General features: G+C 46.9%; 11 protein-coding genes and 1 long non-coding RNA gene across 48 annotated transcripts; 6 read left to right on the forward strand and 6 right to left on the reverse strand.

Moving 5' to 3' along the window:
* Positions 1-4,835: 4,835 nt before the first annotated feature.
* Positions 4,836-9,187, forward strand: LOC141276603 (disks large-associated protein 4-like). Its single transcript, XM_073793304.1, has 2 exons — positions 4,836-5,834; positions 8,942-9,187. The coding sequence occupies exons 1-2, from the start codon at positions 4,836-4,838 to the stop codon at positions 9,185-9,187; spliced, it is 1,245 nt and encodes a 414-aa protein (XP_073649405.1).
* Positions 9,188-27,390: 18,203 nt separating this feature from the next.
* DLGAP4 (DLG associated protein 4) lies at positions 27,391-96,595 on the forward strand. Of its 7 annotated transcripts, none has more exons than XM_073792956.1 (9): positions 40,720-40,980; positions 41,658-41,768; positions 44,506-44,612; positions 58,869-59,230; positions 61,704-61,792; positions 62,313-62,725; positions 92,799-92,890; positions 93,779-93,934; positions 94,780-96,595. In XM_073792956.1, the coding sequence occupies exons 1-9, from the start codon at positions 40,889-40,891 to the stop codon at positions 94,996-94,998; spliced, it is 1,641 nt and encodes a 546-aa protein (XP_073649057.1). In that variant the 5' UTR covers positions 40,720-40,888; the 3' UTR covers positions 94,999-96,595. The 7 variants fall into 7 exon arrangements, 6 of the variants coding, with proteins under 6 accessions (XP_033695025.1, XP_073649057.1, XP_033695024.1 ...); XR_012326282.1 differs by lacking the exon at positions 94,780-96,595 and adding an exon at positions 71,385-74,095 and having other exon boundaries at positions 40,727-40,980; positions 93,779-93,822; XM_073792957.1 differs by having other exon boundaries at positions 40,960-40,980; positions 41,671-41,768.
* A 12,523-nt stretch (positions 96,596-109,118) lies between these two features.
* On the forward strand, positions 109,119-116,883 carry MYL9 (myosin light chain 9). The gene is made up of 4 exons (XM_033840033.2): positions 109,119-109,273; positions 112,421-112,630; positions 115,058-115,219; positions 116,099-116,883. Exons 2-4 carry the CDS (start codon positions 112,447-112,449, stop codon positions 116,269-116,271), a joined length of 519 nt encoding a protein of 172 aa, XP_033695924.1. The 5' UTR covers positions 109,119-109,273; positions 112,421-112,446; the 3' UTR covers positions 116,272-116,883.
* Positions 116,884-136,404: 19,521 nt separating this feature from the next.
* LOC109552663 (uncharacterized) lies at positions 136,405-169,832 on the reverse strand. Of its 2 annotated transcripts, XR_012326283.1 has the most exons (4): positions 169,658-169,832; positions 168,281-168,372; positions 140,690-140,795; positions 136,405-136,968 (listed from the first exon to the last, which is right to left on the reverse strand). It is a non-coding gene; the product is annotated as an uncharacterized lncRNA (long non-coding RNA). The 2 variants fall into 2 exon arrangements; XR_002179542.3 differs by lacking the exons at positions 136,405-136,968; positions 140,690-140,795 and adding an exon at positions 163,246-164,138.
* On the forward strand, positions 142,863-159,580 carry TGIF2 (TGFB induced factor homeobox 2). 7 transcript variants are annotated; one of them, XM_073792970.1, is made up of 3 exons: positions 142,863-142,945; positions 146,636-146,861; positions 156,768-159,580. In XM_073792970.1, exons 2-3 carry the CDS (start codon positions 146,670-146,672, stop codon positions 157,287-157,289), a joined length of 714 nt encoding a protein of 237 aa, XP_073649071.1. In that variant the 5' UTR covers positions 142,863-142,945; positions 146,636-146,669; the 3' UTR covers positions 157,290-159,580. The 7 variants fall into 7 exon arrangements, with proteins under 7 accessions (XP_073649071.1, XP_033696773.1, XP_033696771.1 ...); XM_033840882.2 differs by lacking the exon at positions 142,863-142,945 and adding an exon at positions 142,995-143,074; XM_033840880.2 differs by lacking the exon at positions 142,863-142,945 and adding an exon at positions 143,004-143,167.
* A 119-nt stretch (positions 169,833-169,951) lies between the features above and the next one.
* On the forward strand, positions 169,952-179,251 carry RAB5IF (RAB5 interacting factor). Its single transcript, XM_004317538.4, has 4 exons — positions 169,952-170,242; positions 172,020-172,123; positions 177,350-177,479; positions 178,704-179,251. The coding sequence occupies exons 1-4, from the start codon at positions 170,129-170,131 to the stop codon at positions 178,743-178,745; spliced, it is 390 nt and encodes a 129-aa protein (XP_004317586.1). The 5' UTR covers positions 169,952-170,128; the 3' UTR covers positions 178,746-179,251.
* Positions 179,252-179,396: 145 nt separating this feature from the next.
* On the reverse strand, positions 179,397-204,650 carry SLA2 (Src like adaptor 2). Of its 2 annotated transcripts, none has more exons than XM_033840878.2 (8): positions 201,735-204,650; positions 198,970-199,103; positions 194,898-194,997; positions 194,423-194,509; positions 192,604-192,707; positions 181,700-181,849; positions 180,823-180,955; positions 179,397-180,427 (listed from the first exon to the last, which is right to left on the reverse strand). In XM_033840878.2, exons 2-8 carry the CDS (start codon positions 199,058-199,060, stop codon positions 180,262-180,264), a joined length of 831 nt encoding a protein of 276 aa, XP_033696769.1. In that variant the 5' UTR covers positions 199,061-199,103; positions 201,735-204,650; the 3' UTR covers positions 179,397-180,261. The 2 variants fall into 2 exon arrangements, with proteins under 2 accessions (XP_033696769.1, XP_033696770.1); XM_033840879.2 differs by having other exon boundaries at positions 198,970-199,115.
* A 151-nt stretch (positions 204,651-204,801) lies between these two features.
* NDRG3 (NDRG family member 3) lies at positions 204,802-290,805 on the reverse strand. Of its 10 annotated transcripts, none has more exons than XM_073792962.1 (17): positions 290,654-290,803; positions 269,037-269,168; positions 254,639-254,674; positions 237,976-238,081; positions 236,371-236,491; positions 234,492-234,554; positions 233,377-233,437; positions 232,241-232,327; positions 230,423-230,479; positions 216,746-216,849; positions 215,560-215,625; positions 215,388-215,439; positions 211,845-211,892; positions 208,809-208,844; positions 208,672-208,723; positions 207,462-207,500; positions 204,802-206,390 (listed from the first exon to the last, which is right to left on the reverse strand). In XM_073792962.1, the coding sequence occupies exons 2-17, from the start codon at positions 269,121-269,123 to the stop codon at positions 206,209-206,211; spliced, it is 1,197 nt and encodes a 398-aa protein (XP_073649063.1). In that variant the 5' UTR covers positions 269,124-269,168; positions 290,654-290,803; the 3' UTR covers positions 204,802-206,208. The 10 variants fall into 10 exon arrangements, with proteins under 10 accessions (XP_073649063.1, XP_073649065.1, XP_073649066.1 ...); XM_073792964.1 differs by having other exon boundaries at positions 269,067-269,168; positions 290,654-290,802; XM_073792965.1 differs by lacking the exon at positions 290,654-290,803 and adding an exon at positions 270,044-270,066 and having other exon boundaries at positions 269,067-269,168.
* A 3,497-nt stretch (positions 290,806-294,302) lies between these two features.
* Positions 294,303-313,376, reverse strand: DSN1 (DSN1 component of MIS12 kinetochore complex). 7 transcript variants are annotated; one of them, XM_004322838.4, is made up of 11 exons: positions 313,232-313,376; positions 311,476-311,518; positions 310,924-311,250; positions 308,544-308,617; positions 307,825-307,897; positions 305,904-305,991; positions 301,916-301,975; positions 301,441-301,515; positions 299,765-299,912; positions 298,807-298,894; positions 294,303-298,225 (listed from the first exon to the last, which is right to left on the reverse strand). In XM_004322838.4, exons 2-11 carry the CDS (start codon positions 311,501-311,503, stop codon positions 298,122-298,124), a joined length of 1,065 nt encoding a protein of 354 aa, XP_004322886.1. In that variant the 5' UTR covers positions 311,504-311,518; positions 313,232-313,376; the 3' UTR covers positions 294,303-298,121. The 7 variants fall into 7 exon arrangements, with proteins under 7 accessions (XP_004322886.1, XP_019806367.1, XP_019806368.1 ...); XM_019950808.3 differs by having other exon boundaries at positions 313,085-313,368; XM_019950809.3 differs by having other exon boundaries at positions 310,924-311,301; positions 313,085-313,366.
* A 2,615-nt stretch (positions 313,377-315,991) lies between these two features.
* Positions 315,992-389,214, reverse strand: MTCL2 (microtubule crosslinking factor 2). Of its 4 annotated transcripts, none has more exons than XM_019950861.3 (15): positions 388,189-389,214; positions 367,668-367,892; positions 360,841-360,999; positions 350,372-350,434; positions 348,520-349,710; positions 346,230-346,376; positions 343,326-343,451; positions 341,866-342,096; positions 336,295-336,399; positions 335,105-335,272; positions 333,314-333,535; positions 331,669-331,740; positions 330,627-330,697; positions 327,713-329,063; positions 315,992-324,186 (listed from the first exon to the last, which is right to left on the reverse strand). In XM_019950861.3, the coding sequence occupies exons 1-15, from the start codon at positions 388,861-388,863 to the stop codon at positions 324,034-324,036; spliced, it is 4,959 nt and encodes a 1,652-aa protein (XP_019806420.1). In that variant the 5' UTR covers positions 388,864-389,214; the 3' UTR covers positions 315,992-324,033. The 4 variants fall into 4 exon arrangements, with proteins under 4 accessions (XP_019806420.1, XP_019806419.1, XP_073649062.1 ...); XM_019950860.3 differs by having other exon boundaries at positions 333,284-333,535; positions 388,189-389,213; XM_073792960.1 differs by lacking the exon at positions 315,992-324,186 and adding an exon at positions 326,114-327,609 and having other exon boundaries at positions 333,284-333,535.
* A 5,975-nt stretch (positions 389,215-395,189) lies between these two features.
* On the forward strand, positions 395,190-407,975 carry TLDC2 (TBC/LysM-associated domain containing 2). Its single transcript, XM_073793305.1, has 7 exons — positions 395,190-395,347; positions 398,959-399,068; positions 400,777-400,997; positions 401,666-401,818; positions 402,013-402,108; positions 405,937-406,010; positions 407,069-407,975. Exons 1-7 carry the CDS (start codon positions 395,190-395,192, stop codon positions 407,202-407,204), a joined length of 948 nt encoding a protein of 315 aa, XP_073649406.1. The 3' UTR covers positions 407,205-407,975.
* A 264-nt stretch (positions 407,976-408,239) lies between these two features.
* Positions 408,240-471,349, reverse strand: SAMHD1 (SAM and HD domain containing deoxynucleoside triphosphate triphosphohydrolase 1). 5 transcript variants are annotated; one of them, XM_019950792.3, is made up of 16 exons: positions 471,062-471,345; positions 466,557-466,623; positions 461,832-461,904; positions 451,577-451,737; positions 443,768-443,883; positions 441,722-441,792; positions 437,404-437,562; positions 435,971-436,071; positions 435,453-435,561; positions 434,644-434,735; positions 433,147-433,262; positions 421,494-421,633; positions 420,612-420,707; positions 415,467-415,571; positions 414,764-414,901; positions 408,240-410,371 (listed from the first exon to the last, which is right to left on the reverse strand). In XM_019950792.3, the coding sequence occupies exons 1-16, from the start codon at positions 471,267-471,269 to the stop codon at positions 410,237-410,239; spliced, it is 1,887 nt and encodes a 628-aa protein (XP_019806351.1). In that variant the 5' UTR covers positions 471,270-471,345; the 3' UTR covers positions 408,240-410,236. The 5 variants fall into 5 exon arrangements, with proteins under 5 accessions (XP_019806351.1, XP_073649075.1, XP_019806353.1 ...); XM_019950793.3 differs by having other exon boundaries at positions 410,279-412,172; positions 471,062-471,349; XM_073792974.1 differs by lacking the exon at positions 420,612-420,707 and having other exon boundaries at positions 471,062-471,346.
* Positions 471,350-483,138: the final 11,789 nt, after the last annotated feature.

Below are 483,138 nucleotides of genomic sequence, written 5' to 3' on the forward strand. Positions count from 1 at the left end.
CACTCTTGGTCTCGCAGTTCCTTTAGCTCCAGTAGGCCACGTGGCTGGAGCTGAAGTTTAGAGGTCTGCAGAGACTAGCTCCCCAATTGCCTTGAATGCCAGGCTCAGAGTCGAGCGTTCGTCCCAAGAGCCATGGAAAGCCACTGAAGGGAAAGAACACTATTGCTTTGGCGTTTTAGAAATATCACTCCAGCTGCAATTTGCAAGCTGGATTGTAAGGGTCTTAGAGTGGATGCAGAGAGACCAGGGAGAAGGCTGGTGTGATTTTCCAGGTGAGCAGTGGGAGTGACATAGGCAGAGGCTACAGAGAGGGGATGGCATCAGAAAATATAACTGAGGCAGAATTGCTGTGGCTGTCATAGTTGGGGTTCCTCAGAAGCATGACCAAGATAAAGATTCAAGTGCAAGTACTTTATTTGGGAACAGGCAGCACAGTGTGGGAGCGGGGAGATAAGGCAGAGAAGGGAGGTGGCCAATGAAAGGAACATTATCAGGCAAGTGATCTCTGTGCGTAACTGGAGCTCCATCCCACTGAGGACTGTAGAGCCCATTCCTCAGTTGTCCCACCCAAGTGGGGAAGACCTGGGGTATTTATACACAAACTCCCCAACAGTCAGTGGCTGAGAGCTGCAGCCTGATGACATATGGGGCAGGTGGGTAGGGTGGGTAATTCCCTGGCAGTCCCTGCCAGCCACGTGTGAGCAGAGCACACTCCAGCTGCTACAGAAAGCACCCCCTCCCTCCGGCAGGGATGCACATGGTGACAGTTGGAAGCCAGCCTGTTGGGCACTGCAGTGATGAGGCCACAGGAGATGTGGGTGGGGTACCCACAGCCACTGCTGTAGTGACCAATTGGACATGAGGTCTGTATCAGGCTTTCGTTGAAAGACACAGACACCGAACTCGGACTTCAGCAAAAAGTCTCTTAACTCTCATGTCGGAGACCTCAGGCAAGATCTTGACAGAGGACTCAAGGCTGACACTCAGACAAAGATAGCAGCCCTAACAGGAAGGAGGGCACTTCTTTCCCAAGAGTTCAGCCATAATCCCAGGGCCGACTCTCATTGGCTAACAAGGATCCTGTTCCCATCTCTGAGCCAGTCAGTACTCAGGGATGCAGGACTCTGATTGGCCAGGCCTGGGTCCTATGTCTACCCCTGGGGCTCTGGCATAGGACTGGCTCCACCTGGACCACAGGAACTGAGCCTGAATCATTTTCCAGGCACAGTGGGAGCTGTTACGAGGGGAAAGACAAGGAAGGTCAGGAGAGGGAAGAATTCATGGAGGTGCCAAGGTGTCTGGCTTGAGCCCCTACTGAGTGACATTGAAGCATTTTACTGATAGGGGGATACTATGGGCCTTCTCAGAACCCTGGGATGCACCGGCATTTAAGGTGGGGTAGAAGGATGGACATGCAGGGCCCCAGAAGTCAGAGACTATTTTAACAATGAGGATACAGTCCCAGGAAGAAAAGCGGAGGTCACCTGTGGTCCTTAAAGTTTCTAGCTGGTATCTAGAGGTCTCCCTGAGGCTGGCAGCCCCCACTCACCCTCCTTTAATCCCAGAGGCACCTCCAAGGCAGGGACCTGTCTAACTCCTCCCCCCACAAGCCCAGCAAGGGACCTCATCATCAAGACCACCAGGACTGAGGGCAGGGTTTGTCCCCCAGGGAATGAGGCTGTGCCCGCACTTCACAGTTCACCAAGCACCTTCCTGCCCCCTCCCTCCCTTCCTCCTTTGGCCCCACTTGGCAGTCTGAGGCTCAGGACCCAGGTTCCCATGGTCCTCCTGGGGCAGCTCTGGATTCCTGGGGTCGGGAGTGCCTGGCCTATGAAATTGAAGCCAGCTTCTCCCTGGGAGGGCTGGAGGAGTTGCCCCGGTCTGGGAGGAGAAGTGTTGTGTGCACTTCTGGGGCAGGGCTCTGCGGCTATCTTCTGCTTCTGGTGACCAGCCCTCTCCACCTCTGGTATTTCTAGGGAGTCGGGCCCCTGCCAAGCCAGCGAGCCAGAGGGCTGCGTTTGCAAACTCTCCTGAGTTTTCAGTATCATTGGCCTTACTTGAGTGGCCATCAAGGACATACTGCTGCACACACAGTTCTCCAGCTGGAGAGCCAAGGAGGCTGGCCTCTGAGTCCAGGGACACTGCAGCCCTGAGGGGATGCAAGGAGGCCAAGAAAAGGCCAGGAGCAGGAGGGATATGCGGGTGGTTTTGCATTTGCCTGAAATTGTCTTCGAGAAGAGGTTTGCCCAGAGGGAGCTGCTGCGGGCTGGAGTGGAGGATACTTGACAGTCTGGGACACTGACGGGGTGGCTGAAGTCTGAGTTACCTACTTCACCTTGGCTAGAACTGCTTCTCTCAGGCTCAGTTTCCCCACCTGTAAAATGGAGATAATGGTCCCGCACCACGCGTGGCTGTTGTAATGAAGATAAAAATGTGAGTCGGCAGACTCCCTCTCCAGGCTGGGGATAAATGCTCTGACAAGTTGCCTGGTGGAAGCAGAGATGCTTCCGATGTGGCTGTTCAGCTACAAGGACCATTGCTCAAATGCTCTGGACTTCAGGATTGGGGTCCCTCAGGCTCCCAGGGTCAGGGAGAGGCTCTGGCAGAGAAGGGGGAGAATTCCAGCCAGTGGACTCTGCAGAAGTCTCAGGGCTTGGGAAGCCTTGGGGCACATTTGGTCATGAAAATGGCTAGGTCCAAGGAAGTAATTCTCAGATCCCTGAGGGTCTTAGGGCCAGCAAGCTCCAGGTGACAATTGCAAGGCAGCTGTGCAGAGGGATAGGAAGAGCTGTGGGTCTCAGCCCTGCCTCAGCTACTGAACCCACTATGTGATCTTGGGTAAGTTCTTCCCCTCAGAGGGCCTCAGTTTCCCCATCTATAAGATGGGGGTTTCACCTAGGCCAGTGTTTTTCATGCAGTGTTTGGTGGGGTCTGGGCTTTGCCTTAAGAGCTGCCCTGTGGGGTGGGAGGGTGTCTCGGACACCTAAACTTATGCTTGGCGTGTGAGTTTCCTATTGCTGCTGTAACAAATTACCACAAACGTAGTGGCTTAAAACACACAGATTTATTATCTTACAGTTCTAGAGATCAGAAGCCTAAAGTGGGTCGCAGGGCTGCATTCCTTCTGGAGGCTCTAGGGGAGAATCTGACTCCCTGCCTCTTGCAGCTTCTAAAGGCTGCCCGCATTCCTCGGCTCATGACCCCACCTCGCTCTGACCTCTGCTTCCGTCATCACATCTCCCTCTTTGACTCTGACCCTCTGACAAGGACCCACGTGATTAGGTTGTGCCCCTGCAGAGAATCCAGGAAATCTCCCCATCTCAGGATCCTTAACCATATCTGCAACGTCCCGTTTAACATGTGAAGTATCATAATCACAGGTTCTGGGCATTAGGCCTGGGCATCTTGGGAGCCATCATTCTGCCTCCCGTACCTGGCTTCAGCCGGAGCCCGTACACTCTGGCCCAGCCCCTCTGAGATTTCCTCTGTCCCCAGTGCCCTTGGCCTCACTTGCTCCGTTCCAGCCGTACCAACTCCTTGCAGCTCCTCAGCACACCAGGCACACAGGCCGGACCAAGCCTTGGGACTCCTCCAAGCATGACTAGTGGGGTCCAGGGCTAAGAAAGCTTGCTGACCTCCCCCTCTGCCCCATGGTACAGATGGAAAGACTGAGGCCCAGAAAGGAAAGGGACTTACCGAAGTTTGAGACTGGCATTTCCAGGATGGTTCTGGCTGGAAGGCCCATTTTACAATAGAGAAACTGAGGCACAATGGCTCCACCTACTTTCATCCTGAGGATATGCTCCTGCTACTGACTTGCTGGGAACTCTGTCCCAGGCCAGGTGTCATTGATTCGTCCCAGTAGCAAAGGATGGGCTGATGGGCTTGTTGGCCTGTCTGATGGCTGCAGCCCCCAGCCGCTAGCCCAGGGGTCACACTCAGTAGACTTTTGTTGAGGACAGAGTGGGTTTTTACAGAGGGTTTACATGTTGATGTAAGGATTCTTCTGCTAAAATAGAGGTGGGACAGTACTGCCCTCAGACCTGGGTAAGAGGGGCCCCGGCCCCAGGCCCCACTCTTCAGAAGGCCTCTCTGGCCCTCTCTCAACCTTGTTGTTCCCCACGAGGCAAGGAAGGTTCAGGGGCCAAGGGAACATGCCCATCCAGAGCCTACATCCCCCTTTCGACCACACTCTGCAGCCTGGGCAGACCCCAGCCTGGAATTCCCTGCGCCAGAGACCCCAGGCCTGCTTCCAGGGCCAGCACAGATCCTCCCATGGTGGCCTACACTGCCAGTGGGACCAGCCCTAGGGCTGAGGGGTGGCTGTTTGGGGGGCATGTGGAGTGAGCTGGGGGTGCACGCATGGGTGGGGCTCCTCGTGGTGAGGAACAGAGTCAGAGACAGGAGGAAAAGGGAGGGCAGGCAGCTTCCCCCTGACCACATGCTGCCGTGGAATTTGGAGGAGACCAAGAAGTCTGAGTTTGAACCTGGCTTTCCAGGTTATTGTGAAAATATGTTCGTCAAGGTAGGAGAGTAGAACGTATTTTGTTTAAAGTCTTGCTAGCCTGAGATGTCGCTTTTATTTATCCGTATGGTATGTGGGTCTCCATTTGTACTCGTGATTCCCGACCCACAATGTTAAGGGCAGGCCAGGAGTCTTCAGAAATCCTCCCAACCTTGAGATCTGCGGGGGTCTGGCTGACCTTCCCAGCATCCTATCCCCTCCACATCCAGCTAATGCCTGTCTGTCTTCTCTCCCCAGATTAGCTGCTGCCCGGGAGAGGAGACCCGGGCAACGCGCTAGGGCGACGGCCCCTGCCCCGAGGGCCGGGATCATGAAAGGCCTCGGTGACAGCCGCCCCCGCCACCTGTCCGACAGCCTGGACCCACCACACGAGCCCCTGTTCGCAGGGCCTGATCGCAACCCCTACCTGCTATCGCCCACGGAGGCCTTCGCCCGCGAGGCTCGCTTCCCTGGGCAGAATGCTCTGCCAGGGGACGGGCTTTTCCCGCTCAACAACCAGCTGCCACCACCCAGCAGCACCTTCCCCCGCATCCACTACAACTCCCACTTCGAGGTGCCAGAGGAGAGCCCCTTCCCCAGCCACGCCCAGGCCACCAAGATCAACCGGCTGCCCGCCAACCTCCTGGACCAGTTTGAGAAACAGCTGCCTATCCACCGCGACGGCTTCAGCACTCTCCAGTTCCCCCGCGGGGAGGCCAAGGCCCGGGGCGAGAGTCCTGGCCGCATCCGCCACCTGGTCCACTCGGTCCAGCGGCTCTTCTTCACCAAGGCGCCCTCCCTGGAGGGCACGGCAGGCAAGGTCGGCGGCAATGGCGGCAAGAAAGGTGGCCTGGAGGACGGCAAGGGCCGGAGGGCCAAGAGCAAGGAGCGGGCCAAGGCCGGGGAGCCCAAGCGGCGAAGCCGTTCCAACATCTCGGGCTGGTGGAGCTCCGACGACAACTTGGATGGTGAGGGTGGCACCTTCCGCAGCGGTGGCCCAGCCTCTGGACTGATGACACTAGGCCGCCAGACAGAACGCAGCCAGCCACGCTATTTCACGCACGCCTACAACACCATCAGTGGGCACATGCTCAGAGCCGCCAAGAACAACACCGCCGAGCTGACCGCCCCGCCACCTCCGCCGGCACCCCCGGCCACCTGCCCCAGCCTTGGGGTGGCCGCGGACACCAACTATGTCAAGCGGGGCTCCTGGTCCACCCTGACCCTCAGCCACGCCCATGAGGTCTGCCAGAAGACCTCAGCCACCTTGGATAAGAGCCTGCTAAAGTCCAAATCCTGCCACCAAGGTCTTGCCTATCATTACCTGCAGGTGGGTCCCTGCCAGGGTCAGGGGAGGGGGAGGGATTGTGGGGAAGGCACCAGTTTGAAGTCCAGCTCTGTCACAGATTGACTTGGAAAGTTGTTTCACTCAGGCCTCTGTTGACTCGCTTAGGAAATGGGTGGCTGGTGGTATCTTGCTAGTAAAAGGATTCCTTCCACTGGTCATGCTCTCAGCAGACATTGATTAGGACCCTTTTGAGACCGGCCCTGAGTAGGGACCAAAACATGTCCCTTCCCTTTAGAAGAAAACTATGGAAGCCGTGCCTTCTATCCCCTCCGAGGACCAATTGCATGGCATTCTGCTTGCCAGCCTCCTGCCTGGTACTGCCCCCAGACTGGGGGCTCCTTGAGGATAGGGACCATATCTGGTGCAGCTCTGTGTCCCCAGGGCCCAAGACAGGGTCTGTCATACAGGAAGTGCTCAAGAAACATGAGAGGAGAGAGGGGTAGATGAACAGATGGACCCTTGAATGAATAGAGTGAGAAATAAATAAGACATAGTCCCGATTATCAGGATGCTGGGAGAGAAAGACACATGAGCAGACACTCCTGTCAGCATGAGCGGAATGTGCTGGAGATGAGCAGGGGGACTGCAGGAGCCCCGAGGCCCTAAATCAGTTTGGGGAACTAGCTTTTTTCTTTCAAACACTAATGTTTATTGAGGCACTTATTATGCACCAAGGCTGCACTCCTGGCAAGTGGCAGAAGGCTCAGAGACATCTCTGCTGCTACACTTGTGCTGGGCCTCTCAAGGGCAGGGTGAGTGGCTGAGAACTGGGTGGCTCCCGGTACCAGAGCCCAAGCTGTGGGTGAAAGTTACAGGAAGTAGATTTCGGTTCACCTGCAGATGGAAGGGGCTGTTTCAGTAGGTAGTGAGTCCCTCATCCTGGAGGGCATGTCAGCACAGGCCTGGCCAGCCTTTGGGAACACATTAGATGCATTTTGTGTGTGTGTGTGTGTGTGTGTGTGTGTGTTACGCGGGCCTCTCACTGTAGTGGCCTCTCCCGTTGCGGAGCACAGGCTCCGGACGCGCAGGCTCAGCGGCCATGGCTCACGGGCCCAGCCGCTCCGCAGCATGTGGGATCTTCCCGGACCGGTGCATGAACCCGTGTCCCCTGCGTCGGCAGGCGGACTCTCAACCACTGTGCCACCAGGGAAGCCCCATTAGATGCATTTTGAACCGGATGAACATCAAAGTCTGACCTGAGTTCTTGTCATTCCATATAAAATTCCAAAGACAGTGAGACTATGGGGGGGAGGAGGCTATTTTTTTCAATAGGAGGGAAATGAAATCTAGGCAGTATTTTATATATTTAAGGCTTTTGTGGCTCTCAATCTACTTCCTTAGCTTAGAAACATCAGAGGGGGTGGTGTGTGACCTAGCTCCCTCTCAAATGATATGGTTTGGTCTGATCACGTGAAAATGCTTCAGAAACACCGTGAAACGGTGGCCCTGCAGGCCCTGGAGTGGTGCTGCCTGCTTGCTCAACAGGAAGTAGGTGGGTAAGGGCTGGGGAAGCAACAGGTGTTGAGCAGGGATATACAAAGCCACCTTCCCAAGGGACAGGTGCAGGTAGGAAGGATTGACTAGCAAATGGTTTGGGGTAGAATGTGCAGGTCCTGGCGACTGGCTGGGCAGTCAGTTGGGGAGGAGGGTGTTAACGGGAGAGCCGCAGGGGTGGGGACCTGGGATGGGAAGCCCAGGCAGGGACCCTCCCTCAGCCGAGAACCAGCCACTGGCATTGTGGGAACTGAGAAGAACGTGGTCTCTGTGCAGGCGCGGTGGCTTGGGGAGTGTGGTGTGCACTTGTGGGCATGGCGAAGAATGGGTGTGCTGTGTACACTGAGAAACGTGTGCCTGGGTGTCCGCGGTGACATATAGACCTGGTGAAGGTGTGTGCTCTGTGTGTGTTGAGGCGGGGACACGGTGAGGAGGGACACGTTGAGATGTTCCGTGGTGCAGTGGTGGCTGGTGTGCACGTGAGGAGGTGTGTACGCTCTGTGTTCACGTTGTGCTCTCACTGAGGTGTGGGCACGTGATGAAGTGGCTGGGGTGCATCCTTGGGGAGAGGGGTGTGTCCTTCGGGAGAGGGGTTGCGGGGAAAGGGTATGCTTGCTCTCTGAGGTGCGTGTACATGGCACGGCGTGTTCACCCTGTGCTCGGGCTGAGGTACGTGTGAGTGCTGAGATGAGCGTACTCCATAACGAGGTGAATATCCACTGTGTGGACACATCGGTGGGTATCAGGTGAACAAGAGTGTAGACAGTGTGTGCTGCCCTGGAGCAGCTGGCAGAGCCTGGCCTCAGAAGGGCAGGGGAGGTCCCCTCAGTTGGTTTCTGCCACTGTAACCACTGAGGACCGGGGCTGCCCTCACAGCTGTGACCTTACCCTTATCACAGCCCCCTTCCACAGATGGGGTCCCTGGAGTTCAGATGGGAACACTGAGCACTTTCTCCAGCTCACCACATGGCTGCCAGACCCCACAAAGCCCTTGTGCTCTCTGTACCTCAGTTTACCCACCTGTAGGATGAGGAATGTTGTTTGGCCCCAAAGACCTCGCCTCCGTACTGATGCGCTGGGGTCCCCTGATTCATCCTCCCCCACCATCCTAGGGTCCAGGGACCTCTCTCAAGCCTGCTGTTCCTATCTGGGCAGTGGGATCATGAGCCATCCACTGAGACAGCAGGGGAAGTGATGGGAACAGGGGTTGCTCAGAAGGGTAGCTGCAGTGGAAGCCACTGTGATCATTCTGTCTGGACGGTTTTGCCGGGGCACGCTCAGCCTGGGGTCCACGGAGATCTGAGGCTGGAGAAGGCCACACAGGGAAGCTGCGGCAGAACTGGCTCTGGGACCCAGGTATCCTTCCCAGCCCTGGCTCCGCCCTGCTCGTGGGTGCCTTTAGTGGCAGTACCCCGCACCGAAGGCCGAATTCCCCGAGGTGGGCAGCGAGGGAGCTTCAGGGGCCTGGAGATGGGGGTTCTAGCGTGCAGCTCACTCCCCAGGTGATGAGCCCGAGGCTGGGTGGCCGGCGGCGCGCTGGGGGTGTGCGCTGCCCCCTGAGCCACCCTTGCTGAGGGCTGTCCGCCCAACCCCAGGTGCCCGGAGGCGGTGGCGAATGGACCACCTCGCTGCTGTCCCCGCGCGAGGCGGACTCCACAGGCGAGGGCCCCATTCCGTGCCGGCGAATGCGCAGCGGCAGCTACATCAAGGCCATGGGCGACGAGGACAGTGACGAGTCCGGCGGCAGCCCCAAGCCCTCCCCCAAGACGGCGGCGCGGCGCCAGAGCTACCTGAGGGCCACGCAGCAGTCGCTGGGAGAGCAGAGCAATCCCCGCAGGTGAGCGCACGGTCCCGCCCCCTAGAGTCTCGCCCGCAGGCCAGCCCTGACCCCCAGAAGCCCCACCGTGGGAGAGCCTCTCCGAAGTCCAAGTCCCGCCCCAGGAAGCCTCTGCTCACCAGTGAGTCCTGCCCCCTGGGAACCCCGCACCAGAAGCCCTGGTCACCTGTGAGTTCTGCTCCCTAAGGGGACCACTCCCTTAAAGTGAGCCACGCCCGCAGGCTTACCCTGCTCCACTGGGGCACCGCCCACTTGTGAGCGCTCCTCTGGGAAAGCCTCTTTACACTCGTACCGCCCTGGCTCACAGGCAAGCTTTGCCCTCTAGGTGAGCCCCTCACAGGTATGTCCCACCCCTGGGAACCTCGCCTTCCTCCTCTTCAGCCGCCCGCCCGGAGATCCCAGCCCCACAGATGAATCCTGCCCTCCAGCCTCAGACCCAGGTGAATCCCCACCCCCAATGATCCAGGCCCCCTAGGTGAACCCTCCTTCCGGTTAGTCCCCTTCCTGAGATCTTCATCCTTAGCTTGGCCCCTGCACTTTGATGAGTTGACTCCGGAGAGCCCCGCCATTTGGTGAACCCACCCCATAAGCCCCCCACAGTTAAGTCCTGACCACAGGTGAGCCTTATCCTTTGCTAAATCATAAGGGGAGTCTCTCCGGAGTGATTGGCCCAGGTAAACCCTGCCCACGGGGGCTACATCCCCAGATGATTTCCACTCGTACAGGGGAACTGCCTAGGAGACCCTCTTCTTCAGGTTTGAGAACGGTGCCCTTAGTGAGCCCACCCCTTGTGCCAGCACTGCCCAGGGAAGGCCAGAGCCCCCTCTGCCAGTGCTCCTGTAATTGACCCCTGAGTTGAGCTCCGAGATTGGGGATGAGGGAGGATCCAGAAGTGAAAGGGAGATAGACAGCCTTCACCTGTCCCATCACCCGGCCTGGCATTCCACCAATGGAGCCCCATCCTGTTGCTTTAAGACTGGGAAGAGTTAGTGAAAGCGTGGAAAATGAAACACGTGCACACAGGAAGCAACAAATAACATGTTAGAGAGAGAAGTGAGCCTTTCACATGCAGAAGTCACCGTGGGGATTAGAACAGAAAAGAATGAGTGCAAAACAGGTGAAAGTTGGTATACGTGATTCAGAACCCTCTGAGGGAGAGAAACAAAAGGACTTGGAAGAGTTAAAGGAAACAAGCTTAGCCCTAGTTCTACTCCTGGGGGCAAGAGCCAGAGCTTCATTGGAGGAGGTAGCCTAGGAGGACTGCAGCAGAGGGAATAGAGCAGGGCAGGTGACAGTAGACTGAGGCAGGGAGTCTCATTGGCTGGGACAGAGGCAGGGAATGGCCTCCAGGTGGGAATTCAGGACACCACCAGCCATTCCTAGGTCTCACCCTCTCTGAGCCTCAGTTTCCCTAGCTTTAAGTGAAGGGGGCTGAGCTAGATGATCTCTAAGACCCCTTCTACTCCTGAGATCCTGCAATTCCTTGAATGACCTGTGGGCATGGAGGTGGGAGAGGTGGGCAGGACCAGGGCCCAGGCCTTGAATGAGAGGGAATTGATAATAGTAGTACAGGCATACCTCAGACCACCGCAGTAAAGTGGATAGGGCAATAAAGTGAGTCACACGAAATGTTTTTGTTTTCCAGTGCATGTAAAAGTTGTGTTTACACTGTAGTCTAAGTGTGCAATAACATTATGTCTTTTTAAAAGTACATACCTTAATTTTAAAATGCTTTATTGCTGAAAAATGCTAACCATCACCTGACAACTCCAGGTTGCCACAAACCTTCCATTTGTTAAAAGGAAAAGAAGAGAAAAACAAAATAAACAATATCTGCAGAACGCAGTAAAGTGAAGTGCAATAAAAGGAGTATTCCTGTAGTAACAGTAATGCGGGCCATCTGTCAGCCCTCGCTGCGCTCTGGGCTCTATGCCTGCCCCAGTGCCCTTGAATCTGCGTCACTGAAACCTCCTTACAGCCCCAGCAGGCAGGCACAGTGACATCCCCCACTTTATAGGTGAGGAAACTGAGACTTAAGGGGTGACGACTTGCCCAGGGTCACCCAGTGAGGAAGCTGGATTCCGATCCAAGTTTGTCTATGTCAAGGTCCTGAGCTATTGGCGGCTTGGACCTTATTTCCAGAGCAGGGGAGTTGGGGAGGGGGAGGCCCAGGGTCAGGTAGATGTGAGAAAGATTGAAGAGCCAGGGCTATGGGGAGAAGTGGTGAGTCTTCAGGGGCCTGGTGGAGGCCACCTGGACATTGTGTCAAAACTGATGACCTTTGGGCGGCCCTGGCTGGAGGTCAAGGCTGTGGGCCTGGACCCATCTCCTCTGTCCAGCCCCTGGAATTGCCCCAGGCCTGCAGAGGAGGGGGCTGTAGAATTGAGCTGGTGTGGCCCACCCCTGGTTTGAAACAGTCAAGAGCAAGCTTGTGCTGCCACCTCGCGGTTGCAGTGGGCATGACAGGTGAGGGCCATCGGCACTCTCCAGACTCACAAGGCCTCCAAAGGCTGGGAGCAGCTCTCCCCTTGCTCATCACCCCCCACGCTACCCGGGATGGCAGTGACTTCCATTTTACCCTCTGCCCCTGGATAACCTTGGCCCGTTTCTCCCCCTCTGGGCCTCAGTTTCCCATGCTGAACAAAGGGTGGGCTGAGCCCCATCTGCTCCCCATCCCCACCAGGAGTCTGGACCGCCTGGATTCAGTGGATATGCTGCTGCCCTCCAAGTGTCCGAGCTGGGAGGAGGACTACCACCCCGTCAGCGACAGCCTCAACGACTCCAGTTGCATCAGCCAGGTAAGGGTGGCAGGCAGCCAGAAGGTCAGAGGGCTTGGGAGAGCCCCAACTCCCACCCAGGAAAAGGACAGACGTCCAGGTCCAGCCTCTGTTGAGTGGCCCCCGAATATCTGCCCTGTGCTTCTGTTCGGTCTTTGTTCCTGAAGCTGCCTGTGTGTGTCTCTTCCCCACTGACTGTCCTGTGGCTGGAGAGCAGTCACAGGGCCTCACACTGATGGCCTAAGCTGTGGGCCCAGAGGAAGGGGCCATACCACTGCCTTAGACCCAGGAGCCCTGAGGATAGGGTACTGGAGACCTGGGTTTGAGTCCCAGTCTTGTCACTGACAGTATGAACCCAGGACAAAACACCCCCTCCCTGAGCCTCAGTTTCCTAATTTACCATCGGAGGGTGATAATTCCTATTTCAAAGGGTTGTGAGGAATCAATGAGATAAACATAACGTGCTCAGCAAAGGGCGGCTCCCTTGATGCTTAGCATTGGCATCTTGCTGTGTGACTTCGGGCAAGTTGCTTCTCCACTCTGGACCTCCATGTCCCACCTGATCAGTGGATAGTTGGACTGCCAGGGCCCAGCCAGCTCTGCCACTAACAGCGGTAAACACGCTGTGCTGTACCATTAATTCTCTCAACCATCAGCTAGCTCCTTGATCCCTCACAGCCACCCCCAGATATCATCCATATCCCCATTTCCTAGATGAGGAAACTGAGGCCCAGATAGGGGTGGGTCACAACAGCTAGGAAGAGGCAAAGCTGGGCAGAGATCTAGGGCTGTCAGACCCAGACCTGGACCTCAGCCCCTACCGTGTTGTGCACAGTACTTTACAGTTTGCAAAGGGACGACCAGTCAAGGCTTGAGGGCTCCCCCCATGGTGTGGATGGGGAGACGAGGCCCAGAGAGGGCAGACATCTGCCAATAGTAGCACAGTGGGGCAGTAGAGGCAGCCAGGTGCAGACGCAGCCACCTCTCTGGTCAGGAACAGGCCCCAGGTCCCGCCGTGTGCAGCCCCACGGCCTGGGCTAACGGACTGCTTAAAACTTGCGGATTCCAGCTCCTTACCACCCCATATTCCTGGCCCGGCCAAGCCCGCCCCAGCCCCCATCCTCAGCACTGTCGTTCCCACGCTCCAAGGAGACTGACCTCAGACGTGGGGAGAGGGAGAGCCCCCCACCCCCGGCCAGGGGACCCTTTGCCCCACCATCCTCATCCAGGCCCCACCAAGTCTCACCTGTGCCGTTGTCCTGTCCTGGACTCCGGGCCTGCCACCCCCAATCTATTCTCAGCGGCCAGAGGGAGCTTGTAAAAGACAGAAGTCAAATCACGTCACCTGCTCCGAAGCCTCCCATGGCTTCCACCTCACCCTAGTGAAAGCCAGACCTGTGAAGCCTGGCCTCCCTCTCAGATGTGCTCCCCGACTTGCTCTGTCACTCACTCTGCTCCAGCCACTCTGGCCCCCTTTTGCCCCTCACACACCTCATTCCTGCCCCAGGCCCCCTGCATTTGCTCTGCCTCTCCCAGGAGCATCTTCTCTCAGATCTTTGCACAGCTGGTTCTTCTCCGTGTCCCAGGTCTTGGCTCAAATGTCACCTCAGAGGGACCTGCCCTATCGCTTGCCTCAGGGCGTCCCCGGGGCCCTGTTTCCTTACTCTGCTTAATTTTCTTGACAGCACTTCTCACTATCTGGAACTATACTTGTTAGTTGATGTCTGTCTCACTCTTAAGACTGGGAGTTCCCTGCAGACGGGGACCTTGCTGTCTTGTCCCCACAGAGTCCCCAGCACATGGCACAGGGCACGTAGGTTTGCTGAATGGATGGCGTCCCTCCCTGTCTCTCCCATCCTGCCTGTTCTCTCATCCCTCAGTCTCCCTGTCGGTCTGTGTCTGTCTCCCTCTGTTTTTCTCTCCCCTCGTTCACATTTTTCTCTGATTCTCTCCAGTGTGTCTCATTTCCATGTTTCTCTCTGGGCCTGTCTGTCTCTCTCACACCCACCGTCTCCATCCCCTGCCTGGCCCTGGCACCTGGAACAATTTTGTCCTTTGCCTACACGAAAAGGTACACGGAATGAGCCAGGCTGGGGACCCCAGCAGGTCTCTCCAACTACGCCCTGCCCAGCCCCAGCTCTCCCCTAGCCCAGGGTCCTCTGAACCCCCAGACCCTCATCCCATGAAGCTTGAGTGACCTGAGCCACATATATCACCCCAAAGTCAGAGATGTCCAGTTCTGTCTGTGTCTCTGAGGCCTCAACTCCTGCCAGAAGAAACCCCGCTCCCACCAGTCACTGGACTGTGTAAGCCCTGACCAGGGAAGAGAAGTCTCTGGGCTCTGTCCCTAATCTGTACATCCTGGGAGCTGCCTGCCCAGGTGAGAGGCAGCAGACAGGACATCCATGGTCCCAGAAGCCAACCCAGGAGAAAGACTTACAAACAGCAGATTACAAGTCTTCAACAACACCCAGCCCCAGAAGGAGTGAGCCTCCCACCCCTGGAGGAAGCCAAGACCTCCCAGCAGCTGGGCCTCAGCCAGTCTGGGGAGGAGGTTAGACCAGCCAGCCACAAGTTCTCTTGCAGCCAGGCCTGAATACCCAACCCTAGCCCCCAGCCTCGGTCTCCCCATAACCCTCCCCCATCTCTTTCCTGCAGATGTTTGGACAGGCCTCCCTGATCCCCCAGTTGTTTGGCCACGAGCAGCAGGTCAGTATGTTTGCCATTCTCTTGTCCCCCAATCCCAGAGGCCAGGGCTGGGTCTCAGGCACCTCAGTGGTCCTGGCCCCTGAGCCGGGCAGGTACAAGCAGAGCCGGCACCAGGAAAGCCCCCTCCAGTGAAGATAGTGTCAGGAATCACATTGGTGCCTGGACCTTCCACTCTTTGGCCCTATCGCTTCACTTCTCTGTGCCTCAGTTTCCTCTTCTCAAAAATGGAAAAGAATGGGCTAGGGTCTATGGATGGGGCAAGAATAACCCCAGGATATTGGCATAACATTGTAAATCAACTATACTTGAATTAAAAAAAATTTTTTTTTAAATAATAACCCCAAGATAAAGGAAGGTGTACCCTGAGAGCTTCTAGCTCCCTCCTTCCTCTCATTCCCCAAAGCCTGGGAAAGGCCTGGGGAGACTTTTCCATTTGGACAGATCAGGGGCTGGGGGCATTGGCCTTCACATCCCAGCCACAAGATCCCCTGACTTATCTCCTTTCTTGGGTTCCAGTAAGACCTTTAAGGATGTTAGGGTTCTGGAATGAATGCAGAGACTTTTCAAGCTTACCAAAGGTGGTGAAGACGACGCCAGTCCTGGCACTGTCTACCTGTCCTAAGGGTGCCCCATCCCACGCATGCCGATCCTGCCCCTGGAGGTGGTCCTCTCCTCCCTCCCAGGCCCCAGCCCCAAGGCCAGACAGAGAGGCAGGGATGGTGCTCTGGGCCCAAGTCCTCATTGGGGCCAGGAGTGGCAAGGGACTGATCCAAGGCCACACGGCCTACAGGGCAGAACTGTGACTGGCTCCACATCTCCTGATTCCAGCCACGAATGCCTCATGTGCCTCCCACCTTCATATCATAATTCTTCTTGGGCACATTGTTGCAGAGGGTCTTTGGGGAGCCCACAGTGGGCCAGGTGACCTCTTCCTTCCTTCAACAGCCTCATGATAAGGGTGTGATGTGTTCACATATAAAACCCCCAGGGCAGTTCCCTGCGCATAGTACGTCCTCAATGATATACATACCAACAGCACTAACCAGCTGGCCTCTCCCTGGGAGCTTGGGAGCATCTTAACCGACACTGACAAATCTTTGCACTTGCCCCCAAAGTTGCCTGTAATAACAGGTACAGGTTATCAGGTGCTTAGTTTTCCCAACTCTATTCGAAGCATGTGATTATGAATGATCTCATTTCATCTTGACCACAATCCTGTGAAATCTGGTCTCTAATTAGCCCCCATTTTACAGATGGGGAAACTGAGGCACAGAGCAGTTAAGTGACTTGCCCATATTCCTCTTGTGAGAAAATGATGGAGCCGGGAATGAAACTCTGGCAGTCCAGCTCCAGAGGTGGGCCATTACCGTGCAATCCCTAATCAAGACCTCATCGCCTTTGGCAATCACAGGGGCCTGTCAATATACCTCAGGCTGCAGCTTTGGAGGATAAACACCTGTCTCTTTAATACCCTATCCAAGTGAATTTTGGGTATGTCACATGGACTACGTTTTAATTTATCAGTGCTGTCTGATAGAATTTTCTGGGATGATTGGAAGCGTTCTATCATCCATGCTGTCCAATAAGGTAACATGAGCAAGTGAAATGTGGCTAGTGTGACTAAGGAACTGAATTTTGTTTACTTTAATTAATTTAAACCTAAATAGCCACGCATGGTTAGTTGCTACCATATGGAACAGAGCAAATTTAGGCCTTTCCAAACATATACTCCAAATTGGGTGATGATCAGGAATTCCCTGGCAGGCCAGTGTTCAGGACTCCGCGCTCTCACTGCCGAGGGCCCGGGTTCAATCCCTGGTCGGGGAACCAAGGTACCACAGGCCGCGTGGTGCAGCCAGAAAAAAAATTGGGTGATGATCCGTCCAGTCGTTTTCCCTGATGCAGTGCCAGACGAGTCCACAGGCATTCTAGTCCATTTAGACAGGGAAACACTGACCCAGAGAATAGTGCTGGCCCGCCTGAGGTCACACAGCCAGGTCCAGGGCACACTGGCCCCAGATCCAGCTTCATCTTTTCCTCCACAGGGTGTTCAGTCAACTTTTGCCCCCTCCCGTGTAGCCCAGGTGTCTTCCCGGACCCCCACCCAGTGTCCATGTTCAGCCAGCTGACACCTCAGCTTATACTCTGTGATCCCCAGGTACCAAGATGGCCTGAGACATGGGTCAGACAGACCCTTCCAGAACCATTGGAGAGTGTATGTATGGTGAGCCCCCTCTGCACTCACACCCCCAGCTGCAGCTTTGTAGGATCCTGTTTCTAGAGGGACACTTAGAAACCATCCAGATGAGGCTGGACTAGATGTGAGATGGCAAATAGCATATATACCTCCGTTCTCCATACTGTCCATGGCAGGTGTGACTAATCAGTCCTCACTGCCACTACCCTCATTCCAGTATTATTTTCTCTCACCAGACTATGGCATCAGCTTCATCTCTGGCCTCTGCCTCCATTCCAGACCCTATATCCAACATCCATTCTGTACACCAGGGCTAGATTAATCTTCCTTAAATATACATTGGGAGTATTGATTCTGCTACTTCCTCACTGGGTACAACTGGCAAGTATCTTCCCCTCAGTAGCCCTCAGTTTCTTTGCTTATAAAAATGAAGGAATTGGACCGTAAGATGGTAAATATCTAGCACACCTACTGCCACCTCCCCATTCCAACATCCAGGGCAGACGTTACTGATTATAGCCTTCTTTCTGGCTGAATTCAGATATGACCTCAAAATCTATTAGCTAATCAGTCTGGACACACAAGATACAACCTAGCTAACATCCTAGAAAGTATATTTACTAGTTTCTCCTCCATTGTAGAGATGGGAAGATTGAGGCCCAAAGAGGTGAGAGAGTCTGTATATTTCTTAAGGGCTCCATCTGCCCATCCCGTGTCCTAAGTGAGACGGGAGCAGGAGGGTGGGCCGAGTTGAGGCCCCACAGACTCCAGCTCTGCAGCTGAGCCGACCACCAAGCACCCCATCCCTCCCCAGTGGGCACAGCCGGCCCCTGATGCCTGCTTTTGCCCTGACAGGTACGGGAGGCAGATCTGAGCGACCAGTATGAGGCAGCCTGCGAGTCGGCCTGCAGTGAAGCAGAGTCGACCGCGGCGGAGGCTCTAGACTTGCCGCTGCCCAGCTACTTCCGCTCCCGCAGCCACAGCTACCTGCGCGCCATCCAGGCGGGCTGCTCGCAGGAGGAGGACAGTGTTTCCCTGCAGTCCCTTTCCCCCCCTCCCAGCACCGGCAGCCTCAGCAATAGTCGCACGCTTCCGAGTGAGTACCGAGATGGGGGACCCCTGGGACCGTTCCTGGTGGACCAGAGGTGGGGAGGAATCCATGGTTGGTGAGCCAGGATTGGAGGGGTGGCCAGCAAAAGCAGGAGGCCTTGGGGCTGAACTTCCCACCAACTGGTGAACTGGAGCTCAAATGGCAGCAGTGGGGGGTGGGGGGCTGTCACAGAGGCAGATGTCAACACTGGGGATGGGGTGAGGGGGTCGTGAGGGCTGGAGCTTGTGAGATACTTGGTTGCCCCTGACTCTCTAGACCCTGGCTCTTACTGAAGCCCTACTTACCTGTTTGGATTAGTTCAGGTAGGCAAACCTGTGGGGAGGGTGGGCCCCTGCAGGGAAGAGGATGGGATCTGCATTGAGCCTTCTCAAAGGGGTGGGTTTGCAGGTTTCTCTCATATTCACAGTCAGGGACAACCTGTCCTTTCTGATACTTGTTCTGAGTTCTCTGACAATAACCCAGGCACGATCAGAGAAAAAGGGGACCCTGTGTCCCAGAGCAAGCCATGACCATCAAGACCCAGGAAGATCATAGCAAAATTTCTGGCTTAGTAGAGAGAACTTTGATCTCACTCTGACTAGACAGTTTTCCTCCCTGAGCCTCAGTTTCCCCATGTATAAATTGAGGCATAAGCCAGACCCCAGAGAGCTCTCAGGGGAGATGAAATAAGGCTGTGCCTGGAGAGGTTTAGGCGGGCCCTTGCACATGGTAGGAGCTGACAAGTGTAGCTGTTCTTACTGGTTCTCAGACTTGACTCTGAGCCTCCTGACAATCAAAGGCATTGAGGTTGGATTATTGTAGGAAAACCACATGTTTCAAGCGCTCAGTTGGTGTTTGATATAAATAAATGAGCCTGAATCTTATGGATATTCTATACACAAGAAACCAGCTTATTGACTGAAAACTGCAAAGGCAGGGGGCAGAGCAAGAAACCACTTTGTTTCACTATTACCTTTCAAATCGTGGCTGATATCTGGGCAGATCCCCGAGCTTTTCCAGGCATTTTTAGACCTTAAGGAACAGTCTCATTTTCAGGTATTGAGAGTCTGGTCTCATTTCAAAACATCAGTCTCATCTACTTCAGACCTCATGCACCTGCAGCTAGGGCCTGACTGGGCTCAGAAGCCCACAGTGGGGAGCTGGGCGTGGTGGTGAGTGTCTTCTCTGTTCCTTGTTCATCAGTGGCCATTTCTGGTTCCTCCAGGGGGAGGGGAAGGTCACTAGTGCAGATGTTGTCTGGCATCAGGAGTATCTGTGTGACAGATGCCACTTGCTAGCTCTTTCTCTTAGGTGGTGCTTTCAGAGTTTCTCCTATCTTGCAGGGCCCTTGTGGTGTCTTCTTTCCCAGCATGGGCAATCCCCCTCCAGGCCACTGCTGCTTATTCTGTCTCAGCTTCTCCAACCAGTGGTTGCCCTCCTCCGCACTCAGCCTCTTTTTGCCAGGGGACCTGGTCCTGCCAGGCAGCCATCTTGGGCAGACTCCTCTGATGACAACTCCAGCCCTACTGTCTCCCTCAGCTCCCGCTTTACCCATGTGAAAATGAGGCCTGTGCCTTGCAGAACTCTGAAAGTATAGGCTGGTCTGCTACAGCCTTCCTTCTAGACCTGCTGTCACAGCTAAGCCTGCCAGCCTCTCCACATTAGAAGTCTCCAAAGCAGGTGTCGGGGTCCAGTTTCTTTGGCCTCCAAATCCAGGGTATCCCTGCCAGTCTCTCCCAGGCACTCTGCTACAGTCTTATAAGAGTCTCAGGTAAAGGATCAGATTCCCCACATCATCAGGCCCAAGGAAAGTTCTCTAAGCAGGAGGTGGGCCTGGGGAATCAGATAGCACATCAACAATTTTCTTCAAATAAACCTTCACTCACCAATCTCCCCCGACCCCAATCACTCATGAATGGACTGAAGATGGGTGATGGGCTACATGTCCCAGAACTGTCTGGGTCCCTGTATTGGTCAACTATTGCTACAATAGTGCTGCAAAGCAAACAACTACAAAATCAGTGTAATACAACAAGTAACATTTATTTCTTGCTCCCAAGTTTGTGGGTCAGCTGGAATGGCTCTCCTCCACATGTTTCTCACCCTCCTCCTGGGACCAAAGTGTCCTCCTGGGAGCAGTGGCTTTAGCAGGGCATGTTCTTCTCATGTTGATGGCAGAAGCACAGAGAGCAAGCCTAACTACACAGGCACATTTCAAGGTCCCTGCTTGCATAATATCTGCTAAAATCCTATTAGTTAGAGGAAGTCATAGCTCAAAAACAAGGGATGGAGAACTATCCTCCCACCGTGTGGACAGAGGAAGGGGTGAAGAATCAGGGTCAGTAATTCAATTTACTGTGGTCCACTTTCTTGGCCACATTTATTCGTGTCCCTCTCACAGAAAATACCCTTATCCCAAAGATCCTGAAAAGACTCATCCAATCATAACATCAGGATCTCATGGTACACCTGAAACTAATATAATATTGTAAATCAACTCTCCTTGAGTAATAAATAAATACATGCATACATGCATACATACATACGTACATTTTTTAAAAAGGAAAAAACATCTCATGATCTGTGTCATATATGGATTTGGCTCCTCTTGATCAAGCAACCTAAAATCTAAAATTTAAAAAAAAAAAGATATCTACCTCCCACCTCCCAACCCCGCCCCCCCCCACACACCCAGCATACCTTGGTAAAATAGGGACAGGATGACTGCAGTCCACACTCTCGTTCAGAAAGAGGGAGAAGGGGTTCAGAGACTTACTGATCCATGGCCATTCTGAAGTCCTTCTGGGCAGATGTTGGGCAAATACTCTGGGAAAGGGAATGTCTCTTGACTAGGCCCAAGCTCTACGCTCTGGGGTTGATTCCCTAAGCCATGGTTTTCCGTAGCTCTTGGCTCTGCTCTCTGAAAGCCCTTTCTTTTCCATTAGCCTTGTTGGCATTGTCTAAAGAAAGCATTGGAGAATAGGCCTTTGGGCAGCCAAAGAGCCTTCTTTGTCTGCTTCCTGCCTGAAGAAAGTTAGGGACCCAGTTGTCTTTTTACACCTTGAGTGGTCTCGGTCCCTTGAGCCTCAGCTGATCATAGTTTTGGCCACACACCTCCCTCAAACACTTTATGGGTTTTCTATGTATTTGATTCCACTTAACCCCATGTACCAAAAGGCACACCCACAATTATTTTTGAGTCATGTCAGTCTCTCTCAACTCAATTATGATGACTTTGGGTGCATCAGGCTTCTGTGGGGCCATGCTCTTAAGCTTTCTAGAAGCTCTTTTGAAAAGCTGAGAGCATCTACTGAATGGTACCTTATTATTTTAGAGTATTAATAAAAGATGTCATAACCACATCTTCGATTTGATCTGACCCACATGCTGTATCTTAAGGCCATAACCTTGGTCTGATCTTTGTCCCCAGGCTGTATATTAATTTGAAACTGATTTACTGGCTGGAGAAGCTGGAGTTGACTGATCTCTTGTCCAACTCAGCGAGTTCTGGGCTCTCTGTATTCCTTCTAAACTCTCCCTGTGACACTCCCTATTTCTTTTATGAATTCCTCTTTCTTCTAAGTCCTTATCAAATTCAGCCCAAAGGAGCCAGCTCTTGCTTTCAACATTTTACCTGGAAACTCTCTTGCCCAAATCCATTGGTTCTCTTCAAGTTACTGTAGATTGACAGTTTTACCAAGCATTTTGTCTGTGCAGAGTATGGGTAACCTTTTTTCAAGCTTCCTCTAACAGGTTGCTCACTGCTCACCACTTGGTCCCAGAGCCGATGCTACATATTTTTGTTTTTGTTGCTTATACACCCCACTCTTGGTACCAATTTCTGTATCTATCAACTATTATCGCAATAATGCCGTGTAACAAACAAGCACATCTAATGTCAGAGGCACACAGTAATGCGCATTTGTTCTCATTCATGAGTTTTTTGGTTGGCTGGTTCTGCTCTGCATGTCCTATATTCTCCTCCTGGAACCAAAGCGCACTCCTGGAATCAGTGCCCTAGCCAAGGCATGTACTTCTCATGGTGGTGGCAGAAGTATAAGAGGGCAAATCCCACGGTACAAGCTCATTTCAAGTCTCTGTGTCACACCTGTGAACATCTGGTTGGTCAAAGCAAGTCACATGAGCCCAAAGCCAAGGTCCAGGGAAATACACTCAACCTTTTGTGGGAGAAACTGCAGTTACATTGCAAAGGGCATGAACACAGGGAAGGGTTGAGAATTGAGGCCAAAAATTCAATCACAAAAAAAAAAAAAAATTCAATCACGGCCCCTTCAGCACATCCTGTATGAATAATCCAGCATTTCTGGCTTTAAATGTAGGGATGTGGGGCTCCAATTATTCTCAGTTTGGGAGCTTAAGCCCAAACCAGGATACTCAAGAAAGTACTGGTAGCAACATCTGACACCTACCCAGACATGTGTGCACATATATACCTACTTATGGACATATATAAGGTTCTGTACCCTTAGACCTCTTTCTCTGAAAACATATAAAAACACATGCACACTGATATTCTCACATGCACAAACATACACCTAATCTCTACATACAGTTGCACATCTCTCACATATGTGTGTGTCTCCTTCAAGGCTCATGCCACCTCCATACCTGTGAGGAAATCATGCCCCTAACAGATTGGAGCCACCAAAACAATCCCCCCTACCCCGTGTTTCCCCACTCAGCCCTGCCTCCACATCTCCATAGTGACTACTACGTACGTGCTCCTCTCTCCTCCAACCCCTGATCCTCTCAAGCTCAGCAAGTAAACTCACCTGCCTTGCAGGGAAAACCAAAGCCACCAGATTTTTCAGACCTGTGCCCAGAGCTGCAGTTGGTCCCTACAGTACCTTAGTGCTGGGTTAGGAAAGACACTTAACTGTCATCTATTGGAAAATTACCACGAAGCACAATTTTTATTAGAATAATGTCCTTTACTGCCATCTGCCACAGATGTGTCATAATAAATATACAATTCGATTATGTCTGTGTTGTGAACAGCACCCCCCTTATACGTGGCACCCTTTATCAGTGTAAAGCTTGCACCACCATCCATGGCATTCTGGCCCGTAACCACCTCCCTCCTCACAGACACACCCCACCACCCACAGGTACACCCTCCCTCAGACACTGTCTCCCTGCAGGGGTCACCCTTGCTCAGAAGGCTGCCCCCTGTCCTCAGCATATGTCTCCAGGAAGTGAGCAGTCCGGGGCCTGTCCCCCACCTAGGGCTGTTCTGAGCCCCCAGTCGCTGAGGGGCATGAAACCTCTTTGTCACCCTCACATGGGCACATATGCTCTCAGGCCATATGCCAGCAGGTGGGTGGATGTGAAGGCCACTTACTGAGATGGTGAGAGCCTGGGAGGGGCGGGCCCCTCCGGAGTGGCCCTGGGCAGGGCATGGAGCTTGCCCACCCCCCAACCCGCTTGCTGGGGGTTGACCAGCTTCCCAGCTGTCAGCACCCCCTCTGTCCCTCCCCTTCTCTGACCCAGATTCCACACTCCAGAAATAGCTCTGGCAGGTGACTGGCAGGCAGGGTCGGCCCCAGCCAGGATGGTGGGGGAAACAGAAGCTTCACTACACACACATGCCCCTCCCCAGCCAAAGGACCTACCTGGGAGGGCCCACGGGGGTGCCATTACCCCCTCAGTCTGCCCCATCCTGCCCCCTCTCTCTCCACTTCTGAGAAAGAAAAGAAAGAACAGAGAACGCGCTCCGTCCCACTCCTCCCTTCGCTGACGCTGCCCATCCCCCATTAGCGCTCATTCTCCTCTTCTCCCTCCCTTCCTCCATCCTTTTCTTCCAGCTTCCCCTCCCCTCCATCATCTTAACCTTCTGTCTGCCTGTCTCCCTCAGCCCTGTTTCTCCCCCCCAGCCTCTCTCCCTTTCTTTCTTCTAAATTTCTGGCCCTTCTCCCTCCCCAGCCTCCTTTCTGTGTCTCTCCCACTCCCTCTGAATCACAAGGGAGACTGTGACAACACCTAGGAGCGGTGGCTGCTGGGTGGTACCTGCCACCTACCCCTGCCCCGCACCAACTGCATTCCCCGCAGCTGCACATGGGTACACGTGTATACACGCGCACATGTGCACACACCTGGAGTCACTCTCTGGCAGCGCTTGGGATAGGTTTCTGGACTGGGAAACACACTTGCTCCTTGCTCAGGGACCCTGAGTTCTAGTTTCAGCTGTGCTGTGTCACTCTGGGTGGGTCCTGACCCCTCCCTGTGCCTCAATTTCTCCATCTATGTTGTGAGGCTTGGGTTTGGGGACCCCCAAACACCTCCTATCTGAGTCACAGAATGTTCTGTCCTCCCTTCTTTGTCCCCTCTCCCCTCCCCCAGAACTCTCCCAGTTTCTTCTCTGATTTACTCTCTCCTCCATAGACACAGGAAGGGAGGCTGACAAAATTCCAGTAAGCAGCCAACCTTCCAGGCAGCCTTGTCCCCCAAGCTCTTTCCCAGGCCTAACCCTCCACAATCTCCGGTTATTACACTACAGGCTCCTATCAGGCTGGACACTCCAATCCCCAGAATATCAGGGCTGAGAGGAACCTGAAAGACCATCAAGACCAGAGATGCAAATAGACTTCAACTCACATGTCATCTCTGATCCCTGGAGCTCGGGACTGAGATTGGGTTAAGCAGAGAGATGTGTCACCATCGATCAGTGATGGCTACTTTGTCCAGGAATGTTGCACTTATCTGACGTTCCTTATTTAGCCCAGTTAACCACACACACACACACACACACGTTTACAAATACTTTACAAAGAAACTGTAGCCTAGAGGAGGTGAGTGTCAAGTCAGGGTCACCCAGTTAGAAGGTCAAGGAGCTGTTTCCCACCTCGGTCTGCCTGGCTTGAGTTCCCCATTATCCTGTGTTGGGGGGGCCATCCAAGGTCCTGGTAAAGAGATGCAGTGTGGTCACAGGAGTTTCAGGGAGAATTATCTGGCCACATGGGCAGGATGGATTGGAAGCTGTGCAGTGGTCCAGGCAAGGCACAGTGAGGCCTGGGCAGGGGCCATAGAGTCAGAGAGTAATGGGAGTGTCCAGGAGGCCTTCCTAGAGTGAGAATTCCCACCTCCTGAAATAGGCACCTCTCCCCAGAGGGCACTGGGCAGAAGGTGGCTTCCTCCCACAGCCCCACCCAGCCGTGGACCAGGAAGTTCCTGGTTAACTGGGTCACTCTCCTAAGTCCCATTTTTAGGCAGACCCACTGAGCCTTCTGGGGGACATAGTGATTGGGCTTAAGAACTGGTGGGCAGGCTGGGAACCCCAGCTTTGAGATTCTTGAACAAGAATAATTCCTTACTCCCTCAGGGGTAGAGAGGTCAGGCCAAAGGAGGAGAGACTAAGGTGCTTAAGTTGAACCTCGGAGGCCCTGAGGCCATAGTTAAGGGCAAGAGCTTTGCAGTGAGGCAGCCCTTTCATTGAATAGATGCTTACTGATAACCTCAATGGGCCAGGCTCTGCTCTAGGCACCAGGGACACATCAGTGAACAAAAGGGAAACCTCTGCCTTCATAGAGACTACATACTTTTTTGGGGGGGGCATATGGGGGGAGGCAGACAAAACAATAAGCATAAATAACTCAAATAAGTATGTGGTTTACTGGCAAGTAGTGTAGGGCAAGGAGTACTGGGAGTGCCGGCAGCAGGAGGACAGGGCTATTGCAGCATAAACAGGGTACCAGGATAGAACTCACTGAGACAGATGTTGGAGCAAGCACTTGAAGGAAGTGAGGGAAGGAGTAGTGCTGGGGAGGTACTCCAGGCAGGGAGAAGAGTGGTACAAAGGCCCTGAGGCAGGAGGGTGCCTAGTGCATTGGAGGAGGAGCAGGGCTGGTGTGGTTGGGATGGAGCAAGACAGAGTCAGGCCTGTGCTTTGGGGCTTCCTGAATTTTCCTAAGTAATCAATCTAAAGATAAATACTAAGTGAATGGTATAGGTGTAGCATAGTGACTGTGAGACGGGCAAAGTAAGCTAATATTTTCGAAGTGCTTAGTACAGTGCCTGGCATCAAAAAAGGCTCAATAGCCCTCAGTTGCTTTTGTTACTATTAACTTTATGCAAGACAGTGGTATTGGAAAGACTGTATCATCTTCTTGAGTAAGATGCTTTTTAAGAAAAATTTATTTATATTTTTGGTTGCGCTGGGTCTTCGTTGCTGCGCGTGGTCTAGAGAAACTAGTTGTGGCGAGAGGGGGCTACTCTTCGTTGCGGTGTGCAGGCTTCTCATTGTGGCAGCTTCTCTTGCTGTGGAGCACAGGCTCTAGGAGCATGGGCTTCAGTAGATGTGGCATGCGGGCTCAGTAGTTGTTGCACATGGGCTTAGTTGCTCCGCGGCATGTGGGATCTTCCCCAACAGGGATTGAACCAGCGTCCCCTGCATTGGCAGGCAGATCGTTAACCACTGCACCACCAGGGAAGTCCCTTGAGTAAGATTCTTTTCTCCACTTTACATTTGGAAAAGAGATGCACAGAGAAGGGAAGGGACTTGCCTAGGTCACCCAGCAAGGCAGGTGGGGGAGCACAAGCTGGATCTGCAGGTAGGCACAGATGAGGGATGAGACCCCAAGGACCAGGACTGTGAGTAAGGGGACTCGCAGGGGAGAAGTGGGGAACTGGGAAGGCCATGAGCCACGAAGGGAGTGATTTATGAATTCAGGCAGCTCCTACTGCACTTGGCTCTCCAAGACATCCTGGATGTGATGGTTTTTACTATGGAGGAAATGAAGGCTTAGGAGATTGAATGAGTATCTTGTCCAAGGTCACACAGCCCTCCGGAGTATGAGCAGGGATTCTAACCCAACCTGGAGGACCTCAGATGAGCACAGCAAAGTGAGGATGGAGTAGAGGGGACAACTAGAAACACTTAGGACGTACAGTCGATAGTACCTGGGGGGCTAATCTGACCACACAGAGATGAGAGGACCACCTCAGACTGCTTGCTCTGAGCCTCAGTTTCCCCTGGGAACAGCCAGGTGTCGCCACGGTAAACTGGTGCAGATTCTGCTGGCCGCTCTCGCGTCAGGGAGCATGCGTCTGGTTCCAGCTGGAACCGGTTTGGTGGGGGCGGCTAGAGGGGCGGAGTCCCCCGTGCTTAGGCATGCGCGTGCTGACGTGGGCGCGCGCTCCCTCTCGGGGTCGGGCGGCCTGGGCGTAGGCTGGACTGAGCGCCCCGCGCGCTTGCGCATACGCCCCTCCGCGCGCGCGCTACGGCCACGTGCCGAGAGGGTTGCGCGCGCCCCCGCCCATCCCGGGAGTCCCGAGCGACGCGCGCGCGCGCGCGTGACGCGGGGGGCGGGGCGGGGCGGGGCCGGCGCGGGGCTTTAACCCAGAGGCCCCGCCCCTCGGGCGTACAAAACCGGAGACTCGGGCCGGGCCGCGTGAGGGAGGAGGGTGAGTGCCCGCCACTGGCCGCAGCTGCCGCCAGCCCGTCGGTCACTTCGTCGGTCTGTCCGGTCCACGTCGTCGCCGCCGCCTCCTCAGCCCGGACGCCTGGGGCCCGCCCAGCGCCGCCCGGAGCAGCCGCGGCCCCGCGAGGAGACGGGCGCCGCCCCCGCCCGGCCCTGCCCTGCCCTGCCCCCGCCCTCCTCCCCTTCTGTCCGTCCGTCCGTCCGTCCCCCCGCCCGCTCGCGCTTCCGTCCTTCTGTCCGGCCACCAGCCCTCGGGCCCGTAGCCCCGCTCCGCCCGCTTTGTCTCTCCCTGGCTCGCTGTCTCTTTGTCTCTGCCCTCGCGCTGCCTCCCAGCCCCTCCCTCGCTCCCCGATCTCGGGTCCCCCTCAAGGCGCTCGTCTCATCCCTCAGAGCCTACCCCCTCTGAGCGCCCCTCATCTTTGGGGACCTTTTTTTTCTGAACATCTTCCACACTCCCCCAAGGCTCTCCTCTGAGCTTCCCGCACATCCCTTGAGGGTCCTCCCTTCCATCTGTCCCCCCAAATCCCGGGGGTCTTGCCTCCTCTTAGCCTTCATTGCTTCAGGGTTTTCCCTCTTTTGGTGTCCCCTGTATACGCTGATACCTCCTAGATCCCTTGGGGTCTCTCCTTGGGACCCCTAAAGCTCCCCAGCTCCCAGACTTCAGCGCCCCTCCCTGCCTTCCCTTCGTTTGTCCCCTGTCGCTCTCTCCTTGTTCTCTCGGGCCTCCGCGCTCCTCATTCCTCTGGGTCGGGGCCCCCTGCTTTGCTCTCCCTGCCTCTCTCTGCCCCCGCATCTGTCTTGCTGGTGTCGCCACTGGATGTCTCTTGCGCTGCAGACCTCCCTTTAAGGCTACTCCTTTGCCAGGGCTCTTGCCGCTCCCCCTTGCTTTCTCTGCCCCGGTCCCCTGTCTCCCCTTCTCTCTGCTCCTGTGTCTCTCCCTCTCCCCTTTTCTGTCTTTGCCGGTCTCTGGGTCTCTGACCCCCATCCGGCCCTCATGGCTTTGTGTCTGGAGCTCTTGAAGCAATGTGAGTGGTGGGGTGTCCGGGTCTGGCTGGAGTGCGCCCGCAGGCTGGCCGCGGCCGAGGCTCCATGGGGTTGGCGCTGGGGCGAGGGCTGGCGCTGGGGCAGGAGGCTCTGGGGCCTCCCCACAAAGGGGGCAAGGAGGGAGGGGCCAGGCTGTCTGGCAGAGGTGGGAGGGGGAGCCTTCCTGCTCTGAGGCTTCTGCTTTAGTTGCTTGTGTGTGTGGACGGTGCCACGGGCTGGGCATCCCTGCCCGCTTGGCCCTGCATGGCCTGGCATTTTGTGATTGCTTGTGGGCAGGCCTGGGCTATTTTGGAGCCAGCAGGATGTGATATCACTTGGGCGTTTATTTAGACCCGATTGGGGGTGGGGACTGCGTTCTTGCCAACTTGAGTAATCAAATTTTGCCTGGGGGGTGCGGCCTCCTAGGCAGCTGGGCTGTGCGGTTTGTGGCCAGAACTTTGCCAGCCACCAGACTGGGCAGGTGAACCAGGGTCTGTGCTGCCTTGGTCTTGTGGAGACTGTCAATCGGGGTGAGGGGAGAGAGGGGTTGTTTTTAACCTGACCACCCTTGAGGATTGGGTTTGGTGGTCTAAGACCTCTGCGGCCAGCCTCAAGCTGTGTGACTTTGAATGAGACCTTCAACCTTTCCGAGTCTCAGTTTCTCCATCTGTAAAAAGGGAATAATTATGGCAGCCTCACAACGTTGTCGTGACAATCAAATGAAACATCTGTAAAGACACTTCGGGAACTGTCAGCCTGTCTTTAAACTGAGCCCCACAGAGGGAAAGCAGCTTGCCCGGGGCACACAGGCTAGTTCATGGCAAAGTTGGGACAGGGATCCAGGCCTGGGACTCCCCAGCCCAGAGTTCTTTACCCTACCCCCCACTCCATTGCCACCTGGTTGTTCAGAAATGCACCTGCCCTTCCAATAGGGCAGGGGGCAGGCTGCCCCTTTTTATGCCCCCATTCCTGGTTGCTCTTTGCCAGTTTGTAAAGATAGTTGGGTGTGCCCAGCTGGATGTCTGTGCTGGAGACAGTTGGATTTTCCATGTTCCATCCTGTTGTTGTTTAAGGGTGGGCCCTGCTTGGCCAGTGGCACTTGGGAGTAAAGTCTGTCAGTTTGTGGCTGTGAGCCCCACCTGCTTTTCCAGCTTCCCATAGAGTGGGGGAACAAAGGCTTCAGCTGAGAGATGCTCCACAGACAGCTGGGGTCTGCTTTCAAGGAGCCTCAGATGTCCCAGAAGTTTGGAGCAGGAGATAAGATCAGCTATTGTAGCCCCCTCGTCTCACGAGAGACCAGGGACCCACAGAGGATTTCAGCCAGGACTCCTGTGTCCTCTGCCGTAGCACTGCCTCCGAGGAGGTCGCTGTCTGGCTGGTGTCACCTGCGCACTGGTGTATAATGACAGTTTCCAGCATCCGTTGACCTTTTACTGTGGGCCCTGAGCTTGACACGCTACACAGACTACTTGCAGCAGGGAGGAGAAAGGGCTTGGTCTCTGGCCTGAAAGTGGAGGGAATCAGGGTTGTGGTCCCCACATCTCACCTGTCAGGGAGGCTGCTTTCGCCTGGGCTTCAGCTTCCTTATCTGTAAAGTGGGAATGATAATCCTTGTCCTAAGGCTGATTCTGAAATCATGGAATCCCTAGAGAAATTGTGTGAGGCAGAATGCCAGGGTTCTATTCTCGGCTCTGATGCTAAGATGCTGTATGATTTCAGACAAGTGTCTTCCTCTGTCTGTATTTTTCCTTCGAAAAAATGAGGAAGCTGGTTGTTGTGCTCTCTTAGGTGCTTCCAGCCCTGACATTTGAGGATTTTAAGGTAACTGAAATGCCACCTATTTGCACCTACATCTTATCTTACCTGTTAAAAGTGTGCTTGATCACAAAATAAGAGGCAGAATGTGTTGAGTGCTGCCAGATGTGTGCTGATAATGTGCTGTGGGGTTTCATCGGAGAGAGATCTTGTCCGGGCAAAGGGATCAAAAAGGCTTCCAGAAGGAGGCAGTGCTTGAGCTGGACCCCTATACCAGACATGTTCTGCCTCTTATACGAACTGTTCCAGAGAAAGAGTGTGGGTTTTCGGGCCGCAGACACCTGGTCTTGGTTGGTCTGCATCACTCGCTACCTGTGTAATCTTGGGCTAGTTACTTTCTTTGAGCTTCAGTTTCCTCATCTGGACGCAAGATAATCATAATTACACTGCAGGGTTGTGGTGAGGATTAAGTGAGATTCTACATTAAAAAATAGTACACAGTAGGCGTTTAATAAATGTGAACTTTCACCTCGAGATAATATCTGGACCCCTTTTTGCTTTGTGGGAACAAGGCAGAGGCCCAGCCTCTCCCTCTACCCGCTGTGGCTGGGGTTCAGGTAGCAAGGAAAGCACCTCCTGGCTGTTCTAATATGTTAACAGCAGTGATCCTCTAACCTCTCGCTATGTGGGACATTGTGTAATCTGCCAGGCTCTTTCCTTTCCATTGTTCCTCACAACAGCCCTGGGAGGAAGTCAGAAGCCAGTGGAGTTCTCCCTGTTTCATGGGTGAATGAAGAATAGGGGCCCAGGGAGGGCTTGCGCCCAGGCCTCTTGACTTGGCTCCCCCTGCAACCCACAGCGTTGCTCCACATTTATTGCTGCTGCCCGGTAGCCTACGGCTCGGGCTGCCTTCTCTGGATCTGGCGTCTGTTCTGCAAGGAGGGTTTGTTTGGCATTTCCCCAACCTCTGAGCTCATCTCAAATTTAAATGGGACTAGCTTGAGGTTGGGTGGGGACTGAGTCACCACCTTCCCTGGCTTTCTCGTCCTGAGCAGCAGCCAGACACACCCAGAGGGCCACTGCCGTAGACCTGCTGGTTGTAGACCCTGCACACAACAGGCTTTCCTCCCAGAAGCTCGGATGGCTCAGGAATGTCTCCCTCTGGGCTCTCAGGGGAAGGCGGCAGTGGTGGCTCCATATGTATTTCTTCACCTCAGGGATCTGGAAGCACAAGCCACACTGAGCTGTTGTTGCCTGGCCTCTCCTGCTCCAAGCCTTTATTTGTGCTGTACCCTCCCCCGTGGTGCCGTCTCTTCCCTTTGAGGCCCACATTGTCAAATGCCACCTCTTCCAGGAAGTCTCTGATTGGTGCCTCTGGAGTCAGACTGTGAATTCGGTCCCAGGTCCATACTTGCTGAAAGTGTGACCTTGGAGATCACTTTACCTCTCTGTGCCTCAGTTTCCTCATATAAAAATTAGGCTCCTCATCTTTACAAAGTTCAGGTTCCTGAGCTCTATCCCCAAAGATTCTCATTTGGCAGGTCTGGGGGCAGGAATCAGCTTTTTAAACCAGCCCTCTGGAGGAGTCTGATGCTGAAACCTGTGGGCCACACTCTGGGTAAAGCTGAACTGAGAGTTTCTCGGGTTGGTGTCACAGTTTGGCTTGTCCCTGCTGTGTGACCTTGGATTGGTCGACTTTCTGCACCTCAGTTTTCTTCCCTGTAAGACTGGGATGGAAATGCCTTCCTCACAGGTTGCTCTGAGGATGCAAACTCGTGTTGTAAAGGCCCCTCAAGAAATGGGAACCTGTCTGCTACACTGCCGTTCACTGGGTGTCGGGGACTGTGCTAAGCACTTTCTGGCATTATCCCACTGCATTATTGCAACAATCCTATGATACAGGTCCCAATATTATCCCCATTTTACAGGTGAGGAGACTGGCCCCTCATCATGGTCTTTGTTTCAGGCAGAATTGGTTGTTTCCAGAAGCAGATTACCCTTCCCCTGCTCAGTCCCAGCAGCAGACACTGTCAGACCTGGCCAGGGTGAGGGCTGTAGAATTGAACATCTGGGCAGGAATGCAATCCAGTCGTCAACAGGAACTTAATGAGGCTATCGAGGTGTGAGGTGTGAGTGCCTCTCAGGTTCCCAGGTTTCCCCATCCTGGCTGTGGCTGCCTCGCCTCCCTCAGCCTATGTTGGAATCAGCTGGTTCCTCACCCACCCACACCTGGGAACCAGGGCTACCTTAAAGACAAATAAAATCCATATTCTAGAGCTAAAAGGTTATTGTTTCTTGTCTCACTATAAGAAGCATGCTAAGGGAGGAAAGGGACAGGGATGTGCCTCGGATCCCAGAAGAAGAGCATGTCAGGGCCAGGTGAGAGCCGTAGTGCTGTCTCCCCACCCAGGTCTCCCTCATTTCTCTGTCCCTGGCCTGGGTCACCCTGGGGAGAGCTGGTGCATGGAGGTCTGGTTTGGCCAGTGAATAGGACAAAAGCAAGAAAAGTGGTCCCAAGTGGTTGGAGCTGGACTTGGCTCAGCCTGGAGCTGAACTGGGCTTGGAAAACACTTTCTGTCCAGGAACCTGCCCTCCCAGCCCTGGGCCAGGCTCTGAGACGATGGGAGAGACCAGGCAGACAGGGCCTCTGCCCCTGGGAACTTAGGATCTGACAAGGGAGACAAGGCCTACAATTATGAGAGACTGTGTGACAGTCTGTAATTAAGCATCTGCTGAAGGAAAGCATTGTCTGAGAAGGAAGAAGTGAGCGTGACCCAGAGGAAACAAGAGCCCTCGTGAGGGGGGCTGGATTCGCAGAGGCCGACATTGGGGCTGACGTTCCTGGGAATGGTTTCTGCAGAGGCACAGGTGTGGGGGCTAGACAGGGTAAGTGCATATTATGGAAACAGTAGACTAGTTTTGCTGATGCATCAGGGCTCAGGGAGGAGCCAGGAGATTGTAGGCAGCATAGAACGCGAGCTGAAGAGCAGAGGCTTTGGAGAGCCATGGAAGATTTTAGAGCCGGGATGGCACAGCCGGAGGATTTTTTCAAGATGAGTCAGGCTGGGTGAATTGGAATGAATGAAAGTGACAACAGGGAGGAGCTTTGTAGGCAACTCGGAGAAGGGAGAGGGCAGGGTTCGGGTGGAGCCCGTGCGAGAGGGAAGGGCCAGTTGGGGTAGCAGAGGATGTTGAGTTCTCTGAGAAGAGCCTGACCAGGGGGCCTGATGGGCCAGCGGGAAAGATGTTGGGTGTCGCTACTTGGAGCAGGAAATAATAGTCTGAGCACATTGCTCGCACACCTGCTCTGTGCCAGGCTCTGTGCCAGGGCCTTCACGGATGCTCTCATGAAATCCTTACAGCAAGCCCGAGGCAGGTGGACTTACCGTCCCCATTTTACAAATAAGGAACATGTGGCTCAGACCCAAAGCTGACTGTCTGCAAATGCTGGCTCTTCCCACAGTTCAGCTCTGCTTCTTGGAAAGGAACCTCCTACTGTTAGGATCCCAGGAATCTGAGCCTTCTTGCCCCTTGAATTGGGGGCACCTAATACATCCCCTAAAGGACAGAACCCCCTACTTTCTAAAGACCTGGAAGATTGGGGCTGGGTACCAGCTCAGAATTGCTTCAAGGTGGGAGAGTCAGGGAATTGAGGGGGCTTCACATCAGCAGTTTTTCTCGCCAGGCTGTGAGCATCCTCCAGAGCTGGCTCTCGTGTGTGTCTAGTGCAACAGTGGGCATGTCCATGACTGGGCCCACTGGGATTCGCAGCCAGCCCCCACCGGAGAGGGTGGGCCCTGGCCCAGCCACAGAGGCAGGGAGGGACTTGACCGAGGTGCTCGCGACACAGGAGAGCCAGGTGATGAAGGTGATGAAGCCTATTTCCCAGGCTGCAGCCAGGGATAGCCACTGGGCAGAGGGAAAGGGAAGGGGACTGGTGCTGAAGAGCGGCTAGCAGGGGAGGCAGCAATGGTTGGCGGCAGTGTGCAGCTAGGAAACTGGTGGCCAGTCATTCTCGGTGTGCCGCCCTGAGCAGGGCCTTGTCCGGGTCGTGAGGCCACATGGCAGGCACAGCCTCTGTGTTCCGCTCACCCCACTCCTCCCTTGTCTCCAATAAACACCCCCAGGATCCTTCTGCCAGTCTACTTTGGCAAATTCATACCAAAATCAGGACAAAGGTTTTGATGAGGGATTTTTGTGCTCCTTTGGAACAGACACAGCCTGAGAAATGTTCGGATATTGGAACAGTGAACTAGACTGACCTGTGCTGTCCCTTTCAATTGTAGTTATTCACTTGATTAATGCTTTACCATTTGCCAGGTGCTTTCTTGTAAATGTGATCATTCTCATATGTATTCATTCTTTTCATTTCGTTTATAGCACATTGTTTCTGGATCATTAATATTTGTGTATGTAGCCTGTTTTTTAATTTCAAAGCACTTACATCTACTTTATCTCATTAGGTTCTTATACAGCCCTAAGAGGATTGCTATTCTTGTCATCGTCATTTTCCAGAAAGTGACTTGCCCAAGGTCACTCTGGGATTCACTGGCTGAGCTGTTGTTCACTTATTCAACAAATATTTATTAAGTGCCTGCTGTGTGCCAGGCGATGAGCTGGCCCTGGGGATACAGTGGCAAGCAGAGCCGTCTTAGAGAGTTAGCTTCTGACCTCCCAGAGTCCACAGAATCATCAAGGTGTAGCCAGGATTCACCCTAGCGCTCCTGACCCCCACCTTGGGCTCTTTCCACTGCAGACCCCTGGAGTTTGGGCCTGAGGCTTAGATCTAGACTGTTGTAGCCTGTGAGCCTTCAGCCTGGAGCATCATGGTAAAGCAAGCCAAGGCGGCAAGTCTCTGCAAACTGAACTTCAAAAGTGACAGAGGAGGTCTTTGGTAATGACTTAATTATTAACGAGAAGGTGAAGAAGGGCATCTCTACAGAAGGCCATCTGCTCCTCCCCAGGGGGAGGAAGTCGCTCAAGGGCTGCTGCACCTAAGATCCGGGCCTGAATTTTCTGCAGCCTCCAAATATTTGATTACAGTCTGCACAGGTGTGGAGCCCTGTGGCCATGTGCTAAGCTGGGGACCCTCCTTGCTTCCTTTAATATTAAATGAGATGAAATAAAGGCATATCTTAGGATATCAGTCTGGAAAGGACTCTCCCAGCCACCTCATTTCCCATGAGTGGGAACCAAGTATTGGAGGGGACAGGATCCCATATTGAGAGACATTATTCTTCCCCTTCCCCTGTCTTACCAGCCTGACTTAATTTCCCTAGTCCTTCCTGTAGGAACCCTCCCCTCTCAGCTGTACCTACTGAGCATTCAAAGCCCTCTTGAAATCCTTCTTATGCCGTAAGGCCAAGTTTTTCTGAGTCTTCCCTGCTACTTTCTGCCCTGCCCAGAGGCCTGTGCTGTCCAGGCTGCCTCCATCTACTGTCAGAGGCTGACCACCTGTTCTGCAAGACTAGACCAGCAGCCCTTGAGGAGACTTCAAAATCTAGGTGTCTGGGCCCTGCCCTCAGGGAGTCTGATGCCTGAGACCTAGAGGGAAGCTTCTTGGGGTACATTTTGCTGGAGTTATTTTTTTATGTGCAAACATTATGCTTTTATTGAGAAAGCAATAAATCTATGTGGTTAAACATTTCAAACTTTGTAGGAAAAAAAGGGGTCCAGTGAAAAATTAGTCTCTCTCCCACCTAGGCTCCTAGATAATGACTGTGAGCAGTCTTGATGTTTCCTTCCAGAAATACTCTGCATACACAGGCAGCTGTGTCAATACATCCCATTTTATTACCTACTGCCTGCTGTTCTGTACCTTGTCTTCTTCACACAAGGATGTCTCTGTTGTCGGTATTCCCTGTGGGTACACACGTGGCTGTGTGGCAGTCCATTGACGGATGGACCACCCGTTGTTTGTCCAGTCCTCTGCTCAGGGACATTTAGGTTGTTCCCAGCCTTGCTGCTACGAGCAGCGCTACAGCCAGCACCCTTCCCACCTGGCTGTATACATGTGGGCAAGCATCACTGTGGGAGCCATTCCTTCCTGCAAGTGAAATTGCTGTTTTGAAGAATCTGTGCACCTAAAAGTTTGTTACCTTCTTCTGCATTCTGAAAACCTGTATATATATATTTTTTAACATCTTTATTGGAGTATAATTGCTTTACAATGGTGTCTTAGTTTCTGCTTTATAACAAAGTGAATCAGCTATACATATACATATATCCCCATATCTCTTCCCTCTTGCGTCTCCCTCCCACCCACCCTCACTATCCCATCCCTCTAGGTGGTCACAAAGCACCGAGCTGATCTCCCTGTGCTATGCAACTGCTTCCCACTAGCTATCGATTTTACATTTGGTAGTGTATACATGTCCACGCCACTCTCTCACTTCGTCCCAGCTTACCCTTCCCCCTCCGCACATCGTCAAGTCCATTCTCTACATCTGCGTCTGCGTCTTTATTCCTGTCCTGCCCCTAGGTTCTGAAGAACCTTTTTTTTTTTAGATTCCATATATATGTGTTAGCATACGATATTTGTTTTTCTCTTTCTGACTTAATTCACTCTGTATGACAGACTCTAGGTCCATCCATCTCACTACAAATAACTCAATTTCGTTTCTTTTTATGGCTGAGTAATATTGCATTGTATATATGTGCCACATCTTCTTTATCCATTCACCTGTCGATGGACACTTAGGTTGCTTCCATGTCCTGGCTATTGTAAATAGAGCTGCAGTGAACATTGTGGTACATGACTCTTTTTGAATTATGGTTTTCTCAGGGTATATGCCCAGTAGTGGGATTGCTGGGTCGTATGGTAGTTGCATTTTTAGTTTTTTAAGGAACCGCCATACTGTTCTCCATAGTGGCTGTATCAATTTACATTCCCACCAACAGTGCAAGAGGGTTCCCTTTTCTCCACACCCTCTCCAGCATTTATTGTTTGTAGATTTTTTGATGATGGCCATTCTGATGGGTGTGAGATGATACCTCACTGTAGTTTTGATTTGCATTTCTCTCATGATTAGTGATGTTGAGCATTCTTTCATGTGTTTGTTGGCAATCTGTATATCTTCTTTGGAGAAATGTCTATTTAGGTCTTCTGCCCATTTTTGCATTGGGTTGTTTGTTCTTTTGATATTGAGCTGCATGAGCTGCTTGTAAATTTTGGAGATTAATCCTTTGTCAGTTGCTTCACTTGCAAATATTTTCTCCCATTCTGAGGGTTGTCTTTTTGTCTTGTTTGTGGTTTCCTTTGCTGTGCAAAAGCTTTGAAGTTTCATTAGGTCCCATTTGTTTATTTTTGTTTTTATTTCCATTTCTCTAGGAGGTGGGTGAAAAAGGATCTTGCTGTGATTTATGTCATAGAGTGTTCTGCCTATGTTTTCCTCTAAGAGTTTTATAGTGTCTGGTTTTACATTTAGGTCTTTAATCCATTTTGAGTTTATTTTTGTGTATGGTGTTAGGGAGTGTTCTAATTTCATTCTTTTACATGTAGCTGTCCAGTTTTCCCAGCACCACTTATTGAAGAGGCTGTGTTTTCCCCATTGTATATTCTTGCCTCCTTTAACAAAAATAAGGTGTAGGGCTTCCCTGGTGGCACAGTGGTTGAGAGTCCGCCTGCCGATGCAGGGGACACGGGTTCATGCCCCAGTCTGGGAAGATCCCACATGCCGCGGAGCGGCTGGGCCCGTGAGCCATGGCCGCTGAGCCTGCGCATCCGGAGCCTGTGCTCCGCAATGGAAGAGGCCACAACAGTGAGAGGCCTGCGTACCGCAAAAAAAATGAGGTGTATATATTTTTTTCAGGGCTACTGATTTTTTTTAATTTTTTAAAAATTTTATTTATTCATTTTTGGCTGAGTTGGGTCTTCATTGCTGCACAAGGGCTTTTCTCTAGTTGCGGCGAGCGGGGGCTACTCTTCGTTGCAATGCGTGGGCTTCTCATTGCGGTGGCTTCTCTTGTTGCAGAGCACAGGCTCTAGGCACACGGGCTTAGTAGTTGTGGCTCACGGGCTCTAGAGCACAGGCTCAGTAGATGTGGCACACGGGCTTAGTTGCTCCGTGGCATGTGGGATCTTCCCCGACCAGGGCTCGAACCCATGTCCCCTGCATTGGCAAGCGGATTCTTAACCTCTGTGCCACCAGGGAAACCCAAGGTGTGTATATTTTTAAAAGCACCTTGCCCCCACCCCTGGATTCAAATTCCTTTCCTTGGTTAAGTACTGACAGTACTAATCCAGCCCAGAGAGGGGGAGGAGGCTGGCCAGTCTTCGCTCCGAAGCCCTCAGCCAATGAGATCTCTCCAGAGTAAGGTGCAGATGGGAGGAAGTGAGGGATGAAGGGAAGAAATGGGCTGGAGGGATATCAGGAGTGGAGCCAGGACTGGGGGGAGGGGATTCTGTTACAGGCCTGGGGACCTGTTTGTGATTTGGTCTCCAGGGAGGGATGCCCCCCCACACACACACACGCACATACACTGTGTCCTCCTTCCTGTGCTTCTCTGGTGTGTGCCGCACCTGCTTGGCAACGGCTGGGCCATCAAGCTCAGTCATCCCGCAGATATTTACTGAGCTCCTGAATCCAGTGCTGGCTTGGCCACAATGTCCCTGTGCCTTTCCGAGCCTCAGTTTTCCTCATCTGAGAGGCAGGGAGGCTCCTCCCTGCCTCTCTCATGTCACCAGCCTAGAGGGGAGATTTGGTAAACCAGCCAGTGGGAAAACACCATAAAACAGATTACAGTGGTCTTAGCTAGACTGTGTCAGGCACCCTGGGGTCAGCGGAGAGTGAAGTTTAGACCAGTCCTGGGTGGGATGCTGTCTTAGTCCTGGGTCTTAGCAGATGGCCTGGTCGGCCCTCAGGCGGGGAGTTTTCAGGCAGCTGTTGGTGGCTCCTCTTGCTGTGCTAAGACCAGGTCAGGCTCGTCCCTGGGGTCTTCCTGAATTTGCTCTGCCCCAGGGGCTGCTCAGGATAAAGGAGTTGAGTTGAGGTTGGGGAGAGGTAGTCAGAGAGACCAGGAAGGTCTCCACACAGTGGCCAGAGTTTGCCTCGTCCTCCAAGCCAACAGGAAGGCCCTTTTGGGTCCCGCTCTGGTCATTTCTGCAGCTCCTTTTTAGTCCTCAGTGGTGGCAGGGATGAGGAAGGGGACGTTCCATCATTTTTCTAATTTAATGACACTTTAAAGCATTAGCCGAGTTCCTCCCTCCTATTTTATCAACGGAGAGACCGAGGCGGGGGGTTGAGGGCCTCCTCCCACGTTTCCCAGCGAGTCAGCAGCCTCACTGGGATGAGAAGCCAGGTGTTCAGGCCTTAACTCTCACCATCTTTCCCACATCATCCCAGTCTTTAGTTTCACTTTGGGGTTAAAAACCAAAGTGAAAGAAAAAGGTAAAGCAGGAAGCAGCCGCTTCAGACCCAGCCCAGGCTGGGGTGGGCCCCGGGGGACCTCACTAGGCCTCACTAAGAGAGGAGCAGGCCTCTTCCCTTGTTCTGGAGGCCCGGCCGGGGTGGGGGCCAGGTGGGACCCCGCAGGGAGAGGCGCCAGGCTGCAGACCAGGGTGGCCTTCTGGCCCGGCCTGCCCCTGCGTGGGGGAGAGCCAGTTCCACGGGTTCCCCGGTAAAGTCAGCCTCACCTGGGTGTGGCCCCAGGTGGGGAGCTACTGCCTTTGAAATTCCTGTCCTTCTGGGGCAGGGCTGGGGCTGGAGGTGGGCCTGGGACATCAACCCTGGCTTCCCGAATCCAGCTTTCACAGAACAGTTCCACACTCCCTGAAGGTAAGAGCTAACGTCCTGTCTCCACTGAGAAAACTTTTAAACTTTCGGTCACTGTAGGCACTTACCTCTCACCCTCTGGCGGTTTCTTCTTAAGGACGCAGATGGCCTGAAAGCCTTTTGTCCTGGTTGCAGTCCCAGGGACTTGGAGAGCACTGGGCGTAAGGGAACCGGAGCCGTGCTTCTCCAGTTGATAGGTGGCCTCCGACAAGCCCCTTCCTGGCTCTGGACCTCAATCCCCATTTGTTTCTTGGCAGGAGCTCTAGCTCTGCTGTTCAGCCGAATAGCTTTTGGTCCCCTGGTGAGACCAAAATCATAACACACGTTTGGTTCGCCTGTGTACTTCAAAGATTAGCCGTTGCCTAACTCGCTGGGGTCTCAAGTTCCTGTTTCTCTGTGCTTTTTCTAAGGAAGTTCTCAGCCTCGCCAGAGCAGATAATGGTAGCAATTTTGTTGCTTCAGCGAATAGGATTTTCGTCTACTTCTCCTCTGCTCTGCGTAATCCCAAGGTCCCCAGGCGCAGAGCTGTGTTCGTTCAAGTCCACTCCCTGACGGCACACGCTGAGCACACAGTAGGTGACCTGGAAGTTGTGGCTGAGTGACTGCACTGATGAGCCACACCTATTAGCCACGCTGCTCCCCTGGGTGGCAGAACCTGGCACTTACAGAGCCCGACTGTGTACGGAAGCCCACACACCGATGGTCGGGCAGCCCCGTAGTTAAGAGCATAGCCCTGGAGTCATGCTGCCGGGGTTCAGATCCTGAGATGCCACCTGGAGCTGCGAGGCTTTGGCAAGTTGCTTAACCTCTCTGGGCCTCCGTTTCTTCACCTGCAAAATAGAGGTGATGATATAACCTGAGTCACTGCGCGAGGACAAGAGAGAGAATGTGTGTGTGTGTAAAGCACTCAGGACAGTGCCAGGCACAGAGGAAGCACTTAAGAAATGTTTGCCCCTGCTCTTCTTGATATCCAGGGGGAGACAGAAGACTTGAAATATTTAAAGACTGTGCATGTCCCATGTCTGGAAAGATGCAGGTGCGTTTGGTATTTGGAGAGGAGTTAAACATTCGATGGCTCTTTGTTGAGTGTGGGGCCCTGATGGGGAAGACGCAGCGAATCAAGGCAGGCTTTAGAGAGGAGGTGACCTTCAGGACCTCAGAAGCTGGGTAGGCTCCAAGTGGATGGAGATTTTTAAGGGGAGGCTTCCCTGGGGACGGGAGGGGAGGCAGGGGCTGGTTGTCCAGGGGCCTGGGGAGCTGAGATCAGGCTAGAGAAGCCTGCCCAGGGCTGTCAGAGTCCACCAGGCACTCAGAGTCAGGGTTTATCTCGGCAGGGTCATCACTCCATTGGGCAGTATCCTGCTGGGGACTGCAATGAAGAGTCTGCTCTTGAGTGTGTTGTGAATACAGTAATAGTTCAAGGCTCTCCTGGAACTTTCTTGCCTTCCCAAGCTTCCCACGCTTCATGACGTGACTGTTGGCCCAGCACAGAGCATGGTAGCAGTCAGGAGGTGTTTGCCTGTGGGGTAGGGGGAGCGGGGCTTGTCTGACAGCACCTATAAAGGCAGGGCTGCCACTGCTACTGCTGCCCCAGCAGTCTTCTCAAAGAGGGTGCACGCAGCAGTGCGTGGGAACAGCCCAGGGAAAGAGGACTTGGGTTCATCCCAGCCAGCTCCTCCCCACCCCGCCTCCACTTTCTTCCCAAACAATCAGCCATTCATCCCAGGTGCTGAGCCAGGGGAAGGAGAGGGAACAAGACAAACCTGGTCTCTTCCCTCATGGAGCTTGGAGACCTCATCCAGCATGGAGACCCCATTCAAGCAGGTACAGACACACAACATACTGTCTAACTGGGATGAGTCCTGAAGGAAACATAGTTGCCGAGAGGGACTTATTCAGAGAAGATGGGGAAGGCATCTCAGGGAAGGTGGGGTGGGGGATGGGAAGGAGGCAGTTAAGGCAGACTGGGAACAGCAGGGGGCAAGACCCTGAGGTATAAAGTGTTTGGTGTATTTAGGGAACCGGGAGAGGTTCGGGTTATGTCTGGAAGAGTCTGCAAGGTCAGGCAGGGCCTGGCTGGGCTTGGCAAGCCTGGGTAGGTCTGAGGCCAACAGCTTTGCTCACCCAGAGGTGTGATAACGAAAGTATTACAAGTGATTTTTGTTTTAAAATTAACATCAGAGCTTCTGAATACTTGAATCGTCATCATTATTATTATCATCATCATCAGGTTTTCATACTGATCATTAGTCATCAAGAAAAGGCTTCTTCAGCACTCCCTACTTATTGCTAATGCCCTTTCACATACTACTTCACAATTCACAAAGCCCTGTTGCTTCTGTTGCTGAGGGAGGCGGGTTGCAGTTATTACTGCTGTTTTTAGAAATGATGGAACAGAGAGGTAAAGTGACTTGTCCAGAGTCATACAGCTTAATCAAGATTTGAAGTCCTGATTCACTACTCTTTCTGTACTACCAACTGCTTTTGTTTAAGAAGGCCAACGCAGAAGTTGCTATTTCTTTTTAGCCAGATTGCCATTCCAAAATGATCACAGTTTAAAAGTTTGGGTATAGAATGATGTAACAGTAATTATGTTAGGGCAATGGGATTAAAATCACTTTTTAACTGTTTTCTATAATGTTATACAATATATTTATAGTTCTTTTTTAAGTTTTAATTTTTTTAACCTCCACACAATCTCCCATCCAACTTCTTTCCAAGGTTCTAACACATCCATTTCTACCCTTGTAGATCTCCAGTCTTTTTGATTTTATATTTAAATTCTTTCTTTTTCTTTTATTTCTATTCCCTGAATCTCAGGAAAGAGATTGTAGCAGATTATAAATCAGCCCCTGCTCACAAATACATTTAAGTCAAACCAGAAATCAACACTTCATGCTTAAAGTAGCTTTCAGTATTTTATTTTATGACTTCTGGATATTGGGTGGAAAATCAGTTTGATAGCTGGGGCTCGTTTGTAGAGAGTTCCTCAGTAGACTCTGCACTAGCCCACTTTTTAAAAAACTGTGTTAACGTGCACATAAAACTTTACCACATGGACTTCCCTGGTTGTCCAGTAGTAAAGAATCCGCTTTCCACCGCAGGGTTCGATCCCTGGTTGGGGAAGTAAGATCCCGCATGTTGCATGGCACAGCCAAAAAATGAATTACCGCTTATACTATTTTTAAGTGTGCAGTTCAGTGATATTAAGTACACTCACATTGTTTTACAACTATCACCACCCTCCATCTCCAGAACTCTTTTCATCTTGCAAAACTGAAACTCTGTACCTATTAAACAACTTCCCATTCCCTCCTCCCCCACCCCCTGGAAACCACCCTTCTACTTTCCGACTATATGAATTTAACTACTCCAGGTAACTTATTCATTAGTCCATTTTAAGGAGGTATATTTGAAAGGGAGAGTAGGTTTCATCTGGAAATAATGAACTCTTGGTTAACTTTCCAAGTTGATGCACACTGCAGCTCTCAGCTTTATGTGGCTGTGTTCCAGCAGAGTTTTTAAAAGGCTGCTCATCTCCCAGGAGGGCTTTTCCCACAGAGGCAGTGTTGGTTCCAGCGCCCGTGGTGGCTGCGTGGAGCCTGGACACAGCTTCAGGATCCTTCTTAACACAGGCAGGTACTACCAGTTAACCAGAAGTAGCACACCTTTTGGAACCTGTGCCGTCCACAACCTAGTGCAGTGCCCAACTTTTACAGATGGGTGTCAGTCCTAGGAGGGGAAGGGACCATTTGAGGGGCAAGTGATATCACAGGTCTCTTTGTGAGAGACGAAAAGGGCCTGGTAGGACAGCCCGAAGCCTGGGGAGGTGATTAGTATGCTTGTAAAAACATCAGGGCAGAGCAGCTCCCAGAGGGGTAGAAGTTGTCAAGGTAAAGTCCGCTTTCTTCAGATGCTCTTTGGGATGCTGGCTTGGGCTTGAGGTCTTTGTAAAAGTGTATTCTAGTCAGAGTCTACCAGCAGAAGGGAGAGACCAAATTTGTCTTTCTATGGTGATTTCTAAGCTTTGTAGGAATGTGTGTGTCAGCCTCCTTGTCAGCCAACTTGTATTTTTGTTGTGAGACCGGATGCTGTGAAGGTTGGGTTCTGGAGACTGCAACCTGGAAGGTTTGCACTCACTTAGCAGATAGAACACTTGCTGTGTGACGCTGAACAAATCCCTCAAACTCTCTGAGCCTCCATTTCCTCAGCAGCACAAGGGGCGAGGCTGAAAACATCTCTTTGTGGGGCTCAAATATAAGGACCTCAGACAGTGACTGGGCCAGGGTAGTAGCCAGCGATGCCCGAGCAGGCAATAAACACCGGTAACTATGACGATTAGTCGCTAATATTCAGCGAGTCCTTACAGTTGCGGGATGCTGGTGACTTTCCCTTGGGGAGGTCTTCTTTTAAAAAGATCTTCCCAGATGTCACCATGCTGTGCTTTTAGAGGTGGTTGGGAGAAAACTCGAGTAGAGTTTGGAGGGTATGGATGGTGTGGAGGCGGAGGGTAGGCCTATAGTCCCTGCTTGTCCCAGCACCTCTGTCTTTTGCTCGCCAGGTCGCCCCTCACAGACTTCCCTGCTGCTGCATTCTCAAGTCTTCCAGGGGAAGGCCCTGCAGGCCTGTCTCACTTTTGGGGTGAAGACAGAGACAGGGTCCCACGTCGTAAGTGGCAGCAGGCATTTGCCTGGCACCCCTTCTGGGTGCCACAGGCATGGGAACCTTGCAGTCCCTGCCTTCAGGGGACTCAGGGTCTAAACGGAGAAGGAGAAAAGTAAACAGGCCTGTAAAACAGTGTGACGGCAGGGGCCTGTGGCACCTCTAAACCTGGGGCGCGACCCAGTGAGGGGTGCCTGGCGGGTGCGGAAGGACAGTCAGGGAAGGCTTGTAGGGAGTGATGCTGGAACGGAGACCCGGAAGAGGCGGTGGGATTAGGGAGGAGGAGGGGCATTGCAGGCAGGGAGCAGCCTTGCAAAGACCCGGACGCTGGGAACATAGGGCGTTGGCATGAAGAGGGTGGCAGAGAAAAGTTAGAGGGGTGCTTGGCAAGGCAGGGACACCAGAGGTCACTACCCTAAAATGTTAGAATAGTGATACAGATGCGGCTTGGGGTGGGGGTCGGCTGCGGTCCTCAGGGCACTGAACTTTCCTGACCTGCCTCAGGCCAGAAGCCCCCAGCTTCTGGCGCATGGAGTCCTTGGAAGGCCTAGAATCAGACAGCTGCTCTGTGGGCCCCTTGCTCAGATATTTGGGCCCCTCAAGTGATTGTAATGGTAGTTCCTCACCTGCCAAGCCCTTTCCTGCCTGTCTTCCCAAGAGTCTCACAGCAGCCCTAGGGCAGTGAACAGGGCGAGTCAGTATTGTTCCCATCTTACAGATGGGTGAGAGTGAGGCCCGGGGAGCCTTAGTCATACAGTCAGTGAGTGCAGGAACAGTGCTCACTCTCAGGGCCTCCTGACCTACAGGCCACTTCTGTAACTCAGCAGCAGGTATGGCGGGGGGCAGGGGGGGAAGGGAAGCCAGTGTCGGCTGGTCTCTTGTTCTGAGGATGGGTTTATCATCTCAGGTAGGAGCTCTGTGCTGCCCGACTGTCCAGAGGAAGGTGTGTTAAGCCCTGACCGTGCTGCCTTAGACCTTAGAGTTAGTCCTCCCATCATTTCGCCTGTAGCTAGGCCATTTGAACCTTCTCCTCCCTCTCCTCTGCTAGTCGGTAACAATTCTCTGGAGGCAGAAAAAAAAAGAAATTGAACTGTGAATGTCGCACACACAAAAATGATGTCTGATGTCACCTCCATTACTGAGTGTGAAGTAGGACGGCAGAGAAAAGAGGAAACATCTCAGTCCTGGAAGGAATCTTAAAGGTCACCCGCGGGGGCTTGAGTCCCTCCCTGCATCCGTCGTGCCTGTGTCTAGCCTAGCTGATCGCCTCCTAGGCAGCTCTGCCCCTTAGAAACTGCCTCCTTATAATGAGGCAAAACCTGCTCCCCCTTAACCCCCACCTTCCTGTCCCCTCTCTGGTTGTGCTGTAATGACCTGGACCACATGGACAATGTATGTGAGAGTCTCCTAGGTATTTGAAGACAGTAGCCATGCCCTTCTGAATCCCCTCTTTTCCAGGCTACTACTCCAGTCTCTCTAAGCACCTCCTCCCTTGTGTTAGACTAGGCATGGCTCATGGCGCATGTGCGTCACACCCCATCTGTGGCAAATCTGAGACAGACGTCACCAATCAGTCGCAGCACTCTTGTTCAGTCAGTCCCAGGCTTTCTCCTGCAGTAGTCCCTGCGGCTACGCCCAGTCGGTGGAGTTTTACTTTATTGTGAGTTTCTTGAGGTCTGAGGACTACTAACACTGGGTGGGTCCCTAGTGCCCACCCAGAGCCCAGTGCATGGCCTACTTGTCGTAATGGGAGGATGGATTAGAGACTTCTCCGTGTGCGATTGCCCCCTTCTCATCGGGCTCCAGTTTGTCAGTGTCCCTTGTCCAGAATCGCCAACAGTACCCACAACATTATCCAGAGTTCAGTGGGGCTGCCCCCTCCCTGGTCCTGCACCTTCTCTGTCAGTGTAGCCTCAGACCGTGTCCTGTGATCAACTAGAGTCGCTAAGACATTTTCCCACATGTCTGTTTTCTGTGTAATTGTCCAAGTTGGGGTCCTGAACTCAAAATCTTAATATAAGCTCTGAGAACTGGGCCCTTGTCCCTGTCCCCAGGCCTGGCACCAGGGAAGGCGACCTGGCCTGGGCTGACCTGAGCTGAACTCACGGTTTTCCCCATTCACTTCTGCTCTGTTCATTTCAAACCATCTCTTGGCCGCCCAGGGTTCTTGGCTCCGGGTTCTGACACCCGATATGCCACCTGTCACTGCAGGCACAGTGAATGAGCCTGTTAACACCGTCTTTCTATTCTGGGATCCGCTTGGTCATTCAGAACAATGAAAGAGGCCAGCAATCGAGGTGCACAGGGCCTGGCAGTGTCTGGCTTTGCACACTGGATGTGGGCCCCTGTGACAGCTTGTAAAAAGCCAGGCTTTTGTGACCCATTACTAGGGTTTGACATCAGCCCTCCAGAAGTGAGGGTGGTTTTTGAGGCTCTTTCTTCTAAGTAGTGCTTCCCAGGCTGGGCTCCTGGGACCTTAGGGCTTTGGAAAGACCACAACAAGGTCCACGTGCTAGAGCCAGTATTTGAAAAGTCAAATCTTGGATTCTCCACCCCCGACTCCTCCACCAGGCCAGACAGGGGCTGTACACATCAAGTTTTTGTCTTGGACTGGAACCACCATAGCAGCCCTGTAACTCTGGCCATCTTCTCCTCATCAGCACTCCCTACTAGTGTTTATAGCTTTAATGTATGAGAAAATCATGATTCAGGAACTGCTGCTTGGAAGCTGGTGTCTCTTTCAAGTTTGGACTCCCAGGGGTGGTGGTAGTAAGGTATCCCGAGGGGTAGGATAGGGGCCTCAGCAGAGCTGCCAGCAGAGCCAACTCTGCCGGCAGGTCTCTGGGGATAAATAAAAGGACATTTGCCGCAGATTCCAGCACAGAACGGGCGGTGAGGGGTGAATGTTGCCTGACAGGTTGCTTACTGGATACGGTCGCAGTATTCGTGGAAATGTTTTTTGAGAAACAGCATGCCGTCTGGGGTCCCCTGGTCAGGGGCTGGAGGAGGTGGGGCTCAGCCACACGTGGGTGCCTCCCTGAATGCCTAGAGCTGGTGGTCTCCAGGCTGGGAGTCAGGTGGGCAGAGGGAACACACCCACACTCAGAGCCCCAGGCAAGGTCCCTGCTCTGCCACCTGATCCTCAGGGAGTGCATTTGCCTTTCTGATCCTCAGTTTCCTCATTTGTACTATGAGGAGGTTGAATTAGTCCGGTGGATCCCAAAATACCATATGGAGGAAAAAAAGAAAATGGAGGTGCTCTGAGGGCCCTGGTGGGGGGTGGGAGTCAAAAAGCCTCCCCAGGCCCTCTTGAGGGCCCCCAGAACCTGGTTTGAAAGTCACTGGAATTACTATGTCCTCGGACCCTAGAATTTGGAGGTTTTCACATCCTCGTTCCAGTCCCAGTACCCCATCAGCCAGCTGTGTGACCTGGGATGAGTGGCCTCACCTCTTTGGGCTCTGCCTTGAGGCTGTAGTGAGATTTAGCCAAACTGGGGAAGTCCTGAGTGACTGGGAAACCACGTCAGGGGTTCTGGTGTTTCTGGTGGAGGGTCAGAGTGTCCAGGACTGCACATCCAGAAGAGAAGGACCTGAGGAAGGGCTGTGGGTGGCAGTAATCACAGGCAGAGCAGGCCGCCTTTTTCTTCCACATGCTGGGGTTCTGGTCCAGGGGCACCAGGCCTCTGACCCCATGGCCAGCAGAGCCAGAGGCAGCCACCATCTAACCCACTCAGAGGATATCGCCAAACCCTGCGTGAGGACCCAAGATTAGGGTCCTGACTGGGGAACTGGCCTGGCCAGAATCTCAGCCAGGCCCTGCTAAGTGCACCTAACTCCAGCCCTGGTCAGTGTGGTGAAGCAGCAGCTACAAGTGCTGGCTCTGGAATCAGAAAGCCTGAGCGCAAATCCTGGCTGTGTGACCTGGGGCTGTTCACTTCTCTCTGGGCCTCACTTTTTTCCTCTTTGAAGTGGGAGTGATAGGCCTGGTGAAGAGTTGATGAGCCAATACAGTTAAAGCTTTTCATGCTAGGCCAGTTCACGGCCAGCCCTCAGGCAGGGGAGATGCCCGGGAGCTTGTGAAGGCTCCTGACCGGCAGCTTCCTGTCCTCAGAGAATCAGCTGACCTGAACTGTGGGTCCACCTGGAGGGCATTGCTTAACCCTGTCCTCCAGCACCTCTGGCCTGAACGTGTCAGGACAGAGCCACCTCATACCTTTGACCCCAACTGGTGTGTGAACAGGGCTTCTAAGGAGCAGCTGTCTCTGGAGGGGGCGAAGGGTGTTGTCCCAGCAACCAAGCTGGTCCCTCTCAGGCAGCTGCTCCAGGCCCATGAAGGGGGGCGGCCATCTGTGCTCTGGATGGGGCTCTCCCGCCACCTGTGCCCTGGTGCCAAGAGCCTGCAAGCAGAACTGGCCTGCCGACCAGAAGGGGCTTCTCTGCTTTTGCCCAACAGACCTGAGACACCACCAGAAGGGCCTCCTGCTGCCTCGATTTCAAGGTTCCCAAGGGTCTCCTGCCTTTCCAAGGGGGAGGTTCTAGTGGACCGGCTTCCTGGGGAGCAGGGGGAGAGGGGCTGGAGCTCCAGAAGGAGCAAGGAGGCCTGAGGACAGCTGTTCCAGCAGTCACAAACCTGTGTGCCATGGGCCACGTTAGCAGGCAGGCACGTACCTGCCCAGTGTTTTTTAAAACTTAGAATTGACTAACTCCATTTTAAAAAGAATTAACTAACTCCACTTTTAAATTTAGAGGTTTTATTTATTTATTTTTAAGGCCAGATTTCTGGCTTCTCTCACCCAGGTCTCCACATGACAGCTGTGGGCCAGAGGGGTTACATGCTTGGTCTCCTGTAGACGTTTAAACTTGTGACGCCCATTCAAGGCCAACCCACTTAGCTGGAAAAACGAAGGCCCAGAAGGGATTAGACCCTGTGCAAGGTACACAGTCGACCACAGCCTCACAGAGCACGGCCACTGTTAAAAGCTAAAAGCCTGTTCTCTCATCTATAAAACATCAGTGATGATTATCTCCCCTCCCAGGCCTGTGTCTGGAATAAAGTAGTACCTGGCCCAGGACTCACTCAGTCATGATTCTTTTAAATCTGTACATATGATATGCCTTGCCTGGAAGATGTTGCCGGAAGCACTGCTTGCTTTCTTTCTCTGCCGCCTTTCAGAAGTGGTTATTTTTCAAGTTGTTTCTGATGCCCAGTGCTTAGGGTTTATTGAGCTCTCGTTCCCACAGCTTCATTGCCGAACTTCAAGCAGAGCTGCTCCAAGCTTTACCTCCCACAGCACTGGCCATTAGGTTCCGACTCAGAGTCAGGAGTAAATCATTCTTCCCTGAGCGTCAGTCTACCCAACTGTCAAATAGGGGGTTGTTCATTAATTCAGTAAATACTTACTGAGCCCAGCCATGTATCGGGCCTGGTGCTGGGAAAGCATCTTAATTCTATAAGGTATTCAGGGTCCCCACCCTCAGGAATCTATATTAGATACTCAGGATCTCTGTCTGGTAGGGGAGAGAGACAAAAGACAAGTGAACCAGTAAGTTGATCAGTGCTTGATGAAATAAACAGGATCCTCAAAGGAAGAACAGCAACTTTAGACAGGGTGGTCTGGGAGGCCCTCATTGAGGACATGACCCCTGAGCCGAGACCTGAGTGGGAAGCAGAGATGAGAGCAGGATGGGAAGGAGTAGGTGTGCAGAGGTTGGGGTGGGGATCATCTCAGACAGGGAAACAGCAGGTTCAAAGGCCCTGAGGTCGGCGCATGCTTGGAGTGTTTGAGGAATAGCAGTGTGACTGGAATGGAATCAACAAGGGAAAAGTGCAGGAACTGAGGCTGGAGAAGGGGGCAGTGCCTGTAGTAGGCCAAGGTGGGCAACTTCATGGAGTGGGGAGCCTTTGAAAAGCTTTAGAAATGGGAAGAATTAATCCAATTTGTACTTTAAAAAAACTCCTCAGGCTGCTTTCTGGAGAGTGATTGTGGGTGAGTTGGATCACCGACAAAGCAGGGAGGCCAGAGGGTAGAAAGTGGAAACCTAGACCAGGGTGGTGGGGTAGAGAGAAGCCCGGCTCTGTGACATGTGCTTTTGTGGGGGAAGGGCAAAGCGTTACAGATGGGGGAGGCCTGGGAAGCACGGGGCAGGACTCCCCAGGCTTCTGGAGTGTGTGATGGAGTGCGTGCGTGGGGGTCCCCTCTTTAGAAGAGCAAGGCTGACGGCGGGGAGGAGAGGCTCAGATTCATTCTGGACACACTGAGCTTGAGATGGCCTTGGCACCTCACACAGAGCTGCCTGGTGTGCCGGGCTATTGAGAAAGGAGGCAATGCGCCCTTCCAGCTGCAGTCAGGTCCACGTGCTGTAAATCCTCTGACTGCAGGCCAGTTTGGAGGGACTTTGTGAGGGATGCTGTGGGCAGGAAGAAGATACCACCGTTCCTGGTGTCCAAGCAGCCCCAGGAAGCCATGGACCCTGTCCGAGAAGAGGCAGCCCTCTCTCAGGCCTCCCTGGCTTCCCTTCACCAGCTAAATTACCTAAATGCCACTTTGCCGAGCCATGCCCTGCTCAAATCTGTCTTCCCACACCTTGGGCTGTGCTGCCCCGCTCCTTTGCTCGGAGCATCCCTCCACCTGAAAGCCCTGCATCTCCTTGCCCCTCAGTGACTCTGGTCCATCCTGCCGGACCCAGTCAACCTTCATGTCTTCCAGAAAGGTCCTCAGCTGTCCCCCAAAAGGTGATCACTCTCTCCTTCATCGAGAAACCGTGGTAAGTGGAATCATAGGGGCCACCCCAGGATTACAAACATCTTCATGTCTGCCATCTCTTTGAATTCTACTCAGAGCACATTGGGAGTCACACCCCATTTTCTGGGTGAAACAGTTAACATGTTCAAGGCTGTTGCCTCTACATGACCCTTACAGAGTTGGCACAGTGGGCGGGGCATAGGGTAGGGGTCAGGCTTCAGGCAGCCTGGGTTCAATCCCTGGCCCCAACACTGCCTGGCTAGAAGGTGAGCTTGGGCGAGTCTCCCCACCTCTCTGAGCCTCACCTGGAAAACAGGGCAGTGAGAAACCTACCTCACATACCTGTTCTGAGGGTTCATTTGGCCAAAGTACAATCCATTCTCATTATTCATGGTGCTTACATCCGCAATGTCTCACAAACACTGAATTAGTGAATACTGAACCATTCCTCCTATGGGAAATGCAGAGTCCCTGCGTTTCTACCCGCTACCAGCACAAACCACCAAGATACCTTATTTAATATATTGTTGATTTATTAACACTGATCTAAGCACTGTAACTCAAGCCTGAGCAAAACTTATCTGACACACGTGTTTTCTCCATAAAGCACATCACAACCTTCTTGCACTTAGGAACATTGGGCAACACTTCAGCACTATACTTGGGGGCCATTTCAAGCAGAGAAATCACCACCAACAAAAAAACACTTAAAAATGTGAAAGCACAGCACTAAATAGACCAGGAAAAGGGTGCTTGTTTACAGTATGAGCTGAAACAAGAAGGCAGTGTTGCCTTGTTCAGCCTCAGCTGGGAACCTGTGTGTTGGGAAACTCAGATTTTCAGGTTCTGCTCAAGTCTGCAAGTGGCTGCAAAAAAAGCCCCGCGAGTATGAGTCTTAGCAAGTAGGCAAATTCGCAGATACAGAAGCATGAGGAATGAGGACTGAGTGTAGATGGCGTGCTTGCTCAGTAGCACTGTTAACTTTGGCACTGATACCAACAGGAGGGCATCCTGAGTGCACCCCTTCTGGGCAGGGCTCCAAGGGTGTGGCCGGATTCCCTAAGCTTTGTGGCTTCGTCTTTCCCAGACACCTTTGTAACCTCTTGGCTCCTGTGGACTTTGGGGTCTGAGGCAGGTACAGATTCTGGAAGCCCTGAGTGCCCCCACTGAAGGGCTTGTTCCACTTCCACTGGGTGGGCGGTGGCACCATCGGAAGGTTTCAAAGCAGTGGCGTGATTGGATTCCTCAAGTGGCCCATTGGCCAGGGTGGAAGAGGGACAGCAAAGGTAAGATAGGAGGGTGAGGGGCCAGGGAGCGGTGGTGTGGGGCGTCTAGGGGAAGCTGGCTCTAGAGGGGGGGAGAAGGGAAGGATGGGGAGGCAGGTAGGGAGCCCCTGGTTGTGGGCAGTGGGGAGGAGCCCCAGGAGGATGCTGGGGTAAGAGGTGCTGCCAGTCTCTCTTGCTGGCGTTTGAAATTGAAGTTTGATGTTGTTACTCTTAAGGTACAGTGAGGGAGGTGGTTTCCAGGCTGGCAGAGGGGGAAAGTAGAGGGCACGTGGGCCATCGGCAGGAAAGTGGCTCTGAGAGGTCAGTCTGTCCCCGATCCTGACTTAGCTCCTTGGAATTCTCTCCCAGCTTCCCCTGCTTTGAGGGAGGAAACAGGGAAGGAGGGAGGAATTTGAGGCTAGGTGGGCGGGAGCCGTGAGTCCTGCTTTAACCGTAGCACACGAGTGAGCTCCCCGATTCAGCTGCGCGGTTTGACAGGTTACTTGTCGGGTGAGAGAAGGAGGGCTCTTACAGGCTCTCAGCCCTTCCTCCGACAAGCCGGGCAGAGTCGGCAAAGGAGTTTAGGGGGTTCTGGCTCTGAGGCCAGCTCCATTCACGTGGGGTCTTGCATGGGTCCGCTGCCTCTTATGTAAAGCCTGCAGCCATGGCTCCTACACTGTTTAGGCCGCTTCTCCTTCAGCACCCCTGCCAAGCTCGGGCCCTTGGGAGCCAGCAGACGTGAGGACTAGGCTGGGCCTCCAAGGCACTTGCAGGAGGCTGTCATGCTGGGGCTGCTGGGGAAATGGAGCCACAGCCAGTACTCTGAGCACCTGAAGCTCTGATTGGCCATCTTATACACCTTGACATTAAAAAAACAAGATGTGGAAACAAATTCATTCTGACCTGAAAAATAGAGTTTGCAGGATAAAATCTAGGGCAGAAGGCGGAAATGAGACAAAGGGAGCTTCTACTTAGAAGAAGCAAGGACTTGTGCACAGTGGGGCAGGGAGGCTGGGCTGGATGTCTGGGGCCGGGGGCAGGTGGCATCACACAACCAGCTTCTGTCTGAGCCTTGGCGTGATGGACCGGCATGGCCAAGGTGAGGGCAGGGAAGCATGCGGCCCCCGGGCACAGCTGTGCAGTGTGCAGACAATGCTGTGTCTCAGTGATGTGTCACTCAGGATCTTTAAAAATATGCACAAGGACCAGCTGGAGGAGACAGTCACCCTGGAGTGATGTTCACCCCCAAGCTTCCTGGGCAAATCTGAAAGTTTTCCAAGAGTGGACACAGAGTTGGACCCATATGCCATTTTGGTGTAAATTGTGGCACATAGAATATCTCCCCAGGGCAGGGAGGACCGCAGTTACATCCTGGCCGGGCCAACATCTTGGGTCTCGGGGGCACTTGCTTCCCTCTAAGGTTTAATTGGCAAATGATGGTTGTGCACCCTCTGGACTGGGGACCGGCTGCTGACCCGCATGGGACACACGCTCAGTCGGAGACCTGGCCACAGCCCTGAGTGCTCCAGAGGAGAGGGTCGGACTCTGCCTGGGCCAGAAAGGGCTGAGAGTGGAGGGACTGGCCGGAGGACGGGAAGCATGAAGGATGTGCAGAGGGGTTCTGGCAGAAACGGTGCACGTGCAAAGGCTTTGGCGTCTGAAGAGTGTGGTGTGTTTGTGAAGGGGGTGTGGGTTCTGTGAAGCTGGAAGGGGCATGCTGAGCGGGTGGGAGGGCAGGAGGTGAGGCTGTAGGATGGGTGGGTGGGACCAAACAGAAAGGGCTCCAAATTTGAGATGGGACTAGAACCTTGGGTTCTAAAGTGTTGGGAGCCTTCACTATGGCTAAATCTTGATTTTTGGCAACCGAGGGGTTTTTGTAGCGATGATGAGGTTCTTCTTCTTATTCAACAAATATTTATTGAGAGCTTTCTATGCTTGAGATATTACCTGGGGCCCGGGACACGACCTGCTGTGCCAAGACAGACAGAGCCCCCAGCCGCCTCAGGCCTGTAACCATCAGCAAGTGAATGCCTCGCTGAGCTGATGCCAAATGTGATGGGCGCGCTGATGGAGATCCTGAGTGATGGGAGAGCAGGGAGCAGTCAGGGGAGGCCTCCTAGAGGAAGTGACACTTGAAACATGTGAGGTGCTGAGAGAAGCCTTCCAGGCAGAAAGAACAGCTTGTGTAAAGGCCCCGAGGTGGGAGGAAGTGTGATGGGCGTGAGGAACACGGACTGCCTGGATCGCCACGTTGGAAGGGGCTGGGGGAGGTGTTGGCCTGTGTTTCTTGGCATTTCACGCCTGTGAAATGAGAGCTGTCCTGTAGATTCGGGCCCCATCCCCCTGCCCTGGGGGCGGGGACAGTGCTCACAGCTGAGAGATGCCCCGAAATCCTCTCCATTAGTCACACCACTTGTCTGGCTGTCACCTGTGCCCCAGGAGACAGAGAGAATCCAAGATGAGTTCACTTTTTCTTCTTTCACATCTGGCCATCTGGCCTGGCCTCCCTCTAGTTCACTTTCTCTCTAATGAGTGGCTGCGTCAGCAGGACTCTGGCCTACACAGAGGCCTGAGACAGAGGCTGGAGGGTCAGTCCTCTGTCCAGACCCTTGGACAGTCCCATTATCTCCTGGGTGGGGCAGGTCCCTGCACAGACTGACTCCTCCAGGCCAGTGTTAGCCCCACCACAGGTGGGGACAAGGACCCTGACTGGGGTCACACGGCCTCCGCCAGGCTTAGAGCCCAGTTCTGGGTCCTCATGCTCACTGCCACCCTCTTTAGGGGCATATTCCCCCCCTTAAACATTTTGAGCAGATTAGGGCTTCGCTTTTCTAATCTGGGGCAGAAGACTCCACTGAAGCTTTCTTGGGATATTTAGGCCAAACAAACAAACAAATCCTGAAATCCCCAATGAGTCATGTCTCTGCTGGGCTCTGGTGGTCATGGGCTTCAATGGGCTTCTCTACGTGTCCAGTTCTTGGGGGAGACTGCCCCTGGCTGGTCAGGGAACCAGTCCAGCCTCCCCACCAGTGTCTGGGGAGTGGTGAAATTTTGGCTCACCCCCTGTCCTCCAGGCCTGTCTCCCTCTGTACCAGAAACTAGTCAGAGCCATGCCAGCACTGTGCTGTCTGAGCCTTGACCTCTGTGATGTAGCCTATGTAATCACTCCCTGTGGCCACGCAACTGGTATATGACAGAGCTGGGGTCTGAACTCAGGCTTGTCTGGTTCTCTGCTGCCTTCTGGCTTTTGGATCCTCACTACCAAAGGAATGACTCTCAAATGGTAGAATTTCAGGCAATGGGGAGGAGGGATTCCTAGCAGGAGTCTCCCTTTCAGTCACAGTGAGGGGAGCCTCCATACTTACCCTTAAATGAGAGCATAAATGGGAAAATGCTGTGAGTTAGTCAAGGGCTATGTGAATACAGTGTGCTGTTAGAACTCCTCCACCCCCACTGAACAGATAAAGGTACTAAAAAGTTCACTGGGGGACAGGGACTTCGGTGAGGCATTGTCGGGGCCTGGAAGCCAGGCCTCTGCCTTTAGTCTAGGCCCCTCCTCCTCCAGCTGTCAGGCCTCAGCTTGGATGTGCCCCTGCACACTGGCTCCAGAGTCCAGCAGGATGCTGAGGGGCAGAGTGGTCAGTGAAAGCCTCAGACACCTGCAGCCCCAGCCCAGCAAAGGGGGGCAGCCTGAGGCCCGGGGAGTGGAGTGTGGTGGGCTGTGCAGCCGAACAGATGTGGTTGTCACTTGCTGTTGGCAACTCTGGGCAAGTTATCTAACTTTCTGAGCCTCGTGTGCCACATCTTTAAAATGGGCATAATCATATCCCCACCTCACAGAGTCACCGTGAGGTGTAAATTACAAAGCCATAAAACTGCTGAGCACAGCTCAGTAAGCGGCCCAGCTTTCGGCTGTCAGCCTGTGCCTTACAACCAGCTGAACACAGGAGCTCATCTTCCAGAGCAGGCCTGTCCCTTTCCACGGGGCAGGGCCCTGGAGGGTCCTTCTCCCGCAGACCGAAGCCCCGCCTCCTGCCCCTGCACCACCCTTCTTGGGTTGGGGAGTCAGAGACTGTGGGTGTGTCTGTCTGGGGGGATCCCTGAGCAGAACTGGGAAATTTTGAACAGAGGAGGAACAGTGCTCTTGGCTCTGAGCTCCCAGAGCACTTAGTCACCTAGACTAGGTCAAGCACAAGACACGGCTCCCAGCTCCTGGGCTTTTCTACTGTGGCCTCTATTGCTGTTGAAGTAGTTGTGTCACGGCTGTTTCTCTGCTGATGGGGGCTCCTAGCTTTCCTGGACCCCAGTACAGGGCCTGGCTTAATACACGACTATCAGGTGAACAGACAGATGGATGGGCTTTTTATATTACATTTTCTATTGTTAGGTAATTGTATATAATTTACATACAGTTGTAGGAAATAATACAGAGGGATCCTGTGTACCCTTTACCCAGTTTCCCTCAATGGAAAAATCTTGCAAAACTGTAGTATAATTATCATAACCCGAATATTGACATAGGTACAACCCACCAATCTTACTCAGATTTCACCATTTTCACTTGTATCACCTTGTGGTTTTTTAGTTTGATACAGTTTCACTGCATGTGTAGGTTCATGAATCCACCACCACAGTCAAGATATAGAACTCCCATCACTTTGCACACACTGGGGTCCTCCCTGTCGCCCCTGTATAACCAAGTCCCTCCAGCCTCCCCATCACTCTCTCCCCCTAGTCTCCCCACCAACCACTAATCTGTTACCATCTCTATAATTAGGTCATTTCAAGAATGCTTTATAAATAGAATCATGTGGTTTGTAACTTTTTGAGATTGCTTTTTCCCTCGGCGTAATTCACTTGAGATTCATCCAAGTAGTTGCTTGTATCAGTGGTTCATTTCTTTTTGTTTCTGAGTGGTGGTCTGGGCGCACCACAGCCATTCAGCCATTGAGTGGTAGGTCTCTCAGTGAGCTTGTTTCCACTTTGGCCTATATCAAATTAAGCTGCCATGAACAGTCCTGTATAAGCTTTTTGTGAATGTGTTATCATTTCTATGGGATAAATGCCCAAGGTGCACTTGTTGGGTTGTATGGTAATTGCATGTTTACTTTTCCATGGTTTTATCATTGTATACTCCCACCAGCCGTGAATGAGTGATTCGTTTTCCACATCCTCGCCAACATTTGGTGTTGTCACCGGTTTTTATTTTGGTCATTCTGATGTTTGAGTAGTGATATCTCACAGGAGCAGATGAATGGATTCTGCTGTGCCTTGTCACTGCCCCTGTGGCACTGGGCCTCATTTTGAGGGTTTCCATTGAGCCATCACCATCACCGTGATTGGCAGTCCCTTGAAGGCAAGGCTTAAAGCCACTCCTCTGGCTCCTCTTCTGGCCCGGGCCTCACCCGGGGAGAGGCTCATTTCAGTCCTCACTGGGGAAAGGGCAGTTGGAGTTAAGATGCTGAGAAAAGCCACTGGATGTGACCCAGCCCCTCACAGCAAGTAGCTACTGCTGTTTGAAAAGCACCTCCTGTTTCAGAACAAAAAGTTCAGCGTTTACGAAGCCAGCTGTGGGCCAGCCCTGGGCCAGATTCAGAATGGGACTCTGAGACACCAACTCCCACCTATGGCGGGTCCTGGTTCCCTGAATCTTGGTGGAGAACAGAGAGTCTGACCGGGCGTGATGGAGTCTTGGGGGAGGTAGACTGGTGTGTGGGGTTTTCACATAACAAGGTGAGGGGTGGGGTGGGAATGGCAAGATGTGGGGAAGGGTAGCTGAGCCCTGAAGGATGTGTTGGTCTCTGACCAGACAGGGAGAGGGCATCCAGGCACAGGAAACAAGGGTGGAGGGAAGGTAGGGTAGGAGGAAAAGACCTGGGCAGGGGAGTGGTAGGTCTCTCGGTGAGCTTGAGGACAAGTGAGGTTAACCATTCCTCAGCTGTCCTGACTGTCACTCTGCTGTCACCATCCAGCCCATGCCCCGGATGGATAAGACCTTTGTGGGGGACTCAGGTGAAGGGTGTGTTTGGTCCATGTGGGCATCCCCCACTAGACTTGGCCTTGGCTCAGCATGAAGGTGGGCAGGGCCTGTGTCTGTCTGTCTTGGTCATTGCTGTGTCTGACCCCCATTCTGCTCCAGAAATCCTCACTGAGGCCAGAGCTAGGGTCGGGTCAGGTAGGGCCTCAGCCCTGAAAGGGGCTCGAGAGGGCTGGGGCCTCACCTTCTCCCCTGCCCTCCTCTCACCCATCTGCAGGTTCATCATGCCTAGTGGCGTATAAGAAGACCCCGCCACCGGTCCCTCCACGCACCACATCGAAGCCGTTCATCTCCGTCACGGTCCAGAGCAGCACCGAGTCTGCCCAGGACACCTACCTGGACAGCCAGGACCACAAGAGCGAAGTGACGAGCCAGTCCGGCCTGAGCAACTCGTCGGACAGCCTGGACAGCAGTACCCGACCGCCCAGTGTGACACGGGGCGGAGTCACCCCAGCCCCCGAGGCCCCTGAGCCACCCCCAAAACATGCAGCTTTGAAGAGCGAACAAGGGACGCTGACCAGCTCCGAATCCCACCCTGAGGCCATTCCCAAAAGGAAACTGTCATCTATAGGAATACAAGTAGGGGCCCCTTTCGCACTCTGTCCTCGGCCCACGCCGTGCACCTGCCTGCGTGTAATTACATCTGGTGGAGGCCCACTAGGTCTCTTGGGCAAAGGTGGTTTGTCTATTTTGGGAGGTCGGCCCCAAGTGGCCAGACCAAATTCCACCCATAGTCACGTCTTCCTCACGTTCGCCCAAACATGCTGCGGGCTCTGCAGCTGTGGGCAGGTGTCCCTGCTCCAACGATGGGTTGTCCCAGTGAATGTAGTTACACTCAGCCAGCCATCTCCTGTCCACTGTTTGCCTGTCCACTGTCTGTCTGTTCACTCCACCCTTTGCCCTGGCAGCTGACGCGTGGGAGGCGGGACTGGCCTAACAGTTCTCTGATCCAAGGTCAGCTCCGGTGCGGAGGCCACAGCCCCGCCTGGCGGTGGGAGCAGCGTGGAGCGTAGACGCCGAGGGCCAGGGACCCAGGACTCAGGGCCCTGGAGCCTTGGGGGTTGCTCAAGGGGAACTTTGCCCAGAGCCCTCTCGGGCCTTGGGGACAGGTAGGTTGCTTGAGGTGCCAGGCCCATGTCAAATTGAGAAGTGGGATGTCGGTCCCGGTGCATCCCTCTGTGAGAAAGGATCCAGGCAGATAATTCCCCGGGACCAAGTGGCCAAAGCTAGCAGACCCTTCAGGAAGCCAGGCTCACTGTGCGCCCATGGCCAGGGCACACAGCAGGGCAGGGTGCGCCAGCTTCCCCTCCACTGCTTCATTGCACCTCCTGCATGCACTTAACATCAGTAATCTGCCTGCTGTTAGCTGAGTGGGGAAAACTTGGGCCCTGCCTTGCAGCTTTCAAGAGTTGCTCTAAATCCAGACTAAAGTGGAGCATACTCAGGGCAGGGAGGGAGGGCAGCTACAGTGAGCTAAGAGCTTGGGGGAGGCAGAGCCCCTCCAAACCCAGAGGGCGATCAAGGAGGTCCAGGTGGTGTGCATTGTGGCTTAGATTGGACAGGATCTCCATTTCCCCAGCCACCCCTGCGCAGTGGGGCATGGCCGAGTAGATGACAAAGCACCAAAATTACAGAAGGAACATGGGACTCAAAGGGGGGCAGAATGGACCAGAGATGGCTCACCGGCCGATTTCTTGCACTTGCCTCTTGGAGAGGAAAAATTTGGGCACATATACAAGAAGAAAGTCGGCCAGGAGACTATCCAGTTTTCTGGGCTCCTTCATAAGGGGTCCGGCCCCTGTCCTGTACAGCTCTCAGGAGAGACTAAGGAATACAGAAAATAGTCTAGTCCCAGGGTCTTTGTTTGGGCAGCCCCACCCTCTCCTTGGCCAAACCGGATGTTCTTATCTTTCCAGAAGACCTGAGAGAGTTAGACTCACCCTGATCCTTTCACTCGGCAGTTCACACGGGGCTGAGTACTCTGGCTCTTGGGCCCATCCAGGCTTCTCCCCCGGGTTCACCCCACCCGCACTCCATGCTCTCCAGGCAGCTTCTTGAGATCCGGTGATATTGCATCCTCTGAGCTGGCTCTTGCTGAAGGAGAAATGCAGCTGCACCCCCATGGCAAGGAGGAGCCTGGTGCTCAGTCCCTGCCCGGGAAAGCCTCCCTGGCCTCTGTGAAGCCAAGAGACGAGAGTCTCCTATTTCCAAGGACACCCCTACAACTCTCGTCCCACCCCTTGGTGCCTCGAGCCCTGGGTCAAGTGTGTGTTCTCCCTCATTCATGAGCGGTGGCGGAGGGGCTGACCTGGCTGCTCCGTGGCCACGTACCTCTGTCCCGGAAAAGAAAGGTAGGCCCAGGGCATCACTGGTATAGAGAAAGAGTGCCAGCTTTGCACGTGGCTCCCCTGGCCCACCCAGTGCTGAAGGTGACCTCAGCCAAGTGTGATCGAGGCCCAGGGCCGGCATCCCAGGGGCCCAGGGACTTGGCCGGCTCTTGCCTTCGTTGCAGCTTTCAAATCCAGAACTGCTGTCCGAGGTGCGCCCCTAGTGCCGGCGCCTCCAGCCTGCCCTTCACCTGCAGGGTTGGGGGAGCGATCTGTGCCTCGAGACAGCCCCGCTTCAACTACACCAGATAACGGCTGTGGCTTTGTGTGTGTGTGTTTTCTTTCTCTTTCGTTGTCCTTTTTTCTTTTCTTCTCTCTGATGCGTGTGAAGGAGAGGACTAGAAGGAACGATTCCCACCTCTCGGAGGACAACGGACCCAAAGCGATCGATGTGATGGCACCCTCCTCAGAGTAGGGAAAGCCAGTCATCTCCACCCCATCCCACCTCCCACCCACCTGCCCGCCCGCCTCCGCGCGAATGAGCAGTGCCCGGCTTAACCTGGTCCGGCCTCGGGCCCACGTGCAGTGTCCGCATGCCTCGTGTCTGTCTGTCCACACGTCCGTTTGCGTCGTCCCCCTAACGTGAATTTCAGCAGCAAGTGTGGTGTTTGTTCTTTATTTTTGTCTTTGTCTCCGTGCCGTTGCTGTCGTTGTCCTTCAATAAGGTTGACTGCGTTCAGCCAGTGCCAAAAGAGGAGCCCAGTCCCGCTACCAAATTCCAGTCCATCGGGGTTCAGGTAGAGGACGACTGGCGGTAAGTGGCACCGAGGTGTTGGCTGCCTCTCCCCTCTCCTCTCCCTCCCTCTGCTCTCCCCTCTCCTGCGCCTTCTCCTCCTGCTCTCCCTAACCCACTTCTCCTTGCTGGATTTCTAGTAACCGAGCTGGGTTTGGGGTGCGGGCGGTGGCCCAGGTGTGGGAGGCTGGGTGGGCGGGCGTGCTCAACGAGCGCTTGCTCTGTGAGATTAATCAGCCACGGGGGCCGAGGCCGGGCAGAGACATGGCCTGGCACCCCGATGTTGGTGGGCGTCCTGGCCCCAGTGCAGTAAACAGGCAACCTTATGACCTTGTCTGTGTGTGCGTGTGCGTGTGGGCGGGGCGGGGGCTGAGCAGAGAATGAGACGGGGGCTGTGGGACCCGCTTCAGGCGCATGGTGAGCAGACGATGCATCCGTTTCTCTGTCTCCCGTGTGTCCGGGTCGGGGTGGCCTCTGGTCTCTGGCCCTCTGGGTGACTCACCCCTTACTGTCCCCACCCCACTCCACCCCGCACCCACAGAAGCAGCGCCCCCTCTCACAGCATGTCCTCCCGACGGGACACCGACTCGGATACCCAGGATGCCAACGACTCAAGCTGTAAGTCATCTGAGAGGAGCCTCCCGGACTGCACCCCACACCCCGACTCCATCAGCATCGATGCCGGCCCCCGGCAGACCCCCAGGATTGCCCAGATCAAGCGCAACCTCTCCTATGGAGACGACAGCGACCCTGCCTTAGAGGCATCCTCGCTGCCCCCGCCCGACCCCTGGCTGGAGACGTCCTCCAGCTCCCCCGCGGAGCCAGCACAGCCAGGTGCCTGCCGCCGGGACGGCTACTGGTTCTTGAAGCTGCTTCAGGCAGAAACGGAGCGGCTGGAAGGCTGGTGCTGCCAGATGGACAAGGAGACCAAAGAGAACAGCCTCTCTGAAGAAGGTGGGCGCTGTGAGGCCGGCCCCGGGGGCGGGGTGGGAGGGGTGCGGGTGCCAGCCCCAGCCTCCGAGGTGGGGGTGGGGGTTCTTAGGTTCTCTTCCTGGGTCGGTTGTGATTCCACCCCTTATTCTCATTCTTTCCTTTCTTCCATCCATCCACCGACCTAACCAAACCTTTTTCCAGAAAGGATTTACGGCAGCAGCTGCTAGTTGCACTGGCTGTGGGGTCAGCAGCCCCCGGGTTTGAATCCTAGCTCTTCCCTTACTAGTGAAGTGACCTTGGGCAGGTTCCTTGAGCCTCAGTTTCCTTACCTGTAACGTGGAGATAATCCTACCCTCTGATGCGGCGGTGCGTGTTCAGGGCCCGATGAAGTGCCGGACACAGAAAGCTGGCACCATAATTATGCCTTTGGCGGCTCCTTATTGAGCACCTACTGTGTACCAAGCACCAGGGATCTAACTGAACCTCAGCAGGGTGTGAAGAACTATGAATGGGTTAGACAGAGGTCATCTACTTTCCCACTTAGGCTTCTGTCTATACCATGCCTGTTTCCAAAAATTCCCCCGAGAAATTAGAGAATAGTTCTAGAAAGAGCTAGAAATACGTAGGGAGCCTAGATTCACAGGTGTTTGATACAGGGGAGGGGTGGTTTGGAGGCAGGCCCCTGGGAAGCTCCGGCCCCTAGATGGCTCCCCTTCACAGACCGTGCAGGAAGCACAGGTCTCCGGGGTATCCAGAAGGGATGGAGCCAGCATCCCACTGACCCCTGGTGGGGCAGGGCCTGGGGAAACCACCCCTTGATGACTCAGAGGCCTTGTTTTCACTCTCTCTAGGCCAGTCCCCAGCTTTGATGTCACACCCGCTGGTGTGCAGGGAACTGTTGTGAGCTATATACCTAACAACCTTTTACAATACTAGTATTTACAAAATCAGAACAGGGGCAAGGATCAGAGAGAGCACTAAATGGCTTCTAACAGAAACCATCCAGCCCTCTGCCCTTCCTCAGCCTTCCCCACTTGCAGCTCTCGTCAACTGTGTATTCTGGTATTTACCTTCATATTTCTTTTTCATTTTTAAATGGGATTACCTTTTATTTCCTCTCAAATTAATCGTCACTATGTATTGATCTCTACTATAATAGCTCAGTATTTAGCTCTGTCACCTCCACTTCCTGTGCCCCACCCTCCGTATATTACATCAGTTTGGGGTTAAAAAACAACCAATATTTCTGTTTGCTATGAGCATGTAAATGATGTTCACTACAGAGCCTTGTAGTATATTAATGATTTCATTTTCTTATACATTTTGTTTTTCCTAGAATGAATGGTTGCCTCATTTTTTTTATGCACTTTATTTTCTAAGCTCTTATTTGTAATTTTTTTCACATGCTCCACCAGATCGGCCAGCCCCTCATCAATATTATTTTCCAGGTGTGCAAACGTATCAGATAATCTCATGATCTCCTATTTTTCCTGGTGCCCTCTGTCCTCTGCCCTGATCTGGCCAGCTTGCTTTCTGGGCCTGCTGCCAGGCTGCTGTCCAGAGACTTCCCTTTTCGTCACCTGGGACTGCCCTTGGCTACTTTACTGTGATGGACACCCTGCTTTTTTGGACAACATGGTCTTCCGCTTTCCTGGTTTTAGCCCCTCACTTTACGGGAGCACACCTTCAGTTGGAGATAAATTTTTGGAAACTGTATGTCTTTATTCAGACCTCATATAATTTGGCTGGGTGTGAAGTTGAAAATAGTAAATACAAATTATTTTTGTGTATAAATATAGATATAATTTATATATAAATATTAAAGTTGAAAGTAACTTTCCCTCAGAATCTTAAAGAGGCCGTATTATGTTTAGCTTCCATTACTTGCGATGAACAGTTTGAGGCCATTCCAGGTCTCAGTCCTTTGTATTATTTTATCTCTGGAAGCTGTTAGGATCTGTTAGGATCTTCACTTTACCTCTCTTATGAAATTTCTCAGTGATGTGCCCTGGAATGGGTCTTTGTGCCAGTAGTTAATAGGCCACTTTTATGTGGAGACTCAGGTCTTTTGTTTCTTGCAGAAATAGTCTTGCATTAATTTTTTAAAATAATTTCCTCACTTCCACTTGTTCTGTTTTCTCTCTCTGAAGTTCCTGTCACTCACATGTTGGATCTGCTGAGTTGATCCTGTCTCTGATCTTTTCTTTCTCTTATCTTTTTGTTGTGTCTCTTTCTGGAAGGCTTTCTTTTTTTTTTTTTTTTCTTATTTTTCCCACGCTATAACAACTTTATTGAGATATAATTCACATGCCATAAAATTTACCCTTTTAAAGTATACAGTTCAGTGGCAGTTAGTGCACTCATAATGTTGTGCAACCATCACTGTTATCTAAATTCTGAACATTTCCATCACTCCAAAAAGAAACCCCGTGACCATAAGCAGTCACTCCTCGTCCCCTCCTCCCCACTAGCTCTTAGCAACCACTAATTCTGTCTCGTGGATTTGCCTATTCTGGACATTTATGTAAATGGAGTCATACAGTATGATTGTGTGACAGGCCTTTTGTGTCTGGCTTCTTTTGCTGCATGTTTTTAAGGTTCATCCATGTTATAGCATGTATCAGTTCTTCCTTATTGTGGAGTAATATTCCGTTTTATGGATAATACTACATTTTATTTATACATTTATCTGTTGATGGACATTTGAATTGTTTCCACTTTTGGGCTAGTATGAATAATGCTGCTGTGCACATTTGTGTACAGGTTTTTGTGTGGATCTATGTTCATTTCCTTTGGGTATACAAGTAGGAGTGGAATTGCTGGGTCATATGATAATTCTGTGTTTAACTTTTTGAGGAACCTGCTAAACTCTTCCACAGTGGCTGCACCATTTAACATTCCCACCAGCAGCACACGAAGGTTCTAATTTCTCCACATCCTCACCAACACTTGTAATTATTGCTCTTTTTGATTATAGCCATCAAGGTGGGTATAGTAGTACCTCACTGTGGTTTTTGTTTTTTTGTGGGTTTTTTTGCGGTACGCGGGCCTCTCACCGTTGTTGCCTCTCCCCATTGCGGAGCACAGGCTCCGGACGCGCAGGCTCAGCGGCCATGGCTCACGGGCCCAGCCGCTGCGCGGCATGTGGGATCCTCCTGGACCAGGGCACGAACCCGCCTCCCCTGCATGGGCAGGCGGACTCTCAACCACTGCGCCACCAGGGAAGCCCCTCACTGTGGTTTTGACTTGAGTTTCCATGGTGGCTAATAAAGTATAGCATCTTTGCAAGTGCTATTTGTGTATCTGTTTTTGGAGAAATCTGTTGAGTTTGAGAGGTTTTCTTGAATTTATCTCTAAACTCTGTACATCAGATGTTTACTACAGCCATTCGTATAAGAGCTCTTTCTTACTCTGTTCCTTTTTTCATAATATTTTGTCCTTGTTTTATGGATAGAGTATCTTCTCCTACCTTTCTAAGATTTACATATATACTTAAGTTTTCATGTGTCCCTGTGTTGTCTCTGTTTCCTTTAGGCTCCTTTTTTCTATGTGTCTTTTTGGGTTGGAGTCTTTCCTGGAATGTCCAGTGATCTTTAGTTGTTTATTCATATTAAAAGTGAGGAACTAACTCAGGGGTAGGAAGGGATGGAGTAGAAGATTTCTGTTTTTGTTGTAAGCCTAGTAGTTCCACTTGCTGTTTTTTAATTTTATGATTTAATTTAAAATAAAACTTTGGAATTCCCTGGCAGTCCAGTGGTTAGGACTCGGCACTTTCGCTGCTGTGGCTCAGGTTCAATCCCTGATTGGGGAACTAAGATCCCGAAAGTTGTGCGGCGCAGCCAAAATATTAAAATTAAAATTAAATAAAGGACTTACCTGGTGGTGCAGTGGTTAAGAATCCGCCTGCCAATGCAGGGGACACGGGTTCGAGCCCTAGTCTGGGAAGATCCCACATGCTGTGGAGCAGCTAAGCCCGTGTGCCACAACTACTGAGCCCACATGCCGCAACTACTGGAGCCTGTGCTCTGCAACAAGAGAAGCCACTGCAATGAGAAGCCCACGCACCACAACGAAGAGTAACCCCCACTCACCGCAACTAGAGAAAGCCCACATGCAGCAGCAAAGACCCAAAGCAGCCAAAAATAAATAAAATAAATTTATAAATTGCATGTTAATTTCTTTAAAAAAATTAAATATAATAAAATAAAACTTAATTTTAGAGTTAGCAAAAGCAAACTATATAATATAAAATAGCAAAAGTCATGGTAATATACTGGTATGTTGATAATATATGGTAATAACATCAAAGATGAAGAAATAATTATTTAACTATCATGATAAAAACTCTTTGGGACTTCCCTGGTGGTGCAGTGGTTAAGAATCCGCCTGCTAATGCAGGGGACACGGGTTCGAGCCCTGGCCTGGGAAGATCCCACATGCTGTGGAGCAACTAAGCCCGTGCGCCACAACTACTGAGCCTGCGCTCTACAGCCTGTGAGCCACAACTACTGAAGCCCACACACCTAGAGTCTGTGCTCCACAACAAGAGAAGCCACCACAATGAGAAGTCTGCGCACCTCAACGAAGAGCAGCCCCCGCTCACCGCAACTAGAGGAAGCCTGCATGGAGCGACGAAGACCCAATGCAGCCAAAAATAAATAAATAAAATAAATTTATAAGGAAATAAAAAGAATGGCATTATTTAAAAAAACCTCTTTAATAGCAGAATAAAACTCATAATGTACAAGATTTTGTTTGAGTACCTCTGTTCAAGTCTTTTGAGTACATACGTAGGAGTGGAATTGCTGGATCATGTGGTAATTCTATGTTTAACTTTTCTCCATTTTTTTATTGTAAAATGTATATAACATAAAATTTGCCATTCTAACCACTTTTAAGTGCGTAATTCAGTGGCATTACTTATATTCACAATGTTATATATTACCAACATCTATTTCCAAAACTTTTTTATCACCCCAAATAGAGATTCTGTTTCCGTTAAGCAATAATTCCCCATTCCCTTCTCCACCCAGTCCCTGGTAACCTCTAATCTACTTTCTGTCTCTATGAATTTCCCTATTCTAGATCTTTCATGTAAGTGGGAAGATACAGTGTTTGTCCTTTTGTGTCTGGCATGTTTTCAAGGTACATCCATATGTTGTAGCATATTAGAACTTTATTCCTTTTTATAGCTGAATAATATTCCATTGTATGTAAATACCACATTTGTTTGGTCCATTCGTCTGTTGATGGACACTTGGGTTATTTCCACCTTTCAGCTACTGTGAATAATGCTACAGTGAACACGATATGAGAATCTGTTTCAGTCCTATTTTCAGTTCTTTTGGGTTTAAACCTAAGAATGGAATTGCTGGGTCACATGGTAATTAATTCTATGTCTAGCTTTTTGAGGAATTGCCAATGTTTTCCACAGCAGTTGCACCATTTTACATTCCCACCAGCAATGCATAAGCGTTCCCATTTCTGTATATCTTTGCTAACACTTGTTATTTTCCATCTTTTAAAAAAATTATAGCCATCCTAGTAGGTATAAAGTGGTATCTCATTGTCCTTTTAAAAAATTTTTTATTTATTTATTTTTAAATTATTATTATTTTTTTACGGCTGCATCGGGTCTTAGTTGTGGCCTGCGGGATCTTTCATTGCAGCACACGGGCTCTTCAATGCAGTGTGCGGGCTTCTCTCTAGTTGTTTCTTATGGGTTTTTTTCTTCTCTAGTTGTGATGTGTGGGCTCTGTAGTTTGTGGCACGTGGGCTCTAGTTGAGGTGCTGGAGCTCAGTAGTTGTGGCACGGGATTAGTTGCCCTGCAGCATGTGGGATCTTAGTTCCCTGACCAGGGATTGAACCCATATCCCCTGCATTGGAAGGTGAATTCTTAACCACTTGACCACCAGGGAAGTCCCCATTGTCATTTTGATTTGCATTTCCCTAATGACTGATGCTGAGCCTCTTTTCATGTTCTTATTGGTCATTTGTATATCTTCGGAGAAACATCTATTCAGTCTATTTAATTGGGTTGTTTGTCTTTTTGTTGTAGAGTTTAGGAGTTCTTTACATATTCTGGATAATAGACCCTTGTCAGATATATGATTTGTAAATATTTTCTCCCATTCTGTAGGTTGTCTTTTCACTTTCTTCATAGTGTCCTTTGATGTGCAAGTCTTTAATTTCGATAAAGTCCAATTTATCTATTTTTCATTTATTGCTGTGCTTCCATTTATTTTTAAAACTATGAGTGTATATTAATCTAATTAAAATTAGGACAAAAAAACAATTGAAGCAGTGAGAGACTAACTGGCAGCTCTGTGGGCAGGGCCCGTTGAAAGGTAGGCTTCTGTAGACACCTCAGAAAACTGGTTTTAAATAACATACAGTAAAAATTATATCCAGGGCTTCTCTGGTGGCGCAGTGGTTAAGAATCTGCCTGCCAATGCAGGGGACACGGGTTCGAGCCCTGATCCGGGAAGATCCCACATGCTGCGGAGCAACTAAGCCCGTGCGCCACAACTACTGAGCCTGTGCTCTAGAGCCCACAAGCCACAACTACTGAGCCCATGCACCACAACTACTGAAGCCCGCACGCCCAGAGCCTGTGCTCTGCAGCAAGAGAAGCCACCTAACGAGAAGCCCACACGTCGTAATGAAGAGTAGCCCCCACTCGCCACAACTAGAGAAAAGCCCAGGTGCAGCAACAAAGACCCAACACAGCCAAAAATAAAAATAATTAAAAAATATTATATCAGGGCTTCCCTGGTGGTGCAGTAGTTAAGAATCCGCCTGCCAATGCAGGGGACACGGGTTCGAGCCCTGGGCCGGGAGGATTCCACATGCCACGGAGCAACTAAGCCCATGTACTACACTACTGAGCCTGAGCTCTAGAACCCACGTGCCACGACAGCTGAAGCCCACGCACCTAGAGCCCTGTGCTCCGCAACAAGAGAAGCCACCACAATGAGAAGCCCACGCACCGCAACGAAGACCCAACGCAGCCAAAATTAAATAAATTAATTAATTTCAAAAATTATATCAAGATAAAGGGAACCAATTACATTAATATACAGTTTCTAAAATAGTGAATAAATTTGTGATATGATAATACTATATATACTTCTTTGTTAAGGCATTAAGTAATACAGTCCAGCAGTCAGTCTAAAATTACTATAATTTTAAAGTAATGATGACAGTAAACATTATTTCAAGATAACTGTGACCACTGTAATGTGATATGAAATTATCTTTGATTTCTATTGGTGACAATGTGACAGGTTCTGCTGACATTGAACTAAAGTGGTTTGTTGCCCATCTAAGTTTAAGGGCGTCCTGCTTTAGCGTGATTCGGTGACAAACTGGCCTTTGCCTTAGAAGATCTTGAAATGTCAGTATCTTTTCTCCAGAATCCTTCAGAATCTTCTTCAGAAAAGAATCCTCTAGTTTCTTTGGGGGCATGTGTCTGGTTGCTGGCATTCCAGGTGCAGGGTAGAGGGAGGGAGCTCGCAGACTATCATTCACTCCATGCCGTCTGCCATTGACCCTGCCCGGTGGCCTAGGGTCAGAGCATCTAGAGCAGCGCTATTTGGTAAAAATATAATGTGAGCCATGTGCTTTAAATGTTCTAGGAGCTGCATTTCAAAAGCAAAAAGAAATAGGTGAAAATAATTTTTGTAAGTTATCTTACACAGTATGTCCAAAATAGTAGTGTTTCAACATACAGAATTATTGAGGTGTTACATTCCTTTTCATGCTAAGTACTTAAAAACCAGTGCATATTTTACTTTATCGTACATCTCAATCCAGAGAAACAACATTGCCGGTGCTCGCTTGCTGCAAATGGCCGGGGGCCGTTGTATTGGACGGCGCAGATGAGGAGAATAAGCCTGGGTGGGTGTGCGCGGATACCTTAGTGACTCAGTGTTGGTGCAGCAGGTTAAACTTTTCTGTACTACACTTAATTCTAATTCTTTCTGGATTGAGAAGATGCTTACCTGCTAAGCATATGTCACGTCAAACAGTATTGGTATTACCTTCCTGTAATGTTATGGGGGGAGGGGTGCTCTTTCAACATGATGACATTTCTTAATAAGCAGCCCTCAACCCCTGCTGTTGAACCCAACCTCTGGATGGAGCCCTTTTCACAGCCCTACATCAGTGACTCTAACTTAAAGATAGATGTGGTCACGTTGCCCTGTCCCTTAGATTCATGATAAGTATTCTGACTGCTCAGGTAAATCAGTAACACCCATGCAGGTGGCTGCATCTCTTGAGTGGATTTTGTGTTATACCACCATCCATCTCCAGAACTTTTCATCTTCCCAAACTGACACTCTGTACCTATTAATGCTAACTCCCCATTCTCCCTCTCCCAGCCCTTGGCAACCACCATTCTACTTTCTGTCTCTGAATCTGACTACTCTGGGTCCCTCATACAAGTGGAATCATACGGTCTTTGTCCTTCTGTGAGTGGCTTATTTCACTTAGCATAATGTCCTCAAGATTCATTCGTGTTACAGCTGGTATCAGAATTTCGTTCCTTTTTAAGGCTGAGTAATATTCTATTGTATGGAGAGACCACATTTTGCTTATCCATTCATGTGTCCGTGGATGCTTGGGTTGCTTCCATCTTTTTGTCTGTTGTGAATAATGACATTTCCTATCTCTTAGGACCACAATTCTTCGTTGACACCACCATGCTTTCTGATCAAATTGTGTACGTCCACCCAAGGCCCTGTCTGACTTATGGCCACAAGTTTTAATGTCACTGTTCTTACATGTGTGGAAGAGCTTCACCAAGGAGGTACCTCAAGGAGAACATGATACCTTCATATCGTGCAGAAGCTTGGAGGATATTTACAGGCAGGGGGAGAGGGCAGGGATTCCAGATGGAGGGAGTAGCACGTGCAAAGGCACAGAAGCAGGAAGTGCAGGGCAGGTCCAGGAATCACAAGTGAAAAGAAAGGGGTGGGAAGAGGGGGATGGTGGGTCACAAGAGTAGGAAGCTGACTGAGAAGGGCCTCAAATATCAGATCAAAGTATTGGGCATTACCCTCCAGGCAGGGGAGAGCAGCTGGGGGATCTGAAGCAACAGTGAGATGGTCAGATTTTCTTTTTAGAAAGATCACCCTTGATTGCTGTGTGGAAAAAGCTTTGGAAACAGGGAGACCAGGGTGGTGGGGTGGAAGAGGAAGGAATGGATAAACAAGAAATTTTCTGAACGTTCTGAATGGACCGGCTAAAGGGGCACAGGGTTGGAGTCAGGTGAATCCCTCCAGCTTCCCTGGTTTGGGCCACAGGTGGATGGAGAGGTCATCAACTTGAAAGAGGGAGGCGGAGGCAGGGCGTGCTTGGCTGGATAAGGAGGGGCTCATGAGGAAGCAAGATTACAGAGGTCAAGTTGTGCAGATGTCTTTCTTGCTGTTGAAGGAGATGCGGATGAAATGAACGCTTCAGCGTAGTCTGGGAACTCCTGTGGCCAGGGGGTTGATCAGGATCGTTCCAGAGTGAGTGGAGAATCAGAGAGCCTTGAACGCTGGGTGGCCTACCATGAGCCAGCACTCGGCATTCATCGTCTTGTTTACTCCCGGCTATCCAGTGAGGTTGGAGCTATTAGAATCGTGTCTTGAAGAAGAAACAAACAAATGGAGGTGAAGTGCTCTGCCACTCAACAGCTGTGTGACCTTGGGCACATCTGAGCCTGCTTCCCCCCATTGTTCAGTGGCGATAATGACCCCACCCTCAGCCTGTAGTGGGGATAAGATGAGACCCTGTGTATGCGGAGTGCTTGGTGGTGAACGGCAGCCGTGTCTGCTGCATCTGCTGTCACCATCACCCTAACTTGTGGATAGACGCAGCCCAGGCCAGGAGCCGAAAAGGCCACACCTCTAGCCTCAGTGCTGGGAGATGAGAGGTGAACAAGGGTAGACATAGAGCTAGCAGCCTGAGGGAAGGGGCCTGCCATCCCATTTCCCCAGCTCTGGCGAGGAAGGAAACTAAGAGACCTTGGGTGAGTCACCTCAGTTCTCCAGGCCTCCACTTCCTCACCTGTGAATTGGGTGGACCAATACCAACCCCACAGGACTGTGTATGAATGTAAGATTAGAAACACAAAGCCCTTGGCAAGAACCCAAGAGGTGGTAGCATTTATTACAGTTGTTGTCGTTAATGTTGATATTAATATTACTAGAAACAGGCATTGTAGCCTCCTCCACTTTCACCAGTGGGCAGTTCTGAGTGCAGGTCTCCTTTTTAGGACCTCCCCTAAAGAACTAGTTTGTGTGTAGAGGCGTATACAAGGCTGTCTTTGCTGTATTATTTGTAATAAAGCAGGCCCCTCACTGCCTATCACTAAGTGTTCAGTTACCTTTGTTGCATAAAAACTGACCTCAAACTTAGTGACATAAAACAACCAGCATTTTATTATGGTTATGGCTGTAACAGTAGGTCAGCAATTCAGCAGGAGCATGGCAAGAACATCTCATCTCTGCTCCAAGATGTCTGGGGCCTCGGCTGGGATGACTCAGGGCCTGATAGCCGAGGAAAGGAATTACCTGAAGGCAGTTCACTCACATGCCTGGTGCCTAGACCAGAGTGACCTAAAGAGCAGGACTGCTTGCCGGGGCCCCTGTGTATCTCTCCTCCACGGGACTTTGCTTCCTCACGGGCAGCCTCGGGGCAGTCAGACTTCTAACCTGTTGGCTCCGGGCTCCAGGCTAACAAGGCTGCCTTGCCTTTGATGACCTCGCCTCAGAACTCACCTGGGATCTCTACCGCTGTATTTTACTGGCGACAAGAAGTCACAAGCCCACCCAGGTTCAAGGACGGGGAGAATTAGACCCCGCCTCTTGATAGGGGAGTGTCAGGGTTCTAGAAGAACTCGAGAGACAGGAGACACTGCTGGGGTCATCTTTGGAAAATACAGTCTGCCACAATACAGAACCAGTTCAATCTAATATGCAGCAGTTACAAAGAGCGCTTTTACTACTGAACAGTGTGTTGTGAAGTTCTGTCTAGTTTGACGCATACAGATCTGCTTCAGTTTGGTTAAATTCTGTGACGTGTTCAGTGAGATACATGAAATACTGCATTTTCTTTGCCCACGTTCCTGATGATGGGTGTTTAGGTGTTTTCAGTGTTTTATCAGCTTCTTGGCACACGTCTTTCTTGGCATCATATGTGAGAGAATCTCTCTAGGATACTTACCTTCCTTGGACAGAATTGCTGGATGGATGGAAACATTTTATATTTTAATCAGTTCTGCCTGATCGCTCTCCAAAGATTATACCAGTGTATCCTTACACCAACAGTGTTGGAAAATTTCCATTTCTCTGATATCCTCACTGATGCTTGATCCCGTCAGACTCTAAATTAATTATTTGGTAAGTGGAAAAGTATATCTGGTTGATTTATTTTGTATTTACTTTGTTATTTGAGAAGCTATGCATATTTTCATTAGTTTATTGGCTCTTTCAACTTTTTCTCCTATGAATTGCCCAGATAGTTCATTTTTCTATTGCATTGTCAGTGTTTTGAAAATTGATTTGTAGCTCTTTATATATGTGGATACTTAATACTATGTCATATATATATTGTTTTATTTTATATATTTATATATATATATGAATGCTTGTGGGATCTTAGTTCCCCAACCATGGATTGAACCTGGGCCCCCTGCAGTGAAAGCACCGAGTCCTAACCACTGGACCGTCAGGGAATTCCTAAAATTAATGATGTCTTTATCACTTTTTTTTGGCTTGTTTTTTTGGCCATGCCACACAGCTTGCGGGATCTTAGTTCCCTGGCCCCCTGCAGTGGACCACCAGGGAATTCACGAAATTAATGATGTTTTTATCACTATTATTTTTGTTTTTTGGGGTTTTGTTTTTTTGCGGTACGCGGACCTCTCACTGTTGTGGCCTCTCCTGTTGCGGAGCACAGGCTCCGGACGTGCAGGCTTAGCGGCCATGGCTCACGGGCCCATCTGCTCCATGGCATGTGGGATCTTCCCGGACCAGGGCACGAACCCGTGTCCCCTGCATCGGCAGGTGGACTCTCAGCCACTGCGCCACCAGGGAAGCCCCATCTTAACCATTTTTAAGTGTCCAGTTCAGTGGTATTAAGTGCATTCACATTGTTGTACAGCACAGAAGCTGTGCTATTTTACATTCCTGCCAATAGTGCACAAGAATTACAGTTTCTCCACATCCCTGCCAACACTTGCTGTTTTGTTTTCTTTTGATAGTGGCCTTCCTAATGCGTATGAGGTGGTATCTCATCGTAGTTTTATTTTTAATTTTTATTGGAGTATAGTTGATTTACAGTGTTGTGTTTCAGGTGTACAGCAACGTGAATCAGTTATACATATACATATATCCACTTTTTTAATATTCTTTTCCCATATAGGTCATTACAGAGTATTGGGTAGAGTTCCCTGTGCTATACAGTAGGTCCTATTAGTTAGCTATTTTATATACAGTAGTGTATGTCAATCCCAATCTCCCAATTTATCCCTTTCCCCCTTGCCCCCTGGTAACCATAGGTTTGTTTTCTACATCTGTGAGTGTATTTCTGTTTCGTAAATAAGTTCATTTGTACCATTTTTTTAGATTCCACATATAAGTGATACCGTATGATATTTATCTTTCTCTGTCTGACTTCACTCAGTGTGACAATCTCTAGGTCCATCCATGTTGCTGCAAATGGCATTATTTCATTCTTTTTTATGGCTGAGTAATATTCCATTGTATATATGTACCACATCTTCTTTATCCACTCCTCTGTCAATGGACATTTATGTTGTTTCCATGTCTTGACTATTGTAAATAGCACTGTAATGAACATTGGGGTGCATGTATCTTTCTGCATTATGGTTTTCTCCAGATATATGCCCAAGAAGTGGGATTGCTGAATCAAAGGGCAGCTCTATTTATAGTTTTTTAAGGAAAAAATTTACATTCCCACCAACAGTGTAGGAGGGTTGCCTTTTGTCCACACCCTCTCCAGCATTTATTGTTTGTAGATTTTTTGATGATGGCCATTCTGACCGGTGTGAGGTGATACCTCATTGTAGTTTTGATTTGCATTTCTCTAATAATTAGTCATGTTGAGCATCTTGTCATATGTTTGTTGGCCATTTGATTTTTTGGGGGGAGAAATGTGTGTTGAAGTCATTTGCCCATTTTTGAATCAGGTTGGGATTTCTTTGGTTGTTAAGTTTTAGGAGTTCTCTATATATTCTAAATATTAATCCCTCATCCAGATATATGACTTGCAAATATTTTCTTCCATTCTGTGAGTTACCCTTTTACTCTGTACGTAATGACTTTTAGTGAACAAAATTTTTAAATTTTCAGGAAGTCCAGTTTTTCTATTTTTTCGTTGTTTCCCTGTGCCTTTGGTGTTAGGGCTAAGAAATCATTGCCAAATCCAATGTCCTGAAGCTTTTGTCCTATATTTTCTTATAAGAATTTTGTTGTTTTAGGTTTTAAATTTAGGTTCTTGATCTATTTTGAGTTATGGTATCACATAACAATCTAACTTCACTTTTTTGCATGTGGATATCCAGTTTTCTCCACACCACTTGTTGAAAATATTGTTCTTTCCCCATTGAGTGGGCTTGGTACCCTTGTCACAAATCATTTGATCATGTTTGCAAAGGTTTACTTCAGGGCTGCTATTTTATTCCATTGATCTGTATGTCTGTCTTTAGGCCAGTACCACGCTGATTTGATTATTGTGGCTTTGTAGTAAGTTCTGAAATCAGGATGTGTGAATCCTCCTGTTTTATTCTTTTTTAAGATTGCTTTTAATGTTTGGGATGCCCTGAGATTCCATATGAATTTTAAGATGGATTTTTCTATTTCTGCAAAAAACATTATTGGAATTTTGATAGGAATTGTATTGAATCTGAAGATTGCTTTGGGTAGTATTGACTTTTTTTTTTTTTGGCGGTACGCGGGCCTCTCACTGCTGTGGCCTCTCCCGTTGCGGAGCACAGGCTCCAGACGCGCAGGCTCAGCGGCCATGGCTCATGGGCCCAGCTGCTCCGTGGCATGTGGGGTCTTCCCAGACTGGGGCACGAACCCGTGTCCCCTGCATCAGCAGGTGGACCCTCAACCACTGCGCCACCAGGGAAGCCCAGTATTGACTTTTTAACAGTATTAAGTCTTAATGACTTAATACTGTTCATGAACATGTCCCAGTTCATGAACATGGGACTTGTTTCCATTTATCATATCTTCTTAATAACTACAAAACAGCAGTGTTTTGTAGTTTTCATTGTGTAAGTCTGTCACCTCCTTAATTAGTTAATTCCTAAATATTTTATTCTTTCTGATGCTATTGTAAATGGAATCGTTTTTGTAATTTCCTTTTCAGGTTGTTTATTGTTAGTATTAGAAATGCAACTGATTTTTGTGTGTTGACTTTGTATTCTGCCTACTTTGCTGAATTCATTTATTCTATCGGGAGTTTTTTGGTGGAATCTTTAGGGTTTTCTATGTATAAGATCGTATCATCTGCAAACAGAGATAATTTTACTTCTTCCTTTCCTATTTGGATGCCTTTTATTTCTTTTTCTTGACTAACTGCTCTGGCTAGAACTTCCAGTCCTATGTTGAGGTAAAGTGATGAATGTGGGCATCCTTGCCTTATCCTCGATCTTAGAGAAAACACCCTGGAGTATGATGTTCGCTGTGGGTTTTTCATGTATGGCTTTTATTTTGTTGATGTAGTTTCATGTAGTTCCTAGTTTGTTGAGTGTTTTTCTCATGAAAGAGTGTTAAATTTTGTCAGATGCTTTTCCTGCATCAATTGAGATGATTGTGTGGTTTCTCCCCTTCATTTTGTTGATGTGGCATGTTACACTGACTAGCTTTCATATGTTGAACCATCCTTATAATAAATCCCACTCGGTCATATGTATAATCCTTTTAATATACTGCTGAATCCTGTTTGCTAATATTTTGTTGAGGATTTTTGCATCAGTGTACATAAGGGATGATGGTCTCTAGTTTTCTTGTAGTGTTTTTTTCTGGCTTTGGTATCAAGGTAATGCTGGATTCATAGAATGAGTTAGGAAGTGTTTCCTCCTCTTCAGTTTTTTGGAAAAATTTGAGAAGGAGTGGTGTTAGTCATCTTTAAATGTTTGGTAGAATTCAGCAGTGAAACCACTGGGTCTAGAGCTTTTCTTTGTTGGGAAATTTTTGATTACTGATTCAAAACTATTCAGATTTTCTATCTTTTCATGATTTAGTCTTGGTAGGTTTTGTGTTTCTATGAATTTGTCCATTTCATCTAGGTTATCCAATTTGTTGGTGTACAGTTGTTCTAGTACTCCCTTATAATCTTTTTTATTTCTGTAGAATTGGTAGTAATGTCCCCACTTTCATTTTTTATTTTAGTATTTGAGTCTTTTCTTTTTTTCTTAGTCTATCTAGTTAAAGTTCTGTCAGTTTTGTTGATCTTTTTGAAGAACCAACTTTTGGTTTTTTTGATTTTTCTCTGTTGTTTCCCTATTCTCTATTTCATTTAGCTCTGTTCTAATCTTTATTATTTCCTTCCTTCTGCTAGCTTTGGGATAGTTTGTTTTTTCTAGTTTCTTAGGTTGTAAAGTTAGGTTGTTGATTTTAGATCTTTCCTAAGTTTTTTTTTTTAAAGGGTACATAGTGGTGACTTTTTTTTTTTTGCTGCATTGCGTCTTCATTGCTGCATGCAGGCTTCCTCTAGTTACGGCTAGCAGGGGCTACTTTGTTGTGGTGTGCGGGCTTCTCCTTGCGGTGGCTTCTCTTTGTTGTGGCGCACAGGCTCTAGGCATGTGGGCTTCAGTAGTTGTGGCATGCAGGCTCAGTAGTTGTAGCTCACGGGCTGTAGAGCGCAGGATCAGTAGTTGTGGCGCACAGACCTAGTTGCTCCACGGCATGTGGGATGCTCCTGGACCACGGCTCACTGGAAAGATGTTTTGAAGTCTCTGCTTTCCTCACTGATTAGTGATGCCAGTCAGTCATAATAACCACTGCCAGATTGCTACGCACACAGGGGTGTGTTTCTCAGTTCTGTTCTGCTGCCCTTTTGTCTATTTCTGTGTTAACACGACTTTTAGTTGCCGTAGCTTCTTAACATGCCTTGGCATCTGATAGGGTGAATCCCCTTCCTTATTCTTTTTGTTCAGAAAGGAAAAGTCTATATCTTCATTCTTCCAATACCAATTTGAGAATTAGTATATCAAGTTCCTCAGAAAAATTTTCCTGGGTCGCTGACTAGAAATAGAGTTTACAGATTACTTTGGGAAAAACTGATACCTGAGAAATATTGAGTCTTCTTAGCTATGAATGAAGTTTATCTCTCCATTTATTCAAGATCTCCATTTTATATCCTTCCATTCAAGTTTGATTAATATATCTAGGAAGGCCTTATGCATTTTTATTAGATTTATTCCTTGGTACTTTCTAGTTTTTGTTTTGGTAGTAAAATGAATTTTTATATTTGCATACTCTGATTAGTTATGTTGAGACTTCTACATTGATCTTGTGTCCAGCAACCTTGTACAACTCTCAGTCCTCTTAGATTTGCATAATAAATGATCATATTATTTGCTCTAGTGGCAATTTTATGTCTTTTTTTAAAGATTTATTTATTTTATTTATTTTATTTTTGGCTGCATTGGGTCTTTGTTGTTGCACGTGGGCTTTGTCTAGTTGTGGCGAGTGGGAGCTACTCTTCATTGTGGTGCGTGGGCTTCTCATTGCAGTGGCCTCTCTTGTTGCGGAGCTCGGGCTCTAGGCACGCAGGCTTCAGTAGTTGTGGTGCGTGGGCTCAGCAGTTGTGGCTTGCGGGCTCTAGAGCACAGGCTCAGTAGTTGTGGCACACAGGCTTAGTTGCTCTGCAGCACGTGGGATCTTCCCGGACCAGGGCTCGAACCCTTGTCCCCTGCAATAGCAGGTGATTTCTTAACCACTGCGCCACCAGGGAAGCCCTGTGTTTCTCTTTCTAATCTTCCTGTGTCTCATGCATATCTTGTCTAACTGCAAGAGTGTCAGGACATTGTGTGATAGTGGGAAGAAAGCAGCATCCCTCCCTTGGTCCTGACCTTCATCCACTCAGTGAGTGTTTACTGAGTTCCTACCGTATACTGCACAGGCACTATTTTAGCTTCTGGGGATGTAGCAGAACAACACAAGGTCCCTGCCTTCGTGGAGCTTACATTCTCATGGGGAGAGACAGAAAATAACCAACTAAACATATAATATGCAAGATGGTTAGACATGCAACAGAGAAAACAAGGCACAGTAAGAGCAGGATGAAGAGTGCTGCCTGGCTGGGGGCAGTGTTGCTGCCCCACACAGTGTGGTCAGCAAAGGCCTCCCAGGTAAGGTGACCTTGGAGCAGAAACCTGAAGGAAGGAAGAGAGAAGTCTTAGAGCTCTGGAGATCAGAGAACTCCAGAGGTGGGCAAGCGCCTGACGTCTTCTAGGGCTGGAGAAGGCGGCCAGTGTAGCTGCAGGAGTGAGCAGAGAGAGGTGGGGAATGGAGTCCGTGTGGTGGGGCCTCAGAGGTGTCAAAGGCTTGGCTTTGACTCCCAAAAGAGAATGTGTTGGAGAGTGCAATGTGACATTCTTTTTTACAGGATTAATCTAGTTTCTCTGTTCAGAAGAGAGTGGGGAGAGGGGCACAAGTGGAAGCCAGGAAATGAGTTAGGAGGAAGTAACATAATCTGGGAAAGAGGAGATGGTGGTGGCCATGGAGCATTTAAGGGAGGGGTCAGATTCTGGGTATACTTGGAAGGCAGAGCAGGATTTCCTGATAGATTGGATATGGAGTAAGAGTGAAAGGAGTCCAGAATGGTTTGGAGTCTGAGTGACGGAAAGGATGGCATTGCTACTGCGATAGGGAAGACTAGTGTAGATGTTAGGAGAAAAGTCAGGAGTTCAGTTTTAGACATGTTTAATTTGATACACATTATTAGGTATCAGAGTGGAGAGGTGAAGCAGGCAGTTGGTATATGAGTCTGGAGAGAGGTCCAGGTTGGAGATCAATTTGGGAGTCATGAAAGTATAGGCAGTTCCCAAATGAGATGAGAATTCTCAAGAAGAGAGAATCAACCGTGTCAAATGCTTTTCTGAAGGACACAGCAGGTCAGACTTAACACATGCAAGGTCATTACAGACTTGAAGAGCTGGTCTGCTTTGGAGATGGTGGGGAGCAGAGGAAGGGACAGCCTGATTGGAGAAGGATTAAGAGAAAATAGGAGTGACCGGGAGACCACAAGTATAGACAACTCCATTGATGAATTTTTCTGTATGGGAGCAGAGGAATGAAGGGATAGACGGGTCAAAGGGGGAGGGCTGGAGTTTTTGTTGTTCTTTTTATTTTTAAATTGAATTATACAAGCATGTTTTTGTATTGTTGAGAATGAACTTGTAGGGAAGGGGAAATTCATCATGCAGTAGAGAAAGGGGATAACTGTTGAGTGATATTCTTAGGTAGGTGAGAAGGAACTGAATTAATGCCCAAGTAGAGGATACATAGTTCCTCCATAGTGATAGGAGGAAGGTGTTTGGGGGGCACTCTAGCGGGAGAGCAGAGTTATCACTGCAGAGTGAGAAAGCGGGAGGGGGCATTGGGAGGTTTGAGGAGCAGCGTCTGAAACGGTCGTCTAGGAGACAGTCATCTAGGAGAGCGCAGGGGCCACTGAGATGAGGCTGTAGAGGGAGAACTGGGCAGGGGGGGTGTTAATCCAAAAGATTAACTTGTTTTTATTTTGTCGTCAATGTAATTTTGTTGTATTTAGGGAATGTGTATCACTGCACTTTCTGTAAAATGGTGAATTTGTCCGTTTCTCCTTAAAATTCTCTCAAATTTTGCTTTATATTATTTTGAAGGTATCTTAGACGCATCAAGTCTAGAATGTAATATTCCTGGTGAATGTTTAGTGATCCACTCTCCCTATTTTTCTGGATGTCTGTTTGTGTTTTGCCTCAAAGTCTTATTTTATGTGTTATAAGTATTGCTGTACCAGCTTTCCTTTGGTTAGTGTTCATCTGGTACACTGCTTTCCATCCTTTTACTTTCAATTTTCATGTGCCTCATAATGTCTCTTATAATCAGCATATACCTGGATTTTGTGTTTTGTTCAGTGTGTTGATTTTTATTTCAGAAGTAGAAAATGTCATCCATTTACGATGGGATTTCATTGTTTGGATTTATTCCTATCATGTTATTTTGTGCTCTTCATTCTACTTTTTTTGTTTAATTTATTATTTATTTTTGGCTGCATTGGGTCTTTGTTGCCGTGCGCGGCCTTCCTCTAGTTGCGGCGAGCAGGGGCTACTCTTTGTTGCGGTGCATGGGCTTCTCATTGTGGTGGCTTCTCTTGTGGAGCTTTAGGTGCCTGGGCTTCAGTAGTTGTGGCATGCAGGCTCAGTGGCTGTGGCTTGTGGGCTCTAGAGCGCAGGTTCAGTAGTCGTGGTGCGAGCTTTGTTGCTCCGCGGCATGTGGGATCTTCCCAGACCAGGGCTCGAACCTGTGTCCCCTGCATTGGCAGGCGGGTTCTTAACCACTGTGTCACCAGGGAAGACCCATTCCACTTTTTTGAGGTTTCTTTTATTCCTCTCTCTTTTCTTGCTTTCTTTTGCATTAACACACCTCTCTCTCCATTCCCTTTGCTATTTTGAGGCTGTGTTAATTGGGATTAGGTTTGCCTATAAATAACATTTAAAAAAAAAAAGAAAAGAAAAAGTGGTTTGAACAAGACTATTTATTTCTCTCACATTCAAGAATGTCTGAGATAGTAATGCTGGAGCCCCAGGCTTCTTTCTTCTTGAGGTTTGATGTCATAATTGGCTTCCATTCACAAGATCTTTTCATTTTTCCAAGTGGCTGCTGGATTCCAGAACCCAAGTGCATTCCAGCAGCAAAGGAACCAGTTGCAAAAAAGAGCAAGCCGGCCCCGCACACCACTTCCACTTCCCCCACTTTGACCAGCTACTCACAGCTTGTTGCAAGGGTAGCCTAGGAAATGCCTGAGTTCGGGCTGCCATGTGCCCAAGTTAAAAACCACAGGTCCCCACAGATCACTTGTTTTCCGACGCCTGTGCAGTGCTTGGTAGATAGAGTGTGCACATCATAGAGATATGACATCACACTCACAGCAGAAGTCCTTATTCCAGTCCTGATGCTAGTGTAACTTGTTCTGTGATTCTAATACTTTGCATACCATACCTCGTATTTTCCATTTGACAATACTTTGTCCTGGAAAATTCACAGTATGCCTGAGAAATTTCTGTGTTTTATTTCATCTGAAAAAAGCTGCTACTTGACACGAAGAAAAAAAAAGGTTCTACTTCTGAGGGAGAAGGAGAAACAAACACTGGGGACAACTAGCCACATCTGCCACAGAAGTTACAACTGTATTTCTGTTCCATGAACCCTTAAAACTTTAAGTTACTCAACATCTTTACCTTTCTCCCAAACAACGCAAGAACCTTAAAATATGATTTATCTAATTGTTTCCTTATGGTTTAAAACCTCACAAATTATTATATAATTTTCAATTATATAATTACAGATAAATCTAAAGAAATACATGTATAAATAATAATTATCATGTTTATCATTTTCTTTGCTCACCTTTCTGATCTCAGCTCTTCCTCTTGGATCATTTTCTTCTTTGCTGAGTTCATCCTTTAGAACTTTCTTTAGTGAGAACCTGAGAGCTGGCATTAACTCTGTTTTTATGTATCTGAAAATCTTTATTTTGCTCTCATTCTTCTTCTTAACCTTTATTTTCATTGTGAAATATACATGCAAAGAGTCAACAGAGTAAAGGAAAATAATAAAAAGAACACTCCTGTACGCACCAACTAGTTTACAAAATGGAATATTACTAGTGTCTTTGAACCCAGTGAGACAGCACCTTCTTTCTGCCATGGAGAACGCACTATCCTGAATTTTGTGTTAATTATACCCTTGCTTTTCTTTATACTTGTACCACATATATGTGTGACCCTAAGGAATATGCTGTTTAGTTTTGCCTGTTTTAGAAATTTATATTAATAGAAGCACAGTGTATGTATTCTTCTGAGGCTTGCCTTTTTTGATTCAGCCTTGTTTTTGAGATCCATCCATATTAATGCATGTACCTGTAGTTCATTCTTTTCATTGATATATCACGTTCCACTGTATGAATATGAATATACCATTGCTTATCCATTCCACTGATGAACACTTGAGTTGTTTCTAGTTTTTGGTTGTGAATAATTTTTTGTAACAGTATTGAGTTGTAATTTATATACCATAAAATTCACCCCTTTAAAGTATACAAAACAGCTAAAGTGGTTTTTAGCACATCCACAGAGTTGTGCAACCATCCCTGCTACCTAATTTTAGAACATTTTCATCACCCCAAAAAGAAACCTTGTACGCATTTGGCCATCATGCTGTATCCCTCTAAAACACTAATCTGCTTCATTCTCTATAGATTTGCCCATTCTGAACATTTCATATACATGGAGTCATACAATACGTGGTCTTTTATGTATGGATTCTTTCATTTTGCATAATGTTTTTGAAGTTTATCCATGTTGTAGCATGTTTCAGCACTTCACTCCTTTTTACTGCTGAATAATACTCCATTGTATGGATATATTGCATTTTGCGTATCCATTCATCAGTTGTTTCCACTTCTTGGCTATTATGTATTCTTTGAAACACAACAGTTTAATTTTAGTGAAGTTCAATTTTTTTTTCTTTTGTTGCTTGTCATTTGGTGTCAATTCTAAGAAGCCATTGCTAATCCAGTATTGTAAAGATTTACTCCTGTTTGCCTTCAAGAGTTTTATAGCTTTAGCTGTTACATTTAGGTCTGTGATCCATTTTGAGTTAATTTTTGTATATGGTGTGAGGTATTGGTCCACCTTCATTCTTTTACATTTGGATATCATTTGTCCAGCACCATTTGTTAGGGAGACTGTTCTTTCCCCATTGAATAGTCTTGGTACCCTTGTCAAAAATCAGTTGACCATAAATGTAAGGGTTTATTTATGGTCAACTGATTTATTTAAGGGTTTATTTCTGGACTCAGTTCTATTCCAGTGCATTGATGTACATGTGTACACTTATGCCAGTACCACACTGTTGTAATTACTGTAGCTTTGTAATAAGCTTTGAAATTGGAAAGTGTGAGTCCTCCAGCTTTACTTTTTAAATAAAAATAAAAGAAGTTTATTGCCAGCTCTCAGGTTCTCACTAAAGGAAGTTCTAAAGTTCATATTTCGTTCTTGCATTTCCATATGAATTTTAGAATCAGCTTGTCAGTTTCTGCAAAAAAGGCAGCTGGGATTTTATTTTAATAGGGATTGTGTTAAATCAGTAATTCAATTTGATGAGTGTTGCCCTCTTACTTTAAAGTATTCTGATCCATGAACATGGGCTATCTTGCCATTTACTTAGGTTTTTGAAATTTTCTTTCAATAATGTTTTGTAATTTTCAGTGGACAGGTCCTACATTTCTTTTAAATTTATTCCTAAGTATTTTATTCTGTTTGATGGCATTGTAAATGAAATTGTTTTCTTAATTTCATTTTCAGATGTTCATTGTTACCATATAGAAATACAAATGACTTCTGTATGTTGATCTTGTATGCTGCAACCTCACTGTTTTTTGGGGGATTCTTCAGAATTTTTTACATACAAGAGCATTTAATCTGAGAATAGAGATTGTTTTACTTTTTTCTTTCCAGCCTGGATTCCTTTTATTTTGTTTTTTGCCTAATGGCCCTGGCTCCAACACAAAGTTGAATAGATGTGGCAAGGGCAGGGGCATCCTTGTTTTTGTCTCATTCCTGATCTCAGGGATAGATTATTCAGTCTCACACCATTAAGTTGATATAAACTGTGGGTTATTATGAACATATTTGACCATGTCTCCTCTATAAGAGTTCTCTAAGGTATATACTGGGAAACGTTTGGGTCACAGAGTATGCCTGTGTTCAGATTTATAAGAAATGCCAAATTGTTCTCCACAGTGATTACACCAATTTATTAGTCCCTCAGCACTGTGTGAAAGTACCCATTGCTCTACATCTTTGCTTACACTTAGTATGTAATAGGTTTTTTCTTTCCCCCAATCCACAGCTATAAAATAGTGGTTATAATTTGTATTTCATTGGTTACTAATGGCATTGAGCATCTTTTCACATATTAGCCATTTATGTTCCCTCCTCTGTGAAATGCCTGTTCATATGTTTTGCTCATTTTTCTATTAAGTGGTCTTTTTCTTAATTGCCTCATCGGTGATCATTACATATCTAGATTCTGGAACCTTTGTCAGTTATATGTATTGTAAATGTCTTCTCCCAGTTTGCAACTCATCTTTTCATTTTCTTTATGGTATCTTTTGAATGAATGGATACTTTTGTAAATTTATCAATCTTTTCCTTTATGTTTTATACTTTTTTGTATGTTAAGAAATCCATCCTTCTCCCAAAGTCAGAAAGATATTTTACTATTTACTTGTAAAGTTTTCGAGTTGTCTTCCACATTTAAGTCCTTGATCCCTTGGAATTAATTTGTCTGCATGGAGTGAGATAAGGTTCTATGTTAACTTTTTCTCATTGGACAATAATTTATTAAAATGTTCATCCTTATCCTGTTGATATGCAGTACAGCCCTGACAAATATCAGGTTTCCTATATGTGTTGATCTATTTCTGAGCTTTCTATTCTGTTCATTAGTCTATCCCTAGGCCCAAATCTGACTTTCTTCATTGTTATAACTGTCTAATGAATCTTGATAATTGGAAAGACAAGTTTCCCCAACCTGTTCTTCAAGAGTGTCTGGCATAGGCTCTTTGCTTTTCCATATAAATTGTAAGACTCAGCTTTTCAAGTTCCATGTTGAGGTTTTCATTGGAATTATATTAAATGTGTAGATCAGTTTGGTGGGAAGCTGACATGTTTATGAATAATTCTTTTCTATCCAAGAACATGATTATGTCTCTCCATTTATTTAGGTCTTCTTTAGTGTCTTTCATTTAAATTTTATATTTTCCACATAAAAGTTTTACATATTTTTTGAAGATTTGTTAGATTAGTATTTTAATTTTGGAGGGATGTAAGTGGTACTTTTTGTTACTGTATTTTCTGTTTATTGTTGATGAAATGCTCTTGGCCTTTCTATTGATCTTGTATCTAGAAATCTTGCTGTATTCTTACTTTATTTGTAAATAAGGAATTGCTTTTAACCTTGTACCATTGAGTATGATGTTTACTATAGGTCTGTTGGAGGTATGCTTATTCTGGTTAAGAAAATTGTTGAATTTAATGAAATTTAGTGTATCTATTTAGATAATTTTTAATCTGTAATGTGGCAAATATTATTGATAGTTTTTTCTCCTTTCTTGCCTTCTTTTTGGATTAATCAAGTATTTATTTCCACTTTTTTCATGTTAGCTTATTATTAACAGTTATTCTCAAGATTACAACCTGCATCCCTGACTTTGTAAAGACTAAATTAGTACCTTTACCACTTCACAGATGATGCAAGGACCTTAGATCACTTTTATCCCCCTCCTAACCTGTGTACTATTGCTGTTAAGTATTTCAGTTCTATATATATGTTCTAAATGCCACAAGACATTATTTTTTGTTTTATACAATCAGTATTAGCCACATATTTACTCTTTCTGGTACTCTTCTCTCCTTTATTTCTTTGCTTCTAGTTAGGATCATTTTCCTTCTGCCTGAAGAACTCCCTTTAGTATTTATTTTAATGCAGTATTTATCTCAAAATGTATTTTTCCCTCTTTTTTTTTTTTTTTTTTGTTTTTTTTGCGATATGCGGGCCTCTCACTGCTGTGGTCTCTCCCGTTGCGGAGCACAGGCTCTGGACGCGCAGGCTCAACGGCCATGGCTCACGGGCCCAGCCGCTGCGCGGCATGTGGGATCTTCCCGGACCGGGGCACGAACCTGTGTCCCCTGCATCGGCAGGCGGACTCTCAACCACTGCGCCACCAGGGAAGCCCTCCCTCTTTTTTTGAACAGTATTTTTTTAAAACTGTCCTCCAGGAGGCAGGCTTTTGTTTGTTATTATTTTTAAATTTTATTTACTCTTTTGGCCGCGGCATGCGGGATCTTAGTTCCCTGAACAGGGATCAAACCCGTGTGCCCCCTGCAGTGGAAGTGCGGAGTCTTTAACCACTGGACTGCCAGGGAAGTCCCTGAACAGTATTTTTGCTAAGTATAGAATTATAGGTATGTACTGATCTTCTTTCAACACTTTATAAATATGTCTTTATGTCCTGGTTTCTAGCCTTTCTATTGAAAAGTCAACTGTCAGTCTTCCTGCTGCTTCTTTGAAGAATAATTTGTTTTCTCCCCTTTGTCGCTTTTAAGATTTTTTCTCCTGTGTTTGAGTTTTATCCATTTTACTGTGATACCTAGGTATGGTTTTCTTTGTATTTTTCCAACTTGATGCTCACAGGGTTTCTTGAATCTGCAGCCTTAATAACTCTCATCAGTTTCAGAAAAGTCTTGGCCATCATTTCCTCAAATTTCTGCTCCATGTTATTTCTTCTCTACTTGTGGACTCCAATTACACATATTTTAGACTGCCACATGTTATGCTTCTTCATTCTCTCTTCTGTATTTTCCCTTTTTTTTTTCTTCCTCTGGACCTCAGTCTGGATATTTTCTACTGGATTATTTTATAGTTCAGCTGTAACCAATCTATTAAACCTATCTATTACAGTCTTTTTTTTTTTTACATCTTTATTGGAGTATAATTGCTTTACAATGGTGTGTTAGTTTCTGCTTTATAACAAAGTGAATCAGCTATACATATACATATGTTCCCATATCTTTTCCCTCTTGCGTCTCCCTCCCTCCCACCCTCCCTATCCCACTCCTCCAGGTGGTCACAAATCACCGAGCTGATCTCCCTGTGCTATGCGGCTGCTTCCCACTAGCTATCTACCTTATGTTTGGTAGTGTATATATGTCCATGCCTCTCTCTCGCTTTGTCACAGCTTACCCTTCCCGCTCCCCATATCCTCAAGTCCATTCTCTAGTAGGTCTGTGTCTTTATTCCTGTCTGACCCCTAGGTTCTTCATGACTTTTTTTTTTTCTTAAATTCCATGTATATGTGTTAGCATACAGTATTTGTCTTTTTCTTTCTGACTTACTTCACTCTGTATGACAGACTCTAGGTCTATCCATCTCATTACAAATAACTCAATTTCGTTTCTTTTTATGGCTGAGTAATATTCCATTGTATATATGTGCCACATCTTCTTTATCCATTCATCCGATGATGGACACTTAGGTTGTTTCCATCTCCGGGCTATTGTAAATAGAGCTGCAGTGAACATTGTGGTACATGACTCTTTTTGAATTATGGTTTTCTCAGGGTATATGCCCAGTAGTGGGATTGCTGGGTCATATGGTAGTTCTATTTGTAGTTTTTTAAGGAACCTCCATACTGTTCTCCATAGTGGCTGTACCAATTCACATTCCCACCAACAGTGCAAGAGGGTTCCCTTTTCTCCACACCCTCTCCAGCATTTATTCTTTCTAGATTTTTTGATGATGGCCATTCTGACGGGTGTGAGATGATATCTCATTGTAGTTTTGATTTGCATTTCTCTAATGATTAATGATGTTGAGCATTCTTTCATGTGTTTGTTGGCAGTCTGTATATCTTCTTTGGAGAAATGTCTATTTAGGTCTCCTGCCCATTTTTGGATTGGGTTGTTTGTTTTTTTGTTATTGAGCTGCATGAGCTGCTTATAAATTTTGGAATTAATCCTTTGTCAGTTGCTTCATTTGCACACATTTTCTCCCATTCTGAGGGTTGTCTTTTTGTCTTGTTTGTGGTTTCCTTTGCTGTGCAAAAGCTTTGAAGTTTCATTAGGTCCCATTTGTTTATTTTTATTTTTATTTCCATTTCTCTAGGAGGTGGGTCAAAAAGGATCTTGCTGTGATTCATGTCATAGAGTGTTCTGCCTATGTTTTCCTCTAAGAGTTTGATAGTTTCTGGCCTTACATTTAGGTCTTTAATCCATTTTGAGCTTATTTTTGTGTATGTTGTTAGGGAGTGATCTAATCTCATACTTTTACATGTAGCTGTCCAGTTTTCCCAGCACCACTTATTGAAGAGTCTATTGCAGTCTTAATTTCAGTTACTCTATTTTTTAGTTCTAGAATTTCCATTTGATTCTTTTTGATAGATTTCTGGTTCTTTGCTGAAATTCCTCATCATGTCATATATTTTCTGGGACATATTCACAGTCATTTTAAAGCCCTGGTCCTATACCTCTACATCCCTATAGTTCTTTTACTTTTTGCTGATTTTTCTCTTTTGGTGTGCAGTCATTTGGTCCTACCTCGTGGCATGCTTGGTAATTTTTATTCAATGCCAGAAACTGTATACGAAAAGTACAGAGAGAACTTGAAGCTCAGGATGATTTTTTTTCTTCTTTTTTTTTTGAAGACGATTTTCTATACTTTGAGAACGAATTTACTTTTGCTTCTTGCAGACAATTAGAGTAGGGCCAGACCAACTTAATCTAATATGGGATTGAGCTGGTTCAGAGCTGCAGCCTGGGGTATTTCCAAGCCCTTCCTCCTTGGCAGGCACTGAGCTCCAATTTTTGTTTCTCCCCCATCTTAAGACTGCTGGAAGCTTTGCTCAGCCTGATGCACTTTCCCCCAAGTCCTGTCTCCTCTGGTAGCTCCGAATTCCAGTTTTGGTCTCCCTGTCCCCATGGAACTGCCACAAGTTCTGCTTAGCTTCTCAGGCTCTGAACCACCACTTTCTGCTTGGCTTCTTAGCCCCTCAGCCTTGCGCTGCTTATAAACTGGGAGATGCCTTGGGGTAGAAGGCGGTTCAGAATATCAGGCTTGGCTGAATATAGTTTCCGTTCTCACTGACATCTTAGCCTCTCAAATTCTGGTTGCTTTGGTAATTTTTTAATACCCTGAAAGAGATTTTTTTGTTGTTTTTGGTATCTTATTTAGGTTTTATTTTTTTTAATTTTTCTTCATGGGAGGGTTCAGTTTGTCTGATAGTAACTGGTTTTTCATAGTCAGAATCAGAAGTCATTAGAATTTTCTAATGTTGAATCAGTCTTGTATTACCAGAATAAACCCAGCTGAGTTCTATTATTTTAGTACACTGTTGTACTTTTGTTAATATCTAATTTAATAATTTTGCCTTTCTTCAAAGGCAGAATTACTTGGCTGGTAATTTTCCTTTCTCATCCTTGTCCTGTTTTAGTACCAAGGTTATCTAGCTTCATAAAATGAGTTTGGGATGGTTCCTTTATTCATATTCTGAATCATCTCTCTGAATAAATTTCTTTTCTTCCATTCTCTCTGTCCTTTTAGAACTCTGATAGATGTATTTTAAGTCTCCCTCTCTCCTCCATGTCTCTCAGTCACTTTTTTAAAAATAGTCTCATCTTTTTAATACATCTAGTTGCTTCCTTTATTTCTTAAAAAATAAGGTACCTAAATGCAGTCTTATGGTTAGGAATTCTCAGGAGAGACTTTTCCTCTTATTCCCATCCTACTTTTTTTTTTAAAATTATTTTATTTTTGGCTGCATTGAGGTCTTTGTTGCTGTGTGCGGGCTTTGCTCTAATTGCAGCGAGCAGAGGCTAGTCTTCATTGCTGTGCACAGGCTTCTCATTGCTGTGGGTTCTCTTGTTGCAGAGCACAGCCTCTAGGTGCGCAGGTTCCAATAGTTGTGGCACACGGGCTTCAGTAGTTGTGGCTCACGGGCTCTAGAGCACAGGCTCAGTAGTTGTGGCACACGGGCCTAGTTGCTCCGCAGCATGTGGGGTCCTCCCAGACCAGGGATCGAACCCACGTCCCCTGCATTGGCAGGTGGATTCTTAACCACTGCACCACCAGGGAAGCCCTCCTATCCTACTTTAGACCAAGCCAGGCACATATACCCACTACCTTCTGCGGGTGGGGTGTCATTTTATCCCCAGCAGCTTAGCTATTCATTTAAGACGCCTTGTCTTGTTAATCTAGCAGTGTAAGTGTTTTGTGCCAGGAGCTTTTTCATTCCTGTCCTCCTTGTCCTTATTGGTTTTCATCAGGGTTTATTCTTTGTGCTGTGTCCATCATGGCCCTTGTTTCTGTGATGCCTGATTTTTCTCTTGCACTAGTTCCAGAGCTCATGTTTTATCCCCTTCCATTGTCTTGCATCTCTTTTCAGAGTACCTTATCTCTGCTTTGAACTACTGTTTAAATATTTGTGGCTAAATGTCACACTTTTCATCTGCTCTCTGGCAACAACTATCTGGTGAATGTGCATCTGCCATTTACTGCTCCTATAATATGTTTAGCTCCTGTGTTGGTTCCTTTTTAATAACTAATAATTTCTGAATGAGGTGGAATTCCTCCTTCATGAGCTGCTGTAAGTAGACCGCTGCTGTAAGTAGACCACTGTGTAAGTAGACCACTGAACACTTCATGGTGAACGCTTCTGTTGGATTCTCTTTGCTTTAAGACTTTTATGTTCATAATGAAAGTGCCCTATTCTTGGCATGTCCTATGTTCTCTCAGGCTCCTGAAATTTGCTGTCATTTTCTGTTTATTTACTCTCAGGAAGAATTTGAATGTATAAAACAAGGATTATCTGTTCCTGGAAGGTTTTGTAAAACCACACCTGTAAAACTACATAGGCCTGGTTCCTTTTTCTGGGGAAGATTTTTAACTCCTCCTTCAGTTTTTTAAAACAGTTATTGGCCTAATCAGATTTTCTATTTCTTCTTGAGTCTATGATAGTAATTTATGTTTTCCTGAAAATTTTTCCCATTTAAACTTAGTTTTTAAATTTATTGCCATAAAATGTCCTTAGCAACTAGGGGATGGGGCTCACTTTATGTGTCTGGTGTGCATTTTTCACAGTGAGAGTGGGTTAATGTGTAAATAAAATGAAGACTGACTGCCATCACCAAATGATGATTGGTGTCCTAATGCGGGGAGGGGAGGTGGAAGCCATGACCCTGATCCTGTGTTCCACCCCAGCAGACCCTGTGCTCTGCTCAGTCTTTTTCCACCTTCTCTTTCTCAGTCTTAGGGAAAGTCCTCAGTGCTGTGGGCAGTGCCCAGCTACTGATGTCACAGAAATTCCAGCAGTTCCGGGGCCTCTGTGAGCAAAACTTGGTGAGTGTGATTCTTCTTCCTCCACAGTGGGTCTTCCAGCCAGATCCCCCAGCTGGATTAGCCTCTAAGCCTCTGTGACCGCCTCTCTAACATGGAGAAGGTGCTGCTTCCTCATGGCATTGGAAAGATGACAGTGGTGTGTGTCAGTGCCTAGCACAGGAAAAGGGCCAGGAATGGTCCTTTCAGAGCTCTACTACCTTCTGAAATAGAAAAGTGAACTCTATGTAAAAACAGCCACATGAAAGTTAAAAATCAGTTGGCACTGATTTATTTATATACAACATACTCTATATCTAAGAAGACAGTCAAGGTAAGAACTAAAGAAATAACCACCATGACACTTGGTGGGTTTCCCTCTCCTTCACCCTTGCCGCTAGGCAGCAGCTTTTCCTGTGGAGCCTCTTTCCATCTGGCAGGGGTGGTGTAACCCCCAGGGGTGGAGGACAGTGGCGAGTGTTTGTCTCTAGGACCCGTAGGGGTTTGGGTGTTCACTGGGGAAGTCCTGATAAGGAATGTGCTGTCAGAGAACAGAATGATGGGCTAGAAAGCACACGGATTCTGGAATCACACCCACCTGGAAGTGATCCTGCCTCCTCCCTGTAGCCCTTCAGTGGTGGCGAAGGCCTCAGTCCCCATGTGTGTGCAGGACCCACTCTCATGATAGGACTGTCTCTCTCTCCCAAAGCTCTCCACCATCAGGGCCAGGAGTAATCAGGAACTGGGTTCATTCGCTCATACAGATACTGACCCGACCCTGGGAACAGGAGAGTAAGACCAGGCCTCAAGGGAAGCCAGTGAGGGCTGGCAGAGCTAGGAGACAGTACTTGGGATGGGGTGCAGGACAAGCCTCTGCCCTGCTTGCCCCGCTGATCCCCGTCTGTCCCACAGAACCCTGATGCCAACCCACGTCCAACAGCCCAGGACCTGGCAGGGTTCTGGGACCTGCTGCAGCTGTCCATCGAGGACATCAGCATGAAGTTTGATGAACTCTACCACCTCAAGGCCAACAGCTGGCAGCTGGTGGAGACCCCCGAGAAGAGGAAGGTGAGCATGGAGCAGTGCGGAGGGGAAGTCCAGGGACAAATTCCTGGTCGGCAATAACGCTGGCCACATCGGTCAGTGCTGCTTGGCTCCCTTCTCTGTGTGTCGTCTTTGAGCTGGGGGCTCACGTCCATCAGTGTGCGGGGTCCATGCTCGGCGCTCGTCCAGCATGCCACTCGCTCTGTGTAGTTGAGGCTGCCCCCCCGAAGCATGCCTTCCTGCCCTGCATGTTCAGAAAGTGGGAGACACATGCCCACAGCCCAGAGCACTAGCGTAGACACAGCCGTTGGAACCCTGGAGGTAGAAAAATGGTCCTTCTCCCAGGACCACGCTGCCAGGAGTACAGGGGTCTGGACCCGATTCTGCCTCCTGGGCCAGCCTCTTCCCTGAGGCTCAGGCTTCCATCTGTAAAACAGTGGCACCCAATGACCCCTTTGGTTATTGGTTACTGGACTGTGGCCCTTGTGAGTTCTGATCCCCTAGAATAGCATGTGAAATGTGACCTGGGAGTCGGAGGCCCTGAATTTAAATCCCATCTCTGGCTATATGATTCCTGCGTGAATTTCAGGCTCTCAGTGGTTCAGAGCAGGGGTGGGAAGAGGTGATCTGTCTGTCCCTTCCTACTAGAACATTCTAGGATTGTAAGCTTGCTTTTTGCTCCTATGCCTTGTGCTATTCCCACCATCATCGCTTCTTGTGGCTTCCTGATTCCAAATGTGTGTTGCTTGTGCCCGATGCGGGGAAGCTGGGGTGGAGGCTCCAGCTGCCAGCATACGGTGGGTGGTAGCACCACACAAAAGGTGGCACCTTTATTTTATTTTCCTTCTCTCCTCACTGTCTCACTAAAGGAAGAGAAGAAACTACCCCCTCCGGTCCCAAAGAAGCCAGCCAAATCCAAGCCGGCAGTGAGCCGCGACAAGGCCTCTGACGCTGGGGACAAGCAGCGTCAGGAGGCCCGCAAGCGGCTCCTGGCGGCCAAGCGGGCAGCTTCCGTGCGGCAGAACTCAGCCACGGAGAGCGCGGACAGCATCGAGATTTATGTCCCTGAGGCCCAGACCCGGCTCTGAGACCAGGAAGCAGGAAGCAAACAATTTTAAGTCATTAAAAAAAGAAACCTACAAACTAAATGTGAAAGGAACAAAATTTTCTCAACCTTTAGTGTGGTTATTCTGTCTAGAGACCCTGAGCCAACTTTCAAATTGACGCATACAAGGGCTCACAATTTGGCTTTCTTGGGTCCCTCCCAGCTTTAGGTTATGAAGACTTCACACAAAAAAATCAACAGAAACACAAAACTATAAAACTTTTTTTTCCTCTTGCTGGCCGTGGTGGACTAGATAGATGGACTTCGGCAACGCCCCGGCCCAGCCTCCAGACTACAGTCTTTTTACTTGCTCTATCTAATGAGAACTTAAACTAGCTTGTTTACAAGATGACGACAGCCCAAGGGCAGCCTTGGGCACCTGCCATGTCCTTCCTCCTTTTCCTGGCTACCCCAGCTCTGACCTTGGAGTTTTCATTCTTATGTTTTTCTCTTTTCCCTTAAGAGCTCACACAGGGGTCACCATCCTGACTATCGGCTTTCTGGTTCTCAGCCCTTTTTGTGGGTGAGCCCAGAGGACAGAGAGATGGACACGCGTCCCCTCCCCCACCGAGTGCTCACACACATGCACGCGCGCGCGCGCGCGCGCACACACGCAAATACAGGTTCCTCTCAGCAGAAGCAGCCCTCCCACTGTGATCTGCCAGCCCTAGGCAGCGTCAGGTGGGTGACTCGCCTCTCTGAGACCATGAGGAGGGCTGAAGTCTTTGGGGGGGTGGGGGTGGGAATGAGATAAAAACCACAGCTTACCACACTCCAGACTCCCGCCTTTTTCTTCTCTCCAGCCCCTTCTTCCTTCAGCAAAATGTATGACCTAGAGTGACTTGCAGGGGCCACTCAAGAGAGGGACCCCATTTTCCAGGGGTCACGTGTCCCTGGCCGAGCCTGTGTACAGTACCCGAGGGGCGGGCGGCTGTGTCTGTATGTATGTGTACATATGCACATAGACCTTAGAGTGTATATTTAACAAACGCCCCTCTGCTCACCCATGCCCACCAGCGCCACCGCTGGCTCTCGGGGGCACCTGGCAGGAGGCGGGTGTGTGAATAGCATATATTTTTACATGTACTATATCTAGGTGTGTGTACAAGTGTGTGTAAAAATATATACCTTGTGTGTAAGCAGCTCCCCCTTTTTTTGTCTCTCACCTGCCCCCCGCTCCCCGGCCATGGGCCCATCTGCCTGGCCTCTGAGTTTTCTATTTTTTTACCCCGGTCATCCTTCTCTCTCCCCTGCCCCCCAGCCCCACTCCCAGGGTGTCATGAGCCCTGAGCTGCGATGGCCCAGGCCTGCAGGGTGAGGTGGGGGGCAGGGAGGGCGAGGGCGAGGCCAGGCCTGCAGCAAGCTCCGAGCACGACGGCTGCGGCACTGGAGACGCCCTCGTGTCCAGCACCTGCCACAGGGGCCTGCTCTAGGGCCCATTCCAGCTTGGCCGCCGTCTGTGACCTTGGGCAAGTCACTTGACCTCTGTGTGCCTCAACTTCCTCCTCTGTAAAATGGGGACAGTCCCCGCCCCTCCCTACCTCACAGGCATGTTGTGAGAATAAATGAGGTAACGTGCACCACGGGCTCATGGTGTTATTGCAGCGGGGCGGGCCAGGCTGGGATGAGGCGGGTGGAGCAGACGCCCCAGGAGACAGCCAGACCCCTTCCAAGTGGCAGCTCCTTGGAGACAGGCTGACGAGTGCAAACTGTAACGCCAGCGCTCTCATGCACCAGCTCTGTGACCCCCAGCAAGAAAACTAAGCTCTCGGTTCCCTTCCCGAAAGATGAGTGTGTAACATCCGCCTGACCAGCTTCCTCCAGAGAAATAAATGCTTCATCGTCGCTATGTGGGAGCTGAGATGGGCTGCTCACGCTGACGACTCGCGCCCCCTCCGTAGACCCCGACTCTGCGTGCGCTTCACCCAGGACGGGGCACTCGGTACCCCAGCCGCTGCCTGCACCCTGACAGTTACACGCACTGGATGCACTTCCTGAGCACCTACCCTGCTCATAGAGCTCACGCCCCGGTGGGGGAGACACGGAACATGCCATAGGTGAGTTCCAGTCTACAGCAGATGGTAGAAAAGGAGGTGCAGCACAGTGAGGCTGTGGGAACCCATGACAGCTCCGCCAAACCCAGGTCAAGGCTGAAGGACAGTGGGTATTAACCGGCTTTGGGAGACGGGGATGGGGTGCAGGGGAGAGCAGGCGGAACAGCAGGTGCCCATGTCTGGTGGTAAGAACATGTGTTTCAGAAAGTTCTCGGGCCCGGCCGAGCTGCAGGCACCTGGTCTCCTCCCTTGGCACAACGCAGCGGAGGTGCTGGTGACCTCAAGCCCAGGGGAACTTCCTTCCCAGGAACTTTGTTCGGGCTGCCCTGCCTTCCCCAGAGGGGCCGCTCGTGAGCTCCTCTGAAGCCTGTGGGCCAGACCCCCTGCGCTAGGAGTGCTGTGCCCTCATGTCTAGATCCTGGTAGTGGTGGCTGAGCGCCCAGTGGCCATGGATGGCTCAGAGTAACTCCTGGGGCTGGACCTACCCCCTGCCCTGAGACACGGCTGAGGGTGACTCAAAGGTAAGTGGACGGGTTTCAGGTTGCCTGGGCACTGAGCCAGATACTCAGGGGTGTGAGTGAACACAGAGGCATCACGCTGGACTTGACCGGCGAGCAGCCCAGCTCTACTCCTGACGGGCCTCGGGGAACTGGGTGGACCCTTTTACCCCTTCAGAGCCTCAGTGTTTCTGCGGCAGCAGGGGAGGGGCCTTGAGGGTTAGATCAGGGTCTCAGGGAGGGTCCTGCACTCCCTGTATCACAGTACCTGGGCCCCCTCTCCCAGCCCTGCTGGTGCAGCAGAGGAGAGGCCCACCCTCCCGAAGTTGAAAGAATAGTTTAATGTCCCTCACCCAGAATCACCAACTGTCAAGATTTTGCCATATTTGCATTGTTCCTGTCAGGGACATACACAAACATCCCCCTCACCTTGAGCCATTTAAAAATAAGCTGCACATACCATGCTGCTTCACCCCCAAATACACCAGGCGACACCTAAGAATAAGGACATTCCTACGTGAGCACAATACCACTATTCCTCTAATTTAACACACGAGTGACCCTCGAGCACCTCCCTTACCCAGGAGGGCGCTTAGTGCCCAGACATCAATACCAGCTAAAGCAGGGCCACACTCCAAGTGCCGGAGGAATGTCCTCCATGGCTTTTACTTTGTATCCATCCAGGATCCAGTGAAGGATCATTCGCTGCTTTCAGTTATCAAGTCTCTTTAGTCTCCTTGAATCAGAAGCAGTTTCCCCACTTTTTTTTTTTCATGACATTGACATTTTGTAAGTATCCAAGCATCTTAGAGAATGTTGCCTAATTTGGATTTCTGTTTTCTCATGACTCAGATTAAACAGTCTGAACAAGAAGATGGCTTAGATGATGTCCCACCTCCTGTACTCTGTTCTATCAGGGAGGCATTTGTCATTTCAGGGAAAGGCCGACAGCAGCTTCCTAGAGAAGCTGGGAGTGAGTCCTCGGTTTCTGCACTTCCAAAGCACAATCCTTGAGGGAACAGGGCCAAACAGAGACAGAAAGCACCCTCCTGAAGGGTGCTGGGGAAGAGGAAAGGGAGCAGAGAAGGAGACTGTTCACTGTCCCTGGGTCCCTGAGAACCACCCAGAGGCTGCAGGTCAGAGAGCAGGGAGGCCCAGGTTCCCCTGTAAACCTCCTGCTCCCCAAAAGTTTGTGGGTCCCCAAGCCTTTCGGAGTCCCCACCCCATAGCCTGAGAGCAGAGAAAGAAGGCTTAGCCGTAGCCAGGAGCAGCACAGGGCTCAGGGGCCTTGTGGCCAGGCCAGCAGGACAAAGCCATTGTCCCCAGTGGCCTGAGATCCAGAGACCATGAGGACCCCCAGACCAACTGAGATGAAGTTCCTACCACCAGCACTGGAATGGGGTTTATAAAAGAAACTTAAAATGAAATTGTATCAGGACTTCTCTGGTGGTCCAGTGGGTAAGACTGTGCTCCCAATGCAGGGGACCCAGGTTCGATCCCTGGTTGGGGAACTAGGTGCCGCACGTGTGCCACAACTAAGAGTCCACATGTCGCAGCTAAGAAGTCTGCATGCCGCAACTGAGAGATGCCATGCCGCATCTAAGACCTGGCACTAAATAAATAAAATCTAAACAAAAAAATGAAGTTGTATCTCCTACTGATATGAATCTGGCTCATCTGAAAAATCAATGTGATCCGCACTGCCTCTTCCTTATGGCAGCCAGAGGGACTCCTCGAAAATCCCCCTCTGCTCAGGACCCTTTGAAGCCTTCCCAGTACCAGCAAGAGAAAATCCGGCCTCCTCACCTTGGCCTTGGAGGCCTACGTCCACCTTTCTAGGTACATCTCCCATGGGAGCCCATCCCCTGCTCTCTGCCTTCCAGCCTCACCTCAGACCTTGCACAGGGAGCCATGGCTCCCCCACCAATGCATCTATTCTTGCCTCAGCTCTCAGGCCAGCTAGCATTTCTGCAGTGAAAGCTTCCCAAAGCACCTCAGCCAGGCCAGGTTGGTGCAAACCCCCTGCTCTAACTCTTGGAGCTGGACAGTCACTTCACTTACCTTGCTTTGTTGCTGTCACTGATGCTTAGATCTGTAAGATTACTTATGAATATCTGTCTCCACCAGGAAACGATGGGCTCCCTGAGGGCAGGAATAGTTTTTTTCACTAGTCTCAGTGCCTAGCACAGAGGAGAGCCTCAAGAACTGTTTTCTAAATGAATGACCTTGTTGCGGGGAGTAGAGGTGGGACTTCACAGAGAAGATAATATTTGAGCTGGGCTTTGAAGGATGAGCAGGAGTTCCCCAAGCTGTGGCAGTGAAGAGCACAGCAAGCAGTAAGACTCTGCTGCTGCTCAGGGAAGGGGTGGTGCTGGACAAGCCTTGAATGCCAGGTTAAGTAGTAAGGGCTTTTACCAGCTTTGAACAGAGCAAGGACACTTCCTTCCACAGAACCCAGCTTCCCATAAGACAGGAGCCCCCAGTCCCAGCCTCCATGGAGCCATGGCACTCTGGTGACCCAGTCAGCACCAGGGTTTGTCTCTAAAACATGTCAGCGGACCCCAGGCCTGGTGAAGCCCTGTGACCAACAGGGGACATGGGCCCTTGGAGACCCTCAACTGCTAATGGCTTTAACCTTCTACAGACTGACAACTCCTACACCTAAATCTACAACCTGTACCTTTCCTTGAACTTTGCACTTCCCACTCACCACCTCCACTTAGACATCTAACAGGTAATCTCAAAGTTAACACGTCCACCAACCAGTAAAAGGAAGTGAGAATGGTTAGAAAAATCACCATTTGACAAGCATCATAGTAACAACTGGATCATCAGTGCATGTTAAAAGCCATGGGTAAAAGTTTGATGAGGAACAGAATATTTAGTCTCAAAGGAGCACCCCACAAATTACCTATTAATGAACATATTAATTACAAAAGGGAAAAACAGTAATTTTCTGATGAATAAATCTGGCAGACACTAGATGGCCAAAGTTAATTTTTTCCCATCACTGGTAATAATAACATCATACGTGTTTCCTGATAAGATGAACTGGGACGAATACAGCATCACTTCTGTAATATTCCTGTCAAAAGTCCATAGTCTGAAGCTAATCATGAGGGAGCACCAAGAAACTGGCTGGGACTCTCCAAAAACGTCAGTGCATGAAAGACATAGAAAAGCTAAAGGACAGTTCTAAGGGCCAGAGATTAAAGACATTTCAATAGATGCAGAATAAACATTTGATAAAACCCAGCACCCTTTCATGATAAAAATGCTCAACAAATTAGAACATCCTCAAGCTGATAATGGACATCCAAAAAAAAAAAAAATCCACAGCTAACGTGTTTAATGGTGAAAGACTGAAAGCTTTCCCCTCAAGATAAGGAACAAGACGAAGAGGTTCACTCTTGCCACTTCTACTCAATATTGTACGGTAGGTTCCAGCCAGGGCCTTTAGGCAAGAATGAATAAATGAATGAATGGATGGCATCTAAATTGGAAAGAAAGAAGTTAAACTACCTCTATTTGCAGATAACATGATCTTTCATATAGAAAACCCTAAGGTATCCACAAAAAAATTATCAGAGTTAATAAATTAGTTCAGCAGTGTTCCTGGAAGCAAGATCAATATACAAAAACCAATCGTGGGCTTCCCTGATGGCACAGTGGTTGAGAGTCCGCCTGCCGATGCAGGGGACACGGGTTCGTGCCCCGGTCCGGGAAGATCCCACATGCCGCGGAGCGGCTGGGCCCGTGAGCCGTGGCCGTTGTTGAGCCTGCGCGTCCGGAGCCTGTGCTCCGCAACGGGAGAAGCCACAACAGTAAGAGGCCCGCGTACTGAAAAAAAAAAAAACCATCGTATCTCTACTGTGATATAATAAATAATAAATATTTGGTCTTTGTCCCTAGCTCCTGGTACACAGCTCCTGAAACCCTTGGACTCTCTGGAGTGATGAGAATCTTTTGTATGCTAATGGCAGGACTGGTGGCTGGGGGCCCCTAGATAGCTTCAGGATAGGGGCTGGTTGCTAGAAAGACAAAGGCATGGTTAGAGGGTTAGAAATTTCAGCCTCATTCCCCAACTTCCAGGGAGGGAAGAGGGGCTGGAGATTAAGTCAGTCATAATGGCCAAAGATTTAATCATGCCTCTGTAATGAAACCTCCGTAAAAACCCCTACACAACAGAGTTTGGAGTGCTTCCAGGCTGGTGAACACGTCAAGGTGCTGAGAAAATGGCAGCCCCGGAGAGGGCAAGGAAGCGCCCCCTTTCCCCTGCCCCCACTTTATCCTGTGCACCTCTTCCATTTGGCTGTTCCTGAGTTGTATCCTTTATAGTAAACTGATAATAGTAATTAAACTGCTTTCCTGAGTTCTATGAGCAGTTCAAAGAAATTATTTATCCTGGTGTTGCAGGAAGGGGGACCCCTTCAAGGGCCCGAGAGTGGGCTCTTGTCTAACACTCAGAGATGAACTGTCCAAGGAGACACACGTGCTGACAAAGCAAAAGAATTTATCGGGAAGGGGCGCCCAGGCAGAGAGCGGTAGGGTAAGGGAACCCAGGAGAAGTGCTCTGCCACATGGCTCAAAGTCTCAGGGTTTATGGTAATGGGATTAGTTTCCGGGTTGTCTCTGGCCAATCATCTTGCTTGGCCCATAGTCTCACTCGGGATCCTTCCTGGTGGCATGCTCATCTCTCAGCCAAGATGGATTCCAGTCCTTATCGGGACTTCCTGTTGTGAGACAACTCAGGCAAGTGAGCCTGGCTAAGGCTGGTGGTTTTGGTCAACAGTTCCCTAACACTGGCGGGGAGGGATGTGTAGTAATCCGCAATTTGTAGTCAAGTTGGACAAAAGTGTGGGTAACCTGGGTCTGATGTGAGGGAAATCTTGTGGGACTGAGCCCTTAAACCTGTGGAGTCTGACACTAACTCCAGGTAATTAGGGTTAGAATTGAACCGAATAGTAGGACATCCAATTGGTGTCCAGAGAGTTGGAGAATTGACTGGTGTGAGGAAAATACCCACATATTTGGTGTCAGAAATATCGTGAGTAAAAACGGTTCAACTACCAGTGAACACACTGAAAATGAGTTTAAGAAAACAATTCCATTTACAATAGCATCAAAAAGATCAAAACACTTAGGAATACATTTAACAAAGAAGTACAAGACTTGTAAACTGAAAACTACAAAACATCATTAAGAGAAATTTTAAAAGATCTAAGTAAAAGGAAAGGCACTTCATGTTCACGGATCAGAAGACTTAATGTTGTTAAGACGGCAATACTCCCCCAAATTAACCTACAGGGTCAGCACAATCTCTATCAAAATCCCAGCTGCCTTTTCTGTAGAAATTGACAAGCTGATCTTAACTGATATGGAAATGCAAGAGACTCTGAATAGCCAAGCAATAGTGAAAAAGAAGAACAAAGTTGGATGAAACACTTCCTGATTACAAAACTAAAGTAATCAAGATTGTGTGGTACTGCCGTAAGGGTAGACATAGATATCAATGAAGTAGAACTGAGAGTCCAGAAGTAACCCAAACATTTATGGACAACTGATTTTCAACGAGAGAGCCAAGAAAATTCAATGGAGAAAGAATAGTCTTTTCAGCAAATGGTGCTGCGACAACTGGATATCCACATGCAAAAGAAGGAAGTTAGACTCTTACCTCACTCCATATACAAAATTAACTTAAAGTGAATTAGAGACCTAAATTGAAGAGCTAAAACTACAAAACTCGTAGGATAAAACATAGGTATAAATATTTACAACCTTGGATTAGGCAATGGTTTCATGGATATGATAAAAAAAAAAGGCACAAGAAACCAAAAAAAATAAACTTCATCGAAGTTAAAAACATTTATGCATCTTTAAACAAACCAAAAAATGAAAAGATAACCCACGGAATGGGAGAGAAGATTTGAAAATCATATACCTGGTAAGGGTGTAATAGCTAGACTATACAAAGCAACTTTGCAACCCAACAACAAAAAAAGAAATTTTAAAATGGGCAAAATATCTGAATAATCATTTCTTCAAAGAAGATATACAAATGTCCAATCAGCACGTGAAGAGGTGTTCAAGATAACAAGTCTTTAGGGAAATGTTAATCAAAACCACAATGAGATACCACTTCACACCCAATAGGATGACTAGAAGACTAGTGTTAGTGAGGATGTGGAGAAACTGGAACCCTCACATTTTTGGTGGTAATATAAAACAACGCAGCACTGAAGAAAACAGTTTGGAAGTCCCTCAAAAGTTTAAACATAGAGTTAACAGATGACCCAGCAATTCCACTCTTAGATATATATCCAAAAAAGTGGATATATACATCCACACATAAACTTATACACCAATATTCACAGTAGCATTATTTATAATAGCCAAAAGGTGGGAACAACCCAAATATCAATCAACTGATAAATATGTAAACAAAATGTGGTACAGCAATAGAATGGAATACTATTCAGCAACGAAAAGAATGAAGTACTGATACATGTTGTAATGTAGATGGACCTTGAAAACATTATGCTAAGTGAAAGAAGACAGTCACAAAAGGCCACATATTATATGATTCCACTTACATTAAATTTCCAGAGTAAACAAATCCGGAGACAGAAGGTAGATTAGTGTTTGCCAGGGGATGAGGGGAAGGGGAAGTGGGGAGTGACTGCTAATGAGTATGTTGATTCTTGGGGGATGATAAAATGTTCTGGAATTACATGGTTGTGATGGTTGTATAACTCTGTGAGTATTCTAAAACCACTGAATTGTACACTTGAAAAGGGTGAATTTTATGGTATATAAAAATTATATAAATTTTTAAAATTATTTTAAACAGAGAAGTCCACAGCATGGAAGAAAATTTTTGCAAATCATATTATCTGGTAAGGGATTAATATCCAGAATATATTAAAAAACTCTTACAACTCAACAACAAAAAAACAACCTGATTTTTTTCTGCGGGGGGCTCATGTCATGTAGCATGTGGGATCCTAGTTCCCTGACCAGGGATCGAACCCGTGCCCCCTGCAGTGGAAGCATGGAGTCTTAACCACTGGACCACCAGGGAAGTCCAACAACCTGATTTTTTAAATGGGCAAAGAATTTGAATAGACATTTCTCCAAAGAAGATACACAAATGGTCAATAAGCACATGAAAAGACACTTAATGTTAGTTATTATGGAAATACAAATCAAAACCACAATGAGATATCACTTCACACCCATTAGGATGACTATTATTAAAAAGAAAGAAAGGAAGGAAGGAAGGAAGGAAAGAAGGATGGAAGGAAGGAAGAAAGAAGAACAGAAAATAACAAGTGTTGGCGAGGATGTAGAGAAATTACAACCCTTGCGCACTGTTGGTGGGAATGTAAAATGGTACAGCTTCTGTGGAAAACGGTATGGCGGTTCCTCAAAAAAATTAAAAACAGAATTACCATATAATCCTGCAATTTTGCTTCTGGATATATACCCCCAAAGGATAAAAAGCAGGGACGTGAAAAGATATTTGTACTACACCCATGTTAATAGCAGCATTATTCACAACAGCCAAAAGATGGAAAGAACCACATGTCTGGTGACAGATGAATGGATAAGCAACATGTGGTCTCTCCACACAATGGAATATTATTTAGCCTTAAGAAGGAAAACAATTCTGACATATGCTAAAAAATGGATGAACCTTGAAGAAATTATGCAAAGTGAAATAAACTGGTCACAAAAGGACAAATACTGTTTGATTCCACTTATATGAGGGACCCAGAGTAGTCAAATTCATAGAGACAAAAAGTAGAATGATGGTTACCTAGCAGCTCAGGGAAAAGAATAGGGAGTTACTATTTAATGGCTACAGAATTTATCAATAGTTCTGGAGATGGATGGTAGTGGTAGTTGTACAACAATGTGAATGTACTTAATGCCACTGAACTGTACACTTAAAATTGGTTAAAATGATAAATTTTGTTATTTTACCATACACACACACACACACACACACAGAGAAGGAGATCAAAGAAATATGATAACCTTGGATTGGCTACTGGACCAGAAAGAATTTTTTTTTTTTTTTTTTTTTGGTACGCGGGCCTCTCACTGTTGTAGCCTCTCCCGTTGGGGAGCACAGGCTCCGGACGCGCAGGCTCAGTGGCCATGGCTCACGGGCCAGCCGCTCCGTGGCATGTGGGATCTTCCCGGAGCGGGAAACGATCCCATGTCCTCTGCATTGGCAGGCGGACTCTCAACCACTGCGCCACCAGGGAAGCCCAAGAAATTTTTTATAAAAGACATTATTGGGATAATTGGCAAAACCTGAATATGGATTGTAAATTAGATAATAGTATTAAATCGGGACTTCCCTGGTGGCACAGTGGATAAGAATCCGCCTGCCAATGCAGGGGACACGGGTTCGAGCCCTGGTCTGGGAGGATCCTACATGCCACAGAGCAACTAAGCCCGTGTGCCACAACTACTGAGCCCGTGTGACACAGCTACTAGCCCATGCTCCACAACAAGAGAAGCCACCGCGGTGAGAAGCCCACGCACCGCAAGGAAGAGTAGCCCCTGCTCACCACAACTAGAGAAAGCCTACGCAGCAATGAAGACCCAATGCAGCCAAAAAAAAAAAAAAAAAAAAATTAAATCTTTAAAAAAAAAATAGTATTAGGGCTTCCCTGGTGGCGCAGTGGTTGAGAGTCCACCCGCTGATGCAGGGGACACGGGTTCGTGCCCCGGTCCGGGAAAATCCCACATGCCACGGAGCAGCTAGGCCCGTGAGCCATGGCCGCTGAGCCTGCATGTCCAGAGCCTGTGCTCCACAATGGGAGAGGCCACAACAGTGAGAGGCCCGCGTACCGCAAAAAAAAAAAAAAAAAAAAAATTGTGAATCACTATATTGTACACCTGTAACTTATAATACTGTACATCAACTATATTTCAATAAAAAAATTTTTCCTGATTTTAATCACTGTAATATGAATATGTAATATAATCTCCTTTTTAGGAGATACTCACTGAAGTATTTTGGGTAAAAGGGCTTGATGTGTGCAACTTACTCTCAAATGGTTGGGGAGGAGGATACACACACACGGAAGACAGTATAATAAAGCCAATGTTAACAATTAGAGAACCTGGGTGAAGGTATATAGGAGCTCTTTGTACAGTTCTTATAACTTTACTGTAAGTTTGAAACTATTTCAAAGTAAAGTTTTTAAAATTTATTATGTCCAAAATGGAACTTCTAATCTCTCACCAAACCTGCTCCTTCCATAAGAGAAAATGTCAGCTCTTTCTTTCCAGCTGCTCAGACCAGACCCTTGGAGTCTTCAAGTCTTCCTTGACTCTCACACACATACCAATCTATGCGAAAATCCTATTGGATGCAACTTCAAAATATGTCCAGATGGGAATTCCCTGGTGATCCAGTGGTTAAGACTCCACGCTTTCATTGCCGAGGGCCCAGGTTTGATCCCTGGTCGGGGAAGTAAGATCCTACAAGCTGCACTGCATGGCCACCCTCCCTCCCGAGCCAAAAAAAATATGTCCAGAATCCCATCACTTCTCCCACTGCCACCACACTAGTCTGGACACCTCATCCTGTTGAATAGCTCCTCACTGGTCTCCCTGCTTCCCCCTCCCCAACCCCAAAGGGGATTCAGTTAGAACATAAGCCAGATCACGCCACCCTTCTGCTCAGAACTCTCTGATGTCTTACAGTGGCCTACGAGTGTAAGCAGGTAAGTTAAGGGGTCCCTGGAGAAAGAGAACCAGGAATGGCTTTCTTGACATAAGAGAAGTCATTTTGGCCTAAGTCATTCTGTGATCTAAGCCTGACCACAATGCTTGCCCTTGAACAGGTCTCGGTAATTAATGATCTTAAGAGAACAAAGGAATGCAGGAACAGAGAAAAGGCAGACAACAGTGCACTGATAGAGCAGAGTCCTAGTTCCTCCTCAAGGGATAGGCATGATAACTTGTCTTTGCGCTCTGCAGGGATTAAGACCCCCCACCCCAGGTGGAGGACGGAATGGTAATGCTGACCCTCCTGACTTCAGCTAAAGCTTGGACCTTGGCCCCATTTCCATGCGGATTTCTGCTCTGCTCAAGCCCCTTCATGAATATGCATGTACCCTTAGCTTAAAACTTCCCCCGTTTTGCTGTTCAGGGAAACATTGCTTTGGGAAAGATCACCAGTAAGATTCTCCTTACTGGCTGTGAGTAATAATAAATCCTTCCTTCTCCAGATCTTTGGCGTGTTAGTGTCTATTGGCTTGACACCCACCAAGAGGCAAACCCAGTTTTGGGGTAACACAAGGATCCCCGGGCTATGTCCCTAGTGCTTCTCAGACCTCCTCTCCCACCCCCCTCCCCTCAGTCACACTGACCTCCTGCTGCTCCTTGACCGTGACCTGGCCAAGCTCCCCCTACAGGGCTTCTGCCTCAGAGCCTCTCTGGGCTGGCTCACTCCCTCACATCCTTCAGCGCTGCCCAGATGTCACTTCCTGGGAGGCAGCCCCACCTCCTGTTACTCTCTCTCCCCTCACCTAGTTTTATTCTCCCTCAAGGCATTTATTTCTACCCTCCAAGCCATGGAGCCACTTGTTCATGGTACTTCCCTCCACAAGAACAAATGCTTCCTGAGTGCAATTACTTGGGTACTTACCCCAGCACCCAAGCACAGTGCCTGGCAGGTAGCAGGTGTCAGTTAATATTTACAGACTAAGTAACTGGGCGTTGAAAAGTTCCCTTGGGAATGTCCGTGTTGGATCAAAGGGGAGAGAGAGCAGGACGGGAGTCCAGCTAGGGGCTGATGGGTAAAGTGTTGCTTCACGGGTCAAACTGATGGACCTGATGCCCGATGGCAGAGGGGATGGGTCTGTCCTTCCAGACTCCATCCTCCAGCTCAGGCCAACAAGAGGGGGAGAGGGGGTGCAGCCCCTTTGGCAAGGATGCTCCGGGGGTCCGCTCGCCCCTGCTCCTCTCGCTGGCTCCCCAGGGTCTACGTGGGTCTTTCTGGCCACTCTTTCACTGAATTCTCACCACCACACTCCCATTTTACAGGTGAGGAAACTGAGGGCACCTGAGAGAAGAATGACTTGGCTGAGGTGGGCTGTCCCCAGTACGGTCCTACCCAACTTTCATGTGCGCCCCACACCCCAGGAGGCTGACTGCTGGCTCTGTATGAGGATAGTGGGTTCTCTCTGACACGCCTCTTCTCTGGGACTGGAAAAAAGCCATACTTGGCCTGGTGGAAGGAGGCCCTCCCCCGGGAATGGGCCGGGCGGCGCGCCTTTGGAGGGAAGATGGGGGTAGGGTCTGAGGACTAGAGGCCCCTGCATGTTCTGCCAGCCTCGCAGGAGACGAAGGGCCGGCCCACATAAACCCCCTTCCCCGGGCAGTCCAGGCCCCCTACTCACCCCCGTCACCTCCCCGGTCCACGATGGGGAAGGCCCTGGCAGCCTGGGGGTTCACCCGGGAACACCCCGCCTCCCGGGGCCGTGGGTCGAGGCCAAATAAGGCCGGGCTGCCGCGGCCCCGCCCCCATCCCGCCGCTGCCGCACATTCTTCTGCCTTGTAAGGCCCGGCGCCGCGCCCCGCCCCGCGCCCCCGCCGCGCCCAGCCCGGACCCCACCGACGGCCCGCCAGCCTCAGCTCCGCACCCGCTCCGCGCACCGAGCCAGCGCCTTCTCCGCACCAGGTGGGAGCCCGGCGACCCGGGTGGTCTAGTGTGGGCGGTGTGACAGCCGCGGCCCGAACTTGGGGACGCAGGGAGGTGTCGGAGGGCCTCTGGGCAGGGACAGCTCGTGGGCCTGGCTGGGGCTGCGAGCTTGCTCGGTCTGACGGGGATTCTGGCTGGGTCTGGGCAGCAGGGAGACTGTTCCCGGCTCCGGGAACCAGTGGGCCTATGGCCAGGGAAGACTGTCCGGGCCCTGACCCTTTGCTGTGCAGTTAGAGGTGCCAAGCCCAGGACTCGGGATGCCCGGGAGGACGGTAGGACGTGTGGCTGCCGGTGTTCCCTGCCCTAGGGGACCCATGTGTGTCCTCCAGAGCGTCCGTGTCCCATCCCCCATCTCCTGGGGCAGGAGAGAGGGATGGAGACCGGAGTAACCCCCGTCCACACACACACACACACACACCGAGGCTGTGTGCCGCGCCCTGGGGCTTGCCCACTCTGAGCCGTCTGCCCACCTGGGCCAGCTGGGTGGGGAAGTTGCACCAGGGGCCCTCTGCGGGCTCACCCCGCCCCCCGGCTGGACAAGGACCTGGGCTTCAGGACCTGGTCCCCGCGCCTCCCCAGCCCTGCAGCTGCTCTGGCTGCTCTCAGGAAAGGGTCAGATAACTGCCTCAGATGAGGTGAGCTTACCAGCAAGGCATCTGGCACTGCCAGCCATAGGGACCATGAGGTAATGGGGGACACAGGCCTTGTCTTTGCTGTTGCGGTGGGATTTCAGGCACCAGAAAGGGGGAGGTGGCACGTAGTTGCAGCAGGCCAAGTACCCGCGATATCGGATCGCCGGTGGCTAGGATTCCCAGGAGGATGAGGGGACGGCTCCAGGGCTAAGAGGCCAGCCTGTCTCTGACCCCAGTCCCTCAACCAAGACTGGAAACTGCCTCTGGTCACAAAGAGTCCTCAGCCCCTCAGTAGCCATCTGCCCACCATGAAAGGCCATTTGCCACCCCCAGACCCACCCCTAGCCCAGAGGTCCTGGCTTCCAGTTGGACTCTACCCCTCTCATGGACACACCACTTCACGGGCCTCAGTTCTTTTAATTGCACGGTGAGGGGCGCCCCACTCTCCCCACTCTCCCCACCCTGCTTCCCAAGACTGCTGGGATGGACAAACTGTACAGTTCAGTGCTCCAAGCCCTGTCACGGCCCCTCAGCACAAGAGGGCGGAGATGGGGTGGCCAGGGAGGCAGGGGAGCCCAGCTAGTATCAGAGCAGTGGGTGAGCTCTTGGCCACTCCCGCCTTTGGTCGCGGCTTTCTCTCTCATCCTGCCACGTCTGCCCTAGAACTTTACGGGGGGCGGGGGGGGGGGGTGACAGTGATGATAACCATCACAGCCTCTGCTGGGCACAGTGGACTCCTCCTCAGCTGCCTTCTGTGGGTGCCATGAGTCAGAGTTCCCAGAGAACACCTGGCTCAGGGCAGGAGTGGCCCCTCGAAGCACTAACCACAGGACACGGTGGCACGCCCTGCCGACAGCACCATCCCACTCCCACCCACGTCAAGGGTGGGAAAGGCTTTTGTCTACCCACCCTCAACCACAGGAGAAACCCTGAGGGCCAGGTGTGTCAGTCCTGTGGGACCCAGTACTATAGGCAGCCGTGGCTCTGGGGAAGGACTGGGGCTGGCCAGCATCCCAGCTCAGGGTTTAAGATCTCAAAGGCCAAAGACGGCAAATGGCTTGAACAGGGTCAGGAGATACAGGCCTGGCGACAGATCGAGGAGCACTTAAGGCTTCCTGCAGATCCTCGACAAAGGAACTCAGGGCAGAGGAAAGAGGGCAGCAGTCCTGGGGCCAGGCCCACAACTGCCCCAGCTGAGGGGCACATGACCCTAGGTCTTCAGGGGCACAGTCCCCACTAGCCATGACAAGGGTTCAGGGAGAGCCCCTTGCTGGGCCTCAGTTTCCCCATCTGTACAGTGGGCAGCAGACTGGCTGCAGTTGCCTTCATAGTCATTCATTAAACAAGCATCTATGAGCACCACCATGGGCTGAAGTTTAAATCGGGGGACTTACACCAGCCCTGATTGATTGTGAGGGAGAAAGACCTTTAAGTGCTTACTGTCAAAGCCAGGGTGGGGGAACTGCTCCCCAAGGGCTGCCTGAAGAACTGGGCTGGAGAAGGAAAGGCATTCCAGGGGGAAGGACCAAGAAGGAAAGTCGGGGGGGGGGGTCTGGGGAGCAGACATAGATGGCAGGAGGGACACCATGAGGGATGCCATGGCCAGTCAGAGAGCAGAGCAGGAGGGGTTCACACAGGGCCTTTGATGCCAGGCTGAGGGGCCAAGACTTGCTGGGGGAGGGGAGGGGATGGCGGGAACCCTCAAGGGTTTCAAGGTGAAGTGTCTGGGTCTGTATGCAATGGGTGAGACAGGCTCGGAGCCCAGGTCTAAACAAGGGTGACAGGAAGCTGGGCTTCTCAGCCGGGCGGAGCTCTATGCTCCTATAAGCAGAGGAGTGAGAACAAGGGGTAGGGCCCAAATCAGGTCTATCTCCCACCCTAAGGGGCTGGTCAAGTGTGGACAGGTGGGGGGAAGGGAGACTGCCCAGAGCACTGGCCTTCCAGAACCTCCAGAGGAGGGAGGGCAGAGGGATGGGGAGGAGGAGAGGATGAGGAATGTCAGGAATGCGTGCCACTGACCCAGCTCCTTCCTGCTGGTGGGGGCAGGGAGCCTCAGAGCCTCTCACAAGGCAACCCACCCTGTAAGCCGGAGAGAGATGGACAGTGTAAATGCTATTAAGGCTTAAAGGAGATAAAGCACGGAAATGGTTGGCACCGAACCCAATCCTAAGTGTCTTACCCAAACAGTCACAGCAAAAATAGCTTCCTCTGTGCCGGGCACCATGCCAGGGGCTTCTTGGGCACTAAGTCAATTAATCCCTTCGGCTGGGCAGTCCTATCCCATTCCCAGATGAGTATACTCACTCAGAGAGGTAGAGGAAGTTGTTTCAGATCACACAGGGCCAGCGCTCTATGCTGAGCTGGGTGGCAGAAGCCCCAGGCCTATGGGAGCACAGAGACCAGCCCAGGCACTGACAGCCGAGCAGGGGCAGGCCAGAAGATTCTCTGGCCTGGGGTCACAGGAGGCTCTCCCACTTACACCCACTGCCTACAGGAAAGCCCCACACGCCCGCAGCCAAGATGTCCAGTAAACGGGCCAAGGCCAAGACCACCAAGAAGCGGCCACAGCGGGCCACATCCAACGTCTTCGCGATGTTTGACCAGTCCCAGATCCAGGAGTTTAAGGAGGCCTTCAACATGATTGACCAGAACCGAGATGGCTTCATTGACAAGGAGGACTTGCATGACATGCTGGCCTCGCTGGGTGAGCAGGGGCGGGGTGTGGGAGTCCAAGTGGGCCCAGCAAGGGCTGCAGCTGGAGCAGGCAGTGGGGCTGCTCATCCCTTACGGAACACTTCCTGTGCACTGACATGAGGCACCCACCCTGGAGAGTAGCTGCCATCACTTTCTCCATTTAGCAGGTAGGGAAACTGAGGCACAGAGCAGTTTGCCACTGGACTTGAACCCAGACAGGCCCACTCCAGGGCAGGACTGCCTCAGGCAGATTTGTGGATCGGGCTGCCCGGTACCATTTGCTTTAAAGAAAGGGATCAGCAACTACAAGAAAGTTTGAACTGCATGGACTTTCCATTGTACAGTGGGGAAACTGAGGCCTTAGAAGGGAGGCCAGGGTATCTGCCCCCCTCCTTTAGAGGTCACCTGTGTCAGGCTCTGAGAGGCTGACTCCAGTGATTTCCCCAGAATCAGAATCAGAGCTGAAAGGGCTCAGGAATCTAGTGCATCTCACCATTGCTCAGATGGGGAAACTGAGGCCCAGAGGCCAGGCCTCCAGACACCAGCCCCCAGCCTGTGGCTCTGCTTCCATATCCCTCCCCATGTGCTAGCCACAGACAACCACCCTCAACCCAAGTTTCTGGTGCCCCCTTCATCCAGGTGAGAGCATCTGGGCCAGACACTGGCTGGGGGAGGGGGTGGTCTCTGACAGTAGAGGCAGCAGCCTATGGCCAGATAGGCCTGAGTCAGTCCCTGGCATTGCCCCTCACAGCTGGGCAGTCCCGCTCTGTGCCTGTTTCCCCTCCTGTGCAATGGTGACCGTGGCCCTTGTGTGCACCCCCAGGGTGTCTGGTGGGAGGAGCAAGCAATGTAGAGGGAGCAGGAGGGCTGACATCACACACTGCGCCCACGCTCGGCACCACACCCCTCCCAGCTTCAGGCCAGACTCACCTGAAGGCTCCCTCCCTGAGGAGGTCACCGGCAGGAAGGAGGACTGAGGCCTGGCGAGGGGAGGAGCTGTGAGTCCCCATGTCACAGCTCTTCAGGCCTCAGCCATCCCATGGGGACAGAGCAGAGTGTGTGAGGCTCAGAGGAGACAGGGACGCGAAGACTCTTTTCCATTTATGAGGCAGCGCCTGCACCCGGGGCCCTCAACCCCAGAGACTTGATGACAGGCCTGGGCATCTACCCAGAAAAATCCTCACTCCTGTTTGTAGCTCGTGTCAGTGAGTCCACAGATCAATCATGGCCTCTGGTTAAGAACATCATCCTCTGGGAATTCCCTGGCAGTCCAGTGGTTAGGACTCCACAATTCCACTTGCAGGGGGCATGGGTTGGATCCCTGGTCAGGGAACTCAGATCCTGCATGCCACACCGGCATGCCCCAAAACAAAGGAACCTCAGGTTAAAAAACAAGAACAGGGCTTCCCTGGTGGCGCAGTGGTTGAGAGTCCACCTGCTGATACAGGGGACACGGGTTCGTGCCCCCGTCCGGGAAGATCCCACATGCCGCGGAGCGGCTGGGCCCGTGAGCCATGGCCGCTGAGCCTGCGCATCCGGAGCCTGTGCTCCGCAACGGGAGAGGCCACAACAGTGAGAGGCCCGCGTATCACAAACAACAACAACAAAAAAAAAAAAAAAACAAGAGCAGCAAATAATAAAATAATAACAAGAAGCAGCTCTGCAGGTATTATCTTAAATCTCAAAGCAATCCTATTAGGTAGGTGTGATTATCATTCCCACTTTATAAATGAGGAGACAGAGGCTCAGAGAAGTTATGTAATCTGCCCACGGTCACACAGCTACTCAGCGGTAGAGTTGGGATTTGAACCAGCAGTTGACTCAAATCCACAGGGCCAGTGCCAATCATTGTTCTGCCCATTTTACAGCCATTGCCTTCTTCACCTTCACAGTTCTCCTCAGAGGCAGGGGAAACAGGCATAGAGCTGGGACTCAAACCCTAGCCTGTGTGGCACCAAAGCTCACTGGTTTAACTACTTTCAAAACTGTGCCTGGGACCTGGGGTCTGGCCTTCTGGCTTCAAATGCTGGCTCTACTCCTTACTCACTGTGTGACTAAGGACAAGTCCTAACCTCTGGGCCTCAGGTCCCACACCTGTGAAGGGGGATAAGACTGCTGACCTCACAGGTGGTGGAAGTTAAAGCAATAAGGCACATGGAGCACGGGACGCCGTGAGCGGTCAGCAGATGGGGGCCCTTATACTTCAGTGAGCATTACCCGTGGCGGACATCCAGACCCCAGACCTGAGGAGGAAAGTGGTCAAGGCCACCTGCCAGGAGAGCGGGGAGGGAGCAGTCAGAGAGCCGGCCGTCCCAGAGACATGCTTTACAGTTTACAAAACGTACTGCCTCCTGTCTGTGGGGCCATGAAGGGAGGGGACAGGGAGGAGGGAGGGGACGGGAGGGGACAGCAGGCACAAATGGCCCTCCCACCACAGGGAAGAACCCCACGGACGAGTACCTGGAGGGCATGATGAGCGAGGCCCCGGGGCCCATCAACTTCACGATGTTCCTCACTATGTTTGGGGAGAAGCTGAACGGCACGGACCCCGAGGACGTGATCCGCAACGCCTTCGCCTGCTTCGACGAGGAGGCCTCAGGTCGGCAGCCTCTGGATGGAGGCCTGGACGGGGCTGGGCCTGCACACCTCCCCCAGGGCACCCCCACGTATGCCGGGGGGACCCGGCCGCGCTTGCCCCCAAAGGCCAGGACAGAAATCACCCGTTTCTGTTGCCAGAACCATAAAAGCTAGGCTACTTTCTTGTTTTCTCCCCCAAATGCGAGACTAAAACAGCCCACATCCACCAAGCTTTCCCATTTCCTAGTTCACCTGTTGGCCCAACACACCAGGCCTCTGCTTTCTACCCTTCCAGACACCAAACCATTTCAGGCCCTCTGGCCAACGAGGTACAGAAACCAGCCCCCACCCTCGAATCTTCCAAAGGGCTTCTGTCTCACAGCCGGTGTCTCCCAGGGACAGGCCAGAGCAATGCTGGCAGTAGCTGCTCCAGCAGTTTCTCAGGGGCCACAGGCACACCACTGGCCTAAGCGTGTTCGAACATTTTCCTGCCATCACAGTCCCCTACCAGCTTGGTATATTTTCACCCCCATTTTCCAGATCAAACAGGCAAAGAGAGGTTAAGTAACTTGCCCAAGGTCACACAGCTAGAAAGAAGGGGGCGATCAGCATTCAAACTCAGGCAGTGGAACTCTGGGGCTCAGGCTCTTAAAGCAGGACATACCCAGCACCGCCCCCCAGCCCCAGGTCCGCTGCAGAAACACCTCGCCGACAGTCCCACGGCGGAACTCTTCCCTATGGGCCCTGGCGACCTTGAACTGAACAGAGACCAGGGCTGTGGCTTTTCCTGGCCTCTCTGGGGTCTGAAAGGGCTGGTGGGGGCCCCGGGGGTAGAGGGTGTTAGGTGTGTCCTGGCCCGAGTTCCTGTCTCATGGCCCTGGCCCTGCCCCCCCCCCCCCAGGTTTCATCCACGAGGACCACCTCCGGGAGCTGCTCACCACCATGGGCGACCGCTTCACAGACGAGGAAGTGGATGAGATGTACCGCGAGGCGCCCATTGATAAGAAAGGCAACTTCAACTACGTGGAGTTCACCCGCATCCTCAAACATGGCGCCAAGGACAAAGACGACTAGGCCAGCCCAGCCCCCCTATGCCCAGGCCCGCGTCCCAGTCACCTGCTCCCTCAGACACTGTCTGCACCGGCTCTGCCCACAAACCCGCGAGCCCACAGGCCCCTCTCTAGAGGATCCTCCCTCTGAGGGGTTAGGGTCCCAGCTCCCAGTGGAGGGAACAGGCTGAGAGAGTGCAGTGCCAGGCAAGGGGCGGAGCCAATGTGAGGCGGGGATTCCCCCGTGACCCTCCAAGGAAACCCCATCTTCTTGGGAACTGGGCCAGAAGCTGGACCTGGAGGCACCAGGGGAAGGCCCCTCAAGAGAGCCCAGGCCCCAGCTGTTGCCCGCCCACTCCCAGGCTGCTCCCCACGGGCAGGGCCCTGCGTCCTGGTCTGGGACACCACTGCACGTGCAACCCTGTGCAGGGCATGAAAACCCTTCCCCAGCCACTGCCACAAGCACGCGAACCTCACCCAGGCCCCCTCTCAGAGGACAGGATGCCAGTCCTGTCCCCTACACCCCGCCCAGCCACCAGAACACGCGCCACCCCGCCGGGAGTGCACTCCAGAAGGTGCATGTAGGGTGGGTGTTTGTCTCGGCGAGGCAGAACGTCTAATAGAAGGCTGAGCACTGCCTTTGGTCTGTGTGTCTGTGACTGGGGTGAAATAAAGGAGCCCCCATGCCCCAAACGCCCTCCCACCCTCTCCTTCCATCCCCCGGGGCCGCCCTGATCCTCTCCAACCCAGCCCCTGGCCCAGGGAAGGCTCAGCTGAGACCAGACCAGCAGTGGGGAGCAGACAGAGGTGCTGAGGGGAAAAGCCCTCCTGGGAGGGAGAGGGCAGAGTGGGGAGGACCCACAGGAATCACCACAGCAAATCCCAGTGGGGGGTCTGGGCCTCTGAGGGGGCAGCAGTCAAGGTCACAGTGTTCAGGACCACAGCCTGGATCTCCAGGGTCACTCAGGTGGTCCTGGAAGAACAGGGAGGCTTTGGGAACAGTGAGAAGGGCTCATCCCATTAGCTCAGGGATGGAGGTGAGAATGAATGGATTCCTTGCGGGCAGCTCCAGGCAGCTACCAGGTGTGTTCTGGGCTGCACCCGCCACAGCTGGAGGGTCAGTTCAGCTACATGACCAGCAGCACAGCAAGCCAGAGCTTTTCACATCCCACATGTGCAAGAGACAGGCAGACGGGGTCCCTGTTACATCTGAACGATGGGGACACTGACCACGGTGCCTGGAGCATAAGAGGAGGGGAAATAATGGTTGAATGAACAGAGAGTCAATAGGGACAGGGACTGCCTGAGGTCACCCAGTGGGTCTGGGGCAGAAAGAGAGCTGGACCTTGGCCTCTGGACCTTCCATGGGGCTCAGGCCAGGGCTGGACACATCCCACCTGACCCCAGCAGGGAGGAGGTGCTGGGCCCCGCTTGGTCCTGCTGCCTTCCCTAAGGGTCACCCAGAGCCAGCCAGCCACAGTGCATGACAAAAGTCTGAGATCAGAGCCAAGGGAGCACTGAGCACTACGGGGATCCTGCACTGGCCCAGGAGGCCTAACCTCCCACAGGCCTCTGCCCCTATCGGGGCTCCAGGCCCCTTCCAGCCGAGCCCTGGTCAGAGCCCCATGAAACCCCTCCTCTTGCCTCCAAATTGAGCCCCACAAGTCCCTGATCGCAACTTTAGATGGAGCCAGCCCCGAATGAGTCCCAACCAGGCCCAAACACTCCCCAGACTCAGTCCCAACCACACCACACCCTTGATCCTGACCCCAGACTGTGGGCCCCAATCAACCCTCGCCCCAACCCCACGCTGAGCCTGGCCACCCACTCACTGCAGCCAGCTCCCAGGACTCCCAGAGCACTGGCCTGACACCAGGGTCACAGATCACTCGGCGGGGCCACTGTGGCACCAAAGGCCTTCCTGGAAGAAGGCAGGGACATGCGGTCAGGAACAAACCTCCTCGATCCCAGCCCCCAGTTTTTTTTTTTTTTTTTTTTTTTTGTGGTACGCGGGCCTCTCACTGTTGTGTCCTCTCCCGTTGTGGAGCACAGGCTCCGGACGCGCAGGCTCAGCGGCCATGGCTCACGGGCCCAGCCGCTCCGCGGCATGTGGGATCTTCCCGGACCGGGGCATGAACCCGTGTCCCCTTCATCGGCAGGTGGACTCTCAACCACTGCGCCACCAGTGAAGCCCCCAACTCCCAGTTTTGTCACAAGCCTACTCCCCCTCTGCCCCAGAGAGAGAAGGCTTCACACCCAGGTGTGGGTGGGACAGAACCAGTGCAGCCTCACTGGTTTCAGAGCTGGCCTGGGGCTCACAGGACCCAGGGGATGGGAAAAGGGAAGTGTTCTGTGTGGAAGGGCAGGCCAGCAGGCCAGGGGGAATCTGCAGGAGCCGCTAAGAGGGAAAGGTGTTGCAGGGAATGGAAATGGCCTGAACAAACGTCTGGGAGCAGGAGTGCATGTGGCACATACTCAGGAGCCAGGGGGAAGGCGGTTTTTCACTCATTAATTTATTAACATCTCACAGCAGCTTTTCAGAAAAGCAGCAGCAGCAGCTAATGTTTTATTTCTCACAGGCAACATTTAGAGGTAACAGTGAAGCACCCCCAGAACTTTCAAAGTCTGGCACAAAACTCAGAAGACACACACACAAAGACCAGTGGATTTAAATGCATGAAGACTAAATGCTTCTGTAGGGCTAAAGAAACCATAAGCAAAGTTAAAACCAAATACAGATCGGGAGAAAATATTTGTAGTGTGATTAATAAAAAATGTCAATGACACTATCCTATAAAAAGAGCTTCAACTGTTCAATATGAAAAAGGCAGAGAGTTCCCTGGCAGTCCAGTGGTTAGGACCTGGTCAGGGCAGCCAAAAAAGAAAAGACAATGGTAGGGAAAAAATGAGCAAATAATATGAAAAGAGAATCTCAGAAGAAATATAAACACTTAATAAACATGTTTTATTTTATTTTATTTTTTGGCCATGCCACACGGCTTGTGGGATCTCAGTTCCCTGACCAGGGATTGAACCCAGGCCACAGCAGTGTAAGCCTGGAATCCTAAACACTAGGCCACAAGGGAACTCCCTTTTTTTCTTTTTTCTTTTTTTTTTTCGCGGTACTCGGGCCTCTCTGTCGCGGCCCCTCCTGCTATGGAGCACAGGCTCCGGACGCGCAGGCCCAGCGGCCATGGCTCACGGGCCCAGCCGCTCCGCGGCATGTGGGATCTTCCTGGACCGGGGCACGAACCCGCATCCCCTGCATCGGCAGGCGGACTCTCAACCACTGCGCCACCAGGGAAGCCCCGCACTGGAATTTTTTTTTTAACATCTTTATTGGAGTATAGTTCCTCTACAATGTTGTATTAGCTTCTACTGTATAACAAAGTGAATCAGCTATATGTATACATATATCCCCATATCCCCTCCCTCTTGCATCTCCGTCCCACCCTCCCTATCCCACCCCTCTAGGTGGTCACAAAGCACTGAGCTGATCTCCCTGTGCTATGCAGCTGCTTCGCACTAGCTATCTATTTTACGTTTGGTAGTGTATATATGTCCATGCCACTCTCTCACTTGTCCCAGCCTACCCTGCCCCCTCCCCGTGTCCTCAAGTCCATTCTCTACGTCTGTGTCTTTATTCCTGTCCTGCCCCTAGGTTCATCAGAACTATTTTTTTTTTAAGATCCCATATATATGTGTTAGTATACAGTATTTGTTTTTCTCTTTCTGACTTCACTCTGTATGACAGACTCTAGGTCCATCTACCTCACTAAAAACAACTCAATTTCTTTTCTTTTTATGGCCATGCACTGGGATATTATTCAGCAATAAAAAGAATGAAGTACTGATTCATGCTACAACATGGATACACCTCAAAAAAATTACACTAAATGAAACAAGTCCATAACAAAAGACCACATATTGCATGATTCTATTTATATGAAATGTCCAAAATAGGCAAATCTACAGAGAATAAGGTAGATTAGTGTCAGCCTAGGGCTGGGGTAAGGACGGTGCAGAAGGAGAGTGAAATTAAATTATGCTGATGTTGTACAACTCTTTAAATCTACTAAAATTAATTGAGCTGTATACTTTAAGTGGGTGAATTTTATGATATGTAAATTATATAGCAATAAAGCTGTTAAAACAAATAACTAGTCCAAAAATAACCCTCTTAAGCTAACATTTTTGTAAAGCTTAGTTGTTTATTTTCTCTTCAAAGGCTAGCATATTTAAACTGCTAAACTTCCATTTCTTTATTTTCTTGAAATTTTTGTATTTCCTTATATTTATGTAAGCCCCATTAGCTCTGATAAACCAATCAAGACAAACCTTCTTAAATTTAAAAGGTATAATTTGACTTATTAATTAACATTCTGTGGAGGTAATAAAATATTTCAAACTCATAGAGAAACACCGAAAACTTTCAGCTTCAGTTCAACAACCTCAGCCAGGTGCCAAAATAAACCAAAAAAACACAAAAACCCACTGGCCTGTATCCCAGTGGGCTGCTCCTTTCAATGCTTTCTATTTCTCTCAATATTTTCTTAACCGATTTGAGCTCACAAATAATAAGCAAACTATCAAAAAAAAAAGAAGACTAACAAATCAGATTCTCCCTCTTTTCCCACTGGATAGAGAACAGACCCCCAGTGTCCTGACAGAGATCAACAAACAGACCATAAAACCAACTGTCAGTCATTGCTGGCCACCACGAGAATAGCCTGAACTAAAATAAAACACAGAGTCAGAAAAAAAGCAACCAAGAAAAAAGAAAGTTAAAAAAAAAAAAGAGATGGTATGAGGGGAGAAACAGAGAGTCAGCGAAGGTAAAGTTTTATAGACGCTTAAAATTCACTCCAGGCGCCAGAAAAATGGTGTGCCTTAAACAATCCACGAAACCCCCTTCACAGACAACAGCTTAATTGGCTCCGGCAGGTAAGTGAAGTCCACAGAGCATCATGCCCTGCAAAACTCAAAGCACAGTGTTCAAGAAGCTAGACATTGCGCACAATACCTGATCAGGACTACTCAAAACTGTCAAGGTCATCAAAATCAAACTGACACATTTGGAAACAATCCAAATATCCTTTAAACAATAATCAGGGACTTCCCTGGGTGGTGCAGTGGTTAAGAATCCGCCTGCCAATGCAGGGGACATGGGTTCAATCCCTGGTCCAGGAAGATCCCACATGCCGCGGAGCAACTAAGCCCATGAGCCACAACTACTGAGCCCGTGTGCCTAGAGCCAGTGCTCCACAACAAGAGAAGCCACCGCAATGAGAAGCCCGCTCACCACAACTAGAGAAAGCCCGCGTGCAGCAACGAAGACCCAACGCAGCCAAAAATTAAAAAAATAAAAAACAATAATCGGATAAACAAAATGTGGGTTGTTCATCCAATGTAATGCTATTCATCAATAAGAAGGAACAAACTGCCTACTGATACACACACAACAGAGAGATGAACCTCAGATGCATTCTGCTCAAAGGAAGAAGCAGATTCAAAAGGCTGTATCTTGGACTTCCCTGGTGGTCCAGTGGTTAAGACTCAGCGCTCCCAATGCAGGGGGCCCGGGAGCGATCCCTGGTCAGGGAACTAGATCCCACATGCCGCAACTAAGACCTGGCACAGCCAAATAATTTTTTTTTTTAAAAAAGGCTATATACTATATGATTCCATTTGTACGACAGTCTGAATATGACAAAACTATAAGACAGAAAACAGCTTAGCGATTGCCGGAAGCTAGGGGTGGGAAGAGAGACTGACTGTAAAAGGGACATCAGGGAATTCTGGAGGTGGGGTGGGGACGATAGAACTGTTCTGTCTTGATTATGGTGGTGATTATATGATTGTTTATGTTTGTTAAAACTCATTTTTTAACTAACACAACATTGTAAATCAACTATACTCCATTAAAAATTAATTTTAAAAAATTCATTTTTTATTTTTAAATTTTTCTTAATTTTTATTTTATATTGGACTATAGTTGATTTATCAATACAATGTTGTGTTAGTAAAACTCATTTTTTAGAAAGGGTGAATTTTTACTATATTAAATGAAACAAGGAATTAATATCTAAAATATTACAAGAAAAAGTTATAGAATCTAATAGGCGAATGAGCAAAGTGTATAAACAGGAGATTCACAAAAGGGGAATTTCAACTAACAAGAACAATAAATCAATCTCACTGGTGTCCAGAAAGCAAAAGCAAGAGACCACTTTATACTCATCAGATTGCCAATCAGAGAGATGGATAATACCGAACATTGGCAAAGATGGAGACAAAGGGGAATTCTCCTACGCTGGGTGATCAGAGATGGACTGGTCCCGCATGCGGGACAGCACTTGCCAGTACTTGTGAACAAGTAAAGCCCCTCCGGCTCAGCAACTCCACACCTGGAAACATCTCCCAGGGAAACTGGGCAAGCCCAGAAGAGGCAGGACAACATGTCCGCTGCCAGCAGCACTGATGGTAGCAGGGTGTTGGAGGAAACCCCCATGCCTGTCACAAGGAGAATGAGTAAGTGAACTGTGAGGATGCATGCCATGGAATACCATGCGGCACTCTGATGCAATGAACTCAATGTTCCTGCATCAACATAAATAGATATTAAAAACAATGTGTGGGGGGGGGAGAAACAGAATGAGAGCTATCGCCTAACAACTTAAATGTAATTTTAAAACGTGCATAAGATTTTAAAACCAGCATAGGATTGCTCAAGGGACTGTTTGGACAAGGACCCAAAGAAAATATTTTAGAGGGGATTTGTAGGGTGGGGGAGGGGCACAGGAGACAGGGAGGAAAAGGAGGTGGGAGTCACCTGGATTGGGGAAAGAGAAACAGAGTGAGACAGAAAAGAGCACCTGAAATTAACAGGGTGCTACCTGATGGATAAACGATAAATCTCCACAAGAACAGGCATGCAATGATATGTACACAAGAAATGAGTGAGGTTAATCTGAAGTTCAGAAGGAAGCTTGGTCAACTTAACTGAGAAATAAAGCAAGTCAAACAGGGGAAATGACTTTGCCCACAGTATCAGTGCTGGAGTGTGAGGCAGGGTGGGGAGAAAGACGCAGAGCCAGATCTGGAAGGACCTGAATGTGAGGTGAGAGCATTTGGTTTCTCCTCCTGCCTGCCCCCAGAGCACCAAGGAGTCTTTGATGCATCTGAAGCAGGACAGAGCTTGATCAGATTTGCCCAAGAAAGACCAATGTGGATGTAGGTGAGGGGCCTCTACTGGAGATTGGATACCAGGTACAACAAGCATCTATTTAGAGCCTATTATGGGAGGTCGCAGGTGCTGGGAGATTCCACAGTGAACAAAACAGTTTACCATTGAGCAGGGGAGAAAGAGAGAGACAATAAACAGCAAAACTAACCATCACCAACTAGGTTAAGTGTGATGTAGGAAAGAGATTAATGGGCGGAAGGGAGTCCTGAGTGGTCAGGGACAGCCTTCCTGAGGAGGTGACATTTAAGCTGAAATCAGAGGAAACAACAAGAGGTTAAAGACAAAATAAAACAAAACAAAAAACAAACAAGGGACTTCCCTGGTGGTCCAGTGGTTAAGAATCCACCCTCCAATGCAGGGGACGTGGGTTTGATCCCTGGTCGGGGAACCAAAATCCCACATGTCACAGAGCAACTAAGCCCACGCACCACAACTACTGAGCCCGCACGCTGTGGAGCCCACGTGCCACAACTAGAGAGAAGCTCACGTGCCGCAACAAAGAGCCCGCGTGCCGCAACGAAAGATCCTGTGTGCCGCAACTAAGACCCGATGCAGACAAAAATAAATAAATAAAAATAAAAATTTTAAAAAAGAATGGTCTTGATATTCAAAAAAAAAACCCCACTGTATACATATGAACTTGGCATAAAGTAAGTGGGGTTGAGGTTGGTATGAGAGAAGGGGCCAAGATGGCAGGGGCCAAATGATGAATTCAGGGTCTTCTAGGACCCTGCAGGAGTTTGGATAGACTATAAATGCCATGGGAACCACTGGAAGGTTTCAAGCAGGGACAGACTTTCATTTTTATTGGGCACTTACTATGCGCCATGTGGCAAGCTCTACATTTTACGTGGACAATCATATTTTATTCTGTACAACTCCCCCATAAAGACGGGCTGTTATTAACCCAATCCACAACCAGGAAGCTGAGGCAGGAAAAAGTTAAGTGACCTATTCAAGTCAAGGTCCCACAACTAGAAAGACCCACACTCAATCACTGTATAAGATGTTGCTTAATAAAATAATGGCCGGGCTTCCCTGGTGGCGCAGTGATTAAAAATCCGCCTGCCAGTGCAGGGGTCATGGGTTTGAGCCCTCGTCTGGGAAGATCCCACATGCCGTGGAGCAACTAAGCCCGTGTGCCACAACTACTGAGCCCACATGCCACAACTACTGAAGCCCGCACGCCTAGAGCCCATGCTCCACACAAGAGAAGCCACCAAAATGAGAAGCTCACGCACCACAACCAAGAGTAGCCTCCGCTCACTGCAATTAGAGAAAGCCCGCGCGCAGCAACAAAGACCCAATGCAGCTAAAAATAAATAAATAAATAAATTTATTTAAAAAAAAACATTCTGAGTAAAAGCAACATGTGAACAAAATAAAATAACTTTAAAAATAATGGCCCACACTTAATGAGCAATTACTATATTTAGGTAGTCTGATTTCAGGGGTGAAAGGGATCTTTTTAAGAATCCCTCTGGCTGTAAAATTATATGGGCAAATCCCTGTCCCTCTCTGGGCATCAGCATCCTCACACATAAAATGGAAATGCTGGGAACACTATAGCTAGATGGACCTCCAGTATCCCAGCTGTGGCCCAGAACAGGGCGGAGGCAAGCATAAGGTTGCCCAGATAATTTGGGACAAAGAACTTGGAATTCAAGCAATAATACTCCAATAAAGATGTTAAAAAAAAAGAACTTGGAATTCCCAGCCTAGTCTGCTATCCTGATGTTAGCTGTCTCTAAAGGACCTCCAACGTCCCTCCAGTTCTAACCTGTTAGGATCCCACCTGAATGAGCCTGCAGTCTAGGTCCATGGAGCCTGCAAGAGCCTCTGGCTGGCTCTTGGACACTCAGGCTGAATAGTCCCTTTCTTCAAAGCTAGCACTCAAGGTGGGACAGCAATGGCCACAGGCAATGACTATAGCAACAACCAGAAAGGACATCACAAGGACTAGAGTCTCACCCACCCATAGCCTGGCCTGATTCCCACTCACATTCACTGAGTCACCTGCGAAAAACCATTGACCACCCTTTCCCACCACATCTGCCAAATAAAGGAAAACAAGAGAACCAGCTTCATCAGTCATTGTGAAGTTAGGAATTACTTTATATCACCTCTTAAGGTGGGACTTAATTCTAATAAGAAATTACCAGCAATTACCATAGAAATTACCATAGAAAGAAATTACCATAGAAATTATCAGCAATTTTCCCCTGGCTAGAAATTAACTTCCAGGAGAGGTAAGGTGGGGATGTTCATTAGAGCTAGTCTTCCCTTCATCCCCAGGACATTTATGGGAGGACCACTGTGTGTAAAATCCTGTGCTAGGCTTGGGGGCGGTATATGCCAGACCTTTTTTGTGCATCAAAATAGATCTGAGGAAAGAAATATAAGCGTAAATAAATCAAACCTTAAAACAATTCAGGGCTTCCCTGGTGGCGCAGTGGTTGAGAGTCCGCCTGCTGATGCAGGGGACACAGGTTCGCGCCCCGGTCCGGGAAGATCCCACATGCCGCGGAGCGGCTGGGCCCGTGAGCTATGGCCGCTGAGCCTGCGTGTCCGGAGCCTGTGCTCCTTAACGGGAGAGGCCACAGCAGTGAGAGGCCCACGTACCGAAAAAAACAACAAAAAAAAACAATTCATATAATTCTTCACATGCCCACTCCCATTTTACAGATGAGGCCTAGGGGGCCTGGGGTCACTGCGAAGAGGAACTGAGGCTCAGACTTGAGGTTAAGTTGGGTTAAGTCCAGCTGTTAGTACCATCTTTATTGGTTTATAAGATACACAAGTACATAAGATGCATCCTAATTTTACATGGAAAGCTTTGCAGAAATAATTTTGAGATCACAGGTAACACAGGAGAATAATTAAGAGAACAAAATGAGGTTGCAATCCTGGTTCTGCCATGTATCAGCAGCATGAACTTGAGCCCGTTATTTAACCTCTCTGAGGCTCAGTTTCTCAACTATTAAGGGGATAATAACATTCACCCTCATAGAGTTATTATGAGGATTAAATAAGTTTATAGTTATAAAGTACACAGAACAGTGCCTGGTAAGTAGAAAGTGCTACTTTTTAAAAAAGTTATTACATAAAATGAATTTTTAAATACATGCACTGAATGGGATCTTAAAATGGTTTTATAGGAGAAAACACTTTTGTTATGTAAATACAGTTCAGAGGATTCTAGTAGGAATTCACCAGCTCTGGAAAGGACAAAAACCCCAAAAGCTAAGGAAAAAATGACATCAGTAACAAGGTATACTAGATTTGCCAGTAAACGAAAGGCCCTTCTATACATACATTGGTGTAACTGAGAACACAGGGCTGAATCCAAGTGAATAAAAAGCAAGCCACAATGCAAAAATACACTGAAGGAATTTCTACCTGGGACCTGCAGCAAAAGCATGTATTTTCAGCAAAATCTGGTACAAAGCTGCAAAACCCATCCTTGCAGCATGTTGTGTGTTGTCACACTTCTCCACTAGGGGTCGCCCAAGGTCACCCAGACAGTTCCAGACAGAGAAGTCAATTCCCAGCCCCCTCTGCTTTCCGACATGCCTGCTGCCTCCCCAGAGCTGCCTTCTGTTCTAAGACGCTCAAGGGACTGGTGGCCCCAGGCTCATGGAGCCCTCAGGAGCTTAAATAAAGGAATTCTTCACCCAGGTAACCAAGAACCATCCTTTGCACCATCCCCGTCCATCTACGATATGAGCACATTACAAGGCAACAGGGAAATTGCAAATTGCATTTTCCTGGGGAAAACGGGGCAAAAGTCATATGCGAGCAAATAAGGTATTATCCCCATTTTACAAGTGAGGAAACTGAGGCTCAAAAATGTTAAGCAACCTGTCCAGCGTCACACAGCTAGGGAACTTCAGAACTAGAATTCACACCCAGGTGGGTCAGACCCTTATCACTTGGTTACTAATCCCCCACCCTCAGATCTGGGAGGCAAACAGGTAAGGAGGGTGTACGAAGGAGGGGTCATAAAGGGACGTCTACGTCCTCCCCCAAAGTCCCTCCATGCCTTCCCCAACCGGCCCAAGAAGGCTATCCCCTTTCCCCACTGAGCCATGACAATCGAGGACGGGGTCTAGGTCTTTTCTCAGCTCCATCCTAGCGGAATCCGAGAGCTACAAAGTAAGTTTATTCACTCAGCCAGGGCCCCTGAGACCCACTCAGAAATGCTCATCTTCAGTGCTCAAATATGACCTGGCTTCCTCCCTCTCCTGTCCCCCCATTCCTCCCCCAGTACTTCCTCTCAGTTTCCCAACCTCTCCTCCAACCCTGTCAGTTCTACAGTCAGGATCCCACTCGAGTCCCTAGACTTGTCCCACTGCTCTCAGAATGGCCTGGAGCCCCTTTCTCTGGCCACTGGACTTCACGTGGACTACTGCAACAGTCTTTTTGTTCTCATTTTTTAAAAAACTGAATATAATATATAATTTATATAGAGAAAAATGCATACATTTGAAGCGTACGGCTCCATGAACTGTACCAGCCTCTTAAGCGGCCGTCCTGGTTCTCCCCCCACGTGCCTCTCATCCATCCTCCACAGGGCAGTTTCCAGTTGCTCTTTCCAAGTATATGGGACCATGTCACTGCCCTGGCCGAAACCCGCCAGCACGTCCCCCCTGCTCTAAGGATAGAGACCTACAGAAACAGAATATAAGTGTTCCTCACCTCTGAGAAAGAAAAATATGAAGCCAGATATAAATCCTCCCTTCAGAAAGAAATTCACCTCAGCTAAAGGGAAACTGTCAGGCACAAGGTATTTGGATCTTAAAGGATTTTGTTTATCCAGACGCTGAGCTGTAAAATGTACCCAACTAGGATGATGAGAAAGTAAATTTACAACCAAGTGAACAAAAAGCATGATATGTAAGCTGCTGATCAACTTAAATTTATTTATTTATTTTTTGGCTGAGCCACACAGCTTATAGGATCTTAGTTTCCCGACCCGGGATCGAACCCACATCCTCAGCAGTGAAAGCATGGAGTTGCAACCACTGGATCGCCAGAGAATTCCCAACTTAAAATGTTTTTTTTTTTTTTTTTGCGTTACGGGGGCCTCTCACTGTGGTGGCCTCTCCCGTTGCGGAGCACAGGCTCCGGATGCGCAGGCTCAGCGGCCACGGCTCACGGGCCCAGCCGCTCCGCGGCATGCGGAATCCTCCCGGACCGGGCACGAACCCGCGTCCCCTGCATCGGCAGGCGGACTCTCAACCACTGCGCCACCGGGGAAGCCCTAAAATGTTTTTTAAAAATACTTATTTATTTATTTGACTGCACTGGGTCTTAGTTGCAGCATGCGGGATCTTCGTTGTGACATGTGGGCTCTTTAGTTGTGGCAATGCGAACTCTTAGTTGCAGCATGTGGGATCTAGTTCCCTGACCAGGGATCGAACCCGGCCCACTGCATTGGGAGCTCAGAGTCTTAGCTGGACTGCCAGGGAAGTCCCCCAACTTAAATTTAATGTATGATTAAATTTAAACGTTTGTTGTTGTTGCATTTGTTTCTCTTTACTATTGCTTTGTCTGTGAACCATTCTTTTTTTTTTTTTTTGGTTTTAAATAAAACTTATCCACTTTAAATGCAGAATGAAATTCGTTTTGGCAAATGTTTGTTCATTCCCCTTTTTGGTTGAGCCCTTCTTCCTATCTCTCAGTTCATGCAACCACTGATCTACCTTTTACAGATTTCTCTGCCTTTTCTAGAATTTTAAATGAGCAGGTCATACAATACTTACTCTTTTGTGTCTGGCTCCTTTCACTTGGCTTTTTTCTTTTTTTTTTTTTTTTTTCAGTACGTGGGCCTCTCACTGTTGTGGCCTCTCCCGTTGAGGAGCACAGGCTCTGGACGTGCAGGCTCAGTGGCCATGGCTCACGAGCCCAGCCGCTCTGCGGCATGTGGGATCTTCCCGGACCGGGGCACGAACCCCTGTCCCCTGCATCAGCAGGTGGACTCTCAACCACTGCGCCACCAGGGAAGTCCCATTTGGCATATTTTTGAGATTCATTTCTGTTACTGCATGTATCTGTGGTTCCTTTTCAATGCTGCGTAGTATTCCATTGTAAGGATCTAATACAATTTATTCTTTCACCAGTTGATAAACATTTGGGTTGCCTACAATTTGGGGCTATTATGAATAAGGCTGCCATGAACATTCATGCACAAATTTTTGTGTGGACATATACTTTGCTCTTTACCAAAAATAACAGCTTTCTCTGTGGTGCTTCCTGCTATTCCGTGCAAAAAGCAAGTATTCTCTTGCTATGGATTTACTGCAGAAGCCTGTCTTGCCCATATGAAACACATACACACTGATCTGTGAAACAGATTAGAAAATTGTCAGAAGTCACAGAATGTAACTAAGTGAAGATTTTTTGTGTAACTTTCCCTTGCTATTTGCCAAGCATTAGGCAGAGCGTGGCATAAGCATTTTGTCATTTATCTCTCACAATAGTCTTGGGACGAGACAGTGCTCTTATTCCCATTTCCCATATGGCAAGTTGGGCTCAGGGGTGGGAAGGGAATGACCCAAGGTACATCAGCATCAAGGTCCACCAGGGTCAAGGTACATCCCAGGGCTGGGGCTTGAGGACTGGCTCCACCACTAACTTGCTGTAGGCGCTCCCTGGGCCTCAGACTGATGATTCACTCAGCATCACATATCTCGAGACTCTTCTGAAAACTCCTGGCTTCAAATATTCTGCTCCCACAAATAATCAAAATGTCCAGGAAATGCCAACATTTCACCCAACCACAGCAGAAAGGCAGGACAATAAACCCAGCAAAGCCAGGTGGAAAGTTTTCTTATCTAACTGCTGGCCCCACAATACTCTTTTTTTTTTAATATATATACATATATTTTCTTTTTTAATTTATTTATTTAGCTAGCTGCACTGGGTCTTAGTTGCAGCATGCGAACTCTTCGTTGCGGCATATGGGATCTAGTTCCCTGACCAGGGATTGAACCCAGGCCCCCTGCATTGGAAGCTCGGATTCTTAACCACTGGACCACCAGGGAGGTCCCTCCCACTACTCTTAAGTTAGTCTGGGTTTAGGGAAATTCCTTAAGGGGCTCCACCAAAGCAGACAAAGCCTGACCCTTGAGAATCCAAAGAAACAAAGACAACAAAAGCACCCATTAAGTCACTCGGCAGAAAGCAGAGAGGGAAATTTGTTTTTGCTACAGACAGGAAGGGGGTGAGGGGAGAGAGAAGAAGGACCTCGAAATAGAAGGGAGAGGAGACCAGAGCCTGGGACAGGTGATGGAAGGCGGGATACTGTTGGGCCATGACAAATCTTCCAGGAGCTGAGGCACCAGAGGATGCCCGTGGATGGAGAACATGGAAATGGAAGTCCTCTGTGTTTCTGTAAAGTACGCCTTCCCTCTCACCCTCCTACAGGAAATGGCTTACTCCACCTGTGTAAGCAAGGTTTGGTGAGGGATGGGGAGACTGTGGGGAGACACCGGGAGAGGTGAAGGCAAAAGTGATTGAACTGTGAAGACTCTACAGAACCAGGGCATGCTCATGGGCAAGCAGGCTCCAGGGCCCAAGATGAAGAGTGAAAACATCTAGTAATCTGCAGGCATCCTGCGAAGGGTTTGGGACTTGCCCAGAGCACAGAATGGAATTTCAGCTGTCTTATTAAGACCCAGGGCAGGAAGATCCAGCTGACATAGAACACTTGGGTGAGTCTGGAATGACTGAGAACACAAGAGCTGGAGGAATACCTGAAGATGCACCTTCCAGAAGCAGGACAGTTGGTATGAGGTTAGGAACATGGGCTTGAGAATCACACTGACTGGGTTTAAGATACTATCCCCTAGGGAATTCCCTGGCGGTCCAGTGGTTAGGACTCCATACTTTCACTGCCGAGGGCCTGGGTTCAATCTCTGGTCAGGGAACTAAGATTCCATAAGCTGCATGGCTAGGCCAAAAAAAAAAAAAAAAAAAGAATATTATCCTCCACTAGTGATAAAGAGGGACATTTTATAACGATAAAAGGGTCAATCCATCAGGGAGATATAAGAATTTTAAACATATATGTACCTGATAACAGAGCACCAAAATATATGAAGCAAAAACTGACAGAAACGAAGGGAGAAGAAGACAATTCAACAATAAAAGTTGGGCACTTCAATACCCAACTTTCAATAATGGATGGAGGAAATTCCCTGGCAGTCCAGTGGTTAAAACTCCACACTTCCACTGCAGGGGGCACAGGTTCAATCCCTGGTCAGGGAACTAAGATCCTACAAGCCATGTGGCACAGCCAAAAAGAAAAAAAAGAGGATGGAATAGCTAGGCAAAAGATCAACAAGGAAATAGAAGACTTGTACAACACTATAAACCACCTAGACCTGACAGACATCTATAGAACTCCTCACCCAACACCACGATACACATTCTTCTCTTGTGCACATGGAACATTCTCCAGGATAGACTACATGCTTGGCCATAAAACAAACCTCAGGGCTTCCCTGGTGGCACAGTGGTTGAGAGTCCGCCTGCTGATGCAGGGGACACGGGTTCATGCCCCGGTCCGGGAAGATCCCATATGCTGCAGAGTGGCTAGGCCTGTGAGCCATGGCCGCTGAGCCTGCGCGTCCGGAGCCTGTGCTCCACAACGGGGGAGGCCACAACAGTGAGAGGCCCGCGTACCGCAAAGAAAAAAAAAAAGAAAGAAAAGAGAGCGTTAAAGAAAAAAAAAAAACCTCAATAGATTTAAAAGTGCTGAAATAATACAAAGTATGTTCTCTGAGCACAATGCAATGAAATTCGAAAACAATAACAAAAAGAAATTTGGGAAAAATCACAAATATATGGAAACCAAACATATTCCTAAATAACCAATAAATGAGGGACTTCCCTGATGGTCCAGTGGTTAAGACTCCGTGCTCCCAATGCAGGGGGCCCGGATTCGATCCCTGGTCACGGAACTAGATCCTGCATGCCACAACTAAAGATCCTGCATGCAGCAACTAAAGATCCTGCATGCAGCAACAAAGATCCTGCATGTTGCAACTAAGAGCTGGTGCAGCCAAATAAATAATTATTTTAAAAAGTAACCAATAAATGATGCAAAGAAGAAATTACAAGGGAAATTAGAAAATACTATGAAATGAATGAAAATATCAAAACTTATGGGATGTAGCTAAAGCACTGCTTGAAGGGAAATTCATAACTGTAAAGGCTTATTTTTTGAAAAAGAAGAAAGATTTCAAGTCAAAAACCTAACCTTCGAGAGAGTGGCATGGACATATATACACTACCAAATGTAAAACCGATAGCTAGTAGGAAGCAGCCACATTGCACAGGGAGATCAGCTCGGTGCTTTGTGACCGCCTGGAGGGGTGGGATAGGGAAGGTAGGAGGGAGGGAGACGCAAGCGAGAAGAGATATGGGAACATATGTATATATATAACTGATTCATTTTGTTGTGAAGCTGAAACTAACATACCATTGTAAAGCAATTATACTCCAATAAAGATGTTAAAATGAAAAAAAAATGTTAAAAAAAAAAACCTAACCTTCTACCTTAAGACACTATAAAAGAGGAAAGAGGAGAAAATTAAACCTAAATCAAACAGGAAGAAATAAAGATTAGAGCAGACATTAATGAAATAGAGGACAGAAAAACATTAGAGAAAATTAACAAAACCAAAAGTGGGTTCTTTGAAAAGCTTGTAAAAACTGACAAATCCTCAGCTAGACTGACCAAGACAAAAAGGGAGAAGACTCAATTACTACAATCAGAAAGAGAAGAAGGGACATTACTACCGACCTTACAGAAATAAAATCCTATCTCCTCCAACGACCAGAGTATAATCACAGGCAGGTTACTTAAACTATCTGTGTCTCCTTTCCCTCTACTCTTCAAAAAGGTATAATTTGTCTCAAAGGGTTATTTTGTTTATTTATTTTTGGCTGCGTTGGGTCTTTGCTGCTGCGCGCGGGCTTTCTCTAGTTGCGGCGAGCAGGGGCTACTCTTCGTTGTGGTGCACGGGCTTCTCATTGCGGTGGCTTCTCTTGTTGTGGAGCTCGGGCTCTAGGTGCGCAGCCTTCAGTAGTTATGGCATGCAGGCTCAGTAGTTGTGGCGCACAGGCTTAGTTGCTCTGCAGCATGTGGGATCTTCCCGAACCAGGGCTCAAACCCATGTCCCCTGCATTGGCAGGCGGATTCTTAACCACTGTGCCACCAGGGAAGCCCCTCTCAAAGGGTTATGAAGAGCAAACGAAAGGATTTGTGTCGAGCACCTAGTCAAGCTCAATCACTGCAGCTCCGCTAGTTGATAAGGTCAATCTTTTCCTTTCCACCCATATCCAGTCCTTCAGCCCACCTGTTCTGTTGGCTCTACCTTCAGAATATATTCCAGAACCAATAGTTTCTCACCTGTCTACCCCACTTCCCGTTAGTCCAAGGCACCTCTTTCTCAGCAGGTTAGGACAATAGCCCAACTGTTGCCACTCCTGCCTCCTCCCCCGAAGTCTGTTCTCCACACAGCCACCACAGCCTTGCTTTTAACACGTAATGATGCTTATGTCTCCATTCTTCTGTTCTCAACACTACAATGACTTCCCGTTGTGTGTGGAATAAAATACACACTTTTGGCCATGGCCTACCAGGTCCTGCAAAATCTGGCCCCAGGTACCACTTCCCCCTTTGCCTGCAGGGCTCCAGCCACGACTGTTCTTGTTATTCCTCAAACTCACCCAGCTCATTTCTTTTTCTTTTTTTCCTTTTTTGGCCACATGGCATGCGTGATCTTAGTTCCCCGAGCAGGGATTGAACCCACGCCCCCTGCAGTGGAAGCGTGGAGTCTTAACCACTGGACCGCCAGGGAAGTCCCTCACCCAGCTCATTTCTGTCTCAGGGTCTTTGCTCTGGGTATTTCCTCTGCTTGCGACACCCCCCTCTCTAAAGATCCATGCATGGCTGGAGTTTCCCATTTATAAAGATCCTATTCATCATCACCTCCTGAGATGGCACTCCTCTGCTGGTATCTACAGCAGCTCAACCTCTCACTCTCTGTGCCTTATTCTCTTTTTCTTCCTAGTACTTACCATTACCTGACATTATTTATTGCCTGTCTCCCTTCACTAGAATGGAATCTCCATTTGTTGTGCGTGCCACAACAAAGATCCTCCCTTCACTAGAATCTCCATCTCTCTTTGTTGTGCGTGCCACAACAAAGATCCCGCGTGCCACAACCAAGACCGGATGCAGCCAAAATAAATAAATAAATAAAATTAAAAAAAAAAAGAATACGGTCTTTGCTTAAAAAAAAAAAGTAAATGGACAAGTACTATCAGATGGCAAAACCAAGCAGGCAATAAGGAAAGGTGAAAATTTAACCTGATTTATACCACAGAATTCTCAAAAAATTCAGAAATCAGTGGCACCTCTAGAAGGGGGCATGAAGGTGAGGTTGGGGGAGGGGGTGCTATTGCAAGGACGATGGGCAGAAGAGGGCTTAAAAAGCTGCCTAAATATAAAATAATAGGGCTTCCCTGGTGGCGCAGTGGTTAAGAATCCGCCTGCCAATGCAGGGGACACGGGTTCGAGCCCTGGTCCAGGAGGATCCCACACACTGCGGAGAAACTAAGCCCGTGCGCCACAGCTGCTGAGCCTGTGCTCTAGAGCGCGTGAGCCACAACTACCGAAGCTCGCGTGCCTAGAGCCTGTGCTCCGCAACAAGAGAAGCCACCACGATGAGAAGCCTACACACAGCAATGAAGAGTAGCCCCCGCTCGCCACAACCAGAGAAAGTCCGCATGCAGCAACAAAGACCCAATGCAGCCAAAAATAAATAAATAAATAAAAATACTTTCAAAAATATATACATATAAAATAATAGACTCTTAGATCCCTTTCCTTACATTACTACCCACCCACCATGGCTGCAACCCAGACCCTGGCAGATCAGAAGTTTATTTTTAGGAGAAGGTAGAAGAACAACCCTGGACAAGTAGCCACTAGGCACAGGAGACAGAGAAGATACCAACAAGGGGATTATACGAAAGTTCACGTACTAACTCTTGAAGATGTCCAGACCCTCAGCCCTCTTCCTCCGCCAGCTCTGGGAACACTGCCAGTGAGGCACAGAGCTCATAATACTAAATGGTGAGACCCTCCCACCCCTACCCCCCTGGCTTTCACCCCACTCTTGACTCCCAGAACTCTCAGCAATAGGGGAAGAAACAGATTCATATCAGGACATATCATCAAGAAATTCCAGTTCACTAAGGATTCAAGGACATTCTAGAAATTTCTAGAGAAGAAAAAGTAGGTCATATACAAAGTATCAGTATTCAGAATGACTTGGGATTTCCCAACTGCAATACTAAAAGCTGAGAGACAGCAGAGTAATGCCTTCAAAATCTGATGAAACTTCTGGGTATCTACCCAAAAGCATTGAAAACAGGAACTCAATGGATTTCTGCACATCCATGTTCATAGCAGCTATTCCCAATAGCCAAAAGGTGGAAACAACCCAAGCTTCCAAGGACAGATGAATGGATAAGCAAAACATGGTATACATATACAGCAAAATATCATTCAGCCTTAAAAAAAAAAAAAAAGGACATTCTGACACAGGTTCCAACATGGATGCACCGAGAGGACAGTACTCTAAGTGAAATAAGTCAGACACAAAGACAAATACTGTATGATTACACTTTTATGAGGTATCTAGAGTAATAAAATTTATGGATACAAAAAGTAAAATGATGGTTGCCGGGGGCTAGGGAAAGTGGGGAATAGGGAGTTACTGTTTATGGTACAGGGTTTCAGTTGGAGAAGATGAAGAAATTCTGGAGATGGACGGTGGTGATGGTTGTAAACAGTGTGAATGTACTTAATACCACTGGACTGTACACCTGAAAATGGTTAAAATGGTAAGTTTTATGTTATGTATATTTTTCCACAATAAAAAAATCTGAAGAAAAATTTCTTCCAACCTAAACTTTTCTCATATACTCATGGGAAGACAAATCCTGAAAATTTATCCTACGACTGTACTCTGTGAAATGACAGATGTATAAGGTTACTTACTGCAGCATTGTTTGCGATAGTAATGCTGGAATCAACCTACATGACAATCCCTGGTACAGCAGTAAGATAAATATGGTATATTCATACAAAGGAAGAAGAGGTAATTGCTGAAAGGAACGGGGAAGTTCTTCACATATGAAGAGAAAGGCCTCTAAGATACACTGTTAAGTGAAAAAGGCAAGGTGAAGAACAGAAGGCATAAAGTATCATTCACTTAATGACGCCTTTAAAAGTTTTATTTCTGTGTCGAAATCAGAGTAAAGGGCAAGAAATTTCATTTCCAAAGGGCCAGAGGGGACAAATTATAACCAGAGCTTCTTAAGGGGTAAGGAAGGCTTAATCTTTGCCAACATATTCATCCTAAGGGTTGAAGGCAGGTCCAGGTTTTGTAGGAACTGAAACATATAATTTGGAGAGGGGCTTCATTAAGAAAAAAAATGTAAAATCAAATATATAAAATTTGGCACAAATGTGACTCTTTATTCAAAATGAGAAAAAAAGATAGCAAACTACATATTTTTAAAAAACTAACATATATCACAAAAATGACAAAGTCCAGAAAAATAACATAATATTTTTATTAATTAACTGCCTGTAACACCTCTCCAAGTATTTTTTCCTACTTTTGGGGGCATTTTCTTTGACCTTATATGATAATAGCTTCATAATATGGTTCTATAGAGAAAAATAAAGATGATTCAGTCTTTCTTATGATGTGTACATTTATAATTGTGTACACTGCATTATCAAGTACATTCTTAGAAGAAGAAAAGTTCCTTTTTTTTCCAATTTAATTTAATTTAATTTTTTGGCCACACCACACGGCTTGTGGGATCTTAGTTCCCCAGCCAGGGATTGAACCCAGGCCCTTGGCAGTGAAAGTGCAGAGTCCTAACCACTGGACTGCCAGGGAATTCCCGAAAAGTTCCACTTTTAATAAGTGTTGGTAAAAACTGAGTCCTCGGGACTTCCCTGGTGGCGCAGTGGTTAAGAATCTGCCTGCCAAGGCAGGGGACACGGGTTCGAGCCCTGGTCTGGGAAGATCCCACATGCCGCAGAGCAACTAAGCCCATGCACCACAACTACTGAGCCTGCGCTCTAGAGCCCGCAAGCCACAGCTACTGAGCCCGTGTGCCACAACTACTGAAGCCCGCGTGCCTGGAGCCTGTGCTCCACAAGAGAAGCCACGACAATGAGAAGCATGCGCACCGCAACAAAGAGTAGACACCGCTCACTGCAACTAGAGAAAGCCCGCAGGCAGCAACGAAGACCCCACACAGCCAAAAATAAATTTAAAAAAACAAAAACTGAGTCCTCTGCTTCCATTTTTACAATCTTCATGATTGGAAGAATTTGCCACAGACCAGCTTCTGATCCATGTTTCCAACCTTGTTTATCTTCCTTTACTTATATACTTCTGGTGTGGATGCTATAGGACACCTTTATATGGTGCCACTACCTCTGTTCCTGCAATTTTGTGTCATGAAAGGCTTTCGTCTACCAGGACAGTTGTCAGTATTTGAACTGTTGGTGGAGGTGACTACAAGCTACATAAATAGATAAACCCAACCTAAATGCATTCTAACTCAACCCTTAGTCAGATCCAAAAACATGTCCAGAGGCAACAGAAGGCCAGTTAGCAGGAGGGGAACAGTGAGGAGGGAAGTCATAGTGGAATACGACAGTGGTCTTAAGTGATTACAATGACAATTGCTTAATTTGTACGTTTTATGAAAACATATGACCTCTTCCAGGGCCTTGGAAGAGACAGGGGCAGGTAAGGGTCCTTAAAGCCCAAACATCATTAGCTTCACAGAGGAGAATCTGTCTCCACTACAGAAATTCAAAAGCTTTCCTTCCCTGGCCAAAATCTGTCTTTTCATCATCTAAAGTAGTAGTCTCAAGATACCCTCCCCTTGGGATATACCATGAAGAACAGTGTAATAACTCAATGCCTTGGAAGAAGTGGCATCGCACATAGGAAAGATGATAAAAAATGGTATGCCATTAAGAAAAAAAATGTATTGGGATTCTTACTTCACACTGTAAATCAAAATAAACTCCAGATGCAGCAAAGGGTTAAGTATTAAAAATTAAACCTTAAGAAACAAAATCAACAAGAAAGTCCAGGTGAATATCCTTGGATCACTGATATTCTTTCTGAGCCTAAAAGCAATGGGCAACGTCACAAAGACTGACACTTGACCAAATGAGAAGTTTAAAAAAAAAAAAAAACGAAGAAAAAACAAGCTTAGAAAAGTGTTAGAAAAAAAGCAAACAATAATGTTAGGGGAAAAAACTACCTGCAACCAATAGGACAAACAAGGATTAAGTATCCTTACTACTAAAAAACTTGCAGGTCAGAAAAAAAAACTCATAATGACCTGAAAAGATGTGGAGATAATTCACAGGTGACAAATGTCCAATAATTATGAAATTTTAAGATATCCAATCTCGGTACTTGCCTGGTGGTGCAGTGGTTAAGAATCCGCCTGCCAATGCAGGGGACATGGGTTCGAGCCCTGGCCCGGGAAGATCCCACATGCCATGGAGCAACTAAGCCCATGCGCCACAACTACTGAGCCTGCATGCCACAACTACTGAAGCCCTAGAACCCGTGCTCCGCCACAAGAGAAGCCACCACCATGAGAAGCCCATGCATCGCAACAAAGAATAGCCCCCACTAGCCACAACTAGAGGAAGCCTGCGCGCAGCAACGAAGACCCAATGAAGCCAAATATAAATAAATTAATTTAAAAAAAAAGATATCCAATCTCACCAATAATAAGAAGAAATGCAGATTAAAAGAACCAAAGGCGATTCTTCAGCCATCAAATGAGCAAAGATTAACATAAAACTGCTAACACTCGATGTGGCTAAGGATGGGGCAAGACAAGCACTCCAACACTTCAAATGCTGTCATGGAGAGCACTTTGGTAACCTGCCTTACAAATATTCATTCTTACTCTTTGTTCAAGTAATCCCACTTCAGAGAATCTATTTCAGGAAATTCTCAGAATTGCAAACATCTCTATGTAGGAAATGTTATTTGCAATTGTTGAAAATAAATAAATAAATGTACTTTAAAAAAAACACTACAAGACTTTTAAAGTAAGATGTTGATACACTGAAATCCACATTAGATGAAAATGCACCACCTCACGGGAAGAGAGCTGCAAATCTCCTAGACTTCAGAGACAGGTCTCCATCTGTTTGGTCTCAATTACCCAGAGCTGCCTCACCTGATCACCCTACCTCCAATCTCTTCCCACCTCTCCTCAGCCACTGTCTCAGCAGCCCTGCAGGGGCTCCCTACTACCCCACACCGCCAAATCCAAATTCTTCACTTCAGCCTTCAAGGCCCTACCAGCTGATCAAATCCAGCTTTTTCCTGAATTACTGACTGACCCTGGCCTTTGCTGGACTCTTCCCCTCTACCCCCCAGAACCCTATCTCCTTTGTGCTACCGGATCTCGCCTTGGCTCATGTTGGAAGCCAAGTGAATATAGTGAATATCAGTCTCTTTCCCCATTTCCACCAACCCCAGGTAAAAAGAGCCTTTTTTTCACCAATGAAAACAGATTTGCATAACATTCATTTGAACCTATGCATGCAATAACCAAGTTCACTAGAAACAGGCACAATCAAGAGAGAGCCCCATCATCAGGAGCCTCCAATTTGGGTTTCCAGGTACAGAGGCAGAATTGCCTTATGCAGCCTATCCAGTCCCTTTTCTGGCCTGAGGGATCTTGAGTTCCTGGGACTCTTCCTAAAATGGCCTCCTGGCGGCCACCAGGTTTGCATGGGCTCTGATGCCACGCCCACCTCTCTTTCCCCTCCAAGCCCCACCCCAGATCTGTGCCAGGAGTCAGGACCCCAGGCAGATCATGGGGCAAGTCCCTTCTTCTCTCAGGGACCCAGTTTTTTCATCTGTGAAAAAGAGATGGGGGGGCAAAACTGGATGAGAGAAAAATGACAAAAATAACTTCCCAGTTGGAAAGTTTTCCCACAAAAGTTCTCACCAAGTATACCCAAAGCCCCTTCTTGCTAGGACATTGCAAAGTGTCATAATAAATATTCTTTGGCCATCTCCTAGGTTAGTGCTCACAGACTTACCCCATTACAACATCCCGCTGTGCAGAGGTCCCAGAGTGCCTGTAAGCAGTCAGCTCCTGCTGAGGGGCATGTAGCTGTTTGAAATTTTCCAGCAAAATAAATAGTGCTGCAAAGAACAATCTTGTGTAAGCATTCATCTTTGTTCTGCAATTATTTCTCGATATAGATTCCTAGAGGTACACTTACTGGCTTTTAAAGGATGCACATATTTTAAATTCTGATAACTTACCAGTTGAGAAACACGCGGTAATTCTCAAATTTGTTTACAACCCACAATCTAGACATACTACCAGCCTCCCCTCTACCTCCCAACTTTCTCCTTCCCCCTCCAGGAAGTCTGGGGAGGGGCTCCTGAAGCTGCTTTGTTATCGGCTCTCAGGTGGCTCCACTGCAGGCTAAAAGGAGGACAGAACGGCTCTCTTCCATTTGCCCCATGCACCTCGTCTAGCGTAAGACGTGCAAAGCACTGGCCTAGGGGGCTGCTGCCAGCTGAATTTGCCGGGAGGTCTCTGAGCCCAGGTCCCCTGTGGCTTCCCCAAAACGGGCAGTCTGGCTCTCATGCACTGACACCAAGTGCTGGGAACCGTCGCATCAACAGGCTTACCTGGCTGCACCCGTTTTCCCTTCCAGGCTCCCCCTTATGTAGGCCCCAATCCCACACATGTTCTGTGAGGGTCCGGAGGTTTTTCTTTTTTTAATTTTATTTTTGAATTTTACTTATTTTTTATACAGCAGGTTCTCATTAGTTATCCATTTTATACATATTAGTGTATATATGTCAATCCCACTCTCCCAATTCAACCCCTGCCACTTTCCCCCCTCGGTGTCCATACCTTTGTTCTCTACACCTGCGTCTCTATTTCTGCAGGGCCCGGAAGTTTTACCTTTTTTACCTGAGACTCCCCAAGCCTCCCTTTTTCTCTCATAAGGCTGAGGACAGAGCGCTCCAAGAAATTGTTCGGGGCCTCCACTCTGGGCTCTGGTTTCCCCGTCTGTGACACGGAGAGCGCTGGGCTACAGCACTGACACTCTGGCTACTGCTGTGAGGAAAGCAGTGTGGCCAACTAGCTTCTAAGCATTTGCAGGTTAGTCTGGCTTCAATGGGGAGTCCAGGTGCACTTTAACAGTCATTTAATCAGCATTCTGATTGGCTTAGGGTCTAGGGAGCAAACTAGATCTTTGTTCTGAGTTCTCCATAGCTAAAGGGCAATTAAGACCAAAAACCATTGCAAAGCTGCTGATTTCCAAGCTCGACGGTCCTACATATCTGGGACCAGATGAGGAACCAGGGGCCCAGAAAAGGCCTTACCCATTTCTAGGCTGACTCTGTGCTAGGCTCTGCGGGGCACAAAGTCTCCCCAGAAGGCCAAAAGGTTGGTCAGCAGGTATTTTACAGTACATGGAACAGAGAGCAAAGAGCAGGGAAGAGAGTGCTGGCAGGGTTGGGGAAGACCAAGGGAAACGTCCTGGAATTCGGTGTTGACGGCAGAGGAAAAAGAAACCAGGGAGCGCTGAGAGCTCTTAGACGGTGATCTGCCTCCTTCAAGGGCCCGTCTCAATCAGATAAGCGCTCGGCCTCCCGCTATCGGACCCACCTGGGCTGAATGACACTGGTTGACTGTGTGACAAGAAGCAAAGTCAAGAACAGCTCATGGGTGAACCAAGAACTGACATATAACAGGACCTACCCCATAACCCGAGGGTGATACACACGCTTAACGTCACTGCCTTAAACATTGGCTATTTTTACCTCTGGCTGCCCCTTGTGTGACAGACCCTGGGGCTACGTGCTTTGGGGCTGTGTCCGAGGGAGACTTCTACCCGACTCTACGCGACCTTGAGGACAGAACAGGCGCCGCATTCAGACCCCAGTCCTTACCAGCTGGGGGTAAATTCCCGGACTAACTGGGCCTCAGTTTCCTCTCCGGAGATTTGACTAACAAACATCGGTATTTGCATTATTTCTCCTCTGGGTAACGACCCCCACCCCCTGCGTGGAGCACACAGTAGGCGCTCCGGAAATGCTCTCCGAAAGGAGGAGCGGGCCACTTCCTGCCCCCAAGCGCACTATCCCGATCCGGGTTCCCACCACTCCTCTTCGGAGGCCATGTGGCATTCCTGAGGGTGGGGGTGGGCGCAGGAAGAAGGTGCCCTCCCGGCTCCGCCCCCTCCGGGCGCGGTGGGCGGGGCGAAGCCCCCAGCCGCCGCTGGCCCGCCCCGCGGGGGGTGGGCGTCGCTCGCAGCGCTTCTCACAAAGTTTGTTTTCTCCCTCCGGGCGGGTGGGGGAGGGCGAGGAGAGCGCGGAGGGGAGGAGAGGGGATCTGACGTCAGGCCGCGAGGTGCTTTCCAGCCGCGAGCTGTCAGGCCGAGTGTCAGGGCCGGCAGGTACGCGGCGCGCTCCCCCGGCGCCTCCCGCCTCCTACCGGGACGCTCGGGACCGAGCCCTAGGCCGCGTGGACGGAAAAGCTGCTGGGAAAAGTCAGTGCGGGGCGCAGGAGGGGGGGCAGATGGGGGCGGGGGGCGCGCGGACAACTTGGAAAGTTTCTTTTTCTCGGCCGGGCGGGGGAGGGGGCGTCGTCCAAGCGCGTGCGATTGTGGATGGGTGACCTCGGGTGTGTTTGAGTCCCGACTGCGGTGTGCTGACTGGGACCGGCGTGGGGGGGCGGGGCTGTGCCACCCCCCCCGGAAAAAGTTCGCTTGCGGCCCTTTTGGGGGACCCAACTCCCTAGGAACCCACCCCGGTAGAGGGCCGCCCCTGCCCCGGGCCGGGGTGAGCGCGCGGGGGGCGGGTTTGTTTGGTTTCAAAAGTGCACGTTGCTAACCGCCGGTAGCCCCCCCACCCCCCGCCGCGGCCGAGCCGGGGAGGGGCCCCCCGAGAGTGACAGCTGCGGGTGGGGGCAGCCGGAAGGTCTCGGAGCTGGGGGAGCCGGGGAGCCCGCGCGAGTTCCCTTTTCCTTTGGAACAAAGGAAAGTCTGTCTCGGAGGCATCTGTCACTCCCAGGCGGGCCAAGGAAGCGGGGCGCGTGGGGCCGGCGACCCGAAGAAAGTTTGTGCGCGCCGGGTCCCTCGGGCAGGCCGAGCCTGAGCCGAGCCTCCCGCGGGCGAAGCGCGCAGTCTCCGGGGCAGGGGGCGGCCAACATGGAGTCTGGGCGCAGGATTGGGGGGGGCGGTGCGGAGATGGGAGCCCAGCCCCCTCCCCTCCCCCTCCGGGCCGAGTTCGGAGCACAAAGCCGAGCGCGCAGGCTCGGCCAGCCCCGCGCCCCGAAGAGTCAGGAGCGCTGAGCGGCTGGGGAAGGGGGTGGGAACCAAACTTTTTCCTGCCCCGGGACAGACACGTGAGTTTTCTTTCTTCCAGAGCCCCCGCCCCACCCGGATTGCAGGCCCGCGGGGGAACAGAAGCGCCGAGTCTGACGCGGGGTGGGGGGCTGAGGGGTGCAGGCGCCCCGAGCGCAGGCCGATTCCCCGCCGCCCCGGGAGCCATGTGCTCCGACTCGGGTCTGGGCCGCGGGGGAGGCTGCGCGCTTTGTGTGAACTGCTGGGAATGCAGCGTGAGTGCTCGGCCCGGGGGAGTGTCGGGCCGAGCTGGGGAAGTTGTCAGAAAGTTGGCGCGGGAGTGGTTGCAGGTCAGCGTCGTGGCGTGTGTAGGTGGGTGCCCTGGGCGTTATGTCGAGAGGGTGCTACCACAGGCCAGTTAGGGTAAGAACTGACCCTTAGTATGATGTCGTCGGGAGTTGTCCCTGTCTGAGAGATCGTGGGTGGGTGTATATCCAGGAACTGGTTGCGTGGTACCAGTTGTTCGTGCTAGACGCGGGGTTTGTAAACTGTGTGTCTGCTGAATTTGTCGGTGAAAGTCCTGGGGGTTCCAGGGGCTGAGTGATGGGTTGGTGCCAGTTATCTGAGTGCTCTTAGAGAGTTGCCTGGTGTGAGGCTGGGTGGGAGTGTGGGGTGTGTGTGTGGGAAGCCTCCTGGATTGGGATTTGTAAACTGTGTCTGCTGTATTTGTCGGTGAATATCATGGCTGGAGTGCAGGACGCTGCGGTAGAGAGGTCTGTGTAGACTGAGGGGGTCACCTCCACACGCCACCCACTGGAACCCTGCAGACTGGGACTTGACTGGCAGCCAGGGTGGAATCCGTACAGATAACCTTGAGTAAACTTCTCACAGCCTGCCAGGGCTGCATCCCTGCCTGAGCTCAGATCCCAACTGCCCTGGCCAGCTAAACCTCAGAAACCTGACCTCAGAAAGCAGCCTGCTGTTGCTGCTCTCTGAGGAGTGGCACCTCTAACCAATGCCTGTCTCACCTCCAGGTGGCCCGGCTGGGAGGGTAGACCCTTCCCTCGAAAGCCTGGCCTAGCCAGCCCGGATATCTGGGCTCAGGCCCAAGTCGAGGAAACAAAACCTGGGAGATGCCAGAGTCTGTTGGCCCAGCCTGCTAGGGAGCTGTTAAAAGGCTGAGGAGGGAGGGGCCTTGAGATTCTGGCATCAGCTTGTCCTGGAACTTTTGGTTTTAAAATGTGTATCTCTTTTGCGTGTGCGAACAAGAAGTTTGTCGGGGATAAGCAACTGAGTTGGATTGTCTAGGGAAACACCTTCCTTCAATTAACAGATGAAGAGGAGGCTCAAGCCCAGAGAGGGAGGGATGCTTGCCCAAGGTCACACAGCCAAGTTGGAGGAACTAGAGCCCAGCCTTGCTTATTTATCTGGATTTCTGAAGCACTGATTCTGGGACCAGGCCAGGGGCTAGATGACAAAGGAGAATGAGAGACAACCAGTAGGGATAACTCAGCATCTCTGCAGGGTATACATAGTAGGTACACAGTAAATGTTACATGGATTGCTGTAGGACTGTGGAGACTGATAGGGTTTCCAGACTCCTCACTGGGTCCTGGGAGACCCTGGAAGCAAGATGGGATGGGGGTGGAGGACGGGGCAAGCCATCTGGGTCCAAACCCTGCTTCCATACCATATCCTGGAGGTGAGATTTTTTTTTATAACAGCTTTATTGAGATATAATTCACATACCATGCAACTTACTCTTTTAAAGCAAACCAGTGTTTTTTTTAGTATATTCACAATTATGCAACCATCACCACAGTCAAGTTTAGAACATTTTTATCACCTGGAAAAGAAACTTCATACCCTTTAGTTATCACTCTTCTATCCCCTCCAGCTCATTCTGGACATTTCATAAAAATGGAATCATATAGTATGTGTTTTTTGTGACTTGCTTCTTTCACTTAGCATAATAGTTGCAAGGTTCATCCACATTATAGCACGGATCGGAACTTCCTTTTCAGAGCTGAATAATATTCTACTCTATTATGGGTAGGCCACATTTTGTTTAACCATTCATCTGTTGGAGGACACTTGGGTTGCTTCCACCTTTGACTATTATGAATAATGTTACTATAAACATTTTTGTACAACATTTTGTGTGGACGTGGGTTTTCATTTCTCTTCGTAGCTTAGCTACCTTAGGAGTGAAATTACTGGGTCAAATGGTAACTCTGTTTAACAGCCAGAGTATCTTGGGTGACTTTCTGAATCTCTCTGGGCCTTGGTTTTTCTCATCTGTAAAATGATGATGATATTAGTGTCTCCCTTACGAGGGCATTTGTGAGGACTGAATGAGATAATAAAGGTGAAATGCTCAGTACAGAGCATGGAAAACAGGCCTCAGTGGTAGCTGTAATTACTTCTAGTCTGGTTCTGCTTATTAATGATCTGTCATTAATTTCAGTAGTTATCTACCAGCCTGATGAAATAGAGGCATTTTGGACCTTTCCTTCTACCTTGCCCAGGCTTTGGTATGGCCTGAGACTTTGACTTTCGATTACCCCGTTTCTGGTGTCCTAGGCTCTAGTAATGATGTGCTGGAAGACTAGGGAAAGGGTCAGAGGCACCACATGGTAATAATGTTCCCCTCCCCTTTGTCACCTGTTTTAGGCTTGCCTGAGGTCCAGCGTAGCCCCTAGACACCATGTCAGACAGTGACCTGGGTGAGGATGAAGGCCTCCTCTCCCTGGCAGGCAAGAGGAAGCGCAGAGGGAACCTGCCCAAGGAGTCGGTGAAGATCCTCCGGGACTGGCTGTACCTGCACCGCTACAACGCCTACCCCTCAGAGCAGGAGAAGCTGAGCCTTTCTGGACAGACCAACCTGTCGGTGCTGCAGGTAAGGAGCGGGTAGCAGGAGACCTGGATTCTGGTCCTGTCCCAGCCCTGTCACGGACTCAACTGTGTGGCCTTGGGCTGGTCACTTCCCCTCTCTGGGCCTCAGTTTCCTCGTAGGTCAGATGAGAATACCCACCCTCTCTGCCTCAAGGGAAGACAATTGCATGAAGTCATTGCAGCCAGATTTCAGATTTTGCAGAGTTATGAAGAGGCAAGGAATTGTTATTAATGTCTAGGTGTCGTCATTAACACTGGAGGCTAGGAGAGGGTGAGAAGGCATTGAGTGTCTGGGATTTGGCCTTTAGCCCCAGATTGGTTGGCAATTTGGTTTCATGGGGCAGCTGGTGATCTGCAGAGTGGTTAAAAATGAGTTGGAGTCACGGTTAAGGAAAGGGCAGGAGTCAGAGGTTCTGCGGTCAAAACCCCATTCTGCCACGCAGGAGTTGTAAACCACATCTTGATTTCCCATCTGTAAAGTGGGATTAGACGGTCTGACTGAACCATTGGGAGGAATAGATTCAGAACTGGATGTGAAAGTGCTCTGTGAACCACAAACATGAACACGCTCAGAAGATCACATTATGCACTTTTGGTCAGAGTGAGAGGTATTACCCCCTTTGAATTGCCCCAGTTGCTGACCTACAGGTGTTTTTGTTCTGTTTTCCGGGTGCTGAGGTGAGACCCCCCGGACTGCTGCTGCCTTGCCTCCAGTTGGGCTCTCACCTACCTGGGAGACACAGAACAGGCCCCCAGCCTAGCAAAGGCCCACCCTCTGCCCCGCTGGCGCCCCCCCCCCCCACCCCCTGCTGCCTCCCATTCCACCTCTGTTCTTTCCTGGCCCACTACTCCGATCCCTGGCACCGTCTCTTTCCCTTACCCTACTCTGAACCCCCCACCTCTTCCAGCTGCGTCCTTCTTCCACGAAGCCTCATGGTGAGTATCCGGCCCTCAGAATTCCTGTCACCTGACTTTATACTCGCTGGGCAGTCTGTCTGTGAGAAAGGCTCTAGAGCTACTGACCCTGACTCGGATCCCATCTTCTCCACAAGAGAAAGCTTGGACATTGGCCAAGTCACTGCCTCCTCTCTGAGCTTCGTGTTTCCTCACCTGAAAAGGGGGGCTGATTGTAGCACTTTCCTGGCACGTAAGGGTTGGGGGGCAGGACTGAGAAGAATTCAAGGCCCACTGTGAGGTGTTTGGCACAGCATGGGCACTTCTCTCCCTTTCATCCTCATCTCTCCTAGACCATAGGTCTCGACTTAGCAGTTCCTAGAACCTCACAAGTTTACCAACAAGCGCTGCACTATGCCCAGCTCTATGCGGGGCAGGGTTGGGATCCCAGAGAGGATCCAGGCACATTCCTACCCTAGGGCGTGTCTAGTCTGGGATGGGAAAGCAGGGGAAGACCTGGCCACTTATGTTTGCAAAAAGTGATCACCGCTGGGGCAGATGGCAGCAGAGACTCAAGGGCAGGGCTTCTGAGAGGCCTGGAGCCTCAGAAGGCCTTCCAGAAGAGGTGGACTTGAACTCACAGGATGCAGAACAGCACAGGCCAAAGTCTTGGTGCCTAAGAGCCAGGATTACCCAGATAGCCTCTTTGTTAGTCTTACTGCCTGCAGCCTAGTTCGTTCTTCCTGTCTCTGGGGCCCCTGAACTCCCAGGCCTCCGGGCCTTCTCCCTTGGTTTCTTGACCTCTCTGAGCCTGGCTCACTCTGTTTAAGCATTTTCTCATGAAAGCATTCTCTGATTCCCCCAGCTGTGTATTCCAGTGTGCCTCTTACCTGTGCGACCAAACCACTTCCACACTGTATCGAAATTGCCTTTTATCAGGGACACTTTCTCAAGACTGAATAATGTACTGACTCCTCTTAAAGAAAATCTTTTTCACAGACTTGCCTCCCTCACGTGTACACTTGAATAATTTTTATCACGTCACTTAAGCATGTACAAACATAAAACTGGGTAAAAAAACCTCTTGCTTTTGCTCTTATACACAACTGTGAAATAACCAAACAGTTTTCCAAAGTAAATAGACGTAAAACGAATGAGATTCCATCTAACTGCATTAATAACCAATGGTGGATGGTGTTTTGTTGGCTGCACTGTGATGTGTAGTATGACAGAGGCCCTGGCTCCAGAGTTGAGCAAACCTGTGTTGCCAGAGGCCACGGCACTCCTACTTGCGATCAGATTGGAAACACAAAACCAAAACATTCTTGTGGGGAACTAGTGGGCCCCTAGGTCGGCATAGCCCCAGATCCCACTTACAGAAGTGTAGGTCTGGGGCTACAGCTAATCCGTTTCAGGATTAGCTGCTGGAGACTTCTGAGGAAGGGCCGGCGGGATCCTGGCATCCCCTGGTGGGAGGGGTTCCACTGGTGGCCACCCTGTTCTAGAGGCATGCTGAGAGTTAAGGAGCGGTGGGGGGACTTCCCTGGTGGTCCAGTGGTTAAGACTCCACATGGGTTTGATCCCTGGTCTGGTCAGGGAACTAAGATCCCACCTGCTGCACAGTGCGGCCAAAAAAAAAAAAGAAGCACTGGGGACCATCTAGTACTCCTTGATGGAAACTGTACCATGCATCCCAAGCAGCACCAGCCATACATCCGTGCTTGAAGGTCTCACAGGCACCCCAGATTTCCTGACTGATAACAGGTAATTTGTCCAAGCTGGGTCCTTCCCTTTCGAAGGGACTCCCCTTGACAGCCCTTTCTCAGCTCCTTTGGTCTCACCAATTCCTATACATTTACCCCTTAAATATTTCCGGAATATAGCTTCTTTCCTACCCTAGTCCAACCTATCATCATCTGATCACGTGTCACTCCCCTACTTAAAACCCTTCAGTGGCTCCTGCCAACCTATTGACAACATCATCTTTCCCAATCTGTGTAGCGGGCCTCATCCCTGGCCCCCCATATTGCTGCCACACTGATAGATACCCCACAGCACTTTGCTCCCACCCCTGACCAGGGAGACTCCTGACCCCTAGAGGAGCTCTGTGCTCCCACAGCACCAGGACTGGGTCAGCATTTGGACTTGACTGATAGCTTTTTAGAACACACTAAACTCCAGAGGCCTCGACTTATTTATCACTACATCCTCAGTGTTAGCTCAATGCCAGGTATATGGTAGGTGCTCAGTAAATAATTGTTGAAGTGACAAAATGCAGATAAAAGTGCTAGAGGGAAGTCCCTGGTGGTCCAGTGGTTAGGACTCTGAGCTTTCACCGCCGAGGGCCCTGGGTTCAATCCCTGGTCGTGGAACTGAGATCCTGCAAGTCGCGCATCGGACCCCCCCCCCCCCCCCGCCCCGCAAAAAAAAAAAAGTATTGTAAATGTAAATAGGCAGGACCTCAGAAATAAAGGAAATGTAGTGGCTCCTCAATCTGGAAAAGCTGGTTTAAGTCAGTCCCTGGAGGCATCTCTTTTTCCTGTATCTAATTTTTTAAATTTCCATTGTTTATTAGGAACGTTTGCAGATAACCGCAAAAGTAAGAGAATATTATAACACACCCCTGGCACCAATCACCTGGCTCCAGCAAGCATCAACGTTTTGCCAAGTTTGTTTTCTCTCTCCCTGGGGACCTCCCTTTCGATTGTCTCCTTTAACTGGCCCAGCAGCAATTCATTAGCAAGTCAATGAGTTATTTAACTAACAGGTTAGCTGGTACTTGCCCGGGGCGAGGCAGTTGGGAGGGTAAAACCAAAAAGTCATTTGTGAAGGATTTTGACGGGTCCCAGTGACACCCTGTAAGCCCACTTTATTGCTGTGGTTTCTGTTCTAAGGGGCTGCCAGTTGGGCAGGGGAGGTAAGTGTGGCGGGGAGAGTTCGTGCCCGTTCCTTCTCTGTGTAATATTGATTGGGGCTGTGCTCTGTGCTGGGAACACAACAGTAGAACCGGCACTGTCCCCCCTGGGGGAGGGAAGACATTGAAAGGACTGAGAATTCAGTGTAATTAATTACCCGTGTGTGTCAGCTGAGCTGCCCTGGTAGGCAAGCCTTCTCCGGAAGCTGTATATGAATGGAATCCTGACAGACTTGAAGGATTGGGGAGGTGAGGGGCAGCAGTCCCTCTGGTACTTGTACTGGGCAAGAAAGGAGCCTGGTGCAGAAGCTGTAGTGGCCTGCTGTGTGGTGAGGGGGTGGCTTGGCCCTGCCCTCAGTGAACTTGTATCTCTCGAAGCTGCTCTCCTTACTCTGGCTCCAAAGATAGCTGCCTCCCGATTCTTCCTCCTGGTAACCACTGTCTCCCCACCTTAAGGCCTTTCATTTGTATATTTTTTGAGCTTTTGTGTAAGCTTTTTTGCTTAAGTAAAGGGTTTGGCCCGCAAGGACAAGTGAAACCAGTGGGTTAAACCATTGGTTCCTAAGCTTGGGTGGCAGAACTCTGGAGAGCTTGTTTAAAAACACATTCCTGATTCCACCCACCCCTCTCCCCTGCCCCCCATCTCTGAAGCGGATGAGACCAGAGCAGTTTTTTAAAATCACCCTCAAGGTTATTCTAATACAGCCAGCAGCCTTTAGGAGCACCTGGATACTGGTGGTCACAACACTGGGACCGTGATGTTTGGGAAAGGTCTCTCCATGCCCTCTCTCTCCCCTCTTTTGCTTCTGTCTTTCACAGTTGAAAAGACATTACAATTAAAGCACTTGTGTCGCCTTCAAAAGCCCTGCTCTGGTCCTCATGGCCTTTATCTGCTCCCTAGTGCCCCTCCCACTCCCATTTGCCACAGTGATTCCTCCTGTGTCCTTCATCTCAGCCACTGATTAAAAAAAAAAGAAAATACTGACAGGGCAGCAGCCTTTCAGATAGGGCCCTGTTTTATGGTAGAGACAGGCTTTCAGGCACCCAGCCTGTGTTTTGCTGTATCAATCACAGAATTCACCTTGGCATTCTCCTACCCCCTCCCCGAGGACCTTGAATTGGGGCAAGTCACATGCTTTTTTCCTGACTTAGGCGTGGGTCAGGCTGCTGGAAGGGGCTACAGAAAATCCGCAGAGCCCATTATCGCAGCTGGCACTGGTGGTGCACTCGGGCCTTGTGCCCTTGCCCGGCTGCCCTCAGCTGTGCATTTCTATCGGATGAGAAGACAAAACAGTAAGTAGGCTGCCAAGTTTTCTGTGGACCAGGGTGAGCACGTGGGGGGGTGTTTTTCTGCTGTTCTCTTCTCAGAATTAGAAGCCAAAATGGGAGGTGCAGCTAGAGGCTAAGTGCCCACGCATCTGCTAGCAAACGCCACGCTCCCCTCCCCAAGACTGCTCTCAACAAAAGCACTAGTCCCTACTCCTCTTGACCCAGGTCGCGTTTCCCCTGCATCCTGGGCTGAGGTGGAGAGGCGTAGTGCTCTCCTGTAGCGCAGGTAGCCAAGGAGGCAGCTGCAGGATGGAGAGATGGAAGCATCTGAGCAAGGAGAAAAGGCCTCAGGCTGACTCTCCTCCGTCTGTTGTCTTCACCTGACAGCGGTAGCTGCCTGGAATCAGGCTGTATCTGGATCCCATCCTAGCCTTTGCCCTTGTGACCTTGAGCAAGTTGCTGAATCTCTCTGATCAGGGTCTCTGTTTCTTCAGTGGTTCACATAAAGTGGAGATCATCACAGAACCTCTCATAGGCTGTTGAAGATTAAATGAGTTAGTTAGATGGGAAATGTTCAGAACAGTGCCTGATACGTTTTGTGTTCAGCAAGAGTCTGCTTTTAGGATTATGGTGATGCCTTGCAGCTATCCATTTTGTTCCTCTGTTGGTAACACAGCAGACCAGAATGAGAACAGCAGCAGGAGACCTGAGTTTGAATCCCAGCTCTGTACTCGGAGGCTGTGTGACTTTGGGCAGGTTCTCTCATCTCTGAGTTCCAGGTCTCTCTGTAGTACTTTGGGGACACTGCTTACTACCGTCCAGGCTTTCATGCAGATTAAACATGCAAGTGAGATGGTTGGCGTGATACCTTGTGTCAAAGATCCTTAGTTCCTTCGTCCACTCAGCTGTTCAGTCTTCCTTCTCCCTTGGGGCTCCCCTGCAACTCCAGCCAGTGGAGTGAGCAGCTCAAACAGTGTCAGCTGATGCCTGCTGGGCGCGCGCGCGCGCGTGTGTCTGTGTGTGTGTGTGTGTGTCTGTGTGTGTGTGTGTCTGTGTGTGTGTGTCTGTGTGTGTGTCTGTGTGTGTGTGTGTCTGTGTGTGTGTGTCTGTGTGTGTGTGTCTCTGTGTGTGTGTGTGTCTGTGTGTGTGTGTCTGTGTGTGTGTCTGTGTGTGTCTGTGTGTGTCTGTGTGTGTGTGTACTGAGAGGACCAGAGAGGTAAGGGGTAAATGAGAACCTCAGAGGCAGGGTCCTTCCAGGCTGGAATGGAAAGGGAGAGAAGCCACAAGAAGGCTCTGGCTCTGCCCTGCCCATGAGCTTTCCCAGCCTGACAGGACCTAGAGCCTGGTGCTATCCTTGGGTCACCTGTGGAACAGGTACAGCTGCAGGCTGCTGGGCAAGGAGCCATGCCAACTCCAGGCGCCTGCTCTTGTCATAGGTGGCCATCCCTTTGGCTGGGTAGTGGTACTCAAGGCCTTGCCCAAGTGTCAGCTAAGGAAGGTGATAGGGGTAGAAACTGGTATGGGAGCCCTGAAGAGAGTTGGGCCTTTGATCCAGTCACCCATTAGAGGAATGTTAGGCATTGCCGCAGCCCACACAGTTCCTGGCATCTCAGCACAGGAGAGGTGTGGGGGAGGGGTTCCTGTCATTTCTTCCCCTACAGCAGCTACTACATGCTCTGTAAGTTTCTGTTGATGAACTAAGAGGAGAGCAAAGACAGGACCAGGAGAAGGACGTACAGTGTGAAAACTAGCTAAGCCACTGTTTGGGCCCCTTTGGTGGTTAAGCATGGTGGTGGTTAAGCATGGTGTTCTGGCCTAGTGGGATCAGCCCTGCCTGCTTCTGTCTGTTCCTTAAACCAAACCCTTTCCTGCCTCAGGACCTTGACATTTGCTGTTGCCTCTGTCTAGAACACTCTTCCCTCAGCTTTCTGTGTGGCTGGCTCTTTCTTATCTGTTAGGTCTCAGCCTTCCCAGACCCCTTATCTACGGAGGTCTCTCTCATCTTTATATACTATCTTTTTATTCCTGTCTCTTTCCTTCCTGGCACTTCTCGTTGCTATAGCGATGTTCGTTCATTGCCAGTCTCCACAACTAGATGGACCATAAGCTCCGCAAGGCATAGTGCACATCTGTTTAATTCACAGAAGCATGCCCGGCACCGAGAACTGGCCTGGCACGTAGCAAGCATCGATAAATATTATTGGAGTGAGCACGAAGCCTTGAAAGGGAGAGCAACAGGAAGGTGAGAAGTTCTAACTTGACCACTGTAGTGAGTAAAATAAGCTGGGCTCTGGGCTCCTGTGATAGTCTGAGAGAAAGATTCAGAGAGTAGGGGTTCTCGTTCCTCCAGATCCAAAGGTCCAGGCTTGGGGATCCCTGGCTGGAGGTAGAATCCTGCCTGACTTCTCCAGGCTCAGCTTTATATATGTTCATCAGTAAAATGGGAGCTGATCAAACTCATAGGGCTGATAAAACTGTTAGAAGAAAATTGCGTAGCTGTACAGTGCTTCATAAACGTCAGCTATTGGTAAAGCTTCTCAACGAAGGCTCCCAGGAAGATGCCTAGATATGTGGGGGCATACCGTGCCACACCCAGGCCTCATCACCAACACACTCCCACAGTTTGTCCCTTCTCTCCAGCTACTTTTCTGTTAGCAGGAAAGTGATTAGGCCACTGTTCCCCTGTGGCAGCTCCGCCAGTGGAGGGCAGGAGGGAGAGAGACATGGAAAAAATGATAAAGGCTTGTATTTGCCTGTTGAAGGAGAAACGGGTTTTGTGTTTAGGAGCCTTACACCAGCCACGCAGCTAAGAACCTGTTCTCTAGTCTAATCCATCACTTTTTAAATAATGCCCAGGTGAGCTTGTTAAAGGATTGGTCTCGTCACATCTCCAGGCTGTTAGGAGTAAATGAAAGGAAGGAGGGTGTAAGTGGCTGATCTTTTCGCTTGATCAGTAATGATGCCATGATTAGGTGCCTTCTCTGGGGTGTGCAGAAACTGTTCACACTCTTCCTGAACAGTTATCTACCCCCATGGTGCCATTCATTCAAGTATGGAAAGAAACTGCCAGGCCCTACAGCAGCTGTAGGTGAGGAGAGATGTGTTCTGAAACCATTTCCTCTGCCTCAGCCCGATCTCTGATATCTTAGATCAGCCAAGACTTAGAATAGGAGGCATTCTCCAGGTAGAGAAGAGGGTGTTCCAGAAAGAAGGAATGTGATGTGCAAGAGGCATGGAGTTTTGTTTTGTTTTTTAAAGCACAGGGCCTCCATGAGGGCTGGTGAGCAATTTCACATGAAGAAGAATATAGGGGCTTCCCTGGTGGCGCAGTGGTTGAGAATCCGCCTGCCAGCGCAGGGCGACATGGGTTCAAGCCCTGGTCCGGGAAGATCCCACATGCTGCGGAGCAACTAAGCCTGTGCAACACAACTACTGAGCCTGCACTTTAGAGCACACAAGCTACAAGTACTGAAGCCCACGCGCCTAGAGCCCATGTTCCGCAACGAGAAGCCACTGCGATGAGAAGCCCACACGCAGCAACGAAGACCCAACGCAGCCAAAAATAAATAAATTTAAAAAAAGAAAAAGAAGAAGAATACAAGGGCTGGAAAGATAGGCCATGAACAGGGGAGGCTTTTAACACCCAGGCCCAAGAGTCTGGAGTTGTTCCTATAGGCAGTAGGAGACAAATGGCAGTTTTCTAGAACAGGAGTAACAGTAATACATTTTAGAATGTGAGTGACAACCAGTGACGAGGCTGGATTGGAGAGCTGTGGATCTGGAGGCTATTATAAAGGGTCCAGACAAATATAGGATGGGTGCTATATATGCCTTGGTTTTGCAGCAGACCACTTAACAGTAAGCAACGTCATGCCTCAGGCGTAGGCCCAAGAGGATTGATCTAAACAATCAGCTGGACAGGAATGGGGTCACGGTTAATGGTAGCTTTCTCAGCAGCATATAGGAAAAAAGGATTTAAGGATGTTGGTTGAATGCACATTCAACCACTGACCTTGGTTTTGCTTGGAAACAATAACTTTTCTTCTACCTGAGAGTCCCTTTAGTGTCTTTGTGGCTCTTTCCCTGGCATACAGCAAGACTCTATTCTAGAATCTTAGGAGTGAATGGCCCTTGGCCCCATCCCCTCTCCTTTCACGCACCCATATCCAACTGGGCACCAGGTCCTGTCATTTCCAGTTTCCCAGACAGATCAAACGTTTGTCATCTTCTCATCATCTCCCTTAACCTAATGTGAAGTACTTGCACTCTGCTTCCACTGTTCTCCACATAGCATTTTTAGCATTCTTTGCCTAAAACCCTCCTGCGGCTCCCCATCTTCCTTGGAATAAAGAACCAGATCCCCACCATGAGAGGTAACCTCTAGTTACCACTCTGAGCTCCATCCAGACAGGACATCCTTCTCTGAGCTTGTCATAGGCACTTTTCAGGTGTTGATCCTTCTCAATCGAATGCTCTTCTCCCCTCTGGCCTCCCACCTGATAAGTAGGTTTACTGCTTATCCTTCAGATCTCAGTTCGCAAGCCGTTTCCTCAGAGAATACTACCCCGAGTCCACGAAGACTGGATTGGGTCTTCCCATTACTGTGTCCAACAGCACCAACGTACCTTCCCTTCATTGGCTGGATCACAGTTGCAGTTTATTTTCAGTTATATCATTTCTTCTTTAACTCTCTCTGCCCAACATAAATCTGAGGGCTGCGATTGTGCCTGAATTGTTTGCTGCTGTGTTTCTGGGGCCAGGAACGCAGGTGCTTTGCAGCCGGTTTTGAGAGAGTAAACTGATCACAGTCTCTCAAACTCATTCTCATTCCAGATTTGTAACTGGTTCATCAACGCCCGGCGGCGGCTTCTCCCAGACATGCTTCGGAAGGACGGCAAAGACCCCAACCAGTACACCATTTCCCGCCGCGGGGGCAAGGCCTCCGATGTGGCCCTCCCCCGAGGCGGCAGCCCCTCAGTGCTGGCTGTGTCTGTGCCGGCCCCCACCAGTGTGCTCTCCTTGTCCGTGTGCTCCATGCCGCTCCACTCAGGCCAGGGAGACAAGCCGGCAGCCACCTTCCCACAAGGCGAGCTGGAGCCCCCCAAGCCCCTGGTGACCCCTGGTAGCACACTCACCCTGCTGACCAGGGCTGAAGCTGGAAGCCCCACGGGTGGACTCTTCAACACACCACCGCCCACACCCCCAGAGCAGGACAAGGAGGACTTCAGCAGCTTCCAGCTGCTGGTGGAGGTGGCGCTCCAGAGGGCTGCTGAGATGGAGCTCCAGAAGCAGCAGGACCCGTCACCCCCATTGCTGCGCACTCCCATTTCTTTCGTCTCTGAAAACCCCAAGTAGGCATCTGCCAACAGGGGTGCTCGAGGCTCGAGCCAGCTGTCCTGGGTTTCCGTTTTGGTCCCCCTTCCTACAGAGGGTTTTCTTTGGATCACTGCCAAACATCGGGATCATCTCCTCTGTCCAGAGGTCTTCAGCAGGAAGACGCCAGCTGGTGTCACTGCACTGGGATGGGACCTCTCCTCTGCTGACTCTGCCGTTTCTCCAGGCCTCCTCAGTGATGAGACCAAGAGATTGGAGACAGGCATGGTGCTGCTGCTGCAGAGAATCCCCGGGACCCCTTTGTTCCCACCTGCTTTCCTGAGCTGGGCGCAGGAACCCTGCCAAGTTCACTCACACCTGTGCTGGGTCCCAGTTGCCCCTGACAGGGCCTCTTTTTGTTAAGTGTGGACATTCCAGGTTCATAAGTGTGAACAGAAGAAAAGAGGAGCCCAGCAGATGTAACAGAACCGACTCCGGTTGAATGTTTAGGTTTTTGCTAAACTTTGTGTTTATTTTTCCCTCTTTGCTGTGGTTTGCATTAACAGGCGTAGTTAGCCCAGGTGTGGGGAATGAGAGTGCATTGCTTGATGGAGTCTGATAAACTGAGAATGATCCACCACTGCAATGGGTGATTGTTTTACAAGGAAGAAGTATTTTCATTTGGGGGACCAGCTAAATCTCTGCAAAGTTCCAAATGGTTGTTTAATTGTTGGTTTGGTTTACAAAAAAAAAAAAAAAAAAGTTAGAAAAAACTTTTATGGGCTTTGGCTTTTCTGCATCATGCCCAGAAGGGAGAAGGGGATAAAGCCACAGCCAGAGAGAGGGTCCAATAAATCTGACCAAACCTTCTAGGTGCAGAGCAGAGAAGGATGATAGAGGTGTTTTTCTGCTTGGTTGGTTGGTGTCTTTACTGTATTGTGGGGGAGGGGAGGGGGAGGTAAGCTAGGCTGAGCAGTGGGGTGGTGTTTTTTTCTCTTTCATGTTTTCCCCTTCTTTATCTTTGAAAGCTTCACACCGCGGCCTGAGTTCTGAATTCCTTCTAGGAATTTGGCTTAGTGGGGCCAGAATGTCAAAAGCGCCCTGTTGCTCCTACTTGGAGAGAAGTGAGCCATCTAGTGGTCAGGAAGGCCTTTTAGCTGATCCAGACGGGCAGCTTTTCCCATGATGGTGGCCGGAAACTGTTCCTGGAGGAAACATGGAATAGTGCCCCAAGCTGCCTGTGGAACTGCCCCGGGAGGAGGCTGGGGCTGGGAATCGGTCACGAAGCCTGTTCGCTGTGAGTGTCTTTCTGTTGCACCTCTCTTTAAATTGGAGTTGCAGAAGCCCCTGCCCTGAACTTCACAGTGAAACGGATCGCAGTTAGTCTTATTCTCCTCCCGCAACCCCCACCCCCGCCCTGGGCCCCGCTTTTTTTTTTTTTTTTTTTTTTTTTTTGCTGTTTCATTGCTGATAGCATTCAACAGCAATATACCCCATCTTTCTAGTATATTCTAAGAAACACTAATCATAGGTTTTTAGGTGAAATATTTTTGTTCTGAATAACATTGTTACTGGGCCAAAAGACAGGTCAGGATCCTCAGCCTGTAGTTTCCTGAAGTTGCCATGCTGGGCACAGCGGGAGAGTTCCTGGGTATTGGCTGACTCGGGTGGGCTTGGCTGGGAGAAAGGCAGCAACATGTGTTCTGTCCTTTCTGGGATGATCCCTGAAGACTTCAGGGAGGCTCCCCAACTTCTGAGTGGCTTGGCCCACCCATTGCTGTGGGAGTGGGGATTGGTTATTTAAGAGAGGGGGCTTTGCTCTCTGTTAGTGGGCAGGTTTTCTAGGCTCTCTCTTCTGCCTCCTCCCCTCTCTGTGCCCTCTCCTGGCATGCCCCGGGGGGGATCAGGGACCCTCACCCTCCTGAGGCCCAGCTGGGGAAGAATGAACACGGCAGCTTCAAGATCAGTTGAAGCTGCTGCTTGCCCGGCCTCTTGCACCCCACCCGTGTCTCTGAGCCCAGGTCTGTTGTCACTGTTGCAGGACACTTGCAGCAGGGGACTGTGGAAGCGCGTTGGGCTGGGGTGGGACTTTCCCTCCCACAGTGCACTGAGCAGTGGAGGGTGGTGAGGGGTCAGGGAGCCATGCTGCTGAATTCTGGTTGGCACTCCCCCCTTGTACAAGATGGGGAGGCTGGGGGCAGGGCAGCCTCTGCTTGGTTCGGTTCTGAGGTAACCCTGGAAGCACAGTTACCCCGTTGGATTATTTGAGCAAAAAACTACTGTAAATAACTTCGGTTTTTGTCTTTTGTCAAATAAAGTTTTTTTGTTTTTTGGTTTTGGTTTTGGTTTTCAAAGCAGAAGGACTGATCCACTATGACCCTGGGCCCAGCCTGGAGACAGGACAATTGCTGAGTTCTTACTCTGCCCTACCTCTTTCACCCTCCCTCTAGTAGCTGCCTGGAAGTGTTGTGTACTCTGCACCCTTATTTCCTGGGCCTCACGAGTATTCCACATCCTCTCCATCACAGTGTGCAGGGGGCATACGTATCCCAAGCTGGACCAGTCTTCCTTTGCGTCAGCAGTCAAGCTTTGGGGTTGCTAAGTGGTAAGGGAACTTAGTGAGCTGGTACCTTTGTCTCCCCCTCTTCTAATGAGGAAGGAGCATGACTACAGTATGAAGCCGGCACAGAAAGAAGCAGAGATGTTATATGGATACTCTAGACATGTCTGAAACCAGTACCGTCTCTGGACTTCCCTATTATGTAAGCTAGTAAATTCCCCTTTTTGCTTAAGCTAGCTGTGGTAGCATTTCTGTTGAAATGAGTGTACATTGTAATTGCAGCCCAAACATCTCTTTTTAACTTCTGTTCACACAAACATTCACAGAAAAGAAAAAAATGAGAGGGCTTCCCTGGTGGCGCAGTGGTTAAGAATCCGCCTGCCAGTGCAGGGGACACAGGTTCGAGCCCTGGTCCAGGAAGATCCCACGTGCCGTGGAGCAACTAAGCCCGTGCGCCACAACTACGGAAGCCTGCGCACCCAGAGCCCATGCGCCGCAACGAGAAGCCACCACTATGAGAAGCCCACGCACCGCGATGAAGAGTAGCCCCTGCTCGCCGCAATTAGAGGAAGCCCACGTGCAGCAACGACCCAATGCAGCCAAAAATAAATTTAAAAAATGAGATACTCTTCTCATAGGTAAAGAAACTGGGGATTTGTTAAGTTACTTGCCTGAACTTACACAGCCAGTACTAAGTGGAACTAGGATGTGAATTCCAGTCTGTCTTGCTTTAAGGTCACCCTAAGGCCTGTCCCTCTCTTATATAAACTAGTGATAGGCAGTTCACTGCCTACTGGCATCCAGCTATCTAACATGGTTTCGGCTAAGCACTAGAAGTTTCCTCCATTGAACCAAATTGGCTTCTTTCTGATTTCTCCCCAGTACCCTGGATGGAGGATATTGACTCTCTCCCACAGGTCACTCTCCTTTAGGAATTTGGAGATGCAGCCTCCCTGCTCAAGTTCCCAGATTAGAGTGCCCCAGCTCCTTTAGCCATTCATCCGGGGTCCTGGTTTTCCCACTCCCTCCGTCAGTATCCCTCAAGCTGGACACTTGGCCCTGGGGTTTGGCAGAACAGGAACATGCTGGAAGGGCTCTTCAAAACAAGAGTGACGCTCATTTTACATGTGGAAAGTGAGTACTAATATTCCCCTAAAAGGGGCAGTGATTTGGATGGTTCAGCTGCCTCAGGAGAGATGGCTTCTTACAAATACTTTTCAAAGAACTGAAAATAAAAGTATCTTCTGTAACCAGCTTCAGACTGATGAGCCCTGGAGTGAGCAAGCACTCTAGATAATGAAAGGTGACAGGGACAGTGTGGCTAGGGCCCCTCTCCTCTGAAGCTAGGAATGTTATATAAGGACATCTGCCTGTTCTGTAACACTCTCATTTAGGAAATAGCTTTTTAAAGGCATTTCTGCTCCTTAGTCTGAGTACCTGTGGTTGGGTTGGCTGATTCTCTGTCTATGTCCCTATTCTTCACAAGGGGGCCATGATGATGCTTCAAGTCCTTAGTTGTCAATGTGACCTTAGGCCCTGTGTCCAGTAGTAAAGGAAAAGGAAAAGTGGTAATGATGAGGGTGGGGGGTATGCCTTTAGACTGATAGTCAAGGAAGGCCTCTTCCTTTCCACTGTTTTTGGGACTGGTGATTTCTCCACGGACCTCCAGCCTCACGGACCCCACTGGGAAACTTTTCCCCAACTCAGCCCCATGAATAAGAATCCCTAGGGAGGGCTTCCCTGGTGGCACAGTGGTTAAGAATCTGCCTGCTAATGCAGGGGACACGGGTTCGAGCCCTAGTCCGGGAAGATCCCACATGCCGCGGAGCAACTAAGTCTGTGCGCCACAGCTACTGAGCCTGTGCTCTAGAGCCCGTGAGCCACAACTACTGAGCCTGCGTGCCACAACTACTGAAGACTGTGCGCCTAGAGCCCGTGCTCCGCAACAAGAGAAGCCACGACAATGAGAAGCCTGTGCACCGCAATGAAAAGTAGGCCCCGCTCACCGCAACTAGAGAAAGCCCGCGCCCAGCAACAGACCCAACACAGCCATAAATAAATAAATTTTATTTTTTAAAAAAGAAGAAATATAGCAACACTCTGTAATAAGACATTCATTTATATATATATATATATATATATATATATATATATATATATATATATATATATAAAGAATCCCTAGGGATTCAGGACTCTGGATTATTTATTTATTTATTTATTTTTATTTATTTAGGCTGCGCCGGGTCTTAGTTGCAGCACACAGGATCTTTAGTTGCGGCATGCGGACTTCTTAGTTGCAGCATGCATGTGGGATCTAGTTCCCCGACCAGGATTGAACCCAGGCCCCCTGCATTGGGAGCACAGAGTCTTACCCATTGACCACCAGGGAAGTCCCTGGATTTTAAAACTACACTCTAGGGACTTCCCTGGTGGCACAGTGGTTAAGACTCTGTGCTCCCAATGCTGTGGGAGGGGGCAGGGAGGGTTCAATCCCTGGTCAGGGAACTAGATCCCGCACGCTGCAAAGATGATCCCGTGTGCTGCAACTAAGACCTGGCACAGCCAAATAAATAAATAAATGTTTTTTAAAAAAAATCACTTGCCCAATACCACACAGCTTTTAAGTGGGAGAACTGGGACTAATTACCCAGAGAAGTAGTTCTCATGCATCAGGAGAGCTTACAAAATGCAAATTCCCAGACCTTACCCCCAGAGAGTCCAGGACACTGACTTATCCCCAGGAAACTGCTGGGTTGGGAAGATAGCACCTCATCTTTCAAAGTTACAAGGTGAGAGGAAGACTACCACCAAGTAGTCCCCCAAGACCATTTGACTTCCCTCGGCTCCTAGGAGTTTATAGTGTCCTAAAGATCAAGTGTAGCCTTCCTGAGGTTGTCATTTTAATTACATAAGTAGTCAACATTCACTATAGAAAAATTTTAAGTAAAGGTACAGTAGTCCTTTTACTTTCCACAGTTTCAGTTACCCATGGTCAACCTCAGTACAAAAATATTAACTGGAAAGTTCCAGAAATAAACAGTTCATAAGTTTTAAATTGCATGCTGTTCTGAGTAGCATAATGAAATCTCCCACCCTCCGGGCCGGGAACGTGAATCATCCCTTTGTTCCACTTATCCATGCTGTATGTGCTCCCCACCCCGCCTATTACTCACTTAGGAGCCTGCTCTGTTATCAGATCCAGTGTTGTTATACTTCAGTGCTTGTGATCAAGTAACCCTTATTTTACTTAATCATGGCCCCAAAATGCAAGAGTAGTGATGCTGGCGATTCAGATATTCTCTTACTGTGCCTAACTTATAAATTAAACTTTATCATAGGTACGTACACATAGGAAAAAACATAGTATACATAGGATTTACTACTATCCATGGTTTCATGCATCCACTGAGGGTCCTGGAACATGTACCCTGTGGATAAAGGAGGGACTACTGTAAAAGGAGAGGAGTTCAGTATAGTGACTGAGAGCCAGCCAGCTTTTGGAGACAAATGTATGAAAAACATTTAGTAGAGTTGGGACCTGGTAAGGGCTCAATAATGCTAGTAAAATATTTCTTGTAAGCAAAAAGAAGAGGGCTGGGGCTTCCCTGGTGGTGCAGTGGTTGAGAGTCCGCCTGCCGATGCAGGGGACACAGGTTCGTGCCCCGGTCCGGGAAGATCCCACATGCTGCAGAGCGGCTGGGCCCGTGAGCCATGGCTGCTGAGCCTGCGCGTCTGGAGCCTGTGCTCCGCAATGGGAGAGGCCACAACAGTGAGAGGCCCACGTACCACAAAAAAAAAAAAAAAAGAAGAGGACCAGCATACAACTCAGACCTCTACTCCACAACCAGTGCTCTTTCCACAACGCCTTGGTTTTCCCCCACATGGCTCCTGATTTCTGTGATTCCATCTATCTCTGTCTGAGGCCACAATCTTACCCCTCAGAGCACATCTTCCTCCAAACCCTGCTATAGGCAGCTGGCAGTGTTATAGGGGCATTCAACTGGAAGGGACACCCTCAGGCCCAAGACTGACATCATATGTTTAACTGGTGCTAAAAAGCCCCAAACTCACAAAGGCAACATTTCTACTTCCAAATCTGTCTCTCCCGCTTCCAAATCTGACTCTTCATTAAGTTCTTTTCCATCTTAGACCACCCAAGACGTTTATTTTAACCAGATGGATGCACTGGGTTTCAGCCAAATTCCCCACTTCCTAAGATAAGGAAAGCTTTGGGTAAAAGCAGAAAGGGAACACGTCTCAGTCCCATGAATATCTTCTCGGCAAGGGCTTTCCAGGCTGCCAGCTTGGCTCTGTCTGCTCCTAGAAAGCTAAGAGGAGGGACACAGATGAGGTTTCAGATGGCTGTTGGACCTCTAACTTTGCTGTGTGACCTTGGGCAGGATCTAAGCACCCTTCCAAATACAACTTTCTGTGACACTCTCCTCTCCTCCCATGTAAACCCAAACTTACAGAATCTTGGAGTTAAGAGCAGAGCTTCAAAATATGATACAATATGACATATAAAGAATTAACTTTTGCGGGGCGGGGGGAGGCGGAGAAATAAAGTTAGCTCTGTTTGCAGGTATGATCGGGTATGTAGAAAACCCTAATGATTCCACACAAAAAACTGCTGAACTAACAAATGGATTCAGCAAAGGTGCAGGATACAAAAATCAGCACCCAAAAAGCAACTCTGTTTCTGCAATGAAAAATCTGAAAAGGAAAATAAGAAAACAATTCCATTTACAATAGCATCAAAAAGAGTAAAATACTTAGGAATTAACCAAGGAAGTGAAAGACTTATATGTCGAAAACTACAAAACATCACTGAATGAAATTAAAGAACATACAAATAAATAGAAAAACATTTCATGCTCATGGATTAGAAGACTTGATATTGTTACTACCAATGCAATCTACAGATTCACCGCAATCTCTATCAAAATCCCAATAACTTTTTTTTTTCAGAAATAGAAAAACTCATTCTAAAATTCATATGGAGTCTCTAGGGATCCCCAAAACAATCTTGAAAAATAAGAACAAAGTTGGAGGACTCACGTTTCCTGATTTCAAAGCTTACTACAAAGCTACAGTAATCAAAAGAGTGGTACTGGCATAAAGACAGACAAACAGACCAATGGAATAAAAGAGACAGCCCTGAAATAAACCCTTGCATATATGGTCAAATGATGGTGCAAAAAAACATTCAATGGGGAAAGTAGAGTCTTTAACAAATGGTGCTGGGAAAACTGGATATCTACATGTTGAAAGAATGAAGGTGGACCCTTACCTAACACCATATAAAAAAATTAACTCAAAATGAATCAAAGACCTAAACATAAGAGCTAAAACTATAAAACACTTAGAACGTGGAAAAACTTGACAACATTGGACTTGACAATGATTTCTTGAATGTGGCACCAAAGGCACAGGAAACAACAACAAAAACTTAGACAAATTTCACTTCATTAAAATTTAAAACTTTTCTATATGAAAGGACACTATCAACAGAGTAAAAGGGCAACCCACAGGATAGAGAAGGTATTTGCAAATTACATATATGATAAGGGATTAATATCTAGAATATACACAGAACTCCTAAAACTCAACAACAAAAAACCAAAAGACTAGACTCAAAAACAGGTAAAGGTCTGGAATGGACATTTCTCCAAAAGAGATATACAAATGGTCAGCAAGCACGTGAAAAGATGCTCAACATCACTAATCATTAGGGAAATGCAAATCAAAAACAATGAGTTACCACTTCACACCCATTAGGTTGGCTGTTAAAAGAAAAAAAAAAAAAACAGAAAACAAGTGTTGATGAGGATGTGGAGAAATTGGAACTCTTGTGCACTGTTGGAATGTAAAATGGTGCAACTGCTATGGAAAACGGTATGGCTATTCCTCAAAAAATTAAAAACAGTATTATCATATGATCCAGCAATTCCATTCTGGGTATATACCCAAAAGAACTGAAAGCGGAGACATGAACAGATATTTGTACACCGTTGTTCACTGTAGCGTTATTCACAATAGCAAAAAGGTGGAAGCAGCCCAAGTGTCCCTTAACAGATGAATAGATAAATAAAATGTATATACCGTGGACATTTAACAAAGCTATTATTCAGCCTTACAAAGGAAGGAAATTCTGACATGCTATGACATAGATGAACCTTGAAGATGGTGTACTAAGTGAAATAAGCCAATTAGAAAAAGACAACACTGTGATTACAGTCTTATGAGGAACTTAGTCAAATTCAGAGACAGAAAGTAGAATGGTAATTGCCAGGTGCTGAGGGGAGGGGAGAACGGGGAGTTAATAGTTTAATGGGCACCAAGATTCAGTTTTGTAAGATGAAAGTGTTCTGAAAATGGATAGTAGTGATAGCCACACTACAAAGTAAATGTACTTCACTGTGTCACAGAACTATAGACTTAAAAATAGCAAATTTTGTTATGTATATTTTATAGCAAAATTTTTAAATTTTTTTAAGTTTTAAAAAAGAATTAACTTCTATTATTTTAATAATAAAAGTTTAATAATTAACAATAAATTTATTATTTAAATTTATTTAATAATAAAATCATTAAATTTAATAATTATTAATAATTATCATTATTTATTATAAGTTTTATTCCAATTTTCTCCATCTTCACTGCCCCCACCAAATTTCACCTGGGTAACTTTAAGTCTTTAAACTAGTCTCCCGGGGCTTCCCTGGTGGCGCAGTGGTTAAGAATCTGCCTGCCAATGCAAGGGACATGGGTTCGAGCTCTGGTCCGGGAAGATCCCACATGCCGCAGAGCAACGAAGCCCGGGCGCCACAACTACTGAGGCCCGCGCGCCTAGAGCCCGAGCTACGCAACGAGACGCCACTGCAATAAGCCCGTGCACCACAGTGAAGAGTAGCGCCCCCCTCGCCGCAACTAGAGAAGGCCTGCGCAGTAACAAAGACCCAACGCAGCCAATAAAAAGAGGAAAAAAAAAAATCTTATCTAAAAACTAGTCTCCCACTGTGATCCAGTCCTTCAACTAGCAGCCAGGGTGATCTTGTCAAGATGCAAACCTGAAAAGTAAAGTGTTCCCTGCTAAAATCCTTTCTGTGGCTTCCTCCACGCTTGGGATAAAAACAAATTCTTCGGGCTTCCCTGGTGGCGCAGTGGTTGAGAGTCCGCCTGCAGATGCAGGGGACACGGGATTGTGCCCCGGTCCGGGAAGATCCCACATGCCGCGGAGCGGCTGGGCCCGTGAGCCATGGCCGCTGAGCCTGCGCGTCCGGAGCCTGTGCTCCGCAACGGGAGGGGCCACAACAGTAAGAGGCCCACGTACCAAAAACAAATTCTTCATGGCCATCATCAAAAAGACAAGAAATAACAAATACCGGCGTAGTTGTGGAAAAAAGGGAATCCTTGTGCACTGTTGGTGGGATTGTAAATTGGTACAGTCACTGTGGAAAACACTGTAGAGGATACTTAAAAAATTAAAAATAGAACTACCATACAATCCAGCAATTCCACTTCTGAGAATATACCCAAAGGAAATGAAAACACGAACTCAAAAAGATATCTGCACCCCCATTTTCATAGCAATATTATGTACAATGGCCAAGACATGAAAACAACCTAAGTGTCCATCGATGGATGAATGGATAAAGAAGTTGTGAGATACATACAAACACACACGAATATTATTCAGCCATAAAAAAGAGAACATCCTACCATTTGCCACATCATGGATGGACCTTGAAGGCATTATGCTAAGTGAAATAAGTCAGACAGAGAAAGCCAAATACTGTATGACCTCACTTACATGTGGAATCTTTTAAAAGTATAATAAAAATTTAAAAACTCGTAGCAAAAGCGATCAGACTTGTGGTTATCAGAGGCAGAGGGTGAGGGGAGCCCTGGGAAGTGGAGAAAGGTGGTCCAAAGATACAGACTTTCAATTGTAAGATAAGTAAGTACTAGGGATATATCATACAACATGATGACTATAGCTAACACTCTGCCATACAATGTATAGGAAAGTTAAGAGAGTAAATCCTAAGAGTTCTCAGGACAGGAGAATGTTTTTTCCTTTTTCAGATTCTTCTTTCTTTTCTTTTTATTGTATCTATCTGAGAAGGTGGAGGTTAGCTGATCCTACTGTGGTAATCATTTCACAATATATGTAAGTCAAACTATCATGCTGTAGACCTTAAACTTATACAGTGATGAACATCAATTATTTTTCTATACCACTGGAAAAAATTATTCAGCATGATTCTCCTAGTCCTTCTCCAACTTGTGGCTTTATACCTCACCATTAGCCGACATGGTTTCAACTCCTGGAATGCCCTCTTCCCTTCCCCTCCCTCTCCCTCTTCTTAATTCCTATTCTTCCCTCAGAGTTCAGTCTTCCCTAACCCCCAGATCAAATTCCCCATTACAAACCTTTGCCACCAGACCCAGCAGACTAAAAACTTACCTCTTCTGTCTTTGACTCCAGTCTAGGTATTTTCCCAACATTCTATGACAGAATGATCTGTCTGTCTCCAGCACTGCATGCCACCAGGGAGTCTATAAAAAATAGGCTTTATATCAGTGGTGCACATCCAAACTGGAGTGAGCTGGTTAGGCTTTACCACAGTTTTGCATATGGGAGAGAAACTGTTCAGAGAAGGGAGGGCTGATAAGAACAAGATCCATGGGAAAGTTAGTACTAAAGTTGTACGTCCATGTCAGGTATATGGCTGTCCCACCAGGTCCAGACAAAGTCATGTCTGTTGAAGTGTGTATCATCTTTGGGGTCCAGCCCCACACAACCTACTGAAACAGGATCTTGGGATTGGGTTGTGGGAGAAAACAACAGCTATGGTATTCTGAAAAAGTTTCCTAGGAGATACCATAGTTCACCTAAGGTGGAGAACTACATCTGAATGTTGACAGGTATGCAAAGGATGTTCTGACCTTACTGATATTCCTTAAGACTTCAAGTGTAAGAGTGCGGATTTAAAAAAAAAAAAAAAAAAGGGGGGCGGATTTTCTTTTTTGGGCTCGCTGCCCAGCTTGCAAGATCTTAGTTCCCTGACCAGGGATTGAACCTGGGGTCATGGCAGTGAAAGTGCGTGGGGCCCCAACCACTGGACCGTCAGGGAACTCCCCAGAGTGCAGATTTTGAAGTCAGACAGACCCAGGTAACAGTCGAGTGATTCTGAGCAAGTTTCTTTGCCTATATAAACCCACCACGTAGGATGATGGGCCTTGCTACATAGCACAGTGCAAATGGCATCACCTGGAGGGCTTACTGAAACGCTGATTATGGACCCCACCCACAGAATTTCTGATTCAGTTAGGTCTGGGATGGGGGTCTCAGAATTTGAATCTCTAATCAAGTTCCCAGGTGATGCAGCTGCTGCTGCTCCACAAACACACTTTGCGAACCACTAACCAAGCCCATAGCGAGGCCACGATAGATGAATACCCAGATCTTCTGATAGCCAATAAAGTACTCTCGCAACTTTACTACCCCGAGGAGCCCTCAGCTGGTTCCAACATGCCATGCAGCCTTAGAAAATCACTTCCCCTTTTTGGATCTCAGGGCTCACATTTGTCAAAAGAGTGTGCTAGGCATGAGGAGACACTAAGTTATTACGGAAAAGAATTAACTCTGTGAACAAGGTCCTACGGGACTTGAAGGGTTAGGGGAGAAAACGAGCAAGGGCTAAATCCTGAGGGGCAACTTGGGGCTTCCGGGGAGCAAGGTTTGGGCTCGAAAGGACGCCTCGGGGAAGGTAGCGCCGCGTTCTGCCCCGCTGCTCGACGGGACAAGCTGTGGTGGATTGGACGACGCTCCTGTCCCAACCTCTGCTTTCGCCTCAGCCACCGTTCTTCAGTCTCCGCAGCACCTCCTCGCGCTCGTGTCGCCGTCCGTACCAAGATTGTCCCTTCCCTCTCACTCTACCGCGGGGCTGGCGGAAGCGTGCCGTCACTTCCCCGCGCGTAGAGCGCTTGCGCCGAAGCGGCGGTTGCTCTTCCGTGTAGACGGCTGTGCGGCCACCGATTGGCTGCGTGGGCACGTCGGCGGGAGGACGCGCGGCGCTGCGTTGTTCCGCCCTGCGCGCTGCTGGTCTCGGCCGAGCTAGCAGAGCTAGGGTGTTCGGGTAAGTGGGGGCAGCCGCAGGCGCGCCGCCGAACCGATCCGCTGAGCCTGTTGCTGCCGCTGCCGCCACCGCCACCGCCACGCCCCGTGCGCCGTGACCCGCGACCCCAGACCCCGACGTCTTTTAGATCGGCCCGCGCGCCCCAGGCCCGGCCCGGGCGGCGCGACGGGAGGATGAGCGGCGGGCGGCGGAAGGAGGAGCCGCCTCAGCCGCTGCTGGCTAACGGGGCCCTCAAAGTCTCCGTCTGGAGCAAGGTGCTACGGAGCGACGCGGCCTGGGAGGACAAGGTGCGGTGGGGCCTGGCGAGGGCGCACGTTAGAGGACCCGGCTGGGACTCGGGGACGAATGGACAGGCCCGAGCCTGCCCCTGCCCCTGCCCCCGTCCGGGCGCTGCCGAGTGTTCGGGGTGGTGGGGCGGGTGGCCCAAGGGTGTCGGGCTCCGGGCTCACTACGGAGTGGCCTAAGAGTGAAGTCGCCCGGGTCACGCGGGAAGCAGCAAGGAGGGGGCGGAGCAGTTGCCCCCCCGCGGGCAGGTCGGGTGCCTGAACGGCGAGAGCGAGCTGAATTCGATTCGATCTCCGCCTTTTACTCCCAGTAGGATCTTGAGTAAGTGACTTACCTTGTCGAATTAACAACTTACCACCGTGGTTAGCACGAACAGTAACGGTAACAGACTTCTACTGAGTGCTTGCTGTGTGTTGGGCGCCCTCTGTGCGTCATCTCACTCAAGTCTCCGAACAACTCTGAAGTCGGGTACCGTGGTGCGGTAAAGCGTTTAGCACATGGTGAGGCTCACTAAAGGTGAGCTGTCAGTGCTTTTCTGTTGAATGAGAAAACAGAATAAGTGTGAGAGTTGAGAGGGGAGAATGAGACCACCTTTCAGGGGTGAGTGTGGTGTGTGTGTGTGTGTATACACGCGAGGGAGTGGGGGAGAAACCACCAAATGTGTGTGAGGAATGGTTGGGGGACTTCAAGATGTCCTTACTGGTCACACGCATTCAGAAGATCTGAGTGTAAGCACTTCCCCAACTCTGCTCCATCGCGTGGAAGGAACCATCACAAATAGCTTGATTCCAGTTGGCCTGAAAAGAATGTTAGATTTGCAGTCTTTCCCTCCCTTTTATTTTTTTGGACTGATGAAGTAGTTTTTCATCAGTTACTTTCATCAGAAGTAGTTTTCCCTAGAGTTCCTGTAAAGGGGGGGGATGGGAGGTACTTCCTGAAGGTGCCCTTGTCCTGCCCCCAGTGCTGCCCAGCTCTTGTAAAATCTTTCTGATTTGCTGTGTCATTTCTTTCCTTTTTTGTGTAAGGACTGGTTTCTGCAGTCCAGGGCAGGTCAGAAACCTGAGTCTTCCGTGTTCTTGTATGAAAATTGGATATGCAGGCACCTGCCTCCTGCACTTTTTTTTTTTTTTTTTTTTTGCGTTACGCGGGCCTCTCACTGCTGTGGCCTCTCCCAATGCGGACGCGCAGGCTCAGCGGCCATGGCTCACGGGCCCAGCCGCTCCGCGGCATGGGGGATCTTCCCGGACCGGGGCACGAACCCGTGTCCCCTGCATCGGCAGGCGGACTCTCAACCACTGCGCCACCAGGGAAGCCCCCTCCTGTACTTTTGTTTCTAATCTCTTTTCTCTTTTGTGACTTACTCAAAATTCAGAGTGTGGGAAGGTGGTACTGAATTGGTTAACAGTCAGCCCTTCTGCTTGTGGATAGTCTGTTCTTGTCTCTCCAGGTCAGATAACTAACTGGCCAGTAGCTCAGTTATTATCACAGCAATTTCATTTTTGTAGCTTCTGAAAAAATTAAGTAAATGATTTTTCTAAAAATTTTTATGTAGAGCACAACGCCCTGGAAGCCATCACTTAAGATAACTAAATACATCATTTTTTAACCACATTTTAGTATAAGAAGATGTGGAGATTCAAGAACTGTATACCGTTGCTTTTGGGGAAAATTCCTCTGGAAGATGAGTTTAGCAGAAAGCTTTTCTGTTCCTCACCTATCACAAGAGGCTCTCTTGTGGCACCCACTCCAGATTATGCACACATTCTCTCTTTTCTACAGGATGAATTTTTAGATGTGATCTACTGGTTCCGACAGATCATTGCTGTGGTCCTAGGTGTCATTTGGGGAGTGTTACCATTGCGAGGTTTCTTGGGAATAGCAGGGTAAGTCTTGGGTTTTTTGTTTTGTTTTTTTTCCCTGTGTGTGTGTGTGTGTGTGTGTGTGTATGTAATGACTAAATCAAAAAACTGGCCCCATGATGGCACTCCTGGGTCTGATACAGCACTCGTCAGTTCCACAGGCTTGGGAGCAGCTTGGGTCAGGCATGTTACCTTTATGAAGATCCAGGTTAGTTTATTCATTCATGGGTCCTTAGTGACCTCATGCAAGAGGTTGCCATATTGCCTGTTGGCAGCAGGCATCTAGTTCTGACATGACCTTTGTTGTCTGTGGAAGTTTGGAAAGTGAAAGAGCTTCTGATACTTGATGACCACTCCCTTGTGCACTGTGCTGGATGTCCAGAATCTTGGACTTGGCAGAAGTTGTTTTAGGTCCCTCCTTTTTTTTTGGCCGCGTCTTGCAGCATGCGGGATCTTTAGTTTCCTGAACAGGGATGGAACCCATGCCCCCTGCAGTGGAAGCGTGGAGTCCTAACCACTGGACCGCCTGGGAAGTCCCAGGTGCCTACATTTTAAAGGCAGTGAAGAAGTAGAGATTAAGCCCTCAGTTTTTTATTGTGTGCCTGTGGCAGCAGTTGACACGAGCTCCCAGTCGTGGCTCAGCTTGTTAACCAGTCACTGAGAGCAAGTCCAAATGCCCGCCAGGTTGAATTAATAGGATTTGTGGAAATTGTGTTTTTCTTTTTTTTTAAAATGTATTTATTTTATTTTATTATATTTTAGGGTTATTTATTTTTGGCTGCATCGGGTCTTAGTTGCGGCTCACAGGATCTTTATTGAGTAATGTGGGATCTTTTGTTGTGGTGCGCGGGCTCTTCATTGTGGCGTGCGGGTTTTCTCTTCTCTAGTTGTGGCACGCAGGCTTCAGAGCATGTGAGCTCTGTAGTTTGTGGTACGTGGGCTCTCGTGTTGAGGCGCACAAGCTTAGTAGTTGTGGCGTGCGGGCTTAGTTGCCCCATGGCATGTATCGGGATCTTAGTTCCCCAACCAGCGATTGAACCCCAATTCCCTGCATTATAAGGTGGATTCTTTACCACTGGATCACCAGGGAAGTCCCGGAATTGTCTTAGGATAGGAGTTGTGGGCAAGTTATAGTAGAAATAGACAGGCAGGCCTCTGGGAATACAAACTGTCATACTCACCCATGGAAAATCACATATATTATTTTAACCATGATCACATACATCTCTTATTCCTTACTCTGGGGTGAAAAGTGTGAAACAGTTTCAAACTTCTTTGAGTTGCCTGTTTTTTCAGAAGATAACCCAAAAGGAATGTACAGTTCCCTCTCCTAACTAAAGAGTTGTTGTTGTTGTATTTATGTATGTATGTATATATGTATGTATGTATGTATGGCTGCATCGGGTCTTCGTTGTTGAGCGCAGGCTTAGTTGTGGTGAGAGGGGGCTACTCTTCATTGCGGTGCGCAGGCTTCTCATTGCAGTGGCTACTCTTGTTGTGGAGCACAGGCTGTAGGCATGCGGGCTTCAGTAGTTGTGGTACACGGGCTCAGTAGTTGTGTCTCGAGGGCTCTAGAGTGCAGGCTCCATAGTTGTGGTGCATGGGGCTTAGTTGCTCCGCGGCATGTGGGATCTTCCCAGACCAGGGCTCGAACCTGTGTCCCCTGCATTGGTAGGCAGATCCTTAACCATTGCGCCACCAGGGAAGTCCCTAAAGAGGTTTTCGATTTATGATGCTGATCAAAGCATTTGTCCAAGGAAACCGTAAGAGTTTATCCTCTCACTGACTTTGACAGAGTGGACATTTGATGAGGACTCATTGAGGGTGATGAGACACGGGCAGGACCTGGTGTTCACAGAGGTCTTCTCAGGGTGGAAATGGTATGTAGATACATTTTTAGAATGTTGGTCACCCAATTTTAGCTTTCTATGAGAAAAAAGGCAGATATAAGGAAAATGCCAGAGAAGGCAGAAGGCAATCTAAAGGCAAAAGGTAGTCAGTCTCTTGTCTTCCCCAGATCACTTTTCTAGGAGAGGATGACACTGGTTCAAATCCCCAGCACCTATCTCATCTTGTAGGAGTCCTACGGGATTTTTCCGAAGTCACCAATCTGCAAATAATATAGCAAAGACTAGAGCTAGTCTAGTATCCTTCCCACTGTGGCAAATGAGTAAGGCTGCCCAAACAGATTTTTTTTTTTTTTTTTGCGGTACGCAGGCCTCTCACTCCTGTGGCCTCTCCCATTGCGGAGCACAGGCTCAGCGGCCACGGCTCACGGGCCCAGCCGCTCCGCGGCATGTGGGATCCTCCCGGACCGGGGCACGAACCCGTGTCCCCCGCATTGGCAGGCGGATTCTCAACCACTGCACCACCAGGGAAGCCCCAGATTTTTAACTTTCTAGAAAGCTCTGGATTCAAGTTCCAGCTCTGCCACTTTCAAGCTACATAATTTGGAGCTCACTTTGTGAGACTCAGTTTCCTCATTAAAATGAGGGCAATAAAGAAGTGCCTTCCTCATGAGATTGATGTGTGAATTAAATGAGGTGATTCAAGTAAACTGCTAAAGGTAGGGCTTAGTACATCATAGGCACTCCATAAGTGGTTCACTGCAGTCATATGATTAGCTTTACAAAGAGTGATAAAATATGGCTGGCTATTGAGAAAGCAAGAAACAGGGTGTTTGCAGTGAATTCACCTTGGAGTGGCTTACCCATCATGCCACTTTCTCAGGACTGCCTGTTTTCTAGGGTTCAGTCCCACACTGTCCTGCCAGAGCCAGTTTCTCTCCAAAGGAATCCCTTCCCTCCTTTGGTTGGCACCTTTTTCCCAGCTCTTGGAAAGTGCCCAAGGACATTGATTTTTTCCACACACACCCCCTTTCCCCCATCTATCTGACTCAGCTGCCTGGTGCTCAGTTGTGGTGACTGTCTCCTCCCCACTTCCCGCCTTCGCTGCCCTCTGTCTGGACCCCCACTTGACTTCTCTTCATTTCTGGTGTGGGCACCAGCTAGGACCTATTAAGGTAAAGCCATTTCCTTGGGTCTCATTACTTAAAATTTGCCTGGGAACTGAGTGTGATGGTTCTGTTCTGTCTGCCGAGGTTTTACGTAATTGGAGAGGGGTTCTATTCATCCCTTTCTGCCTCTGTCTCTCATAGAGCTTGGCACATGATCAAGAGGTGCTCCGTGAATGCTTGTTAAAATTTTTGAAAAGCTGAAACGAGTTCCCATTGACCCTTGGAAGCAGAGTCATATATTACCTTCCAGCCCTGAAGTCAGTATTTGTTAGATTCGTTATTTTGTTAAGACTGGAGTTTTTAAGATAGAATTGTTAAAAATCCATTTGAGAGTCAGTTTTTTGTTTTTTTTTTTTTTTTTTGGCTGCCCCATGTGGCATGAAGGATGTTAGTTTCCCCACCAGGAATTGAACCCCTGCCCACCTGCAGTGGAAGCTGGAGTCTCAACTGCTGGACTGCCAGGGAAATCCCCAGTATTTTCATTTCTTTGTCCACCCATTTGCTATGTCATTCTCTCCCGTTTCCAATACAGAATTTATGCCCATCCTTAAAGCTCAGTGTGAGCCTTTCCAGTCCTTTTCCTGACCCCTCCCCCTGGTACACCAGACTTTTAAATGCCTTTGTGTCTGTGAATTCATTTTCTACTTAATGTGTGCCCCTTGGAAGGCAGGGCCTATGTCAGCCCTTTTCTCTCTCCCTGTCATCCTTTATTTATCTCTTTCCCTTATATTTCCCTTTCTCATCTCACTAAGCAACCACCTTACAGCTGGAGACTGTCAGAGTCTCCAGTCACTGTCCAGCCCTAGCTTATTAGCTGAGCCCCAGAGTGACATTGCTAAGTCCTGATAGTAGGCTGTCTAGAGCCACTAACTCAGCCTGTCCAAAATGGAACTCCTGTCAGAGGGAGGTGGCCAGATTGGCTGGGTCCCAAGATTCCTAGTAGACGATCAGGATATGGCCATGACATAGCCAAGCCAAGGACTGTATTTCGTGTGAAATCCAAGAAGAACCATCTGTCCTTCCTGACTCCCTGCTTCTGTTACTGGACCCATGGTTCTCCCAGGTCCTTAGGCTTGAAGCCTTTGGGGATTCTTGCCTCTCCATTCAACCATTTTCCCAGTCCCCGTCCTCAAACTTTATTTGTACTTATGTCCTGAAACAGGTCTAAACCAGCCTCCCAGCTCCTTTTCCTTCCACTCACGAGAAAGCCCATACTCTTGACTACTCACAAACTAGACTTCCTGGTGTATGTACACCCTGTCTCCTTGTTAACCTTGCACAGACAGCCTCAGGGTCTGTTCCCTGCCCCGCCCCCCCCCCCCCCATATACACTCCTCATCGCCATCATACTGCCCTGCCCTACACCAGCCCACACTTAACTGATAGGAGGAACCTGTTCTCTGCATTTTCTACTGCAGCCTTCAGAAGGGATGTGGCCTAAGGCATATAGTCCCCCATTGGATTAGGTGCCGTAACTGGAAAGATCATAAAAAGAGAGTTTTGATCACTTTATGAATATTACTTTTACATAGAGATCAGTAGAGCAGAGTGATGTGTTACTACTCATGGTATTCTGATTCCTGCATCAGTTAAATCATATGTGATAGGGGTCAAAGACCTTCCTGGAAGTGCTCACAAACCTCTGGTTTCAATTCCACTCTGCCTGCTGTTTCTGGCTCCTAATAGGCGGTGAGCTGAGGGCAGGAACTGTCATGTTCACCTCTGCATCAAGTGCAGTAGCAGACAGTGGACATTCAGAAATTGTCTCCCGTTGGGAATTATGCAGAGGCTGCTTTACTACGCCCTTGCTTGCTCAACTAGGCCATGAAGCAGCAGCTTAACATGTGTTTTCCCCATGCTCCCCCACCCCACCCCCCGAGCTGGAGCTACCTGGAGGCCCATGTCAGGTACTGGACCTATTTGGGGCTGTTCAGCAAGCAGCCTTCTGTCTTACTTCAAGGGGACTTGGAGAACTTATATGTGCTTCATTTTTCTTTTATCTTCTGCTTTTGCTGGTCAGCTAAAAAGAGATGCTCCTTTTTTAAGTCTCTAGCACAACCAAGTGGGCAGCTCCATTGAGGGCCTAGGCGTTTTTATGTATTATTTCATTTGCCTCCGTAATAGAGTTAACTGTGCGACATCAAGTGCCCTGATAGAGCTGGACCGTGTTGGTGGGAGTTCTCAGTCTTCCAAGCTTACAGTTTATGTTTGGTGCTTGTTCTCCCTTGCTCCAGATTCTGCCTGATCAATGCAGGTGTCCTGTACCTCTACTTCAGCAACTACCTACAGATAGATGAGGAAGAGTATGGCGGCACGTGGGAGCTCACGAAGGAAGGGTTTATGACATCGTTTGCCTTGTTCATGGTATGTGTAGCTGGTAATTTCACAGCAGGTTTTGTCATTTCCTGAGATGCCAGTTATTCAAGGGGAGCCCCTTGACTGAGTTACAGTGTGTGATGTGGGTACCATTTTTCAAGACTCCTGAGGCTGGAGGGCATGTCCTTTGTTGAGTTAATGTCCCAAAAGATGTGGTGTGATACACTGTGTAGTCTCCCTGTGGTGAGCAAATCCAGAGCTCATTGTCAGTTTCTACATCTAATTCTCAACTCTGGCTGCATATTGAAAACTGGAAAACATTTAAAAATATATGCATAACAGCCAAAAAATGCAAACAGCCATCACCCGATGAATGGCTAGATAAAATGTTATATACCCAGACAGTAGAATATTACTTGGCCATAAAGAGGAATGAAGAACTGGTACATGCTACAAGGATGAACCTTGAAAACATTCTGCTAGGTGAAAGAATCCAGACACAAAAGACCACATGTTGTATGATTCCATTTATGTGAAATGTCCAGAATAGGCAGATCCACATGGATAAGAAGTAGATTAATGGTTGCCAGTGGCGGCGGGGAGGGGAAATGGGAAGTAACTGATAATGGGAATAGATGTTGTCTTCAGGGTGACGCAAATGCTCCAAAATGTTTTTACAACTCTGAATATACTAAAAAACCTCTGAATTGTATACTTTAAAAGGGTAAACTTCATGAAATATGAATTATACCTCAAAGTTATTTTTAAACAATTATAGAACCTAGCCCAAACAACGAAATCAGAATCTCTGGGAGGTGGCGCCCAGGCATCTCTCTGTATGTTTTTAAAGAGCCCACGAGATTGCAAAGGCGAGTCAGGTTTGAGAACCTCTGCTTTATTTGATAGGAAGCTGACAGGATATGATGTAGTTTTGTTTTCACGTTTGTTGCTAATGCTAACACTTACTAGCAGTACAGTTTGCTTTACCTGTATCATTTCCACACCTATAACTCTAAGCCCTCGCACTCTGGTCTCTGTTTGGCAAGGGGAGAGACTTGTCCAGGGTCCCTTTGGGAGCACAGGACGGTGGTCCTGGGCTCTATTAGAGACAGCTTGATTTCAGTGCTCTTGCCCCAAGCAGCTTATGCATTGGATAGCCCCCGGGAAGTCCACTGTGCGCACATTCTTAGGATGCTTTTGTTTTGTGGAATGGGAGCCTGTGTTGACCCTGTTGGTGAGGGAGCCCGTGAACATTGCTTGTTTCCTCTCTAGGTCATTTGGATCATCTTTTACACTGCCATCCACTATGACTGACGGTGCACAGGCCCCACCTGCTCCCTGTCTGGTCCAAAGGACCCTCTTAGTTACACCACAGAAACACGATTGTTGGGGGGCACCCCAGCCACGCGGAACCTGGAAGACCCGTGTTTCCTGGACCGAGAATCAGTGTGTTGGGCGTCAGTGTTTTCTGCAAGGGTTGTGACCTGAAACTTTTTAAAGAACCATCCACCTTTTGGGGAAGCATTTCTGAATTGTCCATCACCAACCGTTTCTTCTTGGATACCATCATGAAACACCTGTTGGCCGATTGGAGCTGTCCTGTAATTTGGTGCACATCTGGATCCGGATGAAACATTAAATTGTCTTCCTTTTCCATCAGGTGTACGGCTTTTAAACTATATCAAACATTGGCATTGCAAGTCTTCTGAAAACAGTATGGCAGTATGTGCGTGGTCCATAGCACAGTACAAGCAGCATCTGATAACAGTTTTCGTTGTAGAATGTTTTCAGATACTTGAATAAATCAGATCTTTAATTGAGCCCCTGTTGGTGATACCTGGTAAAGCCTTTCCCACCTCACCTCTAGCCTCAGAACCCAATAGGAGCAATAGAGGTGGTGCCCTCCCATCCCCTTCCCTCTTCCCCCTTCCCTTTTCCTCCTCTCCCTGCTCCCTTAACAGCTCTATCCAGGCTTCTTTCCCTTAATGTGCAGCAGGGAAGTCAAGGGCTGGAGTTGGTGTAGGCTGTGGCCTTGACTTTGTGGAGGGAGGGCTTACCGCCTGATGCCCTGATGCCCCGGCTCAGCACTGAGAGACGTGACTGAGCTCACTGCGGTGTGCTAGGCTCGGGTGGTGTCTTTTGCATTTGGCTACAAGACGGCAAGGCTGTTGTAGCCAAGAAAGCTTAGCCAGGTTCAAACGATGAGCCACAAGATGAAAGATCTGAGAGCTAGGACTGTCCAGAGAAGGGGCTTAATGGGGACGTGGAGGACCTGGACGGTCAGAGGTCCTGCTCTTTGCCGTGGCGGTCAGGTGGAAGCTGGAGAGCCCAGGTTCTGCTGCCGTCTAAGCCACCCATCCCCTCTTCTTCCTGTCCCTTCTAGGCCGTAGTTCTACCTTCTGAGGTGTGGTGGCATTCTGAATGAGACTGGTCAGTTTTCCTTAAATGATTATTTTTTTCTCCTTGACGCTAGTGGGCGTTCTCTGCCTTGTGCGAGTGGTTGTGGGGATGTAGAATGAGACTCGACTCGACAGGCAGAGGGAGGAAGGTGGTACTGGGACTCCCAAACTCGGGAACTGGCTGGGTCACACCGAGGACATCTAGTCTCTTTGGAGTCCTGGCCCTGTTCTTAACTGGTCTTTACTTGAACTAGAGGCTGTAGGTCGGGTCATGGCACTGGGAGGAGGTTAGGTGACTTCTTAGGGCTGAGAGAGGAAGGAACAGAGGATAGAGGTGGGACTCTGGCTGTGCCTCTGTGTCCCAGCCCTCCCCTCACTCTGCACAGTCTTTGCCTCTGGGGTGCTCAGTCAGGCTGAGCTGAGTTGGGGTTCTAGGTGCTGCAGCCTTGGTTCCCCTTTCGGTCTCTGCTTTGGGCCTTGGCATCGTCCAAGGAGATGTCATAAGTCAGGCTGATGTAGGAGCTCAGGGCCTCCCGGAGTCCCTCACTGAGGGGGGACTCCTCCCCTGTGGCAGATGCTTCAGAGAACAAGAGAGAGCTGTGGAGAGGAGGAAAGAGTTGCATCAGGGAGCCTCACCCTCCTCCATGCACCTACCACATGGTTCCCTGTTCTCAAAACCTGCTGAAAAACTCACAGTGGTTCCCTGTTCCTAGTCAGATCAAACTCCCCTTCACTTCACTCTCTGTTGTACCCCATCTTGTCTGACCTTCCATCCTGGCCACCTCGGTGCCCAGGCAAGCCCCATATCCATGCCCACTTTGGCCTCCCTGCTAGTCCCCGCAGCAGACCTGCTGAGCCTGGGCTGGCCTGAGTTCAGTCAACGCTTATTGGCTCCCAGGTGTCCCTGAAGGTGACAAGCCCATTCTGGGTTCCCAGGGGTGGGTCCTTCTAAGTCTCCTTTGTTCTGCCTTCATGTTCCAGGGGCTTCTCACCTGTCCAGCTCTTTCCAATTGAGTGGTGTCCTCTGCACAGTCACAGGTAGAGGTATGGACTTGCCAGGGGGTGGGCCGGCCCTCCGCAGGGCACAGGGCTCCTTGAGTAGGCAGCAGATGTCATCCGCCAGCTCTGAGGAAGAGACCTAGACCCTTGACATGGCTGGCCCCAGCCCTGCCTTCCTCCCCAACAACTCCACCCTCACCCTGACAGCTTTCCACACTTGGCAGGTGGGAGCATGAGCCCCAGGCTATTAATCTGGAAGCTGACATGCAGTCAAAGGTCATTCTGGGCTAGGTTTCGGGAGACTTAATTTACCGTGTGATTTCGGGTAAGTTGATGGACCTCTTTGAGCCCCAGTTTCTGGTTAGAAAAGCGCTTTGGAAAGAAGAAAGCTAAGGGATGATCAGTCTCTACTTGTTCTGTCAGTGTCTGCTGCATGGAATGACTGTCCTGAAATCCCCCGATCAGTCTTCCCAGTAGCAGTCTTTCCTCTCTGCTTCTCTGACACTCTGCTGTAGTGGCTGCAGTGCCTGTTACAGAACAGGCACCAGAAAATGCTGAGAATCAACTGAATTCCACAATAGCAACAGCTCTGGGCCTTGTTCCTGTGGAGAGAACTGTGCCAGCCATTGGGGACTTTGACTCAGAACCACAGTTGTGGGTGAGGCACTGGCCTGCACTAACACGGGACACCTCCGTGGCTCTGTTGGCACGAGATGAACTTGGGGCTTCCGGGCTGTGTTTCTTGGCACAGGGACTGGCATGGAGAGAGGGGAGGTCCCTCTTCTGCCTAGATATTCTCCAGCAGGCAAACTATCTTCCCCACAGACCCACATCCCAGTCTGCTCTCATGGAGGTAGGGGATGGCCATACCAGAGTAATGGTCCACCAGGGCCTGGAGTGAGGGGAAGGTGAGGCGTGGTGAGATGTACAGCCAGCCATTGTCAAGGCGTTGGATCTTGTAGTGTCTGATCCGGTCCCAGGATGCAGGGCGGCTGAGGCGGACCGACAGGGAGTAACAGCCTGAGAAGGAAAGGGTCCGGGGTGGGATTAAGGCCATGCTGGGACCAAGCCCAGCCCAGGATGGGAGAAGGAAGACATGAAATGGCCACAGAGAGTGAGCACTGGGCCCAAACGAGGGAAGGGGGAAGGGAGGGACAGAGATTTGCTCTCTTGCTTATAAATGACAACACACTTATCATAGCTAGGGCTCTCGTGAGGAGGAAACAAGGTCATGCACACAGGGCTCAGAACAGGGCCTGCCACAGTTTAAGTGAGCATTAAGTGTTGGCTGTTACTATACTCAAGTGGGCAGAAGTGTTAGGATGTGAAAATGTGTCAGTAGATGTCAGCAGGGATGTGGAGAAAGGAATTCTTACCCTGCTGGTGGAAAGATAAATTGTATAAGCCACTTTGGAAACAGTTGGCATTAACTAGTCGAGTTGAACATGCTCATACCTCACAACCCAGCCGTTCCATCCCAGCATGATGCCTTGCAAATACATGAACAAAAGTATTCACAGCAGCATTGTTCGGAAAAGCCCAAAAACTGCAAACAGCCCATATGGACTCGAGAGAATGGTAGATTCTAGAATGTAACACTATTCAGCAGTAAAAGTTAATAACCACTACACACATAAGCATAGATAAATGTTTAAAATAATGAGCAGAAAACAGCAAGTCACAGAAGCATACATTCAGTATGATTCTATTTAAATAAAGTTCAGCGGCAGCCAAGACTACTGCATAGGGATGCATGTATGGCAAAACTATGAAGAAGGGACTTCCCTGGTGGCACAATGGTTAAGAATCTGCCTTCCAATGCGGGGGAAGCGGGTTCAGTCCCTGGTCAGGGAACTAGATCCCACATGCATGCCACAACTAAGAGTTTGCATGCCACAGCTAAGGAGCACATGTGCCGCAACTAAAAGGAACTGGTGAGCTGCAACTAAGGAGCCCACCTGCCGCAACTAAGGAACCCACCTGCCGCAACTAAGGAACCCACCTGCCGCAACTAAGACCTGGCACAACCAGGAAAAGAAAAAACCATGAAGAAAAGTAACTGATTAACACAGTGAAGCAGGCAAAGGGCTTCAAAGGGACTGTTGCACAATTTCTTAAGCTGGTAAGTGGGCATATGGATGTTGGTTTTATTATTAGTCTTTTTTTTTTTTTGGCTGTGCCACACGGCATTTGGGATCTTAGTTCCCCAACCAGGGATCAAACCCACACTCCCTGCAGTGAAAGCACAGAGTCTTAACCACTTGGACTGCCAGGGAAGTCCCTGTTATTAGTCTTAAACCTATCCATGAATATTATATTCACTGATGCAAGTGACAGAATTTTTCCAGTTTTTAGTTGTTTCTTTTTTTTGGCCGAGCTGCGTGGCTTGTGGGATCTCAGTTCCCAGACCAGGATTGAACCCGGACCTCGGTAGTGAAAGCCCAGAATCCTAACCACTAGGCCACCAGGGAACTCCCTGTTTTAGTTTTTAAAATCAACTTTATTGAGGTATAATTTATATAAAATAAAATGCATATGTTTAAAGTGTACAGTTTGATAGGTTTCAACAAAAATTTTAATTTAAAAAAAGGATAACTGGGGGCTTCTCTGGTGGCGCAGTGGTTGAGAGTCCGCCTGCCGATGCAGGGGACACGGGTTCGTGCCCCGGTCCGGGAGGATCCCACATGCCACGGAGCGGCTGGGCCCGTGGGCCATGGCCGCTGAGCCTGCGCGTCCGGAGCCTGTGCTCCGCAGCGGGAGAGGCCACAAGAGTGAGAGGCCCACTTACCGCAAAAAAAAAAAAAAAAAAAAAGGATAACTGGCTAGAAGAGGAAAAGCACATGGTTGAAAATGAATAGAGAGAAAAGACTATATAAAATCATAACTATATAACTATATAAAATCAGGCCTCCAGCAGTAGTTTTCAGCAGATGAGGTTGCATACGAGTGCTCTTCATAACTGTAAAGTGGGATTCATTTCTTAACACTTCATCAAAGCCAAATGGGAAGAGGGTGCTTAGTGGAATAACAGTAATAACCTATTATTACTATCTAATTACTTAAAGCTATCTGTAGCTTTCATTTATTGAGTGCTTACTATGCACTTTTTATATGGACTATCTCGTCTAATTCTCATAACCACCCTGTGAGGTAGGTACAGTTATCCCCAGTTTACAGATGAGAAAACTGGCACAGAGAACCTGGAGGAAGAGCCAGTGACCCTGTCACTTAACCTTTCCCTGTGGAATGCCAACAAAATGCAGGAGTGACTTTCCCAAACCACAGGCAGTGCTCAGTTTTAGGAAGCTTTTACTATGAGGAAGGGGTCTAAATACTCCGTTAAAAGGCAGAGATTTTCAAATTGTATTTTAAAAAGCAAGACCCAACTACATGATAAACACACTTTGAATATTAAAACACAGGCTAAAAGTAAAAAATATGTATCATGCACACATTAATCTTAGGAAAACTGGAGTGATAATATCAGAAAAGTAGAACTCAAGACCAAGGGCATTACCAGAGATAAGAGGATATCCTGAATTTGTATGCACCCAGTTACAGAGTTTCAAAATACAGAAGCAAAGCCAACAGTATTAACAGAAAAAATAGATGTCCATAATTATAATTGGAGATTTCAACACTCCTCTCTTAGTACTTGATAGGATAGAAAATCAACAGGCATATAGAAGAGTTGAACAATGCAGTCAGCCCATTTGACTTAATTAACAAACCTTGGGCCCAACAAGAGCACATGGAATACTCAAGGCAGACTACAGACTAGGCCGTAAAAACAGAAATGTAAAAGGATTGAAAATAATTAAAGGTATGTTTTCTGACCACACAGAATTATGAATTAATAACAAAAAGACATATGGAAAATCCCCAGATGCTTGGAAATAACCCAGGGATCAAAGAAGAAATCATAAGTAAAATTAGAAAATATTTTTAACTAAATAAATAAATTTGTGAGCTCAGCTAAATCAGGACTTAAAGGTATATTTTTAGCTTTAAATCTTACACTTGAAGAAAAGAAGGCATAAAATAAAGTTTCTACTTTAAAAAGCTAGAAAAAGAATAAATTTAAGTGGAAGGAAATAAAAATAAATAGAAGACAATGAAGAAAAATCAAATGCTGATTCTTTGAAAAGGTTGATAAAATTGATAAAGCTCAAACTAGACTGATGAAAGAAAAAGAGAAACACCACACACACACACAAATTACCAACATCAGGAATGAAGAGGGGACATCGCTATAGATCCTACACACATTAAAAGGATAAGGGCATACTGTGAACAACTTCATGCCAATAAATTCTACAACTTAGATGAAATGGACAAATTCCTTAAAAGACACAAATTACCAAAACTGACACAAGAAATAGAAAATTTGAATAGACCCATATCTATTGCAGAAATTGAATTCATAATTTTAAAACTTCCTAAAAAAAAAAAAAAAAAAACTTCCTGGAAAGATAACTCTGGGTCCAGATGGCTTCACTAGTGAGTTCTATCAAACATTTAAAGAAGAAATAACATCAATTTTATACAAACTCTTTAAGAAAATAGAGAAGATAACATTTCCCCACCCATTTTATGAGGCCAGCAATTAACTTGCTAAAAAAAACAGACAAAAACATTATGAGAAAACTATAGACCAATATACCTCATATATGTAGACACAAAAAATCTTTTAACACACTGTTAGCAAATTGAATCCAGCAATGTATAAAAAAGATAATACATTATAACTAAATTGGCTTTATCCCAGGAATACAAGTTGATTTAAAAATTGAACGTCAGTGTTAACTCACTAAATTAGTAGAATAGAGGAGAAAAAGCATGATCACCTGCAGAAATGTAGAAAAATTTGACAACATTCAACACGCATCATGATTTTTAAAAAACGAAGAAAAAGAAAACTACAAATAGAGGGTGTAATAATTTCCTATTGCTGCTATAACAAATTACCATATATATAGTGGTTTAAAACAACAAAAAATGTGTTATCTTACAGTTCTGGGGGTCATAAATCTAAAACAGATTTCACTAAACTAAAATCAAGGTATCAGCAGGACTGTACTTCTTCTGCAGGCTCTAGAGGAATATCTGTTTCTTTGCCTCTTCAGTTTCTAGAAGCCCCCAGCATTCCTTAGCTCATGGCCCCTTACTCCATCTTCAAAGCCAGCAGCATAGCATCTTCCAATCTCTCAAACTCTTACCCTCTTGCCTCCATCTTATAAAGACCCTTGTGATTTCATTGGGCTCATCTGGATAATCCACGATAAACCTCCTATCTCAAAATCCTTAATCATGTCTACGAACTCTCTTTTGCAATATAAGGTAAGTCATATTCACATGTTTCAGGGATTAGGACCTGGACATCGTCTGGGGGGGCTAGTCTGCCTACCACAGAAGGGTACTTCCTCTTAACCTGACATAGAGCATCTGTGAAAAATCTATAAGTAACATCATACTTAATGGGAAAGACTGAATTTTTCCTTCTTAGAACAAAGCAAGAATGTTCTTACCACTTTACTTGTTATACTAGAGGTCCAGTGCAGTAAGGCAAGGAAAACAAAAGGTATATGAATTGAAAAATAAGTAGTTAAATTATAGTTATAGATAACGTGTGATCATAGATGTAGAAAATCCTAAGGAACCTACAAAAAAGCAATGAGAACTAATAAGTGAATTTAGCAAGGCTACAGGATACAAAGTCAATATACTTTGAGAAGTATGGAGTAAGGTCCTTGCTTCCTTTTCGTTGTTTTCTACCTGACTCTGGAGACCCCTTGACTCTGTACCTTTAAGAAGAATCTCTTCTGGAGCTGTGCTGTGACCCTGAAAAAGCTCTGTGGTTGGGAAAGGGATACATATCTGAAACTAGGCCCTGGAAGCCAACCAACCCGCTGAACTAAGTGACCAAGTCCCTCTTTGGGGCCTGGTTCTCCAGCCACCCCACCCTGGCCACTGTCATCACAGTTACTAGAACCAGGAGGGATCCTCACAGCTACACTGAGGATCTGACTGGTCGACTCAGAGATAATAAGCAAGCTCTGTCAAGCCCATGTGGGGTTGTCTACCCCGCTGTGGGGACAGGTCACCTACCAAGGCCACCTTTGACTGCCCTGTGTGCCTGCTATCCTGCTGTTCCTTCTCACTGCTGCTCAGCCAGCCCCAGATATCTATGGCTGGCTCCCAGTTCCAGGACGTCTTTTTTTTTTTTTTTTTGTGGTACGCGGGCCTCTCACTGCTGTGGCCTCTCCTGTTACGGAGCACAGGCTCCAGACGCGCAGGCTCAGTGGCCATGGCTTAGGGGCCCAGCCGCTCCGCGGCATGTGGGATCTTCCCGGACCGGGGCACGAACCCGTGTCCCCTGCATCGGCAGGCGGACTCTCAACCACTGCGCCACCAGGGAAGCCCTCCAGGACGTCTTTTAAACTCGGCCTCCCTGGTTTCATATCTCACCCAGAGTCACACACTATAACACCCCTACATCCTATAACCCTACCTGTGTCTCTAAGACACATTAGTTGACCTCTCAGATCTGTTTCTTCCTTTCTAAAGGGGGATAATAATTGTCCCCGCCTGAACAGATTGCCACAAAGATCCAGGTGGTAAAGTAGGTGAAGCATTTAGCAGTGTCTGGCGCATAGCAAGCACCCAGTGCCCCTTAGCAGTTCTCTGGTTCTTTATTCACGCTGTTCCCTTTATATGGAACACTCTTCCACCTGCGTAACCGCCAGCCTTCCTTTTACAACTCAGTTCCTACTCAGGCAACTCCTCTCCAGAACACCTTCTCTGCCTGGTAGAAACCCCAGCTCTAGGCTTGCCCAGACACAAGTGCTAGCACCAAAGGTCCTATTCTCCCATCGTCTGTCCCTCAACACTACCCCACCCCACCATATAACCAACTGTGAGCCTCACAAGGGATCGTCCTAATTTATCTGCCCACCATCTTCCCATCTCCGAAAACAGCAGCGCAATCCATTCATTACTAAGCTCCTAACCCCGCCATCATCCCTGGCAGCTTCCACTCTCCCTCACCTCCCATCCAGCCCCACAGAAAACCCTACTGGCTACATTCAGAACATATCCGGAATCTAACCACTTCTTATTAGCCTGCAACAACTTCCCATGTGGCTCCCCACTTCCGCCTCATCCCCTGCCAAATCCTCTCTTTGCAACGTAGAGGGATCAGATCATGTCACTCCCCTGCTTAGAACCCTCCCTGTCAACACTTAAAATAAATCTGAAGCTCTCACCCTGGAAAGGCCTCGCACGACCTGACTTCCGGTGACCTTGGATCTGCTCCAGGCACACCTGCCTCCTGCTGAGGATGCACCTGTTGTTTACTCTGTTCCTTTGAACTGTCGCTTTATTGTTTCTTTGTGGCACTTGCCATGATCAGTTGCTCAATTACTGTTTGTTCACTATGCACGTTGCCAACTAGATTGTGGGCAGGGATTTTGCTGTTTTTTTAACCTCTTTATTGGTGCTTTTTATATTGTTGAATCCCCAGCACTTAGAACAGTGGCTGGCACAGAGTCACCATGCAATATTTATTTGTTGAATGAATTACTGAGTCTCTGTGATAAACACTGGACACGGCCATGATACAAGCAGACTTGAGGAGTCCTTGCCACCATATGCACTCCTACCGCTGTGAGCACAGATGGTGTTGGGGGTCAGTCTACCCTACCCCAGCTCTTCATCCTCTCTCCTCCCCTCAACGTACATACATGCACTCATTTACTCATCCATTTATACAGTAAACATCTGTTGAACACTTACTACAAGCTGGCACTGCACTAGCCCCAGACACAGGTAATCAGATCTTCATACTCTGGGGAAAGAAATACTGTCCCTCAGCACATCCCTCAGCCAGAATTTTCCTTTATGGTCCTCATCTCAAATATTTAGTTCCCCTGCTGTTAGACCACATACCCTGACTTTGTTTTAAGAAATAAGTTTATTGCAGCTACAGAAGAGGTCTTTTCAGGATGCTGTGGGAGTTGAGAGCAAAGAGTGACAAATAACCTGGGGAAATGGCATTGCAATGGGTCGAGAAGGATCAGTGTGAGTTGGCCAAGTGGAGGACTGGAGGGAGGGCTTTCCAGGCCCTGAGGGAGGCTCATGTGCAGGGATGGAGCAGTGGAAAGAACAAGGTGTGTTCATTCAAGGAGTGTTCTGGTGGGCAGTGGGCCAGAGGCAGGCTGTGGGAAGGAATGGTAGGAGCTAAGGCTGGGTGCAGGCCCTGGAGGGAGACCCACTGGGAAAAAGGCAAGGAAAGTATGAGGTCCCGGATTCCAGAAAGCTCCAGCAGGCTTAGCCAGTGTCACACCCTGGCCTGCAGTGACCTAAGGAGCCATGTTCTCCCAGGTGTTCTGATGATGATGCCGGGAGGAGGGGAGGGGTCCACAGTGGTGTGAGGGAGCACGTTAAAACCTGTTTGGGGGACGTAGGTCTAGCAGGACCCTCTGAACTTCTTCTGAGACCTCTAAGAAGCTGATAGCCTCGAGAATGCTGCACCTTGGACCCTTGACTGTCTGAAGCCTGAGGGCAGGAAATACAACTTATCAGGCCTGACTCAGAGGAGATGCTTTTAAGTGCTTCTCGGCTGACAGAATCACAGAGATGAGTCCCTCAGGGGCAGGAAGCGTGTCTTGCTCATCAGTCTCTCTTGCAATGCTCAACACAGTACAGACACATAGTAGGACAGTAGGAAGGCAAGAGGGTGACGCTCTAGGGGTCTGGCGCTGGCGCTGACCTCTGGAGCAGTCCTGGGACCTCCACAAACTCGTTGTGCCCCTTCTCACACCAAGGTTTTCGGCCTGACTTGGGCCCTGCCATGGCTCCCCCCAGGCCTAGAACACAACCAGGTATGCCAGAGGGACTCTGGGGAAGATGGGGGGTCTTCCCCTCCCCCTCCAGACTCTTGAGTAGTGTTCTTGGGAGCTCAGTGGCCCCAGGCCTTCCGCCTTGGTCCACCCACAGGCTCAAAGCCCCTACAGAATTCCCTTCCCACAGGTACGTCTCGATCTTGGGCCAAAGAAGAGCTGATCCTGATATCACTCACTCACTTGGTCAACAGTTAATTACCGTTATATATGACAAGATGCATTATGTAAACATGAAAAACATTGTCTCTCATTACTTAATTTTGGGTTCCCTAGACTGGAACTGTGTTTTCAAACTTAAAAAAACATGAGATCCATCCAGAGAGCTTGTGAAGGAAGCAGATTTCTGACCTCTGTACCCAGCAGTCTGATTGGGCAGGTCTGCGGCGGGGCCTAAGAGTGCATCAGCAAGACGATCCCCTGACAATCCCTGTACACTCAAGTCTGAGAACCACCATCCTGTGGCGTCACTCGGGCCCGTACAGATTTAGTGTCAAACTTTTTTTGACCACAAACCACATATGAAATTTTACAGTGACCCAGAACACACTTAAAATTATCGAAAACAAAAAGTTTGGTGAAGCAATATTTTCCCCAGCCCCAGTGATGCATCCTAATGTTTTCAGCTCTATTTCACTTTCAACGCTCCCTGGTCCAGATCCACTAAACCAATGGGTTTCAACCTTGGCTACACATCAGAATCACCTGGGGGGCTCTTGTAGCTTCCAGGGCCCAGGCCACACCCCTGACCAATTAAATCAGAAACTCTGGGGGTGGGGTGCAGCCATCAGTAATTTATAAATCTCCCCCAGATGATTCCAACACACAGCCAAGGTCTAGATCAGTGGTTCTTAAAGCTGGACCAGTTCTTTGTTTTAACAAACCCTCCAGGTGTTCTGATGCCCACCCAGGTTTGAGACCCACTGGTCTATAACCACTGAACCAAACTGATTTCTTGGCCCACAAATGGGTTGTAACCTGCAGCTTAACAGACACTCTCCAAAAGGAAGCCCAGGATGAGAGATTAGAAATTAGTATTGGGAAATTGCCTTTCCTGCAGAATTGGCAAATTCTTCCTTTTTCGATAATGAGAGCTGCATTCTGATCTATCCCTTTTTGGTGTTGCTATGGGGAACCTCAGAGTCAAATCTAACCTTAATCCCAGCAATTCTGTGGATCCTTAAACATCCTATGGATTCTTTACACCTTGAACTTATGCAGTGCCGAGTATCAATTATGTCTCAATAAAACTGCAAGGAAAAAAAAAAGATCCCATGGATTCTTATCTGCTTTCTCCTTTATTTCTCCACCAGTTCCTCTTGTATATGGGCCTTCTTGGAAAAGGGGCTCAGAGAGGCAATAAGTTTCGGTCACTATGCTCTTGGGGTTGAACCAGGCCAGAGAAGGGGTGTGGGAGGGGCAGCTGAGCACGGAGCACTTCCTGTGGCTTCTCACACTCACTGGGGCCCGGTCTACAGTGCCCCCGCCCCCAACAGCACCGCTATGGTTTCCTGTTTGTAGCTGTTGCACTTGAGCCAGCCCCCCACCCTGGCCTGCCTATGGGTGTATGTGAGAGATGCTGGCGCTGCCTGGAAAACAGTAGGAGGGGCTGGGGAGAGGTCAACCCAGGGGGCTCCCAAAGGAAGGGAAGGAGAGGCAAAGACACGCACTGGAAGGGGCCCCAGGAGGGAGACTGAGTAGAGAGCAAAGGACCCTGATGACGCATCAAAGTGAGTTCAGTTAAGGGAAGCACAGGCAGCCCGTCCTCACTCCTGAACAGCTTCTCCCTAGTCTGCCCCTGTGCTTGTAATGCTACCATTACTGTCACAGGTGGGCCTCTCTTGGGTGTCTGAAGTGCGATGAACCTCAGCGGGGTTTGAATCCCAGCTCTGCACTTATTAGCTGTGTCTCCCCAGGCAACTCATTTCTCTTCCCCAAAATCTCCAGTTCCTCATCTGTAAAATGGGGACACTGGAAGTACAATCCCCACAGGGTTGTTTGAAGGCATTTACAGAGCCTAACATAAACGAGGGCACTGCCACTCCTTCAACGTCCCTCTCTGTCCCTGCTGTTAGGGACTCAGGGCAGCTCAGAGAGAAGCAGGGGCATCAGAGACAGACTCGACTTCGTGTTTTGTTTGCACCTGGGGTGGGAGAAGTCCCATATGAACGTGCGGTGTGACATGTCCCTATCCCTCTGTGGGCCTCTGTTTCCCCATCTGCACAGCACAGAAAGGAAGATCATGAGGTGACTCCTAGTGGGTTTTCTGGCTCCGACTGGCTGGTGACCCAAAGCACAGAGACCTTGTCAAGAGATCAGGGTCATGCTGTGTCTTGGGGAGGGAGAAATCATTGCTGGTCAAGGCAGAGAAGTCCTGTGACTATACTCGGTTACGAGTCCTGGTTGCTAAAGTGTTGGCCGAGCTGGTCCCGTGGGCAATTCACACCACTTTTAGAAATGCAGGTTATTTGCCCCATTGTTTTTTTTTGTTTGTTTTTTTTTTTGCAGTACGCGGGCCTCTCACTGTTGTGGCCTCTCCCGTTGCGGAGCACAGGCTCCGGACGTGCAGGCTCAGCGGCCATGGCTCACGGGCCCAGCCGCTCCGTGGCATGTGGGATCTTCCCGGACCGGGGCACGAACCCGTGTCCCCTGCATCGGCAGGCGGACTCTCAACCACTGCGCCACCAGGGAAGCCCTGCCTCATTGTTGATAGGCTCTCACAGCAGCAACATGTGGTCAGTCAGCCAGACTGCCTGACTCCAAGGCCAGGTCTCCAGCCCTCCACATGTGGCCTCCTACCTCTACCCCCAAGTCACATCACACCTGGCTCTTGGCATGAAAGGGAAAAGCCCATGGCAGGCTGAGCTTACCCACCTCTCCTGCTCTGGCTCTCCCGGATGAGGAAGGCCCCTCCTGGGTTTCCAGGCAGCAGCAGAAGTTCCTCAGCTTTCTCCCGGCTCAGGCCCTCATATAACCACCTGGGGGTGGGGAGATGAGCAGAGAGAGGGTTGGGGGTCAGCCTGGGGGTGGGTGGCCCAAGACTCTACTGGAACCTCTCTTCCCTCTGTGGGCCTCAGACTTCCAAACGTCCCATGAAGAGCTGGCCTCAGGTCTCTCAGGGCCCCCAGCTTTGTCCTTGACCTCCGAGGCCCCTGGAGCCAGGACCATCTCATGGGGCCAGCCCCAGCCTTTTCTAACTGAAGAGCTCATTCCCAAGTGGTCAGGGTCTGGGGGCAGGTGAAGTGATCCCAGACCCTCTCCTCTCACTGCCCAGTTCCTCCAGCACCCCTACACCATCCACTCACCTGTCTAAGCCTTCACCTCTCCAAGAATTGCCTCTTTTTTTTTAATTTTAGTAAATATTTTATTTCAACAGTTTAAAGTTTAACTTTGTAGCCAAAAGGTATGCAGGTGAACATTTACTCATTATCACTGAAATCTAACTTCCACTGTAGCTTATTCATGAGTAGAAAGTTTGGAACTAGAATGTTCAAGACATTCTAAAATTTTGGAAAAAATCACGTAGCCCATCAACAGCCACACGTGCCTCTTCCAATGCTGGGATTGTTGATAATTCTGAGCCCACACCTTCCTTTTCTCTCTTCACTTAATCCCTCACCTATGTGTGTCCATGAAGGACTTCACTGCAGTGAGAAGTTCAAGGAGTCGTGCAGGCATGTTTTGGTTTACAGTCCATCAGCTTCTTACTGTCCCCAGAGTCATGTCCGGGGGTCCCAGGCAAAGCCTCCAGAAGCCAACTTGATAGAAATGGTTGCCTCCCTGTCATTTTGTGAAATGCCAGAGTCAGGGTTGAGTTGATTCCAAGTAAATAACATAGAGAAGCTGTGATTCTCTTGGGGCCAGCAGCAAACTGAGCCTAGTTTTATAGTAAATAAAATACATCATTCATACGATCTATGAAAATCGAGGCTATAAATGAAGCGCAGGCAAGGAAAGGGGACTCTTGGAGGTAGTCGGTGTTTCCTCTGTTTAAACTTCACGCCAGGCTGTGGAGGCAAAACCCTGCCCCGCAGGCCCAGACCACTGGGAGACGCGAGCTGATTCTATGATGTGTCCACATGTCTCGGGATCCTATGTTGCCTCAGAGCCAGACACACCACGAGCTTCAGAAAGGAAGGCCACCCAGTGTGGGAGCCGTGCTTTTCCTCAGAACTGAAGCGTGGCTGTCACAGCACACAGTGACATGTCCCCCGCTCCAGGTTATTCACTGCCTTTCTCTCTCGACATAGAATTTGCTCTGGAGTCAGTCTGTCACTTACTCTGGGCAAGGGATGGCTCACACTCTTTGAGAGACCCTGCGTCCCCGAGTCCAGCCCTCCTGAGGAAGTGCCTCTTGGAAGGGCAGCCCGAGGAGGCTCTCTGGGGACATTTACGCAGGCTGTCCCCACCTCCTGCAAGTCCCTTCCAGCATTCTCCACCACCAGATTCCCGGCCACGCTCCAAAGCCCAGGTGCCACGTCTCCATGAGGCCTTGCCAAGTCCTCTCCTCTGGGCTCCATGTCTCACAGGCTGATCTAAGAGTCAGTCGTCAGCTCCTCTGGAGGGCAGGGTCTGGGCCTGACTTTCCCCTGACCCCAGCTTTGCTCAGCATAAGACTGGGCGTGAAGAACTACACTTGTGGGAGGAGGAAGCAGGAAGCTCCCCAGAGGCAGGGCCTGGGGTGTGAACTCACCCATGGGAGATTTTGGCCACGTGGATGCTGGGGCAGATGTACTCTCTGCCTGAGATGTCCGACAGCACCGTCCACCAGTCTCCATCCCTGGAGAGAGAAGGGCGAGGGGACCCCTCTCAGAAGGGCCAAGGCCCTGGGCACCGCTCATTTGGGATTCACAAGGACCCTCCAGGGTAGGTCCTGTGGCCACCCATCCCACCTGAGTTTCCCAGGTTTCCTTGCACCAGCCAGTCTGGGTACCTCCTGGGCAGTGAATGGCCGGATTCAGGGCCCCCCTGCAAGGCCCTGCGCACCCACTGCTTTTCCCTACAGGTGTGTCAAGCTGCCTAAAATCCCACCATTACAGTGCTGTGTGAGCTCAGCACAGAAGTCCATGCTCTTTTCCCCTGGAAGGGGCCCCTCCTCCCACTAATGCATCTTTGGGGATCGGGGGAGGGGAGAGAGCACCCCACCCTGTGCCCTCAGGGGGACTTACTCAGAGATGATGGTCAATGGCTCCCCCAGTCTCAGACACAGCTCTGCCTGCTCGCCTACTGGGAAACTGCCCAAGGCCACAGCTTTGGCCTTGCTCCTCTCTGGATGGAGGGACAGAGATGGTCACCCTCTGGCCAGACATGAGCTCCAGTGGAGGCTGGGCTCCCACCATCAATCCTCCCACGGGCACCCTAGGGCGGCATGTCTGCTGGGATCCTGGGATGGCAACCTGGAATCTGATGCTTTTCCATAGGGCTCTGCAGAGCCCTGGGGGTGCCCAGACATCTCTTGGGGGCCCCTCGGGGAAAGGATTGGTGTGGCAAGAGGAGCCAGGGGCTCCTGGCTACAATCCCATTTTTATACAGATCATCACAGGAGATTCTGATAAAGGAATTCAGCAAGCTTAAAGCCGACAGCTCTAAGCAGGTATCAGCCTGGATCTCTGAGCTCAGCTTCTGAAAGGCACCGATGAGGTGGCCACCAGATGGACTAGCTTTGAGGGGCTGGGAGGCGGCCATGGGAGGGGGAGGGCTCCAGGAGGGGCCCAGGAAATCACTGACCTGGACGGGCTTTGTAACTCTGGAGTGCCGTGCACGTGGGCAGAGTGGCTCTCCCGTGACCTCTGTCCAGAGCGACAGGCGTAGGTCTGTGCTGCCCCCTCAGAAGAGGTGCAGCCCCAGGGCCCACTGGGACAGGCCTGGCCCAGAGCAGACGCCCAGCAGGAATGTGTGTCTCAGTCAAGTGTCCTGGTCACACACCTGCCACCTCTTCCTGAGCACCTGCTCTGTGTCAGGGCCTGACGGGTGCTGTATGTGTCACCTCCATTCAGCCCCATTGCACAGCAAGGCAACCGAGGCTCCACGGGGCAGTCTGCCAGGGAGGGCGGGCACAGCTCCTACGCCACATCACCCTGTCCCTGTCCTCCCACGGGCCCAGGGCCGGGGGACTGGGCTGGACAGCAGCAGCACGTCTCTGAAAGGCCCAGACTCCCCAGGAGGCTGGCGTTCAGAGAGGGAGTCACAGAGACAGGACACCAAGCCGCCGCACCCCACCCTCAGGACTGGTCCTGAGCACCTGGTGGCCTTGAGGCCCAATTCTGAGGTTGGACAGCAGGCGGCAAGCGGCTCCCTGAGCACAGAATGCTCATCCCCTCGTCCCCAGCTCCGGGACCAGCCTGCCCCGACCACCTAGACCTCCTGATGCCTGTCCAGGCCTACTTGTCCTGAAAACACACGGGCTGCAGGGCGCCCTTCACCCACCCCCCAGCGCCCTCCCTTCTCTTCCTCCTACCCCATCTCAGTAGGGGTCTCTGCGTTAGGCTATGAGAAGCAGTGAAGTCAGCAAGAAAGGTTTATGCGCCTCACAGATGCTCCTCAGAGGCTGAGAGGCCTCTGTGAGGCCCTCTAGACAGAGCTGGGGCCCCAGGAAGTGAGGGAGGGAGAGCAGAGGACAGACAAGGACCCAGGGGACGGGTGGGGCAGACACAGAGCTGGACACTATGCGGGCTGAGGGCCTCTGGGACATGGGCAGAATGAGACTGTGATTCTGGAAATGGACCAGTTCCTACATGTCCTCCCAGACACACATGGAGACCCCCGTGGTGACCCCAGACAGGAGCTCCTCAGAACGTAGGGCCTGGCCATCCCTTGGTGCAGGGAAATGCCTGCCTGATGCCCGAATACACGGTACAAGTAAGTCTGGGGAGGGTGTCCTCTGACAAGAACAGAGCCAGGTGGCCAGAAGGGCCCCTCCCCCTCCTGGAAGCCCTGGCCTTGCACCCCAGGAGCCACTGAGCTGCACATGCTGTCCCCCTGATGGGTCCCCTCCGGCGGCTGAGTCACCTTCATCCTTCACTCCTTGGATGAAACGTCTCTTCCCTGATGAGCCCCTCAGCACACACTCTTGGTCAGAGTCCCTTAAAACACTGTCATCAAAATCTAACACAGTTGTAATTGATTATTGGTTTAGCACCTGTCTCTGAGGTTTGACTGTCCCTGAACACAGGGACTGTGTCCGTCTTGTCCACTACTGTGTCCCCCGGTACTGGCACAAGGCCTGGCATGGGGTAGAACCTTCGTAGATTTTGGATGGATGCAAGGCTGATGGACAAAGGAGTTGCCCAGAATCCACGCTCTTGCTGGGACCAGGGGTAGAAGTACTGAGAGAAGCCCATCCGTCCCCTGGAGACCCTGACAGAGAGGGGAACACAGTGCCCCTCAGTTCCCACAGGCAAGGAGGGCCCCAGGACACCTGCTGGGGGGTCACCCCCTCAGCATCCTGGGCATGACTCAGAGCAGCCTCGGGGCCGCTGCCTGTGGCTAGATTCAGAGGAAATGAGGTGAGGGTCTGTGTGGTTTCCAGATCTCTTCCTGCAGGGCCTGCTGGGCCCCAGGCTCTCGGCGCACACTGTGTGGCTAGAAGGAGGCAACTGCCTCCCCAGCAGGAGTCTACAGGGTCCAGGGTGCCGATCGATGACCAAGGGGGCTAGGGGAGGCTGCTGTTAAAGAGAGGAGCAGGATATTGGGGCTTTCCTGGCCGTCCAGTAGTTAAGACTCCACGCTTCCAACACGGGGCTGCGGGTTCGATCCTGGGTCGGGGAACTAAGATCCCACGTGCTGTGCAGCACGGCCAAAAAGAAAAAAAATTAATAAAAAATAAGAGTATTTAAGAAAAAGAAAGGTGGATATTGGGGATGGGGGCTGAGGAGCAGAAAGGAAGCCCCAGCCATTGCAGAGGACTTTTCAGTTTTGGGGAGAGCCTGCCAAACACAGATACCCAGTGTGGCTCTGCAGTCTTCTGTTAACTGTGTGTCTGTGTCCTTCCTCCTAGAAGTGCTGCTTGGTTTAGAGTAATCTTGTTATCTCTGATGGCTGATTTTATGCGGCAACATGGCTAGCCCACAGTACCCAGATATTTGGTCAAACACCAGTCTAGATGTTGTTGTGACACTATTTTTGAGACTAGATTAACATTTAAATCAGTAGACTTTGAATAAAGCAGATTACCCTTCACAATGTGAGTGGGCCTTATCCAGTCAGTTGAAGATTTTAAGAGAAAAAGGCTGAGGTCCTTTGAGGAAGGGAGAATCCTGCCTCCAGACTCCACTGTGGAATTCTGCAGCATCAACTCTTCCCTGGGTCTCCAGCCCTCTGGCCTGCACTGCAGACTTCAGACTGGCCACCCCACAGCTGCGTGAGCCAATTTCTTAAAATAAATTCTCTCTTACACATGCGCACACACACATTCTACTGGTTCTGTCTCTCTGGGGAACCCTGACAAATACATTATCGAAACCAAATCAGAATGTGATTTGAGAAAGGATTTGTGGGCTGTTTCAGGGAACAAGAAACAAACTGGGGCTGTAGCTCTGACATCAAAGTACTAGATATTGCAGGATACTTTGATTGTCTAATCGTCCTAAAAACTGGCATTTTTTAGTCAGGACTGCCTCAGAAAACCACAATTACAGGTTCAGCCCATGCGTTGCATGAACTCATTTTTTCCAATCATCATAGCTCTATTTTGCTTCAAGTATTTCACAGCACCTCTCAGGATAAGAGCATTTCTGCCCAGTAGGACTTTCTGCGATAATGGAAATCTCCTATAATTGTATTGCCCAGTAAGGTAGCCACTAGCTTCAAACGGCTGGAGAGCACTTAAAATATGGCTGGTGTTACTGAGGAGCTGAATATTTAATTTAATTTTAATTAACTTCAGTTTAAACTGAAATAGCTACATAAGGCTAGTGGCTATCGTAATGGACGGTGCAGTTTTGGAGAGCTATGGATGTGGGTTGGTCTTAGGGTTGCAGCTCAGGCTCTGGATAAACTGGTTTAGGAGGAGGGAAGCCATGGGAGATGCCTGGGGGACCATCACACGTTCCTGGTTAGTTCTGGTCACTCTCACATTTTCTAGTTTATCTGGTTTAATGTTCTGACCACTAATATGTAAGCTTCCTAAGAGCAGGGATCCCGGCTGCGTGGTTCATGGGGAGGGCCTGGTATACAGCAGGTCCTCATTGATACTTGAGGCTGCTCAGGAAGGGCCTGGCTGCCCCGGGGCCCTCGGCCTACCTGCTTGCATGGGCTCAGGCCCCTGGCCTTGCACACACGGGCTCAGGCTTGGGCTTGGAAGGGCTTTCCCCCTGCTGGGCTGACTTCCCATCGTTCCTCAGCAGAACACTCAGAAGTGCATCACCAAGAGAAATCTGAAAGAGATGCTGTGATGGGGACAGACAGAGCCATGGCTCCCAGCCTGGTGCCCTGACACCCTCCCTCCCCAGCTCAGCCCTGCTGACCTCCTTGCTGACACAAGCAAATGAGATCCCTCCCATCAGGACCAGGTTCCAGCCCCTCCACCAGACGGTTAAGGCTTTCTGCAAACCGGACCCTGTTTTCTTTGCCTCCCATCTCTGCTACACTGTAGCCGTGCTCCATTCTTTGTTCCTGGGCCTTTGCGTGTGTGAAGCCCCCTCCCATTACTGGAAGACCCTTTTTCCACTTCGGGCCTGTCTGGATCCCACCCTTCTCCAGGAAGCTTTCCCTGAAACCCCCAGCCCTAGCTGATCATTCCTATGTCTACTCAGAACCACTGCCTGACCTGGGATCACATTCTGCCACTGGGTGGCAGGGGCCAGTGACAGGAGAGAGTTCACTCCAGGCACACCAGGACCCACGGCTAGGTGGGCAAGGGGAATCTGAGGGGGCTTGGGAGCTGGCTGGCATGCCTCACGCGCTAAGGTGACACTGAGCACACTGTTACTGGTGCCACAGGGCAAAGTAAGATGCCTGGGAGACTGTATGACATAGTGATGACTTGCAAGCCTTTACAGGATTGGTTGTCGAACCACTTCCCTCTCTTTGTCTCCATTTCCCCATCTGAAAAATGGGGATAACGATACCCACCATACGGGTCTGAGAGAGAACGCATGTGAAGAGCCAGGTCAGGGCCTGCTTTTCCTTTTTCACGCTCCGAGTGGCACTTCTCCCGAGGCCATGCCTGGGGACCTTCCCTCTTCTCCCTCTCGGGGCTCCCTGTTGTGCTCTACCCAAGTTTTAATTATTCACATACTTGGGTGCTTGTTTAATGAGCCATTATTCTATAGCTTGTTGAGAACAAGGACCTCTCTGCCCATTTCCTCAGCATTTTCACCCACGGAAGGCACTTGATACACATTATCTAAATGGACGAAGTGATTATTAGCTCTTTGGACAGGTGTCTTATCCTTAGAATAATTTAAATTCCCAGGTTTCCAGGGTAATGCCGATTTTTTCAAACACTATACGTATTAAGATGTTGTAGGGAGATGGTTTCATTCTTTCAGACCGTTTTCAGTCTCTTCGTTAGAAACAAGGCATAATTATACCAGTTTAGGGACAGAGCAGGCTCCATCCTTGCCTTTGACCCTTTTCCCACACCTAGGTGAGGACGGGTGTCCGTCATGATGGAGGAGTGACTCCCATGGCCTCACGGGCCTTCCTGTCTGAGGAGCAAGGATCCGGCCCTGGAGAATGGAACAGCTGTCTGTAGTCTCGTGCCATCCACATGCGGATGACGGCATGTTTGCTCCTGCCTCCCGGGGGAGTTCCGTATTCACGGGACAGGAGAGCTCTTTAACACAAAACAGGCCCACCATTAGGGAATGGCTCCCGGCAGCCGCTTCCTGCTCCGACTTTGGGATCCTGAAGGCTTGGCAGCCCGAGATGGCGCTGCTGCCTCCTGGGGTCCCTGCTTCCCTCAATGCCAAGGCACCCCTTCAGGCCGGGTTTTCAATAGTCCTTTCCCCTTGGGTATGGGGCACATGCTCTGTGCTTAACTATGCAGACAGGGGTCCCAAAAATCCCTGGGAGAGATCATTCCTGGGGAGCACGAGTGATTCAGACCAACCAAGCTCGAGCTGTGTGACCTCAGGCAAAGCGTGTAACTTCTCTGAGTCTCACTGGTGAATCTGGGATAATACTGACTCGAAGGGGTTGTGAGGAGAAGCTGAGGGGCCTGGCACGGAGTGTGTGCTCAGTAGAGGTTAGTCTCCTTTCCCCTGCTTCAGCAAGACAGTCACCAACCACACTGAACCCAGAGACTTCTCCCCGCTGCAGGTGGCGCCGGGGGCTGGGCCCGAGAGGCAGGAGAACCCTGCAGTCAGGCCGGCAGAGCCCCCAGCACTCTGCCAGCTCCCTTCACCTGGTCCCGTCAATGTCAGGAGGCCTTCTAGGGGCAAAGTGAAGACCGTGGGTGGGCAGACCTAGAAGGGGGGGATAGTACTGGCCCCAACTTTTAAGAATCTGATCATAATTGTCTAAGTATCTGAACAACTTACTACATGTTAGGTAGGCACTTTCTAGGGGACCCAGGCATGGGCGGAAGCGAAGAATTAAAGGCAGCCGCGGTCAGCACGTGGAACATTTGGTGTTTTGACCACAGTACTTGACCCTCTGAGAGGTCGGCAGGGTTTGAATGCCATTCAAAACAAGGCCCGGGGCCCAGGGAGAGCAACCTCGTGCTCACTGTTCGTAGCGGGTTAGTGCACAGCTGGATCTACAATCCGCGTCTTTTGTGTTTTTCTGAAGATAATTTTCTGCAGATAATTTCTCTGGGGCGGCGTAAGTGATAAATTTGGATTGAGCTGAAAGGAGACCTCCCTCCCTTTCAACTGAGAAAGATCACCCTTTTAAGAAGAATTGTAGACTCTAGAGCTGAACGTGTCTTCAGAAGTTATAATCTAGACTCCTCTTATCCACTGACGCTCTGTCCCAACCGTAAAGCCCACTCCCAGTCTTGAGGGGACCATCCTTCCTCACAGTCCCAAGGCCGTCGGAAAACAAAAAGCAAGCATACTTACTGTTTTCCTGTCATCAGAGGCTTGGGGCAGGGGCTCGGCTAAGACGCATGCTTTAGCTGAAGAGGTTAGGGCTTTGGGGGGCCCCTTCTGGAAGTCGGCCAATGTCCTTCGTCCTAGGTCACCCGGGACCCTCTCAGCCTTGGAGTCTTCAGGGAGAGGCTCTCGATATTGCTTTGGGGAGCTTGGCATCTGCCTGTGGTCAGCAGTCTGTACCCCAGGGATGGGAAAGGAGCCCCACCTCCAACTGGCTGGCCCTCCCAAGCACAGCCAGGCCAGGAAGCAGGCCCAGGGCTCTTCAAGCTCTGTCACAGGGTCCTTGGGGCTCCCAGCTCACATCTGCAGGCTCTGTGGTTCTCACAACCACCCGTTTCCTCTGACGGCATCACAGACCGTCGAGGAGCCACCTTCCCCAAGTTCCGGTTTATGGGGGAGAAGCAGCTGCCTCGTCATGATCCTGGAGGGAGAGGTTTCTCTCTGACTGTGTGGCTTGGTCTGATCCAAGGAACACAGAACCAAGCTAAATGAGCAGGAGTTTCCCATGCTTACCTGGTCTATTATAATCACCTGAGGGGCCTGTTAGTATGATTCCTGGGATTCCCCCACGTCTTCCGAATCCAAGTCACCAGAGGAGCAGCCCCAACATTTGAATCTTAAACACTCCAAGAGATTCCTTTGACTAGCAAGTATGGGAAGCACTGCCTTGGAGTGTCCCAACCTTTAATGTGTATAGGAATCCCCTGGGGATCTGGTTAAACAGCAGATGTTGGTTCAGTGGGGCTCAAGATTCTGCATTGCTAACAACTCCCAGGCGATACCCATGTTGCTGGTTTGGGAACCACGCTTTGTGTAGCAGGACCTGGACAGTGGTTCCGCAAGTGTGGTCCCTAGGCCAGCAGCCTCAGCATCATCTGGAAATGTGTGAGACATGCCAGTTCTCAGGCTCCATCTCTCATCTACCCAATCAGAAACTCCATGGTAGGGGGCCAGCAACCTGTTTTCACGAGCCCTCCAGGTGATTCTGATGCACACCCTAAACTTAAGAACCACTCGGCTAGGATAAAGAAGCTCCGATAGAACCCCCTTTGATTAGTATGTTTAAATCAGTCATTAAAATTTAAATTTAGGGAATTCCCTGGTGGTCTAGTAGTTAGGACTCCACGCTTCCACTGCTCAGGGCCCGGGTTCCATCCCTGGTTGGGGAACTAAGATCCCACAAGCCGTGTGGCGTGGCCAAAAAACCAAAATTTTTTTTGAATTTAAATTAATAAAAATCTCAGCTCATTAGTATCTAAACAACCACCCATTCACTGCCTCCCCATTAGGGGCTTAGCAATCCTGGAGACAGATGCTTTTAACGTGAAACCGCTATTTCACAGACAATGCAGCCTTTTCTGGGGCCTTGAGCACACCCGGGCTCAGGTTCTCCCTTTCTCCCGGGAAAGGCTGGTTTGAGATTTAACTCCTGCGGCACCTGGCGTGGAGGGCTGAGGGAGCCAGAGTGGAGGTTCTAACCAGGATGTTAGGGTGGGTGACGGCCACTCAAGGATGTGGCCTGTGGCTGGGAGGGAACTGATCACAGGCCCACCCTCCTGCTCTTGCCTCCACACCACCGCGATGTCCATCTTTTCATCTGACAGGCAGACTTTTGGACTGGCCTTAAGGAGAGGCCCATGAACGAGGAAGTAGGGAATGACCATCTATGGTCTCAAAAAAATCCCACCATATCCTCTCCCGTTCCACTCAGGGAGGCACCTGAGAATTAGAGAGTTTAAAGCCTAGATCTGCTGCTCTGTTAGTTTTTTGACCATTTGTAAATTGGTTACCTCTGGGCCTGTTTTCTCATCCACAAAACTGGAAAAGGGTCTACCGTACTGGCTCAGTAGGAGGAACATTCAGGAGGGTGTAAGGGCGTGGCCTGTAGCTAATAAAATATGAAAATGCATCGATTTTGGAAGAACTGGGAACTTTTTCTAGCTAGGTGTCCTTGGCCAAATCACTTAACTTTCCTCAGCTGTTCTTTGTCTGTAACACACACTGCCACTTTGCAGAGTTGCCATGAGAACTGGGTGAGATTTTTATTTATATGGAATTTATATGGAATTCCAGAATTTATACGAAATTTATATGAAAAAGCTTCACACAAGCATCTTGGGTGGGAGCATCTACCTGGCCACTTCCTTGCCTCTCACAAAGCAGGCACCCCAACTTTTTTTTTTTTTTTGGAATATATTGAATAGGAAGAAAGGAAATGAAAATGAGAAGAGGATGAGTGTGGTAAGGACCAGCCAGTTGGGGCCCGACTCCAGGCACACAGCCAAGGTGGGAAACAGGCAACCATCCCTGCCGATGTGTAGCCAAGGCAGCTGGAGCAAGGTGGGTTCGTAGAGCAACTGTGCCCATGAGACCACCTGCAGCTCTGGAACTCTGCTTCTGCCTGTTCTGTAAGGACCTCAGCACGGTCACCTGTATCGGCCCACATGCATTTGTTTCCTGTCCTCTACCAGGATGGGCAGGGCCGAGTCATTTTACAAGCGTCTGCCACAGACACAGCAACCTCGATGTAGTGGTAGCTGCAGCCCCTGGACTGTTCAAAACTGACCTGAGACGGCTGCCTCCTGAAACTGTCCTTGGTGGGTATGAAGACAGCCCCTCCTGGCGAACTACAGTCTGGTCTGTTGCAGGAGCCCTGGCAGGTGGCTGCAGATTACTACATGAGGGGTGGGAGGTGGCAACTGCGCAAAGAGGGCAGAGCTGAGATGCAGCCTTTCCGAGATCTCGGCTTCTCCCGCATCACCTCACAGTCAGGCTTCTCACGGTCAGGTTTTCGGTTTGAGAGGAATATAGGCGTGTCAGAGGGACTCAGGGTTCAATCTCGGCTGGCTTACTGGTATGACCTCGGGCAACTTATTTATCCTGGGTCTTGGTTTCCTCACTTTAAACGGACAGTGCTGCTGGGTGGATAATCATCAGGTATGTGAGGGTGCCCAGCATGGAGCCCACACGCAGTCACTCGGTACCCCCCCGAGCCCCAGGAAGTGGCTTGAGAGAAGTCACACCAGCCACCGGGTAACAATGAGACATATACAGCTTTATTTCATCATCCGTAAAAAGTTGTACTCTGACAGAGTAACGCGTTCCGTATCTCAGCAGAAAGCAAATGCTACATCTGAAAAGCCCCTTCCTAAGATCAGAACTGTGCAACCCTTCTCTACGTAACGTCTCAATGCCCTCAAAGCTGGGCCCTTACTGGGTGGCAGCTGCTCTCACCCTCCTCCTGGTCACACTCTCTGGGTGGCTGTGACTCCCTCACATAGCAGCGGACTGAACAAAATTCTACCCGGACAGGCTGCCCTTGCAGATTGGCCCCTTCCCTCCTACAAAAGGGAGTTCACACAAATAACTTCCTGAGAAATGGGTTCTATCTGACTTTCATTTAGCTTCCATTAAGTCTGCTGAAATCAAGTCTCTACTGTTCCTCTCTCCCCAGCCATTTCCTCATCATCTACATAATTTTCAGGCTATACCTCTCCCTTCTGGGGCAATCGAGGGGTGGAGAGTGTTCCTCCTGGGCGGCGCTTCCTGCAGACGTCTGGTATGTGGTATCAGACACTGCAGAGACTCAGTTTTGTTCTGACAGAGCAGAGGCCTGGGATTTCGTTTTCCCCTTCCTGTGCTGAAAAAGTCCAGTGATTAAGCCACACTCACTCCTTGGGAAAAACTCCACGTTGCATCAGAACCTCATCATTCATGGGCTTCTAAGAGAACATATCCCTCCCTTTTATTCACAGAATAGTATATGTGAATTCATTTGGAGAGGAGAAGGTGGCTGGCCACCCGGGGCCTGCTTCTCTATGTAACAGGCTCCCTTCTGTTGGTCACAGTCAACCATCCAAACAGGAATTATGATCTTCCACATTCCTCAGAACTGCTCTCTCCTGAAGTCACTTTGCAGATCTTGTTGACCAATATGGAAGCGAAAGAGAATGCAATGGCCTACCCAACCTAGAAACCTGTTCTGCATATTTCCCCTAAAAACACCACTGAAAATGCAAAAAAAGAGTCCCTTTTTTTTTTGTTTTTTGCAGAAGCTCTACAAGAAAGCCTGTCTAAAATCACAGAACTATGCACACACAAACACAGACACGCGTGCTCACACACATACATCAGGATCAAACAATCTTAGCTACACAGTTGGGAAAGCACAGGGAAAAGCTGGCAAGAGAAGATGTGGAGATCTGATCAGCTGAAGGTGCTGGAATGCTACAGTAATGGCATGGAAGTGGTTCTCGGTACATACAAAAAGGGGGGCGGGCAGGCAGAGAGGATGGTTAATCCAGGATACCAGAAAGAGAGAGTCAGTGGCCATGCAAGACTTAAAGATAGATAGATGCCAGTTTGCTGGATGAAGGGTTATATTATGGAGTGGCTGTCTGAAGGAGGATGGACTTGCATGGTCCAGGGGAGGAGCATCTGCTTAGCAGGACACCTCCATGGTCTGGTGTCTGTCCAGAACATCAGGAGACTCAGAGGATTCTTGAGCTCCATCTGACTGATTGCTGGTGACAGATCGGCTGAAGGCACTTTCTCCAGAGCCGATGCTACTTGAGGTGGAGTGGGTCCGTGATCGGGCGAGCCGGGTCATGCTGGCAGATGGGACTGTAAGAAAGAACCAAGAGGACTATAGGAGGGAGCCCTGGTTAAACTCAGCTAGTCTAGAAGTTTCACCAAAAGCTTTACATTTCGCTTTCCCAACCCATTTAAGGTGACACCAGGACAAGACATAGCCATCCCCACTTTGCACTACTGGCTCTAGGCGAGGGGCTCTAGGCAAGGCTGCTTTAATCCTCTGGTTCTGGCTGCAATCTCAGCTGATTCTAGTCCACAGCAGAACAAGGGGAAACCTAAGTCCAGAGTATAGCCTCTTAGCTATGCCCATGCCATTCATAAGGTGATTAGGAAGGAGGCTTTGGGAACCCAACCAGGTAACCAAAACCTGCAGTGCATGCAAGACTAAACCAAAGAAAGACGAACCACACCACACAAGGATGAAGGTGTTTCACAAACACAGTGCAAGCCCGATACAACAAGACTACCATCCGTGTCCACAGGCGACCCTTGCTACCTGGGGAGGAGACGTGTAGGAAGATGAGGTGTAGGGAGGGCAGGCGGGCTGGTCTCTGCACAGGGGGTGAGGTACAGGCTGCCTGTGAGCAAGGGCATGGGAGGTGGCTGTTTAACTCAGACTCCTGCCTACTGCCACTGCTTTGTCTGTAAGGTCCCTCCAGCTTGGCCAGGAAAGGGCCTTACCTGGCATACCCGCCCCCTGCCTATCTTTCTGAGACACGAGCCACTCCCCCAGCTGCCATTTCAACGCAGGGGTCCGAAGATGCCATCACCTGCAGTTCTCCAGGCACAGGTTCTGATGCTCCTAATTGAGAATCCAGTGTCTGGGGGTTAACTCAAGGATCGGTAAGTAGGTTGGTGGTGGTGGAGGGGCCCTGCCTATAAAGTTTCAGCTGCCGCTGTGACCCTGGCTGTTACAACCCGCTCCTTTACTCCTGGGGGGACCAGGGCGGGACCTGCAGGCTAACTCGCACAGGGCACAACGAGCCACGTTCTATCGGGCTCTCACTGCACAGGAAAACCACGGACATGCTGCGGGCAGCCAATGCAGCCAGGAGAGCATGGCTGGGAGGCAGGGGCAGGGGCCAGCATAGAGAAAGGTACCTGACTCGGTGCTCAGGTGACTGAGCTGCACATACGGGACTGGAAGCAGGATGGACACAGGAAAAGGCAGGTTAGTGACCCGACAGTGCCAAGTGGCAACCTTGGCTGCCTAGCAGACACTGACAGAACACTCTAAGCCAGGGGTGAAGTTTTATTTTAAGGCCCCAGAAAGGAGGTGAGGCCAACTGATGCTTCAGTAACATCTCAGATGTTACTTCTCTCAACTAGTCAAAGGTTTTCTCCTTCACTATGAACAGCCAACCTGCTTGGATCAGAACAGCTGCTTCCTAGGAAAGGAGAGGGACTTCTGCTCCTCCCAGAGGGATATGGGTGTGGGCTCGGTTGGTAGTGGCTCACAGACGGGGATGACACAGCCACTCTAGACGAGACATACACGAGCTGCCTACCAGGTACAGGGCTGTACCCAGGGGCCCAGCTGCTGCCCGGAGCAGCTGCCCAATCGTCATTAAACACATTGATACCAAAGACAGGAGAAAAGTCACCCTACTGGATAAAGAGCTCTGTACCTGGGTAGAAGAGTTTTCTTTTTTATAACTCCAAGAAAGGAGCAAGTGCGGATATTCTGTGGCAAATGAGAAAGCTCAGGGGTCTCACGATACAAGAGACCAGGACAGTGGCACATGATACGGACACATCCTTGGATTCACTCTAAAATATTCTGCAAGTTCATCTCCTGTGGTGGAGCAGACTTAACTGATTTAACTCCTTTTCATCTGGAGTCTCCATTTTGTCTCTCTAGTCCAGGAGTCATTAACCAGCTGAGTTCAGATGCAAATAACAACTTCAGATTCATAGCTAGGTCTGGCTAAGCTTCAGTGGTTGAAAATGTGGGCTCTAGAGTCAGACTGGCAGGGTTTGAAGCATGGCTCTGCAGCTGAATTGTTACCCTGGGAAAGGTGCTTAGCCTCTTTGAGCCTCAGTTTCCTTTTCTATAAAATGGAACTAATAACAGAACTTACCTCTCAAGGTTAAGAATACAGAGTGCCTGGCACAAAGTAAGTGCTTAATAAGCATTAGCTCATCTTTATATATATGCACAGATGGATGTTCCATGAACATTTTGGTTTCTATTTGATTTCAGGCTGGCTAGCACAGAGGTTAAGCCCTGAGAATTGAGTACTCATCAGACGCCAAAATGACCCCATTATCAATAAATCTTTGGTAGAATAGAAAGTTGTGTACTACTCACTGTAGCCCATTCCCTGCAAAAAGTACTTGAAGGCCTCGGTGAGCTTCCCGGGCTAGGGGGACAAAATAAGAAGGCATTAATCCTTGCACAGTCAGAGAGCTGGAATCAAATGGGTGCTTTTAAAAAAATCTCCTTACCTGAACTACTTGGGGGAGTCCACCACAGTCTGCCATCTAGAAGAGGAAAAATATGTAAGTCAGCTGAGACTTACGCCTAAGGGAAATGCTCTGAACATCCATGGGTCCTTTCAAACAGGACAGGATCAAATTTTAGGTTCCTTAACTTAATGTTTAACTACATCCAAGTGTCCATCTCCTCAATGCACTCTTTTTTTTTTTTAAATAAATTTATTTATTTTTGGCTGTGTTGGGTCTTCGCAGCTGCATGCAGGCTTTCTCTAGTTGCGGCGAGCGGGGGCTACTCTTCGCTGCAGTGTGCTTGCTTCTCACTGTGGGGCACGAGCTCTAGGCGTGTGGGTTTCAGTAGTTGTGGCTTGCAGGCTCTAGAGCACAGGCTCAGTAGTTGTGGCGCACAGGCTTAGGTGCTCCGCGGCATGTGGGATCTTCCCGGACCAGGGCTTGAACCCGTGTCCCCTGCACTGGCAAGCGGATTCTTAACCACTGCACCACCAGGGAAGTCCCCCTCAATGCACTCTTACACAAAGACTTAAATCCTAGCAATAACCTTGGATGTAATTTTGAAAGATTATTCAACATTTATTAATCAGTAATGCAGGGCCTAACTTTCAGGCCCATGTTGGGAATTTTCCATTTGGGTGATAGTGAAGTTAACCGCTACCTTCAACCATGGTTCTGCCTCCACCTGGAGAATGTTACTTTCAGAGTCCTCAAACAGTGTGATCCTAACTTCTCAGGGTACCACACTTTTAAGGTTCTGTCTCAACTCTACATTGTCTTCATTTCACGATTAGCGGGATGTCTCCAATCAGGCACTGAGGCTGAATTCAGCCAACCTACTTGGTCAGCCACTTTCATTTCATAGTTGGATTTGGTAAGGCGACTGTCTCTCACTTCATAAATCTTTACAGTTGGTTATTCTCACCTGTGCAAAGATTTCTAGAGTAGCGTTTTATTAGCATGCATTGGAATTACCAGGAGGACTTGTTAAAACTCAGATTCTTGAATTCCTGCCCTAGAGATTCTTTTTTTTTTTTTAATATTTATTTATTTTGCGGCATGTGGGATCTTCATTGCCCCGTGCAGGATCTTTAGATGTGGCGTGCAGGATCTTTAGTTGTGGCGTGCGGGTTTTTTAGCTGCAGCACGTGGGATCTTTTAGTTGCGGCATGCGGGATCTAGTTCCCTGACCAGGGATCAAACCTGGGCGCCCTGCCTTGGGAGCACGGAGTCCTAACCGCTGGACCACCAGGGAAGTCTCTAGAGATTCTTATTTAATAGGTTTGGAGCGGGTCTCAAGAACTTGCATTTCTAACAAGCCAGGTGATGCATATTCTGCCAATCCGCAGAGAACACTGCTTCTAGGGCATGATGGCCAACCACGAGGCCACCCTCCTCCTTCCAGCTGTTATGCATTCCATACTCAGATAGTAGCCTATTCAGGCTGACTGGCATTTTTTAAAAAAGAGACATGAACCTCATGGTCTCCCTTCACTAACAATGAAAACTTTCTTTGAGGGTGGACTGTTATTCAGCAGATGGGATGCCACAGGGGACACAGGAATTTGAGGTTAATAAGGAACAATCAGTTCCCTGAAAATTCTACGTGTAAGATCAGGAACAAATTTTTTTTTTTTTTTCGGTACGCGGGCCTCTCACCACTGTGGCCTCTCCCGTTGCGGAGCACAGGCTCCGGACGCACAGGCTCAGCGGCCATGGCTCACGGGCCCAGCCACTCCGCGGCACGTGGGATCTTCCCGGACCGGGGCACGAACCCGTGTCCCCTGCATCGGCAGGCGGACTCTCAACCACTGCGCCACCAGGGAAGCCCAGGAACAAATATTTAACCTGAATAAGTATCAAATAGAGCTAACTGGCCCAGACTGTATTTTCATGAAGGTTAGGAGTCAGGGTCTGATTAGAACTGTAAAACAGTTCCCGTATGCAGAGAGAATACTGGGAAAGACTGTTTCCAAGCTTTCTCTCCCAAACAGAGAATCAGTTCCATCATGCTGCTGTGGATGGGCATTTTTGCCCAAAAATAAGCACATCTACGGCTACTGTAAAGTTGTTTTGCGCTTTTGGAAAACTGATTCAAACCTGCAACGAAAGCTAATTTGAAACCACATGCTTTAAAAAAAAAAAAAATTCGTATTTTAGACTAGTTCACCGATCACCCGGACCCCAGAACACTCTGAGTTTTGTAACCTCAGAGCATTAACCTCATGTTATATTTCCAGGAACTATGGGCTGCTTCTGGTGGCAGCACTTCCCTTTTAATCTCACTTCAAAGAGAAAGGGAAGAAAGCAGAGGTCTTTCAGGCTCAGAAAGCAACAGTCAGAAGCATAAGATCAGTACTTAAATCTACGGTAATCCAAATTCAAAGCAGGAGGTCAGGCCCTTAAATATGTCACTAGAGGCTCCAGAAAATGTGAGCCTGGGGTACAGTCAAAACGGGGAGAAGCTTGATATTAACCCTAGAAATTCAGTACAAGAGTTACTCTCTATTTGCCCTAAGAGAAAGAAAAAATGCATCTACCCTTATCATGAGAATGTTACTGGAAGCTTCCTTATCCATACAAGGGGATTTAGCACGTAAAGAATTTCCATTCATTACCTAATTTCTCAAAACAATATTACATAATGCTTATGACGTTTTTAATGACACGGGAAGATGTTTATATGTCAAAAAGTTGAAGAAAACAGACACAGGGCTAGAAACAGCCTATGATCTTAATGATGTAAAAATGTATAGGAAAAAGACTGATGTTTTCACCAGAAGGTTACCTTTGGGGGGCAGGATTAGGGTAATTTTTATTTTATTCTTTTTTTATATTTCCATTTTTTTCCTATTTTCCAATTTTCTACAATGAGAATATATTCAGGAAAAGAAATTTTTTTTAAGAGAATGAGAGAATCAGACAGAGGAAGAGCAGCTTTCCTTCTTTCTGGGCAACTATTCCAGAAATAAAGTAATTTGAACCACGTATAATTTACTCACTCATGGTTGGCAATGAGGAAAGAAGACACATTACCTTTAGCAAAGTTGTATTTACAGGATTCAGGCGAGAATTGCATTCAACCTTAAAAAACAGAGAGAGAGAGAGAGACAATTTTATGAACTGCTAGAAAAATAAGAAATAGCTTGGCATGAGAATGATCTTCCAAGATCAATGGCTCATTTGGAGAATAATTTGGCTGAATCAGCCAAATTACCAAAATACAAAGTGGGAGACATGTTTACATGAAGTACTTTATATCTTATATTTCTTAGTAGATCTAAAAATCTGGTAAAGTTCATTTTCTGAATCCATTACAAGTAGAGTCTTTAAAGGACTACATGTTGAATCTAATTCCTCCTACTCGCTACATAACATGGGGACAAGTTACCTACTTTAAAAAGTGAACTGGACTGTGGCCCTCACCTGCGGGGGTCTTGATTTCCCAGCACAACTGGCCCTTATACCCCTCCCCTGCCCATTTCTCACTCCTTTCCCATGCCCTGGATGCAGTGGGTTTGCCACTCCTTACACCCTGATTCTCTTCTGCCTCAAGATCTTTGGCTATCCCATGTAAAGTTGAACTCTCTATGGTCTTTCTCTCACTGTAGCCATTACAATTAAGAATTACAACCTTGTAAAAAAAAAAAAAAAAAAAAAGAATTACAACCTTGTACATTTACCTGTATCGTATCTCATACCTTTGTATCCACAAAGGCAGGGACCTCAAAGAAAATGTTCTGGGGAGATAATCTCCAGGTTCAACAGTGTTTTATGGTTAACCTGATTAACTGGATCTCTTCTTTACACATGCGTGCCCAAGCACACATATAAAACACTGTGCTAAGAGCGTGGAAAAGCTAGTGGGGTGGAAATGTAATAATGTACTATGAGGCAGAATGAGATCACTTGAAAATTTCACTTCTGAGCTGAGTGACAATAGAAGAATGAGTAGAATTTCTATAGCTAGAGTAAGAAGGGGCGGGCATTTGAAGGCTTCCAGAGTCAGGCGGAAAGCATAAGCAAAGACCCAGGGGTTGCGAAGTGAGTGTGCAGCGCATGTGTGGGGTTACAGAGACAAGCATGGCGTGAGGGTGCACTGTGGGGAGAGGTTGGAAAGACTTGAACTGACTGTGGAAGGCAAAAAGCCACAGAGGGTTTCTGGGGTGACAGGATGTGAGTTGTTTTAGGAAAATAACCAGTAGTGGCCTGTATGACAGACTGCAGAGGCAGCGAGCCAGTTAGGGAGTTATTAAAATTACCCAGGCAAGAACCAGTAACACAGCTGAAAGTTTACTCTGGGGATTGCTGATGGGTAGGTATTCAAAACTCTTCTAAAATCACAGGATGATCTAAAAGCCAGAATCACCAAATCAAGGTTTTTGCTCTACACAAATGACAACGCAGGCAGTGACAAACAAATGTACCCGTTTACTTACTATAGAAGGTGCTCTAAAGGGCAGAATGTAAAAACCGGATCCCTAACTGCCAGGCACCGTGCTGAGAACACAGTAGACATACAATAAATATTTTCTGGAAGAATGAACTCCCAAGTTTGTACTTAATATAATAAAGCATGCTTTCCTTGGTTCATCACTTTGTAATTTCTGTAACTTTATAAGAAGTCTCTGTTTCTGGTAGGCCAAGAACAACAGTTGGTTTTTTACATGTCTACTCTCTCCCCAGCTCCAAGTGCAGAGACTCCGTCTTATTCATTTTTGTATTCTCCACAGCATCGCGAGAATAGGAGATGCTCAAAATATGATGCTGAATGAATATGTGAGCAAGAATAGCTAGCAACAGTGACCAGAATTTGTGGAGTTTCTTCCTGCTCTTCCATGCACGGATATAGCCCTTGAATCCCTACCAACTTATGGGATAAAAGGCTCTGGGGCAGGGGAGCTGGTTTTGAATGTGTCTAGAAGAGCATCTAGCTTGTGGTACAGATGGGGTTCCTGAAGTTCTTCTCTATAAACACTGAAGGTGTGGAAATCAGAAAGAGAAAAAGATCTTATCTGTATTGGCCAACTTACACAATCTTGAAAAATAATTGGTAATGTTGCTTTAAGTCCATGTAATTTCCAAAAGGCAACTCAGCATGATTAGAGAATTCTGATTAAGGGTATTTTCTATAAACGATACTATTTTCATAAACACATTGTTTATGAAAAAATGTTTTTGATATTTTGTAGCACGTATCTCTACCTTTTTAGCCAAAAAAGATGGACCTTTACAATACTCCTTCTTGATGAGATCTTCACTATAACTTTATTACCTTTGGGGATTTTTTTTTTTTGAGTTGAGAGTTATTCGCCTCTGTGCTCAAGCCACACTATGTGTTTTACACTAGACACAGAATGTTTTACAGGGTAATTCAGGGAAGTGTGAATATATTCCATTGTCATACCTGTCTCACCCTACCAACACTCCCCCTGCCCACCAAGCTTCTCATCTATGTCTGCATCTCTGATTAATTATTAGATTCCCTTTCTAAAAGCTTTACTTCCTAATGTTTTGCTCTAAATAGGGTAGAAGTGAAGTAGGCCAAAGAAAACCAGATAATTTCACGCAGATACTTAAGTTATATATGCTGTGGGAAAGACAAGCAAGTGATAACAGACTTATGAAAAACTGTCAGCTTCATCTGTAAATACAGAAGTGCAAATTAAAACAGTGGGGTACCATTTTTAATCAAATTAACTACTAATGAAATTTGAAAGTCCAATGCTAAACAGCATGCTGTGGAACAGGCACTCTCAAACATAGGCAGTGGCAACACACTGTTATGTCTTTTCTGGAAAGGAAACTGGCAGAATGTATTAAAAACCTTAAAGAGGTTTATGATTTTTGACACGTTATTTCCAACTCATCCCAGGGAAATGATCAAAGATTCAAGCAAAGATTCTATAAGGATGTTCAACAGCAACATTATTAATGGTGCAAAATCAGGAATAATCAACAGGAGAATGGGGTTACCTAAACAAGGGTGTATTTATAAGACTGAGTATTATACAGATATACTGACTTTATAGTATGGAAAAACGCTCTCAACAGTGCTAAGTCATGAGGTCCCAAAACACTGTATAGCTAACATCATCCCATCTATTGTAAAGAAAAACATAATGGCTTGTCTTTGAGTAATGGGATCATGACTTCTCCTCCTGTCCTCCTATTTACCAATTTTCTACAATGAGCACATCTTTTTTTTGCCAGTGTGCTACGTGCTTCAGGCAAGTATACAGGCTCCCAGCAGCCTTCTATATCTGTGGTGGCTGCAGAAGGCCAAGGCTGTCAGAAGTCTGACGATAAGCCCGTGGCCTTTACCTGTCCTGCTTGCCACAGAGCGAGCTCCACCACCCAAAGCACTCAAGGGCAGTCCTGAACCCTTCTGATGAAACACAGTGATCAACGAGGAATTCTTCCTCCACACTGGGTAACAAAGTGCAAACCCTGGTCTGTGTAATGAGAAATCACAAAAACTAGTACCTACCAACTGTTTCGAGTGCGTCAGCAGAGTGTGTTACACACAATTTATTGCATTTCATCTTATTCATCTTCACAACATCAGGACATACTTACCACAGCCTCAACTGCAGGTGAATTGTCACCTACCACCAATAAAGTAGAACACCTGGGGAAAGGGAAAGTAAGAGGACACTCAGCAGGCAGCACATATACTCCACTGAAAATGACTCTGCCTATGAAAGGCAAAGATGTCGAGCAGCGTAGCGGGGGAGACTGAGGGACTTACTTTAATGTCTTTGATTTGTTATCATTTTGTCCCGGAATGGGTCTTTCGATCTCCAGGTCTCTGCGTCTAGAGAAACACAAAGGAATCAATGCACTTTTCAGGTAAAATCATGGCAACTCAGGTTACTTCCTGGTTGTGAAAAACAAAATGTATCAAGAAATCTGAAAACTGTCTTTCTTTCACACAGATGAGGGAAGGGGCCCTTGTGCACTCTGTTCAGTGGCATCCTGAGTGGTACAGAGCAGGAAAAAGGGACTCTGCAGGATGCTAAAAGGAGGCAACTTCAAAACTCAATAGCAGTGCTGTTGAAATCCTCAAGTCTTAAGTGTTCAATTTTCCAACTAGTTTATAGGAATAATTTCTTAAGGGGAACTTTTTTCTTTTTTTTTTTTGGCCACACCACGTGGCATGCAGGATCTTCCCCGACCAGGGATCCAACCCGTGCCCCGTGCATTGGGAGCACAGAATTTTAAGTGCTGGACCGCCATGGAGGTCCAAGGGGAACTTTCTTGGGGGAACATTCTCCTGGTAACTAACAGTTCAGTGCGGTACTTAATAACCTTTCTGATTTCAACGAAAAGTAAGGAGGTTTTGTTACACAGAGGAAGGAGCTAGAGAGACTGGGTTCAAAACCTGGCTTTGCTCCTGACCGGCTGTGTGACTCTGGGTAAGTTACAGCTGACCCATTTCCTTAATCTTTTTCCATGTACCCAGAAAGCTAGAAGGAGCTAACATTTTCACCTTGGAGAAGCTGGTCCCAAGATAAGAATGAAGCTTCTCTCCGTGCGTCACTTCTGCGTGATGACAGGACACCAGCAGAGAGACTGAATTGGGGCCCAAGGCTTCTATTCTTTGCCTCCTCTACACGCATCTTTCTGTGCCACCTCAATGTGTGTGTTTTGTGTGTGTTCATAACTTTAGGTACTTCTGGTCTCAAAACATCTTAAAAGTACAACTGGTAGTTGAACATGCCTGAAACAGCCTTCAATTCATGCATTGCTCTTGAAAGCTGTCTTCATTTCTGTCTGAAAGCCCTTCCCCTTCTACTATGGTGAAAAGTACGAAAGCAATCCCATCACACAACACTGGAAGAAGTAGTTTATTTCCTCTTCTCCTTCTCTCTTAAATATCCGTTATCTTCTTAGACCTAGTCTGCATTTAAGTGAAGGAAGAGAAACAACTGTACCCATTATAGGAACCCAGGAAGAGCTGCAGGTTTTCTTGGTTGATATCTTGGGCAATATGCAGTCTGTAGGTTTGAATCAGGTCCAGGTTGGCCTGCAACTCTTCCTAGAACAATGAAAAGAAGACACAGGTGAACTTCTGAGCTACAGTACAAGTAAGTCTATCTTGTTTGGTTCGCATTCTCAATGCCCAAAGCCAAAGCTCCCTGCCCATGATGGGAGATGGGGCAGAGCCTGGGGTGCCTACTTATGTACTGGTAGGCTGAATGGCTTCTTTTTTTTTTTTTTTTTTTTTTTTTTTTTTGCGGTCCGCAGGCCTTTCACTGCTGTGGCCTCTCCCATTGTGGAGCACAGGCTCCGGACGTGCAGGCTCAGCGGCCATGGCTCACGGGCCCAGCCGCTCCGTGGCATGTGGGATCTTCCCGGACAGGGGCACGAACTTGTGTCCCCTGCATCGGCAGGCGGACTCTCAACCACTGCGCCACCAGGGAAGCCCTGGCTTCTTTTTATTTGTATCAGACTGGTTCAGTGCCATATTCTGTGTTGAATGAGGGCACCAAAGAATCTATGATGGAAAAGGTCGGTAATCAACTCCAAATCAAGCACAAAAACTTGGGGATATGCTCTGAACACCCTTCTCTGCAGCACAGAGGAAACTGCACTAAACTTGGATTCAAGTACTAGATGTGAAACTTAGGTTACCTAATCATTCGGAAGCCTAGTTTCCTTATTTGTGTCTTATTCATGTTTTGCCATTCTCATAAAAATAGAGTGTCTGTAAAATAAAGATAATAACCAGCTACCTGCCAGGGCTGTTTTAAAAATTAAATAAGAAAAGTTATATGGACTGTAAAGTATAAAATAAGTGGAAAGTAACATTTCTCTTATTAGCCATAAATCTGCATAATTAACTTATCTGTAACTTCATCAATATAATGGGTATAATATCTATTTATATACTATCATTTAATAATATACATTGTTGGGCTTCCCTGGTGGCGCAGTGGTTGAGAGTCCGCCTGCCGATGCAGGGGACATGGGTTCGTGCCCCGGTCCAGGAAGATCCCACATGCCGCGGAGCGGCTGGGCCCGTGAGCCATGGCCGCTGAGCCTGCGCATCCGGAGCCTGTGCTCCCCAACGGGAGAGGCCACAACAGTGAGAGGCCCACGTACCGCAAAAAAAAAACAAAAAAAAACAAAAAAAAAAACACAAAACATTGTAGAATTATATGTTACATTCCATTTATAATACTTTATTAAGTCAATTTATCATTTATTTACTCTTATTACCAATACTATTTTTTTTGTTGAGGTAGGATTGATTTATAATATAATATTAGTTTCAGTTGTACCACACAGTGATTCAAAATTTTTATAGATTATATTCCATTTAAAGTTATTATAAAATATTGGCTATATTCCCTGTATAAAATTCAAGAGAAACAAAATGGTCTATCAGTAAAAAGAGAATCTCCCTCTCCACTACCCATTGTCCACTGGTCCCTATTTTGCTGGTCTTCTTGGAGGCCACCAGAACGAGTTGCTAGGTTTTTGTGTATATAAGCATATATGTACATATATGTATACACACACACACACACACACACCCCAGTAAATAGTTTTAAGCAGAACAGAAAATGTTTACACTGGAGAAAAGAAATGTATCAGGGATAGTGAGAGTAAATCTAAAGCAGTGTGTAAAGGTCACCACCAGCAAGCCTTGTAGAGAAACAGAGATAAGGAGAATGAGTATTTGCATTCTCACTACTATATGGGTAAAGTGAGCCAAGAATACAGTAGGAACCTTACCAACTGGATCAGAGGCTACCTGAAACTAAAGGGCACTGGAGCCATTCCAAGAAAACGTGATAAATGCTGAAGATACTAAGAAAAGTGAACAACAAATGAACCACAAGGCAATTAGAGATGAAATGACCTATCCAGCTCCCCCTTGGAAGTCTGAAGGGGAACTTGAGCAGCAAAGTTTGAGATAAAAAAAAGAGAAGGACTGATATTGGTATAAAAGGGGTAAAACTGGTTTAAGTGCTAATGGAACTTCTCGGGAAAAGCTGTTACGGACAAATTGCACCTCCGACTCACATTTTTTTAAAACACAAAGTGTAGTCTGCTCCACGTACCGTTCTACACTGTGCTTTTCCACTTAAAAGTACGGCAGAGGTCGTCATTCCTTATCAGGATATATGGAGCCATCTCATTTACTTATACTACCTGTTTTCCCACATGCTTCCTAGTACAAATGATCACTTTTTGATTTTTGCTAATTTGATAGATAAGAAAGGGGATATCACTGTCGGGTTTTCTTCTTATTAGAAAAGATGAGATTATTAACATTTAGAAAACTTATTTGCTTTCATTTCAAAGCAATAAGAGCAATACAAGCATTTGCTTAAATTTTATTTTTTATTTAACATTAGAGTTAGAGTATAATTGAGTATATTAGAGTATAATTGCTTTCCAATATTGTGCTAGTTTCTGCTGTACAACAAAGTGAATCAGCCATACATATACATATATCCCCATATCCCCTCCCTCTTGCGTCTCCCTCCCACCCTCCCTATCCCACCCCTCTAGGTGGTCACAAAGCACCGAGCTGATCTCCCTGTGCTATGCGGCTGCTTCCTACTAGCTATCTATTTACATTTGGTAGTGTATATATCTCAATGCTACTCTCTCACTTTGTCCCAGCTTACCCTTCCCCCTCCCCGTGTCCTCAAGTCCATTCTCTACCTCTGCGTCTTTATTCCTGTCCTGCCCCAGGTTCATTAGAACTTTTTTTTTTTAGATTCCATATACATGTGTTTGCTTGCTTAAATTTTAAATGAACTCTTCAGCCTTGTGACAACCCACTGTCTGTGACCTCACACATTTTTAATTAAACACACATTATATATATGTTGTGAGGATGTTCTTACTTTACAAAAATCATTAAAATTCTCTTCTTAGCTTTCCCCTATTCCAATGCAAACACCTCAGGGCCTCATTCTTCCAGGTCAGGCACTGTTTGGGCTAATTAACCTCACGCAGGTATCCTACACTACGTCTCCCACCAGGTTATTTAAAATCCCCAAATGCATCTTATAATTCCTTCCTCTTTGGCTTTTGAGCAAACTATTCCCCCTTCCTGGAATGATTCCCCTTCCCCCCAAAATCTAAAATGTTGAACTTTATCCATCCTTCAAGGCCCAGCTGGGATGCCTCCACCTTGGAGCCTTCCTTGATCCTCTCCTGCCTTTGAATTCCTCTAGGTCCCTAACAGGGCCTCTCCTAAGATACCCTGACATGGTAGAAATAGGAAAGCTTCAGAGTTAGACACACGTGGCTTCAAATCTCCCTTGATATGTTATTAGCTGCTGGCCTTGTATAAAACAATTCATTCTTCACCTGTAAAGGGGGAATAATACAATTCCCATTATGAGATTATTAGATTGAATTGTTTAATGTACATAACACGTCTGTCTGAAATCTGTAGACGTTCAATGAAAGGTATCAATACCTTTCATTATTACTGTTCTTATTACTTATCCCAATACCTGTTCTTATTACTTATCCCTTTTTACATGTGCTATAGCAGTATTTCTGTACATCTCATCTCTCCACAGAGTGAGCTCCTGGAGAAGAAGGGCCATATCTTATGTACATCTGTCTCTCCCAGAGCACTTAGCATGGAATTTTGTAAATTCTCTGAACTGGTTTTTAAGGTTTACAGTCAAAACCAAGCATCCTTTGTCCTCAGGAAAGTACCTACTCTATCTAGCACTATGCAGTGGAAAGATCATGGTCTTTGAAACTTCCAATTAAAGATACTGGATTAAAATACAGCTTTACTCCTTCCAGAAAAATCATAAAAATAACAGTAAATTTTTTTCTTTATAAGCCATAAACTCATAAGGACAAAGACAACAAAGAAAAGTGACAACAGCAATAACATTTTGAAAGTGGGCAAGCAGAAGGAAGACTGTAATCACCCATTGAACAGACTCAATAAGGCTGCTAGGCTGGCAGTGGGGAAAGTGAAAAAAGTTAAGTGATCATGTACCAAGGAGCCTGAAAAGGCCCAAGATTTGTCCGCACCAGTTCTCCCTGCAAGCAGAGGGTAAACGTGGTACAAAGGATGATTGGTTGAAAGTCCTGTTTAATAAAGACGTAACATCCGGGACTTCCCTGGTGGTGCAGTGATTAAGACTCTACGCTCCCAATGCAGGGGGCCCAGGTTCAATCCCTGGTCAGGGAACTAGATCCCACATGCATGCCACAACTAAGAGTTCACATGCCACAGCTAAGGAGCTGGCGAGCTGCAAGTAAGGAGCCTGCCTGCTGCAACTAAGACCCAGCACAACCAAATAAATAAATAAATATTTTAAAAAAAGACATAACATCAGGAAGACATAACAATGAAAACAGATGAAGCAAAATGAAACAGAACTGAAGAGAGAAATAGAATATTCAACAACAACAGTTTGCAACTTTAATACCCCACTTTCAATTAAGGATAGAATAACGAGGCAGAAGATCACAAGGAAATAGAAGAAATGAACAACCCTATAAACCACCAGACCTAACAGACATCTACACAACACTCCACTTAACAGCAGTAGAATGAATACATTTTCTTCTCAGTGTACATGGAACATTCTCTGGGATAGACCATGTTAGGACATAAAACAAGTCTCAGTAAATCTGAAAAGGAATGAAATATTAAGACTATCCCCTGACCACAGTGGAATGAATTAAAAATCAATAACAGAAGGAAATGTAGGAAACTAAGCAACATACTCCTAAATAATAATGGATCAAAGCAGAAATCACAAGGAAATTAGAAAATACTTTGAAATGAATGAAAATACCTTATAGGATGCAGCTATGTTAATATTTAGAAGGAAATTTACAGCTGTAAATTCCTGTATTAAAAAAGAAGAAAGATCTCAAATTCATAGCTAGCCTTCCACCTTAAGAAACTAGAAAAAGGAGAGGAAACTTAAAGCAAGCAGAAGGAAGGAAATAATAAAGATGAGAGTGGAAATAAATGAAAGAGAGAATAGAAAAAGAATAGGGATAATCAATGAAATCGAAAATTAGTCAGCTAGACTAACCAAGGAAAACAGAGGTAAAACCCAAAATTACTAAAAACAGGAATGAGAGAGGAGACATCACTATCAGCTTTACAGAAACAGAAATAATTATAAGGGAATATTATGAATAACTGTATGCCAACAAATTAGATAACCTACATGAAATGGACCAATTCCTAAAAAGACGCAAACCACCTAAAGTGTCTCAAGAAGAAGCAAAGATTAAATTAGTAATATAAAAACTTTCCATAAAGAAAAACTTTGGACCAGATGGCTTCACTGTGAATTCTGCCAAACATTTAAAGAATTAACAGCAATCTTTCCAAAAGTCTTACAAAAAATAAAAGGGAGACTACTTCTCAACTCATTCTATGAGGTCAAGTATTACCTTAACACCAAAACCACACAAAGACAACATAAGAAACTTATAGACTAATATCTCTTATGAATATGGACACAAAAATCCTTAACAAAATACTAGGAAACCAAATGCAACAACATATAAAAAGGATTACACACCATGAGCAAGTGGAATTTATCCACAGAATGCAAGGCTGGTTCAACATACAAAAATCAATAAATGTAATACACCCTATTAAAAGAATAAAGAACGTAAGTCACACATACATTTCAATAGATACAGAAAAAGCATCTGACAGAATCCAACACGATTTCATGATAAAAGTGCTCAACAAACTAGGAATAGAAGAGAGCTTCGTCTACCTGATGAAGGACATCTATGAACAATCCACAGCTAACATCATACTTAATGGTGAAACACTGAATGGCTTCCCCTAAGATCAGAAACACGATGAGGATGTCCACTTATCGCTTCTATTCAACACTGTACCAGAGGTTCTATCCAGGGCCTAGAAAGCTCTGCTTAGGCAAGAAAAAGAAATAAAACATATCCAGCCTGGACAGGAAGAAGTAAAACTATGTGTATTGCAGATGACATGATCTTGTATGTAGAAAATCCTAAGGATCCACAAAAAAACAATTAGAGCCAATAAATTAGTTCGGCAAGGTTGAAGGATACAAGATCAATACACAAAACTCAATTGTATTTCTATACATTAGCAATAAACAATTCAAAAATGAAATTAAGAAAGCTTTCCATTTATAATAGCACCCCCAAAATAAAATCCTTAGGAAAAAATATAACAAAAGAAGGGGGAAGACTTCACTACAAAACGTTGCCGAAAGAAATTTTAAAAGACCCAAATAACTGGATAGGCACTCCACGTGCATGGATTGAAACAGTATTGTTAAGATAGCAAAGCTCCCTAAATTGATCTACAGATTCAACACAATCCTTATCAAAATCCCAGTTAGCTCTTTTGCAGAAATGGACGAGCTGACCCTAAAATTCATATGGAAACGCAAGGAATCCTAAACAGCCAAAACAATCTTGATAAAGAACAAAGTTGGAGGAACTCACACTTCCCTATTTCAAACCTTGTTACAAAGATACAGTAATCAAGACACTGTGATACTGGCATAAGGCTAGACAGATATCAATAGGATAAAGATGAGCCTTCCAAAAGAAACCCTTACATTTATGGTCAACTGGTTTTCAACAAGGGAGCCCAGACAATTCACTGGACAAAGAAAAGTCTTTTTTAAAATGGTACTGGGACAACTGGATTTTCACATATAAAAGAATGAACTGGTACTCCAACCTCACACCATGTACAAACAATTAGCTCAAAATAGACCACAGACCTAAACGTTAAGAGCTAAAACTATAAAAATCTTATGAGAAAGGATAGGAGTAAATCTTCATGACTTTGGATTAAGCAATGGTTTCTTAGATATGACACTAAAAGTGCAAGCAACAAAAGGAAAAATAGATTGCATTTCATCAAAATTAAAACTTTTGTGCTTCATGTAGAAAATAAACGTATGGTTACTGGGGGGGTAAATGGGGGGAGGAATAAAGTGGAAGACTGGGATTGACACATACGCAATACTACATATAAAACAGATAACTAATAAGGACCTACTATATAGCTCAGGGAACTCTACTCAATACTCTGTAATGGCCTATATGGGAAAAGAATCTAAAAAAGAGTGGATATATGTATAACAGACTCACTTTGCTGTACACCTGAAACTACCACAACATTGTAAATCAACATTATACCCCAATAAAATGTAAACAAAACAAAAAAAGATGCTTTCATTAGGTTAAACAAACAAAAATAAATAGAAATAAAAACTTTTGTGCTTCAAAGGACACCATCAAGAAAGTTAAAGACAACCCACAAAATGCAAGAAAATATTTGCATTTCATATATCTAAAGATCTGTATCAAGAACATATAAAGAAATCTTCAACTTGATAATAAAATGATAAATAACCCAACTAAAAAATGGGTAAAAGATTTTAATAGACACTTCTCCAAAGAAGATAAACAAATGCAAATCAAAACCATAATGAGACACTAATTCACACCCAGTAGGATGGCTATAATCAAAAAGACCGACAACATCAAATGTTGGCAAGGACGTGGAGAAGCTGGAACTCTCATGCTTTGCTGGTATGACTGTAAATGGTGCAGCCATTTTGGAAAACAGTCTGGCAGTTTCTCAAAATGTTAAACACAGCTACCATGTGACCCAGCAATTCCACTCTTAGGTATATACTCAAGAAAACTGAAAACATATGTCCATGTAAAAACTGGTGTATGAATGTTCATAGCAACATTTTTCATAACAGCCCAAAGGTGGAAAACACCTAAATGTCCATCAACTAATAAACCAAATGTGGTATTCCCATACACTGAAATATTATTCAGCCATAAAAAGGAATGAAGTATTGCTACATGATGTAACACGGATGAACTTCAAAAACATGCTAAGTGAAAGAAGTCAGACACAAATGCCACATATTATATGATTCCATTTAAGAAATGTCCAGAATAGGCAAATCCACAGACAGAAAGTAGGCTAGTGGTTGCCACGTACAGGGGGAAGGAGAACAGGGAGTGACTGTTAAGAGGTATGGTGTTTCTTTTTGGGGTGATGGAAATGTTCTGAAATGAGATAGTGCAATGTTACACAACTCCATAAATATACTAAAAACCATTAAACCTTAAAAGTGTGAATTTTATGGTATATGAACACTTAAGACCCAGCAATTCCACTCCTAAACTTACACCCAAGATGGACTTTCGTACGAATAAAGCAGGAGGCATATACAAAACTGTTCACAGTCATCCAGCAGTAATGTGGATAAATCTTGGCAATTTTTTTTTTTTTTTTTTTTGCAGTATGCGGGCCTCTCACTGCTGTGGCCTTTCCCGTTGCGGAGCACAGGCTCAGCGGCCATGGCTCACGGGCTTAGCTGCTCCATGACATGTGGGATCTTCCCGGACTGGGGCATGAACCTGTGTCCCCTGCATCAGCAGGCGGACTCTCAACCACTGCGCCACCAGGGAAGCCCAATCTTGGCAATTTTAAGTGAAAAAAGTTCCCCAAATTACATCAGCATAATATCCTTTTATAATTAGAAATATGTACATAATGTAAAAGAACACATATAAATTCAGTAAGACTATTACAAAGAAAAACAAAGGACTGATAAAAGATGATAGTTTCCTCAGGGTGAGAAAAGAATGGGGACAGGTTAATTCAGAGTATCATTTGGTTAGATGCAGGTTACTGTCAAACCCTAGCTTTTGCTTTGGGTGGTAATAGCTTGGGTGCTTATTACATTATTAAAAATAGCTAATTAACTAAATGAAAGTGGGTTATGTGCATGGACCAATGAATGATGAGGGTGTATTACAAACCAAAGACTATGATCATTCTAATTATCTGCACCTGTGGCCCAAGGGGAACAAAGCATAAAGCAGCTGGAGCTCCAGATCCCTCCCCCGCATTCTGGGGGACTTCCCTCTCCCCACCTCAGAAGACGACTGAAGGTCTATTCTCTGGAAACGATAAAACACAAGGTCTTTGATCTGGAAGACCACAGGCCCACCATACTGAAAAGTGAAAGTTTAAAGCCTAAATGTTGAGGCTGTCTTGTCTTCTTCTGAACTTGGCTCCAAGAATACTAACATTAGTGTCTGGTGTGTAACCTCAAAGCTTATCTGGGGAATGTGACCAGTCCCAGAGAAAAGACCTAAAGCTGCTGACATCAGGGGCTCCCCAAGGAAATGGCCCCGTCTAATCACCCACGGGATAAGCCTCACCTGGTGCACACAGGCCTTTCAGTGATCCACCCTTATAAAATTCGGACAGACAGGGAGCACTAGCCATTGGGCAAAGAACCTGTGCCAGTTATCCCCAGCCTCAGAACCACTGTTCTTTGTAGCACTGGAGCTAGGATGCATAAGCATTTTCCATTTGCCAGTCCCTTTTTAAAATTTAGCACAGGAGCCACTGGCTCAAGGTGTCAGGAATTCTCGTAGAAAAGCTGTAGCTGCGCCCTAGGCCCAGGTTCTCCCCCATCCAGCTGCAGCTTCTGGAGCTTCTGCAGCTGTTCAGACCTTATTTCAGACAAATGTCTCCCTCATCTGGTGAGTGGCTCTATGGACCAGTTACGGCCCTCACCCTCTGGCAAGTTTTTTCACTCCTGGCCGGTTGTACTTTCTGTGGAAACCTTACCTTCCTCGAAGAGGCATGACTCTCAGGCTTGGTGGGGGTGGGCCCAACTAAGTCCTTAGTTCCCTGAGTGTCCACATGCACTCTGCCTAGGAGTAGCTGCTGGTTTCCACCTGCTACTTTTGGACACCAGAGAGTCCTTTCACCTCTTTGAGAAGTAAGCAACCTTCTACTAGTTAATATTTTATGTTAAATTTTCTCAACTCGAAGTGTGGTTTCTGTCTCCTGGCTGGACCCTGGAAACAGCCCACAGGATGGAGAAAGTGTGACCTGAAGACTGCTGAGATGAGTGTCACCAGGCCTTCTGTGTGGCAAGCCCTGATTCTTGGGCTAAATTTTTTTTTTTTAATTTATTTTTAGCTGTGTTGGGTCTTCGTTGCTGTGCGTGGGCTTTCGCTAGTTGCGGCAAGCAGGGGCTACTCTTCATTGCAGTGTGGGGGCTTCTCATTGCGGTGGCTTCTCTTGTTGCAGAGCACCGGCTCTAGGTGCGTGGGCTCAGTAGTTGTGGCTCGTGGGCTCTAGAGCGCAGGCTCAGTACCTGTAGAACACAGGCTTAGCTGCTCCGAGGCATGTGGGATCTTCCCAGACCAGGGCTCAAACCCATGTCTCCTGCATTGGCAGGCGGATTCTTAACCACTGCGCCACCAGGGAAGTCTTAAATTTTTTTTAAAAAGGAAAGGAAGTGCCTTTCTGCCACTATCACCTTGCAGTGTCCCTGCAGTGGTCCTTACTTAAAAATTCTAACACTGTCACTTGGTAAAGGGGAAATGTACAGAAAAAGAAATCTGTCATGGCTCAGCTCTGAATAACATTTATATGCTAGTGTAAATGCTGGAAATTGATCTAATCCAAATTATATTGGGAGGATAGAGCAGTGGAAAACACAAACGTGTGTCATGGGGTCGGTGTGTATGTGTATATGAGAGAAATCATCTTTCATAATGGAATGCCAACAGATAATGCCCACAAATGAAAAATCAACAAGTGGAAATATATGCATATTTAGAGACATGGAAGCATATATCCAAAAAGACACATATAAAAATGTTCATAGGAGACTTCCCTGGTGGTGCAGTGGGTAAGACTGTGCTCCCAATGCAGGGGGCCTGGGTTTGATCCCTGGTCAGGGAACTAGATTCCACATGCACGTCGCAACTAAGAGTTTGCATGCCACAACGAAGGAGCCCGCCTGCCACAACTAAGACCCAGTGCAACCAAATAAATAAATATTAAAAAGAAAAGAATGTTCATAGAAGCTTTATTTATAATAGTAAAACAGGGCTTCCCTGGTGGCCCAGTGGATAAGAATCTGCCTGCCAATGCAGGCGACACAGGTTCGATCCCTGGTCCAGCAAGATCCCACATGCCGCGGAGCAACTAAGCCCACGTGCCACAACTACTGAGCCTGCGCTCTAGAGCCCACAAGCCACAACTACTGAGCCCTCATGCCACAACTACTGAAGCCCGCATGCCTAGAGCCCATGCTCTAAGAAAAGAAGCCACCACAGTGAGAAAGCCGCGCATCGCAATGAATAGTAGCCCTTGCTCGCCCCAACTACAGAAAGCCCACGTGCAGCAATGAAGACCCAACACAGCCAAAAGTAAATAAATAAAATTTAAAAAATAATAATAAATAAATATAATAGTAAAACAAAAACAGAAGATTGGAAACAACCCAAATGTTCATAGGAACATTCATGGTGTATAACAATGGACTGCTACACAGAATAAAAGAATGAACTACTGATACATAGAATGACATGGTTGAATCTCAAAGACTATACCGAGCAAAAGAAGCCAGACCCAGAAGAGGGTACACTGTAATTACGTTTATATAAAGTTTAAGAACAGGCAAGATAATGTATAGAGGTGACAGAATAGTGAATACCTTGTTTGGGGAGGGGGATTATAGCGATTAGGAAAGGGCATGAGGGAAACTTATGGGGATGATGGAAATGCTCTGTATCTTGATTTGGTGGTGGTTACAAAGGAGTATATGTATGTAATATAAAAGGTCACTGAGATGCACTTATGATTTGTGTCCTTTACTATATGCAAGTAAATAAATAAAGAGGCAAAACCCAAAAGAATCAGCTAAAAGAATTAATCTAAGAAGAAGGAAATAGGGTGAGTGGCAGATTCTTTGTAATAAGCCCTGCAGAACTTCTCTACTCTTCTCTACTGCACAGCAAAGTACACAAAAGCACAACCGGACTTCCCTGGTGGCGCAGTGGTTGAGAGTCCATCTGCCGATGCAGGGGACACGGGTTCGTGCCCCGGTCCGGGAAGATCCCACATGCCGCGGAGCGGCTGGGCCCGTGAGCCATGGCCGCTGGGCCTGCGCATCCGGAGCCTGTGCTCCGCAACGGGAGAGGCCACAGCAGGGAGAGGCCAGTGTACCGCAAAAATAAATAAAATAAAATAAGTCTAATAGAACCCCGTGAAAAATAACTGAGTTTGTACCTAAAAGTACTTGTCAAAGTGCTTTACAGAGAATGAGTACTCAGTAAATGCTAATTTTCTCCCCACCAACCATTTTCCTTCAGTACAGAGACTACAGTTGAGCCCGCATTACTCCTATTTATATTGTTTTCATCTCCCCAACTCCAGACACCTCACAGCTCTCCAAACTCATTGCTCATTTATTCCTTCTTCATAGGTCATCTGTGATGTTGTGATTTATAATAAGAAATATGTGTCTGGTCTTCATCCACTCCTGGCACAGAGCTCCTATAATGCTTGGAATTTCCAAACTGATGAGATTGATAAAGGTATCTTTTTTTGTTGACGATGTGATTTTAGGAAAGCCCCTAAGTAACTTCTAGGTGGAACCAGCCCCTGTGAGTAGAGGGTGGGAACTTTCAATCCCACCCAGTCCCCACCTCCGGGGAGGGGAGAGGAGCTGGCCATTGAATTGATTGCCACATAATCATGCCTCCGTAATGAAGCCTCCATAGGATGGGAGTGGCAGAGCTTCCGGGTTGGTGAAGGCGTGGAGGTTCTGGGAGACTGGTGCACCCTAGAGGGCATGGGAGCTCCGTGCCCCTTTCCATGACTTGCCCTATGCATCTCTTTCATCTGGCTGTTCCTGAGTCATATGTCCTTTTATAATAAACCCGTAATCTAGTAAGTACAATGTTTCTCTGAGTTCTGCTGAGCCGCTCCAGCAAATTAACTGAACCCAAGGAGGGGGCCGTTGGAACCTCTGATCTATATAGCTGGTTGGTCAGAAGCACAGGTGACAACCTGGAGTGGCAACTGGTGGCTGAAGTGGGGGAAGGGGGAGCAGTGGGGGTGGCCTGGTGGTTAGGGCCGAGCCCTCATCTTTTGGATCTGACCTATCTCCAGGTAGACAGTGGCATCATTGAGCTGAACTGCAGGACACCCAGCTGGTGTCTGAGAATTGTTTGGTGGTGTAGGAGAAAACACACATTGTAATTGGTGTAAGACTTCTGTTATCCAACTCACTTTCTCTCTGAAAAGAGGACTGGGATCCCCTCTTTCACGTAACAATTATCCATATAATTGTCATTTCCTCCGTGGACTTGTTTCCTCACCAGTAAGACATGGGGTTTGAACAAGGTAATCTCTAAGGTTCTTTCAGCACTAACATTCTTGGTTTCTTTTTCTCTGAAACTTCTATTTCTGTAAAGCCCTTCCCTCATTTGGCTCGAGATGCCTGGTGAGGCACATGATGTTGTCAAACATGAACAGATGGCATCTGCTCGCAGGGAACAGGTGGGCGGTGGGGGCTGCCTTCTCTCCTCTCTCCAAATGCCAAGAGCCACGTGGCACTGAGTTCATGCCTCTCCCCTAAGACTGGCCCTTGCTGGGCCACGTGCATCTCACACGGCACTGAAAGTGGTAACCCACTGGGATCAGGTGAGTTCTGGGGCACCCTTCTTTCCTGAGGTGAGTAAGACTTTGCACACAAGCCAGTAAACACACTCCTCTCCTGGCTGGCACAGGCACTTACCTGCCCAAAGTGATGAGCCAAAATTATGTCCACAACATTGGTTGTCAAGCCCGAGAGCTACAAAGATAAAAACTTGGTGTCAAGGGAGTTAGCATGGGTAAAAAGGTATCAAGCTGTCCACTTCACTGGTGCACTTTCTTGTATATATGTTATCCTTCAACAAACAGACAGCACAACTCAGTGTCACACATTTTCATGAGATGGTGGTCCCAGGAAACCCGAGAACAAGAAACAAGTCAGAAAAAAACGAAAAGTTTTCCAGCCAGGGTAATAACATAGCCTGCTTTGAAATAGGTGGCTAGAAGAAATGCTGCCATTGCTTCTTCGAAGATGTGGGACCGAGAACTCACAGCTATTAGCTGCTTCATTCCTGCCTGTATTTCTGCAGTTACACTGGGTTTACAGTTAATAAGGAACGACTTACAACTACTCCCAAGCCATCCAAAAGAAAAAACAATTTTTTCTCTTTCTTTTAGTTTTGCTATCTTCATTTCAAGTAGTGGGAGGAAATTGCTATGTTTACAGAATGTTCTTGCATTTTGAACATTTTTCTCCTAATTTTTCCCATTTCAAAACTATGCACATCACAGTCTAATAAATGCATCAATCTGTGTAAATCTGCAGACTGTTAGTCTATTTTCAGAAAAATTTCCATCTCAAATTATGTTGCTGATTCCCTTAAGCCTTCCTTCTTTGTTGCTTTTATGCTCAATTCCTACTGCTGACTTGGATCAGAGGTGAAGTACTGAGTTGGGGGTGGAGATGGACAAGAGGAAATCAGGGGGACAGATGTGGATATGGGTGGAGCAGGGTCATGGAGTCCCAGAAAGATTAAGGAAGAAAGAAGCCCAGAAATCTTCACGTGGGTTATCAGTGATCCACAGGTTATACATTAAAGACAATAAGAATTAATAACCTATTTCATTGCATGTTTACTACTCATAAGGTCATTCTAAAGCTTTATAAGAATTTTTACTAGGTTGTATCACGTTATGAAGAGTGTTCAGGTAAGTTTTAATGTACCCACATCCTAGATAGGAACTAAAACAAATTTTAAATAAGTCAGGTTGTAAGAAAGAATTTCCATAGCATCTGGCAATAGCGTTGTTACTATATTTCATCCAAAGTTAGGAAATACATCATTTCTCCAGAAGTTAAATGTGGGGAGGAATGGATAAACTTTTTAGAATCTGGTCTGCTGGCAGGTGGAATAGTTTAATATTTTAAAGTAACTATGAAAGCAATACGTGTTTATCATAGAAAATTAGGAAAACATAGAATACATAAAATAAAAATAAGAATCATCTGTAATGCTACCAGCCAAAGATGTAACTACCAGTAGCAAATTGTTTTCCTTATAAATGCATATACGTATTTAACAAAATTTTATTATCTGTTTTTTTAAACATGAGAATTTTCACATTTCCTTAAATAACCAAAAAAAACCCCATAAGTTTTTGGTTGCACAGTATTCCATTCGTGACCGAGACTCACAGACAATGATGAATCAAAGGAGCAAGATACACAAGAATATATATTCTATTATTCCAAGGATACGAAGTTTAAGAATATATAAGACCAATCTATGGCGGTAGAAGTCAGAATAACAGTTACTTCTGGGAAAGGGAGGAAGTATTAAGCACAGAGCTGGAAATGTTCTGTATATTGACTAAGTGGTGATGACATGTGTAAACATTCATCAAGCTGTATACTTAAAACTTCTTGCCCTTGACTGTATGAATGAAAAAATAAAAATAAAAACCAGATAAGCCATTTTGAGAGGGGACCAAGAGATGAGCCAATGGACACTGGTCTTACTTTGGAAGCTGCCCAGTCAATCCAGCCTTTGGCACAAGGGTCAACGTTAATGAGCACGAGACCTTCCACGAGCTCTGGGTGATTGAGCTGAAACAAGACAAAGACAACAGTAAAGAGCCCCACTCTCAGCTTCTTCTAAAAATACTGCAGCATGGTTAGTCACCTCTTACAAGGCCTCAATGCCTCAGATTTGAAAGTAAGAAAGGTCAGAGAGGTGCTAGGGAGGATATTTAGAAAAGGAGCTCTATAAATCTAGCTTAGCATCTGGAAAACCAGCTTCCTAAACTACCATCACATGATCTCGCCTGGCAAAGATCTACAGGGGAGAGGGTTTTTATTTCCACAGCAGAGGACGGCACCTGGTATCTCTACAGTTGTTTGGCTCATGGTGGGTCTCCCCTCCTGGGGCAGTGCCCTTGGGACTACAGGGCATAAGGGGCTACTGAGGCTTAGACTGGCTATTTCATACTCATACACCTTGTCCCCAATAGCACCTTCTTAAGTTTTTTTCTAAAACCACATGAATAGGTGATACCACCCTCCAGAAGACTGCCCTTCACCCAGGAGGCATTTGGGAAAGAGTTCCTTAAATAAAAATCAATAAGAACATTTCTATGTAAACTAAAAACTTTCCAGCTTACTCTTCCCCCTCCGATTATGCTCACTATAGAAAATTTGATAAACAGAGAAATTATAAAAAGCAGAAAATAAAATCTCATATTATCTAACCACACAACATCAACCTGTTAGTATTTTCATGTTTTCTTTCAGTTCTTTCCTATGCCTATGACAAACTTTATGTGCATCTGTATTCTAACCTTTTTGTTAAGGTTATGGTGTATGTGAATTGCATATCATTACAAGCTCTTCTTACAAAATTTTAATGGTTGTAAGAAATTCCACCGTTAAGTATTCTCTGAGAATTATCTTTATTGGTGATATCTTGCCCTCATCTGTTATTCTTCAGGTGTTATAAGTACAAAGCAAGGCCTTATACAAACCTGTATCTGTTGACAGAATTTATAGAAACACTGACATAAGATCCCACAACAGTTCCTTGTCGTTTAACACAGCAGTAAGAGCTGTGACCTAGGCAGTGCCTCAAGGGTGTTGAGACTAATCCTCCGTGTACTTACTGCAAATCTGCTGAGGATGTAAGCTCCAGCTCCAACTCCAACCCCAATGATGCCTTTCAGACTGTGAACGGGACACACCAACATTGACAGGGTTAACTCATTTGGAGGTAGGATGGCATAATGAAAAGAATGCACTTGGGTTCAAATCTGGCTCTGACGCTTACTGGATGCAGAATTTGGTCAGGTTTCTTTAACTTCCTGAGCCTGGGTTCCCTACCTATAAAACAAGAATATGACCACCTACTTCTAAGTTGATTTTACGGATTAAATGAAATATGACTAAAACCTGGGAGTCATCCTTGACAGCTCACTCTCCTAATACCTGCACATCCAACCCATCAGCAAATCTACCTTCAAAGTATTTCCATCTGCCTGCTCCTACTCCATTCCATCCCCTGGGCAGTATCCAGTACCAAGCTATCATCGTCACTTACTTGCCTGATTGTTGTAACAGTTTAACTGGTCCCTTGCTTTTTCTCTTTTACCCCTCTCTAAACCATTCCCTCCACAGCTGGAGTAATTTCTTTTTAAAAATGTAAATTGCTTTACAGATGTGCAATTTACATATCTAGAGTGATCATTTTAAAGGACTAAATTGGACAGCACTTAAAACCCTTCGGTGTTTTTTGTCTTTTGAATAAAATCCCAAATTCTCACCTCATCTGTGAGACCTGTGCAATCTGGTCCTTGTCTATTTCTCAGATTTTACCCTGTGCCTTTCTCCCACTTGCTCACTTGGCTCAGGCCTTTTGGACATATTCCTTCTGTCTGGAATCCTCTTGTCCTGGCTCTCTGTTTAGGTAACTCCTTTTTATCCTCCAGGCCTCAATCTAAAGGACTCCTCCTTAGAGAGGCAATCCTCAATTAGCCTTATCTGTGTACACCCTGCCCTTATCCTCTATCACAACATCCCCACTGACTTCTTCTAGTTGTGACAATTTGTTTGCTTCCTCGTTGTCAATTATTTCCCACACCAGAATGTAAGCTCCACACTCCACGAGGGTAGTGACGATACTGTTTTGCTCATCGTCATATCCCCCAGATCAGACACATAGTAGAAAGTGCGAAAAAACAAAAAACAAAAACCACGCGAAAGAACTGCAGAATGAACTTACTTTAAGTGGGTGAGAACAGGAGGCAGCATTTCGGCCAGCTCATCCATCGTCGGATACTGGTACCTGAAATCCAGAAGGATACCTCCTCACATATATTAGAATGTACTCACAGTTCCCAATCACTAGAACAGCTAGAAAAGTACAGGGTTCTTAGATAAAAGCATTCCCTTTACCAAAGGCTCAAAGGAGGTGATGTGGTACCCGGAAATGATTGTGGCATGTTGTGTGACTCTCTACAACGGCCACACTAAGAGGAAAGTAAAAAACAAACAAAAAAACTCCTACATGTTTCTATGACCTGAAGAGTGATCTCTGGAACAAGAGGAAGCCATTTGAAAAGAACAGGTAACACGGTTCTCTCCAGGGTATTTCCAAACCCCTAATAACCACTTCATTTGGGGTTCAGGCTCAGTAAACTTCTAGCAGTAAGAGTCAACCTACTGCTCTTGCTCTGCTGCTTAGGTTTAGGCAGTTAAGTGCAAAAGTAAACAAAGCTTTACTGGGCCTAGGCACGTAGTCGCAAATCCTGGGCTGCTCATCATAGAGGCTGATTTGTTTTACTTAGGCCTAGAATAACCCAGTTACTTTATTATTTGCTTTTGAATTTGGTTCATGATCTAAGCCACTGGATCCTAAGACGGTCAGGCAAGCCCGAAACTGACTCAGACCAAGAATCCAAGAGAAGTAGGAAGTGTCCATAGAAATTACAGCATCAAAGATGGAAGGGATCTTCAGACAACCCCCTACATATGGGGCAGGATCTGCTCTACGTTTGACAGGGAAGTCAGCCTGCCTCTGCTTGAAACACTTCAAGCACTGGAGTGCTCTTGAGCCATTTGTACGTAAAATAGAAAAAAGGAACTGGATCTAAATCTTGTTGGATATAAACTGGTCACCGGCCAATTTGTGTTTAAGAGACAGAATAGCTTGGACATAGTCAATAACATAGATTCTGGAGCCAGAATGCCTGGGTTAAAATCCCAGCTCTATTACTTATTTGTTATGTGAGCTTGGCCAAGGTACTTAATATCTCTGGTCTCCCCTGTACAATGGGAATAACAGTAAACCTATCCCATAGGGTTGGAAGGATTAAACGAGTTAATAAATGTAAAGTATGCAATGCAGCGTCAAGAACACTGTTTGAGCACTAGGGGAGTATTAGCTATGATTCTAACACTGCAACGGTCCGTTTCACAGCAGCCACTGGCAAAGGCAGCTCCGGAGACGAGTAAAGGGAGAGGGGAAGAATCAGCATTCCACAGCTTGTGCTTTCATTCCTCCTCCAAGGTCTCCTCAATAATCATGCTGTCCAGGGAAGAGTCAGGGACACTGTGGCTCCACCATGCAAAGCAGGCTTAGGATGCGGCTGAGAGCTCCATGCCCACGTCCAGTTAAATGCACCTCTAGCTGACAGGGCAGCTCCTCCAAACAAACGGTTATACTGATATTCAAATTCCTGTCACCAGACTGAAGGTAAGGGTGGGGAGGTGCTCCCAGGAAGCTCAGAGGGATCTGAGTTTGGGCCTAGGTAGTTTGGAGTTTCAGGGAGGGACACACACACAAAAAAATAGATGAGGAAGGAGACAGTTAAAAGACAGTGAGAAGTGGGTGTTCCAGACACTAATGCCTTGTGACTGGCTCCCATTCATGGAGGGCCATTCCTGGATATGGGAAAACATGCAGTTTTCGTGAATAGAGTGTACGTAACAGTCCTCTCAGAACAAGGAGAGAAAATATGCAGATGGTCGGTTGACAAGTATAACCTGTAGGCTGTGCTAAAACCAGCTTGGAGGGAAGCACACGGCTACTGTTCCCTCTGGAGCTTAACCGTTTGCTCTCTGACTGCATGTCTTCCAGAAGGTCTTGCTTGTGGTCTTACCCAGCTGGGAAAGAGGGTGCACCTTCCTGCTGGCCTGGGGCATCAACGTGACAGACAGCAAAGTGCTGGGTGATCTCCTGCATATCCTCAAAGTTAAAGAATGCATTGAAACAGGATTTATCTGCAAGAGCAAAACACTCATAAGTCACAAGCTCTCCATTTCTCCCCAATTTTCCTCTACTCAATCAATTCCACATCATCGTCCTCTTTCACCCCCTTTTAATCACTGTTTCACTAAAGTGAAGTGTCTGAACAATCTGTCTGATTCAAGCTGTCCTAAAGGCTGACTACCAGACATCTTAACAACTTGAAAAGGATAACTAATCCTCAATTCTACAGAATGTCTACAAAGAGGAAATCAATCCTGGTGTTTCACAAGACAATCTTACACCCATAATACTGTCATTTTTCATGCATCTTATTCCCCTACCTAACAGAGAGATACTGACCGTATCCCAAGAACCCGGCTAAAGTGAGTATCTTAGGCTGCTTACATTCACCATGTGGAAGACTGTGTCTCTTGGCAAAATCGCTGGGGTGCAGGGAGGGGTTTCTGCTTCAATTTCTACCCTGTTGGTGGAACTGCTCAAATTCCTTCTCATGCTAAAGAGGCAACAAAAGGTCCAGCACTAGACTGTAACTTCAAATGCAGGCCGCCTCTGAAAGCCAGAGGAGCGCGCAAGAAAACCCATGTACGTAGACTCTGTATGCCTGGGGCTAGGGCCAGAATCTTATATTACCATCTAGAGAAGTCCATTTAAAGCCACTCATATGCTAACACATATATATGGAATCTAAAAAAAAATTGTTACGAAGAACCTAGGGGCAGGACGGGAATAAAGACGCAGACCTACTAGAGAATGGACTTGAGGACGTGGGGAGGGGGAAGGGTAAGCTGGGACAACGTGAGAGAGTGGCGTGGACATATATACACTACCAAATGTAACATCGATGGCTAGTGGGAAGCAGCCTCATAGCACAGGGAGATCAGCTCGGTGCTTTGTGACCACCTAGAGGGGTGGGATAGGGAGGGTGGGAGGGAGGGAGATGCAAGAGGGAAGAGATATGGGGATATATGTATACATCTAGCTGATTCACTTTGTTATAAAGCAGAAACTAACACACCATTGTAAAGCAATTATACTCCAATAAAGATGTTAAAAAATTAATTAATTAATTAAAGTCACTCATGACAGGCTATCATAAGAATACTTTTACTAATTTATTGAAGAGCTCACAACAAAGTTAAGTTCAAGCTCGGAATTTTCTAACCCGAAATATGAAAAAAACCAAAGCACAGATTGTTTTTTAAAAAAAACTGATTTTAGTTCTACTTTAACCAGTTCATCATATAATCTTCAGTCCTTTAGCAGATATGACACAAAGTGAGATATAACCCCAGTATCCCCCAAAACGCATTCAACTGCATACTTCCCAGGAACTTTAATTCTGCCATTAACATGTAGCAATGAGGAGGGAAGGTTAAGGTATAGAGGAGAAAACCTATGGTTTATCAGAATACTGGGGTTTCTTGTGTGTTTTAAAAAAATATACAAAGAATATGTATTATAATAAAATAGGGAAGGTATAAAATCAAATACATACGATTGAGGCCAATGTCATGGTATGTCAGAATAACTGGTCTGTTTCCCTTCGGTAGGCCTCTTATAGTGACGTGGACCATACCGTGAGTTGTTTCTATATCATGTTCCTGTAACAAGAGAACATAAAGGTCTCAGCAAGGGCAGAACAGACTTCCCAGGTTACTGAAGTTTCACAATACCCAGTTCACTGCTGTTTCCCACTAGCTGGGGCAGGACACATCATAGCTGAATTATAAGCCAACTAGACGGATGTTATATCATACAGAATATTCCTACTTTTTAATTCCTTCCAGATAAACAAACTAAGGAAAAATATACATTATCTACAAAGCTCACTTTCTTAAATGGGGGAAGCCAGGGATCTGCTGAGAATATATTCGCAACTGGCTATGGCAAGGAGATCAGCAAGTTGAGTGAGGAGCCAGGTACAACCTGGGGAAAGGAAAGTTAAGGAAGCAGAAGATGTGAAGAAGCTGCTGGGTAAAAAGGCAGAGGCTTCAGAGCCTCTAAATGCATGTTCAACAACTGATAATTTCAATAGCACCTATGGGTGTATCTGCCTAAAATCTCTCCCCTTCCCTGGGAGCTGCCCTTCTGTGTCATCCATACAGTACAGGAGTGGCTCTTGGCCACCTTGTCTGTGGACTATAACATTATGGCCATGGCTCACTGGAGTCACGTGGGCATCTGGTCCATGCTAGGTCAGCATCCTTCCCTGAGAATCTGTAATTGGGACTAAGAGATTCCATCCTCAGCTTGGTTCTTCTCTTGAAAAGAGAAGTAAACTTGGGAGCTTATAGTAGGCATTTCCACCACTTTAATTCCTGGTTCCGGCTGTGTGTGCTGTTAAGTTCTGAGACATCCCTGGATTGCCTCTGGTTTAAGCTATTTGGGTGGGTTTGTTCCCTGCATCCTAAAGGGTCCTCACCAAGGCAATGAGTAAAATTTAAGATGCAGCCAGAGCAGAGCTCAGGAACTGAATAAAGCTAGAACAAGATGAAATCAGAGCTACTGGGACCAGCACTAAGAGCGGTTGGGTAGAAAAAAAAGAGACTCTAGAGAAAGTAACTGAGATTTATTCCAGTCTTCTTCAACATCTGTATTTCTTAAAAATGAATTATCACACCTAGCCTAGTGAATTTTTGCTGACAAAGTCCGTACCTATCTCAGGAAGTGTTATAGTAGCTGAGACAAAATAACTCTGTCAATAAGAATCTCAACAAAGGCAAAGCACTTGCAACTTAATTTCCTACCTAATAATGAACCTCATCGGAGCCTTGGTTCCTTCTCTCATGTGGGGCACAGAACAATCTTACACTAATTGAACGTCAGTATATCTCAAATCACGGGCTGCAAGCTACAGCAGGTATCTCTCTAGCAAATCAAACCACAAGTGACTCAATATTTCTGCTATCCTCTATTACTGCTTGCTACATCCTCTTCAAAGGCTTGAAAAGGGCGAATAAGAAATGAAGGAGAGAATCAGGCACTGTGAACTGGCTATGAAATAAAGTACAGGGTTTGGATGGGAGGAATATAAAGACATAAATTCCTGTTGCTGTATGAACATTTCTCACGTGGTAACGTCACTTATTGAGGAACCCCCTCCACCACCATCATCAGGCTCATTCCCTAAACAACTACTTATCTAGTGAAGCCCTACTACCAGACCCTGGACTGAGCTCTGGGCACAAAACAGTGAACAAGAGAGATGTGATCCCTGCTCTCACAGAGATTACGTTCTACACAGGGAGGCCGACAATAAACACACAAACCAACCAACCCATAACAACCATCTGTGATCAGAGCTGTGAAAGAAATAAATAGGATGCTGTGAAAGAAAACTGAAGAGGACGACATTAACTCTATTAGCAGTCAGGAAAGTACAAGTTAAATTCAATGAGATGCAATTTCATACATATCAGAATGGCAAAAATTTTTAAGTCAGATAATGCCAAGTGTTGGCCAAGATGTAGAGAAATAAGAACTTTCATACACTATTGGTAGGCATGTAACCTGGAATGACTACTCTGGAGAAAAATTTGGTAATTTCTAGTAAAGTTAAGAGATGTCTACCCTACAGCAATTTTACTTTTAGGGACAATCTAAAGCGATTCTCAAACACACTCACACACAAATGATATGTGCAGATATACATACATATATACATATACACTGAGGCCTTATTTATAATGTCAAAAAACTGAAAATAGTCTAATTAGTCATCAGTAAGGAAACATAAATTATGACATTCATATAATGAGATGCAGACAAAAATGAATGAACTAGAACTATAAGCATTAATACACAGAGAAAATCTTGAAAAAACAATGCTGAGTAGAAATGCAGAAGGATCTGTATATGATATATGACTTACGTATGTAGATATTTTTAAAAAGCAACACTATAGAGATTGTATATGTTTACATATATATATATATTTTTTTTAAAAATATTTATTTATTTAGTTGCGCTGGCTCTTAGTTGTGGCATGCAAACTCTTAGTTGCGGCATGCATGTGGGATCTAGTTACCTGACCAGGGATCGAACCCAGGTCCCTGCATTGGGAGCTGGGAATCTTAATCACCGTACCAGCAGGGAAGTCCCTACATACATATATTTAAAGTATAAAAACTTGGAGAAGGAATGTACACTAAAGTTAGGACTTGATTCCTTCTGGGAGGTGATATATTCCGAAAATGAACTTAAGGAGGCTTCGATCTCTCTCATGTTACACTTCTTGAGAGAAAGAAAGAATAAAGAGGGAGACAGGGAGAAACCAGCCCCTGCCAGATGAGTGACAATACAGGAGAACCCAAATTGAAGAGAATGCGCAACCATCTGTCATCTGGACAGTCAAGTTGCTGGAGCCTTCCTGTGTCATATCTAAGCCTTCAGGAGAGTCTTACCTAAATATCCTGGCTTGGTCTCAGCTGTGATACTGAGAACTGAGGAAAAAAAACAACTTACACTTTGGCCCTAGGGTTAGCAGGACCTCCTAAGACCTGGTAATTGATGGGGATAGTGTGTGCAGGAAAAGGGAGGGTGCCAAGCAGAGGGAGGGGGATAGTGAGCTGTCAGGGAAGTTCAGAAGGATGATGAAAAGGGAGATAAAACAGATGGGGCAAAAGAGAACACATTTAAAAAGCAGACGAGGTGGGCTTCCCTGGTGGCACAGTGGTTGAGAATCCGCCTGCTAATGCAGGGGACACGGGTTCAAGCGCTGGTCTGGGAAGATCCCACATGCTGTGGAGCAACTAGGCCCGTGAGCCACAACTACTGAGCCTGCATGCCTGGAGCCTGTGCTCCGCAACAAGAGAGGCCGTGACAGTGAGAGGCCCGCGCACCGCGATGAAGAGCGGACCCCGCTCGCCGCAACGAGAGAAAGCCCACGCACAGAAACGAAGACCCAACACAGCCAATAAATAAATAAATAAATAATAAAAATTAAGGAATTCCTTTAAAAAAAAGCAGACGAGGCAACAGGGCAAAGTAACTACTTTGTCATCATTTCATAATCTGGATGAAATTCAGAGTTAAAATTGGCTTACAAAATTTCAACTTTTTAGGGAGATCTTAGCCCCTACCTCCCCATAATATGCCCTCAAATTGTGTAGCGACCAAAGTATCAAAAGGCCAAGAGTCCTGGGCCCTATCTGTCAATCCTGTTGCCCTATGTGGAGCAACCCTTGGTTGTCAGTATCTCTTATGGTTTCTCTTCATTTTCAAAGTAATACAAAAAGAAAGGAGACACTCACATCCATGTGGATTTGTAAATACATCCTTTGTGACCTTATGTGAATGGCCTGAACAAGTCTCTATCTGGAGATGAGTGTGCAGAGACCTTGGCTATGGAGCTGATCCACTGGTCAGGCCACTGCAGGGGTGACGCTGCTGCCACCTTTCTGCTTTAGCCAACTATCACTGCTGCAAAGGCTGTTTCTCCAGTTACCTCACCCTTCACCCCAGCATTCTAGAGGGTATGACTGCACAGTGAAACTGTCCAATAGGCTCTGGTCATAGATCTTTCCCAGCACTCTCTGATTACTTACCACCTCCAAGACTATGCACTTTTAAAACATGATCCTTTATTCTCCAGGCTTATAAAACCACCTGAAATCACATCGGTCCACAACATACTTCTCCATCTTAGACTGCCTCTCCCTCTTAATCAAAGATGTAGTTGAGAGATTAGGATATTACCATTAATTGATAATAATCAGTGTTCACCTTTTTTTCTGAGTCCTTTTCCTTCTGCTAGATGTGCCATCACCAGAGTTATTACACAATCTGACTTGTCATACCTCTCTGAACGTAGTTAAATTTTGATCACGTCATGTCTATTAGTGCTTCTTCCTCCCCCCGGCCAGTCTGAACAGTTTAGGTAAACTTGTAGGACAACACACTCTTGGAAATGTCAACATTCTTTATTAGTATGAGTTTTATTCTGTTTCTAATAAGCAGGCTACTGTATGAGCCTTGGGCATAGTTTTTGTTATTTACTATATAGGAAATTTTAATATAATGCCCCCACTGCCTTACCCCTGTGTGGTGGCATAAAGTTCATTTGCACTTCATTTAATCCCGTAGTAAAAGAATCTGCCTCCACAATTACTCAGCCTTTCTGCCTATGAGTAAATCATATTTTCCTTCTTAAAGTTCTATAATACATTCTCCCTGACTCTAGCCTCAGCTCTCTCCCCTCTTACCTCTTAGATCTTTCAGCCTGGTTAAATCAATATTCTTTGAGACATCGACTTTTACTTTTCCACTACCCACACTCTCAGACTTCCTACAAATCACGCTCTTCATTTGAAAGCTTCTTTTGCAACATGTCAACATAAAATCTATCTTTTCCTATCTGTCTTTTCAAAGCCAACTCCAATACCTTCTTCACACAGCCTTAGCTAACAATGAGGAGAAAAAGAGTGAATGACTATTTAACCCACATGAAACAGCTCAGAACACCTTCAGAACATGGACTCTCTAGTCCAGGTAGGAAGGGGTCCAGGTTTGGCCAATTCAGACACCCCAATCTCTGGCCACAGTGAGCAGTCCAAGGATATGCATGTGACCCACACACACAGGTCCCATACTAAGCCAATAAGACTCCTCCCCTAGCCTTTTTTGGGTTGTTTTTTTTTTTTGCAGTACGCGGGCCTCTCACTGTTGTGGCCTCTCCCGTCGCGGAGCACGGGCTCCAGACGCGCAGGCTCAGCGGCCACGGCTCACGGGCCCAGCCCCTCTGCGGCATGTGGGATCTTCCCGGACCGGGGCACGAACCCATGTCCCCTGCATTGGCAGGCGGACTCTCAACCACTGCGCCACCAGGGAAGCCCCTCCCCTAGCCTTTTCCCTCAAGTTACAGGTAAAGATCTCTTCTCTTAGCAGTGAGGCTGCTAAGCTGGAAGGATGTGAATTTTGGGCAGTTGGCAGCCGTCAAGCCCGTGCTATGACAGAGCTTGTCAGAGAAATAAACCCTCTAGTGACAGGGGAAAAGGGAACTGAGATTGGGGGTGGTGATAAAAGGCCTTAGCTTTTTCTATAAGATTCTTTTTTTTCTCCCCAAATGAGAATAAAGTCACCTCTACCTTTAGTACTTAATCTCACCCTTACCCCCCCCAAAAAACCCCACAAAATAAAACCAAAAGGGGAGACTGATTCAAGATGGCGGAGTAGAAGGACATGCTCTCACTCCCTCTCTCAAGAACACCTGCATCACAACTAACTGCTGAAAAATCACTGACAGGAAGACACTGGAACTCACCAAAAAAGATACCCCACATGCAAAGACAAAGAAGAAGCTGCAATGAGATGGTAAGAGGGGCGCTATCACAATAAAATCGAATCCCATAACTGCTGGGTGGGTGACTCACAAACTGGAGAACACTTATACCACAGAAGTCCACCCACTGGAGTGAAGGTCCTGAGCCACACATCAGGCTTCCCAACCTGGGGGTCTGGCAACAGGAGGAGGAATTCCTAGAGAATCAGACTTTGAAGGCTAGCGGGATTTGACTGCAGGACTTCAGCAGGACTGGGGGAAACAGAGACTCCACTCTTGGAGGGCACACACAAAGTAGTGTGTGCATCGGGACCCAGGGGAAGGAGCAGTGTCCCCATAGGAGACTGAACCAGACCTACCTACTGGTGTTGGAGGGTCTCCTGCAGAGAAGGGAGGCAGCTGTGGCTCACCAAGGGACAGGGACACTGGCAGCAGAAGTTCTGGAAAGTACTCCTTGGCGTGAGCCCACCCAGAGTCCACCATTAGCCCCACCAAACAGCCCGGGTAGGCTCCAGTGTTGGGTCGCCTCGGCCAAACAACCAACAGGGAGGGAACCCAGCCCCACCCATCAGCAGGCAAGTGGATTAAAGTTTTACTGAGCTCTGCCCACCAGAGCAACAGCCGGCTCTACCCACCACCAGTCCCTCCTATCAGGAAACTTCCACAAGCCTCTTAGATAGTCTCATCCACCAGAGGGCAGACAGCAGAAGCACGAAGTACAATCCTGCAGCCTGTGGAATGAAAACTACATTCCCAGAAAGATAGACAAGATGAAAAGGCAGAAGGCTATGTACCAGATGAAGAAACAAGATAAAACACCAGAAAAACAACTAAATGAAGTGGAGATAGGCAACCTTCCAGAAAAAGAATTCAGAATAATGATAGTGAAGATGATCCAGGACCTCGAAAAAGAATGCAGGCAAAGATCGAGAAGATGCAAGAAATGCTAAACAAAGAGCTAGAAGAATTAAAGAACAAACAAACAGAGATGAATACAATAACTGAAATGAAAACTACACTAGAAGGAATCAATAGCAGCATAACTGAGGCAGAAGAACGGATAAGTGACCTGGAAGACAGAATGGTGGAATTCACTGCAGTGGAACAGAATAAAGAAAAAAGAATGAAAAGAAATGAAGACAGCCTAAGAGACCTCTGGGACAACATTAAATACAACAACATTCGCATTATAGGGGCCCCAGAAGGAGAAGAGAGAGAGAGAAAGGACCCGAGAAAATATTTGAAGAGATTATAGTCGAAAACTTCCCTAACATGGGAAAGGAAACAGCCACCCAAGTCCAGGAAGCACAGAGAGTCCCATACAGGATAAACCCAAGGAGAAACATGCCAAGACACATAGTAATCAAACTGGCAAAAATTAAAGACAAAGAAAAATTATTGAAAGCAGCAAGGGAAAAACGACAAATAACACTACAAGGGAACTCCCATAAGGTTAACAGCTGGTTTCTTAGCAGAAACTCTGCAAGCCAGAAGGGAGTGCCATGATATACTTCAAGTGATGAAAGGGAAGAACCTACAACCAAGATTACTCTACCCAGCAAGGATCTCATTCAGATTCGATGGAGAAATCCAAAGCTTTACAGATAAGCAAAAGCTAAGAGAATTCAGCACCACCAAACCAGCTCTACAACAAATGCTAAAGGAACTTCCCTAAGTGGGAAACACAAGAGAAGAAAAGGACCTACAAAAACAAACCCAAAACAATTAAGAAAATGGTCATAGGAATATACATATTGATAATTACCTTAAATGTGAATGGATTAAATGCTCCAACCCAAAGGCACAGGCTTGCTGAATGGATACAAACACAAAACCCATATATATGCTGTCTACAAGAGACCAACTACAGACCTAGGGACACATACAGATTGAAAGTGAGGGGATGGAAAAAGATATTCCACGCAAATGGAAATCAAAAGAAGGCTGGAGTAGCAATACTCATATGAGATAAAACAGACTTTAAAATAAAGAAGATATAACAATTATAAATATATATGCACCTAACATAGGAGCACCTCAATACATAAGGCAACTGCCAACAGGTATAAAAAGGAAATAGACAGAAACACAATAATAGTGGGGGACTTCAACACCTCACTTACACCAATGGACAGGTCATCCAAACAGAAAATTAATAAGGAAACACAAGCTATAAATGATACAATAGTCTAGATAGATTTAATTGATATTTATAGGACATTCCATCCAAAAACAGCAGATTACACTTTCTTCTCAAGTGCACAGGGAACATTCTCCAGGATAGATCACATCTTGGGTCACAAATCAAGCCTCAGTAAATTTAAGAAAATTGAAATCATATCAAGCATCTTTTCTGACCACAATGCTATGAGATTAGAAATCAATTACAGGGAAAACAACGTAAAAAACACAAACAGGGCTTCCCTGGTGGCGCAGTGGTTGAGAGTCTGCCTGCCGATGCAGGGGACACGGTCCGGGAAGATCCCACATGCCATGGAGCAGCTAGGCCCGTGAACCATGGCCGTTGAGCCTGAGCATCCGGAGCCTGTGCTCCGCAACGGGAGAGGCCACAACAGTGAGAGGCCCACATACAGCAAAAACACCCACAAACATATGGAGGCTAAACAATACGTTACTAAATAACCAAGAGGTTACTGAAGAGATCAAAGAGGAAATTAAAAAATACCTAGAGACAAATAACAATGAAAACACGACCATCCAAAACCTATGGGATGCAGCAAAAGCAGTTCTAAGAGGGAAGTTTATAGCTATACAAGCCTATCTCAAAAAACAAAAAAAAATCTCAAAAAAACAATCTAATGTTACACCTATAGGAACTAGAGAAAGAAGAACAAACAAAACCCAAAGTTAGCAGAAGGAAAGAAATCATAAAGACCAGAGCAGAAATAAATGAAATAGAAACAAAGAAAACAGTAGCAAAGAACAATAAAGTTAAAAGGTGGTTCTTTGAGAAGATAAACAAAATTGATAAACCATTAGCCAGACTCATCAAGAAAAAGAGGGAGAGGACTCAAATCAACAAAATTAGAAATGAAAACGGAGAAGTTAGAACAGACACTGCAGAAATACAAAGCATCCTAAGAGACTACTACAAGCAACTCTATGCCAATAAAATGGACAACCTGGAAAAAATCGACAAGGATGTCCACTCTCACCACTAGTATTCAACATAGCTTTTGGAAGTCCTAGCCACGGCAATCAGAGAAGAAAAAGAAATAAAAGGAATACAAATTGGAAAAGAAGAAGTAAAACTGTCACTGTTTGCAGATGACACGATACTATACATAGAGAATCCTAAAGATGCCACCAGAAAACTACTAGAGCTTATCAATGAATTTGGTAAAGTAGCAGGATACAAAATTAATGCACAGAAATCTCTTGCATTCCTTTACACTAATGATGAAAAATCTGAAAGAGAAATTAAGGAAACGCTCCCATTTACCATTGCAACAAAAAGAATAAAATACCTAGGAATAAACCTACCTAGGGAGACAAAAGATCTGTATGCAGAAAACTATAAGACACTGATGAAAGAAATTAAAGATGATACCAACAGATGGAGAGATATACCACGTTCTTGGATTGGAAGAATCAGTACTGTGAAAACAACTATACTACGCAAAGCAATCTACAGATTCAATGCAATCCCTATCAAATTACCAATGGCATTTTTTACAGAACTAGAACAAAAAATCTTAAAATTTGTATGGAGACACAAAAGACCCCGAATAGCCAAAGCAGTCTTGAGGGAAAAAAAATGGAGCTGGAGGAAGTCAGGGAGTCAGACTCCCTGACTTCAGACTATACTACAAAGCTACAGTAATCAAGACAATATGCTACTGGCACAAAAACAGAAATATAGATCAATGGAACAGGATACAAAGCCCAGAGATAAACCCGTGCACCTATGGTCAACTAATCTATGACAAAGGAGGCAAGGATATACAATGGAGAAAAGACAGTCTCTTCAATAAGTGGTGCTGGGAAAACTGGACAGCTACATGTAAAAGAATGAAATTAGAACACTCCCTAACACCATACACAAAAATAAACTCAAAATGCATTAGAGACCTAAATGTAAGACTGGGCACTATAGAACTCTTAGAGGAAAACACAGGAAGAACACTCTTTGACATAAATCACAGCAAGATCTTTTTTGATCCACCTCCTAGAGTAATGGAAATAAAAACAAAAATAAACAAATGGGACCTAATGAAACTTAAAAGCTTTTGCACAGCAAAGGAAACCATAAAGACGAAAAGACAACCCTCAGAATGGGAGAAAATATTTGCAAACGAATCAATGGACAAAGGATTAATCTCCAAAATGTATCAACAGCCCATGCAGCTCAATATTAAAAAAACAAACAACCCAATCCAAAAATGGGCAGAAGACCTAAACAGACATTTCTCCAAAGAAGACATACAGATGGCCAAGAAGCACATGAAAAGCTGCTCAACATCACTAATTATTAGAGAAATGCAAATCAAAACTACAATGAGGTATCACCGTACACCAGTCAGAATGGGCATCATCAGAAAATCTACAAACAAATGCTGGAGAGGGTGTGGAGAAAAGGGAACCCTCTTGCACTCTTGGTGGGAATGTAAATTGATACAGCCACTATGGAGAACAGTATGGAGGTTCCTTAAAGAACTAAAAATAGAATTACCATATGACCCAGCAATCCCACTCCTGGGCATATACCCAGAGAAAACCATAATTCAAAAAGACACATGTACCCCAATGTTCATTGCAGCACTATTTACAATAGCCAGGTCATGGAAGCAACCTAAATGCCCATCGACAGACGAATCGATAAAGAAGATGTGGTACATATGTACCACATCCGATTCATATACAATGGAATATTACTCAGCCATTAAAAGGAATGAAATTGGGTCATTTGTAGAGACGTGGATGCATCTAGAGACTGTCATACAGAGTGAAGTAAGTCAGAAAGAGAAAAACAAATATCGTATATTAATGCATATATGTGGAACCTAGAAAATGGTACAGAAGAACCAGTTTGCAGAGCAGAAATTGAGACACAGAAGTAGAGAAAAAACCGTATGGACATCAAGAGGGGAAAGCGGCTGGGGGTGGTGGCGGTGGTGTGATGAACTGGGCGACTGGGAATGACATGTATACACTGATGTGTATAAAATGGATAACTAATAAGAAAATAAATAAATAAATAAAAAATAAATAACAGTCATAAAAAAAGAAAAAAAATCCAAAAGGGGACGGGTATGCATCTCAAGGGGAGGACCTGTGAACAAAGGCCATCAGAAAGGAAAAGCACAAAGCAGAAGGATGGGTAGGTCAGCAATAATTCTAGTTTTCCTGGGAGTGGGTGGAGTGTACAATGGGAAGCAGTGGGACAACAGGCTGAAAGGGGCACTGGGGCCACAATCACATCCTTCAAGGCAAGGGGAGGAGCGTGGAACTGGTCAAGCTCTCTAACAGACTGTAGCAGGTGGCTGAATCCCAGATGTCTCCAAACACCTCTCTTCTGTGGAAGGCACTTTCAGTTATTTACTTCACTGAATTCTTATTTTGTAATAGCGCCCATTCAGCAAGTGACCTGCAAGAGTTTAAAGCTGCTTATACCCCTTTAGAAGAGGCAGTCACATACATACATTTGAACTGTGGCACAAAAAACCAGTCCTCACAGTAGAGTTCTATAAATCAGTCCTCTTAAGAGCTACTGCAATTAAACAGCCAGCATGAAATTACTCAGCCCTTGGCCAGGCCTGGAGTTCTTCTCCTAGGAGCAAGAACTCCATTCTTGAGTTCACTCCATCATCAGCAAATTCTACAGGAATGATATATTGTGGCAGACAGCAGCTTTTCACTTTCCATTAATATTTCTTGAGTACCCCTCTGGTGGAAGTGGAAGGCAATTTGACAAGATATGCCAAGAGCCTTAAATGTGTTCATTCCAAGAATCCATCTAAGGAAATAATCCAACGTGTACATATAATTTATGCACAGAAATGTTCAGTGAACTGAACATATTATAAGCAATCTAATTTCCAAAAATAATGGAATAGTTAAGTCATGGGATAGCCATATGGTGAAATAACAGGCAGCCATTAGAGATTTTTTTTTTTTTTGGCTGTGCCATGTGGCTTGCAGGATCATAGTTCCCTGACCAGGGACTGAACCCGGGCCTTGGCAGTTAAAGCACCAAGTCCTAACCAGTGGACTGCCACGGAATTCCCCATTAGAGATTATTTTTATGCAAGTTTTAAAATGACATGTAAATGAGATTGTGTTCTAATATTAAGTCAGAAAAGGAGATACATAATTGTACATCCAGGGTGACCAATTATATAAACTTTAAAAATTATATTTTAGAAAATAAAATACAGGGACTTCCCTGGTGGTCCAGTGGGTAAGACTCCACGCTTCCAGTGCAGGGGGCCTGGGTTCGATCCCTGGTCGGGGAACTAGATTCCGCCTGTGTGCCGCAACTAAGAATCTGCATGCCACAACCAAAAAGCCTGCCTGACGAAAAAAAAAAAAAAAAAAAAAAAAAGATCCCTCGTGCGACAACTAAGTCCCAGCACAGCCAAAATAAAAATAAATAAATAATATAAATAAATAATACACACAGACATACATCTCAACACTGAACACATTAACATGGTTGCCCCTGGGTTGTACGACTGTGAGCTTTTCTCTAGCTACTTTATAATTCTCTGTGCTCTCCAAATATTCAACTATGAGCACGTACTCTTTTGATAACCAGAATATAAAAGTAAAAACTGGAAAGAAATAAAATACGGTTATCCCTAGGGAACAGGATTATAGGAAACTTTTATTTTCATACTTTTCTGCATTTTCTAAATTTGATTATACACAAGTGTTATCTTTTTTTTTTTTGCGGTACGTGGGCCTCTCACTGTGTGGCCTCTCCCATTGCGGAGCACAGGCTCCGGACGCACAGGCTCAGCGGCCATGGCTCACGGGCTCAGCCGCTCCACGGCATGTGGGATCTTCCCAGACCGGGGCACGAACCCATGTCCCCTGCATCGGCAGGCAGACTCTCAACCACTGCGCCACCGGGGAAGCCCACAAGTGTTATCTTTTAACATATTTACTCATGTGATATACACACGTTAAATACTACATGTGAAGTTTTAGAAACATGTGAGAAATAACAATGATGATATTTATACAAACATAGTGATCACAAGTTCATAAGTGTGTGTGCATGTGGAGAAGTACTGGAAATGTCCATGGAGAGAGCTGTGTGAAAATTAAAAGCAGTTTTGTGTACTTTTTAACAAAAGTAAACATTGGTCCCCCCCGCAGTATTTTATCATGAAAACGTTCAACCATATGCCTAAGTTGAAATACCTTACAGTGAACATCTGTATACCCACCACCTGAACTCTACCATTAACACTTTACTATACTTAATTATCATGCATCTATCCGTCTATCCATCCCTCTAACCGCCTTATTAATCCATCTTTTTTTTAAAAGTTGAGGTACCGTTGATTTACAGTATTATATTAGTTTCAGGTGTACAACACAGTGATCCAAAAGTTTTACGGATTATACTTCATTTAAAGTTTGTACAGGGCTTCCCTGGTGGCACAGTGGTTGAGAGTCCGCCTGCCGATGCAGGGGACACGGGTTCGTGCCCCGGTCCGGGAAGATCCCACATGCCGCAGAGCGGCTGGGCCCGTGAGCCATGGCCGCTGAGCGTGCGCGTCCGGAGCCTGTGCTCCGTAACGGGAGAGGCCACAACGTGAGAGGCCCGCGTACCACAAAAAATAAATAAATAACGTTTTTATAAAATATTGGCTATATTTCCTACGCTGTATAATATATCCTTGTAACATTTATCTATATATAGTAGTTTGTACCTCTTAATCCCCAGGTATAATTATTTTTTAAAGCAATATATCACGAACACAAAGAAGCTATATAGCATTTGTCTCAGCTCTAATTCCAAATTTTTAAACAATCTCATAAATAGAAGAAAATTAAGCAGCACTGAAGTAGATAAACGGACAATAAGCCTGCCGATTCACTGCTTCAACTGGCAATAGGTTTTCTCCTTTTACAGCAATTCTAAGCATGTCACCTCTAAGCACCCCTCCCCTCATTACTCTTATATCCCAATACAACTGCTTTTGGCCTCAGGGGAGCTATATAGCAATGAAGTCACTACGACAATCAAAGAACCAAGAGAAATGGTACAATTTTAAGTATATTTTCAATTATTGGGGGGAAAAAAAGCATGTAGGTGATTAGTAAAGGAAACAGAGGGGGAAAAGGCAGTTCAGACTGAAGTTACGCTCTCTCATGGTTGTGATGTTAAGATAACTTCCTGGAATATCATCAAAGATTCCTTAAAGATTTCTCTGAGGCAAGACAGAGACCAGAAGGAAGCCCAGATTAACTGGCCTCAGTTAGCCCCGTGCCACATTTATGCTAATGAACACCACCAATGTCAAGGCTGAATGCCTTTCCATTAAGTGACAATGCCAGTGGGCGGCTTTAAATTTGTTCTGCTTTGTCTCCTAAGAATGTCCAGTGGTCTCCGGGAAGCCTTCAGGCCAACTGGGCCACTCTAGATGTCTCACGGCACAGTTCCTACTTCCTAGGCCTTCTATCACCTGTCACTAGACTCCTGACCCAGATGCCCCCAGTCTCCAGAACACCACATAAACCTTTAACAAAGAGACGGATGAGAATGAAGAGCATTCATGAGTGTTGAGAGAAAAAAGAAGGGCCTATGATATTTTCTTCTTTAGAACACAGAGAACCTACACATTCATAACCAGTAACAGACATGTGACAAACAGTGACAAACATTTGCCATCATTCTATTTGTATCAGAACTGAACTAGAAGTTATATTTGATGAGGCCAGAACATGTTAATATATTAGAGCTTCACTCAAAACATCAAGAATTTTTGCCAGACTATTTTCAAGCCTTTATATTAAAAAGTGATTGATAATTATATCTCTAAAACTCAATTTCATTTATATCTAAGTATGTTTATGTGTGAAAAAAAAATCCTGAAGTATATATACCAAAATATTAACACTGGTCAAATAACAGGTGATTTATATTTTTTTGCTTTTTGGTATTTTCTTATCTATTTTGCAATAAGCACATAATTTTTTAATATTCCATTTTTTTGAAGGGGGGGTGCTCAATTTGATGAAAATAAATGCTTCCACACTTTTAGGTAGGAATATATATTCTACTTCTGGAATTCCTCACCTTGAATTTTACTGTCATCCTCTCTCAAATGATCTCCTTCTAGGTAAATTATATCAAATATTAACAGCAATCAAGTTAAACTGGCGGGCCTCTCACTGTTGTGGCCTCTCCCATTGCGGAGCACAGGCTCCAGACGCGCAGGCTCAGCGGCCATGGCTCACGGGCCCAGCCGCTCCGCGGCATGTGGGATCTTCCCGGACCGGGGCACGAACCCGTGTCCCCTGCAGCGGCAGGCGGACTCTCAACCGCTGCGCCACCAGGGAAGCCCGACTTCTTGTTTTTGAGTAAGGGTCTATAGCAAATGATTCCCTAACAGCACTTGGCTGATTATGTTGTATATGTAATTATACCAAATAGTCACACCAAGAGGTGTTTGGCACTGGGATTAAAAAGTCTGTAACAAGGAGCCTGCCCCTTCTAAAGTGAGTCTCAGTCTCATTTGTCCTGCCAAGGAGCCTCAGCTTTACACACAACTCAACTCCTTGCCACATCTCAGCTCTGGACATTCCCAGCTGAGAAAGAATGGACAATGGATTCAGGACAAAGGGGGTTTTTCAACTCCAATTCCACCCAATGGCAAGTTATGAAATGTGATTCTCAATTTCCTCATCTCTAATAAAAACCACCTAATGATATTGTTCCAAGCACTAGAGTTGATGTATGTTTAGTATCTACAGTAGGTACCCAATAAATTATTATGATATAACTGGTTTGCCTATGAGACAGATATTAGTTCTTCCTTTTGATTCTAATGCTATATGGAGAGATTCCACTGTACTTAACATAACTTAATATATCTGAAAATAACTATCCGCCTGTGGGTATACAAGTTGGGTGAATCCTGGACACGAGGAAGTTGGCTTCCCTGCACCTTCCTTTCCTGCCTAGTACCCTCTGAGTCTACTTCATGTTGCCTCTGATAGCCACTCTTATGACATCTACCCCAAAAGTAGGAGAGTCAGGCTGCACGGGCTTATAAGGTTCCCATTTCCATACTCCTTCCTCCCATTTCTTTCAGGGCCAGGCAACAGATAAAGTAGGAAGATGGAGGGAGGGTTGCTGGTTCACTTTATTGATTTTCAAATTGGCAATAGAGATATAGGCAAAAGCAGACTAAGACGAACAATATCATTTAGGAAAATACTAATGAGCCAGGTTGAATTTTGCGTTTCCAAAGATAAAGCCAAGAGATATCTGCATTTTATATTAATAACACTTAATGTGTCTTTTTCTTTTAGGAAAAGATTTTGTTGTTGGTTAAGTCTCCCCTCAAAATACCCCTCCCCTGCCTTCTCTGCAGTGAGGTGACAACCATTTGATACCTGTAACTAGGGTTTCCAATAACATTTGAGGAAAGGAGATCTTAATTACAAAGAGAAAACCCCACCCAATAACCTACAACCACAGAACAGGTACCTGGCAGGCAACTGTTGAACACAATAGCAAATCACTTTAAATAAACTTGATCCAATGACCAAAAGAACATGAAGGCGTCATGATTAGCTACGAAGAGAGATCCACCTCTACATAACACCACCAGCACAGGGAGGGAAGCACTGTAGAGATCCTGTACACAGCCCTCCTTGGTGTTTGTACAGTCCTTACCTGACAGTCAAAGTCCTGGAAGTTTCGTGTACCATTCTGTCAACAGAAGGCAGAAAACACAGTCAGTTTCCCCATGTGGCTTCCCCAAATGTGCAGCAAATTCAGTTCACAGTGAAAGCAGTGCATGTGCAGCCTCTTGGTTGCCATAAAACTAAAATGGTTCTCATCAATGGGCTTCAGAGGAGGCCGGTGGGTTCCTAACGTGTGTTAGTAAAAGGTGAGCCTTTAGAGGTGGGGCTACACTTTGGCAGCCTTCCTGTGAAGATGAAGGAAAGGAGCCTGGTTTCCCAGTAAAGCCTGTAACTTCTTGTCTCCCTACCTAAGGAGAGCAGTGAGAGAGAGTAAAACATGGATCAGAGTCTGAGAGCACATTCACAACCCACACGGGAGGTACCTGGGAGGAAAGGAGCTAGAGGCCAACCCTGAGACATGCAAAGGAAGGCAGGAGCCAGAGTGCCCGGGACAAGGAAGCAAACAAAGGATTAAGAAGAGAACAGGGACTTCCCAGGTGGCGCAGTGGTTGAGAATCTGCCTGCCAATGCAGGGGACACGGGTTCGAGCGTTGGTCCAGGAAGATCCCACATGCCGTGGAGCAACTAAGCCTGTGCGCCACAACTACTGAGCCTGCGCTCTAGAGCCTGCGAGCCACAACTACTGAAGCCCGCGTGCCTAGAGCCCATGTTCCACAACAAGAGAAGCCACCGCAATTAGAAGCCTGCGCACCGCAACGAAGAGTAGCCCCGGCTCTCCTCAACTAGAGAAAGCCCGCGCCCAGCAATGAAAACCCAACACAGCCAAAATAAATTGAAAAAGTGTCTTTAATAAAAAAAAAAAAAAAAGAAGAGAACAAAGATATAGGTGGATCAGAAATGGAAGATCTGAAATTTAACAAGGAAGAAAGGCGGTGTCATTGAAGGAGGGAAAGAATGATAAACAGGGTTCCTAATACACTGGTATATCCCAGGAAACTGCTAATAGGAAAAAGGACAAATCATTGAATCGTTTAAAAAGTAAAACACAGTCAAAAGATGCAAGGAGAATTCACGAAGCTTCTAAAAGGAGACTGTATCATAGTAATGTCTGATTGCCAAAAAAAAAAAAATCAATGGCAATGACTCAGAGGCATTTTGGTAGCATTTCAGATGCCAGAGTTGCAAGACTATGACATAAGAGTATAAAAAGGGTAATGAGCGATGTGTTTGGGAGGAAAAGAAAACCTTCTGACTTGATTTTTCATAAAGTAAAAGCTCCTGCCCAGAAAAAAAACCCTCTCGTTAGTTAGAAACTGTGTTATATCTGTCTACAACGGCCTCCAGAAGGTGTGGAGCTATAATAATTATCAGCACCTTCCCCAAAGCTGCCCCTCTGGAGAAGATCAAGAAATCTGATGCCAAGGGAGTACTAAGCAATCCCACCCCCCTTCGAGAAGATCCTCTTAGAAACAGCTCTGTATCCTACCACCTTATTTCTGTAAAGGTGGCAGTAAAGTCACAATAGATTACCCATCACAGAGAGACTGCAGATGACACAGAGGACAGAGAGTGGTGGAGGCAGCCGGTCTGAGGTATTAGTCCCGGCATGAAGCCAAGTTCACAAAGTCAAGTCTGATGCAGTCACAGCGTGGAAAGACAACTAAGATGCCACGTAGATGGGACTGGGTAGCACATTTCCAAGGAATGCCGCCCTTGGTAAAAAGGATCACAGAGTTCCCTAGCTCCCCACTAGCCCCATACAATTCCTGAGAACTCCTTCAGAGAAGTCATTGTGTTTAACATCTAGTTAGACGATGAGAAGCAGGAGGAAGGGCCCTCTCAGGGACTAGGGTAGATCGTTGTAGTAGGATATAAATGACCAGCCAGTGAGCCCCTGATCCCTGATTCAACTTGCATCTTCCACCACATACAGCACAGGGCCGGGTATAAGTTAATATATATTTATAAAATGAATAAGTCAATATAACAAAATTAAATGCTGAAATATTTCTGTTAAGACTTTGGGTCGAAAACAACAAAAAATTCCACTGCATTCCAGTTTAAGACATGATATGGTTATTAAATGATAAGAAAGTAGGCTACAGAATGGTCTTCCAAGTTTGACCTCATCTACATTAAAATATGCACTAAAAAAGACTAGAAGAAAAATACCAAAACACTAACAATAGCAGCTGTTTCTAAATAGACAGATTATGGGTGATTACAATTTTTTTTATACTTTTCTACAATGAGCATATAATTTACCTTTTGTAATTAAAAACTTAGAAAAAAAGGATTTGGTATAGCACAAAAAATATGTTTGCCGGGACTTCCCTGACAGTCCAGTGGTTAAGACCCTACACTCCCAATGCAGAGGGCACAGGTTCAATCCCTGGTCAGGGAACTAAGATTCCGCATGCCGTATGGCGAGGCCAAAAAAAAAAGTCTGTAACTTAGTATTTTGTAATATACAACTTAAAGATTCATTTAATCTTTTGAGGAATAATTTATAATGATGTCAAAACAGACCATATTAGCGCTTCAATCCTACTGGGCTCCAGAGGTTCCTTTACAGATTATTTAGAAAGATTAGGGAAAATCGCTCTAGTCTAAACTAAAATCTTGGTCCTGGAACACAGAAACACAAATTCTGATGAGTAATTTGAGAAGCAGCTGTCCCTGTATGCATGAATTCCCTAACTCACTATCATGTGATCACAGTCATGAAGCATTTTGTGAGGCCCTGAAGCCTGAGAAGAGCACAAAGGGAAATGCCAAAAGCAGAAAGATGCAATTCTCCCCAAAAACCAAAGTGATCTTTTCTTTGTTGAGAACCTAGCAAAAAAACAATTCCACGGGCTTCCCTGGTGGTGCAGTGGTTAAGAATCCGCCTGCCAACGCAGGGGACACGGGTTCGAGCCCTGGTCCAGGAAGATCCCACATGCTGCGGAGCAACTAAGCCTGTGTGCTACAACTACTGAGCCTGTGCTCTAGAACCTGCGAGCCACAAGTACTGAAGCCCGCGCCTAGGGCCCGTGCTCCGCAACAAGAGAAGCCACCGCAATGAAAAGCCCACTCGCCGCAACTAGAAAAAGCCCACTCGCAGCAACGAAGACCCAACACAGCCAAAATAAATAAATAAAATAATAATAATAAAAAAATTCCATGTTCCTTATGCAATGTACAGAGCTGTACACAGCTTGACTCCCAAAGAAAAGGTACTAATAATCAGAGGAAGACTATATAACACTTGTTTTCTTGGCTTTTTTTTTTTTTTCCTCAAAGGGATGCCAGATCCTCTTGGAGAATGGCTCCAGGCTTCATGAGTGATTGATCATCCTGGAGAAAGGATATGACTGGGTCAGTCTGACAGTGTTTGGCATCCAGAGTTTCTTTTTCTTCTATTTTTTTAAATTAATTCATTTTTTTATACAGCAGGTTCTTATTAGTTATGCATTTTATACCCATCAGTGTATACATGTCAATCCCAATCGCCCATTCATCACACCACCCCCCTACCCCCGCCGCTTTCCCCTCTTGGTGTCCATACGTTTTTTCCCTATATCTGTGTCTCAATTTCTGCTCTGCAAACCGGTTCATCTGTACCATTTTCTAGGTTCCACATATATGTGTTAATATGCGATATTTGTTTTTCTCTTTCTGACTTACTTCACTCTATATGACAGTCTCCAGATCCATCCACGTCTCTACAAATGACCCACATTTGTTCCTTTTAATGGCTGAGTAATATTCCATTGTATATATGGACCACATCTTCTTTATCCATTCATCTGTCGATGGACACTTAGGTTGCTTCCATGATCTGGATATTGTAAATAGTGCTGCAATGAACATTGGGGTACACGCGTCTTTTTGAATTATGGTTTTCGCTGGATATATGCCCAGTAGTGGGATGCTGGGTCATATGGTAATTCTATTTTTAGTTCTTTAAGGAACTTCCATACTGTTCTCCATAGTGGCTATATCAATTTACATTCCCACCAAGAGTGCAAGAGGGTTCCCTTTTCTCCACACCCTCTCCAGCATTTGTTGTTTGTAGATTTTCTGATGATGCCCATTCTGACTGGTGTGGGGTGATACCTCATTGTAGTTTTGATTTGCATTTCTCTAATAATTAGTGATGTTGAGCAGCTTTTCATGTGCTTCTTGGCCATCTGTATGTCTTCTTTAGACAAATGTCTATTTAGGTCTTCTGTCCAGTTTTGGATTGGGTTGTTTGTTTTTTTTACTATTGAGCTGCATGAGCTGTTTATATATTTTGGAGATTAACCCTTTGTCCGTTGATTTGTTTGCAAATATTTTCTCCCATTCTGAGGGTTGTCTTTACATCTTGTTTATGGTTTCCTTTGCTGTGCAAAAGCTTTTAAGTTTCATTAGGTCCCATTTGTTTATTTTTGTTTTTATTTCCAGTACTCTAGGAGGTGGATCAAAAAAGATCTTGCAGTGATTTATGTCAAAGAGTGTTCTTCCTGTGTTTTCCTTTAAGAGTTTTATAGTGCCCGGTCTTACATTTAGGTCTCTAATCCATTTTGAGTTTATTTTTGTCTATGGTGTTAGAGAGTGTTCTAATTTCATTCTTTTACACGTAGCTGTCCAGTTTTCCCAGCACCACTTATTGAAGGACTGTCTTTTCTCCATTGTATATCCTTGCCTCCTTTGTCATAGATTAGTTGACCATAGCTGCGTGGGTTTATCTCTGGGCTTTCTATCTTGTTACATTGATTTATGTTTCTATTTTTGTGCCAGTAGCATATTGTCTTGATGACTAGCTTTGTAGTATACTCTGAAGTCAGGGAGTCTGATTCCTCCAGCTCCGTTTTCTTCCCTCAAGACTGCTTTGGCTATTCAGGGTCTTTAGTGTCTCCATACGAATTTTAACATTTTTTGTTCTAGTTCCGTACAAAATGCCAGTGGTAATTAGATAGGGATTGCACTGAATCTGTAGATTGCTTTGGGTAGTATAGTCATTTTCACAATGTTAATTCTTCCAATCTAAGAACATGGTATATCTCTCCATCTGTTAATTTCTTTCATCAGTGTCTTATAGTTTTCTGCATACAAGTCTTTTGCATCCCTAGGTAGGTTTATTCCTAGGTATTTTATTCTTTTTATTGCAATGGTAAATGGGAGTGTTTCCTTAATTTCTCCTTCAGATTTCGCATCATTAGTGTAATGGAATGCAAGAGATTTCTGTGCATTAATTTTGTATCCTGCAACTTTACCAAATTCATTGATGAGCCCTAGTAGTTTTCCGGTGGCATCTTTAGGATTCTCTATGTATAGTATCATGTCATCTGCAAACAGTGACAGTTTTACTTCTTCTTTTCCAATTTGTATTTCTTTTATTTCTTTTTCTTCTCTGATTACCATGGCTAGGACTTCCAAAACTATGCTGAATACTAGTGGTGAGAGTGGACATCCTTGTCTCCTTCCTGATCTTAGAGGAAATGCTTTCAGTTTCTCACCATTGAGAATGATGTTTGCTGTGGGTTTGTCGTATATGGCCTTTATTATGTTGAGGTAGGTTCCCTCTATGTCCACTTTCTGGAGAGTTCTTATCATAAATGGGTGTTGAATTTTGTCAAAAGCTTTTTCTGCATCTATTGAGATGATCATATGGTTTTTATTCTTCAGTTTGTTAATATGGTTGATCACACTGATTTACATATATTGAAGAATCCTTGCATCTGGGGATAAATACCACTTGACCATGGTGTATGATCCTTTTAATGTGTTGTTGGATTCTGTTTGCGACTATTTTGTTGAGGATTTTTGCATCTATATTCATCTGTGATATTGGTCTGTAATTTTCTTTTTTTGTAGTATCTTTGTCTGGTTTTGGCATCAGTGGGATGGTGGCCTCATAGAATGAGTCTGGGAGTTTTCCTTCCTCTGCAGTTTTTTGGAAGAGTTTGAGAAGCATGGGTGTTAGCTCTTCTCTAAATGTTTGATAGAATTCACCTGTGAAGCCATCTGGTCCTGGACTTTTGTTTGTTGGAAGATTTTTCATCACAGTTTCAATTTTATTACTTGTGATTGGTCTGTTCACATTTTCTATTTCTTCCTGGTTCAGTCTTGGAAGGTTATACCTTTCTAAGAATTTGTCCATTTCTTCCAGACTGTCCATTTTATTGGCATGGAGTTGCTTGTAGTAGTCTCTTAGGATGCTTTGTATTTCTGCAGTGTCTGTTCTAACTTCTCCGTTTTCATTTCTAATTTTATTGATTTGAGTCCTCTCCCTCTTCTTCTTGATGAGTCTGGCTAATGGTTTATCAATTTTGTTTACCTTCTCAAAGAACCAGCTTTTACTTTTATTGTTCTTTGCTATTGTTTTCTTTGTTTCTATTTCATTTATTTCTGCTCTGATCTTTATGATTTCTTTCCTTCTGCTAACTTTGAGTTTTGTTTGTTCTTCATTCTCTAGTTCCTTTAGGTGTAAGGTTAGATTGTTTATTTGAGATTCTCCTTGTTTCTTGAGGTAGGCTTGTACAGCTATAAACTTCCCTCTTAGAACTGCTTTTGCTGCATCCCATAGGTTTTGGATCATCGTGTTTTCATTGTCATTTGTCTCTAGGTATTTTTTGATTTCCTCTTTGATTTCTTCAGTGATCCCTTGGTTATTTGGTAATGTATTGTTTAGCCTCCATGTGTTTGTGTTTTTTACATTTTTTTCCCTGTAACTGATTTCTAATCTCATAGTGTTGTGGTCAGAAAAGATGCTTGATATGATTTCAATTTTCTTAAGTTTACTTAGGCTTGATTTGTGATCCAAGATGTGATCTATCCTGGAGAATGTTCCCTGTGCACTTGAGAAGGAAGTGTAATCTGCTGTTTTTGGGTGGAATGTCCCAAAAATATCAATTAAATCTACCTGGTCTATTGTGTCATTTAAAGCTTGTGTTTCCTTATTAATTTTCTGTTTGGATGATCTGTCCATTGGTGCAAGTGAAGTGTTGAAGTCCCCCACTATTACTGTGTTTTTGTCTATTTCCTTTTTTATACCTGTTAGCAGTTGCCTTATGTATTGAGGTGCTCCTATGTTGAGTGCATATATATTTATAATTGTTATATCTTCTTCTTGGATTGATCCCTTGATCATTATGTAGTGTCCTTCCTTGTCTCTTATAACATTCTTTATTTTAAAGTCATTTTATCTCATATGAGTATTGCTACTCCAGCTTTCTTTTGATTTCCATTTGCATGGAATATCTTTTTCCATCCCCTAACTTTCAGTCTGCATGTGTCCCTAGGTCTGAAGTGGGTCTCTTGCAGACAGCATATATATGGGTCTTGTTTTTGTATCCATTCAGCAAGCCTGTGTCTTTCGGTTGGAGCATTTAATCCATTCACATTTAAGGTAATTATCGATATGTATGTCCCTATGACCATTTTCTTAATTGTTTTGGGTTTGTTTTTGTAGGTCCTTTTCTTCTCTTGTGTTTCCCACTTAGGGAAGTTCCTTTAGCATTTGTTGTAGAGCTGGTTTGGTGGTGCTGAATTCTCTTAGCTTTTGCTTGTCTGTAAAGCTTTGGATTTCTCCATCGAATCTGAATGAGATCCTTGCCGGGTAGAGTAATCTTGGTTGTAGGTTCTTCCCTTTCATCACTTGAAGTATAGCATGCCACTCCCTTCTGGCTTGTAGAGTTTCTGCTGAGAATCAGCTGTTAACCTTATGGGAGTTCCCTTGTAGTGTTATTTGTCGTTTTTCCCTTGCTGCTTTCAATAATTTTTCTTTGTCTTTAATTTTTGCCTGTTTGATTACTATGTGTCTCGGTGTGTTTCTCCTTGGGTTTATCCTGTATGGGACTCTCTGTGCTTCCTGGACTTGGGTGGCTGTTTCCTTTCCCATGTTAGGGAAGTTTTCGACTATAATCTCTTCAAATATTTTCTCGGGTCCTTTCTCTCACTCTTCTCCTTCTGGGACCCCTATAATGCAAATGTTGTTGAGTTTAATGTTGTCCCAGAGGTCTCATAGTCTGTCTTCATTTCTTTTCATTCTTTTTTCTTTATTCTGTTCTGCAGCAGTGAATTCCACCATTCTGTCTTCCAGGTCACTTTTCCATTCTTTTGCCTCAGTTATGCTGCTATTGATTCCTTCTAGTGTATTTTTCATTTCAGTTATTGTATTGTTCATCTCTGTTTGTTTGTTCTTTAATTCTTCTAGGTCTTTATTCAGCATTTCTTGCATCTTCTCGATCTTTGCCTCCATTCTTTGTCCAAGGTCCTGGATCATCTTCACTATCATTATTCTGAATTCTTTTTCTGGAAGATTGCCTATCTTCATTCATTTAGTTGCTTTTCTGGGGTTTTATCTTGTTCCTTCATCTGGTACATAACCCTCTGCCTTTTCATCTTGTCTACCTTTCTGTGAATGTGGTTTTTGTTCCACAGGCTGCAGGACTGTAGTTCCTCTTGCTTCTGCTGTCTGCCCTCTGGTGGATCCAGAGTTTCTGAATGACGTTCATTAGCTGGTCCTCAGTTGAGCGTGGTCAACTGAAGCCAATTCTCTGAATTCATTAAAAATTCAATACTACTGGGGACTTCCCTGGCAGTCCAGTGGTTAAGACCCTGCACTTACACTGCAGGGGGGCTCGGGGAACTAAGTCCCTGCATGCAACGCAGCATGGCCAAAAAAAGAAAAATTCAATACTACTCACTAGGTAGATTCTGGAAGGAGAAAGACCTCCTTGGGGACTTATTTGTCTCTTATATTTGTGGTACAAGGTTCCACTCCAACAAAACTTCCAAAAGTTTCAGGCTCTGTGTGCTTTCTTTTTATTTTCTGTCCATTTTGAATATACCATTAATTCCATATTCAGAGAGATTCTTGCACTAAGCAGACTTAAGTAGCAGAAAGGGATTCAAGAAAAAAAAAATTTTAAATAGAATAATGTGGAGGAAGGGAAAAAAAAGAATAACTCAAGGAAAAAAGTCATGACTGCAAGTTGCAGTCAAGGTAGAAGCCAACTAAGGGGAATGTTTCCTGGTGGAGGCTCAGTGCCAAATGCAGAAGGTAAATGAAGCAGCTCAAGAAAGTGAATTAAAAACAAGTAATTCTCTCAGTTCAAGGCTGGAGAATAAGCAAAAAGCAACTGAGAATACATCAGTGTATGAAGAGAAGTATGAAATAAGGCGGGGAAGGTAAGGAGGAAAGTTTGAAAAACAAGGAACTGCTAGAGAGAAGAGAAATGTAATTTCCCAACATGAGATCTAGTCAATGCACAGAGTTGTCAAAAGACAGAAAGCAACAATATAATGGAAAGACAAGATACAGAAGACCTTAGAACCAACTACCAACAGGAAGAGATTTGGGGCAAATCTACCTGTTCTGTGAACTTGATGTGGGGGGCTGTGTCTGATTCACCACTCTATTCCCAGTTTTGGCACTTAGTAAATGCAATGAATATCATTTTGGAAGAGATTAAGAGCATCTCAAAATAGAGATACTCAATTTGAGTAAGAAATGAATACCAAAGAGGAAGCGTTACCTGCAATTGATGAGCTCGGAACTAAAGTGAGGAGGAGTCGTTACAACAGTAAAAGTTTTAGAAACAAGCTGATTAAAAACAGTCAAAGAGAATAAAATATGGCATTTCTACTAAAAAAGGACAATAATCCTTTTTGGATTACTGTAGAAAGGAGAAAGATGGGGAATTGTGCAAGCAATGCTGCACTTCACAAATACTCTTTAATGAAAATGTCAGTAAATCTGTGGGGGGTTTTTGTTTTTGTTTTTAATTTATTTATTTAACTTATTTATTTTTGGCTGCCTTAGTTCTTCGTTGCTGTGCGCAGCTTTCTCTAGTTGCGGCGAGCTGGGGCTACTCTTCGTTGCAGTGCGCAGGCTTCTCATTGCACTGGCTTCTCTTTTTGTGGAGCACAGGCTTTAGGCGCACGGGCTTCAGTAGTTGCGGCATGTGGGCTCCGTAGTTGTGGCTCGTGGGCTCTAGAGCACAGGCTCAGCAGTTGTGGCACACAGGCTTAGCTGCTCCATGGCATGTGGGATCTTCCCGGACCAGGGCTCGAACCCGTGTCCCCTGCACTGGCAGGCGGATTCTTAATCACTGCGCTACCAGGGAGGCCCTGTGTTGTTTTTTTAAAAGAGATGTTGGCATAAATCCTTTGGCCTGTCTCTGTTGTCCTGCAGGTTACAAAAATGCTCATCCCTGGGTTCTCCCTGCTTCCTCTTATAATATCCTCCCTTAGGGTTTTCCTCACTTTCTACTGTAACAACCAAAGCAAATAACTTGTTTCTGTTCCCCCCACTAAGTATTTATTCCCCTTCTTGATAGGTCCTCAATTTTGCTGAAGCCAACTGTGTTCTACTATTTATTTTCTCAAGCCTGGTCTTCAGCTTTCACAGGCTCGGCAGTATCTGAACTAACATTAGGTAGAGGAGGGCAGGGAAAATGAAGCACAAACCAGCCAGCTCTCCTGCTTGTACAAGGTCTGTTAGGTGAAGAGGTTGGAACAACCAGCTACAAGAGGCAGCATATGGTGGGAAGAGCCCTAGACCCCCTGATCCAGGCTGAAGTCAACAGCTGTGGGGTCTAGTCCCGGCTTCAAGACACCAATGTTAGACAAGTCATATAACCTCTCTGAGCCTCATCTGTAAAATGCAGCTAAAAATACCTTTAACTACCTACTTCACAAGAGGTCAGGAGATTCAAATTAGATAGTATTTGTGAAAGTGCTCTGAAAATGGTTAAATGTTATTTTTTAAAAAATCATTTCACATTCCTGTGCGATATCTGCCTCCAAAATAACAAACAGAAGTGCTGGCAGGTGCTTCTTTTCATCACTGGAGCCAAAACAAGCATGGCAAGATTACCCACTTCTTCACCATTCTGAGCCGTCGACAAAATCACAGGCATACTAAAAGTAAATGGGAAAAGTACCAACAAACAACAAGAGAAAAGTTAACAGAAGCCTCGCTTAAAGCTATTTTGAGAATGCTTCCTTATAGTCAGCTCAGGACAAATTTCTGCATTACAGGTTGGGTCTAGACTTCCTTTAGCTCCCTGAAGCCTGGAAGGGCACAGCGATGTCTCTGGCTAAGAGTGTCTATGAGGAGAACGGACAGAAAGATGAAGTGAAATAATAAATGCCTCTAGGCTTCTCCTTAAAGAGAGAGGGCAAGCCTCAGAGGTGATGCCAAAATATCTAGTGTGAACACAGTGGAAAGGCCTCAGGTTGTGGAGCAGGAAAGATTTGGGTTTCAGTCCTGGCTTGGCCACTTACTGACGGGGCAAGCCCATCTTTCAGTCAGATTTTCATCTGCTAAGTGAGGAATACTATCTACTTCAAAGGGATATTCTGATGATTAAAAGAGAGGAGGTATGTAAAGCGCCTGGCACAGAAAAAGTGCTTCATACATAATAGCAGGATAGGCTATTAGGCAAAATAAAACTTCCCCGAAAACAAAACATTTCAAGACATCTCCTATACAAACCTGGAGGCTTATACCCTAATAGCAGTGGTTCTCAAATGGGGAGATTCTGCCCCCCTCGCCAGGAGATATCTGACAATATTTGGAGACATTTTTGGTTGTCATGACTCCAGGGTACTACTGGCATCTAGTGGGTAGAGGCCAAGGATGCTGTTAAACACCCTACAATGCACAGGACAGTCTCCCACAATAAATAATAATCTAGCCCAAAACACTTACAGTGCCAAGATTGAGAATCCTGCCACACAGCAGGGGTCCTTAGGTACACAATCTGAGTAAGCTACTTCAGCTTTCTTAGCCCTAGTTTCCTCATCAGCAATATGCGAATAAATTGACCTGTGTGCCCTACATCGCCAGGCCTTCGGAAGGATCAAATGAAATAGCGGATGAGAAGCATCATCACCATTATACCTTTCAAAATAATGCAGAAGCACCCACTTATTGGGCAAAGGTAGAAGCGCGGATATAGTGGGGGAGCGTGGGGTGTGATGGGGTAGAATTCTTTGGGAATGATACCCTCTAAAGAGGGCCCTCTTGCCAATCTACTTCAGTAAAGCTTGGCTAGAACAGGGGAGTGCTCATGAATAGTGATGGGCTAGAAGCACTTCCCAGGAAGAGGAGGGAGGGAGATAGAGCGTGGGAAGTGGGCACAGGCTTATCAAAGAAGAGCTAACAGATTTGAGGAAGTGAGACAACGCTTGGTATCTTAGACTGCTCAGGCTGCCTGAGTGGCTTAAACAACAGAAATTTATCTTCTCACAGTTCTGGAGGCTGGAAGTCCAAGATCAAGGTTCCAGCAGGTTCAGTTTTTGGTGAGAGCTCCCTTCCTGGCTTGCAGATGTGTCCTCACCTGGCCAGGAGTGGGAGTGGAGGGTGGATCTCTCTCTTTTCCTCTCCCCCACTCTTCTTATAAGGCCACCAATTCTACTGGATTAGGGCTCTACCATATGACCTCATTTAACCTTAGTCACCTCCTTAAAGGCCTTATCTCCAATAAAGTCACACAGGGAGCTAGGGCTTCAACATATGAATTTTAGGGGAGGGGACACAATTCTGTTCAGAGAACTTGGGCACATATCAGACATAGCTGAGGAATCACTATGGCCTCAGAGATGAGGACCCAGATGTTAATTCAATGCTTTTCTGTGGTTATGGTCACCAAATCTTTTCTTTTCCAGCTTCCTTCTCTACGAGGTATCCAGTCAATTAACTCCTGCAACTTTTTTTTTTTTTTGGCCACGCTGCACAGCATGCAGGATCTTAGTTCCCCGACCAGGGATCGAACCCGCACCCCCTGCAGTGGAAGTGCAGAGTCTTAACCACTGGACCGCCAGGGAAGTCCCTCCTGCAACTCTTCATGTAGCTGTCTCAGGCATCCTGTGGACTTCCGGGGTCAACGCAGAATCCTCCTCTTATCTGTGTCCTAGTCCTCAAATGTCTGAGATCCATCAGGTCATGGGTTTCCAACATTGTCTAATCACAATCACTTTAGGCGTGGTTCTCAATTTTGGAAGCTGTTAAAAAAGTTCACCCCAGACCAGTTCAATTAGAACCTCTGGAGGTAGGACTTGGGCATCGGTCATTTTTAAATCTCCCCAAGTAATTCCAATAAGCTGCCAGGGTTGAGGACCACTGATTATAGAGAAGTGTGTGTGCCCTGTCCCCCTCCCCTCAGATTCCAATTTAGTTGTTCTAGAGTGGGGCCCAGGAATCCGTATTTTTAAGCAATTCCCCAGCTGATTCTGACTATCAGCCAGGTTTAGGATAGGTTACTACCTTCCTGAAGCTAAACTGCCTACCCCCACTTGCCCTGTAACGATTCATTTCTGTGGCTATACATAAGCTTTACAGTTGCAGATTTTATTTCCTTCCTCCTCTTTGTAGCAAATCATTTTGGGGACAGCTCTTCACATGCACCAAAAGACACTGCTTAAAGGAGAGAGTTTTCTGAAAACATGAAGGGAAGCAGCAGAAGAAACCAAATGGGGGTTTTAAAAAAGTGTGCAGCTTGCCAAGGGAGAGAGCAAGAAATCTGGTGAAAGATAAAGGAAGGAGTGGGAGTGGGGTTGGAGATGAGGTCACAGGGACGAAAACGGGGTTGACAGGTTTCAACAGCAAATTAACGAACACACAGTAAGTCAACGGCCCCAGAAGTTGTAGGTGAAGGGCCTTGCTTTGGGCAAAAGAGATAACAGGCAACAGCATCTTCTGGTATAGCCCCTGCCCCCATCCTGACCTCACCCATCTTCACCCTTACTCTCCAACAATACTTCTCTCAGGAAAGGATGCCATGGACTCAACCACACCAAGCTAGAACAGTATTTTAATAGGGGACCATGACAATAAACCAAAAGAATAGGGCTGAAAAGACAGAATTTCAGGCGCATTTACTGAATGGAGAGGGAGAGGAGAGCAGATAAGCCTTTCTTAGCTTTTTGGTAACTCCCACCATCACAGCACTCTTTACTTGCTGAATCCTGGTGGCTATTAACTATGATGCTTATTGTGTAGTTCTCTGACACGAACATAAAAATGAGGTGTATTACCAACATCCAGGCATCCCTGATGAAAACCTCAACGTAGACAGAAAGGTCACATCACAGACTTGACAAATTTTAAAGAGAGCACTGCAGCCTGTGTACATCACCAGCCATGGATGTTAAGTTTTCCTTACAGAAACTGAAAGTCAAGACACTTGGATTCCAAGTCAAACCCACTCTCACACTCTCTGCTTAACATCTCTATCTGTAAAACAAGAAAATTCCAAGGATAACTTGATTGAATTTGGCCAGTGGAAACAAAAGTAGGAAGAAAGGGAGGCAAGACATCAAGAAGAAGGTTAAGCAATATATTTTTTAAAGTATTCTCTCCATAGAAAGTCAAGTTAAATATGTTTTGAGTTAGTTACTATTTAGATAATATAGAAAATGAACTAATCACAGAAGAAAAGACTTACATATATTTTAGTGACAACAGCAGTCTTTACCTTATCATTTAGAAGTGGTTTGATCTCTGTGAGTTGAACATCCTGAAGTTCATCCATGAGGACAGATTAGAGTAGAGGATTCTCAAGAATAAATCAGTAACTCTGAAACAGAAGAGAAGTGAAGCAAAAAGCTTAAACCAGGAGCTGGAAACATAACAGTCACACTACATCCATTCATTCAAATATTAGAGCTTAGTACGTGTCATGCATGGCTCAGGGTGCTGAAGACACATTAGACTAGACGCTTAGGGCAAACAGACTCTAAAGTGGCCTCCGTGATCTCTGTACCTCCTAGCATTCACACCCATGCATAATTTCCTACCCCACCAACTGAGTGTGGGTGGGACCCATGGCTTGCTTTTAGCCATTAGAATATGGCAAAAGTGATGGAATGTACATGAGTATCTGTGTATGATTACATTACAAAAATATTTAACATCTGTCTTGTGGAGAGACACACTTTCCCCTGCTGGTTTTGAAGAAGCAAGTTGGCGTGTTGTGAGAGGGCCATGTGGTAAGAAACAGCCTCCAGCCAAAAGAGCAAGAAACTGGGATGCTCAGTCCAACCACCTGCAAGGAACTGACGGCTGCCAACAACCATATGGGCCTGGGAGTGGATCCTTCCCCAGTCGAGCCTCAGATGAGAAGCCAGCCCTGACCGGAACCTTCACTGCAGCCTTGCAGAGGACCCAGTCAACCCAGCTGGAATCCCAACCCCCTGAAACTGAGATGATAAATGTGTGTTGTTTTAAATCACTAAGGTTGCAGTAATATTTTTATGCAGCAATAGATACTTAATACAATAGCCTTTGCCCTCGTGGAAAATCCATTTTAGTTACTTTGCATAAGTAAGAGAACAACACTGCTCACAGTTACACTTCAGAAAGCAACAGTTTGGAGGGTGGATTAAGGGAGAACAAAAATTGAAGGTTAATGCTGTAGCCTAGGATAAACAGATAAACCAAGGCTAAGCTCACCAGCCTTCACCTGGGGAACCAAAGCAGTAGATGGAGAGTATGGTAGCCAGCCTCCACCATGGCCTCCAATGAGCCCAAGGGTCCTTGACTCCTGATATCTGCACTCATGTGTAATCTCCCATCCAAAAACATCAGGGATGGCCTGTGTAAGTAATAGAATATGGCAGAAGCAACAGTATGTGACTTCTGAAGCGACAATATAAAAGGCATTATCATTTCTGTTTTAAGACACTGTAGTCCTGATTCATCAGCTCTGGGGGAAGCCAGTCCCCATATAGTGAGGACATTCAAATAGCCCTCTGGGGAAGAGCACCAACTTGTCAGAACCAACCTACCAGCCATGTGAGTGAGCCACCTCGCAAATGGATCCTCCAGCCCCAGTCAAGACTGCAGATGACTGCAGCCCTGGAGACATCTGACTGCAACCTCAGAAGAGATCCTGAGCTGCCCTGCCCAGCCTGCTCCCCAATTCCTGACCCAGGACCATGAGACATAATATATAACTTTGTTTTGAGGTGATTTATTACATAGCAATAGACAACTAACACAAAGAGGGAGAAGTTAGGGGAAGTTGCAATAGAGAGGCAGAGCCTCCGTCCTACTGTACAGGAAGCCATGGGCAGAGGCTGCAGATACTGGATACTGCATGCAAGTGATTCCCACCCAGACTCCAAAGCTCTAGGCTTCATCTCCTCTGCCTTGGCCCTGCAGGAAAAATGCTAAATTCATGAGTAGGGAATTTAGACATTCAACAACCATTTATTGAGTACTCACTGTGCAAAGCATTATGGACGATATAAAGAAGGTCCCTGCCTTCCAGGAGCTTACTAAAGAGTAGAGACGACAGCTATCTATAAAGCTAACTACAAAATGAGAAGTAAGAGAAGAGCCAGAGGAGTTCAAAGGAGGAGCAATTACTTCTGATTGGTGGGAATCCTTCACAAGATACTACTTTATTATATTAATCCACTTTTCTGTTTTTCCCTCCAGAGGTAGGATGTATGGCTTTGACTTGGTTAGCTATGGAGAGGGTATGTGTTCCAGGCAAACTCTTAACTATTAATGACCAATACACCAAAATAAATCCTGCTCTCGGCTGACTAACAAAACCTCTTCTACCATGACTCTGAAGAACCCAGAGGGTGCCAACAGGGACCACTGCTCAAACTATGGACCCCACCTGCCAACATGAGGACCCCAAACATTTGTGCCAGTTAGACAGCACAAGCCCGATATTAAACCTCCCTGTAGGATGTGGTTCTTTTCTCAGATCCCAGGTATTCTATAAACTTGATTGAGCTACTGAATGCCCAGAAACTGAATGTTTATTTTATTTTATTTTCATATCAGTCACACTTCAAAACGGGATGAGATGGCTTGAACGTTTTATCACCAATTTCCGCCAGCATCTAAAATTTCTCATTTATAGTCCCCACTTCAACCCAGTTAACTCCCAAAATATTGGCCTAACTGGGATCTAGTCACTCTGTTTATTAATCACACTATAAATTGTGGCTACTTTTCATTTGGATTTCACTACTTATCAGTAATTTAAAATGGCAATTTCAAACTTCTTCTTCCTATTTAAAAGTAATGTGGGCTCCCTTTAGAAAATGCGGAAACCATGGAATAATGAAAAGATGTTTTACTCGCAGCCCTTCCTTCTAAAAACCACCACTGTTAACATTTTAGTCTATTTCCATTTTCCCCTCATGTAAAATGGTGATTTCCTGAAACTGTTTTTCCAACCCACCTCTTTATTCCGTACTTTAATTCACTCCTGTGAAAGCAGGGCACTGCAAGATGTTAATTTTTCAAATGTGACTCCTCGGGGGGAGGCCTGTCAAGGAGCCTCAGGGACAGAGGGAAGCCTGCGGCGCCTCCAAAGTGACGCATTCACCTAGTGTTCCTATGCATTATTTAAAGATGAAGAAATACGCAGTTTGTGCCAGGACAAACACTTAAACAAGGGCACAAATTAAGTGAGAAGGTTGTCCCTGTCATCCAGGCACAATGCAGTCAAGGCAGGACACTGTGACTTAGGAACTGGCAACAAGACAGTGGATGTTCACCTTCCACATCACAGGGGACCCAACATGTTCTTCCAGAGACTCAGAGGAGACTCAATTTTTGCTCAGTTCTCACTGCCCTTGAACCCTTGCCAATGAGCAGTTTTATAACACCTATAAGAAAACTAAGATCACATGGTGGAAAACTCCATCTCCAGATCCCTCAGCTCCACAGACTGGCTCCCTCCTGGGGATCTAAGGCCTGCAGTGCCCTCATCTGCACAAATGATATGGCTGCCAGTTCCCATCCTGGAACTAAGAGCTGTTAATATTTTTAAGAGGCTAGTAGGGATTTTATAAACTGTAGTAGATAAGAACTCTTTTCCAGTTTTATGAGATAGAGGGGAGAGTGACAAGTAAAAAACAGCCATCCTCAAACTGAGGAAGCAAACCCCGTATCAAAAGGCTAGAAAGGGAAAGAGGAAAAGGATACTCTGTGCCAGAAATTATAACCTAAAGACATTATGTTTAATTCTCCTCCTCCCAGAAGTTATGTTTAACACTCCTCCCAAGTAGATATCTTCATTTCTCACTTTATAAGCAAAAAACTTAGGCTTAGAGAAGTTAAGTGACTTTTCCAATATCCACATCTAAGGAAGTAACAAGGCAAGGATTTAAAAACCTTTGCTTTTCCCACTATACCATAATGTCTATGCCAGACCCCCATCTACTGGTTGTAGGACCCTGGGCAGGTTTCCTCCACTCTCCCCACAGAGGCACCTCCTTGAAATAAAGGTGACAGAAACTCAGAGCAATCCTATACCACCAATGACTCAGATGCCTCAGACTGAAGGTTTGAGTCATCACACCAGGACAAGAACTCTCATTATCTCAGTAGTTAGCTGAGGACAAGGAGAACAAGAAATGAGTAGGGAAAAGTGAAGCAAAATCCCAGCTATTACTTGGTACCCAGTTTCTGAAAAGAGGGCTATTTCTTGCTTGTTTTCAGTATCATGAGCCTCAAACTTTAATGTACAATCAATCACCTGGGGATCTTGTTTAGGATCTCAGGTATAATCAGTTTTGAGCAATGACAGTCCAATATATGACCTCATCAGCTGAGGAGAAGTGGGGATCATCTGAGGTGAAGGTGAAGAAATGAAGGGCTTGATTATTAGCAACAATCCTTAATAGAGATGATGAGGGCGGGGTAGAGATAGACTCTGTTAATCTAATTTCATCCTGCCTTCAACCAAAAATGATTTCAATAAATTAGATGGGATTTTTAAAATATTCAACAGGCCAGACCAACTAGAGAGGGAATACATTGGAGAAAGAGAGAAGATTGCTGCAGAAATCCAGCTGAAAGATGACAAGAGTCTGACCATGCTATTGGAATCACAGAGATAAAAAGGGAGATAGCCTCATTCACCAGAGGGCAGAGAGCAGAAGCAAGAAGAACTAAAATTCTGCACCCAGTGGAAGGAAAACCACATTCCCAGAAAGACAGACAAGATGAAAAGGCAGAGGACTTTGTACCAGATGAAGGAATAAGATAAAACCCCAGAAAAACAACTAAATGAAGTGGACATAGGCAACCTTCCAGAAAAAGAATTCAGAATAATGATAGTGAAGATGATCCAGGACCTCAGAAAAACAATGGAGGCAAAGATCGAGAAGATGCAAGAAATGTTTAACAAAGACCTAGAAGAATTAAAGAACAAAGGCCTAGAAGAGTAAAAGAACAAACAAACAGAGATGAACAATACAATAACTGAAATGAAAAATACACTAGAAGGAATCAATAGCAGCATAACTGAGGCAGAAGAACGGATAAGTGACCTGGAAGACAGAATGGTGGAATTCACTGCTGCGGAACAGAATAAAGAAAAAAGAATGAAAAGAAATGAAGACAGCCTAAGAGACCTCTGGGACAACATTAAATACAACAACATTTGCATTACAGGGGCGCCAGAGGAGAAGAAAGAGAGAAAGGACCCAAGAAAATATTTGAAGAGATTATAGTCGAAAACGTCCCTAACACGGGAAAGGAAACAGCCACCCAAGTCCAGGAAGCACAGAGAGTCCCATACAGGATAAATCCAAGGAGAAACATGTTGAGACACATAGTAATCAAACTGGCAAAAATTAAAGACAAAGAAAAATTATTGAAAGCAGGAAGGGAAAAACGACAAATAACATACAAGGGAACTCCCATAAGGTTAACAGCTGGTTTCTTAGCAGAAACTCTGCAAGCCAGAAGGGAGTGCCATGATATACTTCAAGTGATGAAAGGGAAGAACCTACAACCAAGATTACTCTACCCGGCAAGGATCTCATTCAGATTCGATGGAGAAATCCAAAGCTTTACAGACAAGCAAAAGCTAAGAGAATTCAGCACCACCAAACCAGCTCTACAACAAATGCTAAAGGAACTTCCCTAAGTGGGAAACACAAGAGAAGAAAAGGACCTACAAAAACAAACCTAGAACAATTAAGAAAATGGTCATAGGAACATACATATTGATAATTACCTTAAATGTGCATGGATTAAATGCTCCAACCAAAAGACACAGGCTAGCTGAATGGATACAAACACAAGACCCATATATATGCTGTCTACAAGAGACCCACTTCAGACCTAGGGACACATGCAGACTGAAAGTGAGGGGATGGAAAAACATATTCCATGCAAATGGAAATCAAAAGAGAGCTGGAGTAGCAATACTCATATGAGATAAAATAGACTTTAAAATAAAGAATGTTACAAGAGACAAGGAAGGACACTACATAATGATCAAGGGATCAATCCACGAAGATATAACAATTATAAATATATATGCACTCAACATAGGAGCACCTCAATACATAAGGCAACTGCTAACAGCTATAAAAGAGGAAATAGACAGAAACACAGTAATAGTGGGGGACTTCAACACTTCACTTACACCAATGGACAGGTCATTCAAACAGAAAATTAATAAGGAAACACAAGCTTTAAATGACACAAAAGACCAAATAGATTTAATTGATATTTATAGGACATTCTACCCCAAAACAGCAGATTACACTTTCTTCTCAAGTGCACAGGGAACATTCTCCAGGATAGATCACATCTTGGATCACAAATCAAGCCTCAGTCAACTTAAGAAAATTGAAATCATATCAAGCATCTTTTCTGACCACAACACTATGAGATTAGAAATCAGTTACAGGGAAAAAAATGTAAAAAACACAAACACATGGAGGCTAAACAATACGTTACTAAATAACCAAGAGATCACTGAAGAAATCAAAGAGGAAATAAAAAAATACCTAGAGACAAATGACAATGAAAACACGAGGATCCAAAACCTATGGGATGCAGCAAAAGCAGTTCTAAGAGGGAAGTTTATAGCTGTACAAGCCTACCTCAAGAAACAAGAAAAATCTCAAATAAACAATCTAACGTTACACCTAAAGGAACTAGAGAACGAAGAACAAACAAAACCCAAAGTTAGCAGAAGGAAAGAAATCATAAAGATCAGAGCAGAAATAAATGAAATAGAAACAAAGAAAACAATAGCAAAGAACAATAAAACTAAAAGCTGGTTCTTTGAGAAGATAAACAAAATTGATAAACCATTAGCCAGACTCATCAAGAAGAGGGAGAGGACTCAAATCAATAAAATTAGAAATGAAAAAGGAGAAGTTACAACAGACACCACAGAAATACAAAGCATCCTAAGAGACTACTACAAGCAACTCTATGCCAATAAAATGGACAGTCTGGAAGAAATGGACAAATTCTTAGAAAGGTATAACCTTCCAAGACTGAACCAGGAAGAAACAGAAAATATGAAAAGACCAATTACAAGTAATGAATTGAAACTATGATGAAAAATCTTCCAACAAACAAAAGTACAGGACCAGATGGTTTCACAGGTGAATTCTATCAAATATTTAGAGAAGAGCTAACACCCACCCTTCTCAAACTCTTCCAAAAACTTGCAGAGGAAGGAAAACTCCCAAACTCACTCTACGAGGCCACCATCCCCCTGATACCAAAACCAGACAAAGATACTACAAAAAAAAGAAAATTACAGACCAATATCACTGATGAATATAGATGCAGAAATCCTCAACAAAATAGTAGCAAACAGAATCCAACAACACATTAAAAGGATCATACACCATGGTCAAGTGCGAATTATCCCAGGGATGCAAGGATTCTTCAATATACGTAAATCAATCAATGTGATCAATCATATTAACAAATTGAAGAATAAAAACCATATGATCATCTCAATAGATGCAGAAAAAGCTTTTCACAAAATTCAACACCCACTTACGATAAAAACTCTCCAGAAAGTGGGCATAGAGGGAAACTACCTCAACATAATAAAGGCCATATACGACAAACCCACAGCAAACATCATTCTCAATGGTGAGAAACTAAAAGCATTTCTCTAAGATCAGGAATGAGACAAGGATGTCCACTCTCACCACTAGTATTCAACATAGTTTTGGAAGTCCTAGCCACAGCAATCAGAGAAGAAAAAGAAATAAAAGGAATACAAATTGGAAAAGAAGAAGTAAAACTGTCACTGTTTGCAGATGACATGATATTATACATAGAGAATCCTAAAGATGCCACCAGAAAACTACTAGGGCTCATCAATGAATTTGGTAAAGTTGCAGGATACAAAATTAATGCACAGAAATCTCTTGCATTCCTATACACTAACAATGAAAGATCAGAAAGAGAAATTAAGGAAACTATCCCATTCACCATTGCAACAAAAAGAATAAAATACCTAGGAATAAACACCTAAGGAGGTAAAAGACTTGAACTCAAAAAACTATAAGACACTGATGAAAGAAATCAAAGATGACACAAACAGATGGAGAGATATATCATGTTCTAGGATTGGAAGAATCAATATTGTGAAAATGACTATACTACCCAAAGCAATCTACAGATTCAGTGTAATCCCTATCAAATTACCAGTGGCGTTTTTTACAGAACTAGAACAAAAAGTCTTAAAATTTGTATGGAGAGACAAAAGACTGCAAGTAGCCAACGCAGTCTTGAGGGAAAAAAACGGAGCTGGAGGAATCAGACTCCCTGACTTCAGACTATACTACAAAGCTATAGTCATCAAGACAATATGCTACTGGCACAAAAACAGAAATATAGATCAATGGAACAGGATACAAAGCCCAGAGATAAACCCATGCATCTATGGTCAACTAATCTACGACAAAGGAGGCAAGGATATACAATGAAGAAAAGACAGTCTCTTCAATAAGTGGTGCTGGGAAAACTGGACAGCTACATGTAAAAGAATGCAATTAGATCACTCTCTAACACCATACACAAAAATAAACTCAAAATGGATTAAAGACCTAAATGTAAGACTGGACACTATAAAACTCTTAGAGGAAAACATAGGATGAACACTCTTTGACATAAATCACAGCAAGATCTTTTTTGATCTGCTTCCTAGAGTTATGGAAATAAAAACAAAAATAAACAAATGGGACCTAGCGCAACTTAAAAGGTTTTGCAAAGCAAAGGAAACTACAAATAAGATGAAAAGACAACCCTCAGAATGGGAGAAAATATTGGCAAACAAATCAACGGACAAAGGATGAATCTCCAAAATATATAAACAGCTCATGCAGCTCAATATTTAAAAAACAAACAACCCAATCCAAAAATGGGCAGAAGACCTAAATAGACATTTCTCCAAAGAAGACATACAGATAGCCAAGAAGCACATGAAAAGCTGCTCAACATCATTAATTATTAGAGAAATGCAAATCAAAACTACAGTGAGGTAGCACCTCACAGCAGTCAGAATGGCCATTATCAAAAAATCTATAAACAATAAATGCTGGAGAGGGTGTGGAGAAAAGGAACCCTCTTGCACTGTTGGTGGGAATGTAAATTGATACAGCCACTATGGAGAACAGTATGGAGGTTCCTTAAAAAACTAAAAATAGAACTACCATATGACCCAGCAATCCCACTCCTGGGCATATATCCAGCGAAAACCATAATTCAAAAAGACACATGCACCCCAATATTCACTGCAGCAGTATTTACAACAGCCAGGTCATGGAAGCAACCTAAATGCCCATCGACAGGCGAATGGATAAAGAAGATGTGGTACATATATACAATGGAATATTACTCAGTCATAAAAAGGAACAAAACTGGGTCATTTGTAGAGACGTGGATAGATCTAGAGACTGTCATACAGAGTGAACTAAGTCAGAAAGAGAAAAACAAATATCGCATATTAACGCATATATGTGGAACCTAGAAAAATGGTACAGATGAACCGGTTTGCAGCACAGAAATAGAGACACAGATATAGAGAACAAACGTATGGACACCAAGGGGGGAAAGCGGTAGGGGTGGTGGTGGTGGTGTGATGAATTTGGAGATTGGGAGATTCTTATTCTAATAAGAACCTGCTGTATAAAAAATAAATAAAATTCAAAAAAAAAAAGAAAGAAAAAGGGAGATCTGGGGTATATGGTTGGTAAAAAATAGCCTGAGATCAGAGAAGAGCCAGATTTTCCCAAGGTTTCTAGGGATAAAAAAATGATGGCACTGTTAACGGAAATGGGGGAACTGAGAAATTGGTGAAAAAAACACTTTTGAACCAGAGCTGAAATTTGGCCTTACAAGAGATACACAGGTAGGAGTCAGAATTAGTGAGGAAAATCTGTAGGCGCTCACCAAACCAGAGACAAGGAGGAGCTGCAGGCCCTGGGTTCTTCTGAAAGACAGCTCAGTGACGGAAAAGAAACAAAGAAAAAGAAAACTCAGAGGGACTTCCCTAGTGGCCTAGTGGATAAGACTCCGTGCTCCCAATGCAGGGGTCCTGGGTTCGATCCGTGGTCAGGGAACTAGATCTCACATGCATGCCGCAACTAAGAGTTTGCATGCCACAACTAAGGAGCCCGTGTGCCGCAACTAAGGCCTGGCACAACCGGAAAAAAAAGCTCAGAGATGCAAGAGGAAAAGCAGAAATACAATGTCAAAGAAGCCAAGGAAGAAGACCAAGTTACATGGAAGGGGAGGGAAACTGTCAAATGCTGAAGCAGAAAAGAGGAGGAGGACTAAGAAAGGGCCATTAGCGGGAATTCCCTGGCAGGCCAGTAATTAGGACTCCACGCTCTCACTGCTGGGGGCCTGGGTTCAATCCCTGGTTCAGGAACTAAGATCTCACAAGCTGTGCGGCATGGCCAAAAAACAAAAAAAAAAGGGGGGGAGCTTCCCTGGTGGTGCAGTGGTTGAGAGTCCGCCTGCCAATGCAGGGGACACGGGTTCGTGCCCCGGTCCGGAAGATCCCACATGCCGCAGAGCAGCTGGGCCCGTGAGTCATGGCCACTGGGCCTGTGCGTCCAGAGCCTGTGCTCCGCAGTGGGAGAGGCCACAGCAGTGAGAGGCCTGCGTACCGCACCCCCCCCCCAAAAAAAATACAGTGTATAGTTTAGAAAGCCAATACTATGTATAGTTCCTTATTGTCTTTTTAAAGTAGCAAAACAATGTTTTTAAGCCCTGGAAATCTCAGTGAGTTTTTCTGACTAAATAAACAGTGTAGAGTAAGATAAAAGCCTGAGACCCTCATGTCCCTGGAATCAGGCCAAGGGCAGCCTCCCACTGATTTGCTGAGTGACCTTCAGCTAATCGTTGAACCTCATTAGACTGATAACTGGGTGACCTCGTAGGATCATAGTAAGAGCCCTGTGAAGCAGAGGATAGGGGAGTGCTTACCCTGGGGAACATGTAAAGTACGACATTTACAGGGAGCTTTTGGGTCACAGAATGTCAGTCCTATCAGGGGCCTAAGATGTCATCCTGCCCAGCCTTTTCTCTTGACAGATGGGGAAACTGAGGTCCAGAAAGGAGAAATGCTTTGCCTAGTGCCACTCAGCTAGGTAGGGGCCCACCTAGGTCTAGAGTCCACATCTGATGTGCTCTTTCCATGACTAGAAGAATCAGGGTTTTGGTGCAATAATTAAAAGTCAGTAATCTTGATGATCTTTAAAGCCTCTCTCAGTGCTGACTCTGTGTATCAAAGAACACTGGTGTCTCTCTTGGTCATTTTTGCTTGCACTTAAATTCAGAAATGTCATTTTCTAGATGTTTAATAAGTCATAGTCATGGGCTTTTTAGCATGGAGTACTGAATCTTATTTTTTCTAGATTTTAATGCCATTGACTTTCCCTGTCAAAAGACAATGGCCCGGACTTCCCTGGTGGCACAGTGGTTAAGAATCCTCCTGCCAATGCAGGGGACGCGGGTTTGATCCCTGGTCCGGGAAGATCCCACATGCTGCGGAGCAACTAAGCCCATGCACCACAACTGCTGAGCCTGCGCTCTAGAGCCCGTGAGCCACAACTACTGAGCCCGCGTGCCACAACTACTGAAGCCCGCGTGCGTAGAGCCTGTGTTCCGCAGCAAGAGAAGCCACCATGATGAGAAGCCCGCACATTGCGAAGAAGAGTAGCCCCCACTCGCCGCAACTAGAGAAAGCCTGTGCGCAGCAGTGAAAACCCAACCCAGCCAAAGATTTAAAAAATAATGATAAAATAAATAAATAAATAAATTTTTTTAAAAAAAGATAATGCCCCCCCCCCTTACTTTTTTTTTGCGGTACGCGGGCCTCTCACTGCTGTGGCCTCTCCCACTGCGGAGCACAGGCTCCAGACGCGCAGGCTCAGCGGCCATGGCTCACGGGCCCAGCCACTCCGTGGCATGTGGGATCCTCCCGGACCGGGGCACAAACCAGTGTCCCCTGCATCGGCAGGCGGACTCTCAACCACTGCGCCACCAGGGAAGCCCTACACTGTCTTATTTTGTCGCTTTTCCCTATGCTATGACCCAGGTAATTTGTTTGGCCTTCATCATGCTTTGCCAGGATGTACTGACACCCGGCCACTAGTTAGTATTCTAAGGGCAAAATCAGTCACTTTTGGTTTTGGCAAGATTGCAGGCAGATAACCAAACCAAAATGAAGGCAGCAAACGAGGGAGGCACACTAAGGAGACTGAGCTGGAAGGGGTCAGCTGGAGCTGGTGCTGAAGCAGTTATGACTGGAAAGCTGCAGGAAGTGGCCAGAGGACTGGCTGGGAAAGTGGACAGTGGTGTTCCTACAGCAAGCTGACTCACGTCCTCTCTTTTTACCTATAAACCCCTGGCTAAATGATTATTACAGCACTTTACAATTTAGGTTAAAGACCTACCATCTCATTGGATTATCACAATGGCACTGTGAGGTAAAACACTGGGGCACTGCATCATTTCTATCGCAGAGACGAGGAAACTGAGGCTTAAAGAGGTGAAATGGACTGACCAAAAAACACAACTAATAAATGCAACGGCTCGGAGCAAAATCCAATTTTCTTCTGATCCCCAATGCTTATTACTCTATGCCCTGCACCACAGTTCCTCCCAGGTTATCACAGATGGAAAGACCTGGAGGTAAAAAGGAGAGAAATTCAGCTGATTGCCTCACTGCGCCCATCCCACACTAAGAACCGCTTTATCTCTGGTCCTCAGTTACACTGTGTAGTTAGGATCTGGCCACAGGCTCTAGGATTAAACCTTAATATGAAGTTAATAACAAGAAAGCCCAGATTTGGAACTGGAGTCTGCCTTCACCCATTAATTCAATTGAGTGGGGGAGAGTAAGTCTATAAACAAATCACTACAGTCTGAGGCAGGATAAACATGAGCCTATGAATTGGACAAACTCTAAGGCATTTGCTCAACCTCAGCACCACTGATACTTTAGGCCAGATAATTCTTTGTTGTGGGGCTGTCCTGGGTAGCATGTTTAGCAGCATCCCTGGCCTCCACCCACTGAATGCTAGCAGCAGCCTCCTCCCACAGTTGTGACAACCTGGTATTGCCAAATGCCCTCTGGGGGGCAAAATCAGCCCCAGCTGAGAACCACTGCTCTAAGGGTTACAGGGGTTTACAGCAAAGGTCACTCAATGCAGGTTGTGGTGCTGAGAAAAAGTTTCATGGAGGAGGTAATATTTGAACTGGACCTTGAAGAATAGACACCATTCCTATAGGTCAGGATGAGAGAATAAAAGAAGGAATGCCAGAAAGGGAGGAGAACGAAAAAGCAAGATGATGAGAAAGCACCGCTGGAAAACGTTCCAGTTTGGCAAGAGCAGAAGCTTGCTGTTGGTAATAGGTGATAAAGCTAAAAACGTCCACTGGAGTCAGGTCACAGAGAGCCATCCATCAACTAACAGTTACAAGATACACACCGTAATGAAATAGCCAACAATACAAGATACTACACAGATGTTTAACAGTATACAAGTCAAACCAGTGGATTTCCATGTGTCCCACCTACCCAGGAGGACAGAATGTTACCTGGGCATCATGTCTTACATTGCATCTAGTGTTCACTACGTTTAGCCAGAGTTAAACGAAGGTCGGAACCAGTGCAGAAGTGGGAGAAATAACTAAGGACTGGGATGGTCAGGAGTTTCCCAAAGGAGTTAAGAGTGGAGGGCCTTGAATGGATATGTTCTGGATAGCTGGAAGGGAGGAGAGGACATTCCAGGTGAGGACATTTGAGCTGGGAAAGAAATAAATGTACACAACATATCCAAGAGACACCAGGAAGAACAACGTAGTTGGGAAAGAAGACAAGGCTGGTCAGCACACAGAGCACATGACTCAGACATCACTGGACAATCACTGAGGGTTCCTGAGGAACAAAATGACACAGTTGTTTAAAACGTGGCATCTTGTCCAGCAGTTCTCTTAGCTACACATTAGAAAGACCTGGGGAGCTTTGAAGAACATCAATACCCAGGCCTCAACCCTAAGGATCCAATTTAATCGGGCTAAGACAGGGCCCAGGTATTGCTTTTAAAGCTCCACAGGTGATTCTTACACGCAGCTAGAACTGAGGACCACTGGTCTACAGTCATGCTGTCACTTTCAGATGAGAAAAGAGGCCTAGAAGTTTAAGTGGTCTGCCTAAATTCACATAGTCGGCTGGGTGTAGGGTTGGGACTGGCATCTGGACTCCTATTCCAGGCTCTGAAAGATACCAGAGTCCTGGGCTAGAGGCCATACTTCAGTCTTTAAGAGGCACAATCTGATGACTTGCCTCTTAAGTTTTGCCAGGGTTAAAGCCTGAATTAATCGTATCATAAAACTATTAACTTAAGCATCCTCTCAAGTGTCTAGGGTAATGGATGTTGATTTCATTGCTGTCTCCTGAGGGCCCTGAGGAAAGGAAAGGGTCTCAGGAGACTCCCCAGAAAGCCAGATAAACAAGCCAACCCCCCAGCTCTGTGGAAGAAACAATGACTTTTTAAAATACAGCTCACTGATGTTTTGCACTGCATAAAGGGAAGCCTGGGTTACTCTTCACCAGGAAAATACTTTCAGAGATGCTATGCCGTAAGCAGAGGTGGGGGCGGGGAGAGTGATCAAAGGCAGCTGCTGAAGCATGCCCACAGACCCTCATTTTATTTTGTTTTTTTGGGGGTTTTTTTTGCGGTACGCAGGCCTTTCACTGTTGTGGCCTCTCCCATTGCGGAGCACAGGCTCCGGACGCGCAGGTTCAGCGGCCCATGGCTCACGGGCCCAGCCGCTCCGCGGCATGTGGGATCTTCCCGGACCAGGGCACGAACCCGTGTCCCCTGCATCGGCAGGCGACTCTCAACCACTGAGCCACCAGGGAAGCCCCAGACCCTCATTTTAACAGTAAATCTCTCTATAGTCCTCAGCCCTGGATAAGGGCTGTCCACGCACCTTGTGTTTTTCTAAAAGGAAAAGAGTAGCACCCCTCACAATAGGCCCGCCTTCCTGTTGTGTCACTCCAGGATTCTGGCAGCAGGTGGTAAACGGGAGGTCTGCAGAGACTGCCAAGTTGGGGATCTGAGTCTGCTTGTATAACCATTCTATTCATCCCAGGGTACTGGTACAGATAGCTATTAGAACAAAGCAACACACATCTAGGGGAGTTCTTGTTAATCCCAGACACCCATCAACCAGCTGAAGCCTAACAAGGGGGTCATACTAAAGTCACTTTAGAAGCAGAAGCACTACCCTCTGTCTCCAACTCTTGACACCAGGAAAGCTACTGCTGGCAAGGCTCTGGTACGTGCTCTTGGGATGGGTTCCAAGTTCCCACCAGCTATGAGATAGAATCCCTGAACACAATCTGTTCTTTAAGACAACGTGCGTGGAGGTGAAGGACAAATAAGAGCCCTAAGAGGCAATACTTAATACTCATACTAACTTGATGCTCATAAGATATTGATCACTGACTCTATGCCAGATACCAGAACAAGCAGTTTCATCCATTATTCCATTTTATTTTCCCACACACTTATAAGATAGTACTGTAATCTCCCCATTTTACAGATGAAGAAACTGAGGCTTGGCGAGGTTCTGTAATATGCCAAAGGTCACACAGCTAGCAAGGGGCAGAATAAGGATTTGCACCTGAGCACCTGCAGCTAGAGCTTGGGCAGCCTCTATAAACGACTCTTCCACTTGATGCCAACTGACCATTAATTCTTCTACTTATTTTTTTCAGCTTTGGCTACTGGAGTCTACCAGGATCTTAATGATCAAAGAATTCTGAAAACTGAGAAGCACCATACTAAGTTTAGGTATTATTATTATCATCGTTATTACTTCAATGAATAGGACAGACCTGCACCAATCTGGAAGTATTTGAAAAGCAATTACCCTGTGGACTGTCTAATCACCCTAAGTTACACTTTAGTCAACATCCTGGTTAAAAACCTGGGTCCCAGAAAGCCTGGTCCCCAGAGCTTTCTCAACTACAGGGATAAAGAGATAATAGCCTGATTCCTCTCTTCTCCTTTCTCTGCCAATTATTAGGTTTCAAATTAAATGGTTTTAGAGCTAAGAAATCTCACAATTTCAAAAAGCATTCATTTTTATCCTCAAGTTGAAAGTTCAGACTTAAAAGATAAGGATAAAACTGTCATTTTTAATAAACAACTGTGTCTCTTTTGAAAGCAAATGGTATTTCTGCAAAGATTATCATATGACAACTACCAATTAAATGAAAAGCTGACATGACTTCTCTTAAGTTATCATTAGAAAAGAGAAGCAAGTTTTTATGAGCTAAATTTTCCTTATCCTAATATATGAGTTTTTGGGCCATCACACTCACAAACATAACTAGCTCCAAACCTGAAATAGCATTACCTTTAAAAAGATACTGCAAAATAACAACCAAAAAAACCTTAAAATAATTAGTAATAAAATCAAGTATGAAGAGTGGCTGTATCAGAAATTTATATTTGGTCAATGAAAACTCAAACTGTAGACTGTGGGCATTTTTAGGTGGTAAAGGGATTACAATCAAATGATATAGCTAAACTCCTCTATTAGGGAAATTAATTTTAATTTTCTATATTGAATCTCTGAAGAATATAAAAAGTAGCACCTCCAAACAAAAAGTGGGGGAGGGTTTCCATGGTGGCGCAGTGGTTGAGAGTCTGCCTGCCGATGCAGGGGACACAGGTTTGCGCCCCAGTCCGGGAAGATCCCACATGCCGCAGAGCAGCTGGGCCCGTGAGCCATGGCCGCTGAGCCTGCACGTCCAGAGCCTGTGCTCCACAACAGGAGAGGCCACAACAGGGAGAGGCCCGCATATCACACACACACACAAAAAAAAAGTGGGAGAGAAGGGACTTCCCTGGTGGTCCAGTGGTTAAAACTCTGTGCTCCCAATGCAGGGGGCCTGGATTCCATCTCTGGTCAGGGAACTAGATCCTGCATGCGTGCCGCAACTAAGAGCCCGCATGCCTCAACTAAAAAGATCCCGCATGTCACAACTAAGACCCAGTGCAGCTAAATAGATAGATAGATAAATATTTATAAATACATTAGAATTAGCACTGTGATTAAAGAAAAAAAAGTTTCATTTACCAAAGAAAGCCCTGGTAAATACTCATACTAAATCTAGTTAAGTTTTTGCGTGCTATTTTCAAGCAGTCTCTTAAAAAAAAAAAAAGTGGGACTGGGGGGGATGGTTTAAAAAGGTCTTTCAGAATAGATGACTGGACATCCAGTTCTGCAGTAAATCCAAATGTTATCAATCTTTGGACTTGAAAGTCCTTGATACACCCTTTCTTTTCATCATCTCTATTCAGGCTTGTCAATTTTTCTTCCAGAATCTCCCATTTGCCCTTTCCTTTTCTTTCTGACTGTCCTCACTTCTTGCCTGGATTTGCTCATTCATTCATCATTTACCAAGTGCTTATTATCTGCCACGCACAGAGCTAGACCCTTGTCCTTGAGCTCAGGAAGCTCACGTGATACTCAGTAGAGCTGCAATCTACCCATCTCGATCACCAGACTACAAGCTTTACCAAAGGCTTTGTATTTCCAGAACCAGCAGCAACTGGCGTAGAGCAGACACTCTAAAAATGTTTGTTGTATGACACTAGATTACTTTAGCAAGCTCTTTTTTTAATCCATAAATATTTTAGTGCATATCTTCAAAAAGGACTCTTACTTTTCTTCCCTTTTTAAAATACAAAAGCTATATGTGCACAATGCAAAAATAGTATTGAAAGGTATGGAGTGAAAGTGAATTCTCCAACCTCCTAAATCCCACTCCCAGAAATGACTACTATTACAATCTGGAATGTATCTTTCCAGAACTTTCCTATGCTGGTATATAACACACACACACACACACACACACACACACACACACACACACACTCTAAAACTTTTTTGGAACAAGTTCTTTGACAGTTTCTGACTCTAGCTTCTCAACTTTTTTTTTCTTTTTTTTTAATAAATATATTTATTTTTGGCTCTGTTGGGTCTTTGTTGCTGCGCACGGGCTTTCTCTAGTTGTGGCGAGCGAGGGCTACTCTTCGTTTCGGTGTGTGGGCTTCTCATTGTCGTGGCTTCTCTTGTTGCGGAGCACGGGCCCTAGGCACGCGGGCTTCAGTAGTTGTGGCACGCGGGCTCAGTAGTTGTGGCACGCGGGCTCAGTAGTTGTGTCTCACGGGCTCTAGAGCGCAGGCTCAGTAGTTGTGGCACACAGGCTTAGTTGCTCTGCGGCATGTGGGATCTTCCCGAACCAGGGCTCGAACCCATGTCCCCTGCATTGGCAGGCGGATTCTTAACCACTGCGCCACCAGGGAAGTCCCGCTTCTCAACTTTCTAATCCAGCTCAAGTTCTCAAAGTGCTGTCCCTGGATCAGAAGCATCGGCATCATCTGGGAACTTGTTAGCAATACAAATTCTCAGGCCCCACTCCAGACCTATTGAATCAGAATCTCTGGAGGTGGGGACCCCACAATCTGTGTTTTAATTAACTCTCCAGGTAATTCAGATGCACACTAATGGTTGAGAACCACTCCTCTAACAGTCAAGCCACCTTGGTCAAGCTGGGTTTTTTTTTTGGCTGCATTGGGTCTTCGTGTGCGGGCTTTCTCTAGTTGTGGTGAGTGGGGGCTACTCTTCATCATGGTGCGCGGGCTTCTCATTGCGGTGGCTTCTCTCGTTGCAGAGCATGGGCTCTAGGCACATGGGCTTCAGTAGCTGTGGCTCGTGGGCTCAGTAGTTGTGGCTCACAGGCTCTAGAGCGCAAGCTCAGTAGCTGTGGCACATGGGCTTAGTTGCTCCGCGGCATGCGGGATCTTCCCGGACCAGGGCTCGAACCCGTGTCCCCTGCATTGGCAGGCGGATTCTTAACCACTGCGCCACCAGGGAAGCCCCAAGCCGGTTTTTTATTTTTATTGTCCCTTAAACATTATATTGTCAGGCACTGTAACCTTGTTTTGGTTTTACCACCCTATTTCAAAATGCATTTCTTGTCCTTTTGATTAATTCTGATCATACCAATCTGTTAAAGCCCAGAAAGTCCTCGATCCTCCCCAAAGTGCTCTCAGTACCACAGCTCTTACTGATTCCCCTTGCTCCTCCCCCTCCTATGACATACCTAGTTCCCCTACCATACAATTTCACAATTAGGTACTCACTGTCTCCAATGATAGAGAACAGTTCTTTACTCTTCCCTTGAAGACATGAATCATATTTTTGTCACCTCTTCCTCACCCCTGTTCTAAGCACAAATTTTAATAAAGTTGCCGGTCTTTAAGGATAAATTCACCGAGAGAAATACTGATAAACTTTTGATGGATAAAAAGTCTACATTCAAGTTGTAGCACCACTTCTGCGACCTTGGACAAGCTCACTTCTCAGGATGAAGTCTGTAAAAGCAAGACAGCTGGACTCAATGACCTAACACTTCCTTTCAGCCTTGAGCGACGTATGACTTTATGAAACGTCTCACATTGGAATATCTTATTCCATTATACTTGAGTATACCATTAGACTCATATCGCTTTGCTAGTGAGCTCTTTGAACAAGAACTATGAGAATCTTCCACCATACCCAGCACCATGCCTTATGCATAACAGCTCAATCTATTTGCAGAAGATTATTTGGAAAAATTATTTTAGAAGTTTCATTTATGTAGAGAACCTATGTACTTTGGCAGACCTACTGCCTCCCAAAGGGCCGTTTCAAATATTTATTGTTATAAATACTATGAAATGATTTATGGTAAAAACTGTGATTACTCTGATAACACTGGGGCAGTCAGCCACGTAAGGCGAAAGAAGGTAAAAATGAATCTTACATGTATTTAGGAATAGACTAAAAAGCTATAAGCTTTAGGCTACCTTAGTGCAACATGCAAATAAAAACAGTCCTGTACACTTAGGTGACATATACCAACTCCACTCTTGGGCATAAACAGGCTTCTTGACATAGGACCTTTTTCTGCAAATTTTCAGACACAACAGGGTGGACTAGAGACCTCTGAGTGGCCAGTGATGACCAGAAGTTGAAACTAAAGAGAAGGACAGCTAAGAGAAATTGAAGGGCAAGAAGGAGGAACAGAAGGGCAGGAAAACACCTTTAAGTAATGAAAAGGAGCAACGGAAATTCACTGAGTCTTTACCAAGGGCCTACTATGAGCCAGTCACTTGGGGCTGCAAAGATGGCCCCTGACCTCAAGGGGCTAACAGTCCAAAGGGTAAGACAAGCTTCTACCCTATCTACCTACCTACCTACCTACACACACACATATATACGTATGTATGTGTGTGTAATTCTAATTGGGAAAATCAAGCAAGGAAGGCTTCACAGAAAAGGTGGTAAGTTAATGAAGTTTTGAAGTGTGTAGGAGGGTTTGCTAAGGAAGAAAAAAAAAGTTTGAGCTAGTTGTTCTGGGGAAGAAACATTCGCATATTTTTACAGCCATTCCTTTGGGACTTTAAATCGGTAAGGCTTCTTAGATGCAACACTACCTTGTCAATGCTCTCCTTCTCTTTTTACTTCATCTTAAGTGAGATGTTCAAGCCCAGCACTGGAATACAGCCAGAAAGCCCCAGGATAAGGGGAATGCTCGCCAGATTCGCTCTGTCACCTCCAAATTCAACCAGCCCAGCTATCCCAGTCTTGCACTCCTGGCAGCCAGAATAGGAAGGCTAATAATATCCTCTGGGGACAAAATCTGGACTCAGGCACACAAGACTTACCCCTGCTCTGCCAGTAAGCCACCTTGAGAGCGTCCCTGCCTCCTAAGCCTAGTTTATCTGTGACAGGGAGGCCAGCTCTGCAGAAAAAAAGCTGCATGAAAAGGAAGGAGGATGCATCCGATGGCGAAGCGCTGAGATACTGAGATAACCTTAAAATGCTTGGCAGGAGCCCTGGCACAGAGCAAGCGCTGGATGAACGTGAGCCCCTAATTAATAACATTACTATTACCATTATTACAGTAACACCTCAATTGTACGCCAACAACAAGAAAATGCTGTTTTTGCAGCCTACTTTTATGACGTTGAAGAAGCAACTCCAGAGATGAAAGTGCATTTCAGATTTTTTTTTAAAGGGACAAGATCGAATTCCAACCGCACTAGCCTGACAGCCCCAGACCCTGAATTCAAGAGCCATTCCTGCCTCTCGTCTGGCGCGTGACCTTGGGCAGGGCACTTCACCGCTCTGTGCCTCAGTTTCCTCATCTGTAACGTGGGGCTAAGAAGCCCCTCCCTCGCATGGTCGTCGCCGGGTCCAGCCAGAGGGTACTCTTTGCGGCACCGGCACCGCACGGGTGCAAGGCGAGCTCCCGGCCCATTTTCCAGGCCCCCCGCCGGGCGGACGGGGCAGACGAATGCCCGACCCCGAGGCCCACCGAGCTCCGCCGCCTGCAGAGCAGGAGCGGGAAAGGGGGTCGCGGCTGCGGTGGGTCCCTGAGGCTGAGCTGTTGGGCACCCAGAGGTTCGGCCGCTGCCGCCTGCACGCTGTCGCTGGCGGGTTCGCCCTGGGCCCCGCCGCCCAGGTGGGGAGCGGCCGAGGGAGGCCGGGCTGCCCCCGGGTCCCCAGGAGAGGAGGGCGGAGGGCGCCCGGACACCTAGACGAGGCTGGCAGCGCTGACCCGGTGCCCGGCCGCACTGGGGTGATGAGGCGGGGAAGGAGAAGGCAAGAGGAGGGACGACCCCGCATGCAGTATGGCGCGCCCCCCGCCAGCCGGGCTGAGGCGCTCACACTCACCCGAAGCTCCGGCACCCGCCGTCAGCGCAGCAGCCGCGGCGGCGGGAGTGGGGCGGGCGGGTGGGGAGGTGGGGAGGAGGCTCTGCGCCCGCGCAGGCGCGCTGAGGACGCCAGGCGGCGCATATGCGCTGTGCCCGCCCGCCCGGGGACCTACGGAGAAGATGGTGGCTGAGCTGGCGCCATTTTCCGTGTACAGTAGTTTGCCTGATTTTTCGTGGTTTCAGTTCCGCGTGGCCGACTCTGGTCTGAAACTACTGAATGGAAAATAAGTAAATAATTCGTAAGTTTTTAATTGCTGTGCTGTCCGGAGCAGTGTGTCGAAATCTCTTGTCCTGCTCCCTCCCCCGGGGAAGTGAATCATTCCTTTGTCCAGCATATCCACGCTGTATATGCTACCTGCCCCCTTAATCATTTCGTGACGGTCTCTCATCAGATGGATTGTCTGCATACGGCAGTGTTTGTGTTCAAGTAACCCTTACTTTACTTAATAATGGCCCCAAAGTGCAAGAGTAGTATGGCTAGTGATGTGGATAAGCGAAAGAGAAGCTGTGAGGGGCTTCATTTAGGTGAACAGGTGAAAGTTCTCAATAAGGAAAAAAAAAAAAACAAGGGTATGCTGAGGTTGCTAAGATCTACAGCAAGAATGAATTTTCTGTGAAACTGCAGGAAAAAAATCTGTGCCAGCTTTGCTTTCGTACCTCAAACTGCAAAAGTTAGGGCCACAGTGCATAAAAAGTGCTTGAGAGTGAAAAGGCGTTAAATTTGTGGAAGACACGAACAAAATACATATTCTGTTGACAGCAACGTGTTGCCCCAGAAAGCACTGAGCCTATTGTCAAAGCCAAGTTCATGTGTCTGACACCCAGTGAGGCCAAACCAACCAAAACGTTGGAGTTTGGAGCAGACAAAGATCCATTGCAGGGCCAAGCAAGGAACAGTGGACTGGTGCTCAAATGACCCAAACTCTTTCAAGGAAGAAATTTTAAAGGCAACATTTGGGGTGAGGGCTGCAGGGTGCATAACTTTCTTCTGATTGGTTGGTGGTGAGGTAACAGGGTGATGTTTCAGGAATCTTAATCATGGACTTTCTGGTTCCAACCAGTTTGGGATCTACTGCTTGTGGTCAGCATGCAGTCACCATCCTCCACCTGGGCCTAGGAGACCAAAGCCTCTTTCCACAGACAAGAAACGGGGACATGGAGGGGCTTTTGTACCCAGGAGGGCCCCACTGGGTCCTGCTCAGTTTCAAGCCTATATAAAGACTTCAGCAAGGGCTCCTCTGAAGGGAGTGACACCAAGCCATTTACTGCAAATAAGGGATTGTTACACAGACTCAGGAGTATTTTGGACAGAAAAATAGAAAAATTGCCAGAGAGACTGAGTCTGCCAGTGAAGAAGTGATACTGAGCAGGACCCTGTGGGGGTCCTGGGCACAAGAGCCTTTCTGTGTCCCCTATTTCTTTTCTTTTTTTCTTTTTTTGGCCACACTGCTCGGCTTGCAGGGATCTTAGTTCCCCAACCAGGGATTGAACCCTGGCTCTGGCAGTGAAAGCACTGAGTCCTAACCACTGGACGGCCAGGGAATTCCCCCACCCACTCACGCCATTTCTTGGTTACAGGAAATAGGCTTCTTTCGGCCTCCAGGGCCTTCCTGAGTTGCAAAAGCAGATTCAAACAGTTACTAATTAGGGAAGGGATGGGATGCTGAGACAAGGTAGGGACAGTCAAAACCAACAATAATGCAGCCTTGGGGCAGGGTCCTGTTTCGCACTCAAGGGATATATGTAACAATATCTTGTTACCTGCTATCTTGCAGATACTGAAACCCCCACCAGGTGGGAGAAATCAACTGTATGCTGCCCACAAGCGTGCAGACCCCAGACTGGTTGGAACCAGAAGGTTGATGATGCTGACTCCCACTTACCTCACCACCAACTACTTAGAAGATTGTCCACGAGCTGATCACGCCCTCCTTGAACCATTACTATAAAACTTCTCACTACCCCCTCCAGGTTGAGATACACAGTTTTGAGGGCATTAGCCCACTGTGGCCCTTTGCCTGGAAAAGCAATAAAGCTATTTTCTACTTCACCCAAAACTCTGTCTCTGAGAATTAATTTGGTGTCAGGGTACGGAGGCTGGATTCAGCTTCAGAAGCTGTTGCCACATTTCCAGCAGAGTTGAAGAGAAAGGATACCACCCAAAGCAAGTCTTCATGTGATGAAACTGGGCTTTTCTGGAAGAAGGTGCCCAATAGAACCGAAAACCATCTGGGAGTTCTGGTTTTTTTTTTAAGTATGAGCCACCCATTCTCCTTGTTTGGCCCTTGCAATAAAACTTTCTCTGCTCCAAACTCGGACGTTTGGCTTTGTTTGGCCTTATTGTGTGTCAGGCACACAAACTTGCATTCGGCAACAAATCTACCTTCATAGAAGTGCAAAGGAGGCACCAGGTCATAAAACATGGAAGAACAGATTAACTCTGTTACTATTGGCAACACTGCAGGGCATATGTTAAAGGGAGGAGTTGTATACAGAATGAAGCATCCACAATCTCTCAGAAACAAAACTAGGAATTATCTGCCCATAGTCTGACAACATAATCAGGTGAAAGTTATCTTGTTTATGAACTGGTTCCACCAATGCTTCTTTCCAGAAGTGAAAAACATTTGGAAAAGGAAGGGTTGGAATTTAAAATCCTATTACTAATAGACAATGCACCTGGCCATCCTGAATCTGCTATGAAAATGAAAATGTCAAAGTTGTATTTTTACTTCAAATACAACCTCATTGCTTCAGCCACTTGACAAGGCGTCACTTGGTTTTTCAGGGCCACGTACACCTGCCTGATATTTGATCACATTTAGTCAGCAATGAACGCAGACTTTCATCTGGACATAAAGCAGTGCTGGAAATCATTCGCTATTGCCAACACAACACATTCATCAAAGCTGCTGTGAAGGAATTAAAACCAGAAACTGTAAATGCCTGCTGGTAGAACTTATGAAGTCGTGAATGATTTTAAAGTTTACTGAGGCTCGATGGAGAAGTTAGGAAACTCATTCACGTAGCAAGACAAGTTGGTGGAGAAGAATTTGCCGACATGCTTGATGAAGAAGTGGAAGAACATACTGAAGGCCACCGAGAAGTGTTAACAAGTGAGTTATTGGAAGAACTTGTGGAGTCATCTACAGAGGAAGAGGAAGGTGAAGAACCTGAAGCAGAATCAGCAATGTGGACATTACTGAAACTTGCCAAGGTGTTTCGAATTTCACAATCAATTTCAAAATTATGGAATATGATCCTCAGGTGAAAAGAAGCACTGTAGCCATTCGTGATCACCAAAGGGTTACAAACTCTGCAGCAACACTGTGATGAGTTAAAGAGAAAGCAACTCCAATCACAATGTTCTTCCAAAAGCTTTCAGCAAAGAACCCTTCAACTATCTATTGTGGATCCCCAACCATCAACGTCATCTGCTCCTGACGTCCAACCATTGACATCATCATGGCTTCATGATCCTCCTTCTGATGTATGGTCAGGTCAATAGTAGCCTAATGCTATGTCACTTCATCACATAGGGATTGTATCACCTCATACCATCTGTGAGAAGGGTGAGTACAAGACAATACAACATTTTGAGAGTGAGACCACATTCACTTAAATTTTATTACAGGGGACTTCCCTGGCAGTCCAGTGGTTAAGAATCCACACTTTCAATGCAGGGGGTACAGGTTCGATCCCTGGTTGGGGAACTAGGATCCCACATGCCACATGGTGCAGTCAAAAAATTTTTTGAATTAAAAAAATTTTTTTTATTACAGTATATTGTTATGATTGTTCTGTCTTGTCATTGTTGCCGTTAATCTCTTAATGTGCCTAATTTATAAATTAACTTTATTGTAGGTGTGTATATATAGGAAAAAACTTAGCACATATCGGGTTTGGTACTGTCTGCAGTTTCAGGCATCCACTGGGGTCCTGGAACGTATCCCCCTTGGTTAAGGGGGCAGTACTGTAGTTTTCTTGCTGTGGAGTCTCCCTGGAGAACCTCAAACTAGAACTGCTCAGAGGGAGGGGAGTTGAGCGCTGTGTCTGGCTGGCTTCTCCCATTCTGCCGAGTTGCATCCTTAGGAAGCCCCTAAGAGCTCTTTACAGCAGCAGGCCCCAACCTTTTAGGTACCAGGGACCGGTTTCATTGAAGACAATTTTTTCCATGGACGGTGGGGGGCTGGGGGGTGAGGATGGTTCAGGCGGTACTGGTCCACAGCCTGTGGGTTAGGGACCCCTGCTTTACAAGGCACAGCATCCTCCTTTGACGTGGGCCCTGAGAGGTACCCAAGGTCACATGGCACCTAGCACAGGGTTTGGCATGAGGAAAGGGCTTAGTAAGTTTTTGGTGAATGGACCAGTAACTTAAGAACTAGATATAGGACAGGGAACTCTACGCAATACTCTGTAATGACCTATATAGGAAAAGAATCTAAAAAAGTGTATATATGTATATGTATAACTGATTCACTGTGCTGTACAGCAGAAACTAACACAACATTGTAAATCAACTCTACTCCAATAAAAGTTAAAAAAAACAAACTAGAATCCAAGACAGGGCTCCTAATTCCTAGTCCTCCACTGTATCACCTCTACTACAGCCACCAGCCACACCATCTCCTTTTTAGAGTGCAACATGAGAAATGGAATTTTTTTCCCCCAGAATGATTACATTAAGCTTAATTACACCCAAATTTAAAAAACACCAAAATGTACAGGACATACTCCCTTCCTTGAAAGAGCTTATAATGTGATCTATTATTTCTTTAGTGTTAAGTATCACTGACTAAAAGCAAGATATTCTCTTAACTAAAGTAGGGCAAACGGAAGAATATTACCAAACATCTAAAGGGCTGCAACTGTCTATAGTATTCATCAAGTGCAATTCCTGAACCAAATTTGGGGAGAGGGAAAACTAATACTGAGCACAGCCTTTTATTATGATTTGTGTTTATTTGTTAACATTTACTGAGTGCCACATGGGGTCTAGTTGACCCTCCACTCCTGTATATATGTTCTTGGTTAGATTATTAAGCCCCTCCATGCCTGAGTTCCTCATCTATAATGACAGAAATAGAAGTTATCTTATAAAGTTGTGGTCTATATGTGTATAGAATACTCAGAGCTTATTAAATATTCTTTTTCTGTGCTCTATCTTGCATAGCTGTTGAAGACACAAAAACATACTTCCTATCCTTGGGCTTAAACAAATTCTTATCAACAAAAGATGTAATACAATGCAGTAGATAAAATGGGGCTGGGGAGGTACAATCACCTTTGGAGAGAGGTGATCTCTCCCCATTTCACAGAAAGGAAATTGAGGATAAGGATGAAGATTCACTCCAAATTCTACACTCTTTCCACTATACTATTCTGCTTCTGAGAGTAGGCAATTCACACCACTCCTCTGATTCTTAAAAGCTTTCCTCGGGTCTGTCCAGTTTCCCTTCTTGCTCTACTCTGGACAGTATTATCTACTCTTAAGGCTTTAATAACTGGGTATCAGTAACTTCCAAATTTTATTTCTAGTCCAGGTTTTCCTACCCAGTTTTCCACCTGTATATCCAACAGTTCTAGTTGACATGTTTGGCATCCCAAACTGAACTGCAAGCTTTCCCATCTCATTATCTGCTCTATTACCCACCCCCTCCATCATATTCATACCACTGTTCTAAACTTACATTATTTAATCTAACCCTTATAGCATCCCTGTGATATAGATTCTATCATTCCCCCAGTCTTACAAATAAGAGGTTAAATAACTTTTTCTCAGTCAGTTAATACGTGGCAGTTAGGCGTTTGTAACACGTAGGTGACATGCCTGCTATGTTCCAGACACTGTGGACGACTCCCCACTCATCCATTGCCAACTCCCAGCACAGGTTGTCATTCCCCACCTGATGACTACAATAGCCCAACTGGTCTCTCACACCCACACATACTTGCTTCTGTCTGTTCTCCAAACAGCAACTGGAGTGATTTTTTTTGGCTGCTGCCGTGTGGCGTGCAAAATCTTAATTCCCTGACCAGGGACTGAACCCACGCCCCCTGCAGTGGAAGTGCAGAGTCTTAACCACTGGACCACCAGGGAAGTCCCTGATCTTTTAAAAATAAAGCTCTGACCCTTTCTCTCTCTCTCTCAAAACCTTCCAATGACTTTCGATTATCTTTGTCTCACGTGGCTCTTACACTTTTCTCTCTCCCCTCAGACCTTTGTAAATGCTGCTCCTTTTCCCTCAAATAACTGCCCTATTTAACTCCTTTCTCCTTCCCAAGTTAACTAAAACATCACTTCTGTGGAAAAGGGCTCTCTTCTTGTTCCGTGTCTTCTTGTTCCCTTGTCCCCACTAGACTGTGAGCATCATGAAAGGAGGTCCCAGGTCTGTTTTTGTTCTTTGCCCTCTTCCCAGTTCCTGCAACTGTGTGTGGCATACAGCAGGGGCTCTGCAAATCTATGAAAGAATAAGGAATGCAGGTCAAAGCAAGGAGATATCACCTCTCACTAACTGGTGCTTAGTTGAAGGCTTAAGACTTAGGATAATGACTGGGTATTTACGTGAAATGGATTTTGTCCTAATAGGAGGATCAGAGAATAAGAGACACTAACAATAAATTAGCTGGTGTTTTACTGGTAGTTAATGCTGAGGCGTATCTCCACACTACGGTTCACTTCCAGATCCTGGCAAAGAATCCTATTTTCTGCTGAGCCTTCCCTGCCTTTTCATTTTTTTATACACTCAAAATATACACAGAGACAAGGGAAAGCTTTTAAGTATGCGCAATCTTATACTGCAGATTATTAACAAATACGGAGAACGATGAAAAGGGGTACTTAACCCCTTCTTGCCATGAATCCAGGATTTAGGATGTCGACTCAATATTAAAAGCTAAAGCACACTACAGACATCAGGATACAGAGAATGCGTGGAACCTCCTTCAATCTGGACATGTTGTGATGTGATTTATGTATCCACACGATGCTAGCAATGCTCACAACTCCTCTACCTAAAATCACCTTCGAAGCCACACTAGGCATCAGTCTCATTCCCTTTACAACCAGAACGACCCCTAAAATGTTTGTTGGATTCGGCCCTGAATGACTTCGCGTTGTTTCAAAACCTGAAAAACATCTTCACAAAGGACGTTTAAAAGAATGGGCCACTAGTTCTGAAGGTCATTCCAAAGCAGAAGTCTCAAGCATTTTGGACATTCTTGGAAAAAGTTTCTATATGACATTCTTTCAGATGCATAAATTCCATCATTTTAAGAAAAAAATCGAAGTGCTTTATAGTCAGCCAGTTATCTTCAAAGGCAACGGCAGATGTCACAGCTTAGCCCGTTGTGCAGTTGCCGTGCACTGGGGCACTCTTCCTGTTTCTCTCCTCTGGAGCGTCCTGTGGCAGAAAAGCTGCATAAGGTCACTGACAAGATTTAGAGCAACGTGTGCTAGGTTGCTTCCGCAGCTGAAGCTTGAGCAGTTTTCGAGCTGGTGAAGGATCTAATTGTTGCGTGCTTCTCTTCCCTGCAGAGAAAAGGAGCCACAAAATAAACTTCAATTGAATTCAAATACCATTTATTGAAAACTTACTGTGTGGACACTGTGCCAGACACACAGAAGGGCATTCCAACAACAAATGAGAGCATGTGCCCTCTACGAGACGGCAGTCTGGTAGGAAAGCCAGCTGCAACTACAACCACAATACCATCCAATGAATAATGAAATGAAGGTATGTATAGCACATAATTTAGGGCTGGAGGTGGTCAGGAAAAGTGACGGATAAGTAACGTCAGTGTCACTTAGTGGATTCTTGAAGAATGAAAAGGGAAAAAAGGAATGGGTATTTCGTAAGTCTTGGATTTACCCAAACAACACAGTTTGTGGAGATTTAATCCTCAGTCTCCTGTGCTTCTGTGGAATTTACATCTACAAATTTCCCATCAACTTTGAGTACCCACAACGTAATAGTTATTGTGAGGGGAAAAGAAACCCCACCAGATATAGGCCTTACCCTCTGAGACCATATGTTTTGAAGGGCGGTGTGTATCCGAAGGGCTATGAGACATAAAACAGTACAAGCTCTGGTCCCCTTAAGACAGGCTTACCGAGCTGTACTGACACCTTCTGGAGGCACTGGGTACTTTCCTCCATAAAGGCGTGCAGCTGCTTCATGGATCCTTGCAGTTCGTCCATCTGCAGACAAAAGACAGCTGTCAGTTGTAAGGGTCCAGGCGTCTTTGAGGCTCCTCAAACATGTCAGGTGAGCTCCTGCTCAGCTTTGCTTTTGCTGTTCTTTCAACCTGGAATGCTTATGCCAGACTTCCCCACTCCACTCTTCTCCACACCGCTCCATGCCCCAGCAGGCTGACCTGCACAACCTCCAACAAGATCCCATGTCCTCTGGTTTCTGGGTGGGCTTGGCCAAGAGGGAGCCAAGTGCGAGGGAGCTGAATGAGGTCAGCGTATTTTACCCAGGCCTGCTTCCAGAAGGGTCATCTCGAGTTAGCTGTGTCTCTCAACTGAACGTCATGGCTCTCTCAAAGCATCCCACTCACTATATGACTCCCTGCCAGGTGCCACAGTAACTGTTCCTCCCTCCAGCCGACAGGTAATAGCTCAGCTGCCTCTAAGCCCCAGATTACTTTTGGTTTCCTGAAACCCACACTTTTGTACTTAGCCCCTCTGTAAACAGACCCTCCTTGAATTATCCTATATCAAATGCCATGTGCTTCCTGTTAATACTTGGGTTGATAACATTACTATTCTCCAAAATGTCCTCATGGATCATTCCTCATTTCTTTCAAGTCTTATTAAAGTAGAACCTTAGCAGGACCTTCAACCCCTCTATATAGCAACCTACAGCCCTCCTTCCACCTGATTTATTAACACTTATCACCATGTATTCGTTTCTTCTCTTCCATTGTCTCTCCATGTTTCCCCAAGGTAGAGCTGAATATACTCTTATCTCATCTAATTACGCATATTCTCCACGTCTTTTAATTTCCAAGGATGACAAGGTAGCAAAGCTGGATAACTCAACAAAAGAAACATGACTCAACTTACCACCAACTCCATACAATCAAAGACTTTATTCTGGCTCTGTAATATTTTCTGGTAGTCAGGCTTTGTATTAAGGACTTCACTCTGGGAAGACCCAAGATATGCTGTAGGTTCCACTTCAACTTCAGTATTTTTGGTTTCAGTTGATCCTCTAAACACAAAACAAAAGAGCTTTCAAATAATTTTACTATCATTTTCTGGGGAAAACAGTAAAGATTACCCAGGGAAAAAACCTCCTAGAAGGCTTTATTAACCTCAATCAATATTCTTACACCCTGTACTGAAAGTACAGGCTCTCTAACTAACAGGAGATTCTGAGATCATTATCCAATATTAATATTTTTATACCCCTGGACTCCAGGAAATGCTAGAAGGTTAGCTGACTCCACCTAACAGTAAGGTCCATTTACAAAAAGGACTACACTTGGGGTAAAGCCAAAGCCTGCTATCCTGAAGTCAACGTCTATAATCTTTTACCAAAGAGATGCTGGCCCACTTCAATTATCTAAAGTAACTGAATATAGGGAATTCCCTCGAGGTCCAGTGGTTAGGCCTCCCGGCTTTCATGGCCGAGGGTGTGGGTTTGATCCCTGGCTGGGGAACTAAGATCTTGCAAGCTGCACGGTGTGTGGCCAAAAAACCCCAACCACAAACTGAATATACTGGACAGTTCACGAAAACTGATGATGACGCTTTAGCAACAGCTACTACAAGGTACTGAGCGCTTACTGGGTGCCAGACACAGCTAAGCACTTTCCATTCAACCTTATTTAACCCTCATAATAACCCAACGAGGTATGAACTAATATTATCCCCATTTTCAAATGAGGCACTTCAGATTGCCCAAGGTCACAGAAGTAAGGAGTAGTCAGGATTTGAATAGAGACAGTCTGCTTCCAGAAGCATTCTTCTTAACTATTAAGCTATGCCCCATCAAAAGTTTTTATTCTGAAACTGCCATCTTATACATTATCTATCTTCATAAATGGAACATTTAAAGGGTGAAGAAAGTAACTAATAACCATCAATGCTGAGATTGGGGGCATTTCTCCAACTGTGTTCCTCAAAGCACGTCTCTAAGAGGCCGCTTCTGCAATTACTATTTTGGCTAATGTTTTATAGTTCCATTTCTAGCTAAGATTCTGTTTGGGAAAAAAGCTTAAAATCACTGGTTTGGATGGTAAAATGAAATCAAAATCTAGCACTTACCCATTTTCTTATGCCTTCAAGACCCAGACAAAGATCCTCTCTCTCCTACACCTCATCTTCCATTACCCATTTCATGTCTGTATCTCCATGAAGGCCTGGCCAGGGTTCTCTCCCATACATGCAGCTCAAAGGCCATGTGCTCATTGATGTCCCTTGATACTGTTCTTGGCCCAGCCCCAGGTTGCCAGGTACAGGCCAGAAATGTGCCTGTCTCCCCCAGGATGTGGAATGGCAGCCAAGGACACAGAACAGAGGCAATTCTGTTCTTTGACTGAAAATAGTGACAACTCTTCCTTTCCTTCCCCCTCACTCTGCATTTACAAAGTGCTAATATACACGTTACAGAGATCTGATGAGTTGATTGACCTCTAAGAATGGATTCATCGTTCAATTTGTGCTAAGAGAACTGAAATCAATTCAAATCAAATTCCACAAGGTAAAAGCTTCCTATTTCCTGTCACAGATCTAACCTGGATATGATCTCTTCAGCCTCCTCCTGGTAGCGCAGCAAGAGCTGATCCCAACTCTGACGTTCTAAAGAAAACCTATAGGAACAGAAAAAAATTCAGTTAATTTTTGATCATCTCACTCTGAATCACTCAGGGCAACAATAAGTGTATTAGGTGTCTACTCTGGTCCTAAGATATGAATAAAAAGGTCATAAAAGGATGAGAAAGCATGACCAATTCAGAGGCTATTAATTTAATCAAATCAAACATGAGTTCTTAATAGCAAATCCACATCTTTAGTCTCTAGACTCCATTCTATGAAACTGGCCATCAGTACAGCCCATAAAATCCCAGTGTGCAGCTGTCTAACTTCCAGTGGGGATACACTAGTATTGACACACTGAAAAGGATGTTTACTATTCCTTTTTCCCAGGTTTAGTTATTTTCCCCAGATGGATTTAGATTTTCCAACAAAGGTTCACTCATTTTCACTTACTTTGTTATATATTCCTTCATCTCAGCCACTGATGTTTCCAGAGACAAATCTGGTGCTCTTCTAGGATACAGACAGGATGATGAGATTAACACAAACCTTCCAAGAGCACGTGCTATGGACACCTTACATAATTTTAATGGCAATAAAACATGTTCAGAATTTATCTTTCTTTAAAAAAAAAAAACTTTTCTGAAGATTTAAATTTATTTATTTATTAAAAAAGTTATCTTTAATTTATTTTTTTTTGGCTGCATTGGGTCTTCCTTACTGCATGCAGGCTTTCTCTAGTAGTGCTGAGCAAGGGCTTTGTTGTGGTGTGTGGGCTTCTCATTGCGGTGGCTTCTCTTGCTGCACAGCACGGGCTCTAGGCACGTGGGCTCAGTAGTTGTGGCACACGGGCTCTAGAGCACAGGCTCAGTAGTTGTGGTGCACGAGCTTAGTTGCTCCGCGGCGTGTGGGATCTTCCTGGACCAGGGCTAGAACCCGTGTCCCCTGCATTGGCAGGCGGATTCTTTTTTTTTTTTTTTTTTGCGGTACGCGGGACTCTCATTGTTGTGGCCTCTCCCGTTGCAGAGCACAGGCTCCGGATGCACAGGCTCAGCGGCCATGGCTCACAGGCCCAGCCACTCTGCGGCATGTGGGATCTTCCTGGACCGGGGCACGAACCCGTGTCCCCTGCATCGGCAGGAGGACTCTCAACCACTGCGCCACCAGGGAAGCCCGGCAGGCGGATTCTTAACCACTGTGCCACTAGGGAAGTCCCAGAATTTATCTTTCAACAAATATTTATTCTTGGGCTCTATTTCACTTTTGCACCAGGTAACAGCTTTCTCAGTGGGTCTCTTCATCATCTATTTCTCTCACCAATTCTAATTCGCACACAGCCAGATTAACCTTTCTTAAAATATTCCTTTAATTTTTTTCCTTGCTTAAAAATTCTGTGACCCTCCACTGCATTCAGAAGAAAACCCAAAACTCCTTAACCTGGCACTTAAGGTTCTCTTAAGGTTCTGGCTCTGTCCAGCTCATTAACTTTGATTCCTATTACCCTTTATCTATTCGGTCTCATATAGTGCCATTCAGCATCAAACATCTGAGGGTTTCAATCTCCAAAGTTCTGTTCACGCCGTTTTTTAGCCTCTTCCCTTCCCACTAATCAAAACCTTAATATCTTTTAAGAACCAACAATACTTTTCCATATAACCATCTTGTCTTCCCACTTAAACTGAAGCTACTGGTTGGATATGTTTTACTTAAACCAATGCCTCGGCTCTGTAGGGCCATCAATCCTAAAGGAAAAGCAGGAGGCATTGAAAATGCCAAAATTTTGCAGATGTACTTGGTACTCTACCTGGCAAAAGCAAATCAGTTGTGTCACCGTTCGTGTTTTCCTACCAAGGCCTGTGAGAAACAGCCTCTATGACCTCTGGCTGACATGCAGCAGCCTGTGGCTTAAATATACTGCATTAAGTTATGGGGATATAAACCTTATTGCTGTTTCATTACCACGCAGAGGTCGAATATGAGCTAAAGAATAGCATCCTATATTAATCTTCCAACGACTGGTTGTGGGCAACCCAAGCGATTGTATTATAGTTTAATTAATGGAATAAGAAGGGAATAAATAGCTTCAGTGCTGCCTGACAAATGTAATTCTCTCATGGTAAGATACGCACAGTGAAAAACAATAAAGGAGTGCTGATGGAAAAAAAATATATATATACTGTATTAAAAGAGAAGCTATGTTGAACTAAAGTATTTTTCATTTCCTGAATAGTAATGTTAATTCTAAGGATCCATAGAAAGGTAGACCTTTGTGAAGTCAAAAGTGTAAGCCCAAGTTACATGATGTGTTACAGGCTGTGGGTAGAGGGGTGGGTGCTGCCCCTGAAGAGGAACAACCAGTTTGGGGGTGCGACCGCAAAATTTCTCCTAATATTCTTGCTTGCCAACAACTAAAGAACATAAATTTATCTCCAACTTGCATGGCTAGTGAAGATCTGAAGAGCACTTTTCCTCTCAGCTTTCCATGGCTGGCTCCTTCTCACCATCCAGGTCTTATAGGTCTCAGTGCAAAGGTCAAATCACTAGAGGGCTTCTCTGAACACTCTAGCTAAAGGTGCCCACCCCTCAAGTCACTCTCATATTTACTGACTTCTTAGATTATCACTATCTGAAATCATTATTTTCTATGTATTTGTTTGACTGTCTCTCCTATTACAATGTATATGAAGAGAGATCTTGTTTGATTATTTACCACTATTTATCTCCACTTCTAGAAGAGCCTGGTACATAGGAGATGCTAGATGAACGTTTGTTGAGTGCATGAACAACTGTCTAATTAAAATAAAAAGTTTTATTTCTCCAAGGAAGACATACAGATGGCCAACAGGCACATGAAAAGATGCTCAACATCGCTAATTATTAGAGAAATGCAAATCAAAACTACAATGAAGTATCACCTCATACCCATCAGAATGGCCATCATTAAAAAGTCTACAGGGAGTTCCCTGGTCTCCTAGTGGTTAGGATTCCAGATTTTCACTGCCGTGGCCTGGGTTCAATTCCTGGTTGGGGAACTGAGATCTCACAAGCCGCGTGGTGAGAAAAAAAAGTCTACAAATAATAAATGCTGTGGAAAAAGGGGAACCCTCCTAACACTGTTGGTGGGAATGTAAGTTGGTGCAGCTACTATGCAGAACAGTATGGAAGTTCCTTAGAAAACTAAAAATAGAATTACCATATGATCCAGCAACCCCACTCCTGGGCATATGTCCAGAAAAGATGAAAACTCTAATTCAAATAGATACATGCATCCCAATGTTCATAGCAGTATTATACAATAGCCAAGACATGGAACCAACCTAAGTGTCCATCGACAGATGAATAAAGATGTGGCATATGTGTATACACACACACACACACACACACACACACACACACACAATGCAGTATTACTCAGCCATAAAAAATAATGAAATAATGCTATTTGCAGCAACATGGATGGACCCAGAGATTATCATACTAAGTAAGTCAGACAAAGAAAGACAAATTCCATATGATATCACTTATATATGGAAACTAAAATACAACACAAATGACTTATTTACAGAACAGAAACAGACTCACAGACAGAAAACAAACTTATGGGGGACTCCCCTGGTGGTCCATTGGTAAAGAATCCGCCTTACAATGCAGGGGACGCGGGTTTGATCCCTGTCAGCGAACTAAGATTCCACATGCCGCAGGGCAACTAAGCCCACGCACCACAACTACTGAGCCTGCACGCCCTGGAGCCTGTGCACCACAACTAGAGAAGAGAAAACCTGCACAATTAGAGAGAAACCCACACGCGGCAATGAAAGATCCTGCATGCCTCAACGAAGATCCTGCGTGCTGCAACTAAGACCCAACGCAGCCAAAAATAAATAAAAATAAATAAATAATAAATGTAAAAATCTTTAAAAAAGAAAAAATAAAACAAACTTATGGTTACCAAAGGGGAAAGGGGGTGGGGAGAGATAAATTAGGAGTTTGGGATTAGCAGATACAAACTAGTGTATATAAAATAGATAAACAACAAGGTCCTACTGTATAGCACAGGGAACTACATTCAATATCCTGTAATAAACCATAATGGAAAAGAATATATGTATATGTAACTGAATCACTTTGCTGTACACCAGAAACTAATACAACATTGTAAATCAACTATATTTTAATTAAAAAGTTTTTAGGGACTTCCCTGGTGGTCCAGTGGCTAAGACTCTGCAACCCCAATGAAGGGGGCCCAGGTTCGATCCCTGGTCAGGGAACTAGATCCCGCATGCCGCAACGAAGATCCACACACGGCAACAAAGATCCCGCGTGCCGCAACTAAGACCCAGTGTGGCCAAATAAATAAATATTAAAAAAAATTTTTTTTAAATAAATAAATAGAAAGTCCTAATTCAATTATAATTTTGGACAGAAGAGGAATTGCTCTTACCCTTCTGAATCTTCAAAACATTTTTGTAGAGTTCCATCACTTTCCAGTCTGTCTGCAAAATGTTTCAATTCTTCAGAAAGAGAAGATGCTAGAGAGAATAGAATAAAATTTTATGTTATAAAATAAAGAGAATACAAATTTTCACAGTGAGCTGCTGACAAAGATATAACGTACTTAATGTGGTCCCAGCTCTACGGTCCCCTGTTACATTCTCACTCATTTAAAAAAGTGGTAAAAATATGCAGGAAGATTTTATCTTTTCTCTTTGGATAGGTATAGATAAAATGAAAGACAACTCCTCTTTATAACATTTATAATAGTGTTTTTTACACTTGACTGGTGAAAAAAGCAGTTAAAAAGATGTATCTGGGGCTTCCCTTGTGGCGCAGCGGTTGAGAGTCCGCCTGCCGATGCAGGGGACACGGGTTTGTGCCCCAGTCCGGGAAGATCCCACATGCCGCGGAGCGGCTGGGCCCGTGAGCCATGGCCGCTGGGCCTGCGCGTCCGGAGCCTGTGCTCCGCAACGGGAGAGGCCACAACAGTGAGAGGCCCGCGTACCGCAAAAAAAAAAAAAAAAAAGAAAGATGTATCTGCATGGACATTTCATTCTTTTCAAGCGATTTGATCTGCTGGCACTGGGTGGAAGAACATTACAGAAGTCAGGCAATGGGCAAGAGTGTAATGAGAAATGTTGGAGACAAATAAAGAATTATGGGCATAAGGTAAAAACAGGTCTCTGCTTAAATTTGGAAGAGTTCACAATTAAATTCAGGTGAGGAATGCAGAGGGGGAAAGATAGGTTAAAACAGCTATCAAAATAACCTGGGCATATCTACTTTAATTATGGTGATAGTGCAGTTCTGAGATAAATAGCTTTAACTGGCAAGTAAGTCTGAGTTCATGTATTTTCTAGGTCTTTTAAGTGGGTAACACTGAGTATTTCTGACCTGGATGATTGTGTAATGACACTGTAAGGAGAATAGCTACTTTCTGGAAAGCTGAAAACTGATTCCAGGAAAGAATATTTGTAACTTACATCACAAACAGCTAATTTCCTTAATATATAAAGAGTTCCTACAAAATCAATACAAAAGAGCCAATATCCCAATTTTTAAAAGTGAACAAAGGATATGGACAGACAATACACAGAAAATAAAGCACAAATGGCTCTCCTCTAAAAATATGAAAAAATTATTATCCTCTTCAAAAGAAAAAGAAAAGATTAAAAGTACAAAAAAATACCTTTTATCACCAATTAAATAGTAAAAAATCTAAACTTTTAGTTACAGTATAATTACACTAGTTAATTTCCAATCTAGAAATTTATCTTACTTTTACTTGAATATGTGCCAAAAGGTTTGTATAAAAAGGTATTCATTATCCATTCATTGCAACAGTAGAAGACTGAAAACAACTCTAAAAGTCCATCAGTAAAAAACTGGTTAAATCAAATATGGTACATTTATAAAATGGAGTATCATGGAGCTACTAAAATGTCAAGATGGCTCTATAAGTGTGATATAGAATTATCTGCAAGATAAATTAAGTTAAAAAAAACACAAGGTAAAGAACAGTGTAGAGTGGTTTACTCATTTGATTTCAATGGATAAATGTTTAGAAATGCGATAAATCTTTCTGCGAGGATACACAAGAAGCTGGTGACTGCAGTTGCCTCTGGGAGGAAAGAACTGTGATTGGGGTCACGGTGGAAGAGAGGCTCACTTTCTTCACTTTTGGACCTTCTGAACTTCATAAACATATACTCTTATTTTTTTAATGCAACTCCCCAAAAAAGGAGGGGAGCTGGTTTTGTGAGGCAGCAGTTCCTGTAAATGGGGATCTTGAGAATGGGGCTTCAATTGACCTTCATAGAAGGTACAGACCAAGGTCAAAGCTCACTTGTCTAGTCTTAGTAACTTACCTTTGGCTCTAAAATTTTCAAGACTGAAGCCCTCAGTGCCCCTTAGGAAAGGTTCAAGTTTCTGAACAGAGAACTAAATAAAGAAAAGCATTTTCAGTACAACCAAGATTTCCCAGGCCAGTCCCGAGTTCATGTAATTTTATGATGTTTAATAAATGTGAGTAAACATGATTTAATTCTACACCTAAGATTTTTCATATAAACAAAACAAAATGAGAAAATCAAAAGGTAAGGGAAAAACTCTTTGTTGCCTAGACTATATGATTTGATTTTTGATTCAGGAAAAACAATGCTCATTTAATTCACACAAATGACTTGCTTATCTAAACTGATGTGATCACCAGTCAGCCATATAACACCAACTTAGAATGCAGTCAGACCTCAAATGACTGCTTAAACTTAGATTTGACCTCCACTCACTGTAAATTCCCATCATTTGCTGCCAGTGAGCAAAATATACTAGATCGGGGAAATCTGACTGTTAAGTGCTCAGCGACAGCAGCACCGATGGGACTGGTAGAGCCTAGTCCAGAGACAGATCAGCTCCTGGGATTAAAGCTGGCTTTTAAATTAATCCCACTAGAGAGAAATATCTTTTACCCTTTACCGATAAATCACACAGGATTTGATCTCTCTTTGGGGATGTCACAGTTAACAGTTTAAAAAAAAAAAAGAAAAGAAAAGAAAAAGAAAGCACTTCCCAATCGTGAGACTCTCACCTGGAAACTGGAAAGCAGGAGACAGCCCAGCCGTTTGCTTTCTGCTATGTTGACACTGATGGATCTGCAGAGCTCTAACATAAAATATCACCGCATTGAAGGAGATGGATACTTACACAGTTAGCAAAGTAAAAAAAACTGAAAAATTCCCTCCCCCTTGATGCAGTCCAACTTAAGAAAACCCAAGCAGCCTTCTCTAATTAAAGGGAGAATTCATATATAGTCACATCTAATTTGTTCAAGATCACCAAAGAATGACATTTACCCATTTGTGCATCCTAACTTTGAAAAGTTATAAGAACCTTTTATGTACTACATTAAAATCTTGTCTTGATAAACAACGTAGAAAGTAAAAAAAAATTTAACTCCTTTTATGTTTTATATTCACCATTTGAAGAAAGGAGGTGGGATTATTTCAGTATTTCTATGACAGGCACTGCAGTGTGCTTTAAATACTGTCTTGGGACTTCCCTGGCAGTCCAGTGGCTAAAGACTCCGTGCTCCCAGTGAAGGGGGCACGGGTTTGATCCCTGGTCGGGGAAGTAAGATCCCACGTGCTGTGTGGAGCAGCCATGAATGAATGAATGAATGAATGCATACATACACTGTCTTAAGAATCTTCTTATAAACTATGAGCTCCATTTTACGGATGGGGAAATTGAAGCTCAGAGGGGATATAACTTGTTTGAAGCCGAGACTGGTGGAGCCAGAATTCAACCCCAAGTCCATCACCAAAACCTGTTTTCCCACTAATACCATGCTGCCTCTCCTTAATGACCTAATGATACATTAATAGTAATTTGTTGAACACCTGCTATCTAAAAGGCATTTTATTAAATGCTATACACACCTCATTAAAACTTGAGGCAAGTATCTTATCTGGGTGAATCTTTTTTTATTTTTTTCCCCACACTGCCCGGCATGTGGGATCTTCCAAGACCAGGGATCAAACCACTGCCCCCTGCAGTGGAAGCACGGAGTCTTAACCACTGGACCGCCAGGGAAGTCCCAAGTATCTTATCAACTCCATTTGACAAAGGTTAGGTAATAGGTAACTTGCTCAAGGTCACACAGTGAGTCAGCCAGAACTGAACGGGCATTTTACATAATTATGCCACTGAATCCTCAAACAACTAGAAGACATAGATACTGTTTTTTCGATTATGTTCATTTAAAAACATCAACTATTATACAGCAAAGGAAATTTGCTTTGAGAATTGGGAGAGATACATGTCTTTTTGCCCTCCAGCTTCAGCTGGCTGTGTTTTTAAAGTTCTTTTGTGCCCTCTCTTGATTACTTCTCCTTGCTTTTAGTCATGAAAAACTGGATACCTTCTGCCTATAACCAAAGAAACTTGGCAAGTGGCTGGTAGTGACCAGGAGATAACAAATCTTATTATGCATCAGTAATTTTCTATTACACAGAACTTTAGGCCCACATGCTCTGGAACAGAGATGCAGGTTAGGGCAATCTTAGGAAACTGAAGCTTCTTGGCACGTCCATGGAGTAAAGTGCATGTGCCTAATTGTGGTGGCAATTTTCTGATATGCTACATGGCTGTTTTTACCCAGAATTCCTTCTAAACATGAGACCATCTGGAAGTGAGGTGATGTCTTTAAAATAATCACCACAGCTTAACACTTGAACTATTTCTTTACCATGTGCCAAGTACTGTGCTATATATCAACTCGTTTAATTCTCACACAACCCCGTAAAATAGGTATTATTTCATCCTGTTTACTGATGAGGACCGTAAGGCAAAGGAGGTTAAGGGACCTGCTCAAGGTCACACAGCTAGTAAGGTCTTCCTGAAATGTGTTACTTTCCATATTAAATCTTGTACTTCAATGCTTACTGAGATGCTATTATTATAAATTCATACAAAATCACATTCAAATACAGCATGTCTAAAAAACTAGGTTTTTACCCTAGATATTTTTATGTGTCCTTCCCTCTGAGATATTTTCAGTTATAAAGCCTAAAATCAGGTAGCGACCTATCCACCTTCTGTTCTGCTTAAGGATATGAGGCCGAAAGCCACAGGAAGAAATCTTTACTTCTAGCAAAGGCGAATGTTGAACATTCACTTAGCAGAGGTGAGTGTTGAACAACCATAAATCAGATTTTCTGTTCATGGTATAGATTACAGTGGGTAGCTAATAACATGATATCAATAGCAATGATACTGAATACTTACTAGGTGTTTGACATCAGTACTTATAATCTTAGGATACTCCTACAGATGAGGAAACTGAAGCTCAGAGAGATTTGCTCAGTCACATAGCTAGTAAGCAGCAAAGTCAAGTCTATCTGTCTCCCATACCTCACTGCCTCTTATCTGAGCTGGAACTCCATTGTCTTATGTACATGGCACCCCACCTGTGATGCCCTGATGAAAGGGAGGCAGTGACTTCCGCCGGTTCGTTTCTTTCATACTTGCTCGCCGCCAGGATTGCCTCCTGTCTTGATGACGGGCACACTGTTCTTTGGGGGACAAATAAAGGGACCTGGATTGAAGTCCTTCCTGGTGGCTGGGATCACAACTTTCCCCCTTTTTAGGGCTAGAGCCAAGGTGAATCTGTTTCTTTGAAACGCCTTCAGTCATCTCCAGGGAGGTGGACGAATTACCACACGCTTCCGCAGGGTTGGGATCTGATTCCAATTGATGATCATGAGTCTTAGATGCCACTGGTTCCTCTTCTAGCACTTGTTATAAAAAAGTCAAAATACAGAATCAATCCCATCACAGCTAAGTATCTGTGCAAAAAAGTGGAAAAAGGAAATGTATGCCCCAGATCATGGAAACACTGAGGAAGCATCTTTGCAAATACGTGAGTAAGTGCTTTCAAGTCCACCAGGAGCCAGGAAAGTATTTAGGTAAAGCTCAGGAACCTGAACCCAAGAGGTACTGAATGTCACTACAGTACTCACCTTCTACAGTCTCTGATCTAGAAGTCATCCTGGGTGGAGAACCCTGAAAACAGGAAAAGGAGGTGATCTGTTCTCCACATTTCAGTCCCAGTCTTGCCGGGGATTTACTACCCCAGAATCGGCCTTGTGCTTTCTAATCTCTTTGAACTGCCCCTCTTTGCCCCATGAAATTCTACCTGCCTGAGAAGGCCCAGTCCAACCCCGCCTCACCCACCTCCTCCAGAGAACATCTGCACAGCTCATCACCCCCTGTTCTCAATTTCTACAGAATTCATCTCTAGAAATACTCACCTTAACATGTAGCCCATCTCATTTCCCAATTATTTTGTGTTTAACAAGTGTCTAAGTGCATAATTCAGTTGATGGCATTATGATCTACATGGTCTTCAAAACATGAAAAAATCACATTATCCTTGATTAATTCTAAGATCCAAAGGCCTGTTCATTCTACTTCCAACAGTCTCTACAACTCTTCCCCGTTTCCGGTTATCGATTTAGTTCAGATCTCATAATTTCTACCACTCTCCCCCACCTCCCTCAAGAATCTAACAGTCTCTCCACTAGTTTTTCCTACATGCAGCATTGCTCCTCTCCAATCCATTCTTATTTATTTTATTTATTTTACTTTTGGCCGCGCCGTTTGTGGGATCTTAGTTCCCCCGCCAGGGACTGAACCCTGGCCCTCACAGTGACAGCACGGAGTCCTAACCATCGGACCGCTGGGGAATTCCCTCCAATCCATTCTTTAGACAGCAGCAGAGATTCCTCCAGTGTACTCAACACCTTCCAGAAGCTAGTCCTAACTAGTACCCATTCCTGCTTTCTCCTGCCACTCCCATTCCATGCACCACTTTTGACTCTTTGCACACATTGCCTGTAAAGCTTATTCATCCTTCCCAATCGAGCTCAAGTGTGAAGCTTTCACACCACTTCTCTTTGACAGAGTTGGCTGCTCCGCTCCACCCCTAGGTCTCCCTAGCACTGGCTGTAAAGTCCGTTTACATGTCTGCCTCCCCGGCCAGACTGTATTTCTAGAGCCTGTTACAGACAACTAACGGATTGGAAAAGGGCAGGGACATGACTGAGGCATCTCTACATCGTCTATGCTTCCCCCACCCCCATCCCCAATAGAAATCGGTGCGTTGCGGGGTGCTTAGTAAAGAGAAATGAATATATGCGACGGGACAACATGGCAAAGATAACAGAACAACGAGGGGTAGGTCGAGGATCTACATCGCCCCAGTAACGACTGTATCACTCAGATGAAAGCCTGGATAATAGCAGCAATCACTGTCGCCCGCTAAGCGCTTATTACATGCCAGGACCTGTGTGTGTATGCAAACAATTTACTTGCATCACTATCCCGTTTAATCCTTTCCACAGCTCTGTAAGTACCATCATCAATTCCACGTTGCAGATAGAACTGAGGTTCAGAGGGGCAAAAGCCTGGCCCAAACTTGTTGTGCGGCCAGCCTGGAGCACAGGCGAAATTCCAACCCCGGCCTGAGACCCACCCCCAGCCTTCAACCACTGTTCTGGAGTTTAGACCGCTGGCTCGGCAAACAGGCCCCGACCGAGAGGCGCAGCCCGGCCTCGGGTCTCCTCTTACCCGCAGGTGGCTGCAGCGCCCCCCTAGTCCCCGCTGTCGGGGGTGACGACGGGTTGGGTCTGGGCTGGGCCGAGGTGTCCGGCCCCAAAGAGGATGGTGCGCGGGTAAGCGGGGCGGCGTACAGGGAGAGGTCTGCGACTTCCTAACCTCAGAGCGACGCCCGTCCAGCCCTAAGCCTCCGTCCCCGAAAAACGAGGCCGCAGGCCACTCTCCGCGGCCCCGGAGACCTCCGCACGCCCTGCGCCAAAGCGTCTGCTCCTTCCGGGTCTGGGCCCGTTTGGCGATCCGCCGCCCGCGCCAGCCCCGCCTCCGGTGAAACTCCCGCCAGCCGAGGGCGCATGCGCCGGCGGCGGCCTCCACGGCTCGCGCAAGCGCACACGCAGAACGCCGGCTTCACTCAAGGTGCATGCGCAAACTGGTGTTCAAGACTCTTGTTGCCCCGCCCGCTTTGTCCAAGTTCTTTCCAGCCCAGACTTTGCCATGTTACACCTCCTCAGCTACGCCACGCCCAGGGAGTCACTAACTGGGTCCCATCACACCAGCGTATCCTTTGCGCCCAGTATGCCTAGAGCCTTTCTAAGAGGGGGAACAGAGGTCCAGGGAGGTACTTGCCAAAGGAATACAGGGCATTAGCGGGTGCGCAGTGATACCTGCTCCGTCGCTAGGCCGTGGTCACCCCTCCTTTTATCTTCTTAACGCTGAAAATGTGGACCATGACTCTCACACTTTTTCCGGTCCTTTTGTAGCACGTATTCTCCCTTTGTGGTCCCTTCTATACTTGGCAAAGTTCAAGATCTCTCCTTTGTAAACTCACTGCAGGCCAGCCCCTCCCCAAACTGCTTGCCTCTCCTCTCGTCATCCCCCATTGCTTCTACTCCTTTGCTCAAGCCATTCCCTCTGCCTGGGAAGCCCTTCAAGCCTTTTGTTCTTGGCAAAATTCTCCGATTTTAAGCCTCAGCTGAGGATTCATCTCTCTCAGAGCCTTCTCTGAGGCCCCAGGCTGAAAAGCAGATCCCCCTTCTGTGCTCCCAGAAGCCCAACCTGTGCCTGGTCCACTATCCCTTGCTGGCTTGGGGGCTCCCAGATAGCAGACTGCTGTTTCAGCACCCAGCATGATGCCATCAGAATGTCCCCTTGCATGTGCAGTCCTTTGGGATCTGAAACCTCCAAGTGCTGAATTACAAGCAGTCCACAGAAACTGAAAGAAGGGTCGGTGAGCAGCAGCTGGTACGTGACTGTGGTCATCCTTCTATAGCAGCTGTGGTCCTTGGAAAAGTTTTCTGGTGGTAGGCAGAAATCTGCCTTCCTGAAATGTCCACCATGTGGTTCCAGCATGTTGGCTACCAACAGACATCTGAAAGCAGAGGTTTGCTCTTTATTCCTTGAATATCACTTTCTAGAGCCCCGTTACTTCTCTGCTCACCCTGCTCCTTCAACTACTACTCGCTTGTCAATATCCCAAGAACAGAACACAGCCAGAACTGGCCCTCCTGGGGCACAGTGGGTCTACTGCTTCATGGAATCCAGACCCAGTACATCCTCTATGTCCCTTCTCTGCTTTCAGTTCTTATGTGGCTCCCTACTGTCCACAGGATGTGGACACCCCTTCCCTCTTAAGGCCCTCTGTGATCTGACCCAGCCTCTTTCATCACGCCAGTGACTTCTTTCCGTTCCCCAGTTCTGCTCTTCTTTCTCCTAGGCTTTCACACATGCCGTTCCCTCCACCTGGGACATGTCCTTTCCGTCTCCTGCCTACGACACACCACCATCTCCTTCATCTGGTCCTCTCAAGCTTAGGTATCAGTTCAGATGTCCCTCTGCAGCCTTTGCTGATTCCTCCCAGCTCCCTGAGCACCCTGGGCTCCCCCTGGCCATTGACATTTGCTTTCCTGTTTTTCAGGTCCATATATTGTTATCCTCAATGCCTAGCACAGGCCTGGCTATTGTTAGGCCCTCAAAAAAGAAGAGATCTGTATAATTTTCATGTGGTTGCTGGCTTCCAAGATGGCCCCTAATGTTCCCCACTTCCTGGTCTTCATACCCTTGTATAATCCTCTCCCACAAGGAATAGGGCTAATCTGTATAAGCAATAAGATACTGCAGAAATGACAGTGTATGATTTTCAAGGCTTAGTCATAAAAGACATTGTAGCTTCTACCCTCTTTTTCCATATATCACTTGCTCTGGGGGAAGCCAGCTGCCATGTTGTGAGGATGCTCAAGCAGCCACATGGAGAGGGCCACCTGGGGAGGAACTGAGGTCTCTTGCCAACACTGACTTGCCAGGCATGAGTGAGCCACCTTGTGGATCTTCCAGCCCCAATCACGCCTTCACATGATTGCAGCCTGATTGACACTTGACTGCACCCTCAGGAGACCCTGAGTCAGAACTACTCAGCTCCCGAATTCCTGACCCACAGCATCTGTGATATAATAAACGTTTGGGGATAGTTAATTCTACTGTAATAGATAATTAATCCATGTCCTTTTTTATGATAAATTTTTGAAAGTCTTTTGTAGAAAGTTTCAATTCCTTTTTTTTTTGGCCACACTGTGAGGTTTGCAGGATCCTAGTTCCCTGACCAGGGATTCAAACCCATGCCCCCTGCAGTGGATGTGCGGAGTCCTAACCAATGGAGCTCCAGGGAATTCCCTCAATTCCATTTTTGATGACTCTGCATTTATTTCTCAGTGGTCATACCACCCTTCATGGGAGACTCTGAGGTGTCAGCAGTCAGTAGCCAGGAACCCCTGGTGGCTCCTCCCAAGTGACCCCCAAACCAGCCAGCTGGCTGTGGCATTCCCAGGGCTCCTTCCTTCCCAGGCAGCTGGGTGTGGGGTAGACTCAAGTTTCAAATCTGCTGAGCACCCCACCCACCCAAAATGAGAAATCAGAGAAGAGGCCAAGTCCATGGAAACTGTTCATATGACATACTTTATTTCCAATCTACAACCATTAAAAACGCTTTGTAAGTTTACACTGTACAGTTATTCTCATGTCTGAAATAAGACACGGGGGCAAGGAGAGCTGGCGGATTGGACCATGGTTGTCCTAGCGCCCAATCCATCCTGGGAAAGAGCCTTCTGAAGACAGGAGTGGGGAGGAGAAACAGCGGACAGGAGAGGTGGACAGTTTGGCCCAAGGATGCCCTTAGTCCCTTCCCTCCCAAAGGCCTTTCCCTGGGGAACCCTTAGGGCCCACAGCTGCAGGGTCCACACCAGGAAACCAGGATGGTCAGAAAGGGGGCTTCACAGTATTGGTGGGGTTTGGGGAGGGAGGCCAGGAGGAGGAGGAGGGACAGCTTCTGGCTCTCTTCCCCAGCCGCTGGGGGTTGGAGCTGCTTTTTGGCCTTGTCTACAAGGTGTCCCTAGAGGTGAGAGGTGAGAGGAGAAGGAGCTGGCTGGGGATTTAGGAGTCTTCCTTTGAGGAGTTGTTTCTTTCCATTTGAAGAGAAGCCATAAGCCTATGGTGAGGTTTCCAAGGGATAAACGGTCTCACGGTCTTTTGTCTCCCGCCCCCCCACCCCAGGATGCCCACCTGCTGCCCAGCTGGCACAACCCTACACAATCTCTTGTAAAACCCAGACAAGTAGGAGAAGTGGGTAGGACTGGAACCAAGCCAGGGGCAGGGAAAGGAAAAACGTATGCCTTCTGCCAACCCTCCAGTTTCCAGGAAGAGGAGAACATAGTTTTGTTTTGCTTTGGGTAGGGGCAGGGAGGGTTCGCAATCTCTCAGGAGTCCAGATGAGGTTGGTGTTTCCTGTTCCTGGTCAGGGCCAGCCTCAGTCCCTCACCAGGCCACACTATTTGCTGGTCTAGGTCAGCAGGTGGCAAACTCCTGTGTATATCAGAATCACCTGGAGGGCTTGTTAAACCCCCCCCCAGCTTGCTGGCCACCCCCGCCCCCACCCAAGGTTCTGTTCCATAGGTCTTGAGTGGGCCCAATACTTTGCATGTCTATCAAGTGCCCAGGTGTTGCTCCCGCTTCTTTGAGAACCTCCAGGCAACATCCTCAGCAACCTGGTGCCCCAAGACAGTGCCCGGGGGCTGGGCCACAGCTGGCAAGGCCCTGCCTTAGAGGCACCAAGATATCTGGGAAGCTGCTGGGCACAGACTTGTGGTGAGCCCCCTGTGCGGAGAAGTAAACTAAGGCACAGAGATCAGCGGCGGAGGTGAGAGAGGAGCCAGGATACCAGGGCCCAGTGGAGAGAGGATGGTGATGCAGGACTCCAAAACATGAGGGGTGCTCTGGGGCCCTAAGGACCATCCTCGTGCTTATCATAAAATCATACAACCAGACAAACACAGAGAAGTTAAGACATCTCCTGGGCCAGGTCTCCAGACTCCTGGCTGAGGTTCCTTTTCATGGGAGCAGTTTGAGTGGTATCAGAATGGAGAGTGACAAGGTGGCCAGGCCCTGACGACTTCGGCCCTTCAAGGATGCTTAGGGGAAACCAAAGCTCCTTTCCTTAGACCCTGGAGTCCAGGGGGCTGGTGAAGGGCAGGAAGGGAGTGGAGTAGGGCTGATGGGATACACAAGGTAGGGTCCAAGAAGAGTGCAGGAGGGGCGGGGAAGAGCCCTGGGCAGGCGACTCAGGCCCAGCATCATGTCACCAGTCCCCTTCCGTTCTTGGGTCTGTGGACTTTGCAAACCGCAAACACTATTGGGAGGGGTAAGGGGTAGTGCCAGGGTGGGCTACAGGTTCTGCCAAGGGCAAGCTGTCCCAGAGGCTGTGAGGCCCAGGGGAGAGTGGAGAGTATGGGGGATGTCAAATGGACAGACAGATGGACGGATGGCCAGGGAGAGAAGAACCCAAGCTAGGCTGTACCTACTTTCCAAACAAGGCCATGTGGGACAGGGCAGGACAGAGGAGGCCAAAATGGGGGATCCAAGTTCCCCCCCAATTCCCAGTGGAGAGTGTTGGGGTCTTGCCGGGAGGCTGTGGACAGAAGAAAATGGGGCTCAAGGGTGGGATGGGGGGATGTCTTTCTGGGCTTGGGGGTGGTGGTCACTGAGGCCAAGCCCAGCCTGAGGCATTGGGGAAAGGTTCCCCCTTTGGTGTGAGGAAACACAAAATAAAACAGAACCCGGGGAATACAACCAGATCTGAAAGCAAACCTACGGAGCTGGGAGACCACAGACATGGGAGGATGGGAATGTGAGGGTGAGGGCGCAGGGAGGGAGTTGCTGAGGTTACAGGGAAATCCACGGGAGACGAGTGGAGCCGGGGAGGCCGTTCTGGGAGGGCTGAGGCATGGGTGCTACAAGGAAGCCTGAGGCTCAGAAGAGGAAAACCTGGCCATGGGTCAGGGCCACTCAGTCTGCTGGTGGGAATCGGCTGGAGAAGAGGAGGCAGGATGAGGGGAAGCTTCAGAGGAAGATATTAAAAGAGAGGATGGGTGGGCAGTGGGGAGCGAACATACAGCCCAGAGAGAGGAAGGGGTTCAACCAAGACCACGGAATGGTAGGTGGGGGGTGTCTCACCACTGGGGATGCAGAACCTGATGGGAGTCAGGAAGCCTGGGTTCTGGTCCTGATTCTGCCTTTAACCTGCTGTCTGACCTTGGGTGAGACACTCTGTCCCTTCTCTGGGCCTGATTCCTCATCCAAAAAAGTGAGGGGGTTCGACACAAAAAGACAAACACTGTATGTATGATTCCACTTATATGAGGTGCTTAGACTAGGCAAATTCATAGACACAGAAAGTAGAACAGAGGTTACAGGGGCTGGGGGAGAGGGACGGAGCGTTATTGTTTAGTGGGTATAGAGTTTCAGCTTGGGATGATAAAAAGTTCTGGAAGTGGAGAGTGGTAATGGTTGTATCAACACAACATTGTGAACGTATTTAAAGCCACTTAAAAATGGCTATGTCTTACGTATGTTTTGCCACAATTTTAAAAAAAGTGAGGGGGTAGGTCCAGTTTATTTTTCTTTCTATTCACTAAGACTAGTGAGGGGTGTATCACCCCTAGGGCCAGGGCACCAGGAGGCTGGTGTGGGGACAATGAGTGTGATCGGACCACTTCCCATGGGTGTAGAACCTTATGTTTTCCCAGGCAGATTCCCAGGCACAGTACTGTATTTGGTCCTCAGCACAGCCATGCAAGGACATTCTCCCACTTTGCAGGTGGAAGAACTGAGGTACAGACTAGCCACATGCTCCGGGGCCAAGGCCATTCAAGTTGGTGGCCGTTTATTATTATTCTAAAAATAGAAACCATCCTTGCATCTTAGGTTCACACTGCAACCGGCTTAGTGGACTTTGAAGGAAGGACACATGCTTGAAATTAGCAGCAGAAGAGTTTGTCTGCTGGGGCAACTATGGTTACATCCCATGACTGGATGATGACATGCTTCCCTTTTTACCGTGATGTGCTTCCCTTTTTGCTGTGGCTGCCAGGAAACTCAAGAGTAAAATTTAATTGCAGGATTATGGGAATCATGTCAGATAGATTTGGGGAATGATCATTCCTCTTGCTTTTTGACTTTCTTTGTACTTTTTTTTTTTGGCTGCGCCGTGAGGCATTCGGGATCTTAGTTCCCCTACCAGGGATCGAACCCGTAACCTCTTCCGTGGAAGCACAGAGTCTTAACCACTGAACCGCCAAGGAAGTTCCTGACTTTCTTTTTTTCTGTTGTCTTACTGATCCTTATGACTAAGACTGTAAATTGCCTCCAGTGCTTTTTGGAAATTCTCAGCATAATTAACCCAAATCAGAGCTGGCTTGAGGACCAGGCCCCCTAATTACCAGCTCAGTGCTCTTTTTAAGATATAACATCATGGTTATCTGGTTAAAAAAGGATGGCCTAACGGTCAGGGCTGTGAACATCAATAGTGTGGCCACTGGTACTCAGGATCTCCCTGGGAATTCGTTAGATACGCAGATTCCTGGCCCAGAGGCTGAGGCGGGTCCCAGGAAGCTGCATTTTGGACATGCCTAAGAGGATTCTGATGCAGGGGGTCCCCACACCACCCTCTGGGACACACGGGTCCAGTGATTCAGAGTGGACTGGTTTTATGTCTGGGTTGGGCAGTGGCATATTCTCGGTGTCCTATACCCACACAAAGCCTCCAGTGGGGCAGTGGGTTGACACAGCAAGCAGGACAGTGTTGGGCTGGGGGATCCAGTGGACCCAAGTTCTAGTCTAAACTTGATGACTTCCCAGTTAGGTGACTCAGGGATGAGACCTGCACTTCAGTTTTGTCATCTGTAAAATGGGAGCACTAACCCCTATCCTACCAAGGTTGCCTCCCAGAGTTGGCCCTTAGAAGTCTGAAGGAGATGTGGCATGGGGAAGCAATTTCTAAATAGCAATGTGCTCTGGGGGGGTGTACGGGGTCGGGGGAAGGTGATGCTGGTGGGGCTGGAAGGCTGGCAAAGCTGGGGTGGGGAGGACATTCTAGATGGGAGAGGAGAGGGAGGAAGGGCCTGGCAGTTGGATGGGCAAGAGGAGAACAGGCCGGGTGATGAAACCATGAAAGGTGCATGGGGGCAGGCACGAGGGAGCCATGTGGCAATTAGGGTATAAGAGGGTCAAGTCTTGGGTCCTCAACTTTGTCACCTGGGAGAGCAGCTGGTAGAGGAGCGTCCCTGGGGGGGACCAAGGGGAGGGGCCATTTTGAGCAAGACCTCTTGGAGGAGTTTTTACAATTGGTCAGCCTTTGGTGGGGAAAGAATTAGCGGGGGGGGGGGGGGGAGAGTGGGGAGAAGGGCTGCCAGGGTGACGGGGACTTGGATACTGATGCTTTGTGCATGCAGGATCTAGGGACCACTGATGTGCCAAAGTGGTTTGACATTCATTTCAAATACAGACATCATTGCCCCCAGGAGGGTTTAATTTGGCTCTGGGAAGAGGTCAGACATAAGAAACACAAGATCGTCCAGTCTGGGGTCAACCATGCCAACTGGTCTCCCATTTCCCCTCAACGAACTGGTGCCAACACAATGGATCCAAACCCAGGGGTCTGTAGGGAACTGGGACCCCAGGGTTCCTTGGGACTTTGGCTGCAGAGAATAGAGATGGGGAAAGGAAAAAGAAGGATAGAGGAGGAGGAGGAAGGGAAGGAAGAAGAAGCTGCTAGGAGTGAAAAGGTAAGGGGCAGCAGGAAGGGGAAGAACGGGGGAAAGGGCAGTGTTCCTTCCTGGGACCCAATGCTCCAGGGGAGTCCCCACAGAGCGCCAGGCAGTTTTCTGCTTTGGGAATGTTACCAAGACTTAAAAAGGCATTTGAAGAAACAAACTTAGAAATTACATTCCAAAAGAGTAGAGAGTTTTTACAAACCAACCCCCCACCCCAAAAAAGAAAACACAACCGTTACTAATTAAAATGCTAAAAATCAAACCAAACCAATATTTACACGTAACATTTTCAACCCCATCAAGCCCCTCGTCCAGAGGCTTCTGTAGGAACAGTGATGAGTGACCTTGCACAGTGGCATGCAGGAAGCAGAAACTGGGACTTTATTGAAAACCAAGCTCTGGGGTCTCGGACACTGGCTGAGGTCTGGGTGGCCATGCTCTAAGACAATGAGAACGCAAGGACAATCTTGGATGAGAACGACGGTAAGGCTGAGCGGTCCGCAGGGTTCAGGTCTCACGAGGATTTCTCCCCAAGGCTAGAAGCACAGCCTCCCTGGCCCTCTGCAGCTCTGGGAAATGCCAGAGGCCTCTGGTGGCTTGTGGCCTTGTGTGAATCCCCTCACTTGGAGATAACCTCGGAGGGGCCCCCTGACCTCTTGGGTGGGAGCAGTGTCTTCCTAGAGGGGATTGGCCCATGGCTCCATCAGCCTGCCTGCTCTGCCCACACAGGTCGCTATGGCATGAGGAAGTGGCTGCTTGCACCAACGTAGCCCCAAGTTCTACCGATAGGGAATGGCGATGAAGGAATTTGGGTAACTGGTCCAGGTGCCCCAGAAAGGGCAAGACCGGCAGCTGGTAGGTGGGAGCGCAGAGGCATCTCCTGAGTCCTGGGGGCAAATTGGCCACGCTGCTGGCTTTTTGTCTTCCTAATGGCAAATTCACAGATAAGCCACTCTATCCTGGTGTTTCCACTCTGAGCCCCCAGCCCGTTACAGGCAGATGTGTGTAAACAAAACAGGTTCACTGGCACCAAGGGGGAGGCCATCTGAGTATCCCTCCCCCATCACCACACTGCAGTGAGCCACGGTGCAATCCATCCGATGGCTCAGGCAGCTCACATGGGACATGGGGAAGGGCGGGCAGTGGAGCTGGGGCTGGGAGGCGAGCCGGGAGAGCCCATAAGGCTAAGGAGAGAGGCTGGTGAAAAAGCTGGCAGGCTGGTGAGAACTGAGGCAGGCTGGCAGACACTCTCAGATCGATGTGCAAAGCTGCAATAAACAACATTCTTGAAGTTCAGTCCTGTTTTCCTGTGAGTTCTCACTTGGGGAACTTGGAGAGATCTCCATGCTCTTGATAAAGCCTTAGACATCCGTGTTTGACTCATCGAAACAAAAAAGGTTTCAGAGGGAGGGAGGAAGATGAGAAAAAATGGAAAATGTTTGGGAAGCGGTCCAGCCCTCCACCCTGGCTGTGAGCATGTACAGACTCACGTCTGGGGGCTGGGCAAGTACCGGGTGTTGAGTGTAAAGGGGTGCTCTGAGGCCAAAGGGTCAGCAGTTTTGGGGGAGCAGGCTGCAGGGCTCCAGCTTCGCTGTGGGGCCCTCCAAAGCTGACCTGGAGACCAGAGCTCGGCTGCTGAGTTGCCTCATCCACACAGGGGACCCTGCGCCTGTCCATCGTGTTAAAGCCTTGCATTGTCCCAGTGGCGAGAGTACATGTATCAACCTCCAATAAATTACCTTAGGGGCTTTGGGGTAAGTTAAATTATTAAAATAAAGTAAAACCACCTTAAATATTTATAGTAAGAAAAATTCAAATAAACACCCGAGGCAAGAAATATGTTTCCAGGCCCCAGTCTATTGCCACGTCCTGGGGCACTGGCCTCTCGGAATGCTCCTTGGCCTGACCTGGCCATCTGGGAGTCTCTCACTGGGAACGTCTTTGCCCTCCACCAGCTGCAGGATGTAATCACAGTGGAGATGCGGTGCCCCTCCAGGGTGCCAGGGAAAGAGACCCCAGCGATCAAGGCAGTGGGCAATTAGGCATTTATTTATCTGTGCACCAGGTCTTGAGATGGACTTTACCTATTTCTGTCCTCAAGGAGTCTCCTGGGAAGGTTGGGGCCCCCCAGGTCACCTTGGCAAGAAAGGCAGTTCCAGTGGCTCTCCAGCCCTGAGCCCCTCGTCTTCTAGTCCTTGCTGCACCCAAGCTACAGGGAGATCCAGGGCTCCAGGATTCCAAGCAGATACTTGACCCTGGTTACCGCCCTCTCATATCCCCTAGAGCCATAGCAATCCAGAGCAGCAGGGCTGGGAGGAGGAGGCGGTGGAGGGAAGAAACGGACGGCGTGATGCCCATTTCAGTTCCACCAAGAACCCGAGGTTGAGCCCTAGAGCAAAGCCTGTTCTTCTCATCGGTGTTTCCTCCCCGTGAAGAGGGATGTGGTTGGCAGGGAATGTCTCTGTGAGCCCTTTTCCCTGAGGGGCATGGCCGGAAGTGTATCCTTTCCTTGGCTCTTCTGAGAAGTGGGTGTGGCTAGAACCAGGCGAGGCTCTCCCTTATGACCCAGGGATCAGCTCCCAACGGATCAGCTCCCAAGGGATCTTTCTGGAGCTGCTTCTGAAGCCCAGCTTTGGTCTTTCTCCCACTCGCTGCCTTCCCCTGGGAAGTCAGAGATCGCCACCCAGCAGTCAGCAGGAGGCCCCGCTTTACCTGGATGGGAAAGCTCTTCTTCGGCGGTGGTGCAGCTGCTGTTCCTCCTGGGCGAGAGATGCAGGGGGCGCGGGCCCTCACCTCGTCTCCTCTCCGCGGGTTCCCTTTGGCTGTCCAGGGACTGGGCTGGTTGAGGTGGGGAGCTCGGCTGCTCTGTCACTCACTGGGAGGGGCGGCCCTCTCCTCCCCACCCCAGGCGCACTCCGAAGGGTGCAGCCTGCACTTGGAAGGAGAGTGGCGGACGGCAGAGCGGGATGGCCGGGCGAAGCAGGAGGCGAGAGACTGGGTGCTACAGTCACACACGGCATCCTGGGAGGAGGGAGGAAGAAGTCGGGAGGAGCCAGGAGGCACTGCCCACCCAGGGACTGGGTGGCCAGGCAAGGAATCTGGACTCAGCTGTGCCCAGGGACCAGTTCCCAGGGGCTGTAGCCCCTCTCCGGACCAATTTTTAAAAATTATTTTCTCCCATTAGAACAGTAATGAATGCTCATAAAGAATCTTCCAGAAGGTAATAAATTCTGGAATATACAGAGAAGAAAGTAGACATTGTCCATGAAAGATAAATTCTCAAAACATTGCACACACATGCATTTACCCAAATGATTTCAACCCCTACAGCTTATTTTGTAATTGCAAAACATGAACACTTTTTTGTCATGTATGTCCAGATCTCCTTCTTTTTAATGGCCACATACTATTCCACTGCATGGAAGTAGCTTGATTTATTTATCCAATGCATTTTTTATGTGGATATTAGGTAGTTTCTAATTTTTTTTTTACTGTTAGCAACACACAGGGATAATGGTTAAAAGTGCTGTGTACATTATTTACAATTGCCAAAACCTAAGTGTCCATCAACAGATGAATGGATAAAGAAGATGTGGTATATATCTACAATAGAATACTACTCAGCTATAAAAAAAGAATGAGATTTTGCCATTTGCAGTAACATGGATAGACCTGGAGGGCATCATGCTGGGTGAAATAAGTTAGATAGAGAAAGACAAATACTGTAGGATATCATTTGTACGTGGAATCTAAAAATTACAACAAACTCGTGAATATAACAAAAAAGAAGCAGACCCACGTATATAGAGAACAAACTAGTGGTTACCAGCGGTGAGAGGGAAGGGGGGAGGGGCAATATAGAGGTACAAACTATCAGGTATAAAATAAGCTATTGTACAAGGACATGTTTTACAGCACAGGGAATATAGCCAATACTTTATAGTAACCATAAATGGACTATATCCTTTAAAAATTATGAATCACTATATTACACACTTGTAACTTATATAATATTGTACAGCAACTATACTTCGAAAAAAAAAAGTGCTGCTGTAAAACTCAATTGCTTGGTTCAATTCCCAGCCCAACTGTCTACCAGCTGTGTGAACTTGGATAAGTTATTTAACCTCTTTGAGCCTTGATTTTTCCTGCTCTTAGATGAGGGATGTGATACCTTTGTCAAAGTTGCTGTGAGGGTCACATAAGGTATATGTGAAGCATTTGATAGCGCCTATTAAGTATTCAATAAATCTTAGCAATTTTTATTAATAATGCAATACACTTCTTTACACACGTATCCACCTCTGTGAATATGTCCATAGGCTACGTTCCTAGGAGAACTACTGGGTCAACAGGTAATAAGCACATTTTACATACTGAAAAACATCTGGATCAACTGTGAAGCCAACATTCAAAGTACGGCCAGCTTTGTACCTCTGTTTCTTTATGTAGGTGTGGTTATGTGGGTGTGATGATTAATTTCACGTGTCAGCTTGACTGGGCCACAGGTCCAGATATTTGGTCAAATATTATCCTGGGTGCCTCTGCAAGGATGCTTTTGGAAGACAGTAACATTTAAACCAGTAGATTGAGTAAAGCAGATGGCTCTCTCTAATGCGGGTGGGCCTCATCCAATCAGTCAATGTACTGAAAGACCACAAAGGCTGACTCCCCCTGAGTAAGAAAGAATTCTTCCTTCCTGATGACCTTTAGATCGGAACTATATCAGCTACATATGCTGCACTGGAGCTATACCATTGGCTCTTCTGGTTCTCAGACTTTTGGACTTAGGAACTAAACCATTGGCTTTCCTGGGTCTTCAGCTTGCAATATAATAAATCTCTCTCTCTTCTCTCTTCTCTCTCTCTCTCTCTCTCTCTCTCCTCTCTCTCTCTCTCTCTCTCTCTCTCTCTCCTCTCTGTCTCTCTCTCTCTCTCTCTCTCTCTCTCCCCTCTCTCTCTCCCCTCTCTCTCTCTCTACACGCGCGCGCACACACACACACACACACACACACACACGTAACCACAAAGCCTATTGGTTTTGTTTCTCTGGAGAACTCTAATACAATGGGTGTGTTCAGTTTGTGAGAATTCAATAAGCCATATTCTTACAATATGCTCAGTATGTATATTAACCTCAGAAAGGGTTTTCTTAAGTTAAAAAAAGAGGAATGAATATTTAAAAGGTTTTTTTTTTTTTTTTAAATGCAGCCAGAGAGTATAGGGAGGTAAGGCACTCACCATACACTCCTGGGGGTTCTAGAAATTAAACAAAGTCTTTGGAAAGACAATTTAGCAACATTTATCAAATACCTTTAACAATTTACAGTCTTTTATTCTGGAATCCCATTTCTGCAACTCAAACGTAAGGAAATAATCTGCAATACGGAAAAATGCTTTTGTGTCAAGATGTTCACCACAGCATTACGTGTAATAGGGAAAAACTAGAAACCAGCTAAACATACAATATGTACAAATCACATGGGTCAATCCCACCCCATGCCACCTCTCTGTGCCCCCACCTACAACCCTCCTTCACTCCGTGCACTGCAGACCATGATACCACCCCTGACCACAGCTGACTGGACCAAGGGGTTACACTGGACTCAAGTTACACAAGTCAGTTTCTTCCTGAAATGTGGAATGGGGACAGAGGGATTTGAGTCAGTCTCCCTCAGGTGCTGGAACTGGAAGATGTTACAAAAGCAGAGTAGGCAGAGCCCACCTGGACCATATTCAAATATAACAGAGACAGAGGGAGGAAGAGGACATCAGAGAAAATGAAGCTCAGGAGAGAGGAGAGGGAGACAGAGCAGCCACTGGGGCCTTTGGGTCCCTGCCCTTGGGTTCCATGAGATCCTCTGCAATTTCCCTTTCTGCAAAGCTAACTTACATGCGTCGTTTTACTAACATGCACATGATCCCTAACTAAATCTGAAATTGGTATCAGGAGTGGGGTGAGCAGCAAAACAGTCCCAGAGAAAATGGAAGCACTTAGGGATACAGTCTCGGTGAGGGCAGTGGTGTGCTGGTACATGTTTAATGACTAGTTTCCCAGGAGTAAGAGGAGAAGCCCTGATTTGCAGCATTTCCAATTTTCACAGAGTAAATCCTCCCATGCAGCATTTCTAATTTTCAAGGAGTAAATCCTCCCCTGGTGGCCGATCGCAAGGTACTAAGGTGACATCACTGAACACAGAGATGTACACGATTGGCTCTCATGAACCAAAGGAGCTGGCTCCCGCACACCACTGGGTAGCAGGAGGGCAGTGAGCGGCAATGCCTCTTCCCTGCAGGGGATGCTGGCAACGTCTGGGGTGTGGTGGCAAAGCAGGTGGGTATGTCACCATGCTCACCAGTCTCTTGTATTCAGACTGTGTGTCCATCAGGTCTGCTGTTCCAGGTCTGGGGCCTTCCAACCCCCATCCCAGAGCAGCACAAGGACCTTTTGAAATACACAAACCACATGCCTGAGTTTGAAAACCAAGAGTGGGACCTTATAAGCCAATCTCACCTCCCAAGAAAAAGGGCAGACCCCACCCACCTACCTCATTGGGAAGGACCGTGGCTCCATCTCCATCACGAGGGACCCCATCCTTCCCCATCTGGGGGAGCATGGAAAGCCTGGCCTCCTCGCTGCCGCCTGACTTGGCCGCCTTCTTGTTCAGAATCCTGGCCATGCCCTCCGGCTGGTGGTAGCTGGCGGGGGAGATGGGCTCCAGCTTCTTGGCGCCCTCCTCCCCGGGTACGGACGTGGGGCTTGGCGCCCGGCCACACACGTTGCGGAAGAACTCCTGCACGATGCCATATTTGGGAGGCTCGGGCTTGGCCCGGGCCTCGGACACGCCCAGTTTCCAGACGGACTCGGTGCTCCCCGAGTGTTCCACCACGCTGAATAGGCTGGACAGCCCATCGTTGATGTTCCTCAGCACGGGGCTGTCCCGCGTGGTGGTGGAGCGGGCCCAGGCCGAGCCGTTCTGCTTGCCCTGGTGCAGGTTCCACAGGCTGCGGTCCTTGGCCCCGTCCAGCTTGGACACGGACCGCCGCTGGAGCTTGGGCGAGCCATACTTGGGCGAGCAGCACGGCCGCTCGATGCGCGAGTGCACCTTGTCCAGGGAGGAGGAGATCTGCTTGCTGCGCACGGACACCAGCGAAGAGCTGCGGGGTGACCAGCTCTTGCCGTGCAGGCTGCTGCGGGGCGGGTCGGTCTGCAGGCCCACGCTGACCGTGCGGATTGTCTGCGTGCCCACGCTGGCCAGGCCCACCGTCTGGCTGGACGTGCTCTTCACCTTCCGCTCCAGCGAGCCCGAGCGCATGGCCTGGCGCACGCAGTTGGTGATCTCCTTCATGTCGTCGCTCATGTTGCCCGACATCTCAAAGTCATGCAGGGCCGCTGGGAAGCCGGGCCCGGCCGCCGAGGGGCCGCCCCCGGAGCCCCCGTCCAGGCGCTGCCGGGAGAAGTTGCAGAGCCAGCGGCTGTAGGAGCTCTCCGCCAGCCCGTCCTCCTCGGCGGACTCTTTGGGCTTGGCTGTGGTGAAGAGGAAGCCGGGCTCGATGATGATCTTGCCCTCCCTGTCATGGACCACGGGGACGCCCAGGCGCCGGGCCACCGGGGGGCTGTAGTAGACGCGGATGCCCGTCTTGTCGGGAGCCGTGTAGCTGCGCTGCATCTGCCTCCCTGCCGGCTCCTGGCAGCCCAGGGCACCCAGGCGGTTGCAGTCACGTGGAGAGAGCCCTGGCTGTTCCGGGGCAGCCTTCTCCGGGTCCACTGGCTGGGGGCCCACAAAAGCAAAGGCAGGGCTGTTGGGCAGCTTCTTGCCCCGGGCGGCTTCCCCTGCGAGGTACGGGGAACAGTCCAGCAGACTTTCAAACTCTGACATGGAGGAAACAGATTTGGTCCTGGGAAGCGCAGAGGAGAAAGGGCAGAGTTAGTGGAAGATGCCTCATGCGGAGCAGGTACTCTGGTCTTCCTCCCTAGTCCGTGCACTTCGCAGGCAGGGGGCGGTGGGGCAGTGGGGAGACGGACCATGAGGGTCCTGCTCACCTCTTGTGGAAGACGCTGTAGGTGCCCTGCCCCTCATCCCCTCCACACTCACACCTACACACGCAGCACTGCATCTCTGAGCACCTGCCGTTCTCCACTGGAGGGCTTTTTTCTGTCTGCAGGAGCACACTTGGCCTCCACCCACAGGAAGCTAGACATTCACATAGTTTATGGCCCTAGACACAGCCCTCAACAAACAATGAGTGGGGTTTGGTGGCTTGGTACCAGCCTCCCTGTGCCCCAGGTGGGAGAACTAATGTTCAGCTCTGGCTCCCAGAGATGCTGTGAAGCTGACCCAGTTGCCCACGTGTATCCTGGTTGATAATACCTCCTTTATGGTGCCTTCCCTACCCTGTCTCACTTCCAGGCTTTTCCTGGAATCCCCTCCCAAATATACCATTTGCACTTAAATCCTTGCCTCAACGTTTACTTTTGAGGGAACCCAATCTAGGACGCCATTTAATCTCCAGCCCAGACCTGGCACGTGCACTGCCTGATGACTGTCAGTGCCAGGCCTACGTGACAACATTGCACACGTCAGACCATTCAGTCCTCCGACAGCTCGAGGGGGCAATTCCTGTTATCCCAGTAGGTAGAAATGGGAAGCCTAGCCCAAGGGCACAGAGCTAGAAATGACAGTGCTGGAATTCAAATCCCACACTACCACTCCAGAGCCACCCTCCTATCCTGGGGCCCACCTGGCTTCACGCTACTCGCACGGCCCCTGGGAGGTTCTGTTACCCTGAGTCTTTTCATAATGGTTTCCTAATGGTGGAGACACGGTCCTGATAGCCCTAGGCGTTTTCCTGGCTATAGCACAGGGCTGGGCCCAGAGGATGCTGCTCACCAGTCCCAGGAATAGATGTCCAGCTGGACTCTCCCAACTCCAGAGACAGGAAGAACCCCAAGAGGAGCTAAACAGTTCCTTTCCCAGCTAGGATATTCTGGGGCCCCAGTCTTCCACACCCAGAATCAAAACAAGCACAGGCTACAATTTCCATCCCCCAAACTTTCCCAGCTCCTAAGTGGCTTGGGGTCCATAAAAACCAGATCCCAGGGGACTTCCCTGGTGGTCCAGGGGTTAAGACTTCGCCCTCCAATGCAGGGGGTGTGGGTTCAATCCCCGGTGGAGGAGCTAAGATCCCACATGCCTCCGGGCCAAAAAACCAAAACATAAAACAGAAGCACTATTGTAACAAATTCAATAAAGACTAAAAAAATGGTCCACATCAAAAAAAAAAAAAAATCTTTAGAAACCATATCCCAGTGTTCTCCCAATTCAGCTGAGGTGCAGTGGTGGGTGCGCAGGGCAGAGGAAGAGAAGAGAGGCAAAGGGGCAGGGCAGCGTGCAGGGTGGGGCTGGGCGCAGAGCAGGGGGAGGGGCTGCAGAGTGGAGCATGGGGAGGGGCTGCTAGCACCTCTTTAAGCCGGTTCCCCCGAGCTCAGCTTCAGAAACAGCCTCCTTGTTGTGGATCTTCTCACTGTGTGTCTGCCATAGAAGAGAGACAGGAAAGGGTCAGTCTGGCCACTAGCACACAGAGGGAAGGTAACAGGGGGTCTGGGCGGGAGCTGGCCCCGAGCCCCACGCATGAGTCTCCTCTTGTAGAGCAGGAGTGATGTCAGCACTGATCTAGAATGCCCATTGGTCAGTTTCTGGCTACAGTGCACCTACCCCCTCTCCACACACACATAGGTATGTGATGCAGGCATGGCCAATCAGCGGTCCAAGAGGGAACCCAAGGAAAGAGACTCTATTTAGAACGTATTCTGAATGTAGTGGCAGCAACAAAGCACCCAGTAGTCGCTGCTCAGCTGAAGGTGAAAGCAGTGACCTGAGGTCCTGCTTGGGGTTTGCCCCACCCTGGTTCAGAGACCTACACCAGTTTTCTGACCCTGCATCACCAGCCCTTTTGAGCCCCTAATGAAATCCTCTCCTGCTTCAGTTCCCCAGAATTGGCTTTTATTGCTTCCTCAGGCTATCATGAGCAAGGGCCCATATGTTCACTCTTTGGTTACTCAGTGTGTGGCTATATGGAGACAGTGCACCTGAGGCTTAGAAGCAAACTTCACTGATTGATCTCCACAACCAGGGCTGGGCTAAGGCAGAGAAAGTGATTCTCATTTTACCAATGAGGCAACTGGGGCCCAGAGAGGGAGAGTGACTTGCCCAGGATCACACAGCTCTTTGGAGGCTCTGCTTTTGAGAAAGCCACAACTGAAACACAGAGAAACACCTAGCCTTTGTCCCAGGCATGGAAGGATGGAGCTAACAGGGGGCTCCTGACAGGTCTCAAGGCTGGAACCATGAAGTAGAGACCTCAGGATTGAGGAGCCCAAGGGCGTGAGGGTGTGTGACCTGTGGGACAGGATTAGCATCTTCCTTGTCACATTCCCCACAAGTGAGAGACTTTCCAGTGTAGCCAGGAGCACAGCACATGGGCCGCCTGCCACCCCACTCACCTCTTTCCAGCTGTTGTCCTGCTTCTCCAGATCCGAGTGCTTCAGGACCCAAGGGTCAGCAGCCTTCTGCAGCTGGGCAAGAGTAAAGAAGACAGTCATGTGCAGGCAAAGATGGTGAGCAGGGCCCTATTCTGCGCAGGGCCATTCCCCAGGCTCCACTCTGCAGCCCAGATGACCCAGATCATGGACTCAGAGCTACCTTCCCAGTGGGCAGCAGCTCTGAACCAACGGAGTGGGTTTGACAAATGATCATGAAACCAACCACTTACAGGCATCTTTGTAAGTGTCATTATATCAAGCACGGTAATAGTTGTTATTACCATGTTAATTCACGCCACAACGCCTGTAACAGCTACATCAGCAGCTGAATGACATCAAAGTGGTATCTCCACCTAGGTATGCTAAGCAGCAATTAAACTGAATGAGAGTGGCCTCTGCATCTGTCATGAACAGCTCTCTATGAAAGAGGCAAAGTGTAAATAATATGTATATTAGGATTCAATTAATGATTTACAAAAAATCTCTGAATGTAAATTTTTTTTTTTTTTTTTTTTTGCGGTACACGGCCTCTCACTGTTGTGGCCTCTCCCGTTGCGGAGCACAGGCTCCGGACGCGCAGGCCCAGCGGCCATGGCTCATGGCCTGCTCCGTGGCATGTGGGATCTTCCCGGACCGGGGCACGAACCCGTGTCCCCTGCATCGGCAGGCGGACTCTCAACCACTGCGCCACCAGGGAAGCCCCCCTCCCTTTTTTTTTTTAAAGGGCTTCAAATGCTTGGCTTTTATTTTATTTATTTATTTATTTATTTTTGGCTGTGTTGGGTCTTCATTTCTGTGCGAGGGCTTTCTCTAGTTGTGGCAAGTGGGGGCCACTCTTCATCGCGGTGCGCGGGCCTCTCACTATCGCGGTCTCTCTTGTTGTGGAGCACAGGCTCCAGACGCGCAGGCTCAGTAGTTGTGGCTCATGGGCCTAGTTGCTCCGTGGCATGTGGGATCTTCCCAGACCAGGGCTCGAACCCGTGTCCCCTGCATTAGCAGGCAGATTCTCAACCACTGTGCCAGCAGGGAAGCCCTGAATGTAAATTTAAACAGCAAGAAAGGGAGGGAGTGGGTTGGAGTATGCTTTTGTAATATTTGAGTCTTATATAAAGATGAAGTCCTGACTTATACAATTGCAATAAAAAATAAACAAAGGAAAAAGTCACAGTGGAGCATAGCAGCTTGATAAGATAGGTGCATGTTAACTGTAGTGGGGTTGTAATGGTCAATGATTGTTTTTCCTATTTCCCCCTTTTGGTCAGAGGACTCTAATTTTCATGGGAAACCTGGCAGATCAGAGCCCTGTGGAAAAGGAAAACTCTCTTTCCATTGAAACTGCTCAGCTGTGAGGATATGAATACAACACTAACAGAGGCCATATTTGAGAACGGCTTGCTTCAGAATAAAACACAGAGGAAAGCAAGCCTGTGAGACTGGCAGAGAGGAAGACCTGGTCCCTACTGCAGTCTCTGAGCATACAGATCCATCTCTACCTGAAGGAGTCTTCCCCCTGGGCTGTGCCTATAGCAACTTCCCCCTTGTGGCTTAAGCCATCTTGGGCTGGGACAGACCTCACCTGGCTCAGGCGATTCTGCAGCTCCTTTACCTGCTGCTCCACCTGCTGCTTCTCACCCTGAAGCCGCTCCACCAGCTGCAGCTTCTCCTGGCCCCAGTTGTGCTCACTGATCTGCAGCTGCCGTGTCAGCTCCATGACTGCACTGTAGGACTCAGCCAGGAGGTGCTGCTGTTCCTCCCGTTCCCTCTGCAGGGCTGCCTTCCAGTCGGGCCCTATCCGATCTCCAGCCCCCTTCCCAGCCTTCAGCTCCATCTGTGGAAAGAAGAGCAACCCGGGTGGCTGGCACCAGGAGGACCCTCCTCTCTGCCCTCCCTTGTCCCTCCCCGGGCACCAGCAGGGGGCAGGGGGAGGGTGCTCTCCTCAGAGGACCCCTCACCCAGGAACCTCCATTGACCTCCTCAGTTAGAACTAAACGTTTCTCACAGTCAAGGTTTGTGTAGCACAGCTTCTACACACCAAGCTCTGTGCTAAGGGCTTTTCAGGCATTATCTATGCCCTCAAGAAAACTCAGCAAGATAACCACCACTGTCGATACTTTACAGAGGAAGAAGAGGTTCACAGAGGTTATTTGTCCCTGGTCACATAGCTACAGAATGGCAGAGGCTCCTAGTTATTGCTTCTCATGATATTTCATCAACACCTACCCATGTTTACCAGGGTTTACGGTTAGTGGGGGACATGCACAGTCGCATAAAGAATGTGGGCAGGAATCACCTGAGCGTGATGGCTGTCTTGGCCCAAATCTTGGGGTGCAGGAGGGAAACGTGCAATCTATAGACGCTATGTACCCCACACCCGCAAGCTGTGGTCAGGTTCCCATGGCGGGAGGGACACCTGGAACGCCTGGGGTTGGGGGGGCAGTGGGAGCAGGGGACACTGTGGAAGGTGCAGGTGGGGCGGGAGCTGTGAGATCAGCAGGGAGGGTTGGGAGGAGAGAACGGTGGCACCAGGAAGCCAGAAGTCTGAGAACTGGGAAGAAGGTGGGATCACGGTCATGAGGAGCCAGGAGGGCAGAGGTTTGGGGAGTGAGGGTCAGGTCTGCCACTGACTAGCTGGGTGACCTTGGGAAAGAAGCTTAACTCCTCTGTGCCTGCTTTGTCACTTGCCCAACAAAGATAATCAGGGTACCCACCTCTGAGGGGCCCGTGATACCTGGGAGGGCAGACTGCAGCAGGGGCAGCGGGGAGGAAGCTGGGCCCCGCAGAGTTCTGGCGTGGGGTAGGGGTTGGGGTGGTGAGAGCATTCTTTCTGAGCGGGAGGAAGCCCATCCCCTCACTTCTCGGCCAGAGTGGGGGGCAGCACCTTGCCTCCAGGCACACAGCAAAGACCAAATATCCAGGACTCCTGGTTAAGGCTCCTTTGATCATCTGAGTTGTAGGGAGGGGAGCCCCCCAGTTTGGGTGGAGGGAGCAAAACAGAGTCAGGTAGCAGGGGCTTAAGGGGATCCTTATGAGGACAGCAGGCAGCAGAAGTCTGGGTGTGAGGATGAAGGATGTCACCAGGTGCAGACAGGCATTTAAGTGTTCCAGTCTCACCTGTGAGCTCATGGTGCGGCGGAGGCGCCTGTGATGTCCCCATGGCTCCTTTGCCAGTCCCTCACCTGCCTTCCCTAGCCCAGGGACCTTCAGTTCCCACTGTTTCTGGTACCCTTGCTGTGTGACTCTAGGCAAGTGTCTTGCCCTCTCTGGGCCACAAGGTAAGTGAAGGGGTTCCTATGCTTCTAGGAGCATGGCTTGGGCATCCTCCTCCCCAGTCTGACAGCTGAGGCCTTCGCAGAGAGGGGAACAGGAGGGGGATGTCTCTGACAGGTGGGAGACTCACCAGGGCAGTATGGCTCTTGAGCTCTGCCCGTTCTGTCTCCCAGGTGGCCTTGGCCTTGGCAAACTGTTGCTGAAGCTCAGTCAGACCACGGCGTTCATCCCGAAGCAGCCAGCATAGCTCCTTCAGCGTCACCTTCATGTCGGCCAGTGTCTTGATGTACTCATTGGGCTGCAGATGGGGGCAAGGCCTGGGTCAGGAGCTTTCGGAGCGGCAAGGAGGAGAGGCTGGGCTGGGAACTCATCCAGAGTCCAGCCTGGGACTCTACCAGGCCTCAGGCAAGTCCCACGACCTCTTCGGGTCATCTCCCCGTAAAACAGGCATACCAAGCCCAGCCCTGGCCACCTCTTAGACTGACACATGGCCCAGTCTCACAAAAACACAAAATTCTGTAGTTACAGCAATTATTCAACCCAAATCTGAGCTGGGCCCTGGCTTCTCTGAGGCTCTGCAGCATCTAGGCCTCCGTCTTTCTCCTTGCCCAAGATCTGCCTTCTCTGACCCACCGTAGGCCAGATGGGGAGTCTGAACCACGGAAGCTCCCTGACTGCACGACTTGGACCCAGTCTTCTCTCCTGGGCCCATTACCTGTTTCCCACCTGTAACCCAGCTTACTGTGGGTGCCCCTGGGAGCCTGACCCTACTGCTCTATACTACCCCGTGGCTTGATCTGATGGTTCCTGATCCTAGGCCACAAGGCCCTTCTTCATACAACTCACTCAAGCCTGATGTCCTTACCCCCACTACGCACATCCCAAGCTGCACCTACTCTATAGGGTAGCGACAGAGCTCCATGCTGCACAACACCAGAAGACCTTGCCACATCTCTGTATATACAGTTCTCTTGGTACCGAATGGCCTTTTCCCTATTCTCTATTAGGCAAGCTCCTATTCATCCTTCAAAACCCACCACCTATGACCCCTTCTCTGTAATACCATCCTCTATACTCCAAACAGAATTAACTGCTCTCTCACCTGAGACTCCACAGTCCATCATCTGACCCTCTGTCACTGCCCTGGGGTGACTTACATACCCCATAGCACTGAGCATCTGGGGCCAGTGACCAAGCAATAACCCTCTGCCGCTCCGGTGCCTGGTGTAAGACTGGGGTCAGAAAGCAGCAAGATGTGATCACTAAACAGACAAAGGAACAAATGGACAGGACAGGACTGGAAATGGGCTGAGAACGCACCGTGTTTTGGGTCCAGCTGTCCCCCGTGCAGGTCTTGTTATCAGAATGCTGGGCGTTTAATTCTTCTTCCTCCATTAGCAGGTACAGCTCCTTCATGCTATTTACCTGTTTTTTAAAAACCACACTCAATAGCGGGTAGGAGGGCATCATGCCTGGGGGGGTCTGATCCTCAGGGAGAGGGGATACAGGCTAGTGGCCCAGATAGAAAGTGGGCTGCACAGCCAGGCAGGAATAAAGAAAGGGCGTTTATGGACCAAAAGTACCCCAGCTGGGCACTGATTTCCCAGATTTTAACGTTGAGCCCTGGGCACCGTCCAGGTCAAGGAGCACAGCTGGAGAGTCAGACCCTTCTACCCCCCACACCATCTCTTCTGCCCCAAGGACCATGAGGCATCCCTGAGAGCTACTCCGAAATAGCTATGCTGTCAAGGTAGGCACTGTGGTTGGAATAAAGGGCCACAAGGCACCCTCATAATTATAGATAAGGGCAATCAGAGGCTTGGGTGGGCAGAAGGGACCCTTCCTGGGAGCGGAGGGGTCTGCTGCTGATGGATCCTGGGCAGGAGTCGAGAGCCAGCCCAGGAGACCAGGGTCTAGTTTATGACGGGAGTGAAGCAGAAGTGGGTGCTCATTCACTATTCATTTCATTCATTCATTCATTCATTTGACAAATATTTATTGAACATCTACCATGCACCAGGCCCTGTGTTCAGAGCTGGGAATACATCAGTGAGCAAGACAGACAGAAGCCCTGGTCCCCTTGAGCTTCCATTCCAGTAGCAGGAAAACAAACAAATATGTGAAATATTGATACATGAAACATCATTAAATATATGGAATGTTCCATAATAATAAGTGCTATGGAGAAAAAGAGAGCTGGGAGAGGAGCTAGGATGTGCTGCACTGGGTGGTCAAGGAAGGCCTCAGAGAAAAGGTAATATTTGGGCAAAATCCTGAAGGAGGTAAAAAAAATAAGCCACGTGAATACGTGCAGGTTGAGAATTCCAGGTTAAGGTCACGGTAAATGCAAAGGCCCTGAGATGGGAACACATCTATTTGAGGAAGAGCGAGAGAGCCAGGGAGGAAGTGAGAGGCACGGGGACCAAGGCTGGTTGAACAAGCTTTGTAGGGACTTCGGCTTCTACTCTGGGTGACGTGGGAGCCAGGGGAGGATTGTGCTGAGGAGTGACACGGCCTGGCTTTCAGTTTTACGAGATCACTCTAGCTGCTGTGTTGAGATACTCTATAGGGTAGCGACAGAGCTCCATGCTGCACAACACCAGGGGGCACCATCCACGTGGAGTACACGCGGCCTGGTACCTCCCTGCTTTGAATAGAAGATGCTCGGTGGAAGGGTGCAAGGGCAGAGGCAGGGAGACCAGCTAGGAGGCTACGGTGATAATCCAGGCAAGAAGTGGTGATGGCTCAGATGGGAGTGGTGAGGGGGTAGGCAGTGCAGCTGGGTCAGATTCTGTAGATTCTAGATAGATTCACAATGTGCAGGAAAGGCCATGTAAGCCAAGTGCCTGGACACGCTCCCCAAGGAGGCAGGTGAAGGTCAAGGAGAGACGCGGCCTGAGGGCTGAGCCCTCGGGACTGTTGACGTTAAGGGGTCAGTTCAGGGAGAAAAGGAAGCGTCCAGCCAAGGAGACTGAGGAGGAGCAACGAGTGAGGTGGAAGGAAAACCAAGAGAGTGTGGTGAAATCAAATGAAGAGGGTTTCTGGGGTTCAGGGCAGGCACTGAGCCTGGAAATATGTGGGGTGGAGCAGGGCCTGTGTGAATAAATACCCAGTTCCCTCCCTGGTCAGAATCTAAACATACTGACTTTTGATTATCTGTATTATCTGTATACACAGGTGCACAATTCTTTCTCCGAAATTCTTTGGGCTGGGTGTGCTTGGAATTCAGAAGTAATCGGGATTTAGAAAGATAATATGGTACCTACACTGTATATTGTAAAACAGCCCCGTCTGGTGAGATACCCTATGCTCGTGGACACCAATATTTCCCCTTCAAACATGTGAGTACTAATAGGAAATGGGGTAAATAAAGGTTCTGCTGCCAAATGAATGTCAGGTCAATTTTTTCCAACTGAGTTAGACCCAACAAAACACAGTTCTCAGAGCTTCTGGATTTCAGAATTGAGGACAAGGAATCAAAGATCTTTATCTGCAGTAGAATGGGGATAATAATTGTTTCCACATCATAGTGTATGTGTAAAAGTGAAATGCAATTATCCAAATAGAGCATTTAACACAGTGCCCACGACACTATAAATACTCAATATATGAGGGTTATCATTCATATATATTTTTTTTTTTTTTTTTTTTTTTTTTTTGCGGTACGTGGGTCTCTCACTGCTGTGGCCCCTCCCATTGCAGAGCACAGGCTCCGGACGCGCAGGCTCAGCGGCCATGGCTCACGGGCCCAGCCGCTCCGCGGCATGTGGGATCTTCCCAGACCGGGGCGCGAACCCGCGTCCCCTGCATCGGCAGGCGGACTCTCAACCACTGCGCCACCAGGGAGGCCCTCATATATATACTTTTAATTCTACATGTGTGGACACACATATTTTTTAAAAGTATGAATGTACATCAAGTTTGTTATTTATATGGTTATCTGTATTTTATTATGTACTTGTTTATATGTATTTTATACACATGGGCTTTATATCATTATATCTATGTATATATGTATTTTTTACAATGTGGGTGGCTATGTTTCTTATCATGTCTATCTCAGTAAGTATGTATATTTCTATTTATTATAGGCATGTATATTATTTTATTTTCTATGGTTACACCTTATTTTTTTCCTAAAGTAAGTTTCTGTTTCTCTCTGCTATCCCAGTACATTGAAATGGCTAGAAAGATTTTCACCAAATATGGAGAGCTTGCCTGAGACAACCTGATTTAAAATCAGGCTACGTGGCCTGAAGGCAATTCATTTTTTCTGGTGGAGGGGAAACATCTTCCCTAGCAGCCAAAAGTGGGCTTCAGCTATGGAAAACAGTATAGAAGTTTCCCCCCAAATTAAAAATAGATCTCCCATACGATCTAGCAATCCCACTTGTGGGTATATATCCAAAGAAAATGAAATCTGGATCTTTCTATGTTCACTGTGGCATTATTCACAGTAGCCAAGATATGGAAACAACCTAAGTGTGTGTCTATGAATGAACGGGTAAAGAAAAAGTGATAGATACATACAAGGAAATATTATTCAGTCTCAAAAAAGAAGGAAATCCTGCCATTTGCGACAACATGGACATGGATGAACCTGGAAGACATTATGCTAAGCAAAATAAGCCAGAGACAGAAAGAGAACTACTACAAGATCTCACTTATATGTGGAATCTAATGAAGTCAAACTCATACAAGCAGAGAGCAGAATACTGGTTGCCAGGGCAGGCGGAGGGGGGAATAAGGAGTGAATGGGTAAGAGTTTCAGTTTTACAAGATGAAGAGTTCTGGAGATGGACAGTGGTGATGGTTACACAGCAATGTGAATGTACTTAATGCCAGTGAACTCTAAACTTAAAAATGGTTAAAATGGTAAATTTTATGTTATGTACAATATATTTTACTATAATATAAAAAAATAAAATTTAAAAAAGTTATTGTATAACCGATTCACTTTGTTATAAAGCAGAAGCTAACACACCATTGTAAAGCAATTATACCCCAATAAAGATGTTAAAAAAAAAAAAGTTATTAAGAAAAACAAACTGGGCTTCATCCAGAGGCTTGTGTGGGACTTCCAAACAGGAGGGACAGTCCTAAAGCAGACAGTGGCTTCAAATAGGAGCCACTTCAAATAGGAGCCAGGTGTCACTAAGAGTGATGCTCGAGGGGCAGCCATGCTGGGCTTTCCAGGTGCTTCTCATAGGGGTGCCTCCATGTCAGACACTCCTGGGAGAGGGCAGCAGGGAGTGTGTTCATCTAAAGATGGTAGCAGCTCTCTCTAGAGGCCCTTGGGGAGGAGGCGGGTGGCCTATGAGCCCCACTGGGGGTGGGGGAGGAAACTCCTGCTACAGACTCAGGTCTAACCACCATCCCCTGCTCCTGGGACATTCAGGCTACTCTGGGGGACCCCTGACAGGGGTACATGGGGACTGCCACTGGTCCCTATTGGCTTCTGGAATGAGTAGCTTGAACCGGAGAAGGGCCAAGCCTAGGCTAGGGCAGAGGTACCTGTACCTAAAAGGCCAAGGCCAAGGTGAGCAGTGCCAACTCAGATGGGTGTGACTGAGGTATGACGCCCTTACATGCCCCCTTCTCCTAGCAATGTCAACATGCTGATCGTGACAGCAGGAAGGGGATTTGAGGACAAAGGGTCCTGCACAGGCTGAGGGACAAATGGGCCACGTGAGTCCTTCCCAAGCTTCACACATACCCAAAGCTCCACTCGTCATGTTTCCTGCCACACCCATATACTACCTGTACTAACAGTAATGCTTTTAAGTCAACGTACTCTTTCTAGTTAAATAAACATATCTAAAATAGGAAGTTGATATTACTAAAAATGGAAAGCCAGTGTCCATTATCATTGTCAAAGGTAACATTAAAAATAAAATATATTCATAAGTGAAAAATAAGCAGCAATAAAGAACCAACTACTTTTTTTTTGTTTGTTTGTTTTTGTTTTTGTTTTTTTGTGGTACGCGGGCCTCTCACTGTTGTGGCCTCTGCCGTTGCGGGGCACAGGCTCTGGACGCGCAGGCTCAGCAGCCATGGCTCACAGGCCCAGCCACTCTATGGCATGTGGGATCTTCCCGGACCGGGGCACAAACCCATGTCCCCTGTATCAGCAGGTGGACTCTCAATCACTGCGCCACCAGGGAAGCCCCAGAACCAACTACTACTTTTATAGGTAAAATGTGGATGAATCTCAAAGAATTATATTAAGCAAAAGCCAGACACAAAAGACTACACGCACTTGTATGAAGTTCTAGAATAGGCAAGATTGATGCATGGTGTAAGAAGTCAGCAGAGTGCTGACTGCTGGGGTGGGCGTATCCCCTGGGGCACCCGGGAGCCTTCTGGAGCACTGGAAATGTGCTCACTGTGACCTGGGTGATGCTATACTATGTATCTGCAGGGTGTACACTATAAAACTTCATCAGCTGTACACTTAAGGTGTGTGCACCTTACTGTATATAAATTGTACCTTAAAAGAGTAAAGAACATTCATATGTACTATATATGCCTATAATGCAGAAACAACGAAACCAGCTCATTAAACGCATCTACATCCTATTGCCAGCTCAAGACTCAGGTCTGTTAAAAAGGGAAACCAACAAATACCAGAGAAGTGTGAAAGACCTACTGGCCCCCTGGCAAGGCCGGGACAGAGTCTGTCGTCTTCACCACGGTCTCCCCGGCATCTGCCACAGCACTCAGTAAAGAGCTGGTTCTCAGCAAACCGATGCTGAAGGAGTGAATGAATGAATGAATGCAAGGATGGACGCTGCAAGCTGATGCTTCGTATCTGAGCCCCAGGGCTAAGTCCCTCCTGTCCTCTCTCCTCTACCCCACCCCACCCCAGTCCCAGTCCCAGGGGAACCATACCTCAAGGAAGTCATCTCCCTCGCTGGGCAAAACCTTGCCCTGCCGCCAGCGCTTGAGGAACCACCTGAGCTTCATGAAGAGCAGGAGGAAGTTGTGCTTGAACTGCTGGGACTCCTGAACCAACATGTTCTTCTCCTGGCTCCAGAATTTCTGCTCCAGCCTCCGCTGCAGGCTCAGACTCTGCAGCTCAAACTCCCGCCGCAGGAGTGCCCTCTGCTGGTCCTCCTTCAGCTGCAAGGGGGACAAGAGGGTGAGCTACCCCAGCTGTCTAGGGGACCCTAACTCATCCCGTTCCAGGCCTCACACAAGGGCCGAGAGGAAATTTCAGGGGGTGCCCGGTGGTGACCCCCGACAGGGATTCCACCACTAGCAGTTCACTGTGTTGAAATAAACAGTTCCCTCAGCTCCTCCAGGGGAGAGAGACTCATAAAAACAGCAGCAATCACAGTAACAATCAGCGAAAGAGCTGGGATCTGAATCTGGCTCTGTCTGATTGTAAAAACCATGACATCATCTAATGAGCCCATACCAGGAACCAACATGAACTCTCACATTCATTGAGGCACCTGGGAGGGTGAGCAGTGATGGCAGGGAGGGGTGACCCACATGCAGAGCAAAGGGCATTCTCGGGGTGAGGAAGGCTGACAGCATTAATAGCCTAGTAAGCAACACGGGGTAATGGCTCAGAGAGAGCCAATAACCTGGATTAGAATCCCAGTCCCAAGGACTTCCCTGGTGGTCCAGTGGGTAAGACTCCACGTTCCCAATGCAGGGGGCCCCAGGTTCGATCCCTGGTCAGGGAACTAGACCCCGCATGCATGCCACAACTAAGAGTTTGCATGCCGCAACTAAAGATCCTGCATGCCGCAATGAAGATCTTGCGTGTTGCAGCTAAGACCCGGCGCAGCCAAAGAAATAAAATAAATAATAAAAAAATATTAAAAACAAAGAAAAAAAAGAATCCCAGCCCCACCTTGCCCTGCAAGTGCAACCCTGGGCAAAGCACTTCAGCACTCTGGGCATCAGTTTCCCCACCTGTAAAATGGGGACACACTTCACAGGGGAAAACATGAGGATTAAAGGACATGATGTGTGGCAAGTGCCCTGACATAGAGTAAGGGCTTAATAAATGCTGTCTACTAGCAGAGCTACCATCTTGATTACCAGCCAGGCCTACGGCCTTTCTAATACAGATTTTCAACTCTGACGGGGCAATATTTCATAGATGGGAAACTGAAGCACAGAGAGGCGACAGAATGGGCCTGAGGTCACACAGACAGTCAACGACAAGCCCAGGATTCCAGCCCAGCACAGCTAATGCATAAGCACCAGTGCAGCACGGGGCGAGAAGACACAGGTTTCCCCTGACATTCCCGCCTCTGAAGACCCATGGACCGCTAAGGTTTGGTTCAGGGAAGACAGGTTGCAGTAGGTGCAGGAGAGCACTGGGCACCACCCACCTGCACCACTTTCTGGTTGAAGTTTTCAGCCTCCTCCTTCCGCAGCTGCCGCTCCTGGGAGAGCTGCTCTTGCAGGCCCCGGAGGCTGTCATGTGCTTCGGCCAGCACGAGCTGCAGCTCCTTGATCTGGGGTCGAGATGAGGGACACAGATAAGGAGGAGGGAGAGAGCAGGAGGAGGACAGAAGCTGCAGTCAAAGGACGAGAGTCCTTTGCAGTAAGTCAGGCCCAAGCTGTCCTTCCAGTATAAACCAGGCACGGCAGCTGTCCCTGCCTCCGTGGGTTGTCATGACGATGAAATGAAACAGTGCACATCAAACCTAGCTATTGTTATAATTTTAGCTTGATAATTTCTTGCAGAAATTTGTAGAAAATAAATACTATGAAAACTCAGTTTAATTCACAAAGATGTTCGTCTCGTTTATAATTGCAGTAATTTACAAACAACTAAGATAAGTTGGGGATCAACCATATGTGTTTAATGGGTCTATACTTATGTTAAAATCCATACAACTGCACACTTAAGGATAGTGCCCTTGGGAATTCTCTGGTGATCCAGTGGTTAGGACTCCATACTTCCACTGCCGAGGGTGAGGGTTCGATCCCTGGTCGGGGGAACTAAGATTCTGCAAGCCACGTGGCATGACCAAAAATAAAATTAAATTAAAAAAAAAAGGATAGTGCCCTTTACTGTATGTATATTATTATGTTATACTTCAGTAAAAAGTAAAAAATATATATACTCAATAGAAAAACATGAAGGACATGGACACACACAAACTAAATGTTCACAGTGGTTAATTATGTGATAATCTTGTGATCTTGACTTTCTTCTTTATATCCTTATGCAATGCTGCTTAGAGACTTTATTATAGTTATTTGTTGTTTATAATGACTATATAATAAAACCTTACAAAAAAGACAATAAAACTCTGCCTTTGGTGTGGGGAGGGGCGGGGGGGATTGGGTTTATAAGGATTTGTAGCTAAACAGGCAAAAAAACTCTATTTTGTTAGAAGTCAGTATGGTGACTAGATGGGGAGTAGAAGGGAGGCTTCCAGGGCCAGGTCATGTTCTGTTCATTGATTTGCTTACACAGTAGTGTTCAGTTTATGAAAATTATTTGAGCTGTACACTTACAATATGAGTGCTTTACTGCATGTATGCTATACTTCACTTAAGATTTCTAAAAGTATTTCTACTAATAAAGGGAAATTTTTATGCTGTCATGTTAAGCAGGAAAACAGAAAAGGGAAATGTCAGCTCCAACGCCTACATAAAAGGTTTCCAGGTATGGCAAGATGTCCCTCTGTGAAAAAACCAAACACTCGTTATCTGGCCAATAATGTAAAAGTTTGGCAATGGAAGGCACTCTGGCTTGAGGTATATCCTGTATGCCTGTTTTTGTTTTTTTGTTTTTAATATTTATTTGGCTGCATCGGGTCTTAGTTGCGGCACACAGAATCTTTTGTTGCGGTGCATGGGCTTCTCTCTAGTTGTGGTGCATGGGCTCCAGAGCACATAGCCTCAGTAGTTGCGGCACGTGGGCTCTCTAGCTGTGGCGTGAGGGCTCAGTAGTTGCAGCATGCAGGCTTAGTTGTCCCGAGGCATGTGGGATCTTAGTTCCCCGACCAGGGATCGAACCCGCGTCCCCTGCATTGGCAGGCAGATTCTCAACCACTGGACCACCAGGGAAGTCCTGTGTATGCCTGTTTTTTATTAAAAATCCTTAAAGGGCTCAATACTACCTATCTCTGGTGTTTTCCTTAAACTCAGTGCCCAACGCGGTGCCTGGCAACTTGTGACTTCTCAGTAAAGAGTGGCTGAAGGAAACAATAATTGAGGGCAGGTAGGAAATTATTTTCTCTGCAGGTGAGCTGGCCTATCTCTTTTTCTCAAAAAATAAGAACTAAGTATCTCATGATTCCTGCCCCCTCCCGTCCTCTTTTGCCATGGCTGCTAGGACACTCAGACCACTTCAAGAGTTTGATCCATCAGCTTCAAGGGAGCTTCTCCCCCTTCACAGTTGCAGACTGGCCTCCCTGGGACCAAAAGTTGCCTTCCTAGGGAAGCTGAGAAGAAAAGGACGCTCAGGTTGGGGCACACATGAGACTCTCCACGGTTCAGGAGTCTCAGGGAAGCCCCATCCAGCCCATAGGAGCCTTTTCCTGTTTCAGGTTCATTATGAAGTGCTGGGGAGAGGCTCAGTAGGCTTGGGAGGGGCTCAGAACCATCCAGAATTGCTCAAGGACCAGGGAATCCTGGAAATTCTACAGCCACCACCCACTCTAATCCTCCCATATTACAGGTGAGGATCTGCAGCCAGAGAGTGGGAACATGCCTGAGGCCACACAGCCTGCAGGTCTCCTGAGGCCAGTGATGTGTCGTCGTCCTCTTCACCCAACATGGACCAGGCCTTACGCTAAGGCTTTTCATGTATTTAATCCTTTCAACAACCCTATGACACATTACCTTTATTTTAAAGGTGAGAAAACTGAGGATCAGAGAAGTAAAGTGACACTTTTACAATCTTACAGCTAGTATACATAGATCCACAATTTGTACCCAGTCAGCCTGACTGTAGAGATTGTTGCCTTCCTGCTAAACTAATTACTGTTTCCATTAAATGACATCAATTATTAACTTCCCTGTGGAATTCAGTAGTATAGGAGAACAAGATCAATTTCCTCAGATAAGTTTATAAACTTCCTTTCATCAGGCCCTGAGAATGGCCCAAACTTCCTTGTCTCCCTCTCAGCCCCTGCTGTCAGGAAGCTTGGAACCAAAGGAAATACTCAAAACCCGTATCATCACCAGCTAAGATTCTCCACAGATCACTCTGCTCTTCAGCGGCCTCAGCCATTCTCCTCCCACCCTCCCCGCTGCCTGCTCAGGCCTATGCCCACCTCAGAGGCATAGGAATCACTGTCTTCAGCTCGGTAAGGCCTGAAGCTCCGGCTGGGGTCGGGCTTGGAGTCCAGGTCGCCGCTGCGGAAGGCCTCTCGTATCCTGGGCTCCCATTCCGGCAGGTCCCTGAGGTCAGGTGGCTGCACCTAGAGGCACAGGCAGAAGAGACTAAAGGTGAGCATGGGGAGGGGACACGGGGGCGCTAGAAACTGCACCCACCCAGGCCTCTGGCTCTGAAAGAGGCCTCTGGCCGCACACCTGAGGGCAGGGGCCTAGGTGGATTTACCTCCGAGGCTCAGCCCCAGCCCTGGTTGGCACACTGCGACTGCCCCACGAATGTCTGCTGAAAGGCTGAATGGCTAGTGGTGAGTGAAAACACTGATTCTGTGAATGCCTGTCTTGTGCACAAACCTTCTGAGCCAGCTTCAACTGTCCTCCCACACATGCGGCCCCAGCTCATTCCTACCCCAAGGAGAACCAAGAGGGAGACCCAACATAGGGCAGTCTGCTTGCTTAAGAAAAGCAAGATCGAGGGCTTCCCTGGTGGCACAGTGGTTGAGAGTCTGCCTGCCAATGCAGCCACACGGGTTCATGCCCCGGTCCGGGAGGATCCCACATGCCGCGGAGCGGCTGGGCCCGTGAGCCATGGCCGCTGAGCCTGCACGTCCGGAGCCTGTGCTCCGCAACGGGAGAGGCCACAGCAGTGAGAGGCCCACGTACCACAAAAAAAAAAAAAAAAAAAGAAAGAGCTAAACCTCCCTGTACAGACATGGGAAGACGCCCCTCCCCCAGTGCTCTCAGGATGAAGATCAAACCTCCCGACACTGAGGTCCAGCCGCACTCTTTCCCTTAGTCCTTGGACACATCCTGCTCCTTCTGGCCATGATGCCTTTGCACAGGCTGTTCCCTCTGCTTAGAACACTCTTCCCCTGGTGATCCATCCTTCTGATCTCAGCTCAGATCAGAGGTCCTCCCTGACCCAGGGTCTAGGTCAAGCTTCTCATTCACAGAAGCCAGCACCTTTCCTAGCGAGCCCTCATCTCAGTTTGTGATTTCCCATTCAATGGCATGATGTTTTGATGAACATCTCTTTCCCCACTAGATGATGCAGGCTGGGGGGCAGGAATCATAACTGTTTACTTGCTTACCATGGCACCTCCAGCACTAAGAACAAAAAGCATACGAACCATAAATACAGCATCGTAAATAAATGAACAAATAGATACATTACACAAGAAAAACAAGTTGTGCGGTAGCAGGAGGTATAACATAAAGCAATTTGAGGCAAAAACAAATATATGAGAGTACATGGAGAGAAAGAGTTAGAAGGGCATGCTGTGATGATGGAATGTTCTAGATCTGCACCACTTGACACACGCAGCTACCGAGCCCTTGAAATGTGGCTGAACTGAAGAAGTGAACTGTCAATTATATGTATCGTACCTTTTATTAATTTAATTTTAAGCAGCCCACATGTGCCTATGACAGCACTGCTCCAAAACCAGTGTTAATAGCAAAACCTTGAAGGAGTAAGAAGCAGGGGGGAGGAGGCTTCATCTCTTTACCAGAGGCACTTCTGAAGCTCTTCGCATGTTTATGGATTACTCTTGCAGTGATGCTTTTTGGGGGGACAAGTGCTTTTGCTATTTTAATTTTTCTAACTAGTAGTTTATAGATATCAAGGCTGGAAGTTCATTACCTTTAGAAAGCCAAGTTTCTGGCCTTTGCACAGGATCTGACCAAAGCTTTTTGTTTTTTAAATAATACTCGTTTTAAAATACAGCGTTGCAAAAGAAACATGAGGAGAAGAAAGGGCGACCTGGCATAAAAGATAGGGCTTTGGAATGAATTCCTTTATCAACAGCAAATAGCTAAGAGAACTGTGGTATATTCACCCCATGAGATCATATTCAGTCATGAGAACACACAAATTATTGCCACCTGAGACAACAAACATAATGATGAGTGAAAAGTCAGGCACAGGTGAGTGTGTTCTGTGTGATTCAATTTATGCAAAGTTCAAAGACAGGCAAAACTGAATCGAGAGGGGTTACCCTTGGGAGTGGGGATAGTGGCTAAAAGGGGACCTGAGGAGGGCCTTCTGGGGTGCTGGTCACATTCTAGTTCTTGTCCTGGGTGACGCTTACACAGGTGTGCTCACTTTGGGAAAATTCATTAAGCTGTGTACTTGTGCTTTGCGTGCCTCTCTGTACGTATGGTTCAGTAAAAAAAAAAAACGTACATACATATATAAAAAAAGTAATAGGGCCTGTGACTGGGACATCTTACCTGGAAGTCTGAGCCAAGGTCTTTGGCCAGAAGAATCTCCTTGGAGGGTCCCTGGGAGCCCAAGGCGGGCAGCGTCGAGAAGGGCTCTGGCTGCTCCTTGTTGGGGTCCCCGAGGACCGAGTCCGCCTTCCGCGTGAAGGCGTGGAGCTCCTGCTGGAGCAAGCTCAGCCGCACCAGGAGGGCGTGGATCAGTTTGGTGTCCCTGGGGCCCTCGCTGTTGTTGCCAGGGGCCTCGTGCAGCCGAAAGTCGGCACACTCGTTGTCCAGATACGGGCGGAGGCCGGCCGTGAAGCCGTTGGCATCGGCCACCAGGACGTCGATGGCCTTGCTGACCAGGACGGCCTGCTCCCTCAGCCCCGGCAGCGCCTCGGCCTCCCGGGCCCTGCAGAGCCGGGCGGTGTGGGGTCCGTGGGCCTCGCCGAGGGCCGCGGGCACACACTGGGCCGAGTCCCCGGCCTCGGCGTCCGTCTCCAGCATCGGCCGCGTGCTCTGGCAGGAGGCGAGGTCACAGCGCTGGAGGTTGGAGAGGAGCACCCGGTTCTCGTACTGCAGCTTCTTGACCTTGCCGCTGAGCTCGCCGATCTGCAGCTTGGCGGCTGCCAGCTCCTCCTGCGAGGGCTCGCTGAGCACGGAGCAGCTGTCCTCCGACAGCGTCACGTCCAGCTCGTGCTCCGAGCGGTACTTGGCCAGCTCGCTCAGCAGCAGCTTGTTCTGGTCCTCCAGCTCGGCTGAGGAGCGCCGGAGCAGCTCAGCCTCCTCCTCCACGAACTGCAGGTGTCGCCGCAGCTCCGCCAAGCTCTCCCCGCACTCGCCGCCGCTGCCGCCCAGAGCGGAGAAAGCCAGGCGTGCCTCGGGGCCCCCGCAGCCGCCGCCGTGGTCCTTCATGTCGTCCATCTCGGCCCGCAGGCCGCGGTTTTCCACCTCCAGCTCCACGATGCGGCGGCTCAGCAGGTTGGCTTCCTCCTCCACCAGCTTCAGATGAACCTTGAGCTCGGTCTCCCGCGAGTGGGGTGCGTCCGCCAGCTCCTCGGCCGACAGGGCGCCATCCAGGTCCCCGTAGAGCGAGCGGTACTTGAGCAGCTCCTCCTTCATGCTGTCATTCTCCTTGGCCAGCTTGGTGAGCTTCTTGCACATGAGGGCCGACTCCTCCTTTGCAAAGTGCAGCTGGCACTTCAGGTCGGCACTGTCCTCCTGTGGCCCGAGGGGGAACAGGGACAGGCACAAGCCAGCAAGGTTAGTGTTGGGAGGCTCGGCCACAGCATTTCAGGGAGCACTAACTACGTGCTGGGGACACAGCCCTGACCCTCAAGGAGCTGTGGGTCCAGAGGGGAAGCAGAGAGGGGGACATACATATTGCAGCACAGATGGGGCACCGCATGTAGCCTGGGGAGTCCAGGAGGGCTTCCTGGAGTAGGCAACATTCTGCCAGGGTCAGTGTTGCTGCTACTACTACTACCATTACTACTGCCGTTTTCTCATCTGTAAAATGGGGCAATAACATTCCCTCCCTCACAGACCATGAAGAAAATTAAATGAGACAATATGTAAAAAGTGCCTGCCACCCTGACCATCCAGGACCACTAGAAACTAACTATATTCTATGCCTGACCTGTGCTACATATAGCACTTTCTCTAGCAGAGCATGTGAGAACCATGGGCTCAGGGTGTACTTTGGGGAAGTAAAGTACACAGCGAAGCTAAGAAAGTGAACAAGGGGAGGATGGAGTAGAAACTGGGGCAGGGTGGGCACCTCTGGGGACTCCCCGAGCCACATGGAGTTAGGCCTGGGGCCTTCAGACTGAAAGCTACTGCTGGGGGCTGCACAGAGGCTGTGGAGGCTGACGGGAGGTACCTGCATGGAAGGTTTCTTGTCCGTCTTCCCAAGGGAGCGGGTTCCTCTTTTCTTCAAGGAATGCTGGAGCGAGATTAAAAAAAACTGAACTGAAAGCTCACAGGGTGATGCACATCCAAAGAGCAGTCACAGTGCCTAGGGTTCCGCTGAGGGCCCCTGCCCTCCCTGGCCAGCGCAGCCCAGCCATGTCCAGCCTTGACCAGCATCAACTGCTGAGCCAGAGAAGTCTCAAGACCACCCAATGGGTTGCAAATGGGGAACAGGACAGAAGCACTTGAGACGATTCTGAACCCACCTGCCCAGGGTTCCTCCCCTCTCTCACCCTGAAATTGTGATCCAGTTGGGTTGAGCCCAAGACCCAGAAATCTGGGTTTCTGTTCTTGTTTGTCTTTCATTCATTCACCAAAGACTCCCTGAGCACCTATCACGTGCCAGGCATAGTTAGGCATGAAGAATACAGCAGGGACCATGACAGACAGGGTACTTGAGGGGGATGCTGGAGTGTTATGCCTTTAGGACTGGGGCACGCATTCCCCTGGCTAAGACCTCAAAGTTGAGTCCTTCCCCCAGCGATGGCCATTGGCTGAGGGCAACCACCTCATCCAAGGTCATGTGCCCTCCCTGGGTGGGGGTACTGGGGGGGCGGGGAACCCACATCCAGTGACTGGTCCGTGCCCCCTTCCCACTTCAGCTCCAGAGCTCCCCATGGGATCAGCTGAGGCCACTGGTGTGAATGCTCTGCAGCTCAGCTTCTCCCTCTGCCTCGATCCCTGATGGTGTTATTCCAAGGGGACGTTTCCAGAAGCCTCTTGTATGCAAATCTCCATCTCAGGGGGAATCCTGAGCTCATGGAACTGACATTCTAGTGAGGACTTTAATTCAGCACGGATACTAATAAACAAAATGAATATGGTAAAACAGATCATAACTATACAAGACGCTTAGAAATGACGAGGAACTGATCATTTTTTACAATTTAAATGGTAGGTTTTCATGCAGATTAAAGCAAAATAAGCCTATAATAATCATCATGATTCAAAACTACAGAAGCAATAGGGGAAGAAATAGATACATTTGATTAGATAAGCAAATTCGACATGGGAAAAAAAATACCCGAAGAAAAGCAAAAATAGAAATAATTAACTGGGAAAAAATATTTGCAATGTATTACACTGACAAAGGGTTAATATCTTAAATATGTAAAGAGATTCACAAAATAGAGGAAAAAATCCAACACACCTATAGAAAAACGGGCTAGAGATATGAAAACCGGTTCACATGCAAAAAAAGATAGATGGCTCCAACCATAGGAAGATGCTCAACCCTAATCATGGTAGAGAAATGTGAATTAAAACTATACTGAGATACAATTTCTCACCTATCAGATTGGCAAAAATCCAAACACCTGACAACACATTCTATTGATGAAACTATGGAGAAACAGGATCACTCATATTTCACTGGCAAGAATGCAAAATGGCACAAGCCCAGTGGAGGGGAATTTGAGGAATTGTTATAAAAATCATTTCTGAACTTTCTCAACGTTTAAAAAAGTCACTCAGATGCATGAGTCCACTGAACACTTCTTCCCAAGAGAGGGGTGATTCATGTTAGTGGCATATAAAATCACCCTTGGGTTACATTTGACTTTTCAAGTCAGGCAGGTAATTGTCAAGCATGCTCCCAGGTAGTCCAAATACATGGGCTCCTGGTCCCCCACGTCTCACACCCAGTCGCTGAAGGTGAGAACCACTGATCTAATCTAAGCCCCCAGTTTACTGAAGGCTAGAGAGAGGTCCCACAGCAAAACCAGAGCTGACCTGGAACCAGTTCTTTTTTTTTTTTTTATGTCTTTATTGAATTTGTTACAATATTGCTTCTGTTTTATGTTTTGTTTTTTGGCCATGAGGCATGTGGGATCTTAGCTCCCGGACCAGGGATCGAACCTGCACCTCCTGCATTGGAAGGTGAAGTCTTAACCACTGGACCGCCAGAGAAGTCCCTGGGACCAGTTCTTGACAGAGCTCTTGTTCTAGCTCCAAAGACCTGGAAGGAGAAAATGTGCCTTCTTGGACAAGGGATAGAGTGGAGCCAGTACAGTGGTTCTCAACCTGGGTGCACGTCAGAATTATCTAGGGAAACTTAAAAAGAAAAAAAAGATGCCCAAGGTCCCAACCCCAGAGAGTCTCACATCATTGGTCTGGATAGGTCCCAGGCATCAGTATTTTTAAATAGCTTCCAAGGTGATTCTAATGTGCAGCTAAGCTTGGAACCACAGAGCCAGGGAGATGAACCCCAGACAGGCTCTTAAATTCATCTTAGAGCCGAATCAATTCCTAAAGAGACCTTTTGAAATGCAAATGAGGCAAGAAGGCAGAGGCTGATATTTCAGACGCTGGGTGCCAAGAGCAGGGAGCCAGTATTTGAGAAGGACGGATGGAGGATCTTGCCAGGCAAGGAGGAAAGAGTAGGGAAGGCAGGGGTGAGGGCCACAAAACAAGTCCTTCCCCAAAGACCCCCTCCTACAAAAGGGGCCTGGGAAGGGGATGCTCAGAGACCCCTCCTGGAGTGGTGAGGTGGGGGCCCAGGAGTCAGGTGGTCAGGCTTGCAGATCTGGGCCCGCCCATCACAAGCTGATGGCAGGGGCTGTGACCTCAGCTGGGACCCCGTCAACACTGAGTTTATGATCCTGGGTGAACCCCTTCCTCTCTCTGAAACTCCATTTCATCATCTATCAATACACAACTGAGCCATGGATTAGGTGACCACTGTAGACTTTCTGGAGGAGGGAAGTGGGGTAACAGTAAGGGGAACCAGGGGTCTCCAGGGGCACTGAGAGGTCCCAGCCATCACATATAAAGGAGTGAGATAACACAAAGCCTAAAGCCATGAAAAAGGACAGAGGGGGGGTGAGATTCACGGACACGGTAAAATCTCTGAGACAGCTTGGTGAGCGAAAGGAAACTAACTGCAAAACAAAACCCGCAACCCTAATGTCCACCGACGGATGAATGGATGAACAAAACGTGGCAGAGCCACACAAGGCAGTATCAGCCACGGAAAAGAACGAAGCCTTGCTCGATGCTACAACATGCTTGAAAACATGCTGAGTGAGAGAAGCCCGTCGCAAAAAGCCACACAGCGTATGAATCCATTTACATGAAGTGTTGAGAGGAGGCAAAGCCACAAAGGCAGAAAGTAGATGAGTGGCTGCCAGGGAGGAAGAGGAAGAGGGAATGGGGAGTGACTTGGGGTTTCTTTCTAGGGCGAGGAAAATGTCCTGGAATTAGAGAGTGGTGATGGCTGTAAACTCTGAGTATTCTAAAAACCACTGAACTGTATCCTTTAAAAAGCAAACTATATGGTATGTGAATTACATCTCAGTAAAGCTGTTATTTAAAAAAAAGCCAGAACATGTTACCATTTTTATAAAGATAAGACGTGTGTGTGTGTGTGTATACACGTGTGCACATGTGCATGGTGGGGGAATATGGTCTAAAGAACAAGCACCAGGCTGATAACGATGAGAGTACAGGGAACTTGCACTTTGCACTTTTCTTCCCCCACATTTTTTCAGGAGGGAAGACTTGGTCCTCCAGCGTTTTCTCTTTAAAGTTTTTAAAAATTATACAATATTTTAAAAAATAAATTAATATATAAAGACACATTCTCACTGTAAATCTGTACTGTTCTGACGAAGCAGAAGCCCCCCTGTTTACACCCCCATCCCTTCTCCTCCTGAGGGTGACCACAGCTGAGGGTCAGCTGGAGCTCCTTCTAGATCTCTGGCTCTGTGTTTAAAATACTGAAATAGATGGTGTTCTTTTAGACTTTCCTTCCTATGTTTACTCGACTCTGTGATCTTTGACTTTTATAATAAGCACCTTAAAGCAGAAGAAAACCCCAAAACATCCAGCCTTTAAAAAGACAGTCTGTGTTCATGCTATATTATTCTGTATGTTACAGAAACTGTGCATGTAACGTAATCCCATCTTTATGAAAAAAAATACATAGAGGAATATACATCATATAAGCACAGAGAAAGGCCTGAAAAGACACAAACCAAACCAAATCACAGGTTAGGCTGAGTCAGGCGTCGTATTGAGGGAAGTGGTTAGGGGAGCCTTTCTTCTTTTATTTTATGTATCATTATTATTTCTTACATTTTGGAGGACACACTCACATACTTCAAACTTCAAAAAACCCAAAAAGGGGGCTTCCCTGGTGGCGCAGTGGTTGAGAGTCCGCCTGCCGATGCAGGGGACACGGGTTCGTGCCCCGGTCCGGGAAGATCCCACATGCCGCAGAGCGGCTGGGCCCGTGAGCCATGGCCGCTGAGCCTGCGCGTTCGGAGCCTGTGCTCCGCAACGGGAGAGGCCACGGCAGTGAGAGGCCCGCGTACCGCAAAAAAAACAAAAAAAAGAAACAAACCAAAAAGGAATACAGTGAACCCTGTGACCAGCTCTCTTGCCCGAGGCAAGCAGTGCAACCAGAGCCTGACGTGTCCACCCTTAGAGGTATGCTAGGCATGCATTTAGATGTTTTTGTAATGAAATTTTTGCTTCACTGAGCTTATATTACTTTTTTAGTAAAAAAAAATGCATATATACATTTCAATATGTGTGTGCGCATACGTAGAAAAACGTATTGGAAGTACAACATATTGGGAAGTACTCCCACCCAAATAGTAATTTGGTAATTACTTGGAGGAACTCCCTCTGAATACTGGGTGAAACTTTTTCTCCTTATGGCTTGCTTGTATTTCCTAGTCTTTCTCTACTACGCATATATTACCTGTTGGGTGGGAGGGGAAAGTTATAGTAAAATGTTTTTAAAATGTACTTCCCCAAGAAAAGTCATGAACACCATTCCAACACATTTTCAGAGGGTGAGATCTGAGTGCCCACCAGAAAGGGAGGGCAGTGGGCAGAGAAGAGGGGCTGAAGCAGCAAACCTTTTCAGGACCAAAGTGGTGCCAGCCTTTTCTGGATGGAATTGCCCCTGTCCCTGCCCCCCACCTCATCTAAGCCATTTGGGCTCCCACACTGCTCTGCGGCTCTGGAGGGAAAACAAGGCAGGCTCACAGAGCACAAAGACCTTCCTCCTCTCTGCAGGGCAGCAGCTGGCCAGGCGGCCTGGGGGACCGCGTTGCCCCTCCAGGGAGCCAAGGCCCGTCACAGCCCCTCTGTCAAGCCCCCAGGGGCAGATGCTCTGGCCCTGGGCCTCAGGTGGGCGGGCTGGGGCAGGGCAGGACAGCACCCGGGCACCAACAAGAATGCCAGTCACAAGTGCCGGACCCCGAGGGCACAGTCCTTGGCCTGGCACGCAGCAGGGGCTTCCCCACCCACCAGCAACTCACAAGGCCGCTTTTGAGCAGCCGGGGTGGTGCCTCTAAGCATCCTTGGTCTAACGGCTCCTAGTAGGAGCAGAAGCTCTGCCCTCCTTGCCCTCCTCCAGGAGATCAGAAGAGGGTACTTCCGCCCCTCCAGCCCACACAGAGAGGCTGCCTGAGCACAGCTCTGGAGAGGTCCCCTGTCTTCTAACACCTTCCATGCTTCCATGCTGCCAGGAAACAAAGACCAACCTTCAAGGAATAAAACAAGCCTTCTGCCAAAACAGTTGGGTAGATTTTCATCCAATTTAGAGGGGATGTTTGAAAAGGTCTCACTGAAAACACAGACTGTGCTGTGTGTACCAACTTTACTCCGAGGGGAGCCTGGGGTAGGGGTGCATCTCAAAGACTGAGGAATTCTTCCTCCAAAGTGGCTGAAGCAGCTAGAGAGTCGGTGTGGCTCCGGGCTGAGGGAGACCATTTGAGTGGAGGAAACAGAGCGGTTTGACACGGACCCCAAATCAAAGTACAGGGGCAGAGGCTGCCAAGTGCAGGCGTTGATTTGCTGCCTAACTGCTCCTTCCACGGGCGCCTGGCAGTCAGATATGGAGAGCTCCTTGCTAGAGGCAGCAGAAGGATATGTATTGAACTAAGGCCCACAGGTGATGACACTGATAACCAGTATTTGCCGAGCTCTTATTCTCCACTAAGCATTTTACCTGCTTGTCTTGATTAATTCTCATAAACACCTCTGAGATGTAGGGATTCACGTTCCCTTTTTTTTTTTTTTTTTGCAGTACGCGGGCCTCCCACTGCTGTGGCCTCTCCCGTTGCAGAGCACAGGCTCCGGACGCACAGGCTCAGTGGCCATGGCTCACGGGCCCAGCCGCTCCGCGGCATGTGGGATCTTCCCGGACCGGGGCACGAACCCGTGTCCCCTGCATCGGCAGGCAGACTCTCAACCACTGCGCCACCAGGGAAGCCCCCCATTTAAAAAAAATTTATCATTTATTTATTTTGGCTGTGCTGGGTCTTAGTTGCGGCACGTGGGATCTTTAGTTGCAGCATGCGGACTCTGAGTTGCAGTATGCATGCGGGATCCAGTTTCCCGACCAGGGATCGAACCTGGGTCCCTTGCATTGGGAGCGTGGAGTCTTACCCACAGACCACCAGGGAAGTCCCCATATTCCCATTTTATAAAGGAACAAACTGAGCACTGGAGCGGTTACATGATTTGCCCAACACTACAGTTATTTGCAAATAAGTGGCAAAGCCAGGATTCAAACTCAGGCCCGTGTAACTCCAAGTTCGAGTTTGCCCTGCAGCACACAGGCCACGGCTAGGCTGCATCAGATGACGACGTCAGCAGAACTGAGATTTGAACCCAGGTGAACTGATACTATGGTGAGTGCCCTTCCTACCCCATGGGAGTGGGAATCGGGCCAAGAAGCCTGGGCCAGAGAAGGAAGTACTCGTTGGAGTGAGTGGCCTCTTCAGAGGTTCCAAAACACAGCTGGGTTCTAGGAAGGCCCCTGGATGGGGCAAGGAGGGCACGGGCATCACCGTAAGAGTCAGTGTGGCTTTGGGAGATGGGGAGTCCTGGGTTAGGATGCCATCCTTGTCTTTCCCCTGTCCCATCTATATCCAGCAAGTCCACGCTTTCACTGCTGAGGGCCTGGGTTCAATCCCTGGTCCCGCAAGCTGTGTGACGCAGCCAAAAAAATAAATAAACAAAATAAAATAAAATGGGGACAAAATCACGATGTACCTTGGGAGGCTGCTGGCTACACAACGTGAAGACACACATAAAATGCTTAGTGTAGTGCCTGGCACAGAGCAAGCACTCAGACACAGCAGCTATGTTATAATAAATCCCATCGACACTGAGATTGGCTTTCTGCCTAAAATAGAAAGACGGGGAATGATACTGGATTGGGGGTGGCGGTGGCTCGTGTTACGATTTTTGAGCTGCATTCCAGCTGGCAACGGTGCCACTGCAGAACACAGCTGGGGCAGGCCACCCTCCCTTCTCTCTAGCGAAGAGCCATCTCCATAGCAACCACATCAGCTCAGGCCAGGGGCTCCTGTTCCCAGCCGGGTGACAGCATCGCCACAGCAACCTGTCAGGATGGCAAAGGCAGATCTCGATGATGGGACTGGAACAGCTCTGGCAGAAGAATTGCTAAGGGACCCTCGTCTCCATAGAAACCATATCAGGAAGGAGAGGGAGGAGAGAGGGCAATCAGCAAATAAACACAGGGCCACGCCTCCTTCCGCAGATCCTAAGACACCCAGGGGCACATCAGGGAGGGCTAGGCCAGCCTCACTGACGTGGCCTTCAAGAGGAAGTGAACCAGTGTTTCCTGAGCACCAACTGTGTGCCAGGCACCACAAAGGGCTCTTTACATGCTTGACTTTATTTAAAAGTTCACTAATAATAACCACGCGCCCCCCGCAAAAACCCCTAAATACAGCAATCATAGAATAAAAAGCAAAAGCCACTGCCTACCATCTCCTACCATTTCTAATGCCTCAGTTCAGTGGGTTTTCCTCCAGACTTTCCTCCAGGCTATGCACTTGCACATATAGACACAGGCTTCGAAATCAGTTCATTCTGTATGACTTTCCAAAATAATTAGTGGGACTGCACAATACGTATGGTTCTGTACCTTCCTCTCCCCGCTTAACAATGTATCTTAGAGATCTTTCCACATCAGTGCATATGTATCTGCCTTTTTTCTTAAATCGTGGGAAAGTACACCTAATATAAAATTTACTATTTTAACCATTTTTTTCTTTTTGATGGCAGTAAAATATACATAACATAAGATCTGCTATTTTTAGCCATTTTCAAGGGTACGATCCAGTGGCATTATCACCATTCACCTCCAGAACTTCGTCATCATCCCAAACTGAAATGCTGTCCCTATTAAAGAGTATCTCCCTATACCCTCCTCCCTCCAGGCTCTGGTAACCTCTAACCTACTTTCTGTCTCTATGAATTTGACTACTCTCAGTATCTCATCTGACTGGAATCATATAATGCTTGTCCTGTTGTGTCTGGCTTAGTTTACTGAGCACAGTGTCCTCGAGGTTCACCCACGTTGTAGCCTGTTTCAGAATCACGTTCCTGCTTAAGATTATACATACATTGTAGGTATATACTACATTTCTGTTGGTTCATTGATGGACATTGGGGTTGCTTACACCTTCTGGCTACCGTGAATAATGCTGCTATGAACATGAGGGTACAAATATCTGTTCGTGTCCCGGCTTTCAATTCTGCTATATACCCAGAAGTGGAATTGGCTTATTTGGAAATTCTGTTTAACTTTCTCAGGAACTGCTATACTACCTTATTCTTTTTAACTTCTTCACAGTGTTTTATGGTTACCCAATCTTATGAATGATCATGAACAACTTCATAAACTGGGTACTGTTATTATCCTGATGTCACAGATGAAGAAACTGAAACTTAGGGGAGGTGGCTTCAGGGTCTCAGCCCCATCTCAGGCAAGGAAAGGCTGGGTGAGCTCAGGCAGGCTCTCCCTCTCTGGACCTCTGTTCCCTCTCCTTTACAATGGGAACAGGCTGACATCCAAGGCACCTTCTGAAACTGTCTCTCCTTTTCACTATCAAGGGTGGTGGCGATGAGATGTGTGAAGATGGTTCCCTGTTATTGGCCAGGCCATGGAGGGCAGGAGCCCTGGGCAGCCCTGAGTAGCAAACACCTCCCATCTCCACACCGAGAAGCCTTTGGCACGTCACACCAACACACCCAGTGGGGAGGGCAGCAGAAGGATTGTTATGGCCTCAGGGCTGTGGTGTCTGTCCTGGAATGCTGGCACGCCTGCCCTTGGGAAGGTGAGAACTGTGCCCCGGAACAACGTTCGATCCTAGCATGCCTCATGCGCAGCCAGACAGCTGAGGCCCAGCTGTGCCTCTGGGGGCAGAAGGCACCGGGGCCGCCTGGGACACAGACCCCTGGATTCTGGAGGATTCCAGCCCTTAGGCATCACCTGGGCTGATGGTTTCCAATCTGCACAGCCCACTGGGCCCTACGTGACCTGGAGGACATCGCTCCCTCCCTCAGGGCTGTGTTTTCATCCATAAAACTGGTACAATCACAACCTCATCAGGCCTTTCTGAAAATCATGGAAAGTGTCTAGCATGGTGTTTAACATGCTGTACACCTAACACACAGCAGAAGGAAGAATGGGATGCCAGGTGGAAGGACTCTCATGACCAAAGACAGAGAAGCTGGTGCCTGGGGTCACACTCAAGAAGCATCTGGGGCTTCCCTGGTGGCGCAGTGGTTAAGAATCCGCCTGCCAATGCAGGGGACAAGGGTTCAAGCCCTGGTCCGGGAAGATCCCACATGCCGCGGAGCAACTAAGCCCATGCGCCACAACTACTGAGCCTGCGCACCACAACTACTGAAGCCTGCGCTCCCTAGAGCCCATGCTCCGCAACAAGAGAAGCCACCGCAATGAAAAGCCCGCGCACTGCCATGAAGAGTAGCCCTCATTCGCCGCAACTAGAGAAAGTCCGAGTGCAGCAACGAAGACCCAACATAGCCAAAATAAATTAATTAATTAAATTTAAAAAAAGAAAAGCATCTGTGTCCTGGAAATGTGTTGAGACACCAGCCAGAGGCTGCCCAGACCCGGCAGTGACTTTATACCGAGTGGCAATGCCAGGCAGTCCCTAAAGCGGGTCCACAAAATCTATACCACTTAGTCCTTCCAATGATTTGAAGTATTACTATCCCATTTTATACATGAGGAAACTGAGGCACAGAGGGCTGGGTCCCCTGCTCAGCACTGTTGCATGTTTTCTCAGGCAATCCTCTCCCAGCTGTGGTCCTTTGATGGCTGACTGTCTCCTTCGTTAGCCTGTGGGCTCCTGGAGGACAGGAACCAGGTGTCTCTCACGCACCCCTGTGTCCTTAGTATCCAGCACACAGTGAACACAGTAGGTGCTCAGGGAGCGCGTGCTGGAGCAGTGAATGAATAGACAGCTCTGCCAGGGAGGCATAACTGTGCAGAGACAGAGGCTCAGAGACACTGGCTGGATGGGGTTGGCACATGCCTGCCCAGCCCAGGCCTGGCCCTGCCGGGGTGGACGGGGGCCTCACCTCTCTCGGCCGCTCCAGCTCTGTCTGCAGCACCTGCTTGGCCAGCTCGGTCTCAATGAGCCGCTGCCGAAGCTCCTCATTCTCCTCCTCCAGCCTCGCCCGTTTCTTCTCCACCGCCTCGAGCTCTTTATGCAGCCGCACGGAGATGTCCTTAGAGACCTGAGCAAAGGTGGGTGATGAGCAGGGCATGAGCAGGCCATCCTACCTCTACCACAGAGCAACCCCAGCGTAGGCAGGTACTCTCATCACCCCCACTTACAGAAGAGGAAACTGAGGCACAGAGAGGTCAAGTAACTCACCAAGGGTTGCACAGCCAGGAAGTGGTAGAACCAAAACCCAAACCCAGGCACCCTGTGTTTCCCATGTCCACATCATAGTTCAGCTCCCAGAAAGCTTGTTCTTAGCAATGCCTTTACTTTTATCTGAGGCTTTTGATGCTTCCAAAAGCCTCTCCTGTCCACCCTCTTGCCCAGTTCTCACCAGAGCTTAAGACAGGGCCAGAAGATCGTTTTATTTATTTTTTTAAATTTAATTTTATTTATTTATTTTCATACAGTGGGTTCTTATTAGTTATCTACTTTATACAAATTAGTGTATAAATGTCAGTCCCTATCTCCCAGTTCATCCCACCACCACTACCCTCCAAGAAGATCATTTTAAAGAGAGGGGAAACCCAGAGCAAGATGGGCATCCCCAGAGACATCTGAACCCCATCTCTGCCAGTGACCAGCATACGTTCCTGGGCAAATTATTTCCCTACTCTGGGTCTTTCCTTTAACTACAAAATGGGTGCAATAGTAACAGCACCAACCTCACGGGCCGACAGGAGGACTGCATCGGCTCTTGCACAAAGGCCTGGCCGAGTGCCTGCACAGTGAGCGTTGGGTAAGTGGTAGCTGCTGTTGGGAGGCGCTGAGCCCAGAGCGGGCATGACTTGCTGGGGGTCACAGTGTGACACAGACCATGAGGCCTATTTCCAGTTGTCTGGGATACAGAACATGCCCCCAGTGACAAAGGCTGGGCAGATGTCCAAGTCATCCCTACAGAAGGAGCTAATGGAGCTGCAAACTCCAATCCCGGTTCCAGGACTCTGCTGCAAGAGCACCCCGTTTCCTTGAGGACCCTTCTGTCCTGTCCCCTGCTGGCTGGGGTGAAAGGTAGGAAAGGGGGTCTCTTCTCTGGGGATGAGGAAGGCCCTTCTGAGCTGGTAAATCGCAACTAGCCCCCATCCCCAAGTGGACTAAGTACTAGCATTTGTTGAATACCTGCTATGTGCCAGATTCATTCCTCTTCACCCCAACTCTGCCCCCATTTTACTGGCAAGGAAACTGAGGCTCAGAGGGCAAATGACTTGCTCAGAGTCAAACAGAGCTAGTGTGGGCCAAGCTGGAGGGAGCTCAGGGGCTTTGGCTGAAGGGCCAGCGTGGCCCAGGCTCCACAAGGGGTGTGAGGGCTTTGCCAGCAAGAGGTATGTGTGGGGCAGACAGCCCAGTGCCTCGTGCCTGCCAGTCTCGGAAATGGCTGTGGCACCTCCTCCCTGCCGGAAGGGAAGAGGGCCCTCCCTGGCTCTGCCTTCTACGGGCCCAGGCCCAACTCGGCACGGACCCCTTGGCAGTGTGCAAGGCAGGCCAGGAAGAACAACGGCCAGAAAGGAAATCGAGCCCTGCCTCCCCCTCCTCCCTCCGTTGCCCACTGCCTCTCTCAGCCCCCTGAAGACCTCCTAGGACAGCTGGAAGCTGGCCCACGAGGCTCCTCCCACAGTCTCTCTAGGCCACCAAACCCTCCTCATCCACAAAGTGGGGGGAGCAATCCCTCACCAGCAGAACGAGGACTTCGCAGGTGGGAAGACTAGATTCAAGCCTGATTCCAGCCCTCACTGGGTGTGTGACCCAGGACAGGTTATTTAACCATTTGAAGTCTCGGTTTCGTCATCAGTAAAAGGGTGTTGATATAGCCTAGTCACGAGGCCTGCTGTGAGGAATAAAAGACATAGCGCTTGGAATCCCACTACTGGGCATATACCCAGAGAAAACCATAATTCAAAAAGACACATGCACCCCAATGTTCATTGCAGCACCACTTACAATAGCCAGGTCATGGAAGCAACCTAAACGCCCATCGACAGACGAATGGATAAAGAGGACGTGGTACATATATTACAATGGAATATTACTCAGCCATAAAAAGGAATGAAATTGGGTCATTTGTAGAGATGTGGATGGATCTAGAGACTGTCATACAGAGTGAAGTAAGTCAGAAAGAGAAAAACAAATATCGTATGTTAACGCGTATATGTGGAACCTAGAAAAATGGCACAGATGAACCGGTTTGCAGGGCAGAAATAGAGACACAGATGTAGAGAACAAATGTATGGGCACCAGGGGGTAAAGCGGCTGGGGGTGGGGTGGTGGTGGGATGAACTGGGAGATTGGGATTGACATGTATACACTGATGTGTATAAAATAGATAACTAACAAGAACCTGCTGTAAAAAAAAATAAATAAAATAAAATTCAAAAATTAAAAAAAAAAGACATAGTGCTTGGGCTGGTGGCTGGAACATAGCAGGTGCTCAAAAGTATGATTTTTAATGCATTGTCAAGATTACTGCTTCACCTCTGTGCACTGATTTCAATCCAGGTTGGCCCAACACCCCACAACCTCACTCTTGAGTTTAGTGTCTGGGTGTTCAGCCCCAGGTCCCAGGTTTTAGGCTATTAGGTCACCCAGTGAGTCCCTGTCCTGACCAATACTCCATTCATTCATTCATTTATTCATTCATTCATCTGCGTAGCCCCTGGGGGCAGGAGTGGTGGAGCACAGAGGTCCAGGCCCCAGGCCATGCCGGGGCTCCTTCATATCTCACAGGGTCTGGCACACACTAAGTGCCTAATAAATGCTTGTTGGATGAACAAACAAATCCAAGACCCCAGCAAGCAAAAAGGGAGGGGAATGAAGGAGTGAATGACTGAAACATGGGGAGCTGCACATGCCCTAGTTTGGCGGGGGGTGCTCCCCCCAACTGCCCACACCCCCAGATGTCCAGAGAGGGCTGTGTCCCTGACTGGGATGCGGGATCAGCTGCTGGGAGGAGTGGGGGCTTCTCTCCTAACTATGCTCCCACCTGGGCCAGCTCCTCTCCACCTGGGGTTCACTCCGTCCCCACCATGGCCTTGACCTGGGCAGGTGACCCACTCCCCACCAAGAAGCCATGATCCATGTGGATTCCTGGATCCTCTTGGGTTCATGAGTGACTCTATGGATTTCATCCCTTCCGTGAGTCCCCAGTTGCCTTCTGCCCCATCATGCATGGAACCCCCTTCTCCAACTGCTTTCTACCCCCAGGGGTGCTCTGTTAAGAAGGCCTAGCCCCAGGCAGCTTACAGAATTCCAGTGTGGACAAAAGAGCCCTTAATCTCAGATCCCCACAGAGCCCTGTGCCCCTGATGGAGGTCCACAGAGCAAAGAGCATGCATGCCTGGAGGGCAGGAGCCTGGTTGCCTGCGCCTCTCCCTTTCTCTCTCTGAGCCTCAGTGGTCCTGGGCCCCCTGGCTCTCCCAGGTAATCAGGCAGAATCAGCTGTCGCTCCCCATGCACCCACCACATGCCTTTCATCCCCTGGGAACGTGCTTTGAATATCATCCCCACCCTGAGGCTCAGAAAGAAAAGGTCATTTGCCCGAGGCCACACAGCCAGGAAGCTACAGAACCAAGGTCTGAAAGCAGGTGGGTCAACTCTGGAGTCTTGCTCTCAGTCTGAGCCGCTGCTGGCCTGAAGCCTGAAGACACATTATATTAATATCAATAATAAGAGTATTAAAAATAAGTGCAACAGTGGGCTCACTGTGTCAGGGGCTCACGGGGCCCCACCTGCCTGTCGCATTTGATCCCCTCATGATCCTTCCAACTACCCCCAAGGTTGGGGGGCTGAGATACTACAGGAGGTGAAGCAGCTGCAGCTTCTGGAAACCAGGGCAAATCCCCAAAGCACAAACAAATGCTGTCAGCCATGAGGTCACTGTTACAGCGCTGGGGTCTGGCTCCTGCCAAATGCAGCCAGCAGCCTCCAGGCCACAGCCACCTCGCTCATGGGCCCCTTGGCTCCTGGGCCTAAAGCTTTAAGGGGTCTCTGTCACTCTGAATCCCCAGGGTGTGGGATAGGAACCGTCACTAAGGAGCACCCCCTGTCCAGGCAGCATCTGGGTCCTGTGTGGCGAAACCCTCCCAGGAACCCCGGGAGGGTGGGAATGTTACCCGCATTGTACAGATGAGGAAACTGAGGATCAAAGAGAGAAAGTAACCTGCTCAGGTCACCCAGGGATTAAACCCAAAGCCAGAACTTTTTCTTCAGCAACATCTATTTCTAAGAATTGTTTTACCGGTGTGTCCTCGGGCCTCCCACAAGAGTCCCTTCAGGTGGGAATTTTCATCCCTGATTCCCGGGACCTGACGCCCTCCTACAGGATCCCAAGCCCTGAGGGTGGGGCCCGGGAATCTCCATGGTGAACAAACCTCCAGGCTACACTTATCTACCCAGGGAGGTAGAGATTCTGGCCCCCTTCTCCACCGTGGCCCAGCCATTTGTCCCACTAGTGCCTTTTAAGTTCTCCTCCTGAACAGTAACGCGCCAAGCAACATCTGCTCATTTGCTGAGGGAGCATCCCGAGCCGGACTCCGTGCTCAGCACGCTCTTTACTTGAGCTATTTCATTTTAGCCTCACAAAAATCTCTACAGGTAGAGACTTGTTGCATCTCCATTTTCCACATGGGGAAACTGAGGCTCAGGGCTGTCAAGGAGCTTTCCCAAAGCCACACAGCAAGCAAGTGGTAGAGCAGGTCTCTCCCCCTCCCCACCCCTGCCCTCCTCATGCTGGACAATGTTCCTGCTGAGCGTCTGTGGGTCCTGCCGGCTGTGAGAACCAGGAGACAGTGAGAGAGCCTGGGGGTGGGGGTGAGGGAGAGGGAGGGCCGAGGCCTGAGGTTTCTTTCATGGCACCCTCACCAGTAATCTACCTGCTTGCTTAAACCACTGGGGCTGCAAAAGCCCCGGAGATTCAGCTGCTCGAAGCCCTCCTTTTAACAGAAGGGGAAACTGAGACTCTAAGAGGCGGCCTCACGCCTGTCTACTCTTGCTGGCACGGCGAGTCGGAGGGCCCCCGGGGATACCCTCCCAGGCAGCCTCCAGCTCCCTCCACACTTGGGTCTCTCAAGCCCTCCCAGGCGACGCCAGGGAAGTCAGCGTTCTGAAAGCCTCCAAAAAATGCCCCAGAACATCCCAGCACCTGGGACACAGAGAGGCGGCCAAAGCTGTCCAGCCCAGGCCAGTGCGGATGAGCTCAGCGCTCCAGCTGCAGGCATGGGGACAGGAGGGAGGGAAGGGGCCAAGCCAGCTGCTGATTGGCTAGTTCAAATCCCAACAGAAGGGGCCGCTCCCTTCCGCCCAGACTCCAGAGGGCCTCCCCCCCTCCCCATTCTACACACACACACCAGCTGCTCTCAGCTCCTCCCACCGAGCAAGCCAGCTAGTCTGCTCCCAGCTCCAGCCTTCCTCCACCCCTTCCTCATCTAAGGCTGACTTTTCGGTGTCTTCGCCCCAAAGCCCCAAACTCAGATTCCTCTAAGCTTCCAGGGCTCTCCCTCACCCCACACCCTCTCGATCTGGTACCTGGAATTTGAATATTTGTAGAACAATTTATCTCAAGAGCTGCCTTCTTAGGTACAGGTACACTTTGGCCTTGGAGATACAACCTTTCTGAGCTGTTTCCTCACTTGTACAGCAGACCTACAATCCCAATGTGCCCACAGCGCATGCAAGACGATGGGAGACGCAAAGGCCGGTGTGGATCTGGTGCTCACTCTTCACCTCCCCTTACAGGGGCCCTCTTCCTTCAACATTCCTTCTTCCACCTCAGGCCTCACCTCAGAGGTCACCCCTGCAGGAAGACTCCACAGTCCCCCAGGCTGTGCCAGATGCCCCTCCCCCCAGCTCCTCCATCCCTGGATAACACTGGGCTGAGTTCTGAGAGCAGGGTGCTGCGCCAGGTCCCCTGGAGTTCTCAGCCCCCAGACCAGGGCTCATACAGACAGGCAGAGCAGACTTCTCTTCTGGAAGCCCCATCTGCCGGCCTCCAGGCCGTCCCTTTCCTGCTCTCTGAGGCCAAGATCAACAAGGTCAGGCAGCAAGCATGGGAGGCCGATAAGTCTGTGCTCTGCCAGCTCCATGGAGGGTCACGTGAACTTGGACAGGTACTTCCTTTCTCCGAGACTCACTTTCCTCATCCGGAAAATGAGAAGAAGAAGAAGAATTACTAGCTAACCTTTTCCAGTGCCTACAGTGACCTCTTACCTACCTGATCTCATTTGATCCTCATAGAACCCTGTGAGGCAGGGGCTGCCGTTACACGTGTTTTACAGATGAGGAAACTGAAACAGGTGACTTCTCAAAATCATAAAATTAGGGCATATTGGAGCCAAGATTTAAACCAGCCTTATTCAACTCCAGACGTTCACTACTCTCCATCAGCACAAGAAAGAAACCTCCATGAACTATGCACGGATACCTTGGAGCCCAGCACCAGGTGTGTGGCTCGTACTCACACAGCAGCTGCTGTTAGTAGGTATCATCTTATGATACCACTTTGGGACCACCGTGGTAGACGGCCTGTCAGTTCCTAGGGATCCCCATTTTACAGATGAGGATGCTGAGGCCCAAAGAGATGATGGAACTTGCCCAAGGACACATGAGGAGGGAGCTGACCTGGGCACTCAGGCTCATGGTCCGACCCCCCAGAAAGGGCACCTGTGAGGGTTGGGAGGGCCCTGGGCTTACCTTGACGTCCTGCTCCAGGCCACGGATGAGCTCGCCGTCCACCTGGCCAGTCTGGGCAGCGCGGAGGCTGCGGCGCTCAGCCTTGCGCAGCCGGTACTGCAGGATGCGACAGGTCTTGCTGGCCTGGTCCAGCTGCTGCCGCAGCTCCTGCAGCTGGTACACATCCTCCTCCATATAGACGTCCCGCATCTCCAGCATCTCTGCCCGCAGCTCCTCAATCTCGTCCTGCAGAGGGAAGGAGAGGTCAGGTCGCTGGGCCCTATGGCAGTGGCCAGGGTACTGGAGTGCAGGGCACACTCGATGCTGTCCTAGGCACACCTCAGGGGGTCTGGGTGTGGCAGACCGCGTAATGGGCCCCCAAGATGCCCATGTCCTAATTCCCAGAATCTGTGAATGTTACCTTACATGGCAAAGGGATTTTGCAAATGTGATTAAGTTAAGGATCTTGAGATTGGGAAATTTTGCTGGATTATCTGGGTGGGCCCAGTGTAATTACAAGCATCCGTATAAGAGGGAGGCAAGGGGCTCAGAGCGGGAGAAGGCGATGTGGCAGAGGTTGGGGTGATGTATGTTGAAGATGGAGAAAGGGCCATGAACCGGGGAATGCAGGCAGCCTCTAGAAGCAGGAGAGAATGGATTCTCCCCAGAGCCTTTACAGGGATGGAGCCCTGACAACACCTTGGCTTTCAGACTTCTGACCTCCAGAATTATAAGATAATAATCTGGGATTGTTTTTGTTGTTTTTTTTTTTGCTGTATGCGGGCCTCTCACTGTTGTGGCCTCTCCCGGTGCGGAGCACAGGCTCCGGACGCGCAGGCTCAGCGGCCATGGCTGACGGGCCCAGTCGCTCTGCGGCATGTGGGATCTTCCCGGACCAGGGCACGAACCCGTATCCCCTGTATCGGCGGGCGGACTCTCAACCACTGCGCCACCAGGGAAGCCCTGGGATTGTTTTAAGTCAAATTCGCGGTAACTTATTATAGCAGCAATAGGGAAGTAATACACTGGGGAAGCAGAAGAGGCTCATTCAACAAGCATTTATGAACACCAACTGTGTACCAGGCTCTGTGCAGGCACAGGGGGTGGGGAAGGAGAGTGGTGACCAAGACAAACGTGGCCCTTTCTGTATTGTCTGCATGGAGCCCCAAGTCTCATTGGCAAGACACACAGTAAACTGAAAGATAAAAAAAACCCTCAGATACTGTTAAGAGCTGGGAAGGCAAAAAACCAAAAAACCAGAACCAAAACACCTGGGTAATATGAAAGAGTAATGGGGGAAGGTGCTATGTTAGAGGACAAGGTCGGGGAGGCCACCTCTCAAGGGACATTTGAGCTGAGGCAAGAAGGAACAGCCATGCAGAGAGAGAGGCAGGGAGCAGTGTGTGCAAAGGCCCAGAGGCAGGAAAGAGCTCAGTGTGTCAAGATACAGCAAGGCAGCCAGGGTAGCTACAGGGGTCAGTTGAGGCTGGGGAAACTGACAGGGGTCAGCCATCCAGGGCCTTGAAGGGTTGAGTAAAGAATCTGAGTCTGGGTTTTAAGTGGAGGGGGTTGAGGGGGATGACCTCACTTCCTCAGGGCAGCTCCTGACCACCTCTGTCATCAACTCCCAGATGTCCTTCACTTCCCCTTTGTTATCATGGGTATATCAGCAATTCTTCATTTAAGAGTTTGTCTCCCAGAGAGACTGTGAGTGCCTGGGGGGCTTCCCCACGTCTACCTCACTCCCTGCTGTATGCCCCACACCCAGCACAGGGCCCAGCATCCTGCAGGCTCCCAACAAATACTGAGTGCACGGAGGCATGTCTTGTTATGTAAACAATCACAAAAAGACATACCAACGTGAAACAATCATTAGCCACAGAGTGTAGGGGGATGAGTGGGGAGACCCAGGAGAAGAAATGGATGATTACTATGTCTAACAGCAGGTACGAAAGCTGAGTCACAAATGGAAATAATAATATCTGCCCTTAGTGTGATTGAACGGATTAAATAAAATTGTACACTAAAAAGAGAAACCGATGGGCTTCCCTGGTGGCACAGTGGTTGAGAGTCCGCAGGCCGATGCAGGGGACACGGGTTCGTGCCCCGGTCCAGGAAGATCCCACATGCCGCGGAGCGGCTGGGCCTGTGAGCCATGGCCGCTGAGCCTGCGGGTCCAGAGCCTGTGCTCCGCAACGGGAGAGGCCACAACAGTGAGAGGCCCACGTACCGCAAAAGAAAAAAAAAAAAAAGAGAGAAACCGAGTCACAGGAGATGAATGACCTGCCAAAGGCATCCCGAAGGAGTCACAGAAAGCACCTAGAAATGGTGCTGATGGGAAAGCGGGGTGGGTCCAAGAAGCAAACAAACCAACCACTGTGCAGGCTCTGGAGAGGGACCACATCTGGAGAGCTGGGTTCACCAGCCCTCTGAGCCTCCCTTTCCCCAAAGAAAATGGGTGGCTCCCTACGGAGGAATGGCCTGCGGTTCCCAGCGCCCCTGAGACTGGATGGGTTGGCTTAATTCAAGGTTACGAAGTGGCACCTTCAGGCTGGTTTTTAGTATGAAAGTTCACGGAGGTTTTTATATCCATCTGCACCCAGTTACTCCTGGGACTATTTCTCAAATGGTTCTGAACACAGGAAAGGAAGACAGAGAGGATGACAGGGTATCTGCTTCTCTCAACCACAACAGATACTGTCCCATTCCCACCAGCAACTGAAGGGTTTGATTCCCACCTGGCACCACAGCCTCGCTCCTAGTTGCGGGGGGCGGGGAGGGTGTTCAGCAGCACCCCGCAAAGTGAATGATTCTGCCTACATCAAGCTGCAGAGGAATGGTCCCCTCATCAGGAACCCCACCTCTACCCCAATGTATACACAGACGCAGCCTCCCCCCCATGCCAAGCAGACAGAACTAAAAGTGGAGAAGGAGGAAGTGGGACAGTCAATGATCACACCAGTTAAAGGAATGAGGAAGTGAGGGGTCCACACGCATTTCAGCTGGCGAGATTAAGGGAGCATAAAGGAAACGGCACTAAGGAAGTGTGGGCCAGTTGGCTAAATCCAAGCTAAACCAGCCTCCAGATGGGCCTATGTCCAAATCCTCACCATACTATTTACAGAACATGTTGACAGGGAGGATTTGGGGGTCGGAGTGGACCCAAAGTGCAGGGTGAGCCAAAGGGAAGTGCAGGGGATGCACAAGCTAATGATGCTGGGCTACATTAAAAGATGTACGAGGGCTTCCCTGGTGGCGCAGTGGTTGAGAGTCCGCCTGCCGATGCAGGGGACACGGGTTCATGCCCCGGTCTGGGAAGATCCCACATGCCACATAGCGGCTGGGCCTGTGAGCCATGGCCATTGAGCCTGCGCGTCCGGAGCCTGTGCTTCGCAACAGGGGAGGCCACAATAGTGAGAGGCCCGCGTACCGCAAAAAAAAAAAAAAAAAAAAAAAAAAAAAAGATGTATGACATTTAGATCATGGGAGGTGACAGCCCACAACACAGGACCACACCCAGGGCACTGGAGTCATTTTTGGCGACCGCTTATTTTTCTAACTTTTAAATAACTGATTTTTTCGGGACTTCCCTGGTAGTCCCGTGGTTAAGAAGCCGCCTTCCAATGCAGGGGATGCGGGTTCGATCCCTGGTTGGGGAACTAAGATTCCACATGCCGCGGGGCAATTAAGCCCATGTGCCACAATTAGAGAGTCCGCGCACCGCAACTAAGGCCGCGCACTCTAGAGCCCAAGTGCCACAACTAGAGAGAAGCCCATGTGCCGCAACGAAGAGCCCGCATGCGCAAAAAAAGAAAAGATTCTGCATGCTGCCACGAGGATCCCGCGTGCCGTAACTAAGACCCGATGCAGCCAAATAAATATTTTTTTTTAAAACTGATTTTTCTGTTTATAAAAGTAAATGACGGGACTTCCCCGGTGGCTCAGTGGTTAAGAATCCACCTGCCAATGCAGGGGGCACAGGTTAGAGCCCTGGTCCGGGAAGATCCCACATGCCGCAGAGCAACTAAGCCCGTGCGCCACAGCTACTGAGCCTGCGCTCTAGAGCCCATGCGCCACAACTACTGAGCCCACGTGCCACTACTACTGAAGCCCGCGCACCTGGAGCCCATGCTCCGCAACAAGAGAAGCCACCGCAATGTGAAGCCCGTGCACCGCAACGAAGAGTAGCCCCTGCTCACTGCAACTAGAGAAAGCCTGCATGCAGCAACGAAGACCCAACGCAGCCAAAACTAAATAAATAAATAAATTTTAAAAAATGTTAATCATAAAAAAAATTATTAAAAAAAGTAAATGACGGTCATAAAGACAGTTTTGAAAACAGAAAACATAAACCACTCATCATTCCTCCACCTGGTCTTGAATCACAGTGGTTCTCAAAGTGTGGTCCCTGGACCAGCAGCATTAGCAACACTGGTGGGGGACTTGCCAGAAATCCTCACGCCCTGACTGAGAACTCCTGAATCCGAAACCCTGGAAATGGGGGCCCCTGAGTGACTCTAATGCAGGGTGTTTCCTTCCAGTCTTTTTTTTTTTTTTTTTAATTTATTTTTTGGCTGCATTGGGTCTTCTTTGCTGCATGCAGGCTTTCTCTAGTTGCAGCGAGAAGGGGCTACTCTTCATTGCGGTGCACGGGCTTCACATTGCGGTGGCTTCTCTTGTTTCGGAGCACGGGCTCTAGGCACACAGGCTTCGGTAGTTGTGGCTCACAGGCTCTAGAGCTCAGGCTCAGTAGTTGTGGCACACGGGCTTAGTTGTTCCACGGCGTGTGGGATCTTCCCAGACCAGGGCTCGAACCCGCGTCCCCTGCATTGGCAGGCAGGTTCTTAACCATTGTGCCACCAGGGAAGTCCCTTCCTTCCAGTCTCTTTCCTTAAATGGGCAAGAGTCACATGTCTCAGCACACAAGTCCTCAGCCCAGAGCCTGGCACAGAGCGGGGTCTCAATAAGCATCTATTGAAGAAGTGAATGAATGAATGACCTTTCTCACATGAGCAGCTGTCTCTCCAGGCCTGCCCTTCACCACAGTCCATTTCTGCAAATGCAGGATGTTGCATTCATGCCAGCTCCATCTCTCCGTGGAGGCCAAGGGGGGCCCAGGCCTCTCGGGGGCTTGTCCCAGCTGCAGGCAGAATGCGGTCAGCCCCTCCTGGCACCGTCCACGTGAGAGGGTGACTCCACAAAGGCTGAATTGTGGCCCGCACGCCTGGGTCTGCTGGGATGTGTGCAGCAGAAGCTGAGCTTTTGGGGTCGGAGGTGGGGGCTGGGAAAGGGGCTGCTGGGACATGGGGAGGGGGCTGAAGGTAGGACTCTGCTTCCCTCCAGAGGTTTTTGGACCTCACTGAGCCTCCCAGTCTCCCAGGACTTCATCCAGGGACTGTCTGATCCAACCGAGGGAGCTGGTAGGGAATCGCCAGCGGGTAGTGGGTGGGGAGCTCATGCTTCCCTTCAAAGACAGCTCAGTAGGGCTTCCCTGATGGCGCAATGGCTAAGAGTCCGCCTGCCAATGCAGGGGACGTGGGTTTGAGCCCTGGTCAGGGAAGATCCCACGTGACACGGAGCAACTAAGCCCTCGTGCCATAACTACTGAGTCTGTGCTCTAGAGCCCTCAAGCCACAACTACTGAAGCCCGCATGCCACAACTACTGAAGCCCGTACGCCTAGAGCCCGTGCTCCGCAACAAGAGAAGCCACCACAATGAGAAGCCCGTGCACGGCAACAAAGAGTAGCCCCCGCTCTCCGCAACTAGAGAAAGACCGCGTGCAGCAACAAAGACCAAACGCAGCCAAAAATTTTTTTAAAATTAATTAATTAAAAAAAAGTTTCCTCCATTAAAAAAAAAAAAAAAAAAAAAAAAGACAGCTCAGTGTCCGCTGAGCCTCTCACCCCAGCCCCGGGGAAATGCGGAGAGAGGGGGCCAACACCACTGAACTACGCCAGCCCAGTGGCTATACAACAAGGTTGTCGGAGACCCCCCAACGTCGGTGGGGAAACCCAGACTTCATCCCCCACTGCAGACAGGAAGAGGCCACACTGCCCAGCAGTGCCCACCTCAGAGCCCAGGGGCCCCCGATTCTCAAACCGCACCCCCCCGCCACAGTCAGAAAGTCTGGACTGAAGAAGCTGAGCAAAGGTGCTCAGATCAGGTACAGCCTGCCAGGCCTCCAAACCCATCCCCTCCGGCCGCTCCTTCAAGGAAACCTCTCCTCCCCTTGAAGCTTACCCTGATTATTTAACCTGGACTGAGAACGGGGAGTGGAGTGGGGAGGACGGGGGACAGGATCGGGCACCCATGCTGCTGCCAGGGTAGTCAGCCTTTCCCTTTACAGAGAATGTTTATTTTGCTCTGATTATAGAGGTAATACCTGTTTATTGGGAAAAAAAAAAAAAGCAGATAGCTTTCTATCTCCTCCACTTTCCCACTGGTCTCTGCGTTAGGTACAAGCTTCTTACCCTGGAATCTGAGCACACCCCTCTTCCACCGCCCCCCCACCCACCCCGGGTCTCCTCCCCACTTCTGTCTTGCCTCTGCCCTCCATGTCCAGGTACACCACGACGAAGAAATAGTCACCACCTATCGGGAAGCTCACTAATTACCAGGCCCAGTCCAAGCACAGTACGTGCACAATAGTTTGACCCCTTACCAGCTCTGTGAGGTAGGTAGGGAAAATGTTCCCACTTTGCAGATGAGGAAACTGAGGCTCAGAAGTTTTCCAGAGCTGCTCAAGCAAAGGAGCGGTGGAGTTGGAATCCAAACAAGCCCTGTAACCCTGGGCCAGTTCATCTTAACTGTGTGTTCTACTCCCAGGGTTGCTTGAGCTATTCCCTCTGCTAGAGAGCCTTTGCCAGGCTAACTGCTAACTTTCTCATCCTTCCAGAGTATTCCCTCCTCCCCCAATCTGATTCAAACCCCACGCTCTGAACTCCATTCTTCTTGTGCTAACAACTTTAGGTCACATTTGCTCGTCTTCAAGTCTATCTTCCCCAGGAGCTGGCGGGGAGGGCAGGTGCTGGGTCTGACTCGTGTCTGGTCCCCAGCACAGCCCTGGACAGGACATGGGACGGAGCAGGCACCCGTCACTGTCTATGGGTGGGTAGATGAATGAATGAAAGGAGTATGGCTTCTGCCCTGCCCAGCCTCTCTCACAGCCCAGAGAGGGCAGGCCCTCCTGATCCCAGCCCCAGGTCAGCTGCAAAGAGTCAGGGAGAGCCTAGGCTGCTCCAGGCCTCAGACCCCCATGCCACCTCAGGAGGATGGGCAGGGTCTCTCGAACCTCAGCTCACCCACCCACTCCCTGCCCACAAGTACACCTCTGTCCATCCTCCCTCACATCCTCTAATGACCCATGAGGTCAGCCTGCAGGAATCAGCCTCTCAGGGGCAGACCCGCTCCCTGAAATGGATTGGTTCCCAGGAATCCTGAGGGAATTGACCAGGAAGAGTCTTTTGGTCCACGCTGGGCCGGAGGGCCAGACATGAGCTCACACTACCGCTAATAATAGCGTGGCATTGCATGGCAGCATGGGGCTTCACAGTTTACAAAGACATTCCATGTGAGTCATCTCACGGGTCCTCACAGAAGCCCCATGGACAGGCAGGACAGGAATCACCATCTCTGTTCTAGAGGCAAAGAACTGCAGAGGAGCACAGGGGAGGTGGGCTGTGTCCAGGGTCACACAGAGACACCTCCAAGCGGGACTCGGGTTGCAGACTTCACGCTCTTTCACCTGCACCAGAATGCAGTGAGTCCATGAACTTGGATGGGAAGGGAAAAAAAAAAATCACGTCTTTACTTTCACTAATGCTAACTAAAAATTAACGTTTCCTTCTATTCTGGACAAGCCACGGCTGTATCAGCAGTACTTACAGTTTCGGCACCAAAAGAAACCACAGATATTTTCATATCCCATAACAGCTGTTGCAGAAATGTCAAAATATTGTATACACTCATCAGTACTTTGAAATTACAGTAGTTAACAGACCTGTTTCCAGATCTTATGAGTTAATAAACACACATATTACTATATCATAATTTAAAAATATACTTTGATAACTATATTTCAATATGCTTGCTTTCCTTTATATTTTGTTTTAAACATTTAAAAACATTATTCTGAGAATTACTCTCAGCACATGGCGCAAAATAAGATGGAGTCTGTGTTCCCTCTGGAGCCGCCTCATCTGTGGGGTCTGGGTCGCCACCCCAGACCCTTGCTCTCCACCATCAGGGCATAAAGCTGGCGAAGCAGAGCTCCGCTTTCGCGCCACATTTAAAATGTTCCAGGAGGGACGTCCCTGGTGGCGCAGTGGTTAAGAATCCGCCTGCCAATGCAGGGGACACGGGTTCGAGCCCTGGTCCGGGAAGATCCCACATGCCGCGGAGCAACTAAGCCCGTGCGCCACAACCACTTAGCCTGCGCTCTAGAGCCCGCGAGCCACAACTACTGAGCCCCGGAGCCACAAATACTGAAGCCCGCACACCTGGAGCCCGTGCTCCGCAACAAGAGAAGCCCCCGCGATGAGAAGCCCGCGCACTGCAATGAAGAGTAGCCCCCGCTCGCCACAGCTAGAGGAAAGCCCGCGCACGGCAATAAAGACCTAACGCAGCCAAAATAAATAAATAAAAATAAGATTTAAATAAATAAATAAAGTGTTCCAGGGAATTCCATGGCAGTCCAGTGGTTAGGACTCAGTGCTTCCACTGCCATGGACCCCGGTTCGACTCCGGGTGGGGGAACTAAGCTCCTGGAGGCCTTTCGGTGCAGCCAAAACAAAATAAAATGTTCCAGGAAAGAATGCTTTCTTCAGGAAACCTACAGGAATGTAAGATGATTAATCTCTGCACAATGAGGACAGAAGGGGGCGGGGGTGAGATGTGGGGCTACTGGAACACTCGCAGTGACTCCAGATGCCTGGGTCTGATGGAACTGGTCTGGAAAAGCAGATGGTGAGGTCTCCTGACCCATGGGGCTGGAGGTGAAAGCGACCAAACACGAAGCCCCTCTGCAGAAACACAGCAAGCAGCAATGGGTGGGCGAGCCTCAGCAACAGCTCCCAGCTGGCCCACAGGGGACAGGAGGCTCCTGAAGGCGTGAGGAGGCAGCCTCTTACCAGCCACCAAGGAAGAGACTGTTCCAGCGCAGAGGTCCCCTGGCCAACTCCCTCCCAAGAGAATCAGCCCCCACAGGGCTAGGGTGGACCCTGGGAGGGGCCTGTTCACCCAGCGTCCCCAGGGAGCTCTGATCTGGGCCCTGCACACCACATTCTAGAAACCCTGGGATACTAAGGCTAGGTCAGGAGCAGGGAGCCGGGGTCTCAGCCCACCCAGCTCCAACGGGGACTCTGCACTGCCTGGGCCTCCTTCCATTCTGCATCTGTCTCCCACCTCCTCACTGCTCCACCTCAAATGCCACCTCCACCAAGAAGCCTCCCTGGCTACCTCGGAGCACAGCCGTTTTGTATGAACAATTAGTGAGTATCTCTGGTGGACCCGATTCATCACCAAATCACTGGATTTAGTCCCCATGATGGTCAGTCTGCTCGCCACTAATCTGTTCTTCACTTAGTACATGGAGTGATTTTTTGTAAACTGTTACTCTCCTGTTTAAAACCCTCCAACAATCGCCAAAATCTGGAAACAACCTAAATGTTCCTCAACTGGTGAATGGCTAAATGGTGGTACATCCATATAATGGAATACAACTCTGCAAGAAAAAGGAAGGAAATGCCAATACCCACAACCACGTGATCGGAGCCCAAACGCATTATACTAAGTGAAGGAAGTCAGACTCCGTTGGCTACGTACTGTATTAAGCCATTTCCATGACACTCTGGAACAGGCAAGACTACAGGGACAGAAAACAGATCAGTGGTTGCCAGGGGCTGGGGGAGGAGGGAGGAACTGACTACAAAGGGGCACGGGGGAATTTTGGAGGTCGATGGTTCTCTGTCTTGATTGTGGTGGTGGTTAACAGAGCTGTGTGCATTTGTCAAAACTCATTTCACAGTATGTATATCACCGGACTTGAAAGCAAAACAGAAGGCTGATCCTGCCTACCTGTCCATCTTCATCTCCCCCCATTCCTCCTCTTGTTGGCCACACTCTAGCCACTCGGGTCTTCTCCCCGCAGCCAGAAGACACCTTGCCTGTCCTACCTCTAAGCCTCTGCCTGGATTCCCCTCCCCTGCATCTCCCACTACCGGCTCCCCGTCCTGCTTGAAGCCTCCACTTAAATGCCACCTCCTCAGAGAAGCCTTCCAGACCCTTCTAAGCCCACTGTGTTCATCTCAACCCCGTGTTTCTTTCAAGGAGCGTATCACAGGTCCCAGCCCAACTGCGTCCCTGCCCAATTTCAAACCTTACCCAAATTTATCACCTCCTGCCCAGGTTCTAGGGACCCAACCCATCAATGGGCAACAGACCCAGGAAGAATGACAGCTGAGCTAAGGGACCCAGAACCTTCACTCTGCGGGAGCCTCTGCCTGGCCTGCCTTCTCCCACACCACCCTGCCCCCCACGGTCCCTCCCTCAGGCCAAAGCCCAGGCTGCCTGCCCATCTGCCACCCTGGCTCTGGCCCGGGCCACTCACCCTAGCCCGGAAGGGCTGACCTGCAGTTTGGGCCAGCAGTGGCCACAAGGGCGGCATGCCAGACCCCCGAGAGGCCAGGGCAGCCATCTGCTGTCCCTTCTGCCTGTCCTCCAGGGTGTGTCAAGGCTCCAGATGAGATCTTCACACTTGGACCCCAAGGAGGGCAGAAGGCTCTGCAGAGCTCCACTTTCCTCCCAGCTCAAAAGCCAAGACTGTGGGAGTAGCAGCAGGCAGAGGGGAACCCAGAGACACCATCCCTTCACAAGCAGGGACACTGAGGCCTAGAGAGGGACTGGGGACAACCCCATAGTTCCCCAGACTGAACAGAGTCAAGCAGGGAGGGACTCGGGGTTCCTGCCTCCCAGCTTAGCCTCATTGCCTGGAGGCTGGGCTCTAGTTTTAGGGGAGTCAGGGTCAAGGGTCCTGGAAGAGGAGGGCCAGGACCCCAGCCAGGCACGGCCATGCTACACAATGCCCCCTCCCACTGGCATGGAGGCTGCCTGGTCCCAGTGACACACAGGGTCATGAGGGAAGACAGGGTCCTGAACTTACCTCTCTAACAGCAATAAACAGTAACAGGCACGGAGCTCGCTGAGCACTCCCCCTGTGCCACGCACGTGCCAGGTAGCACACGCTACCTCACTGCATCCCCAGCCACCCCACTGACTGGTGAGGAACTGAGGTCAGAAAGGTCTACTCGAGGTCACAGTTCAATGGCACAGCCAGGATTTGAGTCCAATTTGAGCTCCAGTAAACGAGACTAGACAGTCTCTATAATGGGACAACAGTGAGAATCGTAATAGCTAACGTTTACAAGGGTTTACCATGTGCCAGACACCTGGCTGAGATCTGAGTGAATGTCCGTTATCTCAATGACAGTCCCTTTGAGGAAAGTGCTATTACTCTATGCCCATTTTACAGATAAGTAAACAGAGGCTCAGGAAGATGAAGGCTCCAAAGGCAATCAGGAGTGAGCCTCCCAGATGTGGCACAGCTCTGTGCGTGAGACCACAGACACTCTCTCTGGTGGGGAGCTGTGTGTGTGTGTGCGTGTGTGGAAGTGGTGGGCAGGGAGGAGATGCCCGGAGAACACTGCCCACCAAGGCCAGGCCTGGCTTGTCACTGCCCCATTCCAGGCCTCACCCGCCAGAGCAGGGAGACCTCTGCAGTCCCTGATGCCTCTGGGGAGGCACTCACAGCGGGGACACCCGACAGCATCCCTCCTGTCCTTTCTCTGTTGACAGGAAGGAAGGCAGCTTTTGGATCTGGATGTGTTTAAAACATCCCCCAAAGGGCCTCTGGGCCACAGCCAAATCTCTGAGCAAAGAGCATCACGAGATCCCAGTCCTTCTGCCTCTTGCCAGTTGCAGGCTGTGTGACCTCTGGCAAGTCCTTTAACCTCTCTGAGCCTCAGTTTACTTACACTTGTGTGAAAGGAAGGGGTTAAGTCCCACCCTGGTAAGATCCCTGCCCTCATGCAGAGCACATAGGGGGAGGGGCTGGAGTGAAACCTGTAATTATCCAATTAATAATCTAATTACTGTAGAGGTAAATGCCCCAAAGGAGCCTATAAGAAGCCCCTTCGTGTCTAACACAGGAGCCTGGCCTGGAGCTGAACACATGAAGGTGGAGGAGGAAACCAAGGGAGGCGGGAGGGAACTACAGTAAAAAGGCCCCCGCAGTGGGAAGAATGCAGGGATAGAGGCTTGGGGTGCATGGAGCGCTCAGAACTGGGGTGGAGCAGGGGTGAGGTGAGGCTGAGAAAGGCAGGACCACACAGGCCACCCAGGCAATTGGGCAGGGCCCAGGAGGGGTGTGGAGGGGAGAGGCTGATGCAACTGACCCAGAAGATTCCATGTGGATCTGGGGCAAAACCACGGGAAAGATGTTTAACTGGTCCAGCCTAGCCACAGGAGACCCAAAACAGTTTTTCTATTGGAGCCCGAGCTTCTCTTTGCGGTGCAGGCAATGGGAGATTATTCACCCCAGTCTTAGAATGTGGGACCCCAAAGGCAGCCCTGCATCAGCAAAGGAGTATCAGCATCCCCATTTTACAGAGGAGGAGACTGAAGCTTATAAAGGCAAAGCTCATAGAGGAAAAGGCGGAACCAGGATTCAAGCCCAGGTGGGCTCGGCTCTAGACCACAGTGCTCTTCACCACCTTCGACCCCAGAGAAGGGAAAGGCTGGCCTGCTGCTCTCACCTTCTCTGACTCCCTGCCATTCCTCAGGGAGGCCAGTGCCATTCGCTGACCTGTGGGCCTCCAGTGAATGCCAGGGCCAGCCTGGCCCAGAACACCCCAGAGTCTCTAGCTCTTTCCCCACCCCAGCTCCAAGTTCCTTCTGGCACCAGAAGGAAGAGAATGTGACTGCAGATGAGGTCACGCCTATGGGGCATCCGGGGCAATGACCTTAGTAATAACCTTGGCTGCTGGTCAGGCCTCTGCTTAGAACTTAGCCGAGCCCCTCCCCTGGGGAACTCTCTCTGCCCCAGCAGCTACACAGGACATGGGGATCCCTCCCTTCTGCTGTGCCCAGGACAGTGCTGGATGTGCCATATACCTGAATACTAATCCTCCCAAGTGCTCTGCAAGAAAGGGATTAAGTTCCCATTTTACAGATAGGAAGACTGAGGCTTGATGAGGGGGCCTTGCACATGGGGTTCATGTACAGGGAGGAGGTGACAAAGCAAGGTTTGGCCCCAGACCTGATCCCAAAGGTGGAATTTGTCCACCTTCCTCCCGAGAGGCCCTGGGGCCTTGTGTCCGGTGCTACAGACACATGGAAAGGAGGCAGCTCCTAGCTCTGCTATAGGTCAACACGGCCCCCTCCCAGCAAGGCGTTCACAATGCCTCGGCTCAGTTCGGCATCCAGTGCCCTTCCCCAGCAGGCCCAACTCCCCTTCCCAGCCTCTCCCTCACCACTGCCACCCCCAACTCCCTCCAGCTCTTCTGTTTTAAGCCTGCAGCCGGCCTGCAGCCCACCTGCAGACCCTGATCACTGCCTTTCCTTCAACCATGCAACAAATATTTATTGAGTCCCTATGATGTGCCAGGCACGGTCCCAGCAGCTGGACACAGAGGCAGTCATTCAAGGCTAACTCCTCCACTCTAATGCCTCCTCCTCCAGGAAGTCTTCCAGGTCCCTCCTCTGAGTGCCCACATGTCCTCCAACCTTCTCTATCCTGGCCTCCTTTTCCCAGGCAGAATCAGGCACCCTTTAGGGATGGCAGTGGCATGGCCCTCCACAGTCCCCAGCAAAGGGGGAGGGGGAGGAGGCGGGAGATGAGGGCAAGCAGGAAATTCCGAGGAAATTAGAAGGGAGTTGCCCCTGGGCGCTGGCAGGCCTGACAATTGCTCCATTTCACTCAGTTCATTGGGCCCAGGCCCAAGTGCTGCGTGTCCGGGGCCTGAGGGCCTTTGGTGCCTCTTCTCCACCTTGGTGACCTGCCAGCCCCTTATCTGCCTACATACCACTCAGCCCCAGCCAGGCTCCTAGGACCCCCAGATCCAGAAGATTGCCAAGTCAAGCCCCTGCCACACTCCTCACTGTTCCCAGCAGCCTAGTGGAAGGAAGCCTCGTGGAGGAGCTAAAAACAGTAGTTTGTACACATGAGCTCCAGGGAGACACGGGCCAGGATTTCCTGCGTTTCTGTGCAGCTGAAGTGTCACAGCCAGTTTGTGTGTGTGTGTGCGTCTGGGGAACCTGGTCTGTGGGTCTTTGGCTCCTGTTAGCAAATGCTACAGGCCTGACATCTGAGTGCCCTGTGCTCGTGTCCTGCTTCTATGTACGTGGCTACATGTCTTGCTCATGTGTGTCTCTTGGGTGTGTGTCTGTGAGCCTGGGTGTGCAAGGACCTCTGCTGCTTGCTCTCTCTGTGGAAGAGGCAGCGGGGGTGGCTGGGTGATGAGCTGTGTCTGTGCCCGCTGGGCAGGGGCGTATCCGTGGATTTCCGCGGATGCGAGCACCTGTGTGTAATGACTCTGTGTGGGTTTGTGTGTGCCCCCGCATATGCGTGTGTGCTTCCGATATGTCTGAGGGTGTCTCCAGGGACTGTCCATCTCTGGGACATGGCCAAGTGTGTCTGGGGGTGTGTAAGGGTGTGTTTCTGAGCCAGCAGTCTCCTAGGTGGTGTGAGTCTCTGTTGTGTCTGTTTGATAACTGCGGGTGTGATGAGACAGGAGGTGGTGTATCTTGCATGGGTTTGTGTACTTCTCTGAGCAGGCATCCTCCCTGATAAGTCTGGAGGTGTGCTTCTGCAAACAGACAGCACAAGCATGTCCCTGGATGTGTACGTGAGACATGTGTGAGTAGTCGTGGATCTCTGAGCGCACGCTGTGAATATGTGTACCTGTGTTTGTGTGTGCAAGAAAGAGTGTGCCCAGGGACACAGGCCAAACCCCTCCGTAAGGAATGCTGGGAGCCCTGGTAGCTTCGTGGTCCCCCTAAGGCCTCAGCAGCAGCCACCTCACCTTCTGCATCTCATTCTCCATCTCGCTGGAGCTGCCCCCCGCCCCCCATGACAGGCGACCAGCTAAGGATCCTTAAAGACCCAGTTCTCAGAGCAGCTTCTTTCAGGCCACCTCTCAGCTGCCACAGGGAGGGCTGGGACTAGCCAGGAGCTTTGCTGACCATGGTGACCACTCCTCTCCCCCTCACAGTGACAGATATACTGGAGTCCTCCCCCTACAGCTCCCAGGAACTGAGAGCTTCACAACTTGTGGGTTACTGCCCCAGACACCTGGCACAGGGCCTAGAAGCAGGTATGGGAATGGTGACAACCAAGACAGGCACTAACATTTACTGTGCACTCGATCTATATCATCACTCGGAAAAGGGCCCCCATGACCCTGGGGCAGACATGCTTACCTCCCATTTTTCAGAAGGAAAAACAGACTCTGAAAGACTGAGAACCTCACCCAGAGTCACAAAGCTTATAACTGGCAACACCAGGTGAGAACCCTGCTCTGTGAAACTTGGAGGCACAAGCCGCCTCTGGGAGAGGGTGGAAGAGAGCCTGGGGAAGGGAGCTCCTTGGGGTTGTCTAGTGAGGTTCCCAAGTACACCAGCTGTGCAGTCTCGGGCACATTACATAACCTCTCGATTTCCTCATCTGTCAAATGGGTCTGATATCAGAACCCTCCACACAGGATTGCTGTGAGGACTAAAGGACTTACTTAACCCAGAGCCTGGCACACTGGAAATGATCTAATTGTTGATAGCATTTGTGAGCAAGTACCACAGAAGGTGGGGGATCAGTGGTCTGGGGGTGTCCAGGCCAGCTCTAACATTCCAGCACTCTGGATTCCAACCTAACCATTATCTAACCCTTAAGTCTCGATCCAAACCCCCATCACTTCCTCCAAGACCTCAGAGCCCTGGTCCCAATCACACTTTCTACTGGTGCAGGGTCATGTACACACACGCAGGCACATGTCCCCCGCACGCCGCCTGCAGGCTCCAGGTTCTGGGCCCCAGCAGATGTCATTCTCTACTTGCTCCCAACAAGTCTTAGCCTGGAGCCCTGCACACAACAGAATTCCTCTCAACAATTTATGTCCCAAACTAGACACGCTGTTAGCAACCACAAGCTCATGCTCCAGTCGGACTGTAGAAAGAACAGGACCCAGGGTTAGACCAACCAGGTTGGAATCCCGGCTGTGTGACCAGGAGCCTCCATTTGCCCAAGTGTGCAATGGGAACTGGAGGGGAATTAGATGCTTCCTCTGGGCCCTTCTGGCTGACACCTAGATTGGCTACACTTCAAACACTCACACGTAGAACCTCCAAGGAGGTGGGGAGGCCTCGCTTCATGAAGCCCACTCAGCATGGAATGTGATCACTCCTTCCTGTCCTCCTCGGAGCAGCTCCTGATTTATCAACATCCTAAAGCTAGGGGGATCCACCCTCCTGGCTTCTCCCAGCTCCCTCAAGAATGAAGGCTTTGACATCCTAACTGCTCATTGGCTAACAATAATAACAATTCCCTAAACGATGCGGGATTTCGGGCTTCCCTGGTGGCACGGTGGTTGAGAGTCCATCTGCCGATGCAGGGGACACGGGTTCGTGCCCCAGTCCGGGAAGATACCACATGCCGCGGAGCGGCTGGGCCCATGAGCCGTGGCCGCTGAGCCTGCGCGTCTGGAGCCTGTGCTCCGCAACGGGAGAGGCCACAACAGTGAGAGGCCTGTGTACCGCAAAAAAAAAAAAAAAAAAAAGATGCGGGATTTCACTGCTTGCAAAATGTCTTCTTATCTATTCACACCTCCCTGATTCCTGAAAACAATCCTATGAAGCTGCCCAGGCAGGTTCCATCATCTTCATTTTATAGATGAAAAAAAAAAAAAAAAGAGCTCAGAGAGGCCAAGTGACTTGCTCATGGCCACACAGTAAACAGCAGAGTCAGGTCTCTAGACCAGGTCTCTTCAATCCACACCAGGTGGGTTCCCAGCATGTCCTCAAAAGGTGCATGGGCAACAGTTAGTGGTGATGGGGAGATGGAAGACTTCAGACCACCAGGGTTTTGAAGGTCAAACAGTCCATGTGTCTGCCCTGCAGCCAAAGCTGTCTCTTAGAATCCTGGAACCTTAAAAGTTAATAACCTTCAGACTTCCTCGGCTGAGGTCAGGCAACTCAACTACAGCCTCCACATAAATATCCTCCTCAAGTAATCACAACCACCACATTTCGTGCCGTTTACCAGCTGCTTTCCACAAACCCCATGTCTTTATCCAACATGCAAGGTTGAATAACTCTGAATAACTCAACGGACAGCAAGCTCACTCCCTTCTCTGTAGCAGCTCCTTCTGTCGTCTCACTGAGAGAGAGCTGCCCCATTTCCACTTTTTCCACTCGGGCCCCAGAGTAAGCCTCATGCCACAGGAGATCTGCCATCACCCGCAAGGTCTTCCCCAGTTGATGGTTCCCAGGGCCGCCCGCCAGCTGGGAGGTGAGCTCGAGCAGGGCCCCACTGGACTCAGTGGGACTCAGCCCAAGGCAGCACGAGGCCTGCTGGGAACACACTGGGGATCTGAAGTCCTTCTCCTGGTAACTCAGCTCCTGCATCTTAGAAGCAAAGTGGCCCAGAGGGGCAGGAAACACATCAAGAGTACAGGTACTCTTACTCCAAGCCTGGCTGCCTGGAGAACTGGCTCTGGGACCTGGAACAAGTCCCCTCCCCACTGTGGCCACAGTTTACCCATCTGTAGAATGAACAAAACAACACCTCCCGTAACAGCCTCTACATCTATGGCCCACATTCAGGGCTCTAGATTTTCATCTTGCCTCTGTGAGGCTGGCAGCTGGAGAGAAGTTCAGGGACTGACCCATGTATACACAGTGTAACTGCACAATCTGGTCCTGCTCTCCTCTCCATCCAATCTCCTTCCTCTCTCCAGCCTTGGCACTGATCCTCGAAATCCACGAGCTTTTTCCTACTTCCCTGGGCCTGGAATGGTCTTACTCCAGCTCCTTATTCAGCTGGCGCCATCTCATCCTTCAGCCCCTGGCTTCCCTTAGCACCCCCAGCCCCAGCTTCATGTGCTCTCGGCACACTGTGTCCTTCCCCACCCTTATCACGATCCGTACTGTGACGTAGTGTATGACTTGTTTAATCCCAGTCTCCCCCACTAGATGAACAGCTCCATGAAAACAGACACTTCGTCCTCGCCCATGGCCGTATCCTCAGAACTGCTCTAGTGTCTGGTACACAGTAGGCCTTAAATAAGTAGTTGGTGAATGAATGAACGAGGGGCCGGGACTGCTTCAGGTGGGGAGGAGGATCTATTCTGCCCCCATGGAGTCCACAGGAGAACATGATAAGCGCCCACGGAAATGTGTCTCATACCACTTGAGAACAGCAGTGATCGAAATTACCCTCATCTGAGGCTCGCTACATGCCAGGCGCTCTAGTGGTGTTTGCACACATAACTCATTTAACCCTTAAGGCTGGAAGACGTGTGATGTCCCTTTATACAACGAGGAAACTGAGGTCCAGAGACATTAAGTAACTGGCCCAAGATCACACAGCCAGGAAGGCACAGACCCCAGATCTAACAGTGGCCTAAGACCTGCACGTGAAGCCAGAAACACTGCGTGAATGGGAGAAATTGAGGCTGCACCCTGACCCAGGCAGTGGGAGGTCCCCAGCCTGGCCCTGGCCCCTGTGAGACCTTAGGCTCAATCCCCAGGCTTCTGGAACTATTTTCCATCTTAACAGTCATGGGTGGCTCATAGGGACTCCAGAGCTCCGCCTGCTGACTTCCTGGAATGAACAGGAGCCCACAGGGGTGGGTGCGTGAGACCCTAAAGCAGAGCTCTATGGCCCATCTTCCCTTGCCAAGGGGAGCAGTTGGGGCCAGGAGGCAGGAGTGAGGAGCTCGGGGTCCAAGTTTAGAGCAGCTCAGGCAAGGAGTACTGGAAGCAGCTCAGAGCACCAACTGGGCAGGGCCAGGCCTCCTTCTGGCTTGTCTCCCTCCTCTTACCCCCCCTCCACTTGTCTTCTCCTCACCACTGGCTTTTGAATACTATAGGAGCTGACTGAACCCCTGATTGTCAACAGCAAATGGGGTCTTTAGGAAGGCTTACCCTCTCAATTAAAAGATGAGAAAACTAAGCCCTGGCCTGAGGAAAGGTTAGAGGCTAAAGGGGTAGATTATTCTGATTCAGACAGACCCTGTCCTTCTATTCTATTTAGTGACAACAGTCACTAAACGTACGCTGGATAGCAGATGCTGGGGAAAATAGGGAAGGGGAAACACAGTTAAGTAAGATCTTACAGACTCTAATGAGAGAGAAACCCTTTTGGCCAGAAGAGCTACAATGCGAAGCTAAGTGCTGCTGGGCAGACGTAAATTAGCAGAGTGCCGTGAACTCGGCGGCTCCTGGCCAGGGGTGCTCTGGGTACTGTGCCAGGACATCAACTAATAAGAGTAGGTACATTTCAGCCTCTTCCAAACCACGCCCAGCCAGTGGTGGCAGAACCCATGAAGCTTCCCAGGCCAATATCGACACACAGGGCTGGGCTGTCCCTAAAGCTGCCTCGGTGCCAGGCAGTGGGCAGACAGAGCCTGGCCTGCACCCAGCAGGTGCTAATGTCCACTGAAAGCGTGAAGGCCAAGCCTGCTCTCCCGGGGAAACTCTCAGGTCCCCACTGCGCCCCCCCAGAGGAAAGGCCCCTTTCAGATGTCAGTTTCCCTCCTCTCACTGGCAACATGGGAAGGAGATGGGCACTGCCGTGGGGCACCAGTGCAGCTGCTGCGTGCACAGGGCCTGTCCCAAACTGGGCAGAAGACAATACCCTGGGATTTAGGAAGCTGCCTCTGAACCGGTTCTCCCACGACATCATCCTCCCAGGCTGTGGGACCGTTAGGGCGGAAGTCGGACTCTAGCCAAGGGGATGTTCCCAGATGTCAATGCTTTCAAACCGGACCCGCCCTGAAAGGCACGCAGGGACAGGCCTGAGCCAGGAAAGCCCTGGGTAGAGACTCAGGATGGTGTTCTGGCCTCTCCTTGGCAGGGGATGGCCACAGGTCTCCCTGGCAGCACCGCACAGCAGTGCCTGTCCCAGAAAGGAGAGCCGCCAGAGGCCTAGCCTCTGGCTTGGGGGTGGAGGCTCCGAGCAGCTGCATCAGAGGTCCAGCCCCTCGCTGAGTACCCACCCCCATCCCAAGTACCGCATCTAGGCATCCTCCAAAGTACTTTTCTCAAGCTCCCCTTCCCAAATCAGGGTCCTTTGGGCAGTCTCCTCTTCCAGGTTCCTTCCTCAGGAGACGGTGTCCCAGATACAACAGGAAGCGGGATGTGAGGGAGCCCCTGAGGGTTTAGGCCCCTTTCCCAGTTCGTGCAGTGGGACAGCGGGCCGGCTGGTGCCTCAGGCCGGTGGGGCTGACACCCGCGCCTCCCCGCGGCCTCCCTTTCCCGCACCAGCGCCCTCACCTTGAGATAGTCGTTTTCTGAGCGCAGCTCCTCCAGCTCTCGCACGAAGCCGCCGGGCCCGCAGTCCAGCATCTCCTCGGTGAGGTCGGAGAAGGCGAGCGAGGCACTGAGTGGCAGGCGGCTGCTCCCCACCGACGACGCGGCCACCGACGGCTCCTCGGGGGAGGCGGGGGGCCGCGGAGGCTGTTGTGCGGACGGCGCAGGCTGGGACGGCTGCCCGGTGCGGGCCCCCGCCGGGCCCCCGGCCGCCGACTCAGCGTCGCTGCTCAGCGCCAGCTCCAGGCCCAGCAGGCGCGCCTCCTCCGACGCGCAGTCCGACACCTCCGAGCTGCTGTCGGTGAGGCTGGGCGGCGGTGGCGGCGGTCGCGGCCCGGTACCCGGGCGCGGACGGCCCTTGGCGCGGACCCCAGTGCGGACACCGGCCACCCGGGTCCCTGAGCCCCGCGTCCCGGACGCCACCGCACGCCCCTTCTTGTCGGGCCGCGCCGAGGACGCGGCGCTGCAGGCGGCCGCTGAGCCCGGGCCTGGGCCGCGGCGGCCCTTGGCCAGCGACCAGCCGGCCACGTCCTTGGGCCGGGCCGGCGACGGCGCGCGGTGGCTCTTCTTCCTCTCCGGAGCGGGAGCAGGCGGGGGGCCGCAGCCCCGAGCCGGGGACTCCCCCGCCGGCACCTCCATCGCGGCCTCCCTCGGCCTTAGCGAGCGGCGCGCATGGCCCGGGCCCGCCCGGCCTCCGCGCCCCGTGGGAGGCTCCTGGCGCCCCTCCGGCCGCTGGGGCCGCGGCTCCTCTCGGCCCACCTCAGCCCCCCGGCTGCGCTCCGGCCCCGACCCCCGCCGTACTGTCTCTCCGCTGCCCTGGGCTCGGAGAGACCGGCCCGATCGCCTCCAGGCGCCCCGGCTCCGGCTCCGGCTCCGCCCGGCGCCCGCCCCTTCGGCCTCGCCGCGCCCCCGGAGCGCGCCCGGGCCCCGGCTGCCTGCACGCCGATCGCTCTCTCGGGCTCCGAGTCCGGCTGCGGCCCGGGCCCCGGCTCCGCCCGGCGCGGCCCGCCCCCCGCGCAGCCCCGCCAGCTCCCCGCCCAGCCGCCTCGGCTCGGGGGCGCGCGGCTCCGCGAACAAAAGGCGGACGCGGCGGGAGCGGCAGGGAGGGACACAGGCAGCGAGCGAGGGAGGGATCTGCGAAGCAACAGCGACCCCCTCGAGGGTCAGGCGGGCCGGGGCCGCTGTGGCCCGGACTCCCTTCCCCTCCGCTCCGCCGCCGCCCCCTCCCCTGCTGGCCTGGGGAACGCACCCGGCGGAGGCGCCCCTGCTCCCCTCGTCCGCGCAGGGGTCGCGCGAGCGGCGAGAGGGGGGACTCCTAGGTAGAGGCCGGGTGGACCTCAGATCGCGGGAGCCAGCATCCATATACACGCCGAGCACCTCGCCCCTCGAGGCTGTGCAGAGCGTGCGCGAACTCCGCCCCCCTGAACCTCGCAGAGCAAGACCGATTATCCCAATGTACAGATGGGTAAACTGAAGCCAAGGGAAGACAGGCGATCAGCCCACGGTTAGCGGCAGAGCCGGGATGGAAGCCAGACCTCGCGCCTCCAGGGCGTGCTCCGCATCTTCTGGCTTGGCTTCCCTCTCACAGTCGTGGGGAGCGTCGGGCCCTGGGTGCATGCCCGGCTCTGCACGCCGTGAGCGGCTTGTGATCCCAGGCGTACTCCCTCCTCCCCTGACCCCGGTCTCAGGTTCTGCGGGGCTAAAATGGAGGCGACCCGTTCTCAGGAGTCAGACCAGCGCATGCTTTGGGAATAGGTTTTGGCTCCGGTGGGGGCTGGTCCGAGCTGGACACGGTTGCCCTGATCCCCACACGTCCCCCACAGGAACAACTCCGGATAACCCCGGAGCCCCGGCTCTTGTGGGTGTCGTTTCTTTCCTTCCAGAACTGTGCTCCTGTGTTGTTGATTTTCCCTTGTGTCTGTCACGCCTTCCCCGCCCCCGCTCCTCGCTGCTACTTCCCATCGCCACCGAGCCGCAGCTGGGCAGAGCCACTTGAAGTCCTTTGGCTGCCCGGCAGGCAGGCGCTCACTCTCCGGGCAGCACCCCCTGGCGGGCTTGGGGGGCAAGGCTGGTGTTTACCGGTCTGCAGCCTCTTCTTCCTCCCTCTATTCCCCTTCCTTTCCTTTTCCTCCTCCTTCTCCCCCTTTCCTCCTTCCGTTTCCATTTCTCTCTTTCCCTCCTCTTCCTTTTCCCCCAAACCTGTTGCTTCACCTCCTCCTGCCCTTGACACACAGCTGGCTCAGGTCCACTCTGTTTCTGTGCCACCTGCCCCGCAGTGGTGAATACACTCCTGGGGTATGCCCTCTCCCAGTGGCACGGCTTCATCCCCATCTAGGTGTGTCTAGGTGTGTAAGTGCCCCCTCTATCCTCGGATCCTTCCTCTGGGTGCCCCCCACGGAGCCAGGTAAGGAACAGGGCCACTCAGCAGGTTCTCTGCAAACACTTCTTCAGGGGCATTTCCACCCCCATCCTGGCAAGGCACCTGCTCCCCTGCCCCCACTAACTGTCCACTCACCCAGACCAGGCACCAGGCGGGACCCTGAGGGACACAGTGGTGGACTTGTCAATGGTGAGTTCCCGACCTCATGGAGCACACAGTAAAGCGAGGAGATGAGCCACAATAGACTCACCACAAACAGTGTGGCATGGCATTTCACAGGGGCAAGGGCCAGGGTAAGCCCTCCTGCTTCCCGGGCCTCAGAAGACACCACTTAGTTTAGTCTGATGTAACAGATGACAGGGTCCTTCTAGCTCTGATGTCCCCGTTTCTTGTAGACTGGTTCTGGCCTGGCACAGAGAGATGCTGTGTGGCTCTCGGAAATTGTTTACCCTCTCTGAACTTCAGTTTCTCCATCTATGCAGAATGTGGGCTTGGAGATGTTGGATGGTGGGAATCCCAGCAGGGGATGTGCTACATAGAGCAGGCTGCTCAGCCACTCCTGACACACCCATGGCCACACCAGCGGTGGCCTGGATCTCCCCATGTGGGCCTGGGCCCGAGTCCTGGCTCTACCACAAACCCTGACTGGGTCCCAACACTCATGGCTGAGCAGGGGGCTGATGGCCCTTCCTGCTTTGAAGGTCTTCGGATTTGGGGAGCCACGAATCTACATTGCAGCCCCAGAAGAGCCCGGGGAGCAGCAAGGTCCTGGTGGGGAGGGACCCAGGGGTTGGGTCAAGGTGAGGCTCTGGACTCAGGTCAGACCAGGGCAACAGCGAAAGGAGTAAGACTAGCCAGGGGCCCAGAATTGGCTCCATGCAAGCGGGGAGGCCACCTGGGTTTTCCTGAGCCCTGGGCACTCATGCCAGGCTGTGTGCTCAACACTTCAGCAGGATCTCAGAAAGGGTAGGAACTTCTTGTGGCTGATTATATTTTCCAAAGATAGGCTCAGCAATATATAGCTCATCCCAATTATTCTTTTTTACAGTGTGGCATTGACACTCTTCCAGTTGAGTGACGTGGTCTATGTTCCCTCTCCTTGAACCTGAGCAGACGTTTGTGACTGCCTCAACCAATAGAGAATGGCAGAAGCGACAGTGTGAAACTAGGTCATAAAAGGCAATATGGCTCTTACAGCTCAGTTTCTCTCTGCCCTCTGTTTCTCTGTGTCTCTCAGTCTCTGTCTCTCTGGCTCTCTCTCAATCCACTCTCCCTTGGGACGCAGCCACCATGTTGGGAGCAAACCCAGGCCTCATGCAGAGGCCACGTGAAGGTGCTCCAGCCAACAACTCCAGCTCCAGTCCCCGCTAAGCCCCGGACATGTGAGAGAAGGAACTTTCATATGATTCAGCCCCTAGCCTTGGAGCTGCCCCAGCTGATGCCAAGTGGAGCAGAAATGAGCTGTCCCAAACTGCAAAATATTGTTGTTCTAAGCCACTAATTTAGGGGGTAGTTTGTTACGCAGCAATGGATAACTGGAATGCTTGTTCAAGGTCATACAGCTTGGAAGTGGCAGGGCTGGGGTTGATTGGAACCCAGGGCCATCCAGCTTCAGAGCCTGTTGTGCTGCACTGTTGGGTGGTGTCCAGCTCAGGCACACAGCGTGTGCCATGTGAAGCTCTACTCCAGAAGGCATGAAGCGTTAAATGATTGTAAGAATTATATATCAGATTGTACAAAATGAAGATACTGATCACCCAGCGGAAAAACAGTTTATGTTCTCCCATTCAAGTGGCTAAACTGACCAACATGATGGAAACTGAATGGAGAGTAAATCCTGGAAGGCTCCAAAGAGGAGGTGATTTTTTAAAAAAATAAAGGTTATATTCCTTATACAAACCACTGGCTGAAGGAGAATTAGAAGAATTAGTAGGGAAACCTGCTTTTGTTGTTGTTGTTGTTTTTGGCCGTACCACGTAGCATGCGGGAAGGATCTTAGTTCCCTGACCAGGGTTTGAACCCATGTCCTCTGCAGTGGAAGCATGGATTCTTAACCACTGGGCCACCAGGGAAGTCCCAGAACCTGCTTTAAATAGGGTAGTCAGGGAGGCCTCTCTTAGGAGGTGACCTTTAAACTGAGTTATTCAAAGAGCCAGAATAAGAGAATTCCAGGCAGAGAGAACAGCAAGGGCGAAGGCTGAAGGAGGAATAAGCTTGATAGATGTTCAAGGAAGTAAGAAGGTCAGAATGACTGGCACTTGATGGGTGATAGAGGAAGGACAAAACAGAGCAGGACTGGACAGCGGGAGCCTCAGCAGCCCTGGGCAGGGCTTTATTGTTTGTTTGTTTTTAAAATATCTTTTATATATATATATTTTAAATTTTTGTTTATTTTTGGCTCCATTGAGGTTTCGTTGCTGTGCAGCTTTCTCTAGTTGCAGTAAGCGGGGGCTACTCTTCATTGCAGCGTGCGGGCTTCTCATTGCGGTGTCTTCTCCTCTTGCGGAGCACGGGATCTAGGTGCACGGGCTTCAGTAGTTGTGGCACATGGGCTCAGTAGTTGTGGCTCATGGGCTTAGTTGCTCTGTGGCATGTGGGATCTTCCTGGACCAGGGCTCGAACCCATGTCCCCTGCATTGGCAGGCAGATTCTTAACCACTGCGCCACCAGGGAAGCCCGGGGCTTTATTGTTGATGCAGTGACAAGCCACCGGGGACTTTGGAGTAAGCAGGGGTGAGATGTAATCTAATTTGTGTTTTAAATAGATCACTCTAGCTGATGGCAAGAAGATGCTAGAAGATGGGTAAAGGGCCTATTGAACCAGCCTCTGAGAGGTAACGGTGGCTTGGATGAGGGTGGAGGCAGTAGAGAGGGAAGAAGAGGGGTAGTTTTGAAATCTGTTCTGGAGCTTTGAAGAGTTAGACACCCTTGGTTGGAGGTGAGGAATCAGAGAAATGAAGTCAAGTTCAACTCCCAGGTTACTGGCTTTCGTTACAGGATGAGTGACAGTGTCATTTAACAAGACAGGGAAAACAGCTTAAATGTGGTCGGGGGTAGAGAGACCAGGTTTAGAGGGGGAAATGGAGAGTTCTTTCTGGACCCTATCAGTTTGAGATGTCTGTGGAGACATCCAAGTCATATAGGCAAGAGACCTATGAGTGTGGAGCCCAGGGTAGCAGTTAGTCCGGAGTCATGAAGAGTCATCCGCATTTAGACAATATTTAAATCCATGAGACCAGATAGGGTCACATAGAGAAAGGGTCTACAGAGAGAAGAAAAACCAGGAAGTTAAGAATTCCTGGTTCTACATTTGTAGAGACATGGATGGACCTAGAGCCTGTCATACAGAGTGAAGTAAGTCAGAAAGAGAAAAACAAATATTGTATCTTAACACATATACGTGGGATCTAGAAAAATGGTACAGATGAACCGGTTTGCAAGGCAGAAATAGAGACACAGATGTAGAGAACAAATGTATGGACACCAAGCGGGGAAAGCAGGCAGGGGGGTGGTGGTGGGATGAATTGGGAGATTGGGATTGACATATATACACTAATATATATAAAATAGATAACTAATAAGAACCTGCTGTATAATAAAATAAAATAAAATATTGAAAATAAATAAAATAAAATAAAGAATTTCTGGTTCTATCACAGATACAGGGAACAAACTAGTGGTTACCAGTGGGGAGAGGGAAGGAGGGAGGGGCAACATAGGGGTAGGGGAGTATGGGGTACAAACTATTCTGTGTAAAATAAGCTACAAGGACATATTGTACAATAGAGGGAATATAGCCAATTTTTTTTTTTTTTTTTTTTGCGGTACGCGGGCCTCTCACTGCTGTGGCCTCTCCCATTGCAGAGCACAGGCTCTGGACGCGCAGGCTCAGCGGCCATGGCTCACGGGCCCAGCCGCTCCGCTATAGCCAATATTTTATAATAACTATAAATGGAGTATAACCTTTAAAAATTGTGAATCACTATTCTGTACACCTGTAACTTATATAATGTTGTAATCAAGTATACTTCAATTTAAAAAATAAAATAAAATTTAAAAATTAAAAAAAAAAAGATTGATAGTTGTTACCTCTAGGAGTGGATGAGATTGGGAGAGGACAGATGAAGAGGGCCTTTAATAATTGCTCCCAAAACATCTATCATGAATTGTTTGAATCTTATTAAATAAAACTGTATCCATGTATTATTTCTTTCATAAAGTAGAAAATTGAAAAAAAAAAAGGGTTGGGGGGGAATTCCTGGTTCTAGAAAGTGGTTAAGAGAGGAGAAGCCAGCCACAAAAGACAGAGAGGGAGTGGCCGAGGAGGGCGGAGGGAAATGAAGACAGCCTGTTGTCTGGGAGAATCGCTCTGTCAAGCGGCATAGGAGCTGAAGGAAGATGAGAGCAGTGTCCCCTTCCTAGGGCGACACGGAAGCTGCTGGGGACCTTGCAAGAGCAGGCGTGGTAGGGACAGATGCCAAAGGCAGGGGGTTGAAGAGCGAAGAAGAGGTAGAGGTGGAGTGTAGGGAGAAGAGGATAGAGCAGTCGTGGCGGGGACGGTTGTGTCGAGAGGGGCAGGCGAGAGATGGGTGAGGCCGAGAGAAGCCGGGCAGGAGAAGCGGAGCGCGACAGAGCCAGGGAGGCCCAGGGGACTGGCTTTCGAAAGCAGCAGGGGCCCTTCCTCCGTTGTCCTGGAGGGAAGGCGGAAGAGATGGGTGAGATGCAGGTGGGTCTGTCGGGAAGGTGAGGGAGTGACTGATGGCTTCTGTTTTCTCGGTGAAGAATAAAGTTGCCGGCTGAGTCAGCAGCCGAAGGAGTGGAGCTTGTGTGAGGAGGGCAAAGACCGTCTGTCACAGCGGCCAGAGAAGAAATCAGACCTCTCAGGATGTGTGAAGGGGTATGTCATGCACCCATCCGAGGATCAGAGTGAAGCCAGTCGACTCAGCAAAGCACAGAGCTGAAACTGTGCCGCCTATCCAGTTTTATATCCAGCTTTTTTCACTTTACAGAGTAGCAGAAGCATTTCCCCGTGCATTTATGAACTCTTGGCAAACATCACTTTTAATACTTAGAAACGATCCACAGAGGGGATATTCCATGGGTCGCTTAAACTTTTCCCCTTTTACTGGACATGGAAATTGTTTCCTGGCTCTGACTGTTGCAGTTCTCAGAGAGGCGGCCTGTGGTCTGGTGGAGAAAGGACAAGACAGGCTGCAAGGCAGAGCTGGGACATTCAACACGCTGGTGCCTAGAATCTCATCGTGGAAGCTTTTTAGGGACCAATTACATGGCAACTGGCTTTCCTGCCAGGTCACATTCCTAGACTTGAGGATGAAGAATGGGACAGCAGGGCACACCTCACTGGCCTCCCAAAGTGCCCAAAGGTTCGGGAATTGAGTGTGGAGGAAATAGATTTGGGAGAGGGGCCCTGAGAGAAGGGAAGGCCAGACGTGTGACCCCCGAGCTGTTGACAGCTCAAACACATATAGCAACAGCCATGTTTGAGGTAGCAACAGGGCTCCTCACTTGAATGTTTTCCCCATAATACAAGTCCTTTTGGTATCCCACCTTCCCGGAGCGGGCATTGCCCCAGGAGACCTGGTCATGGGGAGAGGATCTGGGGACCCGAGTCTTTTCCACCAAAGCCAGCAGGAGGGGGTCTCTTTCAGGTCTGTGAAGCTGGAGTAAGCCACCCGAGAGAGTGGGCTTACCCACCCAACACGCTGGGGGACCCTTGGTGGACATAATTTTTCAGGAGTTCCTGCCCTGGGTGGAGGCCGCTAGTTCTGGGACTGGCTGAAGCCCCTTCCAAATTTGAGGTTCTGTGTTTCAACAACAGCGTTCACTTAAGTCCCCTTATGAGCCAGGGATAGAGAAGTGCCCCACTGACAGTGTGCCTACTGTATGCCAGACGCTGGGCTTCCTGGACATGACCTCACCCCACGGCACGACAGGCCAGTGAGAAAAGAATCGGCATCCCGTGTGAGAGTGGGAAACCAGCAAGGCTGCCTCTTCTCACCCCCCAGCCCCGGGCCTCCCCTGCAGCACAGGGTGATTGGTGGGGACCCCACGGAAGGACCCTTTCCTGGACACTTGCACCCCTTAAGGAAGCGCCTTATGTGATGGGCTTCAGGCACCACGTGGCACCTAGTAGCTGTGGGTGAGAGGCTCCAGGTTAGAGACAAGGAGCTGAGTAAACCCCACCTCTTTGGGCTGGTGGTGGCAGAACTGGGGGCCTGAGGTGACAAGGTCTTGTTTGTGGGATTTGAGTTTCTGATGGACGACAATGACTGCCAGGCCTTTCCAGCTGGAACCGGAGCAGGCTCGGGGCCAAGGCCTGCCACCCTCTGGGCAGGTATAAGAGCTGGGAGGAGGGCTGGAGCCCGGCTGGGGCAGAGGTGCCAGCTGCCCGCTGGGGGACCAGGGTGCAGAGCTAAAACTGCTTTGTACAGACCGCCAGGTGGACAGGGTCAGTTCTGGAAGTGGCCCCTTCTCTGTGGGATCCAGCAGAGGCACTAGGGAAGCCATCGGGCTGGACAGGCTGGAGGAGGTCACCTGAGGCTGAGAATCGGCAGGGTGAGTACACTCTTCCACGGTTCCTGCCTTTCCCTTCTCCACTGAGCTACTCACCCCCGCAAGTGACTGAGTGACTCTCTGCCCCAGAGGTGCCCGGGTGGAGACTGAGTGGCCATTTGCCCGGGACGTGAGCCCTGAATCTCGCAAAGGGGCAATGTCGGGGGATAGCCATAGCACTGTCATTTGTCCAGTGCTCAGCAAACACCAGGAACTGTGAACAGGATGATGGAGGCCTGGCTCAGCATCCTAGTTCTTCAGGCATTATCTTCATTTACTCTTACAGCAGCCCCATCGGGTAGATAGGTATTAGTATTTTACAGATAGGGAGACTGAAGCACAAAGATGTTAAGTAACTTGCCCAACGTCACACAGCAAGGAAGTGGCAAAAACCAGGATTTAAACTCCCTGACTCCAGAGTCTGTGCTCCTAATGACTGTGCTATTCTATCATGTGGCTGTGGTTAGTCCCTTCTACTTTCTGAGTGGCAGTTTCCTTATCTGCAGTTTAAGGGTGTAAAACATGATGATCAGAACGATATTGTCCTGAGATTCCGGAAAGATATCTGGACATGGGTCAGCCTTAAGCACTGAGAAGCCCTGTTGGAACATTTATCAATAATGTGTGAATGGGGACTGCCCTGGTGGTCCAGTGGTTGGGACTCCGTGCTTCCAGTACAGAGGGCGCAGTTTCGATCCCTGGTCGGGGAACTAAGATCCCACATGCTGCGTGGTGTGTGGGGAAAAAAAAAAAAAGAATATGGGGATGCCCTTTGATCCATTATTCAACTTTTGAAATTTATCATAAAGGATATCATCAGATTTATGAATAAGGAGGTTCATTACAGTTTTGCTTATAATCACAGAAAATTAGAAGCAAACAAAATGTCAGACATTTGAGAAATGATGTACATCCTGTGACGAAATAATAAGCAGCCATTAAAAATCATGTGTTCAAAGGGTACTGCATGTAACTGGAAATTTTTCATTTGTTAAGTTTGAAAAAGCACTTTATAAAACGATACACAGTATGATGTATTTATAAATGTGTGTATATACTTGTATATGAAATAAATATAAAAGACGGGAAAAAATACCCTTGGGGTTGAGAGTTTATCTCTGAGAGGTGGAATTATGAATATTTTTGTATTTTTCTTTATTCTTTTCTAAATTCCTCAAATTTTCTACAGTAAACATGTATTGCTTTTTTAATTAGAAAAATGACTTTTTTTGTTTTCAATATCTGTTCTTTTGGTCTAGCTTGGCCCCTTTCAAGCTTTGAGAGGAAACTGAATTGCAGGCTGTCAGTCTTGTGAGGGCCTCTGAAATAATCTGGTCTCAGAGAAACCAGAGGGGAAACAGTGTAATATGTTACACGTGGGGAAACATGTAACAGTGCTACATGTTACATGTGGGGAAACCCAGTTACATGTGGGGAAACCCAGGGGTGCAAGGGACTTATGCAAGGTCATACAGGGAACCAGAGGCCCCAGACCCCCAGTCTGGGGGCTCAGGCATCTGCCCAAAGGCTACAGTCCATGGGCCAGGCTGCCAGAAGGACAAGGAGGTAGAAGGGAATCACAGCTAGCATCTACGGCTAACGTGTTAATTGCTAACTACAAGTGCGGCCTTGAATGCCCAGCGTAGCTGACCTCACAGACCCACCCAGTGACATACTGGCCCGGGAATGACAGGTGAATGACAGATGAGAGGGAGCAAAGGGTAGGCGGATGGGCGTGGAGCCAGCCGGGTGTGCCCCAGGTTTCTCCCTCTCATCTTTAGGCCTCACCAAGCGGTGCTGCCTCCCTCAGGAAGGCTGAGGGCTTGCTTACTGCCCTCAGCTGGGCTCGGACAGAAGCATGAAAGGTCTCCGCTGGCGTTACACTCGGCTGGTAAGGGGCCAGCTTGGGCTGGGGGTTGGTCAGGAAAGGCGGGGAAGAGGGGGTCTGGGCCAGGATTGGATACAGGCTGGTGTCCCCCTTCCAAGCCCCTCCTCAGCTGGCCCAGGGTTCAGAGCAAGGGCTCAGGAACGTGGGGCATTAGTGCCCAGCCCCATGGTCCCAAGACCCTCAGGAAGCACAGACCACTGTCTTCATCCCTTCCTCCCCGGAGTGGGTGCCAGATGGAGCTCTATCCAGAAGCCCGCACAGCTAGGACGCCCTCCCTAGGCCTGAACCTGGGGAATAGGAAAGCAGTTTCCTGTCCTTCTCTCCTTCTCGAGGAAGTCTGTCTTTTTTTTTTTTTCCTTTAATGGAGTACCCGCTGCTGTTTTTTAAAATTAATTCATTAATTAATTAATTTTTGGCTACGTTGGGTTTTTGTTGCTACGTGTGGGCTTTCTCTAGTTGCGGTGAGCAGGGGCTACTCTTCATTGCGGTGCGCAGGCTTCTCACTGCGGTGGCTTCGCGGGCTTCTCACTGCGGTGGCTTCTGTTGCGGAGCGCGGGCTCTAGGCACGCGGGCTCCGTAGTTGTGGTGCGTGGGCTTCAGTAGTTGTGGCTCGTGGGCTCTAGATCACAGGCTCAGTAGTTGCAGCACACGGGCTTAGTTGCTCCGCGGCATGTGGGATCTTCCTGGACCAGGGCTTGAACCCATGTCCCCTGCATTGGCAGGTGGATTCTTAACCACTGCGCCAGCAGGGAAGTCCTTGAGGAAGTCTCTCCTGATGAAAAGCCCCGAAGTCATTGTGTGCAGGCGTGCATACACACACACACACACACACACACACACACACACACACACACACACTCTGGTACTCAATGGAGTGAATGAATGAATGAAGACACCACCATACATGCCCACTGACACACACATATATTTACACAATCCCAACTCACACTCACAAACACATTGACAGGTAACACACAAAGTTGCACTCAATACCTTCTCACACTGATTTGCCTACACAACTCTGTTTTAAGCCAACACATCACACACAGACAAATGTGCATTTTATATGAATCTGCTAACCTGCACACTGTCTCACCTATGACTACATGCGTTGTTTCACTGGCTGAAAGGGCCTTCTTTCTTCCTTTGTAAAATGGGCGTAGCAAGAAGCACATTCTCGGGAGTTCCCTGGCACTCCAGTGGCTGGGACTCGGCGCTGTCACTGCTGCGGCCCGGGTTCAATCCCTGGTCAGGGAACTGAGATCCCACAAGCCACAGAGTACGTGGCCAAAAGGGAAAAAAAAGCAGCACATTCTTCTTAGAATTCTTGGGAAAATTCAGAGAGACCACGCACAGCAAGCATTTCACACAGGCCTAGTCAAGTGTGTGCTGTATACGTCAGCCACTACTGTTGTTGTTATTATTATTATCGTTATTTCACGTACAAAGGCACAGCTGCGGCTCCCAGAGCTGGGCTGTCATCTGCCCTTCTCTCCTGCCCACAGGCTTAGAACGCAATCCCTGGCATCCACTCCGGATCCAGAGAAACCAGGCAGACAAGCTGCAGGGCCTACGGCCACATCGGATGGGCATGGCTGGCAGGGGCCAGGGAGGGAGCTGGCTGGAGGCGGGGGCAGGGCCTGGTCTGTCGCTGACACTTGCTTCCTCTGGCTGCGCTCGTGGCTGCAGGGGCCTGGGCCGGGGTGATGAGGTGGCCGAGGACATGTGGAGGCTGGTGTCTCCTTGTCCCTCCACTCACCAGGCCTCTTTGTGTCTTCACAGCCCAGCCAGGTGGAGGACGCTCTGTCTGGGGAGGAGGGTGAGGAAAAGGAGGAGGAGACAGCCCCAGCCCCAGCTCGTGCTCCGGAAGATCCAGTGGAGCCCCAGCTGGCAGAAGCCAGCCAGGTTCTGGGAGCCTCGGAGATGAGGCAGGTTCGGGCACAGTCCGTGGTACAAAGATTTCAGCCCTGAGCCTGAGGGTCCCACCCTCCTGCCCCACCCAAGCTAGGCCCAAGGACACCCAGGGTCACTCCTGCTCTGTCCTCTGCTCACTGTGTCACCTTGGGCAAATCACTTCTCCTCTCTGGGCTTTTCTTCCTTTCTTGTAAAATGATCCAGTAATCCTAGCACCGCCTTCTTCCCTGGGCCAGGAGGTTAAGGATATAGTGAACTAATCTAGTCCTTGGGAACTGACGCCAAAGCTGGGGTGGGGGTGGGAGGATGAGATGCGGGGATTAGGAGGAAGGGTTCAGCGTCTCATCTATTCTCTGGCTGCTGGGGGCCAAGGTGACCCCTCTGACCTGGGTTCAAATCCTGGCTCTGCCACTTACTCCCCATGTGGGCTTCAGGCAGGTTGCTTCACCTCCCTGAGCCTCAGCTTCCTCATCTATATAATGGGAACACTAATCCCTCTCTCTGAGGGTTCCTGCTAATTGGCGTGAAAGTCCCCTGGAAACAGTAAAGTACCCTGTAACCTGCAAAGCACCGTGCTTGGGTGAGCGGTGGCTGTTCAACCTCAGTCCTCCTGGGACCCGAAGGATATGGGGCGAGGAGGGTGGGAGGACCGGGAACCCTCACTCACCTCCAGTCCTGTCCCTTAGATCAGCCTCCACCTCCCCCCGAGAGTCGCTGGACACTCCTGGAGTCTGGCCTTTCGCACGTCGAGGGACGGCTTCAGTCTGCGGAGCCTGTACAGGCAGATGGAGGGCCACAGCGGGCCGGTGCTGCTGGTGCTGAGGGACCAGGATGGCCAGGTGAGCCGTGCGGGGAGTGTTAGTGGAAGGGATGCATGTCGATGGGCCCCCGAGGGCCTCTCCATCCCCCAGCTCTGCCCCAGGCTCCCCAGGAGCCTCTCTAGGATGGGCCTATGTTACCAAGCCTGAAGGGTGGTGCTGCCAGTGGACCTCCAGCTCCCTTCCAGCGGCAAACTGCAAATTCTTCTTTCCAGATGTTTGGGGCCTTCTCCTCCTCGGCTATTCGACTCAGCAAAGGCTTCTACGGTACTGGCGAGACGTTCCTCTTCTCCTTCTCTCCACAGCTGAAGGTGATGTTCTTAACCTTCCAGGCGGGGAGTGGGATCTATGGCAGGACAAAGAACCCGGGGTCCCAGTGGCCCCCAGCTCCATCCCCCGTGCTGGGTGCCTGGTGTCCTTCCATCTTTCCACAGAGGGAGTACAGCAGGGCAGTGGCAGGCAGAGCATCCCCCTTCATTTAAAAAGTGCTCAGTTCCTGGCAACCACTGACTGGCTTGAGAGGAGGTGTGTCGCTCAGCAGATACAGGCTGGAAAGACAAAACTGGTCCAAGTGCAGGTAGCCCTGTGGGTGTGGGGGTAGGAAGATGAAGACAGACATGCCCAGTGGCTTATATTTTCTTAGGCAGTGTCGGGTAAGGGCATCAGCTAAGGGTGAAGATGGAGAGGAGGGTGTGAAGGTTGAGGGGAGAGGAGGTATGGCAGGAATAGAAAGGGAAGCTGCTGGAGAAAACTGGAGAAACAGAAGGGCAGCTAGGCAGGGCTGACTGGAGGTCCGAGACTGCGAATGCAAAGGCCACTTACTTCGGTGTGTGCTCTTCTCTAGCAAAATTCAGCTCCTCAGGTTCAAGCATGGAGAGCGCGATGGGAGGGTTCAACCACGACTGGGGTTTTGCCAAGCTGCTTTACTAGAGGTAGACAGGGAAAAGGGAGTTGAATGGAGTGGAAACACAAAATAGATGAAGCACTAGTTGCAGGTGCATTGGTTTGCCATTAGAAACCCCTGTCCCATGCACAGAGCAAGACACCTACAGATACATGCAACAACATAGGCATCTGGTTGCATGACAAGGAGGTCACAAGCTTGGACTGACTGCCTTGCCGAAGGCAAAACACACCATATCTGCTGTGTTGCCTCCATCGCCAGCCTGGAAATCTTATCAGAGAAGAGGAGAGGGGACAGTTGTTTACAATAAACCCATGCTGGGTATTAGTCCCCACCGCTGGCCTTCCAGGGTTCACCTACTAGAATCCTCAAGTTGTACAAGGTTCCTCCTACTGCTCCGACAGTTCCGTGGCAGAATCCTTTGCTGGTTCCTCCTCATCTCCCCAACCTTTTAACATCATGGGGTCCTCAAGCTCAGGTTTTGGTTGTCATCTCTTCTCTGACTATCCTCTTTCCTTCGAGGTCTCGTCCATTCTCACAGCTTTCCATGTCATCCAGGTGCTGATGGCCTCTCCCCCGGACTCCACACTCACATACATCCAACCATTACCCAGTGTCTCCAGTTGGATCTAAATGGCATTTCAAGCCTCACATGTTCAAAGCTGAGCTCCTGACTTTCTCCCAGAAAATCAGTTCCCCCTGCCATCTTCCCTGACAAAGTTAACGGCACCTCTATCTTTTCTGCCGTCGAGACCAAAAATTTTGGAGCCCTTCTTAATGCCTCTTTCACACCCTACATCTGAGCTGTCAACGAATCCTGATGGCTCTTCCTTCTCTTTCTATCGCTATCCAGAATCCACCACTTCTCACCATGTCCTTTGCTGTCACCCTGGTTCAAGCCACCATCATTACTTGCCTGTGTTCCTGCTATAGCCTCCTAATGCTTCCACCTTCAGTCATCACAGTACCTGGAGTGAGCCTTTTAAAAGGTAAGTCAGGGCACATCACTCCTGGGCTCCAAGCTGCCGATGGCTTCCTTTCTCCCTCAGAGAAAAGTCAAAGTCTTCACAATAACCTACAAGTCCCTACGTCTCTTGGCCTCTCTCTGATGTCATTTCTTGCTACTTTCCCTCTCCTGCACTCCGCTGTAGCCACACAAACCTGTCGGTTTGTTCTTTTTTTTTTTTTTTTTTTTTTTTGCGGTACGCGGGCCTCTCACTGTTGTGGCCTCTCCCGTTGCGGAGCACAGGCTCTGGACGCGCAGGCTCAGTGGCCATGGCTCACAGACCCAGTCGCTCCACGGCATGTGGGATCTTCCCGGACCGGGGCACAAACCTGTGTCCCCTGCATCGGCAGGCAGACTCTCAACCACTGCGCCACCAGGGAAGCCCTGTCGGTTTGTTCTTAAGCAGGCAGGCCTGTTCCTACCTCAGGGCCTTTGCACACACTGCTCTACCTAGTGTGCCCTCCACAGGATCTCCATGTGGGTCGGTTCTCACTCCCTTCAGGATGCTGCTCAGATGTCACCCTCTCGGCAAGGCCCTCCCTGGCCGCCTGCTTTAAATTTGTAACACTCCAGCCCCTAGAAATTCTTATTGCCCTTCTCTACTTCTTTCCCCTTAGCTTTTGTCGCCACCTAATATACCATTTATTTTACTGATTTACCCGCCTCCTGCCGCTAGAGTGGGAATTCCAGGAGGCAGGAGTTTTTGTCTGTTATGTTTGCTGTTCTCTCCAGTGACTAAACAGTGCCTGGTGCTAAGTGCCAAAAAAGTTCTTCAAAGGAGCTTATGATTGTTTTCAGGGGATCACTATAGTCTTCCCAGGATACTGTTATGGAATCTCATCCTTTCAAAAATTGGTTAATTTTTGCCCGTCTTTGGTCTTCTGGCACTTCTTGTGTTCTGCATGAATTCCCAGCCGTTCCTTTACTGCTCTTCCAAGAAGCACCATGAACGTGGCCTTAACTTTTTCTGTAGCAATGTTTATCTTCCTCCTTCAAGTCTGAAGGTCATGTTCCTTGAGGAAAGTGGAGGAGGAGCTGAATGGTTCTGTCTTCTCGTGGCCACTTGTTAATATTATCTCACCTGTTCTGAGCCCAGGGCTTATCTTTCATGAGTCCATTTTCTTGCTTAACACCCTTTGGTTGCTCAGAGCATTTTTGGCAACTAATTACAGGCAATAATATGCTATACTTTTGCAGCCTTTTAAAAATCTTTTTATTAGCTAAATTGACCCTTGAATAATTTGTTTATTCAACAAACATCTATACCATGTCTCAGGAATACTGCCGGAATCAAGGCAGCCGTCACAGAGCTTACCTGTTAGCTGGGCAGGCAGTGGCATATTGCCACATGAACAGGGCCTGGGAGGAAGGGCTACTTTCAGTTCCTCTGGGATGACATTTGGGCTGAAAGATGAGAAGTGGGCCATTTGAGGATCTGGGGGAAGAGCATCCTGGGCAGAGGGGTCAGCAAGCATGAAGATCCTAGAGCAGCAATAGCCTCAAGTGTCCCAGGGACAGAAGGGCCAGGGTAGATGAAGTGCAGTTGTTAAGGGGGAAAAGAGGTCGGAGAGAAATCGGGGGCACAGCAGGCTGGGCTTTCGGCTGTTGTCAGCGGTTGGATTTTATTTCCAGGGCCATTGGAGGGCTTTAGCAGAGGAGGGCTAATATCCGATTGGATTTTGAATAGGTCACTGACCGCAGTGCGGACATGGGCTCTGGGCAGGAGACAGTGGAAGCTGAGACCCATTAGGAGGCTGTGATCCAGGGAGGAGTGACTGGCGGGGACGGATGGGACAGAAATGGTGGTAGTCAGGGTGTCTCTTTGGGGTGGGGCCCACAATACTTGCTGAGGAACTGGGTGTGAGGCAGCACTGGGGAGTGTGCAGGCTTGGTGTTGCCTCCAGCGAGGGGAGGAAACAGTTAGTAAGGGTAGAATCAGGGCCCCGCTCCTGACCTGGACTTTCCGCCTCCTCTCTCCAGCTTTGGACGCAGGAAGCCTCAGAGGGTTCGGGTCTATTCCTAGAACAGAAGGGCTTTGGGGCTGTGGGAATTCAGACTGGAGGGCAAGAGGAGATGAACTCCAGGGAGACTGGAGACCAGAGTAGTTCCTGCGCCTTCGTTGGGGCCTGGAGGTTCTGTTTCCTCCACAACACTGCCGCCCAGTGGTGTAGAGTCAAAGTGCAAGGGCAGGACTCACCCAGTAACCGCAGGTTTCTCCTATCATCACAGGTCTTCAAGTGGACAGGAAACAACTCTTTCTTCGTGAAAGGAGACTTGGATTCACTGATGATGGGCTGTGGCAGGTGCGTGTCTCAGTCCTCCCCGAGTCTCGAGTGTCGGGGTGGTCTGTGCTCGGATCCCTTCTCCCGTCCGGAAATGCTGAGCTAGGCTGCCCCAGACAAGATGGGGAGGCTGCTGGTTAACCTTCAAGCCTCTCCCTTCAGCAGCTCCTGCTCAGTCCACTAGCCAATCCCCTAAACCCTGCTCTAAGTCAATATTGAGAGGAGAGGGTGGCGTGAACTCTCCCCCGAAGTGTTACGTTGGTGACAGCTTAGGCTGTCACTTTGGAAACAGCATTCCCTATGGTTGGATGAGGCTAGATTCAAGGGATGGGCAAGCCTCAGATTTACCTGTCAGCTCCATGACTAGGAACATAACTCACTGGAGGAAGGCAGGCATCTGCCTGGAACCCGGCATGCGTGCGTGCGTGCGTGCGTGTGTACGTGTGCGCGCGCGCCTCTTGGGGGTGGGAGATGGAGTGCGTTAGGAAGACAAGGTTAGTCTCGCCTCTGGTATGACCTGCAAGTTCAGGCAGAATAACTCTTATCCTGAGGATACAGATGAAAGCATTGCTTGCTTAGTACCAGGCAAGTTCTTTGCTCTCCCAACTGCCCGAAAAGCCTCCACTGAGAGGCAGATTGACACAGAATGCACCAGCCATGGCTGATTTGCAGTAAGCCACTTCCCAGCTCCAGCCTAGGTTTGCTGTCAAACGAGGGGATTAGAATGGATGCCCTCTGACGTGTTTTGGGCTCAGACTCCGCGCTTGCGCGAGTCCCTCCTTTGGTTAAGCATTGCCATCTTTAACGTTCTGAATGTTCTAAAACTGGATTGTGGTGATGGTTGCACCACTGCATATATTTATCAAAATCATTGAACTGTAAAAAAAAACAAAAAACGCTCCAAACCCTGTGGGGAACAACATGCGAGCCCCTAACAATCAGGATAAATTGGTTTAAGGGGAGCTGAGACAAAGGTGAAGTGAGGCTGCGGTCGCGGTGTAGCCAAGCACCGCTGGTGCAGGTCCGAAAGGTGTCAGCACCCAGGAGGGAGCGATGCCAAGACTCTCCTCTCTCTTTAGTGGACACTTTGGGCTGTGGTTGGATGGAGACTTGTATCACGGGGGGAGCCACCCCTGTGCAACCTTCAACAACGAGGTGCTGGCCCAGCAGGAGCAGTTCTGCATCAAGGAGCTAGAGGCCTGGGTCCTGAGCTGATGCCCCGGTGGGCAGCTTCCTGGGGCAACAGGGGCTTGGATCTGCCCCCGGATGCTGACGAGGCCTCCGTCACCCTGGGCAGTCCATTCTGTCCGAAACACAGATGGCGAAGTGTCCCAGTGTGGACTGTGGCTCCGAGCCAGCCTCCCGTCGCCAGAGGACCAAGACAGGCATGAGCACAGCCCATGTTTCCTGGAGAGGGGACTTTGAAGGAGTGAAAGCACTTATACCTCACCCGAGCAGCACAAAGTCCCTCAGGAAAATGATCTTTTTAGAGAGTATACAGTTAATACATGTTTATTGTAGAAAAACCAGAAGATATAAAAGAATTAAAGTTGCCTAAAATTCAACCACCCCCCAAAACACTAACATTTCATGTATATCCTTCCAGACAATTTTCCAAGGATATATATACATATATATCTTACAAAATGGGATTCTACTCTATATGTGTTGGACATTATTCTAACTTAAAGAATATTGTCAAGCCACAGACACCAGGACTCAACCAGTGAAATTAATAAAGACTCCAGTAGCATCCCTCTTTTCCCAGAACATTGAGGGCTTTCTGTCTGCCACCAGTGTGCCACCGGGTGCTTGCAAATCTCTTATTTAATTCCACGAGGAAAATATGAAAGCAGCAAATGAACAATATGCATATTTGGGTAAAGAATTTGAAATTCTGTAGATGGGAACCTCAGGGAGGTTAAAAAGGAGGAAGGATATGTTTTCTGGCAAAACAGGAGCTCAGAAAAACTAAAAAAAAAGAAAGCCATATCCCTCCCCATGCTAGTGCCTGTCTCCTTCCAGAAGATTCTTTATCAGGCCATTACTTGCCATTACTGAATGAGGAAAACCAAGTAACATAGGCCTTGTTAATATTATCCCCTCTCGAAGACCCAACACAGTGCTGAGGTATAAAGAAACATCTGGGCGCATTCCTAGACCAAACACAGTTCTTTTGCACAAAAGGGTCAAAACTGGGCACACAAGTGTGAGAGAAAGTCGTCAAGGAAGACACGGTTGGTTTCAAGATAGAGATACATTCATGACGTTTTATTGCAGCTGTTTCCCTCACCCAGATGAAATAACCAGTCACTTGAACTTGCAGTTCTATTTACATTCTCAATGTGACAATGCGCAGTAACTCTAGAGGCCAAGCTGTTAAAGTCTCCGTTTTTATACGAATAGTGAAGATGTTTCTTAAGAAAAATTTAACCTTGTCAGTGGCACATGGTTCCCATAATTAAAACAGTTGCAAAGAGCATAAAGTGCAGCTGCCTGGTATGTAACAAAAGATGCAAACAAAACAGATTCAAGTTGTTTCTCAGAGAGCACAACGATACAACACTGAGACCACAAAATTGCAGAGTAAAATAATGATTTAAAGGGAGGAGGTGCAAAAATAAAACAATCTTGGCAGAGAAACATTACATTCTTGACCTTGGGTCCGGGCACATGGAGTCTGGGACGGATGCTTCTCCCTGCTGAACATTTCAGAGGCACCTTGGTTAAAACGGACATGACCCAGTACCACGGACCACTTTCCTTGTGCTTCTATGAGCCCATGTGTGACCACATCCCCACCACACAGCACCGTGGTGGGAGAGGAGAAGGGTTCTAACTACTCTATGAATTAGGGTCAACTCTTTATCTACTGAGGGATGGGGGAGGGGTGATAGTGCACAACGGCAGACATTCCAAATACCTGTCACCCTAGTGTCTACAGCAGAGAGCCTGGTTACACAGTGGAAGGTGCAGCACTCCTAAGGCCCTGGGGATAATCCGCTGGCCTTTGGTCTGAGTTCTTCCCCACTCCCTCTTGCTCTTGCCCAGGGCCAGGGCTGGCTCCCCAGGCCCAGGCTGCCAGGGAGTGTCAGGCTTTTGTAAGGGAGCGTCAAAGCACAAGATGTTAGGGGCTCATGACTACACTCCCCACTGCCCTGCCTCTGGCAGCCACCAGCTTTGGCTCTAACTCCAGACTTTGCTCTTGGTGAATTTCTGTAGCACTGGGGATGTGCGTATGGGAGGAGAGCCCTCAGTTCAGGAGCGCTGCTCAACCACTGTGTAGAGACACAGAGTGGAACCTGGAGCTCACTGGGCAATCACTTCATCTCTGCACGAGCAGCTACCAGCAAAAATGAAGTCCCAGCTCTGAGGAGCCCTGAGGATGGACGGTTCCTGTCATGACCTCTGATCAGCACCCAAGCAAGATGCAGAGAGCAGGTGGGAGGGAAGCTGCCTTCTCCAGGCTGGGCAATGGCAGAACCCTCAGGGCTCGGGCAGTGAGCACCCAGGAAAGAAACCAACACGGGCTAGAGCCACAGCTGACCCAGAGAACAGCTTGGTTTGGGGGATCCCTCTGCCACTGGGGCTAGGGGTTTCCTATAAGGTAGTTTTATGCCCCACTTCAGAGGAGGCCAGAGCCCTCAGATCTTTTCAGCAAATCAGTCAGGCCTGTCATCAAAACGCTGGAGCCCCTCCTGGCCCTCATCTACTGTTGATCCCACAGGGCAGCTGACAGGGGGCTAAAAGGGTGAGGGTAGGTGCCTTTCACTAATATTACAGTCACTCAAGGAGAGCTCTCTTCAAATCTGGGGTGATGGGCGCCTCCTCAGGGGCGCAGGATTTTACGTTTTGCTTTTAACTGTGGCTGTTCGTGACAATCCCAAATGCAAATTCCAGTGTGCACCTTTGTCTAATTTCCAAATTTTTTAAAAAACAATCATATGTCCTAAGAGTTCAAAGTACATAAAACAGCGGTTATTCTAAGAAAACTGGCTGCTAAAGAAGAAAGGCTTTGATTAATATTAAAAATAGGCAAGGCAGTGCTTTCCATAGCTCATGTAATAAAGTTTGCCTAATACCTGTTCCTCTAAATAGAAATGACTTAGCATGTGCGTACATTCAAAATATAAAATAAAAAGCACTAGTTGTCAATACATTTGTAGAACTCTGTAATCAAATTCCCTAAGTTAATTCTGTTGGGGGGAGGACGGAGAGGCTTTTTGTAAACAACTGATTGCAGACATTCACACTGAACCATCTCGAAAAAGCTGGGCTCTGCATTTGGATGCTTCTCGGGTGTGAGCTGGACTCTGGGCTGAATCTGTGTAATTCCACTCCGATTTTCGAGGTGTTATAAGTGGAGCTACGATATCACCATCCTGTCAAAGAGAGAGAAACTAGAAATAGAGAAAAGCCAGTTTTCATGGTTTTTGCGAAGGCCTCAGGTACACGTATCTTTGTCCTCCAGACAGATTGCTTCTGAACAGACTTACTCTTGGGAAACCCCAGACTGTATACCTGCTCAGTGTGTGGGCTGAATTAGAAACGCCACGGTCCTAGCAAGGGAAGAGCCCTCAGAGCAAAAGCCACCAGACCTAATCTTTTCACATGGCTAGGTTTTACGGCCCTCTCCCTTCACACACTTCCACGGAACACACTCTGTCCTGGTTTTCCAGGAGAAAGAGGGTCTGCACTGGACCCCTGCTCCTCTCTTTCCTAGTCTCCCCTGTAATAAACGTCCCAGGCCTGTAAGACGGCAAAGGGGGTAAGGACAGCATGCGCCTGCAGAACTTGAGCTTTGCTCCACAATCAAGGCTATAACTTTGGCCCCATCAGCACTGAGTCCACCCAAAACAAGGGATGGTGTCAAAGTGAAGTGACTTGAAAACAAAGAGTGTGAGAAGCTAGGCCCTCTAACACCTGACTCTATCCTGAATCGTTCTTGAACTTGTGGATGGATTCTCGAGGTTATGTGAGGGTACAGATCTGTGAGAGCCTTTATTGCACTAGCAAGAGAACGCTTGTGATAGAATATCGTGGCCTTCATTTGCCTACTTGCTCTCAGATCCACACTTCGCCTCCCTCTGCTGTGCTGTGTAACAGGAGCTGCTCTTGTGAACTACGTTTCCCAGCTCCCGTGTCTACTGGCCTCCAGTCAGGTTTGGCCGATGGGAGGCACTGGTGGGAGGCTGGAAGAGAGGGGGGCAGAGAAGCCAGGGTGTCTCTCCCCTAACCCCTCTGGCTGGGTACAGTGGCTGTGATTCTGCTGTGGTTCTAGCTTCTGCAGGTGGCCCAGCACCTGGACTCCCACCTCCTACCCTAGAGGTGGCAGCAGCTCCCTCCTGTTGTCTCACTGTCCTGTTGGCCCATTTAGCTCTTCTAAAGCTTTCGGATCTCCTGCCCCATATCACATTTCTTCTGCTGACCTACGCTGGATCCGACTTGATAGAGCTATTATTAAAAGCAGCCACACTATTGCCATGACACTCATATTCGGAAGACCCGTACCTCAAGTCAACACAATTTGTTTTCAAACTCGTCTCTATTTCTACCAAACATCCTTATCTCTACCCGTTCTAATTTCAACTCTAGTGAACTTTATGAACGCCGACCTGACTATGTCCCTTTCCTGCTTACACACCCCAGGGGCTCCCACTGCTCTGGTGCTCTTGGCTTACAGCACTGTGCACAGTGCCCCGCCCCATCCCTAAATGCACCCTGTTCTCTCTCACCTTCCGGCCTCCCCCCCGCCCACCTTTACCCAGCTGACTCCTCACCCATTCTTCAGGTCTCAGCTTCCAAGTCCCTCTTTAAATAAGCCTTCCCCAACCAACCAGACTTAAACCCGGCTCCTTTTTGCTCCTCTAAGACTGTCCACACTGCCCCTAACCCCAAAGCACTTACCACACCATTGTGACTGTTATTTACTCATGTGTCTGTTATCCCCAAATAGAGCGAAACCTGTGGGAACTGTCTCAGGTACTGTTCCATCCCTGGCCCCTAACATAGGGCCTGGTGAAAACACTCATTCCCTGACTGAATGTATCTGGATTTAAGTCACTATCACCACATGGCTGAACTTGAATAGCCTCTTGTCTCTCTGCTTCCAGTCTCTCCACGTTCCAATCCATCTGCTGCTAGAGTTTTCCTTCTTCATCAGGGGTTTAGTCTCCTTAGAAGCTACAGTACATAAGACAGACATACTTCCTTATTTCCACTGGTCTCACTCTAGCTGGAGACAAAACCCAGAAGTAAATATTACAGCAGCATGGTAAGTCTTGAATACTCTGCCCACCGTACATAACAGTAAATCTTTCTTAGCTGATTACCCACGCTTCTCCACAATCCAGCCGACTCTTCCGTTTACATCACCTCAACAATAAGACTTTGAGGCCCCCAAACACACCCAACTTGTTCCAGTTGCATTTTTGTGTAGCTCCCATTTCTCTCTGCTACTCATCCAAACACAATCCAGCCTTCTGGATGTAGGAGAATCCTCCCTCCTGCCTAAGACTTTTCTTTCTTCCTTTTTTTTTTTTTAACATCTTTCTTGGAGTATAATTGCTTTACAATGGCGTTAGTTTCTGCTTTATAACAAAGTGAATCAGCTATACATATACATATATCCCCATATCTCCTCACTCTTGCGTCTCCCTCCCACCCCTATCCCATCCCTCTAGGCGGTCACAAAGCACCGAGCTGATCTCCCTGTGCTATGCAGCTGCTTCCCACTAGCTGTCTATTTTACATTTGGTAGTGTATATATGTCCATGCCACTCTCTCACTTCATCCCAGCTTACCCTTCCCCCTCCCTGTGTCCTCAAGTCCATTCTCTACATCTGTGTCTTCATTCCTGTCCTGCCCCTAGGTTCTTCAGAACCATTTTTTTTTTTTAAGATTCCATATATATATGTTAGCATACGGTATTTGTTTTTCTCTTTCTGACTTACTTCACTCTGTATGAAAGACTCTAGGTCCATCCACCTCACTACAAATAACTCAATTTCGTTTCTTTTTATGGCTGAGTAATATTGCATTGTATATATGTGCCACATCTTCTTCATCCATTCACCTGTCGATGGACACTTAGGTTGCTTCCATGTCCTGGCTATTGTAAATAGTGCTGCAGTGAACATTGTGGTACATGACTCTTTTTGAATTATGGTTTTCTCAGGGTATATGCCGAGTAGTGGGATTGCTGGGTCGTATGGTAGTTCTATTTTTAGTTTTTTAGGAACCTCCATACTGTTCTCCATAGTGGCTGTATCAATTTACAGTCCCACCAACAGTGCAGGAGGGTTCCCATTTCTCCACACCCTTTCCAGCATTTATTGTTTGTAGCTTTTTTGATGATGGCCATTCTGACTGGTGTGAGGTGATACCTCATTGTAGTTTTGATTTGCATTCCTCTAATGATTAGCGACGTTGAGCATCCTTTCATGTGTTTGTTGGCAATCTGTATATCTTTGGAGAAATGTCTGTTTAGGTCTTCTGCCCATTTTTGGATTGGGTTGTTTTGTTTTCTTTTGATATTGAGCTGCATGAGCTGCTTCCATATTTTGGAATTCAGCACCACCAAACCAGCTATACAACAAATGCTAAAGGAACTTCTCTAAGGCTTTTCTGACAGCTCTCCCAAAGCTCTGAGTCCTAACAGACTCACCTGTGTCCCTCCCTCTGGCATCTGACAAAGAGCCGATGTACTGGGCTACTCTTTCACGTCTCACCTCTGGTTTTTGTTTCCTTCAGCACCCAACACAGGGGGGCGGGGGTGGGAAGCAGCTAAGGTGTTGTGAGAGACAGCACTAGGCCAGGAAGTAGAACTCTGTTTCCCACTTGCCTGCCAATCATATTCATTCAGTCAACAAATATCAACTGGTCACATTCTCTGTGCCAGGCACCCACCATGTGCAGGTCAATAAGGGACAATTTCAACAACATTCTCTATGGGATTGGCAACTAGAGAATTTAAATAGGTTATAGGTTTGGGAATGCTGAGTTTGAAATAAGTTAGAAAACTTATTATCAGTTATATGTGGCCTTAAATAAGTTAAAGCTCAGCTTTGGTAACCTTCTCTTCAAGATGAGGACACAATATCTCACCCCCCCAGGGTCACTGGGAGGACTGGGTGAGACAACTGGTGAGAACACTGTCAAGTACTATTCACATGTTCACCATCTTAAACTTTTATTATTAGGACAATAGTGATAAACAGAGCACCCACTCACAATTGCTGTAGGAAGAAACTGCTGGTGGACACAGGTTCAGGCATTTTAAAAGGAAAGCTTAATGTGGAAAAACCTTTTTCTCCCAAACCAAAACCAAATGACATTTTTTTATTTATTTACTTTAAACTTTTAATTTCATATTGGAGTATAATTGATTAACAATGTTGTGTTAGTTTCAGGTGTACAGCAAAGTGATTCAGTTATATATACACATGTATCTATTCTTTTTCAAATTCTTTTCCCATTTAAGTTATTACCTAATATTGAGCAGAGCTCCCTGTGCCATACAAGGTCCTTGTTGGTTATCCATTTTAAATACAGCAGTGTGTACACGTCAATCCCAAACTCCCCAACTATTCCTCCCCACTACTGTTCCCCCCAGTAACCGTAAGTTCGTTCTCTAAGTCTGTGAGTTTGTTTCTGTTTTGTAAATAAGTTCATCAAATGACTATATTTAAATGAGAACTTTTCAGAGGGATGTAAGGATTGCTTGCGTTTTTTACTTAAAAATTTGTGCAACATATGTGAATAATGTCACCCACCTGTGGCTTGGTGAAGTCATTGATTAAACACCACTGAACGAAATGCTGTTGTGCAGCGTAGAGACTCCTTTTATCCGTCTTCTTACAATAAACTCGAATCAGCTGCTCAGCAAATACCTCTGGCAAAAACTGTGAAACCTTTTCAAAGAAGGAAAAATTTCACTGTCACCTTGAATTCACACACTGAAGAGAGATCAGCTGTTCCTAAGCTCCGTGCTTGATGTTATATTAAAAGCACCATGTTGTTTTGCTATTTTATCCCAGTGATAATCCAGAGAAAAGAATTCAAGGCAGCTGTCATATTGCAAAATGTCCCGCAATTTTATGTCCATTAATAGAAGATGAAAGGTTTGTATGATATAATTACATGAAGACGACTGACCCTCACACAGAAGATCTGCAAATACGCACATTTCACTTAGATGACTTCAACCATATGACACTCCCTTCCCACCAGACTTATAAGCTAGCCTCTAAACCAAAAAACAGAGCTTTCTTCTGTGTTTAGCAAACAGGATAAACTGGCTCTTAAGATGGTCTAGGCTACACAAAATCAGGTATACTTTAATTTTAAAGATATGCTTCTGCTTCTTTTTTTTTAAACAGTACACATTGACTTTAGGACTCAACCTGAAAGTAAAATGCAATTTACTGTAAAGTTCCAAATGCCACTGTCGTATATTTGTTTTACCTAAGTAGTTACCTGATTTTTAGTAATCATGATTGCCTGGCTGGGCTCACTCTTACAATAGAAGCGAACATGATCAATAGGATTCTTGTCTTCCATTCCATAATCCATGTTGATAACCTTAATACAAGCAATAAGTAAGTGATCGTGTACATAATAGCAATGAGAGTTCAATTCAGGGTTGTGGGGCATCACAGGAAACGAAGCAGAGCTCTCTGGAGGTTGAGAAGTAGGAGCCCTGGTAGGGTGGCTCATAGCGGAATAAAGGTAGCTCTGGTGCATGACCCATAGGGAATTGGTCTTTGAAATCTGGGTGGGGTGGGAGGGGTATTTGTGCTTTCAACATAAGTAGGGTATAACGTCAATACCTACTATGTGATAGACACGTGGCAGGCACTGTTGTGTAGAGATACAAGGACCCTTGATAAAATCCCAGCCCCCGTAGACCACATGGCCTAGACTGAGGTAGAACAAATAATTTAAAAAGTAACTATCGGGAATCCCCTGGTGGTCCAGTGGTTAGGACTTGGTGCTCTCACTGCCGGGCCCGGATTCTATTCCTGGTCAGGGAACTAAGATCCTGCAAGCTGTACAGCCTGGCCAAAAAAAAGTAATTATCTAGCACCATTTGTTATAAGAGCTACCAAGGAAAAGCAAATGGTACTGTGAAACTTTGTAACCTGGGAACCTAGTAGTCTGGGGCTCCTAGGCAATGACTGGAAATGTTTTCCTGGGAAAGTGACATTACTAATAAGTGAGCAGGAATTAACAAGGCCTAGGTAGGAAAGAAAAGAATTCCAGGCAGAAGAAACAGCTCTGAAGCAGAGAGGACTGAAACTTGTCTGCTGGTTTTAGTAGCACTGAAGTCATTGCTGATCTTAGTGACAGTAGTTTTAATACAGGCAGACGTCAGAGATATTCCAATACATGCAAAGTGCAATAAAATGACTTGCAATAAAATGAAATATAGCTGTATAGTGATGGTGACAGAGAAAAGGTTCATAAGTAGATGAGAAGGGACTTCCCTGGCGGGCCGGTGGTTAAGACTCTGTGCAGGGGGCACGGGTTCGACCCCTGTTCCAGGAACGAAGATCCCGAAAGCCATGTGGCGTGGCCAAAACAAACAAACAAACAAAAAACAAGGCAAAACAAAAAAGAAGTAGACGAGAAATGAGAGAGAAGACAACTTTTGGAAGTTTGGCTGTTACGAGAGGCAAGAGGGGAGAATATGAAGCGGACTGTGGTACCCAGGAAAGGTAAGGGGACACAACTTTTCAATGAGTTTAACCCTGAAGAAGAGAAGATGGGTAAAGAGGAGTGCAGGGTTTGTTATTTTCTTAAGATGAAAGTCTGTTTAACTGCTGATGGGAAAGTCAAAGAGAGAGAGGAGAGAACGCATACTGTGTGGTTCTGCAGACGTTCTGAGACCAATTGCTCTCTGGCTGCACTGCCCAATGGGGTAACCACTGTCCATGTGTGGATTTTTACAATGTCAAGTCATTAACATTAAATATAAGATTAAAATTAGTTCTTCAACTGCAGCAGCCACATTTCAGTGCTCAATAGACATGTGTGGCTAGTCACTACTGAAATGGACAGCACAGATACAGACCATTTCCATCACCACAGGAAGTTCTATTGGACAGCCCTGGCCTGGAACACAATTAGAAGGGTTACCCTTAGCCTTTTGATAGGAAGAGAGACACTTCCCCACTGTACCAGAGCGAAGTCTGAACACAGCTGCACGTGGAGGCAGACGGTGTAGGTGGAGAGAGTTCCTATCTAATAACCTATATTTTATCTCTGAAATAAGAGCTAAAGTGGAGTTAGTCACTGAGAGTGAATACAGTTGGGGTTGGGAAGCAGGGCTGCAGATTTGGGAGGAGTGAAGATGGTTTGAAATAGTCACTATGGAGACTAGGAGAATTGCACTAAGCTTGCCAGAAAGTCCAGAGGGCCCACCTAGGGTTGGTGACCATGAACTGTCATTCAGCGTTTTGCGAGGGAGTTGAGGGTAATTGCAGAAAATGACTGAATTAATGGAAACACGATCTAAGTTAGATTGGGAGAGAAATAAAGATAGAAGATCACTAACCAGCTGGAAGAAAGTCAGGAGACAGTAAACTGGAGGTCCTGATGAGCTAGGAACAAGTAAGTAAGGAAGAAAGGGGTTTATGGACAGAGATGGGATGCTTCAGTTAGTGATTTTTAGAGGGAGGGCATTTTCAAATGTTGATAAGGTTCAGAGGTGGAGGGGATAAGGTCACTGAAGATGAGGATAAGGAGATCAGAGTTGGCGCCATGTGGACTATGAAGCCACTAAGGATGATGGCAGGAACCGGAGTAGAGTGGAAGGCTCTGCACCATGCCAAAACCTGCAACCAAGAGGACAGGAGATGGTTTAAGGATGTCAGTCTCAGAGGAACAGGGATCTTGCATGGGGTCTTGAAGTGGTACTAGGGAACAAGAGGACTGATGAACAGGAAGGTCTCCTGACCCTGAGGAATGTGCTTTTCCTGAAAGAGCTGCAGGGGAATCAGGCTCTCAGGGGACAGCCAGGCTGCAACAAAGGCAAAAAGATAGTCAGAGAAGAGGCTAAAGATAGAGGGGAGTTAGTTAATTACGGAGTGGAAATTCCAAAGGGCTCCAGGGACAGGTTTGGGACAGGGAAGAGATTGGAAGTGAAGTAAGGGGAAGAAATAGAGTAATGTGGTGATGACGGTACAGAAAAGAACAGATGATAAGAGGGGCTTATCCTGTGAGTGGTGACTGAAGAAAACCGGTATATGTGCTTTGCTGGCTATGCTGCCAGTGGCCTGTGAGACAAGGGTGGACATCTGAGATTCAGCCATGGTCCAGAAGTGAGACCAGGGGTCTGCAGTACACGGCCAGCCCTCCCACTCTGCATGGTCTACTGGCTTTGATAGCTGCATTCCTTTATCTGTGAGGGAAAATTGCTCAGTCCTCCCCATGGTCCCAGGGCTGGTGCTGTCACAGGTCTCTCTCCTGGGTGTTGTTTCATAAGGGCGGGACCTGCTGCAGCACTGACATTTTACCCATCGTGCTAAGGCATGAACACTAGTCAAATTTTCAACAATCTAAGTGCCACTACCTCTTCGGTATTTACTTCCTTGGCTTTAGAATAGTAATAAAAGGCAAGCCCTATTTTCTTCATAATGCATAACTGTAAATTCCTCCTTAAAGCAGATTTGATAAAACCATTATTTTCCAGAAGGGCAATGTTATACAGAGATCCCGTGCTTAACCAAGGACTCAAGAGTAAAAAAGTAGCTACAGACCAACAACAATGAATCTTTAATTCTAAATAGTACATTATGTTTTATAGCCCATTACATAATCATAAAAGTTACTACATACAGTCCCCAAAGGGGCCATGTATGGTAAGATGAACCACGTAAATATATTACACTGTCAAGCTATAACTAGATGCTAATTCATGATAAGACATTTAATTAGCAATTTTATTGCTTTCTCAGAATACAGACAGGCTTTACCCATCTTAAAATGGAAAGAGTTTCAGATTATGAAACTCTTGTACCATACTCACTGTAAAAAAAAAAAAATCACCTGCAATTCCACCACTCGGGTAGAAACAGTGTTAACATTTTACTATTAATATATCCAAAATTTTTTCAATATGTTCACTGCACACACATATTTAAATGTAATGTATATACATTTAAAGAAACAAAATCATTCTGTACGTACTTTTTTTCACTTATTATAAACATCTTTTGATGTTAAAAACAACTTTTAATGTTTGCATTATTCCACTGAATTTCCTATTGAGAGACATATATAGGGACTTCCCTGGTGGTCCAGTGCTTAAGACTCCACGCTCTCAATGCAAGGGGCACGAGTTCGATCCCTGGTTGGAGAACTAAGATCCCACATGCCATGTGGCATGGCCAAAAAAAAAAAAAAAGACATACACATTTTTCCCCTAATTTCACACTATAATAAAGCCACAATAAATATATTTGTGCTTTTTTTTGAAAAACTGATCACCTCCTTTGGACAAATCCCCAGAATGAAACTGCTGGGTCAGTTAAAATTGACCCTAGTTTGGTCTCTTGTATCAAGTTACACTCCCATTTTCACATACCTTTATTATCACAAAATCTTATAAAAATTTTTTTATCTTATACGTCTGATAATCAAAAAACTCGTTGCATCAATTTGCCTATAGGTTAACAAGAAAGTTAAACTTCTTTCATGTCTATTGGCCATGTGTATGTCATCTTCTCCTATGCATGGCAGCCACCTGAAGTACCTCTGATCCTCTATCCATTGGGAGATGGGGAGGTGGGGGACCAACTAGGAGTAATGCCTGCACTGAGGGCAAAGGGCAGACACGTGGGAGCCCAGGGATAACATTCTGGAGAGTGAAGCCTTTCAGAGCCTCAGGAAGTCAGGATGTGAGATCCCTTTATTCTGGTGGAACCTCATCTAATGAAACAGGAAACTGCAGCCTGATCTGCAGATCTGAGGCACTTCATCACGCAGTCAAGTGAATAGAGAGAGGGTCCAAGGGCAGTTCACTCACTGTGTCCCTCGGCAAAGAATGGTTATGGAGAGATTGCCTTTTGCTCAAAGATGCATCAGCAAGAGAATAACAAATGAGAGGCTTATGGAAAAAATACACAGAGAACACTGTCCTGAGATTTCAGAGAAGTAGAACTCTGAAAAGAATTTCTTAGAGGAAACAAGAAAATGTGAGAAAGCCGTTTGGCATTCTCATTAGGATACAAGAAGACACTACATCCTCTATGAAAATAGGAGTCAAAAAGTCTTAACTTTTTCTTTTGTGTGTGTGTGCAATTAAAATATTATTGGTATGTATTACTTTTTTGATCAAGAAAACATTCAAAAATCACTATATACAACATTCTATTAATGACATGACCACAATTACATAAAAATATTTACAATATTGACATAAAAATGTCAAAGAAGGTTTTAAAACTGCTTAATGTTAGTTTTTTTCTGTGATATCACAGGTGATTCTCTTTCTTCCATCTTTCTGTATTTTCCAAATTTTCTATAATGAACATGTACTACTGTTATAATGGGGGGGGGTAGCGGTGCTTTATTTTAAATAAATTCTTTGCTTAGTATGTTATTGGACTAACTACTTACATCCACTATGAAATCTTCAGCCTTCAGTTCAGGTTCTAGCACCATGTCACTGGGTTTAGCACTGGCGACCCCTTTCGGAAGGCTTTCGTAGTTTTCCTAGAAAAGACGAGGCTCCTCATGTTAGAACTCCAGTTCTTCATTCTACAGTGTTTGTGTCGCAAAGAGGTTCCCTCTCTAAAAACAGCACTTTACCAAAAAAAGTGGGTAGAGATTTCCCTAACAAATATATGGTTTCTGCCTATGCCATCTTTTAATCAAATCACAATAGTGCGATTTTCATAACAGCATTTCACATTGAAAAAAATGTGGCATTAACGTGTTAGTAAAACAAGAAGTAAAGTGTGACCCAAGGAAGTATCATGAGGCGGGGTGTGGTTATCAGTGTGGCTTTTGTTATGCGCTTTCTGGCAAAGAGAAAACCCTTCAACAAGCAGGAGAGATAACTGATAACTGAACTAAAGAAGGCAAGCAAGCACCATCTGCGAGAACCTGATAGTCTGCCAAAGAAGGAAGTAGTTAAAGCAGGTCCTTAGAGTGTCAAAGAAGCTCATGCAGATACCTCATTTTGAGGCCCCTTTTACTCACATTCATTTTCTTGCCTTTGGGTCTAGACAAAATTTGAGGCTCCCCTCTCACTTCTGACATGAGAGAGTAAAGGTTTTGGAGTAAATGAGACCTGGCTTTGAATCCTGGCTCGCTAACTGTGCTTCCAAAGGCAAATTATTTAATCTCTCCCAAGCCTCGGTTTCTTCATCTGCAGGGCAGGGCTCAGAAGACTGATGTGAAGATTAAGTGAGAACGTGTAAAGGGCTTAGAATACAGTCGTGGTATTGTGATGGGCTAATGGTTTCCTCCTGGGGGTCAGAGGACCTTTCAACTTACCCTTTTAATCTTTATTTGTCCTATAGGCTGAGTCTCACCCACAAATTTGTATAGATTACGGCATTCAATTTTCTTTAAAATCGCTCGTGCAGCATCCAATTTGGGATCAGCAGAGTATAAAATCTCCAGAAAAATGTTATCTGCCAATTTGATGAAATTTCAGTTACATTAAAATGAAAAAACAAAATTTTAAAAGACTCATACATTGCTGTATGACTCATACATCGTCTGAAATGATTTCAAGCAGTTTACAAACGTAGGTACACTATGATTATAACAATGTGAAAAAAAATTTTAAAGCCTGGAGTGAAAAAACCTTTGTAAAAGTGTTGCAGTCAATGTCTCATATTTGCTTCAAGGTAATCTAATAGCGGGAAAGGGGAGAGATGAGACAAGACTGCACTGGAGTTGATGACTTGAGACTGGGTTTTAGGTACAAAGGGGTGTATTAATTTATTGTTATGTTGGTTTTTAAAAATTATTTATTTATTTATTTTTATTTATTTGGCTGCGTCAGGTCTTAGTTGCAGCATGCGGGATCTAGTTCCCTGACCAGGGATGGAACCCAGGCCCCCGGCATTGGGAGCTCAGAGTCTTAACCACTGAACCACCAGGGAAGTCCCTATATTATGTTTTTTTACAGAGAATGATACTTAAGGATTACAAAATTATGTCTGAGATCTGCTTCAAAATGGCCCAGGGTCTGATGGGGTGAAGGGATGAAGCAAAATTGTCATGCGTTGATAATTGCTGCAGCTAAGTGATGAGGCTAAGTGATGTAAATTTCCTTAATAATAAGTTTTTAAGGGAATTCCCTGGCAGTCCTGTGGTTAGGACTCTGTGCTTTCACAGCCAGGGCCTAGGTTTGACCCCTGGTCGGGGAACTAAGATCCCTCAAGCCTCGCAGTATGGCCGCAAAAAAGAAATAAAAAAAGTTTTTAAAAGTTTCATTCCATGATGATAGAGGGTAGTTTATTTTCCTTCTTTCTTTTTCTTCCAACTTTTTATTTTGGAAATTTCAAAATAAAATACCTTTCACTGAAATTTATCCACTGTTAACATTTTCCCACATATGCAAACACTCTCTCCGTGTGTATGCACATAAATTTTTGAGGAAACATTTGAAAATTACAGACATCAATACCTTTCACTCCTAAATACTTCAGCATGTACCTTCCAAGAACAAGAACGTCCCCCAACATAACCACAATCATGCCAAGAAATTTAATACTGATATAAAAATATCTGACATACAATCTATATCTGAATTTGCTTAATTGTTCCAATAATGCAATTTATGAATTTTTGTTGCTGTTTAGAGAAACCAATCAAGTATTATGGATGACATTAGTTATCGTGTTTTATAGTCTCCTCCCATCTAGAACTAGGATAATTTCCCTGACTTCTTTCACGATGTTGACATTTTAGAAAAGTTCAGGCAGTCATTATGTAAAATGTCCCAGACTTTGAACTTGTTCGACTGCTTCTTCACCATTAGATTCAAGGAGAACACTGTTGTCGAGAACACTGTATAAGTGTTACAACATCTAAGAACACTATATAAGAGCTTGGCTCAGTGCATCACATCACAAGTCACATAATGAGCTTTGTTATATTTATGGGTTATGTTAAGTTCCAACAGTTGGTTAAAGCAATAACCACCACCCCGCCCCGAATTTCTCTGTTATAAATGTATCTTTCCCTTTGTAATTAACAATCTGCAGGGTAATATTTTGAGAGAGTCTGACTATCCCAATAAGTTGTCAACCAATGGTTTAGCATTCATCGATAATCGTTCATTGAATCAATCACCGCATTTTGCAAAGTGAGTTTTATTAAAATGCCTTTTCTTGGCAAAATAAAATATTAGTAGTCTATGTCATTCACGTCACCCACAAATATATGTACCAATCCACGGTTAACACATTCCTCACCCTCTCAGTGATGCTGTCTACAAACCCCTCTCTCCATCTTTAGTTTTCATTATTCCTTTACACATTATACGCACAGTATGAAAAACAGAACAATTTTATTTTAACATAAACAAGACCAGGGGTGGGATGAACTGGGAGATTGGGATTGACATATATACACTAATACGTATAAAATATATAACTAATGAGAACCTGCAGTACAGCACAGGGAATTCCACTTAGTTGTACAGTAGAAACTAACAACATTGTAAAACAACTCTACCCCAAAAAAAACAACAGCAACAACAACAAAAAACAAGACCACGCTTTTCTTATCCATGCTTTTATCTACCCTATTCCCAGGTGAATTAAAGAAATGCTTTTCCCCATGACAGAATCTCACTTCCTGAAGGCCCGTCTAATCCCTGAGGTTCATCTCAAAAGGCACCTGATTGTGAAACCTTCCCTAATTCTTCCAAACCAGAGATGTAATTCCTCTTTGAACCCCATGGAACTCAACTGATACTCTTCTTATGCCTTTCATCTTATTCTACCAGGTACAGGTTTTGGGGTGGACTTATATTTTCATTTCTGTTGGCTAAATGGGTAAAAGAAGGATTACTGGATCACAGGATACATATATGTTTAAAAGAAAATGCTCAACTTTTCCCAAGTGGCTGTACCACCTGCATTCCCACCAGCCATGTACGAGAGTTCTATTTGTTCTACGTACATGTTTTCAGAAGAGTCATGTACAAAAGTGAACTGCTTGTCTATTAAATTTAATGACTAAAATATCACTAAAATAGTGTAAACAACATTCAACTTGGGATCAGAAGACTTGGTTTGAGTTCAGCTTTGCCATTTTTTAGGATAAGTTGCTTTCCCTCATTTGGCCTGTTTCCTCATTTGAGGGGTTTTAAGCAGATGATCTCTAAGGTTCTTTTGAATTTAACATTCTAAGACCTCAATTTAATTAAGGGATTTGGGGGTAGGGTCTTGCAGGGAAAGGGAGGGAAGGGGTACGGTCCACCTATTGCTTAGGAATATTGAGGGATAAAGACCAAGGTTTAGCATTGGTATTTGCTAAATGTATTAGCATTTAGAAAATGGTTACTTAAGACAGTGGTCATAACATTTGCAATGCTTAACATAGCTACATCCAGATAAGCTGAAACATCCATTAGAAATAGGAATTTAGGAAGCAGTGAGAACAGATAAAGAAACAGCATATTCATATGATAGACTACTACTCAGCAATGAAAAGGAATGAACTACTGGTACATGCAATCTGGATAAATCTGAAATACATAATGCTGAGTGAAAGAAGCCTTACACAGAAGAATACATATGGTATGATTCCATTGATATAAAATCTAGCACAGGCAAATAGGTTGCTTCTCGGGGTGAGGTAGGGACAGGAATTGACTGGGACAGGGCATGAGGGAATTTTCTAAGGAGAAGATAAGGTTCTGTGTCCTGCATTTGTTTAGCAAATGTTACACTTACCATTTTTACATTTATACAAATTGCATGTAACTTTTACATCAAAAGAAAAAAATCTATAAACAATTAGTGAACTTTAGTTAATCTGCATGCTGAAGGAGTTAGGGTAAAGTATACTGACGTCTGAAATTTACTTTAAAATGCATCAAACCTTAGATAGATTAATAAATGGGTAGAGGGATGGTAGGTAATAAATATGTGATAAAGCAAGTCCAGTAAATGCTAGAATTTAGGTGGTGAGTATACAGGTTTTAACTGTAAAATTCTTTCAACATTGCTATATATTTTCAACACTTACCCCCAAAATGTGAAAAAACATTCTAAAAAATTTAAAAATAAGAAGTGAAGATTTGGGACTGCCCTGGTGGCACAGTGGATAAGACTCTGAGCTCCCAGTGAAGGGGTCCCGGGTTCGATCCCTCGTCAGGGAACAAGATCCCACATGCAGGCCGCAAATAAGAAGCCTGCCTGTCACAACTAAGGAGCTGGTGCAATCAAATAGATAAATAAAAGCAAATTGATTTAAAAAAAGAAGTGGAGATTTTTAAAGTAAAGATAAGGTGAGTTGCTTTTGGAAATGCAGCAAAAGTAAGGAAGGCTCTCACATGGTCCTATTCCTTCAAGGTCATGTAGTTAAGGACAATAAGGATTATATGACTGCTCAGAATAATACGCAAGAAAACTACAATGATCCCTGTCTGAAATGATGAAAGCTGGAAAGGCTATATGCTTGTTCTCCCATACTCTGGCAGATAAAGCACAAAAATGTAACCTAATTTCTTGTCTGGGATTTTTGACATTGTTACAACATCCAAGTATGTGATCAGTGAACTCATCTTACCGAATGGGGTAAAAACCAGTTTGGGTGTTCTAGAACTTTCATGGTGAGCAAGAGCTATGTATTGTCATGAGCACTTAAGACCTCATTAAAATGTATGATATTTTAATGGTTTGTCAGTTAACCCCAAAGTGTATAAAATGCAGAATTCATTTCTTTTCACCAAAAGATAATTTAAATGTAATATAATGTTACAGGATGAATGGCTGGGACTGGTCTCTGAGGAAAACTGAAGATGATTTTTTAAAACACAGCATCACTTGCTTCATTATGAGCAAAAGTTAAAAATAAATATCCAGGGAGGCGCCTTCAAGATGGCAGAGGAATAAGATGTGGAGATCACCTTCCTCCCCACTTATACATCAAAACTACATCTACATGTGGAACAACTCCTACAGAACACCTACTGAACGCTGGCAGAAGACCTCAGATTTCCCCAAAGGCAAGAAACTCCCCACATACCTGGCTGTTTGGCTGACACGCTCTGGTGCTCTGGCTGGGTGTCAGGCCTGAGCCTCTGAGGTGGGAGAGCCAAGTTCAGGACATTGGTCCAGCAGAGACCTCCTGGCCCCATGTAATATCAAACGGCGAAATGTCTCCCAGAGATCTCCATCTCAATGCTAAGACCCAGCTCCACCCAATGACCAGCAAGCTACAGCGATGGACACCCTATGCTAAACAACTGCAAGACAGGAACACAATCCCACCCATTAGCAGAGAGGCTGCCTAAAATCATAATAAGATCACAGACACCCTAAAACACACCATCAAATGCAGTCCTGCCCACCAGAAAGACAAGATCCAGCCTCATCCACCAGAACACCAGCACCAGTCCACTCCACCATGAAGCCTACACAACCCACTGAACCAACCTTACCCACTGGGAGCAGACACCAAAAACAAGAGAAACTACGAACCTGCAGCCTGTGAAAAGGAGACCCCAAACACAGTAAGTTAAGCAAAATGAGAAGACAGAGAAACACACAGCAGATGAAGGAGCAAGGTAAAAACCCACCAGACCAAATAAATGAAGAGGAAATAGGCAGTCTACCTGAAAAAGAATTCAGAGTAATGATAGTACAGATGATCTAAAATCTTGGAAATACAATGGAGAAAATACAAGAAACATTTAACAAGGACCTAAAAGAACTAAAGAGCAAACAAACAATGATGAACAACACAATAAATGAAATTAAAAATTCTCTAGAAGGAATCAATACCAGAATAACTGAGGCAGAAGAACGGAAAAGTGACCTGGAAGATAAAATAATGGAAATAACTACAACAGAGCACAATAAATAAAAAAGAATGAAAAGAATTAAGGACAGTCTCAGAGACCTCTGGGACAACATTAAATGCACCAACGTTCAAATTATAGGGGGTCCCAGAAGAAGAAGAGAAACACAAAGGGACTGAGAAAATATTTGAAGAGATTATAGTTGAAAACTTCCCTAATATGGGTAAGCAAATAGTCAATCAAGTCCAGGAAGTGCAGAGAGTCCCATATAGGATAAATCCAAGGAGAAACATGCCAAAACACATATTAATCAAATGATCAAAAATTAAATACAAAGAAAAAATATTAAAAGCAGCAAGGGAAAAGCAACAAATAACATACAAGGGAATCCCCATAAGGTTAACAGCTGATCTTTCAGCAGAAACTCCGCAAGCCAGAAGGGAGGCAGGACATATTTAAAGTGATGAAAGGCAAAAACCTACAACCAAGATTACTGTACCCAGCAAGGTTCTCATTCAGATTCGACAGAGAAATTAAAACATTTACAGACAAGCAAGAGCTAAGAGAATTCAGCACCACCAAACCAGCTTTACAACAAATGCTAAAGGAACTTCCCTAGGCAGGAAACACAAGAGAAGGAAAACACCTACAATAACAAACACAAGACAATTAAGAAAATGGTCATAGGAACATACATATCAATAGCTACCTTAAATGTAAATGCATTAAATGCTCCAACCAAAAGACATAGACTGGCTGAATGGATACAAAAACATGACCCGTATATATGTTGTCTACAAGAGACCCACTTCAGACCTAGGGACACATACAGACTGAAAGTGAGGGGATGGCAAAAGATATTCCATGCAAATGGAAATCAAAAGAAAGCTGGAGGAGCAATTCTCATATCAGATAAAATAAAGAATGTTACAAGAGACAAGGAAGGACACTACATAATGATCAAGGGATCAATCCAAGAAGAAGATATAACAATTGTAAATATTTATGCACCCAACACAGGAGCACCTCTATACATAAGGCAACTGCTAACAGCCATAAAAGGGGAAATCGACAGCAACACAATAATAGTAGGGGACTTTAACACCCCACTTTAACCAATGGACAGATCATCCAAAATGAAAATAAATAAGGAAACACAAGATTTAAATGATACATTAAAAAAGATGGACTTAATTGATATTTATAGGACATCCCATTCCAAAACAACAGAATACACTTTCCTCTCAAGTGCTCATGGAACATTCTCCAGGATAGATCAAATCTTGGGTCACAAATCAAGCCTTGCTAAATTTAAGAAAATTGAAATCGTATCAAGTATCTTTTCTGACTACAATGCCATGAGACTAGATATCACTTACAGGAAAAAATCTGTAAAAAATACAAATATATGGAGGCTAAACAATATACTGCTAAATAACCAAGAGATCACTGAAGAAATCAAAGAGGTAATCACAAAATACCTAGAAACAAATGTCAATGAAAACATGATGACCCAAAACCTATGAGATGCAGCAAAAGCAGTTCTAAGAGGAAAGTTTATAGCAATACAATCCTACCTCAAGAAACAAGAAACATCTCAAATAAACAACCTAATTTTATACCTAAAGCAAATATAGAAAGAAGAACAAAAAACCCCAAAGTTAGCAGAAGGAAAGAAATCATAAAGATCAGATCAGAAATAAATGAAAAAGAAATGAAGGAAATGATAGCAAAGATCAATAAAAGTGAAAGCTGGTTCTTTGAGAGGATAAACAAAATTGATATCCATTAGCCAGACTTATCAAGAAAAAAAGGAAGAAGACTCAAATCAAGAGAATTAGAAATGAAAAAGGAGAAGTAACAACTGACACTGCAGAAACAAAAAGGATCATGAGAGATTATTACAAGCAACTATATGCCAATAAAACGGACAACCCGGAAGAAATGGACAAACTCTTAGAAAAGCACAACCTTCTGAGACTGAACCAGGAAGAAACAGAAAATATAAGCACACCAATCACAAACACTGAAATTGAAACTGTGATTAAAAATCTCCCAACAAACAAAAGCCCAGGACCAGATGGCTTCACAGGCAAATTCTATCAAACATTTAGAGAAGAGCTAACACCTATCCTTCTCAAACTCTTCCAAAATATAGCAGAGGGAGGAACACTCCCAAACTCATTCTACAAGTCCACTGTCACCCTGATACCAAAACCAGACAAAGATGTCACAAAAAAAGAAAACTACAGGCCAATATCACTGATGAACATAGATGCAAAAATCCTCAACAAAATACTAGCAAACAGAATCCAACAGCACATTAAAAGGATCATACACCATGATCAAATGGGGTTTATCCCAGGAATGCAACGATTCTTCAATATACGCAAATCAATCAATGTGATAAACCATATTAACAAATTGAAGGAGAAAAACCATATGATCATCTCAATAGATGCAGAAAAAGCTTTTGACAAAATTCAACACTTATGATAAAAACCCTCCAGAAAGTAGGCATAAAGCGAACTTACCTCAACATAATAAAGGTCATGTATGACAAACCCACAGCCAACATTGTTCTCAATGCTGAAAACCTGAAACCATTTCCACTAAGACCAGGAGCAAGACAAGGTTGCCCACTCTTACCACTATTATTCAACATAGTATTGGAAGTTTTAGCCACAGCAATCAGAGAAGAAAAAGAAATAAAAGGAATCCAAATTGGAAAAGAAGAACTAAAAGTGTCACTGTTTGCAGATGACATGATACTATACATAGAGAATCCTAAAGATGCTACTAGAAAACTACTAGAGCTAATCAATGAATTTGGTAAAGCAGCAGGATACAAAATTAATGCACAGAATTCTCTTGCATCCCTATACACTAATGATGAAAAATCTGAAAGAGAAATTAAGGAAACACTCCCATTTACCACTGCAACAAAAAGAATAAAATACCTAGGAATAAACCTACCTAAGGAGACAAAAGACCTGTATGCAGCAAACTATAAGACACTGAGGAAAGAAATTAAAGATGATACCAACTGATGGAGAGATATATCATGTTCTTGGATTGGAAGAATCAATATTGTGAAAATGACTATACTACCCAAAGCAGTCTACAGATTCAATGCAATCCCTATCAAGCTACCAATGGCATTTTTCACAGAACTAGAACAAAAAATTTCACAATTCATATGGAAACACAAAAGACGACGAATAGCCAGAGCAATCTTGAGAAAGAAAAACAGAGCTGGAGGAATCAGGCTCCCTGACTTCAGACTATACTACAAAGCTACAGTAATCAAGACAGTATGGTACTGGCACAAAATCAGAAATATAGATCAATGGAACAGGATAGAAAGCCCAGAGATAAACCCACACACATATGGTCACCTTATCTTTGATAAAGGAGGCAAGAACATATAATGGAGAAAAGACAGCCTCTTCAATAAGTGGTGCTGAGAAAACTGGACAGCTACATGTAAAAGAATGAAATTAGAACACTCCCTGACACCACACACAAAACTAAACTCAAAATGGATTAAAGACCTAAATGTAAGGCCAGACACTATAAAACTCTTAGAGGAAAACATAGGCAGAACACTCCATGATATAAATCACAGCAAGATCCTTTCTGACCCACCTCCCAGAGTAATGGTAATAAAAACAAAAATAAACAAACAGGACCTAATGAAGCTTAAAAGCTTTTGCATAGCAAAGGAAACTATAAACAAGACGAAAAGGCAACCCTCAGAATGGGAGAAGATATTTGCAAACAAATCAATGGACAAAGGATTAATCTCCAAAATATATAAACAGCTCATGCAGCTCAATGTTAAAAAAACAAACAACCCAATCCAAAACTGGGCAGAAGACCTAAATAGACATTTCTCCAAAGAAGATATACAGATTGTCAACAAACACATGAAAGGATGCTCAACATCACTAATCATTAGAGACATGTAAATCAAAACTACAATGAGGTATCACCTCACACCAGTCAGAATGGTCATCATCAAAATATCTACAGACAATAAATGCTGGAGAGGGTGTGGAGAAAAGGGAACCCTCTTGCACTGTTGGTGGGAACGTAAATTGATACAGCCACTATGGAGAACAGCATGCAGGTTCATAAAAAACTAAAAATAGAACTACCATATGACCTAGCAATCCCACTACTGGGCATATACCCTGAGAAAATCATAATTCAAAAAGAGTCATGTTGGCTTCCCTGGTGGCGCAGTGGTTGGGAGTCCGCCTGCCGATGCAAGGGACATGGGTTCGTGCCCTGGTCAGGGAAGATCCCACATGCCGCGGAGCGGCTGGGCCTGTGCGCCATGGCCACTGAGCCTGCGCGTCTGGAGCCTGTGCTCCACAACGGGAGAGGCCACAACAGTGAGAGGCCCGCGTACCGCAAAAAAAAAAAAAAAAAAAAAAGTCATGTACCACAATGTTCACTGCAGTTCTATTTACAATAGCCAGGACATGGAAGCAAACTAAGTGTCCATTGACAGATGAATGGATAAAGAAGATATGGCTCATATATACAATGGAATATTACTCAGCCATAAAAGAAACGAAATTGAGTTATTTGTAATGAGGTGGATGGACCTAGAATCTGTCATACAGAGTGAAGTAAGTCAGAAAGAGAAAAACAAATACCATATGCTAACACATATATATGGAATCTTAAAAAAAAAAAAAAAGGTTCTGAAGAACCTAGGGGCAGGACAGGAATAAAGACGCAGACATAGAGAATGGACTTGAGGACACAGGGAGGGGGAAGGGTAAGCTGGGACAAAGTGAGAGAGTGGCATGGACATATATACACTACCAAATGTAAAATAGCTAGCTAGTGGGAAGCAGCCGCATAGCACATGGAGATCAGCTCGGTGCTTTGTGACCACCTAGAGGGGTGGGATAGGGAGGGTGGGAGGGAGGGAGTTGCAAGAGGGAAGAGATATGGGGACATATGTATATGTATAACTGATTCACTTTGTTATACAGCAGAAACTAACACACCATTGTAAAGCAATTATACTCCAATACAGATGTTTAAATAAATAAATAAATAAATATCCACAGCTTGCTCACATTGTCTTATAATCTCTTCTTCCATTCCTATCCACACAACAATGGGAGACTAGTATACCTGCTATGCTGTTATTAAAACAAAACACAGAAACAATTTAGATACATTATCCCCTATAAGTAACTTTGTCATCAGTCCAACCCAGATTAATTAACAAGCAAAAAGCAAACTCACTTGTCACATTATAAACTGTAAGTACTTATGTACAGTGTTGTCAGTGTACACAGACATTTGATACAGGGAATCACCATTTCACTTCTAATCTTTGATTTAGTTATGATTGGAAAATGACTAAAAATTTACAAGTGTAATGGGGACTCTCTATATTATATGTATATAAAATAAAATCTAGCAGAGATGGAGCAGGAAGTTGATCTTGGTTGTGTCTGAGGCCACTCAGTTTCTGTTGTTCTTGCTTGGTTCAGAGCCTCCAGCCTTTCCACTGATTCTGTCATGTTGTTTTTAGTTAAGCAGAGACAGTTTTAGGATTTGCAACTAAGAACTCTGACTGGTACACGCTTTTTGGTTTACCTCTTTTGCTTTACTGATCTTTATTTCTCAGTCTACACTTTCCCACATTAAAGAATCAGCTGCAACCCCTCACCTCTCTTCCTTCACACCCTAAGCCGCAGAGTTTGTTTCTGCTGAAATGTTTCTCACATCCTGTGTTTTGCAACAAAAATCATGTTAAAAGGGCAAGTCAGCTTTTTGATACTAGTATGGTATTAGTCCAGCTGTATTATAAGTTAAATAATAATTTGAGTACTTATGTGCCAAGTACTATTCCTGGTGCTACATGCCTCATTGAAGTATCACAACAGAACTATATGCTAGGTGTCATTACTCCCATCTTAGATGAGGAAACTAAGGTTCAGAGAGGTTAAATAACTTTATTAAGGTTACCTTGTTAGTACAAAGCAGAGATAAAACTCAAATCCAATAGTATACAATCACTTTAGAAGCTAAATACATTGGAATGTTTGGAAAATAACTCATCTGCAATCCAGGGTAAGTTTATACTTAATCTGAGATGGACCACCTATGTTACCTTCTAGTTCTTACCTGTCAGCTTAGTGAAGGCTTCCATGTCATCAATTGCTGTAGAAATGTGATACTTTTTTCCTTCAGAACCTGTTATCTCTATGTAAGGGTCTGCTTCGAGGAAGGCATCTGTAATCCTAAAGATCATTTTATAAACATTTATGCTTATGAGAAATTTTGAATATTTGTTTTATGCCTTGCTTAAAGTTAAGGAAATCTTTCTACTTTAGGGAAATAAAATCTTGAGACACAATGTTCTAAAGACAACTGCTTCTCAGACTTACAGATATAGAGAACAAACTAGTGGTTACCAGTGGGGAGAGGGAAGTGGGGAGGGGTAATATAGGGGTAGTGGATTAAGAGGTATAAACTATTAGGTATAAAATAAGCTACACGGATATATTGTACAATGAGGAATACAGCTAATATTTTATAATAGCTATAAATGGAATACAACCTTTAAAAGTTGTGAATCACTATATTGTACACCTGCAACTTATAATTTTTAAAAAAGCAAAAAAAAAAAAAGACAACTGCTTCTCAATCATGCTAAATAAATCCATGGTGATTTGTGAACTACTACATTTACTGTGTTCCAGGCATTATAACAGAGCTTTAAATACATCATCTTATTTAATCTTTCCAACTATAAGATAGATGTAATCAGCCTCAATTTTACAGATGTAGAAATTAAGGAATTTTCATTTAATCAAGTTAGGAAGAAGTGGTACCAGGCTTTGTACCTACATCTCTCTGATTCTCCACATTAAAAACAAACAAAACAACAAAATCTCTTACCAAAGTGACAACCATACAAATAGGAGAAAGAATTCTAACCAGTGTGCTCATGAGAAGAGATGAGGAAAAGAGTAGAAAAGAAGGTAAATTTTCTCAACACAAATGTTAAATATGAACATGAAAGGCTTAAAATAAATCAATTTAAAACTATTTTAGAGACATGGAATTAACTTGACTCACACCCAACTTTTGGTAATTCCTCATGGCGTCTTTGAGTCACACAGAGACCTGGCTGTACTTTTCTGCTTTGGTTCTGACTGGATCAGGGAGAAGAGGTGAAATTCCTGTAGGGTTTTACTATTTGCTACTAATTTTGATAATTGACAGGGTAAGGAGCAACATTAATCTTAATCTTTAAAATTCATTTTTGTCATTAATTTCAGAATATCAATTATCCACGTCCCACCTCTCACCTCCATGACTAATATCTGGTACCTAAGCGACTACCTGTGCGGAGGTCTAAGCCATCCCAGCGTGGCCTCCTTCCTGCCTAGCCTAAACCCCATCTTCTGCTTGAATCTATCCTCTTTACCCACTTTCCTCCTCACCTCTAATGAAGTTCACTTTCTGCTAGTTTTTATTTGTTTAAGCGAACCATTTTAGGTTTGTTCACTTAAAATTCACTTGAATTTACCTAGAAATCTCAACTTGACCCAAGTATGATACTCTAGCAAAGCATCATGGAAAATTTTATAGGGAAATAACAATCGAATTTCTTACATTGTATCAATGATGTTGCCAACTTTGTGTTGATAAGCTCTGCGATGCAAAGAGTTGCGTGTGTGGAACATGTCATACAGGTTTCCAACCTCCTGCAGAAGAATGTGGAACAATGTAGGATCAGATTAGGGATCTTCCCGGACCGGGGCACGAACCCGTGTCCCCTGCATCGGCAGGCGGACTCTCAACCACTGCGCCACCAAGGAAGCCCTACTGAGTGTTTTAACTCAGTGACACATTCTGTTTTAGGCATCTTAAATATAGTCTTTAAATTTCCCAATACCTCTAGAAATTAGGTATTATTATTCTTATAGTCTTCATTCTCAAGAGAAAGACCTTCTATAGTATAATACTGTAATGTTCTTTAGTTACATGATTCTAACCTAGCATGGGACCTAATGATTTTAGGATTTTAACTACCATGAAACACGTAATATAGTGATTAAGGATAATACTCAAGCCAAACTTCCTGGATTGAAATTCCAATTCTGCCATTAATTGTATGTCTTCTCTGTGCTTCAATCTGCTCATCTGTTAAATGGGATAATAACAGTATCTATTCCATAGGGTGAAGGAGGATTGAGTTAATCCCTCTAAAGCACAACATTCAATAAATGTCTATCATAATTTTATTATTATTTAACAATGCAGTAAAAGTGAAAAGAGCCTTAAGATACTTCCAAATGCTAAGCATGAAGTAAAGAGATTGACAATTTACCAGGTAGTGATTTTTCCAAATTAGTTAAAGGTTATTTCTAGATTTCACACTAGGAACTATACCTTCCTCGTTGTTCTCTGACATAGCTTACCTTTTCTCTAGTACAAATGTGCTTCCTATCATCTACCTCACAGACACGGGCAAACTTAATAAAGCGCTTGTAATCAAAATTATTTTGGATTCCAAGATGATGGCAGTCCCTAGAAAGATTCCAAAGCAGAGAAATTAAATATTTCAACAAAGGAAACGGTACCTTAAATATCAACACTAAATTTATACAAGAATTTTATTTTGTTTGTTTATTTAAATAAAAATTGTATATATTTAAAGTATATAAGGATTTTTTTTTTTTTTTTTTTTTTTTTTTTTTGGGGTAAACAGGCCTCTCACTGTTGTGGCCTCTCCCGTTGGGGAGCACAGGCTCCAGACGCACAGGCTCAGCGGCCATGGCTCACGGGCCCAGCCGCTCCGCGGCATGTGGGATCTTCCCGGACTGGGGCACGAACCTGTGTCCCCTGCATCGGCAGGCGGACTTTCAACCACTGCGCCACCAGGGAAGCCCAGTATATAAGGATTTTAAACAACTTTTCTGAAGTGTTCAGTGCATACCTGGCAAAATAATCCCATTTGTCCACATCAATGCCATTTCTTTTATTGGCCACTATCTCATAAAGGAAGCTTTTTTCTTTAGGACGCCCTTTATATAGCCACTGGAAGACAAGAAAACCCACTGAAAGTTTTAGGATAGGAGCCAAATCTATTTGTAAGCAAAGCAAAGCAACTGTATTAATCTGAAAATTATAAACAGATATTTGAACGGGAAGGTTAGGTAAGTGAGAAGGTTCTACTCATTCCTTCTTCCATTTAATTCCTAAATTAGTAGAAAAGGGAAAAGAAATGCTAAAGTGTGATACCCTGTTAATACTAAACCTTGTGCCTTCGGAGGGATCCTAACTCTATTACACTTCCCATAACCAACAAGCATTCTTTCTTTTTTTTTTTTTTTTTTACGCGGGCCTCTCACTGTTGTGGCCTCTCCCGTTGCGGAGCACAGGCTCCGGACGCGCAGGCTCAGCGGCCATGGCTCACGAATCTTCCCGGACCGGGGCACGAACCCGTGTCTCCTGCATCGGCAGGCGGACTCTCAACCACTGCGCCACCAGGGAAGCCCCAACAAGCTTTCTTGTTTAAAAATTTAAAAAAAATATAAGATCTAATTATGAACTAGTAAGAATGTTCCTTATATTCTAATGCTTAAATTCAGGCATGAAAATTGTATTGTCTTTCAAAGTAGCCACACATCTAGTCTAAATGATATGCACCATTCAAAGAATTTTTGGAACTCTGTATTTTGTTCGTTTGGGTTTTTTTGGCGGCGCAGTTTGGCCCGTGGGATCCTAGTTCCCCAACTAGGGACAGAACCCGGGCCCTCAGCAGTGAAAGCATCACAGTCCTAACCAGTGGACTGCCAGGGAATTCCCAGGAGCTCTGTTTTTTGGAAACAGGATATTTGCTATAAAATCCACCTCTTTATCTTATGCCTTACAAGTAGCTTTGTATATTTTAAGGAAAAAAACTTTAAAAACCACAAAGGGAAATGCTTTTTTCTAAGTAAAATAAAAAAGATCAAAAAGGAAACAAAACATATTTCCCTCTAAACTAATTCAACTTTTTTCTAGGTCTTCACATATCTAAATATTTCAAATATGTTAATTTTAATGAATAAACAAGACATACTTCTACATTTTCCAAACTAAGTTACTTTAGGCTTCTATATAAAATACTGCATACATATTCATTAAAAATATTTATATATGTATTTTAATTTGGGGGATAACTTCTGAAGAACTCAGTTAAGAGCTGGAAGAACTATATAAGTCTTTTATTTTTTGCATTAAACAGTAGAAATGTATCACATATTTTATCATTTAGTCTCTCTAAAATAGCCAAATGTCACCTCTTCAAATAGATCTGAAGGAATCAAGCAGAGAGACTAGATGAAAGGAACCAGTCAGTTCAAATTAAGTTGTACACAAACTTACCTTTGAAGAATCTTTGATGGGTGACTCAGGTGGTCCTGTAATTTGTTCCTTGATAAACCAAATATCTTCTTCAGGGATGAGACCATACTGTTCCATGACATCTCTGAGTCCGTTAGAATTAACTAGGTGCTCAAACATCATAACCGAGCCCTGTTCATGCTGGGAAAAGTCAGCACAGTATGGTCTGTTGTAGACTCTAGTCCATCAGAGACCCCTCATTATTTAAATTACTCTTGGCTCCAGGTAATTCAGAGGTAAGGTTCTAATGCATGTTAATTATCAAGTTTTCAACTATAATCTTACAGATATTTTAAAAAATCTGTCAAATTTGTCTATATTGGGACTCCCCTGGTAGTCCAGTGGTTAAGAATCCTCCTTCCAATGCAGGGGATGCAGGTTCTATCCATGGTCAGGGATCTAAGATCCCACATGCTGTGGGGCAACTAAGCCCGCGAGCTCTAGAGCCTGTGTGCTCTAGAGAGCCCGCGAGCTGCAATGAAGAGCCCATGTGCTGCAAGGAAAGATCCCACATGCTGCAACGAAGACCCAATGCAGCCAAATAAATAAATAAATATCAGATGGGACTGGAAAAAAAAAACCTCTATATTTTACCAGTCTATAAACCTTTACAAACTAGGTTCATCATTATTACATAAATGTTTAATGAGATATAATCATTTATAATACATAAGTATTGTACACTACAACTGAATATTACCAGATCATAAAGATAGAATAGGTTTTTTTTTTTTTTCTGAGATGTACCACTTGCAGAATCTTAGTTCCCGGACCAGGGATTGAACCCAGGCCCCAGCAGTGAAAGAGCTGAGTCCTAACCACTGGACCACCAGGGAATTCCCAATAGAATACCATTTTAATGAATACCACTATAAAATTTAGTTGTATTGTTTCATCAGCTTTGGAATTTGTGAAGATGCAAGTTCTATTAGCATTTCCATCTACTGATAAAAAGGGGTAATTCCAGGGCTTCCCTGGTGGTGCAGTGGTTGAGAATCTGCCTGCCAATACAGGGGACACAGGTTCGAGCCCTGGTCTGGGGAGATCCCACATGCCGTGGAGCAACTAGGCCCGTGAGCCACAACTACTGAGCCTGCGCGTCTGGAGTCTGTGCTCCGCAACAAGAGAGGCCACGACAGTGAGAGGCCCGCGCACCGCGATGAAGAGTAGCCCCCGCTCGCTGCAACTACAGAAAGCCCTCGCACAGAAACAAAGACCCAACACACCCCAAAATAAATAAAATATAAATTTAATTTTAAAAAAAGGGGGGGGGGTAATTCCAAACTTGCCAGTAAAAACAAAAATGTCTCAGAGCCCTGAAGTCAAGATCTGGACTGGAATCTCAAATTAGACTCATTTTACTCATCTGTCTCTGCTTGCTCATTTATAATCGTTATAAAGATCAAATGGCCCACTGGAGGGAGACATCACAGGTCTTAGCAAAAACAAACTCAAGAAACATGAAGACAAAACCCTGAATAGTCCTATATCTATTTTTTAACTGAATCAAGATATATATCAATTACATAGAGGAAAAACAGTAAGTTTATGAAATTTGGCAGCCATGGCCTTAATCAGGTGATTGAAGTTAATATTACCAGTAATGGCTTAAAAAGACCTTATGTGCCTCTAATGGGATACACTAAGAAGGTCACACGTGGCATTCTGCCAAAAACAGATAGTCTGACAGTATGAGGAAACCGAAAACTGAAACTCAAAGTAAGGGGCAATCCACAAAATAATCTACCTGTATACTTCAAAAAATGACAAGGTCATGAGAGATAAAGACGGAAGAATTGTTGCAGATCAAAAGAAACTAAAGAGAAATGGCAACTAAGGGTAATGTATGATGGATCAGGACCAAAAATGGTTTTCTTTCCCCTTTTCTATATGGACAGTTGTTGAAATTTGATAGAAAGTCTGTAAATTAGATAATAGTACTGTATCAATAATAATTTCCTGATTTTAATAAATGTACTGAGGTTATGTACGAGAATGTTCTTATTTTTAGGAAATACCTACTGAAGCTTTAGGAATAAACGGGCATGCCTACAACATACTTTCAAATGGTTCAGAAAAAAACTTATACATACAGAAAAATTCAAGTTCCACAAAGATAGCACAGACAATAATAACTAAAATTATAAGCAACTTAGAAGTAAATATAATAAAAGATGTATAAAACCTTTATGGAGAAAATTACAACATTTATAATAGATGAGCAAAAGGCCAAAGATACCTAATAAAAGAAACAGCTGTCCTACCAGCTATCAAGACTTATTATAAAGAAGTAACAATTATGAAAAGTGTGGAATGCAACAGAATCCAGAAAGATTCATCATTACAGAATGTTAAAAAAATGTTGGGGTTGGTATCACAGAATCAGTGGGGACAGTGGTAGAGCATTTGACTGCAGATCACTGGGGAAATTCAATAAACAATTATCCATATTAAAAAAGAAATCAAATTTCTACCACACATATGCAGAGAAATAAATTCCCATGAGGTAAGGACTTACATGTTAAAGGCAAAATATTTAAAGAAAAAGACTTGGGAATGGCTGAGTAGATCCTATTTCAATCGACCCTGTTGGAGAAAAAAACTAACTCTGGACAACTTCCTGAAGGTATTGGATTATGACCAAAAGCAGGCAGATGTTAGAGGGAAATAAACACTTGGAAGAGAAAGGCAGTGGGCAATATTCCAGTTCTTTTATGGCTTTTAGCCTGAGGGAGGCCCTAAGGCTGCAGAACTGGAGAGAAACTATCCATCTTACTAGGTTGAAGAACCAGAAATACTTCATCAAAATTTAAAATTTTTGTTTCTCAAAAGCCACCTTCATTAAAGAAATGAATTGGTAAGTCAGAGACTGGGGTGGGGACAGGGACTATATTCACAATACATGTATCTGACTATATATATAATTACTCAAATTGATAACTAAAAGGCAAACATTCAAATTTTTTAAATGAGTAAATGGAAAAACTCTTCACAAAAGATGATTTATCAATGACAAAGTACAGGAAATGGTACTCAACATACCACAGAGGATGCCAAAAAAAAAAAAAAATCCTATAAGAGACCATTTCACACTCATTAGAAAGAATAACTTAAAAAACTAAATGTTGGGGAGGCTATGGAACAACAGGCACTCTCATATTGCTGGCAGAGTGTAAAATGGGAAACGTCCGGTAGTTGCTTATAAAGTTAAGTATCCATCTACTTGATGACCCAGCAATTCTACTCCTAGATGAACCTAAGACAAATGAAAACGTTTTCCATAAAAATCGTGTACAGTAACATGCATAGCATCTTTATTCATAACAGCCAAAAAACTGAAAACAACCCAAATTCTACAAAAGGAGAAAAAAAATCATAACTTATTCATACAATGGAATACTACCTCAGCAATGAGCAGGGACCGACAACTGATGCATGACACACCAACGAATCTCAAAATCATTGTGTTGAGTGAATAAGAGCAAGACACAAAAGAGTACCTATTATAGGATTCTACTCTTATCAATTCTAAGACAGGCAAAACTAGTCTGTTTATAAAAATCAGAAGGTAATAGTGGGAGGGAGATGTAGGAACTGACTGAAAAGGGTCACAAAGGAATTTTCCAGGAAGATGAAAATATTCTATATCTCAACTTGGGTAGTGGCTACATGGATGTATGCATTTGTCAAAACTCACTGAACTGTACACTGAAGATCTGTACAACATATTGTATACGAATTACCTTTAAAGAGAGAGAGAAAAAATAGTGGTTGACATGTAAGAAGTGTTCAATATGTATTAATACCTTTTTCTACTCCAAATAATAGTGTGGCCCAAAATAGGAGTTGACCTAACTTTACTTCTCAAAAATTGATTCCAAAAATACAGGTCAGTCACCTGCAAATCTGTAAGTATAAAATGAACTTAGCTGGTATTAGTTACTTCATGGTCATACAAAATGAGTCAAAGCCAGAGTCAGCCTTTTATTTTTTATTTTATACTAGTGTGATAGAGTAGAAAGAGCATTAAATTAGCAGCTAGGAAACCTGGTTTTCTAGTGCTGGCTTTATCATTTAACAACTTTGTGATTTTTGGTGCATCAATACACCTCTACGAATTTCAAGTTCCTTTATACTTACGAAACTGGAGATAATGATTTCCTCCTTAGAGATTACAGTGAGGATCAAATGAAAGCATTATATATAAACACTCTGAAAAACTGTAAAAGGAAGAATACTTTAACACAGCAGTCATTGCTTAGTCTTTATTTTATTGACTATTAAATATATGAATACATACCGTCCATTTCACATCTGGGCGAGCAAGTGGAATAAATCTTCCATCGAACATATGAGAAAATGGCCCATGACCTTAAAAACAAAAGCAGCCTTAGAACAAGAAAAATGTTTGTAAATTGGTAAAATGTAAATCTTTTTAGTTAAACTTGAATATCAATAGAAATTAATAATCTATAAATACATCACAAAAAGGAACAAACCCTTCCTTCCTATTTTCTAAAACAAGAGAACAGGAAGCAGAACAAATACAGGAAAGTAAGCTCTCCACTGAGGGGTCTCTGAGTCACCATAGTTTACATAAATCTGATAAAAGGACAGTTTTGTGTAACCAAAGGAATGTTAATGACAAAAACTTTTGGCTTCTTCAGATTATATATTGGTAGTGTTAGAACAGCAGTTTTAACACAATCCACTAGGGTTAGAAAGAAAATATTAGAACTTTATTACTCTCAACCTTTAAAAACATCTATTTTTATGTAAATTTTATAATGTATGTAATTTATTTTATAATAAATATACACATATCAGGGCTTATCTTGGGTTTTTACTGATGATATGGGCAATCAAAAGTGGAGATCACTACTTTATCTTATTCATAAGTGATCTTAACATTCCACAACATCTAGTAATATGAAACTTTGCTGAGGCACAACTCTGGATTATCAGAATTTCTGAAGGAGTTACAGTTGGCCCTCTGCATCCGCAGATTCAATCAACCTCGGACAAAAAAATATTCAGAAAAAAAAATTCCAGAAAGTTCCAAAAAGCAAAACTTGAATTTGCCAGGCTTGCTGGCAACTATTTACATATAGCTTACATTGTGCTGGTATTATAAGTAATTTAGAATTGATTTAAAGTACATGGGAGGATGTGTGTGGGTTATATGCAAATTTTATATAAGGGGCTTGAGCATCCAGGATTTTGGGGTTTTGGGGGGTTTTTTTTGTATCCGCAGGGGGTCCTGATAGATGGGAAAGGGAGCCTACCTGGACCAGCCCTGGGCCTTTTTGCATGTTGCAGTCTGTACACAAAGGCTTGTTACTATAGAGCTCAGACTCCTAGAAATTGGCAAAAGTTTCCAATGATTCCGTCTCAAAATACCAAAAATCTGTTAAATTTATGATCTAGGGCTGATACTGGTCCTACTGAAATCTCCAAGGGGACATGCTGAAGAGCGTGCCCTATGCCTTTAAGTATCTGGCTACTGAAACCTCCCTTTCCCTGCACTGAGGGCACATGCAAACTCTTAGGATCCTCCAACAGGTAGGAATAAATTACAAGGCTAGGGCTTCCCTGGTGGCACAGTGGTTGAGAGTCCGCCTGCTGGTGCAGGGGACACGGGTTCGTGCCCCGGTCCGGGAGGATCCCACATGCCACGGAGCGGCTGGGCCTGTGAGCTATGGCTGCTGAGTCTGCGCGTCAGGAGCCTGTGCTCCACAATGGGAGAGGCCACAACAGTGAGAGGCCCGCGTACAGCGAAAAAAAAAATTACAAGGATAGGGGAAAAATCTCCTGTGATAAAAGAGAACAGTCCTTTTTCTCTTTCTTTGACCATGGAAAAGGATGATATTCTTCTACTTGGATTTAAGTGGCCCAAGACCTCACATGGGTCAGGGAAGAAAAGAAGTTCTCTAAATCCGTTGTTAATCTGTTAGAGCAGATTATGTATTCTAGGTGTGAGAAGAATAGATTTGACAAATTATCTAAAGGAAAATGGCAATTTTATTTCAACCAAGATAAAGGAAAAATCAAATTCACATCATCCAACACACAGTAGTCAGAAAAAAATCACTATCAGAAAGTCCCTTCATATAACCTGCAACAAAGATGTTTAACATGGGAAATTCACTGAAAGCCTACAAAAAAAAATAGCAATGCTTTGGGCTTATGAATCATTCTAGGAAGAAGCAATGGCACATTTACATTAATGTTAACTGAAGAATTAAAACACAACTTTCATATTCTCCTAGTTAGTTGGATTTTTTAATTTCAAAGAGAGGTACCATGTGGTTTTTACATTAGAACTCTGGCTCTTTGAACTGCTTACCGAGATCATGACAAAGACCAGCGATCTGAACACAGAGCATATCTCGTTCACTTATCTGCAGCTCTGGTTGTTTTTCACTCAGTTCACGAACTAGACGTCCTGCTAGATACCCTACGCTGCAGAGCGGAAAAAACAAAACAAAAATGAAAAAATTACTCTTCTGTTTGAAAGATGAGCGACTGTTAAGATTTGTATTTGTCCTTGATAAATCCTTAAGGAGGCTGTGAATTAGACTTTGGGTGAAGGAGCCTTCCCAGCAGTTTGAGTATAAAAAGCCCTCTTTTCCCCTTTTTTGTTTCAGAGTCTACCTGATTGAACTAGCTATAGGCTCAGTCTCAGGTCATTTTGGGCTGTATTACATTTCTGATTTGTAGGGATTTGCAAGACAAAGACAGTTGTTTTTAATTCCCCAAAGAACTGCTCTGCTGCCTAAATGATTTTAAAAGATTGATTTGCCCAACTACATTTTCTTTAATTTGATTATTATTAGCTTCTGAATATTAGCCCCTAGTTTTACATTATATTGTGTGGGTTCATGTAACCTTACTGGGTTTTTTTTTTTTTTTTTGTATATTTAAATTAATATTTTCTGAGGGGCAGATTTACATACCCTGTCTCATTAATACCAGGCAGCGGAAGCATTCCCCAGTGAGACATAATGTCTACACACAATATAGTGAGGCAAAAGAGATATAAACATATTAAGCCCACTTAAATATACCTACTTTTATAAACTGTCATCTCGATTCAATCAACTCTTACACCTTTAACTTTAGCCTCCATTAGGACCCCATCAACAAGCTGTGGTCTTACAAGGAGTCCTAGAAACTTTCCTTTTTATTCTCTGCCTATTTTATCTATTTTTGTATAAAGGCTCTGGGGTCTCCAGGGAGGGGTTGAGCCCAGGGACACAGGCCTTTTTAAAAAACCTTTAACTTGATTAATTGGTCTAATTGTTGCCCCAAACAATTGTTCAACTGTTGATCAGGTATCTCAGTGTAATTTTCTTCCAGCCTTTTAAATATATGTGTGTGTGTGTGTGTGTGTGTGTGTATTAAACTGGGGTAAATAGAATGATAGAATGGACTTCTTCGGGGCCCTTAATGTTGGGGACCAATAAGATGTCCCCTTGGCCCATCCAACCTTACATAGTGTTGTATAAAAACGTTTGTTTTAATCTCATTACCATCCATTTTATTTATCCAATTTCTTAATAACCATCTAAAGATTTTTATCCTGTTGAGACAAGTCCCGTTAAAATTTCCACCTTCTTGGGAAGAAGTCTCTTAACTTTCCCCTCAGCTTTTTTTCCCTATTAACCAACCCAATTAACATTACTTAACCTAATGTTTTCATTAGCATCTGTAAGGCCCATTGAGGGTAACCCTAGAGACTACAAATAAGGCTTCCCAAACTGGTTTATTTTTGTCTCTTTTAAACTAAGGGAGTCCTGAAATTGGGTCATTTGTAGGGATGTGGATGGATCTAGAGACTGTTATACAGACTGAAGTAAGTCAGAAAGAGAAAAACAAATACCGTATGCTAACACATATATGTGGAACCTAGAAAAATGGTACAGATGAACCGGTTTGCAGGGCAGAAATTGAGACACAGATGTAGAGAACAAACTTATGGTCACCAAGGGGGGAAAGCGGCGGGGGTGTGTGTGTGTGATGAATTGGGCGATTGGGGTTGACATGTATACACTGATGTGTATAAAATTGATGACTAATAAGGACCTGCTGCATAAAAAAATAAATAAAAGTAAAAAAAAATAATTGGATAAAGTCAGTGACAAGATAAATTCAACACCTATGTTAAGTCCACAAAATCAAGAAGAGATAAAAAAACAAGAAACAAAAAACAAAATACTGAGTATAGTTCCCTGTGCTATACAGTAGGTCCTTGTTGGGTATCTATTTTATATATAGCATTGTTGAACTAGATAATATGGTCTCTATTCTTAATGGAATATGTGGTGAATTTACAACAAAAGGTAACATTTAAATCAATGGAATTAAATCCACAACTTATGACAAAGAAAACTGTATCAAATCATGTTGTACACCTTAAACATACACAACGTTATATGTCAATTATATCATGATAAATCTGGGGGAAAATAAGATATTCAAATTTTTTTAAAGTTAAGAAAAAAACTAAAAATGCTAAAAAAAAGATAAATAAATAAACTAAGGGAGTTCTTAGGTTAGCTGTTTTATATATACTACCATCTTCTAAGTTGTTTTTTTATAGGTAAAAATAAAACAGCTGTTTGTTATGAGAGCTCTCTAAAAAATTTACTAATTTACCAAGTTTCTCCAATTTTAAGGATTCACTGTCTGGTCATTGATGAATAGTATCTTTTTTTTTTTTTTTGCGGTATGCGGGCCTCTCACTGTTGTGGCCTCTCCCGTTGCGGAGCGCAGGCTCCGGACGCGCAGGCTCAGTGGCCATGGCTCACGGGCCTAGCCGCTCCGCAGCATGTGGGATCTTCCCGGACCGGGGCACGAACCTGTGTCCCCTGCATAGGCAGGCGGACTCTCAACCACTGCACCACCAGGGAAGTCCGATGAATAGTATCTTAATAGTGACTCAAGCCAATAAAATGCAAGAGGCATCCCCACAAGAGAGTGCAAAGGATGCAGCCTTCATAAGATTTAGAAATTTCCTCCCCCAAACAGCCTAAGAGAGTAAAGTCCTTCGTTGTACAGGTGGTTGCAATGAAGGTTGAGATGACAAAGGCCCCTTATGGGCTGGGACCCCTTATGACAAATTTTCCTGAGAGTTGATACAGCCAGGCAAAAAGATTGCTCAGAATTCCAGTCTATTTGACTGGTTGCCAAATGTACACCATATGTGTACCTCCTGGGTAGCAGAGACCAAGCTCTCAGAACACAGGAGAAAAAAAAAAAAAGTCTAAGAAGATCAGGTAGAACATTTACATCTCTAAGACACAGGTAGAGAAATGCAAGTTCTCCCAGAAGGGCTTTTGTTTCTTTAAGTTCAGAATTTTGAAAAGATGTTTTATCAAGTTGGGTTTTTCTAGCTGCATATGAAAAAAAAATTAATTTTGGAATGTCAAAAGAACCCCAGTTTGGCCATTTTTAGGATGAGCTTTAATTCCCAATTAAGCAAGTACTTGCAAGTACAAATTCTGTACGTACATAATAAAAATTTCCCAGTGTCTGTCAATTGGGGTAACCCATCAGCGTTTTTTAACTGAGCAAAATCTTCCCAGTGTCTTTCAAGTGAGGATAACCCACTCTGTCATTCAACTGACCACAATCTTCCTAATGTCTTTCAACTGAAGATAACCCTGTTACCTCTTTTTGAAACTAAGTTCAAGGAAAACCTACTCCTCCAGTGAGAAGTTAAATACCACCAAATAAAACTTAGGACCATAAGCGAATAACAGGAGATCCAAGATCCAGGAGACACTCATCCAAATTCATCTGGACTCACTGAGGAGACAGACGGGCACAAGAGGCCTCTGCTAGTACCAAGGCTCCAGATCCTCATAAAGTTCAGGCAAAGGAGAAAAGTTGGCTCTGGATCCCTTCGTGGTCACTGAACTGTCAACTGAAGAAAAACACTACCTAAAAGTTCCAAGTTATGTTTTATTCAGAGATCTTACTGAGGACTCTAGCCCGGGAAACAGTATCAGACAGCACTGAGGCATTGTTCCAAAGAGGTAAGGGAGGAACCAGGGTATATAGGAGTTTCTGGTGGAAAAAAAAAACATTTCGTCCAACATCAAAAGACTACTGCTAATGACAAAAACCAGTCACTTCAAGTTAATAATTTTTAGCATTTTCCTATGTATGGGAAGATGTAAGAGTCTGGGGTCATTGAAATTATTCCTTAGATATTCATCTGATCTATCTAGGGCCAGCATGCTGTTTTTCTCCACCCTGAATTCCCCTCTGGGTGCAGCACTGGGGGCAGCTGCAGTGGCTTGATGGCTTGACGGCGGGCAATATTTGTTGTTTACTAGAATGACAGGTAACATTTTTTTGGTCTACATTTGTGATTAGCAGTAATCTTTTTACACTTGACCACATGTTTTCCCCAGCAAAAAAGTTCACATATATACTGGCTCCTCCCTTACCTCTCTGGAGCAGTTCCTCAGAGCTATCTGAGAACTCCTGGGCTATAGTACTCAGTAAGGTCCCCAAATAAAACTTAACTCATAACTTTCACATCGTGCATTTTTCTTTCAGTTAACACTCAAGAATTTCAATATGTTTTTCAAATGTTCTAATATACCTCGAGGGCAACTTAACAGAATAGTCTGTTTCAGAACTAGGCAGAAACACACAGATTCCCAAAAGCAGGACCTCTTGACTCACAATCACTTATCATTAGGGAAATGCAAAATCAAATCACAGTGAGACACCACCTCATACCCATTAGGAAGGGTTTTTGGGGTTTTTTTTTGGCTGTTCCACGTAGCATGCAGATCTTAGTTCCCCAAACAGGGATTGAACCCGTCCCCGCTGCACTGGAAGCACAGAGTCTTAACCACTGGACCACCAGGGAAGTCCCTAGGATGTCTATTATAAAACAAAACAAAAACTAACAAATTTTGGCCAGGATGTGGAGAAATTGGAACACTTGTACACTGTTGGTGGGAATGTAAAATGGTGCAGCCACTATAGAAAACAGTAGAGCAGTTTCTCAAAATATTAAAAATAGAATTACCATATGATCCAGTAATTCCACTTCTGGGTATATACCCAAAAGAAGTGAAAGCAGGGTCTTGAAGAGATATTTGCACATCCACGTTCATAGCGGTCACAATTGCCAAAGAGGTGGAAGCAACCCAAGAGTCCACAGATGAATGAAGGGATAAATGAAATGTAACATATACATACAATGGAATATTATTCAGCCTTAAAAAGTAAGGATATTCTGACACATGCTCCAATATGAGTGACTCTTGGGGAAATTATGCTAAATGAAATAAGCCAATCACAAAAAGACAAATACTCTATGAAATCACTTATATGAGATACCTAGAACAGTCAAATTCATTAGAACAGAAAGTAGAATGGTGGTTATCAGGGACTGGGGAGAAGAGGAATGGGGAATTCAATGGGTACAGAGTTTCAGTTTTGCGAGATGAAAAAGTTCCGGAACTTGGTTGCACAATAATGTGGATATATTTAACACTATTGAACTATAAACTTAAAAATGGTTAGGATGGTAAATTTTATATTCTGTGTATTTTACCACAATTTTTTTTAAAAGCAGAGCTTCTGGTATTGTAATGTTTACAACATAGATTGTAGATAAGGTGCTCAACAAATGTTAAATACACTTTTAGCATTTCTACCTGAAAGTACTTCCTGAATGAATACAATATCTTTCTTGCCCCCTAAACTCTGAGCTTCACAAGGATAGAAACACTTGATATCTTGTTGGTTTGGTAGGCACTAATAAGTTTTCAATAAATATTTGTTGATGAATAAACATTTGAGTAGATGCATGTGTTCTGGCTAATTAAACATGCTTCTAAACAAACAAACAAAACCAAGGTAACGCAGCAGTTTCCCCTTATTATTGGTTTCACTTTCCTCATTTCAGTTACCAGCAGTTAATCATGGTCTGAAAATATTAAATGGAAACTTCCAGAAATACACAATTCATAAGTTTTAAATTATACTTCATTCTGAGTAGCATGATGAAATATCACACTGTTCTGCTCCATCACGACTGTGTCGTGAATCATTCTTTTGTCCAGCGTGTCCCACACATTAAATCACTTAGTAGCCAACACAATCATCAGATTGACAGCCAAGGTTTCCACAGTGCTTGTGTTCAAGTGACCCTTATTTTACTTCATAATGGCCCCAAAGTGCAAGAGTAGTAAAGCTGGCAATTCAGATGTGCCAAAGACAAGTCGAGAAGTGCTTCCGGTAAGTGAGTGAAACGGTCAAAATTCTCAACTCAATAAAGATAGAACAAAATTGTACGCTGAGGTTGCTAAGATCTATCATAAGAACAAATCTTCTACCTGTGAAATAGTGCAGAAGGAAAAAGAAATTTGTGCTAGTTTTGCTGTTGCATCTCAAACTGTCAAAGTTACAGCCACGGTGTGTGATAAGTGCTTAATTAAGATGGCAAAGGCATTAAATTTGTACAATAAGATATTCTGAAAGAGAGAAACCACATGCACATAACTTTTATTGCACTGTATTGTTATAATTGTTCCATTTTATTATTAGTTGTTGTTAATCTCTTACTGTGCTTAATTTATAAATTAAACTTTATCATAGGTATGTATTTTTAAGGAAAAAACATAGTATAAATAAGGTTTGGTAGTATCTGTGGTTTCAGGCATCCACTGGGAGTCTAGGAGCATATACCCCGTGGATAAGGGGTGGACCACTTACACTGTGAGTACTTCATGAAAATCTAGATAACTGTCTGATTCTTCTGCGCCTATGTCCACCTGGCTCTACATTTTTATAATGAAAAAGAAGACCAGGGACTTCTCTGGCGGCGCAGTGGTTACCGCCTGCCAATGCAAGGGACATGGGTTCGAGCCCTGGTCCGGGAAGATCCCACATGCACGAAGCAACTAAGGCAGTGTGCCACAACTACTGAGCCTGCGCTCTAGAGCCCACGAGCCACAACTACTGAGCCCATGTGTCACAACTGCCGAAGCCCGCACGCCTAGAGCCCATGTTCCGCAACAAGAGAAGGCACCGCAATGAGAAGCCCGTGCACTGCAATGAAGAGTAGCCCACACTCGCGGCAACTAGAGAAAGCCTGTGCGCATCAAAGAAGTCCAAACGCAGGCAAAAAAAAAAAAAAAAAAGCAGAGCAAGCAAAGTCTCAACTATGTTGTATGTAACAGAGGTGCCACCTTCTCTAAGCTTGTGAATGCTTTTCTGATTTACACGTTTCCTGATAGGTAAGAAAACAATGTGGTTTTTTTGTTTTTCGTTTTTTTAAATTTATTTTTGGCTGCATTAGGTCTTTGATGCTGCATGTGGGCTTCCTCTAGTTGCAGAGAGCAGGGGCTAATCTTCGTTGTGGTGCACAGGCTTCTCATTGCGGTGGCTTCTCTTGTCGAGAAGCACAGGCTCTAGGTGCACAGGCTTCAGTAGTTGTGGCACGCGGGCTCAGTAGTTGTGGCACACAGGCTTAGTTGCTCTGCGGCATGTGGGATCTTCCCAGGCCAGGGCTCGAACCCGTGTCCCCTGCATTGGCAGGCAGATTCTTAACCACTGCGCCACCAGGGAAGCCCAACGATGTGGTTTTAAAGGGCAATTATGTATAAGACTAAATAGGAAATGTAGGAAAATTAAATAATCAAACTTACAAAGTTAATTATATCAGTAACCAACCCTATTAACTTTTAAATAATATTTAAACACAAATATTTCATCTAAAAGTCCTTCCAGGCACTTTCATTTTCTTTCCAGGAAGGATTTGAGGTGGCTTCTAAGAATACATAAAATAAGTAAAGTAGAGCAAAGTAAATCAAACCTTCAACTTTCTCATCAATAAAATAAGGATATTATTGGGAATTCCCTGGCAGTCCAATGGTTAGGACTCCACGCTTCCACTGCACGGGGCACGGGTTCGATCCCTGGCTGGGGAACTAAGATCCTGCATGCCACATGGCTCGGCCAAAGGAAAAAAAAGTCAAATATTGATTGTCTCAGTCAAACAAGGCTCTTAAAAAAAATAAGGCTATTATTACCATTTTATAAAACTATTTGTTTTCTAAAAGATACGATGTGACCGAGAAGGGACTTAATAACTATAAGTTCCCCACCCCAATACCCTTCTTACCCTAGACTATGCTCAAATCGATTGTGTGAAGCTCCTGGAAAAACATAGTAACCGCCTCCCAACTGCTTAATATATCGCAGGCGCTGAAATTGAGGTGTGTCGATGATTCGGATGAGAAGAGGGTGAAATTCAATGTGACCATGGATAGGATCATTAATCACCTAGAAAATTATAAATTAATGTGAATAACAATACATAACACCATCTAAAATTTTTGTCCAGTCATTCCTATCTACAGTGCAAAGTCAAAGCTATTCATTTTTAAGTAAGAATAATACTAAGGGAAATGACAAGTTATGAATATCTTTACCTTATTTAGGTATCACTACCAGACAAAGCAAGTATATTGGACCTGATGGATTCTAATAATGGATTAATGGATTCTAATAACAGAAGGGTAAAGATTTCAATCTTTCTTTTATGTGTATGATTTCATTAGCCTTTAGTAAGTTAGTCTGGTATTCAAGTTAAACATACTCATTTAACACACTCATTCAGATCACATACACTATTTTACCACAGGCACTGTGTCTAATTTTTTGTAAATGTATCTACCCATCACTATAATCCTTCATTAAAAAAAAAAAAACCTCCTACCATGTAGTAAACAATCATAGGCAGGAAGTACTATAAAATTCTACAGCACTTAATGTCTCTAAGAAGTACTTACTTATACTTAGTAAACATACATTTCATAATTATTCATTACTCTAAGCTTAAGCAGGGGCTTTAAATATGGGTGAAGATCTTTTTTTTTTTTTTTTTGCGGTACGCGGGCCTCTCACTGTTGTGGCCTCTCCCGTTGCGGAGCACAGGCTCCAGACGCGCAGGCTCAGCAGCCATGGCTCACGGGCCCAGCCGCTCTGCGACATGTGGGATCTTCCTGGACCGGGGCACGAACCCGTGTCCCCTGCATCGGCAGGCGGACTCTCAACCACTGCGTCACCAGGGAAGCCCTATGGGTGAAGATTTAATGCTCCTCTATGTTTCTTTAAATAAAGATAACATCTTTCTTAATTGTCCATAACTGTCTTTTAAAAAGAATGTTTCAGAATAAAAAAAGAAACATGATAAATGATCTAATCCATGATTTTCAAACTGCTTCAAATGGTTCCATGAAGTTCCTAAAAAATGTATGGAATTCTGGGAGGTGAAGGGCCTTGTCTGCCTCATTTACTGCCATATTCTCAGAACCCATCAAACAGCACAGTTCCTGGCACAGAGTAGGAACTCAGACACATTTTAAATGACTACTGTTGAAACATTATTGCAAAGTAATACAGTGTACCAAGTATATTATTATAGTTACAGTGTACCAAGTATATCTTTAATAATACACCAAGAATGATGTCAAAGTATCTCAGCAATAGAAGGATGTTGTAATTCAACCCTGTGAATGTCCTTATCAGAGAAGAAAAAGTTGCACAATTTTTAAATATATGAAAATCATATACTGGTCTATTATTTCTCCCTTATACAAGATCAATGTAACCACGAAACAAATGAGAATCTATCTTTTAAATTAATAAATTAATTTATTTATTTTTGGCTGTGTTGGGTTTTAGTTGCTACACGTGGGCTTTCTCTAGTTGTGCCAAGTGTGGGCTACTCTTCGTTGCAGTACACGGGCTTCTCATTGCGGTGGCTTCTCTTGCTGTGAAGCATGGGCTCTAGGCACATGGGCTTCAGTAGTTGTGGCACGCAGGCTCAGTAGTTGTGGCTCGTGGGCTCTGGAGCGCAGTCTCAGTAGTTGTGGCACACAGGCTTAGTTGCTCCGCAGCATGTGGGATCTTCCCAGACCAGGGCTTGAACCCGTGTTCCCTGTATTGGCAGGCAGATTCTTAACCACTGCGCCACCAGGAAAGTCCCAAGAATCTATTTTATTTTGAAAAATTATGAAAGAAAAGTCCCATAATCTACTTTTAATCCATTTAAAGATCTAAAAGACTTCACTGTCAATTTTTCAATGGTTAATAACTGTTTTTAAAAGAACTCAATGAAAATTATTTTTAACTTAGTATCATAACACACACTCTCCTTTCAGGTCAAAATGCATCATGAACAGTTTCTCATGTTTTTACAAATCTTAATAATTATCACTGTAATGGCTCTATTTCATTGATGAACCAACATTTTTAAACCACTCCCCTAACACTGGGCTTTGCGAAACTAGAAATTCTATTTAGTCAATTTCATATTCCCTTTGCAACCCTTAGTGTGTATATGTGATATTAAAGTGTTTTGATCACTTTTTTAAATTAATTTTTATTGGGGTATAGTTGATTTACAACGTTGTGTTCATTTCTGCTGTAAAGCAAAGTGAATCAGTTATACATATACATATATCCACTCTTTTTTAGATTCTATTCCCACATAGGTCATTACAGAGTACTGAGTAGAGCTCTGATCATTGTATATAATCTGTTATTTTTGTTCCTGCAGTATTTTTTTGAGGTATAGTTGACTTAAATATTATATTAGTTTCAGGTTACAACATAGTGATTCAAAATTTTTATAGAATATACTCCACTTACAGTTTTATAATATACTGGCTATATTCTCTGTGCCATACAGTATATCCTTGTAGCTTATTTTATACATAGCAATTTGTACCTCTCAATCCCCTACTTCTATTTTGCCCCTCCCTCTTCCCTCTCCTAATTGCTAACCCCTCATTTGTTCTCTATTATTCTTGAGTTTTTTTCTGTTTTGCTATATTCATTTGTTTCATTTTTTAGATTCCACACGTAAGTGATAACATACAGTATTTGTCTTTCTCTGACTTATTTCACTAGGAGTAATACCCTCCAAGTCCATCCATGTTGTTGCAAATAGCAAAATTTCACTCTTTATGGCTGAGTACTATTCCATTGCGTATATATATCTTCTTTATCCATTCATCTGTTGATGGACACTTAGATTGCTTCCATATCTTGGCAATTGTAAATAATGCTGCTATGAATATTGCGATACATGTATCTTTTCAAATTAGCATTTGTGTTTTCTTCAGATATATGCCTAGGAGTGGAACTGCTAGATCATATGGTAGTTCTATTTCCAGTTTTTTGAGGAATCTCCATACTGTTTTACACAGTGGGTGTACCAATTTCCATTCCTAGCAAGGGTGTACAAGGGTTCCCTTTTCTCCACACCCTTGCCAACATTTGTTATTTGTGGGCTTTTTGATGATAGCCATTATGACAGGTGTGAGATGATATCTCACTGTGGTTTTGATTTGCATTTTTCTGATAATTAGTGACGTTTAGCATCTTTTCATCTGCCTGTTGGCCATTATGTATGTCTTCTTTGGAAAAACGTCTATTCAGGTCTTCTGTCCATTTTCCTTCTACTAATTTTGGGTTCTGTTTGTTCTTCTTTATCTAGTTCCTTTAGATGTAAGGTTAGCTTATTTGAGATTTTTCTTTTTCCTGAGGTAGGTTTTTATTGCTATAAAGGTCCCTCTTAGAACTGCTTTTGCTGCATCCCTTAGATTTTGGATTGCTGTGTTTTCATTTTCACTTGTCTCCAAGTTTTTTTGATATTTTCCTTGATTTTTTTCAGTGATCCATTCGTTATTTAGTAGCATGTCTAGCCTCCACAGGTTTGTGTTTTTTGCAGTTTTTTTCTTGTAAGTTGATTTCTAGTCTCATAGCATTGTGGTCGGAAAAGACGCTTGACATGATTTCAATTTTCTTAAGTTTACTGAGACTTGTTTTGTGGCCTAGAACGTGATCTATCCTGGAGAGTGTTTCATGTGCACTTGAAAAGAATGTGTATTCTGGGACCTCCCTGGAGGCCCAGTGGTTAAGACTCTGAGCTTCTACTGCAGGGGGTGCGGGTTCAATCCCTGGCCAGGGAAATAAGATCCCACATGCCACACGGCATGGCCAAAAAAAAAAAATGTGTATTCTGCTGCTTTTGGATGGAATATTCTCTATATATCTGTTACATTCATTTGGAATAATATGTCATTTAACGCCTGTGTTTCCTAATTGATTTTCTGTCTGGATGATCTGTCCATTGGTGTAAGTGGGGTGTTAAAGTTCCTTACTCTTATTGTGTTACTGTCAATTTCTCCCTTTATGTCTGTCAATATTTCCTTTATGTATTTAGGTGCTCCTATGTTGGGTACATATATATTTACAGTTGTTATATAACTTCTTTTTGGAGTGATCCCTTGGTCATTATGTAGTGTCCTTCTTTGTCTCTTGTAACAGTCTTTGTTTTAAAGTTTATTTTGTCTAAGTTTTTGTTACCCCGGCTTTCTTTTGCTTTTGCTTTTTTAATATTTATTTGGCTGCACTGGGTCTTAGTTGCGGCACACGGGATCTTCGTCATGGCACGCAGGATCTTTAGTTGCGGCATGCAGGATCTTTTAGTTGTTACATGCGTACCCCGGCTTTCTTTCGATTTCTATTTGCATGGAATATCTTTTTCCATTCTCTCACTTTGTCTGTTTCTTTAGGTCTGAAGTGAGTCTCTTGTAGGCAGTCTATATAAGGGTCTTGTTTTTGTACCCATTCATCCACTCCATGTCTTTTGATTGGAGCATTTGGCCCATTTACATTTAAAGTAATTATTGATAGGTATGTACTTATTGCCATTTTGTTAACTGTTCGGGGGTTGTTTTTGTATTCTTTTTTGTTCCTTTCTTCTTCCTTTGTTCTCCTCCCTTGTGATTTGATAACTGTCTTTAGCGTTATGTTTGCATTCCTTTCTCTTTTTTGTGTATGTATCTGTTATAGGTTTTTAGTTTGTACTTACCAGGTTTATATATAGCAATCTATATATATAAATGATTATTTTAAGTTGCTGATCTCTTAATTTCAAATGCCTTTTAACAACCTTACATTTTTACTCCCCTCCTGCCGTGAGTACTGTTTTTAGTGTCATATTTTACATCTTTTTGTTTTGTGTATCCCTTAACTACTTACTGCAGATATAGATGATTTTACTTTTGCCTTTTAACCTTCCTCCTAGTTTTGTACGTGGTTGATTGAATACCTTCACTGTATATTTGCCTTTACTAATAGGCTTTTTACTTTCATAATTTTCATGTTTCTAGTTGTGGCCTTTTCTTTTTTGCTTAGAGAAGTGCCTTTAGCATTTCTTGTAAAGCTGGCTGTGGTGATGAACTTATTTAGGTTTTGCTTATCTATAAAACTTGATTTCTCTATCAAATCTTACTGAGAACCTTGCCAGGTAGGTTCTTGGTTCTTGATATTCTACCACTCTCTTCTGGCCTGCAGAGTTTCTGCTAATAAGTCAGCTAATAGTCGACGGGAGTTCCTGCATACATAACTTGTTGCTTGTGCCTTGCTGCTTTTAATATTCTCTCTTAGTCTACTGCTGATTCCTTCTAGTGTATTTTTCATTTCAGTTATGGTATTCCTCATCCCTGCTTGGTTCTTCTCCATATTTTCTAACTCTTTGTTAAAAATTTCTAACATCTCACTCTGTGAATCCATTCTTCTCCTGAGTTCTTTGATCTTATTTACTATCATTACCTTCAACTCTTTATCAGCTAGATTGTCTATCTCCACTTCACTTAGTTCTTTTGAGGTTTTATTTTGTTCAAATAAAATAAACATATTTTATTTAGTTTGGAACATATTCCTCTATTGTCTTGTTTAGTTTGGAACATATTCCTCTACTGTCTCATTTTGCCTAAATTGCTGTTTTTATTTCTACGTATCTGATATGTTGGTTATGTTTCCTGACCTTGGAGAAGTGGCCTTTTGTGGGAGACGTCCTATGTGTCCCAGCAGCGCACTCCCCTCTGGTCACTAGGGTTATATGTTCTAGGGATGCCCCCAGTGTGAGCTGCATGGGTCCTTCTGTTGTGGTGGGCTGACTACTGTGGGTGGTCTGATAGGCATGGCTGGCACCCCAATTTGCTTGGTTGCCGGGCCCTACCTTGTGTGGAGGCTGCTAGCCACTGGTTGGCAGGGCCGGGTCACAAGGTGGCTGGCTGCAGAACCCCAGGGGATCCTGGGGCTACTGCTGGCTCACTGGTGGGCAGAGCCAGGTTCTGAGATGAGTGGTTGTGAGGCTGAGGTTCCTGAATCTGGTGTTGGCCTGCTGGTGGGTGGGGCCAGTTCTTAACACTGCTGGTTGTGAGTTCCAGGGTGTCCCAAAGCTGGTGCTAGCCTGCTGGTGAGTGGGGATGAATTCCAGGGTGGCTGGCTGAGGAGTCCAAAGTACCTCAGAGCTGGTGTTGGCTTGCTGATGGGTGGGTCCAGGGGCTGGGGCGTCACAGGGCTGTTGTCAGCCTGCTGGTGGGCAGGCGCAGGGCCCAGGGTGGGTCCTAGGCTACTGCCAGCTCACTGGTGGGTGGAGCTGGTCCCGAGGTCTCTGGATGCAGGGCCCTGGGGGTCCCGAAGCTGACAGTCTGCTGATGGGTGGGCCTGGATCCCAGGGCTGCTGACGGAGGCACCCAAGGTGCCCCAGAGCTGGAGCTGGCCTACTGGTGGGCAGGGTTCAGAGGTAGGGCCCCTGGACTGCTGATGTGTTGGCTGGGTCCTGACAGGGCAGGCTGTGGGGCTGCAGTGGTCCTGGGGCCCGTGTCTGCCCTCTGGTGGGCAGGATCAGGGTCTAGGAGCTCCTGGGACTGGTGCCCACCTACTGGTGGGTAAAACTGGGTCCTGGGGCTAGTGCTGGCCCAATGGCGGGGGCACAGCTGGATTCTGGGGTCCCTGGCTGCAGGACCCAGGGGTCCCAGAGCTGGGGGTGTGGGGCTGGTTCCTGACACAGCTGGCTGTAGGGTCAGGGTTGTCCTGAAGCTTGTGTCAGCCCACTGGTGAGCGGGGCCAGATCCTTGGGTGCCTGGCTAAGGTGCCCAGGGTGTCTCAGAGCTGGTGTCTCCCAGTGTTATTTAATATAATCTACTCCTTCTATAGTCACATGGTCCGCTTACTTATCACTTTTAAAGGTATATGATATTCTGTTGTGTTACTAGCCAAGCAGGATGAAACAATTCTATTGCCTTCTGTATATGCCAAGCACTGAGGATGAGGGATGAATAATTACCATTCCTGCCCCCAGGAAAAATAATAGAATCTATTTGTAGAGTAGTGGGGAAAGAGAATGGGGAAAAAGAAACAAAAGAAGGAGTGGTCAGTTCTACCCTGAAGAAAGGGGAACAGGAACCCTCAGAAAAAGATTCAGAGGTGGTGATTCTATAATTTCACACATATTAGGTAGACATTTCACTGTTTTACAATTCTGTTTTAAAAAGACCAGGGACTTTCCTGGTCGTCCAGTGGTTAGGACTCTGCGCTTCCACCGTGGGGAGGGCACAGGTTAGATCCCTGATCAGGGAACTAGGATCCCCAAAGCCACACAGCATGGCCAAAAAAAAAAAAAAAAAAATCACCAATACATTTGACAAATTAGTGCCTACTATGTCAAACACTGCACTTCATCCTCACTATTATGCAATTCCTGGTTTCAGAGGCCAATTGAACTAAATTTAGCATGAAGAAAACTAAGCCAAGAATAAGAGGTTATAGTCTTCGGTTAGGCAATGGTTTCTTAGATATGACACCAAATGCATAAGAGACAAAAGCAAAAATAGATACACTGGACTATATCAAAATTTAAAACTTTTGTGCTCCAAAGAACACCATCAAGAAACTAAAAAGAGGGGACTTCCCTGGTGGGATGGTGGTTGAGAATCCGCCTGCCAATGCAGGGGACACGGGTTTGATCCCTGGTCTGGGAGGGTCCCACATTCTGTGGAGCAACTAAGCTCGTGTGCCACAACTACTGAGCCTGTGCTCTAAAGCCTGTGCTCTGCAATGAAAAGCCCATGCACTACAATGAGGAGAGGCCCCTGCTCACCGAAACTAGAGAAAGCCTGCGCACAGCAACGAAGACCCAATGCAGCCAAAAATAAATAAATAAACACATTTACAAAGAAGCAATACTGATTAAAAAAACAGAACTAAACTAAACTAAAAATATAGGGAATTCCCTGGTGGTCCAGGGGTTAGGACTCTACGCTTCCACTGTTGGGAGCCCAGGTTCAATCCCTGGTCAGGGAACTAAGAGCCCGCAAGCCTCATGATGTGGTCTAAATAAATAAATAAAAAGACAGTAAAAAGATAATCCAGAGGATGGGAGAAAATATTTGCATATTATATATTTAATAAGGGAATTGTATCCTGAATATATAAAGAACTGTTACAATTTAAATTAGATTGTGGTGATGACTGAACAACCTTGTGAACTTTCTAAAAAACACTGACTTGTATATTTAAAATGAGTGAATAAAAGAAAATATCTGTGTGTCACTGAGTCACTTTGCTGTACAGCAGAGATTGGCACAACATTGTAAATCAACTACACTTCAATAAAAAATAAAATAAAATAAAATAAAATGAATGAATTGCAAGGTATGTGAATTATATCTCACTAAAGCTGTTTTTATTTAAAAAAAAAAGGGTTAAAAAAGGTAACTAACACCCCATTGTAAAGCAATGATACTCCAATAAAGATGTTAAAAAAAAAGGTAGATGCCAAATTAGGGTAGGAATTAATTCTTTGTTCAACTGTACTGCTGATGAAGCTAAGGTCAAAAAAGGTATCAATTTCATTACTAGACAGTGACTCACCGACTCAAGTACTTAGTAGCTTTAAGATCTATTTTCAATGACTATAGTTTAATATGAGGTTAAACAATTTTGTTTTTAATGAAAAATAGAAAAAATAAATAAAAGGGGGCAAATGAAACTACTGACTGCCTTGAAAATTACTTCAAAAAGATTTTTTGTTGCAAACTGTGAAAATGTGACCTCAGAGATTATCTGAGATGATCTCAACTAATGAAGAAAACTCATCTTATCTCTGCCCTGCCTGATGAGAACACCCATGCTGCTGCTATTGAGAAAGGACAAAAAAGAATGCAGGACAGCAACTGTCTCCCAATTGCAGAACAAAATATTTAGATATCATCTTTGGTAAGTGATTCTTCTATTTACTTCTTCATAAAAATGAAGTATTTTAATATTAGGTAACATTTTCAAAAAGGGCTACGATTTGATCATTCCTCAAATAACAGATTTGCTCTAAGAACAACTACTTTGTCTGTAAAAGAAGATTCTTGTAGAATTGAACCAAACACACTTATTAAATATCTTCAAACACGATTTTCAATGAAAAATAAGCAGACTAACTTGTAACAGTAAAATTGAAATTCATGTGCTCATAGGATCTGAGATAACTCAATACATAAAACACCTCTGATGAAAAGTGCAAAAGATGACTGTGTAAAAGGAGAATGAGACCCCATCCCCTCTTCCAGGTCTGAAACTAAGTTTTCTTACCCTATAGATGTCAAAAGCATAAACAGTGTGGTACATTTCCTGTAACCAACCAATCAAGAAACATTTCTTTAATTACGGTATTAGAACCATCCTGAAGAGCTTGTGAAAAATGCACATTCCTGGGTCTCTACTGTAAGTTCCCAGAATCAGAATTTCTGAGATGGGAGCTAGGCAGTTGACTGCTTGTTAAAATGATTCTTGGGACACTGAGTGTGAAAAACAGGGCTTTTGAAATGTCTGGAAGGGGATGGGGGATAAGAAATAAACAGTTATTGATAGATCAAATTTTAGGCATATATCTGTTCTTTGGTCTACTGTTTGACAAAAAAGTTCACCAAAACTGATAAGTAATTTTAATTTAAAAGTTATTCTATGACTAAGGGGTAACTAGGGCTATATGTGTCGATATGGATAGTTCTCAAAAATACAACATTATATGAAAGCTTAGAAGGTTACTTCTAATAAAATGAAATTCCATTTATAAATGTTTAAAAAATATGTAAAACAATACTATACACTGTTTATGGCTATACATACACATGTAGTAAAAATCTAAAAAAACATTCAAGAAAATGATTAAACACTTGGGGAAAAAAGGATGGAAACAGAATTCAAGAGGGGTACAAACGAGGCCTTCTACTGTTTCTAATATTTTGTTCTAAAAATAATAGATCTGAAGCAAATTAGGCAAAATGTTAAGATTTGACAAGCTGGGCAGTAGTCTATCTATGCTTTTCTGTGTGCTTAAAATATTTTAGTTTTTCTCGTGGTTATTTTAGAAAATGCAGAAAGTTTAGGAAAGTAAAAACCCATTACTCACAATCCCGTTACTGAAAAGAGATTTCTTTCCATTCTTTTCAAAATGAATTCTACATAATTGAGTTATATCACTTTATATTAAAAAAATAATAAACTCAGATTCCTCTTACCTTCATTGTATAAACATGAGTTTGATCCAGTTGTTGGATATTATTAAGCAGCTTTATTCTCTTCCCATAGGAACTAAAATTATAACAGGATAAGCAAATCTATCATTATTTGCTAAATAATAATCCCTGGAGTATATAATAGTATATAATCAACTGTAGGTTGTTAGAATAGAAGTCAGATTAAAAGGAACAGTTAATAATTCAAACATACTCCTATTAGAAACCCTCTCCCTTCCTTTGCTTCTAAGACATGAAACTCTTCTGCCCTCAATCCTCTTCTCTCTTGGTAAATTCAGACTTCAACACCTCTCATACCTATATCACTGAATGCTCAATTTACACTTCAAACTTATTTTAACCTAATTGAGGCCAACATCTACCCTCATGATCCTAAATTTGCATGGCTCACGTAAGCGAAATCTCAAGATAGGTAAATCCCTTTGAAGTAGAGCACAGTGATAATGAAAAAGGTTTTTGGAATCAGGCAGAACTGACTCACATCTGCACGTGGAATCTATATGATCTTGGAAAAGTTACTTAACCTTTTTTGGTACACTGACGTTCTCATCTATAGCACAGAGATAATACTATCTCCCTCACAGGGCTGGAGAGGGATTAAACAGTGTGTCCGGCACTGAGGATACAAAAGACTCAGTTCCTGCCCTCAAGAACTATAGGAGAATTTTAACTATGATTACAGATGTTATAGAAATTATTATTGATGTTAAATTCAATATTTATCCCATCAGCAGTGTTTTAAGGACAAGAATCTAGGAGTTTATTAGTATAACCAAGCGGGGAGCATGTGAACAAAGTTATCTAACTAAACTGGGCAAAGATGTTACATATAGGAAGACTACATTGGTTTGACAAACTGAGCCTTTGTCATATCAAAATAACTTTCAAAGTGAAATAATCATTGCTTACATCAACTAAGAAACAGTCACATCAAATGCAAACGTCTAGAATACAATGAAAGGAAACGCAGGACAATGTAAGACTTCTTGGCAGGGGTGGCTGTCAGTCACGTGATCAGTCCATGAATAGATTTTTAAAACTCTTTATAGTGATGAGTTGCAAAGTTCCAAGTTTGACTTATGAGCATCAGGTATGAATTATGCATGAATCAAGTATATATGGTTTTAGCTTCATTTATACCTATTGTCCTCTATTAGTAATTACTCATAATGCTCCAGTCTTGAGAAAGAATTTAATAGGAATTAAACAACTCAAAATCCTATAATTCACTTTCTTGCTCCATTTACACTTACTAATTGGTCTAGGCATGTTAGCCTGGTACCTGGCTGAAGCAGGAGGCAAGGGGTTAGCCTTTATCAATCCTTTAGCTAATTAGACTGAAATGTAAATCTTTTGCTAAAAGTCCTAGATAGACTTGGAGCCAGAAGTACTACAATTGACCTCTATGTTGTCCCCCAAGACCCACAGTAACTACAGAATCTAAGAATGATTTTTTTGGAATGTACAGAAGCATCATTACAGCTGATAAACCATTAAAGCAGCATAGCTTGTGTTTTACTATTCCCCTACCCTCATCAGTTTGAAATAACAAGCATAGGGAAAGGCCAGGCTCCAAGAAGTACTTTAAGGCAGAGCTGTAACTGACACAGGTTAAGTATAGTTGCACAGTGGAGCATAACCAAGAATCACAGCATAAAATAATACCAAACCTAAACCAACCTCACAGCCCAGTCTTTTCCTCAACTGATACTCAGTATTCATCACTTAATTAGAACTCAAAAAGAAACTACTGTATGCATAAAGAAATCACATGGGGGGGGGGTGGGCAAAATGGGTGAAGGGGCTTCAAGAGGTACAAACTTCCAGTTATAAAATAAATAAGTCATGGGAATGTAATGTACTCCACGATGACTATAGTCAATAATGTTGTAGCGCATGTTTAAAGTTGCCAAGTGATGGTATACAATTTATGTTTTAAGCAGGGCAAGAAAATTTAAGCATAACATGTTCGCTGCTTGTACTGGGCCCTCCCTAATGTGCAATGTGCATTATACATTAACCAGACCTCCTCAAAGGTGGGAATGCCTGCTCAACTGTAAAAAACAATGCTTTTTTCCTTCTTCTGATGCCAACAATGTAACTCCTTAGAAGATTAATTTTTCCTTTCCTAATCCTGTAAGGGATCTTGGTGACATACTGTGCCTATGTGCAGATCTGGACTATGTATCTTTGGTGAACTTTACATAAAATGTCAGTGTGTCACTTTGATGTACAATCTGTTTTCTCGAAAATGTATATGACTGTTCCTTTGACTTCTAACAGGCAGAAGAGTCCTCAGAGTTTTCTAAAAGACTGTCTCTTGGGTTATAATCCTCAGGTTGGCTTGAATAAAACTCTCTATTTCTCATTTAGATCGAATATTGATTAATTTTTTGTTGACCCAAGAGAGTAAATCTGTTTTTTGTTGTTTTTTGTTTTGTTTTGTTTTTTTGCACAGCTTGCAGGATCTTAGTTTCCTGATCAGGGATCGAACCCTCACCCTTGGCAGTGAAAGCACAGACTCCTAACCACTGGACTGCCAGGGAATTCCGAAGAGAGTAAATCTTAAAAGTCCTCATCACAAGAAAAAAAATGTCTTTGTAATTTTGTATGGTGACAGAGGGTACTAGACTTATTGTGGTAATCACTTCGCAATATATACGAACATTGAATCATTACATTGTACACCTGAAACTAATATGTCAATTATACCTCAATAAAAATATTTAATTTTTTTAAAAAAATCACTGATTAAAGTATATTTAAAAAGCCACCCAAAACCTGGAGGTGTTTTTGTTTTGGCAAAGGCTATGGCAAAATAAATACTTTAAACAAAGATTTGGGCCAGAATAGTTGGACTACAATAAGATTTTATTTCCATATTTCATCATTTCTGAAATCTACTGTTTCTTACAACTGATGTGTACATTTAATGTGACAATATTTCTTATTTTTTTAGAAAAATCTTTTACCGTCATCAGTTAATCATAAAACTGAGGAAATACAGGAGTACTTGTCTAAACTGGATTCCCCCTAGAAAGCAGAGTGTAGGACAAGAGCATGCATACAGTTAATTTATTTTGGATGTGAATCCTGGGATATGGAGTGGAGGGCTAGAAAAGGTGAAACAGGAAACGAGGGGAAAATAATGCAAGGGTACATTAATAAGTTGGTTGCACTGGACGACTGTGAACAACTTCAACGGATCCCACTGAAATCCTCAAAGGCAGCTCTGTCCAGGAGAACTTTGTCATGATGGAAATATTCTATATCTGCCCTGTTCAGCATGGTAGCCACCAGCCATAAGTGGCTACTGAGCACCTGAATTATGGATAGTATAACTGAGAAATTAAAATTTTCACTTCATTTAATTTTAATTAATTTTAACACATAGGTAGTGGCTGCTGCATAGGAAAACACAGCTCTAAGGGATACTGCAGAATCCACCTCAGAGTTAAGAGGTGGGCACAAAAAGACGTGACATATAGTGTTCCTTTTGGAATTTTTACTATTTTGTTAACTCATGTGTCCCAAGTTCCTGGAAGAATGCCTAACGCATAATGAGCCCTCCATAAATATTTGTTGAATAAATCAACAGCATTTGGGTCCACAAAGTATATGGTTCCCTTTAAAAGCAAAACTCTATTAGAAAAAATTCCATTCAGTTCAAACAATAAGCTACTATTATACATAAGAAATAGGTAGTAAGCGGGACTTTGGGGGGACAGAAGGGGCTGATACATAATTATGAAACAGGCAAGATTAGGTTCCCAAGGATTCTGACCCAAAGGAGGCTTATTAAAAGTCAGTAAAATGTTCTAAAGTAATCTTTCCCTCAATCTACTTGCATTATCAATTACTAAACAACAATGCATGAGGTAATTCAGTATAATCTTTTGTTCTGATTCTTTGGTTACTGTTTCCACAAACAACACTTAGCTAAGTGGAATTCCAGAAGAAAAGACCACATTTTACCACTGTTGCCAATTCCCTAATAGAAACAAAGTCTCTACTTTAAGGAAGGTTTAAATATTGACTGGATCTTCAACTGAGATATTTAAAGTGGACTTACACAAATCTAGACCCTAGAATCTCCAGTCACATATAGGGATCTCAACCTACATATATAATTTATGAAGGGCTTAACATGTGCTAATCACTCTACATACAATGTCTCATTATTATTAGCCATTTCACAGGTGCAGAAACTGAAGGGTTAAATAAATTGTCCCAAATCATACATCTGAAAAGTGCCAAACTACTTTGGATAGTGTCTTTAAATCTAATACCAGGGAAGCATTCCAGCCTTAAGTAGCTCTAGAAAGACCTAGAAATATACTCAAGATAGGGTTGTAGCCTTGATTTTTCTTGCCAACATTTTTTTCCTATCAATTCTTCTACATTTTCTGGAGTGTATAATTCAATTATTCTGAACTTGAGAGTAAAAAGTTGGTCACTACAAACTTCATGAAGGCTTATTAGCAAAATTTTTAAAAACAGGAATCATTAGTAATATTTAACATAGGATTTGCACAGCAAAAACAAATAAAAACAACTCTTAGACAGCAGGTGTGGTATTCTGTTTTAAAACCTGTGCAGATTTAAAATGAGGACACTTAATATCAGCAATCTTGGGCTTTGTCTCTTCAGTGTGAATAAAAAGGTCTTAAGTATGCTTGGCTACAATGTGAATTTTATCATTCTTACCTTATTCCAAGGTCTTCAAGAAGAGACTCATCAAGAAAGGGCAGTATTGAACCTGTGATTTTCTTCTCTATGGAAGAAAAGGGAGGGAAAAAAATGAATGATTTCAATATTCACAGCACATGCTTTTGATTTCTTTCAATTTGGATCCACCAGAATTTACTCAGATCAACATTTTTTTGAGCACCCAGTACTGGCAACAAACTGTGCCAAGTACCACATTTTTGATTGCTACTTGGAAAGTCTTAATTTTATTTATTTTTAATTTCTTTTTTTAAATAAATTTATTTATTTTTGGCTGCATTGGGTCTTCGTTGCTGCGCACGGGCTTCCTCTAGTTGCGGTGAGTGCTGGCTACTCCTCGTTGTGGTGCAAGGGCTTCTCACTGGGGTGGCTTCTCTTGTTGCAGAGCACGGGCTCTAGGTGCGTGGGCTTCAGTAGTTGTGGCGCGCGGGCTTCAGTAGTTGTGGCACGCGGGCTCAGTAGTTGTGGCTTGCAGGCTCTAGAGCACAGGCTCAGTAGTTGTGGCATATGGACTTAGTTGCTCCGCGGCATGTGGTATCTTCCCGGACCAGGGCTCAAAGCTGTGTCCCCTGCATTGGCAGGAGGATTCTTAACTACTGCGCCCCAGGGAAGCCCGGAAAGTCTTAATTTTAATTTGATAACTATACCAAGAGGACTTTTTTGATAAACCAGGTAAAATTTTTTAAATTATTTGAGTAAATTATTTGTAAGGAAGTCCAGCTGCAAAACTGGCAGCTTCTTCCTGAAACAGGTGAGGTTTGGGGTGGGGCGGGGAAAGAAATGTCAGTCTATTGTTAGAATAGTCAGGTCAAAACCATAGCCTGAGGGATGCTCCACAAGTTGACTTAGTTCTAAAACCTCCAAAGAAAGCACACAATCTGTTTAGTAAGGTTTATATACATTAAAAATATTTATTTATTTATTTTGGCTGCATTGGGTCTTCTTTGCTGCACATGGGCTTTCTCTAGTTGTGTCGAGCGGGGGCTACTCTTCGTAGTGGTGTGCGGGCTTCTCATTGCAGTGTCTTCCCTTGTTGCAGGGCACGGGCTGTAGGCACATGGGCTCAGTAGTTGTGGCTCACAGGCTCTAGAGCGCAGGCTCAGTAGCTGTGGTTCACGGGCTTAGTTGCTCCAGGGATGTGGGGTCCTCCCAGACCAGGGCTCAAATCCGCATCCCCTGCATTGGCAGGCGGATTCTTAACCACTGTGCCACCAGGGAAGTCTCACATGGTTTATTTTTCTTTATCTTTCTATATAGTTAATTCCAGATCTTCCTGACCTCAGATTCCAGAACACTGGACTATTTTCAAACAAACAAAAGTCTTTCTAAAGGTAACAAGAGAAAATGAGGATGTAATTTTCCAGAAAGAAAAAAACATTTAAATGAAAATGGCATTTTGGGGGGTGTTTTTCAAGCATAAAAAATATTCAATATAAAAAATCCAAACAATATAAAGTATAAAATATCAACTTACTCATATTCTCCTAATAATCATTAATATTTTAGATAACAAAATTCAAGACATTTACTTATGCAATTATGTAATTTTACACAAATGAAATTATGTTGTTTATAACCTATTTTTCCCAACTAATAGGTCATAAAGATCTTTCTTGTCAATTATTAACAATTATTAATGATGTAGTTTCATCATTTTTAATGGTTGTCTTTTATTCCACAATACAGATGTACCATAACACATTTAACCAATTTCTTCTGAACCTTATGCTCCTCACCACTAAAATGAGTATAACTGAACCTATGTCACAGAGTTATTGTAAAGATTTTATAAGATGAAACATGAAGTGCAGAGAATACTACTTCACGCAAAGTAAATGCTCCATAAATTGTTAATCATCAATATTACTTACTATTATTATCAATGGATATTTAGACCATTTCTACTTTTTTGCTATTTGTAACTAGTGGTTAGAAGACTAATCTTGAATATATTTCTTTGGACAGTGTACAAATGTTTCTGTAAACTCCTACAAGTAAAATTTTCTATAAGTAAAAAGGTATTCCCAAACTGTCCAGGGTTAAGCAAATTGATACTTCCATCAACTTTATTGGATTACCAATCTTTAAATATTTTTCCATTTAAATTTTAAAATCAGTGTTTTTAAAATTACTGTTAAGACTGAATGTTTTTTTTCTGTTTTTATTGGCTGCTTGTCAATTGTTCTTGTGTTTTGCTCATTTTCCTACTGGGGTGTTTTTTTCCTTGTTCTTAGTTGACTTTATAACTTTGGTTATGTTCTCCATTTTTTTTCTTTTCTCACTGGTTTGTTTATTCCCTTATTGCTGAGGGAAATCCAATGCATTTTGATGAGAACACTTGTTAAGGTATAAGTGGCATGAATTCTGGAGTCCAAAGACCTAACTTTAAAATCCAGCTCTGAAAAAAAAAAAAAAAAAAAAATCCAGCTCTGCTTTTTTCTAGTTGTGTGGCCTTTGAATCTCAAACACATCATCTACTAAAAAATACACATTACAGTCTCTAAATTCCTGTGAAATTGTATTCCAAAATGAGGAAAGGGACCCAGCACCTGTGCTTAGTTTTGTCAAATAAAAACAAATTTGGACTTGCAAGCTGCTGTGTATAAAACAGATAAAAAACAAGGTCGTACTGTATAGCACAGGGAACTACATTCAACACCTTGTAATAATCTATAACAGAAAAGAATCTGAAAAAGACTACATACACACACACACACACACACACACACACACACACACATATCACTTTTCTGTATACCAGAAACTAATACAACATTGTAAATTAACTATACTTCAATTAAAAAAATCTGGACTTAGATAGGGACAGACTCTAATTAGGGAGAAAATTATTGCAATAGGGAGAACGTTCTGACCTCAGAAATCTGCAAGTGGCTCAAAATCAAAAGGTTTTTTTTGGTTGGTTTGTTTGTTTTTTAATAGGATAAAGTAGGAGCAAGCAGAGATAAGCAGAATCTTTGGAGAGGAAGTGACCCCAGTCTGACAGGACATTGGCTGTGGTCAGCCAGTTCTTAGGAGAAGTTGATCAGGGAGCAGTAAGAAATTAGCAACTGTGAACACTTGGTCAGTTTTTACCAATTTAAAGCATGTAATGTCTTCTAGTATTAGACTGTGGTTCAAGAGAACAGATCATTCTGAAGACTGATGAATTAATCTACAGGACACCACTGAAATAGGCAGCCAACAATATAGCCAATCACATTTTGAAGACATAAAACTACTCCATCCCCACCTACTGCTACTCAAAAGAAAAATTCCACCCCAGAAGGGGAGGAAAACCAAGGCGGGGTGTGTGTGTGGGGGTGTGTGGGGTGTGAGGCGGGGCGGTGGTGCTAGGGAAAAAGAGAAGTGCAATTTCCTTCACCCATCAAGCTATCTTTACGTCTTGAACACTTCTTTAGTTCCTCCCACCCAGCCTAAGCAAACAGGGTTCTACCCCCCCAACTGCAAAAGTTTACTGCATTTGCAAATCACACCACTTTTCTATTGAACACTTCAGAGGGTAAAGCAGAGGTCAAACTTCATCCCCCTTACGGGAAGTTGAGTAGATTTCAAGTGGATGGATGCTTGAACTTAAGCCAGTAAAGTCGCTTAAAACTCACAACCTACAGGCCAAGTTGTGGGCACCTGGGAGTTCAGTGGTCAACCGAACCACCCCAGGGTTCAGATTTAGCGAGGGAAACTTTCGGAGAACAAAACATGATCTTTACTAAGCTCTGCAAGTACAGTCATCACGCATGTATTGAGTCCTACCCGGACGCTACGGTAAGGCGATGCGGATTCAGAGATTAACAGAAAAGTTCTTTCCCGGTTAGACAAACCCCGAGTTGGGAGGGGAGTGGAGGAAACAAACTTTAAAGCACCCAAATATACTCTCACGTGGCAAGTGTTCAGGGAGCTGCATCAGCAGAGGGGGGTTTCCCGAGCCTGGTGAGCTTGAATGACAGCAACCCTCCCACCAAGGGTCTTCTAACTAAAAAAGGAACCTGAGTCCCGCCTGTCCGGCGCTGGGGTGCCAAGTTCCTGAAGAAGCCCACCAGAGTTAGACCAGCTGCCCCCTCCCCGCCCCAGGTTCACAACCCCCGAAGTCCGCTCCCTTCCTACGGGTCCGCAACGCCAGACGCCCCATTTCTCCTCCCTCCATCTCAGGGTATCCCTCCTGGGCGCCGCCCCTCAGGTCCACCCCTGCGGGTGCCTCCCGCGTCAAGTTTCTCTCCCCCGCCTCAGGCAACCTTCTCCGAGGGCTCGCAGCCTCAGGTTTCCGTTCTCCGCCTCAGGTCATCCCTCCTGGGCGCCCCCGCCTCAGGTCCACCCCTTCGGATGCCTCCCGCGTCCGGTCTCCCTCGGCCGCTCTGGCTCCTCTCTGAGGCCCCCACGCTCACGGCCTCAGGGAGCCCTCTCTCAGGCCCGGCTGTCGCGACCTCGGGTCGCCGGCCCCCGGCCCCTCACCCCTACAGCCCTGCTACCTCGGCAGCGTTCCAGCAGTCCAGAATCGCTGAAGCCACAGTCCCTTAGGAAGGAGCACACCTGCTCCGGGCCCCAGGTCCGGTGGTCGGGGTGAAGGTCGGGGCTCGGGGACCTCTCTGTGTCTGCGGGAGGGGTGTTTGGCGGGGTTCTCGGGCTGCCATCGCGCCGGGGCCGCTTGGGGGGCTTCTGCGAGTCGGCACTCTGCATGGCTACACCCAGCGCCCCGCGCGGCACAGTCAAGAACCCCGGCGCCCGACCCGCGCGCAGGCGCACTCACAGCTCAGTGGCGGCGGCGGCGGCGAGGCAGCTTAGTACTGCCAGCCTACTGGCCGGCCGCGCAGGCGCACTGACAGCTCAGACCTTGGGGCCAGGCAGGCCACCCGCTTCAGGCCCCCAACCCCCAGTCCCGGCGCAGGCGCAGTGACCGCCCAATGACCCTTAACCCCACCCAGGCGTTTACGCTAAAGCGAGTGAGTAGAAGCAGAACTAAGAGTGGTGCTGATAAGCGCGGGGGTCGGGAAAGAGTGTGCCCAGGACATCCCACTACAGTCCGGAGCAGGGGCTCTTCTGGTGAACTGAACTTCACATGAGTACCCGAGGCTTACCCTTGGCCTTGTTGGTAAAAGGACTACTACTACTACCACTACTAAAGCCAGTACACCTTCCCATCAACACAGCCATAGACCCGTCCAGGAGATACAGGGTGAGTGAGGCAGATTATCATCAAGCAGCGTGAACTAGTTAGTGGTCTAGGGTTGAGCAAAATATTTTCAGCAAACACTTAGAGCTTTACTGTGTGCCAGGCGCTCTTCTAAGGACTTACAAATATTAATTAATTTAAGTATCCCAATAACCTTAAGATGTAAGGAACTGAGGTACAGAGAACTGAGTGTTTTGCCCAGGGTCACCCAGCTAGGGAGTGATGAAGCCTGAATTCAATCCAGCAATCCAGCCTGGCTCTAAAGCCCATGCTCCTACTCACTTGCCAACAATTGCTCACTAACGGGAGTTTTGATATAAAATTATTTTATATTAGTTAATCCAAATTTTCCAATTGCTCCCTTATCCCATAGACCCGTGGGGGAAAGTATGGAGAGGTGACCTTGCCCTCCTCTGCACAGAAGGGCCAGGCCCAGAAAAACAAACCTTTAAACCACAGAATATTTTGAGAAAAAACAGACAGTTTTCAAGACTTGTGAAACCAAAACAAGGGGAGAGGGGTCAAAGAGACAACAAAGAGCATTTAAATGTGAAAGACGTATTTATACTTGGAAATGCCTATTTGAAAATTTGTGTTTATAAGACTTGTGGGAAAATCTGCCCTGACAGCAAGGTTTCTTGGGCAGTAGAAGGTGATATAAGCAGGGTTTTAAGTTTAATCAGTTGGGTTTGTTCAAAGCAATTGCTTTTGAGAATTTAATTTTTTTTGTTTTTGCTTGTTAAAGAGTATAATTTAATGCCATATTTATTATGTTTCCCCTAATCTCCTACTTTGTAGGGGCCCTAGATCTTGCACAAGGTGGTTTCTTGAGCAGGGTCACATGGCTAAGTGACAGATCAACATTCAAAGCTGACTCCAAAACTTGGGTGGTTCCTAGTTTGCCACTTCACTTCCACTTGGTCCTGGTGATCCTATTCCATCCAGTCATTCCACAACGTGGAAACAAATGCCTACTAGACACAGGCCCTCTGCTCTGGTTGTACTGAGAGAAATGACTATTCAAGCTCTCCTCTGATGTCAGTCTCACCATAGTTAGGACTAGAAAAGATTCTAAGTTCAATTAATTTAAGGCCCATTGCTTAATGACCTTGACTACCCCCAGCAGTTCTTCCTTGCCCTTCCTTGCTTCCACCCACCCAGCTGAGTTGGGCAATTTTACCTCTGGCAGTATTAACCTTGTGGTTTTACATCTCTGCACAACTTCCTCTTAAACAAGTGCCACTAGTTCTCAGTGCCACCTACCACCAATCCCTGGTTCTTTCTTTGAATCTGACCTCCTCAAGACATTCTTTTTTCCATCTGTCAAAATCCCAAAGCAAGCCAAAATTCTTTTTTAAAAAAGTGTTGGTTTTCTTGTCTGATAAAAATAATGCTCAAGAAAGAAAACTTGTAAAACAAAAGGTGTATACACACACATACAGATCCAAAGATCACCTCCTGGTGTGTGCCCCATAAGTCTTTTTCTTTTTTTTTTCTTCATAAGTCTTTTTCTGTTCGTAGATGTAGAAACTTGTCTCCAGATCTGTCAAGGAATTCTTTGAAAACAAACAAAAAAGAGACCTGGCAAAATGATAATAGCTACCATATTTGAGTACCTACTATTGATCTTGGATGGCCACAGCCTGCAGTGGCTTGAAGCAGGGTTTCGATTCCTGGTCAGAGATTGAGGTTGGGCAGCGGCAGTGAGAATGCTGAATCCTAGCCACTAGACCAGTGGCCAGGGACAAGGACCTGGCCCTTCGGCTTTGTAGAAATAAATTCCCACCATACATGGAAAGTAGTGAAACAAAGTGTTTAGTAGGAGGAAAAAGAGTACATGTGGATGGACACATGGGCAGACTCAGAGAGAGAGTCGCACTCCCGTGGTAGTTTGAATCACTCTTATGGGGCATTTCTTCCGGGTTTCCTTTGGCCAATCATCTTGCTTTTCCTGGTTCTGTGCCTGTATTTGGTATATCTCAGGGTTTTCCCATGTGTGCACACGCATCTCTTAGCCAAGATGGAGCAGGAGCACGCAGGAGCATGCCTGGTGTTGAGAAATAGCAGAGAGGCCCGTTTGGATGGGCAAAATGAGTAAAGGGGAAGAGTTAAGTGATAAAGTCAAGGAGGGTGCAAACCATGTGGGAACATGAGGGCTACCGCTGCAAGCAGCTTTGAGGTCCCATCTTTACGGCTTCACATCTAGAGATGAAAGAAAGCCTCTGCTCCTCCAGTTCCAACATAAGTGAATGACTTCAACAAGTCTGATTGCATTAATTCCTGGACCAATTGCTGTGTTATAAAATGATTGACCCAAACAGGTCACATGTTACCCATTGGGTTAGAGGGTAAGGTCTAGTATCAGGAAGAAGAGAATTGGTTTTGGATAAACACCCCAGGTGTTATTTAAAAGATTTGGAAATGAAGCCCAGGGAGGTGAAATGATTTGCCAAAGGTCACACACATGTGTTAAGTGCTTTGGGATTTTAACCTAGGTCAGCCTTGAAAACCATTGTTCTTTTCTGTAACTAGAGCTGGGTACAAGTTCTATTGCTTTTAGGCAGTCACAGAGAGAGGCCATCCCATCCTATAGAGTTTTGCTTGTGGTGACTTCCTGGGCGTGCCTCAATGTTTGGGGTGGGGTGACCATGTATTTGGGGGTTGGGATGCTCAAACACATGAGGGAGTGGCCAGACTTCAGTGGGGCACTTCTGAGTAAACATAGTTGATGAATCCTTTTAAACTCATTGCTAAGAGCCAATCTCAACACATATTTCAACTCATATTTTAGGAGCATTGGCTCCTAAATTCAAATGGTAGTTGCATCAGCCAGGCTGATTCCAACATAGATTTGCTTGGGAGCCCCTAAGATATGACAAAAGGTGGATTTGCCATTGCTATGGTTAGCTCTCCTGAAATCATTAGGAGGAAAGCTTCTGATAGAAGCCAAAACTGTGGAACAGACTTTGGGTTTTGATGAGACTAGTCAGCCATTTGATCAACCAACCCAAAAGTGTACCCTATCTCTGCACTTTGTGAAAGGAAAATCAAAATGCAGTCAGTATCACTAGGAGAGCTCTCTAAAATGGAGCTGAGAGGCCACTGAGGAAGTGGGATTTTTGCATGTCTCAGCCTGGATGAAATCTGAACTTCGGCCACTTATTGTCTTAAAACAGTGATCCAGAACATCTGCACAATGTTCTAGAAACTCAAGATACTTATGAGACCCTTACCCTAAATAACCTGTCACAGTCTATGATACTTACCAGACCATTACCCTAAGTAATTCATGAAAGCTGTCCCTTAAGGATGAATATTTCCTTTTTGCTTGAGAGCCAAACATAATTCTTACAACTTTAAAAACCTTGTAGCTTTTGCCCTGATTCTGTCTGTTCCCTGGAACACTCTTTTGGTTTTACCTGAATCTTAGGCATCGCAATTTTTACCAAATTGCGATGCCTAAGACCCCAAATAACACTCTTTGTGCTGTACAGCCTTGAAACTGATTATTGTTGGACATTACATGGTGTCAGAAGTGGGAGCCAAAGTGACTCACTTCTACCCATGGAGCTGCTGCAGGCACAAGTAAGGCACCTACAGGAGTCCTTTGTACTCAGTCATCTCTCAGTGGTCTTGGGTCTTAGGGGTAAGTCTTCTTGGTTCTGAACCTCCCAATATGGTTGAGGTTCTGAGCCTTTATTGGGTGTCCTCTGTTGCTGGCTTTATCTGGGAAGGGAATTGTTCATCTTGGTGAGTACTCAGTTATGGGGAGTTGGGTTTCTACAGGCACTGCCACCATCCAGAACTCCAGATCAATTTATGTTTAAAACTTATGGGCCTTCCTCTTCTAAATTTCTTTCGCATCGGACTAAAATCACCCACAAAACTTGAAACTCTGTTGGTCCACTTGTGGCTCATTCAAAATTTCTAAATTAGTTTGTGTGCTCAATTGGAGAAAAGCTATAGAACAAGACAAAGAGAATGGGAAGCATATTTCAATCGGTATTTTGAGGCCTCCAATTGTAATAATGAATCCACTATTGCTTCCCCCAGAGAAACTAACTCTCAAAAAATTTCCAAACTAGAAAAATCCTCTGAGGCTTCTGAGAACTCTCTCTCTCCAAATCTGCTTTTTTCTGTCCCTCTGAATGTCCGCCATAAGGCTCTCCTTTCTATCCATCTCTCTCTGAACTTCCTTTTTTATAGCACTGAGGTTGATCCCCTGAAGAAGACCATCCATACTGCCCATCCTGTAATGGCAGCCCCTTTTAAAGCCAGGTCCAATGAGGACGGCACCAACACCATCACATATACCCCCTGGACTAAGGCATGTAAATCCGCCCTTCAAGCAGTATTGATTGGACGTGCTAAAGGGAACCAACAACATTGCCTGGGCAAAACATAAACATTTTTTGACTTACATCTCAGTTAGAAATCTCCCTAATATAAAGAAGCAAATTGAGGATAAAGTAGTTGGATGGGTGGATCAGCCTGTGATGTCATTTGAATTATACCTTATGAATCTTTGTGAAACTGGAAATGCAGTTCTAGAGACAGTTCACAGTTCACCCATTTCTTTTCATCATTCCCCACACCTCCCTTATTTATCTCAAAAGGCTTGTAACCTCTCTGGGAACTCTTATCTAGACCATCTCCAATTCCTAAAATCGGAAGAAAAAAAAAAAAGAGAGAGAGCGAGCGTGAAAAGGACTTTTAAAAACACAAGGTGCTATAGAAGCACCTTTGCCCAGAAATCTAGTTCAAGGAAAATTTTAAAACAAAAACTGTAAGGCCTCTGTTTGCATCTGTCTGTATGTTCATGTGTGTCTATATATAAATATGTTGTGGCTATGTGGTATGTTTTCTTTGGATGGTATCGCTAAAATTAATTTGTAAAAGAGTTATATGTAATTGGCTTAAAACAAACAAGCAGTATATAAATTAAGTATACTTGCAAAAATATAATAGAAACTAACTGAAATGTTTCTCAAGTTCACATGATCTGGGATGAATCTTTAGTAAATAAAAGCTAGTTTAAGTTTGTTGGTTAAATTAATACAGACATATCTTTAGCATTAGCAACATTAAGTATAACACTTTTTTTTAAAAACATTATTTATTTACTTATTTATTTGCGGTACGCGGGCCTCTCATTGTTGTGGCCTCTCCCATTGCAGAGCACAGGCTCAGCGGCCATGGCTCACGGGCCCAGCCGCTCCGCGGCATGTGGGATCTTCCTGGACCGGGGCACGAACCCGTGTCCCCTGCATCGGCAGGCGGACTCTCAACCACTGCGCCACCAGGGAAGCCCTAAATGAATTCTTTTGACTTAGAACTAACTTAGAGATATATTTCACAGGGTCTCTGAAATATCTCAAAGGTTTGTTCTTTCTCCTTGTAAAGAAAGAGATATTAAACTAATTAGGTATATTTGATATTTTTAAATTATAGGGGAAGCATTGTCAAATAAGAAGTAATGTTAAGACTTCTTTGTGTTGTGTCTGTATAGGTATTTGTTATAAGTGTTCCAGAAATTGTGTGAAATTCCTGTAAGTCTGATATGTCCTGATGTAAAATGTTGTCTGTCATCAAACTGAGGCTAACACTAAAAGAATAGAGTACAAGGGAAATGCCCTGGCTGACTTTCATGCAAAGTCAGCAGCAACAGAATCTGTAAATATTGTGACACATGTAGATGAAGTCCATTCTGCTTCTACAGAAGAATTGACCCCTTATTGCCAGACTTTCGCCATCCTGATAACTTGTAACATGGCAACAGCCTGCTTCTGAATCAGATAAATTAAGATGGGTAAACAATGGCTGTAAATTAAATTGACAGTGGGGGCTATGGGAAACCCAAGACAGCTGCGGCTCCCTGGCAAACTCATTTTTTTAGTCTTTGCACTCCTTCACCTACCATAGCGCATTTACGATGACTAATCATTTAAGCTGCTGTGGCCCGAAGTACTGCCTTTGGTTTTGCTTAATCTCAGGTCCACTCCCTCAGGAAAAAATAGACTGGTGACTATGTCTATTGGAAACTACACCTTCACAAAGATGTCCTCCAATCTTGTTGGAGGGGACCTTTCCAGGTATTGTTAACTAAACTTGTGCTGCTAAACTTAAGGGCATTGACTCATGGATTCATGTTTCTCATTTAAAGGAGGCACCATGTCCTGCTTGGACTTCACAACAGTCTAGAGACCTGAAACTGAAATTAACTAGACAAAGGCCAGGATAATGAAGCAGATGACATCCGTTGTAGACAGCTTTCCCAAGATTCAGGACCAGATGAATCATCTAATGTCATCCACTTAATGAGCCATATGAAAAAGCAAATAACTGCTATGAATGACCTAATACCAAGTCTTGGAGAAATACTAAAAGGAAAAATGATAGCTAGACATCTGGAGATGATTGACCACTCCTGTAAGATTCTAACTATTGAAGATTTATGAACTTCTCTTACTTTGAATGCCACTGAGGACTTGCTTCCTATATGACTCATTGTTGCTCAAATATGGCCATAAACTTTCTAAAAGCATACCTTTCACACAGCCACCTCTTTCCCTCCTCTGTGGGACATGACTCTCTGGGAATGAGCCTCCCCAGCACAGAGGAAGTCGAAGCCAATGACATATAACCAAATGGTTGATCATTGATGCCTCCCAAAGAAAGATCTTGATCAAAAGGGGGAACATGAAAGAAAAATAAATATGGAGTAGGTATTGCTAAGAGAGGTCTCTAAAATGGACCTGGGAAGCCACTGAGGAAATAGGACTTATGCATGTCTCAGCCTGGATGGAATCTGAACTTTTGACCACTTATTGTCTTAACACAGGCATCCAGAACATTTGTCAGAAACTCAAGATACTTATTGACCTCACCCTAAACAAACTAGTGACAGTCTATTCCTTAAGAACAAATGTTTCCTTATTTGTGTCAGAGTCAATCACAATTCTCACCAGACAACTCTAACAACCTTGTGGCTTTTGTCTTTATAAGCCCTGACTCATTCCTTCTTCTGAGCACTCTTTTGGTCTTTACCCAAATCTGTGTCCCCTGAATTGCAATTATTTTTTAAAAATTTTTATTTATTTATTTTTTGCTGCGTTGGGTCTTCGTTGCTGCGCGTGGGCTTTTTCTAGTTGCAGTGAGCGGGGGCTACTCTTCGTTGTGGTGCGCAGGTTTCTTACTGCAGTGGCTTCTCTTGTTGCGGAGCACAGGCTCTAGGCGCGCAGGGTTCAGTAGTTGTGGCTCATGTGCTCTAGAGTGCAGGCTCAGCTTTGGCGCATGGGCTTAGTTGCTCCATGGCACATGGGATCTTCCCAGACCGGGACTCGAACCCATGTCTCCTGCATCGGGAGGCGGATTCTTAACCACTGTGGCACCAGAGAAATCCCTGAATTGCAGTTCTTAACACCCCAAATAAAGATCTTTATTCTTTGCAGCCATGATACTGATTGTGGTTTGACAACTTCCAACTACGTGAGCCAAGAAACTTTCTTAGTTCCTAAGCCAGGTTGAGTTGGATTTTCTCTTTTGTGTGTGTGTTTTGTTTTTTTTCTATTTATTTTTTTCATAAATTTATTTATTTATTCATCTTTGGCTGTGTTGGGTCTTCGTTGCTGCGCGTGAGCTTTCTCTAGTTGTGGCGAGTGGGGGCTACTCTTCATTGCGGTGTGCCAGCTTCTCATCGCAGTGGCTTCTCTTATTGTGGAGCACGGGCTTCAGTAGATGCAGCACGCAAGCTCAATAGTTGTGGCTCATGGGCTCTAGAGTGCAGGCTCAGTAGTTGTGGCACACGGGCTTAGTCGCTCCGCGGCATGTGGGATCTTCCCAGACCAGGGTTCGAACCCGTGTCCCCTGCATCGGCAGGCAGATTCTTAACCACTACACCACCAGGGAAGTCCCATGTGTGTGTGTTTTGAATTTTTGGATTTTTCTCTCATTTATAGCCAAAAGCATCCTTGATACACAACTTCAGCATCCAACAGGACTCTGTTTCAGATATTCAGTGTTATCTGGCTGATTTTTAGCTTGTAGTGACACTTGTATCCAGTCCAGTCTAGTCAAGTCCTCAACACTCATCCCCTACAGTCCCTAGTGAATACCACTGCCTGTCAGCCAAGTTCACAAAGATCATTTTCTCTGAGAACGTCACTGTGCCACGCAGTGAGTGGATCCATGGTATTACGGACTGAATTGTGTCCCCCCCCAAATCACATGTTGAAGTCCTAGCCCCCAATGTGACTGTATTTGGAGACAGGGCCTTTAAGGAGGTAATTAAGATTAAATAAGGTCATACAAGTGGGGCCCTAATCCAATAGATAGGACTGGTGTCCTTTTTTTTTTTTTTTTTTCTTTGCGGTACACGGGCCTCTCACTGTTGTGGCCTCTCCCGTTGCGGAGCACAGGCTCTGGACGCACAGGCTCAGCGGCCATGGCTCACGGGCCCAGCCGCCCCGCGGCATGTGGGATCTTCCCGGACCGGGGCATGAACCCGTGTCCCCTGCATCGGCAGGCGGACCCTCAACCACTGCGCCACCAGGGAAGCCCCAGGACCGGTGTCCTTATAAGAAAGGATGAGATAGCAGAGATCTCTTTCCCTTTGTGCACACAGAGGAAAGGCCATGTGAGGACACAGCAAAAAGACAGCTGTCTGGAAGCAAGGAAGAGAGATCTATCAGAAACTAATAAAACCATGCCCTGTGGAGTTAACAGAAGCTGATAACTAATAGAAATTGTTGAACTTTTTACAGAACAACACATAAGGGAACAGCTTGTTAAAACTGCCTTCATTGATTAATTTCACTTTCATTTTCTTTCTTTCTTTTTTCCTCTCTTTAATTGCACACCTTCCAAGCTTCACAAAGCCCAGTTGTTTTACAGGAAGTTGGAGTCAGCTCCTGCCCAGTATGAGCCAGCTGGGCATTGGTTGGGACCACCAGCCCTAAAACTGGGCCTGCACAGCTGTCCAGTGAAGGGCCTTTTGATGTTAGAGGGCTGGAAACCTCCACCCTCAGATCATGCTAAGCACCTCCATTTTGAATATGCAGAAGCATGTCACCCAGAAGCACCTGTGCAGAACACTGATTACCTCACCTTTTTCCCTACCTCAAGTCACCTTTCCCCATACCTAAGACTGTTACCAAAATGAATTTCGGTCCACTCACTTGCCGTACAGCAAAACCAATTTACTGACACCCGGTTGTCATGAAGGAAAGTACAGCTTTTATTGCAGGTGCCAAACAAGGAGCATGGGAGGCTCATGCTCAAAAGGCCCAAACTCTCCACTGACGGGTTTCAGAGAAGAGTTTTTAAAGGCAACTTTTGGGCCGAGGGCTGCAGGATGCATAGCTTTCTTCTGATGGGTGGATGGTGAGGTAATGGGTGGCGTTCCAGGAATCTTGTGCTCTGCATGAAGTCACCATCCTCCACTTGGGTGGGGGCCTTAGTTCCTATAAAACAATTCAAGATATGTATCAGATTGTTATGAATATCTCTTGAGGAGGAACTAGGACTCTGTTTTATTGCTGCCTGTTGTCATTACTTTTCTTACTTAACTGCTTTTCCTTTGTTTTTGCATTCCCTCATTTCTCTAATTAGTATCTGCTTGAATCTGCCCTTTGGATCTCAGGGAAGGTCTAGGAGGCTGAAGCCTTTTTCCTACATATGAAAAGTGGGGGACATGGAAGGGCTTTTGTACCCAGGAGGGCACTGCAGTGTCCTGCTCAAGGTGGTTTCAAGACCACCTTGCTTATCCAATAAATACTTCAATCCTCTTGCCTTCAGGGAGGTGGATCTGAGACTTGTTCTCCCATCTCCTTGCTTGGCTGCCTTGTGAATAAACTCCTTCTTGGCTGTAAACCTTGGCATCTCAGTGTTTGGCTTGCTGCACATTGGGCAAATGGACCTGGTTCAGTAATGCTAACTGTGCTAGCACCTTGATCTTGGGCTCCTAGCCTCCAGAACTATGAGAAAATAAATTTCTGTTGTTTAAGCCACCCAGCCCGTGGTGTATTGTTATGGAAGCCCTAGCAGACTGATACACACAGCCAACATGTTTGTACTATGTGACAACTACTCCTGAGTTGATGGACTAAGGTTGGGCATTTTGTTTGTTTGTTTTGTTTGTTTGTTTTTGTGGTACAAGGGCCTCTCACTGTTGTGGCCTCTCCCGTTGCAGAGCACAGGCTCCGGACGTGCAGGCTCAGCGGCTATGGCTCACGGCCCCAGCTGCTCCGCAGCATGTGGGATCTTCCCGGACCGGGGCACGAACCCGTGTCCCCTGAATCAGCAGGCGGACTCTCAACCACTGCGCCACCAGGGAAGCCCAGGTTGGGCATTTTGACTTAGTGGTTCCCAGTCTTTGGGCCCCAGGCTTCTGCTTCTGATGACTATGGAGCTGGTTACAACCAGGAACCCCTGTGCTATTGGATATCATGCAAAATAAAGTCTCATATATACTTGTCTATTCTTCCACTCTAAGTGTGCTATCATTAACAAAGTAGATATTAATTCAAATGTTAAGTAAGGCTTTGATCTTTTTTTTTTTTTTTAATATTTTGGCCGTACCACACAGCATGTGCGATCTTATTTTCCTGACCAGGGATCTAACCTGTGCCCCCTGCAGTGGAAGTGTGGAGTCTTAACCACTGGACTGCCAGGTAAGTCCCTTGATCTTTTAAAAAATATTCTTTTTACATAGTAATCCTTCTCATCTAAAAACGTGACCCTTATCTCAAGGAGAAGGTCTGAAGGCATTCTAGTGTTTGGGACTTGTTAATCACTGTGATTAACAAGGAAAATAGTTTCAGAATTTTTATAAAGGTGGGGTTTAAAGCCAGTAACCTGGGTGGGACTGGAGGGTTGTCTTTGGGCATAACAAGTATATTGTATTTCCCTATATTGTGAGTTAGAGTACACCAATACACATAGTAGTATTTAACGTGCTCTTATTTACATTGTTTATAAGACTGAGAAAACCTCAATTATTCCTACTAGTGAGAAGTATAATTTACATGGCTTCAAGGTGGCTTCAAGGGAATTGAACTTTCCCCTATCTACTGTGCTCTGAGTATCTGGGAATAAGCTCGCAGTAGGTTCTGAGAAGGAGAGCAGTGTTCCTTGGAGAAAAAGACCCTTTTCAGTGCCACCTTGACTCAATCTTCAGGACATTGGTGAAAGCTGGTGCTAAGGCTTCTAAGGTGGAAAGTTTAGGGAAGATGTATTAAAGGCAAGTAATCTAGGGCTCCCAGGAGGCAACTGGGAGAGAGGGTTTGGAAGAGAAGGATTAAGTGAAGGGAGAAGATTGTTATTGGACCATATTAATAACCCCTCCGCCCCCCCCCCCAAAATATTTGTTGTAAGCAA

The sequence above is a fragment of the Tursiops truncatus genome, chromosome 15, assembly GCF_011762595.2.
Source record: "Tursiops truncatus isolate mTurTru1 chromosome 15, mTurTru1.mat.Y, whole genome shotgun sequence".
In the NCBI taxonomy this organism is placed as follows: domain Eukaryota; kingdom Metazoa; phylum Chordata; class Mammalia; order Artiodactyla; family Delphinidae; genus Tursiops; species Tursiops truncatus.

Bases quoted from the DNA above. Each gene is read 5' to 3' on its own strand.
- TLDC2 (XM_073793305.1), top strand. From the start codon at position 395,190: ATGGGTGAGGCCGAGAGAAGCCGGGCAGGAGAAGCGGAGCGCGACAGA. The intron at 399,069-400,776 runs GTAAGGGGCCAG...CGGGGTGATGAG, and splicing joins GCTGGCGTTACACTCGGCTG to GTGGCCGAGGACATGTGGAG. The intron at 401,819-402,012 runs GTGAGCCGTGCG...TCTTCTTTCCAG, and splicing joins TGAGGGACCAGGATGGCCAG to ATGTTTGGGGCCTTCTCCTC.
- MYL9 (XM_033840033.2), top strand. From the start codon at position 112,447: ATGTCCAGTAAACGGGCCAAGGCCAAGACCACCAAGAAGCGGCCACAG. The intron at 112,631-115,057 runs GTGAGCAGGGGC...CTCCCACCACAG, and splicing joins TGACATGCTGGCCTCGCTGG to GGAAGAACCCCACGGACGAG. The intron at 115,220-116,098 runs GTCGGCAGCCTC...CCCCCCCCCCAG, and splicing joins CTTCGACGAGGAGGCCTCAG to GTTTCATCCACGAGGACCAC.
- DLGAP4 (XM_073792956.1), top strand. From the start codon at position 40,889: ATGTTTGCCCCTGCTCTTCTTGATATCCAGGGGGAGACAGAAGACTTG. The intron at 40,981-41,657 runs GTGCGTTTGGTA...CCAAACAATCAG, and splicing joins CCATGTCTGGAAAGATGCAG to CCATTCATCCCAGGTGCTGA. The intron at 44,613-58,868 runs GTAAGTGGCAGC...ACCCATCTGCAG, and splicing joins CAGAGACAGGGTCCCACGTC to GTTCATCATGCCTAGTGGCG.
- SLA2 (XM_033840878.2), bottom strand. From the start codon at position 199,060: ATGGGAAGTCAGCCCAGCAGGGGGAAAGCCCTTCCAAGCCCAAGCCTG. The intron at 194,998-198,969 runs GTAGGCCGAGGG...CCCTCCATCCAG, and splicing joins GCCTGAGCCCATGCAAGCAG to AGAGGAGCAAGGCCAAAGCT. The intron at 194,510-194,897 runs GTAAGTCCCCCT...TTCTCTCTCCAG, and splicing joins CCATTGACCATCATCTCTGA to GGATGGAGACTGGTGGACGG.
- SAMHD1 (XM_019950792.3), bottom strand. From the start codon at position 471,269: ATGCAGAGTGCCGACTCGCAGAAGCCCCCCAAGCGGCCCCGGCGCGAT. The intron at 434,736-435,452 runs GTAAGCTATGTC...ATTCTTCTGCAG, and splicing joins ACATTTGTACTAGAGAAAAG to GAGGTTGGAAACCTGTATGA. The intron at 421,634-433,146 runs GTAAGAACTAGA...TCAAATTGGCAG, and splicing joins AGCCTTCACTAAGCTGACAG to ATAACATTTTTCTGGAGATT.
- RAB5IF (XM_004317538.4), top strand. From the start codon at position 170,129: ATGAGCGGCGGGCGGCGGAAGGAGGAGCCGCCTCAGCCGCTGCTGGCT. The intron at 172,124-177,349 runs GTAAGTCTTGGG...CCCTTGCTCCAG, and splicing joins GGTTTCTTGGGAATAGCAGG to ATTCTGCCTGATCAATGCAG. The intron at 177,480-178,703 runs GTATGTGTAGCT...TTTCCTCTCTAG, and splicing joins CATCGTTTGCCTTGTTCATG to GTCATTTGGATCATCTTTTA.
- DSN1 (XM_004322838.4), bottom strand. From the start codon at position 311,503: ATGACTTCTAGATCAGAGACTGTAGAAG. The intron at 301,516-301,915 runs GTAAGTGAAAAT...CTGTTCCTATAG, and splicing joins ATGAAGGAATATATAACAAA to GTTTTCTTTAGAACGTCAGA. The intron at 298,226-298,806 runs GTAAGCCTGTCT...TTTTCTCTGCAG, and splicing joins GAAGGTGTCAGTACAGCTCG to GGAAGAGAAGCACGCAACAA.
- NDRG3 (XM_073792962.1), bottom strand. From the start codon at position 269,123: ATGGATGAACTTCAGGATGTTCAACTCACAGAGATCAAACCACTTCTA. The intron at 215,626-216,745 runs GTACAGTTGTTT...GTGTTTCTCTAG, and splicing joins TTCCTGGGTTCCTATAATGG to ACGCAGAGACCTGGAGATCG. The intron at 211,893-215,387 runs GTAAGTATGTCC...CTGTTTTTTAAG, and splicing joins CACCTGCAGTTGAGGCTGTG to GTTGAATGCAATTCTCGCCT.
- MTCL2 (XM_019950860.3), bottom strand. From the start codon at position 388,863: ATGGAGGTGCCGGCGGGGGAGTCCCCGGCTCGGGGCTGCGGCCCCCCG. The intron at 342,097-343,325 runs GTGGGTGGTGCC...TCCCCCTTGCAG, and splicing joins TCAACCAGAAAGTGGTGCAG to CTGAAGGAGGACCAGCAGAG. The intron at 335,273-336,294 runs GTGCGTTCTCAG...CCCCATCTGCAG, and splicing joins ACAGCTGGACCCAAAACACG to CCCAATGAGTACATCAAGAC.
- LOC141276603 (XM_073793304.1), top strand. From the start codon at position 4,836: ATGAAAGGCCTCGGTGACAGCCGCCCCCGCCACCTGTCCGACAGCCTG. The intron at 5,835-8,941 runs GTGGGTCCCTGC...GCCCAACCCCAG, and splicing joins TTGCCTATCATTACCTGCAG to GTGCCCGGAGGCGGTGGCGA.
- TGIF2 (XM_073792970.1), top strand. From the start codon at position 146,670: ATGTCAGACAGTGACCTGGGTGAGGATGAAGGCCTCCTCTCCCTGGCA. The intron at 146,862-156,767 runs GTAAGGAGCGGG...TTCTCATTCCAG, and splicing joins CCAACCTGTCGGTGCTGCAG to ATTTGTAACTGGTTCATCAA.